This window comes from Carcharhinus amblyrhynchos, chromosome 7, assembly GCF_965287045.1.
Source record: "Carcharhinus amblyrhynchos chromosome 7, sCarAmb.v2.hapA, whole genome shotgun sequence".
In the NCBI taxonomy this organism is placed as follows: Eukaryota; Metazoa; Chordata; class Chondrichthyes; order Carcharhiniformes; family Carcharhinidae; genus Carcharhinus; species Carcharhinus amblyrhynchos.
In genome coordinates, this window is record NC_137330.1 from 67,705,607 (window position 1) to 68,282,322 (window position 576,716).

A 576,716-nucleotide genomic window follows, 5' to 3' on the forward strand; every position below is an offset into this window, starting at 1 on the left:
GGAGCACACATCAATATCCAATTAAAAATATATATTTTAAACTTGTGGTTTGAAAATGTGAAGAATTATTTATTAGGATTCGTATTCTGTTTGAATATACATGAATTCATGAAGCTCCTGATTAACTATTGAGTATTGTCTCTAATTTACATTCAAATGCTTGCCATATTTATTTTAACCTTTATTATCTATCTACATATACAATACCAATGCCAAAAAATAATTATTGCTCCATAAACTGTTAGTAAGTTTCATAATTTTTTTTGCTGGCTTTATTTATTAGTGAACTTCATTTTGCTAACAGTCTTCTATCTTTCCAGGGCATCATAGTGCGTATGAACTGTTTTATATATTTACTATATTTCAGCATTAACTTTCAGATAATTTGGGAATGTTTCAGTATTGAAATGCAGATAAACAATGTTCATAGGTGTTGCACTACTTTGTGGTATCACAAAATGTGAATATAAACAGTTAATGCTGTGTAGGACATTTGAGTATTCAACTATAAATCAAATTTGTGTATTACATTACCACAACTTTTTGGTGAGGTGTGCTTTTCAATCCTTTTGATCACATCCTCCTGGAATACCAATCTTACTGGCTTCTCAAGCAAGTTGATGTCAGGTAAATACTTGTTTGCACTCATTTGAGTCTTACTAAGTCCAATTTGAGTGTTTAAAAGTCATGTGAGATAAGGTGATCTATTATGGTTTGAGTTTTTATGGTACAGTTTTCTTTAAAATAACCTGCTATCCTGAAAGATCTGCAACTTATTGATGTTCTGGTGTGGAGTTTGTTGCAAATAACTGGAATATATTAAAATATACATTGAGTGCAAAAATAAGCACATTTCAGTGTTTCAATTTTGTAATTAATCCTATTTTGTATAAGATTCACAAGATTTAGTTTTAAACTATTGAAAATATAATGAAGAGGAACACTATATAGTAAACAAGGGGACAATGTTCTTCTTTCCCTTCTGGAAGCCAACACCGCTGCAGCCTTTGGGCACTAATCAGACGAAACATACCTGAAATTTGTTTTTTGTTTGTAGTTCCTTGAAACGGGCACCATTTTAGTGATAAAAGTTGAAAATGCTAGAGATACTCAGAGTCGTGGTTGTATAGTGCAGAAAAGGCCATTTGGTCCATTGACTCTGCAGCAATAATAAATACCACTAAAGTTGCACTGATCCCATTTTCCAGCACTTGTCCCATATTCTTGAATGTTATGGTATTTCAAATACTCATCAGCCTCAACTACCTTTTCTTCTCCTGGTACTCCACAAACAACTTGATGGCACCTTTCTAATTTGTCAAGGTGTGATAATATAATTAAGGCCTAGTTTTAAGACTGATTAAATTGGATATCCCAAATTAAAGAATTGGACATATTAAGATTAAACACAGTAATACCTCAGGCAGGCCAGACTTGAAAGTCAAATATACAAAGACACAGAAATATGTCAGGGCCTGACTCATCAATCACCCATCAAGGATCATTGCACTGTATTGAGACCCAGCAAGAGATCATTGCACCCCATTGAAATGCACTGGCCTATTGTTAGAAGCCCAGATCAGGCCAGGCTTTCTGTCACCCAGAGTTTCTGTAGTTAGCTCATCTGGAAACAGGTTACACATGAGCAACAGCATGAAGATGATCACCTGGAAGTGGGTCCCAGTGTCCTGTCAGACACCGCACCCTCACCCTTCATTGATCGGAAGCCAGAGGAGTTTTGGAAAGGCAGGGAGGGAGGGGAATAAAGGTACACCCCTCGGAGATACTGGCAGCAAAGACTTGACGAGGGGGGCGACGTTAACCATCTGGGAGACTGACCAGAGAAGTTGCCGTCAAGACTCACCTTTGTGACAACAGACCAGGGGGACTCAGAGAATTGGACCTGTCGTTTAACCAAACCATCTTTGCAGTTAGTATACTTGAATCTTGGGTATCCGCTTGTTTTATGTGGGTAATTTAAGGGTTAATAGTATTATTAATAAACTTATTGAACTTCTACTTGTGTTTGTCCATTGTCTATCTTGCAAATTAGGGCACTGGGATAAAACATTTGAGTAAGTAAACTGGTCAAAAGTATTTGAGGTTTTACAGGTACAACGAAGGCTAGATGAAACTCCATCATAAAAATCAGACAGTGAAGGAGCACAAGTGATGCGCACAGCTAGCAGAGACTTTTATGCAGAAGGAATGAAATAACAAAAAAAGTATAATATTTTCATGTAACTGGTACTCCAAAGAGTTTACAATTAATACAAATATTATGAATAGGTTCTATTGAGGGAAATACACAAATAAGTAAACAATTGAAAGTCAGGGACACCTGTGTACAAGTAGCAATGCCTCATTCTACTGTCAATGCTATGGAAGCAATAAAATGACAATGTTGTTGCGACACGGTCACATCCACACCTGAATCCAATGTTCCGATGTCCTAATATGAAAGAACTACAAATCAGGTCACAGAATTAAGGGAGATCCTTCTTTAAGGATTTCTGATACGGAGTTGCCAGTGTTGGACTGGGGTAGGCACAGTAAGTAGTCTCACAACACTAGGTTAAAGTCCAACAGGTTTATTTGGTAGCATGAGCTTTTGGAGCATTGTCCCTTCATCAGGTACAATACTCTGAAAGTTTGTGCTACCAAATAAACCTGTTGGACTTTAACTGGTGTTGTGAGACTAGTTACTGTAAAGTTTCCTGTTTATTCTCATGGTCCCGATGTCTTGTGTTGTAGTCACATAATCTTAAAACCTAAAAGGAAAGTACACAAAATTTTCCAGCGAAAGCCATCATTTTAGGAGGGTCTGTGTCAAATTGGATTTAGGGAAAGAAAGCCATGTGTCATAATACATGGTTGTTCTTTGCACTGGAGGGTGGAAGATCATGGTGTTCACCAAGGGTCAGTCTAAGAATGTTTTTTTTTGTTATATATAAATGGATTTTGGAATATTGTCTGAAATGTTGTAATTTGTTGAGACAGTCATGAACCACACTGAGATGGCAGGGCATCTCAACGTGAGGCACCGGTTCATGGAGCTATATAGCTTTGTTTTGGATTTGTGTGAGAAGTTGCATGAAATCACCTGTGAGATTAAGCAGCCCAGTCATGGTGTTACAATTACTCAAGATTTACAAATACCCTCGAACAGGATTATAATATATAAGACAAGCAAACACCAGAAATAATAAACATGTACACAGTTTTATCTAGAAATTCCCCCTTGTTCCAAACTATATCTGTGATACCTGAACGCCATAAGTTCCCCGTGCCCCAAACAACATGCACCTTAAACAAATTCATAAGTCAAACCCAGCTTTTAATTATCATATAATACCAGGAGGATGGTCCAATCAGGGAAGTATCTTTGCCTGTTACAACAAAGATATTTAAACTGCCTTTATGAAGATTTCTGCACTAGTTTGGCTGTAAGACTATAAAAGGAGCCTCTGCTGTTAACTGGCTTGCTGTTAATATTAAACTGGCCCTCCATTGGATGTTAACCTGGCCTGTCTGCTTCTGCAGGAGTTGACAATTATAACCAAAAGAGAAAATGCTGAAAAATCTCAGCAGGTCTGGCAGTATCTGTCAGCTTTGACAAAGGATCGTCCGGACTCTCAACGTTAGCTCTTTTCTCTCCTTACAGATGTTGCCAGACTTCCTGAGATTTTCCAACATTTTCTCTTTTGGTTTCAGATTCCAGCATCCGCAGTAATTTGCTTTTATCCATTTGATAATTATACCTTGGTTCTCTCTTTGATTCTGCCTACTAAATATTAGGTAATCTACCTCTCAATGATCTTCCATTCATCTCTCCGTCATCTAGGTTAATTGCTTCCTGGTGACAGGGCAATTTACATCTGATTTTATCTAGATGTCTGTTAATCCCATTACCCTCCCCCTCCCCTCACTCTCATCATCCACTTTGAACATTGGCTACTGCTGTCACCAGGCACATTCTCCCCTGCTGCTGGGTAGATTGGAGAAACTGATTGCAGGTTGGTTGCTCTATTAATTCTGAGTCCTGTTGTTACCAGGCAAATCCATGACAAGGCAAAAACTTGTCTTCTCATTGGCATTTGTTACAGTATCTTCAATGTTCATCTTGGATTTAAATTGAAGCTGCAGTTCAGGAACTACAGTTCTTAGTGGGTCTCAGGACCTCTGCACATGTCAGACTAGAGATGGCCCCACACACCACAGTTATGCCTTTTACTGTCTTCAGGTTGGGAACTTGGGTCTTCAATGCATGCACCAACCAGGAAAGGGCTGAGCATGCATAGGTTGTCCATCTTCAAGCTGAGAATCAATCCTATGTGCATGCACAGAAGATAAAAAGTGAAACAGCACAGAATAGCAGGTTAGAGAGATTCTCCGGGAGTAGGATACAGGGAAGGGACAGGCAGAAGATCCCAAATCAAGACAGAAAGAGGTCCTAGGCAACAACAAAGATAAGGATCAGAGATGGATCCCATTGAATCAAGAAAAATGGCAGGAACAGCGAAAAAGTCTCTGAGCTCCCAAATCTGTGGGGAGCAGATTTAAAGAATACTGGGCTCAAGGGAGGGCAGCCAAAGGTTGGCGACTCTGGACTGTGGACTTTTTGGAGCAGTGGTATTCTGCTTCGCACAGCCAAATATCTGAAAGCGTGCATGGAATGTGAAGCATGACAATATGCAGAGATCCAGGGGAAAGGAGTCTCAGAGGTAAGATTGAAACCCTGTAAGTGGGCATTGGTTGAAGCCATCCAAGTTGGAGCAAGTTTTAGAGAAATTCCAAGGCAAGTTCTTCAAACATGGATGTTGGAAACTTGTGTGAGAAAGGTAGGGTTTCTGTGAGACCAGTTGGCTGACAGTGTGACAAGTGTCTGGGTGGGTTGTTGAAAAAACTATAGAAGCTGCTTTGGTCACATCTGTCATTTACTTTGGAATATAGTATTTATGACAATTCAGTAGTTGGTTCACGTACTGCATAAAGTACAAGATATAAGGGAATATTGTTTCATCTATCTTAGCTTATATGATTTTGTAAATATATAGCTGGGTGAAGAAATAGTGAATATTCGGAGCATAGTCTTCTCTTTGTATTGAGATCTTTCCAACCTTGTCTGGTGTAATATAGTTCATTTTTCTTGTTTAATATGTTTTATTATTTGTTAAAAGTTTATCAGCAGATTCCTGTGCTCTGAAAGTTAGTGGCTTTTGCTAACAAATCAACCTGTTGGACTTTAACCTGGTGTTGTGAGACTTCTTACTGTGGTTACCCCAGTCCAACGCCGGCAGCTCCACATCATAGATTTATCAACGCAGTTTCAATCTGTTCAGTATTATCAACTGTGATTGTAATAAAATACTCCATCTTGTGTGGCATTACCACTGTGCTGAATGGGGTAGATTTTGAACAGATCTAGCACCTCAAAACTGCACACATAAGGCACTGTGAACTAGTAGCAGCAACACTATACACAACTACAGTCTGTAACCTCGTAGCCTGGCATATCATCCACTTGACTCCCATTACCATCAAGCCAAGGGATCAGACTTGGTTCAATGAAAAGTGCAGGAAAGCATGCTAGAAACAGCACCAGGCATACCTAAAAGGCAGTGTCAACCTAGTGATACTAGGTAATATTGTATTATAAACAATAGAAGCAGCAAGTAATGGAGCTCAGCAATCCCACGAGCAAATGCTCTCAGCTCTGCAGTCTTGCCATATCCAACCACGAATGATGGTGGACAATTAAACAGCTCAGTGGAGATGGAGGGGGCGCCACAAATTTCTCCATCCTCAATGGTGGTAGGGCTCAGTACATCAGTGCATCTTCAGCTATAAGTGCCCAGTGGATGATCCACTTCTGTCTCCTCCTCACCTCCTATAAATTACCCTTAGATTTTCAGTAACTTTATCCCCAGTCACTGCTATAAACGACCCCAAACTGCCTATAAATTATCCCTAGACTTCCTCTAAATTACTTCCAGTAAATCCTATCAATTTACCTCAAGACCTGTATATTAATTCCAATCATTCCTATCAATTGCCACTGCGCAGCCCCCCCTCCCTCCCTCCCTCCCCACTGCAGGGTTTGAAGCTGAGGTCCCTGGAACATTAACACAGTTTCTGGATTAATACTCTAGCGATTATACCACTGGGCTATCAGACAAGGCCTAGTCAATTCTTAATTGCAGATTTTTAAAATTGAATTCAAATTCCACCATTTGTCGTAGCGGGATTCTAATCCGCGACCCCAAGAATATTAGCTGAGTTTCCGAATGAATGGTCCAGGGGAAATACCACCCGGCCACCGCCTCCCCTAGAAATGCCCCCAGTCACTCCTATCAGTCACCCCAGACCCCTCATCAATTATCCCCAGTTAGCTCTATAAATGATCCCAGCAAGTGCCACGTCTGTGACCACAATGACCACCACCATTTCCCGATTATTTAACGATTTTTTTTAAGGACACTGACTCCGGAGCCGTTTATTTTCTGAGCTGTTTTCTCCAGCAGCCGGTGAGAAGGATTTTTCCCCCATATGTCGTGCGTGCGCGCGCATGGGGGGGGGGGCGGTAGGTGGGCGCGCTCGCGGCCCGGAGCGCGCGCGCATCCTAACGGCCCCGGCGCGAGCGCGTGCCCGGAATCCCCGATCAGCGACCATTTTGGGAAAGAAAGCTGGCGGCGGCGGCGGTGAGGGGCTGTAGGCCACTGAATTTCTCCACCCTCCTCTTCAGGGCCCAGTCAGACTGCAGACACTGAGAGGTTAATACAGCAAATACAGGGAATCCTCCAGTCAGGGATAGGGGGAAGGAGGGAAATGCCCTGACGATCAGATGCCGTGCGGGATCAGATGCCGTGAATTAAGGCAAGCTGAAAGAAGGCAACTTTGACAGGTACGTAAATGCGATGTGCGCTTGTATTTAGGTAAGTTTTTGAATGTTGATTTCTGAGGACAGAGGTCAGAAGAAACTTTTCCTTGAGCGAGCAAATGTCGTGGAGGACAGTCCACAAGTTGTAAATGACCTATGGGCAGAGTAGTCTTAATTCTCTGCTTTCAGTTGTTAATTGTTGGTTACCTAGTAATTGGAAACCATGTTTACGGTACTTAATGGAGTTGTGCCAATTTTGGTATATTGTTTTAGTTAAGGCCTATTTGTACATATACACACATGAAAATATTGATTTGATGGTGTTTATCTTGCATCTTAATTATTTTCTAGGAACAACAAATAACACATGTACGCAACATATTTAGTTTTAACTTGAATGTAAATAATAATTTGTATGGGGCAGCATGGTAACATAGTGGTTAGTACTGCTGCCTCACAGCGCCAGGGACCTGGGTTTGATTCCCAGCTTGGGTCACTGTGTGGAGTTTTCATGTTCTCCCTGTGTCTGCATTGATTTCCTCAGAATGCTCCGGTTTCCTCCCACATTCTGAAAGCATCGACCCAAACAGGCGCTGGACTGTGGCGACGAGGAATTTCACAGTAACCGTTGCAGTGTGTAAGCCTTGTGACTAATAAATTTTACTGACTTTTTACGTTTTATGCCAGAGTTGAGGGGGTTGAGCTATGAGGAGAGGCTGAATAAACTAGGCTTGTACTGGTTAGAGTTTAGAAGAATGAGGGGAGATCTCATTGAGACATATAAGATGATGAATGGGATGGATAGGATAGAGGTGGAGAGACTCTTCCCGCTCAAAAAGGACAGTAGGACTAGGGGGCACAGCCTCAAGATAAAGGGGGGGCGGTTTAGAACGGAGTTGAGGAGGAACTTCTTCACTCAAAGGGTGGTGAATCTCTGGAATTCTCTGCCCATTGAAGTGGTGGAGGCTGCCTCGCTAAATATTTTTAAGACGCGGGTTGATGGGTTTTTGATAAGCGAGGGGATTAAGGGTTATGGGGAGAGGGCGGGAATGTGGAACTGAGCCACAACAGATCAGCCATGATCTTATTGAATGGCGGGGCAGGCTCGAGGGGCTAGATGGCTGACTCCTGCTCCTATTTCTTATGTTCTTACGTTTACACCGAAAGTGTGGACTGCGTGGCCACATGATGACACAACTATGGGTCGGAAGGGTGAGAATTCTCCCTGGGAGTATGGGCAGAGTACTAACATATAGCTGCGTAGCTAGTGAATAAACTAATATCTGTTAGAAATTGTTGTTGCCAGTGTTTTGGGAACCCAGCACATTTACATAGTATCAGGAGTTGGCAGTATGGCACAGAACTTTGCTGCATAGACCTGTACATCTTTGTTGAAAGCATTAGGAAAAGTTTGAGAATGAGTGGTAAATTTACAAAGGCGGCTGCATTGTCTGACATGTCAAAAAAAATTCAGGTTTACACCTCATTAAACTTAGTTGGCCCTGAGGCTATGGAGAATTTGAATTTTTTTTTGTTTTTGAGATGGCAGAGGAAAAAGACCACCCTAAAATAATTCTAAGTTTGTGAATATCGTTGTACTCTGCATCAGTATTCACCAAAGAGATGAACTTGGTGGATGATGAGTCTAGGAAAAGGGGTGTAGTTAATTTGAGTCATGTTGAGATCAAAAATGTATTGGGGTTCTTGAGAAACATTAAGGTAGACAAGTCCCCAGGGTCTGATGGGATATCCTCCAAAATACTGAGACAAGGGAGGAAATTGCAAGGGCCTTGAGAGAAATCTGTGTAAGCTCACAGGCTGCCTGGGAGATCCCAGAGGATTGGAGAATAGCCAATGTTGTTCCTCTGTTTAAGAACAGTAACAAGAGTAATCTAGATAATTACAGGCTGGTGAGCCTTACGTCAGTGATAGGGAAATTATTGGAGAAGATTCTTTGAGACAGGGTGTACTCCACTTTGGAAATAAGTGGACGTATTAGTGAGAGGCAATATGGTTTTGTGAAGGGGAAGTCATGTCTCACGAACTTGATCGAGTTTTTTGAGGAAATGACGAAGATTGAGGGTAGGGCATGCATGAGGATAGGATGTTGTCTACACGGACTTTAGTAAGGCCTTTGACAAAGTCTCTTATGGCAGACTGGTACAGAAGGTGAAGTCGCATGGGATCAGAGGTGAGCTGGCAAGGTGGATACAAAACTGGCTCAGTCATAGACAGAGGGTAGCAGTGGAAAGGTGTATCTCTGAATGGAGGGCTGTGACAAGTGGTATTGCTCAGGGATCAGTACTGGGATCTTTGTAATATATAAATGATTTGGAGGAAAACATAACTGGTTTGATTAGTAAGTTTGCGGACGACACAAAAGTTGGTGGATTTGCGGGTAACGATGACCATCAGAAGATGCAGCAGGACATGGATTGGTTGGAGGCTTGGGCAGAGAGAGATGGCAGATGGAGTTTAATCAGGACTAATGTGAGGTAATGCATTTTGTAAGGTCTAATACAGATAGGAAGTATACAGTAAATTGCAGAACCCTTGAGTGTTGATAAGCAGAGGGATCTGGGTGTACAGGTACAGAGGTCACTGAAGTGGCAATGTGGATGGAGAAGATAGTCAAGAAGGCATGTTGCAGCTTTCTAGAACCTTAGTTAGGCAGCACTTGGAATGTAGTGTCCAATTCTGGCCGCCACACTACCAGAAAGATATGGAAGCTTTGGAGAGGATACAGAAAAGATTTACCAGGGTGTTGCCTGGTACGGAGGACATCACTATGAGGAGAGGTTGGAGAAACTTGGCTTGTTCTCATTGGAATACCGAGGTTGAGGGGAGACCTGATAGAAGTCTACAAGATTATAAAGAGTAAGGACAGAGTGGATAGTCAAGCTTTTTCCCAGAGTGGAAGAGTCAATTATTAAGGGGCATAGGTTTAAGGTGCTGTTGAAGTGGAAATTTTTCCTGCCTCTTGACTGTGGTAGAGAAACTCAACAAAATTCGTTCCAACGAAACAACTTATCTTTATTTCTGAAAGACTGCATGTGGTATTGGCAAAAACTTGAGTTCAGAGAGCCGTTGTTACGACTTGCTGATTCTGCTCTCAAGTCCACGCTTACTTACAGAATCAATTCAATAGTTGCACCTTTTTCTTATCAGGTTACATGACTTCAGGAATTCAATTAGTAATAAAAACAGTAGCAACATCATTAATCGTGTTATAACCCGGTGACCTCTGAGACCTCTTTGTCTCATCATTCATATTTTTATCTTGTCCTTTTGATAGAACAGAAGAAGACTGATGACTTTGTCATTTCTGACCTTATCTCGCTTCACTCATCCAGCCCTAAATTATGTGGAATCAGCCTTATCAGGTCTTGACCTTCTCTGGTCTTATTCATATCTTAGGTTATGCGGAGTCAGTGTTCCTTATTTTGTACCAAATACTTGACCAATTTTCCCATCATGCCACTATTTCATTCATACAACTTCACAGTGCGAGGGGCAAGGTTTAAAGGAGATGTACGAGACAGGTTTTTTTTTTACAGAGAGTGGTGGGTGCCTGGAACTTGTTGCCAGGGAAGGTAATGGAAGCAGATACGATAGTGAGTTTTAAGGGGCGTCTGGACAAATACATGAATAGGATGGGAATAGAGAGATATGGTCCCTGGAACGGTAGGGGGTTTAGTTCAGTTGGTCAGTGCAGGCTTGGAGAGCCAAAGGGCCTGTTCTTGAGCTGTAATTTTCTTTGTTCTTTGTTGTCTTCCAGTTAAAAATAATATCCTGTACAGGCATGCACTCAATTCAACAAATCAAAGAGCAGATGAGTCTATACAATCTTATGCAGCCACCAACCCTGAAAATCTTGGCAAAGAAATGTGCGTTTGGAGCTCTCGCTGATTAACTAGTTAGAGATCGAATAGTTTGTGAAATTTACATCAATCCAGTCCGCAAGGAGCAGCTGCGATAGAAAGATTTACAAACAGTCATAAGTATCTACATGTTAAACAAATAATGAGTGAAAAAAAAAGATTTTAGGCATGAAACAGGAGTATTTGAAGTATGGTCACATCCTGCTTCAACTGCATAGAATCATAGAATCCCTACAGTGCAAGAAGAGGCCATTCAGCCCATTGAATCTGCACTGACCACAAACCCACCCAGGCTCTATTTCCATAATCCCACATTTACCTTGCTATTCTCTCTGACACTAAGGTTAAGTTAGCATGGCCAATCCACCTAACCAGCACATCTTTGGACTGTGGAAGGAAATCGGAGCACCTGGAGGAAACCTGTGCAGACATGGGGAAAATGTGCAAGCTCCACACACAGTGACCCAAGTTGGGAATAGAACCGGGGTCCCAGGCGCTATGAAGCAACAGTGCTAACCACTGTACAGTGGCTATCATCTTCAGAGCAGAACAGCTTTTTTCCACATATGGTAAAATATGCAACAGTGTGAAAAATCGAACCACTTTGCTAAATGCTGCAGATTGAAACCACTATAGCAGCTGGTCAATTATCCATGGGTATGAAGGAGTGTCAGCAAGGTGAATGAACTAGAGCTTGGGCAAAGCAGCACAGCTACAGAGCATCCAACAACACTCTACTGCGAGAGTGTCAACACTCTCAAAAAAAGGATGAAATCTTCACCGCCCTGAACACCATTTGCAATAACATAAGACTGAAAGTAAAGATTGGCACTGGAGCAAAGTGTAACCAGTGTCCAGCCGAATATCATGGGAACTAGATCCATATGCAGTACCAGACTCCACCCAGTTGGACTTTATGGCTTATGGTGGACAAACCTTCCATACAAAGATGTGGCCACTCTCCATTCACACAGGATAGTTTCAAGTTTCATATACTTGAGCTGACTGTAAGGTCTTTGGGACAGAATGACATTGGAGCTCATTCAACTTGGTCCAGAAGTGCATGCTTTACAACACCAAGCCCATGAATGATAGCATACAAAGAACTCTTCAATTGTGACATTATTGGTAAGCTACCAATTGTATACAAAGTGAGACCATATGATTCAGTGCCGCCAACATTTCTGTGCTCCGATAAAGTACCAGCAATTTGTGAAGCAGAAAGTACCAGATGAGCTGCATTGGTTGACAACTCTAGGTGTTATAACTCTGATAGAGGAGGCCACAGAATGGTGGCCACAGTAAAGAAAGATGGCATGGTCAAGATATGCACTGACCCAGTGCACTTGAACAAGGTGCTGCTTGGGCCTCATCACCGTATGAAGGTTGTGGAACAAGTGATAGTAGACATGCTAAATGCTAAGTTGTTCAGCATCTTCGATGTGAAGTATGGGTTTGGCAGATCCTGATTAAAAAATCTTGAAATTAACCACATTCATACCTCTGGTAAGAAATATTGGTTTCTTCATAGGTTGTGCACTGGCAGCGAGGTCTGCCAGCATGTCTGGAGCTGCTCTTTCCATGCCAACCTCCCAAAATCATTGTTGATGACATCCTGGTTTGGGGTTGTACATTGCGAGAACATGATGCACATCTTCGTTTCATGCAGCTAAGCTGTGACATGCAGATGCAAGGTAAACCAGGTTCCATATGTGGGTTGGCTACTTGCAGCCAATGATGTGAAGCCTTATCCAGACAAGACACAGGCATGACGACAGACCCCTGCCCCGTGCTACAGTACTTTGATGTTTGAACACCCTTACTTAAATTAGCAGACACCTCCCAGCATGGGCTTGGTCCAGTCTGCATCTAGAATGGCAGACTGCAGCCTTTACTTCACGGGCCCTTACTGACACAAAGTGAAAAGGAATGCCTGTCAGAAATTGCATGACTTCATATGGTCTCCTTGCAATTCTTGAAACATCATCAGCCATTTATAACTATTCTAAAATGGCCTCTTCACACTGCACCTACATGGCTGCAAAGTGTGAACCAAATCAATGATGCAAACTCAAGTGTGGTCTGCAAATGTGTTAAGGACCTGTACTTGCCCAATGCCCGCTCCAGAGCCACCTTACCCACTACAAACCAGGCAGATCATTAAGAAGACGTAGATATCATGACCAGAGTTGATATCCTGTCATAGAATTTGGGAACTCAAAGAAACCTTACGGGCAAACATCCATGCAGACAGCTGCTTCATCTTGAGGTTCTGGCCAGAGTCCTCAAGGAAGCTGCTCTGCATGTTCTTCACCAACGGAGATGATCTAATTATACAGGATGGACTGATACTGCATAGCCAGTGATTCATCATCCCTACTTGACAAAGGTACTGCACCCAACAACTTCACCAGGGCACTCCAGATTGGAAGCAATCAGATACAAAACCGAGGATGCACTGTATTGGCCCTCCATTTATGCAGATGTGGAAAGGGAAGTTTCCAGATATGCACCATGCAATACACCAAAACCACACGAAGCAAAAGAGCCATTGCACATGAAGGAGGGCCAGGACATCCCATGGTCATGCAGAGCAGCTGATGTCTTCGAGTGGAATGATAAACAGCATTTCGTCTTAGTTGATTTGATGGTTAGAGATTAACATAGTTATCATCAAGCTCAAGGAGCACTTCGCCATACATAGCATCCTGCAGAGACTCATGATAGACAACACTCGCCAATACGCCTCCACTAAAATGAAACATTTTGGATGCACATGTGACTTTGAGCAGACCCCTATATCCACATTCAAATGGTTTGGTGGAACAGATGGTATTCTCAGCAAAGTATTTTCTTTAGAGAAATGTGTGCCGAGATCTCATGGGCTGCTACGCTGTATGCCTGAGCCTACAAAATCTACCATGAAAGGGCATGCTCTCATTGGCATAACGACTCTTTCCAGTCACACCAGGACCATGATTCCTACTGCTAAGGATCTGTTGCAGCCAGTGTGAATGATGTCCTCGTGCAATGCCGATTTGAGAAACAAAATGCACTATGATCCTGGTGCCCACTGACTCTGTCCTCTGATACCTGGTCAAACGGTCAGGATCCAGACTTTGCATGGCCATGACAAGTTGGCAATGGTACACAGCCATGCCCACAACTAGACAGTTAAGTGTAGCGTCAGACAGATACCCACTATGCACGCAACTATCGTCACCTCCTAGAGGTGTCAGAGCCAGCACCAACAGATAAACAGCACTTCAGTCATCTGGTCTAAGAAACAGTTGCCCTACGCCAATGGACATGCAGACTCTTCCAGAGCCAATGTAGTGAGTCCTCCACCCAACAAACATTGATGGAATGCTCTAGGGCACCAGCCTGAGAGAGTCTACACAACCACCAACCAACAGGAGGCAAATGGAACACACAGTTCCACCTTGTCTAGAACTGTCTTTCAAATCTCATCTTTTTACAACCAAGAAGGGCGGATGGGGATAAGGAATGTGATGAGCACCTGATGCAAAAAGCTTAATCCATGTCTCTCTGTACATGGAAATTGTTACATCTTATGTCACTAGTTGTTCCAACGAAATGGGAAATTGTAGACTGATCATGTGATGTTGCAGTTACACAAAGGGTCTTGTGTCAGGAGCATATTAGTTCTCCCTGGGTGTGTGAAGTAACTGGTAAGCGAGTGAATAAACTACAGTTATAAGTCCTTGTTGTCAGTGTTTCAGGAACCCAACACACCTGCATGTAGTATTGATGGTAAGTTGTCTGCCAACTAAGGAAAGATAAATTATCATGTTCCCCTCAGCTTTGGGATTTTGAAATCCGTTCTTACACTCTGCTTGTCTTGACTGAATCCGCCCCCAACTTTTTATTTTCAGATTAAACAGATTAAAGTTTGAGTCTTGCTGTCATTTGCGTTGCTCCTGAAAAATGGTTTACTTAATGATACAGACTTGCACTTGAGACCTGAAATATAAGCTCATTACACAAAGGAGAAAAATAGGTTGTTTTATTTGCTAAGAACATCACCATCCCTAACCAGAATGATCTTTGGGTGCTCTACTTATTATCATTATCAACCAGAGGCCCAAATAAATGGAATCCATGCACTAACTTTGTCCCTCACTCCATATCCCTATGATCCTCCAAGGAATTTCTTCCTTTAATCCTGGTCTCTTGTGCATTACCAAATTTCCTTTATGCTACCATTGGGGTTCAGCTTTCAACTGTCTAGCTATTGAGACGCTATGCTCTGGAATTCTCCGCCTTAACCTTCCTTCCTTAAGGGGACAAAGTCCCATGGCAACACTATGATACACTCTACTGTCTGAGGCACCGCCACCATGCTAAAGGGAATATAATTTCAGAACAAATCTGGGGTCAAAACTGAATATCCACAAGGAGTAGTAGCCACCTGCAGCAGCAGAATTATATTCAGCATCATGTCCCAGCATATCCCTCACTACTAGTAGCATCAAGTCAAATAAACATAGAAATTCCTGGAAATAAATACTCAATAAAAACAAAAACAGAAAACTGTCCAATTCTCAGCAGATCTGGCAACATTTGCCGAGAGAAAAACAGTGTTAACATTTCCTGGTAATTTTGCTTTTCTCTCTCCACAGATGCTACCAGACCCGCTGAGAATTTGGACAGTTTCCTGTTTTTATTTCAAATTTCCAGCATCCACAGTTTTTTTTTGTATTTGTGCCTGTAAACCTTCAACCTTTGTTCAAAGGGGAGTTTGGGGAGGAGTGTCAGGAGCACTTCAGGTATATACAAAAATGAGGTGTTGACCTTGTAATGCTATAACACAGAGACTTTATGCATGCTAAATAGTCGAAGTAGCATGCTTTTGTCAGGGCTAAGTGACCCCATAAACAAATCAGGTCAAAGTTCTGCAGTCGAAATATTTTGTCGTGACTGATGGTGGACCATAAAACAACTAACAGGAGCAGGAGGCGCAATGCACATTGCCATGCTCAATAATTAGGGAGTCCTGCATATCAGTGCAAAAAAAACAAGGCTGAAGCTTAGAGTGGTTGATCCATCTTGGCCAGAGGTCCCCAGCATTAGTGATGCCAATCTTCAGGCAGTTTGATTCACTCCACATGATATCAAGAAATGGCTGAAGTCACTGAATGCTGCAAAGACTATGTGCCCTGATAACATTCCAGCAATAGTACTGATTTTTCTGTTTAAAAACTAACTGTGCCCCTGGCTGACCTGTTTCAATTCAGTTATAACACTGGCACCTACCTGACAATGTACAGAATTGCTCAGGGATGCCCTTTCTACAAAAAGAGGACAAATTCAACCTGGTCAGTTATCTAGTCACAATCATCCACAACACCGGTGCCCCAACACCTGTGTTCTCAGCCCCCTGCGCCACTGTTTATACACCTATGGCCAAATACCCCTCCAGTTGATTTTCAGGTTTGCTGACAACACCACCGAAGTGCGTTGGATCTCAAACAATGATGAGACAGAGTACAGGAATGAGATAGAGAATCTGGTGAACTGGTACGGCAACAATCATCTCTCCCTCAACATCAACAAAACGAAGGAAATTGTCATCGACTTCAGGAAGCATAAAGGAGAACGTGCCTCTGTCTGCATCAATGGGGATGAAGTATAAAGGGTCGCGAGCTTCAAGTTTTTAGGTGCCCAGATCACCAACAACCTGTCCTGGTCTCCCCATGCTGACACTATAATTAAGAAAGCCCATCGATGCCTCTACATTCTCAGAAGACTAAGGAAATTTGGCATGTCAGCTATGACTCTCACCAACTTCTACAGATGCACCATAAAAAGCATTCTGTCTGGTTGTATCACAGCTTGGTATGGCTCCTGCTCTGCCCAAGACTGCAAGGAACTACAAGTTGTGAATGCACCCCAATTCATCACGCAAACTAGCCTCCCATCCATTGACTCTGACTCTGTCTATGCTTCCCGCTGCCTTGGCAAAGCAGCCAGCATAATTAAGGACCCCATGCACCACAGACATTTTCTCTTCCACCTTCTGCTGTGAAAAAGATACAGAAGTGTGGGGTCATGTACCAACCGACTCAAGAACAGCTTTTTCCCTGCTGCTGTCAGACTGTTGAATGGACTTACCTTGCATTAAGTTGATCTTTTTCTGCACCCTAGCTATGGCTGTAACACTACATTCTGCATTCTCTTGTTTCCTCCTCTGTGAATGGTATGTTTTGTCTGTATAGCGTGCACTGTATGTTAAATACATGTGACTAATAAATCAAGTCAAAATCAAATTTGCAGCTTGAGTGTGGTGCTGTTCTTATGCATCTACGAATCTTATCCTTTTAGGTTATGGGGACTGTGGAGGTGTGAACATGAGTTTATAAGATAATGGAACAAGTGTAGGCCATTTACCTCACTGAGCCTGCTTTCAGTATTATCTAATTGTGGCCTGAGCAGCTATTTCTTGCCTGTGCCCTACAGCCCTCTGTTTGATGTTTATAGTCTGACTGAGGAATTAGCATGTAGTTATTTTCGGTGGCTGGGTATGGATGTTCAGATTGAAGAAAATGTGCAAGTGTCAGTTCTGTGCATGAATAAGAATTGCACCACCGGTGTCTCCTTTTATATCCTTGGGAGTGACCTAAGTTGACATGACAGCGAAGTTGTGTGGATTTTGCTGGTTGGTTTGAGGGTTACATGTTCAATGTGGCCAGAAGTTATGAGACCTACTACATCTGAACAAACCATTGAAAAACTTGATTACTTTTTGCAAGATTTGGTAAACTAAGTGATAATGGTTCACTGTTTATTTCACAAGAGTTTGCAGAATATCTCAAAGTAGATGGTATTCAGCATTTAAAATCCATGTCTTATCATCCATCAACCAATGGATTAGCATATGAAAGATTCATACGATCATTAAAACATTCTTTAAGCGTTTCAAAAGAACAAGGTTTGATATCTTATTAAAACACTGCTCATGCGAGTACCCAAAGCTCACCTACATTGCTATTCTTTAAGAGAAAGTTGAAAACTACATTTGATTTGTAATTACCTCCAGAAACTTCAAGATAGTATACAATTCAAGGTGCTAGATGAGAATTGAAGGCTTATTTTAACAAACGGAATGTTAGTGCATAATTATGCAATGACTGAGAAATGGTTAAAAAAAACTGGTCTAATTTCTTACACAGTTCAAACTGAAGATGAATTAGTTTGGTGACACTACGCTGACCATTTGTTATCATCTTGAAATTATTTCTCAGAATTATCTCCAGCAATACCAAATTCTTTAGCCCCTAGTATTGTGAGTACGACTCCAGAAGACTTGATCAGTTTGAGTTACCTGACTGTTTCTTAGCTACTAAACCGTGTGAGAATAATGTAGAATTGGTTTCAAAAGAAAAGCTATTTACTGAAGTTCGAAATCGTCGAAGGGTCAAGGACAGTGAAATTCCAGAAAGTCGTATACAACCAACCATAAACATGCTGATTGACTTTCTTATTGATCAATGGTGCATTGTACTATCTAGAGCATTATTGCTCCTTTGTATAACATCATTTTAATTTGTTGTCATGACCACAGAAGTACAGGGGGAGAGATGTTATATATTTAAAAGGATATAGGTTGTTTTAAGAGCTGATCACATGATTTTATGGTGATGTCTTTGAGGTGTTTGCAGTGGCTGTTGTTTTACTTCTGTTTGTACTCTGTTCTGAGAACTTGTCTTTCAATAAAACATGTGTGTTGGTTTGAATCTACATATGCAACCCACAATACTATTTTGGTTAAAATCCACAGCACCTAATGTAGGACATGGCAGAAACCAAGTTTCTTTACAAGTGGACTTGTAATATGAATCAAACTGGGATACTTTTATGATGCAGAATTCCCCAGGATTAAATAGGCAGAGAGGTGTTATTGCCTTATTCTGCAACAGTTATTCTGCACTGGGTGTTCTTTACAGACTGCCCAGGTTTTCAGTTGTTCTTGAGATGAGAGATCTGTTATCTGCAGCTGGTTGTGGTCATATGATGGCAAGTTTCAATGTTTCCAGTATGATTGATGCATAATAGGGAGGAATGATTGAGAGCCTATCAACATGCCAACTGTGGTTTAGCTCACTGACCATTTTTGATATTGCAATTTCATGGCTATAACATATCTGGCAGTCACTGTTTGTTAAACCCCTTCCATTGATCTTCTGAGAAACCCATTTGCATTTGAGAGCTTTCCAGAGGCATTTTCAGGCATAAGTTAATGAAGTAAGTTAAACCTATAAAATTCTAACTTCTGATAGGATTAGATGGGGTAGATGCAGGAAGAATGTTCCTGATGGAGGGGGAATCCAGAACCTGGTTTCACAGTTTAATATACAGAATAGACTATTTAGGACTGTGATGAGGAAAAAGAGTAGAGAACCTGTGGAATTTAATACCAGAGAAAGCAGCTGAGGACAAAGCTGTATATTTTTAAGAAGGAGTTAGATGTAGCTCTTGGACATAAAGGATCAAATGATATTGTGGCGGTGGTGGGGGGGGTGGTTGGAATCTGGCTATTGAATTACATGATCAGCCATGATCATAATGGATGACGGAACAGGCTTGAAGGACTGAATGGCCTATTCCTGCTTTCTATGTTTTTATGACCCAGAAACTTTATTGATTGTTGTAAAAAAAAACATTTTGTTCACTTATATTCTTTGGGAAAAAAATCTGCCGTCCTTACCTAGTCTGGCTTAGATGTGACTAGACCCACAGTAATATGGTTGACTCTTCACTGCCCTCTGAAAACATTCTAACAAGCTATTCAACTCAGGAGTAATTAAGGATTGGGAACAAATTCTGGCTTTGCCAGCGATACCCACATCCCATGAAAGACTAAAAAGAGCTATCAAGCCTTTGCCCATTCACCTGACCTATGTCCCTTTACAGATTCATTATGTCCTCTTCACAACTTACTTTCTTACTCTGGTCCGATGGACAAGACCAGAAAAATTAGGCTCAATGTAAAACTGGACATTTTAAATTAATATAGCCAATATGGGGTTACCACAGGTCAAAAGCCAACAGGGACACATACCAGAATTGTCTCGCATGTTGAACAGGGGGTACGTGACCTTAACAATAGGACAGTCATCATGACCTGAAACCAGAACTAGACCTTTTACATATTGAATAGGGAGGCTCAAACTTTACAATGGAAGAGTTGTTATGGGTCAAAACCTAGCAGGAGGTGCTGAGCCAGAACACATTATGATTCTGCATTCAGCCAGACTCCATGCTATTTAAAGAGATACGTACAACTAGGATGACCTGACCTAACCTCATTGGGTATTGTGATGAGACGACCCCCCCCCCCCAAACAACAGATGATGTTGAGGGATTTGATATTGAGATGAGCAGATAGGGGATTTGATAGGGGAACAGACAGATGCTTCTGTGGTTGCAGATGTGAATCCAGATGTTCTGTTGCCTCACTGGTATGATGGTGTTACTTAGTGGCTGCAGAGCACTCTTGTGGGGTGGGGTGAGCAGCCAGTGGCCGTGGTGCATATTAGTATCAGTGACACAAGTAGAAAGAGGTATAAGACCCTGATAAGAGTTTAGGGAGCTAGGGAATGGAACTAGAAAGCAGGGAGAGTCTCTGGATTACCTTTTGGTGCAATATGTAAAGGAGTAGTGAAATAGGAGGATAGACCAGATGAATGTGTGACTGAAGAGATGGTACAAGAGGTTGTGGTCAAGTCTGGTACCCTAATGTAACTTGGGGCTCTGGTCCTAGTCCTTAACATTTTCCTGTTACCTGCTTAACTTGTGCTAGTTTTTTATGATTTATGCACAATGACCCCCAAATCCCTTTGTGCTGCAGCTTTCTGCAATGTTTCTCCATTTAAATACTATTTAGCTCCTTTATTCTTCCTACCAAAGTGTATAACTTCACATTTCCTACATTTTATTCTTTCTGCTAAGTTTTTGGCCCATTTACTTAACCTGTCTTTGTCCCTGTTCAGACTGTGTCCTCCTCACCATTTGCCTTCCCACCTATTTCTGTGTAATTTGAAAACTTAGCAAATTTGTGCATTCACTTCCTTCATCCAAGTCACTAATATATATTGCAAAATAGTAGATAAATCCCCAGGACCGGACAGGATATTCCCTTAGACCTTGAAGGAGACTAGTGTTGAAATTGCAGGGGCCCTGGCAGATATATTTAAAATGTTGGTATCCATGGGTGAGTTGCTGGATGATTGGAGGATAGCTTATGTCATTCTGTTGTTTAAAAAAGGCTCAAAAAGTAATCTGGGAAATTATAGGCTGGTAAATTTGATGTCAGTAGTAGGTAAATTATTGGAAGGAGTACTTAGAGATAGGAGCTACAAATACTTGGATAGACAGGGACTTATTAGGGAGAGTCAACATGGTTTTGTGCGTGGTAGGTCATGTTTAACCAACCTATTAGAGTTTTTCGAGGAGGTTACTCGGAAAGTGGACTTCAGTAAGGCCTTTGACAAGGTCCCGCTTGGGAGGTTAGTTAGGAAGGTTCAGTCGCTAAGTATACATGGAGAGGTAGTAAATTGGATTAGACATTGGCTCAGTGGAAGAAGCCAGAGAGTGGTAGTGGAGGATTGCTTCTCTGAGTGGAGGCCTGTGACTAGTGGTGTGCCACAGGGATCAGTGCTGGGTCCATTGTTGTTTGTCATCTGTATCAATGATCTGGATGATAATGTGGTAAATTGGATCAGCAAGTTTGCTGATGATACAAAGATTGGAGGTGTGGTGGACAGTGAGGAAGGTTTTCAAAGCTTGCAGAGGGATTTGGACCAGCTATGAAAAATGGCAGATGGAGGTTAATGCAGACGAATGTGAGGTATTGCAGTTTGGAAGGACAATCCAAGGTAGAACATGCAAGGTAAATGGTAGGACACTGAAGAGCGCAGTAGAATACAGGAATCTGGGAATACAGATACATAATTCTCTAAAAGTAGTGTCACAGGTAGATAGGGTTGTAAAGAGTGCTTTTGGTACATTGGCATTTATAAATCAAAGTATTTTGATTTATAAAGAGTTGGAACGTTATGGTGAGGTTGTATAAGACATTGGTGAGGCCGAATTTAGAGTATTGTGTGCAGTTTTGGTCACCTAATTATAGGAAGGATATTAATAAGGTTGAAAAAGTGCAGAGAAGGTTTATATGGACGTTGCCGGGACTTGAGAAACCAAGTTACAGAGAAAGGTTGAATAGGTTAGGACTTTATTCCCTGGAGCATAGAAGAATGAGGGGAGATTTGATAGAGGTGTTCAAAATTATGATGGGTATAGATAGAGTGAATGCAAGCAGGCTTTTTCCACTGAGGCTAGGGGAGAAAAATACTAGAGGACATGGGTTGAGGGTGAAGGGGGAAATGTTTAAAGGGCATATTGGGGGGCGGGGAGTTCTTCACACAGAGTGGTGGGAGTGTGGAATGAGCTGCCAGATGAAGTGGTGAAAGCGGGCTCACTTTTAATATTTTTAAGAAAAACTTGGACAGGTACATGGATGAGAAGAGTGTGGAGGGATATGGTCCAGATGCAGGTCAGTGGGAATAGGCAGAAAAATGGTTCAGCACAGTGAAGAAGGGCCAAAGGACCTGTTTCTAAATAATTGTGGCCCAGCCACACTCCACTAGTTACAAGTGCCTTCCTGAAATTGCCCCTCGTATCCCAGGGTGAGACTGGGGAAATAACAATGGGGAATCAGAAAATGGCAGATACTTTGTATCAAACATCATGGTGGAAGATGCTAATAAAATTGCAAAACTATTTAATGATCGGGGGCAGAAATGAGGCAAGTGAAATAAATACAGTAACTGTTACAGAAGATTAATGGGGCTAAAGGTTAGTAAGTCAGTGGACCTGATGAATTGCACCCCAGGATAATAAAGGAAGTATTTACAGAGACCGTGGATGCACTAGTAGTAATCTTCCAAGAATCCTTAAATTCTAGCAAAGTCCTAGAGGCTAGGAAAACTGCCAAGGGAGACAAAAACAGATAACCATAGGCCAGTTAGCTTAACATCTGACATTGAGAAAATGCTAAAGTCCATTATAAAGGATAGCAGAGCATTTAGGAATACATAATATAGTCAAGCTTCCACCACATTATCAGGCAATATGTTCCAGATCCCAACTACTTGATGCTTAAGTTTTTCCTCATGGTACCATTGTTTCTTTTGTGAATCACTTTACAGCTCTCTGGTTTTTGATCCTACAAAACAGTGGGGAAAATTTCTCTCTATCTCTTCTGTCCATGATTTGGAATACCTCTATTAAATCTCTGAACTATCTTGTCTCCAAGGAGAACAGGCCCAATTTCTCCAGTCTTTCTATATAACTGAAGTTCCTTATCTCTGGAACTATTTTCTGAATCTTTTCTGCATCCTTTCCAAATTGTGATGCCCAGATTTAAACGCAGTCCTCCAGTTGAGGCCGAACCAGGTTTTATACATAACTTCCTTGTGTTTACGCGCTTGATGATCCTATTGATAAAGCCCAGGGAACTGTATGGTTAATTAACCATGCTTTCAACGTGTTCTTCCACCCTCTGTGATTTATGCCCGTGCATACCCAGCTCCTCTGCTCCTGCACTCCGTTTAGAATTGTATCCTTTGTTTTAAATTCTCTATGTTCTCCCTACCAAAATGAATGACTTCACACTTCTCTGCATTAAATTTCATCTGTTGCTTGTCCACCCATTCCACTAACATGTCGATGTCCTTTTGAATTTCTACTATCCTCATAGTTCATAATGTATTATCTGCAAATTTTGAAATTGTATTTTCAATGTGAAGACTGTTGTCATTCAAGATGTATCAGGAAGATCAAAGGTCTTGGCATCAATCCCAAAAGAACTTCGCTATAAATATTCCTTCAATCCAAAAAACAACTCTTCACCAGTTTCCTGTCGCTCAGCTAAGAACAAAGAAAATTACAGCACAGGAACAGGCCCTTCTGCCCTCCAAGCCTGCACTGACCATGCTGCCCGACTTAACTCAAACCCCCTACCATTCTATGGACCATACTATTCATGTATATGTCAAGATGCTCCTTTAAAACTCAATACCGTATCCACTTCCACCACCTACCCTGGCAACGAGTTCCAGGCACCCACTACTCTGTAAAAAAAAAACTGCCTTGTACATCGCCTTTAAACTTTGCTCCTCGCACCTTAAACCTATGTCCGCTAGTATTTGACTCTTCCACCTTGGGAAAAAGCTTCTGACTATCCACTCTGTCCATGCCGCTCATAATCTTGTAGATTTCTATCAGGTAGCCCCTCAACCTCCGTCGCTCCAGTGAGAACAAAGCAACTTTCTCCAACCTCTCCTCATAGCTAATGCCCTCCATAGCAGGCAACATCCTGGTAAATCTTTTCTGTACCCTCTCCAAAACCTCCACATCCTTCTGGTAGTGTGACGACCAGAATTGAACACTATATTCCAAGTGTGGCCTAAGGTTCTATAAAGCTGCAACACGACTTGCCAATTTTTAAACTCAATGCCCTGGTGATGAAGGCAAGCATGCCAAGTGCCTTCTTGACTACCTTGTCCATCTGCATTGCCACTTTCAGTGACCTGTGTACTGTACACCCAGATCCCTTTGCCCAGCAATACTCTTAAGGGTTCTGCCATTTCTGTATTAGATCTTCCAAAATGCATTACGTCACATTCGTCCAGGTTAAATTCCATCTGCCATCTCTCTGCCCAAGTCTCCAACTGACCTATATCCTGTTGTATCCTTTGATGGTCCTCATCATTATCTGCAAATTCACCAACCTTTGTGTCATCCAGAAACTTACTAATCAATCCAGTTACATTTTCCTCCCCAAACAGCAAAGGTCCCAGCACTGATCCCATGCGACTTCACCTTCTGCACCAGTCTGCTTGAGGGACCTTGTCAAAGGCCTTACTGAAGTCCATGTAGACAACATCCACTGCCCTACCCTCATCAATCATCTTCGTCATTTCCTCGAAAAACTCGGTCAAATTCATGAGACATGCCCTCCCTTTCACAAAACCATATTGCCTCTCACCAATATGTCGACTTATTCCCAAGTAGGAATGAACCCTGTCTCGAAGAATCCTCTTCAATAACTTCCCTACCGCTGATGTAAAGCTCACTGGCCTGTTATTACCTGGATTATTCTTGCTACCCTTCTTAAACAAAGGAACAACATTGGCTATTTACCAATCCTCTGGGACATCCCCAGTAAAAAGTCTGACAACACCAGGTTTTAGTCCAACCTATTTATTTGATAATATTCTCACTAGCTTTCGAGGGGACAGCCTCTTCGTCAGGTGAATGGAGAGTTCTGGCCTCAGACAGAGCATATAAAGCACAGACAGTTTAGAGATTACTGATTAAAATGCGAATCCTTACACCTAACCTGCTGTTCAAGACCTGAAGTGGCTGACAATGTGAGTGGTAGGAGCACTGATCACAGTTTAAAGAGATGTGTATTGTCTCCAGACAGTACAGTAAGTGAGGTTTTGCAAACCCAGGCAAGTCACGGGGGTTACAGATAGTGCGACATGAACCCAAGATCCCTGTTGAGACCGTCCTCATGTGTGCGGAACTTGGCTATCAGTCTCTGCTCAGCGACTCTGCGCTGTCGTGAAGGCCGCCTTGGAGAATGCTTACCCGAAGGTCAGAGGCTGAATGCCCGTGACCACTGAAGTGTTCGCCAACAGGAAGGGAACAGTCTTGCCTGGTGACTGTCGAGCGATGTTCATTCATCCGTTGTCGTAGCGTCTGCATGGTCTCCCCAATGTACCATGCTTCGGGACATCCTTTCTTGCAACGTATCAGGTAGACAATGTTGGCCGAGTTGCAAGAGTATTTACCATGTACCTGGTGGATGGTATTCTCACGTGTGATGATGGTGTCCATGTCGATGATCCGGCATGTCTTGCAGAGGTTGCTGTGACAGGGTTGTGTGGTATTGTGGTCACTGTTCTCCTGAAGGCTGGGTAGTTTGCTGCGAACAATGGTCTGTTGACCATTGACCAAGGCGGCCTTCACGACACACGACAGCGCAGAGTCGCTGAGCAGAGACTGATAGCCAAGTTCCGCACACATGAGGACGGTCTCAACAGGGATCTTGGGTTCATGTCGCACTATCTGTAACCCCCGTGACTTGCCTGGGTTTGCAAAACCTCACTTACTGTACTGTCTGGAGACAATACACATCTCTTTAAACTGTGATCAGTGCTCCTACCACTCACATTGTCAGCCACTTCAGGTCTTGAACAGCAGGTTAGGTGTAAGGATTTGCATTTTAATCAGTAATCTCTAAACTGTCTGTGCTTTATATGCTCAGTCTGAGGCCAGAACTCTCCATTCACCTGACGAAGAGGCTGTCCCCTCGAAAGCTAGTGAGAATATTATCAAATAAATAGGTTGGACTAAAACCTGGTGTTGTCAGACTTTTTACTGTGTTTACGCCAGTCCAACGCCGGCATACCCACATCATGACATCCCCAGTAGCCAGTGAGGATACAAAGATTTCTCTCAAGGCGCAGCAATTTCCTCCCTTGCCTCTCTTAGTATTCTGGGGTATATCCCATCAGGCCCTGGGGACTTGTTTAACTTAATGTTTCTCAAGAACACCAATAACACCTTTTTGATCTCAACATGACTCAAACTATCTACACATCCCTTCCCAGCCATTTCCTCTGGCTCCACACATAGATCCCCTCCTTTGTCCTTGAGTGACCAACCTCCTCCCTGGCTACCCTCTTGCTCTTTATATATGTATAAAAAGCCTTGGGATTTTCCTTAATCCTGCTGGCCAATGCTTTTTCATGAACCGTTTTAGCTCTGCTTACTCCTTGGTTAAACTTCTTTCTACTTTCCTTGCATTCCACATTTGCTTCGTGTGTTCCTAGCTTCCTACCTTTGACAAATGCTTCCTTTTTCTCTTTGACTAGGCTTGCAATATCTCTTGTTATCCAAGGTTTGCAAAACTTGTCATAATTATCCTTCATCCTTACAGGAATGTGTCGGTCCTGCATCCCTATCAGCTTACACTTGAAAGCCTCCTACGTGCCAGATGTTGATTTGCCCTCAAACATCTGCCCCAATCTACATTCTCCAGTTCCTGCCTAATATTATTGTAATTAGCCTTCCCCCAATTTAGCGCCTTAACTTGAGGACTACACTTATCTTTATCCATCAGCACTTTAAAGCTTACTGAATTGTGATCACTGTTCCCTGAACTGCTCCCTTGCTGAAACATCGACCTCCTGGTCAGCCTCTTTCCCCAATACCAGATCCAATATGGCCCCTTCCCTGATTGGACTATCTACATGCTGTTGCAGGAAGCCCTCCTGGATGCTCCTTACAAACTCTGCCCCATCCATGCCCCTAGCACTAAGTGAGTACCAGTCAATATAAGGGAAATTAATATCTCCACCACAACAACCCTGTTACTTTTACATTTTGCCAATTTCACCAAGCTAATTTTCTATCCGTGCTGCTACTGTCCTCTTTTATTGATTTCCTTTATGTGTTGATTAATTCATTTTTAGTGAAAATAATCTTTCCTAGAATAGACTGTATTATCACATTCTGAAGTTTAATCATTCTTATTATACTTACAGCAAAATGTCCCATCTTTCCAGCAAGGTTGAATCAGAACTTCAGCCTTTGCTTAGACAACTACTGAAGAGCATAAAGGAGAGAATCTCAGGAGCACCTTCAGTCGAATGTGCGGAAGAGATCTTGCTGCACTTGGAGGAAACTGATGAAAATTTTCATAAGTATGTTAAGAAATGCTATCACTGGTTGATTTAGATGCTTAATTGAGGTTGACCCTCAATTAAGAGGCCCAAATTAATTTATAGTTGCAACTGGCATTCGCACACTGGTTTTCCTGGAGCAAAATTGATCTAGAAGGTGGTAAGAAATAGCTGATATTTTTCCCATTGTTCTGTATGACTTCTAATATGAGGAATCGATGAATTAACTTCAATACTGGCCTTTTCAATCTTCACTTACTATCCCAACAATAGAGGATAGTATGGATCAAGGTGAGAAGTGTAAAAATTACAAAAATAAGATGAAAAAAACTTTACTGCAGAATGTGGGAAAGTTTTTAATAATTTCATTGAAAAGATGCTATTTGAGAATATGGGAAAGCAAAACATTTTTCATTACGAATTTGTTCTTTGAAAGATATCATTGGGAGCATTCCATTTACTTTCTGTACTGTCACATGCCACTGTTGCGATCTTAACTTCCAGTATCGCTTGTTAGAGGCCAAACTATAAGGATGATATTCCTTTCTCTCTTGCAATTAAATTGATTATTGTGATTATTTATCCTTAACTTCTTACAAAATACTTTTTATGACCGACTTAAATTGCTTATGTGTATACTATTTTTCTGATTCTTCATTTTGGACTGTAAAGACTTAGTCTGGGCTTAATACAGTTCAAACAAATAATTTGAGCCAGACGTTAGTATTATTGCACCTAAACAGCCATAATACTTACCTGGAGAAATGTGAAATATATAGTCAGGAGAACAGAAGATATATTTGGACTATAAAGCTGTGAAGTTCTCCCATCAGAAAAAGATGACGAAATGATGAAAAGCAGAAAGAAAGTATATAACATTACAAATGAATAGAATAGAATCCTTCCAGCGTAGAAGGAGGCTGTTTGACCCATCAAATCTACATCGACTCTTCAAAAGAGCATCCCACCCAGGCCTCTCCTCGGCCTACCCCAATAACCCCATGTATTTGCTGTGGCTATTCCAGCTACACATCTTTGGACATTTGGGAGGAAACTGGAGCACCCGGAGGAAACCCACACAGACACTGGGAGGACATGCAACCTCCACAGAGACAATGACCCAAGGCCAAAATCAAAGCTAGATCCTGGTGCTATGAGGCAGCAGTGCCAACCACTGCGCTACCATGCTGCCTGAAGGTGGGAGAAATTAAGAATAAATTTTAGCCAATAACAACTGAGTTTGACAGCCTAAATACCAACAATATACTATTAATAATTTCAAAAGTACTTTTATTTTCCTGTGTTCTCCACTCTGTACCACCTCTCAGTTGAGAGTGGTTGGTATCAGCTTATACCTCTCAAAGTTCAGTGGGGGACTTTCAAATATCGCACTGCCTCTCCAAGGCCACATGCGCACACACACCCCGAAGACCCGTGTGGGCATTGCATTGACTTTGATGTTGCTGGCGAGAGTAGTAACTCATCGTGTTATAATGTGAATATATGAGCCAGTGTTACTTTGGTTATACCAACTTAATTTTCTATTCTAATAAAAATTGATAGATGTTTGGTTATTGGTGTAAAAGTTCAGCCACAATCTTTTTGAGTAATGGAGCAGGCTCGAAGGACCAAGTAACCTACATTGCCTATGACTTATTTTTATGTTCTAGTTGACTACATTTTTATTCCTAGTGAATGATGGAGATTTATCCTGCTTACTATTTAGAGAAATTGTGAATATATTTGTGCAAAGTTTATTTATGATTCCATTGAAACAAAGCACAGTGAAAATCTTTAACCATAGATATTTCCATTATTCTCGGATGCACTTCAAAGTTTAACCTTTAACTTGAGCAATTAAATTGACTGTGATGCCTTATTCAGTTTACTGATTCAGTGACAAGATGGGGAAATCTAAAGTTAAGAACCAAAGCCTTTTATGATCACCAGTTTCTTTGTTTTGATTTGAACCAAGTGAACAAATTTGTGAAGAAAATCAACAAATGAAATTTTTTTGTACATCCATTGGTTCATCTTACAATTTTAGTCAAAAAACCTTTTGAGCTGATTGTAAAATGGCTTAAATTGATGAACGTATCACTTATTCTTTCAGTTAGAATCTTAATTTCTTTTCAAATTTCTGTCTTTTTCTTAGTTATGAGCTGGTGAAGTATCTGCGGAATTATATAGACACTGCATTGGGCTCTGTGATTGATGAGGAGACTGAGAAATGTACTGCTGCAGAGGGCCGATCTCTAGGTTCTGGCCAAGACACACTTGTTCAACAAGTTACAAAGAAAACTCGGGAATCTGAAGAGTAAGTTGTATAAAGAATAAGTTGCATAAATTATGGCCAAAATTGTTCCCTGCATTTGCACCCAGAAGAACACTCAGTCAGGATATGAATAATATTTGTAATTTAAAAGATTGTAGGTATTTGGACATAAGGCGAGGATGTTCATTCAAGATTGGAGGATGTTCAGTACCGTTCGTGACTCCTCCGATACTGAAACTTACTGTGTCCATCTTAGACAGCATTCATGCTTGGATTGATAAGTGGCAAATAACATTTGTGCTGCACAAGTGCAAGATAATGACCATAAACAGAATCGAACCTTCCCTGCTTTACATCCAGTGGCATTAGTATCATTCCGTAGACTACTATCAACATTCTGGGGGTTACCATAGATGAGGAACTGAACTGGAGCAGTCATATAAATACTGTGGCTACAAGAGTAAGTCAGAGGCTGAGAACTCTACGGAGAATAATTCACCTCTTGACTTCTCAAAGGCTATCTATCAGGTACAAGTCAGGACTGTGATGGAATGCTGTCCACTTGCCTGGCTGTGTGCAGCTCCATCAACAGTCAAGAAGCTTCACACCATACAGGACAAAGCTCACTTGATTGGCACCTCATTTCCACATTCAATTTTCACGCCCTCTATCACTGATGCACAGTAGAAACAACGTCCACCACCTAGAAGATGCACCGCAGCAACTTACCAAAGTGGCTCTAACAACACATTCTCAATCTGTGACCTGTACCACTGAGAACAAGGGCAGCAGATGTATCTAAGAACCATGACCTGCAAGTTCCCCTCCAAGTTGCAAATCATGCTGACTTGTTTCTTTACTGCTGCTAGGTCAATCCTAACAATACTTTGGAGTATATACAGTATATATTGCAGAAGTTTGAAAAGGTGTCTCACCACCACTTTCTTCAGGGTTGTTATGGGATGGGCAATAAATATTGGCCCAGCCAATGATGCAACACCGCATGATGTGTTTAGACCTGCTCTGAGATAATTTAAGTTTCATGGAAATGAACGTTAGCAAATCCTCAACTACGCATCCCTACATATGTGGAACGTTCCAGACATCCAGTGGGGACCTGTGCTGATTGGTTAAGTAGCAGTAAGAAAAAGCATTCAAAGGATGACTGATGCACTGTTCCATAGGACTGGAAGATTATCACATTTAGATCTGATGGACAAGCAAAGACAGAAACTGCAAAGTTTATAGAGTGACTGGCTTTTTCAATAATTAGAGCAATTGTTCATATGCCTATGTAAGAATTTGAAACCAGAAGGAACTCCACCCCTTAATGTGCAGGTAATCGGTAATGGAAGACTGCAAATGTCTCATATTAACAGACAGCACCAGTGTGCCTACTGTGATATCTCTCATTGCAATCCAGTAATGGCGCTCATTCTGGGAGAAGATTGTTTTATAAAACTGAATAGCAATGATCCAAATGACTTCTAGTCTTACATCCTGCATCCTGACCCCACACAGGAAATATTAAATAGTCTTAAAATTCTCCCACTCCATCAGAGTGCCTCTCCTGGCAGTGCAGAGATAAATTCTGCCAGCTACCTTACTGTGCAGCTTTGTGGATGCCATGTTTACGTTAGTGTGATGGATGGATGCCTGTGTGATAGCTTGATGCCTGTTTTCCATTGACTGTCACTACCATCTGCTTCTGGAATAAGGATACTCTTGTCTGTTTAGATGACTGAGAACCAAATCTCCTGCAGCTTTCTATGTGCAACTGGATATATGTTTGTTGCTTTAAGTCTTGGTCAGAGCAGGGACCATCTTCATCAGCTTGGTTTTTAAATTTATTTCTTCATTTATGATGTTTCAGCATACTGAGCCAACAGGATCAAATTTCTGCTTTGTAAAATTACTGAAGGATAAGTAAAGTACTATTGGTTTAATAATGAGCTAAAGTTTATTACTTTGTAAAATGTTAGTTTGTCATGCTTTGTTACAGGTACAAGGAGATGATGAAATCATTGAAAAATACTATGATGATAGTAGTTGAATCTCTGATTAATAAATTTGAAGAAGATCAGCTAAAGAAAGAAGAACTACACCGAAGAAAACAGCATGAGCAGCACACTAGTTACTGCATGGACAGTTGTTCTGATAGTGGATCCTCATTCAATCAGGTAGATAACATGCTTCTTGTTCAGTGGGCTTTCTTTGAGTTTTTTATATCACTCAGTGTTAACAATTTGGCCACTAGTTATGGTTGTTCACTAGTTATAAAGTGCAAGGACCTTGGAGAGTTCTTTCTCTCCTTAAACCTGAGTAAAAATATTCAGATTGTAGTGTTTAATTGTTTATGTCATCACACTGTAGCTCTAATCAAGTGAGCAAGCTGGCCCACTTTTCTCGCTCACTAAAAGAAATCACCTTGTCTCCTAGTTAGTTGCAGATCAATGTAATATATCAAGGGGCTGTACAGATTGTGCATTGTGAAATTCAGATCTTCGCGGTGGTGAGTTCAATGGACCAGAGGTAATTTCTTCTGTTAATGAGTGGGAAAAGTGGGCTGGTTTGCTCACTTGATTAGGTGGTTAGAGTAAAATGCAGAATGACACCAACAGCCTGGGTTCAATCTCTGAACCATGACTGACAACGAAGAAGCTTGCATAAGAGCGCAGTTGAGGGGAAGTTTGTCTGCTATTCCTTCTTGCTACTGTTCGGTTGATTGGTATGGCACCATATTTGATATTGTATGAGATCTGCTACAAATTAACACAACAGATAAATAGCCTTCCAATAATCGCACTGACTTGTGCTTAGTGAATGGCCAATTGGGAAACATTTCAGGTTGTCCCTACTTATGAAATTTTATAAAAAAAGGAAATTAAAATTCTTTTAGAAGGAAGAGTTAAGGAAATAAAGGAGTATTTAAAGTATTTTCTATGTATCTATATAAAATGGTTAGAATTTTTTGTAAATATTAACATATCAGCCTGTTAGCCGATTCTGTTCAAAGCAATTGTTCTCAAAAATCAAATAAATACTTGTTACTCCTTTAGGTGGTGCTGTGACAAGTCTTTTCAGTGTTAAGTGTTAGGTAGTACACAACCTCTGCTGCTTTGTATAACACATCACTTTGTGAATGCATAATTTGGTCACCAGATTTCTGGAAATTGCTTAAACGGTTTCTATTATTTTCTTTGTTTATAGTAACTGAAACATTTAATGTTCAAAAATAAGAGTTTAAGCAAAACAAAATTTGCAAAACAATTTTTTTTAAAAAATGGTTACGTTTATCTATTGAGTTATATTTTCTGTATTAATGTTTTCATAATAATTCTTCTATAGGCATTATTTTAACCCAGAGCTGTAACACTGTGAGCTCAATTTATATCCTGTAGCTAGAGAGTATGTACAGTGTCCCAAGGTGTAACAGCGCATTTCAGGCAGCTGCACTGATGAAATACCTTACGCCGGATTCTTCCACTTTCTACACTGCAGCTTTCTTCAAATAATTTTACAATATAGGAGGACAAATTTTTTGAAAATTGTTTTTGAGGCAACATTTATATTGAGCAGCTTTTAAAGCAAAGGCTTTAAAAGAATGAGAAAAACATCGGATTACACACTTGTCTATTAAGCAGAGAGAGAAAGAAAGACACTAGGAATAGTGAGGGAGAGCCTTCATTGTAGCATTAGACCAATTTCAAAAAAAGACACCAGTTGAATTTTGAAATTCAATTTAATCTAATTTGAATGATATAAGTCACTTGAGCCTTGTTAGAAGAGGTATAATATATGGGACCTACAAAGCTAGGTCAGAATGTAAGCTGTGAAGACACAGAGGCGACAAAGATATAGACAGTTTCAGTGATGGACATTTAAACTGATAAGTAATTGGATATAATCCACTAAGGACTGAGGGCACCTTTCTTCATTAGAGTAAGAGAGGTAATTGCTTATATATAGCTTGAAGAGCACTAATCTGCAAGTGTATGTGGGAGAATGAATATCGTGTGGGGGAAATGTGAGGTTATTCAGTTTGACAGTCAGAATAGGAAAACAATTATTTTATAAAGATGTGCAACTTTTAAATATTTATGTTAAGAGAAACGCAAGTGTACTTGCAGAACAAAGGCAAGTTCATATGCAGTTTGTTAGGAATAATTGGGGAAGTTAAAACAAACAAAAAGTAGAAAAAACTGCTGTTGCCTCACAACAGGGGATCAGAGAAAAAATCCACACAAACAGGGAGAGACGAGGAAAGCAGTTTTAGTTAGCTAGCATGGATATGCCATATCCATGTGAAGCCATGAAGGTCTAAGACTCTAGCCGAAAATGACACCAGACTGCTAAAGAAGTAAGTTTAAGGAACTTGTGTGCATTACTGTGAAGTTAAAGTCATTAAATTTAGTGATTTTTCTGGATTTCAAGGGAGCTACCAATTGTGGAAGGATTTTTAGTGAATATTCAGAAGTCGACTGGAAAAGAAACCTCTTTGCAACTGAACAAGTCTACCTTTGATGTGCAAATAGTAGTACCCTTTCACTGAAATATTGATTCTGTAAAGGTATTGCTGGGATAAAAGGGATGGCATCAGTTGAATCCTTTTTCTCTTATTGCTTATATTGAAACCTTTCCAAGCTTTTTATTGTCTAGTGTAAGAAAGTTAATGTTTCTTGTTTAATAAATGTTTTATTCTTTTGTTAAAAATTCAACAGCAGACTCCTGTGAATCTGTTCAGTAAAATCCTCCACAGTTTAAGATAAATAAGTTATATAAAGCCAGATTCCATTCTGGGGTCTACTTGTTCAATAATAACATCAGCTGGGATCATAACAAGGTGCAGTGACTGAGAGGCAAATTTTTTGTTGGCCTTTATTACAAGGGACTTCTGTATAAGAACAGGAAAATCTTGCTACAGTTGTATCCAGCTTTAGTGAGACCTGATCTGGAGCACTCAGCATAATGTTAATCTCCTTGTCTAAGGAGGGATGTATTTACCTTGGAGACATCCAGTAATCGTTCACTAGATTGTTTCCTGGGATGGGGGGATTGATTTAGAATGAAAGGTTGAGTAAATTGGGCATGTGTTTCCTTTTAGAATTTTATAGGTAGGAATTTAGAAGAATTAGAAGTAACCTCATTCAAATGTACAAGATTTTGACAATGCTTCATAAGGTACATGCAGCAATTGGTTGACACTGGCTGGGGAACTAGAACAAGGGGCACTGTCTCAGGATTGATCATTTATGTTTAGTTACCCTAGGGTTGATCATTTAGATGGGAGAAAATATCTTCACTGAGGAAACTTCGGACTTGATTACCCCAGAGGGTTGTGGATGTTTCATCACTTTAACTGTCAATTAATTATTTATGAAGCCGATCTTAGTCGCTCACCTATGAGAAAGACCTCATGAGAAAGACCTCATGAGACAGAGGGAGATTGATAGGTATGTATTTTCAGCTGATAAAGTAGTTTTATTCATACTGTTGATTTCTTCTCATGAACTAATAGGAAGGGAGGTTAGGAAAGTAACTGATAGGTTGAGGGTGATGCAGTGTCTTATCATTTGCCTTTTGGAGAAGAACAGTTATTAGTGGAAGGAGGGAATAGATCGATGATTAAGTGTGATGCTTGAGCAAGGATGAGGGAAGAGTATGAGGTTTCATCAGTTATTTCAACTGTGATTGTATTGATCAAGTAAAGTGAAGAGCATATTGGGAAGGTAAAGGGTTGGATTCTGCATTGGGAATAAGAGGATAGGGGCAAGCATGAGTAATTGAGGGAAGTATTGGACTGGGAGTTGCTGAGTGCTACCGTTTCCTCAAAACCACAGAATGCAGACTGCAGCCATTGGTGGATCCCCTTTTCACACTATGACGTGTCACCTATGACCTCCACCTGAAAGAAAAGAAAGGCAGAGAGAGAAACAGGAGTAGAGAGAGATAGAAATGAAAAGGAAAGAGGCAGAAGAGGAAATAAAAAAGTTATGACACAGGGACAGTAGAAAAATCTATATTCATGATTTACTGTATACAGCACCACATGAATCATAGAGTATTACAGCACAGGAGGAGGAATTTGGCCTCTTGAACCTGAATTGGCTCTTTTTTCATTGGACTCTGATAATCGAACTGCCTGAATTGGGATTATTGTACATTAGTGGCTGCTCTCTCCCCTTCACTGGCCCCCAACCACTCTGGAGACATGAGGTCTGACTCTGAAAAGATTTTTGTTTCTATTCATTACTGTGATTATATTTAAAACTCCTTTAACCATTTTCAAACCTTTTCAAATTGGGGCAGTAGAGAAACTAGCTGGGGCGAAGTTGGTTATTCACAATCAGATGTTTTTCTCTGCTGATCTAAATCTTATAGTACGGATATTCATCATAAGTCAGGAACACACACATTTTCTTTACAGGAAAAATAATATTAATAATATGCAAACCATTTGCTAATGTAACATCTTTCTTTAAAGAGTTTGAAAACTATGAGATGCACAAAAAAATTGGCAAATAACAGTGGCAGGCAAAGACCTATAGTGATACACACATTGCAAGTGAAGAACAGCTATATCAGGAAGTAGCATTTTTGTTATTTTAAAATCCTGGAACTTGTCAGAAGAAACATGACTGAAGGAGGTAAGGAATTCTGTAGTTTTGAGAAATATAGGGAAAAAATGAATTACCAACAGTTAGCAATTAATGCTTTGGAAATTACAGGACTGTAGAAAGTGATGTGGACCGACCAGGATCATACAAATAATATTGGTAGAATAGACAAAGACTGTAATAGAGCATGGTTTATGGCTGAAAGTGAAGGAGGTAACATTTATTAGAGAACAAGCTGCCATGGGCAGACAGGTGAATTGCTAAGACATGACAGAATTTCCAAGAAGTGTTAAGTGATGCGTTTTGAAAGGAAGAATGAGGAAAGACAGTATAAACTAAATAGTACAACTTAGAGCATGCAGAAACAAAGATCTGTGGTTCATGTAGAAATCTGTGAACATGACAGAATAAAGCTGATTTTTAAAAAAAAAACGTACTGGATTCTTGGCTTTTAAATTGAAGTATAGCATACAAAAGCAAATAGATTATATGAAAAATCTTTATAATTTGCAATAGATGCCATATTCATTCTGATTTTTAAGAAAGGATGATGCTTTTGAAGCATGACAATCAAACATGATGAAATAGATCAAGTTGACTTCAAAGTGGGTGGCATAGTGGATTAGCACTACTGCTTCACAGTGCCAGGGACCTGGGTTCGATTCCAGCCTCAGGTGACTGTGTAGAGTTGGCACGTTCCCCCCGTGTTTGCGTGATTTCCTACCGCACTCCAGTGATGTGCAGGTACGCTGGATTGGCCATGCTAAATTGCCCCTTAGTGTCACGGAGATTAGTGGGGTAAATACACAGTTATGCGGATAAGACCTGAGTGGGATTGTTGTCGGTGCAGGCATGATGGGCTGAATGGCCTCTTTCTGCACTGCAGGGATTCTATTCTATGAAATTCTTCTTTTAAAATACTGTGTCGTTGCAATAGAGAAGTTGTGCGATGATTTTTTCAGCATCACCAAAACCTGACATCTTTTTATCAGTCCCAAGATGTAAGAAATATGTTTTAAATTTGTTACAATAATGTTATGTTTCACTTTTATTTTGTTTTAATGAGTAAAACTAGTTAGAGCATAAGACATAGGAGTAGAATTAGGCCACTCAGTCCATCGGGTCTGCTCCACCATTCAATCATGGCAGATATTTTTCTCATCCCCATTATCCTGCTTTTTCCCCATAACACCTGATCCCCTTATTAATGAAGAACCTATCTATCTCTGTCTTAAAGACATTCAATGACCTAGCCTTCACAGCCTTCTGCAACAAAGAGTTTCACAGATTCAACACTCTCTGGCTGAAGAAATTTCTCCTCATCTCTGTTTTAAAGGATGATCCCTTCACCCTGAGGTTGTGCGCTTTGGTTCTAGTTTTTCCTACTACTGGAAGCATCTTCTCCATGTCCACTCTAATTGACAGAGAAGAATGCTATTTTCATACAAGGTTTCAGTCTCTTATCTGTGTATATGGAGTTGGCTTTCTTATAATCTGTTTTAACCTTTTGGGTAGAGAATATCCTTTACAACTTACAAACTAGGCACGTTTTGCACCATGGTGTTAAATATTAAGAAGTATAATAAGAATAAAGTACTAGTGAGAGCAGGAATAGGAGAATAGACCAGATGAATGTGTGGCTGGAGAGATGCTGGAGGAAGGAAGTATTACGGTTCCTGAGACATTGGGATCAATTCAAGGCAAGATAAATGGTTGGGTGCACCCCAGCAGAACAAGTGATAAAGAGGTGGGAACCTGAGCAAAGAGACACAAGAGAGGGAAACAAAGATGGAAATGAAAGGCGAAGTAGAAAGCAAAAATGGAAGGCAGAGGAAACAAGGGCTAGCAACAAATCGGGCCATAGTACAAAAACTTGTGTGTAAGAATGTTAAGACAAGTCTAAATGCACTGTTTCTGAACGTGTGAAGCATTTGCAATAAGGTGGATGGATTAACAGCACAAATTGATGTAAATAGGTATGATATGATTGTGATTACGGGGACATGGCCGCAGAGTGATTGATGTTTGGAACTGAAGATCCAAGGTACTCGATATGTATGAAGAACCTTCGAATGTAAGCACACAAGAACTAGAAGCAGGTGTAGGCAAATCAGCCCTTAAACCTAATGTGCCATTCAATGGTTGATCTCACCTTGGCCTCATTTCCATCTTGCTGCCTGCACCCCCGCCCCCATAACCCTTCATCCCGTGACTAATTGAAAACCTATCTATCTCCTCAAATTTGTTCAGAGTCCTGACGTTCATAGCACTCTGGGGCAGAGAATTCCACAGGTTCATGACCCTTTGAGTGAAGTAATTTCCCCTTATTTCTGTTATAGGTCTCAGAACGTCAGAAATAGGAGCATGAGTAGGCGATCTAGCCCTTCGAGCCTGCCCTGCCGTTCAATAAGATCATGGCTGATCTGAAATGGATCAGTTCCACTTTCCCGCTTTCTCCCCCTAACCCTTAATTCCCTTGTCTGTCAAAAACCTATCTACCCGTGACTTAAATATATTTAGCGAGGTAGCCTCCACCACTTCAACAGGCAGAGAATTCCAGAGATTCACCACCCTTTGCGTGAAGAAGTTCCTCCTCAACTCCGATCTAAACTGCCCCCCCTTATCTTGAGGCTGTGCCCTCTAGTCCTGCAATCCTTTCTAAGTGGGAAGAATCTCTCTACCTCTACCCTATCCATCCCTTTCATTATCTTATATGTCTCTATAAGATCCCCCCTCATCCTTCTAAACTCCAATGAGTACAGACCCAGTCTATTTAGTCTCTCTTCATAGTCCAACCCCCTCATCTCCGGTATCAGCCTAGTGAACCTCCTCTGCACTCCCTCCAAGGCCAAAATATCCTTCAGCAAGTGCGGCGACCAAAACTGCGCACAGACTTCCAGCTGCAGCCTCACCAGTACCCTGTACAGTTGCAGCAAGACCTCCCTGTTTTTATATTCTATTCCCCTCGCTATAAAGGCCAGCATTCCATTCACCTTCTTGATCACCTGCTGCACCTGCAGACTTTAAGAGACCATAGTTTTAGGTTAAGGTTTGGTAGGTCTGCCAAACCTTAACCCAGAACTATGGTCTCTTATTCTGGAATATCCAACAAGGGGAAACATCTGCTCTACATCTACCCTCTCAATCCCATTTAGCGTCATATATACTTCAATTAGATTAGCTCTCATTCTTCTAAACTCCAGTGAGTATAGGCCTAACCTCCTCAATCTTTCTTCATTAAATAAGTCTTTAATCACGGGAATTAACCTACTGAACCTGAGATGATGGGGTGATGTTAATTAAGGATGAAATTAGTGTAATAGAGAAAGAGTATATTGACTCAGACAATCTCGATGTAGAATCAGTTTCAGTGCAACTAAAAAGCAACAAGGGGCAGAAACTATTAGTAGAAGTTGTCTGTAGCCCTCCAAACAGCGGTGGTGAGATAGGGATTAGCATGAAACAGTAAATTAGAGATCCATATACGAGAGTGTGATGATAGTCATGGGTGACTTTAGTCTATGTATAGATTGGGCAAACCAAATTAGCGATATTAATGTTGTGGATGAATTACTGGAATCTTTGAATCAACTCTATTGAGGAACTAGGGAATATGTTATCCCAGATTTGGTATTATGCAATGAGAAGGGGTTAATTGGTAATCTGTTGTATGGGGTCAGTGACCATAACGTGATAGAATTTTTCATTAGATTGGAAAGTGAAGAAGTCTCAACTGAAATTAGGGTCCTAAGTCTAAACAAAGAAAACAACAAAGGTATGAGGTGTGAGTTGGCTTAGATTGGGGAACTTTGTTAAGAGGCATGAAGATGGATAGGCAATGGTTAATATTTAAGGAAAAATCTATGTATTGCCAAAGTAGTACATACCTTTTGGCGCTAAAACGTAAGAGAAATGGCCCGAGCATAGCTAATAAAAGAAATTAAGGGTAGTATTAGATCCAAAGAAAGTCATATAAAGTTGCTAGAAAAAAAAGCAAGTCTGAGAATTGGGAGCAGTTTGGAATTCAGCAAAGAATGACCGAAAGATTGATTGAGTAGAGAAAAATAGAGTATGAGGAGTAAAGTTGCAAGTAACATAAAACTGGACTGTAAAAGCTTCTGTAAGTATGTCAGTAATACCGGATAAGTTAATGGGACTGAAAGCCGATAAATCCCCAGGGCTTAATCACAGTACTAAAAGAAGTGGCCATGGAAATAATACATGTATTGATTGTCATCTTTGAAACTTCTGTAGATTCTGGAACAGTCCTGCCAGATTGGAGGGTGGAAAATGTAACCCTACTACTTAAAAAAAAAAGGAGGGAGAGGACAGGGAAGTACAGACTGGTTAGCTAACTCTTGTCTAACCTTTTCATGAGGGATGACCACTTTTCAAGGTTTAACTCACTCGAGGGGCCAATGAGCAAATTTCAGTGTGATAAAGCTTGGCACAACCTTAAACATGAATTTCAAAATAAAACCAGAGGTATGACACAAAACAATTTGCTGAAAAAAAAGCATGGGTAATAAATAGAATGAGTATTAGAGTGTAATAGGGTATGTATTTCCAGCTTGCTCCCAAGCTCAGGGTGCTTACTGAATTACACTGATGAGAGTGTATGATAACCGTGGGTGAAGGTGAGTGAGAATCCTTGTACTAGAAGTGAGCAAGGCTTGTGGATATATTCTACTCTGCACCCTGACCACACGCCCCCATACTCTTATTCAACATCCCCACTCTCTCGGCCCCTTCCACCCTCTCTCTCAATCCCCTGCTCATGCTCTCTCTCTCATTGTCTCAACCTTCCGCATACACTCACTCTCTCGACTCTTCCTGCACGCTCTCTCTTGAATGTCTCAGAATCCCTACAATGCAGAAGGAAGCCATTTTCCCCATCAAGTTTGCACCAAACTAGCGAAAGAGCGTGCCACCACTTCCAGGCCCACTACCCCATCATATGCCTGTAACCCCATGTGTTGATCATGGTCAATCCACCTAAGTTGCTTATCTTTGGAGTGAGGGAGGAAAGAAAAGCACCCGGAGGAAACCCGTGCAGACATGGGGAGAAATGGAAACTCCAAACAGTTGGCCGAGGCTGAAATGGAATTCGGATCCCTGGTGCTGTGAAGCAGCAGAGCTAACCACTATGCCACATTGCCAGCCTTTCATTTACCTCTCCACAAATGCTGCCTGACCCATTGAGTATTTTAGACACATTTATAGTATATATCAGTGATCTAGACTTAAATATAGAGAGCATGACTAAATGCGCGAGGGGTCCAGAGGGAGAGACTCTTCGCATGCTCTCTCTCTTGACCCTTTTGGCACATTCTTCCTTGGCCCCTTGTGCGCTCCCCCTCTCTCTTGGTCCATTGAGCGCTGCTCCCCCTCTCTCTTGGCCCCTCGCATGCTCAAATATGAGTGGTGAGGGCAATATTAAGAGGCTTGAAAATGATTTAGACAAGTTGATTGAGTGAACAAACATATGGCAGTGCAGTATAACTTGGATAAATTTGAAGATATCCGTTTCAGACAGAAATATAGTGGCACAATATTAGTTAAATGCTGTAGATGAGATAATGTTTTCATATAAAAGGACCTGGATATCTTTGTACACTAGTCACTGAAAGCAAGTATGCAGCTGCATTAGCAGTTTGGAAAGCAAATGATACGTTGGCCTTCATTGCAAGAGGATAGGAGCAAGGATGCCGTATTGCAGCTGCACTGCAGTTGTACAGGGCCTTGATAAGAACACACCTGGAATATCAATTGCAGGTCTGGCCTCCTTAGCTAAGAAGAGATATATCTGCCATGGAGAGAGTGCAACAAAATTTCACCAGACTGATATCTGGACTGTTGTATGAGGACAGATTGAGTTGACCAAGTCTCTATTCACTGGAATTCAGAAGAATGCAAGGGAATCTACTTGAAATGTATAAATTTCTGACAGGGCTGCTCAGACTAGAGGCTGGGTTGTTGTTTTGCCTGGCTGTGAAGGGGCACTTAACAATGAGGTCACAGTCCCTGGATATGGAGTAGGCCACTTAGAACTGAGATGAGAAGAAATTACTTCACTCAGAGGGTGGCAATCTTGGGGAATTCTCCACCACAGAAGGCTGTGGAGGCTGAATCACTGAAGGAAAATAGATGGTTTCTAGACTAAAGGCATCAAAAGGTATGGGGGAAGCTTAGGAGTATGGTGTTGATAGAGAATTAGCCATGGTGATGTTGAATGGCGGAGCAGGCTTGAAGGCCCGAATGGCTTCTTCCTATTTTCTATGTTTCTCTGTTACTCCAGAACATAGTAAAAAGTTGTATTAAAACGCAATCTGGTCAGACTGCTGGACAATTCAGAGCTGAGTTATATTGCCAAAAAGGTTTATTTCATTTTTAGCTGATTTAAGTTTCTTTGTCATGAAGAGTTCAGCCAAACGTGTACTCTGAAATTACAATTGCATTGATTTAGCAATGGTTGTACAAATATTTGTGGCCCCAATAAAAACTATACTCTTTGGACAATGATCATTCTTGGGTGGGTGCATTGCTGGAAGTTTACTTACCATCCCTAGTTGTCTGAAAAGGTGGTAGTGAACCTTCTTAACTTGCAGTCGATGTGATGAAGTTACTTGCACAATGATGATAGGTGAGCAGAATAATCTAGCCTCCCCATAAATACATCAATGTTGATTTCCTGAACTTTTACTTCCAGGTCACACTTTAAAGAAAGGAACAAAGTTACAGAAAAAGTCTTCAGTGAACACAAAATATTCATGTCATCAATCTGAAGTCTCTTAAATGACTTTCTTAGAAATAAATTTAGGTTCAAATGTCCAGATTTGTCTGATTTAACCTATCCGTGAACCCAACCAATGTTTACTTCAAGTGCTGCAAAGTTTAACTTCGAGGAGATGTGCACCTACATTATACTCTTAGTGGTATCTTGTTTGCATCATGATCTTGTCTTTTAGAACAATATCTGTAACATTGTGTGCATTTTTCTTGTGTTACTTTCTATATCACATTCTAACTTATTCACATTTCTTGCACGTTTTGGGGCTTGATTGATTGAAAATTGGATTTCTAAAATTGCAACAAATCACTATGACAGTATTGGAGTGCTGCATTATTAGCATTCCTGCCATCAGATGGGACGTTGAACTAAGTTCTGTCTCCAAGCCATGATTATTTTCCCTTTCACCAATCAGCTCCCTAATACTCTAGTCTGTACTAGGCATCCCTGAAGGTAGTCATTCACTGCTTTCTTGGAGGCCTCTGCCCCAGTGCCCATTCTTCCCATCCCTAAGAAAAATGTAGCAAAGTTGCATTACCTTAGCATCGCTTAATTTTTAGCTTTAAGAAACTTAAAACTAGTTCCTCAATCATGATTAGAAATGTGGCTTGTCACATATGAACATGAGTACGAACAAATGAAAAAGGAGCTGGACCTCAGGCCTGCTTCGCCATTTCATAAGATCATGGCTGATCTGATTGTAACCTCAAATCTGCCCTCTGCCAACCCCTGGTAACTTATCACCTCTTGCTTAACAAGGATCTACCAGCTTTGAAAATATTCAGACTCTACTTCCATAACCTTGTAAGGAAGAGAGTTCCAAAGACTTGTGACTCTGATGGAAAAAGTTTCACCAAATCTTTGTTTTAAGTGGGCGATCTTTTAATTTTAAACAGTGATTCCCCCTAGTTTTAGATTCACCCACAAGATGAGACATCCTCTCCACATCCACCTTGTTAAGACCCCTCAAGATCTTACAATTAAGTCACCTCTTTCAAACTCCAACAGATAAAAAGCCTAGCCTGTCCTCATAAAACAACCCTCATTTCAAGTATAAGAACATAACATAAGAACATAAGAAATAGGAGCAGGAGTAGGCCATCTAGCCCTTCGAGCCTGCCCTGCCATTCAATAAGATCATGGCTGATCTGTCGTGGCTCAGTTCCACCTTCCCGCCCTCTCCCCATAACCCTTAATCCCCTCTCTTATCAAAAACCCATCAACCCGCGTCTTAAAAATATTTAGCGAGGCAGCCTCCACCACTTCAATGGGCAGAGAATTCCAGAGATTCACCACCCTTTGAGTGAAGAAGTTCCTCCTCAACTCCGTTCTAAACCACCCCCCCTTTATCTTGAGGCTGTGCCCCCTAGTCCTACTGTCTTCTTTGAGCGGGAAGAGTCTCTCCACCTCTATCCTATCCATCCCATTCATCATCTTATACGTCTCAATGAGATCTCTCCTCATTCTTCTAAACTCTAACGAGTACAAGCCTAGTTTATTCAGCCTCTCCTCATAGCTCAACCCCCTCAACTCCGGTATCAGCCTAGTAAACCTCCTCTGCACTCCCTCCAAGGCCAAAATATCTTTGCGCAGGTGCGGCGCCCAAAACTGCACACAGTACTCCAGCTGCGGCCTCACCGATGCCCTATACAGTTGCAGCAAGACCTCCCTACTTTTATATTCAATCCCCCTCGCTATGAAGGCCAGCATCCCATTCGCCTTCCTGACCACCTGCTGCACCTGCAAGCTGGGTTTTTGCGACTCATGCACAAGGACCCTGAGGTCCCTCTGCACCGTCGCCTGCTGCAGTTTTTCGCCACGTAAGTAATAGTCCTTCCTACCATTATTCCTACCAAAGTGGACCACCTCACACTTGCCAACATTAAATTCCATTTGCCATTTCCTGGCCCATTCGCCCAGCCTATCTAGATCCTTCTGCAGACTCTCCACACCCTCCGCACAATTTGCCGTTTCCCCCAATCTTGGTGTCATCAGCAAATTTCGACACCCTACACTCGGTTCCCTCCTCCAGATCATCTATATAAATGATAAAAAGCTGAGGCCCCAGCACCGACCCCTGGGGCACTCCACTAGTCACCATCCGCCAATCTGAATAGCACCCGTTGACCCCCACTCTCTGCCTCCTATTTGACAACCAATCCTCTATCCACGCTAACACCCTACCCCCAACTCCATGTCCCTCGACCTTCTGCAATAACCTCTTGTGAGGTACTTTGTCAAATGCCTTCTGAAAATCCAGAAAGACCACATCCACCGGCTCTCCTCTATCCACCGCCCTAGACACATCCTCATAGAACTCCAGTAAATTTGTCAGACACGACTTCCCTTTAATGAAACCATGCTGCGTCCGCTCTATCAAGCAATTGCCTTCAAGATGCCTCGCAATTTCCTCCTCAATGAAGGATTCTAACATTTTACCTACCACAGACGTTAAACTAACCGGCCTATAATTCCCCGCCTTTTGCCTGGCACCCTTCTTAAACAACGGCGTAACATTAGCCGTTTTCCAATCTTCCGGCACTTCCCCGGAATCCAGCGACGTCTGGAAAATAACCACCAAGGCATCCACTATCACCTCCGCCGTTTCTTTCAGAACCCTCGGATGCATTCCATCCGGTCCTGGGGACTTGTCCACAATCAGCCCCTCCAGTCTGTCGAGCACCGCCTCTCTAGTAACAGTAATGTCATTAAGACCCTCCAGTCCTACCACCTTTCCATCACTAACACCCGGCAAATTATTCACGTCCTCCTCCGTGAAGACAGAAACAAAAAAGTTATTCAAGACCTTAGCCATATCCCCATCCCCTACCACCAGGTCCCCTTTCTCATCCTCTAAAGGACCAACGTTCACCCTAGCCAGCCTCTTCCTTTTTATATATTTATAAAAACTCTTGCTATCCTTTTTTATATTAAGCGCTAGCCCAGCTTCGTAGTTTCTCCTACCCTTCTTTATCAACTTCTTTGTCAATCTTTGTTGACATTTAAACCTCTCCCAATCCTCTTCTCGCCCACTACTCTTAGCTACTCTAAATTCCTCTGCTTTTAATTTAACACTTTCCTTCACCTCCTTCGTTATCTACGGCTTATTACCTCTCCTCCTACTGTCCTTTTTGACCATCGGAATAAATTTCCGCTGAGCACCAAGAAAGATCTCCTTAAAGATCCTCCACTGCTCCTCAGCAGACCCTCCCTCCAACACGCTCCCCCAGTCAACATTCGCCAATTCTTCTCTCATCCTACCGTACTCCCCTCTATTCAAACAAAGTACGCGTGTCCGGGAACCCACTTTCTCCTCCTCCATCTGCACCAGAAACTCTACCATACAATGATCACTCTCCCCAAGAGAATCCTTCACCGCAAGGTCCCTAATTCTACCCGCCTCATTACATAGCACGAGATCCAAGATAGCTCTCTCCCTCGTCGGCTCCAACACGCACTGTTCCAGGAAACTATTCCGGCAGCATTCCAAGAACTCCTCCTCGAGCCCACCGCGTCCAACATGGGTCGTGTGATTACTGCTTGTTTTGCATCCAAATCTTTTGTCTCCCTCTTTCTCTTAATAACAGCACCTAATTAAATGAGATCCCGTCCTTGCTGCCTCACAGCTCTGGGGACCTGGGTTCAGTTCCAGCCTTGGGTGACTGTGTGGAACTTGCACATTCTCCCCGTGTTTGCATGGGTTTTTCCAGCTTCCCCCCACAGTCCAAAGATGTGCAGGTTAGGTGGATTGGCCATACTAAACTGCACCGTAGTGTCCAAATTTGTGTAGGTTAGATGGATTAGCAGTGGGAAATATGTGGGATTACAAGGATAGGGTGGGAGTAAGGCCTGGGGAACATACTCTGGCAGAGGGTCTGTGCAGAGTTGATGACCCGAATGGCCTCTTTTGCACTGTAGGGATTCTATACTATGATTCTTCAATATTTTGAAGACGAGCATAAACCTAATTTCTTATTAGTCCCAGAAGTGTGTTACATTACTTTTGATATTCCCAAACCTGTCAGCACTATGTTAAGCATGATTAACCTCAAATCGTTTTCTTGGTGCATCACACAACAAGCAACCTGCTCTTTTTCAATGTTTCCACATCTTGAACTGCTGTTCCAGAATTTCCACCACTTCTGTGGTCCTAACATACCACTTCTGACCTTAGGAAGATGCACGATTTTATTCAAATTTGATCCTGAGCAAAAAGGTAAATCATCTTGCCCCTTCAAAACTCCAATGATTTCTTCCATTCTCAAACCAACATTCATTTCTCCCACACCACACACTTTTCATACTACCCTAAGACTTTACACTCAGTATCACACTATAGACCACTACTGTACTCTACATCTGCTACACTCTGACCTACCTGCATCCTTCATAACCTTTTGTGCATCTTGTATTAACAAAGATAAGCGTAACACCAAAAACATAGCTAAATAATTAATTCAATTGCAGCACATACAGTACTCACAAAAAAAATGGATGCAATCACAATTGAACTAGAAAGTAACTCCCCATGTGCTTATGATAAAACATAATTTTGCTTACCCAATCACATTATTTAATTACGGTATGTTATACCTTGTTGATCAATGTCCCAATCCCATTGGAAGTGCTGTGTACATGTAGTATTAAACAACACATGTTCTGATTGACTCTGAGCCACCTACATCCAAATAGCCTTGCGTACTATCTTAGTATTTATTCTTCACTTAAAATGGTGATGGATAAAAATTAAATACATGTAAGCATAAGAATAGATTTTTTAAAAACTCGCATTTACCTAAACCTATCACAACTATTAGGTGTCCCAAAGCATTGTACAGGCAATGAAGTATTTTGGAAGTGTAGTAATTGGTGTATTGTAGGGTGTTCGGCAAGCTCTCACTAAGGGAAATGTGTTAACGGCTGAGTAGTCTGATCTTTGTAATGTTGGTTGAAAGATGAATATTGCCCAGGCCACAGGGTTAACTTCCCTGCTCTTCAAAATAGTGTCCAGGATCTTGTGTGCTGTCCTGGGAGGGCTGACAGGCCTTGGTTTAATAAGATGATATTTGTAAAAGAAGGGGAGAAACAAAGGATCTAGATGTAGAATAGGCAGTAATCAAATTTGAGATTAATATACACATATGTAATTACTCATAAAAGGCTCTTAAACTGGGATGGGAAGACTTGAAATTAAAAAGCTTAGAAACAGCCAATCTAAAGAACTGAGAAAATTATTCAAATTTGCAAAATAGCATTAATAATTCCATTAAACATGAATTGCAAAATCAAAGGGCATCGGAATTTAGGAATTATTCACTTTCTTTTCAATGTACTATAATCACATCTTTGAACAGCTGTTTGGAAGGATAAATGCATGAATCTGGCTATACTCCATTGCAGTTTCTTTCAATCAGCCAATTTCTCTTCTCTTCACCTCTCATTCACTGTTTCGATGAATATTTCCTCTGTCGCGAAACCATTTATTCTTCCCAAATTTCTGTTTTCCAGATCTCTCTATCTTTAATTTCTCACTTGCACAGAATCTCGCAAACTGTGCCTTTCTAGCTTTCTCCCATTACATCTCTCACATCTTTGATCTCTTTCACTCTCCCTCCAATTTTGCTCAGTCCTCTGATCGTACACTACCACTCAATCTTGCTTTCTCCCCGATCACTCTACCTCTACATCTTTCTCTCTTCTCTCTCTCTCTCACTTGATCGCAAGCACCCTCATTCACTCTATGAAATCTTCCATTGCAATCAGCCTGGTATTCTTTTCCCCGGTCTCTCTTGCTGACCCATCATCTTCCTTTGTCATCAAATTTTCTTTTTCCCTTTTCCCAGCACAATCCCCAATTCTCTCTCTCTCTCATATGTGTGTGTGTGTGTGTGTGTGTATATATATATATATATATATACACTTCTCTATAGAGAGTTATCTATCTCTTTATATATTTCTGCACTTGATCAACATTCCCACTATTTTTTCTTTTGCATGCAGCCTCTTTCCAAGTTCTTAAAATCTGAGCTATCACCATTCTTGCAGATTTGTAGTGTTTCTTTCAATTTGGTAAATCCTTCTTTATTCAGCTATAGTTGACACATCCATATAATCCAAAGCTCTGTTGTCCATGTCTTGAGAAAGCCCTGTCTGTTCCCATATTACTCTTGCATTCAGTGACTTAAATTAACTTTTGAATGAGTAAGTCTTGGTTTTAATATTCTAATTTTTTTGAAGTCCTCGGGGTCCTTGTGCATGAGTCGCAAAAACCCAGCTTGCAGGTGCAGCAGGTGGTCAGGAAGGCGAATGGGATGCTGGCCTTCATAGCGAGGGGGATTGAATACAAAAGTAGGGAGGTCTTGCTGCGGCTATATAGGGCATTGGTAAGGCCGCAGCTGGAGTACTGTGTGCAGTTTTGGGCGCCGTACTTACGCAAGGATATTTTGGCCTTGGAGGGAGTGCAGAGGAGGTTTACTAGGCTGATGCCGGAGTTGAGGGGGTTGAGCTATGAGGAGAGGCTGAATAAACTAGGCTTGTACTCGTTAGAGTTTAGAAGAATGAGGGGAGATCTCATTGAGACGTATAAGATGATGAATGGGATGGATAGGATAGAGGTGGAGAGACTCTTCCCGCTCAGAAAGGACAGTAGGACTAGGGGGCACAGCCTCAAAATAAAGGGGGGGCGGTTTAGAACGGAGTTGAGGAGGAACTTCTTCACTCAAAGGGTGGTGAATCTCTGGAATTCTCTGCCCGTTGAAGTGGTGGAGGCTACCTCGCTAAATATTTTTAAGACGCGGGTTGATGGGTTTTTGATAAGAGAGGGGATTAAGGGTTATGGGGAGAGGGCGGGAATGTGGAACTGAGCCACAACAGATCAGCCATGATCTTATTGAATGGCGGGGCAGGCTCGAGGGGCCAGATGGCCTACTCCTGCTCCTATTTCTTATGTTCTTATGTCCTTATGTCCTGTCATGGCTTCATTCCTCACTATCTCTGTAATCTTCTCCAGCCGCACAATTCACTGAGATGTTACTTCTCCTTTAACTCTGGTCTCTTGTGCATCTGTTAGGACGGATTTGAGTTGGAAATTGTCATCTTATTTCAGAAGTCATTTTGCTACAGGCAATATGTTCAAAAATAATTTTTTTATGTGCGAACTTTATGAAAGTATAGCTAGAGCTGCTCTCTGAGATGGCACTCAGACATTCTGTATAAGTGACAACACTGACACAGCTTCCTTTTTCATATGCTCAGTATGCTCTTTTTAGAGTTAAATCTTTATTAGGGTTCCATACAGGGGTCTGCAGAACACAGACGCTCTTTAGGAGAAAGGCACATTGGACAAGCAAATCAGCAACACTTTTAAAATCTGATTGAAGCGCATGTACAGCGGAGTGATGGGGAGAGAGGATTTTAAAATGTAATTCTAAGTGAGAGCCAAAATGTGTGGGGATGAGGGGGTGAAGGAGGTGGTGTCAACATGGGCCCTGCAGCGGAGGTCGTTCAAGTCCTCTTGAACCTCTCCTGTGACTGAAAAGAATACAAAGAGCAAAGAAAATTACAGCACAGGAGCAAGCCTTCCGGCCTGCAAGCCTGCACCTACCATGCTGCCCATCTGAACTAAAACCCCCTACCCTTCTGGGGACCATGTCCCTCTATTCCCACCCTATTCATGTATTTGTCCAGACGCCCCTGAAAAGTCACTATTGTATCTGCTTCCAATCTCTCCCCTGACACTGAGTTCCAGTTACTCACCACCCTCTGTGTAAAAAGATTTGCCTTGTACATCTCCTTTAAATCTTGCCCCTTGCTCCTTAAACCTATGCCCCCTAGTAATTGACTCTTCCACCCTGGGAAAAAGTTTCTGACTATCCACTTTGTCCATACCCTTCATAATCTTGTAGACTTTTATCAGGTCACCCCTCAATCTCCATCGTTTCAATGAGAACAAACCAAGTTTCTCCAACCTCTCCTCATAACTATTGCCCTCCATACCAAGCAACATCCTGATAAATCTTTTCTGTACTCTCTCCAAAGCCTCCACATCTTTCTAATAGTGTGGCGACCAGAATTGAACACTATATTTCAAGTGCGGCCTACCTAAGGTTCTATAAAGCTGCAACACTACTTGCCAATTTTTAAATTCAGTGCCTCAACTGATGAAGGCAAGCATGCCATATGCCTTTCTGACAACCACCTTCACCTTTCAGTGACCTGTGTACCTATACACCAGATCCATCTGCCTATTGATCCTCTTAAGTGTTCTCCCATTTACTGTATATTTCCCATCTGTATTAGACCTTCCAAAATGCATTACCCCATATTTGTCCAGTACAAGGCCCCAGCAATTTCCTCCCTCGCCTCCCTCAGTGTTCTGGGATAGGTTCAATCAGGTCCTGGGAACTTGTCTATGTTAATGCTTTTCAAAACACCGCATGCTTTTTTATATTGACACACCATAGAATATCAACATTATCCTCTCTAGCGTCACCATTCATCACGCCCTTCTGTGTGTACATGTGCACGCATGGTGGGGGAGGTGTGCGCATGCGTGTACGGTGGGAAAGGTGCATGCGGTGGGGGAGCTGTGCGTGCGGTGGAGGAGGTGTGTGTGTGCATGCGTGTGGTGGGGAGGTGTGTGCGAGCGCATGTACAATAAAACTATGGATGATCCTTTGTGGTACTCTGGTCTGCAGACTTGCTTGAAAGTTCAACATCTACATCGAGTGTTGTGACTACAATAGTTTCAGTAGTAATAGGAAAGACAGCTAGTGCCACTATTTCAAATGGTTGCTCTCTAACTATGTTTTCATCTTATGTTGTGGTAGTTTCCTTAGATACGATACCGCATTTCTACACCCCTGTATTGCAGTATGCTCACTTTCTTGTACTGCATCATTTCTAATGTATAAATCCCTCTCTGTGGCTTTTAATGGTGTGTGACTGTTAATAGCTGGTTCTGATTCAGCATTCTCTTAGATAGTTTGACTTCTCCAACTCTCGCTTAATTTTAATACTTTCAATTTTTTCTAAGGTACTCTGAGCTGTAGAAGCTTTGTAGTTTGGACCTCTGCTTGTTTGCTGAAAGAAAGCTTGAGTGCTTCCTTGGCTCGCTAATAAGATTCAAATGTGGGCTCCATCTTACATTTGTACAGAGCTTTTATCATAGAATCATTAGAATCCCTACAGTGGCATTTGGCCCATCAAGCCTGCACCAACAACAATCCCATCCAGACCCTATCCCCGTGATCCCACATTTTTGCCCTAGCTAGTCCCCCTGACACTAAGGGACACTTTAGCATGGCCAATCAACCTAACCCGCACATCTTTGGAGTGTGGGAGGAAACCGGAGTATCCAGGGGGAACCCATGCAGACATGAGGAGAATATGCAAAATTCACACAGTAACCCGAAGCTGGAATTGAACTCATGTCCCTGGCACTGTGAGGCAGCAGTACTAGCCACTATGCTGTCCTGACTTGGTTTGATCCAATTTGGAATTAAGCACCTCAGTTGCCCTGGATAACCTTTTGTTGGCTGCTTGCAATTGTTGCATGTTATCAGTGGGTTTAGTGGAATAAGTAGACACATTCACTATTGCCTTCTTTAACAGAAGATTAATTCTCCTCAAAAGAGCCAACAAAGACTCTTCAATTGTTGGCAGTAGAGTCAAAGTACAGGAAGGTCTAGCACCTCCTCTTCTAACAAATTATCTGTCTCTATGACAGCTTCATTCACTGGAGCTTGTCTCTGAAAGAGTAAACTAAGGTCTAGAATCTCACTTGGTGAGATTTCTGCCTCTTCTGGTGTGTTTTCAAAGAAAAATGAAAGATCTGTATTATCATCCTGTGATCCTAGGGATGATGTTTCTTTCATAAAGAATGGCTCACTGCATAATGCTTCAAATCCAATTTCTGCTGTAGTCGAATAGAAAACTCCTTTAATAAAGGACTCTGCTGATTTGGAAGAACATACAATGTACCAATGATCTTTCTCCCAATATAATGAAGGACAGCCTACATCTGTCTTTGCACTTTTAATGTGATTTCTCCCCCACCTTGAAGTTGCTTGTAGGAAAGTTGCATTCAATCATGAAACTTTGTCAGATAGCACTGATTTGATTTGATTTATTATTCTCGCATATTAGTATACAGTGAAAAGTGTTGTTTCTTGTATGTAATATGGACAAAGCATACTGTACATAGGGAAGGAAAGGAGAGTGCAGAATATAGTGTTACGATCATAGCTGGGGTGTAGAGAAAAATCAACTTAATGCAAGGTAGGTCCATTCAGAAGTCTGGCAGTAGGGAAAAAGCTGTTTTTGAGTTGGTTGGTACCTGATCTAAAACTTTTGTGTTTTTTTTCCTGTTGGAAGAGAGAATGTCCAGGATACGCGGGGTCCTTAATTATGCTGGCTGTTTTTCTGAGCTAGCGGGAAGTGTAGATGGTGTCAGTGGATTGGAGGCTGGTTTGAGTGATGGACTGAGCTTCATTCACACCCTTTTGTAGTTTCTTATAGTCTTGGACAAAACAGGAGCCATACCAAGCAGATACAACCAGAAAGGATGCTCTCTATGGTGTACCTGCAGAATTTGGTGAGAGTTGTAGCAGATTTGCCAAATTTCTGTAGTCTCCGGAGAAAGTAGTTGCTGGTGGGTTTTCTTAACTACAGTGTTCGCATCGAGGGACCAGGCCAGGACCTGAAGCTCTCGTCCATTTCTACTTCGTCTCCATTGATGTAGACAGGGGCATGCCCTCCATTACGCTTCCTGAAGTCGGTGACTGTCTCCTTCATTTTGTTGACATTGAGAGAGGTTATTGTTGTCCACCAATTCACCGGATTCTCATCATTTTCCTATACTGTGTCTCGTCATGGTTTGAGATCAGATTCACAACCGTGGTGTCATCAGCAAACCTGAAAATCGAGGTGGAGGGGAATTTGGCCACACAGTTAAAGGAGCATAGTAAGGGGCTGAAGACACAGCCTTGTGGAGCACTGGTGTTGGAGATGATCGTGGAGGAGGTGTACGTTGTCTATCCTTGCTGACAATGGTCTGTTGGTTAGGAGAGAGTTAGTTGTGGGTTAGTTGCAGAGGGAGGAGCGAAGCCCCAGGCTGCAAAATTTGGAGATGAGCCTCATAGGAACAGTGGTGTGAAAGGCTGAGCTATGAAGAGGAGTCTGACATGGGTGACTTTGTTAGCTAAGTGTTCCAGGGTTGAGCGCAGGGCCAAGGAGGTGGCATCTGCTGTGGACCTATTGCCTGCGATAGGCAAACTGTAGTGGATCCAGGCAGTCTGATAGGAAGGAATTGATTTGTGCCATGACTAATCTTTCAAAGCACTTCATAATGATACTTCATAATGAGACTCTTGCTCTAGTGTGTAGTTAGAATTTGTATAGATGCTGACTTATCTCAATATCAACATTCCAAGATTGGTTTTCATTGTAAATAATTTTTGTTTCATTTAATAAATTTTGTTGTTTCCACGTTGTCAAGGTAATGAATTCCTTGGAAGAAGGTCCCTTTGATAGACTTCTCCTTTGTCTTGTAAACACAGGTCTCCTGGAATTATAGATCAGTTTAAAATGACAAAACTTACCACAGCTATGACATTGCACAGTTCAGGCAGGTCATTCTTCCTGCTTGTGGACTTTCTTCCCACTGTAACGGAGACATTGAAAAATTATGATTGCCATCTTTTCAGGATGTTTTCCTGCTTCTGTCTTACTATGGTTTTGGCATTAAATCAAGCTATTCTTGGTAAATTTCCTTTGCACCTCAAACAAAAAACCTGAGGGTCGATAAGTCCCCTGGGCTAGATGGGATACATCCTAGGATACTCCGGGAGGCAATGGATGAGATTGCAGAGCCTTTAGCTTTGATCTTTGGGTCCTCACTGTCCACGGGGGATTGTGCCAGAAGACTGGAGAATGGCGAATGTTGTTCCTCTCATCAAGAAAGGAAATTGGAATGACTCTGGTAATTATAGGCCAGTTAGTCTTACTTTGGTCGTTGGTAAGTTAATGGAAAGGGTCTTGAGAGATGGGATTTATGACCATTTGGAAAGATGCAGTTTAATCCAGGATAATCAGCACGGTTTTGTGAGGGGTAGGTCCTGCCTCACAAATTTGATTGAATTCTTTGAGGTGGTAACTAAGTGTATAGACGAAGGAAGAGCAGTTGATGTCCTACACAAGGACTTTAGTAAGGCGTTTGATAAGGTTCCCCATGGTAGGCTGATGAAGAAAGTAAGGAGGTGTGGGATAGAAGGAAATTTGGCTGATTGGATAAGTAACTGGCTGTCTCATAGAAGGTGGTGGTGGAGGGAAAATTTTCAGACTGGAGGCCAGTTACCAGCAGTGTACCACAGGGATCAGTGCTGGGTCCTCTGCTATTTGTGATTTTTATCAATGACTTGGAAGAGTGGGCTGAAGGGTCGGTTAGTAAATTTGCTGATGACACCAAGATTGGTGAACTAGTGGATGAGGTGGAAGGCTCTTGTAGGCTGCAAAGGGACATTGATAGGATGCAGAGCTGGGCAGAAAAGTGACAGATGGAGTGATTCACTTTGGTAGGACAAACTTGAATGCGGATTACAGGGTCTACGGCAGGGTTCTGAGGAATGTGGAGGAGCAGAGAGATCTTGGAGTTCACATCTACAGATCTCTGAAGGTTGCCACTCGAGGGGATAGAGCCATGAAGAAGGCTTATAGCGTGCTAACGTTTATTAACAGGGGGTTTGAGTTTAAGAGCCGTGGGATTATGCTGCAACTATACCGGACCTTGGTGAGACCACATTTGGAATATTGTGTGCTATTCTGGTCACCCCACTATAAGAAGGATGTGGAAGCATCGGAGAGAGTGCAGAGGAGATTTACCAGGATGCTGCCTGGTTTGGATGGTAGGTCTTACGAGGAAAGATTGAGGGAGCTGGGGCTTTTCTCTTTAGAGCAAATGGAGATGAGAGGCGACTTAAGAGGTTTATAAGATAACGGGGGATTAATAGAGTGGACGTGCAGAAACTATTTCCTCGGGTGGATGTAGCTGTTACTAGGAAACAAAGCTATAAGGTTCATTGTGGGAGATATAGGAGGGATGTCCGAGGTAGATTCTTTCCTCAGAGTGGTTGGGGTGTGGAATGCACTGTCTGCTGTGGTAGTGGAGTTGGACACTTTAGGAACTTTCAAGCGGTTATTGGATAGGCACATGGAGCACACCAGAATGATGGGGAGTGGGATAGCTTGATCTTGGGTTTGGACGTAGCTCGGCACAACATTGAGGTCTGAAGGGCCTGTATTGTGCTGTACTGTTCTATGTTCTATCTATGTTCTAAAGAGGCGCACAGTGGTTAGCATTGATGTTTCACAGTGCTAGGAACTCAGGTTCAATTCCAGCCTTCATGACTCAGCTGTGGAGTTTGCATGCTCTCCTCGTGTCTGCGTGGATTGTGCTCTGGTTTCGTCCCATAGTCCAAAGATGTGCTGATTAGGTGAATTGGCCATGCTAAATTCTCCCTCAGTATACCTGAACAGGTGTCGGAATGTGGTTGACTTGGGGATTTTCACAGTAACTTCATTGCAGTGTTAATATAAGCCTACTTGTGACATTAATGCATGAACTTATACTTAAAACTTAAAAGCCTTATTCTGCTTCTGCTCCACAGCCTGTCTGATGGGCTGTACAGGTTTGCTGAAATTTAAATTTTCCCAAGAAGATCCTGAGTGGTCTTGACAGGGTGGATATGGAGAACCCTTTGTATCAATGGCTAATTACTTATTATTAGGATCAAGGGTGAAGTAGGTTTAACATAGAACATTACAGCGCAGAACAGGCCCTTCGGCCCACGATGTTGCACCGACCAGTTACAAAACAATGACCCACTAACCTAAACCAATCCCTTTTCGTCCGTAAACCTATCCACGGATCTCTTAAACGCCCCCAAACTAGGCGCATTTACAACTGCAGCAGGCAGGGCATTCCAATCCCTCACCACTCTCTGGGTAAAGAACCTACCCCTGACATCCGTCCTATAACTACCACCCCTTAATTTAAAGCCATGCCCCCTCGTGCTAGATTTCTCCATCAGAGGAAAAAGGCTATTACTATCCACCCTATCTAAACCTCTAATCATCTTATATGTTTCAATAAGATCCCCTCTTAGCCGCCTTCTTTCCAGCAAAAACAACCCCAAATCCCTCAGCCTCTCCTCATAGGACCTTCCCTCCATACCAGGCAACATCCTGGTAAACCTCCTCTGCACCCTCTCCAAAGCCTCCACATCCTTCCTGTAATGTGGGGACCAGAACTGCACACAGTACTCCAAGTGCGGCCGCACCAGAGTTGTGTACAGTTGCAACATGACGCTGCGACTCCTAAATTCAATCCCCCTACCAATAAACGCCAAGACACCGTACGCCTTCTTAACAACCTTATCTACTTGACTCCCAACTTTCAGGGATCTATGTACACATACACCTAGATCCCTCTGCTCATCCACACTATTCAAAGTCCTCCCGTTAACCCTATACTCGACACATCTGTTATTCCTACCAAAGTGAATTACCTCACACTTCTCCGCATTAAACTCCATCCGCCACCTCTCGGCCCAGCTCTGCAACCTGTCTAAGTCTTCCTGCAAACTATGACACCCTTCATCACTATCTACCACACCTCTGACTTTGGTGTCATCAGCAAATTTACTAATCCACCCAACTATACCCTCATCCAGATCATTAATAAAATTGGAGTTTGGACCAATAAAGTTTGGAGCCAAGTTCTTCTGGCAGAACCCAAATGGAGCATTGTTGGTTGGGTAATTGCTGAGTCAGGGTTGCGTGATAACACTGAGTAACGCCTTCCTTTACTTTGGTTGAGAGTGGACTGATGTGGGGGTAATTGGCAGGATTGGATTTGTCCTTTTTGTGGACAAGGCATACTTGGACAATTTTTTGTATATTTTTTTGTGTTGTAGCTAAGCTGGGTGAACGGGGCTGGGGCATAGCTAGCTCTGGAACATAAGTCTTCAGTACTACAGCTGGGTATATTGTCTTCACCTGTAGCCATCGCAGCATTCAGTACCTTTCATCATTTTCTTTATATCGACAAGGAAGTGGAGTAGTAGTATTGTCACTGCATTATTAATCTAGAGATTCAGAGTAATGTTCTGAGGACGCAGATTCGAATCCTACCCTGGCAGATGTGAAATTTCAATTCAATAAAAATCTAGCATTAAAAATCTGATGATGACCATGAAACCATTGTCACTTGTTGTAAAAACCTATCTGGTTCATTAACGTCCTTTGGGAAGGAAATCTGTCGCCCTTACCTGGTATGGGCTACATGTGACTCCAGACCTACAGCAATATGGTTGACTCTTAAATGCCCTCAAGGATGATCCAGCTAGCGATCCCCTTGTCCCCTTAACAGATAATTTTAAAAAATTGACGTAAATTGAATTGGTTGATGAGAGGTACCTGTGATGTTGGGGACCTCAGGAGGAGGCCAAAATTGCTGATCCGTTTGGAATGTCTAGTTAAGGAAGATTGGAAATGTTTCGGTCTTGCCTTTTGCTTAGGTGTACTCACTCTCCAATCGTTGAAGATAGTTTTGATGCAGAGTCTCGGCCTCTTCCAGTTAATTGTTTAATTGTCCACCACCACTCTCAATTTGATGTGATAGGACTGCAGGTTTGATCTAATCCAGTAGTCGTGGGACCTCTTAGTTCTATCACATGTAGCTTCCCTTGTATAATATGTGTGTTGGCTCTTTGTTGTCGCTTCGCCATGCTGGTACCTCATTTCTAGGGATTCATGGTGTTGCTCCTGGCATGCTCTCCTATACTCCTCATTAAATCATGATACGAGTGAATGGCGTGCAAGCTTTGTCAGAGGGCAGTTAAGAGCCAGCCATTTTGGTGATGAATCACATATAAGCCAGACTAAATGGTGACGGTATTTATTTTCCCTAAAAAGCATGAGTGAACCAGTTAGGTTTTTATGACAATCCAGTAACTTCATGGTCATTTTTACTGGTACTAACTTCGTAATTTTCAGATTTTAAAATGCTGAGTTTAAATTCTCAAATTAAAACACCTGTGCCAAACTTGGTTCCCCCCTCCATTGTTCTCTCTTCCGCCCTTGCCCTTTGCTAGTTCTGATCCACTGATTCTTTTTCACTCTCTTTTCAAAAGCTCATTTAAGACTTGCAAAGTTTTTTTGCTGTCAGCTGTTCTACTTGCCTTTTCCATTTTTACTGCCATTCTCATTCAGAGCTCTTCCATCATGTTACAAGTATCCTGACAGTTGGCACAGTCTTGGCCAATTGAGCTGTTACAGTGTCTGAGTTTTGGGATCACCTGTATAATGGCTGTTCAAACTACTCGATGAATCAAAAACTCATTTGAGTTATTTTTCTTCTAGAGAGTGACAAATGCATCCATTATCTAAGGCAGCTATAGATGTATTACAGATGAGTTTCTAATTTTCTTTTCTTGCTTCATAATACTTTTAATTAAAAATAGTCATCTTTGTCAATCACTTAAAACTTTTTTAGAAACTGAATATCGATCATTTTACTTTAATTCTGACAAAAGCATTTTGTTCCAAGTAATGTTTCATTACGTATTAAATTCTGGAAATTACTGTGTGTGTACTATGAAGAGGCTAGCTGAAGTTTCATTTTGATTTTTAAGTGCTACAAAGACCATTTATTACATGATTTTACTGTATTCAACACGTGGGTTAAAGCATTAGCTACAACCCCCTTGCAATGGGCCAGCAAATGAAGAAGAATTTAAGCTGACAACATTCATAAATGATACAATTGGTAAAATAAATTAACAACTTGATTTAAATGTTGCACTGGCTATTTGTCAATGCCTCTGTTAAACTTGGAAATTGCAGTACATCAAATTGGAAGGATCAAACCTGAAAGGATAGAAGATAGTTAAGGTGCTGTTACTTTGCAGTTGTGAGTTAGCTGTGACATATGTTGGAAGCCATTATGAATTAGTGCCTGCTGAATTAGTTTCTTTTGCTGCATTGCTGATTCCACAACTAACTTCTGATCAGTCTGTTACTCTTTTCAGATTGAATTAGAGCATGCTGATGGAGAGTACTAAGAAATTCACTTCTTCCTCCACAAGATCTGAATTTGTGAATTTGTGCTGATTGATAATCCATCTGTTTGTAGCATGAATAATTATTTTGTAGCATGAATTTAGTTGTACTTTTGCCCTACTTGTGTTTACATTGATACAAAGGTATCTTGGACATGGTTACAAAGCATATCCCTGCTCTTTCGAGTAGACATGTTTCTTTCTACACTAACTTCCCTTCAAATAAGATGAAAACCTGAAGAGGAGCTCCCCAGAAATGGGACATTTCATTGCATTATTCAATTATAATTGCATGCTAGCAAAAGATTGAGTTCAAAATCCATAATGTGAGACATAAGTTGTGCATAAGGAGCCAATAGCAATCAGTTGATGCAATCAGTGATTCTTGGCAAACTCTCAGTCCGCAAATCTGTGGAATTGTTTTGTTGTCTCAAATTGCTCAGTAATAAGAATTATGAAGTTGAAGTTAGAACTTGAGCCGAACTCCTGAAGGAGATGGAACAGGCTACTGTCTCTGCTGATTCAGTGTTAGTGCTAGCCATGCATCACATGACTATGAATCGCACACTTGGCTGTTAATGAACTTTCTGTTGGAAACAATAAGTTTAATTACTGTAATTGATGTAAAGGTGCTGTAGTGTTCAAAAAGAAAATTGCAGTCATTAATAATTTCCGATAATATTGAAAAATAGGCAGGTTGTACATGGTAGCTGGCAATTCTGAATTACAGGTCAGCAATGCTTCATTTTCTAATCCAAGTAGTGTTTTTTTCATTCTCTCATGGGATGTAGGCTGGTCCTCATTGGCTAGACCAGCATTTTTATTGCCCAGTTTTATTGCCTTTAGGAAGTGGTGGTGAGCTGCCTTATTAAACCACTACAGTCAATGTGGTGCATGCAGTTGCACCCACAGTGCTACTACGAAAGAGAGTTCCAAGATTTTAACCCAGCGACAGTGAAGGAACAGCAATATAATTTCAAGGCAGGATGATGAGTGGCTTCAAAGGGAACTTTAGGTTTAAGTCTATTTATTAGTGTCACAAGTAGGCTTGCATTAACACTGCAATTAAGTTGCTGTGAAAATCCCCTAATAGGTCGTAAACTTGGAGGTGGTGGTGTTGCCGTGCATCGGTTGCCCTTGTCTTTCTAGCTGGTAGAGGTTGTTAGGTTTGAGAGGTGCAGTCAGAGGGGCTTTGTTGAGTTGCTGCATTGCATCTTGGAGATGGTATGAATTGGTGCCACTGTCCATCGATGGTGGAGTGAATTGAAGGTGGCAGATAGGATGCCAGTCAAGCAGGTTGTTTTGTCCTGGTTGGTGTCAAGCTTCTTGAATGCAATTGGACCTGCACTCTTCCAGGCAAATGGGGAGTATTTCATCACATTCCTGACTTGTGCTGTGTAGGCAGGGGACAGGCTTTGTTAAGTCAGGAGGCGAGTTGCTCTCTGCAGAATTCCCAGCCTCTGACCTGCTCCTTTAAACATTATTTCTATAGCTAGTCTAGATGAATTTCTGACCAATAGTAACCCACAGGATGTTGATAGTGGGGGATTCAGTGATGGTACTGTCATTTAATGTCAAAAAGAAATGGTTGGATTCTCTTTTGTTGGAGATAGTCATTGCCTGACGTGTGTGGTGTGAATGTTTTGAGCCACTTACCAGCCCAATCCTGAATGTTGTTCAGATCTTGTTGCGTGTACCTCAATATCTGAGGGGTTGTGGATGGTGCTGAATATTGGTTCATTATCAGTGAACTTCCCCAGTGCTAACTTTACAATGGAAGGAAAGTCATTGATGAAGAAGCTGGAGATGGTTGGGCCAGGACACCAATCCTAAGGAACTCCTGCAATGATGTTTGGGACAGAGATAGTTGACCGACAGTAACTACAGCCACCTTCTTTTGTTCCAGGCTTGCTTTCAGCCAGTGGAAAGTTTTCCCCTGATTTCTATTGACTGCAGCTTTGCTAGGGCTTCTTGATGCCATACTTGGTCAAATGTGGCCTTGTGTCAAGCCTCATACCACCACCACCACCACCCACCCCCCCCCCTCTCTCTCCTCCTCCCCCCCCCCCCCAAAGAATTCCACACTTGTGTCAATGTGTGGCCTAATGCTATAATGAGGTCAGCAGCTGAGTGGCCTTGGCAGAACCCAAATTGATTGCTGAGTAGGTACTGCTTAATAGCACTGTTGATGATCCCTTCTATCACTTTGAGGGTAAATTGATGGGATGGTAATTGGCTAGGATGGATTTGTGCTGCTTTTTGTCAACAGGACATGCTGGGCATTTCTCCATGTTCCTGGGGCAGAGCCAATATTGTGGCTATACTGGAACAGCTTCCCTAATGGCGTAGCTAGTTCTGGAGCACAAATCTTCAGTATTGTTGCCAGAATGTTAGCATGGCCCATTGCCTTTGCAGTATTCAGCGCCTTCAGCCATTTCTTGATATCACATGGAGTGAATCGAATTGCTCATGCTATCTTTTGACAAGCCAGCTGTGTCTGAATTTTAGCTCACAAATCAATCCTCCCATATCCAAATGTCTGGTTTAATAGCCTTTCCCAGCCAGAGACCTAAACAATCTCATACGACCTGAAGGTCAGATCTGTCACTTGGACAGTCTTTCTTCGTCAGGAACTATCAGTCGACCATCCTGATATGCATATCTAAAGTTTAAAGTTTAGTCACAAGTAAAGCTTACATTAACATTGCAATGAAGATACTGTGAAATTCCCCTGTGCAACTAAACTGTGTGCAGGTTTTTTGTGATTTGCCTCTTTAAACTTTTTCACTTAAGAATTGTTAATATGGCTACTACTCTCCTCGATAATTATTAATATAAATATTAATCTCCCTGAGAAAGGATAAGAGAAGGGAATAGGAAAGGATGCTTTTTTTTGGGTTGATTTGAGGAATGGTTCAGGGTGTTGCAGAATGAACAGTGCTTTTGGATTGTTGGGAGGAAAGGGGGAAGATGTCTTTGGTGATGACATCATGCTAGTGCTGGTAGAAATGGGAGAGGGTGATCTGTTGATTACGGCAGGCTGATAGTGTAGAAGGTGAAGACAACGGGAACTGTACCGTGACTTTGGGAAAGAGGAGAAGGATTGAGAGCAGAAGTGTGGGAAATGGGTCCCAATTGAAAGCCCTGTTGTGGGGGTAGGGTGCTGTGTTGGTTGGTGGGAGGGGGAGGTCCTTGGTTGAGGAAAATGGAAGGCATATCAGAACTTCCTTGCCTTCACCTAATGAACTGTTTTATAGTGAATTTGACCCTATCTCACAGCCACAACCCCCCCCCCACCTCCTGCCATTCACTGAGTAGCATTTTGTACATTGTGATTAGGTGTTCCCAACATGTTTCCCTGTTCAATCCTCCCTTTCTCTAGCCTTCCCTCCCCCAAAATGAATCTATGTAAAAGCTTCAGAACACCATAGTTAAGAGTATAGTCTAGTTGATACAGAGGATGTTGAAGCCATGGAGATGGTACATGAACTCATTGAAATGATGCCTGATATCAGGGAATAAAATACAAAAAGATTGAAAAATTGGTGCTGTTTTTGTTAAAACAGGTAAAGTTGTTGGGTGGAAATACCCAAGACTGGCAGCATTTGTGAAGAGAAACAGTTAATACGTTATGTCAATGTCCTTAAAGTCATAGGCCTGAAATACTAATTGAATTTTTTGTCTCCACAAGTGCAGCTAAACCTCCTGCGTATTTCTAACATTTTTGTTTTTCATATCAGATTTGCAGCTTCTGCATTTTTTTTTGTTGTAAAATTATGGCATGATTTGTGACGTTCAAAACTGAAGATTGAGACAGAGTAACTAAACATAAACAGACTCTTTTCTAGTGTTCCTAGAAAGATTACATGTATATAAGATTAGATATGATATATTTATGACAGACTACATGACAACATTTAAAAAAAAATAGATTTGAACATAGAACGTAACAACATAGTACAGGCCCTTCGGCCCTCAATGTTGTGCCAAGCTATGCCCCCTCCCTATCACTCTGGTGTGCTCCATGTGCTATCCAATAACCGCTTGAAAGTTCCTAAAGTGTCCAACTCCCTAAAGAATATTAGTGAACCAGATGGGGTTTTTCGACATTCAACAGTGGTTTCATGTTCATCAGTAGACTCTTAATACCAGATTTTTTAAAAATTGAATTCATATTCCACCACCTGGCCTGATGGGATTCGAACCCAGGTTCCCAGAGCATTATCTGGGTTTCTGAATTAACAGTTGAATGATACTACCACTAAGCCATCACCACCTCAAGATGTGTAGGTTAGATGGATTATCCATGGTAAATGTGTGAGGTTACAGGGATAGGGCATGGGGGAGAGGGCCTGGATAAGATGTACTGTCAGAGAGCTGGTGCAGACATGAGGGGCTGAATGGCCTCCTTCTGCAGTGTAAGTGTTTCTATTGAACACCCATAACAAATGCAGATGCACATAGCTGCCTACCTTTCCACCCTCGGGAATGGCCATGAGTAATAGTCCATGTTGATAGTGTTCGTCCATTAATGGGCACAATGTTTCTGCTTGTTGATGCACATTAAGTTATTGAGGTGGAGTCTCCTATGTCACACACCATTGAAAGGTTACACCAATGATTTTTCCACCCACAGAATACCTGAAATCTATCTTATTTTACCATTTTCATTCTAGTGCTGGGCGGACTTGAAACTGGGAGCGTTTCAGATCCGACTTTTAGACCCGTTCTCAGACACCCCCCTACACGCTCTGCCTACAAAAATATCAGCAATTCTGAATTGTGCTGCACAAGCCTGTGGGCAGGGCTTAACGCACCCAAAATCCTGCAGCTCTGATCGGCGCCTCCAACTGCGAATGCGCAGAAAAAAATTGATGGAATAATGCTCTCCAGCCACATCCGTCCCAGGCCGGACAATGCCTCTCTTAGCCCCCACAGACGTTGCCCCACCCCACAACATAACTGATCCCCCTTATCCCCCCAATCCCCCACCATCCAAATCGATCGTGGACCCCTCCACCCTTTTCCCTCCCACTGATCTCCAGCAGAATGATCCAACCAACCCACTCTCTCTCCTCTCCCCCCCACCAACCAAACAATTTTGGGTAGAGTGACAACAGGCTCCCCTTCCCCCTAACTGATCTCAGGCAGAATGGCAGCGGACCCCCCTTCCACCACCGATCTCAAGCAGAGAGCCGTTGGACACCAGGCACCCACCTTATCACAAACTAGTGTGCCCAAATTGGACTTTTGTGGAGCATGTCTGTTTCTTGGCGATTCTGGATGGGCAAATGTGGTGGTAAAGGGGAAAGTGCCAGTAAGAACAAAGAAAATTCCAGCACAGGAACAGGCCCTTCGGCCCTCCAAACCTGCACCGACCATGCTGCCTGACTGAACCAAAGCCCCCTACCCTTCCAGGGACTATATCTCTCTATTCCCATCCTATTCATGTATTTGTCCGGATTCCCCTTAAAACTGACTATCGTATCTGCTTTCACTACCTTCCGTGGCAGCAAGTTCCAGGCACCCACCACCCTCTGCTTAAAAAATCTTGCCTCGTACATCTTCTTAAACCTGTGCCCCCTGGTAATTGACTCTTCCACCCTGGGAAAAAGCTTCTGACTATCCACTCTGTCCGTGCCCCTCATAATCTTGCAGACTTCTATCAGGTTGCCCCTTGACCTCCGTCGCTCCAGTGAGAACAAACCAAGCTTTTCCAACCCCTCCTCATAGCTAATGCCCTCCATACCAGGCAATATCCTGGTAAATCTTTTCTGTACCCTCAACAAAGCCTCCACCTCTTTCTAGTAGCGTGGTGACCAGAATTGAACACTATATTCAAGTGTGGGCTAACTAAGGGTTGGACGTGCAGCTCATTAAGTCAATTTAAATGCATGCATGTCTTGATCGAGACCATTTTCGGGTATTGGTAAAGAGGGAACCAGCACGGAGGTGGGAGCGGATCGTGCTGCTCGCCTCACACTCGACTTTTACCAACTTTTCGTTTCCAAAACTCACGCATCACAATGGTAAAATCGGGCCCATGATGTCTAACAGTGAAACAGGCTTCACAAGTGCTGAGTTTCAAAACTTCACATTCAATGATATAAATCACATTAGGACTGTGCCTTACCACCCAGCATCCAACGGACTACCTGACTAAGCCATCTAAACTTATAAATCTGGCCTAAAGAAGCAGCAAGGAGGACTGCTGGAGACCAGAATCTCATGCTTCCTTCTTGGTTACCAGGACAACTCCACTTGAAACAGTAAGATTCCCACCAGCAAAGCTGTTAATGAAACACCATCTCAGAACGAGACTGAGCCTTGAGTTTCTAAATTTGCCGGGGAGGGTAAAGGCATGTCAAAACAGCCAGAAAGTAAATCATGATTCATGTTAGTCAACACTGTTGTTTATGTTGGTGGACAATGTGCATGTGAAGAATTTTGGTAGTGGGTTGAGTTGAATTGTCTCAAAAATCAGACCTCTGTCTTATCCAGTGGACATAGAAGAAAGGATCGTCCAAAAATTCATAAACCATTTGAAAATGAGAGAGATGCCTCAGCAGCCAGTTTTGTCATCAGGAAATGTTGCTGACTGTTATAGCACTGAAGTACCTGGTCAGCCTGTGATAGGTGCAACCAACATCTCCATGGAAACTGATAAGATTGAACTGCCTGTGCCTGAAGAGGCATCTATCATTCTATTTTCAGTGGCAGCAATCCTGTGGAAACATCCCAGACCAAAGAATTACACTGTTCAGCAAGGATTTGGAAATTCCATGAAAGACTTAATTTATAATTGACTAAATTTGATTTGATTTATTATTGTCATGTGTACTTAGTGAAGTTAGTGTACCATTAGAAGGTTTTTTTTAAGCATGGGTGATGTCATTATTGGAAGGAGGAAAAAAAAACTGGGCAGGTCAGGTGTCTGAAGTTTTCCAACTTTGTTTTGTTTTGGCAGCAGTGTTCGAGGTAGTCTTAAAAGCAAGCTGGAAAATAAGTCTCTTTCTCTTTTGCTTTGAAAATATTATGTTAGCTGAAAGAAAGGTTTGTTGCTCTGCTGCAGTAAAAAAAATCTGTGATTTGGGAAACTGTTCTGACTACAACCTGCTCTGAATTTTCAAGATCATTTGAAATCAGCATTCAACCCAGGGAACTGGATTCCAAAATCAAGTGAGCTTTAGTCTGTGAAGTGATAAATCTGTTTAAAGTGTTTTGTTTATTGGATATTGGTTTTGATTGGAACATCTGATGCATATAATGGTTAAGGGTTATACATTATTGTGGTTGTTTTGTTTTTGCTTGTAATTGATAAAGGTTGTTGCTGATTTTCGTTCCATATATATTAACTACATTCTTTAATCAAATTGTTTGACGAGAGCTCCCTAGTGAGTCTTTTGAATCATAACAGAAGTGGAACATATGCTTATCCTAGCCAAATTCAAGATATAAAACCTATGATTCAGGCGGAGTTCATAAAACACTGAAGTTTCTAGCTTGAGCCATAACATGGGATACAGTGAAAAGTATTGTTTCTTGCTCACATACAAAACATACCATACATAGGGGAGAAAGAACGGAGAGGGTACAGAACATGGTGTTAGTCATAACAAGAGTGTACAGTTTTAAAAGCATAGAACAAAAATAAAAGAATTAGAGGACAAGCTGGGGACATATCACAATAAGAAACCTTGCTCTGGTGGCATAAATGTTGAATTATCTTGGACTGGGTAAATTAAGTATAAACATTTGTATGAAAGGACCTTGAGCAAGAGAGGTATGGTGGTAGCCCCTTGAAGGATTCATCAGCCGAGTAAGAATCATATGACCCAGGGAACTAATCAGGGTACAGGATGGGGATCACCATGGTAAGCTTGGGCCTCTTTACTCAGGCATCTTGGGAGCTGATTGCAGCCACAAGATTGAAAGGCGCAGTATCTGTCACACTACTACTACTCCTCTTCCTCTTATAAATACCCTATCCTATTTACTGCTTTCTTTTCCTAATTCATCTTCTTTGACCCACACAACGTTGTGTCCTTCTCTTACCTTGCTCTATGGTGACTCAGCTTGTCCTTAATCCTCCATCCATTCCACTCAGTTCTCCCAAGGTTGGATGCTAAAGGCTAGTGACCTATCACCTTAATTTGATTTTCTCCTTCTGAAATGAAGAAAGAAGTTGCGTTGTCTGCATTTGTGTATCTGTGCACTTCTCTCTTTCTCACTCTTCTAAAAAAGAGAATGTTGATCAAAAAACCGAATTGGACAGTAATTGTTAGAAAAATATGTTTACCATTATTTATTCATAACTGCATCAATTTGCAGTGAAGAAGTTATGTGCCACAAGTTCCAATTCTCCACCAATTGCTGGGTGATTTGTGGGACTCTGTCATTAGCCTTGACAAGGTTACCATCTTACAGTTGTAGGTTTATGATGTGTCAAGAAGTGGCTAGATGTATGAAGTTGATGCAGGTTAATCCTACCTTAATCAGTCATTTTGGACCAGCAATTAATATCACAGGTACCTTGCTAATTACGTGATTTATGGTTCTGACATGATGTGTAACCTTGAGGCCCCATGATATTCAGCTCTTTTGATATTTGGAAGTGCAAATTAGATCAATTATTTCAGAAAATAAAATTTTGGAATACAGTATATGAGTAATTTAAGACACAATTTGTGCATGTTTGTGAAGCAAATGGTGATTTTGGCCTTATTTCCTAAAGCTCTCTACTACTGGGCTTCCATCTGTCAAACGGAATGAGGGAACAAATCATGGCTGTTGCAGAATAATGTGGATAAGTGTGAGGTTATCCATATTGGCAACAAAAACAGAAAGACATTATTATCTGAATGGCTATAAGTTGAGAGAGTGGAATGTGCAGTGAGACTTCGGTGTCCTTGTACACCAGTTGCTGAAGGTAAGCATGCAGGTGCAGCAGGCAGTAAAGAAGGCAAATGGTATGTTGGCCTTCATAGCAAGAGGATTTGACTACAGGAGCGGGGATGTCTTGCTCCAATTATACAGGTCCTTGGTGAGACCACGCTTGGAATATTGTGTGCAGTTTTGGTCTCCTTATCTGAGGAAGGACATTCTTGATGTAGAGGGAGTGCAGCAAAGGTTTACAAGACTGACTCCCGGGATGGCAGGACTGACGTATAAGAAGATATTGAATTGATTAGGATTATGTTTGCCGGAGTTCAAGGATGATGAGGAATCTCAAGGAAACCTATAAAATTCTGAAAGAGTAGATGTCGGAAAGAAGTTCCCAGTGGTGGGGAGTGCAGAACCGGGAGTCATATGGGTGGCATAGCGACACAGTGGTTGGCACTGCTGTCTCACAGCACCAGGGACCTGGGTTTGATTTCCAGCTTAGGTCACTTTCTGTGAGGAGTTTGCATGTTCTCCCCATGCATGCGTGGGTTTCCTCCAGGTACTTCGGATTCTATCCATAATCTGAAAGATGTGCTGGTTTGATGCATTGGCCATGCGAAATTCTCCCTCAGTGTACCTGAACAGGCGCTGGAATGTTGCAACTATCTTCACAGGTATCTTCACAGTAACTTCATTGCAGTGTTAATTTAAGCCTATTTGTGACTAATAAATAAACTTTAACTTCAGCGTTATCCAAGAATAATTTTAGCACTGAGAAGAGGAGATGTTTCTTTACCCAGAGAGTGGAAAGCCTGTGGAATTCTCTAGTACAGGGAACAGTTGAACCAAAACACAGAATATTTTCAAGAAGTTATAGCTCTTGGAGTGAAAGAAATATATGGGGGAAGGCAGGATCAGGCTCTTGAATTGGATGATCATCCATGATTATACTGAATGGCAGAGCAGGCTTGAAGGCTGAATGGCCTACTCTTATTTTCTATGTTTTTATTTCTGCATCTATTGAAGATTAGTTATTAGAAATTAATTGTTCCAATTCCAATTATGCATCATGCAAGGTGACATGGTGGCACAATGGTTAGTATTTCTGCCTCACGGCGCCAGGGACTCCGGTTCAATTCTGGCCTTAGGTGATTATGTGGAGTTTGCATGTTTTCCCTATGTTTGAGTGGGTTTCCTCCAACAATCCAAATGTGTGGGTTGGGTTGGTTTGCCATGCTAAATTGACCCTTGGGGATGTGATCTTACCAGCTCGTTCCATTGGTTGATCAGCATAGTGAGCTAGTAAGATAAGACAGGAGGTGAAAAATCGCGTTTGCACACAGTTTCTCACCTCTCACGATAATGTCTGCCCTGTCTAGTGAAAGGGATTCTTTTATTCTAAAGAATGAATCTTGGATGCTATTGTCTGGGCTCACCTGCTCGCCAGTGGAGATCTTCACCCCAGTGAGGATCATGTTTGGTCTTCGCCAACAGTAACCTGACATGATACCCTCACTGGTGGTACGAGGGCCCAAGAGGAGCGGTGAAGCCTGAAGGGGGTGGGACCATGTCTGGGAGGCAGGGTGGGGGGTACTCTGCATTGGGGGATATTGTGGATTGGCTGGGGGCAATTGGGGGGTGGTTAACGGCGATCAGTCAGGGAGGTATCGGGGGGAGGGGATGACACTGGGACATGTGCGCAATGCCGCCCCTAGTGCTCAGCAGCCAGCTTCCTGCCGTGAGTAGGCTCTGCCCCCACCCCCTGGCTGGTGCGAATCACATTTGAGCTTATTTTTTCTAAGTGTCATTTGATTATGTCCACGAGTTCGCCCAAAAAATGGGCACGATGCACACGCACATTTATGCTCGTTTTGTACTTAAGACTTTTTTTGGTAAGATCACCCACTTAGTGTCATTGGAATTAGCAAGGTAAGTATATGGGGTTATGGAATAGGGCCAGGGTGGGATTGTTGTCAATGCTGGCTTGATGGGCCGAATGGCCTCCTGCACTGTCGGGATTTTATGATCTATCAGGCTGGTCGAATGAAAATTATATGGGTGCAAAAGAAATATATGGTGGATGCTGAAAATCTGAATTAAAAAAGGATTTAGTCGTATCTCAATTTTCTGTTTTTATTTGAGAATTGTAAATGGTATTTTCTCATTTTGCATTTCCTGTATTCCATGGCTAATAATAATGGATGGTGGCTGCTAATTGTGTATTTCATGTGTCAAGAATCTTTGGAAAATTTGCACGCTTATCCTGTTATTTGTTCATTAATTTCGTAAGAATCAATATAATTACTCTACATAGCATTTGAACTTCTTGTTAGCTGTAAGTAGTCCATGTTTCATAGCCATAGAGCAAGGTACTGAGAGCATCGGCCTTATAACCCACCAGCTCAATCCTAAGGGTCGGCTTGATGTTATTGCATGCATGTTTCATGGCTCGGTCAAAGGTGGTAGCTGCTTTCCCTATGTCTGCATCAAAGATTGTCTGTCATCATGGACCCAAGATAGCAGAAGTAGTTCACAACTTTCAGTGCTGTGTTATTTAAGTGTGATTGGGATGGAGATTGCACATCTTGTCCCATGACTGCATTTTTTGACACTTGTGAAACTAGTAGTAAGCTTATAGTCAGAGGAACACAAATCTGAAGTAACTAATATATACATCGAAACATAAAAACATAGAAGCTCGGAGCAGGAGGAGGCCATTGGCCCTTCGAGTTATTATATGTAACATATATCTAATATACCATGTAGTACATGGATATTCCCAATGGTGGGGGAGTCCAGAACCAGGGGTCACAGCCTGAGGATTCAGGGTAGACCATTTAGATGGAGGTGAGGAGACATTTCTTCACCCAAAGAGTGGTGAGCCTGTGGAATTCATTATCACAGGAAGTAGTTGATGCCAAAACATTGAATGTATTCAAGGTGCAGCTGGATGTAGCACGTGGGGCAAATGGGATCAAAGGTTAGGGGGATTGAATATAAAAGTAGGGAGGTCTTGCTGCAGCTGTATAGGGCATTGGTGAGGCCGCAGCTGGAGTACTGTGTGCAGTTTTGGGCGCCGCACCTGCGCAAAGATATTTTGGCCTTGGAGGGAGTGCAGAGGAGGTTTACTAGGCTGATACCGGAGTTGAGGGGGTTGAGCTATGAGGAGAGGTTGAATAAACTGGGCTTGTACTCGTTAGAGTTTAGAAGAATGAGGGGAGATCTCATTGAGACGTATAAGATGATGAATGGGATGGACAGGATAGAGGTGGAGAGACTCTTCCCGCTCAAAAAAGACAGTAGGACTAGGGGGCACAGCCTCAAGATAAAAGGGGGGTGGTTTAGAACGGAGTTGAGGAGGAACTTCTTCACTCAAAGGGTGGTGAATCTCTGGAATTCTCTGCCTGTTGAAGTGGTGGAGGCTGCCTCGCTAAATATTTTTAAGACGCGGGTTGATGGGTTTTTGATAAGAGAGGGGATTAAGGGTTATGGGGAGAAAGCGGGAAAGTGGAACTGAGCAGCGACAGATCAGCCATGATCTTATTGAATGGCGGGGCAGGCTCGAAGGGCTAGATGGCCTACTCCTGCTCCTATTTCTTATGTTCTTATGTTCTTATGGGGAAAAAGCAGGGTTAGGTTATTGAGTTGGATGATCAGCCATGGCGGAGCAGGCTCGCAGGACCAATGACCTCCTTCTGCTTCTATCTTCTATGTTTCTATGTTGCATGAAATTTACCATAAGATCCAGTAGTAAAAATTTATTCAGAAGGTGTTGTGCATTTTCAAGTGTCCAACTGGCTGAGGATTTTAATCAATATAAGCAAAGCTCAGTTGATGTTCAAACCATTGGATTCCATGTTACATGGAAGCTTTCTATGAAAGATTTCTTTGCATCATGTGTTGCGGATAAGCATTTGTTAATTAAAGCCTTTAACAAAACTGTAAATAGAAAATTAATAAGTGTGATTTAATATTTTACTGCAGAGCTACACATTTATGAATCAGGAACAGTTACAGACTATTGTAGGAAAAATGGATCCAAGTCAACCAAAGGAGGTAAGAGTTCTTCTGTGAGTTTTATTTGGTGTCCACTATTTCATTGCAGATGCCAATGTTTCTGTTGTACTTTTCTGTCGTAGTGGCAGGTGAAGAATAAATTGCATAAGTGAATGTTTTGACTGGCTTCGACAAATAGGAAAAAAAACTAGCAAGATGAACTGTTCATTTTTTTAGTGCTGGAAAAATGCCACCTTTTCTTAGCAAACTCCCTTTGTTCTCACCTGACTTAACAGTAAATTATTTACACAGTTTTTCAGTTGCCCATGTAGGCATATGTAACACTACTCTGAGATCTTAAGATCTTTGTCATTATATATATATGTATGTATACACACACACTGTACTTTTAACATTCATTTGCTTTATCTTTAACATGTTAGCATTTCCAATAAACTTTTATCAGAAATTGATCCTTTTTCTAGGTTCGACGAGAGGCTTTGCAGACACTCTGCTGTGCTCCTCCATCTGATGTACTGAATTGTGAATGTTGGGTTACTCTCCGCAAGCACCTTGCAACGGCTCTTTCAGACCCAGATCCAACACTGAATGTAATTAATTACAAATAAACACTCCACTTTACTAAATATTTTTAAGCAACTATTAGATTTAGGAATACAGTAAGACTTCATAGTTAAACTTCTGCATTTATTGATCAGAAACTCTCTCCTTTGCCATACATTTGCTCAGATGGTTTGGGACCTATTAGCGTTACAGTCCTCCTGCTTATGTAAATGAAAATATTAAAAACTTGGATTTTGTAAAAAAAAATGCATATCCCGGCCACAATTTCTCATATAAAGTAAATCTTCAAAAGGACGCTCGAGGATGAAGAAACTCCATTTTACCTCTGATGTGGAGAAATGACTTGATATTACAACAACAACAACTTACAGCACCTTATAACATAAAAAAAGCCCAAAATCCTTTACAAAAGTTTTACAAAACAAACTATGACACCAAGCTGTGTAAGGAAAAAGGTTTGGCCTAAGAGGCAGGTTTTAAGAAGTATCTTGAAAAGCAAAATAGAGAATTGTAGTAGGAAGGGGATTCCAGAGATTAGGGTTTATTGATCTGAAAATATGGTCACCAGTGATGGAACAGTTAACAACGGGGATGCTCAGGAGGCCAGAATCTGATAAATGCAGATATTCAAATTGTAATCTTCTCCAAAACAGAAGCAGAGATGGCAAATTGGAAGGTCACAGGAGGATTTGAAAACAAAGATGTTGCTTGACCTGGAGCAAATGTAAGTCAGCAAGCACAAAAGTGGTAGGTGACCAGGATTTGCTGCAAGTTCAGACTTGAAAGCAGAGTTTAGAATGATCTCAAGTTTATGAAAAGTCAAAAATGGGAGACTAGCCAGCATAGACTGGAATTGTCAAGTGTAGAGGTAATGAAGGCATCGATCAGGGTGTCAACAGCAGATGAGTTGAGACAGGAGCAAAGCTGAATGATGTTACGGTGGTGGAAATAGATGATCTTAGTGACATTGCAAGTATGTATATGGCCGATCATCTCAGTATCAAATATGGCACCATCATTACAATTCTGGACAGACCGGTTTTGTCTTAACATGGTTGTCAGGGAGAAGGATGATGCAGGTAGGTAGGACATGAAGTTTGGAATGGGAACCTATAAATAGTGACTTCAGTCTTCCAAACACTCAATTGGAAAATAAAAGTTTACTTATTAAATATCAAATAAGCAGTCTGATAATTAATCAACAATGGAGGAGTTGAGAGAGGTGGTGGTAAAATAGAGCTGGCTGCCTTCAGCGTACGTGCGAAAACTTGCATCACCAAGGGGCAATGTGTAGAGGAGAAATAGGCTGGGGTCAAGGAGGTATTCTGGGGGACATAGAAGTAACAGTGTGGGAGAAGGAAGATAAACCATTGAAAGTGATATAAATGGGAAGGCAGTAGCATAGTGGTATCATTGTAATTCAGAGATCCAGGGTAATGCTCTGGGGGCCCAGTTCGAATGCCATCACAGCAGGAGGTGAAATTTGAATTGTCAAAAGTTTTATGTTGAACTTGAAATCATTGTCGACTATTGTGTAAACCCATCTGGTTCACTAATGTCCTTTAGGGAAGGAAGTCAGCCATCCTTACCTGGTCACCTCACATGTAACATCAGACCCATGACAATGTGGTTGACCCTTAAATATCCTCTGAAGTACCCTCTGAAAAACACCATCAAACCACTCAGTTCAAAGGCAATTAACGGGCAATAAATGCTGGCCTAGACAGCAACATGCACATATCGTGAATGCATTTTTGAAAAAGGCAGCTGGTGGAATTTAAATTCAAATAATGAATCTGGTATTGAAAGCGAGTTTCAGGGATGATCACGGCTGATCATCAAATTCAATATCCTGATCCCCTTTCTTCCCAGAACCCTTGATCCCATTAGCCCCTAGAGCTTTATCTGATTTCTTCTTGAAATCAGACAATGTTTTGGCCTCAACTACATTCTGTGGTAGTGAGTTTGACACATTTCTCCTCAACTCGGTTCTAAAAGGTTTACCCCTTATCCTCAAACTATGACCCCTAGTTCCGGACTCTACCACCATTGTGAACATTCTTTCCAAATCTACCCTGTCAGAATTTTATAAATTTCTAGGCATCCCCTCTCACTCTTCTAAACTCCAGTGAATATTATCTTAACCGATTTAGTCTCTCCTCATATGACAGATCTGCCATTCCAGGAATCAGCCTGGTAAACCTTTGCTGTACTCCCTCTATAGCAAGGACATCCTTCCTCCAATGAGGACACCAAAACTACCACACTAGTCCAGGTGTGGCCTCACCAACACTATACAATTGCAGCAAAAACATCCCTATCCCTACACTCAAATCCTCTCGCTATTAAGGCCAACATACCATTTGCCTTCGTTCCTGCCTGCTTTACCTGCGTGTTTACTTTCAGCGACTAATGCATGAGGACTCCAAGGTCTCATTGAGTATTCAGCTCTCTCAATTTACACCCATTCAAGTAATAATCTACCTTTCTATTATTGCTACTAAAGTGGATAACCTCACATTTATTCACATTATACTGAATCTGCTGTGCAAATGCCCACATGGCCTGTTCAAATCACGCTGAAGCATCTCTGCATCCTCCTCACAGCTCACCTTCACACCCAACTTCGCATTGTTTGTAAATTTGGAGATAATATATTCAGTTCCCTCTTCCAAATCACTAATATATAATGTGAACAGATGGGTTCCTAGCACAGATCCTTGTGGAACCCCATTAGTTACTCCCTGCCAATCAGAAGAATACCCGGTTATGCCAAGTCTTTGCTTCCTATCTTCTAACCAACTTTCTAGCCATCTCAAGGTATTGCCTGCAATCCCATGTGCTTGTTGAAAGCCTTCTGAAAGTCTGAATAAGCCACATCCACTAGTTCTTGGTCAACTCTACCAGTTACTGCTTCAAAAAATTCCCATAGATTCATCAAGCACAATTTCCCTTTTGAGGATTGGTTATCTAACAGAAAGCAGAGAGTTGGAATCAATGGGTGCTTTTCTGGTTGGCAGTTGGTGACTAGTGGAATGCCGCAGGGATCGGTGCTGGGGCCCCAACTGTTTACCATTTACGTAGACGATCTGGAGGAGGGGGCTGAGTGTAGGGTAACAAAATTTGCTGATGACACGAAGATGAGTGGAAAAGCAAATTGCGTGGAGGGCGCGGAAAGGCTGCAGAGAGATCTGGATAGGCTGAGTGAGTGGGCGAGGACCTGGCAGTATAACGTTAGCAAATGTGAGGTTATCCACTTAGGTAGAAATAATAGAAGGAGGGATTATTATTTAAATGGTGAAAAGCTGCAGCATGCTACAATGCAGAGGGACCTAAGGGTCCTTGTGCACGAATTGCAAAAACTCAGTCTGCAGGTGCAGCAGGTGATCAACAAGGTGAATGGAATGTTGGCCTTTATAGCAAGGGGGATAGAATATAAAAGCAGGGAGGTCTTGCTGCAACTGTACAGGGTACTGGTGAGACCGCAGCTGAAGTACTGTGTGCAGTTTTGGTCTCCTTATATGCGAAAGGATATATTGGCCTTGGAGGGAGTACGGAGAAGGTTCGCCAATCTGATACCGGAGATGAGGGGGTTAGCTTATGAAAAGAGATTGAATAGGCTGGGCCTGTACTCGTTAGAGTTTAGAAGGCTGAGGGGGGATCTTATAGAGACTTACAAGATAATGAAGGGGCTAGATAGGGTAGAGGTAGAGAGATTCTTCCCGTTTAGAAATGAAAACAGAACTAGAGGGCATAGCCTCAAAATAAGGGGGGGTGCAGTTTAGAATGGAGTTGAGGAGGAACTTCTTCACTCAAAGGGTGGTGAATCTCTGGAATTCACTGCCCATTGAAGTGGCGGAGGCTACCTCGTTGAATATATTTAAGTCACGGGTAGGTAGATTTCTGATAGACAAGGGAATTAAGGGTTATGGGGAGAAAGCGGGAAAGTGGAACTGATCCACTTCAGATCAGCCATGAACTTATTGAATGGCGGGGCAGGCTCGAAGGGCTATATGGCCTACTCCTGCTTCTATTTCTTGTGTTCTTATTATGTTCTTATGGTGCAATCACACCTGGAGTGCTGTGCTCAGTTTTGGTCTTGTTACCTAAGAAAATATGTACTTGATTTGGAAGCAGTGCAGCTAAGATTCTTTAGATTGATTCTTGGGACCAAAGAATTGTCCTATGATTCATTGAGTAGCTTGGACCAATATCCTCCATAGTTTAGGAGAATGAGAATGACCTCATTGAAACATCAGGCGGCCTCAACCGGGATCTTGGGCTCATGTCACACTATCTGTAACCCCCATGACTTGCCTGGACTTGCAAAATCTCACTAATTGTCCTGTCTGGAGACAAGACACATCGCTTTAACTTGTGCTTAATGCTATCTCTATTATGTTGTCTGTACCTTTAAGACTTGATTAGCTGTAAAGACTCGCATTTCTATCATTATTCTGTAAGTTGTGATTGTGCCTTTATGTGCCCTGTTTGTGAAAAGATCTCCCACTCACCTGACGAAGGAGCAGTGACCGTCCCAATAGCTATGGTGTTTGCTACCAAATAAACCTGTTGGACTTTAACCTGGTGTTGTAAGACTTCTTACTGTGTTTACCCCAGGCCAACACCGGCATCTCCACATCATGGAATTTGCTGCACCAGAGGACTTTGGAGTCTCAATCATTTACTATATTCAAGGCTGAAGCAGGAAGATTTTTAGAATCCAGGGTATGGAGATTGGGCAGAAAAAAGTGTAATTGGAGGTGAAGATCAGCCATAATAGTTTGAATGGTCAATAAAGTTTGAGAGGCTGCATGGCCTAATCCTGTGTCTTATGACAATGCATTTGGAAGGGGCAAAAAAAATGCACTGGGATTTTGTTTATTCTTTCATGTGATGTTGCTGTCGCTGAAAGGCTGGTATGTGATACCCATCCCTAATTGCCTTTAAACTGAATGACTTGCTTGGTCACCATGAATCTATAATCACAAGTAGGCCAGACCTGGAAAGGATGGCAGATTTCCTGCTGAAAGGGCAATAGTGAACCAAATGGGTTTTTACAGCTGTCATGGTTATTATTATTGAGACTAGTTTTATATTCCTGATTTATTAATTGAAGTTAAATTTCCATTGGCTAACATGGTGGGGTTGAATCCCTGTCCCAGAATATTTGCCCAGACTTCTGGATTAATTGTCTAGTGACATTACCACCACACTGCCATCTCCCCAATATGAAGGAAGCAACAATTGTGTAAAATAGGAAAATAATTGTAGTTTTAAGAATAAATAGAATTTTATAATTCCTTTCACATGATAAAGGGAATTGCATTTTGTGCACAGTCTCATTTGTAATGCCATAACTTAGAGAAATGGGCCTTCAGAATTTGCTCTTTGCTCAGTTAGTGATCTTTGCTTGTACTAGCAAGAGAGTAAGTAGAAACAATTGGGGTGATGGAGAAAGTAGAAATACTTACCCACATGGGCAGCTGCTGCATGTTTCCTGGGCTAAATAGCTTATTATTCAAGGTATCTGGGGTGAAGGTGGATCAGACTTTAGTAAAATAATTTACATTTAATAGATAGTTGTGTTGTCTCAGTGTAGACTACGAAAAGTGAATGAGCTTGTTAAATCTATTGAGGTGATGCTCACCCAACTTTCAAAATCAGACATTTGGTAAAATTAAAGTTTTTGCAAAGCACTATCATTCAAAGCTACTTTAGTTTCTTAAAAACTGCTTGTGTAGATTTGGTCTTAATAAGAATCCATTCCCCTATACATCATAACTGCCTGATTCTAATTGTTCAGTGGAGCAAATTTTAAGTACCCATGTTTTACTGGATGGTCCGTAAAATTTCTAGACACAGAATAGTGATGAGATTTGCAATTATTTAAAAATGATGCGCTGTATTCGTTTTCCTTAGGACAAAAGTCTACGATTTTACGCAAAAACATTTTCATCATCAACGTTCACCACTACAAGAGAAACCTACACAAGTCTGGGTATGGATTAAAAATTCCTTAAACTTTTTAAATCTTACTGAAGTTTAAATCTGTTCTTTATGGCTTAATGATAAGAAGGTGTCTTCTTTCTTTTATTCATTCGTGGGACATGGACATCGCTGGCTGGCCAGCATTTATTGCCCATCCCTAGTTGCCCTGATGGTGGTGAGCTGCTTTCTTGAATCATTGCAGTCCATGTTCTGTAGGTTGACTCACAATGCCGTTAGGGAGGGAATTCCGGGATTTTGACTCAGTGACTCTGAAGGAACAGCGATATATTTCCAAGTCAGGATAATGAGTGGCTTGGAGGGGATCTTGCAGGTGGTGATGTTCCCATGTATCTGCTGCCTTTGTCCTTCTAGAAGGAAGTAATCATGGGTTTGGAAGGTGTTGTCTAAGGACCTTTGATGAATTACTGAAGTACATCTTGTAGATAGTAAATGCTGCTGCTGCTGAGCGTCGATAGTGGGGGGATCAAATGTTTGTCGATGTGTTGCCAATTAAGTGGGCTGCTTTGTCCTGGATGGTGTCAAGTTTCTTGAGTGTTGTTAGAGCTGCACTCATCGAGACAAGTGGGGAGTATTCCATCACACTCCTGACTTCTGCCTTGTTGATGGTGGACAGGCTTTTGGGAGTTACTTGCCACAGTATTCCTAACTTCTGACCTGCTCTTAAAGCCATTGTGTTTATGTAGCGAGTCCAGTTGAGTTTCTGGTCAATGATAATCCCAAGGATGTTGACAGTGGCGGATTCAGTGATGGTAACACTATTGAATGTCAAGGGGCGATGGTTATAGTGTCTCTTATTGGTGATGGTCATTGCCTGGCATTTGTGTGACGTGAATATTACTTGCTACTTGTCAGCCCAAGCCTGGATATTGTCCAGGTATTGTTGCATTTGAACACATACTGCTTCAGTATCTGAGGAGTCCGGAAAGATGCTGAACATTGTGCAATCATTGGCGAACGTCCCCACTTCTGACCTTATGATGGAGGGAAGGACATTGATGAAGCAGCTGAAGATTGTTGGGCCTAGGACACCACCCTGAGGGACTCCTGCAGAGATGTCCTGGAGCCAAGATGATTGACCCTCCACAGCCACAACCGTCTTCCTTGTAGTGTTTTGTAAAAAAAAATACAACGACAACAAACTCTGATACTTAGGTTTGTTAAAAGAGTAGTATATTTCCTGGGTTCACTTATTGGAAGTAGTGAAATCTAACTGAATGTTGGGAAAATAATATAATCATATCACATGTACAGTTATTTAACTGGTATATAATTTGGAGCCCACTTGATATGAATAGTTTATGGTATTTATATTTTTAATTTTTGTTTATTGTTCCAATGTTATGATCTGCTTGCATGGATTAATTTTGGATGCTCATAGTAAAAAAAAATGTATTTTTATGCAGCTGGTCTTTATATAAGTTAATTGGTTAATGAGTTGAGGCTATTGCACAGTCTGATGACACAATATTCTACTGTCTTAATCAGGGGACACTTCCACAAAAAATACAAATTGTTCATGTACCATAGCTGAATATATAGAGATAATTTCCTTAACCACTTAAACATATTTAGATGAGTGTAGGTGATTTATAGTTGTCACTTGATTTATCCTTCATTAAGGGAAGCATATTTCAACAATCTTTTAGTTGTCAGATAAAAGAACTCTGGCTTACAGGCACCTCTTTTGCAGCCACTTCTTATGGTTCTCATTTGTTTTATTTGCAACCACTGCAAATAAAATATTATATAATGTTGCTGTCAATTTACTCTGTTATGGCCATCTCATTTGGTCACTTTATATATAATGTTTGTGCAATGAACCTTACACAGTTCATTACACAGTGCTATTTACAGCACATCTTAAATCAACCGTTTTGATTTTTACAATATTTTAATTTGACCATGGAATCCTTTTTATTTTCTCTGATCCGTATATATAGATGATCTGGAGGAGGGGGCTGAGTGTAGGATGTCGAAATTTGCTGATGACACAAAGATAAGTGGAAAAGCAAATTGTGCGGAGGGTGTGGAAAGTCTGCAGAGGGATCTAGATAGTCTGAGCGAGTGGGCGAGGACCTGGCAGATGGAGTACAATGTTAGCAAGTGTGAGGCTATCCACTTTGGCAGGAATAATAGTAGGAGGGATTACTATTTAAAGGGCGAAAAGCTGCAGCATGCTACGGTGCAGAGGGACCTGGGGGTCCTTGTGCATGAGTCGCAAAAACCCAGTCTGCAGGTGCAGCAGGTGATCAGGAAGGCGAATGGGATGCTGGCCTTTATAGCGAGGGGGATAGAATATAAAAGCAGGGAGGTCTTGCTGCAACTATACAGGGCACTGGTGAGGCCACAGCTGGAGTACTGTGTGCAGTTTTGGTCGCCGCACTTGCGCAAGGATATTTTGGCCTTGGAGGGAGTGCAGAGGAGGTTCACTAGGCTGATACCGGAGATGAGGGGGTTGGACTATGAAGAGAGACTAAATAGACTGGGTCTGTACTCGTTGGAGTTTAGAAGGATGAGGGGGGATCTTACAGAGACATATAAGATAATGAAGGGGATGGACAGGGTAGAGGTAGAGAGATTCTTCCTGCTCAGAAAGGACAGCAGGACTAGAGGGCACAGCCTCAAGATAAGGGGGGGAGGCAGTTTAGAACGAAGTTGAGGAGGAACTTCTTCACTCAAAGGGTGGTGAATCTCTGGAATTCTCTGCCTGTTGAAGTGGTGGAGGCTACCTCGCTAAGTATATTTAAGACACGGGTAGATAGGTTTTTGGTAGGCAAGGGAATTAAGGGTTATGGGGAGAAAGCAGGAAAGTGGAACTGATCCACTTCAGATCAGCCATGATCTTATTGAATGGTGGGGCAGGCTTGAAGGGCTAGATGGCCTACTCCTGCTTCTATTTCTTATGTTCTTATGTATGCCTTCTTTGACTTGTACCTGCTTTTGATTTGTTACATTTGACTGGTTCACAGATTTTGGTTACCTTGGTTAGTTCTATTTGCTTTGTTAGCATAGATTAACTGTCGTCGGTTTTGCCACTTCATTTGTTCACGTCTTTAAACATATCTAGGATTTGAAGCATTTAATGTGTATGTTTGCTGCAGTCAGTTTGGTGAAAGATGGAGTACACTATTCTAAGGTGATTTCTGAAGGAGAAAGAAATTGAGAAGGTTTAGCAAAGAGACATCTTGTTAAAGTTGTACAAGACATTGGTGAGGCCACACTTGGAATACTGTGTGCAATTCTGGTCACGCTATTATAGAAAGGATATTATTAAACTAGAAAGAATGCAGAAAAGATTTACTTGGATGCTACTGGGACTTGATGGATTGAGGTATAAAGAGAGGCTGGATAGACTGGGACGTTTTTCTCTGGAGCATAGGAAGCTGAAGGGTGACCTTATAGAGGTCTGTAGGGATTGGGATAGCTTGATCTTGGGTTTAGACATAGCTCGGCACAACATTGAGGGCCGAAGGGCCTGTACTGTGCTGTACTGTTCTATGACTATAAAATAATGAGGGGCACAGATCAGCTAGATAGACAATATGTTTTCCTAAAAGTAGGGGAGGTAAAACTAGAGGGCATAGGTTTAAGGTGAGAGGGGAGAGATACGAAAGTGTCCAGAGGGGCAATTTCTTCACATAGAGGGTGATGAGTGTCTGGAACAAGCTGCCAGAGATAGTAATAGAGGCAGATACAATTTTGTCTTTTAAGAAGCATTTAGATAGTTTCACGGGTACGATGGGTGTAGAGGGATATGAGCCAAACATGGACAATTGAGATTAGCTTAGAACATAGAACACTACAGTGCAGTACAGGCCCTTTGGCCTCGATGTTGCGCTGACCAGTGGAACCAATCTAATGACCCTCTAACCTAAACTATTCCAATATTATCCATATGTCTATCCAATGACCATTTGAATGCCCTTAAAGTTGGCGAGTCCACAACTGCTGCAGGCAGGGCATTCCACGCCCTCACTAACCTCTAAGTAAAGAAACTACCTCTGACATCCGTCCTATAATTACCACCCCTCAATTTAAAGCTAAGTCCCCTCATGTTAGCCATCACCATCTGAGGAAAAAGGCTCTCACTATCCACCCTATCTAACCCTCTGATCATCTTTTATGCCTCAATTAGGTCACCTCTTAACCTTCTTCTCTCTAATGAAAATAACCTCAAGTCCCTCAGCCTTCCCTCATAAGACCTTCCCACCATACCAGGCAACATTCTGGTAAACCTCCTCTGCACCCTTTCCAATGCCTCCACATCTTTCTTATAATGCAGCGACCAGAACTGTACGCAATACTCCAAGTGCGGCCGCACCAGAGTTTTGTACAATTGCAACGTGACCTCACGGCTCCGAAATTCAATCCCTCTACCATTAGAAGCTAACACACCGTACATCTTCTTAACAACCTTATCAACCTGGGTGCCAACTTTCAGGGATCTGTGCGCATGTACACCGAGATCTCTCTGCTCGTTGACACTACCAAGAGTCCTTCCATTAGCCCTATATTCTGTGCTCCTGTTACTCTTACCAAAGTGAATCACTTCTCACTTTTCTGCATTAAACTCCATTTGCCACCCCGCAGCCCAGCTCTGCAGCTTATCTATGTCCCTCTGCAAACTGTAACATCCATCCTCACTGTCTACAACTCCTCCGACTTTGGTGTCGTCAGTAAATTTATTAACCCATCCTTCTACACCCTCATCTAGGTCATTTATAAAAATGACAAACAACAGTGGCCCCAAAACAGATCTCTGAGGTACACCACTTGTAACTGAACTCCAGGTTGAATATTTCCCATCAACCACCACCCCCTGTCTTCTATCAGCTAGCCAATTCCTGATCCAAGCTGCTAAATTACCCTCAATCCCATGCATCTGCATTTTCTGCAGTAGCCTACCATGGGGAACCTTATCAAATGCTTTGCTAAAATCCATATACACCACGTCAACTGCCTTACCCTTATCCACTTCTTTGGTCACCTTTTCAAAAAACTCGATAAGGTTTGTGAGGCATGATCTACCCTTCAGAAAACCATGTTGACTATCCCTAATCAATTTATTTCTCTCTAGATGATTATAAATCCTATCCCTTATAATTCTTTCCAAAACTTTGCCCACAACAGAAGTAAGGCTCACCGGTCTATAATTCCCAGGATGGTCTCTACTCCCCTCCTTGAACAAGGGGACAACATTTGCTATCCTCCAGTCTTCCGGCACTATACCTGTAGCCAATGACAACATGAAGATCAAAGCCAAAGGCTCTGCAATCTCCTCCCTAGCCTCCCAGAAAATCCTAGGGTAAATCCCATCCGGCCCAGGGGACTTATCTATTTTCATACTCTCAAGAATTGCTAACACCTCCTCCTTATGTACCTCAATTCCATTTAGTCTAAAAGCCTGTACCTCAGTATTCTCCTCGACTACATTGACCTCTTCCTGCGTGAATACTGACAAAAAATACTCATTTAGTGCCTCTCCTATCTTTTCAGGCTCCAAGCACAACTTCCCAGTACTGTCTCTGACTGGCCCTAATCTTGCCCTAACCAATCTTTTATTCTTGACATACCTATAGAAAGCTTTAGGGTTCTCCTTGATCCTGTCCGCCAAAGATTTCTCATGCCCTCTTCTAGCTCTTCTTAACTCTCTCTTTAGCTCTTTCCTGGCTAACTTGTAACTCTCCAGTGCCCTAACTGAGCCTTCACGTCTCATCTTTACGTAAGCCTCCTTCTTCCTCCTCACCAGAGATTCAACTCCCTTAGTACACCACGGTTCCCTCGCTCGATCACTTTCTCCCTGCTTGACAGGTACATATTTATCAAGGACTCACAGTAGCTGCTCCTTGAATAAGCTCCACATTTCAGTTGTTCCCAGCCCCTGTAGTTTCCTACTCCAACCTATGTATCCTAAATCTTGCCTAATAGCCTCATAATTACCTTTCCCCCAGCTATAACTTCTGCCCTTCGGTATATACCTATCCTTTTCCATCACTAAGGTAAATGTAACCGAATTGTGGTCACTATCACCAAAGTGCTCACCTACCTTCAAGTCTAACACCTGGTCTGGTTCATTACTCAGTACCAAATCCAATGTAGCCTCACCTCTTGTTGGCCTGTCTACATACTGTGTCAGGAAACCTTCCTGCACACATTGGACAAAAACTGCCCCCTCTAACGTGCTTGAACGATAGCTTTTCCAATCGATATTTGTAACAACTACCCTGTTACTTTCGCTCCTATCCAGGATCATCTTTGCAATCCTTTCCTCTACCTCTCTGGAACTTTTTGGAGGCCTATAAAAAAAACTCCCAGCAGGGTGACCCCTCCTTTCCTGTTTCTAATCTCAGCCCATACTACCTCAATAGACAGGTCCACATCAAACATCCTTTCTGCTACTGTAATACAGTCCTTGACTGACAATGCCACTCCTCTTCTACCACCTTCTCTGCTCTGACTGAAACATCTGAACCCCGGAACCTGCAACAACCATTCCTGTCCCTACTCTATCTGTGTCTCTGAAATGGCCATAACATCGAAGTCCCAGGCACCAATCCAGGCTGCAAGTTCATCCACTGTATTGCGTATGCTCCTCGCACTAAAGTATACACACGTCAAACCACCCTCCCGCCTACCAATACACTGCTGCGACCTAGAAATCTTATCCATGACCTCCCCATTCTCATCGTCCTGTACATTGGAGCTACAATTCAGGTTCCCATCCCCCCTCTGAATCAGTTTAAACCCCCCCTGAATAGCATTGGCAAATTTTCCCCCCAAGATATTAGTACCCTTCTGGTTCAGGTGCAGACCATCCCTTTTGTAGAGGTCCCACCTACCCCAGAATGAGCCTCATTGTCCAGGTAAGGGTTATGGGGAGAGGGCGGGAATGTGGAACTGAGCCATGACAGATCAGCCATGATCTTATTGAATGGTGGGGCAGGCTCGAAGGGCTCCTGCTCCTATTTCTTATGTTCGTATATTCCTGCACCGTCCTTTTAGCCACGAGTTCAAATGTTCTCTCTCTCTATCCTTCTCCGCGCTATCCCACGGCACAGGTAACAAACTAGAGATAACAACTCTGTTTGTTTTAGCCCTAAGCTGTCACCTTAACTCCCTGAATTTCTGTCTTACATCCCCGTCCCTTTTCCTACCTATATCGTGGGTGCCTACATGAACCATAACTAGGGGCTGGTTCCCCCCCCCCTTAAAGATCTCGAACAATCGATCAGAGACATCACGGACTGTGGCACCTGGGAGGCAACATACCAACCGCGAGTCTCGCATGTTTCCACAGACTCTCCTATCTGTCCCCTTAACTATGGAATCCCCAATCACTAATCCTGTTCTTCCCCCTTCCCACCTGAGCATCAAGGACAGGCTCTCCTCCCGAGACCTGTACCCCTTGGCTTACCCGCGTTGAGTCTTCCTCCCCTACAGCATCCAAAACAGAGTACTTATTTTGGAGAGGAGCAGCCTCGGGGGATCGTTGCTCTGACTGCTTCTTACCCCTTCTAGCAGTCACCCACGTATCACTTTTAGGAGTAACTATCTCCCTGTAACTTTTATCAATAGCTGCCTCTGCTTCCCGAATGATTCTTAGTTCCTCCAGTTCCAGCTCCCTAACACGGTCCTCAAGGAGCTGGAATTGGATGCACTTCCTGCAGGTGTACTCAGCCAGGACACTACTGGTGTCCCTCACCTCAAACATCCCACAGGAGGAACATCGCACTGCCTGCAGTGCCATCCCTATTACGTCCCTTACCAAGAAACAAAAAAAAACTTATCTACTCTCACTTTTTTTGTAGGTTGGGGGAGGGGGGATACTCTACATGTGTAGAGTATCGGGATTCCTCACCGTTCCAATTTATGGGGGGGAGAGAGAAAAAAAACTACTACCCAGGCCTCCCTGCGACTTCTCCCAGTTTCCGGTTTAAAACTAAAAAAACTAAAGAAGTTAGTTAAAAAAATCACTGTAGCTTACCCTCAAGCTCTCCTTTTACCAATTGCTGCCTCTCTGCTGTGCTCCCAAGGAACAATGAGCTTAGCAGTTTAAAAAAAAGGGCAGCATGGATAAGTTGGGCTGAAGGGCCCGTTTCCATGCTGTAAACCTCTATGACTCTAATTAGCAATTGTTAAACAACAATGTAACCTGAACTGACAGGAAGAGAAATAAGCATTGTTCTGGAAAAATAAAGATACTTGTTCTCAGCTCGAAAAATATGGCAAATGGAAAATGAAATTTTTATTATGGAAAATCTTTAGGAGGTGCCAGTTTATCTCAGTTGGCAACACAGTCTTCTCAGAATTTGAGTGTTGAGAGTTTAAGTCTCAATCTGTGACTTGAGCAGATAACTCAGACCTTTCAGTGTTCTACTGAAGGATGGTTGCATTTGCAGAGGCATTAAACTAAAGTTTTGCCTTCTTGGTCAAGTAGAGGTAAAATATCCTGTGATGTTGTACAAAAAGTGTGCAGTCCTGAAGTCTTGATCAACACTATTTTCTCAACCAATAGCATAAAATTATTTGGTTATTCATCTCATTCACAATCTGGCTTATGTGGAAATGGTACAGCTCAACATTCCATTGTCAAAGCCATATTCATTTAGGAAACTAATGCAAAATTATCAAAAGTGGTTGGATTCTTTTAAGAAATGAATATTAATGAAATAATAATTTTCAGCTATTTGGAACCATTATCAGATTCTCAGACTTTCTAAAGCACTTACAGCCAACTATTCAATTTTGAACTGTAGCCACTCATATGTTTAAAAGTGGCAGCTTTTTTTTGCATTGCAAAGTCCCACAAACCAACAGTTCAACTTTCCCTCACGAACACCCTCAAACATGAGGTAATTTTTATGTAGCATGTCCCTAATACATCAAAGAGATCATACACTGTTTGAATTAAACTTTACTTTTTTAATTATTTTAAAAAATGGACTTTGCTGAGCTAAAACGTGGCTGCTACAGGACACATGATTCACAAGTTGGCTACACTTGCTGGAAAATTCCAATGACAGTTACAGGACAAAAGTTCAATCTTCATTTTGTGGAATCTCATACTCCTCATCATGAGGACACATTACAATCAACAGAACCAAGGACAAGTAGGTGATCTGTATCCTGGCCTAGTTCTATAACAAAGGGAGAGGTATCAAAATGCATTGTACCTGTAGAGGCATCAATAGCCACTATCTCCCTCCTAAGGTGAACAATGGATTTTGACCAGAGGTATAGACACTGTTTGTCAGCCTGCCACTGACTCATTAATGAGCACCATCACATGAAATAAGCTTCTGGTCTTTGGAAAGCATTAGGATTACATTTCTAGACTTGAATCTCAGTTTGCTGTTTAACCTCTAGTTGCAAGCACCACAGCAGGATTCAAGGCTGACCAACAGTCTAAATCTCCGCATAGTTTGCTTCTTTGGGAGATACAGCCAAACAAAATACCAACATCATCTCACTGCATCAACATCAACTTTAAAGGAATTCTGCTATTGCTGTTTCAGCTAGCTGAACCCATCTGAACTATAATGCTCTGCTAAGGAACTATCACTGGACTCTGATTTTTTTAGGCAGTCATAGGAACCAAGATCCATATTTATGGTGCTTTTAGGAGGGAGATAGTGGCTATTGGTGCCTCTACAGGTACAGTGCATTTTGATAGCTGTCCCTTTGTTATAGGACTAGGCCGGGATACTACTTTTAAGTATTCATAATAGCTAAAAGACCTCTTTCCTCTTTTTTGATTTGATTTACTATTGTCAAAGTATTGTTTCTTATGCACTATACAGACAAAAACACACTGTTAATAGAGTATGTAGGGGAGAAGGAAAGGAGCGGGTGCAGAATATAATATTGCAGTTATAAATAGGGTGAAGAGAAAGATCAGCTTGATATGTAATAGGTCCATTCAAAAATCTGATGGCAGCAGAGAAGATACTGTTCTTGAGTTAATTGGTATGTGTTCTCAGGCTTTTGTATCTTTTTCCCAACAGAAGAAGCTGAAAGAGACCATGTCTGGGGTGCTTGGGAAACTTGATTATGCTGGTTGCTTTCCCGAAGGAGCAGGAAGTGTGACGGAGTCAGTGGATGGGAGGTTGTTTTGTGTGATGGACTGGGCTGTGTTCACAACCTTTTGTTATTTCTTATGGTCTTGTTCCGAACAGAATCCATGTCAAGTTATGATGCATATGGTGCTTCTGCAAAAGTTGGTGAGAGTCATAGCAAGAATGACAAATTTCTTTAGTCTCCTGAGAAAGTAGAGACATTGGAGGGCTTTCTTAATTATAGCATCGGCGTGGAAGGACTAGGACAGATTGTTGAAGACCTGAACAGCTAAGAACTTTAAGCCCTTGACCATTTCCACTTCACCACTGTTGATGTTAACAGGGGCATGTCCTCCACTACATTTATTTTATGCCTGTGAGCATGTATAAAATGTTGTGCCCACCTGCCAAGTTTGAAAATATGAATAAACAATATTTCTGATTTAACTCTTAAGATAATTTATTGTTTGAAAGAAACACTGAAATTCTTCAAACAATCAAATCAAAGAATCCCACAACTACACAGAATCCAAACAAGAATGCATTCTTCAGATTGAAATTATGCACAGAAGCAAAATAAAAATTGGAAGGGACAGAATATTTAAAACGGATAAAATACTGATCAGTTTCAGAGGAAATGACACTCCACAATTCCAGAAATATAAAAATAAATTTTCAGCACCAAAGAGTTGGTTTGGTAGCAGTTATCAAGACATTAAAAATTAAATTGTGCCTCAACACATCAGCCATAACATTGGATAAACATATGGATGATATTGGAATAGTGTAGATTAGATGGGCTTTTAGATTGGTTTTCACAGGCTGGTGCAGCATCAACAGCCGAAGGGCCTGTACTGCGCTGTAATGTTCTGTGTTCTATGTTCTATGCAACCTCTCATGGTATCTGTAAAAAAGAACTAATGAACAATTAGGGTGATTAGCAGTGTTCCTTAGCCACTGTGCATATATTTCTGCCTTCATCTTTATATATTTTTTACATGGATCACCATTTCTAGCATTTCATTGGACAGAAATTCTACAATGCAGAAGGAGGCCATTCGGTCCAATGAACCTGCACCAACAACAGTCCCATCCAGCCTCTATGCCCTTAACCACCCCCCCTTATTTACCTTGCTAATCAACCTGACACTAAGGGTTAGTTTAGCATGGCCAGTCAGTTTAAACTGGGTCCATGCTGCTGAGAAGCAACAGTGCTCACCACTGTGCCACCCTTTGTAATTTCTTGATAATAGTGGCAAAAATATCCCTGTTGCTGTACTTGATTATATTGGGTTGTATAGATGTAGCATACAGAAAAAAAAATCAAACAAGAGGGTTGTATGAGGAAACCTCTCTGATCTTTCTTTCACATATAAGTACAGAAGTATCTAATCCAAAGTTTTGGCTTTATAGTGCGCAAGAAACAATGCTTTTCACTGTATCCTAATACATGTGACAATAATAAATCAAAACAAATTATTGAGTAAATCACAGCAAGATGGAGGCGGGGTATGAATAAAGGAAAATCACAGCGGACATCACCAGATTATAGTCATATCTAAAATAGCTACAATGAGTTTTTGTTTTAATTATTTAATTAACATATTATAGAAACCAAATATATACATATGTATATGGATGGAGGCGTACCGTAACGTTTGTGTGTTAACTGTGTCATGAAGTGACAGATAGTTTGTGAGCCAGTTCTGTGATTCATTACAGCTCCATCATGTTTTTTCTATGTATGTTTGATAGGATGGGAAGTGAGACAACAAAGGCTTTATTGATGTTGAAAATTGTGGCCAGTTCTTCAGATATTTGATCATAATATCTGCTGTTTTGAGTCTTTGTTGTAGTATGTTTGTGACAGAAAAGAACTTGTCTCCATTTCAGATTAGCTTTCTTTATAAATTATTTGTGAATCCATTAGTTACTTGTGAGGGGAGACGATCTCCAGACCTACTGGAGGCCTACGTTAATGCCATGGGGACACGGGTTCAATTGGTGGAATTCAAACTTGATTAATACATTTTAAAAATAAATTGACCAAAAGAGAAATCTGAAGTTGTAAGTTAATAACTGTAATGGTGCCAAAAAACTATCATTGATTGTCATTAAAAACCCTTATGATTCATGAATGCCCTTCAGGGAGGGGAATCAGCTATCCTTGTCTGACCTGCCTACATATGATTGCAGACTCATAGAAATATGGTTCATTCTTAACTCCTCTTTGTAATGGCCTAGTAAGCCATTCAGTTGCACCAAAATGCTGCAGAAAATTTGAAAAAAAATAAAACTGGATGATTCATCAGGCAGCGACACCGGAAAGGAAAGTGGAATACCCAATCTTGCAAGTCTTTCTTGCTAATGTGGGGGGCTTGTGCCAAATTTGAGAGAGCTGTCACAAAGTCCGTTCAAGCAACAGGCTGACATAGTCATAGGCTAATCTCAAGGATTATTGAGCCTGTTTTCTCTTGAAGTTAGGAAAATGAGAGGTGAACTTAGTGAAGTGTATAAAATTCTTACAGGGCTCGACAGGTTAGATGCAGGAGGGATTTTTCTCTTTGTTGGAGGGGTCTAGATCCAGGGTGGCTTTCAGAATAAGAGATATGCCATTTAGGGTCAAGATGTGCAGGAATTTCTTCTGTCAGATGGTAAATCTTTGGAATTCGCTATCCCCAGATGACTGTGGAGGTTCAGTCACTGAGTATATTAAAAGAGATCAATATATTTCTAGATATAAAGATATTAAGGGATAGTGCAGGAAGGTAGTTTTCAGGTAGAAGGTCAGTCATGATCTAGTTAAATGGTGGAACAGGTTTGAGAGGTCAAATGGCCTACTCCTGCTCCAGTATTTTTATGCTCCTACTCCCAGAACCATATAATAAAGCCAGTGTTTGGGACACCACCGTCACTAGGTATATGCTGTTACATCAGCACAGACACAGCAGAGATTGTGACACAGTGGTGTGCAGTTAAGTGGGAGTTCCCTGGGAGTTCTCAACATTAGCTCTGGACTCCGTGAAGCCTCATGGGCAAGGAAACCTCATGTGGGTTACTGCCTACCACTTGGCCCTTAACTGAGCCATCAGTACTGCTGTTGAACACCACTTGTAGGAAACTGAGTGTGGCAAGAGCACAGAATGGGTTCTAGGTAGGGGACTTTACTATCCATCAAGAGTGACTCGGTAGCACAATGTAGGTGAATCTTCTTAATTTATCTAAAATTTTGAATTCGTCACTAATTATTTACTTGCTACATTACATGTTATTCTTAATAATTTGTGTTGTATCTTAATGCAGTGCGGTTCTTATAATACGTATCTTACTGTTATATCTGTTTTTTTGTAGCTAAGCATTTGGAGTCCTGCTTTACTTCACAGCAAAGTCCAGTTCCTACTCTTTTTGCTGGCATAGATATAACAAGCCCTGAAATTGTACAATTACTTAAAAAGGTAGCCTTAATGTATGTTGATGCAAGTTGTAGTAATTATATTTTGTAATCTTTTGTGAACATTTTTAAAATTAATATTGTTAATTTAATATTGTTTACAGTTTCGCCTCCTTAATGAGTTTCAGAAAGAAGTTCCATCGTTTTGGATACGCCATCCAGAGAAGTACATTTTTAAATCTATTGAGATTTTATGGGTTAGAACTAATGGGCATTATTTTGCATTAGAATTAAAGAGTTATTTACTTTTTGTGATTTATCATGCCGAGGGCTTAATCATATATATCTGAGAAAAACTCAAGTCAAAAAAATTTTGACAGAAGAGAAACCTTGAAATACTCCGCTTATGCAACTTTTCCTGCACAAGTAAAATATGTTGCTTAGCTTGTTGCTTTAAAAAGTAGTATGAATAATACTGTATTGCATATCTGTGATTCACAGCAAAGAATTTGCCACAGCATTAACAGCAGTTGTAAATCTCTGATTTTCAATTTTCTAAAGGTTTATGGAGGAGATAGTGGAGAGCACTTTGTCATTGCTGTCAGTAACTCATGAGCAGAACCGCAGAACTGAAACCTCGTGCCATGTACTGGAACCTATCTATTTTCTGGCATTGTTGGATACAAAAGCCTCCTGGTTCAATAAGTGGATGGTAAAAATAATTAATATAAAAGAACCGTAATATTAGCAAACAGTAAACCTTAAAACAGCAGTAATAATTCTACTGTGGAGCAGACTTTTGACATTAATAGAATAATGAGTTTACAGTCACAATCTTGGACTGCATTATTATCAGCAGATTTAACTGGATTTTGGTCGTGATTACCCAACTACAGGACAAAGTTCAGGACACTTAGTTTATTTACATTATTATTGAGAACCAAATCTAATAATGCAACTTCTTCCTTGAATGCACTTTAAGACTCCCTCCCCATTTTAATCACAGACATTATTTATCTCCATGTACTTTAAGACTATGTTACCATTTCAAAATTGCATACAAGTCTTATTCTTGATTTTCTTTTGCACTTCCCTGTGATATATTATTTCATTCCTTGTGTGCTCTGCCTGAAAGCATATACTTGGCCTGTTGTGTGCTGATTCTTCATCCTGAGCCATTTTTCATGATAGTTCTCAGTGATGGGTTGCCATAACTTTCCATTCTCAGATTGAGGAGGCAAATCACAAGTTTCCCTCAGCTGGAACCAGGAGCAGCACCATACATGCCTAAAAATAAAATGTCTATCTGGTGAAACTAAAATACATGCCGAACAGTGGAAGCAGTATGCGATAGACAAAGCTAAACAATCCCACAACCAGCAGATGAGATATTAGCTCTATAGTCTTGCCACTGTCAGTCACTAATACTAGTGCACAAATAAACACCTAACTGAGGAGCTTGCTCCATATGTATCCCCATCCCCAATGATGGGAAGCCCAGCACATCAGTGCAAAAGATAAAGCTGAAGCATTTATGTGTTTAGAAGGGTAAATAAGTAGGGTTCTGGGGATTGTGTTTGGTGCAGACTCAATGGGCCAAATGGCCTCCTTCTGCACTGTCGGGATTCTATGATTTGCAGACGTTTTGAGTCAGAAGTGCTGAATGGATGATCCATCTTGGCTTCCTTCTGAGATCCCCAACATCATACAGAAGCCAGTTGTTAGTCAATTCAATTAATTCCTATGGCTGAAGGTGCTGGATCCTGCAAAGGCTGTGGGCCCTAACAATGTTCCAGCAATAGTATTGAAGACTTCAAGACTTGTGTTCCAGAACAAGCTGCACCCCTAGCCAAGCTGTTTCAGTGCAACTAAAACTCTCACCTACCTGACAATGTGCTAAATTACCCAGTTATGTCTTGTATACAAAAAGCAGGACAATCTGATGTGGCCAATTACTGTTGATCTACTTTTAACCATTAGCAAAGTGATGGGAAGTGTTTTCGATGGTGCGATTGAGCGACAATTACTCACCAATAACCTGACACTGAGGCTCAGTTTGGGTTTCATCAGGGCCATTCGGCTCCAGACTTCATCACAACCTTCGTTTGACCATGAACAAAACAGTTAGGTGAGGCTGACTATTCTAGACATCAAGGCAGCATTTCAATGAGTGTGGCTTAAAGGAGCCCGAGCAAAATTGCTGCCAGTGAGCATCTGGGGGAAAACTCTCTACTGATTGGAGTTATACTTAGTGCAAGTGGAGATGCTGATGGTTGTTGGAAGTCAATCATTCCAGGACATCACTGCAGGAGTTCCCCAGGATAGTGAACTAGCTTGAGCTGCTTTGTCAATCTTCTCTCCATTAGAATGTCATAGGTATTAGCTATTATCATTAGCTATGATGTGAGGTTGGAGAAATTTGGTTTGTTCTCACTTGATCGTCAGAGGTTGAACGGAGACCTGAATGAAGCCTACAAGATTATAAGAGGCATGGACAGAATGGATAGTCAGAAGCTTTTTCCCAGGGTGGAAGAGTCAATTAATAGGGGGCATAGGTTTAAGGTTCAAGGGGCAAGGTTTAAAGGAGATGTACGAGGCAGATTTTTTACACAGAGTATTGGGTGCCTGGAACTCTTTGCTGGGGGAGGTAGTGGAAGCAGATACGGTAGTGACTTTTAAGGGGCATCTTGACAAGTACATGAATAGGATGGGAATAGAGGGATATGGCCCCCAGAAGGGTAGGGGTTTTTTGTTAAGTCGGGCAGCATGTTCAGCACAGGCTTGGAGGGCCGAAGGGCCTGTTCCTGTGTTGTAACTTTCTTTGTTCTTTGTATGCATGTTAACAAATTATTTCACAGTGTTCAGAATTATTTATGGCTCCTTGGATACTGAAGCAGTTTATGCATATATGGAGCAACACCTGGACAATATTCAGGCTTGGCAAGTAACAATTTTGCCATACAATTATTCTCTCCAAAAAGAGAGAATCTAACCATCTCCCCGTGACATTCAATGGCATTACCATTACAAGTTTTAATAAGCAGTGCTTCAATTGCCTACTGAAATAGTTGGCCGTTTACTCCAAATTGACTGCCGGTACACTTCTTCTCCAACTCCTGAGCTTTTTAAGAACAACTTGATTTACAGACAAAATTTTAAATTTTATCCTTCTACCAGGCTAAGCAACTGTTTATGAAATCAAGACACTAGTACTATGAGCATGTGAAAAAGCTAGTAAAATTATTTCACAGCCAGCTGCTCAGTGACGCCCAGTTTGAATTTCACCAGGGTCACTCAGCTCCAGACCCTCATTTATAGCCTTCATCCAAACATGGACGAAAGAGCTGAATTCCAGAGGTGACGTGAGAGTGACTGCCCTTGACACCAAGGCCACGTTCAACCGAGTGTGGCATCAAGGAGCCCTAGCAAAACTCGAATCAATAGATATCAAGAGGCAAACTCTCTGCTGGATGGAGTCATACCTTCTTCACAGGAAGGTGGTTGTGGTTGTGGAGGGTCAGTCATCTCAGCTCCAGGACATTTCTGCAGGAGTCTCTCAGGTTGGGTATTCTAGACCAAACAATCTTCGGCTGCTTCACAAATAACCTTCCCTCTGTCATAAGGTCAGAACTCTGGATGTGTGCCAACGATTGCACAATGTTCAGCTCCATTTGCAACTCCGCAGATACTGAAGCAGTTCTGTTCAAACGCAACAAGATCTGGACAATATCTACGCTTGTGTGACAAGTGGATAAGGCGGCACAGTGGTTAGCATTGCTGCTTCATAGCACTAGGGACCCGGGTTCAATTCTGGCCGCAGGTGACTGTGCGGAGTTTGCACGTTCTCCCTGTATCTGCGTGGGTTTCCTTCGGGTGCTACAGTTTCCTCCCAAAGTCTGTAGATGTGCGGGTTAGGTTGATTGGCTATGCTCAGTTGCTCCTTAGTGTCCCAAAACGTGATGGTTAGGGGAATTAGGAAGGTAAAAACGTGAAGTTATGGGGGTAGTGGCAGGTTGGGGTTGATGTCGATGCAGGCTGGATGGGTCAAATGGCCTCCTGCACTGTAGGAATTCTGTGAAGTGGGAAGTAACATTCGTGTCACATGATGATCATCACCAATAAGAGATACTCTAACCACCACCCCTTGACATTAAATAGTGTTGCCGCCACTGACTTCCCCATTGTCTACAGCCTTGGGGCTACCATTGACCAGAAACTCAACTGGACTCACCACATAAACACAGTGGTTACAAGAGCAGGTCAGGGCCTAGGAATATTGCAGCGAGTAACTCATCTTCTGAGTCGCCTAAGCATATCTACTATCTACAAGACACAAGTAAGCAGCGTGATGGAATGCTCCCCACTTGCCTGGATGGATGCAGCTCCAACAAATCTCGAAGCTTGACACCATCCAGGACAAGGCAGCCTGCTTGATTAGCATCATATCTGCAAACATTCACTCCCTCCAGTAGTGACGCTCAGTCGCAGCAATTTGTACTAGCTACAAGATGCACTGCAGCAATTCATCAAAGATCCTTAGACAGCACCTTCCAAACCCATGACCACTTCCATCTAGAAGGATAAGGACAGCAGATACATGAGAACACCACTACCTGCAAGTTCACCGTCCTGATTTGGAAATAAATCGCCATTCCTTCACAGAACATAAGAACATAAGAAATAGGAGCAGGAGTAGGCCACCTAGCCCTTCAAGCCTGCCCCGCCATTCAATAAGATCATGGCTGATCTGTCATGGCTCAGTTCCACATTCCCGCCCTCTCCCCATAACCCTTAATCCCCTCGCTTATCAAAAACCCATCAACCCGCGTCTTAAAAATATTTAGCGAGGCAGCCTCCACCACTTCAACGGGCAGAGAATTCCAGAGATTCACCACCCTTTGAGTGAAGAAGTTCCTCCTCAACTCCGTTCTAAACCGCCCCCCCCCTTTATCTTGAGGCTGTGCCCCCTAGTCCTACTGTCCTTTCTGAGCGGGAAGAGTCTCTCCACCTCTATCCTATCCATCCATTCATCATCTTATACGTCTCAATGAGATCTCCCCACATTCTTCTAAACTCTAACGAGTACAAGCCTAGTTTATTCAGCCTCTCCTCATAGCTCAACCCCCTCAACTCTGGCATCAGCCTAGTAAACCTCCTCTGCACTCCCTCCAAGGCCAAAATATCCTTGTGTAAGTGCGGCGACCAAAACTGCACACAGTACTCCAGCTGCGGCCTCATCAGTGCCCTATACAGCTGCAGCAAGACCTCCCTACTTTTATATTCAATCCCCCTCGCTATGAAGGCCAGTATCCCATTCGCCTTCCTGACCACCTGCTGCACCTGCAAGCTGGGTTTTTGCGACTCATGCACAAGGACCCCGAGGTCCCTCTGCACCGTCGCCTGCTGCAGTTTTTCGCCACGTAAGTAATAGTAAGAATATGTAATAAGTAATAGTATAAGTAATAGAATAAGTAGTAGTAAGAATATGACTTGCCACTTGTCAGCCCAAGCCTGGATATTGTCCAGGTCTTGTTGCATTTGGGCACAGACTACTTCAGTGCGAATGATACTGAGTCATCAATGAAAATCCCTGCTCTGACCTAATGGAAGTAAGGTCATTGATGAAACAGCTGACGATGGTTGGGTCTAGGACACTGCCCTGAGGAAATCCTGCAGTGATGTCCTAGAGCTGAAATGACTGACTTCCAACCAGTATAACCATATGACTTCAACCTGGGGTTTCCCCCTTGATTTCCACTGACTCCAGTTTTGCTAGGATTCCTTGATACCACACTCAGTCAAATGTTGCCTTGCTGTCAAGGACAGCCACTCTCACCTGTTTGAACAAAGGCTGTGAATGAGGTCAGGAGCTGAGTGACCTTGGCAGAACCCAAACTGAACTTCCGTGAGCAGGTTATTGCTGAGTAAGTATCACTTGGTAACACTGTTGATGACCCTTTCCATTACTTTGATGATTAAGAGTAGTCTGATGGGTCGCTAATTGACTGAATTGGATTTATCCTGCTTTTTGTGTACAGGACATACCTGGGCAATTTTCCACATTGGTGGGTAGATGTGACTGAAACAGCTTGGTTAGGGACATGGTAAGTTCTGGAGCACAAGTCATAGAACATATCTGCACAGTCCAGGCCCTTCAGCCCTCAACGTTGTACCGAGCTATGCCCAATTCCAAGATCAAGCTATCCCCTCCCTAGAATTCTGGAGTGCTCCATGTACCTATCCAATAATCACTTGAAAATTCCTAAAGTATCCAACTCCACTATCACAGCAGGCAGTCTATTCCACACCCCAACCACTCTCTGAGTGAAGAATCTACCTCGGACATCCCTCCTATATCTCCCACCATGAACCTCATGGATGCCAGTTTTGAAGTTTTGAACTGCTGATCCACTCCACCTTTAGATTTAGATGGTGGTAGTGCCACACAAAATGATAGCGAGTAATTTTTCTTTATTTGTTATTTATTGCCCATTTCTGGGGGCATATCGCTGTGGATCCAGAGTCACACGTAGGCCAGACCAGATAAGGACAGGAGATTTCCTTCGCTGAAGGACATTAGTGAATCAGATGGGTTTTTACGATAATCGACAATGGTTTCATAGTCATCAGTAGACTTTTAATTCCAGACCAGCTCTAGATTACTAGTTCAGTGACAATACCACAACACCACTACTTCCCCAGTTGTGAGAAGTAATATAGACTGAATGGCACAGTTCTAAATAGTCTGTAGGGACAGAGGGATCTGCAGGCTTGTGTGTGAAAGTGATTAGAAAAGCATATAGGACCTTGGGCCTCATGAACAGAAGCACCAAGTACACCAGCAAAGAAGTTATGCTGAATCCTTTTAAAGTTCTGGTTAGGCTACAACTGGAGTTTGTGTTATAGGGTTTGAGAGGGCGCAGAGGAGATTTCTCAGAATGCTTCCAGGCATAGGGTATTTTTGCTACAAGGTTAGGTTGGAGAAGCTGGGGTTGGTCTCCTTAGAGGAGGAGATTGAGGGGAGGTTTGATAGAGGTGGACAAGATTATGACAATTTTCGATCAGGTAGTTAAAAGGAAAGTTATTGTCAGGATTAGAGAACACAGATTGAAGTTTTTGGGCAAGAGGTGCCGGGGAGGGAAGGGGAGGGGTGTGTGGGGGGAAAGAGAGATTAGAGAGAGTGAGAGGTAATGACTTGGAAATCACTGCCCAAGAGGGGTGCAGAAGCTGAAATAATCTCAAAAAGAAATTAGATGGGTGCTTGAGGGAATAAAGTTGCAGGGTGACAGAGACCAAACAGGGGAATGGGACAGAAAGGGTACAGTCGATGGGCGAAGAGTTTGTATCCCCAAGAAAGATTAAGGGGTGATCCAATTAAGGTGTTTCAAGATTTTTTGAAGTGAACAGATACAACTATCAATGTTGTTGTACAAGTCAACCTTTGAAATAAACCCTCTGAAACACCGAGTGTAAAAGTGAATCAGACGTGTGGGTGTGAGTGGTCACTATTTTGAAATGTCATCGACATCTGATGCAGAATAGCCACATATATATGGTCCGGGTCCACAGGACTCTTAAATCGGCCTCACAGATAGAGGATGTGGTTAAGAAGGCGTATGGTGTACTGGCCTTCATCAATCGAGAGATTGAGTTAAGGAGTCAGGAAATAATGTTGCAGCTTTATAAGACCCTAGTCAGACCTCTCTTGGAATACTGTGCTCAGTTCTGGTCACCTCATTACAGAAAGGATGTGGAAGCTATTGAAAGGATGCAGTGGAGGTTTACAAGGATGTTGCCTGGATTGGGTGGCATGCCTTATGAGGATAGGTTGAGGGAGCTCAGTCTTTTCTCCTTAGAGAGACGAATGATGAGAGGTGACCTGATAGAAGTGTATAAGATGTTGAGATGTATAGCTTGGGTGGATTCTCAGAGGCTTTTTCCAAGGGCTGGAATGGTTGCTACACAGGTGGTGGAGGCAAATTCAATAGGGTCTTTCAAGAGACTTCCGGATGCGTACATGGGACTTAATAGAATTGAGGATTATAGGTAAGCCTAGTAGGTATGGATGTCATCGGTGCAACTTGTGGGCCAAAGGGCCTGTTTGTGCTGTAATTTTTCTATGTTCTATTAAACTCTTCACAATTTCACAGCACAACCTGCATCACCTCCTCGATTCCCTGCATCCAGTTCTAAGGTACTGGTCAGTAAAAAGTGTATTTGTTGGGTGGGAAATGGAGGCTATCAATGCAAGTACAGAATATCGTGGCTTCAAAGGTGGGGATCAACCTATACACCCAGCATATGCAAAGATGTGACTTTTGGGACTGGAAAATGGAATAATCTTATTTGCCATGATTGTGTGTTTTCTCTGGTGATGCAGCCCAAAACAAGGTGGCAAAATCTTCAGATTTGAACCTGGCCATTCAGGGGTCATGTCAGGAAACTTTCGAACAGAGCAGGGAGTGGATATCTAGAACTCATCCACTCACCCACACACAAACACCCAAGAAGCTGCTGAGGCTGGGGGTCAATTGAAAATTTCAACGCTAAAGTCAGTGGATTTGTATTGGACATCGGGCAGGGGATCAAGGGATATGGAACCAAGACAGAGATACAGAAGAATCTTTGAGGGGCTGAATGGCCTCCTCCTGTTCCTTTGAGACAGATTAACACCATTAAGTTTGGGAGCTGAGAGTAAGAGAGACAAGAGGAGAAAATATAGCTATTTTTGTCTATAATAAAAATTGAAATTCTCATTGTGCACAACACAAATCATAGGCCTCAGCTTCAGATCTCATTTAGACATTGCACTACAAGAACGAGCTCAAAGCGCTGGAAAGGATGAAGAGGTTTTACGTAAATGGTACCAAGGTTTAGAGATTTCAATTGTGTGGAGTCTAGGGCAAAATGCACATCCTAAGAGGGTGACAGAAACAGATTCAGTGGCAACTTTCAGAAGGAACCAGATAGATAGTTGAAAAGAAAAAGTATGCAGGGATGTGGGGCTCATCCAAAGAGCCAGCAGAGGCACAATGGGTTGAATGGCCTCTTTTACTGCTGTATGATTCTAGGAGGGCAGTCAGGACCTTACTGCAATCCCTCACTAAAGACCAAGCTGTGTACTGGGGACACCACAGAACATTCCGCCTCCAATAACAACAGACACAGAAAGAAGTCCTTTTCGTTATAGGGATCATTTCCTATGATATTGTAAACTCAAGATTAGTTTTAAAGCAAGTTGCTCCAAATGAAGACCTTTGTCGAGACCTGTTGCCTGGCTGCTCTATGCCAGCCCTCCACATGACATAAAGAGTCTCAACAGTGAGTCAATGCAGGCACAGGATCCTGGGCTACCTAGTCGCTGGGTCAAAATCCTGGAATTCCCTTCCTAATGGCATTGTGAGTCAACCCACAACACGTGGACTGCAGCGTTTCAAGAAGGCGGCTCACCACCACCTTTTCAAGGACAACTAGGGATGGACAATAAATGCAGGCCAGCCAAGTACGCTCATGTCCCATGAAATGAAGAAAAAACTTCACAAGTCAGTGACCTCTAATCTGATCACAGAAATTCACAATGAATTTGGTACTTCCACATTAGATCCTAAGTGTATAAACAATCAATTTCAAGCTTTCTAGTCTACCTTCTATTCCTCTGAGGAACAGGCAATTCTAGTTTTCATTCATTTTTTGAGAAGCTTGATATTCCAACCTTAAGGTCCACAATAGGTAACCCCCTTTCAATTCGAGAAATAGATCAAGCAATCAAATGCTACAAAGCCATAAGACTCCAGGACCAGATAGTTTTTCTGTTGATTTTTTAAAATAAATTTGCCTCCTGTTTATCTCCCCTGCTTAGTTTAGTCTTCTCAGGATCAGTTTCTTTTGGTAATCTACTTTAAATCAGGATAATATCTTATTATTTCTGAAAAATGGTAAGCGCCACCTTCAATGCAGCTCTTATCACCTTATTTCTCTGCTAAAAACAGATTACAAGGTACAAGCCAAAGCACTTGCGCTGTGTTTGGAGCCCACTTTGCCAACTTTTGTCTGTTCTGATCAATTTGGCTTTTCTAAGGATCAGCAATCATTCTCTGACTTTAGGTGGTTATTTAACATTACTTTAGGCAAGATTCCTGCCCCTCTTCCAAAAGTTATAATTTCCTAAGATGCTGCAAAGCATTCAACTGTTAGAAGTTCAATATTTTAGAAAAATTCAAAAACATCAATTTGTAGGAAACAAAATAATCCTTTAGAGCAAAGCATTGATATGTAAAATCAGACATATAAAATTTAAGAGAATACATGAACAGTGTATCATACTTAGCATGTCTAATGTGAATTTCAAAGCAATCAGTATTAAAGTGTCATAGTCCAGCTATGAATTACATGTAATAGGAAGTAACTTTATGGACCTCAATGTTGCTGGGAGTAATGAAAGTCAACTGTGCCGAACAATGTTGATGATACAAAGTTGCCTTTCACAACTGGTTTTTCATACTTAAGACATTATTTACATAAAATTTATATAAACTTGGCTTTATGATGTTTCAGGAGATTAATACAATTTGTTCCTATTTCATAGCATGGTTACTACAGCAGAACTGTGGTTCTAAGGCTCCTTGAAAATAAATACAAGTCCTTGGTAAGTTTTGTACACTTGAAAACTGAGTTCTTTTTTACTTACATCTAAGAAGTAACATGAAAGTTTGGGGATTTTGAAGGATTAAATAGAGTATTGATGCCCAGAATCTGGCAATACACTATGGCTTCTGCTGTTGTTGTACAATTACTTGCTGATAAGTCACATCAGCCTCACAACATTGCTATGTTGTTTTGTGTTAGGAATGGAGCCACATGGCATAAGGGAGTTGTAGATTTATGGCTCAGAATACCCAGGGTTAAGATGGACAGGCTAAGTTTTAAATTTTGGGAGGAGGATGTATACATAAGGTTGCAAAGATGCATCAGCCACCTTTAAATAGGAAATTGTAAAAGATTTTAGTTATGTCTATTTTTAGGCAAGTTTGTGCTTTTATTTAATATTTTGTTATACGTTTTATTTCTAGGAATATCTGGGAAATTGTCATGAAAACTGTAGTATGTGATATGGAGCAAGAGAGATTGTGAAGGAATATTGGCATAAATTATTGCTAAATAACAGTGATCAGTTGGGAAGTAGAAACATGAAAGCTTACAATATAGGCCGGTGTATAAGGTGTTCCTTATTATTTCATAAGGAATCCCTTTTGTTTTCAAAGAGTTAAAGATGGAGTTATTGACTCAATTTGCAACGCATTCTTTTCCAATTACAGATGGAATTTGTAAACTACACCAGCTAGTGCATAGAAAACCTGAAATGTAGTGAAATTTCTTTAATTATTGGAAGGGCCTTGATTTAGAAAATGTTTGTTACTACCACTTTAACAGTTCCAAGAGCATTTCATTGCGATAAGAAAATCATTAGCATTTTTCTGTCTTCAAAGATTGGTAAGAATGAGAAAGTATGTGATTCGAAATATGATAATGCAATTTTGTTTTATAATTGGCATTAAAAAAGAAAATATATTCAGTTATTACTGAGTGTACTGAAGGTATGCAGTTTCAATCAAGACTGTATCGATTCAAGAGGGAATTATATTATTAACTGAAAAGCAGAACTGCAAGTTATGGGGAGAAGGCTCATTTCAAGAGCTGGCATGGACACAACCTCCAGTGTTGTACCGAATCTATGTTGTAACAATTTTGTAATTCTTTGATACGTCTTTATATGATAACTACTGAGAAAATGTTCAATGCTGAAGTGGTAAGATAAAATGAAGTGTCATAGGAAAATTTAAAATATTCATTATATACTTTTGTACAGATAAATGCTGCAGTTCGCCAGTGCTTAAATTACTTTGATTCGAAAAATTTAGAAGATGATGATACTGACAATTTATCTACCATGCTGTATCACCTAAGTAAGTAACTTTTCTAGCTGTATTCACATCTTTACAGTGATGGTCTGAAAAAGATTAAATCAAGTATTCACAAATAATTCATGAGATAAAACAATTGCCGTAATTCTCTTGCCGTTCATGCCCTGCCATTGCCAATGAGGACGGAAATGTAACGTTCAGTCAAATCTCTGTTCATGGGACCAGATAATCCTGCTGTCCTGAATGGCCAGAGTATCCTGCCCAAAGCCTTTACCAGTTTATGTTTTATGAAGGGATTATTTGTCAAGCTGAATGTCATTAAGAAAACCTATTCTTCCTTCTTTGTTCCCAGGTTGCTTTCTAGTAATCTTAATTTTTCTTTTGTTTTTAAAGACGGTGACCGGAGGACATATTATACAGGACATGAATTGCAATATATTTACTTTGTGCATTCACTTTGTCTCCTGGGAAGATTGTTGATGTATACTCGTGGGAGAAAACTTTTTCCTGTCAAGGTGAAAAACAGAAAAGGTAATAAGTACCAAAATTAGTTACCAAGTTGAAATATGACAGGATACTTCCGTCTGAGCTGCTTTAGCATATCAACAGCTTTATGCTTTTAATGTACGTATGTATTAGTCTCTGTATGAAATCTGAATTGTTGAAATGGACAAATATTTTATGTTAGGCATGGAAGTATCATTTACAAAACACATACTAATATGATGAGATCTTTTAATTTGATTTTGGTGGATAAGAAGTTGTACAGGATAAATAGGAAGAAAAAACATTTTGGATTTAGCAGAAAATAAAAACTGTCAGTATCCTCACACATCTTTTACTTTCATGCAACTTGATGCAGCCACACCACTTCTGCCCCACCCCTATCATTGGTTTCCCATTGCATCCATACTCTGTCCTTCACTCTGTTATTATCAGCTGCCAATATCTCTATCTCTCCTATCCTGCTGTACCCTGGGGACACCTGTTCCCTGCTCTCGGACCCTAGGTACACACACCAGTGCTCCTAGATTTTAAAAGATTTCTTATACCACTCCTGCATCCTAGGAACTCTCTTCCAATGCTGCTGATGTTGTAAATTGGGTTTTAAAAATGTAAGATTAAAGATCTGTCATATGCTAACAATGTTAGGTGACGCACACTATTTCATTTCAAAACATAGATGAAACGTTTGCATCAACATGACCAATGGAAAATTCCATTGTAAAGTGCCTAAATTTATCTGGAATACCTTTCACAACTGTAGATGTGCAATGTTAGGCATATTGTAGGGTTTTACTCATATTAGAAGAGAGCTTCAATTTATACAGTGCTTTTCACTTGTGCCACATATTCTAACAATTTTCACAGACAACTTGCAATACCGAGAATATGGAGTCACAAGGTCAATTTGGGCTGAAATAAGATTGAAGGTTATGAACAGTTGGGTCTGCCTCAGATAAGGGCTTGAGATGAGCAATGGAATTAATGTTATTTGTGCAGAATTAAGCATTTAAAGTTAATGGGCTGGATTCTCCTGCACTGGGGATGGAGAACTGTGGGGGGGGGGGCCTTCTGTGTTTCGGATTCCTTTGGGACTCTCTCTCCCTCTCTCTCTCTCTCTCTCTCTCTCTCTCTCTCTCTCTCTCTCTCTTCCCCCCCCCCCCCCCCGCCTGTCCCCCTATCCCTGGCTTGGACATCATCTGATTCCCACACTTGCTGATTTCCTTAAATACATTTAGTCAGTTTCACACAGAGACCAGGCGTGATAGCTATGTCAGGGGTCGGGGGGGGGGGGGTGGTGGTGCTGTGTGTCAGAGTTGACTGGAGATAAATATCCAAGGAGTCAGCCTTGCTGGCATCTTTAGGTCCTCAGTCCAAAAAAATCTTTTTTCTTTTAACAGGATCCATGTTTCATAGTAGCTATTAACGCAAAGAAAATGGTTTACCTGCCAAAGAATTTCCCGTGCACCAAAACATACTTTCTCCATCCCCAGCTATACTAGACGCACTAGTGACACATTATAACGTATTTTTTTAGAGCATGGGACTTGTCTGTATCCTTGTAGGAATTAATTAATTCTTTAACGCAGAATAAAAAAAAGTGAAGCCATTAGTATGAAGAGGGTTTCCCCAACAAATGTGAGGCCAAGCAGGGCTATACGTACAAACCTTACATAATTGCACCAAGGAATCGTTTGCATCAAAAAAGAGACAAGATCTGCCACAAAAAGGGCTAGTAGAGAATACCCTTTCTGCATTCTAACCCTTCCTATTAAGGTTTTAGCCATTCGCCCACCTCCCAGCAGTGGCACTATTCATGCTTATCATGATTGGAGGAAAGGAGACCATAAAACATATACCACTGTTATAAATGTACAAATGTAAAGAAAAGAAGAAGGATAATTTTACATGACCGTAGTGTTGTACAATCTACACCATGTATTCTTTAACTAAAAGGCGCACACTGAGGAATGTTTTCCATTGAGGACAAATGGAAGTCCCAGCCAATCTTTTGGATAAAAATTCACTGTAGTGCCCAAATAATAGATCAACCCTGTCTGAATGATAAATACCAGCAAGATTCAGAAGGAATTATAATAACAGGGGATAGAGTCTGGATTTTACAGTGAACGACAGTCTGCTACTCCAAATTATTGCCTTCTACAGAGTTCTCAAAAGCCATGGATTTAGCCGCATTGTCGAAAGTCTTTATGGAGTTGTCAAATGTTACCTTCAGTGTAGCACGATACAGTAGGACATATTGCACTTCAACCTCCTTAAGTCATCTTCTAAGCCCTTCTGCCTCTGTTTTATCGCCACTGAGAAGCCCTGAAAGCAAGAGACCTTCGCTCCATGATCGAGCAAGACCCCATTACATCTTGCTGCCTCGAATACGCTTTAATGATCCTTGAAATTATGAAAGCATATGATTATGTGCCAGGGTTGATGACTATCCCTAAGCCTCAGACAGGATATGATATGCCTGTTCTAACTTAATGAGCCCAGCTTTCATTTCTAAATTAAGTTCTCAAAGAATTTAACTGGGAGCTTGCCCACAGCACCTTCTGACAAACCAATAATATTTTCCTCTGGCTTTGGTTCTCCAGATTGTCAAGAAATTCTGACATAGCACACAGTTGCTTTGTCAAGGTTGTCAGCAGACCTCAACTGCGGAAGCTGCATTTTGACAGTAACAATTCTCTCCACTTCATCGAGCCTTTTGTCATTATCCTGCAGTTCTGTAATATGAGCACTGATATTTTACACTGATAGACTGAGTTTCTTATCAATGACCCTGATAATATTAGCAGTCATCAATTGTAATGCCTTTGAGTATGACCGATCAAAAGCCTATTTGTTCATTAACTTGCCATGTTGAGGAGTCAGCTTCACCCCAGTTACTTCTGACTGCTCTCTTTTGCCGATGATTTTCTTAATATTTCTTGGCATTTATCACTAACACCTAACCAGAAATGTTCCAAGGGCATAATATGGAGTTCTCATTCCTAAATTGGGTAAGTATGAGCTGTGTAAAGGCAGTAAAAGAAAAGATCATGGACTGAGTGGTACCAGAGCTCACAGAAATGCAACTATTCCCGTGCTTGCAGCACGTGACTGTCCACCTCTTATTTTTCTGATGATTCTGCCTGTTCTTCCCGCAGATGCTGATTGGTTTGTGTATCCATTTTTTTTAGTTCTGTTTCTGGAGCATATGGCGTGTGTTTCCTGTGAGTTAGTCAAGAACAATAATTAATTGATGAAAGGAACAACCATTTTTAGATTTTAAAATTTTACAGATTTTGGTTTTGAAAAGCTGGAAAATGTGTATTTGCTGCTTGCAGCAAAATTTGGTGAAATCAGTCATGCTTGGTGTATCTTTAGTGACATGCCCCTAAAGGAGTTTAGGTTGAGGCTTCAGACTACAGCATCTCAGCACACCAACATATTTTCTAAAGCAGAGCTGCATTACCATGGGAGGATATCTAGGCATGGATCAAATGCCCTGTCAGTATCAGTAGACACCTGTTTTAGGAACCTGAGTAAAAGTGTTGGAGAGCGTAAGAAACATGCTGAGATATAATGAACAAAGACATCAAAATAGTTATTCCTTAAATAAACACTGAGCTCAAATTGAGCATTATTGTAACTGCCACCTCAGAAGTAGATTCTTTTTGGCAGTGACATGCTGCGATTCTGTCAAAAAGTGTTCGTTCAAGTTTAAACACACAAAGTAGATGTTTTAAGCACTGAAGCTTTCTTTCTACCTTATATTTCTAAATTGCTAGGTTAGAAAAATATTAGAAATAAAGGAAAACACTAAATGAATAATGAAATGTGCTTTTGCAGCCAGGAAACAACAGAATAAATAATTATCCAGAAAAAGTGAAACTTTCACACCTACCATGAGAATATTTTCAAATTTCATCTTAATTCCAAGCATTTTATTTGTTCACCAGAAAATGGTAACTGTACACGGCACATACTTTGTTTGAACTTCCTGTATCCTTTTTATGGATACTTATGGGTCCCTCTGAAACTGCAGTCCTTATCCGAATTGAAAATGGCATTGATTTAAATACTGTTCTGATGCATAGATTGTACAGAAAGTCTTGCCTTTTAGGAAAGGTTCCAATTAACAATTTTATGTGCACTTCTTGTGATAGATCATTCATGTATAATGCAATAAGGATTGAAGCCAGGAGACATGTATTCAGGAAAGCTGATTCCGAAAACTGATCAATATTTTGTTTTAAACCAGAACCAGTATCTCTAATGGATTTGTTAGTACTGTTAATCCAGATGATGTACCAGCACCCAAAATCAGCGCAGAATGGAAATATTACACAAACAGGTAATCACCAAACGCTGTGTTATGATCTTTACAAAAGCTCCACACAGCCAAAAAGTATAAGACTGCAATTGAAAATTAGAAATAAAAATTGAGATACACATGGGATCTGCCAATATCTGAAAAGTGAAGATATTTTATTATTTCCATAACGGTTCTGATAAAAGGTAAATGGATATGGTACAATAATAATGTTTTTTTTTCCTTTTCATTCACAGGTTTTAAGTCGGTCCGCCATGTGTCCAACGAGGGGCATACACGCGATGGGTCGTACTGGGGCTGCTCTTGGTTGTTCGAGATTGGCCTAGTGCTTCATGTCGTTAGTGTGTGCCTAAACTGGACCAGATACTGGGCAAGACGACAGCTCAGTGACTATCACTGATTGCTGTGCAGACACATGGATTTGGGCCGGTGTCTGTGGGAGTTTGCGCATTCTCCCCGTGCTTGCGTAGGTTTTCTCCGGGTGCTCTGGTTTCCTCCCACACCCCAAAGATGTGCTGTTAGGCTGATTGGCAGTAATTGTCCCTAAATCAGTTTCCCTCAATTTGGATGGCCATAAAGCATTAGACAAGGGTCGTGGGTGGAGAGGGGGACTGGTGGTGTTGAGATGGCGGCGCGGGCTCGTTGGGCCAAAGGGCCTGTTTCCCGGGCTGTTTTTGTTCTTTGTTCTTTTGTTCTAACATCAAATGTCTTGTTCATGATGCAAAGAGAAACCCATTTGTCAAAACTGCTAGAAATGAAAACCTATCTCTTCCCTATTCAAGTGCTGCTGGACCTACTGTGGTTTTCCATCAAATTTTTAAGTCAACAGTTGAGCATTGTTAAGTTAAATACATGTCAAACACTTTTCTTTTAGATTCTTATGCTCCTGCAAATCTTGTGATGGAAGTATTGCGCATGTTATGTGGCCGAAAAGAATGTGCTACTGAGTGCCTCTACAGAAGCATTGTTATAGATTCCCTTCTCTTTCCAATATCCACATTGCTGAAAGGAGAACAGGTGGGGTAATTTCAACAAATTTTGTTAGTGTTTTAGGTATGTGGTTGTAATTATAACTTCTTTGTGTGTGTTTTTAACTTGCATTTAGCTTGAACATTTACAAACCCAAAAAAGTACTATACTATTTTTACTTTTTGGGCACTAAATGGCTTACTATGCTCCCAATATAGTAAGCCGGAAGGGTACCTCCTATTATGTTAGGTAGGATGGATCAACTGCTGGTTGAAACCCCCGTTGGGCAGAATAAATGCAGAGTAATTGCTCTATTTGTTGATACACTTGTTTTCAATTTTTTAATCCCTTATGTTTAGCTTGCTACAAGATTAACTCAAAACAGTAGTGTGGTATAAACCATCAGAAAGGCCACCGTATTTCACTGAATATGATGTTGAGAACAGTAGTTGTTGTCCTTCTGCTTCCCTCCATACCCGCTTTCACCTCCCACTATCAGTCATGGCACTGATTGCTTTCTTCATCAGAACTTCTCAGGCTTCCAATTGCTTCCTTTCATCCTGTTGCTCTGCCTTCATAGCTGCAGATGCCTGATGTCCATTTACCCACCCTAACTCACTTGTTTGAGGACTACTGTGATGCCAGCAGTGAGCTGATGGTCAACAATGATTTGCCAGCAATACTACATGGCTCACTGACTTCATGGAAGTTAGGTCTGTAACCCGATATTCTGGTAGCCTCATCATTCAGACAGAGAAATTGCACACTCTTGTGCCTGAATTTCTGGGTCTTGTAATGCTGAGGTCTGTACCTTTCCACATCATTGTTATTTAATATTTTTATTTAATGGTAATAATGTGATAGTACGGTAAGTTTGTTGCATTACACAGGAACATCCAATTCAGAATATGATATCCAAAAGTGGTTTATTTTATTTATGTTTTATTTTGTAGTAGAGGAACACTGCTTAATGCTGTAATTTTCATGTATGAGGTTAGTGGGATGATTATTTCTTGACTTTACCAACAGTCAGGGTCCTTGATGAAATGAATTTGGGTAATTGCAACATGGCTTGATGTAGAAATGTGTATGGATAGTGCAAAATTGTGTGCAGTTTTACAGAAGTTAGTAATCTAATTCAGAAATGATGAGAATAGTTCATGTCAAAATTTATACTGTTAAGATCTTTCGCTGAGGTACCTCAATGGAATAAAGGAGAGAGTGCCTTACCATCCACTGATTATGTCAAACATGGCACTCCCAGTACTTGCATACCTCATCTTAACAAGTACAGAAATTCAGTTATAAAAAGTCACAAAATGTTACAGCAATATTTTTCTGGAAACAACCCTTGCAAAAAAATCTGTTAAAAATTTTTATTTGTGGAAATGCTATACCAGTTAGTTTATTTTGCTTTTAAGTAAAAGTGCAATGATAATCATACTGACTTATTTACATTAAATAGATGATAGTTACTGGTATTGAAACAGTGCTGATAAATACAGCGGATATTTTGGCAAGGATAGCCTCAACAGACCGAGGACTTTCACTGCTCCTTTTTGGTGAAAATAAGAAAGAAGCTGCAAGGAACTGGTGAGAATGTACTTAAAGTTCAAGAGAAAATAAAAGGCATATCCTGAGCCTGTGGTTAAAATATGTTTTTTTTAAATCCCTTGGACGCAAGTTTTAATTCTCTTTTGACAACTAAGTTTCACAAGTGAAATAAGTCATGGTGCTTTCAGTCTAGTTGCATGAAGGCTTGTCAATATTTCAGATTCTTCCATCACTATCTTGATGTTACCCTTTTCTAATGGTAGGATAGATCCATCATATGTGGGGCGCAGTAATGTATAGTCATGTGGAAGTTGTGTGAATCATCAACATTGATGTGGTTCCAGATCCAAAAACAGATTTTCACTTTCAGCTATAGAATCAGTAGTCATCCACACTGAATGCAATTTAGAGGAAACTGTGGAAAGCGGAATGTAAAATATACTCTGCCTATCATTAAAATTGAATTGGCCATATTACCAAATCCAAGTCCTGGAGAATTTAGCAACTACCACACATTTCTGATGCAGACAAAATCTCATCACCTCTCTAAAGATATCAGGGGGTGATTCTCCCACCCTGTCGTTCTAATTTTCTAGTGCAGCAGGATGGGAGAGTCTCGTGGTTGGATATGTGTGGGATTCATGTATGTGTTCCCATTGCACGCGCAGCTCCCAGCGCCAGATCTGTGCTGGAAACTGTTGGGAAGACAAATATCCTTATTTACATCTAATTCTAATGTAATTAGCAGGCCTGAGTCTGAATTCTCCAGGCCCAGTAAAAAGTCTGACAACACCAGGTTTTAGTCCAACCTATTTATTTGATAATATACTCGCGAGCTTTCGGGTTAGCCCCTTCGTCAGGTTGGACTAAAACCTGGTGTTGTCAGACTTTTTACTGTGTTTACGCCAGTCCAACGCCGGCATACCCACATCATTCTCCAGGCCCACCAGCCTCTCCCATCCCTTCAGAGTATTTCACTCTAGCAGGTTTCAGAGTAACTCCCCACTTTTGGGGAGCTAGCAGCCCGACACTGCTGGGGAGTAATTGGGGCCCCCAGGGGGTCGGGCGGTGGGGGTGTGGTGGCCCAGGGCATGGGCACCCTGGTAGTGTCAGTCTGGGCCCCCACCACTGCCCAAGGGCAAGGTGCCGATGCCCAGTGGGCACTGTGGCACAGCCTATCGGGCATGGGGCAGTGCCACGGGGATGGGACCCATGTGTGGTGGGGCCTGATGGGTGTACGGCCTAAGGGAGATTGGTGGGGATGTGGGCTCCCACTGCCATTCTGCATTGGGATCGAAGGAGACAGGAGGGAAGTCAGCAATTGGGGAGGTGGGGTCAGCTGAAGAGAGGGTGGTCTGCCTGTGGGGGTGTCTGCAGTGCAGAGGGAAGGAGGGATCTAGAGATCGGGGTGGGCCGGGATTGGGGAGCTCAGGGCTGGCCCAGGAATAGTCGGGGAGAGGTGATAGGGCCGTGGGGGTGTTAGGAGGGGGGCAGCACTGCGGGGTTCCTGGGCTGGTCAGCTCAGTCGCTGGCCAGCAATCAAGAGGCTGACAGTGCAGGCCCTTAGCACATGCACAGTGGCCTCCTGATATCAGCCTCCTAGGCAGGAATAGATCCTGCTCCCTGAAATCTGAAGATATTCATGCTGGTGGCCTCTGCAGTGCAGAGTGTGGGAGATTCTAGTCTGAACTCCCACTGAAAAAAACAGCGTGAATTTCTCCAGTTTTCCTGCGAATTCAACACCGAGAAATTTCTGGGGGGAATTCCGGCCATCATCTATTATGTATTCTTTCACTATTATCATGCTAAGGGGATAAAGTAAGGACTGCTCAAGCATTCCAAAATGGAGGCATTGAGGGCTATTAGCTGTAGCAGAATCATTTACCCCTTTATTGGTCAAGTCAGGAGATGAACCCTAATTCAGTGCACAATATAAAGTGGCATGTCTGGGGTATCACCAGATAAATCTTAGGATGTAGCATGAACTACGTAGAGCTATCTTCATGCTAAACACTAAAGGCAGCAGATAATGTACAGAGCTAAGCAATCCCAATCAGTTGGATTACAAAGTTTTACTCTAACTACATCCAGTGAAGAATAGTGGTAGGCAACCAGGCAATAGAAAGACATTCAAATGTTTAACAATTTAAAAGATGAATTTTGAATGAGCCATGTATCTTAAGAGTTATATTGTGTCTTTATCTTTCCAGCTCTTCTGCACAAGTAATTGCTGAGTTCACCAAAAGGTTACTTGACGGGGAGCTCCCTACTTTAGTTTCAACAGAACCAACCCCTGCTCTAAAGGGGGCTTTCATCTTTGTCTGTCGTCAGATGTACAATACTTGTGAGGGTCTAGAGGTACTGATGCCTTACAGCTTACATGAAGCCATCTCTAAAGCATGGAAAAAGGTAATGATTACAAATAGAGCATTAATAGCTGCAACACAGCTTTTTTCACTATTGTCTAACCCTTTAAAAAAATGTTTAGGCATTATGAAAAATCTTTCAGAGATAAGCTAATGATTGAACTGAGGGAATCTTTATTCATTAAGTGTACTAATTATATTTCTCTGTGCAAATTAATGCCCTTGGAAAAATACATCATCCAGAAACTATTGTGAAATTATAAACCAGGCAAACAAAACAATTAAATTAGCCAACGGAAATAATTGATGTGAGTGTATAATGCTCACATTACTTGTGCAGGTCATGCCAGGTGCTATTTTGGCCTATGCTCTGCATGCAACTGCAGAAGCATCGCTACGTAGAGGCTGTTTTCTCAGAGGAAAAGATGGCTCTGGAAGCCTGTACCAAAAGTATACACAGTCAGCACTTTGATATCCATCAATGATTAATTTGATTTAACTCTAGCGGTGCCATTTTTGATCTCACCACTGCAGTTAGGACCATTTCTTCATCTTGTCTACCTGAATATGAGTTCAGCAGCAGGAAGGAACCTTGCAACGTTGAAAGGAATGATCAATCACTTTCACTTTAATTGCTAATTGATTTCTACTGGCTCTTGCTGAATTGATAAAGGTGTTTGGAGATTTGTACTGCTATTTAAATTTAACATCTTCAGGTAGTGCAGTGGCACATGCTGAAAATCTTTGTTCGCACTTCAAGAGTTTTGTTCACAACACTTGCTCCCAGATTTCAACGCAATGCTTTGTGTCACTCTTGACTTGCACCATGAAATGGAGAATGAGCAGTTGCAACGCAAAGGAGGACAAACTGACTAAGGAGGAAAGATGAGAATGTAGAGAAGGGCTGTCAGCATGGAGCCTTATCTACCTAGGCTCTTAAGGGGACATTTCTCCTATCTCAACCTCAGTGATAAACACTGTGTAATATTTGCTTTTACTTAGTAAGTCCTTACAGAAATATGTCTGCAGTTTCAGAGCAAAGTAAGAAAGTCATTTGCCAGTGGCTGTCAAGGTGAGCTTAGCCAATTTCTTCTATGCTCCTGTCTCCTTCCAGGCTGGAGCTGGTGACATCTCTAACTAACTTTTTACAGTTTGCTGTTTGCTGTTATATTGTGGAAGTCACTGACACTGGCCTTTGCAGTAACAGGAAATGTGTTGCATTCTTTCCAAAGAGCAGCAAATAGAATGAACACACTGCCTTGCCAGTATTGCAGTTTTGTTCCAGATCTGTGCCTACTTCTTCAGGCAGGCTTCAGGGCCCTCCCCACCTGCTTGGTCATTGCTAGTGGACGTTAGTTGCTCTGTAAAGACATTACCCTTCCCGAGTGCTGGGTCGGCTGTTGTGGCTGGTATTTTTAATTCGAAATATTTTGAAGTTACTGAGAGGGTGCCTCACAATTGAGGCACTTTTACCCCTTTTCCCTTACCTGGAACAGCAGGCTCAAGTTCCTTCTGTGGTGAATGGCATCTTATTGGCCATCAGATTTAAGAGCCTGCCCACTGTCCTTAATTGAATGGCAATTGTATGTCCTCTGATCACTGATTAGCCAATTCAGGGAAAATGATTTCCTAGTTCCTTCACAGTGCAGAGTTGGAAACCTATTTTAACCCAATCTCTGGTCCTGAGCAAAAACCAAATCCTGCCTTGCAATGCACCAGGAAGGGGTAAGGTTATCTGGATCCTTTCTTCAAGGAAACACTGCTTAGATTAAATATTTGAGAATTGATCAGTGAGGCAAGTATAGGGATCCAAAGATAGAAGGACCCATAGCCTTTGCCCTTATCCAACAGGAAGATATTCTTGTAGCCTCTGTGGCTGAGGAGGAGATTTGGCATGTCTGCCGAGACACTCACCAACTCTTACAGGTGTACCACAGAAAGCATTCTTTCTGGTTGTATCACAGCTTAGTAGCGCTCCTTCTCTGCCCAAGACTGCAAGAAACTACAAAGGGTTGTGAACGAAGCCCTGTCCATCACTCAAACCAGCCTTCCACGCATTTGGATCACTGCCCCTTCATGAGGTGAATGACTCACCTGATGAAGGGGCATCACTCGGAAAACTCATGCTACCAAATAAATCCGTTAGACTTTAACCTGGTGTTGAGAGACTTCTTACTGTTCCTTCCCTATGTATTGAATGCTTTGTCTGTATAGCACACAAAAACAATAATTTTCACTGTTTACTAATACATGTGACAATAGTAAATCAAATCCAAGAGTGGGTTCTGCAAGGAGGATTAACATGCTGATCATAACACTGGTGCAGGTGGCCGTTAAAGTCGGGGGAGTGAAAGGAATGTTACTGGCAGGAAACTGTATTGTTAGGTGAGTAAATACTGCTCTCTGCAGCTGAGTGGATGAGTCACCAAAGGCCGTGTTGTCTATCTTGTGCCAGGCTTAAGGACATTATCTGATGGCTAAGAACATAGAACATTACAGTGCAGAACAGGCCCTTCGGCCCACGATGTTGCGCCGACCAGCTAAAAAGCAATGACCCTCTAACCTAAACCGATCCCTTTCCATCCATAAACCTATCCACGGATCTCTTAAACGCCCCCAAACTAGGTGCATTAACAACTGCAGCAGGCAGGGCATTCCAATCCCTCACCACCCTCTGGGTAAAGAACCTACCTCTGACATCCGTCCTATAACTACCACCCCTTAATTTAAAGCTATGCCCCCTCGTGCTAGCTTTCTCCATCCGAGGAAAAAGGCTATCACTGTCCACCCTATCTAAACCTCTAATCATCCTATATGTTTCAATAAGGTCCCCTCTTAGCCGCCTTCTTTCTAATGAAAACAACCTCAAATCCCTAAAGAGGAACTAAAGAGGAACTTGGAGTGGGAGAAAAAAGGTCTAGATGCTGTGGTCCAGGTTGGTACCAACAACACAGGTAGGGAAGGGGGAGGATGTAAGAGTAATGTTATTTGACTAGTAATTCAGAGACTTAAGCTAATACTCTGGGAAGGGTATTCACATCCCGCCTGTTAGCTAGTGGAATTTAAATTCAATTAATAAATCTAAAGCTTATGAGACCATTGTCAACTTTTATTCAAATAAAAACCCTTTGGGAAAGGAAATCTGCTGTCCTTACCTGGCAGGCCTACATGTGACTGTAGACTATGTTGTTAACTCATGTAAAATCCAGTGGTTGACCTTCCTGCCACTTGCCTGTCCACCCCTGATATGTCTGAAATTTTATAGGGGTTGCAGGCAGGGAGGCAATAGGCTGCCCACCCTTGGCCTATTGAGGGCCTCGAAGGGCCAACTGATGGCCATTTAAGGACTCATCCTACTATATTGGTATTTTAACCATGATGGGGTCAATCCAACACATTTGGGAAAGTTGGCAGCGTCAACTGCACATGATTGTGTTGGATGATGAGGTGTATGGGAGGAATTTCCTTTGCAGGTCCTCTGAGCCTACTGGATGTACACCCTGCCCCCATCCCAAGATCATCCTCTGCTTGAACCCTCCTACCTCACTGAGACCCCTGACTTACCTGGGATCCTCAGTGTGGCAGAAATGCTTCTAGGGGATAGATAGCATGGATAGCATGAAGCACTGAGACTATCAGGTGTGCATCTCGAGCAGAAGTGGAAGATATTTTGTAACATCCTCTGCCTAGAGAAGCCATCATCTGTACATCGAGAGCTGAAATAAACATAATTAATCGTAGTCTCCACCCATAAAAGGCAACAGTGAGCAGGTCAGCTTGCCCTACAGTTACAATTGAGGCCAAGCGCCCTGTACGTACTGCTTTTGCTGTGAATTCACTTGGAGGTGAACTTCTTTCACTAGACAAGAAGACCATGGACATGGAGTGTTTTGTGATAAGAAAGAAATGCCAGAGACATCAGCAAGCAGTGTACCAGGATCTCTCGTAAGAAACTGCTGGTGAGAGCTGCTCTGGAGAGTTCACAACAGAACAGAGTGGAGTGCCAGGGCCTCCAGTGAACAGCCTACAAAGAAGAAACTAAAATCAGAAACAAAGCAGATTATATAAAGGATAAAGTTTAAAGATGATATCTTGAATTATGGTTTTGTTAATTGTGCCAATGTAAGTCAGGATGCAAAGCCCACACGTGTTGTATGTGGGCAAATACTGGCGAATGAGAGTTTAAAACTCAAAACTGCAGTCATTTGAAGACTGAGCATAGCAATCTTGAGAACAAACCTTCGGTTTTTTTTCAAAGGATGCAACAAGATCTGAAATAATCAACCCAAGTTCTCGGTTAAAAAAAATTAATATTGAATGACAAATCATAATTAGCCCCTTAGATGATAACTTACAATGTAGCTAAAGAGAAAATGCCCCACTGTTGCAGAGAGATTAATTCTTCCTGCAGCATTAGACTTGGCTTGTATGGTCCTCGATGAGAGGTCAGCTGATAAACTAAAATGCATCCCACTTAGTGATAATACAGAAGCTTGTCAACTTAATGATATTGCTGAGAATTTAGAACTGCAGCTTATTTCTCGTTTAAAGTTAGCACGGGAGTTCACAATGCAGCTGGATTAAAATACAGACATTACAGATGGTGCAACCTTGCTAGTTTACATTAGACATGTTAGGCACAATGAACTTTTTGATATACTGTGCTGTTTGATATTACCAACCAACAAAACTGGTGCACAGATCTTTGAAGCATTAAATAATCATGTGGTTGGAAAGTGCGGGCTTGACTGGGTTAATTTCAGAGGAATCACAAGCGATGGGGTAGCCAACATGACTGGGAAAAATAGTGAAGTTAAACCATAAGACATAAGAGCAAAATTAGGCCACTCGACCCATCATGGCTGATATTTTTCTCATTCCCTTTATCTTGCCTTTTCCCCATAACCCCGATCCCCTTATTAATCAAGAACCCATCTATCTGTGTCATATAGACACTCAATGACCTGGCCTCCACAGCCTTCTGTGGCAAAGATTTCCACAGATTCATCATTCTCTGGCTGATGAAATTCTTCCTTATCTCTGTTTTAAAGGATCATCCCTTCAGTCTGAGATTGTGCCCTCTGGTTCTAATTTTCCCTACTAGTGGAAACATCCTCTCCATGTCCACTCTATCCAGGCCTTGCAGTATCCTGTAAGTTTCAATAAGATCTCCTCCACACCCTTCTACATTCCAATGAATACAGACTCAGAGTCCTCAACCATTCCTCAAACGATAGCTCTTCGTTCCAGGGATCATTCTTATGAACCTCCCCTGTACCCTTTCCACGGCCAGCACATCCTTTCCTTAGATAAGGGGCCCAAAACTGCTCACAATATTCCAAATGGGGTCTAACCAGAGCTTTATACAGCCTCAGAAGTACATGCCTGCTCTTGTATTCTAGCCCTCTCAACATGAATGCTAACATTACATTTGCCTTCCTAACTGCCGACTGAACCTGTGTGTTAACTTAAGAGAACCTAGAACAAGAACTCTGAAGTCCCTTTGTGTTTCTGATTTCCTAAGTGTTTCTCTATTTAGAAAATAGTCTATGCCTCCATTCCTCCTTCCAAAGTGCAGAACCTCGCACTTTTTCACATTGAAATCCGTCTGCCACTTCTTTGCCCACTCTCCTAACCTGCCCAAATTCTTCTGCAGCCCCATGTTTCCTCAATGCTACCTGTCCTTCTACATATCTTTGTATCATCTGCAAACTTAGCATCACTGCCTTCAGTTCCTCGTTCCAAATCGTTCATGTATACTGTGAAAAATTGTGGTCCCAGCACCAACCCCTGAGGCACACCAGTAGTTATTGGCTGCCATCCTGAAAAAGAGCCCTTTATCCCCACTCCCTGCGTTCTGCCAGTCAGCCAATCCTCTATCCATGCCAGGATCTTACCCTTCCCACATGGGTTCTTAATTTATTTAACAGTCTCCAATGCGGCACCTTGTCAAAGGCTTCCTAGAAATCTAAATAAATCCCAAGATTTATCAGTCATGGCTTGAAGAAGCTGTGCTGACTCAGTCCTATTTTATCTTGCACTTCCAAGTTTGCAGTGATCTCATCTTTAATAATGGACTCTCAAATCTTGCCAATGATTAAAGTCAGGCTAACCAGCCTATAATTTCCCACCTGTTGCCTCCCTCCCTTATTCAGTGGTGTTACATTAAATACTTTCCAGTCCTCTGGTTCCCTCCCTGCCTCCAATGATTCCTCAAAGATCAGCAGCAATGCCTCCACAATTTCTTCAGTATCGTTTTTCGAATCCTGGGGTGTAGTCCATCCAACCCAGCTGATTTATTCACTTTCAGATCTTCCAGTTTCCCCACAACCTTCTCCTTAGTGATGGCCACGAGATTCATCTGTGCCCCCTGATTCTCCTGGAACTCTGGCACGCCACTGCTGTCTTCCACCGTGAAGACTGATTCAAAGTAACTATTCAGCTCCTCTGCCATTTCTTTGTTACCTATTATTACTTCTCCGGCTTCGTTTTTCAGTGGTCAAATGGCTATTTTTGCTTCTCTTACCTTTTATATATTGAAAAAAACTCCTCCTACCTTTTATATTACTAGCTAGCTTACACTCATGTTTCATCTTCTCCCCACTTATTGCTTTTTTACTTGTCCTCTGCTCACTTTCAAAGGCTTCCCAATCCTTTGGCTTCCTACTAATCCTTGCCACTTTGTATGCTTTTTCTTTTCCTTTCATGCTGTCCTTGACTTCCCTTGTCAGTCATGTGCTTCCCTTAGCATGTTTTCTCACCCTTGGGATAAATTTCTATTGTCCCTCCCGAATAACCGTCGGAAACTCCTGTCATTGCTGTTCCACTGTCTTCCCTGCTAGGCTCCCTTTCTAATCAACTCTGGCCAGCTCCCCCCTCGTGTCTTTGTAATTACCTTTATTTAATTATAGTACTGTTACATCTGATTCCAGCTTCTCCCCCTCAAATTGCAGGGTAACTTCTGTCATATTGTGGTCATTGCCCTCTAAGGGTTCCTTCACCAAGTTCCCTAATCAAGTCTGCCTCATTACACATCACCAAATCCAGAATTGTGTGTTCCCTAGTAGGCTCTGTCACAAGCTGCTCCAAAAAAAAATCTCTTAGACATTCCACAAATTCCTTTTCTTGGGATCCACTATCTATCTGATTTTCCCTGTCCACCTGCATATTGAAGTCCCCATGATTATTGTAATATTGCCTTTTTTATATGCTTTTTCTATTTCCTGATTTCTGCCCCTTATCCTGACTACTGCTAGGAGACCTGTAAGTAACTCCCATCAGAATCTTTTTATCTTTGCGATTCGTCAACCCTCCCCATAGAGATTCTATGCCTTCTGATCTATATCACTTCTTGCTATTGATTTAACTTCATTCCTTACTAACAATGCAACCCCACCCCCTTTGCCCATCTGCCTGTCCTTTCGATAGAACATGTATCCTTGGATATTTAGATCTCAGCCCTGATCCTTTTGCAACCATGTCTCTACGATGCCCACAACATTGTACCGGTCAATTTCAATTTGCGCAACAAGCTCATTTACCTTGTTCCATATACTGTATGCATTTAGGTACAACATCCTCAGTCCTGCATTTACCACCACCTTTTTCATACTTATCACAGTTATAATAAGGATTAAGGAAGCAGTTGGTCAGGACATTGTATGGAATAATTGCTTTATTCACCGCAAGGCATTGGCGTTGAAAAGACTTCTGTACAATCTTTTAAGTGGTGTTTGAAGGAACTGTGAAAGTCGTGAATTTCATTAAATGCAACGCACTCAAACCAGGCTTTTTCAGTCTCTGTGTTCTGAAATGGGGGCCAAGCCCATTTATTATTCCACGCAGAGGTATATTGGCTGTCAAGGAGTCGAATGTTGGCAAAGTTTACGAACCGAGGTATGAAATCCATGCTATCCTTGAGAATCGTCCTCTCTGGTTGATTTGTTTGGTGTTGAAAGTTGGATGCTGACATAAATCTTACCTTGCAGACATCTGCAAGGCTGGCACAGTTAGTACTGCTACCTCACAGTGCCAGGGAGCCTGGTTCAATTCCCGGCTCGGCTCACTGTATGGAGTTTGCATGTTCTCCCCGTGACTGTATGGGTTTCCTCCGTGTGCTCCTGTTTCCTCCCACAGTCCAAAAGACCATGCTAAATTCTCCCTCAGCGTACCCGAACAGGCACCGGAGTGTGACAACTGGGGGATTTTCACAGTAACTTCATTGCAGTGTTTATGTAAGCCTACTTGTGACATTAATAAATAAAAAAACATCTTTTCAACTCTGAACCAACAGTACCTAAAATTGGAAGGAAAAGATTATTGTTTTTGGCACTGGGAACAAATGGATGCTTTCCACAAGTCATTAAAAGTTTAGTAAGTGCGAGTAAAAAGCCAAAACTACAATATGTTCCCTAAACTGCTACGGCACATCAGAGAAAACAGTGTTAGTAAGGGAACTGTCAATAGACTGACAAGCTATATTTAATCGCATCTGGCTGCGCTGATTGACGGCTTTTGTCACTATTTTTCAGAGGAGAAGTTTCAGGTTCTGAAATAGAAGAAGTGGGTGAAAAATCCCTTTGAGTTTGAGAGCGCAGAGTCAGTTATTAAGTTACAGTTGACTCCAAATGAAGAGATTGAGCTGCTAAACCTGACCTTGTTAAAAACACACCATAGGTCCACGAGGTTGTCATCATTTTGAATCAGCATCTCCCAGGAGTATCCAGTGCTGATTAAAACAAGCATTTTGGTGCTATTCAGTTCATGATGACTGACATGAGCAAGGTGGGATTTTACATTCCCACAAAGGTGAAGACAGCACAAAGGAACCATCTGAATTCTACACCTGATGTGCATTTTGCCTTCTCATCCTGTAAACAGGATCGAAATGAGATTGTGATTACCAAGTAGGTTCACTTGTCATATTAAAGGAGGATGGTGTGGGTCCCAATTGTTGGCCAATTGGCAAAATGGCTTCTGGAAAAACAGTTTGAAAAACACTGGTATAATGACCTTGGTGATTTTATTTCAAGTTGTAAAAATATTCATGTAGTTCTTAAAACGAATACAGCTTTTTTTATTTTCTGGACAGCTGAGTATTTGCCCATATTTTTCATTTGATGTTGAGTATGACTTCATATTCAAATATATTTTATGCACTCTATCATTTTTTAAGACATGGATTAGACAAAATCTTTATGTAATTACGTAATTTTCATAACTCGATTTTAATTTTTTTGTGAACTAGGCCTGTTTACTTTCTGAGCGAATACCTACTCCAATAGCAGGAAGTGAATCAGATTCTTCAGCTGCTCAGGAATTACAAAATACGTAGGTGTACCTGCATTGTTGCTTTGCAATTGTGTGTGATCATGCTGGTTGACAACAATGGGCTAGATTTAATACAGCCCATTGCAGAGGGAACATGGCATCTGGTCTCATTTAATTGTGGAAGATGCCTCACATCAGTCCCCTGGCAGTGGCAAAACCTCTCTTAAGTCCTGTGAAAGGGCAGAAGGGGCTGACGTAGGATTCACAGGCCAACAAATGAGCCGGTTGACACTCAATATCCTTTACATTACAATTTAATATTGGCTCAGGGATTAAAGTTCCTTGGAAAGCTGCCCAGCAAACCCTGTCAGATTTGCTCGCTGCCGCCTTCATTATCAGTCACTCTGTCAGATCCCTCACATTGGGCACATTGGACAGGAATGTGGGTTCTAAAAGCCGCTTTGCTGCCCTTGGCTCTGACCTACTTTGCCCCTTGCCTTCCTTCTGTGACCATACCTCCTTTCCTCACAATCTCTTACCTGCCTTCATTCACCTTTATTCTAGGATGACATGATAAGTCTGAGATTTTGATGGGCATAATGCTACTTAATAATAACTGCCATTTCTTCCACTGGTGTTGGCAACATGAGGAGCTGGCACCAGGCAGAGCTTTCACCACTGGGAATCACAATCATTGGAAAGGCCCCCAGTGGCCATGTAGGTGCTTGTAAGGCGCTTGATTCCATTTGGGCTCCTTCACAGAACTGATGGGGGCTGTCCAACCAATGAGCGAAAGTATAATCCTGACATAATCCTGGCCAATGATTTTGAAGCTCCTGCTTGTGACTCAGGATAGGCAAAAATTGGGATACATTAGATGAGAGGTTGGGTAAAAGCCACTGCATTGAGTTGAATGTGTAACCCAGGTATTTCTAAACTCTGCCTCACTTTAATTTGTCAGAACTGATCCTGTTCAAAAACAAATGAAGTGTTGTCAGGCCAGCAGGCTGAAGTGGTAATATCAGATATGAGCCTTTCTCCTGGATGAGAACATCTGAAAGATTTTTCTTCTGGTTATGTAAATAAGAAGAAAGGCCAAAGCTTTGGAGGCCCATAGATTTCTTATGGGGGTTGGGAGAGTACTCGCCTTGTCCCACAAGGCTTCTTCACCAAATTTTAAAACTAAAGTGTCCTTCCTAACATCTTTTGGCCACTCTTCTAACTTGCCAGGTGTTGAATTTAATATTGTGTACTTCATTTCCATCTTCATTTACTGAACAGTAAAATTTGGCTGGATTTCATGGATGATAGTGAAGATGAAAATCGTATGTATTTATGACCACAAAAAAATCCTGTTTTATATATAATTTTCCTTACCTTGAAAAGATATATCCTGCTTTGGATTCCAAAGGATTATTTCAGCACAAAACATTTTTTTAAGACACAAAAAAACGTATGTTTGTGAGACTGGATGAATCATAGAGAAAGCCAGTCTTACAAATAGTGAAGTTGTTTCAAAAAAAAAGTTTACAAATTCATGTCATACATACTTGTATAAGTCAATTTTATGATTTTTTGGCCTAAAAATCCTCATTTAAAAGTTGACCCTACTTTTTCAGGGATCAGAGCCCAAGTATAACCTCCACAATCCATCAAATATCTGCATTAATTATTCATTAAAATAGTTACACGTACCAAAGTTCCTCCAGTTCATTCTTGTCAATTAATGTGGATAGAACGGCAGTTGATTTTGAATTTTGTGGCAAGAAACTAACAAGTCAGAAAAGAGTAATAAACAATACAGATGGAAGCGGATGTAGGGATCATCTCATAAATGGACTCTCGGTCTTGTATCCTCAGTCACCGCCTTCAGCCTTTTGGGGATGGAAGCAGCCGGTCTTGCCAATCGAGCCCTTACAAATGTCGAAGGAGAGGAATTGCTCTGCAGTAAAGTTTAGGACAAGGACTGGGAACTATCAGCGTGAGCCATCAATGTCCCATTATTTTCCTTGACCCCTGAGCAGCATTAAAACCACGGGATAAGCCAATGATGCTGGTTCCTTTCTCCGAATGTGAGGGTTGGTGGTCAGGTGTGGGGAAGGTTCCTTAATAAAACCACAGTGAGAGGGGGAGTAACAGCTGGTATGGGCTACATTTCCTCCATTACCTTATGATTCTTTTGTACTATGTTAGGTGTATCAAGTGAATATGTGTTAGTTCAACATACGCGCCTCAAAAACATTCCTTGCAAAGAAGTCAACTCCTTAACATTCTGTCTAAAAATTGATAACAGAAATTTGATTTTTATACGAGTATAACATGTTGTTTTACTGTTTTTCACTTTCTTGTCTTTCATACTACAATGTCATTAGAAAGGATCCTAATTTTGGTATATTATTGTAATCATTATTGTATAAATTATCATCATTTCTTAGGTATCATAAAAAATGAAACCCTGTAACTTTTTTGTCAGGATGATCTTGGAAGAAATGCTGCTGGACAATCTGCTAAACTTTGCTGCGACTCCAAAAGGGTTGTTACTTCTGCAGCAAACAGGAGCACTCAACGAGTGTGTGGTTTTCATGTTCAGCAGATTCACTAAAAAGTTGCAGGTATGTGTAAAACATCTTTTGAGAATGAGGGGATGTATATTTTGTCCCTTTTACAATTATCTCTTATTTTTTCAGTTCCTAATTTGTGTCTAGGACTCTGGACTGTTATCCATTGATCATTCTTTCCGTATCATCCATTAATAGCCTTGACCATGGAACTGTATTTCTTCTTGTCCTTCTTAACCATTACAGCACTTGACACGTTTGACAACTCCGTCTTTTTATATGATTCCTTCTGCTTTGTCCATCTGTGGAACCATCCTTATGTCTTTGCATTGCTTTCTGACCCATTATAGCTTGGTTTCTTCGCCTTACCTGCTTGGTCAATTCAAAAGAGCTCCAAGAGTCCATCTTTGGCGTTCACCACTAAAGACTTCCCAATGTCATTATCCTGAGTTCTGTATGTAGTGGATACTGAAAGCGTGTATGAGTGAGTGGGGATAGGATAAAGTGGTTGTGTAATGTAAGGAAGGTTAGAGGGTAAGGGAAGGATAACCAAGTATGAGGGTGGGCAAGGGAGTGAGATAGATAGCAGAGGTAGGCAGCCTCACATTTATCTCCAGAAATGAGCAAGTGACCAAGGTGGACATTTTAACCCGGTCACTTTGGCATCCATTCGTTTCTGTTTCAACTTCCATCCCTGACTCAAGATTGTTGCAGGAGGCATCCTCGGCTCCTGCCCTTTCCCACGACCTGCTGTTAAGATTCTATGGTGGCCACTGCCGGTCAGGAGGCTGAATTGTTACATTGCGAAATCCCTGACTTCAGATTCCTGCCTCTAAAACAAAAATTCATCCCGTAATCTAGGCTGACAGACCAGTGCATGGCTGACACCTTAGTGCAGAATTGACAGACACCTGAATAATAGCTTTCAGGTGAGAAATTAACCTATAACTCCACCTGCCTGTCTGGTGGTTCAGATGATTGCAATGTCCAGAAGAGCAGATAATTTCCGCACTGAGCTGTCCACCATCTATTTATCTCAGCCAACACCAAAAAATTTGTAATCCTGCATTTATCACATTACTGTTTGAGATATACAGGTGTGAGAAATGGCAATCTCTTTTTTTAATATAACAATGGTAATTCATTCGTGTAATTCATTTGCAGAAAATCTGAAATGTGATTAGCTACTCTGCAGCCTATTTTTTTATTTTAATTAATGTTCATTTATAAGGACAAATGAGAGGTTCTTATGTTGTTTTTAGTTCAATTTTTTTTCTGCCTGGCAAATTTAATCTTGAGACTTTAGTTTTTTAGGCAGTCGGAGACAATTTAGTGATGTAACTCTGGAAATATTTATCACGTAACTAAAGTTATACTTAATAAAGCTAGACAGCAAAGCAACTTTACCGGCTCAACATGGTTCTTGCTTCCTGATTCAGTCTAGGGCATGAGGCAACATGGAGTCTCAAACTGTTGTACACACGAGAGCAGGCCCTGATGGCTTAAGATGCATGATCACTTTCTAATTCGTTTATTGATGGTAATTAGTCATCTACTAAAATAATTTCCTATTGTCTCCTGACTGACCATCTATGGTGTTAGTCCCTCATTAAAGCTTTTTTGTTATTTCATTAAATTTGACCACTTCTAAGATAATGGCGGGCTTTAGGATAACTTTGATGTCTGCTTATCTGTGATACGAGAGCATACTATAGAGTCATAGAAGTTTACAGCATAGAAACAAGCTCTCCGGCCCAACTTGTCCATGCCACTCTTTTTTTAAACCCCGAAGCTAGCCCCAATTGTCCCATATCCCTCTAACTACATGTAGTTAGTTACCCATGTAACTGTCTAAATGCTTTTTAAAAGACAAAATTGTACCTGCCTCTACGACCACCTTTGGCAGCTTGTTCTAGACACTCAGCACCCTCTGTGTGAAAAAATTGCCCCTCTGAGGCACTTTTGTATCTCTCCCCTCTCATCTTAAACCTATGCCCTCTAGTTTTAGACTCCCCTACCTTTGGGAAAAGATATTGACTATCTAGCTGATCGAGATGCCCCTCATTATTTTATAGACCTCTATAACATTACCCCTTAGCCTTCTACCGTCCAGAGAAATAAGTCCCAGTCTATCCAGCCTCTCCTTTTAACTCAAACCATCAAGTCCTGGTAGCATCCTGTAAATCTAGTAAATGATATTTAATTCTCATGATCAACGCTGAAGTCACATTATAGGTATTAATATTGTATGCACTGTAGAACTCTCATTAAGACAGCCCCTTATCAGGATATTTTAGTTGAGAGTATTGCTTTGCCATTATATGGTTTCGTTGTATCAGCCAAAACAGCTGTGCTGTGGGGCTCTCACTGGATGGGCGTAGAGATGCATTGGGCACTGGGTGCAATGAGGACTTGAAGACCAAGAACTTTACTGGTCTCAAGAATATTATCAGCACCAGGATGCCATGCCACGGAAGGTGGAGGGCAAGTCATATGGGCTAAATGTCCCCGTTTCAAGATGAGTGTCTCTGTGTGCTGTTGCAGGACGTCACTGCCAAGCATAATATCTTGATATCCAGGGATAGGAAGAGGAGGCTATTCTGCTTGACTAGTAAGGTCTGAGGTACTTGCCCGAGTCAATGGGCTTGATGTTGTATACTGCACCTGGCATTCAATGATCTTCTGCAGTCAGCAATGATAAGTGCAAAGATGACATGGAACTGTGTGTACAGGTGTTTTCGGGTGTCTGACTACAGATGGTGTGTGTGTCAACTCGCACTGAAGTCTGTCCTACCAAGGCTGGACTCATAGTAGGCCACAACGTGTTGGAAGAAGAGTTGTTATAGTGAAATGGCATGCTAAATGCCCTTGTGGGGGGAGGAGCCATCTAGAATGTTCTCAAGGATGATGGAACATCAATAAGTCTTTTCATTCAGTGTAACGAGAAGACAAGTAACAATAATGAGGAGTGTCATCTAACTGCTGGGGGTGTCTCCAGTTTGCTGCTCCTGACTAGGAACGAGAATGGGCACACATGGCACAGTGATTAGTGCTGCTGCTTCACAGAGCCAGGGACTTGGGTTCAATTCCGGCCTAGGCTGTGAAGTTTGCACATTCTGTTTATGTCTGCATGAGTTTTTCTGCATGTTCCAGTTTCCTCCCACAGTCCAAAGATGTGCGGGTTACTTAAATTGGACATGGAAAATTGCCCCTTAGTGTCAGGAGGATTAGCGAGGTGATGACATGCTGTTAAGGGGATAGGGCTTAGTTGGGATTGTTTTAATGCAGGCTTGATGGACCAAATGGCCGCCTCCTGCATTGTAGGGATTCTGTGATGCTCTGGAGTCAGATTGCCACTTTACTAGCTCACTGCCCCGTATCTGGTGTGACAGAACTGTGGGATGAAGGTAAGTTGTGCTGTGGGTGCAGAAGAGTTCACAGGCCCCGCTTATCAGCCAGAATGCCCATTGAAGCTCCAATGCAGATGTCCCCACGCAGCATCTCTCAGCGTTGTTTCAGCAGGACACCTATCATGTAAAATGATATGGTGATTGAATTCACTGATGTTCTGTCTCCTTGCTGTAAATGAGCCAACCACACTAGCTGCAGGTGGCCCCATCAGGCCCCCAGAGGACTTTGCTCCTGCATTTGCATCACTTTGTCTTTTGATACCATACAGTAACGCAGATACTCTCAAGTTGGTAGGCACTTCCACAAATAGTGCACAGTAGTGAGGGCACATCACATTTGCCTGAAGAGACAGAGACAGACAAGTCGCAGGACACCAACAGTGGGAGCACTATTGGAGGTCAGGACCATGTTGAGTTTGAAGCAAATGACGAGCCTCTGGAGATATTCATCAGGTGGCAGTTGTCATATGTCCAGCGGGATGTGTGGCAGAGATTCATGAGGATCTGTATGCCATGGCATCTGTCATTGAGAGGTCTGTGAGCATCAAGCTCACATCATTCTCATCTGTTAGAATGGCGACTCTGGTGGAGAAGCAGCTTCGGGGACACCCTCACATCTTTGAAGAGTTGCCTCACACTTGCAAGCCAGCACAACTGCTAGGACCTCTGAAGGTCACTGATGATGAGGCACCTCGGCTCTCTGCTAAATGTCCGTCCATCAGTGCTGAACAGGGACGTTCGAATGCACCTCATGCCAGTGGAGGCGTTGCCTGTAGTTTTGTGGGTCCCCTTAAGGGTGCTCTGAAACAGGGCAGCAGCTCCTCCACCCCCTTTGCTTGTGACACTGCATCTGATGATAATGTGATATTCCTTCCCAGCTGAAACTAATTCAGGTTCCGATAGCCACAGGACACCCACCTAGGCAATCACTGCAGCCATGATAGCAAAGTCAGCATGCTGCCTCCAATATTGCTGCCAGCACATTGGGGGCACCAAGATGCAGCACTGCAGACATGCACCCCAAAAGCACAACAGGGCCATATCACAGATGACATTATTTGCATTCACTACTTCAGCTTTTCTGTTAGGTTTGGAATGTTTGTGTGCTCTTTTTATGTTAATATGAAGTCACATAAACATTTTCTGAGTTGGCTGCATGCTTTGTACATTGGCCAGAGGTTGCACGGGTTTCTAAGTGGAGGACTTGGTGTGGTGCAGAATTTCTGAGTTAAGCTCTAAAGGACGGCTTTATTGTGAGTGAGACATGGCCATTGAGTTCAGCCAGCCTCCATGTCATGGCTGCTTAGTTGAAGGATTTGTGGATCAATGCATTGCTCATATCGCTGGCCCCCTGAATGTTCCTATCATCTGCCTCGAAGTCCTCAGTCTGTGCGTTTCTAGCCTTGTCCTTCAATCCATCGCTGGAGTAATCCTCTCTGGCCACTGGTCCTGCCTTGTTCTCCTCAGCCAATTTGTTAGAACAAGATTGTGCAGGGCAGAGCACATAACAACTATGAGGAGACACAGTCTGGCAAATATTACGATGAAGCCCTGGCTCAGTCAAGGCATCAGAAGTACATCTTGAGCAACTTGATGGTCCTCTCCACTACCAGAAGGTAAAGTCGCACGGGATCAGAGGTGAATTGGAAAGGTGGATACAGAACTGGCTCGGTCATAGAAGACAAAAGGGTAAGCAGTGGAAGGGTGTGTTTCTAAATGAGGACTGTGAGTAGTGGCATTCCTCAGGGATCAGAGGTGGGACCTTTGTTGTTTGTAATATATATGTGATTTGGAGGAAAATGTAATTGGATTCATTAGTAAGTTTGTGGATGACACAAAGGTTGGTGGAATTGATGATAGGGATGAGGACCATCAGAGGATACAGCAGGATATGGATTGGTTGGAGAGTTGGGCGGAGAGATGGCAGATGGATCCGGACAAATGTGAGGTAATGCATTTTGGAAGGTCTAATACTCATGGGAAGTATACAGTAAATGGCAGAATCCTTAAGAGTATTGATAGGCAGAGGGATCTGGGTGTACAGGTACACAGGTCACTGAAAGTGGCAACACAAGTGGAGAAGGTAGCCAAGAAGAAATGTGGCATGCTTGCCTTCATTGAGTTTAAAAATTGACAAGTCATGTTGTAGCTTTATAGAACCTTGGTTAGGCCACACTTGGAATATAGTATTCAGTTCTGGTTGCCACACTACCAGAAAGGTATGGAAGCTTTGGAGAGGGCACAGGAAAAATTTACCAGGATATTGTCTGGTATGGAAGGCATTAGATACGAGCAGTGCTTGAAAAAACTTGGTTTGTTCTCATTGGAACAACGGAGTTTGAGGGGCGACCTGAAATGCTCCTGATGTTTTCTCATTTGATTTAACACACTTCCAGGTCCAGCGTGTATCCAGCCTAACCACATAAAGTCCTGGCCCCAAGTTAAACTGCACTAATTTAAAATAACACTCAACATTTTAACACCTGTTTTTTTTCCCCTTTGCACTATCAACCTTTGAATTTAGGAAATATAAACTAATAAGTTTTAATTGCTAGGGAGTTTGATTACCCCAGACCAGAACTGTTCAATTTTGATGATTTTGCATCACTGCCTTGGGGCCATGTAGCTTTTCTCACTTATCAAGTGTGAGTGAGCCTGCTAACCAAGACCATGTCATGTGATGTACTAGTGTCCCCCAGTTCACCATGATATCACATTGGGTTAACATATCGACTACTTAATTATTACACATAATTAAACTACTAATTGTAAATAATTAACAAACTTCGACTTATTTACACGCCTATGAACAGACTGCTGATGGATATGCAGGCTGCGATCCCGTTAAGTTCTGTGAATGCCTTTCCTGCTCCCTTCCTGCCTCTTCCGGACCTGGCTGTGATTTAACGGCCATTGGTCAAGGACTTGGGTAGCCTATGTGCTTTCATGCCAATTGCGGCTCTTAAAAGTAAATCTTTTGGCTAACTGGAGAAAATCTAAGAAGCCCAATAAGTACAAGGTGGGAGTCGAGTGTGTCCTTCACAGGCCTCCTTTTCAGTTAAGAAGCCCCACCAAGGTTTCCCCAACCCCCTTTTCCTGAGTGTCTGCTAACCACTGACCGATGCACCTGCTACCCACTCATCCATTCTTCTGGGCCCTGCCCCACCACAAAACCCTCAACTTAACTGTCATCTGGCAGTTTTTTGTTGGGTCAGTTACAGTCCTGACAATGGCCACCACTCCCATATGGAGGCAGAAGTCTCATCCCTAGCCATTGAATGCCTCTCTGAACATTAAATGGCTGCAGAGTAGCCCGTTGTAGCAGGACTGTGTTCACTGTCGATTTTTCTGAGCTGGGCAAGAAGCCTTGCCAATTGTGAAACCTTACCCACGCGGCCAAACATCGTGAGTCAGACCAGACTATGAGTATCAATCATCAGTTCAATTGAATAGACTGCCAGAGTCAAGATCAGTTCTATCCCTAACCATCATTTACAAATAGGGATTCCAGCGGAACCTCGGTGGCTTCCCATTCTCCCCAAATTTAAAGATACCTGGTTAACTAGCATCGTTTTGGTTTTCAAGGCCTCATAGTTAGAATAAATCCCTACAATACAAAGGAGGCCATTTGGCCCATTGATTCTGCACCAAAAACAATCCCACCCAGGCCCTATCCCACAACCCCATGCATTTACCTTGCTAATCCTTCTGACACTAAGGAGCAATTTTTCTTAAGCATGGCCAGTCCATCTAACCTGCATATCTTTGGATTGTCAGAGGAAACCGGAGCTCCTGGAAGAAATCCATGCAGATACTGGGTGAACGTGCAAACTCCCCACAGTCGCCCGAGGCCAGAATTGAACCCGCATCCCTGGCACAATGAGACAGCAGTGTTAACCACTGTGCCGTGTACCACCCTTAACCATCCAAACAATAGGACAACCTCTTTCCTGAACTCATTGTTATCTATTTTTTAATCCGGTTACTAGAGTACTTACTAGAGTAAATTTATCTTTTTTAATTTTGTATGTGTGCAAATTAACAACAATTTGCCATTTTAAAGGTTCTACTGCTACTAATTACTAGAGTATTCTCTGCAACAATCACCATTGCAGTCATTTGAAATTCCAGTAAATTGGCATTCATATTGGAATGAAGTGTTCACCATGAATTCTGACACTAAATACAGCATGAGAACACTGGAATTCCAATGACAAATCAGCCGACCTGTTTTCTTCAAATAATCATCTATTAACTTTGCCTGGATAGCATTATTAATATGGTAAGTGATATAATGTGAGACAAGAATTATGTGCATGGTGTTTATTTACTTTGTTTTTTCCTTTAATTTGACAGGTCAGCAAATGTGAAAAATTTGGATATGGAGTAATGGTTACGCAGGTAGCTGCTACAGCTCCTGGCATTGTGGCATTGCAAAGTTCAGGTAAATATTAATTGAAGAGATATCTACCAAATTGAGTATTTTTCGCCATTTAGGACCATAGAATGGTTTTATATGTTGCTTTTGCAATATACAGTGAAAGATGCAGGCATAATAAGTAATACATTAATCTTTAGAATGACAGTTGAACACTATTCTGATCACATACATTTACATAATCATCAAAAAAGTATTATTTAGGCTATTTCCATGTAATTTTCATGTCAAAGTGGACAGAAGATCTGTTTATATGCTTCAACCAATATTTCTATAACTCATTGCTAAGAATTTTGTGTAACAGTAAAATAATAATTGCACCTTATTTGATCCTCACACCTGTGCTGTTGCTAATGCTTCAAAAAGAGCCATCAACCCTTAATATCATATTTATGTGATTTCCCTCTGTCCTTTTTATATTTTCCATTCCGAATACATATCCTTTTCTCTTTCAGATGACATTAGAATTTTTATGGCTCAATAGCTCAGTAGTAACTTTCATATTCTAACAAATAGTCATTGGTTAGTACAGAGCTTGAGTATTGCTGAAAAAGAGACATGCTGTTGGAGTTTTTTGTCTTGCACTCACCAGGACATCTACACAAGGTAAACCACCGTAAAAAGAACAGCAAATTATACTGCATGAGAAGAGTGCTAATTGGTTGACAAATGGAGTCTGATTAGTAGAGGCATTATCATAGAAAATACAGCTGAGGGCAGTTAATCAGCAAGCTTCCATTTTGAACTAAAACCAGGCAGGTTGATTCTGATTGGTCAAGGCATTGCCATGGGGAATGAACCAAGGAATAGTGGTTCCCCAAGTTTTTTTTGACTAAGAAAGTCATAATTCTGTTTGCAAAGCACTGGACCCTGTGTGTGAATATATGTGGCTTCTAGCATGTCTAAGTGAGCTGATATTTCAAGCACAAAAATGATACATTTGAATCCGTGCAGCTGCACACAATATATTCCTTACACATCTTAATGGACTCCATCCTACGCTGAAATTCACCTTTGAAATGGAACAATCAAATGAGCTATATAATTTGTCTTATTAGCAGCCTATCAGCAACCTAATTTTCTCACCATGCAAGCTTAGGGCACAAAAAGGCATTCTGTGGAATAATGGATACCCTTATTAGATTGCTCTTTATTGTGCAAACTAATGAATGAGTCTCAGATTGTCACCTCCAGCCTTGAAAAGTTTCCAGTCTATCTTACCCTAGAAGGGCAGGTGTCTCAAATGCTTGAACAACAGTTGAAGCTAGCCATTGCATGCTGTTGCTATGCATTAGCAACATGAGTGGTATTCTCCGCCAACAGGATGCTACCATCAAACCAGGAAGACGTCTGGTTTGATTTGAACAGTTAAGTAAGTATTCTGTACTGCATTCTCCGTGCATTCTACCAATCAGAAAGCACTTACCAACCATCCAGCATTCTCTTCTCGTGTTGTATAATTTGTTCTCTTTATTGTTGGTTTACTTCGTGCAGCTGGTCCTGATGAGTGCAGGATGAAAAGGTTTGGTAGAGCATCTACTCCTGCTCCTATTTCTTATGTTATTATTATGTCCTTATCTCTCTTTTCAGCATTATTCTAATAATTCTGTGTGACTAAAATATTTAATTGCCTTAATATTTTCATAAGTTTCTTTGTTCCCTTGTAATCATTGTGTCAATCAAACTTTCGCCACTTAGTCTCTGCAAACTTTTCTTAATTTTGATTATCGCTATTATATTCACTCATAACTGTCCACTTTCAGGTGAGTAAAATTCAAAAATTTGAGCCTTTCTTTATAATTATAACTTCTAATTTATAATATTACGTTAGCAATTATGTACCATACATTTTTCATCACTGGCATATTCTTTGAAATGCCTAAACGTCATACAGTATTTAATGTCTAAACTCAGTTTGACATTATGTTCATTGTCTTGTCTTTATATAAAAAATAGAATTTCAGTTGTCTTTTTATAACTTTTTCTACTTGTGCTTTCACCTTTACAGATCGTGGAACATAAACATCAGCATAGATCTGTTGGGCCAAATGACCAGTTTCTATGTTGTAAATTTAATATCATTTCTGGTCTGTCATCCTGTTAAGAATTTAGGATTACTATTATTTTTATCAAAACATGCCAGTTTTCAATTTTCTAAGTTGAATAGAATCTGCCACCCACAAGTTCTGAATTCGTCCCCACAGTTTGCCATGGTCGCCAGTTTGGAATCACAACAAACTTGCTGCATCTGTGTAGAAATCATTTTATATGCGTGAAAGAAATCTTAGTGTGAATCCCAAGGGCATTTTCCCTTTGATTTTTAATTTCCCTCTCTTCTCAAGAAAGAAAATTAATAGAAGGAACGGAGGTGGGGAAGGCAATGACATTCAAGTAGTTAAGTTACTACACTCATTTCAACTTCCCACCTCTACCTTGTTTCTGCTGGGCGCAGTGTGTTAAAATTCAGCCTTCTGTGACTTATAGACATACTTGAGATGAATCTTCCAGCCAGTTGCGTGAGTATTGCAGCAGACCAGGAGACATCAGCGGAGTCCATTTTGCGGGCTTCCTACTGGACATCATGGCCTCTGCACATCTCTGGGACCAAGTTTTTCAGCGTCATCAGCTCTGCGCCGGAAATCGGCGCAGAACTGATAGCATTATGGAAACCGCAATTTGCATCTGGTTTGCAGGCCCGAGTCTGAAGTCTCCGGGCCCACTAATGTCTGCACCACCCACCCCCGCCCCCCAACCCCGCCAGGAATGATTCCCTCCAACAGAACTTACTCCTGCACCCCACTTAAGGGGAACAGGCAGCCCGACCCCTCCCGATGGAAGAAAGGCCATTGAGGTCCCCCTGGGAGGTCAGAGGTAGGGGGGAGTGCTCCTTGAGCAATGCCACCTGCATCTCAGTACTGACCAACTGGCACTGCCCGCTGGGCATCGGGCGGGGTGAGGTGGTGATCTGGACTGGCCAGAGTTAAGGGGGGGGATATAGGGGCTGGCTGGGGAGGGCCAGGAGGACAGTGGTTGTGGGGTTGGAAGGCCAGCAATGGGACATATGGAGCTTGCCAGCGATCAGGAGGCCGGCAATGGTGGGCTAGTGCACCTGAGCCGATCTCCAGTCTGATAGATTGATGCCTGCACAGTAGCCAGCTCAGCGCTGTTCTGCCAGCCTCTCGGGCAGGAATAGACCCCAATCACAGACTTGCAGAGTGAATCACGCTAGGGCACTCTGAAAATGTTGGAGATTCATTCTGAAAATTATGCTAAAAAAGAACGGCAGGATTTACTGCCATTTTCCCCACACATTGGGAACTTAGAATGTTTTTTTGAGAGAATCCCGGCCAATACATTTAATGGACGGAATTTATCAGATGGATGAGAGATTTGCTTTTATTTGCAAAAATATACTGTAATATATTGTCAATCAAAAAGTAATATATGCATTGAGTAAACATTCAACTGCTGGAAAGTTGGAGTATATGGATGAGTAGATAGGTTCAGCCACATCAATTCCCTGAAAGTACAAATGCAAACACATAAAGACAGAAAAAGGTCTGTCACATAGACATCTGTATTAGAAGAGAAAGGAGCTAATAACATCTTACAAGACATAGAGTACCATGTATAATATGAAGCAGCTAATTGTAGAAAGATCATTAAAACCAGTAAAAGTAGTGTCACCAGGATAAACTTGATTGTCAGAAAAGACTTGCGATACTAGACTTTTAATGTGAGATTTCAACAGAATAAATTGATTAAAACTATTTCTTCTGTTTATGGAGTCGGTGACAAATGTTCATCAATTTTAAATTGTCACTGAGATTGACGAGTTGCTTCTCTAATTCTCATAGCTCCTGCTACCAGCTCAGCTCATATCAGCGCTGCTTTAAACCTTTCTCTCTACGCTTCTTCTGCATCCTTCTCTTTTAATTCCAGGGGTGTGGGCATCACTGTCTGGGCCAGTATTTATTGCCCATCCCTTACTGTCTCCATTTCAAAGGGCATTTGAAAACCAACCACATTGCTATGGATCTGGAGTCATGTGTAGGCCAGACCTGGTGTCACGTGTAGGCCAGATCTGGGAAGGACGGAAGATTTCCTTCCGTAAAGGGCAGCAGTGAACTAGATGGGTTTATACGACAATCGACAATGGTCATCTTATTGTCTTTGTTTTACTGGGCCGCTTTATGCCTACTTTCCTATTCACCTAATGTCAGCTTTCAGCTCCCAGTGCAACATATAGAAAATGTTTAGCAGCCTTTCTTTTGCTTCTTACCTTTCCCTTTGGTCTCTGGAGTGCAATGATAATGCTCTTCAGTTGGTTATATAAAAAAAGAGTGAAGGAAATGGGAGAATAAGTGTTTGAAGGTAATGTAAAAGAATGGAGAAGGCAATGGAAGTGAAAAGGTCATGGGAAGGGGTAGTGAAGGTGATTGAAGACAGAGAGTTTTGATTGCTTCAGATTTACTGCTTCCATTAGTTGCTGGGCACCCTGGTAGTTGCAGTCCTCCCAAGTCTTCAACAGCCCAGCCTATCCCACAGGCTGCATGTTGCAGCTACTCTCATTGTCCTCATACCTCAGGTCTGTCGGTCTGATTGCTTGTAGCAACTCCTCTGTTTTTTTATAAAACTAATTTCTCAATACTCTCAGTATTCAGACTCCCCTTACCATCACTACTTTACAAATACAATTTCCAGATTCTTCAGCCCCCATCGTTTTAACAAGCATTCCTGCATCCCAAAATTTATGTTTGCTGTTGAAAATTTAGAATCTAGCTTTGCCAACTGTGAATAATATAAAAAAGTCCCATTGTTCTTCCTGCCAGCACTTTTGTACATTTCGTTAAATGAATGTTGCCAAATATTCAGGTCTTATTTCTTTCCGACTTGTTGACATCGGCTTTTCACATTTTTGACAAATGTAAGCTGCAGGTAATGAGATTACACAGGATGAAGAAAATATATTTGGTAGCAAATCATATGTGAGTAACTTCAGCTGTTCTGACAACCTGTTTGACATGGAATATCTTATTAGTTAATGTGATACATGTTAGCTGTCAGATTTTCATGTACTGTATTTTTAGTGTGTCATAATTTGAGCAATAAAATCTATTTTTTCTTTTAGGGTTCATTAAAGCCCTTGTAATGGAGTTGTGGTCCGTTCTGGAATGTGGAAGAGACGATGCAAGAATGATCAACCCCAAACCAACACCAGTGGAACCCATAGACAGAAGCTGTCAGAAGGTGGGTGATGTGCTTTCAATTTCAGGTGATTCATATCCGAGCCAAACTATTCCAGGTTAAATAGATACAGTACAGTAATTTGATCAGAAGCTTTCTGTGTCTCATGCCAGCTTTTATGTGGTGTCTTAGACTGCCAATTTCCAATTGGACCAAGGTAGTTTTCTGCTGTATACATATTGTAAAATAAGTGTAGACAAGTTAAACAGAAGATTTCTGTAGCCAGAAAGAACTTTCAATTCATTAGTCTAAGATGAATTGGAACATGGATTACAGTACCAAAGGCCCAATACTGAACTAACCAAACAGAAAGTTAGAATTATGAAAGGTTCTGATCTGATAAATTAGATCCAGAGACTCTTTCTACTTGTGGAGAAGAACAAAACTAGAACCATCAATATAAGAGTCATCAAGAAATCAAACTGGGTATTCAGAAAAAGTGTTTACCCAAAGTGGTGAGAATGTGAAGCTCACCACCACAGAGAATAGTTGAGGCAAATAGTATTGCTATGGTTAAGGGAAGCCTGGCTATAAGTATGAGAAAGAGGGTTATGCTGATGAGGTTGAATAAGGAAAAATGGAAGAGGCTTGAGTTGAGCATAAGCACCAGCATGGGCTCATAAGGCAAAATGGCCTGTTTCTGTATTGTATGTTGTATGCAATTCTGTGTAACACAAATGTTTTCATTAACTTACATTAAATAGAAATCTATCTCTTCTACATGTTAAGACAATGTTAAATTTTGAAAGTTGTAGCAGTTTGATTTATATTGAAACCAGGGTGACATCGTGGCACAGTGGTTAGCATTACTGCCTCACAGCGCCAGGAGCCCAAGTTCATTTCCGGCCTTGGGTGACTATCTGGATGGAGTTTGCACATCCTCCCCATGTGTCTGTGGGTTTCACCCAGGTTCTCTCGTCCATTTACCCCATATCCTTAGACTTTGACCCCTGGTTCTGGGCACCCACACCAGGAACATCCCTCCTGCATCTACCCTGTCTAGTCCTGTTAAAATGTCATGGATTTCTGAGATCTCCTCTCATTCTTCTGAACTCCAGTGAATATATTCCTATCCAACTCAGTCTCTCCTTGTACGTCAGTCCCACTATCCCAGGAATCAGTTTGGGAAGCCTTTGCTGCACTCCCTCCATAGCAGGAACATCCTTCTTGGGATAAGAAGACCAAAGCTGCACACACATTATTCCAAGTGTTGTCTTACCAAGGACCTGTATGACTGCAGCAAGACATCCTGCTCCTGTACTTGATTGCTCTCACTATGAAGGATAACATATCGTTTGTCGTCTTCACTGCCTGCTGCATCTATATGCAGATGTACAGTCTACAAGATTGTCTGGTGAGTTCCTGCAGTACATCCTGCAGATGGCTCAATACTGTTACTGGCTGTCCGTGTTAGAGTGGATAGAGTGCCAATCAAACAGACTGTTTTGTCTTGAATATTGTAAAACTTCTCAAGCCTTGTTCAAGCTTCACTCATCCAAGCAAGCTGAGAATGTTCCATTACATCTGACTTGTACCTTATAGGTTATGGAGAGGTTTGGGGAATCAGGTCCCACCCAGGTTGTCCCCCATCCCTCCAGCCTGGGTCCCTGGTGCTGTGAGGCAGCAGTGCTAACCACTGTGCCATTATGTCATCTTCTCTAGATTCTCTGTTGCTGGAGATGGACATTGACTGCATTTCTGTGGTACGAATATTACTTGCCACTTGTCAGCCGAAGCCTGGATATTGACCAGGTCTTCCTACATTTGATATGGACCTCTAAAAATGCTCACTTATTGAACTTCCACAACCATTTTGGCTAGAGAATTCCAAAGATTCACCACACTCTTGAGTAAAGAGATCACTCCTCATCTTAGTTTGAAAATAAAAAGTAGGCCATTTAAGACTATGTCCTTTGGTTCTAAACTAACCATCCAGGGGAAACATCCTACATATATCCACCCTGTGAGAATTTTGTAAATTTCTGTGAAGTCACCTCTCATTCTTTGAAACTGTAGCAAATAGGCCCAGTTTTCTCAATCTCTGTGTAAGACAATCAGGTTAGTCAAGTGAACCTCTGTTGCGTTACCATAGAATCCTACAGTGCATTAAGAGGCCATTTGGCCCACTAAGTCTCTGAAAGAGCATCCCGTAGGCACTCCCCTCTGCCCTATCCCCATAACTCCACATATTTACTATGGCTAGTACACCTAATCAACACACCTTTGAACACTAAGGGGCAATTTAGCATGGCCAGTCCATGTAACTTGCATACATTTGGACCAAGCTGGAAACCGGAGTTCCCAGAGGAAACCGATGCACGCACAGGGAGAATGTGCAAACTCCACACAGACAGTCGTCCAAGGTCGGAATTGAACCTGTGTCCTGGCATTGTGAGGCAGTAGTGCTAACCATTGTGCCATCATGCCTTCCCTTGATAATGTGGCACCATTCCTTTCCTGAGATCAAAACTGAACACAGTACTTCCGGTGTGGTTTCACCAAGGCTGTATACAATTTTAGAAAGACATCTTTACTTCTGGACTCAAATCCCCTTGTGATGAATGCCAGTATAGCATTTGTCTTGCTACTGATTGTTCCGCCTATTTGCTAACTTTCAGTGACTCGTGAACAAGGGCAACAAGGATCCTTTAGACCCCAACACTTCCCAACTTCTCTCACATTTAAGAAATATCCTGACTTGGGGTGGAATTTTCTTAAAAACTGGCCAAGTGTCAGGTTTTGACTGAAAACCGGCATATTTGTCCCCAGAGGAACAGCCGTGTTTCCTCTCCAGATCTTCTGACACTTAGTCAAAAAAAAAAGGGAGCATGTTTTACACTGCCATTCTTGAAGGACAGAGCCTAAAGACCATAGAGATTCAGGTGCATTTTCCCAGGGTGCCCTGCTCTCAAAAAGACAAGAGACAGCCCCCCACACTGCACCCCCCTTCCCTGCTCTGGCCACAGACATCAGGTAACCGCCGCCTCACCCCCTTATACAGTACCAACCTCCTAGGGGCCTCACTGGCACGGTCATTTCAACACCAAACCAGTGTGACGGAGCACCTGAACCCCCAGAAGCTATGGCATTAAGCTGTTTAGGAATATTTAAATCCATGCAAATTGATGATAGTCAGGTTCACACCCTCACCATGTGTGAACCTGATTACATAGCCGGCGGGGGACTGGGAAGATCTCATTCTGAGATCACCCTGGCACAAATCTCCTTATGGCTGAGTAGCCTTCTCCACCTCATGCCATGTTATGCAAGGAGGCCGTATCTGCTGGCCAGATATAGAGAGAGGTAAAGGGAGGTTGGTTCAGGGATGCGAGGGGAGGAGAGGAGGGGGTGAAGGGGACTGTTCAGGATGGGAATCGCAGCTGGTGTGTGTTGTGTTTAAGCCTTCAGCCTGTCCTTTAAACACTTCACTGCCCAGAGCTATTCAAGAATGTCTTGGTTTTAAAATCCGTTGCAGCACAGGCTACTCTGCAGTATGTCTGCCTTACAGACTTTTCACATCCCGGAATGAATGTAAAGGCTTTCAGATTTCACAACTGTTCAATGCCCTGAGATATTATAGTAGAAGGCTCTTGTGTTTTAAAACCTTTTCACTGCCATGAATGATTCTTCTGGCTGCGTAGCAAAGAAACTGGCCCAGATGGGGTACCGGGGAGCCTCTGAGAAGGAGGCTCCCCCTCCTTCTCAGAGGCCATGGCAGTTGGTTCTCATTTTTAAAAGGCAGTAGTGATTTTCACCCCCACGTGACATCACACTGTGGGGCAAGAACATTCATTGAGGTCTGAAGATTCAACTGCAAGCTTGCGAATGAGATTAAAATTCATTCAGATCAGGTTCTTGCCCTTCCTGGTTGTGAACCTGATGGCGTAATAGTGGAGGGCCCAGAAATGACGGCGTTCTGAAATCTTGCCAGTGGAAACCCTGTTTTTGACCTCTTCAGATATTTTGTGCTACGGAAAGCAACTGACCCAGAAGGGGTATTTGGGCGAGCACTTAGATCCTGCACGGACAACTGGCAGGGGTATTCACAGACATCTTCAACCTCTTCTCACCAATCTGAGGTCTTTACCTGCTTCAAGAAGACAGTCATCATCCCGGTACCAAAGAAAAGCCAGCCAATGTGCCTTAATGACTGTTGTCCAGTGGCTCTGACATCCATCATTATGAAATACTTTGAAAGGTTAACCTGGATCCACCACAGTTTGCCTATTGCTGCAACTGGTCCACAGCAGTCGTCATCTACCTGGCCCTACACACAACTCTGGAACACCTAGATAACAAAGACACCTATGTCAATCTCCTATTCATAGATTACAGCTCAGCCTTGAACACTGTTATTCCTATGAAACTCATCTCCAGACTCCAGGCCTGGGGCTCAGCTCCTCCCTCTGCTACTGGATCCCAGACTTCCTAACCCCAGACTGCAGTCAGTAATGATAGGCAACAACACCTCTTCCACAATCATCCCCAACACCAGTGCTCCACGAGGCTGTGTCCTCAGCCCCTTACTATACTCCTTATACATCTGTGATTTGAGGTCAAAGAGAAAAAGGAAGCATTTGTCAAAGCTGGAAGGCTTGGAATATACAAAGCAAGTGTAGAATACAAGGAAAGTTGAAAGAAACTTGAGCAAGGAGTAAAGAGGGCTAAAAGAGGTTACGAGAAAGCATTGGCCAGCAGGATTAAGGAAAATTACGAGGCTTTTTAGACATGTATAAGCAAGAGGGTAGCCAAGGAGAGAGTTGGCCCACTCAAGGACAGGAGAGGGAATCAATGCATGGAACCATCAAATGCATCAGTATTCACCACAGGGAGGAATCTGGTGGATGATGAGCCTAGGAAAGGGTGTGCAGGTAGTTTGAGTCATGTTAAGATCAAAAAAGAGGTGGTATTGGGGTTCTTGAGAAACATTAAGGTAGACAAGTCCCCAGGGCCTGATGGACATGCCCCTGTCTACGTCGACAGGGACAAAGTAGAAAGGGTTGAGAGCTTCAAGTTTTTATGTGTCCAGATCACCAACAATCCGTGTGTTAACCAGGGTTCAGGACAAACACATTCCTCTTAGAGTGAAGGGCAAGGCTTGCAGAAGTAGGGAACCCTGGATGAGTTGGGATATTGAGGCGCTGATCACGAAGAAGAGGCACGTGACATGTATAGGGAGCGGAGATCAAGTGAATCACTTGAAGAGTATAGGGAGTGTAGAAGTAGAGTTAAGAGAGAAATCAGAAGGACAAAAATGATTGTTTTGGCAGATAAGGCAAAGGAGAATCCAAAGAGATTCTACAAATATATCGAGGGCAAAAGAGTAACAAGGGAGAGAGTAGGGCCTCTTAAGAATCAACAAGGTCATCTGTGTGCGGATCCACAAGAGATGGGTCAGATCCTAAATGAATATTTCTTATTAGTATGTACTGTTGAGAAAAGCATGGATGTTAGGGAATTTGGGGAAATAAATAGTGATGTCTTGAGGAGAGTACATATTACAGAAAAGGAGGTGCTGGAAATCTTAAAGAACATCAAGATAGATAAATCCCTGGGACTTGAAATGTATCCCAGGACATTGTGGGAGGCTAGGGAGGAAATTGTGGGTCCCCTAGCTGAGATAATTGAATTATTGATTGTCACGGGTGAGGTGCCTGAAGATTGGAGAGTGGCAAATATTGTGCTTTTGTTTAAAAAGGGATGCAGGGAAAAGCCTGGGAACTACAGGCCAGTGAGCCTCACATCTGTGGTGGGTAAATTGTTGGAAGGTATTTTGAGAGACAGGATCTACAGGCATTTAGAGATGCACGTACTGATTAGGGACAGTCAGCATGGCTTTGTGAGTGGAAAGTCATGCTCACAAATTTGATTGAGTTTTTTTGAAGGGGTAACCAAGAAGGTAGATGAGGGCAGTGTAGTTGATGTAGGCTACATGGACTTTAGCAAGGCCTTTGACAAGGTACCACTTGGTAGGTTGTTGCATAAGGTTAAATCTCATGGGATCCAGGGTAAGGTATCTAAATGGATACAAAATTGGCTTCTTGAAAGAAGCCAAAGGGCAGTTGTAGAGAACTTTTTTTTAAACTGGAGGCCTGTGACCAGCAGTGTGCCTGGGTCCACTGTTATTTGTATTAATGAATTATTATATTAATAAAGAACAAAGAAAGTTACAGCACAGGAGCAGGTCCTTCGGCCCGCCAAGCCTACACTGACTTAACTAAAGCCCCCTATGCTTTCGGGGACCATATCCCTCTATTCCCATCTCATTCATGTACTTGTCAAGATGCCCCTTAAAAGTCACTACCGTATCCGCTTCCACTACCTCCCCCGGCAACCAGTTTCAGGCACCCGCCACTCTCTGTGTAAAAAATCTGCTTCGTACATCTTCTTTAAACCTTGCCCCTCGCACCTTAAACCTATGCCCCTTAGTAATTGACTTGTCCACCCTGGGAAAAAGCTTCTGACTATCCACTCTGTCCGTATCTCATAATCTTGTAGACTTCTATCAGGTCTCCCCTCAACCTCTGCCACTCCAGTGAGAACAAACCAAATTTCTCCAACCACTCCTCTTGGCCAATGCCCTCCAACCTGACAACATCCTGGTAAATCTTTTCTGTACCCTCTCCAAAGCCTCCACGTCCTTCTGGTAGCGTGGCGACGAGAATTGAACACTATATTCTAAATGCGGCTTCACTAAACTTCTATAAAACGTCAATATGACTTGCCAATTTTTAAACTCAATACCCCGGACGATGAAAGCAAGCATGCCATATGTCTTCTTGACTACTTTCTCCACTTGCATTGCCACTTTCAGTGAGCTGTGTACCTATACACCCAGATCCCTTTGCCTATCAATACTCCTAAGAGTTTTGCCATTTACTGTATATTTCCTGTCTGTATTAGATCTTCCAAATGTATTACCTCACATTTGTCTGGATTAAACTCCATCTGCCATCTCTCCGCCCAAGTCTCCAACTGATCTATATCCTGCTGTATCCTTTGATGGTCCTCATCAGTATCTACAAATCCACCAATCTTTGTGTTGTTTGCAAACTTACCAATCAATCCAGTTACATTTGCCTCCAAATCATTTATATATTACAAACAGCAAAGGTCCCAGCACTCATCCCTGAGAAACACCATTTGTCACAGCCCTCCATTCAGAAATGCACCCTTCCGCTGATACCCTCTATCTTCTTTGACCATGCCAGTTTTGTATCCACCTTGCTAGCTCACCTCTGAGCCCATGCGACTTCATCTCCTGCATCAGTCTGCCATGAGGAAATCATTTGGATGACAATATAGGAGGCATGGTTAGTAAGTTTGCAGATGACACTAAGATTGGTGGCATAGTGGACAGTGAAGAAAGTTATCCCCAGTTGCAACAGGATCTTGATCAATTGGGCCAGTGGGCTGACGAATGACAGATGGAGTTTGTTTAGACAAATGCGAGGTGATGCATTTTGGTAGACTGAACCAGGGCAGGACTTACTCAGTTAATGGTAGGGCACTGGGGAGAGTGACAGGACAAAGAGATCTAAGGATACATGTTCATAGCTCCTTGAAAGTGGAGTCATAGGTGGACTGAGCGATGGAGGATGCATTTGGCATGCTTAGTTTCAACGGTCAGAACATTGAATTCAGTAATTGGAATGTCTTGTTGAAGTTGTACAAGACATTGGTAAGGCCACACTTGGAATACTGTGTGCAATTCTGGTCACCCTATTATTGAAAGGATATTGTTAAACTAGAAAGAGTGCAGAAAAGATTTACTAGGATGCTACCAGGACTTGATGGATTGAGTTATAAGGAGAGACTGGATAGACTGGGACTTTCTCCTCTGGAGCGTAGGAGGCTGAGGATTGATTTTATAGAGGTCTATAAAATATTGAAGGGCACAAATCAGCTAGTCAATATCTGTTCCCAAAGGTAGGGGAGTCTAAAACTGTAGAGCATAGGTTTAAGGTGAGAGGGGAGAAATACAAACGTGTCTAGAAGGGCACACAGGGTGGTGAGTGTCTGGAACAAGCTGCCAGAGGTGGTAGTAGAGGCGGATACAATTTTGTCTTTTAAAAAACATTTAGATAGTAAGATGGGTGCGATGGGTATAGAGGGATATGGGCCAAATGCAGGCATTTGGCATTAGCTTAGGGATTTTTTAAAAAAGGCGGCATGGACAAGTTGGGCCAAAGGGCCTGTTTCCATGTTATAAACCTCTATGGCTCTAACCTGTCCTGGTCTCTCCATGAGGACACTGGAGTTAAGAAAGCCCACCAATGCCTCTACTTCCTCAGGAGACTAAGGAAATTTGGCATATCAATTACAATTCTCACCAACTTTTACAGGTGCACCATAGAAAGCATTCTTTCCAGTTATATCACAGCTTGGTATGACTCCTGCTCTGTCCAAGACTCTTCAAGAAACGACAAAGGGCATGAGTGAAGCCCAGTCCATTACTCAAACTGCCTCCTTTCCGTTGACACTGTCTACACTTCCCGTTGCCTTGGAAAAGCAGCCAGCTTAATCCTGGACCCAGGCACCCCAGACGTACTGTTTCACCTTCTTCCATCGAGAAAAAAATACAAAAGTCTGAGATCACGTACCAACCAACTCAAAAACAGCTTCTTCCCTGCTACCATTGGACTTTTGAATGGACCTGTATTTCTCTACACCCTAGCTATGACTGTAACACATTCTGCACTCTCTCCTTTCCTTCCTCATGTACAGTATGCTTTGGCTATATACCGCACAAGAAACACTGTATACTAATACATGCAACAATAATAAGTCAAATCAAATTAGAAGTGAGAATGAGTGCACAGTTTTCAGCTGTTGCTGTGGTCCACTTGGGAGAATGGGGCTCGTGAGATTAATGGCAAGGAGTGATGAGACTGAGGAGGCCCACATCCCTTTGTTTTATGGCTCTCCGGGGGGAACAGGGACAAGGTCTAGGGTTCAGTGATTAATGGCAGAGTCCTTCCAGGATGTATGTCCGTCTCGATTTCAGTGGGCCTTACTATTTGCTTTAACTTACAAGTTTATGGGAAAAGTTTTATCCAGTTAGGGTAAATACCTATCCCAATGGGAGAAGGGTCAAAAAAAGTGTGCAGTCATATGAACAACAATAAGGTTAATTAGGTGAGTTGTGCTTTCGTGACAAATTACATTGAACCCCAACTAATTGTGCCTAACTTCTCCCACACCTAGTCTATGCCCCTAAAACTCTTTTGAGACCTCCCACTACATCTAGATGTGTTTTCAGGTTGCATATCATGGATGTAAGTGGTCTGCTCCCTTACATGCCCTGTTGCCTGAGATGCCCTTGGCAGGCATCCTCTGGAGGTCTTGGACCGGAGGGACCTGGCTGACTCTCGGGTGGCAATGATGTTACTATTTCACCTTGTTGGGTCCTCTGCTCCTGAGAAGTGCCAAGATCAGAAAGGGTGAAGAAGGAGTCAGAAGGGCTAATTACTACCAGGGTCTCTTGGGTGGTAAGTCCCTGGATGGGCTCCAGCACTACCTACTTCTTATGGATGCTCGTAGATTCCTGAGCTATTCCATGGGATGGAAGGGCAGCTGGAGTGAGCTCCAGAAGCCTCAGTGTTTTCTGGTGCTGGTTGTCACATTTAGCCATTTGTGGAGATGGTGGAGGTGGGGCTGGGGAGGTTGAGGGCAGAAAGACTTGTATTTATTGTTAGTTTCTCTCACTACTAAATGTCTCAAAACAGTTTACAGCCTCTGAAGTAGTTTGAGAGTAGTCAGTTTTGTAGATGTTGTAATCACCATGGAAAAAGTTTTTAATGGTTGGATTAGTTAAGAAGAACATTTTTCATTGGATTTTTCTCCATATAAAGGTATGACGGCTGGGTGTATTTAGGCGGGAGTCAATTAACTAGTCTTGGTTTTGTTGAATATAATGTTTCAATTTGTATTCCAAACAAAATAATAAACCTAAACCAAACCACTTCTAATCACTATGCAGTATTTATGGTTTTATGTTCTGTGTTGCATGTTAGATAATTTTTCTTCATTATTATTATGAAACCTATTTAAGTTTTATAAATATTAATATAATTTTTTTGTGTACTTTCAAGTCATTCCTAGCTCTAGTAAACCTGCTCTCATCTTTCTATGCTGTATATGAACTAATTGGCAATCTACCATTGCCAAACAAGGCATCATACTCCTTGCGTGAAGTGCCTACCTCAATTGTGGTAAGTGTAATAGCTTTTGCTTGCAATTACATGATAATTGTTGATTTATTATTGCAATTTAAAAATCTGCATAATTTTTAAACATAAAATTATTTACCTTAAACTTCAACAGTAGGAGCTTTGTTTAAAAGTGACAGTTTTCTTTTAAAATTCATTTTTGGGCAGCGCTGTCACTGGCAAAAAGTAGGCATGTATTGCCCATATGTAGTTGCCCTGGACAAGGTGGTGGTGAACCTCCTCTTTATGTCACAACCTGGATGATGAACAATGCTGCTAGGAACAAGTTCCAGGATTTTAATAGAGTGACAATGAAGGAATAGTATGTCCAAGTCAGGATAGTGTATAACCTGGAGGGCAGCTTGGACACATTGGTGTTGTCATGCACCTTTTGCCTTTGTCCTACCAGATGATGGAGGTTAAAAGTTTGGGAAGTGCTGCTAAAGAATTCCTTGCACCTTGTTTGTATTGCACCGTATAGATAGTGCACACTGCAACAATGAAATGTTAGTGATGAAAGGAGTGAATGTTTTAAATCATTGGATGTGGTATTGATGAAGAGACTGCTTTGTGCTGGTCAGTATCAGGCTACTGAGTGGAGTTGGAGCTACATCTATCCAGACAAGTGGAGATAAGAAAGGACAGAGGCATTTATCCTTGCAGATCATAGCAGGTCATTCAGTTGTTTTGCGGCATTGAGCTCCAGTTTCATTCCTGATGTACCTTGTACAGATAGAGAGGCATGAGGAAAGCCCCTTGATGCAAAATATGCAGTTTCTGACCTGATCTAAGCATCACATTTATGTGGCAAACCTAATTCATTTACTGGTCCATGAGGTTGATAGTGGGGAACTTGATGATCGCTTTGTCATTGCCTGTTAAGGGGATGTTGGTATGCTGTCCTGTAGATAGTACACAGTATGATCACAGTGTGTTGCTGATGGAGAAAGTGAATGTTTAAAGTATTGGAGGGTGTTGGTTAAGTGGGGCCTTTGTCCTGGATGTGTGGAATTTTTTGAGTGTTGGAGCTACACTCACCGAAGCAAGTTGAGAACATTCCACCACCCTTCAGATCTTATGCCTTATAAATGGGAGAAAAACCTTGGGGATTCAGGAGTTACTCGTCTCAGAATACCCAGCCTCTTATCTTCTATTGTGGCCACAATAGAAACAAAGAAACTAGGAGCAGGAGTAGGCCATTTGATCCATCGAGCCTGCTTTGCCATTCATTATGATGACGGCTGATCATTCAACTGAACAGTTGATTTCCCCCTTTCCCCTCATATCCTTTGATTCCCTTCTCCCCAAGAGCAATATCTAACTCCTTCTTGAAAACATAAAATGTTTTGGTCTCAATTTCTTGCTGTGGTAGTGAATTCCCCAATTTTACCACTCTCTGGGTGAAGAAATTTCTCTCACTTCAGTCCTAAAAGGTTTACCTCATATCCTTAGTCTACGACCTCTTGTTCTGAATAACGCTACCATCAGGAAAGTCCTTCCTGCATCAACGCTGTCTAGTCCTGTTCAAATGTAATAGGTTTCTTTGAGATCAGAGGATGAAGGGTCATTCTGACACAAAACATTTGTTCTATTCTCTCTCCACAGATTCTGTCAGACCTGCTGAGTTTTTCTAGCACTTTCTGTTTCAGATTGCAGCATTTGCGGTCTATTTGCCTTTTGCCCCAATGCTGTGTTTATCTGCTAGAATACTAATTTAAAAATATACTATTTGCAAAATATGGTTGTATGTTCTACGTTTGCACATAGATCCCCCCCCACAGACTCATTGAAAGATTAATTTGCCTAAGTACATTTACAAAATATATATAATAAACTTATGAACCTAGTCATTGTGTTCTATCAGTTATCCTTTTAAACAAGTGTTTATAATAATTAAAATTGATGTATTTTGCTTTTTTCCCTTTAAAGGATGTAATTGATCGACTGATAATTATGAATTCAAATGCCAAAATACATTCTCTATTTAACTATGAACATTCCCATATGTTTGGTGTTAGGTAAGTTGAAATGCTGTTCTTTAAAGCAATTTTCTTTTTCATTTCAAATATTAGATAATATTGTACTGAAATTTTTTATTAATCATTTCAATGATAACCTGTCCTTGAAATCCTTAATTGTTATTCCTCCCTCCCTAATTTCAAATGGGTGGTCAAACTAATCCTGATCATCATCCTGATGATCATCCCAAGAGAGATGAAACAACTTAGCGTGCACATGGGACTAAGTCTGGGAGACATGTATATAATTCAGCCACTCACTGGATAAAATAAATGAACCATGAGGAGAACTGAGTTGTACTGTTAATTTCAATCAATTATGGATATGTTCATCTCTTGTATGAAATAATGTTCAGTTTGTGCAGCAGGCATGTATTTCAAATGTTTATCATTTGATATGTGTCACTTTTGGTCTTGTCACCTACAGAACAATTTGGAATGAGAAATTCCTGATACTCCTTAGAATGCATCATTCGTTTTTTTGTTTATTTGTTCATGGGGGGTGGACTCTGCTGGCAAGACCAGCATTTATTGCCTGTTCGTAATTGCTGTCAAGAAGATGGTGTAAGTCACAACTGCAGCAATCATGTTGCGTAGGTATTCCAATGCTGCCATTAGGTAGGGAGTTCTAGGATTTCTATCTTCTAAAATATCTCTGTCTTTTATCAAATGGTGACAATGTTTTCTTTTCAAGGCTGAATTTACTCACTAAGTCTAGAGTGTTTAATGTTATTTTACAACATGATACATTGGTGTATTGTTTTTATCATTCCACAAGATAACATTATTTCTGCCTTTATCCCTCCTAAAGAATAATTTGCTTCCTGTTCATTCAAACATTTTGATTGCAGTCAAATAAAAGAAAAACACTGAGATGCTGAAAATCTGAGATGAAAATAGAAAATGTTAGATAAACACAGCAGGTCTGGCGGCATTTTCAGTTTTTATTTCTGAATGCACTGTTCAAATAAGCCTTGGTTGACGACCAGCAACTCGGCATTTTTAGCTGAGTTTTTGGCAAAGGATCATTGCAACTGTAGTAATTCAGTCAGACACCAGTTTCCTGTCACCAAAGGCCCTTTATTGTGTACCAAAGAGAAATGCTGCACACGCAACTTGCAGCTGGACAATCTACATCTTGGGAGTTACAACGCCAGTCCGAGTAAAGCAGCAGGTTTATGAGCCCCCATTTTCTGCTTCTCATTGGGCGAACCCTGCTCACTCAATAAGGAAGTTCATGTTCTATGAAGCTCACAAGAAAGGTCTGTTGAAAGCGGGTCTGGGCCAGGCAGTGTAAATCGAACAGGGGACCTTCATTTCCGAAAGAAGGGCCACAGTATTACCAATGCGAGTTACTCCTCAGATTCTGTTTCAGCCAGAGGCTGACTTCTTCAGCCTCCATCTCCAAGTCCATACCTTCATTATCCGGCTGGGCTAACACAGAACCCCCTGAGGGATGACATTGGAAGTGGCCACCTTCATGGCATAGTGATGCATGCTCAGGCATGGACTCCCTGGCTCTGAGATGGCCCAAGTGTTTCTTTAAGGTTTCACACTGTATTTTGACCTTGTATGATACTGACCCCATTTTCTCCATAATAGTTCTAGAGACCCAACTGGGCCCATCTCCAAAGTTTCTCACATGTACGAGATCACCCGGTGCAAAAGTTCTTTCTCCCCTTGCAGAATTGTAATTTTTTTTTTGGTTTTCATGCTGGGATTCCACCCTCCCTACTAAATTTGGGAATTGTACGCTTAATCTGGTATGAAGCCATCAACCCAATAATAACTCTGCTGGGGCAACACCTGGTGTTGTGTGCCATATGGACCTGTAATTGAACAAAGATAGTGTCAGTTTGGTTTCCATGAACGCCACCAATTGTTTCTTCATATCATTTTTGAAAATTTGAACTCTCATTCCGCCAGTCCATTTGATGCTGGGTGGTATTCAGAAGTGTCAGATACCATGAGAAAACACAAAGTTCTGGAAATCACCACTAATAAAGGCCATACCATTATCAGAAACCAGGACATGTGGTACTCTGTGTGTACTGAAGCTTTGTCATAATTTCTCGATCATAATCTGAGTAATTGTGAAACACACGAGGTGCACCTCCACCCATTTGAAGTGTGCATCTACTGTAAATAACAAAATGAAGCCTGTAAAGGACCCCCACAAAGTCTTCAAGTACATGCACCCATGGCCTGGCAAGCCACTCCCATGGTTGCAGAGCAGCTGAGGAAGGGTGTTTTTGATTTTCCTGGCATAGGTCAGATTGCTTCAAGTCTTTCATGTCAGAGTCAAGACTGGGCCATCATTCATAGCTCCTCGCCAGCATTTTTGATACTCCAGGGTAGCTGCTATCTAGTTCAGTTAATATTGAATGTTGTTCTGCGAGGTGGGGGGGCACAAAACGATCATTTGAGACCCCCAAAGAATGATTCCACCTTGAACACTAAGTTTATCCTTCTTAATAAGGCAGGGTTTCACTTCTTCGGAAGGTTGCCCTTGGAATCCATCATAAGAACATAAGAAATAGGAGCAGGAGTAGGCCATCTGGCCCTTCGAGCCTGCCCCGCCATTCAATAAGATCATGGCTGATCTGTTGTGGCTCAGTTCCACATTCCCGCCCTCTCCCCATAACCCTTAATCCCCTCTCTTATCAAAAACCCATCAACCCGCTTCTTAAAAATATTTAGCGAGGTAGCCTCCACCACTTCAACGAGCAGAGAATTCCAGAGATTCACCACCCTTTGAGTGAAGAAGTTCTTCCTCAACTCTGTTCTAAATCGCGCCCCCCCTTTATCTTGAGGCTGTGCCCCCTAGTCCTACTGTCCTTTCTGAGCGGGAAGAGTCTCTCCACCTCTACCCTATCCATCCCATTCATCATCTTATACGTCTCAATGAGATCTCCCCTCATTCTTCTAAACTCTAACGAGTACAAGCCTAGTTTATTCAGCCTCTCCTCATAGCTCAACCCCCTCAACTCCGGCATCAGCCTAGTAAACCTCCTCTGCACTCCCTCCATGTAGGATCACGTGCCTTATTCTAGATAAGGTTGCATTTGTTTTGCGTTCTAGCCCTTGATCTGCCTTGTGGACCCTGGCAAAATCTCCAAAAGATTTAGAGTCATCACAACTTCCAGTTGTGAGAAACGCAGCTCACAGTCAAACAATTTTAGTCAAGTCAAGTTCCGAAGGAGCAAGATATTTTGTTTAACGTTCTTGCAAGACCGGGTGTCCAATAAAATAGGCACACCTTACATCGAGTTTAAGCAGGCTTTTTATACTATTTCTACAAGCATGTTAATCAATTACACAATGCATTGTTCTCCCCTAATTGGTGGTCCCTATCCCATTTATGTGTTGTCATTCCCCTATTGGCTCAAGGTGCCCCTCGCCACAGGCTGTGCTGTATGTTGGCTCATGTCCCAAGCCCCTCTATTCCCTTCTAACCATATTTTCCTGTTATTGCAAGAGTGCATATTGTAGGGTTATTTCAATATCCTTACTTTATTAGTTCTCATGAGATTCATCCGTCTTACCAATGTTCCCTGGAGAACTGTTAACAAGTCCAGTTCAGACCGACTGTATCCAGTCTTCTGCTGACTTAATCGCTGATGTCCCTACTATCTCAGTGACCTTTATCCCCCTGTAGTTAGAAAATATACTCAGTTGCAGAAACAACACATCTTGCTTACCATTTGTTTCACAATCTGGACATTTTACATTCCTACAAGATGTGATGTACATGTCTTACTTCACACTGCACGTCTGGTGTTATCCCTACACAATAGGCAGTTTCTTCACTGTCCTTGACTATAGTTCTGTCTAGCCTCAGCAACTTTCATACCCTGTATTAGTGATTAAAACCACAGTTGTTCCCATATTGTGGTTGGCAATATGCCGAATCGTAGTTTACTGTCCTGCTTAGTTTGTTTTCATGAGATTACATTCATTCCCCCTCATCCTTGCCCCATCCTGTGTTGTTTAAACTATGTCTGTTTGCTGTTGTATAGTTACAAGATCCTAGTTCCATTTCGTCAGTCATAATTTTATGTTTACCACATTTTATATTCATCTCTAACACAATGCTGGTAAAAGGGCTGGTCTTGTGGACAACGGGAGGCGACTCAGCAATTCAGCATTGGATATTCGGATTCTTGGGCAGTGGTCTAGAAGATGTTTCTAGGCTGCTAATAACAAGACCCAGTGTTGTATCTCCAAGTAGAGGAAATATCAGGGATTACTTTGCCCTCTTTGAAAAGGCCCAACAAGAGTTTATGGTCAGTAACTATAAAAAAAACTACAGACGTATTGATGGAACTTTTCACACCAAATAGAACAGCTGGTCAGCTGATTGAATAAGCTGATTGTGATGCAGAGTGGCATCAACAGTGTGGGTTCAGTTCCCAAACTGATTGAGGTTATTCATGAAGGCCTGCTTTCTCAATCTTGCCCCTTGCCTGAGGTGTGATATCCTCAGGTTAAATTACCACCAGTCAGCTCTCTCCCTGAAAGAGGAAAGCAGTCTATGGTCATCTGGAGCTATGGCAACTTTACCTTTTTACCTTGGGTAGTTCTTGAAGGATATTCTTGATAACTCTTTGGGAAATGGCATGTGCTGGTGAGACCCCTAAAGGCAAGTGGGTATACTCACCGAGTCCCTTATGTTCGTCCATCGTCACATATTTCTGGGAGGACTCATCATCCAATTCAAACTGAAGATAGGCATAGCTCATGTCCAACTTGGAGAATGTCTTGCTGCCTGTTAGATAAGCATCCAGTGATACATGGGGTATCCATTAGGTTTGGAGACCCAATTGGCTGTTAGTTTATAGCCCCCACAAAGACAAACTGATTTGTCGAGATTAAGAATAGGGACTACCGGCAAAGCCCATTTTGCAAATTGCACTGGCCTTCGTATATCTAAAATTTTAATGCGCTGTAGTTTGGTTTCCACCTTCTTCAGCATGCAGTAAGGATATGGTCTTGCTTTGAAATGTCTCGGTGTAGTATTGGGGTCAATGCAGATCTTGACGTTGGCCCCTTTTCTTTTTCTCAGACCTCCTTGGAAAACTCCAAGTTATCTATTATTAACTTTGTACAGTCCCCATGCCTAGCCTGAAGATCTCTGACCAGTTCAGCTGATTTGCTGGAGCCAGTCTCTTCCCATCAGTCTTGGTCCATGTCCCCATACAATAATGAGTGGGAGATAAGCTGATTGCTGCCTGTAGGTTACTGGCACCATTCTGGTGCCTTTTATTTGTAAAGGTTCCCCCGTGTAGCTTGCTAGTCTGTTCTTTGTATCTTCCAACCTCAGGAGTTGGATGCCAGATTTGAGACACTTATATGCCTGTTTTCTGATAACCGAGACTGCAGCCCCTATGTCCATCTCAATGTTCAAGGGGTGATCATTCACCAGTAATTCTACCAATATTGGGGCAACTTCTGTTGTGATGATATGATTCAGTTATAATATCTCTACTGGCCTCAGTTTTTTCACAGGGCAGCATGTGTTTTGTCTGTTTCTGAAACTTCGCTTTGTTGTTCGCTTTGACAGTGCTTGCAATGATCAGCCATCTGGCAACTGCACCTTTCTGGAGTATGTTTTGTAATACATTTGGGTTCCTCACTGTCTTTCCATGCCTGTCTAGTGGTGATATTAGGGTTCCTATATCGAAAGGCGTTGATGAGTTGGAAGTGTTGGTGATTTTTGGGGCGATGAGGACATGGGATTGGAAGCTCAACTTGGGGATTGAATAGAACATATAAAGTTGCTAACAGTTTGGTTCAGTCTCGGGATATTAAGGGGTAAAATCAGTTTGTGGGTATCGAATTTTGACAAAGACGAGACGAAGATATATTCTTAAAAATGTATGGCTAGAAAAGATTATAACTAATTTAATACTATTATTACACTCAGGCGCTTTCTGCTGCATGTTAGGCCTTTGCAAGTTGAATAAGAATACAGGACAATTACTTTGTTTCAAGCCGTTTGGATAGTATGTTCATAGCTGCATTTGAATTCAAGAGTTACAATAGCATGCTGTTTCTTAGTCATAAGAAACTTCAGAGGTTTTGTGATTAGGGGTAAAATTGCCAATACACTATCTAAAATTCTCTTTTGCTGTTGTGTCTTTCTTCATAATTCTCAAGAAAATAGGTGTTGCTACCAGTCCAATAAATTTTCTCCATTATTTTGCCTGGTTGTTTTTTTTTGTCAAGTTTTGTAGTTTCTCAGCAGTCTTCCTTATTCCATTTTAGAAGTTTCACACCTGCAGGCCTTTTTTTACAAATTAATTGCAAACATTTAGCACTCTCCAGCATTCTTTGGTTTTGTTGTCCCAATTTCAAGTTTCTTCCCCCTTAATATTTCTATTTAAAGTGTGTACTGGTAAACACATCAGGGTACTGACTTCCAAAGGTCCAACTAGGCGACAAGGGGAATACAAACAAATCAATACTTTACCAACAAGTTAACTATCAGATATGAGTGATTTAATTCACATAGACTTCACATTTCCAAACTACTGCATGTCTTTGAGTGATCATTCATACTTCAATGAGACGTAGATTGGATGGATCAAAGGAGCGTTAATTCTGGTTATTTTTACCCATTTTAAAAATAAAGATCAGGTGTTTTATTCTCAATAGAACTGGTTGGGGAAAAGCAATCTTTCGTGAAATCAGGAACAAAAGGAACTTGAGAGACATCTTGATTTATTATTGTTACATATATTTGTATAAAGTAAAACATGTTGTTTCTTGTGTGCTACACAGACAAAACATACCGTACATAGAGAAGGAAAGGAAAGAGTGCAGAATGTAGTTTTACAGTCATAGTTAAGGTGTAGAGAAAGATCAACTTAATAAAGCATTATTCCAGAGATTATAGGAGTTAGAGTAGACTTTTAAAAGCATTGAAAAGGTAGAATTAGAGGGTATGCTGGGCAGTTTTTAAGAAGTTGCCTTGCTCCGGTGCCACCTTGTGTCCAAATCTGTATTAGACCAAGCTAGAGTCCCAGGCTAGCCACACGAACATCTACCAATTAAGGGAAGGTCTGTAAGTCATAACAGGCTACAAAATGAAGGCATGTAGAATCACTGACACCTATGCACTCTTCCTAATGAGCACAAAGAGAACGTCTTCTGCCCTGGAAACCTCAGCTGAACCAATATCTGAGGTGACCATCGTAGACGTCAGCTCAGCCTTCTCAAAAATTAACCCATGGAAAGCGACTGGCCTGAATGGGGTACCTGGACAAGCACTCAAATCCTGCATGGACCTGCTTTGAACATAAGAACATAAGAAATAGGAGCAGGAGTAGGCCATCTAGCCCTTCGAGCCTGACCCGCCATTCAATAAGATCATGGCTGATCTGTCGTGGCTCAGTTCCACTTTCTCGCCCTCTCCCCATAACCCTTAATCCCCTCTCTTATCAAGAACCCATCAACCCGCTTCTTAAAAATATTTAGCGAGGCAGCCTCCACCACTTCAACGGGCAGAGAATTCCAGAGATTCACCACCCTTTGAGTGAAGAAGTTCCTCCTCAACTCCGTTCTAAACCGCCTCCCCTTTATCTTGAGGCTGTGCCCCCTAGTCCTACTGTCTTTTTTGAGCGGGAAGAGTCTCTCCACCTCTATCCTATCCATCCCATTCATCATCTTATACGTCTCAATGAGATCTCCCCTCATTCTTCTAAACTCTAACGAGTACAAGCCTAGTTTATTCAGCCTCTCCTCATAGCTCAATCCCCTCAACTCCGGTATCAGCCTAGTAAACCTCCTCTGCACTCCCTCCAGGGCCAAAATATCCTTGCGCAGGTGCGGCGCCCAAAACTGCACACAGTACTCCAGCTGCGGCCTCACCAATGCCCTATACAGCTGCAGCAAGACCTCCCTACTTTTATATTCAATCCCCCTCGCTATGAAGGCCAGCATCCCATTCGCCTTCCTGACCACCTGCTGCACCTGCAAGCTGGGTTTTTGCGACTCATGCACAAGGACCCCGAGGTCCCTCTGCACCGTCGCCTGCTGCAGTTTTTCGCCCCGTAAGTAATAGTCCTTCCTACCATTCTTCCTACCAAAGTGGACCACCTCACACTTGCCAACATTAAATTCCATTTGCCATTTCCTGGCCCATTCGCCCAGCCTATCTAGATCCTTCTGCAGACTGTCCACACCCTCCGCACAATTTGCCTTTCCCCCAATCTTGGTGTCATCAGCAAATTTCGACACCCTGCACTCGGTTCCCTCCTCCAGATCATCTATATAAATGGTAAATAGCTGAGGCCCCAGCACCGACCCCTGGGGCACCCCACTAGTCACCAACCGCCAATCCGAATAGCACCCATTGACCCCCACTCTCTGCCTCCTATTTGACAACCAATCCTCTATCCACGCTAACACCCTACCCCCAACTCCATGTCCCCTGACCTTCTGCAATAACCTCTTGTGAGGTACCTTGTCAAACGCCTTCTGAAAATCCAGAAAGACCACATCCACCGGCTCTCCTCTATCCACTGCCCTAGACACATCCTCATAGAACTCCAGTAAATTTGTCAGACACGACTTCCCTTTAATGAAACCGTGTTGCGTCTGCCCTATCAAGCAATTCCCTTCAAGATGCCTCGCAATTTCCCCCTTAATGACGGATTCTAACATTTTACCTACCACAGACGTTAAACTAACTGGCCTATAATTCCCCGCCTTTTGCCTGGCACCCTTCTTAAACAACGGCGTAACATTAGCCGTTTTCCAATCTTCCGGCACTTCCCCGGAATCCAGCGACGTCTGGAAAATAACCACCAAGGCATCCACTATAACCTCCGCCATTTCTTTCAGAACCCTCGGATGCATTCCATCCGGTCCTGGGGACTTGTCCACAATCAGCCCCTCCAGTCTGTCGAGCACCACCTCTCTAGTAACAGTAATGTCATTAAGACCCTCCAGTCCTACCACCTTTCCATCGCTAACACCCGGCAAATTATTCACATCCTCCTCCGTGAAGACAGAAACAAAAAAGTTATTCAATACCTTAGCCATATCCCCATCCCCTACCACCAGGTCCCCTTTCTCATCCTCTAAAGGACCAACATTCACCCTAGCCAGCCTCTTCCTTTTTATATATTTATAAAAACTCTTGCTATCCTTTTTTATATTAAGTGCTAGCCCAGCTTCATAGCTTCTCCTACCCTCCTTTATCAACTTCTTTGTCAATCTTTGTTGACATTTAAACCTTTCCCAATCCTCTTCTCGCCCACTGCTCTTAGCTACTCTAAATTCCTCCGCTTTTAATTTAACACTTTCCTTCACCTCCTTCGTTATCCACGGCTTATTACCTCTCCTCCTACTGTCCTTTTTGACCATCGGAATAAATTTCTGCTGAGCACCAAGAAAGATCTCCTTAAAGATCCTCCACTGCTCCTCAGCAGACCTACCTTCCAACGCGCTCCCCCAGTCCACATTCGCCAATTCTTCTCTCATCCTACCGTACTCCCCTCTATTCAAACAAAGGACGCGTGTCCGGGAACCCACTTTCTCCTCCTCCATCTGCAACAGAAACTCCACCATGCAATGATCACTCTCTCCAAGAGGATCCTTCACCACAAGGTCCCTAATTCTACCCGCCTCATTACATAGCACCAGATCCAAGATAGCTCACTCCCTCGTCAGCTCCAACACACACTGTTCAAGGAAATTACCCCGGCAGCATTCCAAGAACAACTCCTCGAGCCCACCTCGTCCAACATGGGTCGACCAATCAATATGCAGATTGAAATCTCCCATAACTACTGCTGTCCCATTCCTGCACGCCGCACTTATTTGCGCGTTAACAGCCGGCCCCACCTCCAGATCATTATTTGGGGGCCTATAGACGACACCCACCAGCGTCTTCCTCCCTTTGCTGTTCCTAATCTCCACCCACAACGATTCCACTTTCTGCTCTTTGGCTCCGATATCATCCCTTGCTACCACCTTGATACTATCCTTAATCAGCAGAGCTACGCCACCCCCTCTTTCCTCCTGCCTATCCTTCCTAAACACTTGATAGCCCTGTACATGCATCTCCCAGTCCCTGTCACCTTGCAGCCACGTCTCTGTAATGGCCACCAGATCGTATCCATTTGTGTCGATCTGCGCCACCAGCTCATCCACTTTATTCCGAATGCTTCGTGCATTCAGATAAAGCGCTTTCATCCCAGCCTTCACCTGGACCCTATTTGCCGTAACGCCACCAATTGGGACATCCTCGGCCTCTTCCCTTACCTGTACCCTATCCTTAACTTTAGACCTCGTAGCGTCACCTACCCTCGCACCCTCCCCCCCCTAATTAGTTTAAAGCCCTGTCTACAGTCCTCTTTACTCGATTCGCCATCACTCTGGTCCCAGCACGGTTCAGACCAACCCCATCCCGCCCGAACAAGTCCCACCTACCCCAATACTGGTGCCAATGCCCCATAAATTCGAACCCATTCCTCCCACACCAATCCCTGAGCCACCCATTCACTTCCTTTATCCTGTCAACCCTACGCCCGTCTGCACTCAGTTCAGGCAGTAGCCCAGAGACGACCACCTTGTCGGTTCTACTTTTTAATTCCATTCCCAGCTTCTCATACTCCCTCCCCAGATCCTCAGTCCGCACTTTGCCTACGTCGCCAGCACCCACATGTACCACAACGACCGGATTCTCACCCTCCCACTCCAGATTCCTCTGCAGCCCAGCTGCGACATCCCGTACCCGAGCACCAGGCAGACAACACACCCTTCTGTGCACTTTGTCATTGTGACAAAGGACAGTGTCAATACCCTTCACCCCACTATCCCCAATCACTACTACGTTCCTTTTCCCCTTCTATTTGCCTATGTCCTGCTGCATCACTGTACCATGTGCAGTTTGCTGACCGACCTCACCTCCTCCCTCGTCCTCATCCACACTGGAAGCAAGAACCTCAAACCTGTTATGCAGATTAAGAGGCTGAGGCCTCCGCTCCTCACCCCCCTTCCTCCTCCCAGCAGCCCCCTTTTGTCCCTGACCCTTAGATTTAGCCAGTCTAGGGGGGATGGATGTCACTTGCACCCCATTGACAATGGCACCCTCTCTCCCCCTGATGAGCCTCAGTGTCTGTAGCTCAGAGGCCAGCTCATCCACCTTGAGCTGGAGCTCCTCCAGCAACCTGCACTTACTACAGACATGGTCACTGGGAAGGACCCTGGGGTCCACCAGTTCCCACATCATACAGAAACCACACATCACATGCCCCTCCATTATTCACTGTAATTTTTTATGGGGAAAAGATTTTTTTCCTTGTTTCCTGCTGTAGTAGTTTTGAAAAAATTTTTTTTCCCTTGTTTTTTCAAACAAACTCACCTGGCCTTTTTCCTTCCAGCCCTTTTTGATATTAAGCCCTATTAACTCACTCTGCTTCCCACTCACTCCGCTGCCCGCTGTCTACACCAGGCCTCCTTTTAAACCTGGCGCTGATTTAAAGCAGGCTGGTCCACAAATGCCTTTTAACCACTCCCTCAGAATTCTTAAAGCAGTAAATACAATAAATAAATGCTTTAAACAGTTCTACAAAGAGTAAAGTGCTTTAAACTTATTTTAAACAGGTTTTTAACAGGTAAAATCTTAGCTCTCTCTCTCTGCTCCAGCAAACAATGGAAGGCTTCACCATGTGGCCCCTTGATAATTAAAGCAGGCTGGTCCACAAATGCCTTTTAACCACTCCCTCAGAATTCTTAAAGCAGTAAATACAATAAATAAATGCTTTAAACAGTTCTACAAAGAGTAAAGTGCTTTAAACTTATTTTAAACAGGTTTTTAACAGGTAAAATCTTAGCTCTCTCTCAGGGGGTAATTACCAGACATCTTTAATCTCTCCTTACACCAATTTGAGGTCCCTACCTAGAAGACTACCATCATGCCTGTACCAAAGAGAAGCGAGGCAGCGCACCTTAATGACTATCACTCAGTGACTCTGACATCCATCATTAAGAAGTGCTTTGAAAAGTTAAGTCATGGCACAGATGAACTTCGGCCTCCCAGATTGCCTAGAATACCACAGTTCACTGCCTATCGCTGCCACAGGTCCACAACAGATGCCACCTCTCTAACCTTACATTCAACCCTAGATAAAAAAGACAGTTATGTCAGACTCTTATTTCAGACTTATTTATTGATGACAGCTCAGTCTTCAACTCGATTATTCCTACTAAACACCTCCAAACTCCATAGCCTCGGGTTCTGCTTCTCCCTCTGCGACTGGATCCTAGACTTCCTAATCTACAGATCACAATCAGTAAGGATAGGCAACGACACCTCCTCCACAATTGTCCTTAACACCAGTGCCCCACAAGGCTGTGACCTCAGCCCCTTATACACTTATGACTCTGGCTGAATTCCACTCCAACTCCATTTTCAAGTTTGCTGATGGTTGTCAGACCCTGCCAGGCTTGATATCTTTAATTTGATATCTTATGTAGCCTTACCTAGAGTCGCAGAAGAACTCCTGCCACTTCACAAGGGATGCAACTCCTGAGTTTTCTTTAAAACTGCAAACAAAATTATCTAACAGTTTATTTCGTTGCATTGATTATAAAATGAAACACTTATTTGCAGCCTAGTTACATAATAATGTCAGTGGAGTTTTTATCTTGATTTAACGCAGGATAAATTACACAATTTGCTGCATTCCTGACATAGGACTTTAAACAATGGGAAAATATTTTGAGAATTTTAGTACAGAGGTAAGTTTAAATGCATGTACCCTTTTGGCAAAGCTGTATTTTTTTTCACCTGATTTTTTTCTCATCTGTAAGTTTAAACAAATTTATTAGCCATGCATTTCATTTGTACCAAACAAGTATTACTCATTTATTACTGATGAAACTCTCTCTTTGTTTTTTTTTCCTCTAGGCTACTGAATGTTATGTGCTGCAATCTGGATATTCTTCTACTTCTAGAATCCCAGTACCATGTATCAGAAATTCTCTTAAATGCACAGAAAGAAAATGTTAGAGAAAACTTAGAAAATCCAGGGTAAGGAACTGGTAGTACTCGTAACATTCCATATCATTTATATTGAAAAAAAAGCTACTTTTTTTCCCTGGGTAATTATGATTATGAATTTCAGAGATTTCATAATTGATGGTCTCTCAGTGGAGAGGAATCATATACTTGTCCGCATGAATCTGATAGGGGGACCATCAGAACGGATTTTACCTCAAAGAGTTTTGCAGAAGGTTAGAAAATTATTGTTTTCTTCTGTTTGATTTGTAGTTTCCTTACTTCAAATGAAATGATGTGTACATATTTTACTGACCACTGCTGACTCCAGCATTGATAATATCTGCTACCTTATTCCTCTTCTTCTGCTGTTCCTTCTGCCTGACTCAGCTCTTCTGCATTTAGTCCTCATTAAGATTCATCTCCAAGCAACAGACTGCACCTTCCTTGAATCCTTCACAGACATAACTAGCTACCTTTCCATTCTGTTATGATGTCTGTAGATGCCGTTAACTTTAAAAATAGAAATTCAAACTTCCAGTTGATAGCTAAAAGGATGACACAATTGATTTCAGTTTAGAACTTTTATTGTACTATTACGATTCTTTTATACAGCTTTAGCAAACAGATGCAGCTGAGGAACTGAGTACATACCTGAGAGTTTGGTGAGCAGGGGAGTTTATATTTTTAACTTGTTCTTATAAATTTGGCCTCATTTGTAATTAGTAATAACTGTAAAGTGCTATGTAAGTACACAATGTTTCTTTCTTTCTTCCAGCGTTAGACAGGTAAACACATTCTGTTGAGAGATTTGAATAGTTGATTAGATAACTGGTTGATTCTCACTTCTCTAACCTCAGTTCAGTTTTCTATAAATTCAGGAATCTTTAGTGCAAACGAGTGTAAATGCAAAACTTAATGCATACCTGAGAGGTTGCTGAATGGGTGATTTAGAAGGGGATGGAGGTGTTTGTTTCCTTTAGCTTTTTCAACCTTTTTCACCCTCTATGAACTTGGTTCTCACTCTGCTGCAGGGAAAAGAGTTAGCTGATTGGTGACTATCTGGTAAGGGGTTAAGATCTGTTGCAAATGGTGTACAAACTAGTGTTAAAGTTAATGAAGTATATGAAAAAGTAACACAAGTAAGTGAATAATATAATTAAATAAGCAATTAAAACACATTTTAATTGGACATGACAGGTGATGTGTTGAGGCTGCAGTGTGTGGGAGCTCCAAGATGCCAGTGTGATCCAGGGCAAACACTTACAGCAAATGTTTGCAGCTTGAAGAACTTCCGCTCAGAGTCATTGAGCTGGAGGCTGAGCTGCAAACACTATAACACATTAGGCAGGGGAAAGTTACCTGTATTCTTTATACCAAAAGGCAGTCACACCATTTAGAATATGGGCTTCTGGTTTGATCAGCATGTGACTGTGAGGGAGGTGTGTAAGGGGATCCAGAGGACAGGAGTGTCAGCTGCTGCAATTATCTAATAAGTTTGAGGTTCTCTTAACTTGTTTGGATGAGAGCAGGTGCTGTTAGTTGATAATGGAGAACACCAAAGTGAGGGGGATTGACACAGCTCTGTGCTGCAAAAAGCAAGGCTCCATATGTGTTACCTGCCCCAGTGCCAGTGTTCGTGGTATCTGCCAAGGCTGGAGAGGAACTTGGAGTGGGAGGAGGGGGACCCAATTATCATTGTCCATGTAGGTACCAAAGACATCTGCATAGAAAATATGAGGAGCTAGGCACTAAATTAAAAAGCAGAGTGTCAAAGGTTACATTCATTGTAACCACAGTGGGGCAGTGGTTAACATTGCTGCCTCCCAGCGCCAGGGTTTCGGGTTCAATTCCTGGCTTGGGTCACTGTCTGTGTGGAGTTTGCACATTCTCCCACGTCTGCGTGGATTTCCTCGGTTGCTCCTGTTTTCTCTCAAAGTCCAAAGATGTGCATTTTAGGTGTATCGGCCATGCTAAATTCTCCCTCAGTGTACCCAAACAGGTACGGAGTGAGGCAACTAGGGAGTTTCACAGTAACTTAATTGCAGTGTGTAGGTAAGCTTATTTGTGACTAATAACTAAACTTACTGGATTATTACCTGAGCTGTATTCAAAATGGCATTTGGTGCATAAAATTGAAAAGGTGAATACATGGCTCAGAGGCTGGTGAGGGATAAGTGGGTTCTGGTTTGTGGAACACCGGCATCATTACAGTGGAAAATGGGGGCTGTATTGTTGGTCTATACCTGAACCATATTGTAACCAGCATAATAGGGAAAAAGAGAGGTTTTGAAATAAATAGTGGGGACAAGGGATCAGATGTTAACAAATGTGAAGGGTGATTCTCTCATCCCACTGCACTGCTTTTGTAGGCCAGGAAACATCAGCAGTGTCCGATTCATGGAATTTGGCCTCTGAAAGTCACCAGATGTGTTGCCTGCCCCAGTGCCAGTGTTCGTGGTATCTGCTCAGGGCTGGAGAGAGACTTGCAGTAAGGAGGGGAGGATCCAATTACAATTGTCTGTGGCTCCCTGTCAAAGTATTTTCACATGGATGGATCCAAATGAAGATCAGCGTAATGGCAATTTGCATCCGTTAATATACCTTAGCATGCTATTAGTGGGTCTGCGACTAGAATCTCCATCCTATCTATAATGTCTCCCTCCTTTACGATATAACGTTGCGCACGGTTTACAACAACACCATAAAAGCCGGGACCTGGTGTGGCAGCGTTGAACAGTAGTCAGGAGGTAAGTGTTGTAGAGCTGCAGCTTCCAGACTGCAGGGAAGGTTGGAGGCAGTGCCAGGAAAGTTTCTGCTTGGCTTGAGGAAGTTCCTGGAGAGTTGGAAGTGCTGTTCCCCAGCCCAAGGATGTTCCATGCCATCTCTGTGGGGTGGGGTGGGGTCCTTTGCTGGTCTGGCTGCTGTCTGCTGCCACTGGGATGTTTCATTGGGGTGGGGTCCTTTACTGAGTGCTGGTCAGGCTGCACCCACCCAACTTCAAGAAACAGCACAACAGGTTAATGAACCTGGGCTGGCCATGGTAGCCTTTGTTGAAGGCTGGAGGATGATGACGACTCACTGTAAAGCACACTGTGATCCTGCCCCTGGTGACACTCAAGTCTGACTCCTACCTGTTCTCCGAGTGCACATTGGCACCTGGGCCAGTTGTGGCGGGGGGGGGGGGGGAGGGGGAGGGGGGAGGGGGAGGGGTGGGTGGGGGCGAGGGGGAGGGGTGGTGAAGATGGAGGTGAAATGTCAGGGAGTGGTGTTTGATTAAGGGTCCGGAGGATGCGGGGGAGAATCTGAGACAGATTAATCACACCTGTGAGGTGCAAATAACGTTTAATAGTGCTGTTAACATTAACCAAAACTTAACTTGATTGCTGGTGACTTTCACCTGTGCTCTCTTAGTGGCCCTACAACTTTCTAATCTTGTGCGGCCTACTGCTTCATCTTGGTGCTCCCCCAGGATGCACATCAGAGGTGGAAGTGTCCAGCTGTGATCCATATCCCGTTGCCTGTGATGCCCTTGGGAGGCATCCCCTGGGGCAGCCGTGACCTGGAGGGCCCTGGCCGACTTGCGGGTGACGCTGATATTTCTGTGCCATCCTGTAAAGGTTACTAAGCAACAGCCTAATCTTTCTTTAAGCCGTGTGTGTTTTCATGCTGTAAACTCTTTAATTACAATGCACTCACAATTAAAATTATCAAAACCCCCAGACATGCCAGCACCTTTGTTTAACATGAAGCTAATAAATTTTCAACCTTTCCTTACACAGAATTACAGAAACACAAATTAAGCCTTAACTTGTACCTTAATTCTAATACCCACAGATATAGATTACTTAAAGCTACCTCTGTTTCCTGCCACAATAGAGAACCTTGGGGAACACCATTACAAACCTTCCTCCGGTCCAAACATATCTATTATTCAATCAATTCTGTATCCACATTGCTACTGTCCCTTTCATTCCATGAACTATAACTTTTCTCACAGGTCTTTTCATGTGGCACAGTATCAAACGTACTCTGAAAGTCCATATACAACACATTGACAGCATTACCCTCATCAAACCTTTCTGTTACCTCCACATAAAACTCCAGCAAATTAGTTAAACGCTATTTCCCTTTTGGAAATCCATACTGGCTCTTTATAATCAACCATAAGACCCTGTGGGGAATTGACAGGTTGGTTATGGAAAGAATATTTCCTCTTGTGGGAAAATCTAAAACTAGGGGCCATTGTTTAAAAATAAAGGGCTGCCAGTAAGAAGTCTGACAACACTATCAGTCTCTCCAAGTTCCGCGCACACGAGGACGGTCTCAACAGGGATTTTGGGTTCATGTCACATTATCTGTAACCCCTATGACTTGCCTGGGTTTGAAAAGCCTCATTACTGTCTGGAGACAATACACATCTCTTTAACCTGTGTATAATACTCTTTCCACTCACATTGTCGGCCTCTTTAAGACTTGAATAGCAGGTTGTAAAGACTCGCATTGTAATCAGTAATCTGTAAACTGTCTGTGCTGTTTTATGCTCTGTCTGAGGCCAGAACTCCATTCACCTGACAAAGAGGCAAACCTCGAAAGCTTGTGAGTTTACTATCAAATAAATCGGCTGGACTTGAACCTGGTGTTGTCAGACTTCTAAGTGTGTTTACCCCAATCCAACGCTGGCATCTCCACATCCTGCCTGTTTAAGACAGAGATGAGGAAAAACATTCTCTGAGGGTTTTGGAATTCCCTTCCTCAGGTGTGGTTTAGGTAGTCTTTTAATATATTTAAGGCAAGAGTAGATAGATTCTTGATAAGCAATGCAGTCAGAGCTCATCAGGGGTATGCAGAAATGCGAAGTTGAAGTTAAAATTAGATCAGCCGTGTTCTTATTCAATGGCAGAGCAGTAGCCTACTCCTCTTTTAATCTGTATGTTTGAATGTAAAGAGACTAAAAGCACTTCTGACTTCTTTAAACAAAAGAACAAAACTTCCCCTTTAACATATCCAAAAACCAATTTCACAGGCCTACTCTACACTGTCCCTTAAGTAAAGTTTATTTATTAGTGTCGCAAGTAGGCTTACATTAACACTGCCATGAAATTACTGTGAAAATCCCTTTGTCACCACACTCTGGTACCTGTTCAGGTACACTGAGGGAGAATTTAACATGGCCAGTGCACCTAACTAGCACGTCTTTTGGACTGTGGGAGGAAACTGAAGCACCTGGAGGAAACCCACGCAAGCACGGGGAGATTGTGCAGACTCCACACAGACAATGAGCCAAGTGAGGAATTGAACCTGGGTCCCTGACACTGTGAAGCAGCAGTGCTAACCATTGTGCCACCATGCTGCCCAGTAGTTACTCCAATTATTTATTTCAATTTCCAAATGATTTTTGGCCCTTAGGGATTTACTTCCGTTCAATTACTTTTCCAGCTTGGTAACTTTTAGCCCCTAAACAAATGTTACAATGAAAATTTGTTCTGTAGAATTCCCTGTCGCGCAAATGATCTTTTAGCCTCATTTGATATACTTACGAATTTGATCTTTTTAATCTGAGTGAGATTTCCCACCTGCATTCCTGTGCAGTGAGCCAATGGGACTTTCAGACTCTAGCTGTTACCTCTCTTCCACATCCCGGCAGACTGTCTGTCTGAGAGTTTGAGGGATATTTTAGAATCACTCCCCTTTTGAAGTCCATCTCCATGGCAGTGTGAAGCACTTTGTACCCAGGTAGAAATGCTGATTAGCTGTATCTGCAACTTCAACTTTCTTGGAAGTAAATGTACAATTTACAGCATAGATGATAACACCCTGATATGCTCTACACATTCCTGGGACTTCAGAGACTACCAGTCTGACTATTGGGTGGCACAGTGGTAAGCACTGCTGCCTCTCAGCACCAGGAACCCAGGTTCAATTCTGGCCTCAGGTGACTGTCTACATGGAGTTTTCACGTTCTCCCCGTATCTGCATCAGTTTCCTTCTACAGTCAAAAGTTAGGTCAATTGGCCATGCTAAATTGACCCTAGTGTCGCGGGATTAGCAGGGTAAATGTACGGGGTTACGGGATTAGGGTCTGGGTGGAATTGTGGTTAGTGCAGACACAATGGGCTGAATGGCCTCCTTTTGCACTGTGGGAATTCTATTGTAAGCACTGATGCTTATGCTATAGTTTGCACATGTAACACCTTGTACTTCCATTCCAACAAAACCAGCTGGGCCTCCCTTTTTAACTTTTAGTAGCTGAACCACCCAGGTCTGTTGTCAGGCAGACTTCAGAACAGGCCACAATTCATATCACCCTAAATTAAAGACACAATTCCAAAACATAAAAATCTTATAGAAGTCATAATTATAACAATTGATGTTTCTCCTACTCCCTCACAAAACTACTGTGATCATTATTTTCTTTAAAATTCTACTCTTGACTTCTTCCAATATCTCTATCTCTCTAAGTTGTCTTTCCTTTAGTATTGTTATCTAGTTCTCTGTTTGCCTGTTATTCCATATTCAGTTTGAAGCCATTGAGAATACACTGAGAATGGTCAGAGTTTCCAGGAACATCCTTGTGATTATAACCCCTGTATAATATCTTCTTAGCGCTCTACTATGTTCAATAAACTCAATCTCCTCTATTGACTTTTTCATTGAGTGGTCCAGCTCCGCAGCGATGTTTTATCTTGTATCTATTCCTATCTGCCCTGCTGTAATCGTTGCACTAACTCGTATCCTTATGCCTGCACAAGCACATCTGACATGCCCAAGGTTCCATCCTTGGTCACTCCTATTGTTAGGAGCAGTGTGGGCCTGGCAGAGAAAAGAAAGGAAATGGAAGCATTCAAAACAAAGTAGAAATGCTATGTAAAACACAATTTTAAAACATTGACCTTAAAGAGAAACATAAAGAAACCCATTGAAAATCCAGGAACAAACTGAGCCAGCAAGAAATTCAATGGAAATAGAATTTTGAAACTGTGGACTGACATTTCTAGGTTGGGAAGCAATGTTGGGGATACTTAAAATGAAAAGCTTGATCAGACATAAGGGCCTGCATTTTCAATACTGAGGTGGGTAGTGAGTGTCGGAAAAATTTCAGGCTTGCCCTGTTTGGCGCTCATAAAGACAGGATCATAATTGCTGGAGTGGTGCATTTGGGCTACAGTCATACAGCTGACTAAGGAAAGAGGTGGGAAGTAAACACAGGCGATCTAATACCAAAATGGGCTGTTTAAAATATGCACCTCTGTGCTGTGGCAATTTGCCCATGTAAAAGTAAAAACAAGCCCTCCAGCCTTCACCCCCTCGCCCCTGCACACTTCCCATTTGTGCCACCTCATGCACCTCCTATGTCAGGCTCTGCTTCCCACCCACCCCCTTTGGCCCCTCATGTCATCAATGCCAAGGTATGGCCTCCACTCATCCACCACTCATGCTCTGAAGGTACGATATAGCCCTCCCACCCCCAATAAATTATGTAATGAGGCTTGGTTGAGAGCCCATGCATTTGATTATTATGGTGAAACACCTGAGCCTCAAAGCTGCTTCATTTAGAACTGGGGCTCCCTGATTTCTCCTGTCAATTTCACAATGTTTAGTTACACAAGTTTAAGAAGTTTCAAGTGCCTGTAGTTTCAATGAGTGAAACTTAAAGGCGTCATTCATCGAAAACCTTTAATTAGTCTGTAGTGTAGTGTAGTCTGTATTTTAACACACTGGAAGGTAATGAATGAATAGTTTTTTTTAAAACACACCCTATTGTCAATATTGGGTTCATTGGCTTTACACTGTGTGGAAGCAATGAGCATGTAATTGGCTGAGGAGGCATAAGGGTCCATGGGGCTGGCTATAGGGCCATTGCTTGGCATGGAGGGCATAAGGGCCATGCAGTGGAGGAGGCATATATTTTGACATTGGACCATGGGGAGATGCTTGGGAAACATGGCTTGACATGAGGGTATGAGGAATCATAGAAGTGGGTGGGAACATAGTTTGGCATAGGGATCATGAAGTGGATCCATTGAACTCACCTTTTTAAATGTCTCCTTGTGTAGGCTAGGGTTCCTGACACCTTTGAGAACTAGGACATACCTATCTCACAATGGAGCCAGCAAGGTCAGGAGTGCAGAGTCTGGGCTCACGACCCAAACTAGCCAGCACCCTTAAAAGGCACTCCTAAAACACTCAGCCCATGATTGGGGTTGAGAATCCCAAAATGGGAGTATACCTCCATTTTTAAAGGGCTCCTTAGTCATCTCAATTTGGTGAAAATGTAGGCCAAGGAATCTGTAAATGGGTAGTGATAAATGAGTGGGAAAAAATTGGCATGTGAAGTATTATATGGGGAATTGTGAATTTGTCCACTTATACAGGAAGAATAGAAAAATAGTATTTGCCTAAAAGAGAGAGATTGCAGAACTCTACGATACAGGGCGATCAAGTTGGCCTGATACATGAATGCCAGCAGAAGCAGCAATTCTCAAGATATCGGACATGGCTTGGTCAAGGCCACATAGTGTGATAGTTGTTGAATGCGGCTGAAACATGACCAAATGACTAGGAGGGAAAGTAGCTGGGAATGAGAATTCCAAGAATGAAAAAAAATTTAAGAATAGATTTAAATTCATGTGTGAATGTTCTTTGTTTTCTCCTTCATTTGTCTATACCAACATGATTGATACAAAGGCATCTCCAAGATTTTGGCTATGTTACTTGACATCCAGTTGTGAACTACACACAGACTCATTCAGAATTCTGTACCTTAAATTTGCTGTTATATTTTATTGGTGACATTTCAAGTTGAAAATCTCAGTCATAGAACTGTATCTATGCGTAACTACATCAAGTAATTGTTGACAATTTTATATGTTTTCACATTGTCACAAACTGGCATTTTGAGAGAATATTGCAACTCACTCAGCTTTTTTTAAAAGGTATAATATACATGTTTCACTTGTATGATTTCCCTATCAACTTTATCCATAACACATTTGTTTATACAGTTTCCATTGTAAATATGGACATATGGATTTATAGTGGGAATATAACTAATGATCGAATGTGCATTTTTTAAAAGGATTGAATATCATCTGCATGCCATGATCCAATTATTTCTCTACAGCTTGGCCTACTTCAACTAAAGGTCCAGGTGGCCTTCAGCCTATGGTCTTGAAATAAGTGGTTAATGCCTTAGATAATGCATTGGTTTTAATTTGCTAAAATTCCATCAATTTGGAAAGGTTCTTGTAATGTCCTGTGTTAGGGATTGTGGGTTTTAAACAAGAAGAAAAGCTGTGGTTAGCACACATAGATTCAAGGTTTATTCTCAATCCTCTTGCCTGTACAGAGTACAAACTGGAAGTAAAACTGTAGCCTCTGCAATAATGACATCACCATTAAATCATGTGACCATTTCTTAAAGCAACATGCAACTATTTAAATATATAACATCCCTACCCCCTCCTGTGGTCATGATAACGAATTATTACGATGTTACAGATAGGATCAATAATATTCTAGACACAACACTATGCATAATTAATCATTCTGGACAGTCAATAAGAAAGTCAATCAGGAGGACCTCTATTCCTTTTTGGGTGTATACAGAGTTCTAGAATTCAGCTGTCCTCAACCCTAGAAGCATGATTTGGAACTTCATTCTTCTATTGAAACCAATTCTGCATTATTCTTACACAATTAATAGCTAAGACACAATCATTAGGCAACTCTTCCATAATAGTATTCATAACAGTAGGAACTAAAGAAGTTGGTATCTCTGGAGATGATTCAGAGAAATAATTTCAAGGTAACGTTTGGTCAGCAGGCTTCACCGAATGAGTTCATTTTTAGTTTGAACCGTGTAAGAAATTGGATCTATTTTTGCTAAAATATGGTGGTACCTATTTCTCAGTCATCTCATAATTACATGCTAACAATCAATCTCCTTATTGAAATGAGATTTGTTTTGCCTGCACGTTTCACCTAGCAACTTTGGATTATTGTTGATGCTGTACTATCTGAAGTTTCTGGAGGTAAAAACAAATTAAATGTAATTCTCAACTTTCTCTTTGAGTAGTAATGGCAGTGAACTTTGGGTAACATGAGTAGTGTTTCTATAAGCTACTAAAAAATTCTTCAAATGATTTGATAATGAACCTTGCTCTCTCGGAGCTCTTAAAGAATGTTTCAAGGATCGGACAGTTTAAATCTTTATATATACATCTTATAAATAAATGAGATGCAATAGATATATTTCAAGAATAAATAAAAGCTGCAGCAGTTCAGAGGCAAATGAAATACTCATGTCAGTAGCCTCAGCAACAGAATTAGATGAATATTTTAAGGTCCTGAGCAAATGTACAATCAGCTAACTGATTTGGTTGATGGATGATAAGGTACAAACTTTATATGCTTGAATACAATATACTTTGAGGTGAATCTGTTCTAGTTTACCAAATCTGCAAAAAATTTGTCAAGATTTTCAGTGGTTTGCTCAGATGTAGTATAACTCGTGATAATATCCTCTGGCTTGCTCGAGTATGCATCAGTTATAGAACATTGAACATTACAGCGCAGTACAGGCCCTTTGGCCCTCGATGTTGCGCCGCCATGACAACACCATCATCTAGGCTCACTTACCTTAACCACCTCGTCAGTCAAGGTTCTTCCACTGAGAAGCACATATGGTCTCCATCAGCGGGAGGAAAAAAAGTGATGTCCTCACCATGTCGGTTGAAGGCCATTTAAGTCCCTGGATGGTTGGGGACAGGGCCAGGCAATGCCCATGGGGCAGTGTCCACTTGGCACTGCCCACCAGGAACCATGGAACTACTCACTGGGCACCCTTGCACTGCACACCAGGCACCATAACTGTACCAGCAGTGTAGGGCCTGAGAGGGGCAAAGCCAGAGTTGGGGTGAGTCAGTGGTGGGATGGGGTGGGGGGGGTGGTGGTGCAGGAGCAGCATGTGGAAGGGGAGCTTCAGAGGAGTGGGAGGGCAGGAACTCTGAATTGTGCTGGAGTGGCAATCAGGGAGAGAGGGAAGGAACTCTGCAGTGGTGGCGATTGGGGTGAGAGGGAGGGAAATCTGCAATTGGTGGGGGGTGAGGAACACTGCAGATGGGGGCGATTGTGGATGGAAGGGAGAACTCTGCAGTTGGGGGCGATCAGCAGGGGGAGGGGAAGAACTCTGCAGTCAGTGTCAATCAGTAGGTGGGGGGGTGGCATCTGATGTCTGTGGCACAGGTGGGGGTGGACAGGTGCAGGGCGCGATTGACAGTGGCAGAGGGAGGGTTTTGATGTCCATTTTGAGGGGGGTGAGGAGGTTGACAGAGACCTCCTAGTACATTGCAATGGCACCTCCAGAGTTAAGTGAGTTCAGACTCTGCCCCACTCCCACTGGCAAGAATCACATCCTGGTGCTTTTTTTGCACTAAGTGCCATCAGATTGCAACATTCAGTTCACCCAAAAAGCCAGCGAGATTCTCTTCCATTTTCTTGCTTTTTCGGCACTTCCAATTTTTTTCATAAGATGGCAACCATAATTGCAGAGGACAATCGTAATTGCAAAGGACAATCATAACCTTCCATGAGCTTTCTGTCTAATGTTTCTTATCCTTCATTTAATGTGAACCTATGGACTTACTATGCAGGTTTGCCTCCCAGTTAGCTGCTATCTTAGAGTTCGAGGAAGCATGCAGAATTGGTTTTGAATTTCTCTGGAGCTGGTACGCATAATGGACCAAATGACTTCCTTCCGAACTGCAAACTTCTGTGATTCTCTGGTCCATACCACTTTGACTTATCATTCTACTTTCATTAGCTGCTTTCACTGCAATTACCAGAGCATTGGATTTCCAACTTTCAACTATTTTGTACTGCTGCTCCTATCATCTCAGTTGTTAACAAGTTTGAAGATTAATCTGAATAAATAGCTCTTACTACTTTATCACACTGAAGTCATTCTTACTTTCTCTAAGCTATGCTCATGGCTGTCAATTCATGGTATATCTCCTGACCCTTTTCATATCAACTAATTAGGTTTCAACGACTTCACCTTCTCCATTTCGATAATCTCCTGTATGAATCATCTAATCCTTTTCACTTTTGCTGATGATTCTTGAATGATTAATAAACTTGAGGTGTACATACTAAGAAGACTTGTCAAAAAGCTATATTAAATAATCAGGTAGTCAAAGTGAAATCAAGAACATAATTTTGAAAGAATAGAATAGGAAGCAACATGTTTAAAACAGTCTAAAAAGAATCAGTATTATGAAGAATATCTTTTCTGAAAGTGGTAAATGCATCAAATAAATTGTCAGGCAGAATGGTGGAGTTAGAAACATTTAGGACAGTCAAAACCAGACTGATGCTTTTGCCATGGAATTAATGTATTAGTGCAGGATCTATAAAGTGAAAAAAAAGCTTTTTCTCACCCTTGTTTCAAAATCCTCCAGAGAAAATAACCACCTTTCCTCATGCAGTGTGATGCTGGATCACTACACTTGTGATTTTCTTTCTGTTCATTGGACAGTGAAATTTTGTGCTCCTTTCACTTCTTCAAAAGCATTTTAGAGCTGATTTTCTTACTCTAGTTTCCCAGGAGGACAAGCATGAAAGACGTGACCAACTTGAAACTTAAGTGAAAATTTGTTACACTGGGTGTCTGTTTCCACCCAGGATTTCCAATTGCATTTTTTGCCCAATGCATAGCTGAATGGCACTGCTGTTGGCTGCGATTCTCCAGAAAAAAGCTAAGTACTGCAGCATTTGGGAAATTGGAGCGTTTCCTGCTGGCACTTGCAGTGCTGAAGTGGTCTAATTCAGCACGTGCACATGGGTCAGCGTTTCTCTGGTGGAAACCACACTGATTTCCTGATTCCCCAGACACCTGATTTGCTGGAGTTGAGAATCAGCTGTGAGCCATGATGTGCACAAGCTTGTATGCTCTTCATAGCACTGCCTGCCACTGCAGACAAGAAGATGGCTAGAGGGAAGGCAGCTCCGAGGTTCCTAGACTCAGACCTAGACCGGATGCACAATGCAGTGGAGGAGAGGAGGGTCACATTCTTCTATATGTGGGCAAAAAATCTCCAGGCAGTACCGTCAACCCAGCTTTGGATGCGGTCGGGGAGGCAGTAAGCACCAGCAGCCTGACCAGGAGAACTGACTTAAAGTGTCAGGGGGAGCTAAATAATCTCCTTAGAGTTACAAGGCGGAGTGCACACTTGTCTGGCCCGGGAGCATTCCCAGCCCTGACTGTTAACCCCCTGCCTCATGTCACCTTACAATCATCCAGTACTCCAGAAACCAGCATAAGCCCCAGAACCCTCTTGATGCTTCCTTTCTGCCTCAATAGCAGTGATGAGGAATTTTGCCTCCTGGCCTGGCTGAATTGCAAGATTCATGGAAATTCTGTGAGCAGAAGGAGGGGGAGTTAGCTAGGCCACTCAGGCCTGGACCCTTAGTTCCTCCCTATTCCCCTTGTCGTCCTGCATATGAAGCCAGCCCAACCTTCATTACTCCTATTTCTTACCATAACCTTGAGGGGCTGCCACTCTTATTGTCTAACTTGCACAGTCATGATAATGCCCAGCGTCCCTTATTGTTGTCAATGACCTGTCAACCAGGGGCAGCCCTCCCATCACCTTCTCAGCAGTGGAGCAGCTCATTTTCTGGTTAAAATGGATGCCACTCTGCGGCCCCATGCATCCTACATCCATCAGTGCTGCCATGTGGTCCATTGTATGAGGCACGAGACGAGACCTAAGTACGTGTGGACTACAAGCCTCAGACCATGCCGACAACTGCCTCTTCCCCTGAGCCCAACTTGGAGGTTGTGGATGAAGATATTGTTGCATTATTAATGATGATGGACCATTGATAGGAGGTTTAATGTTAGCAGGAATGTGAGACGGCACAAGCGCTATCAGAGGCAAACAGGTAAGCCCGTAGGATGCTCAGGCTTGAAGATAACACTACCATCTTACTGTTGAGTGTCCAGATTCCTTAGAACGGGCCAGCCAGTGTAGGAACTGTGACTTAAGTTAATGTCAGTCCAGAACTTTCCTGTCCCACCCCTTCCAGTAAGAAGTCTCACAACACCAGGTGCCAGGTCATGGTTCACACTTTTAAAGAGCAGTACCAATTGGCACCCATGGGACTTCTAGTAGGGGAAGGGGAAACATCGCAGTAGGCGGCTAAATTGGGCTTGCAGCCCACCAATTAAATGCAAACAGACAAACATGTATTGTAGGTAGGGGATGTAGGAACCTGTTCAGGGCAGGGCAGTATTAAATTGTGCCAGATTCAATTGGCCATTGGGATTCCCTGCTGTGGCTAGCAGATCCAGCCCACAATCCTTTAGTTTACATCACAGTTAATATACTTGAGCTAATTTCCTGGTTTTGGAACATTTGCTGCACATATCTAACATAAGTTAGTGTCAGTCCATAACTTCCCTGCCCCACCCCTTCCAGTAAGAAGTCTCACAACACCAGGTGCCAAGTCATGGTCCACACTTTTAAAGAGCAGCATCAGTTGGCACCCATGGGACTTCTAGTACACATGTCTACACATATCTGAACATGGTGCCACTAATCTACAATTGCACTGTGTGATGCAGATTGGGTGTACAGAGAGTTGACAAATACATTGGCATTTAAGTTACAGCTTCTTACTCGATTAATTTTCCAGCACAGTGGTTAGCGCTGCTGCATCACAGTGCCATAGACCCTGGTTCATTTCCCAGCTTAGGTCGCTGTCTGTGCGAAGTCTGCATGTTCTCCCCATGTTTGTGTGGGTTTTCTCTGGGTGAACAAAGAAAATTACGACACAGGAACAGGCCCTTTACCCTCCAAGCCCACACCGACCATGCTGCCCAACTTAACTAAAACTCCCTATCCTTCTGGGGCCCATATCCCTCTATTCCCATCCTTTCATGAACTTGTCAAGACGCCCCTTAAAAGTCACTACGTATCCTCTTCCACTACCTCCCCTGGCAACGAGACACCCACTACTCTCTCTGTAAAAAATGTGCCTCATACATCTGTTTTAAACCTTGCCCCTCATACCTTCAACCTATGCTCCTTAGTAATTGACTCTTTGACCCTGGGAAAAAGCTTCTGACTATGCACTCTGTCCATGCCTTTCATAATCTTGTAGACTTTTATCAGGTCTCCCCTCAACCTTCGTCACTCTAGTGAGAACAAACCAAGTTTCTCCAACCTGTCCTCATAACTAATGCCCTCCATATCAGGCAACATCCTGATAAATCTTCTCTGTACGCTCTTCAAAGCCTCCACATCCTTCTGGTGGTGTGGCGACCAGAATTGAACACCATATTCCAAGTGCGGCCTAACTAAGGTCCTATAAAGCTGCATCATGACTTGCCAATTTTTAAACTCAATATCCCAGCTGAAAGGCAAGCATGCCGTATGCCTTCTTGACTACCTTCTCCGCCTGCATTGCCACTTTCAGTGACCTGTGTACCTGTACACCCAGATCCTTTTGCCTATCCCTTAAGGGTTCTGCCATTTACTGTATATTTCCTATCTCGATTAGACCTTCCAAGATACATTACCTCACATTTGTCCAGATTAAACTCCATCAGCGATCTCTCCGCCCAAGTCTCCAACTGATCTATATCCTGTTGTATCCTCTGATGGTCCTCATCGCTATCCGCAAATCCACCAGCCTTTATGTCATCGCCGAACTTACTAATCAATCCGGTTACATTTTCCTCCAAATCATTTATACATGTTACAAATATATATAATTTGCTCCTGATTCCTTTCTCAGTCTGAGAGATATGATGGTTAGATACATTGGCCATGCTAAGTTCTCCCTCAGTGTCTCCTAACAGGCACCTGAGTGTGGTGACTAGGGGATATTCATAGTAATTTCATTGCTATGAATGTAAGCCTATTTGTGACATAAATAAATGGATATCTAATGTTTAAAAATAGTGACCTTATCATCGGCAGCTTTTGACCGAAAGTCACCTGACGGGTTAGCAGACTAAAACAAGATTGACAAGGTCGCAAATGGCTCCCATTTCACCACTTTCAATTCAATACAACAGCCCTGGACCATGAAGCATGTGCACCCCTCTGCACATTGTCATGTGAAAGCTGCAGAAATACCAGCCTCTGACTTGTTCTTGTCATCATTGAACGGCTTGTCCGGTTTTTGGTCAGCGATAATATTCAGGATGTTGATGGTGGGGAACTCCATGAAGTTAATACCGATGAATGTCAAGGGGAAGAGATTCTCTTGTTGGAGACAGTCATTGCCCAACATCTGTGTGTTACCTGTCATTTATCAGCTCAAGCCTAAATGTTATCCACTTCATCTCCACATAGACAATGGATTGTTTCAGTATCTGAGATATCGTACATAGTACTGACCACTGTTCCTTCATCGGCAAACATTCCCACTTTTGACCTTGTAATGGAGAGAAGATTGTTGATGAAGTAACTGAAGGTGGCTAAACCTATAGGGTGCTATCCTGAAGAACTTGTGCAGCAATATTTTGGGGCTGAGATGATGCCTGGCACAGAAACATTGAGCCAATCTGTGCCGTAAACTTATGATAGGCCTCAAAAAACCACAACCATCTTTCTTTGTACAACGTATGACTCCAACGGATGGACGTTTTCCCACTGATTCCCATTGACTTTAATTTCACATGAACTTATTGATACTACAATTGGCCAAATGCTGCATTAGTATCAAGGACAGTCATTCTGACCTGACTACTTGAATACACCTCTTTTGCACATTTTGTAATTAGGGATGGGTAATAAAAGTGCTGGCCAAGCCAGTGTTACGACAGGTCCATAGGCAAGGTACCCCAATGTCCTATGATTCCAGATAAGATACGTCTGCTTGAGAAGGGAATGAACTGGCCCCCTTTCTTTATTCAATCCCCTCAGTTAGTTGCAATAAGATTAATTTAAGAAGGATCCCTTCTTTTGAGGATATCTTTTCTAGTCTAAATGTACTTATGTCTTAAAATGGGCCAATTTCACCAGGCTTTCTTGAGTTAAAGAAAAATGAGTTTATTGGTTACTAAAACACAAGAAGAAAATAATGAAATGCAACAACATTCACACAGATTAGAAATGAGAAGCATGTCCAAAAATAAAATTTAAAGTAATTGGTCTTTGGGTTGTCTATGAAGAGTAGCTGGCATTAAGCTGGGTAATCTGGTAGTGCTGACTTTGGCAACTGAGCAGTTAATTTAGAGATTTTAGTTCTGCAGTTTAGCTAAATGGGGTTGTCCTGATTCCCTTTTGATTGTGGCATTCCTCACTCGCTTCCAGTAATGAGAGAGAGGGAGAGACTTTTCATAGAATCCCTACAGTGCAGAAGGAGGCCATTTGGCCCATCAAATCTGCACTGACTACAATATCACCCAGGCCCAATATCTGTAAACCCACATATTTACTCCCCTAATCCCCCTGACACTAGGGTCAATTTAGCGTAGCCAATCAACTTAACCCACACATCTTCGGACTGTGGGAGGAAACTAGAGCACCTGGAGGAAACCCACACAGACATGGGGAGAATGTGCAAATTCCACACAGACAGTGAGCCGAGGCCAGAATGGAACCTGGGTCCCTGCTGCGATGAGGCAACAGTGCTAACCACTGTACTGCTGTGCCACCCCGCACAGTGATGCCTATTGGATATCCTTAAGTTATGACCTGCACAGCACACAATAGCATAGTTAAATAGAATACAGATCACCACACATGCCATGGTTGCAATTGGCTTTTGATATGGAATTCTGCCACTGTCCAGCAAGTGCACACTTTGCACCTTCTATGGACCGAACTTTTAAACTGGCCTTTATTCATAACATTAAAAGGAAGTCTGTCTTCCACAAGGACTTGGAGTGATATATGGCATCAACAATTATACCTTTCCTTATCTTACAAATAATTTGTATACACCAATCACAAGTATGCATTTATTCTAAAGTCATTGATATCTAATTACTAATAGTTCTGATTACTTAACTTATGTCAGGTGAATATAGTTAACCAGTTACAGCCTCTATATGCTTGTCTAGATATAATGTTTAACTAATTACGAGGTATACCTACATGGTTAACCATCCAAACATCCACGCCTGCTGATATGCCTACCACCTTGTGCTTATCAGAGTTCTCATGCTCTTGTCCCTTGGTCAGCTTGTTTGTGCTGCCCATCTGAAGTGTGGGAAACGCATTAAAATATCTTCACAGCTGCTTCCTTTGGAACTATGCTGCACTTATTTCAAGGGAAACCCCACTGTATTCAGTGATTATAACTCTTTCAGCTGTTAACCTCTTTCCTTGTGTATTCCTGGAAGTTGAAAACCCCGAACTGCTTTCTTTCAACTCATAACCTCACTCTGGGATACTTCTCACAGATGATTTATGCTGACATGGTATTCTGCCTCCATTATCTCTGCAGGAGATTACAGTTTTTGCATTGCATAAGAACATAAATAGGAGCAGGAGTAGGCCATCTAGCCCTTCGAGCCTGCCCTGCCATTCAATAGGATCATGGTTGATCTGTCGTGGCTCAGTTCCACATTCCCACCCTCTCCCCATAACCCTTAATCCCCTCGCTTATCAAAAACCCATCAAGCTGCATCTTAAAAATATTTAGCGAGGCAGCCTCCACCACTTCAACGGGCAGAGAATTCCAGAGATTCACCACCCTTTGAGTGAAGAAGTTCCTCCTCAACTCCGTTCTAAACCGCCCCCCCTTTATCTTGAGGCTGTGCCCCCTAGTCCTACTGCCCTTTCTGAGCGGGAAGAGTCTCTCCACCTCTATCCTATCCATCCCATTCATCATCTTATATGTCTCAATGAGATTTCCCCTCATTCTTCTAAACTCTAACGAGTACAAGCCTAGGTTATTCAGCCTCTCCTCATAGCTCAACCCCCTCAACTCCGGTATCAGCCTAGTAAACCTCCTCTGCACTCCCTCCAAGGCCAAAATATCCTTGCGTAAGTGCGGCGATCAAAACTGCACACAGTACTCCAGCTGCAGCCTCACCAATGCCCTATACAGCTGCAGCAAGACCTCCCTACTTTTATATTCAATCCCCCTCGCTATGAAGGCCAGCATCCCATTCGCCTTCCTGACCACCTGCTGCACCTGCAGGCTGGGTTTTTGCGACTCATGCACAAGGACCCCGAGGTCCCTCTGCACCGTTGCCTGCTGCAGTTTTTCGCCACGTAAGTAATAGTCCTTCCTACCATTATTCCTACCAAAGTGGACCACCTCGCACTTGCCAACATTAAATTCCATTTGCCAGTTCCTGGTCCATTCGCCCAGCCTGTCTAGATCCTTCTGCAGACTCTCCACACCCTCCGCGCAATTTGCCGTTCCACCAATCTTGGTGTTATCAGCAAATTTCGACACCATACACTCGGTTCCCTTCTCCAGATCATCTATATAAATGGTAAATAGCTGAGGCCCCAGCACCGACCCCTGGGGCACTCCAGTCACCAACCGCCAATCCGAATTGCACCCATTAACCCCCACTCTCTGCCTCCTATTTGACAACCAATCCTCTATCCACGCTAACACCCTACCCCCAACTCCATGCCCCCTTACCTTCTGCAATAACCTCTTGTGAGGTACCTTGTCAAACGCCTTCTGAAAATCAAGAAAGACCACATCCACCGGCTCTCCTCTATCCACCACCCTAGACACATCCTCATAGAACTCCAGTAAATTCGTCAGACACGACTTCCCCTTAACGAAACCGTGCTGCGTCTGCTCTATCAAGCAATTCCCCTCAAGATGCCTCGCTATTTCCTCCTTGATGACGGATTCTAACATTTTACCTACAACAGGCGTTAAACTAACCGGCCTATAATTCCCTGCCTTTTGCCTGGCACCCTTCTTAAACAACGGCGTAACATTAGCCGTTTTCCAATCTTCCGGCACTTCCCCGGAATCCAGCGACGTTTGGAAAATAACCACCAAGGCATCCACTATCACCTCCGCCATTTCTTTCAGAACCCTCGGATGCATTCCATCCGGTCCTGGGGACTTGTCCACAATCAGTCCCTCCAGTCTGTCGAGCACCGCCTCTCTAGTAACAATAATGTCATTGAGACCCTTCAGTCCTACCACCTTTCCATCGCTAACACCCGGCAAATTATTCACGTCCTCCTCTGTGAAGACCCGAAACAAAAAAGTTATTCAAGACCTCAGCCATTTCCCCATCCCCTACCACTAAGTCCCCCCTCTCATCCTCTAAGGGTCCAATGTTCACCCTAGCCAGCCTCTTCCTTTTTATATATTTATAAAACTCTTGCTATCCTTTTTTATATTAAGCGCTAGCCCAGCTTCATAGTTTCTCCTACCCTTCTTTATCAACTTCTTTGTCAGTCTTTGTTGACATTTACACCTCTCCCAATCCTCTTCTCGCCCACTACTCTTAGCTACTCTAAACGCCTCCGCTTTTAATTTAACACTTTCCTTCACCTCCTTCATTATCCACGGCTTATTACCTCTCCTCCGATGGTCCTTTAACCATTGGAATAAATTTCTGCTAAGCACCTCGAAAGATCTCCTTAAAGATCCTCCACTGCTCCTCAGCAGACCTACCTACCAACGCGCTCCCCCAGTCAACATTCGCCAATTCTTCTCTCATCCTACCGTACTCCTCTCTGTTCAATCAAAGGACGCGTGTCTGGGAACCCACTTTCTCCTCCTCCATCTGCACCAGAAACTCCACCATACAATGATCACTCTCCCCAAGAGGATCCTTCACCACAAGGTCCCTAATTCTACCCGCCTCATTACATAACACCAGATCCAAGATAGCTCACTCCCTCGTCGGCTCCAACACACACTGTTCAAGGAAACTATCCTGGCAGCATTCCAAGAACAACTCCTCGAGCCCACCACGTCCAACATGGGTCGACCAATCAATATGTAGATTGAAATCCCCCATAATTATCGCCGTTCCATTCCTGCATGCTGCACTTATTTGCGCGTTAACAGCCCGCCCCACCTCCAGATCATTATTCGGGGGCCTATAGACGACACCCACCAGCGTCTTCCTCCCTTTGCTGTTCCTAATCTCCACCCACAACAATTCCACGTTCTGCTCTTTGGTTCCTATATCATCCCTTGCTACCACCCTGATGCAATCCTTAATCAGCAGAGCTACGCGCCCCCCCCCCCACCTTTTTCCTCCCGCCTATCCTTCCTAAACACTTGATACCCCTGGACATTCAGCTCCCAGTCCCTGTCACCTTGCAGCCACGTCTCTGTAATGGCCACCAGATCATATCCATTTGTGCTGATCTGCGCCACCAGCTCATCCACTTTATTCCGAATGCTTCGTGCATTCAGATAAAGTGCCTTCATCCCAGCCTTCACCTGGACCCTATTTGCCAGAACGCCACCTACTCCCTTTATTATTGGGACATCCTCGGCCTCTTCCCTTACCTGTACCCTCTCCTTAACTTTAGACCCCGTAATGCCTTGCTTTGAAGCTAATCTATCTTTAAGAAGGCATGACATTCATTTTCTCTGGTCTAGTTCATCAAGTTCAATCCATATTGGAATGTTCCAGCAAATGGTTACTTTACAGTCTTAAACTTGTATGTCCCTTCTTTGAAAACATATGTCTTCTTTAAAAGTTCAACATGTCATAAGTAATTTGAGGCTATCATCCATTGTCATGACATTAGCGATGCCACGTTCCATGAAAGAATTTTTTTTTAAATCGCTGGGTTCATGCACAGTGTCCTCATAATTCATCATATTAAGTCTGCACTGAACCACTTCTGACACCAATAAAAGTTATTGGAAAAGAAAATTGTGTGGGATGTTAACGGGCTGACAATTTGTTATTGTTCATTTTGTTTTTCTGTTGTAGATAAATTTCATCCTTTTTTTACTCTTCAACAGTTTCTTATCCATTCCTGGGGTTGACCCCATGAACCCCACAACATACTTATATAGAAAATAGAAGCAGAAAGCAGCCACTTGGTTCTTCGAGCCTGCACCGGCAATAGTTTTGATCATGGCTGATCATCAATTTCAATACCCTGATCCCGGCCCTCCAATAGGATTTGATCCCCTTTAGTTCCAAGAGCTATATCTAATTCTTTCTTGAAATCTCACGATGTTTTAGCCTCAACTATTTTCTGTGGTAGTGAATTCCATAAAAGATGAAGAAATTTCTCCTCAACTCAGCCCTAAAAGGTTCACGCCTTATTCACAAATTATAACTTTTAGTTTTGGACTCCTCCACCATTGGGAACATTCTTTCTGAATCTACCCTGTCTAATCCAGTTAGAATGTTATAAGTTTCTATGAGGTCCCCTCTCACTCTTCTGAACTCAGATGAATATCATCCTAACAGACTTAATCTCCCCTCATATGACAGGTCTGTCATCCCAGGAATCAGTTTGGTAAAGCTTTGCTGCAATCCCTCTACAGCAAGAGCATCCTTCCTCAGATAACAACACCAAAACTGTACACAATACTTCAGGAGTGGAGCTTAATTTAATAACCTTTCTTGTGAAAAGCATTTTGGAAAACAAGTTATACCATGTCATATGGCTAACTGCTGTCTACATGGGTGATCACTCTCAGTAGACTTCTACAGCTTGCTCATTCTAATGTTCATATTGCAAACTTGTAATCATGGAGGGAATTATTAATCTCTTTTCTCCGGTGTTATTTGGTCAGTCGCCAGCAGTGTGTGGAACATCCAGTCTATAGAAAAAATATTATCCACTTTAGTTACCGTTATCAGAATTATTCCATAGAATATCCTGAACACACTCAGTCAACTCTTAAGACTAGTCAGATATAAAAATGAATGAATAATTTTGTTTTTGAGGAGAAGCCTTCTGGGGATGAGTGGATAGCTGGAGGGCAGAGCAAGCCTTTCTATAATTTTGTATAGGAACAGGGTTGGTCATGTACAGGTACGTCTGATGTTATTTCACAAAACATCTTAAATGAAAATCACAGCTCACATGATTTTCAACAAGGACTGACTCTGGCCTAGCCACCCAAGTTATGTGTGGAACGTGATAGTGTAATCATTATGGTAGTGGGGCATGCAACTCAGAATTTAAGAGTTCCAACTTGCACCACTGTTACAATCCTGTGAAGTATCACAAATATTTGAAGATATTGAGCAACCCGTGATTAACCAATAGAACTATGCCGCAAAATTTCATGTTTGTTAACAAAAACAAACTTTATTGTGTATATAGACAGAGAGAAACTGAACAAAACAAACACTGCCAATTTAGCACGATAAATTATAGGACTTAAATTCTAGTTCTTGTTAGCTTGAAATTTTCTTTGAAGACACAAGTCTTCAGGTCCTGTCCGATCTTTGGACATACATAAACTGTATTTTCCCCAATCTGCTCTCATAAATTCTATATAGCTTTTTCTAAGCTGACAATTCAAGCTGCCTGCTTTCTGCCAGAAGGCTCTGTGAAGTTCATTGTAAATTTCTCTCACTAGCTGCAAGCTAGAATGAACTTCCAGCTACTTTTCACTTATGAAACCCAAACTGCACTATCTGCTTCTGTCAGCAAATGCACACAGTTAAATTAAACAAAGGAACCTTCCACTCTTAACATCTCGTCTCCCTGATGACATGGCATGCTCTTGGATGTTCTCAAACATTAAAGTAAACAAATCATTTTCCTTCTGTGCTATCTGATTCTGTAACCCACATGAATAATTTATATCGCTAATAGAGTTTTACAACCCCCCGTCCCAGAATTATTGGCCTTGTTAAGGAACCCTCTCGTTTACAACCTACTTTACCTTATTTTGATCTGGGAGCTACATGCATAATTTAAGTCTTCTCCTGAAGCAGGGCTAGATCTTCTATTATGCTAAGATAGCAGACCCCCTCTAGTTTATTGCTTTTGCAACACTGCCCATGACCTGGTAAGATAAACGTAGATTTGTATTTAACTGTGATTGACTCCAAACTTGTTTGAATTGCATTTGCTTTGGCGTTGCCTATCAGTTTCTTACCCATTTATGTCTTGTGAAAAGTTTAATTACTAATATTAGAAATTATATTCCAAAACATATGAATTAGATATGCACAACACTGTGCCAAGTTGTGAAATGGGGAAGAAAATGGCCTGGCACTAGAAAAGGCATCACCATAAAAACCACAGAACCACTTCTGTTTTGAAACATCCAACTCCTTCAGAAGAGTGAAACTGTCACCTCAGTAGGTCACTGTATTTCCACATTTACGACAATGCATGATCTCTAAAATAGCTTAGTTTTAAAAATATCAAGACAGGTCAACATAAGAAAGAAATATATTTTTGCGATCATTGCCAATTTTTTTAAAAAATAAGTATTTTTTGTCGTCATTTTAGTATTAAAAGTAGAATATCCATTGGAGAACTATTGAATGAAGAAATATTCAGCTCACGAGCAGGCTGACACAGCCCACGCACAACTTCATTAATCATGGATTACAGTTAGGTCATGAATTTATTAACATCTTGCCTTATCAAGCAGTATTGTCGAATTAATGCTAGCAAGTGCCTCATCGGGGAGACGATGAGTTACAAATTTCTATTCACTGGGAATCTGATTAAAACTGTCCACATTCATTTAACTTAGAATCTTTAACAACATCAGAGAGAACTGTTACAGGATTTCTTCAAACTGAGAAGACAGTGTTCGAACAGATCATTGCCACTGAAATGCCCTTTCTCCTTGTCTTGTTAATAAATTAGCTAAAATATTTTCCAGGTGGCTTTAATTTTCCCTAATAATTTTTTTCATGATATTTATTACAAACTTTGTTAAATACCCATTTCATTGAATAAGCAATTCAAAGATTTTGAAGAATTAATTTTACTTTGAACTTAATGTTCTCAAACTTCTATTGATATGATGTAACAGCCACAGCAAAGTCTTTTCTCACTAAGGCCCTTTTATAGCTTTCTGATTGAAATCATAGTGATGAATTTTCAGCTTGAGAAATTGTAGGAACAAAAATTGAGTTAGTATTGTTTGAAGATCCATGTGAGTATTTTTTTTAATTTATTACAGAAATTGTATTGTACTCTTCAAATGATCTAATGATCAATTATGACAATGCATAATTATTGGAATTTGCACTTTTAATAAAACGTACATCATCACTGCAGAATCTGGATTTTAAAATATTAAATAATTTGAGCTGTGCACAGTTCATGATAGATGTGGTTTATAATCTTTCTGTGGCAGTTGTTCTTCTAGTTTATTTTTCAGACAAATTAAGTCCCATTTGGTGATGATGCTCATCAGTATGCTCAGGTTGTAGTATTTGCTGCAGTGTTTCCTTTGTATTCTACATGCTTCTATTAACTGTCAACTTTATACAAAGGACAAGGAAATTACTGTCATAGAGAAATATTAGTAATCTTGCTGAAATTACAGTAGTTATTTTCCCTTGAGGCTTCAACATCTTATGCATAGACATCAGTGCGATCTAAGAATGGTGCCTGCATGGATAACTATGTTAGCTTTTGCATTCATGGAGAAAGAAAAGGATATCTATCATTCCGTTTTGTTTTACAATTTAGTGGCATTGCATCAAGATACGCTATTTTCAGTGAGAAAGTAGTGAACCCTGAAAACATCAAAGACCAATGATACTGTTTTAAAATATCAATAAATATATAAGCTATGCTTTGTAATGTGCAGAATCATTACTTTACACCTGTTCTTACAATTTCATACTGCACTCTTCTTTCCAGGGAAATGACCCATATCGTTGGCCGCTATTTTCCTCTTACCCTTTACCAAAGTATTACCTGCGAGAGCCATTGAAAAATCTTGCTCTAAAACAAGGTAAGATGCCAGAAATGAGTACGTCAGTGACCAATGGAGTTCATATTTCATGTGTTTAATGTAATGGAAACAAGCTACCAAACACTTCAGTTAAGAATTGCACATGACATTCTTTCATACTTTTTACAGGTACCATGATGTTCCTATATTATTAAAGGAGAGAATTATTTGTTGTAGATTGCTATAGGTGGAATAAACATCACTGACCAGAACTGCCACACCATTGGCTTTGCCCTTGCTTTAAAATTCTAACCATAACAATAGAACTAGAAAAATAATCCTAAGGGTAGACGTAGATCAGCTATTTCCAAACATAAGTCTTCAGTTCACATATATTGATGCTGAAAATCAAACTTGGTATGAAAATAATAGTGCTGCTAAGATGTTGAGAATAACTATTATTGTTAGATCGGTAAAATATATGTTTACGGCAAAGTTGAATAATTTAAATGTACACTATCTTCAGCAATCTCCTTTAATCTTTCTTTTCACAATTTCTATTCAAAGTATTTTAATTTGTGTTATTATTACTCCTTCTGTGCCTTACATTTTCCTTGTTTGTTTTATATTTAAATTGTAAGTGTCTGCTTTTCTGTGCCTCTGATATCCTTCCATTCTTTTTGGATTTCAAGGCACATAGAACATAGAAAAACTACAGCACAAACAGGCCCTTCTGCCCACAAGTTGCGCCGATCATATCTCTACCTACTAGGCTTACCTATAACCCTCAATCCTATTAAGTCCCATGTACTCATCCAAAAGTCTCTTAAAAGACCCTAACAAATTTGCCTCCACCATCACCACCAACGGCAGCTGATTCCACTCACCCACCACCCTCTGAGTGAAAAACTTACCCCTGATATCTCCTCTGTACCTACTCCCTAGCACCCTAAAGCTGTGTCGTCTTGTGGCAGCCATTTCAGCCCTGGGAAAAAGCCTCTGAGAATCCATTTGATCAATACCTCCCAACATCTTACACACCTCTGTCAGATCACCTCTCATCCTTCGTCTCTCCAAGGAGAAAAGACCGAGTTCTCTCAACCTATCCTCATAAGGCATGCCACTCAATTCAGGCAACATCCTTGTAAATCTCCTCTGCACCCTTTCAATGGCTTTCACATCCTTCCTGTAATGAGGCGACCAGAACTGAGCACAGTACTCCAAGTGGGATCTGATCAGGACCTTATAAAACTGCAGCATTGTCTCCCGACTCCTAAACTCAATTGCTCGATTGATGAAGGCCAGTACACCATATGCCTTATTAACCACATCCTCTACCTGCGAAGCCAATTTGAGAGCCTCATAAACCCGGACCCCAAGATCCTTCTGACCTTCCACACTGCTCTTATCCTTAATATTATATTCCTTCATCCCATTTGACCTGCCAAAATGTACCACCATGCATTTATCCGGGTTGAAGTTCATGTGGTACTTCTCCGCCCAGTATTGCATCCTATCTATGTCACGCTGCAACTTCTGACATCCCTCCAAACTATCCACAACACCTCCAACCTCATCGGCAAACTTACCAACCCATCCCTCCACTTCCTCATCCAGGTCATTTATAAAAATCACAAACAGCAAAGGTCCCAGAACAGATCCCTGGGGCACTCCACTGGTGACCGACCTCCATGCAGAAAAAGACCCATCTAAAACCACTCTCTGCTTTCTGTGGGCAAGCCAGTTCTGGATCCACAAATCAACATCCCCTTGGATCCCATGCCCCCTCACTTTCTCAATAAGTCTTGCATGGGGGACCTTATCGAACGCCTTGCTGAAGTCCATATAAACCACATCTACTGCTCTTCCTTTGTCAATATGTTTAGTCACATTTTCAAAAAACTCAACCAGGCTTGTAAGGCACGATCTGCCTTTGACAAGGCCGTGCTGACTACTTTTGATCATACTAGACTTCTCTAAATGTTCATAAATTCTGTCTCTCAGGATCTTTTCCATCAATTTACCAACCACTGAGGTTAGACTCACCAGTCGATAATTTCCTGGGCTATCTCTATTCCATTTCTTGAATATAGGAACCACATCCGTAATCCTCCAGAATCTCTCCCATCTCCACCGATGACGCAAAGATCATTGCCAGAACCTCTGCAATCCCTTCCCTCACCTCCCACAGTAACCTGGGGTAGATCCCATCCGGTCCTGGCGACTTATCTCTCTTGATGCTATTCAAAAGCTCCAACACATTCTCTTTCTTAATATCCACATACTCAAGCTTTTCAGTCCGCCGCAAGCCTGCACTACAACCACTAAGATCCTTTTCTACCGTGAATACCGAAGTAAAGTATTCATTGAGCACCTCTGCTATTTCTACCAGTTCCATACAAACTTTCCCACCGTCACATTTTATAATTCCTATTCCTTCACATCTTATCCTTCTACTCTTCACATATTTGTAGAACGTGTTAGGGTTTTCCTTAATCTTACCTGCCAAGGCCTTCTCGTGACCCCTTCTGGCTCTCCTAATTTCCTCCTTAAGTTCTTTCCTACAAGCCATATACTTCTCTAGATCCCAAACATTACCTAGTTCCCTGAACCTTTTGTACGCTTTTCTTTTATTTTTGACTAGATTCGTTACAACTTTTGTGCACCACCTTTTCCTGTAACCTACCAAAACTTCACTGTCTCATCGGAGCACTGTCGTGCAGAACTCCAGACAAACATTCCTTGAAAATCTGCCACCTTACTTCGGTACATTTCCCTGAGAGTACCTCCTTCCAATTTACGCCTCTAATTTCCTGCCTGATGGCTTCATATTTCCCCTTACTCCAGATAAACACTTTCCTAGCTTACCTGGTCCTATCTCTCTCCAATGCTAGTGTAAAGGAGACAGAGTTATGATCACTATCCCCAAAATGTTCTCCCAGTGAGAGATCTGACACCTGTCCAGGTTCATTACCCAATACCAGATCGAGTACAGCCCCTCCTCTTGTAGGCTTATCCACATACTGTGTCAGGAAACTCTCCTGAACACACCTAACAAACTCCTCCCCATCCAAGCATCTTCAGATAAAATTCCTACAAAAATAAACAAAACTGAGTATTGAAGTCTAAACTGACCATATCATTAAAAGAACCTTGTCAAGCCCTGATAGCCCTCTTAAGGCAGCATCCAGAAATCCAGCTAAAGAGATGATGCTAACCAGGTATTGGGAATGATGGAAGGATTAACATGCAGTTGCATCAATACATCTTGTTAATTCAAACAATTTTTCTGTGGGCTTTTCAGATGAACATAAAGTCAATTATGTTTGGGAAAAGTAGAATCAAGGCTCTTATGTTTTGTTTTTACTTGTGCATGCTTAACTTTTACCCATGAACCCTGGCATTATGTTATGGGATCATTTATCTGAAAATTTTCTCTGCTATTTTAATCGAAATGCTAACAAATTTATCTGAACTGAAAAATATCAAAACAAATACTTTAAATGTTCAGTGAAGCAATTGAAATCAGGTGTGCTGAAGGTGCCAGAATTAGAGGAGCACAAATACATTGGAGGTGAGAGAAGACAAGGCCATGAGGCATTTGAAAACAAGAGTGAGAATTTAAAAATTGAGATGTTGTTTCACTGGGTGCCATTGTAATTCACAAGCATGGGAATGCTGAGTGAACAAGACTTGGTACAGAAACAAAGATATGGATGAGGATTTCAGAAGCAAATGGAGATGAAAATAGGTGAGCTTTTTGATGGTACAGATATCTTCTCATAGGTCTTGAGAGCAGTAGTAGCCCATTCAGCTCTTTGCATCTGTTCCATTATTCAGTAAAATTGTGGCTATTCTTGTTGTGTCAACTCTGTTTTGTTGTCTGCAAAAACATAGTGGATCCTTGCACTTAAAGTATTAGAATGATAGAGAAAATCATCAATGAGATTAATGATTGCAGTGCCGGGTAAGAAGGAAAAGGGAGAAAAATGTGTTTCTTAAATTTGGTTAGATTGCTCTAAACTGCAGATGCTGAAGTATGTAGCAGCAAAGTGGGAGATTCACTACATGTTTAAAAAAGGATGGAAACACAGAGCATGGTTTCAAAAGAGAGGATTTTCCTGGTCATAAAAAGATCAGATTCCAGGCGCTATCAGGCATACTTGAAAAGGAGGGATGCTCTGCTGTGCGGCCGGGGCTATTTAGCAAATAAACAATCATGTCAGTGATCTCATGGTAAAAAGGGGAATATTGGGATGATAAAATAAAGTAATATACTGATGAGTCTCAAATTGCTAATGCCTGCAAGACAAATGGTGGGCCAATTAGGAGCCATAGAACATAGAACATTACAGCGCGGAACAGGCCCTTCGGCCTACAATGTTGCGCCGACCAGTCTTATTTTAAAAAAAAACATTGACCCACTAATCTAAACCAATCCCTTTTCGTCCATAAACCTATCCACCAATCTCTTAAACGCCCTCAAACTAGGCGCATTTACAACTGCAGCAGGCAGGGCATTCCAGTCCCTCACCACCCTCTGGGTAAAGAACCTGCCCCTGACATCCGTCCTATAACTACCCCCCCTTAATTTAAAGCCATGCCCCCTCGTGCTAGATTTCTCCATCCGAGGAAAAATCCATGGATTCTTTAAATTAAGAAAATTAAACATGGCGATCACATGCTGAACATTTTCAGCATTTAGTGCAGTCGAATAAAATTGCAAATGAACTACTCGTACCAGATCTTCTCAGTGCAATGGGAGGCAAAATCTTCAATTTGCTCCAGAGCTTGGTTTGTCCAGCAAAGCCAGGAACCAAAACTTACAGTGATTTAACAAAGATCCATAAATAGTCACCAATCATCACGGAACGTTTTGGGTTCCACTGAAAGAATCAAGTGGAAAGTGAAAGCATTGCTCAGTTTGTGGCAACTTTATATCTTTTAACTGCCATTTTTGGGCTGTATAAAAGCTTCTCTTCTTTAGCTGCTAGCCAATTACAAAGATGGTCATTGATCTTACCTTATAGGTATCATCAGTCAGAGTGCCATGGTAATGCTGATGCATTATCATGCTTACCATTATATATTGAGCAGATGCCATCAATAGTTTTTCTAATATTTTTCATTAGTAAATAATTTGCCTGTGACAACTTCCCAGGTTCAAAGACATACCGGAAATTATCTCATGATAGGGAAGGTGATGGATAAGGTATTAAAAGGAATGAAAGCTGAATGCATTGAGCACATTTTGAAACCATATGCTTGATTTGACCCTCCAAGTTGGGTGTCTATTGTGGGAAATCCGAGTGATCATTCCTCGTAGTCTACATGAGAGTTATTGAAGAATCGCATGAAGGACAAGCTAGTGCAGTGCGGATAAGGATTTAGCATGCAGTTATTTTTGGTGGCCAGATCTGAGTGCTCAGATTAAAGAAAAGGTTGGATAGTGTTAACCCTATACACAAATATAAAATACACCACCCTTGTCTTCTTTACGCCCTTTGGGGTGACCTAAAACGCAATGGCAACAATTGCATGTAGATTTTGCTGTCTGTATGAGTGTTACATGCTTTGAGTCATAAATGATGCACCCTGGCCAGAAGATGTTATTACGAGATTTACTACAATTAAACAAGCTGTTGAAAAACTTGACAAAAGCGTTGCAATATATGGTAAACCGGAACAGATCATTAGCAATAATGGTTCACAATTTACTTCACATGAGTTTGAGGATTATTTCAAAGTAAATGGTATTCAGCATATAAAATCTGCTCCTCATCACCCATCAACCAATGCATTAGCTGAAAGATTTGTACAATCCTTGAAACATTCCTTAAAAGCTTTAAGAGCGCTAAGTTTGTTATCACCCCCTGTGACTAGCTTTTTGGTATCTTTTGGAAAAACTACAGAGCGAACACCCAAAATTCACCTGTATTACTACTCTTAAAGAGAAAGTTTGGAACTGTTTGATTTGTTATTACCTCCAGAAACATCAGGGTTGCAAAGTATCAACAACAATTTCAAGTTGCTAGATGAGACGTGAGAACCAAATTACATTCATTTCAACAGGGAGACCAAGGGTTAACATGTAATTATGCCTCAAATGAGAAATGGGCACCAGTCAAAGGTTTAATAAAAACTGTTCTAATTTCTTACACAGTTCAAGCTGGGGATGAACTAGTTTTGTATACCACGCTGACCAAATCGTTGTAATATTGAAATGGTTCCTCAGAATCATCTCCAGAAATGCCAGCTTCCTTAGTCTCTAGTGTTGTGAATAGTATGACAGAAAACTCAGTTGAATCTGAATTGCCTGATTGTTTCTATGCTACTATACCTTGTGAGAATGATGCAGAATTAGTTCCAAGACCAGAAGTGTTTTCTGAAATTCCAAATCATGCTTCGGTGGTCAAGGGCAGCCAAATTGCAGAATATTTTATATAACCAAAAGGGAATAGACGTCTTCCTGATTGACTCTTATTGATCGTATCTAATGTTTAATGATGCATAGTACTGTGTATTGCTATCATGACTACAGAATTAAAGGGGGAGAAATGTTATACATTCAAGTGGTTGCATGATTGCTTTAAGAGCTGGTCACTTGATTTGATGGTGATGTCACTGAGGTATTTCACAGTCTTCTGCTTCATTTCAATTTCTACCCTGTGCTGGCAACAGCTCCTACAATAAATCGTTGTTGTTATTTTGAACCTATGGGCGCAAACCACATCGTTTTGTTTAAAATCTACAACCTCCAACATAGGTAGGAATTATAGAAATGGCCTAACAAGCCATTCAGTTGTAGCAAATCACAAAAAAAGTCTCAAAGGAATGAAACCAGATAGATGACCCGGTATCCACCTAGGCATCGGAAATGGCAAACTCAGTCCTGTCAACTGCGCAAGGTCCTCCATACTAACATCTGGAGGCTTGTGTTAAAATTATGAAAACTGCCTCACAGACTAATCAAGCAGCAGGCTGATATAGTCATACTCACAGAATGATGCCTTACAGATAATGCCCCAGACTTCACCAGCACCATCTCTGGATATACCCAGTCCCACCAGCAGGACAAACCCATCAGAGGTAGTAACAGTCATATATAGTTGAGAGGCAGTAGCCCTGGGGTCCTCAACATCGACTCTGGACTCATCTGATGCAGTCATGGCATCAGGTCAAACATAGTCAAGGAAACCACCTGCTGATTATCCCCTGTCACCCCCCCTGAATCAGTACTCCTTCATGCTGAACATTACTTGGTGACAAGGGCACAGAATGTAATTTTGATGGAGGGACTTCCATGCCCACCACAAATAGTGGCATGCTAGTACCTTGACTAACTGAGATGGTGGTGAGTGAACCAATTAGAAGGAAAAGCACACTTGATTTCGTCCTCACCCAACCTGCTTGCCACTTGTGCATCTATCCTTGACAATATTAATATAAATGATCATCACTCAGTCCTTGTGGAAACAAACTCCTGTCTTCACATTGTGGAAACCTTCCATCACATTGTGTGGCACTATCACTGTGCTAAATGGGATAGCTTTCGAACAGATCTAGCAACTCAAGTCTGGACAACCATAAGGCACTGTGCGCAATTAGTAGTACTGGAATTATGCTCGAGCATAATCTGTAACTTCATGGCCCAGCATATATCCCACTCTCCCATTACTACCAATTCAGGTGATCAGGACTGATTCATGAACGGTGCAGAAGGAGATGCCAGGTGTTGAGAAACTGAGTTACAGAGAGAGATTGAATAGATTAGGGCTTTATTCCCTGGAGCATAGAAGAATGAGGGGAGATTTGATAGAGGTGTATAAGATTTTGGTGGGTATAGATACAATGAATGCAAGCAGGCTTTTTCCACTGAGGCTAGGGGAGAAAAAAAACAGAGGGCATGGGTTAAGGGTGAAAGGAGAAAAGTTTAAAGGGAATATTAGGGGGGGCTTCTTCACGCGGAGAGTGGTGGGCATGTGGAATGAGCTGCCAGATAAAGTGGTAAATGCGGGGTCACTTTTAACTTTTCAGGAAAACTTGGACAGGTACATGGATGAGAGGGGTGTGGAGGGATATGGTTCAAGTGCAGGTCAGTGGGACTAGGGAAAAAATGGTTTGGCACAGACAAGAAGGGCCAAAAGGCCTGTTTCTGAGCTGTAATTTTCTGTGGTTCTAACTAGGGATCATAATTTGAGGTAAAGGGGTAAACCTTTTAGGACTGAAATGAGGGGAATTCTTTTTATCCAGAGAGTGGTGTATGTATGGAATTCAGTACTACAGAATGTAGTTGGGGCCAAAATGTTTGATTTCAAGAAGAAATTAGATATAGCTCTTGGGGCTGTTATCGGACAACAAATTTTATGAAATTGGGCACACAAAATGGAAGCAAACTAAAGCTACCCTCAGAGCCCCTCCACTAAGAATCACAAAGTAACAGACACCGATCAGTAGGCAAGAGCATGCTTTTAGAATGCAAATGAGGGCTAGCACATAAGGGAATCTGGACAGGATGGCACCTACAGGAACTAAATCTCCACCCCATCAAAATCAGCACCTTTAAAACAGTCAAACAACCCATGGAGACACCTAAAATTAGCATAGTTAAGGAAACATTCCTGGCCCCTCAAAACCTCTTTTGAGATCAATGACACACCTATGGTTCAAACCCCAGAGATTCTAGACTATTAAATAACCAATCAGACAAAACAATTAACACACACCTAAAACAATTTCCTCAACACTTGGAAACATCGAGACAGAATGGCTAAGGTCGAACACTGTAAATAAAGTATTAGCGTTTGAATTACATACTATACCGAAGTTCAGGTATAACTATAGCCTGCTGCGAGGGATGGGCAGAGCGCTTTCGGGACAGCCCGATTGTATGTCCTGACTGTGCTTCTCCGTCGACATAAAAGAAAATAAAGCTGTGCCGTTATTGAACTTCGCCCTGAGTCCGTAGTGGTCGTTTCGCCCACTCGCGCTAACAGGGCTGAAGGAATCAAGGGATATAGGGGGAAAGAGGATATTGAATTCGAAGATCAGCCATGATTAAAATGAATGGCAGAGCAGGCTCAAAAGGCTGAATGACCCACTCCTGCTTCTAGTTTCTATGTTTCTAAATGGATGTTCCATCTCTTCCTCCTCCTGCAGTCCCCAACATCACCGATGCCATTCTTCAACCAATTTCATTCAGTCCACATGATATCAAGAAATAGCTCAATAGTGCTGGATTCTGCAAAGGCTCTGGGCCTTGTTAATATTCTGACAATAGGACTGAAGACCTGTACTCCAAAACTTGCCAGACCTCTAGCCAAGCTGTTCCAGTACAGCTACAAAAGTAGCAACTACCTAGCAATTTGGAAAATTGCCCAGTTACATCCTGTGCACAGAAAGCACAACCAAGCCAATTACTGCCCCATCAACCTACTCTCAATCAAAGTGATTGATCCACAGTACCATCAAACGGCACTTGTTTAGCATGCCCTTGGACACTTGGTTTGGGTTCCGCCAGAGCTACTTAGCTCCTGACCTCATTAAAGCTTTGGTTCAAACCAGGACAACATAGCTGAACTCCAAATGCTGCCTTCACATCAAGGCAGCATTTGATTGAGTGTGGCATTAGGAGCTGTAAAAAAAAACTGGAGTCAACTGGTGTTATGTATTTAGGTAGTTACAATGTTGTTTAGTCTTTTTAAGAGAATGATCCTGTGGTTACACCATAGCATCACCAAGGTTCCCCCACCGGGGGCAGCACAGTGGTTAGCATTGCTGCTTCATAGCGCCAGGGGCCCGGGTTCAATTCCTGGCTTGGGTCAATGTCTGTGTGAAGTTTGCATGTTCTCCTCGTGTCTGCGTCGGTTTCCCCTGGGTGCTCCAATTTCCTCCTACATTTTGAAAGACGTGCTGGTTAAGTGCGTTGACTCAAACAGGTGCCGGACTGTGGCGACTAGGGGAATTTCACAGTAACTTCATTGCAGTGTTCGTGTAAGCCTTACCTGTGACAAATAGATAAACTTAACTTTAACTTTACGAGCTTTACAGATTGTATCCCTACACAGTGACCATCTCTTGAACAGTTTGCTGTTTGCTGTTTATGTTCCAAACCCTCACGCGGCACAGCTGTACTTGTCATTACACCCCACAGTATCAATACAAGATAAGACGAGTTACTGGGCTACTTCCCATAACTCCTATTATAACTCCCCATGTGAGGTAATGCATTTTGGAAGGTCTAATACAGATAGGAAATATACAGGAACTCATTGCCGGGGGAGGTAGTGGAAGCGGATGCGGTAGTGACTTTTAAGGGACACCTTGACAAGTACACGTGTGAAATGGGAATAGAGGAATATGATCTCCGGAAGGATTGGGGGTTTTAGTTAAGTCGGGCAGCATATTCGGTGCAGGCTTGGAGGGCCGAAGGGCCTATTCTTGTGCTGTAATTTTCTTTGTTCTTGGTTCCCCTGGTTAGAGTCATACCTAACATGAAGGAAGATGGTTGTGGTTGTTGGACATCAGTCATCTCAATTCCAGAACATCGCTGTAAGAGTTCCTCAGGGTAGTGCCCTGAGCCCATCTGTGTTCAACTGTTTCACTGATAATCTTCCTTGCGCCGTAAGGTCATAAATGGGGATGTTCCCTGATGATTGTACGACCAGAGCAAGATTGAGAGTTTCGTGCTGAGGGTAAGGCAGCTAGTGTTCGGTTATTTATTTATCCATTAAGTTTTTTTGCGGGCTTTTTTACTTTGCAAAAGTTTTTTTTTTACTGGGAAAACTGTGCAGGCACCAGACGCTAGCCAGCCGTGAACGGGAGCTGTAAAGAGCAGGCCACTCTATACAGCGGGCAGAGTTGAGAGCGAGCGTGGAGTGAGAGGGAGCAGAGTGAAGGCTGAAGGGCTTTGGCTCAACGGGCCTCGGTGTAAACAGGCAGGGGCAGGGTAGGTTCTGTTCTTCCAGTAATTTAAAGAAAGGGGTAATTATGAGTGAGAGGCCAGTTTGTTGCTTTCGGTGTCGGATGTGGGAGTTTGTAGAGTCGCCTAGCCTCCTGGAAGTCCATATCTGCACCAGGTGCGTCGAACTGCAGCTCCTGAGGGACCGCATTAGTCTAGTCAGGTAGAATGAGGCATTAATAGAGAGAAGTTACAGGCAAGTAGTCACACCGGGGCAGCGGGAGGAAGACGCGTGGGTCACGGTTAGGAACGGTAAAGGTTACGAACCAGAGAGTTCCACGGTGGCTGTCCCCCTTAACAGTAAGGGCTGGGTGACAGACAGGAGAGGGGTAGGGAGAGAGCAGTCAGTGAAGGGATCCCCTGTGGTTGACCCCTCCAAAATAAGTATACCGTTTTGGATACTGTGGAGGGGGATGACCAGGGGTAAGCCACATGACCAGGTCACTAGCATGGAGTCGGGCTCTGTGGCTCGGAAGGGAAAGAGGGGGACTAGGAGAACAATAGTAGTGGGGGGCGCAATAGTCAAAGGCACAGACAGGCGGTTCTGTGGGTGCGAACGAGACTCCAGGATGGTAGTCTGCCTCCCTGGTGCGGGAGGGAGGTCCTAGATGTCTCTGATCAGATAGGAAGCATCCTAAAAGGGGTGGGTAATCAGACAGATGTCCACATTGGTGCAAATAACGTCGGCAGAAAAAGCAGGGAGAGCTGCGAGAGCAATTCAGGGAATTGGGTAGTAGGCTAAAAAGCAGGGCCTCTAGGGTAGCAATCTCTGGACTACTCCCAGTGCCATGTGCTAGTGAGGCTAGGAACAGGGAGATTGTACAACTGTAAATGTGGCTAAAGGACCGGTGCAGGAGGGAGAGTTTCAAATTTTTGGATCTCTGGGAAGTCTTCAGGAGAGGATGGGTTACACCTAAACTGGAGGGGCACGAATATCCTGGCTGGGAGTTTTGCTACTGTGGTTCAGGTGGGTTTAAACTAATATGGCAAGGGGGTGGGGATCAAAACAATAGGTCAATAAGCATAGAGGCTGGGGATGAGCTTGGGGCCTGGACAAGGCTATCTAAGAGGAAGAGCATTCTGGGGGGAGGATGACCTCAGTGGCCCTGGAGGTCTGGAGTGCATCTGCTTCAATGCAAGGAACTTAACGGGCAAGACAGACGAACCTAGAGCCTTAATGCTTGCACAGAACTTGGATGTGGTTGTAGTGACGGAGACTTGGTTAAAAAAAGGACAGGACTGGTAGCTGAATATTCCAGGGTATAAGTGTTTTAGGCGAAACAGAGGAGGGGCTAGAAGAGGTAGAGGAGTAGCAATACTGGTTAGGGAGCATATTACAGCAGTACAAAGGGTGGACAGTTTAGAAGGGTCATGTAACGAGTCACTCTGGGTGGAGCTCAGAAATAGGAAGGGTGCAGTCACTATTCTGGGGGTATAGTATAGGCCTCCCAACAGCCCACGGGAAGTTGAGGAACAGATATGTAAGGAGATCCTGTATAGGGTTGTTGTAGTGCGAGACTTTAATTTCTCTTGTATAGACTGGAAATCGCTTAGGGCTGGGGGTCTGGATGGGGAGGAATTTATAAAATGCGCACAAGAAGGTTCTTTGGAACAATATGTTGATAGTCCAACTAGAGAGGGGGCTATACTGGACCTAGTACTGGGGAATGAGCCCGGTCAGGTCATCAAAGTTTCCGTAGGGGAACGTGTGGCAAATAGTGAGTGACCACAATTCTGTAAACGTTAGGATAGGAATGGAAAAAGATGAGTGTTCTCCTATGGATAAGGTGCTGAATTGGGGGAATGCTAACTACAGCCAGATTAGGCAGGATTTGGTGGCTGTTGATTGGGAGAGGCTGTTCAAAGGTAAATCCACATCTGGCATGTGGGAGTCTTCCAAGGAGCGGTTTTTAGGGCTGCAGGACAGGCATGTGCCTATAAAAAGGAAGGATAGGAAAGGTAGGATTCGAGAGCTGTGGATAACCAGGGAAATTGTGGGTCTAATCAAAAAGAAAAAAGAGGCATACGTTAAGGTCCAGGCAGCTAAAAACAGATGGGGCACTGAAGGAACACAGAGAAAGCAGAGAAGAACTCAAACAGGGAGTTAGAAGGGCAGAAAGGGGTCATGCAATGTCCTTGGCAGACAGGATTAAGGAGAATCCTAAGGCATTTTATACATAGTTAGGAGCAAGAGGGTTGTCAGGGAAAGAATCGGACCTCTCAGGGACAAAGGAGGGGAATTATGCTTAGAACCAAAGGAAGTAGGTGAGATCATAAATGAATACTTTGCATCAGTATTCACAAAGGAGAGGGACATGTTGACTGGTAGTGTCTCAGAGGGATGTGTTGACTCATTAGAAAAAATCTCAATTATAAGGGAGGAAGTGTTAGGTTTTTAGGAAGCGTTAAGACAGACAAATCCCCAGGGCCTGATGGCATCTATCTTAGACTGCTCAGGGAAACAAGAGATGAAATTGCTGGGCCTCTAACAGAAATCTTTGTCTCTTCACTGGACACAGGTGACGTCCCAGAGGATTGGAGGATAGAAAATGTGGTCCCATTATTTAAGAAGGGTAGCAAGGATAACCCGGGTAATTATAGGCCGGTGAGCTTGACGTCCGTGGTAAGGAAATTGTTGGAGAAGATTCTGAGAGATAGGATATATGCACATTTAGAACTGAATAATCTCATTAGCGATAGACAGCATGGTTTTGTACAAGGGAGGTCATGCCTCTCAAATTTGGTTGAGTTTTTTTGAGGAGGTGACAAAAATAATTGATGAGGGAAGGGCCATGGATGTCGTCTATATGGATTTTAGTAAAGCGTTTGACAAGGTCCCTCATGGCAGGCTGGTGCAAAAGATTAAATCTCACGGGATAAAAGGTGAGCTAGCTAGGTGGGTGGAGAACTGGCTTGGCCATAGAAGACAGGGTAGCAGTGGAGGGGTCTTTTTCTAGATGGAGGTCTGTGACTAGTGGTGTTCTACAGGGCTCTGTACTCGGACCTCTGCTGTTTGTGATATATATAAATGATTTGGAAGAAGATGTAACTGCTGTGATCAGTAAGTTTGCGGACAACACAAAGATTGCTGGAGTTGCGGATAGTGATGAACATTGTCAGAGAATACAGCAGGATATAGATAGGCTGGAAAAATGGCAGATGGAATTTAATCCAGATAAATGCGAAGTGATGCATTTCAGTAGATCTAATGTAGGGGGGAACTATGCAATAAATGGCAGAACCATCAGGAGTACAGACACAGAGGGACCTGGGTGTGCAATTCCATAGATCCTTAAAGGTGGCACCACAGGTGGAGAGGGTGGTGAAGAAAGCATATGGCATGCTTGTCTTTATTGGACGGGGCCTAGAGTATAAAAGTTGGCATATGATGTTGCAGCTATATAGAACATTGGTTAGGCCACATTTGGAATACTGCGTCCAGTTCTGGTCGCCTTACAACCAGAAAGACATGAAGGCTTTGGAGAGAGTACAGAAAAGGTTTACCAGGATGTTGCCTAGTATGGAAGGTCTTAGCTATGAGGAGAGATTGGGTAAACTGGAGTTGTTCTCCCTGGAAAGACAGAGGATGAGGAGTGACCTAATAGAGGTGTATAAGATTATGAAGGGCATAGACAGGGTGAACAATGGGAAGCTTTTTCCCAGGTCAGAGGTGATGAGCAAAAGGGGTCACAAGTTCAAAGTGAGGTGGGGCAAGGTTCAACACAGATGTCAGGGGGTCATATTTTACATAGAGGGTGGTGGGGGCCTGGAATGCACTGCCAAGCAAGGTGGTTGAGGTGGACACACAGGGATCGTTTAAGACTTATCTAGATAGCCACATGAGCAAACTGGGAATAGAGGGATACAAACAAATGGTCTAGTTGGGCGCATGAGCGGCGCGGGCTTGGAGGGCCAAAGGGCCTGTTCCTGTACTGTATTGTTCTTTGATTTCACAATGTTCAGCACCATTTGCGACTCCTTAGACACTGAGGCCATCCATGTCCAAATGCAGCAAGACCTAGACAACATTGAGGCTTGGGCTGAAAAGTGACAAGTAATATTTGCATTACAGAAGTGCCAGGCAGTGACTTTCCCCAAAGAGAGATGATCTAACCACTGCCCCTTTACATTTAATGGCATTGCTCAATTCCCCGCCATCAACTTCCTGGGGGTTACCATTGACCAGAAGCATAACTGGACTAGCTATATAAATACTGTGGCTACTGGAGCAAGTCAGAAGGTTGAAATTATTCAGGGAGTAATCCATCTCCTGATTCCTTTAAACCTGTCCACAATCTGCAAGGCACAAGTCAAGAATGTGATGGAATACCCCTCACTTGCCTGAAAGAGTGCAACTCCAACAATGTTCAAGAAGCTTGATCCAGTTTGGAACAGATAAGCTGCTTGATAGGCGACCTATCCACAAACTTTCACTTCTTCCACCACCAATGCACAGTAGCTGCAATGTGATCCTTGTACAAGATACACTGCAGGAACTTACCAAGGTTTCGTAGACAGTACCTGCCAAACCCGCAACCACTAACATTTCGCAGGACAAGGACAGCAGTTGCATGGGACCACCAACGCTTGCAAGTTTCTGTCGAAGCCACTCACCATCCTGACTTGGAAATCTATTACTTTCCTCCACTGTTACTGAGTTAAAATCCTGTAACTCCCTCCCTAATAGCTGTCTGTGTACTTATATCACAGGGACTGCAGCGGTTCAAGAAGGTAGCTCTCTACTACCTTCTCAAAAGCAATTAAGGATGGATAATAAATGACAGTCTAGCCAACAAAACAAAACACCCCTTGAATGAATAAAAATTAAAAAAAATACTTTTTAAAAATCTTGACTCCCTTGTCTATCAAAATCTATCTACATCACAGAGTACTTAAGTATCTTAGAAATAATGAATGCATTGATGGTCATCTGCCAAGATTCTATAGACTCTTGCACAGTTCCTATAGATTTGAGGGTAGCTAATGTGACTCCACTATTTAAAAAAGGAGGTAGAGAGAAAACCAGGAATTACAGACCTGTGAGCCTGACGTCTGTCGTGAGGAAAATTCTAGAATCCATTATCAAGGATTCTATAAGATTGTCTACAGGAATAGTGCCAGAAGACTGGAGGATAGCAAATGTTGTCTCCTTGTTCAAGAAGGGGAGTAGAGACAAACCTGGCAATTATAGAACAGTGAGCCTTACTTCTGTTGTGGGCAGTTTTGGAAAGGATTATAAGAATAGGATTTATAGTCAGCGAGAAAGGAACAATTTGATTAGGGATAGTCAACATGGTTTTGTAAAGGGTATGTCGTGCCTCACAAACCTTATTGAGTTCTTTGAGAAGGTGACCAAAGAGGTGGATGAGGGTAAAGCAGTTGATGTGGTGTACATGGATTTCAGTAAAACGTTTGGATAAGGTTCCCCACTGTAAGCTATTGCAGAATATACGGAGGCATGGGATTGAGGGTGATTTTGTAGTTTTGATCAGAAATTGGCTAGCTGCAAGAAGACAGAGCGTAGTGGTTGATGGGAAATGTTCATCCTGGAGTTCAGTTACTGGTGGTGTTCCATAAGGATCTGTTTTGGGGCCACTGCTGTTCGTCATTTTTATAAATGACTTGGATGAGGGTGTAAAAGGATGGGTTGGTAAATTTGCGGATGACACTGAAGTTGGTGGAGTTGTGGACAGTGCGGAAGAATGTTGCAGGTTACGTAGGGACATAGATAAGCTACAGAGCTAGGCTGAGAGGTGGCAAATAGAGTTTAATGCGGGTAAGTGTGAAGTGATTCACTTTGGAAGGAGTAAAAGGAATGTAGAGTACTGGGCAAATGGTAAGTTACTTAGTAGTATGGATGAGCAGAGAGATCTCAGTGTTCATGTGCATAGATTCCTGAAATTTGGCACCGAGGTTGATTGGGTTGTTAAGAAGGTGTACGGTGTGTTAGTTTTTAATGGTAGAAGGATTGAGTTTCAGAGCCATGAGGTCATGTACAAAACTCTAGTATGGCTGCACTTGGAGTATTGCGTACAGTTCCAGTTGCCGCATTATAGGAAGGACGTGGAAGCATTGGAAAGGGTACAGAAGAGATTTACCAGGATGTTGCCTGGTATGGTGGGAAGGTCTTATGAGAAAAGGCTGAGAGACTTGAGGCTATTTTCGTTAGAGAGAAGAAGATTAAGAGGTGACTTAATAGAGGCATATATGAAGATCAGAGGATTAGATATGGTGGACAGTGTAAACCTTTTTCCTCAGATGGAGATGGCTAGCATGAGGGGACATAGCTTTAAATTGAAGGGTGATAGATATAGGACAGATGTCAGAGGCAGGTTTTTTACTCATAAAGCAGTAAGAGCGTGGAATGCCCTGCCTGCAATGCTAGTGGATTCGCCAACATTAAGGGCATTTAAATGGTCATTGGATAAACATATGGATGATGTTGGAATAGTGTAGGTTAGATGGGCTTTAGATTAGTTTCACAGGTCAATGCAACATCGAGGGCCAAAGGGCCTGTACTGCGCTGTAATGTTCTATGTCCATAACTCATTAAAAAAAGTGATTAAATCGGATAAGAGTCATTATGGATTTATGAAAGGGAAATCATGCTTGACAAATCTATTGAAACTATTTGAGGATGTAACTAGTAAAGTTGATGAGGGGGAGCTCGTGAAGAAGACTTTCAGCAAAGCCCCACGTAAGAGATTAGCATGAAAATAAAAGTGCATGGGATTGGGGGTACTGTATTAAGATTGAGGGAAAACTGGTTGGCAGACAGTAAGCAAAGAATAGGAATAAACAGGTGTTTCCCTGACTGGCAGGCAGTAACTGGTGGGATACCACCAGGATCAGTGCTAGGACCCCAGTTATTCACGATATGTATTAATGATTTAGATGAGGGAACTAAATGCAATATCTCCAGATTTGTAGTTGACACAATGTTGGGTAGGAGGATGAGCTGTGAGGAGGATGTAGAGACCCTACAGTGTGACTGAGACATGCTAAGTGAGTGGGCAAATGTGTGACAGATGCAGCATAATGTGGAAAAATGCAAAGTTATCCACTTTGATGAGAAAAACAGGAAAGCAGGTTATCTGAATGACTATAAATTGAGGGGGGAAATATGCAAAAAGACTGGGTATCCTCAAACACTGATCACTGAAGGTAAGCATGCTGGTGCAGCAGGCAGTGATGAAGGCAAATGGTATGTTGACCTTCATAGTGAGAGGATTTGAGTACATGAGCAGAGATATCTTGCTGCAGTTATACAGGGCCTTCGTGTGGCGACATCTGGAATATTGTGTGCAGCTTTGGCCTCCTTATCTGAGGAAGATCATTTTGGCTTTGGAGTGAATGCAGCAATGGTTTACCAGACTGGTTCCTGGGATGATGGGACTGGGGATGAGGAGAGACTTAGTTAGGATTATATTCGCTGGAGTTTTGAAAAATGAGAGAGATCTCATAGAAATCTATAAAACTCTAACAGGATTAGACAGGATAGATGTAGGAATGATGTTTACAATAGTGAATGAGAGAGTACAGGTTTAGAACTAAGAAGAGGAGAAATTTATTCACCCAGAGAATGATAAACCTGAGGAATTTGCTTCCACAGAAAGTACGGTTGAGGCTAAAGCATTGTATGACTTGGGTTGAAAAGGATCAAAGGATATAGGTTGAAGTTGGGATCAGGCTATTGTACTGGATGATCAGTTATGCTCAAAATAAATAGTGGAGCAGGCTTAAAGGGCCAAATGGCTTACTCCTCCTATTTTCTATGTTTCTAAAATGTATCTAACTCTGCCTTGAATAACTTCAATGACCAAGGCTCCACTACTTCCTGGGAAAAAAAATTCCCCATTCATAGAGAGAAAAATTCTCCTTATCTCAACTTAACCATTAGATATCTTATTCTTAAACTGTGTCCCCTTGTTCCAGTCTCTCCCACAAGTGGAAGCATCCTCCTGGAATCTACCCAATCAAATTGCCTCTGGATTTTGTATGTTTCAATAAGGTCACCTCTCATTCTTCTGCACACTAATGGGCCCAGCCTGTGCAATCTTGCTTCATATGTGGTTGAAAGTTCCTCTAGGGGTTAAATATAATGCCAAGTTTGCAAACCATTTAGTTCAGCTGCAGGGAGTTGCCAGTAAGAGAGATGGAGTTGGTGGCTAGGAAGTTGTTTGTGGCAGGGATTGAAAAGAATGGCATCAGCCCTATGAATATTTAAAAAGGAAATCCTTTTTATCCACTCCCTGATGTCAGACAAGCAGTCTGACAATTTATTCACAGTGAAGAAGTTGAGAAAAATAGGGTGAGATAAAGCTGGATGTTGTCAGCACAATATACATTAAACTGATATGTTTTCAAATGATCTTGCCAGGGAGTAGCATGAAGATAAGAAATAGGAGAGAGCTAAGGATTGATTATAGAAATTCATAGTATAGAGGGAATGTATCCCTTCTGTGTATCTTTTGTATCAGCACTTAGAGCAGAATGAATTCTTCTACACCAACTTCCCCATAGCCCTGTTTCATCAACAACTATTTACCTACTTTTAATTTACCCTCTTCTGAATTATTCAGTAGTTTCCCAGGGCTCAGTGTTGCGACTGCTGCTCTTCCTGATAAGACCTAAACTTTGATGCAAAGAGCACAATTTTAAAATTTGCGGATGATATAAACTTGAAATATTGTGAAACGTGAGGACAGAAGTATGGAACTTCAAAACAACAAAGACAAGTTGGTGGAATGAGTGGAAAAGTGGCTGATGAAATTTAATGCAGAGAAGTATGAAATTATTCATTTTGGTTGGAAGAATACAGAAGAGACAATATAGAATAAAGGGTACAATTCTAAAGGGCAGCAGGGCAGAGGAACGTAGTTATAAACGTGCATAACTTATTGATGTTAGGAAAAGTTGAGAGCAGTTAGCAAAACATACAGCATCCTGAGCTTTATCAATAGGTGCAACAAGTACCAAAATAAGAAAGTTATTTTAAATTTATATAGATATTGGTTTAGCCTCAACTGTAGTATTGTATCCAGTTTTTGAAGGATGTGAAGTGTGCTGAAAGTGTACAAATGATCTATATAGTATATATTTTTTTAAATGCTGCAACAGTCAAAGTTCAGCTCTTTTTCTACAGGTAGTTTGTCTGAGAGGAGTACACCAGAGATGCTGGGAGAGCCGAATAATTATTCATTTCAACCTTGCAAGTGGTTGTGTTAAGTAGAATTACTGGACTTTTGTTTACTTATGTTCCCCTGGGATTTCCAATTACAGTCATTGACAGGGTCATGTGATGTTGTGGATTATGTGCAGTCCTGCGTCTAAAGAAAAGTGAAACAGGTGTTTGGAGAAAGGGGTTGGGGTTTGACAATTCTTGTTGAAGTTAGGAAAATTCTGCAGGCTTCTGAAAGCTCTATGTACCTCTGAAAACTCCAAGGCTATCTACACTCATTATAGCAAGTGTATTTGTAAATATTTGCTAACTGTATTTAAAGTAGGTTTAAGTCTGTAAGAAAAGTGTTGGAACTGAAATAGTGATAAGTTAGAAATTAGAGTAGTTTCTTTCCATGTTTAAAGATTTCTCAACTGTTCAGAGTTAAGCTGCTGCATTTTGTTAGAGTTATACTTAAACTGTGTTACGAACAAAGCTTGTTTTGATAAATTTCCCTAATTTGTTGGTAAATTTATTCCTGGAGCGAAGCATCTTTTCCTCCCGTTTATGGCAAAATAGAAAATCGTTGTAATTTCGTCTGGCTTGCTAATGTAATTTGGGGTTCTGGCCTGGGCCCCAAATGAAAGGTATGAAAGAAGGTGGCGAAAACGTTCAGTTGAATGGTTCCAGGGATCATTGGCCTTGATCTTCTGGTCTCCAGATCGCCGATGGCCAAGACGGGGCATGCAACCAAAGATGCGTGTCAAAGCCCTGTGGAAGCCTTGACATGCAAAACTATGTGGGAGTTTCCAGGAGATTTAAACTTTGGATTGTCAATTTCCTGTTCCCCGGACCGCCACGCAAATGTCTCTGGTTCTCCGTTAGTTCCCTAATGTTGAACAGATTAAAACAAGTGTAACTTCACAACTGATTTCCCCCGCATCCCCACAATAACTCCCTTAACCCGTCCACTCTTCATCTGAGCACCCACCATCTGCTACTCCTCCCCTGACCACCCCAATCATTTTCCCTACTATTGGATATCCCAACTGTACTCAATAACCCCGGACCACCAAACCATCCCTAACTACCAGACTGCATTTCCTCCTGCTCTCAAATCAATTCCCCAGCCACCCCCCAACCAGACAACCTCTAGACCACCTAAATAACCCTGACCCACAGGTAGAGTATTAAATTAAAAGCTGATGTGATCAGAGTAGTGGCTAAAAGTAGTGGGAGATTAGAAGATTGGGAAAGGTTTAAAAATCAACAAAGAATGCCGAAGAAGTTGATAAAGAAAGGAAGGATAGACTATGAAGCTAAACTAGCACTAAATATAAAAAAGGACAGTAAGAGTTTTTACAAATATATAAAGAGGAGGCTGGCTAGAGTGAATGTTGGACCCTTAGAGGATGAGGGGGGATTTAGTGGTGGGAGATGAGGAAATGGCTAAGGCCTTAAATAAGTTTTTTGCCTCAGTCTTTATGGAGGAGAACGCGAATAGTTTGCCGGATATTAAAGATAGAAGGATGGTAGGAGTTGAGGCCCTGAATGCAATTACTATCACTAGAGAGGTAGTGCTTGAAAGACTAACGGGACTGATGGTAGACAAGTCCCCAGGACTGGATGGAATGCATCCCAGGGTTCTGAAGGAAATGGCAGAGGTGATTGTGGATGCCTTAGTGATTATTTACCAAAATTCACTGGATTCTGGGGAAGTACCGGAAGATTGGAAAACGCTAATGTTACGCCGCTGTTTAAAAAAGGTAGCAGACAAAAGGCAGGGAATTATAGGCCAGTTAGTTTAACGTCTGTAGTTGGAAAAATGCTTGAATCCGTCATCAAAGAAGAAATAGCGAGGCACCTAGAAAAGAATGGTTTGATAGAGCAGATGCAGCACGGATTCGTTAAGAAGAAGTCGTGTTTGACGAATTTATTGGATTTCTATGAGGATGTGACTAGTGTGGTAGACAGAGGGGAACCAGTGGATGTGCTGTTACTAGATTTTCAAAAGGCGTTTGATAAGGTGCCTCACAAAAGGCTGCTACAGAAGGTTAAGGTGCACGGAGTTGGGGGTAAGGTGTTAGCGTGGATAGAGGATTGGTTATCTAATAGGAGGCAGAGAGTTGGTATCAGTGGGTGCTATTCTGATTGGTGGTTGGTGACTAGTGGAGTGCCACAGGGATCGGTGCTGGGGCCTCAGCTGTTCACCATTTATATAAATGATCTGGAGGAGGGAGCTGAGTGTAGGGTGACGAAATTTGCTGATGACACGAAGATGAGTGGAAAAGCAAATTGTGCGGAGGGTGTGGAAAGTCTGCAGAGGGATCTGGATAGGCTGAGTGAGTGGGCAAGGACCTGGCAGATGGAGTATAATGTTAGCAAGTGTGAGGTTATCCACTTTGGCAGGAATAATAGTAGGAGGGATTACTATTTAAAGGGCGAAAAGCTGCAGCATGCTACGGTGCAGAGGGACCTGGGGGTCCTTGTGCATGAGTCGCAGAAACCCAGTCTGCAGGTGCAGCAGGTGATCAAGAAGGCGAATGGTATACTGACCTTTATAGCGAGGGGGATAGAATATAAAAGCAAAGGGGTCTTGCTGCAGCTGTACAGGGCACTGGTGAGGCCGCAGCTGGAGTACTGTGTGCAGTTTTGGTTGCCGCACTCGCGCAAGGATATTTTGGCCTTGGAGGGAGTGCAGAGGAGGTTCACTAAGCTGATACCGGAGATGAGGGAGTTGGACTATGAAGAGAGACTAAATAGACTGGGTCTGTACTCGGAGTTTAGAAGGGTGAGGGGGGATCTTAGAGACGTATAAGATAATGAAGGGGATGGATAGGGTAGAGGTGGAGAGATTCTTCCCACTTAAAAAGGATAGCAGGACTAGAGGGCACAGCCTCAAGATAAGGGGGGTGCAGTTTAGATCAGAGTTGAGGAGGAACTTCTTCACTCAAAGGGTGGTGAATCTCTGGAATTCTCTGCCCGTTGAAGTGGTGGAGGCTAACTCGCTAAATGTATTTAAGTCACGGATAGATAGGTTTTTGACAGACAGGGGAATTAAGGGTTATGGGGAGAAAGCAGGAAAGTGGAACTGATCCACTTCAGATCAGCCATGGTCTTATTGAATGGCGGGGCAGGCTCGAAGGGCTAGATCGCCTACTCCTGCTCCTATTTCTTATGTTCTTATGACCTGACATTAGTGCCCCTGGCTAGCTCTATCCCACCCCGCCAACACCAATCCTAATCAACCCTCATCTCTGATTCTACTCGACTACCTCCAATCATCTGACTATTCCCTTACTCAACCCGACTAATGCCCCCCTAACCAGACTATTAACCCCTGACCCAAAACACTCACCTAACCCACCAAACTGACACACCCAGCGACCAACTCACCCACTCAACCACCTTCCCACTCGCCAACCCTCCTGCCCATCTCACCTGTCTACTCACACACCCACTCTCTCACCACCCCACTCACACTTCTGCCATTCACTCATCAATTTATTAAATTGCACCCGGACCTTTAAATACTTAACAGAATATACCATGAAAACAGCATGTGCCTTTGGCATTGATCCTCTTTGCATGCCTATACCTCGATTCACATGCTGAGGGAGTTCTTCTGTAGAATGGATCAAAAGTCAGATCTTTTTAAATCTAATCAGGCAAATTCAGTTTACTGACTGATCAGCATCAGACACAGCAGTTCCAACACTGATCGAAAGATTTGGGCCAATCTGTGAAGACAAAATTTGCAGGGCTATAGGGAAAAGTGGAGTGGCTCTAGACAATTCACTCCTTCAGAGGGCCAACATAGATACAACCTGCCAAATATTGTTCTCTTGTGCCATAACCATTCCATGATCCTATGATTTACTGTTCCGTTACCAGCCATTGTAAAATAATGACATTAACTCAAAATTCTTTACCTCTCATATTTCAACCTACGTCTTTGTAGGAATACCTTATCTTCCTTGCCATGAAATAGATGGAAACACGCTTCTTGAGTGTTGCATTATACAATTGAATATGTTGTTTAAAATCAGAGTTCTAATATTCTTATTTCAATATAATGGAGAATTAAGCACACCTGGAAAATACTAGAGATGGGAAATTTAAAATCATCCACAATATTAGTTGCTACTTAATAGTGTTCTCCTTCAGTGCACAACAACAAGTCTGGTGTGACTGTTGCATATAAATTAAGTTCTGAACTAAACCATTTGAGCCATCAAACCAAGCGTAAAAACAGAAAGAAGGCAGACTTCTATGACATTTATGTGGTGAGTCATTCTTCCTCATTTTTATGTAACTTTTAAGCTGGAAATCTTTAAACATTTGGCCCCAAGTCAGTAAAGCAGGTTTAATCATGTTTAGTAAGTTCATTGCCCTTCTATTGAATGTAAGAACATTGTATTTCCATCGTCATGGGCCAATATTTTGTGCTCAGGGTCCCTTTCGAACTGACTTGGAAAGAATGCAGAGGCATCAGAAGTGAACTTTTCAGTTTTAAATAGCTCACAAAGGTAGTAATGCCATCAAAAACATCATTCACCCATATAAAAGTTAGCAGTGTCAACTTCCCAAAATTATTATTTTTAGTTCAGTAACTTTGTGGATTGATTACATTTGTATCTGTCTTGGTTTTCTGCTTTAGCTCAGTGGTAGCATTCCCACTTCTGAGTTAGAAGGTTATGGGTTTAAGTTCCACTCTAGAGATTTGAGCTTATAAGCAAGGCTCAGTACAGAGCAGAAGGAGTTCTACACTGTTTGTCCTCTCACGTAGATATAAAATATGCTGTGGCACTATTCAAAGAAGAGCGGGGGAGTTGTCCCAGGTACCACAGTCAATATTTATTCCTTAACCAACATCAGCAAAAGATTGTCATCATTATCTCAGAGTTGTATGTGAAATCAGTCAACTCCCACATTCTCTATTATTAGAAAATGAACTACACTTCAAAAGTGTTTAATTGGCTGTAATGTGCTTTGGGAATACTGAGGTTGTAAAAGGCATTATATAAATGCAGTTGTGTTCCTTATTCTAGCTGTCCACTACAAATATTTCCTGAAACCAAATGAGGATACTTTTATGTTTGGATAACCTTTTGCAGTGTAAATAATTGCTGATCTTTTTATTATTTAGATAATGAATTTAACAAGTTGCTAAAAAACTCAGAGAAGCAGCGAGGCTGGCTAGAGAACTGCAAAAAGCACTTCTGTAGAATCATGATATCCAAACCTGACATCATCAAGGGAAGCAGTAAGTATGCAGATCTGGGCAATTACCAACATTTTGTGATTATGTGTGTCAACTTGCTTTATTATTTAAGCACGAAACTCATTTTAGCCCTGTAGTGTTTACTTTGAATGAAGCTAATTGCTTTTTGTTTATAAGTAGAGAAAAGCTCTGGGTGTTTTTGATTAAAGTAATGGAATGTAAGGGTCATGTGGTTATGTGATTCTAGAAGTGGAAGGAGTTAGGTTTGCAGCAGAAAAACAGTACTTTTCTGTTCCAATGCTGGAGGGGACTGTTAAAAGATAGATAAAAGATATAAGCTGCTCTGTCTCCCTGTCTTTGAAAAGTATGACTCTAAAAAGTCTCTCTGGAATCTTCATGACTGTTACCAAGTCTGAGCAAGCAAATATTTGATTGCTAACAATATTTAAAAGTGTTTTAAGTCTATAAGAAAAATATGGTTTAATCGGAACTGAAATAGTGATAAATTAGAATTGTTTCCTTTCATTTTAAGCATTGTTCAACTATTAAAAGTTAAGGTGCTTGATTTTGTTTTAGCCATATGTAAACTGTGTTATGAATAAAACTTGTTTTGATAAAACAATCTTAATTTATAAATAGGATCACACCTGGAGCGAAGCATCCTATCCTCGTGTTTATGCGAAAATTTTTTTAAAATGTTGAGATTTAATCTGACTTCATAATATACCTTGAGGATTTGGGTCCAGCACTCTAACATTATCCAAACATTCATTAAAAGGATATCAGTAAAATGCCTCTTTCCCACTATACTTGAAGATAATCCAAACTGAATTCAAGACTTTGACATCAACTTAAGTCCTACACAAGCAATCCTCAGGAAACAGAACCCTAAAAGTGACATTGTGTTGAATTATGAAATACTGACAGTCATTTAGAGGAAGTCAACGAATGTTGGAAAGTTCCACTGGATTGGCATGCACCCATTTTTAAAGAAGTGTGATTAAAAAGCTAAATAAGTATTGTAGCACAAAATCTTTTGCTACCATTTGAATTGGTCTCAACATGACCACTGAGTTTTACCATGACTTAGCAATCAATACCCAATTTTCCAAATGTATTAAGCTATCTGTACAGTTCAGCAACTTAGGAAGTCACTGGCTATAATACTTCCCTCTAAATTTCTCAACTGGTAGCTTCAAAGTCCTCAACATTGACTAATGCCAAATGTGGTATAATTCCCAATGATATGCCATCTTTAGTGCTTACCAGTTTGAAACATTACTTTGCCTTGGGGGTCAGTACTGAACTACGATTTTAGTTTGGTAACCTAGTGGAAAAGAAAAGTAGTACCATCCTGTTGAACTGGTAGTAAAGTTGTATATACATTGTGTTCAAGTGCAACAGCTGAATCCTTTTCTCTACCATTCCTGTATAACCACCTAATGAGGATATTTTGTCAATGTGCAAATGGTGTTGACATCTGTCAGGTGTATGCAAATACATCTAATTTCAAAATTTCAAGACATGTGATGGATGGAACTGTCTATGAGGGCAGCCGCAAACTCTGTCCTACTCCTGATCCATCCCCAAAATATTTCCCCTGAAATTTCTAAGTCTAGATTTTTTGTTGCCCTTTCCCTTTTTAAATACTTAACATTTTGTAGCTTTTCATGCATTCAAGAATTCAAATGCATAAGCTTGCTCAGAAACCTGCCTTTTCAGAGCATAAAAGACTTCTGCAAAATCGTGATACTCAAGCAGCTAATTGCACTGCAACTCGTAAGTAAAATGGATTGTGTGATTTGTGTTAATGCACTATCAATTATCCTAATTCATTCTAAATTAGTAATCTTACTCAAACTACAAGGATGGCTGATGGAAAATTCATAATGGTACAGTAAGAGATCCTTTACTGGGATTTGAGCTAAAACACATTGGAGCATATTCAGGCCTATTCTACATATTACCTGGGAGTGCTCGGTGGTGAGAGTGGGTAATGAAATAGAAAAGCATATTCCATTTTACAGCACTTGATTAAGAAGAAGGATTAGAATTTCAATTAGAACTGACAGTGAATTGTAAAATGAACTGGAACCTCTGTTTGAATTAACAATACAAGTCAATTTGAATTGAGACAATGGATTTCAATTTGAATTTGGAAAATAGAATGAATTGGAATTCAAGTTAGAATTGAGAAAAATAATTTAAGTTAATAACTTTGATCTGTCAGTTTGGATTGAAAAGCTAGTACAATATTTTACTAAATTGTAAAAGTATGGGTGTTATCTTTATGAACACCTGTAGCTTTGTAAAAGAAGATTAGTTCACAGAAGAACTTCTGCTAACATGCCTAGAACGTATCTCCAAAGAAAGTGTAATCTCTGTCCTCTAAGACATTTCCTTTTTTTGCAGATTGCGCCAAGTGTTCTGATTTGGCAAACACTTGAAAACAGACACATGGGTGACCCTTATAAATCATGGTTCAATTAGCACTTTTGCGGCTGAGTCAGAAAGATGGGTTAAAGTCCCACTCGAGGATAGTAAGCAAAAATGCTTAGGCTGATAATCCAGTGTAGTACAGAGGGAGTGTTTCATGTTTTGAGCTTTTGCTTTTCAGAGGAGACCTCAAACTGAGGCACCATTTGCCTGCACTGGTGGATGTATAAGATTTCATAACAGTATTCCGAAGAACAGAAGGGCAATTATCTCCAGCATCCTGGCCAAACTTTATCCTTTAAACAGCATTACACAATCAGATTATCTACTGACAATCACATTACTATATTTAAGAATTTGCTGTACACAAATTACATATACCATACATATGCCGCATACCATACATCACATTAATAGTGACTACAATTCAAAAGTACTTTATTTGCCATAAAATGTTTTGAGATGTCCAGTGGTTATACAGGGGGCATGGCTTTAAATTAAGGGGGGGGTAGTTATAGGACGGATGTCAGGGGTAGGTTCTTTACCCAGAGGGTGGTGAGGGATTGGAATGCCCTGCCTGCTGCGGTTGTAAATGCGCCTAGTTTGGGGGCGTTTAAGAGATCCGTGGATAGGTTTATGGACGAAAAGGGATTGGTTTAGGTTAGAGGGTCATTGTTTTTTAACTGGTCGGCGCAACATCGTGGGCCGAAGGGCCTGTTCTGCGCTGTTATGTTCTATGTTCTATAAGAAGTGCTATTTAAATGCAGAATTTTTTTAATGAGAAAATGCTGCACCATGAAAGGTGCCATATTTTGAATGAAACATTAAACCAAACCATTTGCCCCTCAGTTGGACATAAGAGATCACTATATTAAATAAGAATTGTCCTTGATGCATTGGCTAATAGTTGCAGGGTGGCATCATGGTACAGTGGTTAGCACTGCTGTCCCTCAGTGGCAGGGACCCAGGTTCAATTACTGGCTTGGGTCACTGCCTGTGCAGAGTTCTCCCTGTGCATGGGTTTCCTCCAAGTATTTTAGCTTCCTCCTGCTGTCTGACAGACATGCTGGTTAGGTGCATTGGCTGTGCTAAATTCTCTGTGTACCCAAACAGGCACCGGAGTGTGGCAACTAGGGGATTTTCAGTGTAATGTAAGCCTGCTTGTGACACTAATAAATAAACTTAAAAATACCTCAATCAGTATAATAAAACTAGATTATCATATAAAATTGCTGTTTGTGTGGGATTTTGATAAGTAAATTTATTGCCAAGTTTCCTACGTGACAGCATTAAATAGTACTGTCAAAAATAGTTATTTAGCTATGAAATGCTTTGGGATGTCCCAAGATTTTGAAAGCCGCTATATTAATGCAAGTCTTTTCTTTGACCCTAGTTTCAATGTGTACGTACATATGAACGTACAAATTAGGTGCAGGCGTAGGCACCTCAATTCTGTTCCACCATTTGATGGTGGTCTCAGCCCTACTTCTTGTCTATTTTCCGTAACATTTTGACTACCTTGTTAATGAAAGACCTATCTCTCTTAGCCTTAAACATGTTCAGTGACCCTTCCTGTACAGCTTTCTGGGAATTCAGAATTCCTGACTCACTGTAACTAAAGAAAGGATGAGATTAAAAGGAAGATGAGTGTCTGTCAACACCAGAATCATTACAACACCAGTTAAACAATGTTCTGCTTCAATGCAAGCTCGGACAGCTCCTGATTTCCACTCCTGTACTTCATTCCCTACATGGCCATTGCCAACAAAACATCTTGATTTGAAGTCTGTAGGATGACTGACAAACAACTAATCTTACAGATCTTTGATCAAAATGCGCTCCTCCAAATAAAATGAAGATAAAGTGTGAACAAAATTAAATTCTGAAAATAGTTCCCTTTGTTTAGTTTGTTGTGGTCACTTTTTAATTAATTTTCTTTCCACACTGTTTTCATTGCTTTATATTTTTCTATTTGTTCTGCTTTTCAACTGAATGCTTTTCTAGCGCTACCTCTAACAGATTGAATGCTATTGTTGAAATGTTATAAAAATAGTAAAAACATGGTCACTCTTTCCAACGTTAAATCGATAAAACCTAAGTTGGTTAAAATTTTTAAAATTGCAAACAAAAATGTTCTGACTTTTTAATGTCCTATTTATTTCTTCAAATTTTAGTTCTTGTAGAATTGCTGGAAAAAGTTGTGGATCATCTCTCTGACAATCCATCAGAGTGTTTCTTCACACCATATGAAGGTGAGTTGTTTTCATCTGTTGCCCAATAATTTAAATGCAACACAACTTAATATTGACAGCTGTTAAGCTTTACAAGAAACGTTTGAATTTAAAATGCTAATTGTGCAAATAGAACACTGATTTATTTAAGAAGAACATTTACTGCAACCAATTATAGATAATGTTTTCCCAGAATTCTATTTAGGATTAGTAATTAGGCATTTAATTCAGTGAGTCAATTTTTAACATGGATCTAGAAAATGCTGTGAATAATGTAATCACAATCACAATTCATAAGTTGATGGGTAAGTAATCAATCGATAATTAAAATATGCTTCACTCTTGAGAAGAATCTGATTGTTCAGAAGTCTTTTCAAACAAAATTTTATTACCCCAACTGTTCTTATTATAAATCTGTGGATTAATATTAAAGCAGTTGCACATTTGGGAAAGAGAATATCCAGCATGTCTCTGTGGAGTGATTTCTGTGGAAAGATTCTTTCCAGATGTTTTGAGTAATTTCTTACAAAGGAGATTAATTTATAGCAAATACAAAATGGGCTCATATGTTTCTAAAGCAGTTGTCATGAATAAGGCATCTGTACGCTTTGTTGTTCAGAATATAAAATATTATGAAATGATTAGAAATCTGAAGCAATTGCTCTGATTAAAATTGGTACAATTCAGTGTTTATTTTAAATGACATGTTTGTTTGAAATTATGTAATTTTTCTGACTTGCTGAAGTCAGTTTATAGTAGACCAGTGAAGTATCCTTCTTGTGCTCTTCATGTTTGTATGGAGGTTGTGACTAAATATCAGCAGTATGCTTTCAAGGAAACCCCAAACTGTTGCACTCTTTAATCAGGAAACACTGTGCCAGGATTACATGAAGTACAGACACAATGGGTGGGATTTTACTGCCTTGCTCATCCCAAAACTGTAAAACCCCACCCGAGGTCAACATACCTTCCCATTGTCCACCCCTCGCTCACTCCAATTCCCATGGCAGGAGGGGCAGTAAAATTCTGGCCATTGGGCTGAATAGTTTCCTCCTGCACCATAACAATTATGTGATTCTGTGTAACCAGTTCAGACCATTAATGGAACTCTCTTGTATTTGTAAAATTGACCATTGAAATTGACAAATTAGTAACATTCACAAATGTCAAGACACAAGGGCTGGCCTGTTTTCTGAAATTCCACCTAAAATGGAATGGAAAGCGGTGGTGAATGAAGAAAATTTGGTGGTGGGATCTTTGGGAAGATTGACCGCAATCTTCTTCCTTTATTTCCATTATTGCTACTGGTCACTGTTCCTACCTGAATGCTGTACTCAAAAGCAGGAGGTGGGGTGGGGTTATGGGATTGGGTACTCTGTCCATCACAGTTACTGGGCATCCTCAGACACCCACTTGAAACATGGAACATGAGAGGCTGCAAGGGTTTCCTCCAGGTGCTCAGGTTTTCTCCCACACTCCAAATATGTGTGGGTGAGGTTGATTGGCCATGGAAAATACAGGGAGAATACGCAGACTCCATATAGACAGTGACCCGAGGCTGGAATTGAACCCCGGTCCCTGGTACTCTGAGGCAGAGAAAAGCTAATCTCAAGCTTTCATTCAAAAACATAGTCCTTGGCCCTTTTATCACTTGAGCCTTCTCTAAAGCCGATAACTTCCCTAAGTGCATCTTTCTGTTCTTGAGCAGTCTTCCATCCCATTTCCCTTCAGTCTCTGTCCTTAGAGTAAAACTCCTAGCTGCTTCACCAGCATCCTCGATCACCCAGCTTCCTCTTCTGCACTACTTGCATTGCAACAATGACTTCACTTCAGAAGTACTTCAGTGGCTATGAAGCCTTTTATGATATCCGATGGTTGTGAAGGCACTATAAATACAATTTAGTCTGTTTTTCTGTCATCCCAACCCTCTTATCCTCACTTTTGATGCATTCATTCTGATCAGTTCTCAAATAATCTCTCAACTTAGCACTCCTAGCAGACCTCAGAGGAAACTCAAATCTAAAGGCTATAATCTTGAGCAGATGTGATTCACAAGTCCGAGCCATTTGTCCCCTGGCTTGCCTTGACCATGTCAAATAATAAGAATATGAGAACTCGGAGCAGGAGTAGCCATCTTACCCCTTGAGCCTAGATTATGGCTGATCTTTTCATGGACAGCTCCATTTAATCTGCCCAGTCACCCTTTATTCCTTTATTGATCAAAGAATTATCTATCCTTGCTTTAAAAACATTCAATGAGGTATCCTCAACTGCTTCACTGGGCAGGGAATTCCACAGATTCACAGTGTGTGAAAATTGCACTCCTCAATCAGTCCTAAATCTGCTCCCCCTTATTTTGAGGCTATGCCCCCTAGTTCCAGTTTCACCCGCTAATGGAAACAACTTCCCTGCTTCCATCGTATCTATTCCCTTCATAATCTTAGGTGTTTCCATAAGATCTCCCCTCGTTCCAATGAGTATAGCCCAAGTCTATTCAGTCTCTCCTCATAAGCCAATGCTCTTAACTCCAGAATCAGCCTAGTGAATCCCCTCTGTACCCATTCCAATGCCAGTATATCGTTCCTCAAATTAGGAGACCAAAACTGTATGCAGTACTCCAAGTGTGGCTTCACCAGCACCTTATACAGTTGCAATGTAACTTCATTTGTTTTAAACTCCATCCCTCTAGCAACGAAGGACAAAATTCTACTTGCTGCCTTAATTACCTGCTGCACCTGCAAACCAACTTTTTGTAACTCATGCATAAGGACACCCAGGTCCCTCTGCACAACAGCATGCTGCATTTTTTTACCATTTAACTAATAGCCCATTTTGCTACCAAAATGGTTGACCTCACATTTACCAACACTGAAGTCCACCTGTCACTCACTTGCCCACTCACTTAGACTATCTGTATCCCTTTGCAGACTTTGTGTCCTCTGCACACTTTGCCCTGCCAGTCATCTTATCGTGTGAATTTTGACACACTGCAGTAGGTCGCCAACTCCAAATTATCTATGTAAATCGTAAACAATTGTGGTCCCAACACTGATCCCTGAGGCATACCACTAGCACTGAGAACTCATGAAGAACTTTATAATCCCCAAAATGGAGGCAACCTGCTTTAGTGCCTGTATTTCCCCTAACCTCACAACTACTGTCCCCAATTCTGTGACATTACGTAGTTGCTCGTATAACACTCACTGAATTTTTTCAAGATTCACCTCAATGTCTTTCTGAGCTGAGCTGTGATAATTAAAATCTGTTCCCCCTCATTCTTGATCCTTTTACGAGTGGGAACAGTTTATTCTGATCTATACTGTTCAACCTGCCATGATTTTGAACATTTCTATCAAGTCTCCTCTTAATCTCTTTCTCTCCAAGGAGAACGGTTCCAACCTCTCATACTCAAGACTGAAGTTTCTTATTCTTGTAAACCCCTTCTGCACTCTCTTCTGCACTTTCACCAATACATTCTTCCTATAGTGTGGTGCCCGGAACTGTATACAATGTCCCAGCTGAGATCTTGTATGAGTTCAGCATAACCTCCTCCTTGCTCTTGTATTCTATGCTCCTATTAATTATATCCAGAATACTATGTGCTATATTAACTGTTCTCCACTGGTCCTGCCATCACATATATATCCAGATCCCTCTTCTCCCTCTTACACCCCTTCCTGAATTTTACCCCTTATTTTATATTTGCCAGAAACCTCCGACCTCGTCCACAGCTGGGGTTCTCCAGTGCCGCTGCAGTGGATGGAGTTTTGGCCAAGCACTGAATTCTCCACTCCCTCTGGCAGCTTTTAGAATGATGACTTGCTCCAACTACCTTATATTTAAGGCATGTAGGCTGACTTAATAGTGCATGCTAGCGCAATTCAGGCTAGCTTCTTATTATTTGGCAACACCAGCTCAGGCATGCAGCTACTCAACAGTGCTGTTAGCACAAGGCAGCATGAAGTTTGTATGTTCCCTGTATGGCAGGCGATGGGCATGTATGTGATATTCCCCCATGCCTGTTTTTAGGTCCTTTCCAAATTTGCACCCAAGGAGTCTACTGCAATTACACTGGGTCTTGTTGACATCTCATTTTTAGATTAATATGGACTACATGAGATTGCTTCCTGAGATTAAGTGATTGTACTCTGAGGCAAGATTAAGTAGACTAGCAGAGAATATATATTCCCTTGACTTTAGAGAAATGAAAGGACATCTCATTGAAAGCATAAAAAATTGAGGGACTTAACACGATAGATGCCAAGAGAGTGTTTCCCTTTGCTGGGAAATTAGGACTAAGTGTCATTTAAGAACACGATGAACAGAACCTTTGAAGTTCTGTACTCCAGGCTGTTGCAGGCACTCATCCTTAAGCATGTTTGGGGGAGGCGTGGTGCAATGGTATTGTCATTAGACTAGTTATCCAGTGACCCAGGGTGATGTCTGGGGACCCAGGTTCGAATCTCACCACAGAAGATGATGGAATTTAAACTCAATAAAACATCTAATGATGACCATGAAATCATTGTCGTTAAAAACCAGCTGGTTCACTGATTTTGTTTTGGGGTGTATGCCACTGTGCCACTCCCTTGGCACAGTGGTATATAATCAGAAGGGAATTGCCCTGGGAGTCCTTAACATTGACACTGGGCCCCATGAAGTCACCAGATCAAACATGGGCAAAGCTACTTCTGTTGCCACACACTATTGCCCTCCTCACTTGATGAATCAGCACTCCTCCACCTGGTGGAAGCACTGAGGCAGCAATAGTGCAGAATGTACTCTGGGTGAGGGGGGTAGTTCAATGTCCATCACCAAAAATGGCTTGGTAGTACCACCACGGACCAAGCTAGCCGGGTCCTATATGACATAGCTGCCAGATTGAATGAAATACTTTCCACTTCTCTGGATGAGTGAAGCTCCAACAACACTCAAGAAGCTTGACACCATCTAGGACAAAGCAACCCTTCCACAAACATTCAATGCCTCCACCACTGATGAACAATGGTGGCTATGTGTGCCATCTGCAAGATGCACTGCAGGAATTCATCAAGGTTCCACTAAGGATGGGGGATAAAATGCTGGCCTTGTCAGCAATGTCTACATTCCAGAAATGAATAAATAAAAAATGGAAATTGATAGATTTTTGGATATTAAGGGAATCAAAAAGATACAAGCATTGTGTTGGGCAGTTGAATTGAGCAATGACCTAACGATGCTCCTGTTATGTTCTTTACTAATTGATTTGTAACAACAATTTGTTAAAAAAAAAAGTGACTAGATTGTGTGGATCAGACCCTATCTGCAAATACACAGAAAAAGTCTTTTCAAAAATTATTTAGATAGGCATTATATTCATTACCTTAACTACACTACAATCTGAGTCAGTGAGGATCTGGGAATAATCGGGAAACATGTTACAAAGAAGGGTCAGTGATCCATACTTCAATATTGCTATCTCATTTTATTGCTATCAAGCATTCATCTCCAAATTAAATGCTGAGAATGGTATTTCAACATGAGATTCATTTACTGCTGTGAAGAACCTGTGTCATTAAAGGCAACATGAATTTTCCTTGATTGTTGGAGTTTTGTTCATGAAGGCAAAAATAATCATATTAAAAGTAGCAGCTGATTGTGGCTTTGATGTGGATGTTTGATTGTATTTTCTTATCTATGAGGCAAAAATAAGAACAATGAAAAGACTGGTTTCTTTCTAAGAGTGACAATTCCAACCACCTTTGTAATCTATTCAAATTCAATAGGCACAAATCAGTTTTCTTTAACCCAGACTGGGCTGGGAAAACCTTCGTGTCCCAGTTGCCAACAATTCACTAACTCCTGTTTCAATTCATCCATCTTTGTAACAGTGCTTGAAGTCCACAGGCAGGAAAATAACATTTTTGATGCTGAGAAAAACATTGTGGCTCTAATATTTGTGTCTTGATAAGTTTTCAAATCTATTTAATGCTAGGCAGGAAATAACACTCATAGGCCAATATTTAATAGAACCTGTTGGAACAGATATAATGGTGGAAAGCCAAAAAATCAGAGTCCTGATGTCAAGAAAATGTAGTTGGAGGTGGGGCAAGTGGTGGGATGGGCTAAAACAGGAATTCCTCCGGCTGCCAGTCGTTGTCAATTGGGCTCATTAATGACCCACTTAAAGATAATTATGCTGAGCCCACTAAAATTTAGTGGGCTCAGGGTTTAATGGAATTCATACAATCTCTCGTGGCCCTCAAAAGCTAGCTGTCAAATCCTGTTCCAGATGATCCCGCATGTACTGGCCCTCAGTGGTTGATCAAGGGATCCTACATTGGGAAGAGAGTTGGGCCTGCTAAAGCCAACCCCTCCTATCCCTTCTGCCCTTTCATCCAGCCATCTTGCCTCACTAATATCCTGGGCCTGTTCAGCCCCTCTCACCTGTCTCCAGAGATCCAGCAATGATCCATGATGAAGGTTTCAGACGCATTACCAGTAACAGCCAGCATTCCAGATGGCAGTGTCAGCAATGGAGAACTGCCAGCCTCTGATTGTCCAGCAGCTCTCAGGGATTGGATTTCCAATATTAACTAGCTAGTTAAGTGCCTGAGTGCACTTAAATTGTTTCAGGCCTCCTTACAGAGGCATCTCTACTGGGTCTTCAACTCATGGCAATACTCCTGCCACTGGAACTAAATTCCATCTGTGATGTTCACAAAGTTTATTTTGTAGTATTGGTGTAATTGTGAATGCTTTCCACTGGTTGATAATACAATAACATTTGTTTGGAGTAGGGTCCTATTGAGTTAAATCTGTCATTTTCTAAGTCTTTAAAGGCATTATATGTAACATGTGTTGCTGCACCACTAATCCAGAGACATGGGCTAAACTCCAGAGACATGAGTTCAAATTCCACTGCAGTAGCTAGGGGAATTAACATTCACTTAATTAATTAATCTGGAATAAAATGCTATTCTCATTAATAATCATAACCAACCAGATTTTAGTTGAGGACAACAGCAGGCTCCTGATGCTGCTGACTCAATTGTCAGGAGACCTTAGGAGCTCAGATGGATAAGTTTTCATGAAAAATAATTAAAATCCAGATGCTAAGAATCATAAGATAAACAACTCACTGGAGTTGGGAGAGTTGTCACCATGGGTGCCCTCCATGCATGCATTCCCCTCTTGCAGCCAAGTCTTTGGCACTAATGAGTGGGTTGTCTGCCTTATGTCAAAGCAATGCCCTTAAGTTAACTATGCTAATTGGCCTCACTTATTGGAGCAAGTGGCTCTACATCCCATCCCGCTATTGAGAAAATGTCCCATCAGCTGGACAAAAGCCAGAGCTCCCTGAAGAACTAACAATTTTGTGGTTAAATTGAGATAGTAAAAAGAGGCGTATGACAATTGTAAGATTCATAATACAGTAGGAAACAATGTTAAATGGAGACAGTACAGAGGCAATCTAAGAAAAGAAATTGTTGCGGGGGGGGTGCAAAGAGAATATAAGAATAGTTCAACAGCAAATATAAAAGGGAACACAAATGTCTTTCATAAGCATGCAAATAGTAAGAGGATGATCAAAAAATGGAACCTGTAAGCAAGGAGCTTTTCTTATGGAGATAGAGGGCATGGCTGTGGTATTCAGAGAGTACTTAATGCAGTGTTGTAGTAGCAATATTCAATGGGATAAAAATAAATAAGGCTTGCTGTCTTCAAAACAAAAAGTGCCCTAATCTGGTTAGGTGGCTTCATACTGAGGAAAGTAAGGGTAGAATTCAGAGGTTTGGAAGACAATATTACAATTTTCCTTGCATGGGGCAAGTATCAGAGGGCTCAGCAATTACATTTATTCCACCCTGTTTTTATTTAAAAATGGTACACATGATTGGTCATGAGAACACTGTAAGAGATTATGTAACAGAGCTAATTAGCATTTTAAAAAGCACGAAAAACTAAATTAAAGTCAATATAGATTTATTAAAGCAAAATTATGTTTAACGAACTTGATAAGAGTTTTTTGATGGAGTAACAGCAATTAGTATTAGAATTACTGCTCTTTTTAACATATATTAATATATAACCTGGATGGACTGCAGGGAATTATTTCAAAATTTGCAAATGATACGCAACTTGGAAATGTCATAAATGTATTAAACATTGCGAATAACAACATACTTCAGGAGGGCATAAAATTATAAAATGGACAGGCACACAAAATTTAATTCAGAGAAGTGTTAAGTGGTACACTTTAATAGGAAAAATGAGAAGAAGCAAAAATAGCAGAAGGAATCTTTGACTTTATTAATTAAGGAATAGAGGACAAAAATAAGGGAATTATACTAAATGTTTAAGAAACATTGGCTAGGCCCAGCAGTCCATTTCAGGGCATCACATTTTAAGAGCTATGTCAAGGCCTAGAAGAGGGTGAAAAAGAGCTTTGCAAGCACATTATCAAGAAAATATGGGGTGAAATTGTACGGCTCTTCCTGAAGTCCCACCGAAGTTGAAGGATTTCTGAACAATTTACCAAATGTTCCCACACCTGCCACAATGAGGGTGTAAAATTCCACCCGTGGAGATGGAAAGTCCAGTTGCAACACAATATGCCTCCTTATCCTGTGTGCTGCATATGATCTTGTGATCAATAGCACTCTTTTCCACCAAAAATATGTTTTGAGACATCCTGGCAACATCCCAACAACATCCATGATTAAAGCACTGACAAGTAATAGACTATGGGATAGTCAGGATCCAGGATTGAAAAGATATGGGCATTTCATGTGCTACAGCGGTGAATGCTGAACAGACCACTGACTCATCTGCTCGTTATTGGTGACAATTTCCAAAAACTCCAATATGTAGTTTATCAAAGGCAGAACTGACAAGTTGGATTCAGTAGGATTCCTGTCCATTGATGTCAGATTTTTTCGATAGATAGCTTTCAAGATATGGGAATTGAGGGACATTTTCTATTTTCCCTCAATTTTTTATGCTTTCAATGAGATGTTCTTTCATTTCTCTAAACTCGAGGGAATATATATTCTCAGCTAATCTACTTAATCTTGCCTCCGAGGACAATCACTTCATCTCAGGAAGCAATTTAATAAATCACGTTACATTCCTTCTCAAGGCAAGTATAGCCCTCTTTAGGAGCTAGGTTAGGGAGTCTGCTCACACAGGGGCCAAAATAATTGTTTTCAAGGCAACGTGAAGCCTCCATGAAGGTCTAATCTGTTAACATCAACACAAGGTGAGCAGAAGGCTAATCCTGGTGTAAATGGTTATTCATTATCAATGATGGTGTCGAGATCATCCAATCAACAAGAATAGCTGAGAGAACAGACTGAGAGAGAAAGGACAGCTGCTGTAGCCAAAAATCTGCCACCATCTGCACTGGTCAGTGAACGTTTCTTCACTGTCAGAGAGCTGCAAGGCCTTGGTAGGGCTTAAAAGTCGTCTGTAAACCAATAGCCAAAACTGCTATTTCACTAACAACCAGCCACCTGTAAGATAAACATCCCTGATGCAAGGGTTTGCTAACTAGTAGACCAGAAATAAGAGACTTCAGTTACATGGAGAGAGTAGAGAAGCAGAAGGTTCTCACCTCAGAGCAGAAAAGATGGAGAAAAAATTTGATTGAAGTACAATTTTAAAAATCATTTATGGTTTTGATAGGTTCAATAAGGGGAGACTGTTTCCAGTGACTGATAAGTACTATCTCATCCAGGTCATTGACAAATGCATGTAGGGACAAAGAAAGCTAATGTGCCTATCATGTTAAAAGATTTCCTTCTTAGCTGATCTCTTTGGATCATGATGACTAGTTTCCACACACATTCACTGGGTTCTGAGATGGCTGATCAGTGCACAATCTGAAGACCCTGACACTTGCAGGGCGTGGTTCATGGAGGGTCAAATAGATGAGTTCATGGGAGGTTTGAGGCATCAGAGAGACAGTGTGTACAACTTCGCCCCTGCATGTTGTTGACAAAGTCTCCGTGTTTGATGCTTTCCCAAATGAACTTTCTCCGTGTTGTCTGGTCACAAGCCAGGAACTCCCAGGAGTTGGGATGGCTGATGTTTAACACCTTCAGGGATGTTTTGAGGGCATCCTTAAAGCAATTCAATCATTTTCTTGGAGTCTTCTGCCATGACTGAGCTCTGAGTGGAGTGGTGTCATTGCACCAACCTGCTTTTCCATCACCCTTGCTGCAATTCCGCAACTTGTCTCCACCAAATTAGCCAGAAATGTGTAGATAATTTACAGGACAGGAAACTTGTTGAATCAATGCCACCTACAATCCAAAATCAAAATCACTCCAACTTCAGCCATTGGGCTTCAATATTCTGATAAAGTTTATGTGTGCCGTCAAAAGCAACACCAAATAATTGTTGAGTTCTTCTCCAAAGCATTTGAGAAAACATGTCTTTCACTAAACACCCAGGAAGCTAAAGTTCTCTTCCAACCGGCTCCCACACTATGACCCACCCACCCCCACCATCCATTAAGCTCAGTGGTGAGATCCTGGAAAATGTCAGCCCCTTCCATATTTTGGAAGTCTCCTGTCAACGAAGGCAGACATAGACAATGTAGTTCATCACCACCTCCGATGTACCAGCTCAGCCTTCAGCCAACTGAGGGAAAAGTCAAACCTAAGACTAAGACCAAGGTTTACCGGTAACTACTTGCGCTACTACATGCTTTGGAGCCTTGAACAACCTGTAACGGGTACTTCAAACAACCAGGAAGTACTACTGCAGTGCTTTTGCAAGATTCCCCAAATCCAGTGGCAAGAAAGGCAATCCAACAGTAGAATCAGAGAATCCCTACGGTCCAGGAGGAAGCCATTCGGCCCATTGAGTCTGTACCGACCGCAATCCCATCCAAGGCCCTATTCTCGTAACCCTACACATTTACCCTGCTAATCCCCCTGACACCAGGGTCAACTTAGCATGGCCGTTCAGTCTAAGCTGCACATCTTTGGACTGTGGGAGGAAACTGGAGCACTCGGAGGAAATCCAAGCAGACAGGGAGAAAATGCAAACTCCACACAGACAGTGACTGAAGGCTGGAATTAAGCCTCTCCCAAGCCAGTATGCCCATCATCAAGACATTAAACCTCAAAAAGAGCTCCATTGGACAGGGATTGTAATTTGTATGACCAATGCCAGACACCTGAAGCAACTGTTCTACTCTGAATTCAGTAGGATATGGAGTGAATTAAGGAATATATCATTTTATTGGAAAATGGAGGAGAATGAGCGAAGTAAAAGGTGGACTTTATTATAGATATATTTTAAAATCCTTTGTAGCAATCATTGGGGTGTCCCCTGATTGTTGGTTTTCACGATCCTCTACCATGCATTCCGAGCTCCATTCCGCCGTGCCAGCAATATCAAAGACCAGTCTTTCTAAGATGGCGAAACTGAGGGACACAGCAGGTTGTAAACTATCTGTGGAACGTGATCTGGTGCATAGTGCACACCCCTGTTCAACCTAATCAGGAAGTAGCAAAGTGCTGTGATGGACCTTTTGCAATTTGTCCCTCACCTTCTGCATACTCAGGGTGTAGGAAAGATTGAGAACTAATGTCAGGCAAAATTGAAGACTCAGGAAATTCAGAGTGAAACCATGAAACTGAGTCAACTTAAGACCTGTAATTCATGCAATTAGAAAGTGGCCTCTGTACGCAATCTTCCACGAGCATGAATGAAAACTCTGCAGTTAAATTGTTCCTGGAATTTTCTAATAATGCAGCACATGCTTAAATGCTTGCACAGAACTCTTTTCAAGCTTCTGAAAATTGATATAAAAAATGAAAGGAGTGTTAATTTTCCTGTCAACCCTTTCAGTTAAAAGCTTTAGTGGGAGATCACTGGAAACTGAGTTATGCAGTGTTTTCCTCTAACTTATAAGTGGTAGAACTATTGTCTATCTGACCAAAACCGCAAGAAACTGCAGAGGTTTGTGAACGGAGCCCAGTCCATCATGCAAATCGGCTTCCCATCTGTTGACACTGCCCACACTTCCCGCTGCCTTGAAAAAGTAGTCAGCATAATCAAGGACCCCACACACCCAAGACATATTCTCTTCCATCTTCTTCCGTCAGGAAAAGAAACAGAAGTCTGAGCTCATGTACCTACCGACTCGAGAGCAGCTTCTTCTCTATTACCATCAGATTTTTGAATGGACCTACCTTATATTAAGTTGTTGTTTCTCTACACCCTAGCTATGACTACATTCTGCACCGTCTCCTTTGCTTCTCCTCTATGTACTCTATGAATGGTATGCTTTGTATAGTGCGCAAGGAGCAATACTTTCTGACAGTAATAAATCAAATCACCATCATTGTAGCTGGTTTGCAGTTACTAGTTAATCTCTACCCTCTCTATAACCAGGAGTATAACATTGCTGTCCTCTAGCACCATATCCATATCCAAGGAGGTTTGGATATTTGTGACCAGAACCCCTCCATAATCTATATGCATCCCACCTGGACGGAATAGGTTTTCTCGCCGTTTTTTGTAGTGAGGTAAATAATGCGAACTTACAGCCCTCTGTGCAAAACAGAAACCATCATGCAATTCTCACCAGTGGGGGGGAGGGTGATAGTGCACCCTCATCTCACCTGTGAAGCAGGCAGCTGGGCTCTTGGAGCACCTTTTGTGCAGGTGCCTGATCTCCCAGTTTACTCCTCCATCCCACTCTACCCCCACCCCCCCCCCCAGTCACTGCTCCAGATGTAACCCCACTCCCCCATCCCCAATCGCCACCCCCAGCAATCAACCTCCACCTCCACCCCCCTCCCCAAAGGAACTGCTCCCACCTCCAGGTTCCACCTCTTCTCAAGCCTCGGCTCTATACCTTCTGGCTCCACCCGTTTGGGTCCTGTCCCTTGTCAGGGTGCCTGGTGGGCAGATACTGTCCCATGGTCACAGTCCGGCCCTGCCCCCAACCATCAGGGGGGCTTTTAATGGCCTCTGGTCCCACTGGTGAGGCACCTGTAGTACCTGTTGGTGGGACCCATTTGTGATTCTCGCTAGTGAGGACGTTGACCAGTTAAGCTAAGTGAGCCCAGAAAGAGCATGAGACTGATTTAGCCGGCAAAATGTTGCCAGTTAGATTAGGAGAAGCAAGAAATCATGCGTGAACCCTATTTTTCACACCTCACCCTATCACTGGCTCACCATGCCGATCAACCAACGTGGCGAGCTGGTAAGATTGCAGTGAACTTTTTATTCTGAGGACTGCCAACTCTTTAAGTAAAGCTTCATCTATTTGATCCTATCCAGCAACACCGCTGCTTTTTCCTTTACCACTACATTAGCAGCATCCGTTTCTCAAGTGAACAACTAATTTATGTTATGAACTTCAGCAGTTGTGTGGAGTGAATCAAATAATTGATGAGCAAAATTTTGGAATTTGAAGTTGAAAGCTACACACTCACCTGGGAGTGAGTGACAACAGGGAACATAAAAACATAAGAAATAGGGGCAGGAGTAGGCCAACTAGCCCTTCGAGCCTGCCCCGCCATTCAATAAGATCATGGCTGATCTGTCGTGGCTCAGTTCCACATTCCCGACCTCTTCTCATAACCCTTAATCCCCTCTCTTATCAAAAACCCATCAACCCGCGTCTTAAAAATATTTAGCGAGGTAGCCTCCACCACTTCAACGGGCAGAGAATTCCAGAGATTCACCACCCTTTGAGTGAAGAAGTTCCTCCTCAACTCCGTTCTAAACCGCCCCCCCTTTATCTTGAGGCTGTGCCCCCTAGTCCTACTATCCTTTCTGAGCGGGAAGAGTCTCTCCGCCTCTATCCTATCCATCCCATTCATCATCTCCTGGGCGAATGGGCCAGGAAATGGCAAATGGAATTTAATGTTGGCAAGTGTGAGGTGGTCCACTTTGGAAGGAAGAATGGTAGGAAGGACTATTACTTACGTGGCGAAAAACTGCAGCAGGCAACGGTGCAGAGGGACCTCGGGGTCCTTGTGCATGAGTCGCAAAAACCCAGCTTGCAGGTGCAGCAGGTGGTCAGGAAGGCGAATGGGATGCTGGCCTTCATAGCGAGGGGGATTGAATATAAAAGTAGGGAGGTCTTGCTGCAGCTGTATAGGGCATTGGTGAGGCCGCAGCTGGAGTACTGTGTGCAGTTTTGGGCGCCGCACCTGCGCAAAGATATTTTGGCCTTGGAGGGAGTGCAGAGGAGGTTTACTAGGCTGATACCGGAGTTGAGGGGGTTGAGCTATGAGGAGAGGCTGAATAAACTAGGCTTGTACTCGTTGGAGTTTAGAAAAATGAGGGGAGATCTCATTGAGACGTATAAGATGATGAATGGGATGGATAGGATAGAGGTGGAGAGACTCTTCCCGCTCAAAAAAGACAGTAGGACTAGGGGGCACAGCCTCAAGATAAAGGGGGGGCGTTTTAGAATGGAGTTGAGGAGGAACTTCTTCACTCAAAGGGTGGTGAATCTCTGGAATTCTCTACCTGTTGAAGTGGTGGAGGCTGCCTCGCTAAATATTTTCAAGAAGCGGGTTGATGGGTTTTTGATAAGAGAGGGGATTAAGGGTTATGGGGAGAGGGCCGGAAAGTGGAACTGAGCCACGACAGATCAGCCATGATCTTATTGAATGGCGGGTCAGGCTCGAAGGGCCAGATGGCCGACTCCTGCTCCTATTTCTTATGTTCTTATGTTATACGTCTCAATGAGATCTCCCCTCATTCTTCTAAACTCTAACGAGTACAAGCCTAATTTATTCAGCCTCTCCTCATAGCTCAACCCCCTCAACTCCGGCATCAGCCTTGTAAACCTCCTCTGCACTCCCTCCAAGGCCAAAATATCCTTGCGTAAGTACAGCGCCCAAAACTGCACACAGTACTCCAGCTGCGGCCTCACCAATGCCCTATACAGCTGCAGCAAGACCTCCCTACTTTTATATTCAATCCCCCTCGCAATGAAGGCCAGCATCCCATTCGCCTTCCTGACCACCTGCTGCACCTGCAAGCTGGGTTTTTGCGACTCATGCACAAGGACCCCGAGGTCCCTCTGCACCGTCGCCTGCTGCAGTTTTTCTCCACGTAAGTAATAATCCTTCCTACCATTATTCCTACCAATGTGGACCACCTCGCACTTGCCAACATTAAATTCCATTTGCCATTTCCTGGCCCATTCGCCCAGCCTATCTAGATCCTTCTGTAGACTTTCCCCACCCTCCGCACAATTTGCCTTTCCACCAATTTTGGTGTCATCAGCAAATTTCGACACCCTACACTCGGTTCCCTCCTCCAGATCATCTATATAAATAGTAAATAGCTGAGGCCCCAGCACCGACCCCTGGGGCACTCCACTAGTCACCATCCGCCAATCCAAATAGCACCCATTGACCCCCACTCTCTGCCTCCTATTTGACAACCAGTCCTCTATCCATGCTAACACCCTACCCCCAACTCCATGCCCCCTGACCTTCTGCAATAACCTCTTGTGAGGTACCTTGTCAAACGGAAGATTAGCTGATTTTAATGGCCTATTTCATTAGCTTATCACTTGCTAATTTTCTGCACAAAAAGGCCAGGAGGACGGCAAGAAGTGGCAATCCAATCAGGGTTCAGGTCAAAGTAGAAGGTTGAGTCCAGTGATATCCTCTTCAGACAGGTATCCTTGTCACCTGCAATTTAATATTACATTTAGCCAGACTGGACTGGGAAGTGAGTAAAGCCTTCATTTTAGCTGTCACTCTCGTGCTTATGTCCATAAAGTGGAGGAAGTTAAAATATGACTATTAAACACTACTGTGCTTTGATATATGATAAAGAATAAAACTCAAACAAATTTATGGAACATTGCAAAATTGATATGACCTCAATGATGCTCAAAATCTAATGTCCTACTACAGGGAAAAATGTCAATAGTTCCACATATAATAAATTGAATATAGAATCATCCATCATGGAAGTGGACCATTTGGTCCATTATGCATCAACTTTTGAAAGAATTGGTTCCAGCTTCATGCCTTCCCCATCACACTGCAGATGTTTCTTTTTCCAAATATTTTTCCAGTTTTTTTATGAAATTATTACTGAACCAGTTTTTGCCACCCTTTCAGACATTGCATTCTAAGTGTTTTGAGTCCAAACGCTTAGTTATCTAAAATGTTCCTCATTGCCCCTCTGCTTTTTTTCCCAGTAATGGAAGGGTAGTATTATTTGGTTGTAATAATATTGTTAAGACATTCATTGGTTGGATCAGTATCTTTGCTTTCTTATTCCATTGCTGTTTGGATTTTGAAATTATGCCGTGTTATGTTGGAGTAGAGATGCTGGGCTTGCGTCTGAAAGTTGCACTGAATATTTCCTTATTTTCTTTTCATAGCTTCTGATACTAGTGTCAAACATTTCAACCACTCTCCTATTCAGCAACTTGGAATAAAGATGGTTGTAAGGTATTTTGTACTTTCTATACATCTTTTAAATTGCATTTAAGTTTTTTTTCAAATCAGCAGATTATTGAATTAAAGACAAGCATTTTGAATTATGAACAGAGAGATTGGACAAGTGCAGATAATTCAATTGTAGAATGTTGAATTCTTTAGGGTTGTGTTGCTGTATTTCTTTTACAATAGATGGCACTAAGCCATTACAAATAACATTTTCAAAAATAATATTGTTTAAGTCCAGCACTTTTAACTTTTTTTTACAATGTGCCAGTGGTATATCTATTTAATAATATTACACATTGACAGGTCAGTTAATACTGGTACTATCCCTCAACTGTAGTTAACCATTTGTAGAACAAAACAAATAAAACTACAGTAAACTTTGTTATCTGGCACTCGACAACTGAAATTCTCAACTGAACAGTTTTTCTGATGTATCTCCATTACGAATTGTCACTTTACCAAGGAAGTGATTACAAAGTTATCTGCACCTGTACATTGTGTTATTTTATACTTTCATTTATGGTTTAATATACCACTGAAGATTAGTAGTGAAAAAGAATACCGTTCTTTACTCCCTGAGTACTTGCATATTAGTTCATGCTACAAGTATTGTGATGTGTTCCATTGGTAAGCAACATTTTGGATTATCTGGCAATGCCCATTCTTTGCACATGCCAAATTTCACTGTAGTACATTGTGATAGGTGTCCTTAACCAAAGTATTTAAATAACAAAAAAAAACACTAATCCACAAGTCTCACTTTTTTAGGATGCTGAAGGTAATACTTTAATAATTGAATATGTTTCAAAATCTCTCTGTTTCAGATATGGCAGGTCCCTTGGTTTACTAAAGGATGATTCTGACCAGGAGCTTGCAGTTTTGCTGATGCATTGTGAAAGATTTATGAAACAGCAACAAACTACCATAAGCTCCTCGCTTTGTATCCTTCTGTGCCGTTTGATATGTTGGCTTTTTAATGCATATGTAGAGCTATATCCTTGTTTTTATTACTGTGAGTTACATGTTTTGTACAAATTTGATTATTTTGGATTCCGAAAACTCTGCCTTCATATCTTAGATCTCATTTCAGATCTAAGCCAAATTTTTTTTTTCATTATTATTAATTTGTATTTTAATATTTAAAAAGGGTTCAAAAGAAATCCGGGAAATTACATGCCAGTAAGTTTGACGTCGGTGGTTGGCAAGTTATTGGAAGATGTGATAAGGGATAGGATAGGATCTATAAATATTTGGATAAACAGGGACTTATTAGGGAGAGTCAACATGGCTTTGAGCGTGATAGGTCATGTTTGACCAATCTGTTAGAGTGTTTCGAGGAGGTTAGCAGGAAAGTGGATGAAGGGAAAGCGGTGGAAGTTGTCTACCTGAATTTCAGCAAGACCTTTGACAAGGTCCCTCATGGGAGGTTAGTTAGGAAGGTTCAGTCGCTAGGTATAGATGGGGAGGTTGTAAATTGGATTAGACACTGGCTCAATGGAAGAACACAGTAAAAAGTCTGACAACACCAGGTTTTAGTCCAACCTATTTATTTGATAATATACTCACAAGCTTTCGAGGGGACTGCCTCTTCGTCAGGTGAATGGAGAGTTCTGGCCTCAGACAGAGCATATAAAGCACAGACAGTTTAGAGATTACTGATTAAAATGCGAATCCTTACACCTAACCTGCTGTTCAAGACCTGAAGTGGCTGATAATGTGAGTGGAAGGAGCACTGATCACAGTTTAAAGAGATGTGTATTGTCTCCAGACAGTACAGTAAGTGAGGTTTTGCAAACCCAGGCAAGTCACGGGGGTTACAGATAGTGCGACATGAACCCAAGATCCCTGTTGAGACCGTCCTCATGTGTGCGGAACTTGGCTATCAGTCTCTGTTCAGCGACTCTGCGCTGTCGTGTGTCGTGAAGGCCGCCTTGGAGAACGCTTACCCGAAGGTCAGAGGCTGAATGCCCGTGACCACTGAAGTGTTCACCAACAGGAAGGGAACAGTCTTGCCTGGTGACTGTCAAGCGATGTTCATTCATCCGTTGTCGTAGCGTCTGCATGGTCTCCCCAATGTACCATGCTTCGGGACATCCTTTCTTGCAACGTATCAGGTAGACAATGTTGGCCGAGTTGCAAGAGTATTTACCATGTACCTGGTGGATGGTATTCTCACGTGTGATGATGGTATCCGTGTCGATGATCCGGCATGTCTTGCAGAGGTTGCTGTGACAGGGTTGTGTGGTATTGTGGTCACTGTTCTCCTGAAGGCTGGGTAGTTTGCTGCGAACAATGGTCTGTTTGAGGTTGTGTGGTTGTCTGAAAGCAAGAAGTGGGGGTGTGGGGATAGCCCCGGCGAGATGTTTGTCTTCATCAATGATATGTTGAAGACTCCGGAGAAGATGTCGTAGCTTCTCTGCTCCGGGGAAGTACTGGACGACGAAGGGTACTCTGTCCACTGTGTCCTGTGTTTGCCTTCTGAGGAGATCGGTGCGGTTTTTCGCTGTGGCGCATCGGAACTGCCGATCTATGAGTCGAGCACCATATCCTGTTCTTACGAGGGCATCTTTCAGGGTCTGGAGGTGTCTGTCACGATCCTCCTCATCTGAGCAAATCCTGTGTATACGGAGGGCTTGTCCATAGGGAATGGCTTCTTTAACATGTTTAGGGTGGAAACTGGAGAAGTGGAGCATTGTGAGATTGTCTGTGGGCTTGCGGTACAGTGAGGTGCTGACGTGACCGTCCTTAATGGAGATGCGTGTGTCCAAGAATGCAACTGATTCTGGGGAATAGTCCATGGTGAGTCTGATGGTGGGGTGGAATTTGTTGATATCATCATATAGTTGTTTCAGTGATTGTTCACCTCACCTCAGCACCTCACTGTACCGCAAGCCCACAGACAATCTCACAATGCTCCACTTCTCCAGTTTCCACCCTAAACATGTTAAAGAAGCTATTCCCTATGGACAAGCCCTCCGTATACACAGGATTTGCTCAGATGAGGAGGATCGTGACAGACACCTCCAGACCCTGAAAGATGCCCTCGTAAGAACAGGATATGGTGCTCGACTCATAGATCGGCAGTTCCGATGCGCCACAGCGAAAAACCGCACCGATCTCCTCAGAAGGCAAACACAGGACACAGTGGACAGAGTACCCTTCGTCGTCCAGTACTTCCCCGGAGCGGAGAAGCTACGACATCTTCTCCGGAGTCTTCAACATATCATTGATGAAGACAAACATCTCGCCGGGGCTATCCCCACACCCCCACTTCTTGCTTTCAGACAACCACACAACCTCAAACAGACCATTGTTCGCAGCAAACTACCCAGCCTTCAGGAGAACAGTGACCACAATACCACACAACCCTGTCACAGCAATCTCTGCAAGACATGCCGGATCATCGACACGGATACCATCATCACACGTGCGAATACCATCCACCAGGTACATGGTAAATACTCTTGCAACTCGGCCAACATTGTCTACCTGATACGTTGCAAGAAAGGATGTCCCGAAGCATGGTACATTGGGGAGACCATGCAGACGCTACGACAACGGATGAATGAACATCGCTTGACAGTCACCAGGCAAGACTGTTCCCTTCCTGTTGGTGAACACTTCAGTGGTCACGGGCATTCAGCCTCTGACCTTCGGGTAAGCGTTCTCCAAGGCGGCCTTCACGACACACGACAGCGCAGAGTCGCTGAACAGAGACTGATAGCCAAGTTCCGCACACATGAGGACGGTCTCAACAGGGATCTTGGGTTCATGTCGCACTATCTGTAACCCCCGTGACTTGCCTGGGTTTGCAAAACCTCACTTACTGTACTGTCTGGAGACAATACACATCTCTTTAAACTGTGATCAGTGCTCCTTCCACTCACATTATCAGCCACTTCAGGTCTTGAACAGCAGGTTAGGTGTAAGGATTCGCATTTTAATCAGTAATCTCTAAACTGTCTGTGCTTTATATGCTCTGTCTGAGGCCAGAACTCTCCATTCACCTGACGAAGAGGCAGTCCCCTCGAAAGCTTGTGAGTATATTATCAAATAAATAGGTTGGACTAAAACCTGGTGTTGTCAGACTTTTTACTGTGTTTACGCCAGTCCAACGCCGGCATACCCACATCAATGGAAGAAGCCAGAGAGTGGTTGTGGAGGATTGCTTCCCTGAGTGGAGGCCTGTGATTAGTGGATTGCTGCAGGGATCGGTGTTGGGTCCATTGTTGTTTGTTATCTACATCAATGATCTGGATGATAATGTGGTAAATTGGATCAGCAAATTTGCTGATGATACAAAGATTGGAGGTGTAATGGATAGTGAGGAAGGTTTTCAAAGCTTGCAGAGGGATTTGGACCAACTAGAAAAATGGGCTGAAAAATGGCAAATGGAATTTAACGCAGACAAGTGTGAAGTATTGCACTTTGGAAGGACAAACCAAAGTAGAACGTACAGGCTAAATGGTAGGACTCTGAAGAGTGCACTTGAACAGAGGGATCCGGGAATACAGGTACAGAATTCTCTAAAAGTGATGTCACAGGTGGATAGGGTCGTAAAGAGCTTTTGGTACGTTGGCCTTTGTAAATCAGAATATCGAGTATAAATGTTGGAATGTTATGGTAAGGTTATATAAGGCATTGGTGAGGCTGAATTTAGAGTATTGTGTACAGCTTTGCTCACCTAGTTATAGGAAGGATGTAAATAAGGTTGAAAGAGTGCAAAGAAGGTTCACAAGGATGTTGCTGGGACTTGAGAAGCTGAGTTACAGAGAGAGATTGAATAGGTTAGGACTTTATTCCCTGGAGCATAGAAGAATGAGGGGAGATTTGATAGAGGTGTATAAGATTTTGATGGGTATAGATAGAGTGAATGCAAGCAGGCTTTTTCCACTGAGGTTAGGGGAGAGAAAAACCAGAGGGTATGGGTTAAGGGTGAAAGGAGAAAAGTTTAAAGGGAATATTAGGGGGGGGCTTCTTCACGCAGAGAGTGGTGGGAGTGTGGAATGAGCTGCCGGATAAAGTGGTACATGCGGGCTCACTTTTAACATTTAAGAAAAACTTGGACAGGTACATGGATGAGAGGGGTGTGGAGGGATATGGTCCAGGTGCAGGTCAGTGGGACTAGGCAGAAAAGTGGTTCAGCTCAGCGAAGAAGGGTCAAAAGGCCTGTTTCTGTGCTGTAATGTTCTATGGTTCTATAAGATGGGAGAATCACCCCCCACATTTCTTCATATTGTGCCTTGCTCTTCATAACGTGCTAGTGCATCAACATAACACACAAATGTAACACTCAATTTCAATAATCTGTTGCACAAAAGTGCTCGATAAAAAGTTTTTAAAATCAAATTGTTGATATTTTTTCAATGACATCAAGTTTTCTGGCTGAACTTTGAATGTAATTTTGTTGGCAAATGCCATTTTCACAACCTTGTTTTGTACTTTATGGTGTTTTGAATACATAATGACAAATGATAAAACTGGAAATCCTTGAGACCTGAAATAGGAACTAGCAATACTTATAAACCTTTCAATATCTGAAAGTATGAGTGATGGATCAGCATTTCAGGTGACGATCTTCTTTATCAGAATGCCAGCCCTGACAGAAGTCCTCCCACCAAAAAGGAGACTTTTTGCAGATGCTGATTAACCTGACATTTACAAGAACTTGTGTAGTGCCAGTATGTGAAGGCACTTCATCTGATTATTATATAACAATATTTATTACTGAACCACATTTAAAAAATGACAAAAAGCTTGGCCAAAAAGGTAGATTTTTTTAAAGTCACCTGGTTCCCATATGTTACAAACAATTGCACTTTAGATTCAAATTGTCGGAGTTTCATCAAGTGCACTTTTTTTCATCTCTCCATGTAACTGGTGAATTGCTACATTTTTACTCAGCATGTGACTGCAGTGCAGCAGTAAGATGTGGCACCCCAAGAAATATGTTCACATGAGAATAAATAACAAATAATGTAACAATATAACATCCTTCTTTCTTTAATGAGTATATATAATGGCTCTTTGGGGGGTAATCTTTCAGCTGTTCTTGCCAGTGGGATCTTCTGGTTACACCAACAATGGGCCCATCCCCTGCAAGTTTCCCGGCGGTGAGGTGAATCGAGGGAAATCCCATTAACAGTATTGGTCATTGCTTGCCACCTGTGCAGCACAAATGTTACCTGCCACTTATCAGCCCAAGTCCAAATGTTGCCCAGGCCTTGCTGCATATGGACATGGACTGCTTCAGAATCAAAAGAATTTTGAATGGTGCTGAACATTGTGCAATCATTAGCAAACGTTTCCACCTTAGACTTTATGATGAAGGGAAAGTCTTTGGTGAAACAGCTGAAAATGGGACTGAACTGATTGAGCACCAGGGGTCGGTGCTGGGGCCTCAGCTTTTTACCATTTATATAGATGATCTGGAGGAGGGAACCGAGTGTAGAGTGTCGAAATTTGCTGATGACACCAAGATTGGGGGAACGGCAAATTGTGCGGAGGGTGTGGAGAGTCTGCAGAAGGATCTAGATAGGCTGGGCGAATGGGCCAGGAAATGGCAAATGGAATTTAATGTTGGCAAGTGTGAGGTGGTCCACTTTGGTAGGAAGAATGGTAGGAAGGACTATTACTTACGGGGCGAAAAACTGCAGCAGGCGACGGTGCAGAGGGACCTCGGGGTCCTTGTGCATGAGTCGCAAAAACCCAGCTTGCAGGTGCAGCAGGTGGTCAGGCATAAGACATAGGAGCAGACTTAGGCCACTTGGTCCATTGAGTCTGTCTGCTCCACCATTCAATCAGGGCTGATATTTTTCTCATCCCCATTCTCCTGCCTTTTCCCCATAACCCCTGATCCCCTTATTAATTAAGAACCTATCTATCACTGTCTTAAAGACACTCACTGGCCTGGCCTCCACAGCCTTCTGTGGCAAAGAGTTCCACAGATTCATCACTCTCTGGCTGAAGAAATTCCACCTCATCTCTGTTTTAAAGGATCATTCCTTCAGCCTGAGGTTGTGCCCTCTGGTTCTAATTTTTCCTACTAATAGAAACATCCTCCCCACGTCCACTTAATCCAGGGCTCACAATATCTTGTAAGTTTCAATAAGATCCCTTCCCTCATCTTTCTAGACTCCAGTGAGCACAGACCCAGAGTCTTCACCGTTCCTCATACGACAAGCTTTTCATTCCAGGGATCATTCTTGTGAACTTCCTCTGGACCCTTTCCATGGCCAGTATATCCTTCCTTAGATATGGGCCCAAAACTGCTCACAATACTCCAAATGGGGTCTGATCAAGGTCTTATACAGCCTCACAAGTATATCCCTGCGCTTGTATTCTAGCCTTCTTGAACGCTAACATTGCATTTGCCTTCCTAACTGCTGACTGAACTGCACGTTAATCTTAAGAGAACCTTGAACAAGGATTCCCAAGTTATTTTGTGTTTCTGATTTCCTAAGCGTTTCCCCATTTAGAAAATAGTCTATGCCTCCATTCCTCCTTCCTTTGTGCTAGGAATGACTCCAGCCAATAGATCATTTTGCCTCGATTCTCTTGTTAGGAAATGGAGATAGTTAAATAACTCATATTTGTACTTGTGGATATTAGAAATAATTTATAGCTTCAGTTTATGTTTAATTTATATTCTTAATTTGTGAGTTAAAAAGAGTGAAACTTGGGTCTAGTTTCACTTTTACTGTGAAGACAACAGGCCGGGAGCTATTGGTATACTTGCCAATTTTAACGAGGTTTTACAACTTTTGAAGTAATTCAGAAAGGCCCAAGAGAAAGAAAAAACTGTATTGTTGACTGGCAACATGGGTCCAAAGAGGGGAATCCATAGACACAGAACAGCAGTTTTTAATTCAGTTGATGATTATGCTCTTAAGGTGAAGGGAGCAGTTTAAATCTCTCCAGCTGGATATGCTAACAGATTATTGAGGAAAATAAGTTTAAGAATCTTATATGAGTTACTCTCAAGTTAAAGTAACTGTGAATGTCAAGTCAGTTCTTGATCTCAAGAGAGATATCAAGTCAACAGCACTCTACTGGGAGAGGGAACTGTAGGGAGCGGGCCTAAAGGAAGACAGGTCAGTCCAGGAACCAGAACAGGAAATTGAAACCAATTCTGTTCGTGAAGTTAAAAGTGAGGAGCAGAGGAAGGCTCAAAATTTAAAGTGAGAAAACTGCAGGAAGCGGACTTAAAGCAAAATAGGCCTGTGAGCAGCTAGAGATTCAAGCAAACAGTCAATTTAGGTAACTCCTTACTATGGAGCTGTGAAACAGTGGTGTTCTGTTGGTATGTTTGTATATCTTAGAGAGTGTGTGGAAGGCGAAGCTTGAATACACATAGTGATCCAGCGGAGAGGAACATTGCAAAGAGAGATCAAAACCCTGGAGGTGTGGAACCTTGTGGAAGGCATCCAAAAGAAAGCATTGAGGTTGGAAATGCGTTAAAGCTAGGGTACCAGTGAGACCAGTTGGCTTACTGTATGACAAGTGTCTGGGGGAGTGGTGATGAGTTGCTGAGAGACCCATTTGAGGTTTTATCTGTCATAGTTTTAGAATGTGGCATGCTTGACCACAGGTTGCCCATTTGTTTACTGGACTGTATACTTACCATCAATATTAGAGTATAAGCTGGATTTTGTAACTTATGTTATTCGTATGAATCTGTATATATCTATATAGTTGTGGGTGAAGGATTAATGCAATATAGTTAATTTTTTTCTGAAAAATCTTTTATTCCTTTGTTAAAAGTTCATCAGCAGATTCCGTGACTCTGTTCAGTAGCCATTCTCCCCATTTATAATAAAAATCTATCAGGCATAGTTCCACCCTTGAATCTGACTTGTCCAGTAATAACACCAACTGGGATTGAGCTTTGATGTTAAGGACATGCACTGTTCAGTTCAGCTGTTTTCTCTGTTTGGACTAAGGCCGTATGTGGACGGGAGCTGAGTGGACCTTACAGAACTCAGAGTGAGTGGTAGTGAGGAGTTATTTCTGAGTAATTGTCACTTGAAACCACTATCATCAACTTCTTCCATTACTTTGCTGTGATCGAGAGTAGACTAATGATTGGTAATTATCACAATTGTATTTGTCCTGCTCTTTTGTGTACAGGGCACACCTGAACAATTTTTCACATTGTCAGGTAGATGCTGGTATTATAATTGTAGTGGAGCAACTTGCCTAGAGCGGCAGCAAGTTATAGAGCTCAAATCTTCAGGACTATTGCTGAAATGTTGGCAGAGTCCATAGCCTATTCAGTATTCAATGCCTTCAGCCATTTCTTGATATCACGTGGAGTGAATCAAATTGACTGAAGACATTGGATACTGAATCCACTATCTGTGATGCTGGAGACTTCCAGAGGAGGCTGAGATGGATCATATCCTGGCACTTGTGGCTGAAGATTGGCTGAAGCATTCGCAACTTGTCTTTTGTTCTAATATGTGGGTTCCCCTATCATTAAGGATGGGGATATTTGTGGAGCCTCCTCTGCCAATGAGCTGATTAATTGTCCGCCACCATTTATGATTGGATATGGTAAGACTGCAGAGCTTCAATCTTATTCATTGGTTGTGTGTGTTTAGCTCTGACAATGGCATGTTGCTTCTGCTACTTGACACGCAAGTAGCCCTGTGTTGTAGTTTCAGCAGGCTGACACATCTAAGTTCAGTTTTTAAACTAAAAACTTGATTCACACATTGACCAGAAATAATATCCTTTACATAGGTAATTCACCTAAAATCTCTTTGTTCTGCTATTTAGAATTGGCACATTAAATACATAATTCAAATTACAGAGAAGAAATACTTGATATAATGGATGTAATGCCATGTTTATCACACTTCTGACATCTATTGAGTTTGCTCAAGTCATGAAACAAGCTTCAAGAATGAAATAAACTTATCGGTACTTTAGTATGTTGTGTTACAGACAGAAGGGCATCAATGTAAACAACCTTAATTTTCCATAGAATCCCTACAGAGCAGAAGGAGGCTACTTGGCCCATTGTGTCTGCACCAACTCTCCAAAAGAGCATCTTACCCTGAGTTTTGATTTCCCCCTTTTATAAACGGTAGCATGTTTATGCCAATCCTCACATTTGGAGTGTTGTAATCCTTTATGAACATAAGAAATAGGAGCCGGAGTAGGCCATCTAGCCCTTCGAGCCTGCCCCGCCATTCAATAAGATCATGGCTGATCTGAAGTGGATCAGTTCCACTTTCCCGCTTTTCCCCCATAACCCTTAATTCCCGTCTGTCAAAAACCTATCTACCTGTGACTTAAATATATTTAGCGAGGTAGCCTCCATCACTCCAACGGGCAGAGAATTCCAGAGATTCACCACCCTTTGAGTGAAGAAGTTCCTCCTCAACTCCGATCTAAACTGCCCCCTCCCTTATCTTGAGGCTGTGCCCTCTAGTCCTGCTGTCCTTTCTGAGCGGGAAGAATCTCTCTACCTCTACCCTATCCATCCCTTTCATTATCTAATACATCTCTATAAGATCCCCCCTCATCCTTCTAAACTCCAACGAGTACAAACCCAGTATATTTAATCTCTCTTCATAGTCTAACCCCCTCATCTCCAGTATCAACCTAGTGAACCTCCTCTGCACTCCCTCCAAGGCCAAAATATCCTTGCGCAAGTGCGGCAACCAAAACTGCACACAGTACTCCAGCTGCGGCCTCACCAGTGCCCTGTACAGTTGCAGCAAGACCTCCCTGCTTTTATATTCTATCCCCCTCGCTATAAAGGCCAGCATCCCATTTGCCGTCTTGATCACCTGCTGCACCTGCAGACTGCGTTTTTGCGAATCATGCACAAGGACCCCCAGGTCCCTCTGCACCGTAGCATGCTGCAGCTTTTCACCCTTTAATATAATCCCTCCTACTATTATTTCTGCCAAAGTGGATAACCTCACACTTGCTAACATTGTACTCCATCTGCCAGGTCCTCGCCCACTCGCTCAGCCTATCCAGATCCCTCTGCAGACTTTCCACACCCTCCACACAATTTGCTTTCCATCATCTTTGTGTCATCAGCAAATTTTGTTACCCTACACTCAGCCCCCTCCTCCAGATCATCTATATAAATGGTAAATAGCTGAGGCCCCAGCACCGATCCCTGCGGCACTCCACTAGTCACCAACTGCCAATCAGAATAGCACCCATTGATACCAACTCTCTGCCTCCTATTAGACAACCAATCCTCTATCCACGCTAATACCTTACCCCCAACTCCATGCCCCCTAACCTTCTGAAGCAACCTTTTGTGCGGCACGCCTTTTGAAAATCGAGAAACACCACATCCACTGGTTCCCCTCGGTCTACCGCAGTAGTCACATCCTCATAGAAATCCAATAAATTCGTCAAACAGGACTTCCCCTTAACGAATCTGTGCTGCGTCTGCTCTATCAAACCATTCTTTTCGAAGTGCCTCGCTATTTCTTCTTTGAAATCGACTCAAGCATTTTTCCAACTACAGACGTTAAACTAACCGGCCTATGATTCCCTGCCTTTTGCCTGCTACCTTTTTTAAACAGCGGCGTAACATTAGCCATTTTCCAATCTTCGGCACTTCCCCGGAATCCAGCGAAGTTTGGTAAATAATCACTAAGGCATCTACTATCACCTCTGCCAAACTCAAAGTAACTTGCAAACTCAAAAGTAAAGAAAATAATAGAAGTTGGTTTATTTCATAAATACACATAACAAATGGAAAGAGGTTTTGCAATGTCTGCCCCATTTATTTTGCAAATTTACAATACCAAGAGGGATAAGGGAAAGGAAGGAGTTTCAGAGCAGACCGCAAGAAAAGTCCCAAATAGGATTTATGTACGTCCAGACCCAGAATGAAACGTCTAATGAAATGTTTCTTCAGAGGGGAAGTGCACTTTTGCAGGATGACCCATCTTTCCAGAAAAGGCACACATAGAATTGAATTAGTTTTGAAGGTACAAATTCTAAGGTTCCAGTAGTCCGCAATTTTGACGAAGGGCCAGGGTTCTGTCTGCTGTCAAGTAATGATGGTATGGTGGTAGACAATGCAGGCTGCTGGAGCTACTATTTCTCTTCGGAGGTCAATCCATAACTGCCTGAGTTAAGGTCCACAGCATGATATTACCAGTTCTAGCAGCTTGGGTGAGGTAATGTGACATACCTCCAACCAATTCCCTCATATGTTTGACAAAGGATGCATTTCTCAGGCTGAAATTTTGAGGTATTAAATAGAAGTCAGGATTCCTTTTGTTCTTGGAGAACATTGGTTTCAGCTTGACTAAACAAAGCCCCTAGGTGAAAGCTGTCATGTGTTGGAACAAGCTACGCTTACATTATTGGCACCAGATTGGAGACTAGGAGCTGCAAACTGCTGGTACTGCCTTTGTTCATTGCTGCTGGGACAGACATCACATTTGTGAGACCACTGGCTTGGCTTGGCAGGAATGATTTTGCGATGCAAGGAGTGTTATATTCCAGTGTGAAGTGTGAACCTTTCTTCCCATTCAAACTGCTTAGAAACTTCCTGAAGCCATCTTATAGCTCAGCAGTTGTCAATTTTGGAAAACAGAGAAAAAATATTTTGGATGACCTATATTTATTAAATATAGATATAAAATATATATATTGCATCTCATCTCGACCTAGACAGTTGCAAATACAGTATGAATTTGATTTTTGAGGAATCAATTTATGATGCAATGCAGTTGCAATACACAAAATTGCTTCTAGCTACTAAGAGAATTCAGCCATTTTACTTGTAACTTTCAGAAATTCATACTATATCAGGACCTTACATGTCCGGTGCAAAATAATTTTTATTGGAATCTCACATTGTGCTAATCTACTGGCATTTTTTAAAAATGATTAACAAGGCACTTTTTCGTATTCTCTAAACTAGCTAAGAATTATAGTCAAGCAATCTGCTGGCAAGCCTCTGCTTGTGATGTTCTTAATTGACAAAGAGATGCACTTGTGCGTCCTGGAATTTTTTACTCTTGTTATTCCTCCCCTTTATAGCAAAACCCTTGGCCTCCAGGAATTGACCAGTGAGGCAATCACAGGTTGGAACTTGTACATTACCAGTTCATAACATGTTGTGCTGGTTCTCCAGCAAGCTGCACTGCAGTAACCCCATTGTGCCTAAAACCTTGTTGGTATATCAGCACATTGTAAGTCACTTCAAACCAATGACTTGATAAGAACCAGAAAATAGATACATAATGCTTCAGGTTGTAGTTAATGCATTATTTAATGGAGCGTGTATATTTTGTGTGTTCTATTATTTAATCTGCTGAATATTTACCAGATTTTTTCACCATAGTTATGTACATATATTCTATAGACCTACGTAACACAATTGTTTTGTGCTTAAATCGATGTGGGATCCAAATTCACATTCAGTGCTGAAAACATAACAGCAAAGATGTGTTTTAAAAATTGACTTATGCTGTCAGATTTCCTTGACTGCAGCTTACAGGCTGTCTACAGGGAGGTTATATTGGGCATGACTGGTTTGCCTCTACTGCATTTTTGATAATGTCAGGGGATGGAGAGAGAACTCTGAAATTCCTGCATCAATTTTCAAGCCTTCTCGTCTCTGCATTTCTCTGGCTGCCCCGTCTGCATTCTTCTGTATGTTTTCTTGCTTAGAAGGAAAATCTGGCAATAACTATGACATTCTATATGGCAGGTTTTTGAAAAATCTGGGGTAGATACTCCATCCAACCACATCCGGAGGACTTCAGCAGCAGGCTGCTGGGAGGCACAGTCAACTTTGAGAGTTGGACTCATTGGCATTATGCCATTGGCTTCTAATGGCCATTCCTATCATTGTATTTTGACAGTTTAATTCAGCATAAAAATGTGGCTGATTTCCCTCTGGCTCAAAGATGCAAGTAGAAGGAGTCTGCCTTCACTATTAGACTTAATCTGACCCAAAAAAGACTGCATTTGAGTCAAAATGTAATCCAGGCTCGCTTCATCCAATAAACCGGTTGTGCTAGAAAACCCATGCTTTACTGTCAACATTCATACGTGAATAAAGGTCAAGTTGCAGTAGTTCCAGATGACCAAAGGGCCTTGCAAAAGGGAGAACTTGTAGTGATTTAACCTGAGGATCACCGCACCTCAGGCAAGGGGCAAAGTTGAGAAGGCAGACCTTTATGAATGATCTCAGCCAGTTTAGGATTTGAAACTGTGCTGTTAGCTCATTCTGCATCATGAACCAGCCATCCAGCCAACTGAGCGAACCAACTCCCCATGAATAATGGTTATTTTGATGAGATACTAGAAGTTGACTGGCTCCATATGCTAGCAAAAAATGAATGGTATCATTTTAACTTTCGCAGTGTTTCAATCCGGCAGTGGGCAGGATGATCAGGCTTCCCACGAAGAGTCATTGATGAGAGGTCGAAGCTATTTTGATGGACAAACTCATTTGCTTAATAAGATCATCTATATTTGGAATTCTGTACCCTTCTAAGCATTGGACTCTGAATCATTGAATATATCCAAGGCTGGTTTGACAGATGTTTGATCCGCAGGGAGTCTAGAATTATGGGGCAGGCAGAAAAGTGGAGTTAAGGCCATGTTGAGATCAGCCATGATCTTACTGGAGCAGGCTCAAGGGGCTCCAGTTTCATATGTTCCTATGTTTATTTCTGATCCTTCAATTTTGATCCTTCTGCATCAAACACTAAGCCATGTGCAATAAAGCCCGAAGCCTACTCTTAAAAAACAGAACTACTTCAATTTGAAATCCTTGGTTTTACTGCTTCCCTGTGCTCAGTGTGCACAGAGAATAGCAGGAAGTGAACATGGAGAAATATTTTTTCCTAAGAATCAGATGGTTTTGAAGCCTCAAACTATTTTGTTTCTTAGAAAAGAATTGTGGTGGTATAAATCCTTGGGATGTTGCTTTTCTTAAATTGATGAAAGTGGGATGTCAATGCAGCAGAAAGACTCCTATACTTTTTACAGGATTATATATCCCATTGCTACCCCAAAATGATCACAGTTGGATTTTATTTGCCATTTTTCAAACATATTCTGAATTTTAAACTTAAAGGATTATTGTTGCTTTCTGGCTTGATTATGGTGATACATTTGCAGATTATTTGTTATGCCTTGAGATAATCAAGTGGATAATATATATGTTTATACAAGTTTTCCAGAAGGAGGGTACCTCTGGTTTTTCTTCAATGCTCATTCATGTTCCTATTTTGTTTTTGCTGTCACTTTGACAGATGCACCTTTCTGTGGAAAATGCAGAGTCCGGCATTCATCCTGTGTATTCTTGCACAGCTTACTACATTGAGATGTTACTGAAGACCGAGGTGCCACTTGTCTTCTCAGCATTCCGCATGTCAGGGTTCACCCCTTCACAGGTGAAATGTTAACTTAAATAAAACACATGCATGTGAAAGTTTCATAGCTGCATCTGGAAGGCTCATTGATATAACTTATTTTGAGATATTTTAATGACCTGTGGATTGTTCACACACTTTTAGAAAAGGCTCAAATTTCATTTCATAGGTTGATGATATTTCCAAGAAGTTTTGTTGCAGTACTTATGTGTGTTTGGGTATAAAATTAATACATCTGTTACCATATTTCTAGGGACTCATAATAAGTCGTGGAAGATACAATTGTTCCAATCTTCTGTTTTAATTTTGCTGGATTGAACATCGCTTTATATTAATATTATCGTAAAGTGTCACAAAATTGAGTCTAATGTTTAGATAATTTTCCATGAAACGGTACAGCCCGGGCTTGACACCCCCACAAGGGCGATAATCAGCTGTGCACCTCCAGCCAGCTCTGTTCACCAAGTGCATATCATGGGACCATCGTAATACACCAAAGTGAATAGACAATCAAATGTGGGGGGGAGCAATCATGAGCAAACACCTGTTGTGCATATGAACAAAGAACAATACAGCACAGGAAACAGGCCCTTCAGCCCTCCAAGCCTGTGCTGCTCATTCTTCCAACTAGACTATTTGTTTGTATCCCCCCATTCCCAGTCTGTTCAATGCAGTCAGATGCAAATGGAAGTCATGATCCCAGTTATGTCTTGGTGGTGGGTGGGGAAATCCTACCGGTGGAAAAGCTGTTTTGGATCTCCCGCTCAATTCTCCACCCTTCCACCATTCCTGCCTCCTGAAAGTTGAGACAGAAAGTTGTGTGCGCCCCCACACCCACCCCACCCCACTCCAAACATATGGTGGGGTTGAGAATCTCTCATGCTAGGAATGCACCCCCACCTTCCATGGATGCTTGTCCCAGAGAAGATGAAAATGTGTCCATCCCCACTTCTGACCTTAGGATGGAGGAAAGTCATTGATGAAACAGCTGAAGTTATTGACAAAACAGTTGTAGCTGGTTGATATTGTGGGGAACCCAGAAGAATGAATTTGTTGTATTTCAGACTCGGTGAAATTAGAGATGTTAAGGCATCCCATGCAGCAGAGTAATTATGTTACCTGGCAAACGGCACCACATCTTCATCCTCCTACTCTTCTTCCACTTCTCCCCACTCTGTGCAATGCAGAGGTCACAATCATGAAATTAAAATGCAAGGGGGTGGTGGGGTGGGACTGTTCACGCCAGAGTCTGACGGCGCTAGAACTCTGTGCATGCACAGTGGTCCCAATCTGTCAGTCTCCTTGTTTGCTGGCCAGCTCGATTATGCTGGCCAGCCCGGGACCACACAGTGCTGCCCCTTTAGCCCCTCCCACAGACTAGTCAAGGCCCCACAACAATTCCTGGGTCAGCCCTGGCCCAACCCCCCCCCCCCATCTTCTTCACCCCAGCAGATTCTCTCCTCCTGCCCCAATCGCTGGCCTCCCTCCAGCCTAGACCGATTGCCATGCAGAGTGGCAGCGGGACTCCCCACCCCCACTGATCACCCCTAGATCCGTCCACAATAGGCCCCACCCTCTTGGGTGGGAGATGCTAATAGGCCTGGCAAGAGCTGAAATGCTTTGTGAGGAAAGCATGGTTTTGAATGACTTTGTGGCTGAAACTGATGACATATATGCTGAATGGACTGCAGACCTGATTTGTAAGATGTGTCTTTATTGCATCTGCCATTTAATGGCTAATAATTGACCATAAATTGCCTGTTATTCCTATTTAACACATGGTGACTTTGGGGTTTTAGAGTATAGGTGATTAAGTTAGTATTTAATGTTTGCTTTGCTGTATAATAAAAATTCCTCTGTTTTCATAGAATCTTGTGGCTTCATGTGTCTAATAAATAATGCAATTTCTTCTCTAAAAATAAGTTATTAGTCTTGACTGAGATTGTAACATTATATATTGATTGAATTCAGGATTGAGCTTCATCATGATGTAGAAATATGTAAATACTTTGTTTCTCTTTATACTACACAGATTTGTCAACACTGGCTGGCACAGTGCTTCTGGAATTATTTAAACTGGACTGAGATCGGTCATTACATTGCTGTCTGTATTATCTTGGGCCCTGATTATCAAGTTTACATGTGTATAGCTTTGCTGAAGCACTTAGAACAAGAGATTCTTCACCACATGCAGACTCAGGATCTCCAAATTTTTCTCAAGGTAAACTCAAAGTAGATACTGTATTTTTTTTCAAAGCTTATACTTACAGCCATTCCAGTGTAAGGCCCATATTTTTATAAGGTTTTTGATTTGAATAGTCAGTAGAATTCTTCCATCTGGGACTAAGCCCAATGATGGGATGAAAACATTCTAGGAACATTCTGAGGGTGTGAGATGGACCCCTTGCAGGACTCCAAATCTGGCAAGTCCACTTTCAGACACTGCTGTGGAGCTCTGGGGTCTGGAGTTGCCAGCAACTCCCATCCTGAACTCTGGAGGCAATCCCAGGCATTGTCCAATGAGCCCCGACATCTGCACGCCGTGTTTTTTAAATGTGTTTCACAGTGGCGAGTTCCTGCTGGTGCCGCAGAACATAGTCGAGCCTTTATCTGCATCCCATTAATGGGATCACGCTGACCTCTAGCAGGTTTCTTGATCTGCCATGGCAGACACCAGCGGAAAATCCTACTGGAAATTCTCATTAACATAATGTGGTTCAGGCCCAATTTTTGGGACTCCAGCCAAATTCATTCACTCAGCGCGAGAATGGGAGAATTCCACCCAGTGTTTGCAATGGCTACTTAGGAGTTTGCTATCTAAACTATCTTGTTCTTGCCTGCTAAATGAGAAATCTTAACAGGGACAATGTTGGGTCATTGATAAATATATGGAAAATGTTTAGAATTTTTTTTTGCTATTAACTAGGGAGAAAGCAGTGGAAGTTAGGGGACACTGAATTTTTGTTTTCGGAGGCAAAGTTATCGATGAGCCTTTTACATAGTAGATTCCCCCATTTTCTGAATATTCACTCCTGTTCAGTAATGGATGTGCATATTGGGAAATTGTCTGTTGTGATCATTGCTTCCGCATACAAAAAAACACTTCAAGCCTTATTTTTATCAGGTCCCAATTATTATATAATGGGTGACATTTAGTAGATCTATTTGCTGCAGGTGTAAATCTCACAGGAGGGCCCTAATAGGATTCCTGCCAGCTAGATCTCGGTTTGAGATCTTCTCTACCAGCTGCCTGCGATGTAATCAGGTTCACGGCTAGAAAGGTATATAATATTGCTAATAAATAATTACAGTCATGTACACAATTTTCTTCATAGCTTTTGCCCACTTGAATGAATCATATTCACTGAGCTGAAATAGTCGACAGATTAAAAGATGTATATTTACAAAAAGATAAATTTTACAAGGCCCAATGCCACAAGTGAGAGTCCCTAGCACACCATCGTCATGCTTAGACTGTGCCACTTGCCTATGTGCCTCTAATGAATTATTTTAAACAATTGATGTATTATTCTATTTCAGTACAGTAAAATCATTGAATTTTAGTTCACAGGTGTTAAGACCCTTGCTCATTCTAAAAGCACGATTCACTTGCTCCCATTTGAAAACCAGGTAACATTTCTAAAAAGCCCTCACAGTGAGGGCTTTTTAGAAATGTTACCTGGTTTTCAAATGGGAGCAAGTGAATCGTGCTTTTAGAATGAGCAAGGGTCTTAATACCTGTGAACTAAAATTCAATGATTTTACTGTGAAATTTATGGAGTAAAATGCAAAAATGAACTGGGAAAGTTTGTCGAAAGTGTACACATAGAAATAGGACACTAACTTGGATAGTCCCCAAAATTGGGCATGTGAATCATGATGCATGGTTAAGCTAAGCTTGTTCTCTACCCCAGAGCATTCTGCATACTTAATAATTGAATATACTTAAGGCTTAGATAGACAAATCTTCAGACTCCCAGGGAATCATGAGGAGTAGGCTAGAAACTGAAGTTGATGCAGAAGATTAGCCATGATTACATTGAACAGCAAAGCAATTCTACTCTTTTTTTTAAACCAGCCTCTAACATCTATACCTTTTGTTATGCAAGACCATCTTGGTGCAGGCTCAGACTGCTTTCAACACAGCTGCAGAAATCAGTGTTCCCAAGTGGCTTGCAGAAACTTACTGGAGTTCAACAACTTGTCTTTCTACAGATTACTAGGATTGCTGAGGCAACTTCTCAGGGGAATGGCAGTGACTACATGGCTACAAGACTCCTGTTCTCTATTAGACAGATAGTAGTTGTGCTTGCCTCCTCTGCCGCACTATTAGTGCCCTTGCAGTTGCCTGGGAGTCAACAAATTATGCTTCTGCTGCCCATGCTGAGATGATGCAGTCCAAAGCCGGATTTTCTATTACATCCTTTCACCAGCCATGCTGCAGCCACTGAAGTAGCTGTGTGCAGGGAATAAATAAAATGAGTATTGCATGGGTTATTGGATGATTCATTCAATAAAAGTTGCTGTGGAATTATTATTTCCTGGTGGCTTTTTGTTCAGAATGGTCACTAACAGGGTGCTGTGGTGGTCAATTACAAAAGGATGGTGAAGTTTGGATCTACTTAACAACAGGAACCCGGGGCTTTATTCAAAGGAATTGGAGTTGAATGTTGCACTCACATCCAAAGTGTAGATGTACCAGTTGCCTCCACTGCTTCCTATCATTTTCATTGTTCTCATTCCTCCCTACTTCATCCTTCTTTGCGACTCATGCACAAGGACCCCGAGGTCCCTCGGGGTCCTTGTGCATGAGTCGCAAAAACCCAGCTTGCAGGTGCAGCATGTGGTCAGGAAGGCGAATGGGATGCTGGCCTTCATAGCGAGGGGGATTGAATATAAAAGTAGGGAGGTCTTGCTGCAGCTGTATAGGGCATTGGTGAGGCCGCAGCTGGAGTACTGTGTGCAGTTTTGGGCGCCGCACCTGCGCAAAGATATTTTGGCCTTGGAGGGAGTGCAGAGGAGGTTTACTAGGCTGATACCGGAGTTGAGGGGGTTGAGCTATGAGGAGAGGCTGAATAAACTAGGCTTGTACTCGTTAGAGTTTAGAAGAATGAGGGGAGATCTCATTGAGACGTATAAGATGATGAATGGGATGGATAGGATAGAGGTGGAGAGACTCTTCCCGCTCAAAAAAGACAGTAGGACTAGGGGGCACAGCCTCAAGATAAAGGGGGGGGGCGGTTTAGAACGGAGTTGAGGAGGAACTTCTTCACTCAAAGGGTGGTGAATCTCTGGAATTCTCTGCCCGTTGAAGTGGTGGAGGCTACCTCGCTAAATATTTTTAAGACGCGGGTTGATGGGTTTTTGATAAGAGAGGGGATTAAGGGTTATGGGGAGAGGGCGAGAAAGTGGAACTGAGCCACGACAGATCAGCCATGATCTTATTGAATGGCGGGGCAGGCTCGAAGGGCTAGATGGCCTACTCCTGCTCCTATTTCTTATGTTCTTATGAAGAGAAGGGCTGTGCCACCCTAATAGCCAGATTGTGGAGGATGCAGGAGACCACAACAAATCTGAACACCTGCTCCAGAAAGTACTAGAGTGTCCCTGCAAGTGGATTAAAATAGTAAAACTATTGCTTCAGCACCAAAATCCTATGCTGTATAATATTATTTTTGTCGGCATGGTTGTCATTGCAAGAAACCAAGTTGAAATTGAGTTGCGGATGAAAATCAAGATCCAAATGTAGAATGGATAGGCCTTGTCATCCACCCTCTGGTTTGATGTGTTGGCTGAAAGGTTAATAATAGTGGACTGGTAGAGGATGAATACATCATGATTGCTGCCAGGATTGCAGGCATTCACCGGCATGATCGCACAGAGCACCTTCACACACTATTTCAGTAATGAGTGAATGGAACCTTAACTGTTTCAGTACATCTCACCATTGAGATGTGAAATGAACAAAACCATGTTTAGAGTCAGCGGTACTCTGCCCCATGGGGTAACTCATTTTCCTTCATGCATCTCCTCCTGTTGCCCTCTGTTCAAACTTGAAATCCCTGTTCTTATCATACAAAGCTTCTGTCACCTGTCTGATATGTACAGCAAAAGAAGGTAAATTGGGAGACATTAACTATGTTGCCTATTTGAGTCTGGAAGGATGCCAACATGAAGAAATTCTGGGCCATATTCTCATTCATGGACACAATCAATGATGTTCTCTCTATGCTGTGAAATAGCAGGTCTGATTCCAAAAGATGGTAGAGTTTTGTGACCACCTCAATGGTAAATTGCAAGAACTGAACACACTGCTTATGCTTAAATTTATTTATTGGTGTCACAAGTAGGCTTACATTAACACTGCAATGAAGTCGATGTAAAAATCTCCTAGACGCTTGGGTACACTGAGGGAGAAGTTAGCATAGCTAATGCACCCACCTAACACGTCTTTCAAAAACCCACTCCTGGCTTAAGTAGTGCAAGAATAGAATCTCCTCCACCTTCAGTATAAATATGGCTGATCTTCTGCTCAATTCTACTTTCCTGCCTAGTCTCCATTGGGTGGCACAGTTGTTAGCATTAATGCCTCACAGTGCCAAGGACTCGAGTTCAATTCCAGCCTTGGATGACTGCCTGTGTGGAGTTTGCACGTTCTCCCCAGGTCTGCGTGGGTTTCCTCCAGGTGTTTCATTTTCCTTCCACAGTCCAAGAATATGCAGATTAGGAGGCTCCTTAGTGTCCCAAGATGTGTAGGTTAGGAGGATTAGTGGGCTAAACATGTGGAGTTATGGGAATGAGGCTTGGGTGGGATATCAGAAAGTTAGTGCAGCCTTGATGGGCAGAAAGATCCCCTACAGTGCAGGAGGACAATCAGCCCTTTATCCTGAAACTTTGCCCTAATGTTCTAGATTCCTCAGCCAGGAGAACCAGCTACTTACGTCTCCTCTGTCAAGCCCCTTCAGAATTGTGTTTGTTTCAATAAGACAAACTCTCATTCTTCTAAACTCCAGAGTGTAGGCACTGCTTACTTAGCCATTGATCACAGGACTACCTTCTCATTCCAGGTATCAATCTAACGAACTTTTGCTGTACTGCCTCCAAAGCAGGTACATTTTTTCTCAGGTATAGAGACCAAAACTTCACACAGTACTCCAGGTACAGTCTCACCAAAGGTGTATGTAATTGTGACAAAACCTCATTATTTTTAAACTTCAGTATTCTTTCAGTAAAGGACTGCATGCCATTTGCCTTTCTTACTGCTTGCTTTACTTCCATTCTAACTTTCTTTTCCTTGTCAGATACATCCAAGTTTCTCTCAACATCAACATTTACAAGTTTCATGCCTTTTAAAGAAGTATTGGCTGGACCTTTCGGCTGTTCACACCCTGCCATCGCTGCCAGAGAGGACAGAGAATTCGGCTCTCAGCCAAATCTCCATTCGCTGCAGTAAGATGGGGGAATCCCAGAGAATTCCAGCCACTGTCTTTTTGTTACCTGTAAACAAGCTCATACCTTCCTAAATAATACTCCATCTGCTACCTTGTTGACCGCTGACTTAAGATGTCTGTATCCCTTTACAGCTTCTTTGTGTCCTGCTCACAACTTACATTCTCACCTACCTTTTTATCGTTAGCCTGGGAGGTTAGTAAATCACTTATAGTACCGAGTGCAGGTCTACTTTTGATGCTTCAGCTGTTGATTCAAGTGATGCCATTTTTCCCTCCAGGTGGACTCCATTTCAGCCAAAGGCCAGGAGGAAAATTTCCTGCCTCTTGGTCATACCATCATTGACCACCTGAGAGAGCAGTTAGAAAATCTGGGGTTCAATAATGGCTTCCACTTGCCACACTAGGCTGCTTCAGGCACCTCTCATTTATCACCCAGCCTCCTTCATTGCCAATCAATTCACTTAAATTTGCAAATTGCCTCACATCTATGATATGAAGGCAACACATGCTCAGGACCCAGAATAATAATGGAACCTGGGATCCCAATGCAGAATTGAAAATATGGTCGATATTGGATACTTAATTATCTGTGCTGGCGAGGTTACCTAGCAGTAATTGATACTTATCACATCGGCAAAATATTACACAAGACTGAAATAGACAAGACTTAGCTTTGTGGCTTATTTAGCTCACATTGACCAGCAGGACCAGAAGGTCCCACTGATGGGAATTTAAACTTGCATCTGTCCCTCACCTGAAGTTGTGCAATTTGTACATGAATAATGGCATTACCCTCATTGTTAATTTAACAGCAATTTCTAGCCCATTGTATCATTTTAGACAGATCACATGATGTATAAGACACAGGTCAGTTTTTCTTCCAAAGAAAATAATGATGTGTCAGATACAGAACACGGTAGATAAATCATGAAATTTTACAATTTTGCTTTTCGAAAATTATCCTTTATTGTGTATTTCCAAGCAAGTAAGTTGCATTGCAAATCTGAAGATAAACTGGATAAAAAATGCATAAGCATCCCATTCATATGCTGAGGCGTAAGTGCACTATTATTCAACAGCACAATAGTTTTTTAATCAGAGAATGGAGTTGCAATGGCAAAATATGAGGTTAAGGTCAGATGGCAGAATTTTGTGGCACTAATGGTAATTGAACAGCCATAAACCAAACATGGGAGCAGAAAAGTAACTATACTTCATCATTTACCTTGGATTCAGCAGACTTTCTGTTTAGAGAATATGCTGTTTCGGCACTTTATGGTGAAACAAAGTACCTTTTCAGTAATTTAATCCTGAATAATATTGATTTTGGCAGATGATAACCAGTAAAGTATGATTGAAGTTGGATACCTTGTATTATACTTTTATATTCAATAACAGAGGTGTTGGTATTCGTGTTGTACTCGAGGTGGAATAAAAATGTAAGCATTTACTTGATGCAGACATTTGTTAAAGTTGTATCAAAGTATTTTCTCATTGAAATACTCTTTTAATCCATAAAAATCCTTACAGGTCACCATCCATCTACAGCATTTAGATAACTCCAGGCTAATCCCATTCCTTTGACTGTTAATTTAAATTTTGTTTTGCTTTTCTAAATTAAAGTTGAGGCTGTAAATATGAATGTAACTAAACTGTAAATATCTTAAAAATCCAATTTCCAACTGCATTGAATTGTTCATTGTGTGCAATGTGTATAAAGCATTACTAAGTGTGATTTGTTGAATTTTAAATACATGTAGTCTGTAAACTATGACTATATCTCTTGAATTTCCACACTAATTATGTTGTGATTATTTAATGGCATAGATTGGCATTATTCGCCTATGTTCCCACTTTACCGATTATGTATCTGAAGTTTATATTCTGCCCTGTAAATGGTATTGCTGTCACTCCCTCTTCAGTAACTTAATATATAGATAACCATGGAGAAAGTGCAAATTATTTTGCTGCATTTATAAAAATGTCAACATTGCTTGGAAATTTCTATTAGTTGCTATGGAAGTTCAAAAACCAGCAAAAGCAATGGCAGTCCCTTGTAAGTAAAATGATCTGTGGTTTTTTTAAAATTATTATTAATCAAAAGCTTCAAATTTTCTCTGACTCAATACTTGAGGCTCACTTAACTTAGTGACATATTTGTGTTTTAGAGAATATTTGAGATGCAAAAAAAATGAAAGGAAGTCATTTATCGTAGTGGAGTGCATTAAAGTTCCTCTCCACTTTTAATTAATTATAAAAAAAACTAATACACAAAATTCAGGTGCATAACTCTTTTTCTGGACAGTTTAACTAAGTGGTTCAAAATCGAGTCCATGATGCTGTGAATTTCTCTTGGTAGTACATACAGTAGACAGATCATGACATCAATCAGCTGTACCACAGATGTGATGCCAGTGTTGCCAATTTGGATGTCAAACTCCATCTAATGTCTTCTTTTAATTATGTTTAACAATAGGAAGGACCACTTAAGAAAATGCTATTTAAAGGGGTTAGGTCCTGATTGGTTTCTAAAAGCTGATTCTGTTAGTGTTTGGTGTCTTAAAAAGTTCTTTAAGGTAGCTAAAATCTACAATGAGTGGTGTATCAGGTGTTGTTTTGTGCATTGTAGTAGGTATATTTCCATTGGAATATCCCATAACTGAGAAAACTGGGAACACACAGAGCAAGGCAGACTGCCAGAAAAGAGAATAAGAGTGAGGAAGGGCTCTCAACAGGGGGCCATATCCAGCCATGATGTCCAAAGAGCTAATTTCTGCATAAACCTCAGCAAGGAATAATGTATTAGACATCTGTACTTCAGTAAGGATGTCCTCAACTGAAATCTGCTGCAATCACAATGGCAACATCGGAATAAGACGAGGAATTCATTGCCAGTAGTTGTGAATGTGACTATGGCCATGAACTTTTATGTCCTTTCAGGCAAAAGTTGGACATATTTGTTACAGGGGCTATCGTTTAACAATATGGCTCATGATGTCAGTGCACAATTCTCACACACTTGCCCAGTATGAATAAACCCAAAAGCCATGCTGCCACCTGAAATATGATAGTGCAAACCATTGGTATGCTGAAAAATGCCCCTCTACCTGTACCTTTCTGGATGTGTGCTCCAGTACTTGGCAGTGTTGCTGTCAAGATTCATAGTTGTCTGCTGTGTGCTGCACAGGCTTGTCATTATGAGGGCACAGCTCTTGCCACCAGCTATACTTGAGCAACTGAAGAGCAGGAGGTGGAAGCAAGGAGACAGCCTTGACAGCCCATTTCTGGCAGAGCTGTCTGTGAACACCTTTTCTACCTAACAAACTGCAATTCTCCATTCAACAAGTTTATAACACAAGTTGGTCATGAAAAAGTATTTTGTTAACAGAGTGTTAAAGTCAGGAATTTGGTGCAGAAGCAAATAAATGAAGTTTTCTTTTAATTCACTCATGGGATGACGCATCATTAACTAGGCCAGCATTTATTGCCCAAGCCTAACTATTCTTAAGAAAGGCTGCTGAGCTGCCTTCTTCAAGCACTGCAGTCCATGTGGTGTAGGTAGACCACAATGTTGTTGGGAAGGGAGTTCCATAATTTTGGCCCAGTGACAGTGAAGAAACAGCAAAATATTACCAAGTCAGGAAGATATGTGGCTTGGAGATGAACTTTCAAGTGGTGGTGTTCCCATGTGCCTGCTGCTTTGTCCTTCTAGTTGTTGGCGGTTGTGGGTTTAGAAGATGCTGTCTAAGGAGTATTGTTGAGTTGTTGCAGCGCGTCTTTTAGATCATGCACATTACTGCCACTATGCATCTGTCGTGGTGGGAGTGAAAGTTTGTGAATGGGGTGCCAATCAAGTGGGTTGCTTTCACCTGGATGGAGTCAGGTTTATTGAACGTTGTTGGAGCTGCACTCATCCAATTATGTGGAGAGTATTCCATCACACTGCTGGCAGGTGCCTTGTAGATGGTGGACAGGGTTCCTGGAGCCAGGACATCAGTTATTTGCCATAGAGTTCCTGTTTGCTAAACTGCCCTTGGGTCACAGTATATGTTCAGTTTCTGGTCATCGATAGTCCCCAGGATGTTGTTAGTGGTGGATTCAGCGATGGTTATGTGATTTAATGTCAGTTACCAAGAGAAAGAAAATAATCAATTCATTAAAATATTTTAAGTAATCAAATAAATAAATACAGTTAAACTATCATGGCAGGGCAGATGGTGTGCTGTAATTGCTGTAATTGAGTTTGCAATCCTAGTCCTTGTGCTGGTTTTAAAACTCAGTGGTTTTCTCCCCAGCAGTAAGGTAGGATGGGGACTACATTTGTAGTTTCTTCAGTCTTCAGTTATCACTTTTGAACTTATTTACAGAATCTTGTAGATAGCTATAGCATATTTCTTCATAAATTACCAGTATATAGTGATATTTAAAGCAACGATGTAATGTACTGTGCCCCTGTATTAGATAGCAGTGGTGATGAGAAAAAGGTGTGTTTGAAGTTATTCTCCATATTTTCAGAAGCCTTTGCAATTGGCGCTTTTATACTTTCAGAGAAAATATGTTGTTTTAATCCTGACTGTCTGCTCCAGTATTCTGTCAGAATAATTTTCAATTACTTTCATGTTTGATTCTATAGGAGGAAGCAGTCCATGGATTTCATGTTAGCAGTTACCTTGAATTTATGGAAAATCTGGAACGATCCTACAGAACTACTATACTGACAGAAATGGAGAACATTAAATCATAAATGGTGAAAACAACTTAAAAATTAAAAATTTACTTACTACCTATTAGTTCCACCATCTTTATTTCCTATTTGTGTTATGGTTTCATCATGACAACTGAATTGTTTCAAAATATCTTATTTGAACAATGTAAAGTAAATGTGTTACAGATTTGCTCATCATATGCTTTTTAAATCTACTACTGAATTTTCTAGAATGAAGGCAGAATGAGCAACATGAGTAAGAAATGATCTCTGCCCACCAAGGCACTGTCTGTCTTGGTGAGTAATCATTGGGAAATCACTTGGACATGGGGTGGATGACATCCTCTGTAGGAACATGCTTGCTGCATGGGTTTGGATAATTAATTATATGTGCAATAAATACAACTTCTTACTGAATGAAAAGCGCGTTATCGGAAATTCTGCAAAGATTTGAATAAATCTACCATAATCTTTCAATTTTTCTGCGGCAAATTAAATAAAATATATTTTTGGGAGGATTATCTGAATTTTTTCTGCTTGAAGCTGACCAAAATCATTTTCTCTGTAGTGTATTATTGGGAGAGCAGATATGTTGGACACAGTGTGACTCAATTTTCACAGCCCTCATGATGGTTCTCCACAGTTGTCTCAGGGGTTTCCATGAACCTTCCCTGAAATTATGGAGGCATTTGTTAATTGATCTAAGCTTGCGAGACTGTGGCTGATGTGACTTTGGTGAATCTCTTTACTTATAAATGGGCTGGAAATTTTACTTGTGTAAAATAATATATATGGAGTTGTTGAATTAAGAATTAAAAGTGTACAGGAGTTCTTTTTTGAGTTGAGGGGTTGTGGGGAGTCACAATCTCTCCCAAATGAACTTCCTCCAAGTAATGTAATTTAAATTGTTGGAGAACATTCCTCAGTAATCACTATTCCAACCACATTAAAGGGAGCGAGTTTCTTCTGCATTATTGCTCTGTTTTGTGAATATTTGTTTAAATATATTGGCCAGAATTCTCCCAAACAAATTCTATGTGTTGAATTTGTATGAAAAAATTGAGTAATTCATGCTGTTTTTTACAGTGGGAGTGCAGAAAAGAATCTCCCACACTCTGTGAACTGCAGAGCTATTGTTAAAACTATGGGCGGAAGCCTATCCCCACTGGAGATGCTGAAGTCAGCGCGCTGGTTGGGCCATTGCGCATGCACAGATCTGTCAGTGCCGTGAGTAGAGCATGCACACTGGCCGTGTACAGACAGCCCCCCGATGTCTCCAGCCTTCAGAGCACGACTCTTGTTCTCTGCCCCCCATGATTCGAATGCTGTGTGCCCCTCCCCCCTGCAGTGCCAACCCCTCCCAAGCAGGCTGCCCCCCAGTTCACCCCAATCATTGCCCTCTCTACTTTCCCCACTGATCCCGGCTGCAGAGTGAAAGCAGGACCCCCCCCTCCCCACCCTCATGATCACCCCCTAGGCTCCTCCCAATCAGGCCCCCCATATGCTCCACCCCCTTTGCGCTGCCCCATGCCCGGGTATTTGTACTTTGCCCCTTGGGTAATGCCAGAGGGCACAAGTTGGCACTGAGAGGGTGCCAATGACCAGGGTGAACCCCTAAGCCCCCCACCCCAGTGCCCAACCCTCTGGTTACCAGATTACCAGCCCTTCAATCCAGGAGGGTGGGTTTGGCTGCTCGTTCCCTTAAAGTGGGGAGCTACTGTAAATCCTGCTGGAATGTAATACCTCCAAGTCCCCGTGCAGAAATCTGCTGGAAATCTAGCATTAGGAGATGCAATTGGGGTGGGAACACATGGACAAATCCTGCATATCACCTGCCGTGAGATTCTCCTGGTCCGTTGCAGTAATTTTTTAGTGCCGCAGGATGGGAGAATCACAACCATTAATATTAATACTTCGATCAAATGTTTTTGTTGCATAAATTTATTACTTCATAAAGTTGTCATTTTCAGATAATTGAGCTGTAAATTGTCAGTACTGAAAGTTTGTTGGATATTCTGAAATTGAGTCAATTTAGTTGTATTAGCATTTCATAATTATGTTCTATCGAAAACGCTGCAAGGCTTACAAATAACAGCAACAAAAACAAATTTATTGTTAACTCCATACAAGCATAAATCAAACAACTGGAAATCATAAATTTCCATAGTATTTAAACAAACATATTTTAAGTAAATATGAATCAGAAATAACAGCAATATCAAGCAGATACATTTATAAGAGATTGCCTTTGGGATTTAAACATGCAAAAACTGGGAAATTCAGTGATGACCATTGGCAGCCAATCCTTGGTAAAATCTCCTTCATTAATATTTTCTTTTTATAAATCTGTGCTTTTGTTTTTTTTATCCTCCTGCACAACAGCCTATATCCTCAATCCTGAATAGGAGCCTTGTAATGCCCTAACTATGTTAGGAATTGTGGGCTTTACCTAAAAGAAAAGAATATGGTTTGTATTGTGTAGATTCAAGCTAACATAGGTTTCATTAAAAAATGTTCTCTGCACTTCATAGAATGCAAACTGAAAGTAAAACAGCAGCCCTGTGGCAACACCCTAATGATGTCACCATCAAATATTGTGATCAGCTCTTAAAATAACCTGCAACCATCTTAAATATATAACATCTTCTCCCATTTTTGCTTATGTGGTCCTGACAACAGATTACTATGATGTTATACATAGGATCAATAATCTATACTCAGTACAATGCACCGTTAATCGTATGCAGTCAATAAGAAAGTTGATCAGATGGCTGTCTATTGTTTTGTTGTTTACAACATTCTGAAATGTGGCTGTCCTTGACCTTAGAAGACCCAATTGGAATTTCAGCAGAAATTTCACTTGGAACTAATTGTGCATTATTCTCACCAAATATAATACAATCATCAGCATAGATAAATGTTGAGGTGATGCACTTTGGTCAGAAAAACAGAAAGATCAACCAAGCTTTAGAAAATTAGAAGCCAAATGAAGTAGAAAAACCAAGAAATCCTATGAGACAGGTGAACAAATCATTAAAAGTAATATTGCAGGTCGACAAAACTGTTAAGAATGCTAAAAGAAAACAGATTGATATCTAGAGGTATTGAATTCAAAAGATGAACTTGTATGGATTCCTGGTCAGGCTGCACTTTTGTGTACTGTGCATAGTTCTGGTCTTCTTCCTGTAATAAGGACATGGAAGAACTAGAGCAAGACAAAAAAAAGAGATTTGCAACCAACATTGCAGTTAATGGGAAAGTTGCTCAAATTGATGCTTTGCTTCTTTTGAAAAGACACCTTAGAGGATACCTGATCAAAGTCTTTTGAATTATAGTAGAAGTGGAGAGAATTCTTCTGCTTGTCAGGGAATCCAAAACTAGAGGGTCATAAATACAAAATAGCTTCTAATAAATCCAATAGTAAAGTAAGGAAAAATGTCTTTATGCAGAGACTGGTTAAAATGTGGAGTTCACTACCTCAGGAAGTGATTGGGATAAATAGCTTTAACACTTTCAAAGAGAACCCAGTCAAGTACATAAGAGAAAGGGAAAAGGAAAATGCCTAAAGGCAGCGATGAGGTAGATGGAACTGGAGGAGATTCATGTGGAGCATAAATATCAGCAGACACTAGTTGTTCCAAATGCCTTGTAATATAATACAATAGCAATGGGCTTCAGTTGCTGCTGTAAAATGTGCCCTCTGAAAGCATGGTAAGCATTTTAAGGTATTCAGGGTAATTTGAGTGGGAGAACATCCTTATGAAATAGGTGTTTTTCTGTCACTCACATTAAAAATTCATGGTGGATATTAATTTGGCTGATTAGCTGCAATCTGTTCTAGATTTGAAGACAGATCATCAGCTTAGTAGCAAAAACTTTGTTTTGGACTCTGATCGTCTCTTGCACATTTATTGTTTGATGCAACTGCAGTGTCAAATAAATTATTTTTTCTCTGCTGCAGATCCTACAGAAGCATTCTTACATGATGGATTAGCATACCAAGGAATTTGCATATATTGTATTTCACTGAGGCAGTGTCTTATATTACTGTATTACTTTTATCCAAGGAATACTTGCTTTTTAACTGTTACTAATAGCCCTCAAATTCCTCCAACTGGATCAATAACTTGCCACATCCACCAAACAGTAAGCTTGTGATGACATACTTATGTTGGGGAATATATTATTGGACTTGATGTTATGAGATTTAATGGGGTCAGATGCAGTTGCAGCAGGAGCAAAGTGATTGCAGTCACATGCTAAAGTATGGAAATCTCTGCTTAATTGTCAATGATTTGTACTTTGTAATTATGTCCGTATGAGTCACATAAAAGCAGCACTGTTATCTGTTCATTATTAATGCTAATTAATGCAGCTTTTAGCATGAATTGACGAACAATTGCCCAATGTATTCATATAACATTCCTCAGTTAATTTAAGGTAGAACTGAGAAAGTTCATATTGTAATTAAAATTGTAAAGGAATGTGATGCAAATGCATTAAACATTTGTCCACCAGAACCAACATTAATTTTCAGATTTATATTTTTAGAACAGATTTTAAAGTATATTCATTAAATAAAGATAATTACTAATTCCTGCAATCATTTATGCTGCAACATAACTGCATATTAAATGCATAAACCCTTTTAAATAAGGTTGATGATTGCAGAGCAGTTAACCACATGGCAGTATGAATTTGTAGATTAAGGGTCTTGAGACTGAATGCAGTAGCACCCACACAATCATATAAGAGAGCACATGACCTGCAAGGAGAGCAGTGTGGTGTTGGAGAGCGTTGCGTGCAGCAGAGTTGGAGACAGCTCTTAGTTTGTACCCTGTATGTTTGTAAGTGGCACTAGTAGTTAATAAAGACTTACTGTTAACCTACTAATGACTGTGGAGACTTCATCAAACCTATTGAGATTAAACCAACACCGCACAACATGGTGGCAGCTCCTGGAAAAAGCCCAAATCTCCTGAAAATACAAAGACAAACCAAAATGCTGGAAGATTGAGGAAAAATTCAAGGCGCATTCTGACCTGAAAAGAAGCTCCAAAAGCAGAAGCAGAGGAGGAAAATTGCCAGGAAAAAAACACCAAGACTTAGAAGGTAAAGACATAAATTCGAAAGAGTTAATTCAGGAGCAGTTAACGTATATTTCCATGAGGGGGAAGTATAGAGCAAGCCAAGAGTTCCCTGACGAGCAAAAGAGATAGCGAATAAATTGAAAAATAAGGTGTTCATCACAGATGTCAGGTTGATAATCAACTGAGAACTAGGCTGAGTATAGAAAGTTCAAAGGGGAAGTGAAAAAGGAACTAAGACAAAAAGAGTAAGAGATGAGACTAACAGCTGACATAAAAGGGAATCCAAACATTTTCGATAAGCACATGTAGATAAATGAAAGAGGATCTATGATGGAGAGGGTATGGCTGAGATGCATCACTTCTGTCTAACAGGATATAAATTGCTACCGAATTCATGGTGAAAGAGCTGAGATTATGGATTGGCTGAAAATTGATAAAGAGGTATTATTAAAAAGACAGGCTGTACTTAATGTTAAGTCTTCATGACCAGATGGGGTGCAACCAAGGATACTGAGAGAAGTAAGGGAGGAAACTACAGAGGCGTTTGTCCTAATCTTACAATCCTTAGATACAGGGTTGGTATCAGAGAACTGGAAAATTGCAAATGATACACCTTTGTTTAAAGAAGTGTAAGGATAAACCCAGCAACTACTGACCAATTAATGTAACCTCCATGGTAAGGCATAGAAACTATAATCCAGGACAAAGTTAACAGTCACCTGACAAATTTGGATTAATTAAGGAAAGCCAGAACAGATTTGTTCAAGACAAACCGAGGATAACTAGTTTGAGTTTTTGATGAGGAAACATCTGTCTCCATATGCAGCAAGATCTGGCAATATTTGCGCTTGGACAGATAAAAGACAAGTATCATTCATGCCACACAAGTTGCCGGGCAGTGGCCATCTCCAACAAGAGAATCAAACCATCTCTGTTTGAAATTCAATGGCACTACCATCACTGAAGTCCCATTAGCAACGTCCTGGGCATTACCATTGACCAGAAATTGAAGAAGACCAACCATATAAATACTATGGCTACAATTTTAAGTCGCTTAGAGGCTGTGAATTCTGCAGACTCATCACCTGACTTCCCAAAGCTTGTCAACTATCTACAAGGCACGTCAGGAATATGACGGAATAATCTCCACTTGTCTGGATGAGTATAGCTGTAACAACTTTTAAGAAGTTCATTACCATCCTGAACAAAGCAGAACTCTGAGGAAGGGTGATCCAGATTAGCAACATTGGCTCAATTCTCTCTCCATAGGTGCTGTCAGACCTGCCAAGATTTTCCTGCATTTTCTGTTTCTATCTTGAAAAGATACCTGGATCTGCACCTTAAACTACAGGACTCTGGGCCAGATGCAGAAAAATGGGATTTAAAAGGCACCTGAGTGTCCTCAGGCTGGCATGGACAAAATGGGCCTAATGGCTTCCTTCTGTGCCATAGCATTGCTTTGGTTCTATGGCTATGGGAACAGAGTTGGAGAGTGAGACTTGCTGCTATGCTTTTGCAGAGAACTCGTGTGGAAATCGCAGAACTGTAACTATTCCAAAAGAATTGGCATCAAAAATAAGCTCATAAGTCCAATTCTTTTCTCAGCCACAATGGCATCAAATACTCAGTAGTGTGTGTCTTCCATTTTACTGTTATTGTGTCATTGGTAAATCTATTTTCAGGAATTAGGGATATTTACAAGTCAGGGAAAATTTACTAGTGCTATTGTGGAGGTTTTAAACTAACTTTGGGATTGGGGTTTGGGAACCGGGAGATGATAAATAATAAAAGCAAAATACCTTGTATCTTACAGATAGCATTAAAATAAGGAACAGTAAATTAATAGATGGAGTCATACATAAGGAAGTAATAAAGTCTAAATCAGGTTTACTGTGCATATATGTAAAATGCACTGAGTAGTAAATAAAATTGATAAGTTACTGGTGCACATTGCTAATAGGAAATACAACAGATTGTAACAGGGGCCTGGCTCAAAGAAGGGCATGACTGAATGTAAAATATTCCTGGATTCGAAGTGTTCATCTAAAATAGGAAAGTAAGAAAAAGAGGATACTCAGGATATCAATGTATGCTCTCAATCTGTCCTGCCCCCTTTAATTACATGTGCACGTATTTATATTTATTATAAGGGTCAAAGAGTATCCTGGAATCACAGAACTTTACAGAAGGGGGGCATTTGGCCCATCGAGTTTGCACTGGCTCGCTGAAAGAGCATTCTACCTAACCCCACTCCTCTGCCTTATTCCCGGAACATTATTTATTTTCAGATATCAATCCAATATCTCAACCGAACTTATCTCAACCACCCTTTCAGGAAGTTCATTCCAGATCCAATCCCCCTCTGGGTGAAAAATAATTTTTTCACATCACTTCTGGTCCTTTTGCCAATTATTTTGAATTTGTGCCCTCCAGTTGTTGATGTACACTTGTGAGTGAACAGTTTCTCACTATTTACTTTGGCTGTATCCCTCAAAACCTTGGATACCTCTCCTCTCAGCCTTCTTTTCTCCAAGAAAAACAGACCCAATCTCTCCAATACATCCTCATTGCTACAGCTGTTTATCCCTGGAATCATTCTTGTGTACCTCCTCTGTACTCTGTCCAATACCTTCACATTTCTTCCTCAAGTATGGCACTTGAGGAAGAATTGGATGTGGTACTCCAGATGAGATCTTACTAGTGTTTTACATGACTTCCTTACTCATATACTTAACACCCCTATTAATAAAGCCTAAGATACCATATGATTTATTAACTGTTAATTCAACGTGCCCTACTACCTTCAATATCCTTTGAGTACAAGAGTAAGGAGGTTATGTTGAATTTGTATAAGACACTTATTCAGCCTCAGCTGGAGTACTATGTTCAGTTCTGGGTGCTGCACTTTAGGAAGGATGTAGAGGCATTGGAGAAAGTGCAGAAAAGATTTACAACTTCAGTTACAAGAAAGATTGGAGAAGATGAGACTATTTTCTTTAGAGAAAAAAGAAGCAATGAGGAGAGTTGTAGAGGTATTTAAAATCATGAGCATGGAGTAGATAGGGAGAAACCGTCTTTCATGAATGGATCAGGAATGAAAAGGAACAGAATTAAATTAATTCATAAAAGATGCAAAGGAATATGAGAAGAGATGTTTTCATGCAACAAGAGATTAAGGTCAGGAATGCACTGCCTAAGTGTGGTGGAGGCAGGTTCATCTGAAGAGTTTAAAAGGGAATGAGCAGGGAGATGGTGGTGAATGACACTGAGTGAATTGCTCATTGTAAGACATGATGGGCCGAATGGCCTCCTTCCATGCAATAAAAATTCTGTAATTCTGTGATTATATACCTCAAATGAAAATCAATCTCCATAGTAGTCAAGAGGGGATTTATTTCTGCATCTTGTCACAGCATAATGTCCTTGAAAGGAGTTCAATAAGAAAAAAAAACTGCTTTCCAAAACACAATTAATTACTTTGCATTTAATTTCAGAAATCATAACAACCTTAAATGTTTAAACATCCCTGAATTGTCCCTGGCAACATGGGACTTTAGGGTTGCAGAGGTGTATTTTGTACTTAGTGATTATTGATGTATTATGTAGTTTCCTCATTTGCAGCATATCAGTGTGCCTGCCCCAATTTTGAATGGTGTATTATGTTCCTACCTGTAAATGTACCACAAAAGTGGGAACAGTAAACAATTCTGGAACTGTGTGAAATCCAAACAGAAAGTTAAAAACCTTATTGACCCACTATTTAATCCAGTAACACAGAGACTCACTGATAATCCCGAACAATGTGCTCAGATATCTATTAATTTTTATTCAACAGTTTGCACTGTTGAAGATTTAGATCAAGTCTTGGTTGCCTCACAGTGTATAACCGACTGTTGGAGACCAAAAACTTCACTTCTAATGGTCTTCAACAAAAGCTATTCAGATGTAATAATTTTGCCTCTATAGGACTAGATAAGATATCTTATTATGTTCTGAAAAGAGGGAGAGTTTTTAATTGCATCTGCTATGCTCTTTAAACACTGTTTGGAAGGTAGAGAAACACCTAAAAAAAAGAAAAACTGCTTTTATTGTACCTATTTTTAAAAAGGGAGAGCTGAGAATTATTGACTAGTTAGTTTGACTTGCCATATTAGAAAATTAATGGAATCTTTGTTGCAGAGACCATCCTGACATTTTGGAAGGAGGGTGGCCTTTTTGGCAACAACCAGTTGGGCATCATCCCTAGGGTTCGTATGTCTCACAGTTACTTAAATTTTTAGAAGATGTGACTGCAATAGTTGATAGAGGCCAATGGTGTGATGCAATTTATTTAGATTTTTCGAAGGCCTTTAATTCTGTGCCACAAATGTGATTATTGAATAAGTTATTGGCATTGGGGATTAAAGGCAAACATTACCAGTGGATTAAATCATTTATGTTGAACCATTTGAAAGTGACCACTGTTAATGGTCAATTATCAAATCCAACATATATGATGCGATGGCATGGTGATTAACATTGTTGCCTGACAGTGCCAAGGAACCCGGGTTTGATTCCAGTCTTGGGTGACAGTGTGGCGTCTGCACATTGTATGGATTTCCTCTGGGTTCTCCAGTTTCCTCCCACAATCCAAAGATATGCATGTTGTGTGGACTGGCCATGCTAAATTGCGACTTAATGTCCCAAGATGTGTAGGTTAGGGGGATTAGTGGGCTTATGGGGATAGTACGGGAGATGGGCCTGGACAAGATGCTCTTTCAAAATTTAATTTGATTTGATTTATTGTCACATGTATTAACATACAATGAAAAGTATTGTTTCTTGAGTGTTATATGGACAAAAACATACCATTCATAGAGAAGGAAACGGGAGAGTGCAGAATGCAGTGTTACTGTCATAACTAGGGTGTAAAAAAAGATCAACTTAATGCAAGGTAAGTCCATTTAAAAGTCTGACAGCAGCAAGGGAGAAGCTGCTCTTGAGTCGGCTGGTACGTGACCTCAGACTTTTGTATCTTTTTCCCGAAGGAAGAAGGTAAAAGAATGTCCGGGGTGCATGGAGTCCTTAATTATGCTGGCTGTTTTGCCGAGGCAGCAGGAAATGTAGACAGAGTCAATGGCTGGGAGGCTGGTTTGCATGATGGATTGGGGCTACATTCATGACCTTTTGTAACCCCTTGCAGTCTTGAGTAGAGCAGGAGCCATACCAAGCTGTGATTCAACCAGAAAGAATGCTGTCTATGGTGCATCTGTAAAAGTTGGTGAGAGTCGTAGTTGACATGCCAAATTTTCTTAGTCTACTGAGAAAGTGAGGTGTTGGTGGGATTTCTTAACTATAATGTTGGCATGGGGGCGGAACCATGACAAGTTGTTGGTGATCTGGACACCTAAAGACCTGAAGCTCTCGACACTTTCTATTTTGTCTTCTTTGATGTAAACAGGGGCATGTTCTCCTTTACGCTTCCTGAAGTTAATGACAATCTCCTTTGTTTTGTTGACATTGAGGGAGAGATTATTGTTGCTGCACCACTTCACCAGATTCTCTATCTCATTCCTGTACTCTGTCTTGTCATTTTTGAGATCTGACCCACTATGGTGGTGTCGTCGTCAGCAAACTTGAAAATCAGATTGGAGGGGAATTTGGCCAAACAATCATAGGTGTATAAGGGATACAGCAGGGGGCTGAGAACACAGCTTGTAGGGCACTGGTGTTGAGGATGATCGTAGCCATGGTGTTGTTGCCTATCCTTACTAATTGTGGTCTGTGAGTTAGGAAGTTCAGTATCCAATCACAGAGAGAGGTGCCAAGGCCCAGGCCATGGAGTTTGAAGATGAGTTTCGTGGGAATGATGGTATTGAAGGCTGAGCTGTAGTCAATAAATAGGAGTCTGACATAAGTATCCTTGTTATCTCGGTGTTCCAAGATTGAGTGCAGGGCCAGGGAGATGACATCTGTGTGGACCTGTTGCTGAAGTAGGCAAACTGTAGTGGATCCAGATAGTCCAGGTGGCTGGAATTTATTTGTGCCATGACTAACCTTTCGAAGCTTTTCATAATGCTGGATGTCAGAGCCACTGGCCAATAGTCATTAAAGCACGCTGCTTGGTTTTTCTTCGGTACCAGGATGATGGTCGTCTTCTTGAAGTAGATAGAGACCTCAGGTTGTAAAGAGAGGTTGAAGATGTCTGTGAATACCCCCACCACCTGATCCGAGTTGGTACAGACTTGATAGATTGAATGGTCTCCTTCTGTATTTTGGAGATTCTATGATGATTTTTGGAGTCCCTCAAGGAATGCCTTTGGGCCCCTTTTATTTGTGAATTATATTAATGACATTGATTATGGGGAGAGAGGGGAGAGGTATAATTTGGATGCTAGAGGGAGGTTTTTCACGCAGAGGGTCGGGGGGGGGGTGTATGGAATGCACTGCCAAGTAAGGTAGTGGAGGCAGGCACGCTGGACTTGTTTAAGGTTTACTTAGACACATGAGCAAAACAGGGATGGAGGGTTATAGGAGACTGTTTTAAATAAGGATCAGAGCCTCGGGTCGTTCCTGGAAATCAACTGTTACATGTGTTGATGTTTTTCTTTTTTACTCCGCAGGTGCGTCGGTCCACCTTGTTGTCTAACGAGGGGCATGCACATGGTGGGTCATGCGTGGGCTGCTCTTGGATGTTTCAAGAGTAGCCTAGTACTTCGCGTCGTTTGTGTATGCTTAAAATTGGACCGGCAGATGGGCACCACAACAGCTCAGTGACTATCACTGTTAGCTGTGCAGATACATGGATTTGGGCCAGTGTCTGTGGGAGTTTGCGCATTCTCCCTGTGGTTGCGTGGGTTTCCTCCCACACCCCAAAGATGTGCTCTTAGGCTGATTGGTGTAACTAATTGTCCCTAAATTATTCTCCCCTTAATCTGGTTTCCAATGGGGGTACCATAAGCATAGACATGGGTCAAGGGTGGAGGAGGAAAAACACATTGTTAAGATGGTGGCGCGGGTTCGTTGGGCCGAAGGGCCTGTTTCCTGTGCTGTATTGTTCTTTGATGGTCAGATTCAGCATTGTACAGTTTTGAAATATGCAAATGACATTATAATTCAGTTGGAAGTTAAAAGTAATCCAGGTCTCTCAAATGCACTTCTCGAGAGTGAATGCTCAATATAATGCAGTTGTCCAAGGAGTGGCATCTTACCTTTAATGTGGCGAAGTATTCAGTTCTACATTTAGCCACAATAATTCTTATTCACAGTCCAACATTGATGGTCAGCCTTTAACTATTCAAAAGGATTTGGATGTGACTTGTTACAAGTAATCTGAAGTTTACAAATCATGTGGCTCAAGCAGCTCAGTGAGCAGAAAAAGTGCTGAGTGTATCCATTTGAATTGCGATCTCAGCTTTTATCTTAAACTCTATAAGCAGCTGGCATGACCACATCTGGAGTATGCATGCACAGTTTGGAATCCACACTTTCAGAGAAATATACAGTTTATAGAGAGAGTGCAAAGACGTGTTACCGGGGAAATGGAAGGCATGAGAGGAATACTGTACAAGGAACGTTTAAGAGTTCTTGGATTATAATCTTTTAAGAGAAGACTGATTTTTGATTTAGTAGAAGATTATAAGTTGCTAGAGGGCCTTACTACCTCTAAGGCGAAAATGTCATTACTGGCAATTATTTTTGCATGGTCATCAGTACAAACTACAGAAATTTGTTTCACAGTCTTGATATTTGCAACATGTTTTTCTCATGAAGTTGTAGATACTTGGATTGCTTTGCCTGATTTTGTTGTGAATACTGAAAATGTAGCAACTTTTAGAAGACTTGTCAGAAATAATGTGATTTCTATGTATGAATTGTTTGATGTTGCTGCTGTTCTTGTCTTTAACACTGTGCCTATGTGCTTTCCACTGTATGGCAAAAAAGATAAATAGAAAATTTCACAGGTAGATGAAAGGAGTCACAGGATTATTGAACTTACATTTCAATGTTGAAATTAGAGAATTGTTATGTGAAATTAATGGAAAATTTTAGGCTACATTATTCAAATATACTTATCCTGGTGTGCAGCTCTATTGATGTTGTTCCCTTACCCCATAAATTTTTCAAAGTGGCTGTCTAACAAGGAGCACGCTTAAAACTGTTTAGCATCCTATTCAATTAGATTAGCTTAATCATCCTGTCTTTGCCTGCTGGTTGTTAACAGATGTGTACATCCAGCAGAGGTTACTGCTAGTTATCAGGAAAGGGACACTATCCTTTCTCACACTATGATGTGAATCTATCATGTGCACCCACTGAGATCAGTTGGAAAGCCCCTCTGTCCATAAATTAGCTAGAATGGTCTAACTGAGCATAAACCATTATCAATCCTATGACATCCTGGTTTTAAGGCTAACCACGTTGCAATTTTCTGTCATTGAAATTTAATGCCTTACTTCTAACTTAGCCTGAGTACACTATTTACCAGTCATGTATTACTTGATTTGGAGGGAATATTTATTATAATTACATTTTACAAGTTGTCATATCAAAATGTCTCAAAGAACTACATGATAAATTATTTTTGCGATATGACAAATATGTTGACCATTCTGTGCCAGCAAGACAAAGGACAGTGAGGTGAATTAATCTTTTGTTAAGTTGTAAGAATGTTGGCCAAACCACAAGAGAACATTATGCCTCTCTTTGAATAGAGATGTGAAGATTTCTAATGGCCCCCCCCCTCCCCCCCCCTCAATGAATCACTAAATAAAGATCCTGTTTTGCTGTCAATGATTCATCCAAAGCAGACCTCGTTTGACAGAACAGCATTACCTCATTACTGCAATAGTGAGCCTGGATTATGAATTGATTTGCAATATGGAAAAAAAAGTTTAAAAATCTATGTGCTTCAAATAATAAAATCCACCACTGCAAGCTTATTTAACTAACTAGACCTTCACTGAAATATAAAAAGATACCATTAAGCAGGTGAAGTACAAAAGCAAAGAGGCCATGCTCAAGTTGTATACAACTTTGGTGAGGCGACAGCTAGAGTACTTTGTGCAATTCTGGTCACCACATTATAGGAAGGATGTGATTGTACTGGAAGGGCTGCATAGGAGACTCACCAAGATGCTGCCTGGAATGAAACATTTAAGTTATGAAGAGAGGTTGGAGAGACTTGGGTTGGAGCAGTGAAGACCTGATCGATGTGTACAAGATTATGAGAGACACGGACAGGGTGAATAGGGAGCAGTTGTTCCTCTTAGTTGAAGAGTCAGTTAGATAAGGACACAAGTTCAAGGTGAGGGGCAGGAGGTTTATGGGGAAGGGAGGAAAAACTATTTTACCCAGAGGTGGTAACAGTCTGGAATGCATTGCCTGGGAGGGTGGTGGAGGTGAATTGCCTCACATCCTTTAAAAAGTAGCTAGATAAGCACTAGGCACATCATAACATTCCAGGTTATGGACTCAGGTCTGGTAAGTGGGACTAGGTAGGCGGTCGGGTGTTTCTCGCATGTTGGTGCAGACTTGAAGGACAAAAGGGCCTTTTTTGAACTGTGTGATTCTATGATTTTATATGGGTGGTAGGGTTATCGTGCATTGAATAGTGGGTCAGGTTCGTGAATAGCATTTTGAAGGTGCATTCACTGAGCCTGTTCACTCATAAAACCTCTGTTTTCTCTGGGGCCTCTGCTTCGACTGAATGAGCTTTCCCTTTCTCCTGTCCTCTCCCAATGCCCCTCGAAACAGCTTCCACAGATCATGGCTATAGGCCTCCCAGTTGTCAGTGTCTGCCAACTTCATAACTAACTTGTTCTCGTAGTGAATGTGTGGACACACAGTGAGTCATGGCCCATTGGTCAAATCACTTTACAGAGGGTATTTTAGTTTACAGCTGTTATCCATCCAATGAATGTGGTTGAGGCAGTGCAGACATTGTTGGCGTAGCAATGAATATATACTGATGGAATTAGCATGCTCCAGAATCTAAACTGGTGATCTTGTGCTGCCAAAAGATGACAAAGATCCATCTGAGACAATGAAGTAGGTAACTGTTCATCCTTTTCTCCCACATAGCGCACGTTGTCCACACCGCACTACTGTAGAGGAATGCACTGAGGATGTAGGCTTGGTAGACTTGCAGTTTGGTGTTCTCAGTTCAGTTTGCAGTTGTTCCTCACTCTTTTACTCAGTTCGGACAAAGCAGCCGCAACCTTTGCAATGTGTGTTGGTTTCACCATCAATTAACAGATTGCTGGTGATTCTGGAGCCTAGATTTGTGAAACTATCAATAATATTGAGCCTCGTGTTGTCAATGCATATAGGTGGTGGTATGGCAATATCTTAGACCATGACATTTGTCTTCCTGATGCTGATGGTCAAACCAAACTCTTTATGGTTGTGCGAGAGACTGTCCACTTACCAATGTTCCTCAATATGGAAGTTGGTGTGGCAGCATTGACATAGAGCAATTCTCCGATGAGGACTTGGTGCACCTTTGTCGTGGATCTCAGATGGGATGGATAGCTTTCTGTCAGCCCTGGTATATAAGCAAGTAAGTAAATAAATGACCTGAAACCTATGACAGCAGCAAAGAGAAGAATAAGTTAATAAGTATGAGTGCCAAAACACAATCCTGTTTACCGCTACCACAGATCTCAAAGAGTTGCAATTATGTTCCTGCCGTGTCATGGAAAGTGGAGATCACAACAGGCAACTTCAGCTGGCAGTCAATTTCCTCCAGCACCTTCAGTAGATTTGCTCTGCTCACATGTTTGATTGCCTCAGTGAGATCAGTGAAGCCAATATATAGCAGTTTCCTTTGTCCACGGCATATCTCTTGCTGTTGCCAGACTGAGAAGGGCATATCAATTGTGGATTTTCTAATTGTGAAACCACACTGGGATCTGGAATAAATGCATTCAGCCAAGACATATAGTTTGACGAGGGCAAATACTTTTCTCCTGATTCTCAGCAGGGAGATGCCTTGATCATTGTTGTAATTACTGTAGTCGCCCTTGTTCTTTACAGGGTCACAATTTGTGCATCAGGTATGTCCTGTGAAATTGTCTTCTCCCTCCAGCAAGGACAGAAAAGTTCATGCTGACGCAGCAGCAGTTCTGATTATCTGTCCTTGGTGAGTTCAGGCCGTATAGCAGCAGCACCTGGAGTTTTGTCAATGGCAAGTAGGTAATAACTTTGCTAAGCTCCTCTGTGTGTTCAATATCCATCTCTTGCATGGCACACAAGTGTCTAGAGTTCCTTAGTCACTTACGTTCTCTCCTGTGTACAACTCAAGATCATGCTCTATCCATTTCTTCAACTGTCATTGGCATGACCTCCCTTGCCTTTGTCTTCAATGGACCTGGTGTTTCTTTGCTGGAGCTGTTGCCTTTTTGATCCCATCATTCATGTCTCTCGTCAGAAGATATCTGGGTGTTTCTGGCAAAGTTGCAACCAGTAATCATTGTTGCACTACATAGCAATATGTTAGATGTTACTTTGAGCAGCTGTTAGTGCATTCAGAGTTTTCTTGTTTGGATTTCCCTTGTAGTGAATGAAAGCCAATTGTCATTGGCTTCAATGACAGTTTCTAATTCAGTGATGTTAATCTTAACAGTCAGCATTTTTCTCCTCTTGCTTATCATGTGCTGACAATGTGGTATTATAAATAGTGTTCCATTTTGCTTGTGCAGTCAGTGCAGGCATTGACAGAGAGTGTCTGATCAGTTGATTTGAAGAACCAGTTATTTTTATCTGGGTAGGTGGTATGGCTGACCCTGATATGAGGATGGCATTCTGCTTTTAATGTAAAAACATCAAGGGTTACATTCTATCCCTGGTGCACAACAGGGAGTGACCAGCATCAGTGATCTGGTCGCTGCAGGTATTGAGAATGCTGGGGAGAGAACTGCATCTAGTTAGATGCAGTTGATGCCAATTTTTTGATCTTGGATGTCTCCAGGACACCTTGTGGCATGATTTGTTCTGAAAGGATATGTTTGTTACACAAAGCTCATGTTAGCAGCAAATCCCAACTAGTCCCTGACAATTCTCAACATCGTGGAGTCAGAGTTGGTGCGATATATCTAACTTGATTGGCATAGAGAACAATTTTTCCCCAATCATGATGTTGCAGGCAAGAAGGCCAGGATTCGTGGTCCATGTCCACCCTTGCCCTGAAATTCCCCAGTAGTTAGAGATGTTCTGACTTAGGAATTCTGCTGATAGCAGTGTCAAGCTCCTTATAGGATTTCATCTCTGTAGTGGAGCACTGCGTGGCGCACAGGTAGTCAGGATAATTGGTCCTGTTTGAATTAAGAAGTTGATGGAGAGAACATGTGCTGAACCATGTGTGAAAAGTTCTTTCATTGAGAGTAACAAATTCCTGACAGCAAAGCCTGCACCCTGCTCACATGTTCCTCAGTATGAAGTCTCACAACACCAGGTTAAAGTCCAACAGGTTTATTTGGTAGCAAAAGCCAGTGCTGCTCCTTCGTCAAGTAAGTGGGAGTTCTGTTCACAAACAGGGCATATAAAGACACAAACTCAATTTACAAAATAATGGTTGGAATGTGAGTCTTTGTAGGTAATCAAGTCTTAAAGATACAGGCAATGTGAGTGGAGAGAGCGTCCTCATGTTTGCAGATCTTGGCTATCAGTCTCTGCTCAGCGACTCAATGTTGTCATGTGTCGTGAAGGCCTCCTTAGAGAATGCTTACCTGAAGATCAGAGGCCAAATGCCCGCACACATGAGGACAGCCTCAACCAGGATCTTGGCTTCATGTCACACTATCTGTAACCACCATGACTTGCCTGGGCTTGCAAAAATCTCACTAACTGTCTCATCTGGAGATAATACTCTTTAACCTGTGCTTAACACTCTCGCCACTCACATTGTCTATATCTTTAAGACTTGACTATCTGTAAAGACGTGCATGCCAACCATTATTTTGTAAATTGAGTTTGTGTCTTTATATGCCCTGTTTGTGAACAGAACTCCCACTTACCTGACAAAGGAGCAGCGCTCTGAAAGCTTGTGGCTTTTGCTACCAAATAAACCTGTTGGACTTTAACCTGTTGTTGTGAGACTTCTTACTGTGTTTACCCCAGTCCAACAGCGGCGTCTCCGCATCACACGTTCCTCTGCCAAAGGAACAGGTAATGTTTTTCTTTGTTATCCGCTCTCAGCAAGCCATGTCCCTTGTAGGAAGTTATGTCAATGTTCAGCATATCAGGTGCAGTATTATTCACAGCCATCACGCATTATTGACCAGCTCCAATTCATCTGTTAATCCATGCAAAGGTTCTTGATGTTCCAGCTTGTGAATTAAGGAGTTGGCAACTTCTTTTTGTTTATTTTGTCTGTCTGGTTTGATCGATTCAGTCCACTTGTGGAGTAGAGACACTAAACTCCAAGCACCCATTGATAATTGGATTGTCTCTGGAAAGCATCCTACTAGGCAGGGGCTACCCAACTTGAAGTGAACATTGGCTGACCAGTGGGACACAATAATCCCTCCCATAGCCTACAGCACTTTTTTAAAATTAATTTGTGGGACATGGGCATCGCTGGCAAGCCAGCAACTGTTGCACATCCCTAGTTGTCCTTGGCTAGACTATTTCAGAGGACAGTTGAGAGTCAACTACATTGCTGTGGCTCTGGAGTCACATGTAGGCTAGACCAAGTAAGGACAACAGATTTCTTTCCCTAAAGGACATTAATGAACCAGATGGTTTTTTCCAACAATGATTTCATGATCATCAGTAGATTCTTAATTCTAGATTTTTTAAAAAAAATTGAATTCCAATTCCACCATCTGCCAAGGTGGGATTTGAGCCCAGGTCCCCAGAACATTCTGGATTAATAGTCTAGCAATAATACCACTTGGCCATTGCCTTGCTCTATGTCAATCAAGTTAGGCATATCACCCATAAGTGCTGGATCTTGTACTCATGCTTCATAGTAAAACAGGAGCATTCTCTCCAGGATGGAAGCCTGGGCAAAATTTATGAAGATCCTGGGTTTGAAGCCCCCTTTCAACTTTCCTGGTTCAGTCCAAAGGAATGTGTGTTATGATTCCAGTGAGACCAATAACTTTTGAACAAAAGGAATTCCAACAAAGCCAACAGAAAGATAACCATGGGGTAGGATTTTACTTTTTAAAACTTTTACTGTAACAGACTGACTAAAACCAAAATAATTTAAACATTAATTAACAGCCAAAGGAAATTTGAAACAAAAAGGTAAATTTCACTTTAAATAGTTGATACTCCTCAAGTAGTTATAAGCTCTCACACTACTTCCCCTAAATACCCTCAAACACCATATCACATTTCTTACTGCTTGCTGACCACATAAGAACATAAGAAATAGGAGCAGGAGTAGACCATCTAGCCCTTCGAGCCTGCCCCGCCATTCAATAAGATCATGGCTGATCTGTCGTGGCTCAGTTCCACTTTCCCGCCCTCTCCCCATAACCCTTAATCCCCTCTCTTATCAAAAACCCATCAACCCGCGTCTTAAAAATATTTAGCGAGGCAGCCTCCACCACTTCAACAGGCAGAGAATTCCAGAGATTCACCACCCTTTGAGTGAAGAAGTTCCTCCTCAACTCCGTTCTAAACTACCCCCCTTTTATCTTGAGGCTGTGCCCCCTGGTCCTACTGTCTTTTTTGAGCGGGAAGAGTCTCTCCACCTCTATCCTAGCCATCCCATTCATCATCTTATACATCTCAATGAGATCTCCCCTCATTCTTCTAAACTCTAACGAGTACAAGCCTAGTTTATTCAGCCTCTCATAGCTCAACCCCCTCAACTCCAGTATCAGCCTAGTAAACCTCCTCTGCACTCCCTCCAAGGCCAAAATATCTTTGCGCAGGTGCGGCGCCCAAAACTGCACACAGTACTCCATCTGCGGCATCACCAATGCCCTATACAGCTGCAGCAAGACCTCCCTACTTTTATATTCAATCCCCCTCGCTATGAAGGCCAGCATCCCATTCGCCTTCCTGACCACCTTCCTTCCTTTCGCTGCTCAACCCCTTCATGTGTCATGCTGCAAACTGAGAAAGGGAGTAAAAATTCAAATAAAGTCCTCCCATTATATTTTGCAGGACTTCCATGCTATCCACAATATTGGTTTTCTCAGTGACAACAAATACCCCCATTTTCTGCCCACCCAACCCCCGCCCCCAGCCCTGCTACTGCATCCATACCCCACCACCACCTCATTCCACCTGCCCCAGGTTATTCTGGCTGCTTGCCAAGTAGGAGTAATCTATGATAATGAGATCCTATCAAGTTCCTCCACATTCCTTGGTTCTCTTCCTGCCTTCATAAACAAATGTACGATGGTGAAATTGTACTGTGGGTATATGGCGTAGTGGTATATGGGAGGCAATGAAACAGTGGTATTGTCACTGGACTAGTAATCCAGAGACTAGGTTCAAAGCTTACCATGACAAATGATGAGATTCGAATTCAATAAAAACCTGGAATTAAAATGTCCAATTATGATTGTAAACCAATTCTGGGAAGGAAATCTACCATCCCTACCTGGTCTGGCTTATATGTGACTCCAGATCCATAGAAATGTAGTTGACTTTTAAATTAGGGATGGACAATAAATGCTGGCCCAGCCAGTGACATCCCCATACACAATGAAAAAAAAACTTTACATTATCGTTCCATCTCCACATGAGTTTTGAGTCCCATATCTGAATGATGATTCTGAAGGATAAATCTTTCCAGAGGTAATGGTGCAATGTAGAATTATAAGTCATTGCTGGAAATGCTCTGGCCATAATCAAATTAGAGTAGAACTAACCAAGGCTAATTTCACTGTGTTGGACAGAAGAACAGTCACTAGAGGAGCCTGGTATGGTAGGCATGTAAATAGCTACAGAGAGAATGAACGGGGTAATATTCAACAGATACAGTCAGAAGGGAGTTAATTTGACTGATTCAGGTGTGTTTTGATCCTCTGTCAGAAACAGATACATGATTGGAAAGATTGGAAATGTCGGAGGTGTTGTGGTTAGTTTGGAGGGATGTCAGAAGTTGCAGCGTGACATAGATAGGATGCAAGACTGGGTGGAGAAGTGGCAGATGGACTTTAACCCAGATAGTTGGTGAGTAGTGGAGTGCCCCAGGGATCGGTGCTGGGGCCTCAGCTATTTACCATTTATATAGATGATCTGGAAGAGGGACCCGAGTGTATAGTGTCGAAATTTGCTGATGACACCAAGATTGGTGGAACGGCAAATTGTGCGGAGGGTGTGGAAAGTCTGCAGAGGGATCTAGATAGGCTGGGCAAATGGGCCAGGAACTGGCAAATGGAATTTAATGTTGGCAAGTGTGAAGTTGTCCACTTTGATAGGAATAATGGTAGGAAGGACTACTACTTACATGGTGAAAAACTGCAGCATGCTATGGTGCAGAGGGACCTCGGGGTCCTTGTGCATGAGTCGCAAAAACCCAGCCTGCAGGTGCAGCAGGTGGTCAGGAAGGCTAATGGGATGCTGGCCTTCATAGCGAGGGGGAATTGAATATAAAAGTAGGGAGGTCTTGCTGCAACTGCACAGGGCACTGGTGCGGCCACAGCTGGAGTACTGTGTGCAGTTTTGGTCGCCGCACTTGCGCAAGGATATTTTGACCTTGGAGGGAGTGCAGAGGAGGTTCACTAGGCTGATACCGGGGTTGAGGGGGTTGAGCTATGAGGAGAGGCTGAATAAACTAGGCTTGTACTCGTTAGAGTTTAGAAGAATGAGGGGCGATCTCATTGAGACATATAAGAAGATGAATGGGATGGATAGGATAGAGGTGGAGAGGCTCTTCCCGCTCAGAAAGGACAGTAGGACTAGGGGGCACAGCCTCAAGATAAAGGAGGGGGGGGGGGCAGTTTAGAACAGAGTTGAGGAGGAACTTCTTCACTGAAAGGGTGGTGAATCTCTGGAATTCTCTGCCCGTTGAAGTGGTGGAGGCTGCCTTGCTAAATATATTTAAGACGCGGGTAGATAGGTTTTTGATAGGCAAGGGGATTAAGGGTTATGGGGAGAAGGCGGGAAAGCGGAACTGAGCCACATCAGATCAGCCATGATCTTATTGAATGGCGGGGCAGGCTCGAAGGGCTAGATGGCCTACTCCTGCTCCTATTTCTTATGTTCTTATGTAAATGTGTAGTGGTTCACTTTGGCAGGTCAAATGGGATGAAGGAATATAATATTAAAGGTAAGACTCTTAGCAGTGTGGAAGATCAGAAGGATCTTGGGGTCCGGGTTCATAGGACTCTCAAATTGGCTTCGCAGGTAGAGGATGTGGTTAAGAAGGCATATGGTGTACTCGAGGAATTAAGTTTAGGAGTCAGGAGATAATGCTGCAGCTGTATAAGTCCCAGGTCAGACCCCACTTGGAGTATGTGCTCAGTTCTGGTCACCTCATTACAGGAAGGATGTGAAAGCCATTGAAAAGGTGCAGAGGAGATTTACAAGGATGTTGCCTGGGTTGGGTGACATGCCTTATGAGAATAGGTTGAGAGAGCTTGGTCTTTTCTCCTTGGAGAGACAAAGGATGAGAGGGAACCTGACAGAGGTGTATAAGATGATGAGAGGTATTGATCAGGAGGACTCTGAGAGGTTTATCCCCAGGCCTGAAATGACTGCCACAAGAGGACACAGGTTTAAGGTGCTGGGGAGTAGGTACAGAGGAGATGTCAGGGGTAAGTTTTTCACTCAGAGTGGTGGGTGAGTGGAATCAGCTGCCGTCAGTGGTGGTGGAGGCAAATTCGTTAGGGTCTTTTAAGAGACTTCTGGATGAGCACATGGGACTTAATAGGATTGAGGGTTATAGGTAAGCCTAGTAGATAGAGATAAGATCGGCACAACTTATGAGCCAAAGGGCCTGTTTGTGCTGTAGTTTTTCTATGATTCAAATACAAACTTGCATGAAAGATGAATACACATTTGGAAGTGAAAATGTATTCATGAACTTTAGAGAGGAAAATGAGTGATGGCAGGCCAATAGTTTTCAAGGACACATGCTACTTGTGTTCCTCAGGGTAATGCGTAGACCCAACCACTTTCAACTGCTTCATCAATGACCTTTCTTCCATCACAATATCAGATGTGGGGGCTTTATCTAATGCTTATGCAATGTTCAGTGCCATTCGTGACTCCTCGGATATTAAAGCAGTTGGTGTCAATGTGCAACAAGAACTAGTCAACATTCAGGCTTTGTCCAGAATGGATGACTTTACATTTGCGTACATTAAAATGCACTTGTATCAAATTTGTCCATTCACTTCATCTTTGTAATTCGATATTTCCAGCCACACTGTTTATAATGCATATATCCTTGAGTGCTTTGCAAATTTGGCTTACTATCCCCTTGTTTAAGCAATCAGTCAATACAGTAAAGGCCCAAAAATTGATTCTTGAAGAAAACCACCAGTCACATCCTGCTAATTAAGTATCTTCCCATTATCCCTGCTCCGTCTCTTGTCGCCCAGCCATTTTCTTAACCACACAGTAATTCATCTTCAACTCTCAGTTTTAACTTGAACAGAAGTCTCTTATGAGGGACAGTTGTTAGGAATAGTGAGCAGAATTTTACAAGAATGACTCGAAGTGCCCAGCTAGCATGAAAATGGGACTGTCCCTGAACTTTTTTTTGGGTGAGTTTTCATGCCCAATCTTACGTATGTAATTATTGAAGAAATGCTACAGACTGTTTCTAGCTGTTGCAAGCAGTTGGTTGGGCTTAATTCACCAGCTAGCCTGTAGAGGGAGCTATTGCGCATGTGTAGCCTTCCGATGCTATACATGTGCAAGTTCAGCAGCAGAGGGTCAGACAGACAGAGAGAGCTGGCAGGCCCCTGATGCTGGAGCCCGCCTGACCCAACCTCCTTGCCCTGCAATCATAGGGCCCCACGGGGATCACAAATCTCACAACACATGGGCATCTAGCCCCAGACCAATCATGCTTCCCTCTCCCTGACCTGATCCCATTGCAGAATAGCAGTAAACCTCCCCTCCTTTCCAATCAGGCTGCTCCCAGTTCATGCCCTGCCTGCCCTAGTAGGCAGTGCCAAGATGCCCACTGGGTATTACGCAAGTGCCAAGTTGGCAGTGCTAGTGTCAGGTTGGCACTGCCAAACTGGCACGTCCCAAGGGGAACCCCACCCCTTGCCCACAGGCTTCCAGGGGGACCTCAATAGGCTCGGGTTCTACCAGCAAGGCCAACACGGTTCCTATTCATGGGGAGCAGATGCTTTCCTTTCCAGAGGGAACCTCTCCCATTGAGGCCATAAAGGCAATTGAGCCTGGATGACTGGGTGCCAGGCGCACTAAAATCATGCAAATGAACATTACAATATATTTAACTGACTTATTCAGTCTCTCATCCATTTCTGGCAATAGAAATCAGGCTATTGTAAAATTGCAAGAATACAGTGTGACTCTGATTTCACAACTCTCGCACGATTTTACTGGCTCACCCGGCCCATGACTAGGTAGGGTGAGCCAGTAAAATTCTGCCCAATATATAGGTTAAAGTTTAATTTCTATTTTGTCCATTAAGAAAAGTGAAACCTGGTTTTAGTTTTATTTAGAGGTTTTATGGTTTGGATGCCAGTGAGTCTGGGGCCCTGTTTGTATACAAATGTTTTCAATTCTTGAAATAAAGAGATGTGTTACCAAGGTGTGATTAGTTTAGTAAAGTCAAGACGTATATATAAAAACTATGCTGTTGCCTAGCAACAGGGAATCCAAAGACACAGAGAGAAAGGTAGAAGCGCTATCTCTTCTGTGTAGACCAGGAAGTGAAGGTAGAAGATTTGATCTCTTGGATAAGAAATCCTGCAGGACTGCTGGAGAATTGAGTGGGCAACTCGTGTGTCTGCCCTGAAGCAGTTGTAATAGTGAGTCTCAATTGCAGTTTGGGTGTCTTAGGGCAGATACAGTTTAAAGCAAAGCAAAAGCGAATGCTCAAAGTGCACTAGAAGAAAACAATTGGAAACTGAGTTGGCCTAAGACTTGGTGTTAAAATAGTGGTAAATATTCACTGGGGTTTTGTGTTTGTAAGGGTTGATGAGACAAAAGGAATAGTGAGCTTAGGTCATTTTTTGGTATTTGTAGTGAAATCTTTCAAACCTTTTTGTCTAGTCTGTTACATTTCATTTTTCTTATTTAATAACTGTTTTATGGTTTGTGTTAAGAGTGCACTGGAGCACTCTAGTGAATGTGCTCAGTAACTGGTCTTCACTGTTTCTACAAAAAACAAAGTTAGGATCTACCAAGAAAAGTTTCACTCTGGGAACTGACTTTCCAATATTAATATCAATTGGGATGTTAATACTTTATAAATAATTTCAACATGTGTTACCTTGTCCATTACTTGATTCACCTATTCAAATATTTCAATCAAGTTCATTCAGTATGACCTAAACCTGACAGGACATAAAATTTAAAACTGCTTTTCGTTCAGTTAGTTTAACATTCAATTTATTTTAATCTTCTCATGTGTAAATTAGGTGGATTAATCATGGTAAATGTGCAGGGTTACATGATTGTGCAGGGTTACATGATAGGGCAGAGGGGAGAGCCTAGGTGCAGTGCTCTTTTAGAGAGTCGGTGTAGACTCAATGGGTTGAATGGCCTCTTTCTGCACTCTAGGGACTCTATGGGTCTAATCTTGCACTCTCAGATTTGTTTTAAGTGATGGGTCACTCTTGATTGATTGAAGGAACTTAGGTATAATGCGAGGACATTTTAATGCGAGGAGTGTGGCGGGTAAGGCGGATGAACTTAAGGCCTTAATGTTCACGAAGAATTTAGATGTGGTGGCAGTGATGGAGACGTGGTTAAAGGAAGGGCAGGACTGGCAGCTAAATATTCCTGGGTATAAGTGTTTTAGGCATGACAGGGGAGGGTCGAAAAGAGGAAGGGGAATGGTGCTGTTAGTTAGGGAGCACATCACAGCGGTGCAGAGGGAGGATAATATAGGGGGGTTAGGAATTGAGTCTCTGTGGGTGGAGTTGAGGAATAGGACGGGAGCGATTACTATGCTAGGGGTGTACTACAGACTGCCCGACAGCCCGTGGGCAGTGGAAGAGGGTATATGTAGAGACATTTTGGATAAGTGTAGGAAGAACAAGGTTGTTGTAGTGGGAGATTTTAATCTCCCTGGGATGGATTAGAAGGTGCCTAGAGCTGGGGGTTCGGACGGGGAGGAATTCGTAAAATGTGTACTGGGAGGGTCCTTGGAGCAGTATGTAGATAGCCCGACTAGAGAGGGGGCTAAACTGGATTTAGTTCTGGGCAATGAGCCGGGTCAGGTGGTTAAGGTTGCAGTAGGTGAACATGTGGCTAATAGTGACCACAACTCTGTCTACTTTAGGATACTAATGGAAAAAGATGAGTGCTGTCCTAAGGGGAAGGTGCTAAATTGGGGGAAGGCTAGATACAGCCGGATTAGGCAGGAGCCTAGGGATACAAACTGGGATAAGCTGTTGGAGGGCAAGTCCATGTTAGAGTCTTTCAAGGGAAAACTGAAATGGTTGCAGGAAAGACATGTGCCAGTTAAGACGAAGGATGGGAAAGGTAGGCTTAGAGAGCCGAGGATTACTAAAGATATTGAGGACTTGGTCAGGAAGAAACGAGAGGCGTATGTTAGGTCTAAGCAACTGGGAACGGAGAGAGCACTGGAGGAATACAGAGAGAGTAGGAGGGATCTCAAAAGGGGAGTTAGGAGGGCAAAAAGGGGGCATGAAATGGCTTTGGCAGGTAGGATTAAGGAAAATCCAAAGGCGTTTTACTCCTATGTTAGGAACAAAAGGGTGGCTAGGGGAAAAATTGGTCCCCTCAGGGACAGAGGAGGGGAATTGTGCTTAGAGTCCGACAGAATGGGGGAGATCCTGAATGAATACTTTGCGTTGGTATTCACGAAGGAGAGGGGCTTGATGTCTGGTACAGTCTTTGAGGGAGCTGTAGACCAATTGAAGGAACTATCCATTACGAGGGGAGAAGTGTTAGAGCTTTTAGGTAGCATTAAAACTGATAAATCTCCGGGGCCTGATGGCATTTCTCCTAGGCTGCTTAGGGAGGCAAGAGATGAAATTGCTGGGCCTCTGACGCAAATCTTTGTCTCTTCTATGGACACAGGTGAGGTCCCAGAGGACTGGAGGATAGCGAACGTTTAAAAAGGGTAGGAGGGATAACCCTGGTAACTATAGGCCGGTGAGTTTGACGTCAGTGGTAGGCAAGTTGATGGAGAGGATTCTTAGGGATAGGATGTATGAGCGCTTACAGCGTTGTGATCTGATTAGGGATACGCAGCATGGCTTTGTAAAGGGGAAGTCTTGCCTTACGAATCTGAGAATTTTTTGAGGAGGTGACAAAAACGGTCGACGAAGAACGAGCCGTTGATGTCGTCTATATGGATTTCAGTAAGGTGGTTGACAAAGTCCCTCATGGTAGGTTGGTTGAAAAGATTAAGGCTCATGGGATACAAGGCCAAGTATTTGGATGGGTTGAGATTGGCTTGGTAGGAGGACACAGAGTAGTAGTGGAAGGGGCCTTTTCTAGCTGGAGGTCTGTCACTAGTGGTGTGCCGCAGGGCTCAGTACTGGGACCTCTTCCTTTTGTAGTATATATAAATGACTTGGAAGAGGGAGTAAGTGGTGTGATCAGCAAATTTGCAAATGACACTAAGATGGCTGGATTGGCGGGCAGTGAGGAGCAATGTCTGGCAATACAATGGGACATAGATAGGCTGGTATGTTCGGCAGATATATGGCAAATGGAGTTTAATCCTGATAAATGTGAGGTGATGGATTTTGGCCAGAATAATGTAGGGGGATGTTATATGATAAAGGGTAAACCTATAAAGAGTATAGAAACACAGCGGGACCTGGGGGTGCAAGTGCACAAGTCTTTGAAGGTGACAGTACAAGTGGAGAAGGTTGTGAAGAAAGCCTATGGTATGTTAGCCTTTATAGGAAGGGGTATAGAGTATAAGAGCTGGAGTCTAATGTTGCAGTTATATAGAACGTTGGTTAGGCCGCATTTGGTTCTGGTCACCTTACTATCGGAAGGACGTGGAGACCCTGGCGAGAGTACAGAGGAGGTTTACCAGGATGTTGCCTGGTATGGAAGGACTGGGTTGTGATGAAAGATTGAGCAAATTGGGGCTGTTTTCCCTTGAAAGATGGCAACTGAGGGGGGATCTAATAGAGGTATATAAGATTATGAAGGGTATAGATAGAGTAAACAGTGGTAAGCTATTTCCTATGTTAGAAACGCACAGTACAAGGGGCCAAGGGCTTAGGGTGAGGGGGGAGAGGTATAACACGGATATTAGAAGGAGGTTTTTCACATAGAGGGTAGTGGGGGTATGGAATGCTCTGCCCAGCAAGGTGGCAGAGGCAGGTACGCTGGAGTTGTTTAAGAGTTACTTAGACAGGCACGAGTGGGTTGGAGATGGAAGGATATAGGAGATTGTTTTAAATAAGGTTCATTAGCATTGGGACGTCCCTGGTAATGTATAAGGATGTGGAATGATACTAATGTTTTTCTCTTTTAATTCACAGGTTTTAAGTTGGTCCGCCTTGTTGTCCAACGAGGGGCATACACGCGATGGGTCATACAAGGGCTGCTCTTGGATGTTCGAGAATAGCCTAGTACTTCATGTCGTTAGTGTACGCTTAAACTGGACCAGATGCTGGGCAACACGACAGCTCAGTGACTATCGCTGTTTGCTGTGCAGGCACATGGATTTGGGCCAGTGTCTGTGGGCGTTTGCGCATTCTCCCCTTGCTTGCGTAGGTTTTCTCCGGGTGCTCTGGTTTCCTCCCACACTCCAAAGATGTGCTATTAGGCTGATTGAGGGAAAACTAATTTATTACCTCCAATGTGGAATGCCATAAGCATAGATAAGGGTCTATGGTAATGATAAGGACTGGTAATGTTAAAATGGCGGTGTGGGCTTGTTGGGCCAAAGGGCCTATTTCCCGGGCTGTTTTTGTTCTTTGTTCTTTGTTCTATATCCGTTTGTACTCATTGGTTACCATTTCAAACATCTGCCATTATCAGAAACAAGAGATGCATATAGTGTTTAATTTTAAATACTATATTTATAATAACATTTTGATATAAGAAACGGTGCAAAGCTTTGATAAAAATGCTTACATGATTATAATTAGCACAAAAATAAATGGTTTATGCTTATTCAACCTTTTCAACATTTGTATTTGACATTTCATTCACAGACAGGCTTTAGAAATGAAGCAGTTATGGTTTCAAAATTTTACACATGTTCTTGGCAAATTAGGGATGAGTACAAAATTGACTTTCATTAGAATAGCAACCTCCCACACTTTATATCCTAGTAGCTTTTCATTTTTCTGCTTTTTAGATTCCCCAAATCTTTTTCTTTGGTTCTTCAACTTCCATACTTAGCTTTGTTCTGCCTTCAGCCTTCAGAAGTATACCCGTTTCTGTAGTCACTGAGTATTTTACCATTCTCCAAATGCTTCTGTTCACTTAGTTATCACCTTGTTCCATTATTTTAAATTCTGGCCTGTCTCTGCAACCCATCACCCCTCAGAAAAGAAGAATGTTAAATGAAAAAAAGACATCTTGACACTAGCAAATCATTAAAGCACCCAAAGTCAAGGGAAGCTGTGACTGAAAAATAGCTCATCACTTTCTTTTTGTCATAGTAGGTCTGAGAGGCAGTACTGCTTCCACCCACTGATTAGGTTTGGTTATCATATCCTGCCAGAGAGCAGCTTCTTCTTCATTGGAGTCCATCCAATCCACACTTCTGCCATAGCTACTCCCTGCATAAGAATCAATCGGAAACAATCTTAAAGGAAATGGATACTAATTAGAAGTTTAACATATTCAGCATAAAATCCTTATTGTATTGTTGTTTAATAAAAATGGCTCACATCTATACGCTGCTTGAAGAGGTGAATTATTAGAGTGTACCTAAAATGTGGATCTTATCACATGTGATGGTTGCAGATGATTGTATTGATGTGTGTAAGAGGAGCAAACATGACAGAAAAGTGAATAGAGAGCAGGGAAGAATATATAATTAGTGTTGAGATAGCTCTTGTGAAGTATAAAAAAGTTTAGATTATTTAGGCCTTATTGCCAGTTTGTGTGCTATGGAATCAACAAAATTCTATTTAAAGCTGTCTTACAATCTTGAATAGTGAGTGACAGGATAACTCTTGACTTCACATTGAAATCAACACCAAACATGCAAGGGAACCATAAAATTGATTTACTGAAAGCTTTTTTTTTAATACGCTTATGGAATGTGGGCATTGCTCACTGGCCAGCATTTATTGCCTATATCTATTTGTCCTTGTTTAGAGGACATTTAAGAGTCAACCACATTGCTGAGCGGCTGGAGTCACATGTAGGCCAGACCAGGTAAGGATGGCAAATGTTCTTCCTTAAAGGACATTAGTGAACCAGATGGGTTTTCATAACAATCGACAATGGTTTAGTGGTCACCTGTAGATTTTTTATTAATCCCAGATTTTTATTGAATTCAAATTTCACCATCTGTCACAGTGGGATTTAAACCTGGGTCCCCAGAGCATTTCCCTGGGTCTTTAAACCCAATGAAAATAACACCGCGCCACCACCTTCCCTTCCTAGTGGAATGACTTCTCGAGATTGGACAGTGCCAGTCCAACTGGTGGTAAGTCGTAGCTCCCATTTATCTGAAAGATCTAATTGGAAAACCTTGCATTGAAAATGCCACTGTAGCAGGCTAGCAAATAACAATGTCCTTTCTCGCCCTTCAAGTAACAAATCCCTTTTTTTAAAATGGAAGAAACTGGTCATTTTATTAGCTATACTTGTATCAGGGATAGTAATGAGGGGGATCAATGCCATCCTATATGAACTTTAGCTAATTTTAACTTTAGATAGACTGAAATAGCAACTGCACCTTTATTAGTTATAGAAGGCTTGACAACTGAATTTAGTCTGTTACTGTCAAAGCATACTGACAGGAAGAAAAGGAGACTCAGTGGTTTAGTTGGTGAAAACACTTTTCTTTCATCATTGGGATCTTGGATTAAAGCCGACAGAGGGTGATAAGGATGACAATCTCTTCATTGCTTGTTGTAAAGGTCCCAAGTGAAATGATTTTGTATAGGCTCAACTTTGTTCTTTGCTGGTGGGTTGTTCACAGAACAAACTGACCATCATATATCATTAATTGGCAGCCTTACTACAGAGGCTGCTGTGAAAAGTGGAAATTGTCTCCTTGATGCAGTCGGGTTGATCTGCAATTGCCGCAAGATATTGATGTGACAGACAAGAGGAAGATTTACTCTCTATCTGGTCTAAGCTATGCCTGACCTTCGAGTGCATTCCCCAGGACCGCTGTCTCTCATATTAATGAACACAAGGTCATTTAGAACAATTTAGTTCAGTTAGAAAACTATAGTTAACTTGGACCTTCTAAAATTTAAATGGCAAATATTAGAATGCATATGCAATTTTGTCATCATCTGTTTAAGTGATGACTTTCTCAATTAATTAATTAGTAGCAAGACTTGGGACCTAATGTAGTTTATGGCAAACAGCAGTAAAGTATGCTGTAATGTGACCATGAAGAAGGAAATAGTTTCCCAAAGGATAATTGTTTTGCAAAAGCTGCAACTCCCACTATTTTCAGTCCTGCTGTATCCTGGGGAAAGCTGTGCAGCTTCTACTTTTTCACAGAGAAAGCTACCGTAACTTTCTCTGTGGTAAAGTTGTCAATTAGCAATAAATGATGGTCAGTTTGTTTTGTCAACAACCCACCAGCAAAAAAGAAAGTTAAGCTTGTCCAAGATCAAAATTGGAACAGTTAAATATAATTTAGAGTATTTCCAAAAATTCCATCTGCATGTCAGGATTAAATTCATGTCTTTCACATCAACACTAACTAGTTTAAGTAAATTACAGATAGAAAATTACAATACCTGTGCCTAAATTAAGGCGAACTCCCCCAAGAAATTGATTGGTGAAGGTTTCATGGTCCCAGATGGATAGTTCTGCACAGGCCTCCATTATTTCATCCAGCTTGAATCCATCATACACCATTGTATGGTTATAGATCGGATTAAGAGTTTTCTTTACTACGCGAGTCTTCTGCCTGCTCTTCTTACTGGTGTCTGGTAAAATATAACTAGAAGAAGAGATACAAATGAAAAAGACAGTGAAAGCTTTGGGTATTACTTAGTGTTAAACAAATTCTGCAATGATACATTTGTTTTCAAGCTATGCTTCACACATACAGTGAATTTTGCTGAATGCCTAATTCTGGCATATTTATTCTAAAAATATCTCAGAAACTATTCAGCTGATGCTAAAGAAGCAAAAATGTTATAATTTTATGTATAATGTGTTCAAACTCCCTTATAAAATGCAAATGCGTGAAAGAACCAACCAATTTTAAAAGCGTGAAATGAAACTCATGAAATTCTGTATTTGATAAATCCTATCTTTCCCATAGGTTCATGCGGCGTGAAACAAAACCATATTAATATATTTAAAAAGGAACAGTCATAAAAAAAACATGCTGCACTATGTAAGCTGCTAATTCACGAGAGTAATATTATTCTTTATCTACTTGTCCATTGAACAATTTTATATTAAAATAATAATTTCTGGTTTCTAGCACAGAGAGAAGAGGCAAAAATTGAAAATTCTAATCAACTCTCAGATAGAACTACCATTTTTCAATGTGTCCAAAGAACAGGAAATGTACTGACAGAATTTACCGAGAAACTTTTGTACCCAGTACATGGACACATAAGGAATATCAATTATTTGTATTCACCACGTGGAAATCAAGCACAAATCTCTCGGTATCACACTCACAGCAATCCAGAATGTCTGCTTATCCTTTCTCTTTGCTTTCTGTTCTCTAATAATCCCTCTAACATTCCATTTAATACCAAATGTACCAATTCTGATCTTCCCAATATACTTGTGCTCCAAAGAAGATTGAAAAGAAATTGAAAGTTTAGTTCCTCCCAGCCATCAACAAAGATTTTACAATAGGTTTGATGTTCCATTGAAGCTGGCAGAAATTCATAAATAAATGAAAATTGGTGTTAAATTACATCATTACAATGCCAATACCATTTTCTGACTTTACTGCCCTAACTCATGTCACTTCCTGTTGCAAACTAAAGTTTTATAAATCCTGATGAAGCCGTTTCAAATACTATTTGAGTGGATGAAAACGCAAAGTTCCAAAACGCCTCACGAGGTCAGGCAGCATTTATGGAGAGAGAAACAATCTTAATGTTTCAGGTCAATGTTCCAGAATTGGCCGCAGGTCTAAATGAAAGATCCTGAAACGTTCCCTATTCAAAAATGCTGTCTGACCTGTTGAGAATTTCTAACATGTTCTGATTTTATTTCAAATTTTCAGCATCTGCAGTACTTTGTTTTTGTTTTTCTGTTTCCATTGTTTATAGTTAAAGTTCTCCAGAGCTTTTAGAAACATTCTCTTCTAGTAGACCATAAGACATTGGAGCAGAATTAGGCCACTCGGCCCATTGAGTCTATTCCACCATTCAATCATGGCTGATATTTTTCTCATCCCCATTCTCCTGCCTTTTCCCCGTAACCCCTAGTCCCCTTATTAATCAAGAACCTATCTATCTCTGTCTTAAAGACACTCAATGACCTGGCCTCTACAGCCTTCTGCAACAAAGATTCAACACTCTCTGGCTGAGGAAGTAACTTGTGCATTTTTCTGCTTAAAGGATTTAAAAGCATACTTAGTCATTATTGCAGCATCAGAACTGTTAAGAAGAAATTGTTAACATTTTAGCTGTTAATTAATGCATTCCAATCCTGTTCAGGACCATTTTTAGAAGAAATCTAAGCACCCAGTTATCAACTGGCAGAACTACTCCATAAGATTTCACATTTTGAAATAAAAACCTCAGTAATTGTACACAAAAATAAATCAAATAAAGTTAGTACCTCTCCTTTAACACTGTTGAGAAGACTTACGGTAGATACTCAATTCTACTTACTACTCACCACCCCTTCCCAACTCTTCCCTAAGGGGTCCATTATCTTACAAAATCTTAAAGGTTCATTCACGTCATTAGGGACCACCTAAAAAGTATGCAAATGCCATTTGGAGGTAATGTTGATTTCTCGTCAGTGTTTCAGCTATTCTCTGAAAGTTCTATGGGTTCTGAAGAGTCATATTTGACTTAAAACATTAACAATGTTACTTTCTCCACAGATGCTGTCAAACAGTATTCCCAGGACTTCCTGATTTTATTTATGATTCAATGTGAATTCTTCCATTGGCTTTTGGCTAAACAATCCTCCAGTTTTCTTTAAACAAGTGCAGACTTTTCAATTCAAACGTGGACTTCACTGCCGTCTTGGGGACTTAAACATCAAGAACACTCCTGATAGCCCTGTATGTTCCTTCAACTTCTGTATAATTGCTGGTGTCACAGCTTTTTGCCAGTGCCTGGCAGGTGTTTTCTCTTCACCTGTCCCAAGCTGACTGAGTTCAGCCTACTTTCTGCAACAATGATCTGTGAGGGCCACAGTAGATTTCTTCCACTCGCTGCACACTAGGCAAATCTTCCAGCCTCTCTTCCCCTCACAATTTTTGAACTGATCCCAAGCTCCCACCTGCATTCTGCATGGTGAACAATAAAGTTAGTATTTTCTCTGTTTAAATGCAGATCTGACTAACATTCATTTTCCTTTGGTTGTCCCAGTCAGTGAGCCTATGATTGTTCTCAAACTGAACTGCCCCCATTTATCTACAGTTAAATCTTTAATTCCTAAACCTAAAGGTATGTCCTAAAACATATGAACAACAAACCAGATTTTCAAAACCGTGGGCAGCAGTCGATAAATCCAACTTTGAGGAAAGGAAGAAGAGAAGGAAAAGTTAGAAATGGAAATGCAGCAGGAATGACAGCAAATAGCAGAGGGAATACTCAGAAAAATCCTTTCAACCTCAACAGAAAATGTACAGAATTTCTCTGAGAGATAATGAAGGAGGAGGCAGCAATTCATGAAAGGAGGCATCAAACAAGTTCAATCTAAAAATCTTAAAAAACCCCAAGAGCAAATATCAATTCTGCTTTTAAAGTGTGTTTTAAATGGGAAAGTTAATGTCCTCATGTAACCTCTACAGCAAAGTTCTTAGCTGAGTTCAGTACTATTGTAAAAAGAACAAAGAACAATATAGCACAGGAACAGACCCTTTGGTCCACTAAGCCTGCATCAAGTTGCAATTTCTATTCCTCTGTTCGCCTCCCGTTCATATGTCTATCAATATATACTTTGAACATTGCGAAAATGCCTGCTTCCATCACCTCCATTGGCAGGGTACTCCAAGCATCACCAAGGACTTTTCAATTTATTCATTGCATGTTCTATTTACCATTTATAAAGAATTGTATATTAAAAAAATTGTACTATTCTAATTCTAGCAGGACTTACCATCTTACAAAAGAGTCTACACCATCTGGTTTTAGTGGCTGTAATTGTATTGCTCCTTTCAGCCAGATATGAACTTCCCCATTGAGTGGCATGGTTCCATCTAAAGGGTATTACACATTATCAGTTATACATTGATTGTTTCAAGAAATCTTGAATACACAACATCTGTCATTAGAACATAAATGAATGTGTTGTGCTTTTCTCCTGTAAATGGTCTCAAGAAATAAAAAACAAACAAAAAAGAAAATTATAGCGCAGGAACAGGCCCTGCGACCCTCCAAGCCTACACCATCCATGCTGCCCGACTGAACTAAAACCCCCTACCCTTCCAGGGACTATATCCCTCTGTTCCCATCCTATTCGTGTATTTATCCAGATGCCCCTTAAAAGTCACTATCATATATGCTTCCATTACCTCCCCCAGCAGCGAGTTCCATGTACCCACCCAATGTCTGTGTAAAAAACTTGCCTCATACGTCTCCGTTAAACTTTGTTCCTCGCACCTTAAACCTGGGCCCCCTAGTAATTGATTCCCCGACCCTGGGAATAAGCTCCTGACGATCCACTCTGCCCAAGTCCCTCATAATCTTGTAGACTTCTACCAGGTCGCCCCTTCAACCTCTGTCGTTCCAGTGAGAACAAAATGTTACTTATCAACAAAATTCACCCAGATATGGGAGCTGGGGAGAAGAAGACAATGGGAAGGATTATTTTATTTGGATTATGAACAAAATAATAGACATAATTTGCAACCTTTTTATTTTCTTGGTTCGATTTAATACTATTTTCTCTAGAGAATAGGCTCAGGTGAATAGTGGCTTATCCCCATCATTTTGCTCCTCTACTAAAATGTCCTTTTAACTTTTTATTTAATTATTTTGGTACCAGGAATATCACAGGATGGATTACAGTTAAGTGTCATTTTGTAACCTGGAACAATTATGGTGTTGCTAAAATAATTACACTGCATTGCTAGATACTAGCATTGTATTTTTGAATGAGGGAGAGAAATTATTGCATTTCATTGTGCCATAAACTTTGTAACACATAAGGTAAAACCTTGCTTTTCTTCTTGCAGACCCAGCTATTCTGAAACAAAATAGTTTTGACATTGGTCAACCAATCCTTTTCATATAATTTTGGAAGAATGAAAGTAAAAGAGTAAAAAGAGCAGAAGAACGTAGCTGGTTAACATTAAAACATGACACCAACTTCCTTGATTCTCTTAGTACTCAAAAGATCTACCAGCTTCTGTCTTCAAACTACTCTATGGCTGGACATTCATAGACAGACAATTCCAAAGATTCAAACCCTCTGAGTAAAGAAATTTCTCTCACTCAGGCCTGGCTCTCAAAGCCAGGGGAAATACTTTCTCAGATCTACTCTGTCAAATTCTTTAACCAAATTTAATTTTCAGTTACAGCACCTCCCACTCTTCTAAACTCCAAGGTGGAGAGTTTTCCACTTGGTTTAGAAACAGAGAAAATAGGAGCAGGTGTAGGCCATTTGGCCCTTTGCACCTACTCTACCTGTTCAGTGTGTTTGGAAAAACTGACCTGAGTGTTACAAATGAAAGGGAGATTACCTATTAACCCAGCTGGAATATATTTGAGTGCCACACAGATTTCTCCTTGATTGATGTTTTCATCAGCAAGATTGGACTGCTGAAAATATATAATATTGTATGCATAATATTAGATAAAGATGGCAATATATGTTCTAAATAATTCAAATGTTTCAGTACATATTGCCTTGATAGACACATCCAACAAATTTTCCTACAATTATACCACAATATTAAAAGTACCATATATATATGTATCACGTGGAGCCAAATTACATTTCCATTATACCTCACATTGAATCTGCCCCACCACCAAAATGGACCCCATCAGTCTCACAGCGGACACAGAGGAATTCATCAGGCTAATGAAACTTCGGGAGTTCTTCCAGAAACCCCAAGAGGCCAACAGCAAACCCAATGAGTCAGCCAATTAACTGGAAAAGCCGATAGAGAGATCCGCGGTGCAACAACTGAAGAGGAAAGAGTCAAATTGGACTTCTCCAGAAGGCCGTTTCCCTCGACTCGACAGGTATGCCCAATCCGTCAGGAGGCGCATCAATGCCAATTTCATCAGTCAGACTCACAAGGCAACCCCATACATCACCCAAGTATAACACAATGCCATCCACGCCTTCAAGACCAACTGCAACATTGTCATCAAACCAGCAGACAAAGGAGGGGCCACTGTCATATTGAGCAGAATCGATTACTGCAAAGGAGGTGTACCAACAACTGCACAACAAGGAACACTACAGACAGTTAACTGCAGATCTGACCAAAGAACAAACCTGTCAACTCAACAAACTGATCAGAACCTTTGACTCCTTCAGAACACCCCCCTGTGCTCTCATCCCATGCACTCCCCACATTGAAAATCTCTACTGCTTCCTGAAGATACACAAGACCAACACACCCAGCTGTCCCTTTGTATCAGGCAATGGGACCCTATGTAAGAACCTCCCCGGCTATGCAAGGGCATCCTAAAACCCATCGTACAAAGAACCTCCAGCTTCTGTCACGACACTACAGAATTCTTACAGAAACTCAGAGCAGTTGAACCAGGAACATTCTTAGTCCAAATGGAAGTTTTGGCACTCAACACCAGCATTCCCCACGACGCCGGCATTGCTGCAACAGCCTCAGTACTCAACGCTGACGATTGCCAATCTCTAGAGGCAATTCTACAATTCATCCACTTCATCCTGGTCCACAACTTCTTCACCCTCAACAACCAGTTCTTCATACAGACACGGAACAGCCTTGGGGATCAAATTTGATTCTCAATATGCCAACATCTTCATGCACAGGTTCAAACAAGACACCTTCACCACACAGCACATTCAATCAACACTATACACTAGATACATCAGTAACATTTTCTTCATTTGGACTCAAGGCAAACAATCACTGAAACAACTACATGATGACATCAACAAGTTCCATCCGCCCATCAGACTCACTATGGACTACTCTCAAGATTTGGTTGCATTCTCGGACACACGGCTCTCCATCAAGGATGCTCACCTCAGCACTTCACTGTACCGCAAGCCCACGGATAACCTTATGATGTTCCACTTCTCCAACTTCCACTCTGAACATGTTAAAGAAGCCATCCCCTACGGATAAGCCCTGCATATACACAGGATCTGCTCAGATGAGGAGGATTGCAACAGACACCTATAGACTCTGAAAGACGCCCTCATAAGAACAGGATATGGCGCTCGACTCATCAATTGACAGTTCCGATATGCCACGGTGAAAAACCACACTGACCTCCTCAGAAGATCAAAACAGACATGGTGGACAGAGTACCTTTCGTCATCCAGTACTTCCCCGGAGTGGAGAAATGACGACATCTTCTTCAGAGCCTTCAACATGTCATTGATGAAGATGAACATCTTGCCAAGGCCATCTCCACACCCCCACTACTTGCCTTCAAACAATCGCACAACCTCAAACAGACATTGTCTGCAGCAAACTACCCAGCCTTCAGGACAACAGTGACCACGACACCACACAACCCTGCCACAGCAATCTCTGCAAGGCGTGGCAGATCATCAACAAGGATGCCATCACCTCAGGTGAGAACACCATCCACCAGGTACAAGGTACACACTCTTGAGATTCGGCCGAGGTTGTCTACTTGATACTCTGTAGGAAAGGATGTCCCGATGCATGGTACATTGGCGAGACCATGCTGATGCTACGTCAATGGATGAAAGGACATCACTCGACAATCACCAGATAGAAGTGTTCCCTTTCTGTCGAGGAATGCTTCAGCAGTCACGGGCATTTAGCCTCTGATTTTTGTGTAAGAGTTCTCCAAGGCAGCCTTCATGACACATGACAACGCACAATCGCTGAGCAGAAACTGATAGCCAAATTCTGCTCACATGAGGGCGGCCTCAACTGCAATCTTGGGTTCATGTCACACTATCTGTAACTCCCACAACTTGCCTAGGCTTGCAAAATCTCACTAACTGTCCTGGCTCGAGTTAATTTACATCTCTTTAACCTGTGCTTAATTCTCTCTCCATTCACATTGTCTGCATCTGTAAGGTGTTGATTACCTGTTAAGACTCGCATTCCAACCATTATCTGACAAAAACAGTCGATGAAGGATGAGCCGTTGATGTCGTCTATATGGATTTCAGTAAGGCGTTTGACAAAGTCCCTCATGGTTGGTTGGTTGAAAAGGTTAAGGCTCATGGAATACAAGGATGGGTATCTAGATGGATTGATAACTGGCTTGGTAATAGGAGACAGAGAGTAGTAGTGGAAGGGTCTTTTTCTAGCTGGAGTTCTGTCACTAGTGGTGTGCCTCAGGGCTCAGTACTGGGACCTCTTCTATTTGTAATATACATAAATGACTTGGAAGAGGGAGTACATGGTGTGATCAGCAAGTTTGCAGATGACACTAAGATGGCTGGACTGGCAGACAGTGAGGAGCAGTGTCAGGCAATACAACAGGATATAGATAGGCTGGTATATTGGGCAGATAAATGGCAGATGAAATTTAATCCTGATAAATGTGAGGTGATGCATTTTGGGAGAAATAATGTAGGGGGGAGTTATATGATAAAGGGTAGACCTATATAGAGTGTAGAAATGCAGAGGGACCTGGGGGTGCAAGTGCACAAGTCTTTGAAGGTGGCAGTACAGGTGGAGAAGGTTGTGAAGAAAGCTTATGGTATGTTAGCCTTTATGGGAAGGGGTATAGAGTACAAGAGGTGGAGTCTAATGTTGCAATTGTATAGAACGTTGGTTAGGCCGCATTTGGAGTACTGCATCCAGTTCTGGTCGCCTTACTACCGGAAAGACGTGGACACCCTGGAGACAGTGCAGAGGAGGTTTACCAGGATGTTGCCTGGTATGGAAGGACTGGGTCATGAGGAAAGATTGGGCAAATTGGGGCTGTTTTCCCTAGAAAGACAAAGACTGAGGGGAGCTCTAATAGAGGTATATAAGATTACAGTGGTAAGCTTTTTCCTAGATTGGAAATGCACATTACGAGGGGCCACGGGCTTAGGGTGAGGAGGGCGAGGTATAATTCAGATGTTAGAGGGAAGTTTTTCACACAGAGGGTAGTGGGGGTATGGAATGCTCTGCCAAGCAAGGTGGTGGAGGTAGGCACACTGGAGTTGTTTAAGAGTTACCTAGATAGGCACATGAGCGGGATGGAGATGGAGGGATATAGGAGACTGTTTTAAATAAGGTTCAGGAGCCTTGGGATGTCCCTGGGAATCAATTGATTCCTATGGACCTTCCAACATATTTTCTGGCTCACTTGTTTTACTTCTGAGCTTCTGGGGATTCCCTTGAATGTTTGTATAAGGATGTGCATGGTATTGATGTTTTTCTCTTTTAATCCACAGGTGCTTCGGTCTGCCTTGTTGTCCAACAATGGGCGTACACGTGATGGGTCGTACAAGGGCTGCTATTGGATGTTTTGAGAGTAGCCTAGTACGTCATGTTGTTAGTGTACGCTTAAACTAGACCAGCTGATGGGCAACACAACAGCTCAGTGACTATCACTGTTTGCTGTGCAGATACATGGATTTGGGCCAGTGTCTGCGGGAGTTTGCGCATTCTCCCCGTGCTTGTGTGGGTTTTCTCCGGGTGCTCTGGTTTCCTCCCACACCCCAAAGATGTGCTTTTAGGCTGATTGGTGTAACAAATTGTCCCTAAATTAGTCTTCCCTCAATGTGGAATGCCATAAGCATAGACAAGGGTCATGGGTGGAGAACGGACTCATAATGTTAAAATGGCAGCGCGGGCTTGTTGGGCCGAAGGGCCTGCTTCCCGTGCTGTATTGTTATTTGTTCTTTGATCTTGTAAATTGAGTTTGTGTCTTTATGTGCCCTGTTTGCGAACCCAATTTCTCACTCACCTGAAGAAAGGGCAGCACTCTGAAAGCTTGTGCTACCAAATAAACCTGTTGGACTTTAACCTGGTGTTGTGAGACCTCTGACTGTGCCAACCCCAGTCCAACATTGGCATCTCTATATCACACTGAATTAAGCAGTAGGTCATTACATGCACATGTGAGTATTTGTGTAAAATGTCATGCCCTTTGAGGATTTTCTTTCACTTCCTAAGGTGGTAGGCAACAGCACTCACTTGTTATTATCAATGTAAACATTGAAAGTAGTTCTGGAAGATTTTCGGATTCTAAAGTGTGACTTTGCATCAGTGTCGCATTTCAGGAATTTTGACCCTTTTTTCATAGAAAAGATCTTAAAAAATCACTATTAATATTACATTTTTAGAAGCAATATTCATTCACAAAAGTGATAAAGGTGACAAAGACAAAAAGCTGTTAATATTCTAATTCAATGCTGTCTCTCTCAGAGTCAAGTTATCTGGGTAAGAAACAATTTGCTCATCGCTGCAAAAACCTACTGATCATTGTCCGTGAGGCAGAAAGTCAAAAGAGAGGAGTGTTTTTTTTAGCAAGGAGCTTTTCAATCAGGCATTAAAATGATGTGAAATGTGGTTCTGCAGGGGAGAAATGGTTCTGCTCATAGGAACAAAGGAACTGAAGTAGGTCATTTCGTCACTTGAGCATATAATACCATTCAGTGAGACCATGGCTGTCTGTGACCGAGCTCCACATACTTGCCTTAACCCTTATCCTTTATTACTTTTGGTTAACAAAAATCTATTAATCTCCCATTTAAAATTATTGTTTGACCTAGCGTCAACTGCAGTTTGCAGAAGATAATGTTAATCTTTTACCACCCCTTGCACATAGACATATTTTCTAATTTCACTCCTGAAAGGACAGCTCTAATCTCCAGAGCACTTTTCTGATTCTAAACTCCCCAGGCAGCAGAAATAGTTTCATTCTATCTCACCTTTCTGTTCCCCTTAATACTTTGAAAACTTTGAACAAACCATCCCCTAACTTCTTAAATTCCAGGGAAAACAAATCTGGTTTGTGTAGTTGTTCCCTGGATTTCAGGTTATTATTCTACTAAATCCACAATGCTCTCCCTCCAAAGCCAATTTAACTTTCCTAAGGTATAGTGGCCAGAACAGTTCGAAGTATTCTAGGTATAACATAACCATGGCTATGTACTGCTGGAGAATAATTTTGGTCTCCTGTATTCTATTCTATTTTTGGAGCAGCACAGTGGCACAGTGATTGGCATGGCTGCCTCACAGCGCCAGGGACCCAGGTTCGATTCCCAGTCGAGTCACTGTTTGTGCGATGTTTGTATGTTCTCCTCGTGTCTGCAAGGGTTTCCTCCGGGTGCTCGGGTTTCCTCCCACAGTTCAGCGGGGAAGACGTGCTGGTCAGGATGCATTGACCCGAACAGGTGCTGGAATGTGGCAACTAGAGGAATTTCACAGTAACTTCATTGCAATAATGTAAAGCTCACTTGTGACTAGTAAATAAACTTTACTTTAGATATATCATTTTCACCCAAATGTGTACTTGTATGTTGATACAAAACTGGGTGGATAATTAGATCATAAGACAGGTTTTAAATCTTTATGGTTTTAGAAATAAATGAACAGTAGCTCATGCAATTTTACAGTACAAACAATCCCCTGATGTCTTGGTGTCATTTGGAGGAATTGAAGAAACCCCAGAGAAGTAAGTCTATACATTTTTTTAATTTTCTTTATGAGACTAGGTGAAACAAGTGCCCACCCGCAAGTTGCACAAGGGGTAAATCCCCTTACCTGAGCACACATACCCCTCCTCTCCCATCCGAAACAAAAGATGCTTCGTTAACACCCTCCATGACATACATGGGCCTGGGCATTCACTAGTCGGGGTCTCGTGTCTGACATTTCTCTGCCCAACTGCGGCCAACTGCTGCTTTCCATTGTTGAGGCCAAGTCAGATCATCACTTGCCTCAGTACCCACCCACCCAATTCCCAGAGTCACAATGCAGGGTGATAGATTCCCAATACAGTGCTCTCTGACAACAATTTTTATGTATTTGGGGATCATCGGAAGTTTAAATTTTAAATCATTTTCAAAGAATTTATGGATTAAAACTAACTGACTCAAGATGACGAATGGATGTTGACTTGCATGGTTAAAAATATACATCTTATGCAAGGGGCAATTGTTACCTTTGACTGCAAGTTGTACCAGTTTGCTGTGTTATCATTCCAGTCCCAGTTACTCATCTCCACCTCTGTTTCACCAAGGAATACATTTCGACCAAGAATATCATTGTGCCACACAGAGACATTCAGTGTTCGATTCTGAAGCTCTTGCTTCTTTATTTTGTACTGAAAAGATGAGTAAAATAAACATTAACTCAACCAATCTAGGATGTGTTATGGGAGTTTCTGCAAAAACCATATACAAGAGTTATACTTAATGTTTCATCTGTGATTGTGCAATGCAAGAATTTCCATTGATATTGCCCAAGGTTGTTTCATATTAGTTATTATAATTAATAATCATTTTGTCAGATTAAAGGATATTTATTTCAACCCATGACAGGAGTGACCATCCTGGAATGACCGAATAGCATTTTAGGTGAGTATTACTTTACACGTTTACCAGCAGATCCATGGGGTACCAAGACCGACAACACTTGGATTCCATTAACTCTGAGTACATTTCCTGCTCCCTCAGCAAAGCAGCCAGCATAATTGCACACCCCAGACATTCTCTTTTCCACCTTCTTTCTTCGGGAAAAAGATACAAAAGTCTGAGGTCATGTACCAACCGACTCAAGAACAGCTTTTTCCCTGCTGCTATCAGACTTTTGAATGGACTTATCTTGCATTAAGTTCTCTCGTTTCCTTCTGGATGAACGGTATGTTTTGTCTGTATAGCACGCAAGAAACAATACTTTTCACTATGTTAATATACATGACAATAATAAATCAAACCAAATGTCTTTTGAACATATAAGAATTTTGAAAAGGAGAATGGTATAAAAGAATGAATGTAATTATGCTTAAAAAGAAGACCTCAGCACTCAGCCCTGTAATTTTTTTCCATGTTATTTTTGGTCAGGCTGTTGTAAACACGAGCAGTGAGCACCAGCCTTGGGTACATTGCTGAGACTGTTGAGCTGCCAACCCTCTGAATGGGCCAGCAGCTATCAGAGATGGGCAGCGTTCCTTAATAAAATAGTGTCTTCTCTGCCTCCACTAAACTGGCTACCGCCTCTAAAATGAACCCCTCAGAAATAAAAGCAGAAAATGCTGAAAATCTTAGCATATCTGGGCAGCATCTGTGGAGAGGGGGACAGAGTTACCATTTCAAGTCCAATGTGACACTTCGATTGAATTTCTTCAGTTTTTATTAAATGAAGCTTCAGGTTCCGCTGCCAGCTTAAGTCGGGTCAGATCCCATTTCTGGCCCAAACAACAGGATTTCTGCCACCTCTGGAAAAGCCTGGCCTATATTTTAATCAAATTATTGAGATATCCACAGAAGCGGCATTTCCATTTCCTTGGTATGGTGTGTACACATATTCCATCTACCAATGCCCGGAGCAATAGATAAGGTTAAGGTTCCTTGTGTACATGGCCACTACTGGAGTTTAACCAGCTGAACCCTCATGTTTGAGCAGATCAGTCATCAATAACAATTGGAATTACTGAGTCTGTCCAGCAGATCAACTTGATTCCAATCTTCCATTATTAGCTGGAATCAACATGCTCCAAAAGAGGCTTTACTTATTCTGACTAAAGTGTCACCTAGACTCAAAACATTGGCTCTATTCTCTCCCCACAGATGCTGTCAGACCTGTTGAGATTTTCTGTTTTTGTTTCAAATTCCAGCCTCCGCAGTATTTTGCTTTTTACTTATTTCCCCACTTACTCAAAAAAGATGATTACTGGATTTGAGTAATTCTTTTGTAACAGCCCCTTCTTTTTTTCATTGCGTTATCCTAATCCCAGCTTTGGAAGCAAGTCACAGTTCTACTAGTTATTTTCCTTTCTACACTACCCAATCAACTTTTTTTATTGCATTTTACTCAAACTCTCACTTCATAGCTTTGTTTCAGTTATAGAAAATGGTGCTCAAGAAATCTCAAATTGAGTAGCTTCCTAAAAAAAATACAAAAACCACTGAATTGTTGCAGTGCAGAAGGAGGCCATTCAGCCCATTGTGCCTGCATCAGCTCTCTGAATGAGCACTCACTTCGCTTAACAGCAAGGGAATGCACCGGTTCTGTATTTTGTAATAATTTGCAGATGGAAAATAATCCACAAGCTCTAATTTCAAAATAAATGTACCTTCAGAGTTTCATTATATTGAGGATTTAACGTAGACTTCTTTACAGATGACTTGCGCTTGCTTAGACGTGAGCGGTCAGGAAGTAGGTAGGTTTTTACGTACCTGTTTGAAGACAAAAACAATCTTCTTAAGTACAGGTTTCTGGAATTCATGTGTACATCCCCTTTATCAGTCTATAACTTCAATCTCTGGCATGTCAATGAGTACTAAAATATTTTGAATTTCAATAACATTTATAAGTTGGAGAATTCATGTTTACAACAACTTAAAGTCTTAAAATTGTTATCGAAACACATCATTACTTGACCTCTGAATGTATCCATTTGGGAATTTTGGTCGTAAAGTATATAAACCAATCAAGCATAATATAGCATAATGACAATCCTCTGACAGAATTCTCCTCAGGCATACAAAATCAGTTGAGGTTATCTTACATGTGATGGAGTACATGTTACTTTTTTATAAATGTTAGTTGAACTATCAATATTGAGATTATAGTTGAGCACCATAGGGTCCATTTTAAAGTTAAAAAAAAACTTTTAGCAGCATCATCTTTCAACTTATTACATTTCTTCCTCAGAATATTTTCTGTCCCATTACATTTTATTACTGCTGATTGTGGAGATGTTTGGTAACTACTTATTTACTGTTCTCCTGAAATACTTTGCAGCTTGTTGTTTCATGTGCAGCAAAGACCAATGTCAAATCAAATAATGTGATTTAGTTCCAGTCATTGTTGACTAAGCTCATTATAAACATTTCAGTGCCTCTGATATATTTTATTACTGTTTTCCCTGGGCATTTTCCTTTCCTTTCCTCGTCTCTCACTCAAGCATGAAAATGCTAATGCCTATTTGTAAGCAGATACTAAAAGTTAAATTAAATTGACCTGGGATATTCCTGGTCCAAGTGTTCCTGACTTTCTGTAGCAGATGTACAAGACCTCGATGCTATGCCCTTTTGCAATAGCAAAGCTGATATTTGGAACTCACTAAATAATGAATTTCGGCTCAAAGTTTGAATCTCCCAGCAGCCCATAATCTTTGAAATTGGCTGCATTCGCAAAGTTTATTAGTACGATAATGTTGCTTCATAAACACAAGTTAATGAAAGGAGTTTTAAGAATTTCTTCAATTTACATTCTCAATGGAATCTGACAAGTTTTGCAGATATTTTTGAAGCCTGTGCTTACGTATATATAGCTCTACCATCAAGTTCATCAAACAGAATTGAAGGCTATGACAGTACCATTACATAGGCCAGTCTTTCTGAAATGTGTGACATATACATCAAAGATTCATGCTGTGAATTTTAAAAGTATCTGACTTTTCCTTTATTTGAAATGCAATCCACTTGTCTGAATGGATGCAACTCCAACAACACTCAAGAAGTTTGACACCATTGTGGCTAAACAGGCCATCTAAAATGGTGATTTGTAAAGCACTCTGGGACAATTGGGCAAGAATTAAAACAACAGGCTGCAACCTAAAAGACAGAGATAAACAGGCTGCAACCCAGATGAATGAATACACGGGAAATAGGCCATCCCAAAGACAATGGACACTTTCTGGTCAAACATACTTGTTTACCTTAACCCCTTATTTGGGAAGGAAGTATGTGACCTATGTGCCTCCAGCATCTACAGGTACATGCCAAGAGTTCGGTGTGCCAGCACCTGATTGGACTCTTATCAATCAGAGTGATCAAGCCCTGATTGATTTGATTGACAAGAATCAGGAGACCACTCAAAAGGACATGAAACCATGGAGGGATAAAAACTGCTGCACACCAGAAGCAGCTCTCTCTCTCTCTGTCTCTCCCGCTGACCCCACGAATGAGCTACAACACTGGTGACCATCATTAGCAATGACCAGCATGAGGAGAGCCACCACACTCGAGAAGGAAGGAAGAACAAAGCCAGAGTGTCAGACCAGACCAAAGGACCAGGCTACGCAGAGGGTGACCGAGACCAGAGCACAGATAAAGGCCAATATCTGCTTGGGTACTTGTCAGTCATGCAAAGTTAAGTCAAGATCTTGTAGTGGACTTGAACATTCGTATTTTCTGTAAAGATAACTTATTGTTGGTTGGATGGTAATTATTGATTGTGTGTCTTAAATAAATATTGATTGAACTAATCAGACGTCTACTCGCAGTTATTTGTCCACTGTGTGGCAGGCACAACACCATCCAGGACAAAGCAGCCCATTTGATTGTTACCCCTTCCACAAACATTCAATCCCTCGACCACCAACCGTGTTACCATCTACCTTAAACACCACTTTAAACATCAACCATGTTACTAGCTACAAGATGCAACACAGGGACTCATCAAGGTTTTTTAGGCAGCACCTTCCAAACCATGACCACTACCAACTAGAAGGACAAGTGCAGCAGATACCTGGGAACATCACCACTTGAATGTTCCCCTCCAAATCACTCAGCAGCCTGACTTGGAAATATAACATTGTTCCTTCACTGTCGCTGGGTCAAAATTCTGGAACTGCCTCCCTAATAGCACTGTAGGTGTACTTACACCTCAGGGACTTCAGTAATTCAAGATGGCAGCTCACCACCACCTTCTAAAGAGCAACTGGGATAAACAATAAATGCTGGTCTAGCCAGTAATGCCCAAATCCCATAAATGAATTTTTAAAAAGATGGATTTTGCGAAACACAATGTAGTTAAATTAACTTTTAATTGTCCTGAGTTAAAGATGCTGTATTGTCTAAATAAATTCTATTTTGATACTCATTAGGACTGCTCCATAAAAGGCATGAGTAATTAAATCTATTCAGGGATTATTACAGATTAGCCAGTTATCAACAACATAACCTGTTATTTATCCTATTCAGTTGACTCAACTGCAGTTCAAAGAGAAAGTGCCTGAAGAGAAATGCCCATTGCCTGCTGTGAACACATCCAATTAGCGTGCACAAGAAAATCTATGTAAATTGAAAGGAGGCTCAGGTCTGATTTTAAGAGCTGACAAATGCATATCTATTGACTGGTTTAAATACAACATCTGAATTAAAAATGAATCTGAACTGCAAATAGCCATTAAGCGGAACAAATTTCAAAACCGTGTCATAGACAAGCAACAAATAATGTCAAGCACTCAGCTGACTTACATGTAAGAATACAAGATTTAGGAGCAGGAGTGCACCATTCCACCCTTCAAGCGTGCTCCATAATTTGATACAATCATGGCTGATCTCCCTTGGCTCTATTTTTCTGTTTGTGTCCATGGATCCCCTGACAGACTAAAAGTCTATCAATCTCAGTCTTGAATAGACACACTGATGGAGCATCCACAACCCTCAGGAACAGACACGTGAAGCTATCAACAAACTCTAACATTACATTGTCAATGCTGATCGATGGCAGTATTGCAATCATGGACTATTACACTTATATTCCTGGTGCTGATGGTCAAATCAAACTCTTTATTGGCATCAAAGAGTCTGTCCATTTTCCACTGAAGGTGTTCCTCGGTATGGAATGCAGAGAATACCTTCCTAATGAGGGCTTGGCACACTTTAGCCTTGGATTTCAGTTAGGTTGAAGAGATTTCCATCAATTCTGGTATGTAAGAAGATATCTTCTGTGGTTGAACTGCAGGGATATGACATTAGCGAAGAGAGGAATATACAAAAAACAGCATCAGTGTCAGAATACAACTCTATTTGACCTCACTGCAGATTTCAAAGGTTTCTAATGTTGCTCCATCATATCTGATCTTTGTCCATCACAATGCCATGGAAAGAGCTGAACACACTGCAGCAGTCCACAGGCAGCCATTTCCTTCAGCAGCATATATAGATCTACAGCAGCTCCATTCACCTGATCAAATGTCTTGGTGACATTGATGAAGGCTAGATACAGTGGTCTCTTTCTTTTGCAGCTGCCAGACTAAGAAGTTCATTTCTATTTCAAACTTCCAGGTATGAAACCACGCTGGAATTCAGGAGAAATGCTTTCAGTTAGGATCTACTTCCCACAATGCACTCAGCTGGCTTGATTTTTTGATAGTTGTTTCAATCGCTGCGGTCACCCATGTTCTCGTACAGGGTTACAATGTTTGCATCATGCATATCCTGGAGCCCTGCCTCTTCCTCCAGCAGAGGCACAGAAGTTTATGTAAATGTTGCAGGAGTGCTAGATACTAGAGGTTGATGAGTTCACATGGTATCATAACATCAGCTGGAACTTTGTCAATGACGATTGAGTCAATACTTTTGCTAAGCTCCTTCTACTGTGGTTTCATCACCCAGGTCTTCCATGAAAGGTAGGCTGTCCAAGGAGTATAGAGCTTCCTTGGTGACAGTGTTCTCCCTAAAATATAACTGAAGATAGTGTTCCATCCATCTCTCCAACTATTCAGTGTCTTTTTCCCTCTCTGTCCTTTTTTCTTAATGGAGCTGCTTGTTTTTTGCTGATGAACATTTTGCATTTTCCATCCCATTATACATAGCCCTAGTATTTGCTATGTCGAAGGACTTCTGGATACCCTGCTAAAGTTGTAACCAATAGTCACCTAGCAGTCTGTTGAATCTTACTTCTAACAGTTCATAGTCCATTCGAAATTTGTAATTAATGAGAATGGATTGCTTGGCTTCAATGACAAATTCCACTATAATGATGTTAGTCTCAAACCAGTTGGCATTTTTCCATTCTTGTTTCCCATTTGTTGGGAGCACTGATATTAATTATCTTAAGTTCTTTACTCTTATTATCCTCTTAGTAACTCTCTATTTTTGGTATATAATGTATGTCCTCTACTATGAAGATACAAAATACTTGTTCAATGTATTTGCCATTTCCTCATTTCCCATGATAATTTGCCTCCAAGAGACTAATGTTTACTTCAGGTGATCTCCTTTTAGTGTGCTTATAGAACCATAGAACATTACAGCACAGAAACAGGCCTTTTGGCCTTTCTTGTTTGTGCCGAACCACTTTTCTGCCTAGTCCCACTGACCTGCACCTGGACCATATCCCTCCACACCTCTCTCATCCATGTACCTGTCCAAGATTTTCTTAAATGTTAAAAGTGAGCCCGCATTTACCACTTCACCTGGCAGTTCATTCCACACTGCCACCACTCTCTGTGTGAAGAAGCCCCCCCACCTAATATTCCCTTTAAACTTTTTCCCCTTCACCTTTAACCCATGTCCTCTAGTTTTTTTCTCCCCTAGCCTCAGTGGAAAAATCCTGCTTGCATTCACTCAATCTATACCCAGCATAATTTTATACACCTCTATCAAATCTCCCCTCATTCATCTACTCTCCAGGGAATAAAGTCCTAACCTATTCAACCTTTCTCTGTAACTCAGTTTCTCAAGTCCCGGCAACATCTTTGTAAACTTCTCTGCACTCTTTCAACCTTATTAATATCCTTCCTGTAACTAAGTGTCCAGAACTGCACACAATGCTCTAAATTCGACCTCACCAATGTCTTAAACAACCTCACCATAACATTCCAACTGTTATACTCAATACTTCAATTTATAAAGGCCAATGTTCCAAAAGCATTCTTTATAACTCTATCTACCTGTGATGCCACTTTTAGGGAATTATGTATCTGTATTCCCAGATCCATCTGTTCTACTGCACTTCTCTGTGTCCTACCATTTACGTTGTATGTTCTACCTTGGTTTGTCCTTCCAAAGTGCAATACCTCACACTTGTCTGCATTAAACTCCAACTGCCATTTTCCAGCCTATTTTTCTAGCTGGTCCAAATCCCTCTGCAATCTTTGAAGATATTCCTCACTGTCCACCACACCTCCAAAGTTGTATAATCAGCAAATTTGCTGATCCAATTTACCACATTATCATCCAGATCATTGACATAGATGAAAACAACAATGGACCCAGCACTGATCCCTGTGGCACACCACTAGTCACAGGCCTCCACTCAGAGAAGCAATCCTCCACTATCACTCTCTGGCTTCTTCCATTGAGCCAATGTCTAATCCAATTTACTACTCTCCATGTATACCTAGCAACTGAACCTTCCTAACTAACCTCCCATGCGAGACTTTGTCAAAGGCCTTACTGAAATCCATGTAGACAACATCCACTGCCTTCCCTTCATCCATTTTCCTGGTAACCTCCTCGAAAAACTAGATTGGTTAAACATGACCTACCATGTAACAAAGACTCTCCCTAATAAGTCCCTGTCCACCCAAATATTTGTAGATCCTATCTCTTGGTGCTCCTTCCAATAATTTACCTACTACTGACGTCAAACTTACTGGCCTATAATTTCCCGGATTACTTTTTGAGCCTTTTTTAAACAATAGAACAACATGAGCTATCCTCCAATCATCCAGCACCTCACCTGTGGATACCGAAAAATATCTTTCAACCTTTCTTTTAACATCCGTTTACTTTCATGATCATTTTTTCTCTGTTTAGCAACTTCCAATCACCGTTTGCTTGCTTCTAAAACATTCCCAATCGTCAGATTTTGCAACATCAAAAACTTTCCTTTATGTCCGATTCTATCCTTAACTGCCATAGTAAGCTATGGATGGATCTTTATCACTGAGTTTTTGATCGTAGAATGTATTTTTGTCAAACATTTCCAATTGTTTCTTTAAAAGCTTTCCACTGTCTATTTAGTGCCATAATCTTTAATATATTTACCCAATCAACCTTGACCACCTGTCCCAGCATATCTGCATAATTGACTTTCTTCAAGCTCATGATTCTTGTTTGGGACTAGAATATGTAATTTTCAAAATTAATATGGAATTTAATTACATTATGATCATTTTTTCCCTGTTGATCTTTTATAATGAGATTATTAATTAACTTGTTTCATTGTACAATATTTTACCTAAAATAATTTAATCCCTAGTTGCATCTGCAACATATTGGGCTTAATTTTATGGGAGGGGCATGTTGCTCACCACCCCTCACCCATTAGAAATGTCAGTCACAAACTGAGCTATTTAAAAACAGGCAGTCCTGCTGTGGTTATTATGCTGTGGTAGCCTTAAAAGCTGTGTTAGACTTGTGTACCTCAATGGAAGTTCCACCCTAGGGAGCGGCAGCCAACCAGATTTTGGAGGCTGGGTGGGGAGGCACCAAGTGAGGTACCCCCATTTCCTGCTTTAACCAACTTTGGTGAAGAAAGGGCCTTCCCTCTTTTGGCTGCCTTCCACTGCCTTGCATATTAAGTGTCTATTATTTGGCCACTTAAGGGCCTCAGTAAACCTGAGGATAGATGGGCTAGTGGGCACCTTATCCACCTCCCATAATAGGGGAACTAGGTCAGGAGTGGAGAAAAAGGCAGTGGGCTATATTCTATATGAGTCCCAGACCAAAATCATGCCCAGGGAGGGTGCTGTAAAATGCAACCCATTGTTTGAAGAAACTTTCATGAAGGCATTCTGCTTATTTTCCAGACCTACCTTTGCCAATTTGATTCTGTCCAGTCTATATGAAGATTACAATTAGTACATTGCCTTTGTCAAAAGCTCTAATTATTTCTGGTTTACTATTATGTCCATTGGTATAACTTCTATTCAGGGGCCTATAGCTCCCACTAGATTTATCCTAATCTCCTCTCACATGGATTCTACTCCCTGAATTTCAGAGCCAAGATCCTTTCTCACTACAGTGCTAATGTCATCATATAATCATAGAATCCCTACAGTGCAGAAGGAGACCATTCAGCTTGTAAAGCCTGCACCAACACAATCCCACCCCAGCCCTATTCCTGTAACCCCAAGTATTTATGCTGCTAGTCCCCTGACACTTCGGGACAATTTTGCATGGCCAATCCATCCAACGCGCACATATTTGGACTGAGAGAGAAAACCGGACTGAGAGAGAAAACCGGACTGCTCAGAGGAAACCCACACAGACATGGGAAGAACATGCAAACTCCACACAGAGAGTGACCTGAGGCCAGAATTGAAGCTGGGTGCCTGGCACTGTGAGGCAGCAGTGCTAACCACTGTGCCACCCTCTGTGGCCTAAGCTACCCTTCCTTTTCATTCTGCCTTTTTGAAATGCCATATACTCTAGAATATTTATTTCCCAACTTTGGTCATCTTGTAACACAAATGTGGCATGTCCGCTTTGCGTAGATAGATGCCACAATCAAATTAAGAATTCTTCTGAATATCACAAAAATTGAATTAATATAATTCCAATGCCCTACCACCACCACTAAACTGCATTGAATAATTATACCAAATTATAAATTGGTGTCAAATGTCATTTTGTTTGAAGAGAATGTACTGTGAACTCCAAGATCCTTTCACACAGCAGTATACGTACTAAATTTTGAACATTTCTTATATTCTATAAAGTTGTGAGGTGGAGATGCTAGCTTTGGACAGGGGAGGGCACAGTGAGAAGTCTCACAACATCAAGTTAAAGACCAACAGGTTTATTTGGAATCATGAGTTTTCGGAGTGCTGCTCCTTCATCAGGTGAGTGACCAACTATAAAGTTGGTCAAGCAAGCAATAAACTGAACATCACAACCAGATGGCTATCAACCTATTGAATGAACAGAAATAACACATTTTTTGAAGATGGGGTTAAAACAATCAAGCCGTTGCTTCTGTCATCTGCTCTCCAAAAAAAGTTTGGTTCCAATTAAACACACCAATTGGACATACTTTAATTCTGTCAAAGTTGAATAGACTGAGATGTATTCTCTACTAAAGAAAGCTAAATATAAATATTTTAGTGGTGTGCTAACTGTCATTTAAAAATACCATATTTTTATTTGTTAAGACAGCAAAATCACTTGTGGCCATGTACAATTTTTAATTAGTTCATCAGAATACTTGCTCTTGTCTAGTTCCTAAAAAAAATGAAAGTAAATAATTTGCTTACGGATCGGAGTTGTATTTTCTGTAGTTAGCCACAGCCAGCCCTCGACACTGCATCACTTGAACCTGGAACTCTTTTTTTGCTTCTTCATAATGCAATTTAAATTGTACAGCTCCTTGAATTGGAACATCTCCAAAATCCCCAGCATCACTGTACAGACTCAGTAAACTGCCACTCAGCTAAAACAACATAATAAAAAATAAGATTCAATATTTTATTTTCAATATGAAATCCCAGAATTACAAACCAGTTATACAATCATTCTAAGGTACAAAGAAAATACTACAAAGGACTGCAGAATTCTGGAATGATTAGATAGCCTGTTTATTTATTTTTAAAAGCTGTTCAGCAATAAAACCAGAATACGCAACAATGCATCTCATCCCTTTATAGATGCCTGCCTTCCAACTTCAGAAAAGATAAAGCAGATTTTGAAAATTGAGGCAAATTTTTATTTCTGTAATTTGATCTCAGGACGTGGGCAACACAGGCAATGTCATATTTATTATCAATCCATATCTTCCCAGCTCTCTATTACCCAGTATTACATACATGAACATAAGACATAGGAGCAGAATTAGGCCATTCAATCCATTGAGTCTGCTCCACCAGGTGATATTTTTCTCATCCCCATTCTCCTGCCTTTTCCCTGTAACCCCTGATCCCCTTATTAATCAAGAACCTCTCTATCTCTGTCTTAAAGACACTCAATGACCTTGCCTCCACAGCCTTCTGCGGCAAAGAGTTCCACAGATTCACCACTCTCTGGCTGAAGAAATTCCTCCTCATCTCTGTTTTACAGGATCGTACCTTTAGCCTGAGGTTGTGCCCTCTGGTTCTAGTTTTCCCTATGAGTGGAAACATCCTCTTCATGTCCACTCTAACCAGGCCTCGCAGTATCCTGTAAGTTTCAATAAGATCCCCCCTCATCCTTCTAAACTCCAATAAGACAGACCTAGAGTCCTCAACCATTTCTCATACGACAGCCTCTTCATTCCATGGATCATTCTTGTGAACCTCCTCTGGACCCTTTCCAAGGCCAGCACATTATTCCTTAGATATGGGGCCCAAAACTGCTTACAATACTCCAAATGGGGTCGGAACCAGAGCCTTATACAGCCTCAGAAGTACATCTCTGTTCTTGTATTCCAGCCCTCTCGACATGAATGCTAACATTGCATTTGCCTTCCTAACTGCCGACTGAACCTGTGTGTTAACCTTAAGAGAATTTTAAACAAGGACACCCAAGTTCCTTTGTACTTCTGATTTCATAAGCATTTCCCCATTTAGAAAATAGTCTATGCCTCCATTCTCCTTCCAAAGTGCATAACCTCACATTTTTCCACATTGAAATCCATCTGCTACTTCTTTGTCCATTCTCCTAACTTGTCCAAGTCCATCTGTAGCCCCCCGCTTCCTCAATATTATCTGTCCCTTTAAATATCTTTGTATCATCTGCAAAATTAGCAAGATGCAGGTGAGGTTTTTTTGAATCAGTATTACGCATGTGTTCACTATGGAGAATGACGATGTAGGTATAGAAAACAAGGAGGGAGTAGATTTTAGCAGGTTTTAAAGTGGACAAATCCCCAGGCCCAGATAAAATGTGTCCCAGGCTGCTATTAGAGGCAAGAGAGGAGATTTCATGGGCTCTGATGTCAATTTTCAAATCCTCTCTGAAGAGGGCCAGAGGACTGGAAGACAGCTAATGTGGTACCATTATTCAAGAAGGGAAGTTAGGAAAAAGAGGCAATTACATGCCAGCGAGTCTAACATCAGTGGTAGGAAAAAATTCTAAGGGACATTAATCTGCATTGCAGAGGATTAATTAAGGATAGCGTGGTTTTGTCATGAGGATATGATGTTGAACAAATTTGACTGAATTTTTGGAGGAGGTGACCAGATGTGCAGATGAGGGCAGTGCAGTTGATGTAGTTACTTGGACTTCAGTAAGGCTTTTGACAAGATCCCTATGGGAGACTGATCAGGAAGGTAACAGCCCATGGGATTCAGGGCAATTTGGCAAATTGGATCCAAAATTGGCTTAATGACAGGACACAGAAAGAGATGGTTGAAGGGTGTTTTTGTAACTGGAAGCCTATGTCCACTGTACTGCAGTAATCAATGCTGGATCTCTTGGAATACACACTAATGATCTAGGCATTAAGCTATGGCTACGGATTCAATATTTATCAGCACCCCTTTTTTCTGCTTTTCTCCAAGTACCGTAGGAGAATCTATGTTTGTTTGAGCAGACTGATGAGGCTTAATGCTTCTTAATGTTGTGAGGATACCTGCCTCCACCACCCTCTAAGTGTGAAACCTTTCCCCAATTCCTTTCTAAATCGCCTGCCCTTATCTTAAAACTATGTTCCGGTTATTGACCCTTCTACCCCTCCTATCTATCTATCCCCCTCGTAATTCTTACACCTTAATCAGGTCCCCTGGTATGATCAGTAAGTTCACAGAAGATACAAAAATTGATGGTGTGTTAAATAGCGAGGAGGAAAGCCTTAGATTATTAGAAGGTATAGATGGGTTGGTCAGATGGGCAGAACAGTAGTGAGTAGAATTTAACAGTGAAGCATGTGCAGTGATGCATTTTGGAAGGTCTAACAAGGCAGGGTGAACGGTCGGATGCTATGAAGTGCAGAGGACTGAGGAACCTTGGAGTGCATGTGCATTGATCCCTGAAGGTAGCAGAGCAGGTAGTTAAGGTGGCTGAGAAGACATATGGGACACTTGCCTTTATCAGCTGAGGTATAAATACAGGGAGGTTATGATAGAGTTGCATAAAACACTTAGTAGGCCACAGCTGGAGTACTGTGTGCAGTTTTGGTCACCATGCTGTAGGAAAGATGTGAATGCATTCTAAAGGATGTAGAGGAAATTCACTAGATGTTGCCTTAGCTGAGACTGGAGTCTTGTATTCTTTAGAGAGGGACCTGATCGAGATGTACAGAACTATGAGGGAAATTGATAGGAAGGAGGGGTAGAGTGCTTAATAACCAGAGGCATAGTTTTAAGATAAGGCTAGGAGATTTAGAAGGGAGTTGAGGAAAAAGTTTTCTCATCCAGAGGGTGGTGGAAGTAAGAACTTACTTAGGAAGTATTTAGGATTTGTCTGTCTGCTCAAATGAGATTCTCCTATGATATTGTTTAGAGAAAACCAGAAGATTGTGCTGATAAACATTGAATTCCTTGCCAAAGCTATTAAAACAGAAGTACATGGTCATTTATCTCACTACTCTTCATGGTACTTCATACTGTTTGGCTATTACATTTGCCCTTCCAAAATACCTCATTGATGTTGAAGTACTTTAGCACATCATAAAATTGTGACAAGTACTATATCAATGTAAGATCATTCTATTTAATTGCACAACATTATGGGATTTGAACATATATATTTACTGATCCAATACTATAACCGCTATACCATTAACTTCCAATCATGCACATTGTGTTAGAATATATTTATTTAACAGCACTCTGGATTCTTTTGTGGAACTATTGTTTGACTTTTGACAGTAATGAAATTGAAATGTTTAATCATTTAGCTTATGGAATAAAGTACTAGTGCCTCACAAAATACACACACACGTTTCAAACATTCACCTTTCTTCATTAGCTTCCCCTATTGGTCCTCATTTATGCCAGGAGTTTGAAGCTGTTGAAACTGCTACTTTCAGCCTCCGTCACCTTTATTGTGAGGCTGACTAGAAGTGGGGTGGGGTTAACACATTGCCCTTTTGGGTGTGATTTCATTTTCTCCCTCTCAATCAGCCTTCCTTTCACTCTGCTCTTTAAAAAAAACATTTATCTGTGTTCTTCTAGTCTGACAACCTACAACTTGTTGACTTCTATATTCCCTTGGCAGCTGTTGTTTGACCTGCGGAGGTTCCCAAATTTTCTCGTTTTCCTTCTTGTTCTATTGGCTCTTGCTGCCTCATATTGGTGAGTGTTAACAGCAATATCCAATCTTTCAGAACCTACACTTTAACATCTTCCTATCACCAAGCATATGTCTCACTCTAAACTGTTTTATTCTCTAGCACCAGTGTTTAATTGCACATTGATTAAAAATATTTAATGGAATTAAATATGCTTTATTACATTTAAATGCATCACACAATAAAATACCTTTAGACTATTGTTCCCTAAGCAAACTAATTCAATACAACATTTTAGTTAAAGGAATTAAGCATTGCTGATTGGCGATGGAATGACTTTTTATATTGCTGTTTCTGATTTTGATTCAGTTGTAGCACTCTTGCACTTTGAGTCAGCAGACGGGGGATTCATGACCCATTCCAGGACTTGATCACATAATCTAAGCAAAGGTTTCAATGTTTTTATTCATTCCTTGGATGTGGGTTCTGCTGGAAAGGTCAGCATTTAGTGCTTAATCCTAATTGCCCTTGAAATGATGATGGTCACCTGCCTTTTTGAACCACAGTAATCCTTGTGGTGCAAGTATTCACAGTGCAATTAGGGAGGCATTCCATTATAGCACTGAGAAAGTATTATATGATCTTTCAAATGGGCTATCTGTCTGTCTTGACTAGATGTGAAATATCATACAACAGCATTTGCAAACCAGAGGGTTACCCCATGCATTGAGTTACCAAAATATATATTCTTCAGGGAGAATGATGAAGGCATACACTGGATGGAAATGAGAAAACACAGAAACATTTTAAAAAGATGATAGAGGGCTCAGCAAGTTGGAAGGAATCAAATTCCATTGGTGTCATAGACCTCAAACCTCTAGGGAAATACAAATTAGATCACTAAATCCTTTTTTTAACTTCAAAATTCACTCACCATTTCAAAAATGTTATTTTTATGCACAACATTTTTCATTTCTTACAGTAAAATTCTTAGAATATTGGGCGTAGATCTGGCTGATATCATGCCAAGTTTGTGTCCGACTGCATTCCCACTGTGACTATTTTTGTGTCATAAGCTTTCTCCTTTAAATGCTGATTCACCTGCAGTGCAATTCCAATCATTTCCAATCTTTATAAGCTTCAGATTTCTTGCATTCACAGTTTTGCTGTTTATCTTGTACTTTAGTAATCTTCATACATCAAAATAGATATGTAGCATCAATCCAAGTAGTTTTGCTTTGCAGCAACACTAAAAGTTAATAATGTAAACCCAGCAATAGTGTCAAGCTGAGTGAAGCAGGATGAGACTCCTTTCTTCATGGATGCTCGTGTCAAATTGATTTTGATTGGCACTCTTTACGTGCATTTCAACTTTACCATCTATGTGAAGGCAAATTCCTTTGCAGCGATTATGATAATGATGGCATTTTGGCACTCAATCAAGCAAGTGGTCCAAATGCAAAATCTGCCTACTTGCCTTAACAAAAATATAGCCTGTTTAATTTTAATATGATATGGAAGTGCTTGAATAATTCGTGATCACAGCCTGACTCACCTTGGAAGATTGCAGATTTGAGCCAACAGACACGTCTGTCTGCTTCAGGATGTCTGAGCCAAAGCTAGATTCAGATGTTAAGTCATCAAAATTATCATATTCTTCATTTTGTGGATCATTCTAGCAAAAGCAAGAATCATAAATCAGTAAGGCTATTGAAATTTTTATGATACAAGAAAGCCTAATGTTTATTTTTCACACATGATGGATTTTATTCACATTAATAATAAATGTTTTGTACACATCAATAATAAAATAAATGTTCAGCTCCAAACCAACAAGGGACTTTCTATTTACTGTGCAAGAATAGGATATTAACGGAACATATAACTTTTAAAACAAATATATACCACATGAGGTGATGAATTACTTGTTTTTGCTTGTCCCTCTTGGAACGATGATTAAGCAATGCAATATTTACAGAAGTAAATTAACATTTTTCATATTTAAACAGTATCTTTTGAGATACCATTGATTTTGCATGATGCAGGGCAAAGTGAAATGGTTCATATCCTCAGAAAACTTACTGAAGGCAAAGTTGGTAATGAGGAAGGTTTCTTTGTTTTGACACTGAAGTCTGAAGAATCATTTCTGTGTTCTGAAATTAGGAACAGAACAGTTAATCATCTAATTGGCATGTCTTTAGTGAATTTTATTGGTGACAATATGAATCTGTTCAACTTCAGAATCCAGTTTAGCCTCAAATACATACAAATCAAATGTTTTGTTGCAGGTGCTCAGAGTTAGATACAGCATAACATTTCCCTTATTTTGTCATTTTAAATCCAACCTCAGGGGCTTATTTCCTATTGTATTAATTCTTCCTCCATCAAATATGGATGTGCAGAATATCAGGAAATTGCGATCAAACCCATCAGCAGCAGCATATTTCCAAAAGGAAGGGAAATCAGTGTATTAGTGTGACAATCACCCCACCACCTCCACCATAACTGAAGATGCTGCTGACCTAGTCACTGATAATGCTGAAGGATATTCTAATCAGGCAAATGTGGCCATATTCTCTTTTGTATCCCCCAGTCTAGACAGAATTCAGTGCTGTGAAATGATAATTTTGGGTGCGATAAAGACTTCTATGGCAACTGTCACACTTCTGTGGGGCCTCAGCAAGGATGTAATTGTGAGGCATGTGGCACTGTTTTCTAAATTGCAACCTTCTGTCATTGCACAATATCACTGATCCATCCATGGGAAGAAGACATTTATTAACCTGCTATCGCTTTCCTCTTCAATGTCAAGAAAGCATTCAATGTCATAGATTGGAGCTACTTATTTGAAAACTCGTTTGATTTTTAGCCCTGTCTTTTTATCAAACTGAACATGTTCTGTGATGCGCAATGTAATGGTTGTTATTAATTATGCCAGTCTGAAACTCTTTCATAACTCTCAGGATAAGACTATTCACTTAAGTTACTTGCAAAGACAACACGAGTAAAACAGTACGAAGCTCCGCTGTAGTAGTCCATGTAAATTATGCTCTTTGTGGATGATTCATTACAAACAAAGCTAATCCAAAAATCCTTAATTTAGTTGGCTGCTTTGCCCTTTTGTTAAAGGCAAAATAAACATAAGAAAGGCCAACATAATCATCGTCATTCAGATATTTCACTGAAACCCTAAAGTGAATGAATGAATTATTAATAATGGTTATAATTAAAATCAATTATCCAATATTTTTAATTCAGCACTTAATTCCACAACAAAACTATTGACTTCAATTTAAAGGCAAGTTGGGTGAGTATGGAATGGAAGTTGATCTGTTACTGCTTGTTTTGTAATTCAACTGCAGAAGGGGTGCATCACTTGGTACATTATCTATTGATTTTTTTTCAGTGTTATTTAAAAAGCAAGGAGGGATAATGATTCTCGGTAATAGTTTCAAAGCTGTATACATTGGAGACTCTAGAATTTCCAGGGGTGTAATTTTTTTACTCTTGGGGTGTGGGTAATGCTGGCAAGATTGAATTTATTGCCTTTCCCTAGTTATCCTGGAACAGGGGTAGTGGGTTTTCTGGCTGAACCGCTGTTGTCCCTGTGGTAATGATACTTCATTATGGAGAATTCCAGAATCTTGACCTAATGACATGTCCCAGTTGACATGGTGAGTGACTTGGAGGCAAGTATGTTGCTTTCTGCTGCTCTAGGCTTTCTCATTGGCAAAGGGTGCAAGGCTGGGGCACTGTTAAAGAAAGCTTGGAAAGCTGCTGCTGCTGTGTTTCTCTAGGTAGCACATATTGCAGCCACAGAGTGCCATTGGTAGATGTGTGGATGTTGAATCCAGTTATGGGATGACGATCAGTCAACAACTCTATCTTGAATAAGGTGAGCTTCTTGCATCTTGTTCATGAAGGCCCCGCCTTCTCAATCTTGCTCCTCACCTGAGGTATGGTGATTTTCAGGTTATATCACCACCAGTCAGCTTTCCCCCTCCAAAGGGGAAAGCAGCCTATGGTCACCTGGGACTATGACAACTTTACTTACTTTACTTTTACTTTACACTGGGGCTTACTTTGGCCATGAATTCAGAACATTTTTTCCTTTATGACATTAAGTCAAATTGGGCAGCATGGTGATAGAGTGGTTAACACTGCTGTCTCACAGCACCAGGGACCTGGGTTCAATTCTGGCCTTGGGTCACCGTGTGGAGTTTGCACATCCTCCCCATGTCTGTGGAGGTTTTCTCCAGGTGCTTTAGTCTCCTCCCACACTCCAAAGATGTGCAGGTTAGGTGGATTGGCGATGCTAAATTGTCTCTTAGTGTCAGTGGGATTAGCAAGGAAAATATGTGGGGTTATGGGGATAGGGCCTGGGTGGGATTGTTGTCAGTGCAGGCTTCATGTGCCAGATAGCCTTCTTCTGCACTGTAGGGATTCTACAATTCTATGAAGTCCTTGTATCTCTTTTAACCTGAAGGAAAATGAGGAAAAATTGACATTTCATTCCATTTTATTCTCTTAATTTTCCCAAATTCCTTGCATCAGTATCATTATTCCTTTGGCAATATGATTCTCAAAACTGAATGCAATATTTAAAACTAAATTATATAGATTTGACCTTTTGACTAATTTTCCAACATTCTGACAGCATTATTAACGGTTATTTCTTGTTGCAAAGTCATTTTTCAGACTGATTTGCTGCTACGTCAGATCATTTCTTCCATCCTTATGGCACCATTATTCATTCTGCCAATCACAGTATTTTTTTTGAAATAATAGATGTTCTTTTGTAATCATAAACCTTGAGCCACTTGAGTTCCTCCCACGTAACCCCAACAGATTCAGCACAATTTGTCATCTCCTACACTTCCAGTTCATCAGCAGCACCAGTAATGTTTTCTAAACTCTTCACCTAAGTTATTTATATAGATTGGAAATAGTACTAGACGTCAGGCTGAGCCCTCAGATACTCCAGTAATAACTTCCACCCAATTTGAAGAACCTTCACTGGCTATTCAGTTCCTGCAGTAGAATGATATAATAAAAAGTCAAAGGAAAAGTGGTGATAGCTTCTGAAGTATGAGCGTTGATTAATCAGCTCCTTATCCATTCCAGTGCTCAGAAAATATTTTAAATTAAGCTACATAATTTGCTGCCATGTCCCCAATGCCTAAAGAATTCGTCAAGTTTTTTCTCCATTTCTTCATTGCAGCAGATTTTTTTTAATAACGGCAGCCAAATAAATTGCTATTTAGAAAGTGTATAATCCACCATATGGCTTGAATGAACAGCTGTCAGTTAAAAAATTCTCAATCCTTCAACAGGGCTTTAATGCACAAATGCAATTATCTGACAATACAGTTACACTGGAAGGCTTGTAACTCATTTCAAATTTCATTAAGGTTGCCAAAAGAATCAGCAGAACATAAGAATTAAATAATCTCCAAGGCTTGTGATGATAACCTTAGAACTATTAAACGAGTCCTAGCTGTATTCTTGATTGGTGAAAGATGTAATTTAACCATTTTTCAGCATTTGCCAAGTTTAGAAAATAGGAGTTTCCATGCTGCAAATGTTCTGAAAGAAACTATTTTTGTAGTTACACTTTATGATTAATGTACAATCCAAATAGATTGGCTTAGTGGACTAATCAGAAAAAATAAATTACATTACCTAAGCTAAAATTGGCTGTCTGGGCTTCCTCATCCATATCTACCTTCTGGCATTGTAATTAAGTAACTATCCTAATGGAACTGCTATGTACTTGATGAATTTGCATTCATTTTTTTTCTTTCTAACTCTGGGATAAGTTCTAAACATCTGACACCTGCCACTTTGAACTCCAGTCTATTGACAACAACACCAGAGAGCTGACCAGAAATCAAACTTCCAAATTTTATTGTCATTGATATTTCCACTCTGTCCTCCTTTGCTATGGAGCTGGGTCCTATTCCAAAAAATGGGATGATTAGACTATGTACGAACATACAAAAGCAAAGGACAGGATAAGACAAGTTGGCCCATTGAACCTGTCATGGTGTAATCTCAATATTCCAACATTTCCATTTAACTTACCTTCCATTCAGATAGCAAATAAAAACCTGATAAAGGTTAAAAAAAAATATAGTGGCCTATTTAGAAAAATACTCTGCAATGAATCGACACAGCATAAATGCCAACACAAACCAGTCGGGATGAATGGCCTGAATCTGTGTTATAGATTGTATGTAATTCTGTGAAATTCATTGCAGAAGTTGATGATTCTCTGAAAAAAGCAGTAGCCTCTAATTGAGTCTTTGACTTGCGTAACCTTAGCTTCAGGTCCTTATTAATGCATTTAGCTCAAACAGCCAATGTACATAGACTGCATCTTCCTTTATTTTCAAGAAATCAATCAGATCTCCTCAAAGTCTATGCTTTTCTCGTTGAAAATCCCCAGGGCTCCTTTTTTATTATTCATTTTGAGGATATGAATGTTGCTAGCACAACAGGCATTTTTTACCCAATGCTAGTTGCCTTGAGCAGGTAGTTGTGGGGTTGCCCTATATGGTTCCAGCAGTTTCATACAATTAAAGCGGCTTTCCAGACCACTTCAGAGGTCAGTTAAAAGTCAACCAGATTACTATGGGATTAGAATCACACACAGGCCAGCATTGATAAAGACAGCAGGTTTTCTTCCCTAAAGGATATTGGATTTTTAAAACAATATGAAAGAATTCAAGGTCACGGTTAACACTTCTTATTTAAACTGAATTTAAATTCTCAGATAGGGATTTGATTCCATGTTCTCTCGATTATTCCTCCACTAATATAAGTGCTGCATAAACAGGCCCCTATTATAATCCTAGTGTAGTATAAGGTGCTGATGGACTCTGTATTTGTAGAGGTGGAAAAGAGAGATAATTACATAAATACTGTAAAGAGATTGATGAACAATGGAAATTATTAAGAAAGGCTTGTTATTCACCATAATTTAAGGCTGCATTCTTTGGGATATTACAAAAACAATTAAATCAGTTATAAAAGACATTGAGGGCGGAATTCTCCCATGGCCCTATTAGCGGTTTCAATATGACGGATGGGTGGGGAAAATTTAAGAACATGAGAAATAGGAGCAGGAGTAAGTCATCTAGCCCTTCGAGCCTGCCCCACCATTCAATAAGATCATGGCAGATCTGAAGTGGATCAGTTCCACTTTCCGGCTTTCTCCCCATAACCCTTAATTCCCCTGTCTATCAGAAACCTATCCATCTGTGACTTAAATATATTTAGCGAGGTAGCCTCCACCACTTCAACGTGCAGAGAATTCCAGAGATTCACCACCCTTTGAGTGAAGAAGTTCCTCCTCAACTCTGATCTAAACTGCACCCCCCCCCCCTTATCTTGAGGCTGTGCCCTCTTGTCCTGCTATCCTTTCTAAGCAGGAAGAATCTCTCTACCTCTACCCTATCTATCCCCTTCATTATCTTATACGTCTCTATAAGATCCCCCCTCAGCCTTCTAAACTCCAATGAGTACAGACCCAGTCTATTTATTCTCTCTTCATAGGCTAACCCCTTCATCTCCAGTATCAGCCGAGTGAACCTTCTCTGCAATCCCTGCAAGGCCAATATATCCTTCCACAAGTGCAGCGACCAAAACTGCACACAGTACTCCAGCTGCGGCCTCACCAGTACCCTGTACAGTTGCAGCAAGACCTCCCTACTTTTATATTCTATCCCCCTCGCTATAAAGGCCAACATTCCATTCGCCTTCTTGCACCTGCTGCACCTGCAGACTGGGTTTTTGCGACTCATGCACAAGGACCCCCAGGTCCCTCTGCACCGTAGCATGCTGCAGCTTTTCGCCTTTTAAATAATAATCCCACCTACTATTATTTCTGCCAAAGTGGATAACCTCACACTTGCTAACATTATACTCCATCTGTCAGGTCCTCGCCCACTCACTCAGCCTATCCAGATCTCTCTGCAGACTTTCCACACCCTCCATGCAATTTGCTTTTCCACTCATCTGCGTGTCATCAGCAAATTTCATCACCCTACACTCAGCCCCCTCCTCCAGATCATCTATATAAATGGTAAACAGTTGAGGTCCCAGCACCGATCCCTGTGGCACTGCACTTGTCACCAACCACCAATCAGAATAGCACCCATTGATACCAACTCTTTGCTTCCTATTAGACAGCCAATCCCCTATCCACGCTAACACATTACCCCCAACTCCGTGCACCCTAACCTTCTGCAGCAACCTTTTATGAGGCACCTTATCAAACGCCTTTTGGAAATCTAAAAACACCACATCCACCGGTTCCCCTCTGTCTACTCTGTCTATTTGTTACAACTGCAAAAATTGATTTCATTTCCTGCGCTAATGCCAACTATCATGGACTGGGAAATCTGCTGGCGGTCTGCGCTAAACTGATTTGCATCATGCTAATGGGATGCAGATGAAGTCCTGACTGGAATCTTCCACCCACACCCAATTCTCCACAATGCCAGCAGGTAAACACACCAGTGTGGAACACATTTGTAACAACATGAGCCAAAATTCTCTGGCCATTCATGCCCTGCTGCCACTGTGAGCAAGGACAGAGAATTTGGTGCTCAACTGCAGCAGGACAAGAGAATCCTGGTAGTGTGAATGGTCTCAGAATCCTGCCCAAGTTGTGCAGAAGTTGGAATTCAACTGAAAAATGCCTGGTGCCTCCAGATTTCGGGATGGAAACCACTAGCAATCCTTGCAACACCACAGCAGTGTATGGGAGTTGCATCTACAGCTGAATCTTCCAGATTTAGTGTCATCAAGGTGATCCATCTTCCAACCTTAGAATATTCTTGGAGATCCATCTTCCCTCTCAACAGGTCCATTGTCTGGTGTCAGACTGCTCCTGGAATCTACCTTCATTTTTTAGGAACATTATCAACCTTCTTTCTTCAACATGAGTCAATGATGTTGGGCATCTTTCAACATGCGGCCCTGATAAGATGGCAGACTATGCACCATCAGGCCTTTTCTGCCACAGAAAATGGTGCAAAACACCCAGTTGCACAATTAATGAAGTCAGAGATGCAAGTTAGGACACAGTTCCCCACCAGCTTCCCAGTGGGAAACATTCCAAGTTCCCACCCTTTGCACAGATCTCCACCCAGAGATTCTCCTTTAGTTATTTCTGTGGACAAATGAAAATTGCTACTTGCACCTTGCTTCAGACTGGCCATTCCCAGCAAGCTGTCAATGAAGTATAACATCCAAGTATACATAAAATGATCTGGAGTTACCAATGGAGGAAGCTTCAAGGTACAAATGCAACATATATTTCACAGATGCCTATTCAGAAAATGTTAAGCTGGGTTACTGTTTTAGGCAGTGAGACAAGTTACTGGAATTAAACAATAAGTGGTTGCTTTGATTAACCAGAATGGGCCTTCCAGCATATTGTCACTCTATAATCAGTGGTAATGTGCCAAGTGGGATTGAGATTAAACTGAAAACAAACTATGTCAATCTGGTTTTATATCAGGGTTTTCAGGATTGACAGAACCATTTCTCCACCCCAAATTAGATCACTAACATAAAAAAAGTCAGGACCAGAGTAGGGACTGGTTATGTCAGGAGCTGCTACAGTATGAGTACCAGGTGGGACACAGCATCAGGTCAGCGGAGACAAGTAGGACTGCACGATCTTCCAAAGTCTCAAAGTGGAATCAGTTGCATTTGACACTACAATCCTGGTCTGGAGTTTCAAAGTAATGACAGATTGTGTTTTCCAAAAACATTCAACTGACATACTTACCTAATTAGATGGGGTGCTGGCTGGGCTGTGTGTGTCTATGGGAGGGGCAGGAAGTGGTGTGTTGTAGGCATTGTTCCATGACCTTCAAATAGCAGCAAATATTTAAAGGACTAATACTGGGATCAAATATTCAGCCTCTCAGTCTACTCCGCTATTTAATAAGATCATGGATGGTAACTTCAAATTTGCATCCCACCTACCTCCCATAACTCTTACCCTCTCGCTTCCAATGAACTCAGGGAGAGGTGGATAGATTCTTGATAAGCAAGGGGTGATTGTGCATCAGGGGTAGGTGAGATGCAAATTTGAGGTTACTATCAGGTCAGCCATTATCTTATTAAATGGCAGTGTAGACTCAAGGGACCAAATGGCCTTCTCCTGCTCCTTGTTCATATGTTCGTAAACATGTGGTTTGCTAAGCGCTATGATTTGTTAAGCTGATTAAACTGGTAAAGATAAACCATGGTAAATAATGTAGGTTCACATCAGACAATCATCTGATTGACTGTGAATAACAGCAGTTTCAATCCAAAGTAATAGCTCATTTTGTGGAAGTGATGATTGAAGGAAAGGATACACGTTCACAGCTAAGCCAGATATTGAGGTTGGACAGACAGAAATAAATTCGCCAAGATTCAATCTATTTGAAAACTGTTTTATGCTTCTAACAGGATCACAAAAGTATGTTTAAAAGATGGATATTTCTCTTCAATCTAAAATATTATTTTATTTTAAACCCATGCCTAAATTTACCCCTAAGGTATAAAAATGCAACACAACAATTTTCAGATTTTTATTGTTGCAGCACACTCATTCACATCCCAATTTCTTTGAAATACAGCAAATTGATTCAAAGTCTTCTGGAGATTCTTGTGACCTCGGGCTCTTTCTTTAGCAGTAGAGAAGCTTACAGCAGGGTACATAAGGCAGAATAAATGTCAACAGAAAACTCAACTTGTATTTATGAAGCACCCTTAACATTGCAAATTGCCCCAAGACAGTACACAAGAATAAAATTTGAAATCAAACCACATCTGAAAGTATTAGGGCAGTTTGGTCCTAAGAAATAGATTTTAATGTAGATCTTAAAGGAGGAAAGTGAGGTAGAGAGGCGACGAGGCTTAGAGAAAAAATTTCCGAGCTTAGGGCCAATGTAGCTGGGTGGCATGGCCACCAATGGTAGAGCAATTAAAATCGGAGGTGCTTAAGAGGCCAGAATTAGAGGAACACAGATGTATTGGATGGTTGTAAAGCTGGAGGTGATTACAGAGATAGAAAGGTGCAAGATCATGGAGGAATATTAAAATGGATGAGAATATTAAAATCAAACTACTTCCTAACTAGGAGCAAATGTGGGTCAGAGAATACAAGGGAGATGCATGAACGGGACTTGGTACAGGCTCCAATAAAGACAGCAGACATTAAGTTACTGGAGCGCAGAACATGAGAGGCCAGCAAAGAGAGCATTGGAATATTCACATGCAGAGATAGCAAAGGCATGGATGATGGCGACAGCTAGCGATGAGCTGAGGCAGAGGTTATGTTACAGAGATGAAAATGGGTAGGGTTAGGGATGATGTGGATATGTTGTCAGAGTCACGCTAGGGTTAAATGTGGCACAAGTTTGCAAAAAAGTCTAGTTTAGCCTCAGGTCAAGGAGTGGAATGGAGTCAGTATCAAAGGATCAGAAGTTGCATCACTGACCAGTGACATCGGTTTGCATCTTCCCAAAATTCAGTTGGAGTTCAGTCCAAGAAGTTTAAGCATAAAAAGCCACTGGAGGAATCAAGAGAAGTCAATCGTATTAGCTCAGAGATGACAACATTCGTTATTTTCAATGAATAATCGATGGATTTGCATGTCTGTTAATAGTAAATATTGTGGTTTGAGAACATAGAACATAGAACACTACAGCACAAACAGGCCCTTCGGCCCACGAGTTGCGCCGATCACATCAACACCTACCAATCTATAGACCTATCTATAACCCCCAATCCCATTAAACCCCATATACTCATCCTGAAGTCTTTTAAAAGACCCCAGCGAGTTCGCCTCCACCACCACTGACGGCAGCCAATTCCATTCACTCACCACCCTCTGAGTGAAAAACTTACCCCTAACATCACTTCTGTACTTTCCTCCCCGCACCTTAAACCTGTGTCCTCTCATAGCGACCATTTCAACCTGGGGAAATAGCCTCTGAGAATCCACCCTATCTATTCCTCTCAACATTTTATAAACTTCTATCAGGTCGCCTCTCGACCTTCGTCTCTCCAGGGAAAAGAGTCCCAGCTCCCTCAACCTAACTTCATAAGGCATGCCTCCCAGTCCAGGCAACATCCTTGTAAATCTCCTCTGTATCCTTTCAATAGCTTCTATGTCTTTCCTATAGTGAGGCGACCAGAACTGCGCACAGTACTCCAAATGAGGCCTGACAAGGGTCTTATAAAGTTTTAATGAACATTTCAACATTTGGAATTCTAAGAGGGATTCCCAAGTAAAAGGAGATGGATTTTGGTGTATATGTTGCAGTATAAGGATCTGACACAAAGAGTTAACATCAGACTGAGTTCATATCTGCCTACACAGTGATGTAAGAGAACACTTTGTAGTCAGTATAGTATTAGACAGAGCTGTGTGTAGAAGCAAGCATGGAGACACTTCTGTACAGGCCAGTCTCCATGGAGAGGTCCCGATGTCCATGGAGGACAGAAGTGGAGATCTTAAATGTGACTTTGAGATCGTGGCGCACTTTAAGAAAGATGCCTCGTTCTCAGAACCCCAGCTTTGCTGATGTGTTTGGCCATGCACTCCAGCAGAGTGTGTGATCCTCGCCAGCATTCAGAAACAGAATGTTGTTAAATGGGGTGAGAAAAGGTATCTGTGAAGGCAACAGATATCACGCAGCTTTCCTCACCTGATTCAACACTTTCAAAATTGCACCCAATGACTTGTCTGCCAATGCTTTCTGGGGTAGAGAATTCAAAGATTAATAAGATTCAGTAAAGGTATAGGAAAAACTGAGTAAATTTCTCCTCATCTCCACTTGAATGGGAGTCCCGTGTCGCTGCGTCCTCTAGTTCTAGATTCCCCCAGGAGGGGAAACATTGGCTGGAAAATTCCAGCCATTCACGCTGGCAGAATTCTCTGAATCTGCTGCAGTGAACGGAGATTCGGCAGGGTGCAATTTCTCCATCCTTGCTTGAAATGGCATCAGGCTATGCTCTCTGCATCCGTCCTGTCAAGCCCCCTTAAATCTTGTAGGTTTCAATAAGATCACTTCTCAGTCTTCTAAACCCCAATGAGTATAGGCCCAAGCTGCAGAATATTTCCACATACTTCATCCCAGGAATCAACCTGGTGAACTTTCTTCCAAAGTTCCACATATCCAAGTACATATACATAGTGTTTTCAAAGGCTGATTGCATTTTATAGTTACCTGACAGTCAAAGGGATAGTCCTCTACTTCTCTCTCAGATAATATTAAGGCAAGATGTGAAAATCCCAGACTGAATTTTTTAGAATTGCAGCCCCAGTGAAGCCTGAGACTCATTATAGTTTGTCAGTGCATCAACTATGTAACTTGAGTTTACCAATTTTTTCTCTGTTGGTACAAACCAAATTCAGCCTAAACCAAAATATGTGCTATAACTGGATTCATAATGTGAGAGAGGAATCACTGGAAAGCATTTTGTAGCAAGATATCCTTCCTACTTCTTTTCCACTACTCAATGTGGGGTGGAGGGTGGGTAGAATACTGCATTAACAAGGGAAGTGCAAGAGAATGAAAGAATCTTTAAAATGGGACTAAAATATTTATCAAAAAACTAGTCTAGCATGGATAATGTACGGTAACCAAAATGTTAAATGACTGCTGGTAGTAGAAAAAAAAGCATGACCACAATACTTGTTTTCTTGTCACATATAAAACCAAGACATCCATCTACAGAAATATCTCAGGGCTCATTAACTTACTAAATTATGCACCACTTAGTATTTCCTTTTCTTTTATTCTCATGATGAAATTAATATTTTGACTATTATGTTACATTCAAAAGTGTTCACAAATATGAAAAGACCTGTCCGTCAACATAAAGCATCCAATAGCCCCTGTCAAGTATTAATTATTTCTTGCCCACAGGAGAACAATGTATTGAATGATCCTATCACAAAGCCTCTTAATTAGAGTTTATTTTCAAAGTGGGTAATATACATGCTTCAATCAAATTCACATGCCTGAGATTCTGCTATACTCATTTCAATAAACAGTAATAGCCCTCCTGGCCCCAACTCCTTCAGGAAACCTTTCCAGTGCCCTATCCACAGGGCCATAACATTTGCAAGATATGGCAGTTCAAATAAATCAGTTAGATATTTGTCTTAGTCTGTTTGAATGGAACTCATTTATACCATACCTTACAGGTATTTCACTAAATCCAACTCTCCTTTCTATTTTCTTTTAAGCGATATTTACACTTATTACACAGCTCAATAATGGGTATCCCTGTTAATGGGAATATTAATCCAGAGGGAATATTTGCTTGAGCATCATTCCATTTACTTTCTAATCAAAACCTACAGGCTGGCAGGGTCAGTTTATGCATCTGAGAATTACAGATATAGGAACATAAATGGAAGCTGCAGTGAAGAAGCAAAAGCAATTCTCAGGAAATTCTCAGCCATAGGAAATTTCATTATCTTCACCATTGATGACTAATCCAGATGATATATTTATTTTCCAAACACGACTTATGAACAATACATTTTCTTAAAGGGTCAGTTTCTCTCATCAAGGATGTGTTTTCAGAAACACCAGCGAATTACTTGGTGGGTTTTTGCAATGCAGCTTGTAGATGGTACACAGTGCCACACTGTGCATCGGTGTTGGACAGGGTGGATGTTGAAGGTGGTAGATTGAATGCCAATCAAATGGGCTGCATTGTCCTAGATGGTGTCAAGTTTCTTGAATGTTGTTGGAGCTCCACTCATCCAAGCAAGTAGAGTATTCCATTACGTTCCTGACTTGTACATTCTAGATGGTGGGCAGGTTTTGGGGATTCAGGAGTTTAGTTACTTGCCATATGATTCCAAGCCTCAGACCTGCTCTTGTAGCCACATTATGCATATGGTTAGTCTAGTACAGATTCTGGTCAATTGTAACCCAAGAAGTTACTAGTGGGGATTTAGCAATGGTAATGCCATTGAATGCAATGGGGAGATAGTTGGATTCACTCTTGTTGGAGATGGTCATTGCTTGGACACTTTTGTGGCATGAATATTACTTGCCACTTATCAGTCCAAGCCTTTATATTGTCTAGGTCTTGCTGCATTTGAACATGGACTGCTTCAGTATCTGAGGAGTCACGAATGATGTTGAACATTTTGCATCCTCACTTTTAACCTTATAATGGAGGGAAGATCATTGATGAAGCAGCTGAAGATGGTTGAGTCTATGATACTGCTCTGAGGAATTCCTGCAGTGATTTATTGGGTCTGTGGTGATTGACCTCCCAACAACTATAACATGTCCAAACGATGGAGAACTTTCTCCCTGATTCCCATTGATTCCAGTTCTGTAGGTGTGTTGTCCCTTGATGTAGTCACTTCTGCATCACCACGGGAGAGTTTAGCTCTTTGTCCATGTTTGGACCAAGGCTGTAATGAGGTCAGAAGTTGAGTGGCCCTGGAAGGGGCCTATCTGATTTACCCTGGATAACCTGATCCCACTTCCCTTGTGGTGTCCATGATGTTGCTCTGGGCCAGATGCAGTTCCAGCAGTGGCCATTACTCGTGGTATTGCTGCTGGCATTGGAGAGTTGCTGGCCCTCTGACTGACTGGCAGCTCTTGGGGCAGGATTTTGCCCTTAAAGTCTGGGGGGCCAGACATCAGACAATTAATCATTCGATACTCATAACGTCTAGTCAGGACTCCAAGAAACAGTCGAGGCAGGATTTCCCCTGACTTTGTTACGGTGGACTGTGCGACCAACACTTTGTAAAATCTCAGCCCATCTGCCTGACCAATAGATTTGCTAATCATTTTCTCTTTCTTGTTAAATTTTGTTTTGTCCAAATTACATGAACATGTGGGGGGGGTGAGATTCTCCCAAAAAAAATTTAATGCTCAACAGGCAGGAAAATGGCAGATTTTCCTGTCTGTTTTTTGGGCATACTTAGTTTTATGAATCTCCGACACCCTATGCTTCGCAGAGTGTCTCAGAAGGATTCAAACTGGAAAGGGTGGGGGGGGGCTCATCCTGCCCAAGAGGCCAGAATCAACGTGCTGAGTGGGCCATTGCGCATGCATTGATCTGTCAGAGTGGAGATCAGCGCATGTGCACTGGGCCCCCTCCCCCGCTATCATCAGCCTCCCAATCTCTAGCTTCCCAACCCGCCACCCCCTTCCCACCCTGGACCAGCTCCAATCACCAGCCCCAATCATCTCCTACCTTCCTCTCCCACTGATCCCATTGTAGAGTGTGTAACGGGTCCCCCGCACCACCACCAACTGGCCCCACCCCTTCTGGCACTATCCCCTTGGCGCTGTCAGGCTGGCACTGTGCAACAGGCATCCTTCTGCCCCCGACCTCCCAGGGTTGCGTCAAGGGCCTCTGTCCCCACCAGCAGGGTGATCACACCTGCTCTCCTTGATGGGGATCAGTTTTAATCCCCGCTGGTGGGAATGTCTCCCAGCAAAGGGGGGAGGGGGATGAAGAGAGACACTAGCAAGCCCAGAGACTACCGTTCTGGGCTCGCCAATGATATTGAAAGTGAGATTTCAATACTGTAATCAGCTTTGTGCCAAAAAACAGCACAAGGCGGATTGTCAAAAAACAGGCCCTGGGAGACTCGCAATCAGCCAGACGCCAGTCGCGAATCCCAAGTGACGCAGTGGGCCAGAAGAATCGCCTCCATGGAGTGAAAGGAATTTAGGGATGGAATTTAAAATCAAAAAGTCGAACAAATATGCTGTTGTCAGTTTGATATTTGTTATATTTTCCAGTTCTTGCACTAACAACCCTCCTGACCTCTCTAAGGGCAAAATATATCAGATTTGGACAGTTTTTTGATGTGAATTTAAGATGTATAGAAATGCAGCCAAAACTATCTAAATTCAATTCACATTGGACCTGTAGCGGAAACCTCCATCTAATCAGTCTCATCTGGATTCAGACCTACATACAAAAGCACAATGTTCAAAGCCAGCATGCCAGCCAAATACTAAAAGCAATTTAAATGTTAATTAGGATTCTTTGTAGCTGAATCAGGTGTTTATTCCATTGACATAGCTTGGAGCTTCAAGAATATGATGACACAGAACGGTGGGTGTAATTTCAATCCCCCACACCGAGTTCCAGTATTTCAACTAAACTCATAAGGAGCAGTTTGGGCTCCATCAGGGAAAAAGGAAATCAAGGAAGGTTGACTCAAGTCGATGCTCAATTTGTTCCCACCAGGCTCAAGTGGTGCTGGCTCTAATGAATTATTACAGACCTGAAAGCTGAACTCACTTTCTCTCTGCACAGACACTGCTGGACTTGCTAAGTATTCACATCCTTTTCTGATTTCCAGCTTCCCACTGAATTTCACTGTTGTGCTGCCCTGGTATTGGAAGAGCTTAGGAACTCAAGGGAATGCAAAAAAATGGAGAACCCAGAAAGAGGGAAAAAAATAAAGACAAACAGCCTAAGAGACATGTTTTCCCAGTTTTCTCTGAGAGACATGGGTCACAATTTTAAAACTTAGTCCCTGCTGAAAAGGTGAGACCTGAAGCAGGTGGGAAACCCAGGAATTTTTAAGGGGGTTTTACTGAGGATCTTTTACTGAGCCATGGCATCAGTTATCTGCTTCTGTGTTCCCCAATCAATCAGGCAGGATGACAGGTTGGATCTGTCAAAAGAAGGCTTTCTAGTTCAATTGGCCATGGCATGTGGTCTATGCGTTCACCAGCACTTGGGTGTTTTTAACTGCAGCATCCACAGTAACAGAGAGAAAACCTGGAAAGGCTGCTCCCTGGGTTTTTCCTTCTTACCTGGAGGTCCTGCCTGAGGGACCAAAGTTAAATGATCTCTCCCAAGGATGGGAGGGAGAGGGCAACATCCCCAACCAAACTGGTGAGGGTGGAAGTAAACAGGGAGGTCAGCAGCAGAAATTTGGCTCATCCAACCTGGACATAGTATAGAAACAGTATGCAGGATCTCGAGAGGGCAGGAAAGGTAAGTGACATAACATCTCTGTTGCTAAACCCTGCACTCTGATTTTCCAAGCATCCTCCTGCACTGCAGTCCTCTGAACAACACACCTTGCAACTCCACTCATTCCTCTCTCTCCCTGCCACCTCCTTACATCCCCATTGAATAGCCAACATTTAGCATCAACCTGATGAACTCACATTACCATTCTTTCCACAAACATTGTTCTTCATTGCAATCCACATGAGTTATTGCTAACAAACATAATTCTCAGCTCTCTTTTCTTTCAGGGAAGAGAGAACACAATAAGGGAAGGGCCAGAGAGCCCAGGGCAGGAAGGGGTTGGGTCTCCTGTTACAGGCGCCTTGATAGCTATTGGCAGTGCCTACTCAGCCCATTGGATAAGAGGTCTTTTCCAGGAGGCTGAAGATGTCAGCAATGACCTGCCATGAAAATCTGAGCCTCAGGCATTAGTACTCACGTACATCTGGAGTGTTAACTTTCTACTTGTAGACCCTACGTTCGTGCCTTGTTTCCTTTTAGTTTGATCTCTGTGGCAATATCTTCTGTCCAGCTTGTAACCAAAATGAAAGCAGCAATCACTGCTCCTGCTCTTGTGGATGATTTTGTTGCTCTTCCTCTTGTTTGTAGAGGTGGAAGGTAGAGCTTCATAAACTGCTACCATACTGTGCTGAAGATTGGCAGCACAGAAGCTGAAGGTAAGCAAAGTGTAAGACAGGTGAAGGTGACTTCCAAGAGGTCAGCAATCATCTGTCAAGCACTGAACTCACTCTCTGAGCAAGTGTATTATGGGCAGCAGCATCTCATCTGGCCTTAAGGCTGCAGCTCTTCAGCTTCTCTGCTCAAAGCCTTCCCAGCCTGTCAGTTTCACTTATACTTGGGAGACCCTGGCAAGTCCCACATAACTCAAAACAAAGCACTGGCTGTTAAATCCAGATTGTTTGGTTAAAAGAGAACTTAGTTTCATTATAATATTTAAGTGCCTTATCCGACAACTGCAAAAAAGCTCCTTGCTCTCCTTCATACCTGCTCAGGTAACCCCTGGAAAGAGACAGGGTGATGTTTCAATCCTAACCAATGGGACTTTTATGGGGTTTAACTTCCTACATGCAATCCCACGCCCATCTCTCCTGTAAAAATTTAAGCTTTGAAGTGAAGTTGCATAAGCTTGGGTTGTTTTCATTGGAGATAAGTCTGAGGGGGTGACCTGATCAATGTGTACAAGATTATGAGAAACATGGACATTGTGGAAAAGGAGCAACCATTCCCTTTAGTTGAAGGGTCAGTCACGAGGGGGCATAGGTTCAAAGTGAGGGACAGAAGGTTTGCGGGGGTGGGGGGGGTGTTGGCAGGGGCGTATGTGAGGAAAAACCTTTCTACCCAAAGGTTGGTGATGGTCTGGAATGCGCTTCCTGGGAAGGTGGTAGAGGCGGGTTGCCTCACATCCTTTAAAAAGTATCTGGATGAGCACTTGGCACATCATAACATTCAGGGCTATGGGCCAAGTGCTGGCAGATGGGATTAGGTGGAAGTTCAGGTGTTTCTAATGTGTCGGTGAGGACCTGATGGGCCGAAGGGCCTCTTCTGTGCTGTATGGTTCTATGATTCTAATTTAACCCATAAATTCTTCTAGGGAACAATTGCCAGTGGTCCTCTCTGCGCAAAACAGCCATTCTTTATTCTCAAGTCAGAGGCCCTGATTTAACCGGCAGGCCGTCCAAGGCTTGTATGATTACGCCCGAGGCTAATGGGGAATGCCGTTCTGTGAGCCTCACTCACGCCGATTTTGGGGCGGCAGTGCCGGTAAAATCAGAGCCAGAGAGTATGTGTTGCAGGCTGACGGACTGTGAGGCCAATCCTATTCTTACCCAACATCCACACAAATCTAGCCTTTCCTCTTCCATAAACTCAAAACTCATTCAATTTTGCATCAAGTCACATTCACCTATTCAAAAGAAAAATAACCACAGATACTGGAAATTTGAAACAAAAACAAAAAGTGCTGAAAAGACTCAGCAGGTCAGGCAGTATCTGTGGCGAGAAATAGATTAAACCCCATTGCTCCCTCCTTTCCCAATGGCTAGTGCTTTGGATGCAACATCTGCTCTGTTACCTCCCTCCTTCTCATAGTCCAAGGCTTCAAACATCCTTCCCAACTAAAATAATGACTCACTTGTACTTATTTCAATTTAGCGTACTGTACTCACTACTCATGTTCTAGTTTTCTCTCCAAAGACTTGGTGAGCACTTTGCCGAACACCCCTGCTCTCAGACTGCAAAAATGACTTCAAGCTTCCTGATGCTTGCGATTTTAATTCTCCACCTTGCTCACACTCTGACTTTTCTGTCCTTGGTCTGCTATAGTATTCCACTGAAGCTCAACAAGCTCAAGGAACAACACTTCATCTTTTGTCTGAGCTAAATCTTGAGGTCAACAACTTTAGATCACAGTACATATATCTCTTACTCCATCTGGTTCTATGTTGGTTCATTTCTTTCTTTATCCCTTCATGTTGTATTCAGATGGCTGCTATGTAGTACATAGGAACACATGAATTAGGAATAAGAGTAGACCACTTGGCTCATCTAGCATACATTGCCATTCAATAAAACCATGGCTGATCTGATTGTGACCTCAATTCCACATTCCCATCTACCCCTAATAATTTTTCACCCTTTGCTTATCAAGATATGCTATAGCTCTGTTTTAGAAATATTCAAAGACTTTGCTTCCACAACCTTTTGAGGGAGTGAGTTCCAAGGACTCATCTTCTCCTCATCTCTGTCTTAAATACAAAGAACAAAGAGAACAAAGAACAACCCAGCACGGGAAACAGGCCCTTCGGCCCAACGAGCCCGCGCCGCCGCATCGCCCTACACCTATTCTACCCTGCATGTCTACGAATGGGACCCTACTCAGTCAGATTGTTGACGCAATGACTATTAGTAGTCATCCATTCCTCACTTGGACACAGTCATTGTTTCTTTACATTGCCCAATTCCGTTATCTTTGGTTTTGGTATCATGAAATCTTTTATTATTTAATGTCTTCTGCTCTCTATCTTATCACAGACCTGCCCTTTTGTTTCTGCTCCAGGATGGGAAACCTTGTCATCCAAAATATCCTGGCCCATGTATTTAAAGCTATCAACAAAGCCAGCTGAGCAATAGCACTGAAACATATTGATAATAAATTATCTCAAACTAGCAGTATGTGAGTGTGTAATTTTAGGCATTCACCATCAAGAGAACATGGACATATTGAAAAGCGTGCAGAGAAGTTTGAGAGTTTGTTCTGGGAATTGGAACAATAAATTTAACTTGTTTTCATTGGAGAGAGTAAACTGTGAGGATCATTCTCTAACTCTTTAATGTAAATGCAAATAATTACAAAGAAAAGCTATTAATTTATAAAGTTCCATATATTTATCAGAAGTAAAACTTCATATTCATTAAATTATATGTGAAGGACAATGATTGTTTGTAGTTGGACAATTGCGGCAATCATTTTCCTAAAATCCCATAAAGGGCAATGAGATAAATGTTTTTCTGCTTTTTAGATGAGATTGAAGAAGGGACGTTGATGTATCGAGGGAAAGCTACCCTTTATTCAATTATGACACAGACTCTTTAAGGCCCGCCTGAGCCTTTTGTCTCAGAACTGAGTGCACCAAATAGAAAAGGAAGAATAAAATGAACAAACTTCTGCCAAAATCCTCCCACAGAGTAGATATGTGCAACAGACCATCACAAATCAGTTACTGGTATGCTGATTAATTGTTAATGTCAGTAAAATGAAGGAGATAGTCTTTGACTTCAGGAAGTGACATGGAGGACATGCCCCTGTCTACAACAAGGGGAAAAATTGGAAACAGTTGAGAGCTGCAAGTTTCTAAGTGTCCAGATCAGTGACAACCTGCCCTGGTCCCTCCATGCTGATGTTGTAGTTAAGAAATCCCAAGAATGCCTCTATTTTTTCAGAGGCTAAGGAAATTTGGCACATCTGCTATGACTCTCATCCACCTTTACAGATGCACCATAGAAAGCATCCTTTTCTGGATGTATCACAGCTTGGTATGGCTCCTGCTCTGACCGAGAATGCACAAAACTGTAAAGGCTTGTGAATTTTACCCAGTCCATCACACAAAACATCCTCCCATCCATTGACTCTGTCTACACTTCCTGTTGCCACAGAAAGCATTACTAAAGGACCCCATGCACCCTGGCCTTTATTTCTTCCAGCTTTTCCATCAGGAAAAAGACACAAAAGTCTGAAATCACATGCCAACCGACTCAAGAACAGCTTCTCCCTGGTTACCATCAGACTTTTGAATGGCCCTACAGAAGATTAAGTTGATCTTTTTCTTCACCCTAGCTATGACTGCAATATTATACACTGCACCCTCCCCTTTCATTCTCCCCTATATATTCTATGAACAGTTTGCTTTGTCTGTACAGTGTGCAAGAAACAATATTTTTCACTGTATCCCAATACATGTGACAATAATAAATCAAATCAAATCACTTCAAAAAGAGCTGGAGAAAACATTGAATGTTGTAGGGTCAAGTATAGACAGTGTGGGAATAATGGCTTAAATTATAGATGGATGCCTGAGCTAGTTAGATACTTTGAATTCTTGTTTTATGGCTTTTCGTGGGATGGAGGTATTGAAAAGATTTTCTAAAAGTACCTTCAGGAAGTTAATTCAAATTAACTTGATTGAGCAGTGGCATGAATTGCCTTCTGTCATTGTTACTGCAAGAAAAGGGTACTTTTTTATTTTAAGAAATAAGATAGGATAGAAACTACAAACCTGGAAAACAATTTTAGCAGTTAAATCATAATTTAAGAATTTTGTTTGAATTGATGTTGTTTGTACAGTGAAGTTGTAATGGGAATGCAGAGAAATAAGATACAATTGAAAAATCAGAAAATGAATCTTACCTCTATATAAGTGACAAATAGCATTCATGGCATACCTCACTATACTAACAACTCGTTCTGATCCAGTCTAATTAGAAAACAATAAAGCACAAAATCTCATTTCTAATCTGTCCTTGGGTCATTTAGAATCCATGATGTGGCGATGCCAGCATTGGACTGGGGTAAAACGGAAAGAAATCTCACAGCAGCAGCTTAAAGTCCAACAAGTTTATTTGTAGCAAATAAACTTGTTGGACTTTAAGCTGGTGTTGAGATATTTCTTTTCATTTAGAATCCATACAGACTTCAAGTGATCTCTTAATGGTCTGAAGTAAAGTAAACAACTATTTCACTAGCTGATCCAACAAGACATGCATGAAGTTCTTGGTGACATTGCAAACAATACGTTTAATCTCTTTTGCACAGAAAGCCTTATTCTACATTTTAAAAATTCCATCTACAGTTTCTTTCGCAACATAGGTAAATACAAAAAGACCAGAGTAGATTTTCAAAAATTTGCAAAATGAAAAGAACACTGATAACACACATGGGATTACTGAATTTGGGGAATTGGTTACAAACAATACTGCAATTGCCGAAAGAGAAATTAGTCTATCTACTTCAAAGCATGTCAAGAAATTCTTTTCTGGTGAAAAATGGACTATTTTCAATCATTATTTTAGCTGTGCTAATGAAATTATTGGAACTTAATATATTCAAATAGAAAATTCTGTTGACTCGGAATGTTATTTTGTGAGCAGAAACGAAAACAATTATCCAATCAATTTTGGTAATAAACCATTTAACAATTCACAAACAACAAATTGAGCAACCTTATTTGTATCAATATCTGCAAACAATGGTTAATTCAAGCATGAATTGGGCAACAGGCTTCGCAGAATCTAAGAAAATTCTATTGTCCTGAGAGACACTGGCAGTCACACAATCTGTGTGTTGCAAAAGAGAGTTGGGTATGGACCCAGTTTTCTCATTTCCTTACCAAATCAGCTGTTTATGTTCATAAACCCTCATGAAATTTGACTTGTTAAGCTATGCATGAATTCATATTCTTTACCAGGAAATGTTTTGAGTGTCTATACATTCAGTTAATATATATGGTCTATTGTTACAAGAGAGGTCAGCAACTGCAGTGTGCCTAACAGGAAGTGAATCCAATGCATTTAAATGCCCTTCTGCAGTCTAGCAAGGTGACTAAGGTGCAAAGTCAAGCTATCAATCATAAAGGTCTTAAAAGGGATGGCGCACCTCTGAGTAGGGCAGCCTGTTGTCAGAAAGTTGGGTACCGAGGGTATGTGTGCCCTATACCAACCCTTACGCAAGGGAAGGGATCATGTACACTAAGGAGAATGGCTATGTAAGCCCTGGGCCAGAGCAGTGAAAGGATCATCATTTTGGAATATTAGCGAAGCAGTGGCATCATCCCTGGACTGGTAATCCAGAGACCCAGCGTAACAAAAATAAAAACAGTCTGGAATTAAAAGTGCAATGATGACCACTGTGGCACAGTGCTTAGCACTGCTGCCTCACAGCACCAGGGTTCAATAAACCCTTTCGGTCACTGTCTGTGTGGAATTTGCATGTTCTCCCCATGTCTGCGTGAGTTTCCTCCAGGTGCTCTGGTTTCCTCCCACAGTCCAAAGATGTGCTGGTTAGAGTGCATTGGCCATGCTAAATTCTCCCTCAGTGTAACCGAGCAGGCACAGGAGTGTGGCTACTAGAGGATTTTCATAGTAACTTCATTGCAGTGTTGTGACAAAAAAAAATTAACTTTAAACAAGTCGATTGTTGCAAAAACCTATCTGGTTCACTAATGTCCTTCAAGGAAGGAAATCTGCTGTCCCCACGTGGTCTGGCCTACATGTGGCACCAGATTCGCAAAAATGTGGTTGATTCTGAACTGCTCTCTGAAGTAGCTTGGCAAGCCACTCACTTCAAGGGCAATTAGGGATAGGCTGGCCTTTACCACATAAATTAATTTTTTAAAAAATGTGGATCACATTAGGCAAGTTGGAAGATTAACTGTCGTTGAACTTTTCATCCTCACATTACAGGAGAAAATATCATGCCATGCCCAAAGGGGACTTGTTTAGGGGACGGCGTGGCCAATCTGGCAATACTGAAGCCCATGGAGGAGATCATTTTTGACATTGGAAGGGTGTCAGTGAGATTGCTTTGGGACAGAGCGGGAATTTGAAAGTTTATTGAATACTCTATGAATATGCCTTGGAGCTTGTGATGTTGTTTTCAACAGGTGCCACTTGACGTGCTGACAAATGTCTGATGAAGCATCTACTGAAACAAGAGAGGTCAAATAATTGATATTTCCTCTCTTACAAAGTGCCAATGTCAGAGGATCATCTGTCACCTAATATGGAAGCCATGGCTATCTCAGAAAGATGACTTAAATTTTGAGGGACCATCTTATAGGAGTCAACTGCACTCTCCATCAGCAGGGACACATTGATCTCAAGGAACTTTAGAACAAGTGATACTGGTTAAGCATTGCAGCACATCAAGCAAGTGTAAGCGAGGGAGAAGGAGGCCGCTCTGGGCAGCCCCACCATTGCTGACAGACATGCTTACCAGGTCAAGATACTGAGCTTTGAGGGGCATAAAAGCAGGTATTAATACAGCAGTAATGGAGATATATGGAAATCTGACAATTTTTCAGCAACATAGTGTAGTCCCTAGTGTGAGGAATGGAGGGGTCCATTCACACACTGCAATGAGCACTGCAGTGTCTGAGGTATATGTGTGCGCATGTTCCTCCATTGAAAGTGACCAACATTATGCAGACTCATATGCAATAGTCCACCATAGATGCAGGAGCAGTGAAGGGCTTTGAGCAGAATGTACGAAGCATCCTGTATTATTGACCAGCCTGTGTAGTGATAGCACATAAATGCAGGCAGGCCACATCTGATATGTGTGAAGGTGCAGGTGCTCCATGAAAGGTTTGAGGCAGGAAGGGATATACCAACGAAGCCACTATTTACAACGACCCTCTCTTCTGAAGCTGACCCCTCTGCCCATTTGACAGAGGCACTAGGTGACCCTCACATCCCCATGACCGATGCTGGCCAAGCGAGTCTGCCACAATAACCTCATGTGCATTGTGACTGTTCCCCCCCACTAAGGAAGGGCACCACAGATATCTCAGCTTCCAGAACACTCTCTTGAGCAGCCTGCATCCACGTCTCCTCCTGAAGGGGAGGAGGACATAGGAGCGAGAGTGCAGAGAAACAGCAGTGATACCACAATCAATTTCACTCAGGCACAACATTTTCTTGATTGTACACACTTTGAAGCGAGTAAAGTAGTTCTGGGCAAAACATAATTCATGAGATTCGCTAGTCTTCCAGCTGTGTGTTTCCGGCAGGAGATGGCGCGTTGCTTGCTAGCAGCAGGATTCTCTGGTCCCGCCGCTGTCAATGGGAATTCCCACTCATGTCACCCCCACACTGACTAGAAACCTGCGGGCCAGGACATGCTGCTGGTGGAACTGGAGAATCCTGCTGGTGTGAACGGCTATAGAATTCCGGCCAACATATCTCTGTCGTGTAATCTAGGAAACTACCTCCTTGTCATAACATCATGCCAGTGTGAGGGCTCTGACTGAGTGCTATGTGACCATGTTTGCTCACAGAAGACTCACTACATCACATGTGCTGAACTCTCTGAGAAGTGGACTTGGACTCTGGATCTGGCCATTATATAGAAACTGGCAGCTTGGATTAACCTATTAGAAGACCTGACATGCTCAGGAGAAACATTCCTAGATCAGAGCATCCTGGACTACTCTGTCATCCTGGTCAGGGTGTTGCCACATGCATCTGATCTCTGGGTGACCCAGGCATGCCATGATCACTCTTATTCTCTAAAGAGTTGGCATATTCTTCCCCATGGGCCTCCTCCAGGTCTATTCCACTCTAGACAACCATGTTATTGTGAGCACAACAGACCACTAACTGTGTGCAAATTCCTTGCAGAGGCCACACTCAGGGCTGCCTCACATCAGTCAAGGCACAGGAAGCAGCTTTTTAGGAGGCCAGTGGCCTGTTCCTGGCAGGTTTCAGGCTGATCAGTGGTTGCATCCCTCCTGTGTCTCAGTTGTGGGTTTTGACACTGAGGTCAGCAGCTATCTATTTATCAGCTGGATACTCCAGAGCAGCAGGAACAATCCCGGCCAGCCAAGCCCTCCCATCCCCACCTGCCAGTCAACCCCCCCACACCCCGACCAACCACCCCCCCACCCATGACCAGCCCTTGATTAACCCCTGAACAGCTTGACACCCCTGCCAACTCAACAGCCAGCCCTGATTGCCCTCCTCCCTCCCTCTCCCACTGATCCTGTGCAGAGTGGCAGCGGGCCCCCACACAAATCGCCCACCCCAAAAGGCCCTGCCCCCTTTGGCCCCACCCCCTTGGTATTTTCCGGTGCTCATTGGGCAGTGCTAGTCTGTCTCTTGACCAGTGCTAGAGTGCCAGGCTGGCACTAAGGGGCAATACCCTTAGCCCTGGCCTCCCTAGGGGAGGGGGGGGGTCTCAATTGACTCTGTTCCCTCCAGTGGGGAGCAGTCATAAACACTGCTGGAGGGAACCACTCCCAGTAAGGGAGATGATACTAGCAGGTCCAGACAATACATTCAGGCCCACTCAACATATTGAAATCCTCAGTTCAATATGATAACCAGATCCCCATTGATTACTGGTGCGGAGCTGAGTACACTCAAAAAAAGCGCCTGGGTGCCTCACAACTAGCATCGGCACAGGCCTCCCCAGCCGGTGTCTGAGCAGTGCAGTGACTGGGCGAATCTCGGCACTGATGTGTGTTCATCTCTTGGAGACTTTTATTTCATGAACAACAGAATAAATTGGAGGACAAATTTGTCTTTAACAAGAACAAGGATGGTAAACTTAAATATTGAATGCAAAACTTTGCTGTAGGAAAATAATCTCAATGGATGGAGGCCTTGATCTTTTTTTCAGAATGGAACTCAAAGATTTTCACAAAGTTACCTTTGTACAGGTTGTGTAATTACAATGCAAGTTTACAAATACAAAAGCAGTTGCAAATGTAGACGTAGGAATGTAGAATGTAAAAAGATTCTTGTAAAAAAAGTCACAATAGATAGTGACAAGAAGTCATATGAGGTTGATACAACTCCAAGTTTTTAATAGGATCCAAATAGATATTGCAGTCAAATCATGACAAATGATTTTCAAACAATAATCAAATCGACTGGTTAGAGATAAGTTGATCTGTTTTTTGGCTCATCACTGTTTAATGACTGGATTTGAAACAATTGATTGTACATACTCCTGGAAATCCATTGTTCTTTTAAATAATGGTTAGATAAGGTTAAATACTACTTAATAACATTACTGGGCATCCGATTCAAAAAATAGTTCATTATACCAGTAGTGCAATTGGGACTGTGTTCACAAAACATATTAAAAAATAAGTCTTGGTATTAAAATAAATCATTTAAAAATCTTTATGTATTGTAGTCATGTGTTTCCCAAATGGGCAATTTTTTTCAGGTACATAATGTTATTAAAAAGGCTTGGAAATTTCTAGTTATGAGCAAGTAGGTTTATAGAAATGTAATTTATGAAAAATGGAATTAATGTGTATATCATTTTCTAATATTCTGAAGTAGAAATGCTTCTTCAATCCCTCAAAGGCCACATCATTTTTATTATGCTAATGAATTATTGCTTTAGAAAAATCAAATCAAAAGAAATCTAAGTAGGACACTGTATCTGATCTGCAAAAGCAAATGTCTTTTTTCTTTGCAGATTACAAAGTAGCCCAAATTCAGATGTAGCATGCACTTCTCATTTTGGTTTGTGCCTCTCCTGGGAACATAACTAACTTACGTCTGCTTGCCTGCATATTTTATCTTCCCTGAAGTGTTCTCATTACCTTGCTCTAACCCAAGCAGCACAGAATTATACAGGAATAAAGTAGTTTAACAAGTTGAACTTGGCTTAAATCTTCCAACAGTACAGTCAGTATCCTACAAAAACTCTCACTAAATACCTTACAATATTTCCAAGAAGTGCTTTCCTTCTAGTTATTTAAGGTCTTAAAATTGCTGGACATTTTCTGAGCTAGTTAAATCATTATTTCCATATGAACCAACACACCAATGTGTTCATATGGTAGATCACTGAGGAATAAATCATTGGATAATGGATTACCAACTGCGTGCAAGGCATGATATTCAACTTTTGTTTACAATTGATCTAAAAAATATTTGACAGAAATCATAGAATCCATACAGTGCAGGAAGCCATTCAGTCCATCGAACCTGCACCAACAATCCCACCCAGCCTCTATTCCCATAATACCAGGTATTTATCCTGCTAATCCCCCTGATACTAAGGGGCAATTTAGCATGGTCAATCCACCTAACCTGCACATCTTTGGACTGTAGAAGGAAACCACAGCATCAGAGAAAACCCATCTAGATATGGAGAGAATGTGCAGACTCTGCAGAGACTATCAATCGAAGAACAACTGTCCACCAGCCAGAAAGTTGGGGACAACCCCATTCCAGTAATCCTGGCAGCCACAATGGGAATTTATAGTCCTCAGGCAGTTAATTTCCTGCAATCATGTCTTCTACCCTAATGAGTAGAATATTCCATGCCAAAGAGATGCTGCTCAATATGAAGACTGACAGTTCCTCAATCCCAGCAATGTCATCAAGAGCTTAATAAAATCATCTTTCCTATCTTCTCATCACATGCTTGTGTCTGTGTATGAAGTTGTGACTTCCCTGGGTATGAATGTGAGAGTAAACTAGGCTTCTCATTTTACCCTAAACCGAGTTTGCTCAAAGTCACTTTAAAAATTGACCTCATAAGCAGAGGGTTTGGGGAAAAACCTCATGACCTCAAAAAAATTCAAAAAATTAAGGCAAGTCTACGCATCTCAAGAACATAAAGGAGTTCTGATTTGCAGGACCGCCCACCGCTCCCGACCTCCCAATCCATAGCACACTTATATATAGCACCTTTTCACCTCTTCACCTCAAAGTGATTTAATAACAATAAATGAGTTTCAAAGTGTAATGCTTCTTGTTTTGGAGGCAACTGCAATAAACCAGTTTGCACATTACAATTTTTCTCCAGAGTCTGGTTGAACCCTGAATTTGACATTACATAACTAGTTTACAGTCAGCAACTTTATGTTTTTGGTTCAAAAATCACTTCATACCAATGCTAAATTTGTAGACCACAAGAAACTGGTGACACAAATTGTGAAGTTTTATTCCGAGTCGGAAAGATGTTTTGAGAAATTTCCTCTCAAGTAATTAAATGTAGAGGAAGTGAATTTATGATTCTATTTGCATATCATCCACAATAGAAATGGGGCATTTTTCTCTGGGGCAGCTACTCACTGCAAAAAGTGGCTGAATCATTTTAGTTAAGTCTGATTTAGTCCAATATTTCAGTGCAGGGAAATAGGGAGAGTTTTTTTCTTAGCAGATCGTTACTGTGTGGAGTTGACTTCCTTAGAAAGCAGTGAAGGTTGCGTTACTGAATTTACTTAAGGCTGAATGAGATAGACAGCGGAGTCAAGAATATGGGGCAGCAGACAGGAAAATGGAGTTGAGGCCACAGTCAGATCAGCCATTATCTTATTGAATGGTGGTACAGGCTCAAGAGGCTGAATGGCCTACTTCTGCTCCTAAGTCCTATGTCCCTCTGTAGTGGTGTCTCAACCAGCAGGAAATGTGATGGCAACACTATCTCCTGGACCATCACTTTTTATATTGATTAGGAGAAGTGTAGAGCGGAGCTCGGATGTCCATTGGCCCAGAGGAAGGAGATTAATAGATATATACGAGACCGCTTTTTTTCAGCTAACAATCTAGTTAGAGAACAACATTGGCTAAAACTTGGTAACAATTTCCCACTATGGCCTTTTGTACATTGAAGTGAGGTTGGGGAAGTAAGAAAACTGAAAGAGTAAATTGCAATCCTAAACTGTTACCATAAAAGTAATATTTATAATTTGTACCACACATTTAGAAACATAGAAAATAGATGCAGGAGGAGGCCATTTGGCCCTTTGAGCCTGCTTCACCATTGAACATGATCATGGCCGATCATGCATTTTCAGCATCCCACTTTCTCTCCATACACCTTGATCCCTTTAGTTGCAAGGGCCATGTCCAACTTCCTCTTGAACAGATTTAACAAGCTGGCCCCAACAGCTTTCTGTGGTAGAGAATTCTACAGGATTCACAACTGTGAGTGAAGAAATTCTTTCTCATGTCAATCCTGAATGACTTAGCCCTTATTCTTATACTGTGACCCCTAGTTCTGAACTTCCCCAACTTTGGGAACATTCTTCCTGCATCTAGCCTATCCAGTCCTATCAGGATTTTATATGTTTCTACAACATCTCCTCTCATTCTTCTAAATTCCAGTGAGTAGAAGCCCAGTTGATCCAGTCCCTCTTCAAATGTCAGTCCTGCCATCCCAGGAAGCAGTTTGGTAAACCTTCATTGAATTCCCTCAATAGCAAGGATGAGCGTATAGCTACAGAAGGAGTTGTGTGTTAAGAAGATGGCCTGATCATTCTTGAGTCTATGCTGGTGCAGGGTTAACAAGGACATTTACAATTACAAATGTAAGGAATGTTACAAAACCAAATCTAGTTAAAGGGTAAAAAGGGGAGACATTATTGAAGTTTTTTTTTGAAAAACATAGTTGGAAACTATAGTGCAGAATCACAATGTTGAATTTGACTGAAACAGACTGCCTTGTGTATTATACTTTTACATTTTATGAACACAATTCATCAAGTATTATGAATTTAAATGTCACCATGCTCCTTGTTTGTAAAGATGATGAATTGTTCATGAAGACTCCTTACCGTAACGACCCAAACTCTTTAGGATGTCAATTAGTTGAAATAATACTTCCTGTGAATTTCATCAAACCTGATTCTCACCTGAACTTAACTTGCACTAAATTGGAGGTCAGCTCGAGTTTCTCTGACATTATTTGTGGGTCAAAATAATTACTTTCAGGTTATTTCATCTTAGTCACAGAGCAACTGTCAAAACGGAAAACCATAGCACCTAGAATTTGCAACTTTATACAAAGGATGAGAGCAATTACGACATTAATGATTAAAGATGAAGAAAAACATGTAAAGATTTGATTTAATTTCCTTGAGAAAAAAGGTTAAGTTTCATCACTTTAGTGTTTTAATGGAGACTGTCTGACATTGCAATTACCCTGTTCAAATGCAGAATGGGAACAAGTATTATAATCAGTGTACCACAGAATGCTTCATCAATTGAAAAGGTGTAACTGGCATTTCCATTTTATCAGCAAGAAAAATCACAGTGCTGGGAAATGAGATCTTCTAATGGAGCTTGGGTGGTGGTGTCAGATCAGCAGTTTGTTCTAACCTGCACAGTTTTCCCTTCACCTCTAGTGGATCACAAGTGCACACAAGTGGGATTACATGGTGTAGAAACTCTAAAATATTTGAAATAAAGTGGCATGATAGCACAGTGGTTAGTATTGCTGCTTCACAGTGCCTGTGAAGCAGCAATACTAACCTGTGTTCAATTGCCGAATTGGGTCACTATCTGTGTGAAGTTCATGGGTTTTTTCCAGGTGCTCTGATTTCCTCCCACAGTCCAAAGATGTGCCGGTTAGGTGAAGTGGCCATGCTAAATTCTCCCTCAGTGTACACAAACAGGCACTAGAATGTGGCAACTAGGGGATTTTCATAGTACCTTCATTGTAGTGTGAATGTAAGCCTACTTGTGATTAATAAATAAACTTTACTTTTTACTTCAAATAGTTAGGTTTGAGGTTAGGTGATCTTTCAATCTTTTTTGCTCCTTAATTTCTCTCCATATTTTGGTTCACTACAATATCTCAATTCCTTATCCTCAAAGTTGAATGAACTACTTGGCCTTGAAATGTCACTGTCTCAGTTTGAAAATGACCACCACACAAACTTGACGAACATCTCTTAAAAGCAATCAGAAAGTTTGGGCCTGTAAACGCAAAGATCAATGGCTCTTGATGTCTCTTTCTCCTGGAACACAGATTGCTCCATCAGGTAGTACAATATATTTATGTCTGGAAACTTAGGACAAAATCTTGTAATCTCTGCCCTTCCCCATGCAAGTTTGGTGATAAAGAGTGGAGGATGGGGGTGGCAGCGTGTCAAACTGACCCATCAACTTCCTGAGTGGAACATGACAGGGTGGGCTTTCTTGAAGAGGTGATGAAAGACTCTCACTGGCTTTCTAGCTGATGGCTCAGAACTCATTACTTCAAGATAATGCCCTTAGTCTAGTAAGATGATCCTGTGACGTTGTGAGTAAACCTCAATATGAGAAAAACTTCCCAAGCATCAATGTGACTTTCATAGGCTTTATCCTGTGGCTTCTCTGAAACATGTTAAATTATTGTCAATTATGCTAAATTCATGGGCAGTGAACTTTTAACTCAGCTCTTAATCATTTTCAGTGTTAAGCCCCCAGATTGTTTTCAGGTAGTGAAGCAGTAAAAATTTATTTACTTCTAACTTAGAATGAATAAAAAAACAAATTAGCCATGGATTTCTTAAATCTAGAGATGCCTCTGTATTTTGTGTAAAACATTGTAATAGAGTTAAGAGCCCAGGCTCACATCAAGGCTAATTTCTACAATTTTAAAACTGGACTATGACCTTTCATGAAGCTGTCAATGACCTTTGAACAATGGGAGCTAATCAGGCAATATCAGGAAAATGTGAACCTTGTTATCTATGGCAAAACGACAATGACATCTGTGGAGAGACTAATTTCAAAGGAACTATACCAAGGCCATCCACATTTCAGAACCCAGACAGGTCAACCAAATATACTAGACTGTTAGGACAAAGAACTCTGCAATCTTCCTTTTAAATTCTTAACGTTTGGAACATCATCAATCACAGGAACCCAGACAAAGGGCTATATACTCCTTGGCCATGCCAAGTGAATAGGGGGAGACATGTGACATGCCCCACAAGCTGGTGGAACCTGTAATATTACATTTTGAAGCTGCAAAGTTAAGCCTTGGGCTCTGTCCAGGTTTGAATGCCTGGCCCCGATTACACTGTTTCTACAGGAATCTCTGGACTTCTGTATCATCACCTACAAGACAAATTCATCTCTGCATATCTATCTCATTGTGGAAGTCAATTCTACTGCAAAAGAAAACTATCCGGCATTGGTTTTGAGCCTGCCGACCGCTATGAAGGTATACACCATTGAACTTTTAATTATTTTCTGTGGTCTTTTCCCTGTAAATATTTCCTTTCACTATATGAGTGAAAGGGAGGCTACCTGGCAAATCTTCTCCCTCTGAGTTTATCCTATCTCAAGTCTGTTGTGGGGTTATTCATCGAAAACAGGATCACACCAAAATAGGGTCATTAGAAAATGTTCTATTGCTTATAAAGGGAGGAATAAGAAAAACACTTCTCTGTTCATGGATGGCTGGGGCGAGGAAAAATCGGGGCTGCCAAAATTAAATCTCCTCCTGTCCATAACAACATCCATTTGCATGTTATAGGCACTATGCTGACATCATGAGCGCCATGTTTACATATCTCTAGACAATTTATAGTAGGTTAAGGATTTAAGGTTATGTAATTTGCATATTTTTGTTTAAAAGAGGACCAAAAGCACCTTGAGATCATAATAATTTGTATTGCTGAAAACATCAGAATTTCACTCTTAGATAGGTATGGAGCAAGGTCAACATTGCATTGGCACAGTTAGTGAGCTGCTAGTCTCCTGAAAACACTGATCATCAAAAAAAGACAGATTTATGTCACATCTAATCTGTTTATCAGAAACAAAATTGCAGCTGTTTCAATGTGCACCACTTCCAGCTTTCCTACCACTGTAAGAGCAGGTATGTAGCTGGAGCTGGAAAAATAAATTTGGTTAAAGAATGCCTCGATTTTAAAATTCTCATTCTTGTTTTCAAGCCCTTTCATGACCTCTATCACTGTAGTCTCCTTCAATCCCACAACTCTTCTCTCTTCCAATTCTGGCCTCTTGAACATCCTCATTGTAAGCATTTCACCATTGGCTGCCATTCCTTCAGCTGTGGATATGCTGGCGTTGGACTGGAGTAAACACAGTAAAAAGTCTGACAACACCAGGTTTTAGTCCAACCGATTTATTTGATAGTAAACTCACAAGCTTTCAGGTTAGCCCCTTCATCAGGTGAATGGAGAGTTCAGGCCTCAGACAGAGCATATAAAGCACAGACAGTTTAGAGATTACTGATTAGAATGTGAATCTTTACACCTAACCTGCTGTTCAAGTCCTGAAGTGGCTGACAATGTGTGTGGAAGGAGCACTGATCACAGGTTAAAAAGATGTGTACGACAACGGATGAATGAACATCGCTCGACAATCACCAGGCAATCCTGTTGGCGAATACTTCAGCAGTCACGGGCATTCAGCCTCTGACCTTCAGGTAAGCATTCTCCAAGGCGGCCTTCACGACACACGACAGCGCAGAGTCGCTGAGCAGTGACTGATAGCCAAGTTCCGCACACGAGGACGGTCTCAACAGGGATCTTGGGTTCATGTTGCACTATCTGTAACCCCCGTGACTTGCCTGGGTTTGCAAAACCTCACTTACTGTACTGTCTGGAGACAATACACATCTCTTTAACCTGTGATCAGTCCTCCTTCCACACACATTGTCAGCCACTTCAGGACTTGAACAGCAGGTTAGGTGTAAAGATTCGCATTCTAATCAGTAATCTCTAAACTGTCTGTGCTTTATATACTCTGTCTGAGGCCAGAACTCTGCATTCACCTGACGAAGGGGCTAACCCGAAAGCTTGTGAGTTTACTATCAAGTAAATCGGCTGGACTAAAACCTGGTGTTGTCAGACTTTTTACTGTATTCCTTCAGCTGTCAGGGTCCTCAGATCTGAAATTCCCTCCCAAACCATTTTGCCTCTCTCCTGCTGTATCCTCCTTTAACAAATTCCCTTAAAACTGATCTCTGACCAAGATTTATTCATTGCCTAATGTGGCTCTGTGTCAAGTCTTTGCTCTATGACGCTCTTGTGAAGTACATTGGGATGTTTTAAGTGTGTTAAGGCACTGTATAATGCAAACTGATGTTCTAACTCAACCATGTGTTTGGTATAGAGTAAAACAGTTCGAACCTAGATAGTGTGGCTCTCCATCCAAGATAGATTTCTGACACTGTACTATAAGGATTAGAGTCTCTACCTACCCTCTTATGAGGACAATCAGAGGAGGATAACAGCGTCCAGGCCATGGAAGCAGCTTCAATTTCTTGAAGAATCATTCATTCTCCTTTACTGAGGAGCTGATACAGGTTAGAAAGGGAGAAAGTTGGACATCCCACTAAGTGGCAGGTGGGTGCTAGACTTCCTGACATAAATGGGAGAAATGGACATCCAAGATGAATCCTCTTTTGTGTGCCAAAACTAGGGCCACATCTCCAACAAGATAATAGTGGTGAAATAAGAGCAGCTCTGAGAAAATTCCTATCCAATATCGCAGCAAAAATGTGACAATGGAAACAAAATGAAAAAATCTGAAATATCACTTGTAACTGCCAATATTTTAGAAGCTTGTGAAGTGCTAAACATCTGTTATTGAACAGGTAGAAGCAGTATCTTCTTCATAAATAAGATTTTTCTGAACATTAAGATGTGTTTACGTTTATATAATGTGTCAAGCCAGACAGCAATATCAGGATGATTAGATATTATGTGTCATCATTTTAATTATTTGTAAAACATTGAATTAAAAGTACTAATGTATTTGAAAAACTGTCTAATTTTATGCACTATAACATTTATATTCTTAAAGTAACACTTTTTCAGCACCATATCCACTCATTGCATTTCCACTCACTGACCAAGGTATAGAGATTTTCAAGCTCTGTCCCCTTAACCTATTGGTCTTACAACCGTGAATGACTGAATGGTTGCTTGAAAAACAATCAGATTTTGATGATAGAAAGAAATAGTCTGCTGCCAGCTAAACTTTAATGACTGACAAACAGAGACACACTCAATTTCTGAAGGGCAAGTTTTTTCTCTTCTGTATGCTTTTGTTAAATATTGCAATTTTGACAGGTATAGTGCTTCTGACCTGGAGGCATATCTAAGTCTAAAGAGATAAATGGAATGCTGAAATTTCACAATGTTATACTGAGTAAGGATGTTAATAAAACCTCTCACCCCCTTCCTTGAGTATTCAACTTTTATTAAATAAACCTCAAATCCTTTGCCATTTTGACAGGTAAACTATTTTGTTCTGTGTTGGCCACCAGCTCAATTGTGTCAGTTGTACCAATATTAGCGACAGAAGACAAACTGCCTGAAGAAGCAATCTTAATGGGTCATAGGCTTTCAAAGTCATGTTTTACTTCTATCTGTTTGTCAAGTGGCTTCAATAAAGATGACCAAGTATTTGCTATGGTTTTGTTTCCATTTTAAAACTGGAATATCTTCACTGAAAATCGTGAAATTAACCATTTCACTCTCAACATAAATGATCAAAACCAGAGATAGAATGATTAAATATTCGATACATTGGTTTAATTCATGCCAAAATGTTAAATCGCCCTATACGTGAAACCACATACTCTGTAAGATACACCTTTTCTTTTACCTGGAGAAGTTGGGATTTATGGAAAAAAGCGGATGAAAATCCAACAGGATGAGTATTAAGTGTGGTTGAGTCTAGAGCTAATCTATGTAATAAGGACTGTGACAGTATGGGAGGCAAGGTAGTGGGCAATGCTGCAGAGGTAAATTATCTTGGTAATGAATAGATGTAGGATCTAGTGCTCAGCTTAGAGTTGAAAAGACCCCCATATTGTGAGTTGTCTGCTTCAAGTTGATACATTGGTCTGTGAGTGAACCTCAAACAGCGACAAGGCAGCAATGATGATGACAGGGCTAAAACAATAGCTTCAGCGTTTCTCATGTTAAGTTGCAGGAACAAGATCAGAAAATGCTGGTAAATCTCAGCAGGTCTGACAGTATCTCCGGAGCTCTCCACAGATGATGTCAGACCTGCTGAGATTTTTCAGCATTTTCAATTTTCGTTTCAGATTCCAGTATCTGCCACAATTTGCCTCAATCCTAACATGGAGAAAGTTGTTCATCTAAAACTTGGGGCAGGATTCTTCCCTGAAGGTCTCAGGATCAAGGCTTAAATGAGGATCGGAGGACCCCACTGTTTGGAAAGTAGTCACTCACCAGCAATTTCCTCTAATTGGGCAATTAGAATAGAATCCCTACAATGCAGAAGGAGGCCATTCGGCTATTGAGGCTGCACCAACTCTCCGACAGAGCATCTTACCCTGAGGCCCTATTCCCATAACTCCACGCATTTATCCTATTTATTCCCCTAACCTATACATCTTGGTACACTAAGGAGCAATTTAGCATGGCCAATGCATCTAGCCTGCACATTTTGGACTGTGGGAGGAAACTGGGGCATCTGGAGGAAACCCACTCAGACATGGGGAGAATGTGCAAACTCCATGCAAGTCCACTGAGGCTGAAATTAAACCCAGGTCCCTGGCACTGTGAGACAGCAATGCCAACCACTGTGCCACCCCACATATGGTTCAACATCGAATTAAGGACTGGCTTTCAAAACCACATGGGCAATTGGAGACCCTCCAAATAAAAGACCAGGCTTTTGATAGGTAAAATAAATAGATCAGGCAGTCAGGCCACTATGGGGAACAGGAGATCTCTCCACAATGCTACTGCTGGCTGAAGCCAAACCCAGGCTGGTGGAGGATTCTAAGGCAGTCTAGAGTACTGACTCCTCAGATCCTTCACTGTCACTGGGAGGCCACACATAGCAGCTATGCTTCTACCCATTCTTACCACCTCCCCCCACTCACTATCCCCAACACCCTTGCACCCTGCAGAGTCCTGGTAGTCAACTCAAAAACTCCAGTTGGCTTCTGCCATTAACACGTCTATTTGGCTCCCCTTGCTAGGATAACATGGACGTCCAAGGCATTTGATAAAAGTGGCGCACAATAACTTTGCCAGCAAAGTTAGACCTTATGGAAAAAGAAGGGATGACAGCAACATGGATACAAAAGTGGCTGACTGATAGGAAGTTATAGTCAATGGATAACTTTTGAACTGGAGGAAGGTTAATAGTGGAATTCCCCAAGGATCAGTGTTAGGGCCCTTGCTGTTTCTGATAAATATTAATGACCTAGACTTTGGTGTATGACTACAATTTCAATATGCGTGAATAGTGCAAAACTTGGGAAATATCATGATCATTGAAGATGATAATGCAGAACTTCAAATACACATAGACAGGTTGGTGGTAAATTAAACTTAATGCAGAAAAGTTGAAGTGATTAATTTTGGAAGGAAAGACACAGAGACCCAATAAAGTGCAGGATACAACTCTAGAGGGAGTGCAGGAGCAGAAAGACCTGACTGTATTTATACATATATCATTGAAGGCAGTAGGACAAGTTGAGAGAGTGATTAATAAAGCATACAGCATCTGGCATTATTAATGGGGCGTGGAAACAAATAAGGAAGTTATGTTAAATTTGTATAGAACAGTGGTTCAGCTTCAACTGGAGTATTGCATCCAGTTTTGGATGTTACACTTTAGAAAGGATGTGAAGACTTAAAAAGGGTGAAGGAAAGACTCAAGATGGTTCCAGGGAAGAGAAATTTCAGTTATGAAGATAGATTGGAGATGTTAGGACCATTTGCACTTGTAAAAAGACTGAAGATTTGATAAAGATATTCAAAATGGGATTAGGCGGGAGGTCAAATGTTTGTCGTGTGTCATCACAGGCAAAGGCCGAAGGGCCTCTACACACTGTATGATTCTATGAGCGCTATATATGTATATATATATATATATACATATATATATATATAGTACATCATTGGAGCCCAATAGTAAAGATACTGGAAGGCTTTGAAATGCTCATAAAACTATCAAAATAAATATCCATTTAAAATCCACTTTAAAGAAATATAATTCCATCATACAGCTGTCTGTCAAAGGTTCTATGAGTGAATTTAACACCAGAATTGCAAATCAATTGACAGGGTAGGCACACCAAAGTCAATGTTCTCACTCAGGGTAACATCCCCAGTGTCAAAGCATTGACTGTGCTCAGAAGGGCCACATTGGCCACATGCCTCACATGAGACTCAGAAACAGGTACCCTAGTCAGAGCTTTGACATGGCATGTAGGCCAAAGGAGGGCAGAGGAAGTGCTTCAAGGACACTCTCAAAGCCTTCTTGAAAAAAAAACAACATCCCCACTGACACTTGGAAATCTCTGGTCTAAGGCCATCTGAAGTGGAGGAAAAACATCTGGGAAGGAGCTGAACACCTTGAGTTTCATCACCAAGAGGAGGCTGAAGCCAAGCATTGACAGTGAAGAGAGTTCTTGGCAATCATGGCACCCTATCAACTTGCTCCTTCAACTACCATCTATCCCATTGTGACAGAGACAGTGGGTCATGCATTCAACTCCTCAGCCACCTGAGAACTCATTTTTAGTGTGAAAGCAAGTCATCCCTAACCCCAACGGACTGCTTAATAAGGCAGCAAGTGAATACCTTTGAAACCTTTGAAGCAAGCAAATGTATGATGATCTGTCTAGCCAGATGGCTTAGTTCTTTGATTGGTAGTTCAGTCATTTGTTTCAATGCATTCAGTTTTTAAAGCCTTTGCTGATTCAGATGTCTCATAGAATGCCATTATGAATGTTTGACTGAGCTCCAAAAGGATTCAGCTCTGTCGGGGGTGTTCATAGTGAATTGAGAAAGGGACTTTTAGCTTCGTTTTATTCCACATTTTTATGAACTTTTAAAAGCTATTGTTCTTTGAAATGGTTTCTCAATACACCGTGTTTATTTGGATATAATTAAAGCTTTTTAAATGGAAGCTTCAGTTGCTGTGTTTAGTTGACAATTTTGTGAACTACTGAGAGAATTATGGACAGAATTTTGTATTCTCGCACCAGTAGGCGTTGAAAAGGTGCGGAGGAGGAGATGGATGTAAAATTCCTTGGATGGCCTTCCCCACTGGGCACCCCTCCTCCCTGACCTCTCTGTGGTTTAGGCCCTTACCTGGTGAATTAATTACCACACAATGGCCATTTTTTATCCAGTGACAATTTTCAGGCAGGTGTGAGGAATTCATGGGCAAGGGGGTGGAAGATCAGTTAAAGACCCTGTTCAGGCCTTGGCTGAGAATGTGGTTGGGGGGGGGGAAGGGTGATACATCCATCAACAGCCCCTTTTCAACATCAGACTCTTCTCAAAAGGTCTAGCCCTGTGGGTTCTCACTTCCCTCTCCCTTTCCACTAACATTCTCACCCTTTCTCTGCCCACCCCCTTGGGTTGCACCTCCCACTGTGCCCTGTGACCCCATGTCTAGCTAGCCCTGGACTGCCAGGACTTAGACTCTGGGGACTGCTTGCAGTCGCAGTCCAGTTCACTGCAGTCTCTGACATATGATTTCATTCAGAGTAAGTCCTAATTAGTTAGAATCCAATGGAGCGTTAAATGGCTGTATGCTAGCCAGTATTAGCAGGGATGCTCTGAATGCCAACTCTACACATGGCAGAAATGAAAACCACGCCATCTCAAAAATCCTGGCCTTTGTTTCTTGGAAGTGGTTTAGGAATGGATATATATTTATGTTATTAGTTTTCTGAACATTTAAGGACATTTGCAGTATTATAGTTATATTTCATGAGTTCTTCCATAATGAATACTGAAAGACTGTTTAAAACGCACAACTCATCTCTCGACTTTAAATCAATCTGAAGATGAAAGCAATATTTAAATAACACACTGTCAGATTCTCAAGAAAAAGAGCCCTTTATTCACCAGATAAAGCATTCTGATGCATGTGAATACTTTTATAATGTTGGCCAATTTAATGGTCACTTAATTTTAAAGAACAAAGTCTGATTATCAATCAGTGCATTGAAACATGATTGTCGAGGTTGGCAACATCATTTAAACTTGATAAACCACCTCTCCTACAAAAGCCAACCCAAATCCATCAAAATTACAAAGGTCTGAAATGCCTACCCCTACAATGGAGAAGGCAAAGGCAGCATTGCTCAGTAAGGCTTAGTACCCATACCCTTATCATGGAACCATTACAAAAATCCAACAAATGCTAATGAATGACGGGGGGTGGGGGGGTGGGGTGGTGGTGGTGGTGGTGCGGGGGCTGTTGCGGTTCGGAATCTTGTAATTGAGTCTTGTCCACTATTTTTCAATCTGGAGGCATGAAAATCCAGGCCACATTCTTTGGATTACCAATCCAGTGGGATAACTATTAGATTATTCTTTCCTAAGTGTTACTAAATAGCGGGGAGAGGAAATAGAATCTGATGTAATAGCCGAGAGTTACTGAAGGTCCGAGATAATATTTGCAAATGGATAAAACTATGGCACAAAAGAAATCAATTTGTTAAACTTTAAATGCCACTATATGGTGTGAATGAACAGAAGTGACTTGAAAGTGTGCTGCATAACCTTGGTATTAACTGATTAAGTGCTGTCAATTATATTCTAATTAAATATGACTATATGGCAAAGTGTATGTTTTGATTACCTAAGTTTACCATTCAAAACCTAGTTAGCTTGGGTTAGTTTTATTTATTTATGCAGATATCATGTTCAATAAATTATCTATGCCCTTTTTGTTTTAATGAATATGTGACATAGCAATTGCATTTACCATATTCTAAGCTGTCAATAATTCCTAACCTTTCAAAAAATGCAATCTTGCCTATTCCCAGGTTGTATTTCCTTCCCTGCACATATATTAATTAAATGGAATTACTCATTCTTTTTACAATCTGTCTGTATATGCCTGTCAGATGCAGAGATAATTTCACCAAATCTTCTCACAAAACACAAATAAAATCAATGTGTCTTTCATTCCAGTTCATCAAATGTTCCAAGTATAATTAAATTCTACTTTAATCATTCTGATATCAGAGCAAAAAACAACTGCAAAATTTAGCAACAGGTAGAAATCCAAGGATTCTGAGTCTTTGGCAGTACAACTTTTGTGGTTTTTCTACCTTGAGACTTCTGTTAAGACTGAAGTCTCAGCTGGTGTTCAACAATTGACAGATATCAAAGTAAAAATATGTTGGTCAAGTTGACAATCTGTGATTACACTTGCTAGGAACTGCTGAACAATTTTAGATCGCAAGCCCAAATTGCCATTGCAAACTGAAATTTTAGAACAGAACTCAAGGCAGAACAGTACTGAGGGAGTGCTGCACTGTCAGAAATGCCACTTTTCCGTTGAGACGAGGGTTAATTTACCTGCCTAGGTGGGTATGAAAGATCCCATGGCATTACTTCAAAGAAGGGGAAAGAGATCTTGGCCAACGTGTATCATTCAGTCAGCATCATAAAACAAAAGCATACATAATTCAAGTTTATTTATTAGTGTCACAAGTAGGCATACATTAACACTGCAATGAAGTTAATGTGAAAATCTCCGCGTCGCCACTCTGGTGCCTGTTCGGATGCACAGAGGGAGAATTTAGCATAGCCAATTCGTCTAACCAGTCTTTAAGGAAACCAGGGCACCCAGAAGAAACCCACGCAGATTCTGCGGGGAGAGCATCAGAGGCAGTGACCCAATCCGGGAATCAAACCCGGGTCCCTGATGCTGTGAGGCAGCAGTGCTAACTGTGCCAGGTCAAGTATCCATAAAATCTGAAAACTGAAAAATTACTTTTTAGAACCTTATCAATCTTTAGCACGGGAAGTCTATTTGTTTGTCTGAACTGGTTACGTTGCTATTCTTGTTGCATGTCAAAAAGAAATTTATTACAGCTACATTGTATTTATTATTCAGTGTTGCATCTTACTTTTCGACACATTTTATTTATTTTAGACAATAGCTAGCCCAGGCTTCAGCTATTGTAGTGTACGTTTATGTGCTGTATCCAAAAAACCAAATAATCTGAAATAAAGGATACACAACCTATATTCTCTGATCATTATCAGCTTAAGTTTGCTATGTATATTTTGGCTGCATTGTTTACTACATTACAGCAGCAACTACACTTCAAAAATACTTGATTGACTGCAAAATACTTTGAGATGTCCGGTGGTCATGAAGAGTTAGCAGGATTTGACAGGGTAGATTCAGAAAGAATGTTCCAAAGATGGGGGATTCCAGAACTAGGGGTCATAGTTTGAGGATAAAGGGTAAACTTTTAGAACTGAGGTGAGGAGACATTTCTTCATCCAGAGGGTGGTGACTGTGTGGAATTTAGCAACACAGAAAGCAGTTGAGGCCAAAACATTGTCTGATTTCAAGATGAAATGAGATCAGGATATTGATTTCGATGACCAGCCATGATCAAAATGAATGGCAGAGTAAGCTCAAAGGGCCGAATGGCCCACTCTTGCTTTTAGTTTCTATGTTTCTAAGTGTGTTATATAATTGCAAGTATTTCTTTCTTTTCTAAATAATCTCTTTTTAATTTGATTTATTGTCACGTGTATTGGTATACAGTGAAATGCAGTTTCATTATTACCTTATGAAAGGTATTTGTGGTCTGTTTGCCTAAAATCAAGCAGACAGTAAAATCTGGTGGTATATGTTAGCATTTTAGTACATATTTCTAATAGAATGGTGGAATGAATTGCAAAATTCAGCAAAGTTACCAGACAAAAACAATCCATTTACACTGAGCTGTGTGTGTGTGTGTGTGTGAGAGGTTGAGGTCGAGGGGGTTGGGCAATAAAAGGCTATTGGCTAGAGAATCAACCGCTTTGATACACTTAACTGAGAATTAGCTGTGAATTAAAAGGGTCATAAATAAAGTCAGAAAATTGTGGAAAATCTCAGTAGGTTGGCAGCATCTCTGGAGCAAGAAACAAAGTTAATGTTTCGACCCTTCTTCAGGACCAAATCTGGTAAAGGTCAGGATTAAAAGGTCAATGAATGTTGTTGCGAAGGGTAGGGATGACATGCTTTGTAAGAGGACCGCTTGCATAGCCATAAAGTTTGTCCAGAAAAGGGGGAACTTGGCACCCTGCCTGGACAAGTGGGAGGAGTTTCCCAAGTGATTGTTGCTGGGATACAAGAGATATACCTGCACACTGCAGGAAACCTGAAATTGCCCATCCCACACATGGACTCTGAGAACTTTGATGATTGAGTACCAAAGAAGGCACGGTGACAGAAATGTTAGTGAGAAATCACTCTGGGATCAGTGACCATAATTCCATTAGTTTTAAGACAGCTATGGAGAATGATAGGTCTGGCCCAAAAGTTAAAATTCTAAATTGGAGCAAGAACAATTTTGATGGCATTAGACAGGACATTTCAAAAGTTGATTGGGGGAGTCTGTTAGCAGGCAAAGGGATGTCTGATAAGTGGGAGGGTAATACTAGCACCCATTTCTGGAGGGCTAGAATACAAGAGCAGGGATGTACTGCTGAGGCTGTATAACGCTCTGGTCAGACCCCATTTAGAATATTGCAAGCTGTTTTGGCCCTCATAACTAAGGAAGGATATGCTGGCTTTGGAGGGGGTCCAGAGGAAGTTCATGAGAATGATCCCAGGAATGAAGGGTTTGTCACATGAGGAGTTTGGGTCTATACTCGATGGAGTTTAGAAGGATGAGAGAAAGATTTAATTGAAACTTAGATTACTGCGAGGTCTAGATAGATTTGACTTGGAAAGGATGTTTCCACTAATGAGAGAGACTAGAACTTAAGGGCACAGCCTCAGAGTGAAGGGATGTTCCTTTAAAACTGAGATGAGGAAGAATTTCCTCAGCCAGAGAGTGGTGAATCTGTGGAACTCTTTAGGCCAGGTCATTGAGTATCTTTAAGACAGGGATAGATAGGTTCTTGATCAATAAGGGGGTCAAGGATTACGGGGAGAAGGCAGGAGAATGGGAGAATGGGGAGAATCATATCAGCAATGATTGAATGGCGGAGCAAACCGACAAGCGAAATGGCTGAATTCTGCTCCTGTGCCTTCTGGTCTTATAGGAGGCTTTCAAAAGTGTATTGACCAGCGTTCAGGGTAGCACATTCCTCTTAGACTGAAGAGCAAGGCTAGTAAAAGTAGGGAACCCTGGATGACTTGGGGTATTGAGGATATCAAAAGAAGAAGAAGGCATTTAAAAATGAATAGGCAGTTGGATCATGGATCCCTTGAGTATAGAGAGTGCAGGAGTAGAGTTAAGAGAGAAATCAGGAGAGTAAAAAGTGGACACAAGATTGTTTTCGCAGATAAGGCAAAGGAGAATCTAAAAAGCTTCTACAAATACATAAAAGGCAAAAGAGTAGCCAGTAACTAGGTCCTTATGTAGGGCCTCTTAAGGATCAACAAGGTCATCCATGTGCAGATCCACAAGAGATGGGCAAGATCCTAAATGGATATTTCTGATCAGTATTTACTGTTGAGAAAGGCATTCACATTAGGGAATTTGGGGAAATAAATAGTGATGTCTTGAGGAGTGTACATATTACAGAGGAGGCGGTCGGGAAGTCTTAAAGCGCATCAAGGTAGATAAATCCCTCGGACCTGATGAAGTGTATCTCAGGATGTTGTGGGAGGTGAGAGAGGAACTTGCGGACAGATATCCGAATCATCAACAGCTGAGAGGTGCCTGAAGATTGGAGGGTGGCAAATTTTGTGCCTTTACTGAAAAAGGGCTGTAAGGAAAAGCCTGGAAAAAGCCTCACATATGTGGTGGGTAAGCTGTTACAAGGTATTCTGAGAGACAGGATCTACAGCCATTTAGAGAGGCAAGGACTGATTAGGGACATCCAGCATGGCTTTGTGAGTGGAGAATCTTGTCTCATGAATTTGATTGAGTTTTTTGAAGGGGTAACCAAGAAGGTAGATGAGGGCAGTGCAGTTGATGTTGTCTACATGGACTTTAGCAAGGCCTCTGACAAGGTACCGCATGGTAGGTTGTGGTGTAAGGTTAAATCTCACGGGATCAAGGGTGAGGTAGCCAATTGGATACAGAATTGGCTTGATGACAACAGACAGAGTGTGGTTGAAGAGGGTTGTTTTTCAATCTGGAAGCCTGAGACAAGTGGTGTGCCTCAGGGATCTGAGCTGGATTCATAATTATATTAATGATTTGGATGAGAATTCAGATTTTGTAAGTTTGCAGATGACACCAAGATTGGTGGCATAGTGGAAGTGAAGAAGGCTATCTATGATTGCAATTGAATCTTGATCGATTGGGCCACTTGTCTGATGTATGGCAGATGTTTAGATAATTAGTTAGATAAATGCGAGGTGATGCATTTTGGTAGATTAAACCAGGGCAGGACTTATTCAGTTAATGGTAAAGCACTGGGGAGAGTTATAGAAGAACAAGATCTAGGGGTACAGGTTCATAGCTCCTTGAAAGTGGAATCACAGATGAACAGGGTGGTAAAGAAGGCATTCAACATCCTCGGTTTCATTGTCACAACACTGAATACAGGAGTTGGGATGTCTTGTGAAGTTGCACAAGACATTGGTAAGGCCATACTTGGAATACTGTGTACAGTTTTGTTCACCCAATTATAGAAAGGATATTATTAACCTCGGAAGAGTGCAGGGAAAATTTACTAGAATGCTATTGGGACTTGATGATTTGAGTTATAATGAGAGGCTGGTTAGACTGGGACTTATTGCCCAGGGCAATAAGTAGGAGGCTTAGAGATAATCATACAGGAGGTCTTAAAATAATGAGGCGCATAGATAAAGTAGATAATCAATATCTTTTCCCAAAGGTAGGGTATCTAAAACTAGAGGGCATAGTTTTAAAGTGAGAGCGGAGAGAAACAAAAGGGTTCAGAGGGGCCATTTTTTCACACAGAGAGTGGTGAGCATCTTCAATGAGCTGCCAGAGGTTGTAATAGAGGCAGGTACAATTCTGTCTTTTAAAAAGCATTTAGACAATTGCATGGCTAAGATGGGTATAGAGAGATATGGGCCAAACAAAGGCAACTGGGACTAGCTTAGTGATTTAAGAAAAAGGCGGCATGGACAAGTTGGGTCAAAGGGCCTCCTTCCATGCTGTAAACCGCTATGAATCTAACAGGCTGTTCTGTTTTAAGCTCTACTTTTGAAGCACTCAACACCATCATAGTTGGTTTGTCACATATACGTACGAAATCATGGGAAAAAAGTCAATTCTACGTATTTTACACAAAGAGCTGGGAAAGTCAATGAGAAAACTGAAAAGTCAATGAACTACAACTTGAGAAAATAAGGTTTAACCGGTGGAAAAAATATTTCACTGGCTACTGCACTGTACTTTGTTAAACAAAGTAGGAACGTTCAAGGACTCTATTGTCTGATTCTTATGCAATTGTACTTCACCTCCACATTTGGCTGGTGAAATCTCAATCGAACTGGACTGTTTCCTGGACATAAACTACAAGTTCTGTTTGATAGTTTTTCACTTGACCTGCAGCTGAAGACTATAAAGCTTTACACCATATATAATGATTTGACCTCTGGGTAACACCAGCTGTTCAAATAACTGAACACATACCAGATTGTTATGAGCCACCGTGGGGAGAGCTCCTCCCTTTCTGGCTTGAGGTTTGAACTTCTGTCAATGTACTGACAGAAGTTCAAAGTGACAGCAAAGGTCAAAAAAGAAACTTCAATTATAGGAGAGCACTTCAGGAGTGAACAGGCAATTCTCAATGAAAGCATCTACTAGTTTCAAATTCTGGGTAAGAATCAAAGCATTGTCAAAACCCCTCCTCAGGCTAGGAGTAAAGAATGAGTCAGGTTCATTGGAAATGGGTTCCAAAGGACAAAAATAATTATTTTGGCTCAATTTTACAGTGGGCCTTTTGAATGTCCAGACACTAATTATGTTTCTTTTCATTAATTGCGGAATCACATCCTTGGAGGTTCTGCAGCAATTTCCACAAACTTCAAGTACGTTAGCTGTAAAAGCATATGTACTTGCGCTACATTATGTAAGTTGATATTAATACCATTTTAATGTTATATTTCAAGGTCCACTGGAAACAAGAGTCCCAAATATAACCCGAAGAATTACCAGCATAATTCAAATATTTTCACCAGCTTTTGTTATAATCTTTTGCTGAATCTCAACATACTTCAGAATAGGCCCATCATTTGGCCAGAGATAAAATTATTGATACTGCTCCACTTGAAGGAACTTAGATTTTGAGGCCACCACCCAGTGGAAATGGAGCACTAGCAATCTGAAAGTAACAGGATAGAACTTACCACCAGGTTTCTACTGTCACTGTGTCTATCACCATTTATATGGATCTTCAGAATAAGCAGCCACAGAAACAAGAACACACCTAATATAGATATTTCAGTTTGAGGACCTACAACGCACTTTAGAATTCAATGAGGTGAAGCATGGCTAGCTCAAACTCTTCCTGAGAACAGCTGGCTTTCTAGTTGAAGAATGACATAAAGACAAATACACAGCTATTTTCTAAAGTCAGGAGGGACAGGAATTCTTCTCTAAGCTTAATCAAAGTAACTTGGGTTGCTGAGGCAAGGTCGCACTCCTCCAAAGAGTGGCCACTCTACCTACCTTCCTGTGGTCCCAGATGCCAACCAAGTCAGCCCAATATAGAGAAGTCCAGGATGCCCTGATATGCATCTTCCTATGCATGGCAGTCCTAAGTTAATGAGGCCTTGGCCATTTCACCCCCAGATTATTCTGTGTACCAGGCCTCTCATGGTACTGGAACCACCATTTCTGTCCTAGACCTTATCTGCTACTTTTTCGTTGCCCCTTTTGCTGTTTTGTTCCTATGCCACTGAACCATTTCAAACCCAGTCCTTGCCACTCACACTGATAATGAAAACCCTTTCTGACCCATTTGCTGCAGCTAGTTATCATAATGGTGGCATACTCAAGTCAGAATCAACATTACTCCTCTGCTGACAGAATACCGGCAGTCCCCATGTTTATTACTGCTCACTACCTCCATATTTGTCGACTGGCAGCTCCCTACCCCCTAACATTTTAGTAGTTTAACTTAAATATTTTCAGTCAGACCGCTGACAAAATTCTTAAGGTTGCAATCAAAAATATTTACGCTCTCCATGTCAGATTTCTGTTCCCTGTCCATTTCCAGTCTCACCTAACTCACCCAGGCTTTGCATCCTTTCTTCACCTCTCACCCATTTCCAGCTTTTCCTGTCTTCTTTCTCTCCTGTACAACATCCCTTTCCTTCCCTCCCCCCCGCCTCCCTCAATCTTCATCCAGCTCCTTCTCTCCTCTCTCCCTCCACTTCCTAAGTTTTCTGAAACATGAATCTTCAAGACTTGAGTGTGTGTTAAACTGCCATTTGGTTTCAACAGGGGCACCAAAATAGCAATCACCAAGATGAGTAAGATAAAGGACTTTCATGATTTTCACAGAAATAAGTTAAATGCCTTTAGACATGCAGATTACAAGCATACCTCATAACAAAAGCAAAATACTGTGGATGCTGGGAATGTGAAATGAAAATAGAAGATGCTGGATAAATTCAGCAGAGTTAACTTTTGAGTTCATGTGACCCTTCTACGGAACTGAAGAGAGATAGAAACAATTAAGTAGCTGGGGAGGGGAGCAGGGCAGAATGGAAGTTCAGAGATCGAGTGAAGTTGAGGAGAAATTGACAAAGATAGCATGAGCATTTGACAAATCAGAATTCAACGGTGCCGTTAGGGACTGAAGAGTGCTAGTAGTGGCATAAAGATAAGGTCAGTAAGATGTGTTTACCCCAGTCCAATGCTGGCATCTTCACATCATAAAGATAAGAAAGCAGGGATATTGACAGGAGAAAGATGGTCAGTAATCAGTGAAAACAAAATTGAAAAATAAGTGACAGGTGGCTTTGTGTGGTTTTATTGGGACAAGCCAAGGCAACAAAAAAAAGGTAAAGATGGAAGGAAAAGATCACATCTAAAGTTGATCTCAATGTTGAGTTCAGAGGGCTGGGTAATGTGCCTAATCAAAAGATGAGGTGTTGTTCTTCCAGTTTGCATTGGGCTTTACTGGAGCATTGCAGCATGTCGAGGCCAGATGTGTGGGCGTGATAGCAAGATGCTGAACTGAAATGGCAAGCAACCAGAAGGTTGGGGACAGCGCAAAAGTTGTTCTGCAGAATGGTCACTCAGTCTGCATTTAGTCTCTGCATGCAGAGGAGACCACATTGGGGACAGCGAATACAGTAGACCAAATTGAAAGAGGTGCAAGTGAAAGGCTGCTTCACCTGAAAGGAGCGTTTGGGCCCTTGGACAGTGAGAAGAGAGATGAAGGGACTGGTGTTACACCTTCTACAATTGCCTGAGAAGGCACCATGGGAAGGGGAAGAGTTGAGGGTGATGGAAGAATAGACTGGGGTTTGGTGGAGCAAGTGATTTCTGCGGAACACTGATGGGGGTAGGGATGTGAGTAAGGGGAAGATATGGTTAGTGGTGGCATCATGCTGGCGTTGGCAGAAATGGCAAAGGATGATCCTTTGAACGTGGAGGCTAGTGGAGTGAAAATAAGGTAATGAAGGACCCCGTCATTGTTCTGGTAGGGAGGGGAAAGGTGACAACAAAGGAGATGGATCAGACACAGTTGAATGCCTGTCAAGCACAGTGCAGGGAGAACTTCAGCCTGGATTCAAAATGTTAACTCTGTTTCTCTCTCCACAGATGCTGCCAGACCTGCTGAGTTTATCCAGCATTTTCTGTTTTTATTACAAGCGTACCTCGATAGTTTCTCCATGGTGCCTCTGAGGTCTCGTCCCATGTCGATGATGGGAAACTGTTCTGTTCAGTTGTCCCATTGTCTGTCAAAAACTGATCTACATCTGGTTCATCTTTGTATTTTTGAGCTGGAGGCACTGAAGGGAACATGCTGACAATGCTGTCTTCTTGCTGTGACGTGGATTCTGTTTTGCTCTTTATCAATGCTTTATCAGCTTTCTGTCCTTCAACTATATTTGCCGGTGGTATTGTAGCAGAGAACCTTACTTGCTTGCTACCTGGCTCCGTCCTTGTGTTGCCATCAGAATCCTCAGCTGGTAGTGTCATTACTCCTGTGTCCTCTGTGGACCGAACTGGGGTCCATTTGAAAAGGTTTTCTGACTCTGTGGAGCTAGTACTTGGACTGCGTTTTAGAATGCCTTTTCTTTTTGAATGCTCAGTCTCTCCTCTTCCAAAAGTCAGATTTGGTATGTCACTGTTATATTCTCCTGGCTTCTTGATTTGGCTGGACATGTTGTTCACTAAACCTGGAGGTCTATCTGATTCAGAACTTTGGTCCAAGATATTGTGTCCCTGTTGACCTTTTCCCTTTAATTCATAGAGCTTTCTATTGGGTTCAAACGACTTAATGTCTGAAGGTCTTGAAGAAACCAAACTGTCGATGTCAGGAGATTCACTTGCAGCACCATCACTAACTGGATTTTGCACCGCTGTTGGGTTTGATTTTATGGCAGTTTCAGCATCATCTTTTTGTTGCTTTTTAGCCCCCTGCAGAATTTCTGACAGCAAAGTTGATGAATTTCTTGACAATGGGTTCCTCCCCCTGGTATCAGCATTGTGCACGATGTTGTCTTTCTTTGAATCAGAGGGTATTTCTACACATGACACCGATGGTCCCTTCATAGGATCACTGGTCTCTGGGGTTTGCGTAATTTCTGCATCACTGTCTGGTCCGTCTGAATTACAACTGTCCAGTGCAGCTTTAGGACTGTGCTTGAAATAATCAATTTGTTCAGAAATATTGGGCCTCCAAAATGGCTTGGTCGCCACTGGGGAAAAATCAGGTTCGCCATTCCCACCTTTCTTTATGTCAAGATTGGTGGGACTTTTTCTAGAACTCTGCAGTACTTGGTCTTCCCTTGGGGTCCAGAACTCATCTTGTTTGGCTGAGTATAATGGTTGACCAATAGCATAATCAGAATATGGATTTGTTTCAGACATTGGTGCATCAACTGCTTTAATGGATGAATCAATGTCAGGCAGAAATACTTCATTGTTTGGGGTTGCAGACTCACTTTCCTGATCCTTTCTGAGTCCTTCCCTGTACAGCTTGTTGTCATCTTCTGTGAAAATGTAATTAAAGCTGTATGAGAAAAGGCCACAGCTCATATTCTATAGGTTATATGCATCTGTTACATTTCAAAATATTAAGAAAAGCCTCTTGAGTATATTTTAATTGAAACTGAAAGAATTACAGACCAAAATATGGAATAGGTTGAGATTAAGCCAGGAACGAAGAGTGAATTACTATTGTTGATCAGTTGATGATGGAATCTCTTATCCATTGCAAATAATAGTTATGCTTTTTTATGTATTTTTGCTTTTATTATTAATCACTTTTGGGAAATGTGGATGATTTGAAGCTAACCAAGCTTCATACTTGGCTCAGTTGCCTCTAAGTCTGAAAGTTGTCAGTTCAAGCACCACTCCCAAGTGCTGAGTACATCATCGAGACTGATGGTCCAATGCTGTATTGAGGGAAATCAGTAAGATTTCAGTTACCCATTTTTAGGGAGATACTAAACCAGGGTCCAATCTGCCCCTAGAGGGATATAAAAAAAAGTTTGAAGGCCCTGTTTGAAAAGATGCAGTGGAGCTCACCCAGTGCCCTGGTCAATATTTATCTCTTAACCAAAACCAGATCATTTATTTCATTGCTGCTTTTGGAACATGACTGTGTGCAACTTGACTGCTGCATTCATTCTACAGGTACTGGACCCCATATCCAGGAAGCTTCATACTGGATGTATACCGGATTCAGGGTTTTATGGATTTTGTGTCCTAGAGCATGGACTAATAACATATTAAAAGACTTCTATTCAAGTTGTTACCATGACTATCAGTTTCAAATGTAGTCGATTTTCAGGTCCTTACAGATGTTGGGGCACCATGTAAGGTACCTCTACAAGAATTGCCATACTTCAAAAGTTCTTAATTTGGGATATGCTGAGATCATGAAAGACATTGGACAGGATTCTCCAACCATGCTCACCTGAAAAACAGAGATTCCTGCCCGACTTCAGTGGAACTTTACACTGGCCACGCTGTCCCCCACCCGCTAAAATTCCAGTGGCAGGTGGGATGGGAGAATTCCGGCCAATGTATAATCACAATTCTTTCTATCTTTCTTTTCTCTACTCAACCATCTAGTTTTTGCCAGGCAAGCGGGGTTAAAACTTCACCTGCTTGTGTTTTTGCTGTAGAGGAACATGCTTACTCATTCTTTCAATACACACGTTGGCAATTGGAATTTCTTATATAACCCTTTAAGGGGCATTTTACCAAAGTTTTGCTTCGGAAATTCATACGAATGATTCATACATTATCTCTCAAATCCACCATTTTAATTGCTCCTTCAAAAATTGAATCAAGTTTAACATTCTGAAACTTTTAGTTATCTCTTGTCAGCACTGTACATTTTCGATGATCACTCGTGGGATTTCTAATGATGTTTTCATTAACCTCCCCACCACAGAGGCCAATGTCACTGGCCCATTATTTCTAGCGTATGATTTTAATTTTGTTTTAAACATGGGCACCATGTGTGATTTTTATTAATTGTTCATCACCTGATCTACTGAAAATATTCACCAGGGCATAACACATGACCTCCTTCACTATTTTCAGTGAGAATAAATTGAATCTAACCCTTTCTCTACTTTAAACCCTTTTAATTCAATTTGCTCCATCATACGATTTGCAAGATTATTGAGTTTTGGTCTCATCTGTTGTGTAAGGGCACATCCCATAATTACATATATACCTGATGAAATAAGATCTTCTATCGACGTTTCTGGTAACTACACGTTTCTACATTCCACTTCTCCATAATCATTTTCAGTCGTAATATTCTTTTGTTGGTCAATTCTGGTTTACTGACCACAATATAAGCACTGTAAAAAAAAACTCAAGTGTCGCTGGCCATGTCTGATCCGTTGACTAGACCTTCAGCCTTTTCTTTGCCTAATTGTCTGCTGAAGTGCCTCAAAGCTTTTTCCATTAAGCCAATATAATTTTCGACAGTCAGTTTAGCTCACAAACAAAAGTATTCCTTAATCCCAGTGGACGTAGCCAATCTGGCATTATGACCACAAGCAAAACTTGCATCATAATCCAGGGTTTTTTCTTTTCAATGGGTACATTTCTATCAGCCTAGAACTTTCATCCAGCAATGACTTCTAACCTGGCCTATAATATGTCAACCTGTAATGTGATCCCTTTCCACGTGACAAAACGTTCTGCTGCTGGACATGTGATCAGTTACTTTGTTTCTTGGAAAGGTTTAGATCGCAGTTGATGTCCATAGAACAACGCAAAATTTGATTCTACTTCTCTGCACTTAGTTTTGGAGCGAGTTATATACAACAGATTTTGGTCATGCCTCCTTTAGCTATCTGTCCATTTTTTCCTATAGATCATTATGGGCATGTATCATGCCCATATATATATATATATGTATTTTATATATCAAAGACATTACGTAAACATAAGTGATATTTGTTGTGATACTAGTTTTCCTGGCTTGTGCAACATATTATGTGTAAAGTTAGTTGTCTCCCTGCCTTATAATAGTTATTGCCATATCTATCAGGTTTACTAAGCTTGATATTCATTAGTTAACTATAATTCTGAAAAGAAATTGAAGAACGCAGGTCAACTCAACTTTGATGTCAAGCATCTACACACTTCGAAGAACTTGGAAAGAAGAGTGGAGATGTTGTGGCCAAAATCTTCCAAGATCAGTCTACCTTAAATATCCAAACTGAGACATGAGATGTGGGAATGGCCAATCATTTATATAAATTGACCAGCATATCTAATATCAGGGTGAACTGTTGGAGTCCACAATTTATCATTATGTCAAAATGCATGGGCTAATGAAGGAGAGACAACATGGATTTGCAAAAACCCAGTCACGCTTGTCAAATGTTTTGGTGTATTGATTTAAGATCAATACTGGGAATACAAGAGATGTGCTGATAATGGATTTTCAGAAGTTTTTTTGATGAGATATCTCACATAAGGCTTAAATATTCAGAAATATGGTAAATATAAAGTTCAAGCTGTGTGAGTATAAAGTTTGTTGTTAAACAGAAAACAAGGATCAGGATAAATGTGAGAATGATTAGGTATAATGTACTCCAGGAACGTGTACTGGGCCCATTTTATTCTAGACAATTTGATTTGGGCATGGTGAGCAGAAATTTAACCATTGTTGTCCAACAATGAAAGGATTGTTAAAGATAGGAGAGTGGAGGATTCAGTATCATACACCTGACTGTTTTGAATATAGGATATTGATAATTAAGTGGACAAAGAACACTTTTATCCAGCAACAAATAATTAACAAACATCCCTCATCCATGAATGTTCAATAAAAGCAAGTGATGGCAAGTTTTATGGCAAGATCACAAGTTCTTTGTGATCAAAGAGAATGAGAACTATTTTGTTATCATAGAATCCAAAGAATCCCAACAGTGCAGGAAGAGGCCATCCGACCCATCGAATTTGTACTGACTCTCCGAAAGGGCATCCCATCCAAGCCCTATCCCTATAACCCTGCGCATTTACCAGGCCAATCCACCTAAACTGCTTGTCTTTGGACTATGGGAGGAAACCCACACAGATACATCAAGAAAATCTACACAAGGCCAGAATCAAACCCGGGTCCCAGGAACTGTGGAGCAGCAGTGCTAACCACCGTGCTGCCGGGCCACCATATTTGGAGTTGAATCGATTCCTCAGCCAAAAAGTTAACTCTACATAAGGATTCCAACAAGAAGTTGTATACTGTCTTTTGGAAAACATGTAAACAATTCTTGTCAAATGAAATGTTTAATCAATTTATCTTTCATGAAATCAATCGTGTCTTCCTCATGATATGGTCATCATTGCTGGGGAATAGAAACTTTTCTAGTTAATGGCATCTAACATCAGTGTTGAAATCTCCCATGGTAAGTACAATGCAAGTTAAAGTAATTAGCTGCATGTTGCCTTTAACCTCAGAAAATCTTCCTGCAGAGTGACATTTTCATTTCTGCACCACAGATTCGAGTAGCATCTGGAACAAAACTAGGTACTAAAGCTACTTAATGCTGAGTTACATGGTTTCATGCTGGGGACCTCAGAAAATGACAAGCAATGTCTTGACATTCCAGAGTGAAATCAATAATCCCCAGCTATTCACAATAGCCTATAAGCATGACAAAAGACCCAGGTTCAGACTGGAAGAGTATGCTAGCAATGTAAAACCACATGCAAGTGCATGAAAAGCAAAATGGGAATATTGATTTGATCTATTGTCACATGTATTAGAACACAGTGGAAAGTATTGTTTCTTGCCAGCTATACAGACTATTGCTATTGAAGTTTAGTATTAATTTCTCAATCCTTGTAAAACTTCTCATAGACAAGTCAATCTTTCATTAGTTTTAGATTAATTCACAAAGTGAATGTGTGTGGCTCCTAACACTAGAACTATCAAAATTATCAATAAGTGTCTCTTTACATGTGCACAAATCATTATCAAATGAGTGAGCCCTCCCCCCATCCCTCCAACTTGTCAACACTTGATTTTTGTAATGAAGCTTGTTACTTCATTGAAGAAGGAAGACTGTTCAAGTAAAGACTTCGGAGCATTACAAACTCAGATTTCACTAATATAAACACGAATTATCATATAAACTGAAAATACGAAACAGAACAGCCTAGATACGCAACCTCAACAGGAACTGCACAAATGCTGGCCTACAGGGCCCTCATGTGAACAGCTCACAACAATATTTTCAGTTTTTACTTTTAAAAAAAACTATAATTTATGAATGCTGACAAGTTCTGAATAGGCAGTCACCCAAAAATAACAATGCACACACGATAAGGAATTTAAAAACTAAATGAAAATGCTTATAAGAGTAACAGAAACTGTGGAAAGAAATTGGAAAAAGTACAAAATCAAATGCTTCAGATGAACTGTCACAAAATATTATCGACCAACTTCATCAGCACAAACTACCTGACACTTACTCTCACCAATCTAGCATTAGCAATTTCTGGCTTATATTTACAGTATGCTTTCAAATGAGAAGTATCACTAAGCAATACCAAATGAAATGGGGGAAAACAGCCCACATCCTGAGACCTAAAGGCTAATTTTTCCTGTTCACACTGAAGAGCCATTCTTATAGCTGTATATATCAAAATGTAATGGGCACTCTCTGCTCAATTTTCTCTCCATTAGTACTAATGGGTAGAACATTGTCAATAGCTCAGTAATTATTTCTTGATATGGTCGGTCATGAGTGAGGCTCTCTGACAAGAGCAAGGGCTTGAAAATTATCCCTTGAAGATAAGTGATATTTAAATATTCCATTGAATGAAAAAAACTCAATAACAATTCTAGAGAGTGTCAGAAAAATCAAACCACAGCACATGGCAGAATGGATTATGAATGCTCAGAGTACCTGGGGTAATTAAATTGAATGTTTGGCTGGGCACTGAGGGTATTCATCTGATTATTGTGAATCATAAGGTGATTCCCTTAAGGTCCCCTGCCAGCAGATTTGAAGGTGGGCAGGATCGTAAAATGGAGTCCATGGCTTGCCCACGCGCCCCCAACCGGTCTTCTATTTTACTGATGCAGCCTACTCTTGCCCTATTGAGGAAATTAATAGCTACTTAGGCACCTCCCCATCCCTGTCATTATTTTATATGCAACAGGGCTGGTGTTGGGCAAGGATGGTGTACCACCTTTAGGAGTTCCCCATGCCCATCAGAGAAAACCCTCCCCCAACAATGTCCCCTCTCCCATTTAACTCTCACCCTCCCATCTCCCTTGTCTACTCACTGGGGCCTGCCAACTCAACCCTGTTAATATCCTGAACTTGCCTTCAGTCCAGATCCTATTGTTCAGGAATTACCTGTACTCCCAGCAGTGGCCACTACTGAAACCTGCTGCTGCTTGGACTACTGTCCAATTCATTCCGTCAACGGACAACTCTTAATGGTCCTCACCAGCAGATTTCACTTTTAGCCAATGAATATCTCATTAAACATCATAGCAACCCTACAGCACAGAAGGAGGCCATTCAGTCCATTGAGTCAGCAATGATCCTTCAAAAGAGCAGCTAAATGTGTGCTTTGATGACATTGGGCCCACCCCCTACCCAATGTCCGCAGTCCCACACATTTACCCCACTAATCACCCCAACCCACAGAGCTTGTGACACTAAGGAATAATTTAGCATGGCCAATTCACCTAGCCTAAACAGCTTTGAATTGTAGAGGAAACCAGAGCACCTGAAGGAAACCCAGGGAGAACGTGCAAACTCCACATAGTCACACAAAGATGGAGTGGAACCCAGGTCCCTGGTGCTGTGAAGTGGCAGTGCTAACCACTATACCACCTTGTCGCCCACGAATCAAACAGCCACAGGGCTGCCAGCTGGCAGGATGGGAAACTGCATCTTACAAATTGCCTGTCCACACAATGAACTTGTCCATATTGTGTTATGCAGCTGGTATAAAAAAACTACTGAATTTATTGAATGTAAGAATTATACCAGTTTGAATGAATAACATTAGATAATAAAATTAGTCATGTTTGTTGTATAACACAGGATTTAAAATCAGCCAAAGAAATCACAAATATGCCTTTAAATCTTATTTTCTCAACTAAGCTATGCTTTCACCCCAACCTAACTCTTAACATGGTTAAGGGAAGGGCAGGACTGGCAGCTGAATGTTCCTGGGTACAAGTGATTTAGGTGTGACAGAGGAGGGTTGAAGAGAGGTGGGGGGGTGGCACTGTTAGTCAAGGAAAGCATCACAGTAATGCAGAGGGAGGACAATATAGAGAAGATAGGGATTGAGTCATTGTGGGTGGAGTTGAGGAATAAAAAGGGAGAGATTACGTTGCTAGGGGTGTATTATAGGCCACCCAACAGCCTGAGGTCAGTGGAGGAAGGCATTTGCAGGGGCATTTTGGATAGGTGCAGGAAGAATAGGGTGGTTGTAGTGGGTGACTTTAATCTTCCTCGAGTGAATTGGAGGGGGCCTAGAGCTGGGGGTACGGAGGGAGATGAGTTTGTGAAATGTGTTTTGGAAGGGTCTCTAGAACAGTATGTAACTAGCCCGACTAGGGGAGGGGCTATACTGGATTTAGTGTTGGGTAATGAGCCGGGGCAGGTGGGAGAGGTAGAGGTAGGCGAACATGTGGCTAACAGTGACCACAAGTCCGTCTACTTTAGGATAAAAATGGAAAGGGACGAGTGCCGGCCGAACGGGAGTGTGCTGAACTGGGGAAAGGCGAACTATGGCAGGATTAGGAGGGAGCTGCAGGACACTGATTGGGAGGGACTGTTAGCTGGCAAGTCCACGGTTGGCAAGTGGGAGGCTTTTAAGGGCAAAATGAAATGGTTGCAGTGGAGGTATGTTCCAGTGGAGGTACGTTCCACTGTTCCAGTGGTGTGCCGCAGGGCTCAGTACTGGGACCTCTCCTCTTTGTAGTATACATAAATGACTTGGAAGAGAGCGTAGGTGGTGTGATCAGCAAGTTTGCTGATGACACCAAGATGGCAGGGTTGGCGGGTACCGAAGTGGATTGTGAGGTGATACAACAGGATATAGATAGGTTGGTGCATTGGGCAGATAGGTGGCAGATGGAATTTAATCCTGACAAATGCGAGGTGATGCATTTTGGAAGGAATAATGTAGAGAGGAGTTGTGTGATTAAAGGTAGACAAATTAGGAGTATAGAAACACAGAGGGACCTGGGAGTGCAGGTTCACAAATCCATGAAGGTTGCGACACAAGTGGAGAATGTTGTCAGGAAGGCTTATGGAATGCTAGCCTTTATAGGAAGGGGTATAGAGTTTAAAAGCTGCCGTCTAATGCTTCAGTTGTACAGAACGTTGGTTAGACCGCATTTGGAGTACTGCGTCCAGTTCTGGTCACCTTACTACCGGAAGGACGTGGAGGCTCTGGAAAGGGTGCAGAGGAGGTTTACCAGGATGTTGCCTGGCATGGAGGGGCTGGGTTACGAGGAAAGGTTGGAGAAACTGGGACTGTTCTCCTTGGAAAGACGGAGATTGAGGGGGGACATGATAGAGGTATAAAAGATACTGAAGGGAGTAGACAGAGTCAATAGTGAGAGACTGCTCCCTAGATTGGTTACAAATACAAGAGGACATGATTTAAGGGTGAGGGGGGAGAGGTATAATTTGGATGTGAGAGGAAGGTTCTTTACGCAGGGAGTTGTGGGGGTATGGAACGCGCTACCGAGTAGGGTGGTGGAGGCGGGAACGTTGGACTCGTTTAAGGTTCAGTTAGATAGGCACATGAGTGAAACAAGGATGGAGGGTTGTAGTAGGGGTTATTAAATAAGGGTTAGAACCTCGGGAGACACCGGAAAGGCAGGCTTGTGATTAACGTTTTTGTCTTTTATTCCGCAGGTGGAGGTCCACCTCATTGTCAAACGAGGGGCATGCACACGGTGGGTCGTGCGTGGGCTACTCTTGGAGGTTCCAGGAGTGGCCTAGTACTTCGTGTCGGTGTGTGTGCTTGATCCTGGACCGGTAGACGGGCGCCGCAACAGCTCGGTGACTAGCACTGCTAGCTGTGCAGATACATGGATTTGGGCCTGTGTCTGTGGGAGTTTGTGCATTCTCCCTGTGGATGCGTGGGTTTCCTCCGGGCGCTCCGGTTTCCTCCCACACCCCAAAGATGTGCTCTTAGGCTGATTGGTTTTACCAAATTGACACTATTCTCCCCTGAATCTGGCTAAGTCAGGGGTTCTATTCGTAGACACGTAGGGTAGAATAGGTGTAGGGTGATGCAGCGGCGCGGGCTCATTGGGCCGAAGGGCCTGTTTCCTGTGCTGGGTTGTTCTTTGTTCTTTGTTCCTACTTTCCTCTTTGGCTTAGTCGGTGTATTTCTCCAGTTTTCCCATAATGCGTTTTAAGACATTACTATGGTTATGTGAAGGCCATGAAAGCACAATGTAGTGTTTTTTTTAATTTCCTTCTCTACAATCTCTTGCTAAGTCAAATACCTATCCAGTCTTTCATGACTATTTCAATGCCATCTGTTTCTATTGCCTTTTAGGTAGTTTATTCCACAAATTCACCATTCTAATTTAAAGGCTACTCGCTTTTTATTCTTCTGTATCTGACTCTATTCTTCACAACTTTTACCATTTATCTATTTTTCCTATTTTAGCAAAAGAAGTGCTTGCTATATTATCACAATAGCTATCATAATGGCTTCATGTAATTACATCCCAATCAGCAGAATATGTTTTTTAAAAACTATGAACAAATTTGAATGAGAATTAGAATAATAGATTCAGGAACTAGGATTTTGAAAGTGATTTGAAGCTCATTTCTGACCACAATTGTATAGGGCATATATAATAACTGACCTGAACAGCATTCTTATGTTGAATAATAAGATATATATGATATAAGAGCAGAATTAGACCATTTGCCCCACTGAGTCTGCTCCACCAGCCAATCATGGCTGATACGCTCCTCATCCCTATTTTCCTGCTTTCTCCCCATAAATCTTCAACCCATTACCAATTAAAAATCTGTCTAAGTTCTCCTTAAATTTACTCACTGTTCCAGCATCCACCACACTTTGGGATCGTGAATTCCACAAATTCACACCCCTTTTGGGAGAAGTAGTTTCTCCTCAATGCTGTTTTAAATTTGCTACTCCTTATCCTTAGGCTATGACCTATCACCCTAGAATGCCCTGCCAGCAGAAGCATCCGCTCCACATCTACTTTATCATACCTTTCATCATCTTGAGTACCTCAATTTGTTCTCCCCTCATTCTTCTAAATTTCAGAAAGTGTAGGCCTAAACTGTTCAATCTCTCTTCATTGTGACAAATCCATCACCTCTGGAAGCAATCCAGTGAACCTCCTCTGAACTGCCTCCAATGCTACTACATCTTTCCCCAAATACAGGGACCGTAAGTTAGTGAATAACCCTGAGTTTCCAAAGAGTTATGAACGACCTGTGGAATATTTTTCTTTGATTTGATGACTGAAGTTGCGAAACTGATTGAAATCATGATAACTTATCAGACTGACAGTACTTAGTACCACTACACATGTTAAATCAATACAGAGATAGCTTTCGGTCAAATCTGTCTTTGCATCGATCTACACAAGATTTGTATTTTACACAGCAATGTTAAAAATGCCAGTTTAAATTATACCCAATAAACCAGAGTGCAACTCAATCGAATTCTTGTAGCAATAAGAGCCACATTTTCATCTGTGTGCAACATTTCGCACAGGAGTAAATGTGTGGAGCAATTGAAGAGAAAAAGGCCAGATTTCTTTTCTGTTTCTGCCACTGCACTGAGTCCTTCCTATACCAAAATCTATTTCTGAAAATTAAAGGAATAATTGCTTTTTGAGAACCAGTGTGTCCTTGTTAATGTTTGGACGTGAGAAGCTCTACTAGAATTGCATGGGGTGTTATAAATAAAAGTTCAGTTGCCAGCATCTAGTTGCATAAGGATTATACAAGACAATAGAAGCTCCCAGCCTTCACTATGTCCTGACCACTGTCTTTTGTAAAGGAATGACTCATGATGGGTGCAAAGAGTATTTTGAGTTCAATCACTCTTCATTTTGCAATTAACATTATAGGGAGTGATTCCATACTCTATAGGAGCAAATCTTTTGGATATTGTATTTAAAATCATGGACTATATTATTTATGACATCCCATAATGTAAACCTTTTAGGTGTCAATTTCATTGAACCCCTACAGTATAGAAGGAGGCCATTCGGCCCATTGAGCCTGCAGTGACAAAAATCTCACCCTATCCCTGTAACCCCACACATTTACCCTGCTAATGCCCCCAAAACAAGGGTCAATTTAGCATGGCCAATCAATTGAACCCGCACATCTTTGGACTATAGGAGGAAACTGGAGCACCCAGAGGAAACTAATGCAGAAACGGGGACAACATCTCCACACAGACAGTGACCTAAGCCAGGAATCGAACCCGAGTCCCTGGCACTGAGGCAGCAGTGCTAATTATGTGCCACCATGCCACCCTGAGCTGAAAAATGGAATTATGAATAATTTCTAATAGAACAATTATATTTTGGCCAAAATCATGGCCTAGAAGTTCAGGCATGCCCATTATTAAACATATAGTATTGCCATCCTGTACCTGAATAGTGAGGCTTATGGTTCATCCAATGTTGGGTCTCATTATAATGGAGCCCCCAGTGTGAAAACAGCATTCAGGTGAAGAGAAGTAGCAGGTTAGGCTGCTGCAATCTCTGCATAGACTCAGGTAAGTGGTGTTGGAATTGTTAGAGATGTGTGTGGATGTGGGGAGAGGGGGAGGAAGAGAAGGGGGAAGTATGAGGTGGTGATTTGAGTAGGGAGCAGAAATGATGATGAATGTGAGGTTTTGGGGAAGTGGTGATCAGGGTGAGGAAGAGAGTCTCTGATTGAGTGAGTCTGCAGAGGCGCTGAGTTTTTGTTGAATGTGGGGTCAAGTAAGTAAATGCAAAAAAAACTTGCATTGTAGGTCTCAGGCAATATAAAGTCTCCTTTATTGAGGGCCTTTGAGCAAACTAAACTAGAAGAAGTGTGGGCCTAAAACTGATGTTAGGCTTCATATTTGCATATGCAGGGTTTAATGCCTATTTGAGGCAGGGGCCTGAATGCCTATATTTTCTTTCCCCAAAATGATGGTTTGTGCTCAGCTGGACTTCCTGATCAGTGTACTGAGAGTTTAAAATGCCAATCAATCTCCATAGATCAATTTAAATGTACAAGTGGTCTAATTTTACTTCCACGTTGAGCAATCTTGTCAACATAGTGACCCAACCTTGGGAAATTACTCTAAAATTATATTGTAATCAACAAAATAAAAACTTTAATTTTATAAATTTTAAACATTCATCTCGATGATTCTACCATTCAATCATGGTAACCTGCCCTCTACAAGTGCTTCCCAATCCTGCAATTATTATATTTTGCAGATTTACACATTACCTTTAATAAATCACAAAAAAGGGCATGGTTATTTTAGATTCTTTGTGCACCTTGACACAAAAATTAGATAACAAAAATGATTACTGAAATCTCATTGAGGAACACAAAGAGTAGGAGCAGGGATGGACCATGGTTGAGCAGCACTTTTACATTGCTTCGAGACTTTTCTCCCACGTACATGCCTAGCCTAGCATGATTGAAACCAAAACCAAACTTTATAGGCAATTTCTTCCTTAGTTTTTTTTAAGTTTTTATTCCAATTCAATCCAATCAAGTGCAATTCAGAGTCTCAACAAGTTGAGACATTCTCGATCCAAGCTGACAAGACAGGGCTCTCACCTCCTGTCTTGGGCTTGATCTACATGATCCAAGTTGATTGGAGTAGGCATAGTTCCCCCTCCAAGGCTTGGTCTCATTTGCATCTTAGCCAAAAGGCCGAGATGCCGCTTTTAAAAAAATTGCCTCAAATGAAGCTAAAATGTAACCTAATGACTTAGTTTTCTGCAGCATGAATCACAATAGATGCATTAGTGAAATGCAAAAATGAGATGCCAGATGCTAGAATTACCAGAATTGGAAAAGTATTTTCAAGCATAATTCATCAGCATTAGTCCAGTATATCATCCATCATGTTTGTTATGAAATAGATGTAGTTTTAATGAGAAGCTCTCACATTAACATTATATGTGCCATGTTGAGTGGAAATGTAGAAGGAATGTAACTCATGTGACATTATGCTTGTCAGACTGACACTGCCTATGATTCATGAGTAAGAACATATCATTCATTCTGTTGTTTTAAATGTTTTGTGCAAATTATTTAATTACATTTATTCACTTTCTTAATCTTTCAACTTCTTCCTGAATTTCAATTCTGGTGTGTTATAGTTGTATCCCACTATGCATTGGTATTCTTGTGTGGTGAGGTGCTTGTTTCTAATGAATACTCATGTTATCTTTATTGGGTTGTTAATGACCTCCTAGTTAATGCTGCTAAATGAGGTCCTAATGATTCTTTTTCACAAAGGAGCCAAAATCCCTTGAGATTTTGTACGTTGTCCTGCCCTAAATCCAGTAGAATCTCTCAGAAACAGGAGAGGTTTATTTAAGCCTGAGCCACTATCATTTCAGAAAGTTTACTTATCCTAAGAATAAGAGGCAAAGCTGTCAACCCTGACTTATAAGGCATATTATAGTAAACGAGATAGAACCAGACGTAGGTCGTTTCCTGTGTTGGGGAGTGTGGTGGGGGGAGAATGAGGGATGGTGTCCACAGGTCTTTGGTTCAGACAGGGGTTAACATGTCATCAAGAGGCCAAGATGCTGAACCACCTTAGAACAGCCCAATGGTTCCACCCCACCATTAAGGATCAGGTCACAGAAGCAGCCTGAACAGCAGAAGGAAAGGAGAGATTTTGGGGTGGGGTGGAGAGAAATGATGTCCAAACGTCCCTTTACACATTAGGCTGGAGAAATACAGGCTGAGCGGTTAGGTGCTGGATTTCCCTGCTTACATTGATAGTCAGGCTTCATATTTTTTGCTGGAACCACAAACTTGTCTGGAATCTATGATAAAAAAGAGGATTAAGAGCATGTTCCCAGTATAACTGCTGAGATTGTAATCAGGGTGTACCTAACTAATGATAGATTAATGGTCATATAGTGCTTCTTTTGTGCAGGACCAACAAGTTTAACCTTTGCGGGCTAGGGCCAGATTTTCATCAAAAAGTGGAGGCAAGAATTAAAGTGCAAAACTTTGCATGTGTTTATTTCCTCCAAGAGGAAACCAATTTTGCTTCATTCCCACCCATTTTGTGGCCCTTTTTTGCCATTTGGGAAGTTCCTGGGGTGGAAGGGGATGCTGCGGGTTCATTAGTTCCAGTCATGAATCGCGATGCTCAGAATTGGGAGTCGGCGGAGAAGCGGGTTCTGTGCCCAATGCCAACCTGTAGCGACTCTTCCAGACCTTGTTGCCAACCCTGACCAGTTTTCACCCATAGCAGGCAGGAATTTTTGATAAGAGAGGGGATTAAGGGTTATGGGGAGAGGGCGGGAAAGTGGAACTGAGCCACGACAGATCAGCCATGATCTTATTGAATGGCAGGGCAGGCTCGAAGGGCTAGTTGGCCTACTCCTGCTCCTATTTCTTATTTCTTATGTTCTTATGAATCTGATGCATTTTCAAAACTACACATTTAAATATAATTAGTGGGTTTGCAGCCTGAGTCAAATGGGTCTTCCTATTCACCCATCTCCCCAGTAGGAGCCCCAACAAGATCTCCAGCAAGCAGGCTTTCGAACAGGTCCTCATATAGCTTACTGTCATATAGATAGGCTTTAATGCAACATTTTATCATAGGGATCTGTCCTTCAAAGATAAGCTGATCCTTATATTGACCAGCATTGTGTAAATGTTCTGGTGCTTAATAGCACTATTTAATTTGACATTATGCATTAGAAAAGGTTTCAAAAATTTCATCTCAGCCTTTTCTGATGCGTTTTGTGTTATTTAAATCAACTAACATCAGATTGTTAATCAAAGTTGAGAATATCTCAGCTCCTGCTCCCCTGCATTGATTGAAAGGCACACTTTGAACTGGAAATGGGGCACCGTCTGTTCTGTCAGTTTCTGGCAAGGTCATTAACAACAGTAGCCATCATGAATGCTTGGCTTGGTTTCACAGGCATGGATTCAGCTCTATTGTTTTTTTTATTTGTGGGACAAATTGCCTTCGAGAAGGTGGTGGTGAGCCACCTTCTTGAATCATTGCAGTCCATGTGCTTGGGGTTGACCCACAATGCTGTTAGGGAAGGAATTCCAGGATTTTAACCCATTGATAGCACAGAAAGGATGATGTATTTCCAAGTCAGGGCCCTGAGTGTCTTGGAGGGGAACTTGCAGGTGGTGGTGTTTCCATGTATCGGCTGCCATTGTCTTTATAGATGTAAGTGGTTGTGGATTTGGAAGGTGCTGTCGAAGGATCTTTGGTGAATTGCTGCAGTGCATCTTGTAGATAGTACACACTGCTGCTACTGAGCGACAGTGGTGGAGGGAGTGGATATTTGTGTAACATTCAATCAAATGGGTTGCTTTATCCTGGGTGGTGTCAAGCTTCTTTAGTGTTGTTGGAGCTGCACTTATCTAGACAAGTGGGGAGAATTCCAGCACACTCTTGACTTGTGCCTTCCAAATGATGGACAGCCTTTAGGGAATCAGGAAGTGAGTTATTCGCTGTAGGATTCCTAGCCTCTGACCTGCTCTTGTAGCCACTGTGTTTACATGTCCAGTTGAGTTTCTGGTCAATGTAACCCCAAGAATGTTGACAGCGGGGGATTCAGTGAAGGCAACACCATTGAATGTCAAGGGGCAGTGGGTAGATTGCACTGGAAGATGGTCATTGCCTGGCATTTGTGTGGCACGATTCAAGAATGATTGACAGCTAGATTAACAGACCATTCCTTTGGTGGTTTCTTGGAGTACATAATATGTACTTTCCTATGTGTTTTAATTCAGAGTTACATAGATTGTTGGAAGTGTATTTTTCCCCATAATTTCCATTGCTGTTACATGGTTCCTAAGGACAATACCTAATGGATACTGAGTAAATGGCTATAGATATATGGTGGACATGGAGGTGGCACATGGTGGCATGGGGGATCTGAGGGATCATGGGGTGACATAAGAAATCTGAGGGCATATTGGGTGACATGGAGGATCTGAGAGGTCATGGACATGACATGGACAGTCTGGGGCATGGGATGGTATGCAAGTTGGTGGGATGAGGTAGCAATGGAGGCCTGAGCAGGCATATGGTGGCAGGGGGCTGAGGAGACATGAGGTGGAATACAGCATCTGAGAGAGTATGGGTGCCACAAGGGATCTTAGATGCAATGGAACAGACATGACTATAGCATGGGGATCTAAGGGGGAATGAAAGTTGCATAGGCATTCTGAGAGGCCCGTGACCAGTGGTGTGCCTCAGGGATCAGTGCTGGGCCCACTGTTATTTGTCATTTATATTAATGATTTGGATGAGAATATAGGAGACATGGTTAGTAAGTTTGCAGATGACACCAAGATTGGTGGCATAGTGGACAGTGAAGACAATTTTTTTTTTTGAGCGCTATGGGATCTTGATCAATTGGGGCAGAGGGCTGATGAATTGCAGAAGGAATTTAGTTTTGACAAATGCGAAGTGATGCATTTTGGTAGATAGAACCAGGTAGGACTTACTCAGTTAATGGTAGGGCACTGGGGAGAGTTACAGAACACAGAGATCATGGGGTACATGTTCATAGCTCCTTGAAAGTGGAGTCACAGGTGGACAGAGTGATGAAGAAGGCATTTGCCATGCTTAGTTTCTTTGGTCAGAACATTGAATGCATGAATTGGGACATTTTGTTGAAGTTGTACAAGACATTGATAAGGCCACACTTGGAATACTGTGTGCAGTTCTGGTCATCCTATTATAGAGAGGATATGATTAAATTAGAAAGAGTGCAGAAAAGGTTTACTGGGATGCTACTGGCACTTGATGGTTTGGGTTATAAGGAGAAGCTGGATAGACTGGGACATTTTTCTCTGGAATGTACGGGGCTGATGGGTGATCTTATTAAGGTCTATAAAATAATGAGGGGCACAGATCAGCTAGATAGTCAACATCTTTTCCCAAAGGTAGGGGAATCTAAAACTAGTGGGGAGAGGTACAAAAGTGTCCAGAGGGGCAATTTTTTCACACAGGGAGTAGTGAGTGTCTGGAACAAGGTGCCCGAGGTAGTAATAGAGGCAGGTACAATTTTATATTTTAAAAAGCATTTAGATAGCTACATGGTTAAGATGGGTAAAGAGGAATATGAGCCAAATGTGGGCAATTGGGATGAGATTAGGGGATTAAAAAAAGGGCAGCATGGACAAGTTGGGCCAAAGAGCCTGTTTCCATGCTGTAAACCTCTATGACTCTATGATGAGGGTGAGATGGGGTAGCATGGGGTGGAAGGCAGCATGGGTTTTCTGAGGGGTTAAGGGAGGGCATGGAGTGGAGGTGAGGGGAGTGAGTGGTGACCATTAAACAATGTTGATGGATGGGCTGCTGTGATGGAGCACTGAGACCCGATTCCATAGCCACATGCCTTTGGCATTCTAGGTGGCTCACAAAATGCACCTGATCTGTATGTGAAGAGACTAAAATGTTAAGGAAAGTCAGACATGAGAGAGGTTGACATTTCAGAAGGTGCAAAAATGAATTCTCTTTCCATGGGTGCTGTCAAACTGTTGAGTTTTTCCAGTATTTTCTGTTTCAGATTGTGGCATTCATAGTATTTCGTCTTTAGCAAAAGTAAACAGGTTGGGTTTTCCCTCGCCTGCCCCAAAATCTAACACTAATGCTATGACAACCTCAGAAGTGGTAAAACACGTGCACACACTTCCAACATAACTAAAGACAGAGCTCTAGCATGTCCTTAATGGAAATGAACTTGGAGATATCTTAACAATATTCCTTAAGTACAGCTCCTCACTAAGCCATAGGCCAACTGATGTCAGTTTAAAATACTATCCTTGAGACTCCTACAAAACTAGGTATAAAAATGGCCAACACTTTCAGACAGCCAGTCAGGGTGTGATGATCAAGTGACCCCTTGTAAAATTCAAATCCTGTAGCGAGAGAAATGTGTCAAGTGTTGTTCCTGCTTTGCTGGTATGACTTATTTAAATGGGATGTCTGCTGCATTTCCAGCAAAGTAACACTGATGGAATAGAAGCAGCTTAAAGGAATGTCCCAGCAAAAGATTTGAGAAAGCTGTTTTGGTTCATGTGCCTCATTGGCAAGCCACTGAAGTAGTTCCTAAATTTACTGCCATACACCCATTATCTAGAGGTTTTGTATTTGATGCAGACAAAGAACAAAGAAAATTATAGCACAGGAACAGGCCCTTTGACCCTCTAAACCTGCACCGACCATGTGCCTGACTGAACTAAAACTCCCGACCCTTCCATGGATCATATCCCTCCATTCCCACCCTATTCATGTATTTGTCAAAATGCCTCTTAAAAGTTACTATCGTTTCTGCTTCCACTACATCCCACGGCAGTGAGTTTCAGGCATCCACCACCCTCTGTGTAAAAAAACTTGCCTCATACATCTCTTTTAAAACTTGCCCCTCACACTTTAAACCTATGCCCCCTGGTAATTGACTCTTCCGCTCTGGAAAAAAGCTTCTGATTATCCATTCTGTCTATACCCCTATAATCTTGTAGATTTCTATCAGGTCGCCCCTCAACCTCCGTCGTTCCAGTGATAACAAACCAAGTTTCTCCAGCCTCTCCTCATAACTAATGCCCTCCAAACCAGGCAACATTCTGGTAAATCTTTTCTGTACCCTCTCCAAAGCCTCCACACCCTTCTGGTAATGTGAAGACCAGAATTGAACCCTATATTCCAAGTGTGGCCAAACTAAATTTCTGTAAAGCTGCAGCATGACTTGCCAATTTTTAAACTCAATACCACAGCTGATGAATTCAAGCATGTCGTATGCCTTCTTGACCACTTTCTCCACCTGCATTGCTACTTTCAGTGACTTGTGTACCTGTCCACCCAGATCCCTCTGCCTATCAATACTCTTAAGGGTTTTCCCATTTACTGCATATTTCCTATCCGTATTAGACCTTCCAAAATGCATTACCTCACACTTGTCTGGGTTAAGCTCCATTTGCCATCTCTCCTCCCAAATCTCCAACTGATCTATATCCTGCTGTATCCTCTATGGTTCGCATCGCTATCTGCAAATCCACCAACCCTTGTGTTGTCTGCAAGCTTACTAATCAAACCAGTTACATTTTCCTCCAAATTATTTATATATATTACAAATAGCAAAGGTCCCAGCACTGATCCTTGAGGAACACCACTTGTCACAGCCCTCCCTTCAGAAACATACCTTCCACTACTATCCTCTGTCTTCTATGACCAAGCCAGTTCTGTATCCACCTCTGATCCCATGCGACTTCACCTTCTGCACCAGTCTCCATGAGGGAAAACTTCACTGAAATCCACCTAGGCAACATTTACTGCCCTACCCTCATCAATCATTTTCATTACTTCCTCAAAAAACTCAATCAAGTTCTTGAGACATGACCTTCCCTTCACAAAACCGTGTTGCCTCTCACTAATATGTCCATTTATTTCCAAGTGGGAGTAAATCCTACCTCAATGAATCCTTTCCAATAATTTCCTGCCACTGACGTAAGGCTCACTGGCCTGTAAGTATCTGGATTATTCTTGCTATCCTTCTTAAACAAAGGAACAACATTGGCTGTTCTCCAATTCTCTGAGATCTCCCCTGTAGTCATGATGTGGAGATACCAGCGTTGGACTGGGGTAAACACAGTAAGAAGTCTCACAACACCAGGTTAAAGTCCAACAGGTTTATTTGGTAGTAAATGCCACTAACTTATGGAATGCTATTCCTTCGTCAGGTGAGTGGAGATTTCTGATCACAAACAGGGCATATAAAGACACACACAGTTTACAGAATACTGATTTGGATGCGAGTCTTTACAGCTAATCTGCTACAACTCTCCACTCACCTGATGAAGGAACAGCGTTCCAAAAGCTAGTGGCATTTACTACCAAATAAACCAGTTGGACTTCAACCTGGTGTCGTGAGACTTCTTACTGTGTGTACCTCCCCTGTAGCCAGTGAGGATACAAAGATTTCTCTCAAGGCCCCATCAATTTCCTCCTTTGTCTCCCTCAGTATTCTGGCGTATATCTCATCTGGGGACTTGTCCATCTTCATGTTTCTCAGGAACCCCAATACCACCTCCTTTTTGATCTCAGCATGACTCAAATTATCTACAAGCCCTTTCCCAGATTCATCACCCACCAAGTCCTTCTCTTTGGCAAATACTGATGCAAAGTATTCATTTAATACTTCGCCCATTTCCTCTGGCTCTACGCATAGATTCCCTCCCCTGTCCTTGAGTGGGCCAATCCTGGCTATCCTCTTGCTCTTTATATATGTATAAAAAGCCTTGGGATTTTCCTTAATCCTGCTGGCCAATGACTTGCTGGATTCCGGGGAAGTGCCGGTAGATTGGAAAACGGCTAATGTTACGCCGCTGTTTAAAAACGGTAGTAGGCAAAAGGCAGGGAATTATAGGCCGGTTAGTTTAACGTCTGTTGTAGGAAAAATGCTTGAATCTGTAATCAAAGAGAAAATAGCGAGGCATCTTGAGAAGAATTGTTTGATAGAGCAGACGCAGCACGGTTTCGTTAAGGGGAAGTCGTGTCTGACAAATTTATTGGAATTCTATGAGCATGTGTCTAGCGCAGTGGATAGAGGGGAACCGGTGGATGTGGTGTTTCTTGATTTTCAGAAGGCGTTTGATAAGGTGCTGCACAAAAGGTTGTGACAGAAGGTTAGGGGGCATGGAATTGGGGGTAAGGCATTAGCGTGGATAGAGGACTGGTTGTCAAATAGGAGGCAGAGAGTGGGTGTCAATGGGTGCTATTCCGATTGGCGGTTGGTGACTAGTAGAATGCCCCAGGGGTCGGTGCTGGGGCCTCAGCTATTTACCATTTATATAGATGATCTGGAGGAGGGAGCCAAGTGTAAGGTGTCGAAATTTGCTGATGACACAAAGATAAGTGGAATAGCAAATTGTGCGGAGGGTGTGGAAAGTCTGCAGAGGGATCTAGATAGGCTGAACGAGTGGGCGAGGACCTGGCAGATGGAATACAATGTTGGCAAATGTGAGGTTATCTACTTTGGTAGGAATAATGGTAGGAAGGACTACTACTTACAGGGCGAAAAACTGCAGCATGCTACGGTGCAGAGGGACCTGGGGGTCCTTGTGCATGAGTCACAAAAACCCAGCCTACAGGTGCAGCAGGTGGTCAGGAAGGCAAATAGGATGCTGGCCTTCATAGTGAGGGGGACTGAATATAAAAGTAGGGAGGTCTTGCTGCAACTGTACAGGGCACTGGTGAGGCCGCAGCTGGAGTACTTTGTGCAGTTTTGGTCACCGCACTTGCGCAAGGATATTTTGGCCTTGGAGGGAGTGCAGAGGAGGTTTACTAGGCTGATACTGGAGTTGAGGGGGTTGAGCTATGAGGAGAGGCTGAATAGACTGGGCTTGTACTCGTTAGAGTTTAGAAGGATGAGGGGAGATCTCATTGAGACATATAAGATGATGAAAGGGATGGATAGGGTAGAGGTGGAGAGGTTCTTCCCACTCAGAAAGGACAGCAGGACTAGAGGGCACAGCCTCAAGATAAGGGGGGGGGGGCAGTTTAGAACGGAGTTGCGGAGGAACTTCTTCACTCAAAGGGTGGTGAATCTCTGCAATTCTCTGCCCGTTGAAGTGGTGGAGGCTACCTCGCTAAATATATTTAAGACACAGGTAGATAGGTTTTTGGTAGGCAAGGGGATTAAGGGTTATGGGGAGAAAGCAGGAAAGTGGAACCGAGCCACTTCAGATCAGCCATGATCTTATTAAATGGCGGGGCAGGCTCGAAGGGCTAGATGGCCTACTCCTGCTCCTATTTCTTATGTTCTTATGTTCTTATTATGTTCTTTTCGTGACCCCTTTTAGCCCTCCTTACTCCTTGCTCAAGTTTCTTTCTACTTTCCTTGTATTCCACACTTGCTTTGTATATTCCCAGCCTCGTAGCATTGACAAATGCTTCCTTTTTTTTCTTTAACTTGGCTTACAATATCTCTTGTTATCCAAGATTCCCAACACTTGCCATACTTATCCTTCATCCTTACACGAATGTGCTGGTCCTGGATCCCTATCAACTTACATTTGAAAGCCTCCCACATGCCAGATGTTGATTTGCCCTCAAACTACATTCTTCAGTTTCTGTCTAATATTGTTGTAATTAGCCTTCCCCCAATTTAGCACCTTCACTTGAGGACTACACTTATCTTTATCCATCAGTACCTTAGAGCTTACTGAATTGTGGTGACTGTTCCCTAGCTGCTCCCCTACTGAAACATGGACCATCTGGCCAGGCTCATTCCCCAATACCAGGTCCAGTACAGCCCCTTCCCGAGTTGGACTATCTACATACCATTTTTAAGAAGCGCTCCTGGATGCTCCTTACAAACTCTGCCCCATCCACGCCCCTACTACTTGAAAGATTTTTTATATAGAGCACAGTTAGTAAAATTGCTCGTCTTTGAATAGCCATGGCCTCAAGTTTGACGTCTCATTCAGAAGAACAAAACAGAGTGTAAAAATTTCATAGCTTAGTAAATAACGCTCATTAACCAGCTATGTATGAGGATTACTCAATGTTCTATGACCATACTTTACAGCTATCTTTTATATTAGTGCTGTTTAAGCGTCTGGAATCTGGGAAACCAGCATCAGTATGGGAAATCCTGCCATCGATCTTACAAACTTTGCTCCCTAGTCTTCTTAAAATCATTGAATCTTAGTGCAGAAGGACGACACTTGGCCCATTGAGTCTTCACCAACCACAAATCCATCCATGCTGTATCCCCATAACCCCATGCATTTACCCTAGCTGGTCCTCTTGACACTAAGGAGCAATATAGCATGGCCAATCCACTAACCCGCACACCTCCGGACTGTGGATGGAAACAGGAGTACCCGGTGCAAACCCACACGGACATGGGGAGAACGTGCAAATTCCACGCAGACAGTGACCCAAGGCAGGAATCGAACCCTGGTTCCTAGCACTGTAGGGCAGCAGTGCTGACCACTGTGCCACCATGCAGCCCCATTTCTTTTCTTAATGAATAGGAAATCCATATAAAACTGGATGAAGGAACAAATGCCAGTTCATGGAGCCTCATCTTACAGAATTGAGACTAAAAACATTGTCGATATAAAAATGGCTAATAGTATGACAACATCAACAAATATAAATTTTTTTGGCCTGAGAAACTGTAAATGGTTCCACAGCTAGAAAATATTTGATATTGAGCTTCATTAGGTAAATAGGTAGTGTTCAAAGAATGAATATATGGAATGGTTATGGAAATAAGATAATGAGCTCAGATATTTCTCTTTCATATTGTTTGTAAAGCTTATTTTAAACTTGTACTACATTAAAGATTTGCACAGGAACATTCAAGCGAAGAAATTTAATGCTTCTTAAATTTATCTCTCAAAATAGCTGCACAGATGTTAAGTACCTTCCCATATCCTTGCTTCATCTTTTGGTTTATGTCTGTTTTCCGTTGCCTATATTTGGGGAAAATATTGAGGACAAAAAAATTAAATCAGAATGCAATCTGGACAAACAATTTCACCACCTGCATTTGCAATGACTCTTTTAACTTCTTAGATTTGTAGCTGTGTTATTGGTTTTGCAATCCACTGTCAGTTTCAGCAAGTTGTATTTATAAATTGAAAAATCAGTCAACCAATAATTCCTGTGCAGCAAAACTGACCAAGACACAGCCTCTGCAGTAACATTTAGACAATGTTTTGAAGGGAATGAATGGATAGAAGCATCCACATTTAAACAAGGGACCTGTATATATTAAAATAGTCCAGAAAAATGTATTTGGTCTTGATTACTAATCTTCAGAATTCAGCTGATTACATAATTTTTAAAAAGCAAAACTGCAGGGGTTCAGCGAGTCTTCACCTTTCCCTGGATTCCCAACATGCATTTAATTTTTCTTGAAATCACAAAGAAGGCTATCTCGCCATCAATTGCTAGGTGTGATGAGGATATTTCAAACCTCATTTTAGTTGAGGATAACGCCAACACAAAGATAATAGTTTTAACTCAGATTCCCATAAGATTCACTGAATCCCAATTTGAACCGTGCTGTCATAGGAAAGCTCATAGGGAAGGAATCACCTGAGGCTGCTGTCATGTACGTTTTAGCAGCTGGTTTACAGGATTTCACAGGCAGAAACATGGGAGCTAGTCACATTGGCGTCTTCTCAGCCAGGGTATTGTAAATGAGCTAGGCAGCATTTATTTTTAACTACAGCTAAATAGGTCAGGAACCTGATTCTAACCTGAAGCTGTGATCGAGACATCATCGCGTTTGTCCGTGGTATGGGTTCTGCTTCTTCTAACAGCCTGTTTAAAGAAAGTCAGAGTGGTAGCAACATTAAAGGAAATGCAAGACTTAGAACAATCTAAATTAAATTTACACCAGATGTGTGATATCATTTCTGTTTTTATAAATTTGGAACAATAGCATAAAAATTACTGCTGAATAGGTTAAATAGTATCCCTTTATTTCTAGGACCATGGTTGGAATCCAACCAATTATATAAGATGAGGCGGTTTCCTCTGTTAACCTGCCTGACACACATCAAATCTCAGAAGTTTCAACTGTAACAGATAGGGAGTGGTGAGGGGATAACTTTTCCCCTTTTTCCTCACCTCACAGTCATTCGCAACAAGATGTACTTTTTCAGAAGGAATATCTTATACCTTTTGAATGTTGTGACTTTAAAGGCTAGACACAGGCAGGCTTTCTGGTATGTTTAAATTGAAAGCAAGAACAAATGTTTATTTATGCAACACCCAAACACAACAAAACACTCACTCCCTCAAAGACACAGATTCGTAACAGAAGAAAGGAAGAGCTCCAGAAGTGACATATGCGCTTAGATTATTAATAGAATGGCAAGAAAAAGATCACATGCCCATCATTAGTGTTTTAAGATGAAAACACTGCAAGCCTGAAGAGAAATGAAAGTTGGGACTTTCTGGGTTTTCATGCATAGTTGTGGGTGGGTTTCTGCAGAGAAGAAATATATTCTTGTAGGTGAAATCAAATTAGCTCCTCTCTTTACTGCCTGAGCTGACTGTCTGTTTCGGAAGGGTTCTGTTCTATTAGCTGGGTGATGGCCCCTCAATGTTGTTCCAAGACTGACACGTTCTGGTCTGGTCATTTTGATGCATTTTGGTAGATTGAACTAAGCCAGGACTTACTCAGTTAATGGTATGGTGTAGGGGAGAGTTACAGAACTCTACTTGTTCATAGCTCCTTGAAAGTGGAGTCACAGGTGAAGAAGGCATTCAGCGTGCTTGGTTTCATTGGTTAGAACATTGAACACAGTAACTGGAATGTCTTGTTGAAGTTGTACAAGACATTGGTAAGGCCACACTTGGAATACTGTGTGCAATCCTGGTCACTCTATTATAGAAAGGATATTATTAAACAAGAGTGCAGAAAAGATTTACTAGGATGCTATTGGGACTTGATGGATTGAGTTATAAGGAGAGGCTGGATAGACTGGGGTTTTATTCTCTGGAGCGTAGGAGGCTAAGGAGCGATCTTATAGAGGTCTGTAAAATAAGGAGGGGCATAGACAAGGTAGATAGTCAATATCTTTTCCTAAAGGTAGAGGAATCTAAAACAAGAGGGCATAGGTTTAAGGTGAGAGGGGAGAGATACAAAAGGATTCAGAGGGGCAATTTTTTCACACAGAGGGTAGTGAGTGCCTGAAACAAGCTGCCAGAGGTAGTAGTAGAGGCAGATACAATATTGTCTTTTAAAAAGCATTTAGACGGTTACATGGGTACGATGGGCATAGTGGGATATGGGCAATTGGGATTAGTTTAGGGTTTTTATTAGAAGGGTGGCATGGACAAATTGGGCTAAAGGGCCCGTTTCCATGCTGTAAACCTGTGATTACAGAATCAATACTCCCATTGTGCACACAAATGATTCAATGTCATAAGCCATTGCCACACAATGGGGAACAAATACCAGAAGTTCATACTTGATTATGATAAATGGCTTCTCCACACTTGGGTTGTTAGGTTTCAAGTTTGCAGACACTGGTCCTTGTATTTGAGTTTCTGCAAATACCCAAACAATAGGAACTGTAAATTCCATGAGCAATCTTGCACCCTGACTGTCTTGTCAACAGATAGCTCTCGACAGGGATATTTACATTTCAAAAGTCATCTTACACCCCTCCCAAAGCCCCTCCTTAAACCCCAGACTTCATCTTGGGCCAAGGCAAATTGTCCATATACCATGCTGCATTTTATAAAAGTAAAAATGTAATTCTCTTCATATGCTCATGACAAGTGTGTGGCACAACCCAGTTTCATAACGAGCACGGGCTCACAGAATTAAACTGCACAGAATTTGCCAATAAATGGTATTGATTGGTAGTCTAAAGCACTGCTGTCACATCTGGAGATTATGTCCCCAAGTATTTATGGACAGATTTGCCCACATTTGGTGTGGAAGGGCTGAGAAGTATGCAACCACCAGCCAAATAGAGTCATATGGCCCGATTTTACCATTTTCATTCTAAGTGCTGATTCTGGGTGTAGTGCAGATCCGACTTAGAAATCTGCTTTCAGGTGTCCCCATACGCTGTCAGCCATCTCCAGTCCAATTCGCACTGTGGGTGGGGCTTAGCACTGCCGGAACAATCGGAGCTCTGAACTGTGCATGCGCAGTTAGAAAAATATTGGAAAAAGCGCTTCTGTGTCAGATCGCACCCGAGCTGCATAAAGTGGAGAAAACGGCCTGGGAACGAAAAGAGAGAGTGAGGGTATATCTCGGGGGAAGGGGGGGAGGGGGAGAGGGAGGTGGGTAAGATGTATCTCGGGGAGGGGTCAGATGGATCTCTGGAGGGGGAGCAGATGGATCTCTGGTGAGGGGGGCAGGGGGATCCGCTGCCACTCTGCGGGCGATCGGTGGGGGGAAGGGAGGCAGGGGTGGTGATCGGTCTGGGTAATGGGGGTGTGGATAAGGGAGGCAGTGATGTGTGTGGGTAGTGCAGGGTGGATAAGGGGAGCGCACACACACACACACACACACACACACATCACTGCCCCCCTTATCACCCCCCCACTACCCAGACTGATCGCCACCCCTGTCCCCCTCCACCCTCACCGATCAACTGCAGAGCAGCAGCAGACCCCCCCTGCCCCCCCACCAAAGATCCATCTGACCTGCCTCCCTCCCCCCTGCCCAATGACAACGATCTGACCTCACTCCCCTCCTCCCCCCTCCAACCAGAGAATGATCTGACCTGCCTCCACCCCCCACTCCACCACTGATCTAAGTCAGACAGCCTTGGAAACACTGAATGCACTCTTCAGAGGCTGGAGCACCCAACTCAAAGTTTTATTCAGCAAGTGCCTAAAAGTGCGGTCCGGATTAGTAAATGTGGTGGTAAAGGGGGAAATGTTGATAGAGTTGGGCGGGCAGTTCATTAATTCAATTTAAATGCAAATGCATTTAAATTGTCATTGCGCCCAATTTGGGCGCAGAACGGATCCCTGCCATTCATGAACGAGTGCAGATCGCGATAAAGGCCTCACACCCAACTTTACCAAGATTTTGCGCCTGAAAACGGGTGCAAATTGTTGGTAAAATCGGGCCCATGGAGTCTGAGAGGTTTACAGCATGGAAACAGGCCCTTCAGCCCAATTTGTCCGTGCGGTCAGGTTTTACCACTAAGCTCATGCCAATTGCCCACGTTTGGCCCATATCCCTCAATTTACCCATGTAACTGTCTAAATTCTTTTTAAAAGACAAAACTGTATCCCCCCTCTACGACTAGCTCTGACAGCTCATTCCAGACACTCACCACCCTGTGTGAAAAATTTGCCCCTCTAGACCTTTTTGTATCTCTCCCCTCTCCCCTTAAACCTATGTACTCTAGTTTTAGACTCCCCTACCTTTGGGAAAAGATGTTGGCTATCTATCTACCTCCTCTATGTCCTTCATTATTTTATAGACATCTTAAGATCTATAAGATCACCCGTAAGCCTCCTACACTCCAGGGAAAAAGTCCTAGTCTTATTGAGGCTCTTCTTATAATCAAATCATCAAGACCTTATAGCATCCTAATAAACCTTTTCTGTACACTTTTATAATATGCCTGCTCCTGTGATTTCATGTGGGGACAAGAGTGGGTGAGTGTTAAAATTGGCTCCTTGCAATCTGACAACGTTAATGGTGGAGGAACCCATGAGATGGCATTCTCCACCAAAATTCCACTGCTGCCTCCCTCAAGGTACCAACTGTATGTGGGCAAGTGACAGATATGCCGTACCATTTATGATATGGAATGCTGGCGTTGGACTGAGGTAAGCACAGTAAGAAGTCTCACAATACCAGGTTAAAGTCCAACAGGTTTATTGGTAGCACAAGCCTCAAGCTTTCAGAGCGCTGCCCCTTCATCAGGTGACTGGGAGTTCTGTTCACAAACAGGGCATATAAAGCCAAGTTATATTACCAAATAAATCTGTTGGACTTTAATCTTGTGTTGTGAAACCATTTATGCCAGATGTCAGACCCACAAGAGTCTATAGGCCAAATTCGTGGTTTGGAGAGCTCATAGTAGAGATTTAAACTGATAGCCCTTTCCATTTATTTCTTCCCCCTGACCTGCACAGATATTGACAAGACTGTTCAAATTAGCTGACCCTGGAGAATCTTCTGGAATCAGTCAATTTGATCTGGTACAGGATGGAAGTGCTGCTCCAATGTTAGGACAGAATGAGTTTTTGGGAGATATGCATATTTTCAACACCCCACCTGAATCAATATTATCTCTTGTAGATCAGTAAAAGTAGAAGAAGATGGCATTACATTTATGTGCAGAAGTATAATTATGTACGGGAGAAAAACAGAGTAGTTTCAAGTACAGAAAAAAATTGAAAAAATTGCTGCAAATATTTAACTCTTCAGTTCTTTTCTGCCAAGCTCCCCAACCCACCATTGTTCCCATCGTTCCTTAAAGTTAAGTTCTTTGATCATTTCTCTTCAGAAAAGGGCATCAAAACGTTATACCTTATTGTGAACTGAACTTTACCACCGGAGAGCACGCAAAGTGGATGGGGCCAGAAGCAGATCTAAAACCTGCTCCCATCTCAGTGGATGGCCAATTAAGGCCCTCCTAGCATGAAAGATGGAGGCATGGAGGCACGGTAGCACAATGGTTAGCAGTGCTGCCTCACAGTGCCATAGACCCAGGTTTGATTCCTGGCTTGGGTCACTGTCTGTGTAGAGTTTGCACATCCTCCCTGTGTCTGCATGGGTTTCTTCCAGGTGATTTGGTTTCCTCTCACGGTCCGAAGATGTGCGGGTTAGTTGGATTGGCAAAGTTAAATTGCCCTTTAGTGTCAGGACGACTAGCTAGGGAAATGCATGGGGGTTATGGGGATAGGGCCAGAGTGGGATTGTTGTCGGTGTAGACTCGATGGGCTGAATGCTCTCCTTCTACACTGTAGGGATTCTATGAAACCCACCTGCTGGTTGGGTTGACAATGTGGGCAGTGTGGGAACTAGATGGGCACCGGGTCCAGTGGGAAACCAGCAATGTTTTAAAATCTCTGCAAGCAGCACTCAGAGGCTGCCAGGTGTTGCACGGAGGCAAATGGAATTATGTGAAGAAAAGCAGAGTTATCATGTCATCAATACCTGGTGGGCATAGAAGGTGAGAGGGCAAGTCTATTGGGCACGCTGCAAACCACCTCCACTCCCCTCCACCACCATTTCTCAGATGACTGCCCTGAGAGTCCTGGAGGAGGTGGTCAGTGCCAGAGAACGGGTGGTGGTTTGTCCAATCTATACATCCTCAGCAGATATGAGTGTGATATGAGTGTGGTATGCCACCACAGAACTCCCTCCATTGGTCATGGTGAGGCTGCAGGTTCGGATGCAGGTAAGAGTTCAGCGCATAGATGCGAGTGCTGTGGAGAGTGCAAACATTGCGAGGTAGTGATCTCATCCGAAATGGAAATATTACAGCAAGAGAGCCCATTGAAATCGAGCCCAGATGGCACCATGCTCCTGTTCATTATTATCTCATCAGCCACCAAGCATGCACATTGACTATGAGATAATTGAATATACCAAAATGCTGCTTTCCTCCCACAGATGCACTATCCATCAGTGTCCCCAGTGACTCTGGAAACCCCCCTTTTAACCTCTGAAGAAGACATTACACTACAGCAGCATCACATTGCCTCTCAGAACCAGGAGCAGATATTAACATGTTGGTGGGCATTAGACCATTGGCTTTGCAGGTATGACATAGGGTTATAAGCACATCATATTGACCTGAGGAGCTTGAAGAAGCGGAGTGGTCCTAGGGTGCTGACGGTGGAAGTATTGCTGCAGACCCAGGACCATGCTTCATCTGAGGCAGGTGGCAAGGGTCCGGAAATGTCCATCTGGCAGCGGATGCTGGATGTGCAGTGGGGTACATGGGGGATCCTTGAGGTTCTACATGCCATGATCTCAGTCACTGGGAAGTCTACGTGGAACATGAACACTGTGTTGACTCTGAGCACCAGGCACACAGCCTCCTCCATTGAGAGAGTGGTGATTCTCGTGGAGAGACAATTTCAGGAACAAACCCCAGGGATTCCAGGGGCTGTACTGGAACTTGCAATCCAGCACACCACTGTGACCTCTGAAGGTCACTGCCAGTATGAAGGATGGATGAGGGGCTCTCTGCTGGGGACCCAACCCAGGGAGGGCAGAGAGGTCCAAACGTCCCTCACGCTGCCTGTCACCTCTGTGGGCTCCTCTCAGGGCAGTCCGGATAAGGGCACCAGCTCCACCTTCCCTCTACCAGTGGCCACTGAATCTGATGATGCCACGACATCTGAATGCCCTGGTACTGGACGCACTCTCCCAAGATTTGCCAGCCAGGTGATGACTGCCAAGGTCATTAGGACACCAGAACAGATTGCATCCAATACCACTGCCAACAAGAGTGAGGGGGGTGGGGGGGGTGGAAGAAGGGGGCACCAAGATGCAGCATCCACAAATGAAAGGTGAAGGCACCTTGAAGACAAGTGTTTGTCGAGGTTGACATTTCTGTTCATTATCTTGAAAATTGTGTTCAGTTTGGCAACAGTGTATGTTCTTTGTTGGTTCATTTACAAGCACATAAGAATTGATTTTGCTTGAATGGACTGAGTTTGTTTGATAGTTGCAATAGTTACCAGGCGCTGCCCCAGCTTGTAACTGTGTTCTGTGCAGCTGGACTTTGAGGTTGGTTTAGCACATTATGATTGTTTGTAAAAGAGACAGTATCATTGGCATCAGGAAACATTGGTGTCTCGGATGCCAAACTGAAGGTTTGCAAGATCGAGGCGTCTTTGGTGTCCTTGTCTCCTTGAAGATGTTTTTCATCTGCCTCCACATCCTCACCCAGTGCTTCCTGTGCTCTTCATCACACCCATCACTGGAGTCATCCTCCCTGGCCTGTGGAGCTGCCTCACTTTCCTCAGGCTCCATTGGGTCCCCCATTGCCAGAGACAGATTCCACTCTGGAGCGTCCGGCAACGCTCCCCTGATCGATCCAGGCATCTGAAGTCCATCTTGAGCAGCTTGATGATTTCCTCCACCACTGCCTTTGCAGAGGCAGGATACTGTATCTCTCCTTTGCCCCTGTTCTTTGGTGCCAGAGTGGGGTCACAAGAAACATTGTCAAGAAATAGCTCTTATCACCCAAGAGTCACCCATTCAATCAGGCAGGAGCCACAAACAGCCTTGGTACCTGTGAGTGACGCAAGATGTAAATATCATCGAATTACCAGGGTAACAGGCTTGCAGAATCCATGTCCTATGGTCGCAGACGATCTGCACATTGAGTGGAAGCCCTTACAGTTCCCAGCTCACCCACTGGCACCTTGATTGCTGCATGAGTGCCAAGCTATTACACCCTGGGTGTGGGGGAACCCAGTAATCACAGTGAACCCACTGGCTCTCTCCTCATCTGTCCAGTAATGGATAAATATGAGGATGTGTCTAAATGGAGTGTCAGTCATGAGCTTGTCACAACTATGTGCAATCTATTGGGAGACACCACTCAAATCTCCCACTGACCTGTGGAAAGAACCAGTGGAGTAGAAGTTAAGGGTCATTGTGACTTTTTAAGCCATCAGCATGAGGTGTCCCATCTCCACACAAGTGGAGATGATTTCTAGCCCAATCATGTGGCATATTGCTGTGTCCCAAAAGAGGCAGAGCCTCTTGCGGCACTGGACCTCAGACCCTTGGAGCTAGTTGGAGCACTGCCTCTGGTCGCAGGGTCATGGCATCTGCTGCGAACCCTACTGCATTGACCTCCCTGCACCAACTGAACCCATGCCTCTACTTTTATAGTTCTCTGTCAGGGATATTGTGTCTGCTGACCTGGCCTCCTCTCTTGCCTGCCTCTCTCTTTGTCTTCAGAAGGGGTCCCACAAGCTGAGTATATTATCCATATTAGATGAGATGCCCAAGGACCAGTGCCTTGCAAATCAGAGTGCTTCAATCCTTAAGCAGACTTTCCAGGGAAGATGTCACGAAATTCAGTTAGGCAGATTTGAAACGTTTCTGAAATCAAAAGAAAATGTGGCACAAATCTGTACTGACAAACTATCAAACTCGCAATGAGACTGGAAGTGTTGTGCTCTGGAGGCCTTTTATCCTGCCCTTGGATGAGAAGTTAATTAAAATGTGTTGGCTGCTCACCCGTTCTGCCCATACAACAACTGTAAAAATCACTCAGGCAACATAAAACCGCATTCTATTAGCTTCTCAATAGCCATAATTGGTGCTTTAAATGTCGGTGAGTGTGGATCCGACCTGCATGCGCTTCGACCTCAATATTGCACACATGCATGACAATGTCAGGAGGCATGCCCATCATCATTTCATGCTATTTTATGTTTGGTCAGCTCAAGTGTGCACCCAATCTCTGAATGTAAAATTCAGGCTTATGTTGCTAAATTCCTATGTCAATAAATGCAATAACTTCCAAAAAAAGGGAATAAAACCAATTTATAAATATGGAAGTAATATAGTAGCTTTCTACTTTCCCCTGGTTGCTGCTGATCCCTCTCACTATCCATCCATCCAGCTTCAAACATCCCATTCTTTGACCATTCTGGTTGCTGCAAAACCTTTTTCTCACCTATCTTCTGCTTCGCAGCCTTTCTTGCTCCCTAACCCAATCTGTCGTTGCTGCCTCTCCAACGTAGAGCCTAGCCCCCTCTCTGGCCTGTTCTCCCACCAGTTCTTCTCTTTGCTGAACTGCCCATTCCCCATTTTTTCCTTTTGCTGTTTCCCTCTCCAGTCAATGTCTGCATTTCAAATTACTGCCAAATGCATCAAGTGACCTGGCCCTTTAAGATCACACAGTTTTATTATTGTATCTGGGAACATTTTGACAACAAACAGAAGTCTAGCTGGTGAGAAGATTTCACAGATTGGTAAATTTACACCTACAGATCAGAACAAACCACAACAAAGTAACAGTCTTTAAAAAAAAACTTTTGATTTTTCCAAATGTGATCCTATCTTTCCACCACCCAATTGTACATCAAACATATTTATCAAGCCTGGACATTAGTATGAGTTGTTGTCACAGTCTGATGTTGTCCCACTCCTGCAGGGCATTGTGCCACGAAACAGGGGTTTTCTTTTTAGGAAGACTGCAAAAGAAGGCATGGCTTTCTTTCCCAGTCCAAAAATGTGCGGGTTAGATTGATTGACCATGTTCAATTGCCCCTTTGTGTCAGAGGGACTAGCAGAGTAAAAATGTAGGACTACAGGGATAGGAGCTGGGTGGGATTGCAGTTGGTGCAGACTCGATGGGTTGAATAGACTCCTTCTGCACTGTAGGGATTCTATGATTTAGAAAAATCAATTAAAAAATGAACTAAAGACAAGAAAGCAGCAGATCAAATTCTTCATCACAAGGAAACAATTTCCTCCTTTTTTTTAGCTCCTGAAATACAAAAGCTTTGCTCATTATGCATTTCCTACCTTTTATCTGACTTGAAGGCATCAGGCTCTGAAGAAATACCTTGATATTTAGGACTTGGACTGAGAAACACATTTGCATCCTTTGATGTCTTGACGGCAACTTCCTGAACATCTGCATATGAGAAATAAACAGTAATTTGTGATCAAATTTCTCATGCCGGCCATTATGTCTCAATTTATAAATGTGCTCTACTATGTAAAACAGATTTTCTAAAGCCAAGTAGCAGCCAAAAAATGCAAATGTAAAGCAATAGTGGTACAGAATCAATATCCAGTGATTAGATAGCAGAGAGGACATTGATCAATTGTTTGGGGTCATTTCTTATTTGGGTTTATCTTCATTCCCAAAATGAGATATATCTATGCATGTGTATTTTAAAAACAACTCTAAGTGATCAAAATCAGCATTTCATTTGATCAGAATTTCATTAAGCTCAGTTTTACCCTAGGATAAGACTACAACAAGTTTTTTTTTGCATATTTTGTCTTTTAGAATGAGATTAAAATTCTAAAAGTCAATACAGAAAATTGCCCAGATGTCAGAACAGATAGTCCACTGGCCCAACCATTTAGTTGATAAGCATAATGAAGATCTGAGCCCTACAGACAAGGAAAATTACATATTAATTCTTAGTCTATATTGATAGCTGACACGGCAAGAATAAGGCATTAAATTAGCTTCAGTGTTCTTGACTTAACGAAGGGAAATATTGGGCAGGTTTACTCACAGAATCTCTCCAAAGCAGAAAGAAGCCATTGGGTTCATGGAATGTGCATCAACAACAATCCCACTCAGGCCCTATCGCCATAACCCCCGTGTATTTACCCTGTTAATCTCCCTGAAACTAAAGGGCAATTTAGCATGATCAATCCACCTTATCTGCACATCTTTGGGCTGAGAGAGGAAAGTGGAGCATCCAGAGGAAACCCACACAGTCACAGGGGGAACATGCAAGCTCCACACAGACAGTCACCCGAGGCCAGAATTGAACCCGGGCCCCTGGTGCTGTGAGGCAACAATGCTAACCATCCCTTCTGATCAACATTCTTTCACTCCCGTTGCAAAAAGGTGAATGCAAGAATCTCTTGTAAGGTCAGGATGAGGTTTGCCTGAGATGCTATTATGGTACGATGTATTGGCATGTACTGAAACTAAAACGGGCATGCTCCTTATCATTTTCCATCATTATAAATGCTTGTGCTTGTTGGATCAAGCATTTGAAAAACCATTATTTGAATGTCCGCAGTAACAACAAAATTAATTAAAGACTTGCAGTTCTATATTGCCATCCATAACCATCAGGTATCTCAAAGGATTGAGCAACCCATGGAAAAGCAGTAGCAAATTTGTACACAGCAAGCTCCCATAAATAGCAGCATGACAATGACCAGGGGTAATCTATTTATCTGATATTGTGGTTCTACCAGGGTCTTTCGTTATATCATGCCTTCAACATGGCCCACACCTGCAGACCCAGAATCTGATGGCCTGGCAGCAATTTGGAAAACTGGAAATTTTGCCAACTCTGTACAACTGACTCGCAAACAAAAATCCTACCATAATCAGACAAAACGGGCGCTTAAACAAAACAGGAGATACGAGGAGGGTTGAGGTGGAGTTCTTCAGAACAGCTTTAAGGGAATGGAGGTTAACGGAGAGAGCAGTGTGTCTGAAAGCACAATTAAAAATGGTGGATGAAGGGAAAGCTCACATAATTTGGCCAAGACACCTCAGGCATCTTCAGGACTGTAACATAGCACAAGTCAACAATTACAGGGAGGAAACTAAATTGGAAAACAAATATTTTCATGGAAGATGTACCTGGTAACTTCTTCTTTTTGATAAATGAATTCTTCAGGATGTCTATTCCACTGGAAATCTCTCCGAAGCGTTTTGATTTAACTTCAGCAAACCATTCACCCGTCATCACCTTCAACTTCTTTGCATCAAAACTGGTGTTCTTCAGTTTCCTGCAGAGGTTTCATGAAAAACAAAGTTTTTTTGTGCTGTTGCATCTTACAATCTTATAGCACCAGAATGAAAACAGAAAATGCTGGAAACGTTCAGCAGGTCAGGCATTCAAACCTTTCATCAGGGCTGGGAACAGTTAGAAATGCAATCATTTTTCAGCAAGTGAAAGAGGACAGAGAGTGGGAGGAAAGAGCAAAAGACGGGGTGGCGAGCAGGAGAGATTATAAGATTCCATAGTGCAATGTCAAAGGGAATCGTCAGGACAAGTAAACAAAAGATGTGTCAAGAAGAGCTGTGAATGGCAAGATCACAAATGACTGCCGTCAAAGATGTACAGTGGGATTCTCTGGTCATTCACTGGCAGTGGGATTCTCTGGTCATGCCAGCAGCACACCCTCGCCCATGGGTTTCTCAGCAGCATGGGGTGGTTTCAACGGAAATGCCATTGACAGCAGCAGGACCAGAGAATCTCGCCACCAGCGAATAATACGCTGCCTTCTGTTGCCGCAAAACAAGTGGTTGGGAGGCTGGAGAACTAGTTGAAGGATCTTCTGCTGTTCCTTGAGCTTGCATTAAGTTTCTTCAGAACACTGCAGGAGGCCAAGGACAGAAAGGTCCAAGCAGAAGTGAGGGGGAGAATTATAGTGACAGGTGACCAGAGGCTCAGGGTCATACTTACAGACTGGACAGAAGTATTTGCCCACCCCACTGTAAAGGAGACTACAGTGTGAGCAGCTAGTACAGGATACTGAAGTGGACTGAGAATAATTAAATTGCTGTTTCACCAGAAAGTTGTGTTGGGGAGCCTTGGAAGGGAAGGAGAAAAGCATAGGTGTTGTATCTCCTACAATTGTACGGAAAGTTGCCGGAGGTGAATGTGGTGCTGGGAGTGTTTGAAGAGGGAACCAGGCTATCATGAAGGGATATGGGAAAGGGAGGGGCAGATGTGTTTTTTGGTGCCATCATGCTAGATGTGGTATAAATAGCAGAACATAGAGGGTGATGGGGTGAAAGGCGAGGTCAAGGCAAACACCATCATGGATCTGAGAAGGAAGGAAAAAGGTAAAAGCGGAAGTACATGAAACAGAACAGACACAGTTAAAGACCCCAATAACCATGCTGGAGAAGAACCCTAACTGTGGAAAAAGGAAGGCCTATCAGAAATGCTGGTATGAGAGGTTGCATTGTCAAAACAGAGAAATAGGGTGAATCAAATAGAGTCCTTACATCAAATGGAGTATCACAAAGCCTAGTCAAGGTAACTGTGTGTTGTTTGATTTTCTATCCTCTGAAATTGAGAGTGTGAATTCAAGGAAGGCAAGTGAAGAGTCAAAGGAGCAAGAAAATGGTGCAAATTGGAAAATCAAAGGTTTTCTTCACTGTATGTTTTTCCCTTTCTGTCAGATCTTGCTTTCAGATGACAACTATTCAGGATTCTACCCTTCAACCTCTATAAACATCTTTTATTTCTTTACTTGTCCCATTGCTATTCCCTTTGACCTTGTATTATCTACTGCCCTTGAGCCTGTCTATTTCATTCTTATTCCCCTCCTTCCTCCTTTCACTTGCAAAAATCTTTCACATTTATAACTGTTCACGGTTCAGAAGACAGAAATGAACGATGAAACTGGATTTAATGCAGTCCATCGCAGTGGGAAATGTGGCGGCATAACCCATTTCATTGTCAAGGAGGACCCACGTCAGTCATGGCAAAACCTCTCCCAATTAAATCAGAGGGTGAAAGGGGCTGACAAGGATTCCTGGCCACCATTGGCAGGACGTTAATTGGGTTCATTCATGAGCCAATTGACACCTATTAATCCTGAGCCCACTGCAATTGAGTGATGGTCTCAAATGGGGGCCGCATGGATTTTCCACGCCCTCTGAAAGCCATTCAGCAAAATCTATTGGGTTTGCCAGTGGCCTCCCAGTAATGGGAGCCCCTCATTACAGGCAGTCTGAATGTGATCAAGGGACCTGGCATCAGGAAGGGCGGAAGTCATCGCCTTTCCCCTTCCTAGCCACGACCTCCATCTCACAAGCCTTATTTTGCCTTGACTCATTCTTGGTCTAGGGTTCCACAATGAATCTGGAACAATAGTGGATGCATTGCCACCAGTCTCCTTTCTACCCACTGGTGCTCAAGGCAACGAGGAGCTATTTACCACTGATTGGCTTGATTGGCTGGTAGCTCAGTAGGCAGCACTTACGCTGTCTAGGTCCTCAATCACAGGCAAGGCCCTTGGATGCCTGAAAGGCATCTGATTCTGTGGGACATCCCATACAATACTCCAGTGAGTGAGAATCATCAGCCCAAAATCCTGGCCGTTAGCTCTGTTTCACTCTCCACAGATGCTGCTGGATTTGCTTAGCATTTCCAAGATTTTCTGTTTCGATTGTGACTAACAGTAAGATAACCTCCGAATATTTGCATTAATTTGATTGCAAGTAGGTAAGGACTTCTCTAGAAAGTTCCCTCATACCTCCACCTCCCATGATTTATGAGTGGATTGAGGAAGTAGATATGCAGCCCTAATTTACACAAAAATGGTGTTTGGATGCATAAGATCCTCATTTGAGTATTTATTAGGCCCCCAAATCTTCCGTCTGGAGCACTGGATGCCTAAAGCAAGGCACACCTCAGTGTTTCCTTCTCAATCACACTTGTTGGAAGATGCAAATCTGCTTTACGATATCTGATTAACTGTTAGATATTGGATAAAAATAAAGAAGGGTTTAAATATTTCCCCCTCATTCAGATGGTGAATGTTTTAAATTACAGTGGTGCGTGGTAGAAGTGACTTGGGCGCGCTCTGGGACAAAGGTGCAGCAATGTTTAGCAAGTCCCAAGTATTGTGTTTATAACACAGTGGGAGAGCTTTCTCAAAATATAATTGAGTTCAAAATAAATAGGAACAGGATCACAAGTAACAGCCTCCAGCTGGAACCATGAATCTTCCAATTAAAATTCTGCTCATTTTCCCAGCGCTTGACCTTTCAGGTTGAAGATTCTGCTTTTTATAAAGAGTTGGAATATTTGTGGTGCTTAAAATATTGGCTTTTTTTTGATCATCTTCACCTCAAGGTTGGTTAAAAGCCTCAGAGGAAAGAAATGAAATGATCTAGGCTCACTGAATAGCATTGCTTTTACCCTCCATGCACATTGAGAAGGTGTGAAATATGGATATTCTCAATTATGAGATTTTAAATGATCACTTACAGGCTTGGAAAAAGTGTCCAGTTAGTATCACAGTGTGAAAGGAATTTACTCTGAACATAGCAGAAGCCTAAGAAAATAGTTTTTGCCATGGATATTACATTTGTTGGATTTTCTTTGGATAAGTCAAATTTTAGTTTTTAAAAATGGAATTAATAAAGCAGCTTGTAATTTATATTTCAATGGTTCACACCTAAACTATGAATGAGATACTAGGGTCTATTGGAACAATTGCAACCATAAACTAATACATTATCTCCTGAAGAGGGGAGTTCAGAGGGGAATGTACGATGGTGAACAAATCATATAAGAACATAAGAACATAAGAAATAGGAGCAGAAGTAGGCCATCTGGCCCTTCGAGCCTGCCCCGCCATTCAATAAGATCATGGCTGATCTGTCGTGGCTCAGTTCCACTTTCCAGCCCTCTCCCCATAACCCTTAATCCCTTCTCTTATCAAAAACCCATCAACCCGCTTCTTAAAAATATTTAGCGAGGCAGCCTCCACCACTTCAACGGGCAGAGAATTCCAGAGATTCACCACCCTTTGAGTGAAGAAGTTCCTCCTCAACTCCGTTCTGAACCGCCCCCCCTTTATCTTGAATCACAAACTCGCTTCAATAATTTCTGAGGAGCAGCTGATAAGGTCCCTTTAAATATATTTTAATAAACATTATCTTCAGCAATACAATTTGGTGTGAATCTCCCCTCTAGTTTAAATAAGCCTGTGGCAAGGCAGAATATTAGAGACTAACAATCAAAATTTCTCATAAAGATCATTGTTTAATGTCTCCAAATACCATTTGAACAGCACATCTTTCACTTGTGATTGGTATTTAATGAGCAGTTGATTTAATAACCATCCCCACGTATATTGCAGAAACCTGCCCCAGGTTTTCAAATGGAAATCTTCAGATTGCGAGTGGACATTGTTTTGCTCTACACACTACAGCAAGTATGACTATTTGTATACGCTAATGTGACGGCTCCTACCCCATTATCTGACAGATTTTCAAATAAAAGTGAAAGGAATCAGAAAGAGGAGCTGTATAAAATGTTACTTTTTATTTTGTAATTACTTCTTGAATTAGAAAGTAAATTAGGCTTTTCTCTATCATTAGCACTCCAGTGCAATTTCATAAAGTTGAACTCACTTAAATTAAAAGAAAACCAACCTCCAAATTTCTAACTCGCAATCTACAAATTCTTTCCAATAAAAACTCAAGTATTTGCAGCTTGCACATGAGGAGGGAACAGGCACCCGATTCTCACCAAAATCTTTTGTTGGAAATCTATTTGGGAATCGATTTTGCTCGGTTGGCTGGATGACTGGTTCGTGATGCAGAGAAAAGCCAACAGCGTAGGTTCAATTCCCATACTGGCTGAGAGTATTCATGAAGGCCCGCTTTCCCAATCTTGCCCCTTGCCTGAGAGTGTGGTGATCCTCAGGTTAAATCACCACCACTCAGTTTAATGTCATCTAGGTCTATGGTGACTTTATCCTTATTTGAGGAGATTAATTAGCAGCAAATCAGCGATTCAATGATGTTGTGACTTATCATTCTGTTACCAATCTGTGCTTACTGGCTATCATACACTTTATGATAACCTCACAGCAACATCATGCCACTGAAGAAAGTGCTGCAAATAAAACTACTTCTTTTAAAAGCTTTGCAAGCAAAAAATAAATTTTATATTTGAACACCAGGCATTTGGGGTGGAATTCTCCCCAAAAAATTCTAAGTATTGAATTTGCAGGAAAACTGGAGTAATTCACGCTGTTTTTTCTCAGTGGGAGTTCACATTAGAATCTCCCACAGTCTGTGCAATGCAGAGGCCACCAGTGTGAATTTTATTAGGTTTCACGGGGTGGAACCTATTCCTGCCCAGGAGGCTGAAACCAGTTAGCCTTTGCGCATGCACAGTGGCTCCAAACTATCAGCCTCCTGTTTGCTGTCCAGCTCAGGACTCCTACAGTGCTGTCCCTCCACTCCCCCCGCCCCGGCCAACATGGCTCAACTGTGAAACCCTCCCGACCATTCCTGGGCCCCCCCATCACAGAGTACCCCAATTCCAGCAACACTTCCCCACCGCAGCGCCAAAACCCCCCCACATCCTCAGTGCCAACACCCCCCACAGGCAGACCCCCACCCCCCCAGCCCGCCCGATCATGGCCTCCCTCCTGCCTCCATCAGTCACAACACAGAGTGGCAGCGGGATCCCCCACCTCCATTGATTGCCCCCTAGGCCCTGCCCCATCAACTCCCATCTCCTTGGCACTGCCCCAGGCCTCCTACATATGGGCACATTGCCCCTTGGGCTGTGCCAGAGGCACAGGCTGGCACTGTCAGGGTGCCCATGCCCAGGGGCAATACCGGCTGCCACTTGTCTCTCTGATGGGCTATGATTGCCTCCCCTTACTCCATTAGAGCCAGGCTATCAGCTCCCAGAAGGTGGGGAGCTACTCTAAACCCCACTGAAGTGAAACACTCTGGTGGGCTGGGAGAGTTTAGCAGGCCCAGTGAATTCAGTCTGGGCCCAATAATAGCATTTAAATGATATTTACAAAACCATTTAAATGCTAGCCCCAATTCTCTGCTGATTTCCGGTGCAAAGCAGGCTGGAAACCTGGTACTGGGCGATGTGAACGGGGTGCGAATACTCATGGGGACTCTGCAAATCCCACCCTCCACCCCCCGCATGCTATTTGCCCAGCCTGCTGTGCTAAAAAAAAATCAGCACATTGGGATGGGAGAAATGTCCCCTTGGGGTAGAAATTCATCTCAGCACAACTAGGACTGTCTAATCACATGAGTGCATGTGAGAAGCCCAAGACCCCCATATTTATGTAGCTTCCTTTAATGACCATAAGATGCCCCAAAGTGCTTTATAGCTAAGTAAATTTTTTAGAAGTGGAGACACTGCTGGAACACAAGGGCCTTCATTATGATTAATTATGTTAGCTCCTAATGCTATTGATTGGTAGCTTAACTAATGACAGAGTGGGAGAATTAGACATCCTGGTCTTTAGTTAAATATTCATCACAAGTGGGAGCTACACTTGGCCTACAGATAATTTATACTCAATTTAACTTGCAGAACTGATAGGAAAAGGAGAAGCTCCAAGTGACCCCTGTGTGTTCTGATGCTGCATTTGAGATGCTGCTTAAGGAGTTGGTCAGGAGGAGGGTCATTCTCTTCCCATCAGACTTCTTGGCTTAAAATCCTATTCAATTACACTGAAGCAGACAGGCAAGAGAGAGAGGTTGAAGAACGTTTGGAAAGGTAGGGTGGAGAAAAGCTCAAGTAAGTCAGTGAATAAATATAGCTACTATTTTTGGGAGCTCCAGGGCAGGATTTTCCAGCTGTTCCTGCCAATGGGATCTTCTGGTCCTACCAAAGGTGATTTTCCATGGCAGGTTCCCCCACAGAGGGCAAGCCATGCACAATGCCATAGACATCAGCAGGACCGGAAGATCCCACTGATGGCCAATGGTGAGTCACCTCCACCATCAGAAAGCATGCCCGGGATGGGGGTTAGTTGAAGCTGTAGTGCTGCTTAATAAGCTGCCATTTCCACTCCACGTATAATATCTTGGACAAGTGCTGCCAATAATCATGGAACCATGTATTCTCATGAGGTACTGTCTTCTAGAAAATAAGATATATGAGAAAACTGATGAGAAAAGGAATGTTATTTATTCAATAAAACAATGGGCTGAACTTTACAAACCACCAGCAGGTGGAAGATGGGTGGTGGGATGGGATGGGGTGGGGGGGGGGGGTGGTACCTGTAAGTTTGGGTAATGTGCCATTGGCAGTACACCAGCCACTATGCTTTGGCAGGCAGAGGGGGATGTATCATATGTGTCACTCACCCATGACCCAGTTGAGCCCTTATATGGGCAATCAATGCTGAATTAAGAGCCTCATCCCACCACTTCCCTAATTTAAGGGATGGTGGTAAGGGTCTGCACCCAACATGCAGCCTCGTAGGTTTCACAATGAAAGAGGAGGGTGCCTCATTCACACCGCCCCCACCCACCCCTCCCGCTTAACAGCAGCCCCACTTGCTCCCCACCACCCGCTCTATTTCTGTGTGCCAAGTGGAGACAGGCTCACCCTCAAAATCTACGCCGGGGTGTGGGAAATCTGCCCTCAGCATATAACGCAGCTCTATGAAATAAAGATTTGAAGCAGTTTGTATTACCGAAAATGGATTTGGATATTTGATCACCAAGCTGAGCATCTGTTGCGGCTTTTAATCTTCTATTCCTTTCTTCATGTCTCATTAAAACACAGCCCAAGCCCCACAGGGTAAATGCAACCTATTTAATCATTTCATCCATTTCATAATAAATTATGATCAACTTTCAGAATCTTTCATTTCTTCAGCAATTTGAATTATTTCTGATGGTAATGCAGCATTGCAATGTGAAGTCAAATATATTGCCGCAGATTTCGGGGGAAGATTTCCCTTGCAATGTTGAGTCTGAGTTTTTGGGTCGCTGGTGGCCAAAGCAAGAAGCACAAGGATTATATAGGATTGCACACAATATATAACACAGAAACAGGCCATTGGCCCAACCAGCCTTTATACTGCACTCGAGCCTTCTCCCATTTTCCCCTCTAAATCTGACACCTCACTTCTGCTTAAACGTATTGATACCATTCACTTCAAGTACTCCCTATGGTGGCGAGTTCCACATTCTCACCACTTTTTGAGTGATGGAGTTTCTTCTGAATTTCCTATTGAATGTCATGGTGACTATCCTGAACTGGTGTCGTACAGTTATGCTCATCCCCTAAAGAGCTAACTCTTTTCAGTCTTCTGAAACATTTCATTCTCTTAAAGACCTCCCCCTTGGACTTTTCTCAAGCGATCAGAAAAAACATATTTGACACAAGCATTCAGCACTTGTTGCATCTCTACAGGCAGCTGACCCAACAGGAAAAATCCAGTTCAAGCTTTCTGTCAGCTGCAGGATATACTGAAGAATACACAGCTGTGCTCATTGATAGCTAAAGTACAGAAATCCTTTAGAACCCTAACTGATAATCTCAAACAGTCTGACATCTGTTTTAACTATAGAATCCCTACAGTGCAGAAAGAGGCCATTCAGCTTATCAAGTCTGCACCAATGCTGTAAAAGAGCAGTTCAATCCAGGCCCTTCAGTCCACCCTCTCCCTGTAATCATGCATGCTTACCACGGCGGATCCACCTAACCTGCACATCTCTGTAGTGTGGGAGAAAATCCATGCAGACATTGGGAGTATGTGCAAACTCAACACAGACTGTCACCCAAGGCTGCTGCCCAGAATGAAAAATTTAGTAGTGGCAGCAATGCCTATGCAGATTGGACACAGGCCACTCAACTGCTAATTTGCTCTGACTTTGTGCCATTATATGCCAATAACACATACCAATTTCTATCCCATTAAGTTAGTGACGCACTGTTGTAAGTGTTAGATACCATTCAGTAAGTCTTAACGACGACTGGAGCCTTTCTTCTTCTGCCCTCTGATTCCAATTTTGCCACGGGGCTTCTCTTAGTCTATCTCCTTCTGTGTCTTCACTTCAGATGTTCTCAGACAGCTTAGAACGCTGCTCCTTGAATTTTCCAGCTTTTGAATTTATGCTCCAGTTTCTCTTGAGGTTCTGGGTATTTTCAAGAACTGCTACCATGTCATAGGGTATTGGATACCGTTCAGTAGACCTTAATGAAATCTTTGTTGTCATAAGTTTGTTAATTGTTTGTACTTATTAACTACAAAAGCCACAGTTAAAAGTACAAACTGGGAGCTGTCTCCAAGCTTGCTTGTGCCGTCCAACATTAGACCCATGCAAGTTTTGTGTCCTCTCACATCAGTGTGAGGGTGGTAGTGTACTCAGTCCCACATTAATCTACATGTATCAGGCCCTTATACTACAAAAACTGAAGTCAACTGCTTGCACCTCACAATATTGCATTGTATGTGGCAACTTTAGAGAAATGAAAGAGATTGAAATAGTACCAAGTTTCAGAGAACTTGTGGAAGGCACCCGTATGCAAGGGGGAGAAAAGTCCTCCTTTCTTAAATATTCTGTAGATCTCATCCCTTCTCAGGCCTACCACTCAAGTGGATGACAGCAAAAGGACATAAATAGAGCCACTTTGAGGAAGTAACCCTGAGTGCAAGGCAGGTTGAAGAGGTGAACATTTTATTTCTTTGTAAATTCCCAACAATCAATTAATCACTTTCTCTGTCCACCTCCTCCACAGTATTGACTAAACAGAGAATGAAAGCTACAAGCCAAGAAGAGGAGCAGGTCTGGCAGCACCTGTACAGAGACAAAAACAGAAGGGTCTTACAGACTCAAAACATAACTCTATTTCTCTCTCCACAGATGCCGCCAGACCTGTCTAGGTTTTCCAGCATTTTCTCTTTCGAATTTGTATTTCCAGCATTCACAATATTTTACTTTTCTATAAGAGTAGCAGGTTTTCAAGAAATTTTTTCAGATTGCTTCCTTCCTTCATATAGCACAAGGCAACATGACACAAATAATTCTGAGTCAAGTCATTAGTAATGATTCAGGAATGGAAAATCAAGTCAAAATAAAAGAAACCCAAACATTGTACCATTCAAACATTCATGAAGATTTGAGAAAAACAGTGACAGAGGAATATTGAGGTGGAAGTTTTAACCATGAAAAATGTCCAGATTTGGGTTCGGTGGAAGGGTAAGAATCCTGATCCCAGCCCACTCTCTTCCAGTTTTAATAGGGATGGGGTAGGAGTGCTGAAGCCAGTAAATCCAGTCTAAGGAGCTGGGTAGGTACTTCAGATGTTATAATGAGATGATGAGCCACATGTTAATTCATAATTTTGAATTCCACCATGGATGGCCTTGGGAAACCTGGCAGCTAAACCTAAATGAGGGCCATTAGATGCACAAGGTAAGGTACTTGTGCACTTACTTGCTGGAAGCAGCGCTCTTGCAGACTGTGTGGCATTTGCATATTCTCCCCATGTGTGTGCGGGTTTCTTCTAGGAAATCCAGTTTCCTCCCACAGTCCAAAGATGTGCAGGTTAGGTTGATTGACTATGCATCTCCTCTGACTATACCCCTTCACACATACACGTGCGTGCACACATGCTTTTGGTTAAAAAGAGAAGTGTTCAGGACAAGTTCATAAAAGCTCTTGAAACATATATATTTTTAAGAGGTTTTACAGGGAAGATGCTGCCAAAATTATTCCCCTGGCTGCTAGGACATAGGATCAAGGGACAGGATCTTGTGCCTTGCCCCACGGTTAGTTTGGTGGTGAGTGGGCATGTAATCAGGTAGGGGGATGGTTGATGGGGACCCTGCTGCCTTTCTGCCTCTACCTGATTATGTCCAGATAGGAATAAGTCCCATAAACCACTTTCCTGCCTCACTGCCTGTTAATGGCCACTATAGGTCTCACACGGTTGCAGCTGGTATTAATCAAGCTGCTAACAGGAAGCCTCATCATGTAAGGTGTGCCACTGAAGGCACTGTTCCGCCTTTGCTGCCAATCCCTGCCCTCCTCCCCTGCAACCCACCTCCTATCATCACATACCTTTGCCTGGGCACTTTCTCGATCTGGAGGTTGGTGCAGTACGAGCAGTTGCGACTGCCTCCCCAGAGGCATGGCTAGTTGCATAAGAGCTGCTGGTCTCTGATTGGTTGGCAACTCTAAGTGGGAGGGGTTACTGTGCCTGGGATTGCTGACCTCAGCAGGAGGAGGAGGAGGAGGAGGAGGAGGAAGAGGAGGAGGGGGAGGGAGTGGGACAGGTGGAGGGTGCTGTTGTCTTGTCTAGAAACTAAGTGACACAGCATGCAGCAGATCTTCCCAAAATGAGTTGATGTTGGGGTCTAGTTGGTGTTCTAGCTGGTAGCCAAGGCCTCCATCACCTCCACAAGACTCCACCGAAGATCTCAGAATTAGGAATTAACCATTTACAATTGAGACAAAAATAATTTTTTTTAACTGCGTGCCATGTTAGATCATTCCACACCTATTTTTTGGCTAATTAACTAATTTGTGCTGTCATATTTCAAGGCTGAGGTTTCTAGGAACCACAGAGAAAAAGCTAAACCAAAATATCAACAGATGATAACGAAGACTATTATTAAGGTTGGATGTCCCTGAAGGAGACAAAGTTTTCTTTATCATCAGATCATGAGTGGAAGCAAGATTGGCTGACATACTGCGAGTCACTAAACTCTGGGGAGAGCCCTAAAAATTGAACAGTGGCTAAAAATTTGATTGTTTGAAAAAAGGATCCAGGATATCCTTAGAAGTATAAATAGTTAGTTTTAACATTTAAGTTAGGTAAAATACAAGCAAACCAGCGGGCGATCACTCAAAAATGCATGAATTATCTTTTGAAAATAATACTATCATGATCAAAGAGATTCATGTGATTTGTCACAGTTGGCTGTCCCTTGAATGTCATAGAATCATCAAATCCTTATAGAGCAGAAGGAGGCCATTTGACCCATCGAGCCTGCACCAACAAAAATCCCACCAAGGCCCCGATCCCAGAAAGACCCATGTATTTATCCTGCTAATCCCCCTGACAATAAGGGTCAGTTTAGTATGGCCAATCAATCTAACCTGCACACCTTTGGACTTTGGAAGGAAACTGGAGCACCCGGCGGAAACCCACATAGACTTGGGGAGAATGTGCAGATTCCACACAGACAGTGATGCGAGGCTAGAATTGAACCTGGGTCCCTGGCACTATGAGGCAACAGTGCTAACCACCGTGCCTCAGTACCCACCAATGTCTTGGATGATGTCTTTTCCTGGTTGAGAGTCTTTGCCGTGAATCTTCATGCGACTGAACAGGCCAATCTTTGGGCACATGGGGCAGGATGTATGATTTGCTTCCTTTTATTTCCCATCTCAGCCACCACTCTGCTTCATCTTTAAGATGTTGGGATTCAAAGCATGAAGCAATCTGATGAACAATATGTTGGCATTCTGAACAATTATTAGCAAGCTCCTCCCAGTCATTGATGTCAATGCTGTTGCTTTTTGAGGGGAGCTTCAAAGCATCTTGGAAGCATTTTCTTTATCCTCCCCTGAATGGTGACCATTTAAGAGCAGTGGAGACCAACAGTTTTCAGCCATCTGGACACAATGTGCTGTCCATCAAAGTTGATTTTGTAGGAGTTTTGCCTGAATACCTTGACCCCCTTCAAAATGAGGAAAGTGGTCAAGTTAGACTGTGGGATAGCACTCACATTGCTGCCAATCCACCTGACAATCACTGCTTAGCTCAAAGATCAACTGCCCTCTGGTGTCAGTAATGGATACTGTCTAGACGGAAAATCCTTTAGCCTTGTTTGTTTACCTCGTTGTCACAACTAATGGATATGCATGATCTACAGTTTAATGCAATTAAAATTATTTCAAAACCATTCATCTTTCTGTTATGAAAAAATGTGGTTACATCAAATGACCATCTAGACCATACAATCTACACAATTGCAATTCTAAATATTTTCTAAAAAGGGAAAATACATACAAGTATAGAGCAATGAGTGCATAAATAAGCAGAAAGGAAACAAGAAGGAATTAATTTCACAAAGAAAAATAATTTTATTTACTCAACCCTACTTCCAGAAGATATTGCTCTTTGTTAATTGAACATGCTGTAAATTTATATGGGATAAGTTGTACTCTATTGTTCTTGGAATTTGATAAACCTTTTGACAAGCTTCCACATCAAAAATTAACTAGAGTGTCTAATTAACTGATGATGCTAAACAAATAATTAACTTGCATTAAAAAAGCTTGCATTTATTTTGCACATTTAACATAGAAAGAAAAATCCCAAGGCACCTCACAAGTATAATCAGACAAAAACTGGCGCCCAGCCAAATAAGATGAATAAAATCTAGGTCAAATAGATAGGTTTCAAGTAAAAAAAAAGAAATTAGAGAGACCCAGCATGAATTTGTAAAAGGGTAGGTCATGCCTGACCAAGCAAATTGTTTTTTTTGAAGAGATGATTCACGTGGTGGACAAGGGAATGTCTATGGAATTTCTTTATATGGACTTGCTGAAGATATTTGAGAAACTTCCTCTTGAGAGACTGTTAGCTAAAAGTCAAAACCCCTGGAACTGAAGGCAGATAATAGACGTGGTATAGATTAGGCACTGCAGGCACCTCAAAACCCTGGAAAAGTACAACAAATGCAGCCTCTGCAAGATTCTGGCAATCCATTGGCTGGATAGATACATCAAAGTCTATGTTCTCACTCAGGCTGATATTCCAGGCATCATGTACAATCAGCTCCACTGGACAGGCCACATCAGTATGCCTGACACGAGGCTCCAAAAGCTTTACTCAGAGCTTCGATACTCATTCAGTATACATCTCGGGCAAACCTCAGGAGCCATGTGAAGATGAAATAAAATTCTAATAACCCAATATAAATCTCAATCGACAAAGTTGACAGCTGAGTCCAGCACATCTTTTTTAAAGACCTGCTTAATCTTCCTGACTGCAAAAATCCAAGTCTTGGTGTCAGATCTTTCAGGAGGCATTAGAAAACATTTCCACATGAAAAGGATGATAGCGGTTTGGAACTCTCCTCTCAAGTAAACTTGATCAACTATAACGGTTGATTCTGAATTTTAGTTTTTCAGAGATATTAAGAGAGATGGTGCAGAGATAATAATATGCCATTAGGTTGCAGATCAGCCATGATCTCATGAAGTGGCCAAACAGGCTTTAGGGGCTATATGGCTAGTGCCTGTTCTTATGAGAGAAAATAGAGGTATAGAACTGCACAGCCCAAGGCCTAGGCAGCTGAAGGCACAGCCATCAACAGTGGATCAAATGTTTTGTCAGAGTTGATGGACACTGATATCAGAGGATTGTAGGACTGGAGGAATTTACTAGGATAAAGAGGAGTGATTCCATGGAGTATGAACATGAGAATAAGAACTTTAAATCAGAAGCCAATGTAGGTCATTACATACAAGGCTAATGGGTGATCTGGAATTGGGTGCAGATTGAAACACAGCTAGCTAAGGTTGTCCATACTCACTTTCAACCTAAAACAGTGACTGGAGAGGGGAATTGAATTGATTAAGAAACAATGAAGACCATGTTTAACTGGAGAAAGCTGTAGCTTATTCAAGACTAGATGTTGGAAAAACAGGCTACTAACCCAGAGGCAGTGCAAGCAATGAGAAAGATAATGGAGGGTCAGAGTTGGATGTCATCGGGCTGCAGCGGGGAGGGCGGGGTGGTTATGAGTTGGTGGAGTACTTGAAAATATCAGGAATTCAGAGGTCCTGCTGAATTTTACAGCAAGATTATCACTTTTGCGCTGTTTCCCACCCAGCAAGCAGACAGTTTGGCAGGCTGACCAGCTGCCAGGTTGAAAAGCCTATGGGGGAAAATCACAGTGACAGACTACTGAGGACAATGCTTTGCAATACAGGTTGCCATGGGAGCTGGGTGGTTGTGGAGCTAGTACAGGAAGACATGATAATGTTGGTGAGGAGTTGGGGCCAACAGTCAGAATGGTGTCCATTGTCTTGGACTGAGGGAAAATTGAGCATGCCATGGCTAATGAACAGGGTGAGTGAGCGAGACAAAGGGATTTATTGCAGACAAAGAATATTAAGGTTAAAGGAGGAGTGGTTGAGCAGATCAACAGCAAAGGAGCTGCATAATAAATGAATGGCCAAAGGAAGCAGAGAACAGTTATTAATTAAAATTCTCCACCTGAGAAAGGATTTTAGGCAGATCCTTGCAATTTTAAATGATTGGCAAGCAATCCTTATCAAATAGAACTCCAAATAATGAGAAACAGTGCAATCAAATCCAGAAATGTTTGAATCTGTTAAATAAGTGAAGGAGTCATGTAATTCCTTCTAACAATAAATCTAGCAAAAAGTCAGCATATGCAAAACAGTAAAGCATTCATTTTTCTAAAATTAACAGATGGAATTACCCTATTATGGCCAGGAGATGGCAGATATGATTAAATGTATATACAAATCATTGCTTGATAGTACAGGACTGGAGTATTGCTGGAAAAAGGGACATGCTTTTAAAGCTTCATGTCTTATACTGTGCATACTATTTACAAGATGCACTGCAGCAATTCACCAGAGACCTTTTGACAACCCCTTTCAAAGCCATGACCACTCCCATCCAGAAGGACAAACGTAACAGATACATGGGAACACCAGAACCTGCAAGTTCCCCTCCAAGCCACTCACCATCCTGACAAGGAAATACGTCGCTGTTCCTTCACAGTCGCTGGGTCAAAATCCTGGAATTCCCTCCCTAACGGCATTGCAGGTCAACCCACAGCAATGATTCAAGAAGGTAGCTCACCAGCACCTTCTCAAGGGCAATTAGGGATGGGCAATAAATACTCCCTCAATTTTAAAATTCTCATCTTTGTTTTCAAATCCTGCTCTGGCCTCACTCCTCCCCTTCTCTGTAATCTTCTCCAGTGCCATAACCCTTCAAGATGATCTAAATTCTGGTTTCATTAGCATCATCCCCCACTTTAATTGCTCTACTATTGGGAATTGTGTCATCAGCTGCCTAAGCTCTAGGCTCTGGAATTCCCTCACTAAACCTGTCGACAATTTTGCCTTCTTTACAACCTTCCTTAAAAACGACTTCTTTGACCAAGCTTATCATCTGTCATATAGCACCTCATATGGCTCATTGTCAAATGTTGCTTTATAAAGCTCCTGTGAAATATTTTCATAGAATCCCTACAGTGAAGAGAGAGGCCATTAGACCCATCGAGCCTACATTGCCAACAACCCCACCCAGACCTTATCCTTGTAACCCCAATTGGCCAACCAATTTTGGAGTGTGGGAGGAAACTAGAGCACCCGGAGGAAACCCACGCAGATAAGGACAGAACGTGCAAACTCCACACAGTCACCTGAGGCTGGAATTGAACCTGGGTCCTTGGCGCTGTGCAGCAGCATTGCTGACCACTGTACCATTGTGCCCCCCACCCCAAAATGTTTTATTAAGTTAAAGTTGCTATACAGAAACAAGTTGTTGTTTTTAACTATTGCAACATTAGAATTAATTATATAGGCACACTGCCTGTAAATGATGAATTTTCGCAATCTAAGTTCTATTTTTGAATTATTTACAATGAAAGAAGGAAAGCCTGGAATTTTAGTTTTTTTTTCAATCCAGCCTGGTAGAGAACTGACAATTACATTGAATCATGCTGACAATTGATTCAACTATAAAATACACATAACTTATTGCTAACTACAGGCATTACCACAAAATTACTGAACTAGATCATAATGATCAAGTTATTCTTGAAGCATGTGACAGTCCAGGAGCTAAACGTACCCAGTAATCTCCAGCTTCTGCCTTCTCAGTAGAGTGTACACCCATTATATATGAATAAGAAGACATCAGGAAGATAATTGGACAAATAAACTGGAAGGAGGCGTTCTTAGGGAAAAGTACCGAAGGAAGGTGGTGGATATTCAAGGAATTGTTTGTCTGGAGCTCTGCATGACAACGTTCCGATGAGACAGGGAGGTTTTGGTAGGTCGCGGGAACCGTGGTGCACGAAAACTGTGGTGAACCTGGTCAGGAGGAAAAGGAAAGTGTACAAAAGGTTCAGGGAGCTAGGAGATGGTAAGGATCTTGAGGAGTATAAGGATTGTAGAAAGGAGCTTAAAAGGGAAATTAGGAGAGCCAGAAGGGGTCATGAGAAGGCATTGGCGGGTAAGATTAAGGAGAATCCCAAGGCCTTCTATAAATATGTGAAAAGTAAAAGGATGAGAAGAGAAGGGATAGGACCTATAAAAGGTGAAGGGGGAAAGGTCTGTGTGGAACCAGAAGAAATGGTAGAGGTGCTTAATGAGTACTTTGCCTCAGTATTCACGGTGGAAACTGATCTGGGAGATTTTGCCACAGATTTGCAGCAGATGGAAAAGATTGAGTATGTGGATATTAAGGAGGAGGATGTGTTAGAACTTTTGAATTCTATCAAGATAGATAAGTCGCAGGGACCAGATGGGATGTACCCCAGGTTTCTGTGGGAGGTGAGGGAGGTGATTGCAGAGCCCCTGGCGATGATCTTTGCATCGTCAATGGAGACGGGAGAGGTTCCGGAAGATTGGAGGATTGCGGATGTGGTTCCTATTTTCAAGAAAGGGAACAGAGATAGCCCGGGAAATTACCGACCGGTGAGTCTGACCTCAGTGGTTGGTAAGCTGATGGAGAGGCTTCTGAGGGACAAGATTTACGAGCATTTGGAGAGATTTGGCATGATCAGAAATAGTCAGCATGGTTTTGTCAAGGGCAGGTCGTGCCTTACGAGCCTAGTTGAGTTCTTCGAAAATGTGACTGAACACATTGACGAAGGAAGAGCAGTGGACGTGGTGTACATGGACTTCAGCAAGACGTTTGATAAGGTCCCCCATGCAAGACTTCTTGAGAAGGTGAGAGGGCATGGGGTCCTAGGGGCTTTGGCCTTGTGGATCCAGAACTGGCTTGCCTGCAGAAGGCAGAGAGTGGTTGTGGATGGGTCTTTTTCTGCATGGAGGTCAGTCACCAGTGGAGTGCCCCAGGGATCTGTTCTAGGACCCTTGCTGTTTGTCATTTTCATAAATGACCTAGATAAGGAAGTGGAGGGATGGGTTAGTAAGTTTGCTGATGACACAAAGTTCGGTGGTGTTGTGGATGGTCTGGAAGGATGACAGAAGTTGCAGCAGGACATAAATAGGATGCAGACTGGGCAGAGAAGTGGCAGATGGACTTCAACGCGGATAAATGTGTAGTCATCCATTTTGGCAGGACCAACGGGATGAACGAGTACACTATCAAGGGCAGGAGTCTTAGTAGTGTTGAAAAGCAGAAGGATCTTGGGGTCCGGGTCCACAGGACTCTTAAATCGGCCTCGCAGGTGGAGGATGTGGTCAAGAAGGCGTATGGTGTACTGGCCTTCATTAATCGAGGGATTGAGTTTAGGAGTTGGGAGGTAATGCTGCAACTTTATAAGACCCTTGTCAGGCCTCACTTGGAGTACTGTGCGCAGTTCTGGTCGCCTCACTATAGGAAGGATGTAGAAGCTATTGAAAGGGTACAGAGGAGATTTACAAGGATGTTGCCTGGACTGGGAGGCATGCCTTATGAAGATAGGTTGAGGGAGCTGGGACTCTTCTCCCTGGAGAGACGAAGGTTGAGAGGCGACCTGATAGAAGTTTATAAAATGTTGAGAGGAATAGATAGGGTGGATTCTCAGAGGTTATTTCCCTGGGTTGAAATGGTCGCTACGAGAGGACACAGATTGAAGGTGCGGGGAGGCAAGTACAGAAGTGATGTTAGGAGTAAGTTTTTCACTCAGAGGGTGGTGAGTGAATGGAATCGGCTGCCGTCAGTGGTGGTGGAGGCGAACTCGCTGGGGTCTTTTAAAAGACTTCTGGATGAGTATATGGGATTTAGTGGGATTGGGGGTTATAGATAGGTCTATGGATTGGTAGGTGTTGATGTGATCGGCGCAACTCATGGGCCGAAGGGCCTGTTTGTGCTGTAGTGTTCTATGTTCTATATGCTTGATGTGCACACATCCATCATTGGCACACAAGTCTGGTCACTGGAAGCTCTGCTGGGATCATTCCAGTGGGCACAGCTTGACTAATTATGGATCTTGGGGGCTTTAATTTCTAAACTTCAGTCCATGGTCAGGGAATGTTAAAAAAAAACTGCAAAATGAAAGCCATTTTGTATAATAGTGGAAGATTAGTTGAATGACCATGTTTACAAACAGGTTTTTATTGCATTAATGTATTTAATTCTGAACTTAGAGCATTAGTGGAAAAACTTAGCGATAAACTAATTAGAATTGAGGCTGTCCAACTCAAGCTCAGACCCTACAGCTAGGGCATTCAGGAGTTATTTTCTTCCTTCACTCTCCTACAATTGTAAATTCAAATTTAGGAAATTACAATCAATAACCAGCTGTTCAGATATCTGAGCTAATGTCCACTTTATTCACCCTATATTCTTGCTGGAAAGAAAGATAACTAAGGATGGGTATTAAATGCTGGCCTAGCTAGTGATGCCCACATCCTGTCAAAAGAATTTTAAAAAACCCACTTATGACAAGCTAATATGGCTTATGAATTTGGTGCACAGCCAGTTTTAAATGTAAAATAAATATCTTCATTAATGCAGTGATTCTCTTTCTTGCTTAGAAATTTAATTGGTGACCAAATGGGCCAGAATTTTAGGTGGAGGGAAAAAACAACAGCATTTGCCACCAACTGCAAAGAAAGCTACTGACAAAGATCTAGCTGTCTCCATGGTCTAGTTTTCCCCTTTCCTGATAACTCAAGGAGTCCTCCTCAGATGCTGCAGCAGCGATATCAGCAGGCAATCACATTCACACACAGAAAGCCAGGGTGTTAAAATACTTTTTCTTATTCATTCATGGGACATGAGCATTGCTGGCTTGCCGACATCTATTGCCCTTGAACGGAGTGGCTTGTTAGGCCATCTGAAAGTCAACCACATTGCTGTGGCTCTGGAGTCATATGTAGGCCAGACTAGGTAAGGACAGCATATTTCCTTCCCTGAAGGACATGAGTGAACCAGATGAGTTTTTTCAACAATCACAAATGGCTTCATGGTTATCAGTAGATTTTTATTCTAGATTTTTTTAAAACTGAATTCAAATTTCACCATGTCATAGTGGGATTCAAACTCAGGTCCCCAGAACAATAGCTGGGTTGCTGGATTTATAGTCTAGCAATAGTACCACTAGGCCATTGCCTCCCCTGCATTCCTTCATTGTTAATTAAACATTCTGGATCGGGAAATATGCAATTAGAATTGGGTTAAAATAGAGGCTAAAATTAACAAAAATCATAATGGAGAAATTTAACATTTCACAACCAGCCTTTCAGGCCAAGTGAAACAGTGTTCAGCAGTAATTATGAAGTTAATATGCAGTTAAAAACCCAGTTAACCTAGTAAAGAAAATGTCTTAAACTAGATGGAGAAGCAAGAGTGATCATGGAGAGAGAAAATAACAGCTGGTGGGAAGAGACAGATGCTCATATGATGGTAGCATGGCTTGCAACATCAGTTAAAAAAGGAAGATAGCCATATTTCTAATAAAATAACATGTCACCCAACAACATGCAACTTTTTCTAAGGACTTTTACAGCAAGACCAACAGTGTTAAAATGGAAGTCTCCGTCAGTTCATAGAATACCCATATATTGCCAGCTGGGTGTCCTCAACAGCACACCATCTGGAGAATCATATCATCAATTGCAATTTCTGCATTTCCTCATTATTTTTGCTGCACTCCCAGGTGCTGTCAGCTTCAGTGGACAGCAAATTCTGCCAGCTTCTGGGCTACCATATGTAGTGGACTAAGAATTATTAAGACTTTTGGCTAATCTATTGAGTAACCATACGGAATATTGTTTAATGCATAGAGCTTAAGTCTGCTGTAATAATTATGTGGGTAGAAATTCATTTCAGGTGCTAATGCAAGATGAGTGGTGTCACATTCGTTGCCCGTTATGCACAGTGCCTGATATTCAGTTCCATTGCAGTTGATGGATTTAAATACCAGGCACTGTGCATAACAGCTGATCAGAGACTACTCAAGACACTACCTCCTGGGATCTAATAGCTGTAAGTAAAAAGTAATTTTGCAAAATCCATCACTGAATCTTTTCCATTATACTGTAAAATAGACAAAAAAATGAGCACACAATGGTGTAGTGAGGGAATCCTTTGGTGAATGTGAAACACCCAAACTATTAGCACTGAACCTGCAAAACACTCAGGAAAATCTGGTGCATGAGTGGAGGATCTCCTGTGATTCACCATCAATGTTTCAGTCACCTTCAAACCTATGTATGTTTTCTAATGTGTCACAAGTTAACAGATGAAGATAATTGTCTCTTTATGATTTTTGTCACAAATATGTTAGATGCAAAGATTGATACATATCAAAACCTCACAGCTGGAATTTTACCGACCCACCCGCCATGGGAATTGGAGCAGTGAGGGGCGGACAATGAAGAGGTCCAATGACCTTGGCGGGTATTTTATGGTTTCAGGACAAGTGAAGCCATAATATCCTGCCCTACATGTCCCACTGCTGACTTAGTAACAGCAATTAGGAACAGAAGTAGGCAAATTCAGCCCTTTGAACCTGCTCCCCCATTTGGGCAGATCATGGCTGATCACTCCCTGGTGTCAAATCTACCTCCCAACCTGCTATCCATCCCCCTATTTCCCTCTATTTTATTAGAAATATAACTATCTCCTTCTTTTAACTGATGTTGCAAACCATGCCATCATCATATAAGTAATCTCTCTTTTCCTACCAGCTGGTATTTTTTCTTTTCACAATCACTCTTGCTTCTCAGTCTAGTTCAAGACTCCTTCTTTACTTAGAAACTACATAATCACCAGTAATTAGAAGCACTGAATTCCAGGACTACTATCAATTGACATTTTTGAAATCATAAATTTGTATGCAAACATAGTACATGATTAAGCTGCAGAGCCATGTTCCAATGTCCTTCTGTTTCCCTCCTGATAAAGTGATTGTTTGTTTTGTTTTAAAATCCTTTCGTAGCCTGACTCAAATACATTTTTATTTTAACTTTACTGCAAAATCTGTTGTACTCATTTGTAACACAATAACAATGTTGTGCTTTAAAACAACAAAATGTTTTCTCTTAAAATCAAATATATATTTAAAACAATTAAATTGTGCCAGTGCTTTTAAATAATAACTAATAATAGCATTTACGAGATTTGAGGACAAGTAAATGTGATTTTCTTTTGCACAAGCAATGCTATCACAAGGAGGTAAGACAACCTAGGATATGCATAATAAGGTTTCTTTTGATCCATATATATTACAAACCCTTTTAATATGGCACTTCCATGTAAAATTCCATGCAACTTGCTATTTGTTATTGAGTTAAGTTAGCTCTACACCGTTTGACACAAAGGAGAAGACGAAGATACTAGGGCAAGGTTATGTAAAGCTACTCACAACCCTACAATGACAAGTCAAAGGATGAGGACAAGATCAGACATGTTTGTTTAAGTGAAGCATTTGTTGGCTTGTGGTTGGGGTGTGGAGGTTTTTATGAGAAATGACTGTGTCAACAATAGAGTAACTAAATAAATACACAGCCAGTGGAAAGAATTTCACAACCAGAGAGGCATTAAGCATTGTCTCTATAAACAGCCGAGCTATTTTGCATCTGCTTCCACTAGCCTTGGTTTAAGCAGGGAATACAAGCAGCCGAGCTTTAATAATGCAACAGAACATTGCAGGATTAAGCAAATTTGTACTAAGCAGGCTTAGTACAAATACAACTGATCAAAGAGTGCCATCACTCCTTTACCATACTCATCCAAGCTCCATGAAACAGATACACTGCTTTGACGTTGTATTTTTAACAGTAGCAACCTACAAAGGTCAGAAAAGCTGACAAACTCCTCATAACACATACACAACTTGTAAACTAATGCATAACTGTACATTCTGCCATGAGTGAAGGCTAATATCCAAAATTGCTGCTTCAAGGTGCCTTAACGAGTTCAATTCATATTCATGACATTGGATTTTAGGCAGGGAGTTTCCGTAGAGGTCTCCATGGAGGACCCCTCATTTGCTCTAACTTTGATAGAAGTATAATCGAAAGCCAAGAAAAATGGTGCTGACAGTAAAAACGTGGACTGGATGAGGAAAAGTGTACAGGGCTAAACAGGAAGAATGAGGAAGTGAAATTAATTGGATGCCTTTTTCAAAGAGGCAAATAACCTCCGTCTGTGCTCTATGATTTACTCTTGGAAACAAATGCTCCGAGCCCTGCAGAGACAAGCGATCACTGGGAGGTCAGAGGAAATGCTACAAGGGCAGTCTGAAAACTTCCCTCCATAAATGCACCATCCCCATGGACACATGGGAATTGCTTGCCTTAGAATGCAAAGCTGGAGAAGAAGCATCCATAAAACTGCCAATCACCTCAAGAACCATCAGGTGGAGCTCGCGGAGGCCAAACAGTGGAAACAGAGTACAGAGTTCAGAATGTCTCACTCACCCACCTCAGCAAACACGACCTGCCAAACCCTGTGGCAGAGTCTGCGGCTCTGGGATTGGGCTGGTCAGCCATTACAGAACCCACCTCCCCAGAGTAAATGCAAGTCACCCTCCACCTTGATGGATTGCCAAAGAATAATGATTTATTCTGACCTCCCCAGATACCAAACATCTTTCCATCAAAGTTATGTCAGACAACATATCACTGTCCCTGATCACAACCTTCCTCCAACACCTCCTCCCCCCCACACTTCCACCATTCCCTTTATCTCTATCAACGCTTTGGATTCATTTCTCACAATGCAATTACTATTTCCATGAAAATGATATATTAATGACCCCACAAATGACACAGGGGAAGGATTAGGAGAAGCTTTTCTGCGGGTGTAGTTTGATGTTCCTCTGTTTCTTCAGGAATATTGGAGAAATAATGTGGATTTCTATTTATTTATTCGACCGTATTTACTTCTAACAAAGAGGCCTCCTCTATACTGGAGAGAATAAAGTAGATTGGATGATAGTTGCTGAACATTTCTATTTGGATCATTAATGGACCCTATCAGAGTTTCCAGTTGCTTAAATTTTAATTCACTGTCCCACTCCATTCTTACCTCCTACCTTTCCAATGAAGCTCAGGAAGTAGCATGGTCTGAATTTTCTGACCATACATGCCAGCAGGACTCTCTGGTGCCATTGTGGTGAACAGAGATTTGGCTGAGTGCCAAATTCTCTGCCCTTGCTTGAAGTGGCAACAGGGCCTGAATGGTTGGAAGATTCTGTTGCACATTATTTTTCAATTAAGCCCTTTACAGATTTCCAGACACAACACTGAGTTCAACAATTTCATATCATGTCCACTGATCCCATTTCCTTTTGGCACTGCAGATTTAGATTTTGATCTGACTGTTGCCATTCACACCTACGTTGTATACATCTTTTGCTTCTTTACTTGTCCCATGACCACCGGTTTTTGCCTGGCATTATTATCCTTTTTGTCAGTTAAATCATTGCTGCCTTCCATCTGATAAAAGTCTTTTCTTTATGTTCTTTCTTGCCCGCTCCCTTTTTTTCTGCCTCTGTACTTGCTTAAAATGTCTCATATCTGTAACATGTTCTAATTCAGGTGAATACTCACTACATGAAATGTAAGCTCTGTTTTCTCTCTTCACGAATACTACCAGACCTATTGAATATTTCCAACATTTTCTGTTTGTTTACGGTGAGAATGAAACGTAAGACATTAAAAGTGCTGAGAGGCAAGTCCAGAAAGGTATGGACAGGTTGGACTTGAGATGGGTACTGCCAACAGAGCTGTGCTCAAGTTTTTTCAGGGTGAAGAAGGTGGACAGTCAGGAGATCTTTGGATTAATTAAGTCTGGAAGGTCAAAATGGTTTCAGTGGGAGATGAGCTCTGCTTAGGTGGGTGATGGAAGCCAGTGACATTACTGAGGTAATATTAGATGATCTTTGTTGAGAGGTGTTATAAACTTGTAGAATCATAGAATCCCTACAGTGCAGGAAGAGGTGATTTGGCCCAATGGGCCTGCACTGACAACAATCCCACCCAGGCCCTATCTCCTTAACCCCACATATTTACCCTGCTCGAGGCAACTTAGCATGACCAATCAATTTAACCTGCACATCTTTGGAACATGGGAGGAAACGTATGCAGACGCGAGGAGAATGTGCAATCTCCACACACTGAATTGAATTTGGGTCCCTTGCACTCTGAGGCAGCAGAGCTAACCACAGTGCCACCCTGTCAGGGGGTTTTCTGGGGACTTCCCTCTGGTTCCATGTATTGAACTAATACAAAGACTTGCAAAAGACAGAAAGACAGTATGCAATTAAAAATGTTCTTTATTTGGCCAACACTGGGAGAGATACAGCCGAAGGTTCCAACTTCTCTCTCCCAATGCATCTTGGAATTTCCAGTGAGGAATTCAAACAGAAGGGGTGAGAGGTCTCCAGTGAGAGATTTGCGAGTGAAACTGGAAATGCTAGTGAGGCGAAGGACCGCATGATGGCAATGAGCGATCCAGATTTGGAAAATCCAAGATGGGGATCTGACGATAGTTTGATACACAAGACAGTGACAGAGTATGGAAAAATACTAAAGAAAATGGTAGAAAAAGAGATATAATCCGGAGACTCCAGTGCCGGAACAAAAAGCATGGTGGAGAGGCCAGTCTAAAAATAAGGCAGAGATGGCAACCGTGACACTAGCCGCTATGATGAGAAACCATCTCGAGAGGCTGGCAAAGTATTAGCAAATGGCAATTGGAAAAGCAGCGCAGGAAGAAGCAACAAATACCCCTGTGGGAAGGATGGTGATGGGGCAATCAGGTCCCGCAGTAGTTTCCCCATGGGAGAAGGCATAAATGAGGGGGGTGGATTTGGGAAATTCATCAGAGGAAATAGTATAGGAAATAATCCCAACCCCCCTCATGAGGAACTCTGTCTGCTAACATGGTCCTCATTCAAACTGTAGGAAAAGTTTGTGAAGTGGACACAGGGAACCCACCGTCACTACACAAGAATTATCACTAACAATGGCAGAAAAGCAGATGTTTATGAATAAGTCACATTCGTTACATCAAAATCAGAATTCAGCCATTTGGGAAAACATGGATGAGTTAAAGGAAGTTCATAATTTAACTTTAGACGTGTGACATTATTAGTGAAGGGAATGTTAGCTTGTGCTGGATGACATTTGCTACCCTGAGTTACAAAGGGGAAGCTGGATATTATCAGAAGACCAAAATGATCAACCAAAGTATGAAGATTTAGAAGAGGTACTGGATGGGCAATCAATAGAGGAAGTGCCAATTGGGCATAGATAACCTTAGTTAAACAAGAACCCAAAGAATTGGCAGAAGAATATGGGGAAAGAAAGTTTAGGGTATAAGTAGATGGAAGAGTAGCTGACGCCAACAGGGATAATGACATGCTTTTAGGTCTACTTAAAGGAGGATTCTATGATTTCTAGAATCATAGAAACGGGTGTCCTGATAGGAAACAATTATCAGGAAATTATAAATTGTGCCATGAAAGCAGAAGCTAATCATTAAAAAAATCCAAAAATAACAGATCGATAGCCCACAGCCACAGCTTAAAGGTAAAGGAGTATGCTTTGCCTGTGGGAAGAAGGGGTATTTTGCGAGAGAAGGTTGAAGTAAGTACATGTAGAGTAATCAGTGTCAGAATTGTCAGAAGAATGGTCATGACATGAAGGACTGTTGGCTGAAGGAGAAGGGAAGGAAGAACACAGTCCCAGATGGGTGAAGCAGTCCTCTGAGGCTCCACCCCAAGAACCCACACCAGCACAGCAGATATCACAGACAGTATTCCAGATGACAGCAGCTGTTGCAGGCATTATTCAGAGAGAAATGACAATTAGCAAGTCTCGAGATTACAGAGCGGGGTCCTCACATAAATGCAAATACAAAATTAGTGGGTTGTCATTGTACTATGTTAGCAGATACTGGGACAACTATATCCATAATGCATTTACTCTTGTGGACCACCCACCAAACTATACAATTAGTAGGAATAGCTGGGGGAACCAAGATGGCAATATTAAGGTGATCATAATACATTAGAGATTGGGGGTTGGGGGGAATTGGTTCAGATTTGGATATGTTTAACAGGACAAGGATGTATTTTGGGAATAGATGCGCTAGGACAGTTGGGAATTGTAATTGATGCCACAGTAGTGGCACAAGTTCGACAAGTGAAATCGGTGGGGTCGAAAGGGGGAAAGTACAATTTCTCAGATGGCAATCCTCCAAACTAACTGGAAGCGTGGAACGGTGTGCGGGAATTTGGCTTTACAGTACTCTCAGGTTTGGGCTATTGCATAAGCAAGATAGTAGGCATTTGGCCATTCTTCTAGTAATGATTCGGTGGTTTTTAAGGGGCGTCTTGACAAATACATGAATAGAATGGGAATAGAAGGATGTGGTCCCCAGGAGGGAAGGGAATTTTAGTTCAGTCAGGCAGCACGATTGGAGCAGGCTTGGAGGGCCAAAGGACCTGTTCCTGTGCCGTAATTTTCTTTGTTCTTTGATTCCCAGGAGAGCTCATCCCCCTGTTAAACAGTACCCGATTAAACCAGAAGCAATGGAGGCAGTTAAAATCATTATTGCAGGCTTAGAAAAGCAACAAATAGTGACTAAAACTTCCTCTGAAACTAAGTCACCAATTTGACCAGTTAAGAAACCAAATGGCCGTTATTGATTGACCATCAAATATACAACCTTAAACCGCTACGTGACTCAAGAGCACCCCATGGTGGCCAACCTAGCTAGTATACTGAATAACATTGGGTCAGAACAGATAATATTCACAGTGCTAGACATAGCTACTGGATTTTGGTTGATTCCCGTAGTGAAGAAACACCAGTATAAGTTTGTGTTCACAGTCAGGAACCAGCAGTTTACTTGGACCCAACTGCCTCAGGAATTCACAATAGTCGGTCATAGTTCATAAATATATGGCTCAAATAATTGATCTATTAGAATGCGTAGGCACACAGCCATCCTATAGTACGTGAACAACGTTTTGAGAGCCTCCGACTGCAGTATTGCATTGCCTAGCCCTCCGCAGGGTGATCCAGGCAACTCAGAGAGCTGGGCTCAAGTTTAACATGAAAAAGGCTCAATTAGGGCAGGAAGAAGTGATTTACTTGGGACATATCATGTTTCAGAGTAAGAAAGACATTTCCACAGATCAAAAGAAAGTCAGGTTTTTATATGCAGAGACCACAAACTGCAAAATGAATGAAGCAAGTACTGGGGCTTTTCAATTATTGTAGAAATTTTGTAAAGGATTATGTGGCACTGGCGAAGCCCTTACAGGACTTGATGAAGGGAGGAAGGGCAAGCAAAGAAAAGATAGAATAGGGAGAGATGAAAGCACAAGCTTTCTCAGATTTAAAACAGGCAATGGTAAAAGCCTCAGCCTTGGGATTGCCAGACCTAAAACCTTTTCACATTTTCTGACAGAAAGGTGAGGGGATCTGAGCCGCTGTAGTTACTCAGCAGCATGGGGATAAATTAAGACCAGTGGGGTATTACTCTGCCCAATTAGATTCAGCTGCCAGAGGTATGCATCTATGTGTGAGAGTGTTAGCATGTGTCTTGTGGGGAGCAAGTCTGTTGAAGCCACTCGCCCTGATAGGAAACATAATCCTCCATAGCTCCCTCACAACTGTCCAGCTTCTGGAAGCTGGGAGACTGAAAGGAGTTTCCAATGGGAGATGTTCAAAATGGGAAGCAAATCTCCTGCTAGGGGATAGGTATGTAGAAATCAGCACAGGTGTTAAGGAGAATCCTGCGGGAGGACTGAGTGCAGGGAACAGAGCATGAATGTGTTGCAGAAGTGAGTGAGGAAGCAAATGAGGGTTTAGCAGAAGAACCATTTGCAGGAGAAGGGTTAATTAACCTATACGTAGATGAAGCAAGAAAATATGTTGATGGAGAACCCCGCACTACGTGGGCGATGGTAAATGGTGAGATAACAGTGATTGCAGGAGAACAAGTCCCCAGAAATAATTCAGCACAGGTAGTGGAGTTGTTAGCTTTAACTAAAGCCTTAGAATGGAACAAAGGGAAGCAAGTTAATGTCTATACTGACAGCAGGTACACCTTTGGGGTAATGCATGACTACATGACTTGGAACAGACAAAGTTTTTTAATTTCTTGTGGGGGATATGTACAGCATGAAAGTTTGATTAAAGATTTAATCCAAGCAACCTGCAGTCCCTTAGAAGCAGCTGTAATAAAAGTACAAGCTCATAATAAGATTGAAAGTCAAGCACAGAAAGGGAAAAGCTATGCCGATAAAGTTGTGAAAGAACAAGATTGGGAATGGAAACAACCCACAGGATTAGCAGCATTGCAAACTAGTGAGAGTACAAACATTGATGTGAAGTAGTTACAGGAACAAGCATCAGGAGAGAAGAAGCAGAAGTGGGAGAAATACAGAGGGCAGAAAGGCCAGAATGGTGTATGAAGAAGGGAAGGAAAAATAACAGCCCCAGAGTAATACAACAATCACTGCTGAAAGTGTACCATGAATTAGCACATACAGGCAGAGACAAAATGTTGAATCTGTTAAGGGAATGTTGGTGGTGGAAGCAAATGGGAAGAGATGTGGCAAAGTTTTGTCAGATATGCCTGTAGTGCACCCTAGTGGAACCAGGTTGTCCCTGCAAGATTAAAATGAGAAATCAGTTAGGACCTAAAGGACCTTGGGAAAATTTACAAATGGATTTTACAGGGCTGTTACCTTGGGTGCAAGGAGAGACATATTGTTTGGTAATTGTAGATCAGTTTACCAGATGGGATGAAGCATTATCATGTAAAGATGCCACAGCCAAAAAACTGTAGCTTTGATATTGGCAAATGAGATAATACCTAGATGGCAAATGCTGCTTCAATTGGACTCAGATCAGGGAACCCACTTCACAGGAAGAATCTTAATAGAAGTTTGTCAAATGTTAGGAATAAAACAAAGATTTCATATACCATATTTTCCTTGGCGCTCGGGAATGGTGGAACGAATGAACCAAAGACTGAAGAATAATTTAACTCAGACTATTTTAGATAAGGGAAACAATTGGGTGCAGGCTTTGTCTGCAATATTACTGTGAAAAAGAGCTACTCCAGCTTGAGGAACAGGGCTAACCTCTTTTGAATTGATAACAGGAAGAGCAATGCACCTTCCAGAGGAGACAATTAAAGGAGGAAGGAAACTTGAAATTAGCCGAGAGCAGTATTTCAATGTATGAGGATTCAGTAGATAATTTACATTCTTTCAAAAAGCAGGTAATCACTCAGCAGCAGCACAAAGACTGGATGAAATGGGCAGGGGAGAATAGTCCTAAATTAGCTACACCAGGAAATAAGGTAATGGTGAAACTCGTGACAGACAAATGTTGGGGTTTGGTGAAGGGGGTCTATAGCGTGACTGTCACAGGACAAACATGTGCCCTGATTGATGGAAAGTACCGTCTGCGATGGTGACACTGAACTCACTGAAACCTCCCCATATCCTACTGAGTAATCCAGTAACAATGAAATTGCCCCAGTGGATGAATAATCTACAGAAGAGGGGGTTATTCTGGCTTTTCTAGTTGCCTTTGTGATAATAGGGACAATTTGGATTTGCAAACGAGCTCACAGATTAGGCCACATCATGGCACAAGAAAAATCAAGAAGGTATTAGAAGAGAGGAGGTTGAAATAATTCAGATTGTAAAATACTAACTTCATGACCACAAGCCATTTTTTGTTTATTGTTACAGAATATTACTTGCCAGTGAAAAGTCCCAGGCTCCCACATCAAACAAGACATCACAGACAATGCTGAAAGCAAGTCAAGAGCGTATAGCAGAGAGTGTAACAACAGAGTGTAACGTGATTGATGCGCGAATCTGTAAATAAGTTTTACTTACTTAAAAAAAATCAATGCCAGGAGTAGGATTGGAACCCAAGCTTCCAGAGGAGACTGCAGCCTTAACGCTGCACCTTAAACTGCTTGGCCATCCTGACTGCCTTGCCTTGTCTGGCAGTCAGGATAGCTGGGTGGTTTAAGGCACTACATTAAGGCCACAGTCTCCTCTGGAGGCATGAGTTCAAATCCCACTCCTGGCATTGTTTTTTTTAAACTTACTTGATATTGACCAACAGTTAGGGTTTTATTTTATGAAAAAGGGGAAACTGTAAAAGCTGTCATGAGGAATACTTTTTTTTAGTATTGAATGCACAGACTTTGACTCAGGTAGGACCAGCATCTGAGATCCTTAACGTTCCCCTTGGGAGATGTGCGTGAATACTTAGACATTCTAGAATTTGTGTGTATCATATATATAAGTGTCGGGTTTGCCCATATATCCCCATCCACGCTGGGAAAATACCTTTATAACCATCACCTCTGAAATGGTCAGAATTGATAGTGGCAGACCAAACAGGTCAGGATTTCAAATATCATGGACGCAGTGATGCCATTTACCAGGATTGAATAGTAAAGAGATGAGAGAGAAGTCTTGTGCAGGAAGGGTAGGCCATATGAAGCGGTGCTCACCTATCTGCAACCTAAGGAAACAAGCTCCTAGTTTAATTTTAACACAGCCAAATCCAAAGCCAAAAGGAGCATATCATGTAGGGAATATGGAAGGCTCTGGCAAAAACTTAGGTGAAAGTGACTGTAAATACACAGCAAACCAAACCAGCTTGATATACCTGAGCCCTCCCAGTAATGACCAGTCTTGTAACATATCTTATTACTTTGGAGGATGCAACACTTATCCAACTCTCAATGGTACATATTGGATCTGTGGGGATACAGCATATCCTTGGCTCCCTATTGGATGGAAGGGATCATGTTACCTATCACTCTTAATATCCCTCCCTTACCAAGACATTAACAAGCAATTTCAGAATCAGAACAATTCTTTGCACAATGTTCCCTCGATATGGAGTAGCCAAGTTGATGTGAGAAACAATACTTATATACTCCATTTTGGAACAAGTTGCCTATGATACAGCCGCTGCCCTTACTAAGGTACATGACTAGATGATTGCCATGTATACAGTGGCACTTTAACATTGATTCGTGTTGGATTATGTCTTGGCTGAAAGGGATGGACAGTGATTGAATCAGAGTGTTGCCCGCACACACCAGATAATTCATAAAACATAACTAATCTGGCTGCTCTCATTAAAAAAACAGAGATGGAGAAACTTAAGCAACCCAAACCATTTACTCCAGGTGGTTGGTTCACAAGCTGGCTAGGCTCTTTGGTAGAAAAGGTAAACTGCTATTGCCTAAGGTAAATAATGTGTACTAATCTAATTGATCATCCAGTTGGGATGATAGATTGGGCAGGAAAAATGAAACTTTGAAAAGATCCATCTGTTTTACACATGTATTGCAATGTGAGTGAGAAGTTGGAATCTCCAGCTGTCTCTCTTCCAATGCATATTGGTCAAATATAGAACATCTTTAACTTCATATTGTCTTTCACGAATCATTGTATTAGCTGAGATCAGCTCAATACATGGAACCAGAGGGAAGCTCCCAGCGAACCTTCCTAACATACTTTGCCACCATGGTCAAATAGGTAGGGTGTGAGCAGTTTAGTTCACTCTGAGGAAATGGCCACAGAAGGCAGTTGTGAATATAACCAAATCTATTGCAGAGGTCAAAATTAATGACTTTTGGCTTTTCGTTTTTAGCCACAGCTTATCCAAAACTGGATTTCAGACTAACAGACCAGCAGCACAAAGGCTGTGAAAGAGTTAAGTAAGATAACAAAGCAGTGGAGTGAGTATCAGTGTGCACATGGAAAACGGTCCCAGTGTTAGGGATCATGTGCCAAGGGGCAGCACACAATGGAGCTGGTTGTAGAAAGGGATTCTTTTGCTGGAGATGCTCTGGCCAGAAATGTAGAGATACGAATGGCACCATGAGGGCAGTCCCATCAGGAAAGAAGAGACATTGGAGGATTGATTTACTGACTGCATCACTGGCTACTGAGAACTCAAGAAGGACAAGGAGGGATAATACACCGTGGTCATAGTCCTCAAATTCATTAGTCTGTGCCTGAGTGAATTCACATTGTTACGAGGTAGTACTTCTGTCAAAGTAAGAGCGAATACTAAAGCATAAATGAACAAACATAAGTCATTCACAATGGCAAACAATCGGTGTTGTTCCTTTCAGCAAGCAATTTCAGAATAAGGTCAATGTACAACCTCAATGGTGGCTGTTTATCATTCTGTTCTTAACAAGTATAATGAATCAATCTATCTACAGTTGGTTGTAAACATAAGACCTGGCAGTCTTAATCTGTGCCTCTAACTGTTGACTGTTTGCACAAGAACAGTCAACCAGGTGGATAAAAATTGCAGTTTACAAGCACCAGTTTATGCCTGGTAAATATTTCACCCATGGATAAATATTCCACAAACTCCATGGGCTGAATTGCACATGTCCCCACCAAGTCGGGGTGGTGTGCGTAGCCCACTTCCTTTCTACCCACCCCTGAGCTGACCCCTCACAATATATTAGATGGATGGGTGCTAAACTCTGCAGCTAGCTTGCCATATGTCATTAAATAATTAAAAGGTCTATTAGGCATGTCAGCAAGCCGATTGACCTGGGGAATATATTACTCGCATATAATATGGCTGGCATGGGCAGCTGGCCTGGAGTGGGCAGGCTGCTTTCAATGGTCACCTACATGAAAATAGGATGAAATGGGGCAAGGGGCACCCTTCTTATAACCATCCCCCTCCTCACCCCTTCACGATTTAACTCCTCTTCCTTCCACCCCACCTACCCTCCAAAAGCCACCCCCACCTGCTGATCACAGCCTTTTCTTCCTGGGGGCTCCAGGATCCCTCCCTTTCTGAACCCCCTCACTCTGAACCCTCAGATTTATCTTCCTGGGGCAGCCATCCATATTCTACATGCTTCTTCTTGCAGTTCCAGCAGTGTCTACTGCTGAGCTCTGGCACTGCCAGGACAATCTGTTTGGCCAGCAGCTCCATTGGGTGAGACTTCCTACCACTGAGAGGTGGAACTCCCACTTAACCATTTTAGTTCACCTGCAGCATATTATGACTGTGGGGTTGGCTAATTCAGAGTGTGTCGGTTTCTGGACAACTTGCCTTCCAGGTCTGCTAGCAGCCTGGCTCCCTTCGCCCATATAAAATGCAATTCCACAGTTCAACTCTATGGGCAGAATTTAATGGGTGGCTGTTTCCATCCCACTATCCATGGAGTCAAATGAGGGACAGATTCCTGTCCTGCAGCCATTTAATGCCCAGAAAATTCTGCCCCACACCTCTCAAAGTGTCACAGTTCCTGCAAAGACCTCACGTCCTATGAAACCAAAGGTTTGAAGTGACTTGATTTCCAAACTGATCTTGAGGATTGGGTATTTTAACTCTGAAAGATGGGTGACATGGGGCAAATGGAACGATAAAAATGTTATGATCCTTAAACGCACCTCTAACCTGACCGCTTCTGTTTTTAATGGATATGTGTTCAAGGGCAGGAGGGGGAGAAATCTGTTTTCAAGAGATATGCTTATCACTTTATAACTTTTGAAACATTTTAACCCAAGGATGCTCGGATTCCTGGGCCTCAGGAATGCCGACAGATACATGGAGGCAGGAAGAGTTATATCAGTGAGTTGTGCCCCTTGACTGCATTGCTAGCAGGTGAGGATGAGCAAGAGTGTTTCCCCAGGCCCAGCAAACTTACGTACACACAAATGAATTTGTAAAATCAATCTAATTGTGCACCCGTATGGCATCCACTCATTAGTTGCTTTCCCAACCAACAGGCACAGCTTCAATGGATGGGGCTTGGTGTTGGGTGAGAAAGTAGCTAAAAATAGTTTAAAACGTGTCCCAAGGTTAATTTCCACAAGACAATTAGGAACAGATTTCCAGGATTCACTTCTTAAAAGTCCTGTTGAAAACGGACAGCTTTTAAAATAACGCTTGAAAAGATTAAGCCTTCCTTTGAGTTGGGCCATATCACCTATAATAATTACATCGTTTGTCAAAGAAACCACTGTGAACAACAAACTTAACTGGGCCGTTCAAAAGTAGAAAATAACACCATTGTATGTGGCTGTCACCGTGTGCAATGCAATTCACAAAGTTTTCTCTTCAACAAAAGAGAATCAAACTATCTCCCCCTGCCTTTCAATGTCATTACCATTGCTGAATCTCCCAGCATCAATATCCTGATAGTTACAATAGCCCACAAACTGGACAAACCATATCAGTACTGTGACCAGAGGAGAAAGTCAGAAGGTTGACATTCTGCAACAAGCCATTCACTGCCTGACTCCTCAAAATCTGTCCACTATTTACAAGGCGCAAGTGAGGAGTGTAATGGAATACTCTCAAATTACCTGGATGAGTAAATCTCCAATAACACTCAAGGAGCTTGGCACCAACTAGGACAAAGCAGCCGACTTGATCAGCATTTCATCCATCACTTTAAACATTTATTTCCATGACCACCAGTGCACAACAGTGTATGCCGTATACAAGATGCATTGCAGAAACTTGCCAGGCATCTTTAATAGCACCTACCAAACATTTCACCTTTGCTACATAGAAGGACAAAGGTGGCAGACACATGGGAACACAACCATTTGCAAGTAGCCCTCCAGTCCACACCATTCTGCCCTGGATCTATGGACTGAATTTTATACCCCTCCTCCCCCTTCCCCAACAGAGGTTGGTAAATGGATGGGGGCATAAAATTAAGTATAATGCAATGAGACCCAGCAGTGGCCATTGCTGCCAGTGGCATTGCTGAGACCAGAGAGCTGCCAGCTATTTGAATGGGGCAGAAGGCAAATCTGAAGGTGGCAAGCACTGCTGCCACATGGCGCCACAGATGTGGGTTCAATTCCAGCCTTGGGCGAGTGTCCATTGTGGAGTTTACACATTCTCCCCATCTCTGCATGGGTTTCCTCTGGGTGTTCCGGTTTCCTCCACACTCAAAAGATGTGCAGGTTAGGTTAGGTGTCAGGTTGATTGGTCATGTTAAATTGTCCCTTAGTGTTCCAAGATATGTAGGGTAAATATGTGGGGTTACAGAGACAGGGCCTGGGTGGGATGCTCTGTTGGAGCATCAATGAAGACTCGATGAGCTAAATGGTTTCTGTCTGCACTGTAGAGACCTTACAGTCCACCTGCCATTAAGTTGCTACAGGCAAGCCAGCAAAGTTGGATTAGGCCCACACCTGACATTTGTGCTGAGAGGTTTGGGACACTGGCTCAGTCAAAAGTCTGCCCTAAAATCACCATTACTTCACTGTTGCTGGATTAAAGCTGTTTTACAAGGGCAATTAGGGATGGGCAATAAATGCTAGCCTTGCCAGCAATGGTCACATCACAAGAAATGTTTGCAATTAATTAAATAATTCTATAATTTGGAAGGGACTGGCATAGGAGCATAAAGCTCGCTCAGATCTTCAAACCCATTGCTTTTGTAAAGTGTACAAATATTAAGCATCAAGAAATATACCCTAATTTATGGGAAAGAACTGTCTAATTTGACCTTCTCCCTAAAAGTTAATTTAGCAAAATTCAAGATGGCTTTTCCATCATCTACAAGGCAAAGTCAGGAGTGTGATGGAACTCTCCCCACTTGCCTGGATGTATGCTGCTCCAATCACTCAAGAAGCTTGTCAACATCCAGGACTAAGCAGCCTGCTTGATTGGCAGCACATCTACAAACATTCAATCTCTCCACCACTGATGCTCAGTAGCAGCAGTGTGTACTATCTACAAGACACACTGCAGCAATTTACCAAAGACCCTTCAACAGTGCCTTCCAACCCCATGACCACTTTCATCTAGAAGGACAAGGGGAGCAGATACATGGGAACACCATTACCTGGAAATACCCCTCCAAGCCTCTCACCACCCTGACTTGAAAATATATCACCATTCCTTCAAAGTTGCTAAGTCAAAATCCTGGAATTCCCTCCTTAATGGCATCGTGGGTCAACCCACAGCACATGGACTACAGCGATTCAAGAATTGGCTCATGACCACCTTCTCAAGGACTATGAGGGATGGGCAATAAATGTTGGCCAGCCAGCAACACCCATGTCCCATAAATGAATAAATTTTAAAAATCCATAACCACCCACAAGTCTTTGCTCTCTACCCCTGGCATCTTGCAAAAGCCCATTTCCCTCCTCAACCCAGCAGCATAAAACCTAAAAATTGATTTAAGCCCAACTTTGGGTTTGAACCTTGGAGTGGCCATGGATTTCTGTACCTAAAGCCAATGTGGAAGAGAAACATACTTTCCCCCTAGCAACTCTCATCCACCCTGCAAGGGTCATGTTGATATCACTCAGCTCTCAATCTCGTACAAAGGCATTTGATCCCCCAGTTTGCATAGCCAATGAAACTAATACCAATTTCTGACTGTTGCCCTCAATGAATACAAGTCAGCCTAACCAATGGGTAATGAGCCCATATACATACACCATGTCATCTCATACCCTTCAGCAGCTGTTGCTGGCTTGAAAACTGGGCTGCTGGTGATTATAATTTCTTGACGGTCCAGCTTTCACAGCCACACAAGAGCTTTCAGAAGGCAAATTTCCATTGTAATCGAGGTGCTGTGGCTATTCCATCTGTTGTTATTAAGTCTAGCTCAAATTTCTTTAGTGGACTTCCATGAGTGACCCAAGGTGGCGGAAGCTATCAACCTCTCCGAGCTAAACTCTGTCAGTTAGAACCAGGCAAGTCTTCTATCCAGCCCCATCACCTTTGTCCCATCAAGGTTTATCAGGAGGTTGTATTTCTTCTCAATGAATGGCATGACATTAGGAAGTTCTGTGGAACAAAGGAACCCTGGCGCGTTTGTCCACAGATCTCTGAAGATGTAAGGGCACGTTAGTGGGTTGGTGAAAAGGGACACTTGCCTTTAATCGATCAAGGTATAGATTACAAATGCAGGGACATCATGTTGGAGTTGGATAGAGCTTTGTTGAGGCCACAGTTGGAGTACTATGTGCAATTCTGGTTGCCACATTATCGGAAGGACGTGATTGCACTGGAAGGGCTGCAGAGGGGATTCACCAGCATGCTGCCTGGGTTGGAACATTTAAGTTATGAAGGAAGGTTTGGTAGGCTTGAGTTGTTTCTGTTGGAGCAGAGAAGACTGAGAGGCAACCTGATCAAGGTGTACAAGAGTATGAGGGACATAGGCAGAATGGATAAGGAGCAGCTGTTCCCCTTGGTTGAATAGTCAGTTACGAGGAGACATGGGTTCAAGGTGAGAGGCAGGAGGATTGGGGGGAATGTGATGAAAAACGTTTTTACCCAGAGGATGGTGACAGTCTGGAGTGCATTGCCTGGAAGGGCGGTAGAGGCGGGTTGCCTCACATCCTTTAAAAAGTACCTGGGTCAGCATTTGGCACATCATAATATTCAAGGCTATGGGCCAAGTACTAATAAATGGGATTAGGTGGAAGTTCAGTGTTTCTGATGTGTTGGAGCAGACTCAATGCGCCAAAAGGGCTTCTTCTGTGCTGTAGGATTCTGTGAACTTGATCAAGGCAATCCATCAACTTCTATAGCCACTGAGTTGGCAAGTAGAATAATGTCATCATCATATTGAAGATTCAAAACTCACTGACTGCCAATCCGTATTCCATGCTTGTATCTAGCAAGTGTCTCTCTCATAACCATTTCTGTCAGGGTGTTGAATAAATATGGTGAGAGGACATTCTGTGAGAGCAGCAGAAATGCTGAGACTAACTCATTGCTTACAATAAATCTTGGCCGCAAGTTGATTAAATGTGATGGGTATTCCATGTCTAATATTGCCAACCAAAGCTTCTCATGTGAGGTTGAATCAAATGCCTTCTTGAAAATCAATGAAGTGCATTGGTTGCTGATGTTCTTGGACCTTGCACATTGTAATTCTAAAATTAGTGACTTTGTCTCCGGGTCTTCTTCCATGTCAAAATCCAGTTTATTCATTACCAATCTCACTGGCTTCATCTGGATTCATTCCAGGATGATTCTGAGCAAGATTTTACCAGCATGGGAAACCAAATCAATTGTTCTATAATTTGTGCATCGTTCCATGTTACTTTTCTTCAGAAGGGGAATAAATGTATTAGTCCAGTTGTCCAGCCAATTGCTGGTCTCCCACAGTGCCACATATACGCTGTACTACTTCTTGAACTTATAACAGCATTTTAAAAGAAAAATACTACCTATGCTTCAAACGGAACAACCAATGCAGAAAATATTCTGCTGGTCAGGCAATTTGTGCTGAGCGAGCAGACAATGTAACCTTTTGGTTTACAGACTTGCCTGTTATTTCTACAGATCTGATCTGCTTTGTGCTTGCAGCAATTTCTTGCTGATTAGTTTTGCCTCAATGGCAGACAGTATTAGTTCTTTATGAATGGATGAAAGAAAAGGCATTGGAGTATATAGGTTCCATACTTCTCACAAGACCATCACAATCTCATTGCAACTTTAATCCTTACTTCTGATTGGCAAAATTATCTAAAAGCTTATGGTATTATAATAGCTCTCTTACACAATGCATGCTGAGAAAGGAAAGAATACTTCACAAAGAATATTCAATTTCTAATTAACACTACATTAAAATTAGACTACTGCCATTGAAAAGTTACATAAACTCTATTCGTTTCAGGGATTAAACTGTGCTGGAAACCAAGTGGCAATTTTAAGTGCTGCTGGTTTACTTTTGGGAATTATAATCTGCCCTATACAGAGGTATGCACATGACCAGCTCTAAACCTAATTACAGAACTTCAATGAGGTGATTTACACAGCCTTGCTCTCATCGACTTAGAAAAAAGATGCCACTGTGCTTTTTATTCATACTTCTAAAGAGCAAACAAATATCAATTGCAATAAATTGTGGAAGATTGCTGATTTTATTTGAATCTGACAGTCATTAGCCATGCCTCCAAAGTGAAAATGTTTGCCAGGGTATCTGAGCCCAATGACTATTTATTCTTTTGAGATGTTGCTGCATCATGGAGAATAATACTCAATAGGTTTCACAAACAATCAATATTCGTAATATGTTGCCCACTTTCCTGTCACAAGTTCATGTGCAAAAATATTAAGCAGATAGTCAAATGAACTTTTTACTTTATCAATGTTTTCTTGCTAACCTTCACAAAAGTGCCAAAGCGAAACAGCTTAGAATTGTGCATTGCCTAAATAAGTTGGCAAATTTAAAACTGCCTAATAATGTCAGCGCCCCAAACATGACACGTGATAGCAGGGCCTCCAGTACAGCAAATTGGCACTCATGGAGCCAATTTCTTCAGATCAGCTCCCCCAGATTTCAATTACAGCATCAACAGGTAAATCAGATTTCTGAACCTCCAGCGCACAGCAGCTAATAATGACTGAGCTTCCAGCAGCAAGGCAAAATTTCAAGGAGGAACTTTACAAATACTAAAAGTCTCGTTCAGCCTTCAGAAATCGGATTCTGAGTAAATAACAAGAGGGGAAGGGGATATGCTCTGAAAAAATTTTGAAATAAGGAAGATAGACCTCTGGAAAGACAAATTCAGAATGCTGGAGCTGCAGGAGAATCCCAGAGTGATTAAAATAATTGATTAAATCCAAAAGAAACATCTGAAGAGCAGAAAACTAAGTCTGACTGTGGGATTTAGCATCCCATTCACTGCCACAAACATTCCCTCTCCACCATCTTCATTCTGTGGTTACAATGAATACCATCTTGCCAAAGCTGCTTTTGGCAATACCTTTGTGACCTATATCGTCTGGAAGGGCAAAGGCCTAAGGAGAATGGGAATACCGCCACCTACAATTTCCCCACCAAGTCACACACAACATTTGGTCAAATGGGTGGACAGCACAGAGTAAAGTGGGCTTAAACAGTCGAACCTAAAAATGCATTACAAAGAGCTGTGAAGATGACAGATGGGGATTTGAAAACAATAGATTGATGACTCTAAAAGCTACATTTTCCTCTACTGCCCATCTGATACACATTTTAGAGGGAGAAAAGGATTGCGAAATTCTGTAAGATTCTGACTGTTTGGACAAAATGTTAAACTTTGCTCTTGTAAGTTCATTTGTTATCAGGCATTATAGCTATCTGTTTTTTTAAACCCATAAACAACAGAACCCAGTGAAAAATTTTAGTTCCATTTCATTTCCCTTCCCTCCTTTATGTTAGCAAAACATGAAGATCTGGACAAAATTGATAAGTTCTCAGTACCATATTAATTTAAATGTCATTAAATTGGTTTAGTTTGGTTGCACAGAAGAAAATCATGAACAAGACATATGCCTTGCCAGTTTAGCCTCCATGAGGATAATAAATTGGAACATAATTATGTAATTTGTCTTATTACTATGGATGTGACAATTTCTGAGATTGTGACAGATTGTATGTTCAGTAGCTAACTAACATTGAGAGTTCGTGCAACTAGTCACTGTTCCAAAGACTTCTATTTTACCATAGTAAGCAGGGCTCTGAAAACAATACAATCTTTTTTTAAAAGTTTGTCAAAGGAATCAAAGTCAAATTGTAAATCAGATTGAGCACTTACCAAATCTACATTTTCCTAAAAAAAACAATAGTCTTACTTATTCACTATAACTCCATCATTTTGACAAGAGCTGATCTTTCCAAATCAATGAATGCTGACAATGCAGAAGGAGGCCATTTGGCCCACTGAGTCTGCACTGACTCAGAGCATCCCACTCTCTCCCCATAACCCCACATATATTTATCTTATTAATACCCTAACCTCCACAACTTGGGACACTTAGCGGAAATTTACCATGACAAATCCACCTAACCTGCACATCTTTGGACTTTGGGAGGAAACCCACATTGACACAGGGAGAACGCTAAAAAAGCAGATAACAAACTCCACACAGTCAGTCACCCAAGGTTGGAATTGAACTAGGATCCCTGGCACTGGTCACAATGCCACCCCAAAGTTTAGATATTTAATACAAATACAGTTCATTCAAGGGAAATAGGAAAAATATTTGAGCATTAAAGAAGTTCTTGGCAGTGTTTTTATTGCACAGCCATTAAAATAATTAGATTGCCTTCCAATTTTCTCCCTTCTTCTATCAGATTATAATATCAGAGGCTGCTGCTTTCCTAATTGACTATCTTGCATGTTTCAGGCTGAACACTCAAATGCAAAAAGGCTATTTTACTGTTGCCGACTGCACAGTCAAGCATGGCCATGTCTTCACAATATCCACAGAGATGCAACTTGCGGCAGATATTACTGCATAACAGTTAATGGTGCTATTGCTGATTTATTTCCCCTACTTAGCCCCAATGGACTGTGGCAAAATAACTATTAATTTGTTTAAAGCAGTGAACATGGCATCAAAGTGGGACCTCCACAGGTCATATATCTCAGTAAAACATCAGACAATTCTTTGACTTTGTAAGCTATTGAAGAGCAATGGCATTTATTTTACTATTAAAGGTGCACCAAAAGGATTTACTATGTTAAAGACACTCTACAAACATATATGCTGTTGCTGAATGGGATCATTCAGCAATGGAAGACAAGAATATTTTAGTCAATGCCATTAGTGAATAGATTTTTTTGTTGAAATTCATGAACTCAGATTATAATTTGATAGCCTAGGTGTTCATCATGAGACACATGGATGTAACATTAATATGCAGCGATTAGGATGCAGAAAGCACAATGACAGCGCTGTAAATCTTTCATGTTCTGCCATTACATAGTGATAAATGCCAGTTGTGCAGTCACTTTTTCTTCAGAGTGGTTCTAACTGAAATATGATTCATAACACATAGGGTTTGTTTGAATCAGCTCACTCTTACAGTAAACAGGTTTGAATGACAGCAGCTGGCACAGTTCATTGGACTGGTATTTGCAACTCATCCCTCAAGAATCTGACAGGCTCTCATTAAGAAATATTTTCATACAAATAACAGATGCCTCAAGTTCCTTCTGATCCAACACACCATCTTCCGCTGTACAACTTACTGGATTTCCTTAATGTGTGCAGTCAGTATAGCTGGACAAGCTACTCTATCAATAGCTTATTGCCAACAATGTTAATGATCTCTCATACTCCACTGATGGATTTTCTTCCGCTGAAAGACTTTCATCTCTTTTTTCCAAGTGAATAAGATATTTGTGTTGATCTTGTTTTCCTCTCTCACTTGGTTTTCTTTTCTTCTTTAGCTCCCCAATTTTTTTTTTGGATTTGTTCATGAAATATAGGCACCACAAGTGAGACCAGTCTTTATTACCCAGTCCTAATTGCCCTTGAAGGTGGTGGCGAGCATTAAAGAAGTTCTTGGCAGTGCTTTTACTGCACTACCATTAAAATAATTAGATTGCCTTCCAATTTTCTCCCTTCTTCTATCAGATTATAATATCAGAGGCTGCTGCTTTCCTAATTGACTATCTTGCATGTTTCAGGCTGAACACTCAAGTGCGAAAAGGCTATTTTACTGTTGCCGACTGCACAATCAAGCATGGCCATGTCTTCACAATATCCACAAAGATGCAATTTGCAGCAGATATTACTGCATAACAGTTAATGGTGCTATTGCTGATTTATTTCCCCTACTTAGCCCCAAAGGGTTGTGGCAAAATAATAATTAATTTGTTTAAAGCAGTGAACATGGCATCAAAGTGGGACCTCCACAGATCATATATCTCAGTAAAACATCAGGCAGTTCTTTGACTCTGGAAGCTATTGAAGAGCAATGGCATTTATTTTAATATTACTTTTTCTGACAAAAAGATTTTTTTTGTCAAAATTCATGAACTCAGATTATAATTTGATAGCCTAGGTGTTCATCATGAGATGCATTGATGTAACATTAATATGCAGCGATTAGGATGCAGAAAGCACAATGACAGCGCTGTAAATCTTTCATGTTCTGCCATTACATAGTGATAAATGCCAGTTGTGCAGTCACTTTTTCTTCAGAGTGATTCTAACTGAAATATGATTCATAACACATAGGGTTTGTTTGAATCAGCTCACTCTTCTTGATCCACTGCAATTCACGTGGTAAAGGTGTCAATGTCGTTAGCTAGGGAGTTCCAAGATTTTTACCCAAAAAGAATGAAGATACAGTTCCAAGTCATGTTGATGTGTAACTTGGTGGGGAAATTGCAGGTTATGAGATTCCTATTCTCCATCTGCCCTTGGCTCTTCACAGATTTGAGAAGTGCTGTTGAAAGCAGTTTTGGTTGAACGGTACACCCTGCAACCACAGTGTGCAGGTGGTGGAGAGAACAATGTTTAAGATGGTGATTGGGATGCTGATCAAATGGGCTGTTCTGCCAAGAACATTATTGAGTTTCTGGAGAGTTAAGAGGCAATTTGCCCTCCTCCTTTGCTTTGATACTCACCTAATGAAGGGACAGCGCTCCAAAAGCTCATGACACCAAATAAAACTGGTTGGACTTTAACCTGGTGTTGTGAGACTTCTTACTGTGCTTACTCCAGTCCAATGCCAGCATCTCCACACTTTTTCCTTTGGCAAGAAATGACAGATGAAGGTGATTGGAGAAAAGTCAGTCTGGTCAAAAGTCACCTTTTGGACAAGGGACAGTTTACACTAAGATTCCCTCTTAAAATGGATGAGACAGATGGATCATTCATCTTTTCCAGCTTGCAGTCTTATTCACAAGAACTGTTATCTGCATAGTTACAGCCGTGTTATGGCTAACAACATCATTAATTCTGGATTCCAATACTATCCTGTCCAGCCTCTCATCTTTTACCCTCCATAATCTTCAGCTCATACAAGATCCACCTGCCTGCCCAGTCTTCTAACTCACACAAAGTCCCATTCATCCAAAACTCCTGTGTTCACTGCCCTTTAATCAGCTCCCTGGCCAGCAGTAACTTGAACTTAAAATGATCATACTTGTATTCAAATTATTTAATTGTCTTGCCACATTCATTTACGGGATGTGGGCATTGCTGCCTCGGCCAGCATTTATTACCCATCCCTAGTTGACCTTCAGAAGGTGGTGGGGAGCTTTGTTTTTGAACCACTACAGTCCTGAGATGTAAGTACACCCACACTGAATTTCCTACAAAGGAAATTCCAGGATTTTAACCTTGCAATTGTGAAGGAACAGGATGGTGAATTACGGAAAATCTAAAATTAAAACAGAAAATGCTGGGAAGGCAAGTCAGACCCTTGAGCTTCTCTAACAGTATGCTTATTTTCAAAGGTTTGCAACATAAAATATGGTCAATCATAATTGTGCTGGCACTCAGCTGTGAGCTGTGGCTCAATGGCAAGACTCCAGCCTTTGAATCAGGAGGTTGTCAGTTCAAGCCCCAATCCAGAAACTTGGAACAATCTTTGGTCTAATTATCCAGTGCAGCACAGAAGAAATGCTATATCTTTTCATGGGTGGCACAGTGGTTAGCACTGCTGCCTCACAACGCCAGGGACATACGGGTTCGATTCCTGGCTTGGGTCACTGTCTATGTGAAGTTTGCACATTCTCCGTATCTGCATGGGTTTCCTTTGGATGTTCCAGTTTCCTCCCGCTCTCCAAGGATGTACGAGTTAGATTGATTGGAAAAGTTAAATTGCCCATAGTATCAGGGGATTAGCAGGGTAAATTTGGGGTTTATGGGTGATAGGGCTTGGATGGGATTGTGGTTGGTACAGGCTTGATGGGCCAAAGAGCCTCCTTCTGCACTGTAGGGATTCTATGATCCCATTTTGCTGGAGCAACACAAAATATTTCCCTAGATTTGCATCCTCCTCTGCTTTAAAAAAATTCCAAAATACAGGGTTAAAATTTTGTTTTGACCTACCTTGTCTCTTCCCTGATATTACCGATTTTCTCCTTGCTTCTGGTATATTCCGTTTAAATTTTGTTTTACTGATTGATTGGGACTATTTGTACAGATAATCAATTACAGAAAGTGTATAAGGAACCAATTTCTCCTCTACTTGGTGGTGGAGTTCTATTTAAAACATGCCTGATTGACCTCTCAACATCCCATGAATACGTTAATTAACTTCTAATTTTAGAATAGAGTTTTGAAGATTAGTTTTCTGTCAACTGTGAAAGTTAATAACAGTTGGGCGACTGTGTGATCCAATTGGTTTGATGGCAGCCTGTGCTTGTAATATGACTGAAAAATTATATGTCTTCTTCTCTCCCAAGATTGGGAATGGATATACACTGCACAGATAGCAGCAACAATTTGCATTTATACAGCTTGCTTCATAAATCCCAACATGCCCGACAAAGGCATAATCAAAATCTAGGTGTTCAGCTAAAGGGTGACCAGAAATATGGCCAAGGGCACGGGTTTTGAGAAGAAGAAGTGGATTAGTTAATGGAGGCAATTGTAGAAAATAGGGCCTGGGTGGTTATATACATAACCATTAAAAGTGGAGCAAGAGAAGGGATGCAAAAGAGACCATAAGCTTTAGGTTTATGCTTTTTATGAAAATGGCAAATTGCACACATCTTCAATTTTCACATCAGTACCTGTGGTCGAATTTTCAATTACTCTATTATACTTTGCTAAAAACATGTTCCAAGGTTCAAAACAAATTATTGCAATGCTACGCGAGAAGCGAGTGAAAAGATCATTTGTAGATTCAAATAAACACATTCATATCTTCCAGTTTATAAAGTTCAATTTAAAGTTCACTTTCACAAATACTGTTGTCCACAGTTCGAATTTAATTAAGTTGATTTTCTTTTTGTGGTGCCCTGATGTCACACATAAAAAACATCAATTCAGAAGTAAAACTGAGTCATAATTGCAATGCCAATTTTTTGCTTTCGTTATGCCCCCTTAAATGCCATTGGCACTTAATTTGGAGGGCCTACCCCAATAGAGCTGGCACAGGGCACTCATTGGCTCTCCAGTTGGTTGGGAGACTGGCGTCATCTGAATTAAATTCTACCCAGGGAGTGCAAAGCCCCCTCCAGAAATTACAGTGGTTTGCAAAAGAGGAAGTGAAACCATAGGATGTGAATTAGGATTCGACTCTGTCTCCATTGTGGATCAATGTGAGCAGTCAACCACCAAGGGAAACCAAAATAAACACAGGTGACTGGAGGTTGATAGAAATCTCAATCTGACAGCTGAATCTTTTACGAGGTCGAACTTGCTCAACTTGTTACAGATCAAAGGCTTCAAGTACAATGCAGAGGGTTTCAACAATTTTAGCTCACTGAGAAGCCACAGCAACTTTCAAATCAAAGCTGTGGGCATACATTGGGGCTGATGCAAAGCTGGGCTCCTTTTGGTGAAATTGACATTATGGGCAGGATTTTATGGCCTTGCTTGGGCCATCCCATCCAAGGCCAATGGAGATTTCCATTTTGGGAACCTTGCCAGTCCCAATTCCGGGGTGGGCAAGGTGGTAGAGTTTCAGCCATCCTCTCTGACAGAGGACTTCAAAGGGGTCTTCTCTCACCTGCTTCTGAAAGGGAGAAAGGCAAATCTCTGCTGCAGAATGGGGTGCTGTAATGATTTAATATCTCACCAGGTGACTAGGGGGCATAGAGGTTAAAGTGATCCAGCCGGTACAGAATTTTCACAGCTGACAGGCAGGAATGCAAATATTGATCACAGAGCTGCCTGAAATCACAATGCCAGGGATGACCCTCATGTCTGTTAGAAGAGCAGTCCAGCCATGACACCCCCATCCCAGTGGAGAGTGACAAAGTCAACCCCTTGTCACCAGTCCTGACCCATCCAACTCCCAGGATCCTTGTGACACCCTTCCTCTGCACCCGTGAAGCAACATAGATGCAAATGACCACTGGCCCTCCCACCTTGATCCCTCTTGGGGCCCAAGATACCAGACCAGGGTGTCAGTGCCAGTGTGCAAGGGGCAGTGCCCAGTTGGCACTGCCAAGCTGCTTGCCCTGAAAGACTTAGTGGAGAGATGTAAGGGGGACTAAAGGGTTCTGATCAGGTCACCCTCATGCCTGCGTGATGTTGAATGGGGTGAACCATGATTTGAGTGGTGGGGGGGTGGTGGATGCCCCTCTTTTCTGAGGGGTTGGTGGTGCTTTCCTGGACCCTTGGGAAGCAGCATGCCTTGTCCTGGCTTGTGGGTAGACATGTAAAGCCCGCCTGGTGCTGTCCCACTTTGAGCGGGAACCCGATTGGGGCCATAGGGTAAATCAACTGAATCCCGAGAGCCCTTATTCCTGGTGGGAATCCCGATTTTCGGCCGCGCCCCATTCATCATAATTCCCATCGGCCATCAGAAGGGAATTATCAGAAGGGAGTTTTACATTGTTTAAATCTTTGTCTGGGACACAGAAATGTCAATTGTGCCTTTAACTGAGTTCCAACACGTACTGTGCATTCAAATGAGTTTCCTGATATTCAGCAGCCTCAAGGTTAATATTGTTTACACAGATGATCATGCCAGTTGCACCCTTTAGCAATGATCCTAACTTATGCAGGTGAAGAATTGAATTGCATCTCCATGTCCGTGTTCATTCAATGATGGATTACTCAATTACATGATAACTTGCTTGTTTGGAGAAAAGTTCAGTGGGAAGCTTTGGAACATTAACAGCTCACATCAATTGTAATTGTGATCGACATTGTAAACATAGTACTCACAATCCAATCATGGCAGAACTGCTAACCAGCAATTTCTAATGAGTAAGACAGGATGGCCAAATTCAAAACATATGGAATATATAATAAATATTTTAAGCACATGGTGTTCTAACATGCCACTTTTAGCTCTTCACAACATAGTAACATTTGGGGTTCACAACTGCAGCATACCCAGTCAGATTCAGAGGCTGACTGCGGAAGAGAGCGTGAGATGGCATATGGTTAGAAGATTGGAAGGCAAGAATAGTCCAAGTGCTTTTAATAGCAATAGGGGAGAAAGTATATATTCTGTACAGAATAAAACATATGGTGGATGAATGATACCAGGCATTCTTGTGTGTTTCTCAGATTCTTTTCCACCTGCATTTTCAGTTGGAAAAATGGGAAATAATGGGGTGGCACATGGCACTCACTCACACATCATTTCAACCCCTGGTCTTCTATCAACCTATCTAAAGGCTTGAATATGAAACAAGCAGTCTGAACCAACTTCCTAGTTGCTACGAGATAAAATGATCAATCTTGAACAGAAGAGGGTAGATGTTCATCTCCATCCCCTGTGAAATCTGGCAGAACAGATCATTCACCTGTTAAGGAAACAGCTTGACTTTCACTCCATAGATTCTGATGAAATGCAAATTGGACAGATTCTTTAATGGATGGGTAATTTGTTCCACCACGTTACAACCCAGGCAGTGAAGGCAAAAATTTACCCAAGCATGGCTTATAGAGAAAAAAAATTACATTGGTGCAGTATGATTGCTCTTCTGAAGTGAGGCGATGACATATTACTGAGTCAGAGCAGGAAGAGTTGTAAACTGGCTCTAACTATGCAGATATGTGAGAACTGCTATTATTGTCAGCATGCATCTAGTACTTTATCGAGATTATTCATCTTTACTTTTTGCAAAAAAAACTTCATAAAATATCTGCAAGAACAAACATTCCAGAATGGCCATCACACAAGTACAATAATATTCAGGTTCTTTACATAGATCAATAATGTAATGTAATAATCTCCACATCATGGCTACTACCAAAACTGCACACCATCAGCTCAACTTACCACTCTCCACTCACCTGATGAAGCAGCAGTGCTGCGAAAGCTCGTGCTACCAAATAAACCTGTTGGACTTTAACCTGGTGTGAGACTTCTTGCTGTGCCCACCATAGTCCAACACTGGCATCTCCATATCATGGCCTTACATACATCAAGTAACACTCAAGAGGGGCTTCAATCCAGTCAAACAAACATTACAGACATTTTTAAATGGTCTTTACAAATGATGCAAAAGATATTTAAAGATTGTCTATATAGATCAGGTTGCACCCCAGAGGTGTTTCAGTACTAATGGGATACATGTAATATTCACCGTGCACATTCAATGGTTCATTCAGCCCAAGAGGGTTCTTCTCCCCTTGGTTTGGTGTGGTTGAAAGGTCTTAGACAGTGATCTTCCACCCCGCCCCTGCTGTGGTTGCTCCAGACACACAGTCCTGGGCTTTGGAATGTGTCAGTCTGCAAAACTGGATTGACAACAATTCTTTACACTGGAAGTTCAACAAGTTTTGCGCCAAAGAGCTTCTTTCACTGAGTTGACGAATCTCCAGCAACATGTGATGTTGGCCTCAGATTGTCCCTAGGAACAGCCCAGAGTCCTGCATCAGGGAGTTGCTATGAATGAACCTCAACAAAAACCACCTCATCTCCAGACCTTCTTTACAAAGGCATATTCCACAAGGTGGATGACAATCTCTTCCCCACCACAATCAACTCAAGGGCAATGAACAGAGGGGGCGAATCCGTGGCCATGTAAGGAGGATCTGACAGGGGGGGTCTTTTCTCACCATCAGCCAAGCTCGATCTTGGTGCTGGCTTGAAAGTTATAGTGATGAGATGTTCTGCCAAATGACTCTGACAGTCTGCTTAGAGGACCATCCAATGCAATCCACCAACTTCCTTACCCATAGGACCTCTAGGAAGTGCTGGCCACTTGCTTATAAACTTCTTGTCAGGAGTGTTCTTCTGCATAACATTTTCCACGAGGGACAGGTGGTACAGCACAGTGCGGCTATTTGGAGTGTTCCACAGCAGCGTGGCCAAACCTATCCTTCACAACACAAGGGATAGGTAGAACCTCAATATGTAGTAATACTTGGTGTTTGCGTACACAGGATCTACATTCAGCTTGATGCAGCAACACACAAAGCTGGTGATCAGGTGTAGGGTGATGTTGGACACATTCCTCCCACCTTTCTCGAGAGGTTTGTACATCATGTCCCTACGAACACGGCCATTTTTGACCTCTAAATGAAAATGGCTTGGGTGAACGTCACAGCACAGGAATGAGGTTGGGCCAGGCCTGTGCCATGTACAGCAACATCGAAAGTGTCTCACATCTAATGGCCAGGTGCTTACCTGCAACGGAGAGGGAGCATCGCTCCCACAAGCCCAGTTTTTGATTCTATATTAAAAATCGGAACACACTCATGCAGACTTTCTTTTCAGGAGGTGGCATTAATTAGCACTTTGAAATGGAAAGTCTGGCTAATTTTCTTTCTATTTAGCCAGTGGGCCTTAAACTAATTTTACTGCTCCCACTGAGCCATTGAATGTAGCTGCATTCATTTTAAGTCAGCCATGTGTGCTTGATCGATGAAGTATGTGTGCAGTATCTTTACAAATTAAAGATACTCACGGATCGATATGCTGAGTGTTTGATCTCATCCCACTCAGCCAGTCTATTCGCACCTTAGCATGTATTGAACAATTGCCTAATGGAATCGTTATATAAAATAATACAGGAGGGAACAGCACCATCTGTCATACCTTGCAGGAGGTAGGAACCTTTTGTGAATCCAATCATGTGGTCAAATTGAAATATCTGCCAGTATTACCACATAATGTTTGTATGGAACAAACTCAACAATCCCAATCAGTCTCCAAGCTGCTTGAATGGCCTATTTTGCTCACAATATCGCTCAAAACCTGCAGGTCATTTGCTGCTTTTGCTTTGTTTCAAGCCTACAGCGTGGAGGTAGTTTAAAAATAGAAAATACGTTCAGTGGAACATACATTTTAAAACGTAGGCTTGAGAAAGCATGGGGGCGGAGGGATATTGGGGGAAATGTCCAAATGTTAGAGTTTCAGGGACAGGATACGATCCACTGCTGGCAGATTCGAAGGTGTGGGGATGGGGAGGACATGTAAATTCCAGCAGGCATTGTGCTCACCACCTACCTGGTATTGGACAAGGGGAGATGGTGGCATACTTGCAATATCACTGAACAAATAATCCAGACACCCAGCTCCGGGAACCTGTGTCATGGCAGCAGGTGGAATTTGAATTTGTTTAATAAATCTGGAATTGAAGCTACTCTCTGTCATGATAACCATGAAACTATTGTCGATAGTCAGAAAAATCCAGCTGGTTCACTAACGCTCTTTAGGGAAGAAAATCTGCCATCCTTACCTGGTCTGGCCCACATGTGACTCCAGATCCACAGCAATGTGATCGACCCTAAACCACCACTGAGTGGCCCTAACAGACCCTAAACCGCCACTGAGTTCAGGGGAAATTAGGGATGGGCAACGAATACCGGCCTCACCAATGATGCCAACATCCCATGAAAACATAAAGGAGAGGCATCCCCCATAAGACTAGCCCCTTTAACCCCTCCACTAGCTTCTTAAACCTGCCTATCCCACTACCCCCACCAAATCCCCTCACCCCTCCTTCCTAGGAACTGTCAAACTGGCACTGGAAAGATCCCAGATGCTGTACTTACCTGGGCTCCTTGGCATGGTGGGGCTGCCCATCATCACTTCTGATGGAGTTGCTTTGGCTGCCAGCAGCCCAATTGGTCAGCAGCTCTTCAAAAGAAGGATTTCCTCCCGAGAGGGGTTGAGGTCCCAGCTGCAGCCACTTACCAATGTTTTTGGTGCCAAATGGCTGTGGGGCAAAAGACAGAACCATGGACTGGTCATTTTAGTGGGGTAGTAGAGGGCTATAGCGCTGCGTTAAATCCAGCTTCACGGTGTTTAATTTCATTATTCCAATCCTTTTCCAAATCCTTTCAAATTCTTCCTTTATCTTTATTCATTCGTGGGTCATGGGCATTGCTGACTGACCAACATTAATTTGTCCATCCCGAGTTGCCCTTGAGAAGGCGGTGGTGAGCTGCCTTCTTGAATTGCTGCAGTCCATGTGCTATGCTTTGACCTACAATGCCACTAGGAAGGGGACTGGTTTTAAATGATGCAATTCTTTCTGTTGTAATATCCCACTTATTCCAAGTGGCATTCTAATTGTCCAAGGATTGCCAACCATGGTTCAATGATACCATGGTACAAGACATAGGCTCCAAGAATGACCTCAGCTGCAGCTAGGACTCGACCAGCACCATTAACATTATTGAGAACCATGCTCAACCCAACTGAGCTGATTGGCCACACTCTGATAACAACTTCCTTGAAAATAAATCCTTATGAAAATAATTCCCAAGCCTTCCACTATCATATCACCTTTGATACCAGGCTTTAATTGTCACAACTATTTTACCTGGCAGCATATCAAAAAAGAACAGGTTACCCACAGACAATGCTGCAACCATACACACACGTGGAAGGACACAGTCATATTCTACAGGCACCACTGTATAAAACATGAAGTAACTTCCTCTCACATTTTTGTGAAGCTAACACCATAGCCAATACGCCTACTTAAAATAAGAATTGTATTCATAAGAGTAACGTGTTCATTAGAGGATTGACTATATTCCTTCATCATTCAGTTGAGTTGTCAAGATTGTGGTATGCCCAGGGAGTTAAATGACAAATTTAAAAAGTAAACAAGTAGGGACAGATTTTTCAAATCAGCACAGTCAGCAAAAAAAAAATACACAAATGCAGCAAAACACCAGCTTCCCATGGCCAAAGTCCCCTGCAGGTAGTGTAATGTTTCAAACTCAACTCAAAGAAGTACGATAATTAAGAAATCTGCTGCAACAAGGTTATGCAAGGGGTTAGGCTGTTTCAAGGGCTACTTCAGAACTGAAATTAGCACAGCTCCAAACTGGATGTACAAAAGAAAAATGCTACAGATGCTAGGAATCTGAAATAAAAACAAAAAATGATGCAAATACTCAGCGGGTCTGGCAACATCTGTGGGGAAAATAGTAGAATTAATAGGCAAAATCTCATGCTGTCTCTGGTGGCAAGTTTGGAGATGGGAAGGGGATATACTTAAGCAGGATGGTGGCATACCTGGACCACACCACCTTCCTGCCTCTGTCTGAACAAAATTCTGGGCAAGGAAGCCTTGGTCGACCCTTCTGCCCGGCTGCCAATTGAGCTCCTTAAGTGGCCAATTAAGGAGCATTCAGAGCCTCACCCCACTGCTACTGGGATTAGCCCAGCTGCCAATGAGCTATGCGGTGTGCATGATAGCTACTGTGGGCAGCTCATCACCACCAGTTGTGTGTTTGTGGAGGGTGGGGGCGGAGTCCGTCAATTAAAAGCACTCAGTGGCAGATTGGCATGTTTGGACACCTGAGAGCAAGGGAGTGGGTCTGTACTGAGAGCCACTCCCCCCCTCCGTTTCTTGCTTCCAACATCCATAGCAAGTTCCTCCTACTTCCTGCAACCTCCACAGCATGATTCTCTCCCTCAGTCTCTCCGATGCATCACTTGCCTTTGGCCTGGGTCATTCCACGATCTGGAACTCTGGGTGATGCTCTTGCAACAGCAGGGACAGCCTCCGCTGTGGCTCTGCTGAGCGCAAGAGCTGCTAGTCCCATTGGCCAGCAGTCCTGGCTAGGCAACTGCTCCCCTGGAGACCTGAAGGCCTGTCGCTGGCTTCACTGCTAACTGATAGTCATGTGATTCAACAGGCCTCTCAGAAAACAGACAGCACGGGTATCTCACAAGCTCTCCAGCCAGCAGACAAGACTCACAACATCTCAACAAGATTCCAGCCACAGGTCAATAATCTTTCACCAGAACTAACTTCTATAACCCTAGCAGATGGGGATTCATTAGGGCAGTCACATCGGGAAGAGAGATTAAATTGAAGTGCTACAGAAAGCAATGGACAATTAACCTGCACTGATTGATTAAGTTGCAAACAATGTGCCAATGTTGTGCTGCCTACTCATTAGAATGATTGCTGGGTACAGCCAGCACAAACTAAGATGTTCATTGGCTGCACCCAGCAGCAGGGGGCTGAAACTTGTCATTTCCAAGCAGCACTTAAAGCTAAACAAATGGTTCACTGGGGCTGGGGCAGGTGTCAGCCTAACCTGGGTGTAGCTGAAGAATGACATGGGAGGTAGCAGGCTGTCAGATTTTGGGATAGAGTACTGGGGGTGGGGATGGGGGTGGGGGTGTTAAAAGTAGGGGAGATGTCCTCCAGCCATAACTGCTAGGAAGCCCTCTCGGCATATGTTGTAAAGGTAATGGGAACAGGTAGCCATGGAGGTCAATGCTAGGACTTGATTGCAGAGTCCAGAGAAGTTTAATGACATTGCTTGAGTGGTCAATGTCAGTGACGTATCTTCAAATTCCATATCCTACCACCTGCAGTACTGCTGAAATCATCACATCCCCTTTAACAACCAACCATCAATCTCTATCAATCAATCTCACACATATCTAAGAATCACAGCTTCAAACAACTGGCATTGCTGCAAGACTCACATCCACAGTCTGAAACACTGTCAGCAATTCACCCATGATAGACACAGAGATTGTATGACACAAAATGAAACATTCATCTCTCTCTTGCAGGGCAAGTTGGCAAACAACTGGAGGCAGTAGGAACTCTCTAGGGGGGAAAAGCATGCCCACATATCCTAAACTCCATGGTGGAGAAAGTGTGGCTCCTTTCTGAAATGGCAATGGCTGAACCTCTAGTGGGGTTGAATCAACAGAAGATCATGGCATTATTGATATATTCTTCATATAACTTGATAATCTTCAGAAATAAATTTGACTTTCAAATGACAAGATTTCATGTTTTAAGACTTTTACAATAAAAAAAGACTAAACGTATTGTAGACATTTTTACTTTAAACCACAAGACAGAAGACCCCCTTTTCTCTTTCAGCACAGCCAAAAACTCAGATCTATGTGTTACAACCCTTTGTGTAGACATTGGGAGCAACTTTGAACTCGCATTCTCTTTGCGGGAAGGGCAGCACGGGCTTAAAATCTGGAAAGTGCAATTCACGCCAGCGAGTTTGAGTTCCAATCTTCCAGGCCCCTCATTAGCGGAGTGGTGTGAAACACATGCACATAGATAACTGGCAGTGCCAACCTGTGGCAAGGGGTAAACACCAATGGGAGGGTTATGAGGGAGTGGTGGTGGTGAGGGGGGAGTTTGTGAAGGTGTTTCATTCAGGTTTGGTAGCAGTCTGGGAGAAGACAGAGGAGCAGGAGGTGTTGGCGATGGCAGTCTGGTGGGTGCTAGATTTGACTATGGGGATGGGGGAAGGAGATGAAGATCAGGAGGAAGACAGAGAAGAGATCAATGATCAGTGGGGGGAGGGGGTGTGAGAGACTGGTTGGGGGGGGGGAGGGGGGAGGAATGACAGATCCTGAGATCTCCATGGTGAGTTGGAGCTTTGAAGATGGCACCCTAATCTCAGTGCAGCTGGGTTTTGCTGGTGTGTTGAGTGTACCTTCCCCCCCTGCCCGCAACACTTCCACCACCACTTGACATAGTAAAACATATGCCCTTGATATCTTGGGCAGAGTCCAATAAGATCTGGAGAGAAACATGCCAGTTTTCTCACTGGAGACAACATTCTGCCATTCATTGCCAAGTTTCCCCCCATAGAATTCTCCCAGAATCAGTTCAGTCTTAGCTCCCAGGGGTTTACTTTTGTTCTTTCCAGCCTGGAAATCTTTAATCTCAGAACTCTCTTTCACGGTGAGGTTTCCTCCCCCTTGTACAAACACCTTGCTTCCAGGCATGTGAGCAGGAGTAGATTTTCCCCTTGGACAAAGACACGAGGGGGAGAATGGGGTCAGACCATGCAGAGTAATGTAACCTGCTAGAAGAGGAGGGAGGAGGAACAAAAGGAAGAGTACCAAGCAGAAGAATCAGAAAAAGAAGGCAACCTTGTGCCCTGGTCACATGCACAGAACTAATCGAACTGGAATACCAGTAATCCTCAAGACATCTTTCACCAATAGTTCTGCTCCTTACCTTCCCAACATCACTGTCCAGCACTGCATCCTTCCAGCTAAAAATAAAATCACTTGAAATAAGCAAATCGATTCTATTAATGAATGAATGTCATGTTGCATCCAAACATAAACTAATTATCCTTGTGTATTCCCCTCATGTCGGGATTCTGTGTGTCTTTGCCCTTCCTCCTATATAGTGCTGCACCAATGGCTGCAGCATGACTGGTGGAAGGCTGATGCTTTTCAACGAATTTGTACAGAAGCTTTGAAGTCATAAGAAAGTCCTACAGCACCTGTCACTGTGATGAATTCAGTCAGGCTAATGAGATTGGCCTGCTAGAGTATGAACTCCCTGATGAGTCCTATGTTTCATGTTGTAGGCTGGACTCCCTTTTCAGTTTCCTCAAAAACCTTTTGTTGATGTTTTGTTTGCACTTCAGCCCCACGCTCCTGATCTACGTGCACCAGGTGTGTGGGGGAAGGGGGGTGGTGGAAGGAGGACCTCCTCGTGAACCTGCTCCTGGACCTGGCAAGGCATGCCATCTACAGTCCAGGCAGCGGGCGATCGAAGGGATCATCCAACCTGACTGTCTGCCTCTCTACAAACAGGGTTGGATGTCCCTGGAGAGGGACCATGTCGTGTCCGAGAGCGCTGTCAATGCCTTCCATGCCCACTGGGCACTGCAGGGACTTGGGTGCATTTTTGACCCCTTTAATCACATTTTAAATTTGATGTTTTAAGTTTCCTTTCCGCTTTGTCTTTTGTTTCAGGCGGTTCCCCTCTTTTGGGAGCTGCCCCTTTTGAGTTGTCCTCAAGTTAATTTGATATAGTTTTATTTGGTTGGGCACCAAAATATGTCCCTGATGAGTCCTAATTGATGGTCCAATCAGGGAGCCTCATGTTCCCTATTTAAAGCAGGTTTGTCTCTGCCTGCTGAAGCAGGAAGCAATCAAGAGTGAGAGCTCTGTTATATAGTTTGTCTTGTAAATAAAAATCCTAGATGATCAGACCTTTGTCTCCATGGAGTTATGACAGTGGCAATAAGGAAAAAAGGAGTGACCCAAAAGAACTTGTTTAACCATCACACATAATCGAGGGCAAGCCATTGTTGGACAAACATGCCACTGTTCAGGAAGTTTGACTCTCTTGATCCCATAGCGGAGGACTGGGCCCAATACGTGGAAAGGATGAAGTACTTTTTCAGGGCCAACGATTCAGATGAAAAGCAAAGGGTTATCCTGCTGGCTGCTTGTGGACCAGCAGTTTTTGCTGTAATGCACAGCTTAACTTTCTGGATGCATTGGACACAAAATCCTTCCAGGAGTTGTTGGACTTACTAAAAGAATATTACGACTCTAAGCCATCTCTGATCCTGCAAAGGTCCCAGCTTTATTCCACGTTCCAAGAGGCGGAGGAGTCAATCACCAGTTTCCTGTCAAGAATAAGATATTTGGCAGAGGCTTGTAAATTCAGGTTGCCGTTAAATGAGATGCTCAGAGACTGATTGGTATGTGGAATCAACAATATGGCCATACAGAAATGCCTGTTGACAGAGGTCCAGCTGGACTGTAAACAGGCATTACAGCTGGTTTTGTCTTTAGCATGAGCTAGAGGGTATCCCATTGGAGGTGGAAGCCAACACCTGTCCAACTGAGTTAGGAGACAACCACTATGGGGCAGGCCACTACATAGCAGCCCTTTGGAAGGACTTGGATACGAGGGAGCACAGATCTGCCTACAGAACCACCCCTAGACAAGGCTGGATCAGCTCTAGAGTGACAGCAGTCCCTGCAGAGTCCCATCCGACATGACACTGCAACAGTTGCCAGTGTCAGGAGACACAGAAGCAAAGCAAGTTTCCAAAACCAACATTTCCAAAAAGAACACAGGCTGAGGAACAAGAGAATGCACAACCTGAAAGCTCCACCTAGTTCCAATGAGAAGCAGCTACTTTGCATAGCGAAGATAAAATCAGAACCCATCAAACTAAGTGAGACTGAATAGACGTCCAATTTTAATGGAAGTACGGCCATATTGGTCATCAGGGAAACAGCGTTTAATAAGATACGTACTGGACTCCAACCCTCAGCCCTGACCAAGACTTCAGCGAGGCTGAGGACTTATACAGGGGAATCACAGAAACAACTGGTTAGGCTAGATTGACGGTGATGGAAGGTTCAGGGCTGAGCCTCTAAGGGCAACATTGGCTGAGAGAGACCCAGCTAGATTGGGAAAATATTTTTCAGCTGGAAAGTGGTGGCTTGAGTGAAGCCCTCAACAAATATCTGGAGGGTTTTCGGGAAGGCCTTGGAACAATCAAAGGAGTTAAAGCGAGATTGCACATTGACCTGGAGGCAGTCCCAAAGTTTTGCCAAGCCTGGTTAGTATCATTTTCATTAAGGGAAAAGGTCAACATGGAAATTAAAAGATTACAGCACAAAGGAATAATAAAATCGGTCCAGTTTTCAGAAAGGGTGGCACCTATTACCTTTCTTAAAGCCATATGTCTTGGTGTATCTTTGTAGCTATTTCAAACAGACAATAAATTGTTACACTCAGATGGATAAATACCCAGTTCCCAGGATTGAGGATCTTTACGCAAAGCTGACAGGAGGACTCCTCTTCACAAAACTGGACATGAGCCACACTTACCTGCAGCTATGGCTGGATGAAGATTCACAAAGATTTGCTATAATAAATACGCTGAAAGGCCTCATCCAGTATAAAAGATTATCTTCTGGGGTATCATCAGCTTGTGCTATATTCCAGAGGACCGTGGAGACCATCCTACAGGGGTTACCACAGGGTGCCATTTACCTGGACAATGTTCTCATTATGGGAAAAACAAGGGTAAAACATGTTCAGAACCTGGAGGAAGTCCTTAGGAGATTTGCACAATGGGGGTGTGTTTGAAAAGAGAAAAACGTGTCACTTTGGGTACAAACTAAATAAGTCAGGCCTACATCCTCTGCAGGATCGGGTGTGAGCAATAAAAGGTGCCCAGGGCCCCACCACCATCCAGGAGTTATGGTCATTTTTAGGACTGGTGACATACTACAGAAAATTCATATAGATTAGGGCCTCAATTCTGGATCCCCTCCACTAGTTGCTAAAAAAAGGGGCAAGGCTGGGAATGGTCAACCCTCATTCGAAAATGTATAGACACATTATGACCTCAAGAGGGAATTGGTGCTCACTTGTGATCCATCCCCATATGGGGTTGGCGCAGTCCTGGCACATAGATGGCAAAACTGATAGGAACAGCCAATGGCATATGCCTCCAATAGCAGAATGAAGATATACCCAAATTGAAAAAGGTCTGGCTGTAATCTTTGCAGTTAAAAAATTCCACCAGTACCTAAACAGTTGGAAATTCATGATCGTCACAGATCACAAACTCTTGCTCACCTACTTGAGGACAAAACAGTGCTGCCAATAGGGCTTCAACCCAGATCCAGCGCTGGGCATTATTGCTTGCAGCATACCAATATCATTTGGAGCACTGGCCAGGGACTTAAGTGGCAATGCCAATGCCCTAAGCAGGTTACCATTACCAGTCACTCCACCATTGGTACCCAGAGTAAAGGAGACTGTGATTACATGAAATTTCTTGGACACCCTCCCGGTGGATGCGCACGATATATGCTAGTGGACGCAGAAAGACCTTGTATTAGCAAAGGTAAAACATCTGGTGCTAACAGGGAAGTTGGAAAGACCAATCCAACCACAGTTCCACCCATACTGGAGCAGAAGAGAGCAGAAAACTGGAAGATGGGATACTGCTATGGCAAGCACTGGTCATGGTCCCAAGATGAGGGCATCAGGCCAATCTACACGATGGGCACTCCGGAGTGTCAAAAATGAAGATGCTGGCTAACAGCTATGTCTGGTGGCCAGGTCTGGATGTGAACATAGCGGAATTTATGGGACAGTGCCAGAACTGCCAACAGGGGCAGAAGCCACCACTGGTAGCCCCGCTGCACCCGTGGGAATGGTCAGGTAGACCATGGTCATGACTCCATGTCGATTTTGCAGGTCTGTTTTTGGGGTCCATGTTTTTGGTAATAATAGATGCCCATTCCAAATGGTTGAATGTTTACAAATTGAACTCGGCAAACATAACAGCAACCATTGAGAAACTGTGCACCTTGTTTACAACGCATGGGATCCCAGAGGTGTTAGTTTCCAGCAATGGATCAGTTTTCATCAGCCTAGAGTTCACAAAATTCATGAAAGCGAATGGGATTCAGCGCATCAAGATGGCATCATATTACCCAGCATCAAATGGGCTAGTGCAGAGAGCAGACCAGACCTTGAAGGCTGGGTTGAAAAAACAGCCGTGGCATCATTAGAGACGCTACTTAATCAACTATAGGACCTACATATAACATTATATTTCTCACGCTACTTATTCAGCTATAGGACCACTCCACACACCACCATGAAATCACTCCAGCAGAATTACTGATGGGCAGACGACCCTGCACCAGACTGAGGCTGTTATTTCCAAACCTGGGGGGGATATTAGAAAGACACCAAGAAGCCCAATGCAGGGGCCATGACAACACTCATCCAAGAGAGGCACTTTGATGCTGGTGAGAAAGTCTGGGTAAGAAATTACGTGACTGGACCCACATGGACAACAGGAACAATCGAATCCAAGATGGGACCAGGATCCTATCGACTATGCATGGGCGAGGCAGTTCTGAGGAAACACCTGGACCACATCCGTGCCTCAAACTCTCCACCCGTTCTTGAGCTGAGTCTGCCCTGCAGTCCTAGGGATGAGCAGAGTCCCCCTCGAAAAGCCAGCACCATTGTTCCAGCACCACAACTGGGGACCTCACAGTCTGAGATGGACACAGAGGACGAAGCTGCAGCGGTTCCCATACCACCTGAAGTGGAAGAGGAACCAGCCCTCTGGTGTTCATTGCAGAAGAGATGGGTGCCCGACTATTACACCCCACCAACATCAGAGGCCGAGTTGGAGGATCCAGACCCAGGGCTCAAGCAGAGGAAAAAGAACCCAAGGAGAGCAAACTGAGAGGATTCCTCAAACTTAGGGGGAGGAGGAGGGGAAGGAGTGTGATGACTCCAGTCAGGCTAATGAGGTTGGCCTGCTAGGGTATGAACTTCCTGATGAATCCTAATTCTCAGTCCAATTAGGGAGCCTCATGTTCCCTACTTGAAGCAGCTATGTCAATCTCTCTGCCTGCTAAAGCAGGAAGCAACTGAAAGTGAGAGTTCCATTGTATAGTATTCTTTCGTAAATAAAGAAACCTTAGTGATGGGACCTTCAACTCCATGGAGTTATTACAGTCACATTACTCCTTGTAGATTTTTGCAATTTGAAACAACTTGGAAAACACCAAAAAATTGTAGAATCATTCCAAAAGCAAGAAGAAATCAATCATTAGCAGATGATGGTTTTGAATAGTTCTGATGGGTGGATCCTTCATGCTGCTTAACAGGTTCAGTCGTGCAAGATTGCAGTCAGCTGGAGCTTAAGCTCTAAGATGGCAATGCTGACATCAGATTGGCAATGCACACTGGCTGACTTTAGGCAAGATTATCCAGCTCCACCCATCCCTGCTGAAAGTCAATAGACTTAGGGCCGTGCCCCTGAATCCCCCAAGGTGGATCCCACTCAGACAGGGGACAGGAAATCCTGCACACTTCCAGTGGATGTTAGCCGTGCACATTCTAAGCCTTCAGCAAGTCACATCCAATGAAATTCATACCACAATTATTGGTGCACAGAGGATGCAATTTTGATCTTTGATCATAACTGACAGTGCACAAATAATGAACACAACTGAGTCCAATTTCCTGCCCAACTGGTCTAATTGAAAATTCTTTGAAAATAAATTTTGCTCAAATGTTAAGTTTATTCAAGTTTATTTGTCTTACCTTGTATATAAACAAATGTTGGTGTAGTATTATCATAGAACCCTTACAGAAGGAGGCCATTCGGCCCATCAATTCCACCCAATCCCTATTCTCTAAACCCCACCTATTTACGCCAGTAAGCCCCTCATGGGTAACATTTCTAATTGCACACATTATACGCTCCATTATTCTTCTTCGTTCTGGTTCCATTAATACTGTCAGTTTTTTTCCAAATTAAACATGGCTTAACCCCAGTGCCATCCTGCACACAAGTAAAATTGAACCTGACAAAATTTTAAAAATGGAATATTATTCTGCTTGATAAATTTGATTCTCTTTCATCTTAATTCTTAATGAAAAACAGTCACTCGTTTCTCGAGTTTTCCCAGTATCCTGGGCCTCTGATCATTTTTCTAGTTGCAGCATTTTTACATGCTGTGACCAAGTCCAATTCTTCTGTACTCTTTCCAACTGGGAATGTCTTTTGTGTTAATGAGAATTGGATGGGTAGAGATCAGAGCTTTGGTTGTGATTATCTTTTCATAAGATATGGACGATGGTCATCTTCCTGGGTTTCTTCGAATGCAAATTTATTTCCACTGGTGAAGCAACATATATTCGTTATAAAATGATTACCACGGTGACAGATGAATAGGTGGGATTCTTCTGCATTCATCTCTGTAAATGATGTGCAGGCAACTCTCCAAACAGCTGCATAGCACCTGGTGGCCAGATTCTCCAGAAGTCATTTTGTACTATGAATTACTCATCATGATGCCATCAGGTGTGGTGCAAAAGGACAGTTCAAGTTTACAAGGATGATGATGAGGGTTTCATGTTTTGGAGATCCTTTCAGATGGCAGTACATTGGGACACTCACGAAAAACGATTCAACCCTGCATAAATCGATTTTTTTTGTGAAGCTGATCTAATACATCCCCTGAAATCTACATGATATGAGCAGTTATTTTCTTCTTCCTTACACTATCTTATTTTTCCATCAGTTCTGACCAAGGATTACAATCGAAACGTTAACTTTCTCATTCATCGGCTGATCAACTGGTGTGGCATTTCAAGCATTATTTCTTTCAACATCAGAATTTGTGGTCATTCCCTTTATTGACAGAGCCTAGTTATTCTGTTTAACAATAATTGCTAACAACAACTTATGTAGATACAGTACATTTCACCGAATGAAACATCCCAAGGCAGCTCACCTGAGCATTGCAAAACCAAGTATATTGGTGAGCCACATAAGGAGATAACAGATCAGATGGCCAAAAGCTTGGTCAAAGAGGTAGGCTTTATGAATTGAGCTCTTGGTGACACAAGAGAGTTCATGGTTGGAGGCAGGGCTATACCAGCAGAGTAATATACAGCGCATGGGGAGCAGTATAGCACTATGGCTGAAAGGCTTTGTTGCATTCAGCTCAAAGTCTCTGGCAAACAGAGGACTATCTTGTGCATGCGCCTCCTAGCAATCTGGTTTAACACTGATGTAATTTTCCTGCTGGCACAATGTAAGATTGAAAAGGCTGATTTAAAGACCATTCATGAAATGCAAATGACATTTGTACCACTTGCCAGTAGGAAGAGCAACCCACTATTAGCTCATGTTTGAGACAATAGCAATCTGATTTTATGCCAATAGGTTTCTGCCTTTTAACTTTAGCCAGATTCTCTGTGCCCACCCACCAGCCACTAAACTCACTGGGGAGGATTAATTAAGACATGGATGTGATTCTAGTCTGAGTCCCTTTCTGCCCCAACATAAAGTCACCTCCAGGTTGGGCAGGGGGGATTTGATGGGAGATCCCGTCCATGCAATTTTATGCTAATCCTTGCTTAGAGGATGAATTGATTAAAGTTAAAATTAATTTATTTAGTCACAAGTAAGGCTTACATTAACACTGCCATGAAGTTATTGTGAAAATCCCCTAGTCGCCACACTCCAGCACCCATTCAGATCAATGCACCTAACCAGCATGCCTTTTAGATTGTGTTAGGAAAACGGAGCACCCGGAAGAAACCCACGCAGATGTATCCACGCAGAATGTGCAAACTCCACACAGGCAGTGACCCAAGCCAGGATTCAGTCCTGGGTTCCTGGCGCTGTGAGACAACAATGTTAACCATTGTGTGCCCTCGGTGATGGGGGTGGCTCAATTTGGTCTTCTGTTCTCACTGCTCCCAATGCAGTTTTCTCTCCACTGAGGAGACGAAACACAAACTGGGGGACCACTTTGCAAAACATCTTTACTCAGTCTGCAAGTATGATGCCAACCTTCCTGTTGGATGCCATTTTAACTCAGCATCTTGCTCTCACAGCCACATGTCCAGCCTTGGCCTGCTACAATGCTCCAATGAATCCTGGAGCAGCAACTCATCCTCAGGTTGGGCACATTGCAGCCCTTGGGATTCAATATTAAGTTCAGCAATTTTAGTTTGTGACCACTCTCTGACATCTTTAACCCTTTTTAAATGAAAGTACCCCACACATGTATTGCATCAATGAGCACCTTGTCACCCTTGCATCAGGTCATCAGTCTTCTGTTCTTGAGGTCAGCTCTAACACATTCGCCCTCCATTCAGTTTTGACGAAGAGTCAGAGGACCCAAAACATTAACTCTATTTCTCTGCTAACAGGTGCTGGCAGACCTGCTGAGTTCATGGTTGATCTTTTCATGGACTCAGCTCCACTTACCCACCCACTCACTATGTTCCTTCATTGTTCAAAAATTTATCAAACCTTGCCTTAAAAACATTCAATGAGGTAGCATCAACTGCTTCACTGGGCAGGGAATTTGTCAGATTCACAACTCTGTGTACAAAGAAGTTCCTCCTCAACTCAATCCTAAATCTGCTCCTGCTTATTTTGAGGTTATGCCCCCTGGTTCTGGTTTCATCTGCCAGTGGAAACAACTTCTCTGCTTCCATCTTATCAATTCCCTTCATAACCTTATATCTATCTATAAGACCTCCCCTCATTCTTCTGAATTCCAATTAGTATAATCCCAGTCTACTCAGTCTCTCCTCATAAGCCAACCCTCTCAACTCCAGAATCAACTGAGTGTATCTCCTCTGCACCCCTTCCAGTGCCAGTATATCCATTCTCAAGTAAGGGGGCCAAAACTATACACAGTACTCCAGATATGGCCTCACCAGTACCTTATACAGCTGCAACATAACCTCGCTGTTTTTAAACTCCATCCCTCTAGCAATGAAGGACAAAGTTCCATTTGCCTTCTTAACTGTCCGGTGCACCTGCAAACCAACCTTTCGTGATTAAAATTTGAAATCTTGTTGTGCAATCTGGTTGCTCACTGGAATTCAAACATCTTTTTAAAAGCTATCAGTCTCTACTCATATTTATTATGTTCTCCCATCCAGTGACTCTGCTTACACTCCCTTCCCTCAAAAAAGCAACCAGCATAATCACACGCCTCACGCACCCCAGACACACTCTCCTCCACTTTCTTCAGTCAGGAAAAAGATACAAATGTCTGAAAACACATACCAACCGACTCAAGAACAGCTTCCCTGTTACCATCAGACTTTTGAATGGACCTACCTTATATTAAGCTGATCCTTCTGTACACCCTAGCTATGACTGTAACACTACATTCTGCACTGTTTTCTTTCCTTCTCCCCTATGTACTCTATGAACAGTATTGCTTTGTAGAGCACGCAAGAAACAACGCTTTTCACTGTACCCCAATACATGTGACAATAATAAATCAAATCAAAAAAGTAGCCAACTCTCCAGCTGATGATGCACAAGACAATTTTTAATACCCCCACAAACAGCTTCTAATTCAGTTGGTGGGACAGATTGTAATTGCAATGTTTAAGTGGTGGCGCCAGGGAGTTTGTGGGCTATCCTGTTTGAGCAGCATTCAGCAGGCTAATTGAAATGGAACGGACGAGCTGCCAGTGCAAACAGGGTGGACAATATTGAACAGCCCTAAAAGGTAGCAGGCTGGCGACAAAGTAGGTCCTGAGTGGGCAGGGGTGCAGTCACTGAGAGGGACATTCCAGAGTCTAATCGGATTAAAATTGACCACAGTGACTCTATTATAGTAATCACATCCAGAAAAAAGTGTTGTCAAACTTTTCCCTTGTTTAGGAAAGGAAAGAAAAAGAGCCAACATAGCATTTCTGTCACAGCAGGAGTTATAACTGGTATGGGTGGTCTTCCTCATCCATATCTATTTTTGTCATGTTGGAAAGGCGGGCTGAAGACTCTCACAGAATAAGTATTCTGAATGTGTCAACTACACTTGCAGATCCTGACTGAAGAATTCTCCCAGTTTAACAGATGGCTTGATTATTTATTCTTCTCATTAATAGTAAATGTAATGTCCATAGCGACAAGCAGGCATTCTTTATAAAGGATATAATCACAGCTTCGGTACCTGGATGACAGCCTGTGAAGCTGTGGGACAAACCATTTAACAGTTTTGAATACCTGAGCTGGCTTTCACTTGATATTTTTGTTTTAATTTACTCTCAGGTGAACAGTGGAAGAAATAAAGTAAAGGCATCATTGTTCCCCTGACAGGTGATGATTTAACCTGAGGATCACCACACCTCAGGCGAGGGGTAAGATTGAGAAGGCAGGGCCTTCGTGAATAACCTTAGACACTACTGGAATCAAAACCCGTGCTGTTAGCATCACTCTGCATCACGAACCAGCCATCTAGCCAACTGTGCTAAACCCACCCCCCAACAATGGAAGAGCAAGATGGTGGATGCATGGCAACCCAATCACCTGCAAACTCCCCTCCAAGCCACACACCATCCTGACTTGGAACTATACTAGCGTTCCATCACTTTCGCTGGACCAAAATCTGAGAGTTCCCCTCCTAGCAGCTCTATGGGAGTGCTTACACGACAAGAACTGCAGTGGATCAAGGCAGCAGCTCACCACCACCAAGGGCAGTTAGGGATGGGCACTAAATACTGGTCTAACTTGTGATGCCCATATCCCATGAACAAATTTTAAAAATTCAATTATATTGAAATGCATGCTTATCTCCTTCCAGTAGATTAGTGACAAGTAAAATTGTTGGTTGTAATCTGTGGATAGAGTCATTAAAATCTCCAGGCACAGCTGCCTCCTCATTAACAGTGTCCAGAACATCAGCAATCTCTTTTGGTGCTAGACCAAATCAAATTTATGCTGTGTTTATCTACTTAATTAAAATAATTTGTCTAAACTATACAGGAGACATAAATTATTGATGTACATAGCTGTTTTTAACGTCAGGGTTCCTTTATTGAATGTTTCATCTGTAATAGCCGATTATGGTGATTTTTATAATATAATTTAAAATGGCAATGGTCGTAGGAGGAACAAAGATTAATGTCTCAATCATTGAGATGACAATCCTAATCTCTATTGCTTTAGGGAGCCACCAGAGGAAATATCATTGCCCCCACTCCAGTGAACCACTCTCCTTGTGGCCACAGCAACATTTCCCATGGCCTATAACTGGGAAACCTCAGGGCACCCAATCTTCACCTTGCAGGCACCACCCTGCTGTTAATGTGACTCAGACCCTGGTCAAACTGCAGAGCTGGCCACACCCCACGCCACCAGCAGAGCGGTCTACACTATACCCCCTCCAACACCCAGCACAGAGGGATCCGTACTACACACACCCAAAAAATGAAATGACAAAAGCAGAAAAATATGTTGTGATACTGAAATATTTTTTATATTGTGTTAGTAACAGAGGAAAGGAGTGAACATTTTAGTGGAGATTTTCTAATTTAAGGCCATTGAATTTTTTTATTATTTGTGAATGAGAATTTCACAGAAGTAAGCAGCAGTGAGAAAGTAAAAAGGGCGATTTCTGGTTAATGCTTTAAATATACATGGGGAAATTTAATATTGAAACGCGATGCCAGGTGCAAAATACAAAATTATATGCACCATATACACCTCAGATAGAAAGACCCTGTACAATAGGGATGACAGCTCAAATCTTGCCATTTTACAGCATCTTCCAACGTTACAATTACTGCCATTTTCTGAAACAGAGTTTTAAATTTTGAACTCTGAAAGCCAGGGGGAATAGGGAAGTCAAAAGCAAAACTACTGTGAAACTGGGCTGACCTGCCACGCCTCATATTAGTCAGCTGTAGGAGCAGCACTGAATGAAAACGAGAAACAAGCTTCCTTTCTTCATGTGGAGAAGTGGGTAAAGAACGTGGGATTTATTTATTAGTGTCACAAGGAAGCCTACATTAACATTGCAATGAAGTTATTGTGAAAATCCCCTCTTTGCTATACTCCAGCACCCGTTTGGGTACACTGTGAGAATTTAGCATGGCTAATGCTCCTACCCAGCACCTCTTTCAGGCTGTGGGAGAAAATCGGAGCGCCCAGAGGAAACCCATGCAGTCACAGGGAGAACATGCAGAGTCCACATAAACAGTGACCCAGGCCGGAATCAAACCCAGGTCCCTAGTCTATGAGACAGCAGTGCTAACCACTGTGCTGCTTTCATAGGGAAAAGAGGCGGGGGGGGGTGAAAAAATTCACCAAATAAATCAGAAGAAATATATTTATTGCACTAACTCGATCTTAATAATTGTTAATGACAATTTGGAGTTACGGGTATCAAAACTGCCTCACAAAAGTAAAATTTCTTATCTACACTAAATTGCATAAATCAAGAATTCTACAGATCTTTATGGGATTAATAATATACTTGATCAGCCTAAGCACACTTCAGTTTATAGACTGAACATCCAAATGGACTGAAATAAAAAAGTCAATTACAATAAATTTTGATTGAGGAACTGCACTATAACATACAGTTAACAGAAATAATTAATTTCATGTTTCAGATCAAGTTAATGCAATGAATACAAGAGCACAGGATATCAGTGCGACATAATGCTACTGCATTATACTGCACTATAACAAAACACAGTGGGCAGGAGTCTCCAGTATTTGACTGAACGCCAAATTTTCTATCCTCACTTTCAGCGGTGATGGGGTGTTAATCGCTGGAGAATTCTTACCTGTGTCTATCAGATAGCATTGCTGCATTAAGCAAAAACATTCAGGCACAGAGGTAAAGAGCAAAGTATAACAAAATGAAAATATTTATCTAACAGCACACATATACTAAAGACCATCCACTAAAAAAAACACTGGGCAGAATTTGCCCTGTCATTTTGGATGAGAAAACTGGTACCAGCATGAATTGGATCTCAATTTTCTTATACTTAGTCACTTTTTGGAAGGGAGCAAGTTTTACATCAATTCAGAGAGGGGTGAGACATAAACATGCTTCAAAGAATCCAGGCCCACCTGATCTCAAAGTGAAATGGAAGAACCGCTCCCTCCTCCTAAGAAAATAGGACCCCTCCCCCCCCATTGATGGTATGTTTCTTCCTCCCAAAACATAGATTGCTGGAATCAGGTTCCCCTATAAGCTCCAAAACCTTCAGGCTCCCGTACCTTTGGTGCTGCCAGGATGTCAGGGGAGGGCCAGGTTGGCGGTGCCAGGAGCAGTGCTAGGTTAGTACTGCCAAGGACAGTACCAGGGTGCCAGGGCAGAGTGGCCAGCCTTTCCTGAGCACCCATGACCAGACTTGAATGGCCTCCGAGTCCCCCGGTATGGTCATCATGGCTGGTCTCTGCTTGTGGAGGCCACTCATGATTCACACTGATTTCCTGCTGAGCCAGAGGGTCAGAGAACCTCAGGAGAAGAGAGGATTCAGCTCAAAACGGTCAAAGCATTTTGTATTGAGTATTTAAATATGCTAATCTAGTTTCTGATCTCGCTGGTGTGAACTGGATTGCATCGGGGCCAGGGAATCTCAAAGGAGTTCTCGCCGGCGCTAAGCTTACAAGGCTCTGCCCCCACCATTCTCCAACCCCATGCAGACACAGCATGATCTGTACATGAACGCGCAGGCTGGAAAATCGCCCCAAAGAGTTGCAGATCGAGAGACCAGAATTTTGGGCCATTCTTGCCCCATCATCACTGCAAGTAAGGATGGAGAATTTGACGCTCAGTCAAATTGCCGTTCATTGCAACTCATCTACAGAATCCCACCAGTGCAAATGACCAGAAAATTCTGGCCAGAATATCTTCTCAGGGCACCCCAAAGTACTTTGGAAATTAGTCAGTACTGTAATGTACAGAAAGCACAGCAGTCAACTTGCACACAAAAAGGTCCAACAAACAGCATCAAAATAATGACCAGGTAATTTGTTAAGTATTGTTAGTTCAGGGAATATTCACTGAAAGAACTCTTCCGCTCCCCTTGGAAGAGTGCTTTGGGACCCTTGCTGTTGACCTGAGAGGATTGATGGAACCTCCGTTTGAAGCCTTACCCAAGGGACAATGGAATAGAAGGAAAGGCCAAGTACTGAATGAGGGAAACAGTGGTCATGTAGAAGGTAAAAGAAATTTCTTACTTGATGCGGTTTTCTTCAAGCTTTCGAAGAGCAGTGTCTCTTTGAAGGACTTCCTGAAGAGCTAACTGTTCTTCCTCAGACAAAAAGCTCAGGTCCATCATCTTCTCCATCTTCATTTTCAAGTAACTCCACTATCCTCAGTGAAATTTGAGTGAACTGAAAGCAGCCAACCAGGGAAAATTGGCAACTCAAAAGCTGCAGTGCTTCAATCCTTCTTCTTTAAGCTATTACACCATGTACTTTTTCAAAACTTTCTGTTTTCCTCTTAAAATTGTTTCAGGACAACAAGAGGTGAAGCCCACTGCCTGTGTTCTTTCAGCCTCGTTAAATAAATGTGATCACATTCACAGGGTTCGTGTCAAACTTTCCGGTTTCTTCAGGAAGGTTCTGCAATCCCAGGACAGGTAAAAGTCTGTGAAGGAATAAAATGCAGCAAACAATGAGGCTCTTTCTGTATCATGTATTTTCTGTATGCAAATTAATTAATCTCAGGAATGTTTGTCTAAGTGGTCATACAGGTTTAGAGTTCAGCGCTTGTGATAAATTTTTGTTGTTTGAAAGGAATCATAGCCTACTCCTGCTGCTAAACCCTATTCAATTTATGACTAAGAGAACAGACAATACACTGAGCTGGTAAAATCTTGTATACTCAGAATAACTTGTTGAAACAGATCACCTCTTAAAAATGAAATGAGCAAAGATTTGGAACACTCTAATAAACAGAAATTGACTTTTGACAAAGGTTGGGCATATAAAGGTTAACACATTTTTAAAATATTGACTTTAATTGTGTATGCTGCAATGTTTTTAACCAGAAATTGTGGGACCCATCTAAAGTCAAAAATGGGTCGAGAAACTGTTGGGCATAGATATACTTATGGACTCAGTTCCAGAGGCAAGCTGGAACAGATAGATCCGGGGATCAAACTAATTCTCCTTTAATCACAATAATTCTGGTGATCAATGGTGTCAGTTAACATTTCAATATCAGTCACTTGTCCGAATTTCCCAGCTTCGTCACACACCTCAAGGTAGACCCAGAAGGGGTGGGCCCAAAGGGTACACCCAGGAGGGGTGGGCCCACAATTGCCATGATCAGCAAGAAAGAGCTCCCCCAACACCACAAATTAAACAGCATTGGAAGTTTGTATCTTATTTTGAGCTACCTCCAAATTTACCAATCCTGATCTAAATCAAAGAGCTTTATTTCAATATTGAAATAGGGTGCATGTTCACTTCAGGCAGTACACCAAGGTCACCTAAAATAGGATCCAAATGAATCATCACACCAATTTTAAGCTCATTAAATGGATACAATGTTAAATTTGTTGCCTGATCCACTGAAAGCATAAATCTTGCACTCAGATTCATAAGAATTAATTATCAAAGAACAAACAATATGCTATTTAGCTTGAATAATCATGAAACTGCTTAGTTTCAGTTAATAGATCTGCTGTATCTTTCCATGCCTGACTTGCTACAAATAAAAATCTGCAGAGTTTTTGTCTGTCCCACCCCAACATTCCTTCAATTTAATTCAATTGAACAAAGATGCTTTTAAATTGGCCACAGTGACACCATAAAATTGTATACACCTGCCAAATCTCTTGCAGGGAAAAATTCGAACAATGATAGCAATTGAGTCATAAATGTTGCAGAACTGGTTTTTCCTTTATAACAGTTGACCTTTATATAAAAAGCATACATTTTGTAAGCTGAAAGTCACTTTGCTGCATAGCAGTGAACAAAATTCATCTATGAGATTTTCTCTATATATATGTTAGGCTGACAGCTTTGAGATGAGCAAAGAATTGAGTTGCTTTTTATTATTCATAGGCAACCCTTTAATTGTGCTCATTATATGAGTTAACATTTAAACCTGTCGCCTTGAGTTTCATGTCAGTGCTAACAAATATAAAGTTAATAGGCACTGAAGTGTAGGAATGGGAGTCACAGAGGTTTACAGCATGGAAATAGGCCCAACTTGTCCATGCTGCCCTTATTTTTTTTAAACCCCTAAGCTAATCCCAATTGCCCACATTTGGCCCATATCCCTCTATACCCATTGTACCCATATAAACTATCTAAATGCTTTTTAAAAGATAAAATGTACCTACCTCTACTATGACATTTAGCAGCTTGTTCCAAACACTCACAGACAAGGCAGACAGCAGGCTGTCTCCGCCTCCACTGTGGATATTGGGGATGCACCCAGACATAGTGGCAGGAGAAGGAAGGTTACATAGGTGTTGTTGCACAGTGTGGGTTTTAATCACATCTACACTTCTGTAAATAAACTAATTTCACCATTTCTATGGTTCCGTGTGATGATGAGCTGTGTTCCTGTCAGTCTGAAGTGAAAACTTGATGTGAAAAAAACTTCCCCTCTGGATATTTTTGTGTCTCTCCCCTCTCATCTTAAGCCTGTGCCCTCTAGTTTTAGACTCCCCTACCTTTGGAAAAAATATTGACTATCTACCTTGTCTATGCCCCTCATTATTTTATAGACCTCTATAAGATCACCCCTCAGCCTCCTACGCTCCAGAGAAAAAAGTCCCAGTCCATTCATTCTCTCCTTATAACTCAAACCCACTAAGTCCCAGTAGCATCCTAGTAAATCTTTTCTGCACTCTTTCTAGTTTAATAATATCCCTCCTATAATAGGGTGACCAGAATTGCATACTGTATTCCAAGTGTGGCCTTACCAATGTCTTGTACAACTTCAACAAGACATTCCAACTCCTGTATTCAATGTTCTGACCAATGAAACCAAGCATGCCAAATGCCGCCTTCACCACTCTGTCCACTTGTGACTCCACTTTCAAGGAACTATGAAAATGTACCCCTAGATCTCTTTGTTCTGTAACTCTCCCCAACATCCTACTATTAACTAAGTAAGTCCTGCCCTGGTTCAATCTACCAAAATGCATTACCTTGCATTTGTCTAAATTAAACTCCATCTGCCATTCATCAGCCCGCTGCCCCAATTGATCAAGATCCCACTGCAGTTGGAGGTAACCTTCCTCACTGTCCACCATGCCATCAATCTTGATGTAATTTGCAAACTTACTAACCATGCCCCCTACATTCTCATCCAAATCATTAATATAAATGACAAATAACAGTGGACCCAGCACTAATCCCTGAGGTACACCACTGGTCACAGGCCTCCAGTTTGAAAAACAACTCTCTACAACCACCCTCTGGCTTCTGTCAAGAAGTCAATTTTGTATCCATTTAGAAAGCTCACCCTGGATCCTGTGAGATTTAACTTTATGCAACAACCTACCACGCGGTACCTTGTCAAAGACCTTGCTAAAGTCCATGTAGACAACATCAACTGCACTGCCCTCATCTATTTTCTTGGTTACCCCTTCAAAAAACTAGTTAAATTTGAGAGACATGATTTTCCACTCACAAAACCATGCTGACTGTCCCTAATTAGTCCTTGTATCTCTAAATGCCTGTAGATCCTGTCTCTCAAAATACCTTCCAACAATTTACCTACCACAGATGTGAGGCTCACTGGCCTGTAGTTCCCAGACTTTTCCCTGTAGCCCTTTTTAAACAAAGGTACAACACTTGCCACTCTCCAATCTTCAGGCACCTCACCTGTGACTATCGATAATTCAAATATCTCGGCTAGGAGACCCACAATTTCCTCCCTAGCCTCCCACAATGTCCTGGGATATACCTCATCAGGTCCCGCAGATTTATCTACCTTGATGTGCTTTCCAGCATCTCCTTTTCTGTAATATGTACACTACTCAAGACATCAATATTTAATTCCAAAAGTTTCCTAACATACATGCTTTTCTCAACAATAAATACTGATGAGAAATATTCATTTAGGATCTCACCCATCTGTTGTGGATCCGTCCATAGATTACCTTGTTGATCCTTAAGAGGCCCTACTCTCTTCCTTGTTACTCTTTTGCCCTTTATGTATTTGTAGAAGCTCTTTGGATTCTCCTTTGCCTTATCTGCCAAAACAATTTTGTGCCCCCTTTTTGCCCTCCTGATTTCTCTCTTCACTGTACTCCTACACCCCCTACTCTCTAAGAGATTCACTTGACCCCAGCTGCTTATGCATGTCATGTGCCTCTTTCTTCTTCTTGACCAGGGCCTCAAAGTCCCGAGTCATCCAGAGTTCCTAACTTCTGCCAGTCTTGCCCTTCACTTTCAGAGGAACCCTAGTTAACACACTTTTGAAAGCATGCCACTTACCGGACATCCTTTTTCCTTCCCACAGCCTCTCCCAATTAACTTTTGAAAGTTCCTGCCTGATACCATCAAAATTGGCCTTGCCCCAATTTAGAATTTTAACTTTTGGGACAGACCTCTCATTCTCCATAGCTATCTTAAAACTAATAGAATTATGGTCACTGGTCCCAAAGTGATCCCTCAGTAACACTTCTGTCACCTGTCCTTCCTTATTTCCCAAGAGGAGGTCAAGTTTTGCCCCCTCTCTAGTCGAGCCATCCGCATACTGAATGAAAGATTCCTCCTGAATACACTCAACAAATTTCTCTCCATCCAACTCTCTAATACTATGGCTGTCCCAGTCAATGTTGGAATTTTAGGGAGGGTGTCCAATTGGCTACAACTGATTTGAAGCAACTACTACTCTTCTGACTTCAATATGACATGTTTGCAGAATTCATAGCACCCTACTGTTAAAACAGTAAGGCACCACCTCATTAAACATTGTGTGTGATGTAGGTTCCCATTAAGCTGCCTATAATGTTGGACAGTTTTTCTAATCATCAACCTTTTGTAAAATGCAGCCTTGTACCAACCAAGTGTGCAACTTGTAAATGCTTTAATTAGTAATATTGATTTTCAGATGTCGCAATAACATTCTGTTATGAGGCAGAACGATGTGATACATCATTGGGGATAGAATATAAAAGCAGGGAGGTCTTGCTGCAACTGTACAAGACACTGGTGAGGCCGCAACTGGAGTACTGTGTGCAGTTTTGGTCCCCTTATTTGCGAAAGGATATATTGGCCTTGGAGGGAGTACAGAGAATGTTCACCAGCTTGATACCGGAGATGAGGGGGTTAACTTATGAGGAGAGATTAAGTAGATTGGGCCTGTACTCGTTGGAGTTTAGAAGGCTGAGGGGGGATCTTATAGAGACATACAAAATAATGAAGGGGCTAGATAGGGTAGAGGTAGAGAGATTCTTTCCACTTAGAAAGGAAACCAAAACTAGAGGGTACAGCCTCAAAATAAGGGGGGGAGGGTGCAGTTTAGAACAGAGTTGAGGAGGAACTTCTTCTCTCAGAGGGTAGTGAATCTCTGGAATTCTCTGTCCATTGAAGTAGTGGAGGCTACCTCGTTGAATATGTTTAAGTCACGGGTAGATAGGTTTCTGATTGATAAGGGAGTTAGGGTTATGGGGAGCAGGCGAGTAAGTGGAACTGATCCACTTCAGATCAGCCATGATCTTAGTGAATGGCGGGGCAGGCTCAAGGGGCTAGATGGCCTACTCCTATTTCTTGTGTTCTTATGTTCATTGTTGTAAAGTATCTACCAATGACACCTATTGATGAAAACGTACTTCAGTATCTGATAGTCAATAATACTTGGCAATAATATTAGGTGCATGACATGTAATATTTTAAGTTCATAACGTGAACCTTATAATTTTTAATTCAGTTGTCTCTTTGGTCTTAGTCTTCCTGAAGCCGGTTGTACCCATGGATTGGAGACCCATACTGTTTCAGTGAGGGAATATTGACCGAACTAAGTGCCTGTCAGGCCAGAGATGGGCCATCCCTGGGATTTAGGACCCCCATGAAGGATGGCCTATCCACCTAATGTTGCCATTGTGGCTGTTAGTCATGCATTCATGATGTGGGTATGCCGGCGTTGGACTGGCGTAAACATGCATTCACCAGAGGCTGAAGATCGGTGAGGGATCATGAATAGAGGTAAGAAAAAGCAGAATAAGCGTTGTGGGATGGAGTCATCAGTGAGCTGGGAGAGGAACAGTCAAATGTGAGGGCAAGATAATAGCTCTCTGTCAGCACTTAACCTTCCTGATTCTGGGTCCCCCGATTGGATACTAAGTGCCTTTGAAAGAAGGACCTCCTGGAATGTATATTTTCTGAATATTCTGAAATATCTCTGGAATTCTCTGCCCGTTGAAGTGGTGGAGGCTACCTCGCTAAATGTTTTTAAGATGCGGGTTGATGGGTTTTTGATAAGAGAGGGGATTAAGGGTTATGGGGAGAAGGCGGGAATGTGGAACTGAGCCACAACAGATCAGCCATGATCTTATTGAATGGCGGGGCAGGCTCAAGGGGCTAGATGGCCTACTCCTGCTCCTATTTCTTATGTTCTTATTATGTTCTTATCCCCTTAACTGAAATATCCCCTGCATTTCTACTAAACTATCCCTTAACCTAATTTCCCAGTTCACTTTAACTAGTTCTGTTTTCATGCCCTTTTAATTACTCTTATTTAAGTTTAAAATATTTGTCTTAGATCCATTCCTCTTTCCCTTAAACTGAATGTGAAATTCAATAATGTTATGATTACTGCTACCTAGGGGCACCTTCATTAAGTAATTAATTTAACTGTCTCATTGCACATTACCAAATCCAGTATGGCTTGCTCTCTGCTTCGTAATAAAATGTGTTGCTCTAAGAAAATGTCCCCAAAACACATTTTCAGACTACCTTTGTCAATCTGATTTGTCCAATCTATGTGTGGATGATACTTATCCATAATTATCACCACATATTTGTCATTATTGCCAATGATTTTGTCCTATATACCCTATCCTAGAGTGTGGTTACAGTTAGCAGGGCTATAAACCATTCTTGCAGTGGCCTCAATACTATTTCTCATCTCCACAAAAAATGATTCTACACCTTGATCTCCAGAACTAAGGTCCTCTCTCTCTATTGTCCCAATGTTGCCCTTAATTAGCAGAGTTACCCCTCCACCTTCACCTTGATTCCTGTGTTTTCTAAATGTTGTGCATCCTTGAATATTCAGGTACCCTTGAATATTCTAAGTTATAGTTCATATATTAGTGTCACAAGTAGGCTTACATTAACACTGCAATGAAATTACTGTGAAAATCCCCTAGTTGCAACACTCGGCATCTGGTTGGTACATTGAAGGAGAACCTAGCATGACCAATGCATTTAACTGGCACATCTTTCGGACTGTGGGTGGAAACCGGAGTGTCTGGAGGAAACCCATGCAGACACGAGAGAACGTGCAGACTCCGCACAGACAGTGAGCCCAAGCCAGGAATCGAACCCGGGTCTCTGGTACTATGAGGCAGCAGTGCTAACCACTGCCACCGTGCTGCCCATTCAGGTCCCAGTCTTCATCATCCTTTACCCATGTCTCTTTAATGGCTACCAGGTCATACATGTTTATTTCAGTTTGTGGTATCAATTCTTTGTTTTGCCATAAATGCCACCTGAATTCAGATACAGAACCTTTAGCTCTGTCCTTTTCCTACTTTTGTAACCTCTAGCTTTATCTACTGGTGCACCCCTAGATTTGTACACCAAAGAGGGGATGTTATGGCCTCACTTGTCCCAAAACCATAAAATCCCACCAGGGGTCCATGGACCTTTCCATGGTCCGTCCCTTGTCTGCTCCTATTCCCGTGGCGGGCGGGATGGTAAACTTCCGGCCCAAGTCTCTTCCTGCCACACTCTGATTATCATTTCCCTTTTCTGTACCTGGCTCTCTTGTCTGGTGTTTTCCATTTAATTTGTCACATCTTCTCAAACTTGATCCCTCTGCACGTTAGTTTAAAACCCTGTCTATCACCTTAGTTATATAGTTGACCAGAAATCTTGGCCCAGCACAGTTCTGGTGAAGACTTACCCAACTGTACAGCTTCCATTTTCCTCAGTACTCATGCCAGTGGCCCATAAATCAAAATCCATTACTCCCACACCAATCTTTGAGCCACTCATTTACCCCCTAATCTGATTTTACTTGCACCAGGAAGTAATCCAAAGGTTATTATCTTCGAGGTTCTGCTTTTTAAACTTAGTCCTTGCTGCTCCTAATTAATCCTGCAGCACAATCCCTTTCCTAGCTCTACATATGTTATTGGTCCCTATCATGACTATGACCACTGTACCCTCCCCTTCTATTGCAAAGTCCTGGGCAGATACCTCAAGTCTTGACACCATGCTCACAATATAGCTGCTTGGACTCCCACCCTCGGCTGCAGAGAACTATATCTATGTACCTGACTATACTCTTCCAACTACCACTACATTCCTATTTACGCCCGCTGCTTATTAGCTTCCTGTACCATGGTGCCATGGTCACTTTGTTCATCCAGTCTGCAGCTACCAATTTCATACAACAACCTCAGATATGTTGAACATTTGTAAAGTTTGAGGCTCCTCCTTATCTACCTTCTGGGTCCTCATACTTGTTTCACCTCCAGTCACAACTCTGTGCCCCTAACCAACGGCTAAGTCAGAAGACCCTATCCTAAGAGGTATGACTGCCTCCTGGTACAAAGTGCCCAGGTAACTCCACCTCCCCACCCCACCCCAACTCCCTGACGCATTACAATGTGTGTAACTCAGCCCCCAGCTCAATGTCCCTGAGCCAAAGGCCTCAAGCTGCAGAGTTTATTGCTGATGTCTTTGACGCGGGTCACCCCAATGATCAGGAACTCCTGCATTTTACCGTCTCAACACATCTGCCCTACCATCTTTATCACATGTTAATGAATATATAATTAATGAACCCTGCCAGCCTGATAACCTTTACTATTGCTAGAAAACCTTACAATTGCTAATAAATTATATGGGCTTTGAAGATAAATAAGCAAAATATTCATAACCATCACTTATGTGTTTTCCCAAGATATCATGCCAGATTTTATTCAGAAGACAGGCACCCTGTTATGGAGCAACGGACTGAAAATGAGTGGATAGATTTTCTAGGTGCTGGTTACTGCCTCTAGGTCCATTTATCACCCACCGTTCTCAGTGGTGGTTGTTGTCTCTGGGTCCTCAGGGTGAAATAGATGGGTTCACAGCCTTGGCTGATTCCTGCCACTGATTTAAGTCCGTTTTTCCACTGGTGGGAATGGGATGCACAGCCTGGATCTAATTGAGCCCCTTGACTATGGACTCAATTAAATCCAGACTCATATTTCTATACGTTAGAACAGGTTATTCTTTTCTTTAAACCCATTTCAACATTCAGTCGGGTCATGACTGATATGCACGATAATCTGACTGAATGATACATGAACATTTCTGTTCAATGTTGATTTAACACTTTGCCAGGCTTGATCCATAAAACATTTTAAGTCTGCTATCCAACATATTTCTCTGAAGTAAAAAGTTTAACAGTGTGAGGCAGTATATTCACCACAGCTTTCTTAAATTTTGTTCCAGATTCTAAATGGACAGATCTCCAGGCATGCAAATGATAATTTAATTGTAATGAGGTATTTTTGATCAGCTTCTCTTGAAATCCTTCTGATGGCCAACTATTGAAATTGGATAGACTTGACTTGGCACTCCAAAAAGATATTGCATGCAGTACAGCAAGAGACTTAAATGAGGAGAGAGGAGAACTATACTATAGCTTACAAATAAAATACTATTTACAGAGATACTTTTATGAGAATCATGCTACTTATAATAAGTCAAAAGATCCTGTTATGGCAGGAGTCATGTGACAAACTATCTTCACAATATTGTCATTCCTCTTTGAGAGTTCAGAAAACAGCACTTCTTTTAAAAAAAAGTGTCCTTGGTTTTGTTACAAAACGTGCAAGCGTTTTTATTTTGCTTTGAGACCAAGGGAGAGCGATCACAAGTCCCACTGAGCAGTGAACATGACATTCAATCAGATCATCATGATTTCTAATCTGCCTTCCATGCATTTATGTCAATTGTACAGTAAAATGAGGAAGTGTATAATATTTTTAAATGACAAGTTCATGCTGAGAGTTCAGAAACTTTAATATGCAGTCATCAGGGGAGCTGATGTGGCAGTTTCTGCAACAGCTAATTAGCAATGCAAGTAATAATTTTGATATTAAAAAGCAAAGAAAAAAAAGCCTGTAGAAAAGTAACAATTCAGAGAGGACCATGCTGTACCTTTATCTTTTCTTACATTGCCATTACTGATCACACCACTACATTGCAATCACTTTCAACAATATTCATTGCAACCTGGAAAGACTGTGATAATCAAAAGGCAATTGAACCACACTTTTTCCCTAAAATCCCTGTCTTATTTCTGCAAATATATATGTGGAGTCATAATGTTATCAAAAGACACTACCTTGGGAATAAATTTGTGCAAGTAACATATTACCACTGGTCTGAGAGTACAGTGAGATTTTTTAAATTCTTTCATGGGATGTGGGTGTCACTGGCAAGAGTATTTATTGTCCATCCTAATTGCACTTAAACTAAGTGGCTTCCCAGACCATTTCAGAGAGCAGTTAAGAGTCAACCACATTGCTGTGAGTCTAGTGTCATATGTAGATGAGATGAAATAAAGATGGCAGATTCTCTTCCCAAAAGGATATTAGTGAACCAGATGTGATTTTCTTATTTTAATGATAACTGAAGATGGTTTCACGGCCAACATTACTAAACTAGCTTTATAATTCCAGAATTATGTCTTGATTTGTATTTCAAAGGTGGGATTTGAACCTATATCCCCACAACAACTCTGGATGTTTTTACCAGTACACCACCATTTGCCCTCAAAACTGATGAGCCTAAAAGCCTTGAATGATGAGATTATATATGTCACAGAAGCAGGCCATTTGGCCCAACCAGTCCATGTCTGTGTTTATGCCTCACTCAAACCTCTGCCATCTCAATCGACCATCTTAACCCTCAATTTCCACATAGCTCAGCTGGCCTGTGACTGAGGGGATCCTTTAGGCTCCCAGGACATTTAAGTTGTCACAAATCTCTTGCCTACAAGTAGAATAAACTAAATAATGAGCTGAGTGCCTATATTCCTAAATAAAGTAAATTATTCTTAAGAAATAAGAAATTGCAAAAGTGAAGGGGAATTGAATTGTGTTTCATGTTCCAATACAATATTTTACATTGGCAACAAGCCAAGGCAACAAATATGATTACACTTTCAGCAATATTGACTAATGAGACCAGTTGGAAATTAAATCCCTGATCTCCTTAAGTTCCCACATAATGGCCAGAAATTTCCAGTCCCGCTGCGATGGGTTCTGTAGTGGCAGATGTGGCAAATCATTCAAACTTTCATTGACTTCAGAGGGACTAGAAAATCCAGCTAGCAGAAGGGGCAAGAATTACCGACAAGTGGCACTAAGGGTGACACAATGGTTAGCATTACTGCCTCATAGCAGGATCTGGGTTTGATTCTTGGCTTGGGTGACTGTCTGTGCTGAGTCTGCATATTCTCACCATGACTGCATGGGTTTCCTCCAGGTGCTCTGGTTTCCTCCCTCAGTCTGAAAGAAGCGCTGGTTAGGTGCACTAACCATACTAAATTCTTCCTCAGTATATCCGAAAAGGGGCTGGAGTGTGGTGACTAAAGGATTTTCATAGTAACTTCATTGCAGTGTCAATGTAAGCTGACTTGTGACTCTAATAAATAAATAAATACAGAACAGCTACTATGAGTGATGCTACAAGCATTACTGTGCAGTGAAAACTGCTTCACATTATTGTTGCTGGTTACCAGCTACTTTTGAGGGCCATTAATGCTTAAAAATCCGCAAGTAAAAAAGCACTGAGTTTTCTTGCATTGCATACCTGGAGTAAGTTGTAGCTGACTGGCCAAATGAAGAAAGGATGCTATTATGGCCTGAAGGAAAATATGGCTAACTTCAGAACTAAGAGGTTTTAACTACAGGCTGCGAGTGTATGACCTCAACAAGTGTCTTTGATTTTACGATGGGCAACAAAGTCAGCAGGATACTGGACAATGCTTGTTGTCAAGGGCAAGTCTCACTAACACCAATTAGCAGGATAGAAAACAATATAACAATAAACTCATCCGAATCGATCAAATGGACAGGAACCAGATACGAAACTGAGTCAGAAAGACTGAAGACAACTAGCCTTAAGGTCACACAGCCTGCGATAAACTAATTTAAACGGTATACCAATGGTCAATGCCTACGTGTAAAAATGTGTGTTTTCAGCTGGGCTCAGAGGATAAACATTGATATCTTGAAAGCAGAATTGCAAGAAGAATTACAGAAGCAAGGACAAGGAAACGTCAAGCTCTAAGCTCAGTGAAGTCTGACTCCACTCCATTCCTGGCCAGCACAAATGGGTAGAGACAACCCTACTGGTCCGTTCAATTAGTATTAGTCATTGAAAATCTATGTTTATAAACTTATTATAGTAGATTTATAGAGGAATGGAAACATTCACTTGTGATACAGTGTCAGAGAATCAAAAGTATTTAAGGTCTTTTTACATTTTCCTAATAAAGGCAAGATTTGATTTAAGGATAAAGTTATAGTGACCAGTAATTAACTGGAGCAAGGGTCTCAGTTAACAAAGTCATAGGTTCAGCACCTGGGCAGGGCAACTGCTAGTTATCTCAATTGTGTTCAAATTCCACTCCAAATGAATAGTGAGGCATTTGATAAATTAACGTAATTTGGTACATTTATTATTCTCAAATACATCTGCACAATTGCCAAGTGTTACATATGTCTTTATTAAGGCTAGCATTTTTCAGATGATAGGGTTTCCCTTGTCATCCAAGGAGTCGTTGGTAAACTTGTCACCACCAATACTGGCTACTTAGCTACAATTTAACACTCCAATGAGTGTTATTAATTGGAGAGGGGACTACTGCCCCTCACTCTGCTATGTTTCTATGAAGAAACTAGACATAGCTCTGGGGGCTAAAGGACTCAAGGGATATGGGGGGGATGGGGGGAAGATTAGAATATTGAATTGGATGATCAGCCATAATCAAAATGAATGGTGGTGCAGGCTCAAAGGACCATAAGATCTACTACTGTTTCTAGTTTCTATGGATTTTTGACCTAGAAGAAAGCCTCGCCTCAGAGTACTGACAGCCATTCTGATTAGGCAGCAGCACTCCAGTCCCAACTGTGCCAGAAGCTGCATTGGACAGGGCTAGGACCGCAAGTAGTCCCCAAAGTCCTGAGGGTCCAGGACCAAATAAATGCTGAGATTTAAATGCTTGAGGAAAGATGAGGCTCAGGGCAATGGGCAGATGGATGTTGGTGGAGAGGCCAAGATAAGGGAACACCCGAGGATTCAGACCTTTCTTTTAGCACCCAATGATAAAAGGAGGCTATTAATGGAGGAACATCCGCCTTCGGCGAATGGGCCAGGAAATGGCAAATGGAATTTAATGTTGGCAAGTGTGAGGTGGTCCACTTTGGTAGGAAGAATGGTAGGAAGGACTATTACTTACGTGGCGAAAAACTGCAGCAGGCGACGGTGCAGAGGGACCTCGGGGTCCTTGTGCATGAGTCGCAAAAACCCAGCTTGCAGGTGCAGCAGGTGGTCAGGAAGGCGAATGGGATGCTGGCCTTCATAGCGAGGGGGATTGAATATAAAAGTAGGGAGGTCTTGCTGCAGCTGTATAGGGCATTGGTGAGGCCGCAGCTGGAGTACTATGTGCAGTTTTGGGCACCGCACCTGCGCAAGGATATTTTGGCCTTGGAGGGAGCGCAGAGGAGGTTTACTAGGCTGATACCGGAGTTGAGGGGGTTGAGCTATGAGGAGAGGCTGAATAAACTAGGCTTGTACTCGTTAGAGTTTAGAAGAATGAGGGGAGATCTCATTGAGACGTGTAAGATGATGAATGGGATGGATAGGATAGAGGTGGAGAGACTCTTCCCGCTCAGAAAGGACAGTAGGACTAGGGGGCACAGCCTCAAGATAAAGGGGAGGCGGTTTAGAACGGAGTTGAGGAGGAACTTCTTCACTCAAAGGGTGGTGAATCTCTGGAATTCTCTGCCCGTTGAAGTGGTGGAGGCTGCCTCGCTAAATATTTTTAAGAAGCGGGTTGATGGGTTCTTGATAAGAGAGGGGATTAAGGGTTATGGGGAGAGGGCGGGAATGTGGAACTGAGCCACGACAGATCAGCCATGATCTTATTGAATGGCGGGGCAGGCTCGAAGGGCTAGATGGCCTACTCCTGCTCCTATTTCTTATGTTCTTATTATGTTCATCCCAACCCTGAGCAGAGTCACTTTCCCCCTGCCTCTGAACTCCTCCTGCCAGCCTGAAAATTGATGCTGTGAGGGAAACGGCCATTAATTAGCCACTTCAGGACTTCAATTAGAGCAGGACTAGGCAGGTCAACCTCAGTCTCGCCTACCCCACCACAAAGTGGACAGGAGCCTGGGTAAGAACACTACCGAGGGGTTTTCCCACCACATCCCTCCAAACCACCAGCAGGGAAACATCACATTCTGCTCTCAGAGTTTATCCAGATCCACAAATGTGTGGCCATGATAAGAGAGGCTCCCTGCCCCTGAAATGGCTGAGCAGCTCACTCAGTTGTATTACACAGCTACAGAAAAGTCAAATAGTTTTCCAACCAGGTAAGCAAACTCGTGTTGATCCAGGCATCAGAGGTGTAAAAAGCGTACCGTGCTGAGACACAGAGGTTTACAGCCCCTTCCGCCCAACTTGGCTATGCCGCCCCTTTTTTTAAACCCCTAAGCTATTCCAATTTTCCGCATTTGGCCCATGTCCCTCTAAATCCATCTTACCCATGTAACTATCTACATGCATTTTAAAAGGCAAAATTGTACCTGCTTCTACTACCACCTCTGGCAGCTTGTTCCAGACACTCACCACCCTGCGAGTGAAAAAATTTCCCCTCTGGACCCTTTTGTATCTCTCCCATCTCACCTTAAACTTATGCCAGCTAGTTTTAGACTCCCCAAACTTTGGGAAAAGCTATTGACTATCTAGCTGATCTGTGTCCCTCATTATTTTATAGACCTCTATAAGATCACCCCTAAGCCTCCTACGCTCCAGAGAAAAAAGTCCCAGTCTATCCAGCCTCTCCTTATAACTCAAACCATCAAGTCCCAACCATCAACTCTCAATCTGCCTGGATGAATGCAGCTTCAACAGCACTCAAAAAGCACAACATCATTGAGGACAAAAATCACCATTTGATCAACAACCCATTTACCACGTTAAATATTCACTCTTTCCACCAGCAGTAACGGTGGTGTGTACTATCTACAAAATGTACTGCAGCAACGCACGAAACCTCATTCATTAGTACCTTTCAAATCCCCCACTACCTTGACGGACAAGGGCAGCAGACACAGGGGAAAACTGCCACCTGCAAGTTTTCCTCCAACTCATACACAATTCTGGCTTAAAAACAAATCAATTTTCTTTCACTGTTGTCCTGGAACTTGCATCTTAACTTCACTGTGGGTGTACTGCAGCCCTATAAGAAGATGGCTCACCGCTACTTCTCAAGGGCAATTAAGTCATAGAGTCATAAAGGTTTACAGCATGGAAATAGGCCCTTTGGCCCAACTTGTCCATGCTGCCCTGTTTTTAACCATTAAGCTAGTCCCAATTGTCTGCATTTGCAGATATCCCTCTATATATCTTACCCATGTAACTGTCTAAATGCTTTTTAAAAGAAAAAATTGTGCTTGTCTCTACTATTGCCTGTGGCGGCTCGTTCCAGACACTCACCACCCTCTATTGAAAAAATTGCCCCCTGGACCCTTTTATATCTCTCTTGGGAAAAGATGTTGACTATCTACCTTATCTATGCCCCTCATTATTTTATAGACCCCTAAGCTTCCTATGCTCCAGGAAAAAAAGTCCCAGTCTATCCAGCCTTTCCTTATAATTTAAACCATCAGGTCCCAGTAGCATCCTAGTATACCTTTTCTGCACTCTTTCCAGTTTACATAAGAACATAAGAACATAAGAAATAGGAGCAGGAGTAGGCCATCTAGCCCTTCGAGCCTGCCCCGCCATTCAATAAGATCATGGCTGATCTGTCGTGGATCAGTTCCACTTTCCCGCCCTCTCCCCATAACCCTTAATCCCCTCTCTTATCAAGAACCCATCAACCCGCTTCTTAAAAATATTTAGCGAGGCAGCCTCCACCACTTCAACGGGCAGAGAATTCCAGAGATTCACCACCCTTTGAGTGAAGAAGTTCCTCCTCAACTCCGTTCTAAACCGCCTCCTCTTTATCTTGAGGCTGTGCCCCCTAGTCCTACTGTCTTTTTTGAGCGGGAAGAGTCTCTCCACCTCTATCCTATCCATCCCATTCATCATCTTACACGTCTCAATGAGATCTCCCCTCATTCTTCTAAACTCTAACGAGTACAAGCCTAGTTTATTCAGCCTCTCCTCATAGCTCAACCCCCTCAACTCCGGTATCAGCCTAGTAAACCTCCTCTGCACTCCCTCCAAGGCCAAAATATCCTTGCGCAGGTGCGGCGCCCAAAACTGCACACAGTACTCCAGCTGCGGCCTCACCAATGTCCTATACAGCTGCAGCAAGACCTCCCTGTTTAATAATATCCTTTCTATAATGAGGTGACCAGAACTGTACATAGCATTCCAAGTGTGGCCTTACCAATGTCTTGCACAACTTCAACAAGACGTCCCAACTCCTGTATTCAATATTCTGACCAATGAAACCAAGCATGCCGAATGCCTTCTTCATCATTCTGTTCACCTGTGATTCCATTTTCAAGGATCCATGAACCTGTACTCCTAGAATGTTTTGTTGCATAACACTCCCCAGTGACCTAACTGTAACTGCCTTGGTCTTGCCTTGGTTTGATCTACCAAAATGCATCACCTTGCATTTATCTAAATTAAACTCCATCTGCCATTCGTCAGCCCACTGGCCCAACAATCAAGATCCTGTCGCAATCCTAGATAACCTTCTTCGCTGTCTACTATGCCACTAATCTTGGTGTCATTGGCAAATTTACGAACCATGCCTCCTAAATTCTCATCCAAATCATTAATATAAATGACAAATAACAGTGGGCCCAGCACTGATCCCTAAGGGACACCACTGGTCACAGGCTGTTTGAAAAACAACCCTCGACAACCACCCTCTGTCTTCTGTCATCCAGCCAATTTTGCATCCAATTGGTTACCTCACCCTGGATCCCGTGATGGACAACAAAAGCTAGCTTTATCAGCAATGCCCATATTACATGAAAAAAGAAAATAATAATTGTGGAATGTCCCTGCTGATTAGTTTGAACCACCAGGGATTCCTTGAACGCCATCAGCATTATAATGATTCCCAAGGAGCAAAAGCTCTGAAGAAGCTTGAGGCAAGTGCTAGAATAATCAGTAGCATTACCATTGATTTGAAATTTAAGTTAATAAAAAGGAAGTGTGGGACTGCCAGTGGAAGAAAATTCCCCCATTTTGAACTTGAAAAATGGAAATTCAAGATGAAGAATAAAGAACTGTGAATAGTTTGTTAGTTATCCTCATGCCAGGAAAAAGTTTTGGGCAGATCAAAAGTAACACATCTAATATAGAGGTATCCTTCAATGCGTAAGGATCATAAAGTTCCATTAGTGACCCACAGGAGCACTGAATTCCTGCCGAGTAGATAATATACATACAGGATAATTTAGCCAATGTGGCACTAAATTGCTCTTATTTTTGGAATGGTTAGTTTAGGTCCTAAGATACAATGTGCACTGTTGCTTTCTTGCTGAGATTCGGGCTGAAATAATTTGTATTTGTATACCACCTTTAATATAATAAAATGTTCCAAGGCATTTTACAGGGGTATGATGGAACAAAGTTTGACACATAAGCAGATATTAGAGAGATGGCTAAAAGCTTGGTCAAATCGATATTTTTAAAGGCAAATAAGTAGAGAAGTAATGAAGCCTAGAGAGGGAATTCCAGAGTTTAAGGTTTACACAGCTGATGTAGTCATACCTACTGAATCATACCTTACGACCAAGGTCCAGAGGGCTCCATTATCATTCCTGTCCCACCTGCAGATGGAATGATTATGATTATGATTACTTCTTATGATTAAAGTCAGAATGTTCAAAAGGTCAAATTGGTGAAGCACAAGATGTCAAGGGATATTGTAGAGCTAAAGAAGATTACAAAGATAGGGAGGAGGGAGGTCATGGAAGAATTTTAAAATCTAGAAGTAGCTTGATAAGAACTAATGTAAATTAGTGACCATTAGAAAAATGATTGAATGGGACATGGTGCAAGCAGAGATTTGAATGATCTCATTTTGTGGAGTGAAAAATATGGAAGACCAGCCAGGAGTGTGTTGGAACAATCACGTCCAGTGGTAATAAGGAAACATGTTTGAATAACAACGTCCAGTGGTAATGAGGAGTGTGTTAGAATGACCACGTCCAGTGGTAATAAGGAGTGTGTTAGAGTAACCACGTCCAATGGTAATAAGGAGTGTGTTAGAGTAACCACGTCCTGCGGTAATAAGGAGTGTGTTAGAGTAACCACGTCCAGTGGTAATAAGGAGTGTGTTAGAGTAACCACGTCCAGTGGTAATAAGGAGTGTGTCAGAATAACCACACCCAGTGGTAATAAGGAGTGTGTTAGAGTAACCACGTCCTGTGGTAATAGGGAGTGTGTTAGAATAACCACACCCAGTGGCAATAAGGAGTGGGCTAGAATAACCACACCCAGTGGTAATAAGGAGTGTGTTAGAGTAACCACGTCCAGTGGTAATAAGGAGTGTGTTAGAATAACCACACCCAGTGGTAATAAGGAGTGTGTTAGAATAACCACATCCAGTGGTAATAAGGAGTGTGTTACAGTAACCACACCCAGTGGTAATAAGGAGTGTGTTACAGTAACCACGTCCTGTGGTAATAAGGAGTGTGTTAGAATAACCACACCCAGTGGCAATAAGGAGTGTGCTAGAATAACCACGTCCAGTGGTAATAAGGAGTGTGTTAGAGTAACCACGTCCAGTGGCAATAAGGAGTGTGTCAGAATAACCACGTCCAGTGGCAATAAGGAGTGTGTCAGAATAACCACGTCCAGTGGCAATAAGGAGTGTGTTAGAGTAACCACGTCCAGTGGTAATAAGGAGTGTGTTAGAGTAACCACGTCCAGTGGTAATAAGGAGTGTGTTAGAGTAACCACGTCCAGTGGTAATAAGGAGTGTGTCAGAATAACCACGTCCAGTGGCAATAAGGAGTGTGTCAGAATAACCACGTCCAGTGGCAATAAGGAGTGTGTTAGAGTAACCACGTCCAGTGGTAATAAGGAGTGTGTTAGAGTAACCACGTCCAGTGGTAATAAGGAGTGTGTTAGAGTAACCACGTCCTGTGGTAATAAGGAGTGTGTCAGAATAACCACGTCCAGTGGCAATAAGGAGTGTGTTAGAGTAACCACGTCCAGTGGTAATAAGGAGTGTGTTAGAATGACCACGTCCAGTGGTAATAAGGAGTGTGTTAGAGTAACCACGTCCAGTGGTAATAAGGAGTGTGTTAGAGTAACCACGTCCAGTGGTAATAAGGAGTGTGTTAGAGTAACCACGTCCTGTGGTAATGAGGAGTGTGTTAGAATGACCATGTCCAGTGGTAATAAGGAGTGTGTTAGAATGACCACGTCCAGTGGTAATAAGGAGTGTGTTAGAGTAACCACGTCCAGTGGTAATAAGGAGTGTGTCAGAATAACCACGTCCAGTGGTAATAAGGAGTGTGTTAGAGTAACCACGTCCTGTGGTAATGAGGAGTGTGTTAGAATGACCACGTCCAGTGGTAATAAGGAGTGTGTTAGAGTAACCACGTCCAATGGTAATAAGGAGTGTGTTAGAGTAACCACGTCCAGTGGTAATAAGGAGTGTGTTAGAGTAACCACGTCCAGTGGTAATAAGGAGTGTGTTAGAGTAACCACGTCCAGTGGTAATAAGGAGTGTGTTAGAGTAACCACGTCCTGTGGTAATAAGGAGTGTGTTAGAGTAACCACGTCCTGTGGTAATAAGGAGTGTGTTAGAATAACCACGTCCAGTGGTAATAAGGATGCAGTGAAGATTTCAGCTGCTGATAAAGTTACGGAAAATTTAAAGTCAGGTGATGTTATGGAAGGTGGGAATAAGCGGTCTTCTTAATGATGCAGATGTGTGGTAGGAAGCTCATCTTAGGGTTAAATAGAATACCAAGGCCAGGATTTTATATTGAAATTGTGGGTGTGAAACCAATGTGGATCACATGAAATTGCACAAGAAGACATTGGATTGACTTCCTGACATCATTGTGTGCTTGCACACAACATTACAGTTGGCAGGTGCGCACAGGAGTCAGAAGCATGCTCGCCGGCAAATAATTAGACAATTAAAGCCAATTGTCATAGAATCCCTACAGTGCAGAAGCAGGCCATACAATCCATTGTGTCTGTACCGATCACAATCCCACCCAGGCCCTGTTCCCAGAACTGCACACATTTACCCTGCTAATCTGCCTGATACTAGGGTCAATTTAACATGGCCAATCAATCTAACCCACACATCTGTTCACTGTGGAAGAAAACCTGAACAACAAAAGGAAACCCACACAGACACTGGGAGAAACTGCAAACTTTACACAGAATGTGACCTGAGGCCAGAATTGAACCTGGGTCCCTGGCATTGTGAGGCAGCAATCTAACCACTGTGCCACCATTCCACGCGAGTCAGTGATTTTACAGGGCACAATATTTGGGATGATCAATCAGCCAGGCTGTCTCCATGTTTTTGCAACAAATGTTCCAGTGCAAAGTAAAACATCCGGAGTGATATAAATTAAAATCTGTTTGAGGGATAAGTGCTGTGTGGTCTGCTGTCAGCTGCTTAAATTTGCATTGTAGACGCAGTTAGTTTGCTTTGCAGTGTTTGAGCTCATTTCATTTTTACAGTACTACAGTTCCCTGAGGGAGATCCACAGCTGTCAGCCTGCCCACACCCTCAATTCTCTCAATGCCTGCCCTCTTCCCGCCCTCCCACCACCCCCATCCCACCCCCCAGAAGCACTAAGCCTTTCTCGATTAACTGCCAGTTAATTACCAATCAGCATGAGATTGCAGCCAATCGTGCTGGAAGTGCATATCACATTCATTTCTGGGCCCACCGATCACATGCATTGGATGAGAGCTAGATTGAGGCTCAAGGTTGTGAGTTGTCCAGTTCGGCCTCAGACTGTTACCAGAAGAGAGAGATGGAGTCAGTAACTAGGGACTGAATTCTGTGGCAGGAATCAAACCATCTGTCTGCCCAATATTTAAATGGAGGTCACCTATGCTCATTTACTACAAGATATTGGACAAAGGGTCACACAATGCACAGACTGAACAGTTATCAAGAGAGCTGGAGGGGCGGCAGGAGTGGATATTATCAGGACATACGTGGTAACTGATGCTGTGATTTTGCATGATGTTGCAGAGGAGCAGCGTATAGGTGAGAAAGGGTAAAGGTAAAAAATTGAGATTGAGCAGATACTGTTTAGGAGTAAGAAGAGAATTCATGGCAGGTGATTCTCTGGCAATGAGTGCAACTATAAGAACAAAACCAGAAAAGTGAAACTCCGCCCAACCAGGCAATATTGAGGGAGAGGTGTTGAAGCAGAATTTTATGGTCAGTCTAATCAAAGGCTGCAGATAGAACGAGGAAGTGAGAACATTTTCACAGGGTGAAATTTGATAAGAACAGTTTCACTATTGTGAGAGGAAAGGGAACCTGATTGGAAGGATTCAAACACAGAAGGCAGGATTCTTTGCTCTCGTCTGTTGCGAACGGGAGCAGAAAATTTAGCATTCCAGCCATAACTCCACTCACTCTCAACGGCATCAGAAAATCCCGGCCACGAACGAGGAGGGAAAATTTTGACCAGAGTTCCAAGAAAGCTTGGCACAGATTTAGGAGGTGGTATTGCCTTCAAGGACTTTGAGAGGAAAAGGTTTTTCGAGATGCAGCAGTGATTTACAGAGGATCTGAAGGATTGTTTTATTTTTGAGAGGGGCGATGACAGGAGGTGGATAGAACTCAAGAAGAGAGAACCAATCATAGTGTTGGCTAACAGGAGGATTAATGAGTGTTGTAAGTGTGCTGTTGAATGGTTGTATATCTGAGTGAAGCACTAAACCTTGAGGGGTTAGTATCACTCAAACTGAAAGCAAAACACTACAGATGCCGGAAATCTGAAATCAATGCAGAGAGTAGTGGAAATTCTCTGCATCTGTGAAGAAGGAAACAGATTTACTATTTCAGGTCAATGATTTTTCATGTTTTTCTATTTTTATATAATTTAAAGCCTGCCTGAACTCACAAAGGGAGGCACATTTTGGCTGGAGCAGATTGCAAAGGAGTATATGAGCAGCAAGAACACCAAATTATGGAGCCTAAGATTTTCCAATGCTGCATTTGGTTGAGGAATGTCTCGTGGTACAGTGGGTAGCATCCCTGCCTCTGAACCATAAGCTCTGGGTCGGGTCCCATCACGGAACTAAATAGTTAAGGAATATGTGGCCATAATATGGCGAACAGTTTGAGTGTCGACCTGCAAATTCATTCCAACATGTCAGTGGCAGGTGGTCAGAGTGGGAGAGACCCAGGGGCAGCCACACTTGATGTGGAGAGGCCCCCTGAAGATATAAGCTTCTGGCAACAGACTAGTGACCTGTTCCAGGAAATCATCACTATGGGAACATAAAGTCTGCCTTTCACAACATTGGGTGTGGGAAGAGAGGAGGAGAATCTCATCTAACCACAGGGGATCAGGAAGCCCTTCAGACCCTGCCCACTTAGAAGGCAGTGGGAACCGATAACTCAATGGGTATGCCAGAAGTTCAGCCTAAGGACCTGGTCGCAGTGTTGTAAAATGTTCAGTATTCTCACATGAGTGATCAATTTCAGTGAGTGTATCTTCAGGTGCCATATCCTGCCAACTGCAGCCATTGCTCAATGCACCATACCCCTAACACTCACCTGCCGACAATCTCTATCAATCACGGCTCATAGATTAATCTCATCTTCTGACATTTTGCACTGCTGCTAGTCTCAAATTCCCATTTTACAACTTGTAATCACTGCCACTTATTCAGCCATGATCCAAACATCACACCAATCATTCGCACCACCTTCACTGACACACTTCCCTCTCTCTTGCAGGACAAGGTGGTACGTAACTGAAGTTAGCAGCAGCTGAGCAGTGGAGGAGAGGCGTGACTACATGTCCTCATTCCCATGGAGAACAGAGTGCTCTCTATGGTGCAGCCATGACTGAGGCTGTGGTCAGTGACAGAACTGAAACCATTGAAGGTGACAGTATTCTCATACCTAATCCTTCTTTTCACATCCCACTTCACTTCAATAATCTTATCTGGTTTACACATGTACCTGTTACTTTCCCTCCCCTCACAACAATATACTTCTGCCTTTTTCATTTCAAGTACCCAATAATGCAAACTGCCCAGGGACTGATTGAAGGGATGGGGGTGGAAGAACAGAAAGGTAATATTTAAGAATATTGCTACTTGCTCTCAAACTCACCACCACGGCTCAGATATTGACATACTTGACAACTGAGATACGCATGTGGTGGGACATTGTGCATGAGTGGTCTACAATAAGTGCTGAGGGCAACAGAGCACAGGTCCGCTGGGAGAGATGACACATGGGTTTTGTTGTAGAGGACTTGGAAAAGGATGTTTGTGCTGTGGCCTACAGAAGGGCAAGTGTGGAGCAAATCTTGCAGAATTCTCAAAGGCCGATAAAACTCCAACGTCAATCACATCACTCTCTCCAGGCATCAGCAGCTTTAACAATTCTCTGGAAAGTATCAAGCCTCCAACAATCCGTGGTTCCGAGGGACATTTGTGGGTTGAACTGTGTCTGTTTCAATGCTAGGAGTGTGGCAGGGAAAACGGATGAGCTTAGGGCCTTGATGTTTGTGAGGCAGTTGGATGTGGTGGCTGTAACGGAGACGTGGTTACGGGAAGGGCAGGACTGGCAGCTGAATGTTCCTGGGTACAAGTGTTTTAGGTGTGACAGAGGAGGGTTGAAGAGAGGTGGAGGGGTGGCACTGTTAGTCAAGGAAAACATCACAGTAGTGCAGAGGGAGGGCGATATGGAAGAGATAGGGATTGAGTCGCTGTGGGTGGAGTTGAGGAATAAAAAGGGAGAGATCACACTGCTAGGGGTGTACTATAGGCCACCCAACAGCCCAAAGTCAGTGGAGGAGGGAATTTGCAGGGGCATTTTGGACAGGTGCAGAAAGAATAGAGTGGTTGTAGTGGGTGATTTTAATTTTCCCGGAGTGAATTGGAGGGGGCCTAGAGCTGGGGGTACGGAGGGAGAGGAGTTTGTGAAATGTGTTATGGAAGGGTCGCTAGAACAGTATGTAACTTGCCCGACTAGGGGAGGGGCTATACTGGATTTAGTGTTGGGAAACGAGCCAGGGCAGGTGGGTGAGGTAGAGGTAGGCGAACATGTGGCGAACAGTGACCACAAGTCCGTCTACTTTAGGATAAAAATGGAAAGGGACGAGTGCCGTCCAAGCGGGAGTGTGCTGAACTGGGGAAAGGCGAGCTATGGCAGGATTAGGAGGGAGCTGCAGCAAACTGACTGGGAGGGACTGTTAGCTGGCAAGTCCACGGTTGGCAAGTGGGAGGCTTTTAGGGACAAAATGAAATGGTTGCAGGGGAGGTTTGTTCCGGTTAAGCGAAAGGATGGGAAAGGTAGGATTAGAGAGCCGTGGATTACGGGGGATATTGAAGACTTGGTTAGGAAGAAGAGGGAGGCGTATGATAGGTCAAAACAAATGGGTACGGAGTGTGCGCTGGAGGAATATAGAGAGAGTAGGAGGGAGCTAAAAAGGGGAATTAGAAGGGTGAAGAGAGGGCATGAGATGGCTTTGGCCGGTAGGATTAAGGATAATCCTAAGGCATTTTATTCCTATATTAGAGGCAAGAGAGTAGTTAGAGGGAAAATTGGTCCTCTTAGGGACAAGAGTGGAGAGTTGTGTATTGAGTCGGAGGGAATGGGGGAGCTCCTGAATGAATACTTTGCGTCGGTATTCACGAAGGAGAGGGGTTCGGAATCGTGCGGTCTCTTGGAGGGAGCGGAGGTTCAGTTGCAGGATATAGTTATTACGAGAGAGGAAGTGCTAGGGCTTTTAGGTAGCGTAAGGACGGATAAAGCTCCGGGGCCTGATGGTATTTATCCCAGGCTGCTTAGGGAGGCGAAAGATGAAATTGCTGGGCCTCTGGCGCACATCTTTGTCTCTTCTTTGGACACAGGTGAGGTCCCAGAAGACTGGAGGGTAGCAAATGTGGTCCCGTTGTTCAAAAAAGGTAGTAGGGATAACCCTGGGAATTATAGGCCAGTGAGTTTGACGTCGGTGGTAGGGAAGTTAATGGAAAAAATACTTAGGGGTAGGATGTATGAGCATTTGGAGCGTTGCGATCTGATTAGGGATACGCAACATGGCTTTGTTAGAGGGAGGTCTTGCCTTACGAATCTGGTGGAATTCTTTGAGGAGGTGACAAAAACGGTTGACGATGGGAGAGCCGTTGATGTCATCTACATGGATTTCAGTAAGGCGTTTGACAAAGTCCCTCACGGTAGGCTGGTAGAAAAGGTTAAGGCGCATGGGATACGAGGCCAGGCAGTTAGGTGGATTGAGAACTGGTTGGGAAATAGGAGACAGAGGGTAGTTGTGGAGGGTACCTTGTCGGGCTGGAGGCCAGTGACCAGTGGTGTGCCGCAGGGCTCGGTACTGGGACCTCTCCTCTTTGTAGTCTACATAAATGACTTAGAAGAGGGAGTAGGTGGTGTGATCAGCAAGTTTGCTGATGACACCAAGGTGGCAGGGTTGGCGGGTACAGAACTGGATTGTCAGGTGATACAACAGGATATAGATAGGTTGGTGCAGTGGGCAGATAGGTGGCAGATGGCATTTAATCCTGACAAATGCGAGGTGATGCATTTTGGAAGGAATAATGCAGAGAGGAGTTATGTGATAAAAGGTAGGCCGATTAGGAGTATAGATGTACAGAGAGACCTGGGAGTGCAGGTCCACAAATCCATGAAGGTTGTGTCACAAGTGGAGAACGTTGTTAGGAAGGCTTATGGGATGTTAGCCTTTATAGGAAGGGGCTTAGAGTATAAAAGCTGCCGTCTAATGCTTCAGTTATACAGAACGTTGGTTAGACCGCATTTGGAGTACTGCGTCCAGTTCTGGTCACCTTATTACCGGAAGGACGTGGAGTCTCTGGAAAGGGTGCAGAGGAGGTTTACCAGGATGTTGCCTGGCATGGGGGGACTGGGTTACGAGGAGAGACTGAAGAGACTGGGGCTATTCTCCTTGGAAAGAAGGAGATTGAGAGGGGACATGATAGAGGTATATAAGATACTGAAGGGAATAGATAGAGTTAATAGTGAGAGACTGCTCCCTAGACTGGGTACGAACACGAGAGGTCATCAATTAAGGGTGAGGGGGGGGAGGTATAATTTGGAGGTAAGAGGAAGGTTCTTTACACAGAGAGTTGTGGGGGTCTGGAATGCGCTACCGAGTAGGGTGGTGGAGGCAGGCACGTTGGACTCGTTTAAGATGCAGTTAGATAGGCATATGAGTGAAACGGGAATGGAGGGATATGGTAGGGGCTATTAAATAGGGTAAACCTCGGGAGACACCGGAAGGGCAGGCTGTATAACTAATATGTTTTGTCTTTATTCCACAGGTGGAGGTCCACCTCGTCTCAAGCGAGGGGCATGCACACGGCAGGTTGTGCGTGGGCTGCTCTTGGAAGTCCAGGAGTGGCCTAGTACTTCATGTCGGTGTGTGTGCTTGATCCTGGACCGATAGACGGGCGCCGCAACAGCTCAGTGACTAGCACTGCTAGCTGTGCAGATACATGGATTTGGGCCTGTGTCTGTGGGAGTTTGCGCATTCTCCCTGTGGTTGCGTGGGTTTCCTCCGGGCGCTCCGGTTTCCTCCCACACCCCAAAGATGTGCTCTTAGGCTAATTGGTTTCCACCAAATTGACACTATTTCTTCCCTGAATCTGACTGAGTAGGGTCCCATTCGTAGACATGCAGGGTAGAATAGGTGTAGGGCGATGCGGCAGCGCGGGGTCGTTGGGCCGAAGGGCCTGTTTCCCGTGCTGGGTTGTTCTTTGTTCTTTGTTCTTTGTAATCACAGGAAGCCAGCAGAAATCAATCTACAACTAGCCTGAAAGTAGCGGATTATCTTTATTTGAAAGCACTGATTGAGGATTCCTTCCTGCTGCTGTATGTTTGCTCAGCTGTACCTGTGTAAGACAAGAAATTAGCTCGAGCATTGAGCTCCAAAATGGCTGCCCTGGCATCAAATCAGTTCATCACAATCTGTCCACTCTGCATACTTTCAACATGCTTCCTGCATATGCACCAATATCTGCAAAATGGTTGCCATTTTGGAGGGGAAAATGGTGCCAGTTGTTAAAAAAAAAACTTGTGCCAATGCTGATCCTTTGTCTGATGAAGGGCCCTATTTTACCAATTTGATTCCGAGTGCTGGGTGGACTTGAAACCGGGAGTGTTTCAGATCTGACTTTCAGACCTGTTGTCAGGTACTCCCATATGCACCCTGCCTGCAAAATTATCAGCGAGTCTGAATCGCGCTGCACAAGCCTGCGGGTGGAGCTCAACGTACCCAAGGTCCTGCAGCTCCGGTCAGTGCCTCCAGCTACACATGCACGGAAAAAAATGATAGAATGCTGCTCCCCTGCCACATCCCTCCCAGGCTGGATAATGCCTTCCCCCTGACCCCTACAGACATTGTTCCACCTTGCAACATTACTGACCCCCTTACTCCCCCCACTCCTCACCACCCAGACTGACTGCAGGCTCCATCCTCCCTTCCCCCCACTGCTCATAGGCAGAATGGCAATGGACCCCCTCTCATCCCCACTAATCACAGGCAGAATGGCAGCAGACCCCCTTGCACTCTTCCCCCCAACTGAACTCAAATAGAATGGCATTGGACCCACCTTCCCCCACCCCCTCTCCAACTGATCTCAAGCAGAGAGCTGTCGGACTCTTGGCACTAACCCTCACTGGTGGAGTGCAAGAATCAGGCTGATACAGAGCATGTCTGTTTCGCGCCGATTTCGGACAGGCAAACACAGTCGTAAAGTGGGAAATGTCAGTAAAGTTGGGCGTGTAGCCCATTAAATCAAATTATCCCGCCCGAAATAAGATCAGGCCCAAAGACTCATCCTGACTCAAAACAACATGGGTTCTAATCTCTCTCTGCTGATGCTGTCAGACCCGCTGATATTTTCTGTTCCTGTTTCAGATTCCAGCATCTGCAGTATTTTGCCTTTATCTTTGTGAAAAAATTGATGCTACGACTCAGAATTTGACGGTCCCTATTTCTTGACACCAAGAAAGACTGACTTGGTTGAAGGTGACCAAGAACAGAGTAGATGATTCCCCTGTGCAATTATTCAGTGTCTGGCAATTGCAGCGTGACTACTGACTATCCTGCAAGCTGGACACCCAGAACTTTTTGAATACCAGGACTTATTAACCAGGCAGAAAGCAGAGTGATACCATTCCATTTCTGCCAGGTGTGGGCCTCAACATTTTCCCCTGTCGTTCCCTACAATATAAAGAAAAAACAGTGCTGCTAACTGCTGAGCCACATAGAAAAGACCCACCTTGCCTGAAATAGAATTTAAGAACATAAGAACATAAGAAATAGGAGCAGGAGTAGGCCATCTAGCCCTTCGAGCCTGCCCCGCCATTCAATAAGATCATGGCTGATCTGTCGTGGCTCAGTTCCACATTCCCGCCCTCTCCCCATAACCCTTAATCCCCTCTCTTATCAAAAAACCCATCAACCCGCGTCTTAAAAATATTTAGCGAGGCAGCCTCCACCACTTCAACGGGCAGAGAATTCCAGAGATTCACCACCCTTTGAGTGAAGAAGTTCCTCCTCAACTCCGTTCTAAACTGCCCCCCCTTTATCTTGACGCTGTGCCCCCTAGTCCTACTGTCTTTTTTGAGCGGGAAGAGTCTCTCCACCTCTATCCTATCCATCCCATTCATCATCTTATACGTCTCAATGAGATCTCCCCTCATTCTTCTAAACTCTAACGAGTACAAGCCTAGTTTATTCAGCCTCTCCTTGTAGCTCAACCCCCTCAACTCCAGTATCAGCCTAGTAAACCTCCTCTGCACTCCCTCCGGATCCCCCTTTAGCTCAGCATCTGAGGGTAATGATTAAGGTCTGAATTGAAGATCCGAATGTGAACAATATTGAGGGCAAATCTGTAAAGTTTTCTATAGAAAGCTGAGGTGCTTACATTGAATTTTATGTGACGGTTTAGAAGGCCAAACATAATGAGGTCAGAGTGAGATTGAGAACTGAAGGGAACAGGAGAAGCCTCCCATCCTTATTCTCCCCGTGACTGTCAGTGGCAATAAAATATCACTTATTGCTGAACAGTAAAGTGACTAATTCTCTGTAAAGTGGAGTAATTCGCATGATTCCACTGGTGGTAAAACAAGATGAGAAAAAGTGGCCAATGATGCGTATATCTAAGCAGTAAATATAAATCACATCGTGGAAAGCAAATTTTACATAATAGCCAGGCATCAGCAATCTGGCTGGTGTCAGTATGGATGAGATTCTAATTGTCTATCGGGTTTTCTTGCTGTGCATGCAGACAAATACTACCCCTAATGTCATGAAGCGCGTATTCCAGCAACAGTAAAACTGACATGCATTCTAGACGGGACTTTCCAGAAGCAACAGAGGTTCTGCTGCTGGGGCCTAAAGTCGCAGGACCCCGCTTTGATAGACAATGGGATGGGAATGCATCTTACAGGCAGCAGCCAGTTAGGGACTGGCTGCTGTTCGTTTAAGAAAAGTGGTCCCCCCTCAGCAGCTACCAGCCAGTCAGTGGGTTGGCAGCTGGGCAGCCCCACAGGGAAAGATGATCATTGCCAGCATTGCACCCAGGAATGAGGGCACATTAATGGACGGTGTGTTCACAACTAGCTAATTTCTGGAGGTGCTGGGGACATTCAGACAGGCCATGGAGAGCTGGATTGAGGGGATGGTCATCACTAACGGGAGGCAATGTTGATGCCTTGGAGGGGTTATGTCTTCACAGGATCGAGAATAATATGCTCCCATGGAGATTTACTAGCGCATTTGGGGAGGGTTTAAACAAGTTTGTTATTGGAGCGGGAATAATAAATGAATATGCAGAGTCAAAAAAAGGGAGAAAGTAATGAAGTCTAAATCAGGGTTACTGTGTGTGTGAAAGCAAGGAGTAAATAGGATTGGGGAGTTACAGGTGCAAATTGCCGTGCAGAATTATGATGTTGTGACAATAATGGAGGCCTGGCTCAACGAGGGGCAATACTGGATGTTAAATATTCCTAATTACTAGGTGTTTAGGAAAGATCTGAAAGGAAGGGGAAAGGAGGAGAGGTGTTGATATTGGATAAGGAGAGCAGTGCAGTACTGGAGAAAGAGAATGTCCCAGAGGGTTCAAAGACAGAATCAATTTGGCTAGAGCTACAGAATGAAAAAGATGCAATTACATTGCTCAGTGTAGTCTATAGGCCAGCTAGGGCAAAGGGTATAGAGGAACAAATCTTCAGGGAAATTACAACACAGAGCAAACATTCTAGAGTAATTATAAACAGGGACTTAATTTACAGGAATATAGACCAGATTTCTCTAGTCTCGCATACTCCACTATCACTGCCAGTACGAATGGAGAATTTAGCACTCAGCCAAATCTCCATTCACAACAGCAGGACTGGAGAATCCAGCTGTAGGCATTGTCAGAGAATTCCAGCCATAGACTGAGGTTGAGGTAGTGTAAAGAGCAGAGAGGGGCAAACATTCCTAGATTGTATTCAAAAGAACTTTATCTACAGCAGTGGGAATCTAGTCCAACAAGAAGGGAGGCACAGCTGGATATGGTTCTTGGAAATTAGGTTTGATCTATCTGGCCCACATAAGAGATAGTGATCACTGTATCATAAAGTTTAAGATACCAGTAGAAAAGGACAATACGCAATCCGTAACTGGGGAAATCCAACTTCAATGGGGCAAGAACGTAGCTGGGTCAAATAGACTGGAGCTAAAGTTGGTGAGAATAACTGTAGCTGAATAATGGGCTAGTATAGTCAAAGTATATTCTCTCAAAAGGGAAAGATGGGGCAAACAAATCCAGGACTTCCTAGTGGAAAAAGGGGATAGAAATTACAATAAAGAAGAAAAGGTGTGCATGTAACAAGTTTCAGGTTGAAAATATAATAAAGAGCCAAAGAGAATACAGAACCTTCAGAGGGGAGGTGAAAAAAGCAAATAAGAGAAGTGAAGAAGGATTACGAGCAAAGGCTGGCAGCCAACTTAAAGGGGAATCCAAAAGTCTTCTATGGGCACATAAATAGTCAAAGTTGATAAAAAGGAGTAGCAGGGCCAATTAGGGACCAAACAGGGGATTTATATATGGAGGCAGGGGACTTGGCTGAGGTATTAAATTATTATGTTGAATCTGTCTTTACCAAGGAAGCAGATGTTACCCAGGCCCAGGTAACAGAGGAGCAAACTCTGGCCAAACATGGATTTCCAGAAGGCATTTGATACAGTGCTGCATAACAGATTCATGAGAAACATTATAGCTCATGAAATAAAAGGGACAGTAGGAACATGGATACAAAATTATCTGAGTAATGGAATATAGCAAATGATGGCTAATAGATTTTTTTTGGGTTGGAGGAAGGTTTATAGTGGAGCTCCCCAAGGTTGGTAATGGGATCCCTGTTTTCCTGATATATATTAATGATCTAAGATTTTCTATGCAGGGAACAATTTCAAAGTTTGCAGATGATACAGCACTTGGAAGCATTGTGAACTTTGAGAAGGACAATGTAGAATTTCAAAAGAACATGGGCAAGTTGGTGGAGTGTGCAGGTAGGTGGCAGATCAAGTTCAATGCAGAGAAGTATGGGGCTATGCACTTTGGTAGCAAAAACATGGAAGGACAATATAAAATAAGGGGTAGAAATCTAAAGGATGTGCAGGAGCAGAGGAACTTGGGTATATATGTGCATACATCATTAAAGGTGGCAGAATAGGCAGAGAGGAAAGTTAATAAACATGTAGTATCCTGAACTTTATTAAAGTGGCATAGGATGCAGGAGTAAGGATGAAGTTATGCTGAACTTGTATAGAACTCTTGTTTGACCTTAGATGGAATATTGTGTACAATTCAGCATTCAAGACCATGATCCCTATGAAACTTATCTCCAAACTCCATGGTCTGGGCCTCAGTTCCTCCCTCTGCAACTGGATCCTGAACCTCCTAACCCACAATCAGATAGACAACAATACCTCCTCCATGGTCATCCTTAACACCAGTGCCCCAAAAGGCTGTGTTCTTAGCTCCCTACTATACTCCATATACACCTACGACTGTATGGTCAAATTAACGTCCAACTTGATCTTCAAGTTTGCTGACGACACCACCATAGTAAGTCGGAGCTCAAACAATGGTGAGACAGGGTATAGGAATGAGATAGAGAATCTGGTGCGACAACAATAATCTCTCCCTCAATGTGAACAAAACGAGGGAGATTGTCATCGACTTCAGGAAGCGTAAAGGAGAAAATGCCCCTGTCCACATCAAAGGGGACAAAGTAGAAAGGGTCAAAAGCTTCAAATTTTTAGGTGTCCAGATCACCAACAACCTGTCCTGGTCAACTCATGCCAACACTATAGTTAAGAAAGCCCACCAATGCCTCTACTTCCTCAGAAGACTAAGGAAATTTGGCATGTCAGCTACGACTTTCACCAACTTTTACTGCTGTACCATAGAAAACATTCTTTCTGGTTGTATCACAGCTTAGTATGGTTCCTGCTCTGCCCAAGACCGCAAGAAACTACAAAAGATCATGAATGTAACCCAGTTCAATATGCAAATCAGCCTCCCATCCATTGACTTTATCTACACTCCCTGCTGCCTCAACAAAGCAACTGGCATAAACAAAGACCTCATGCACCCTCGACATACTCTGTTCCACCTTCTTCCATCGGGAAAAAGATAAAAAATTCTGAGGTCTCATACCAAATGACTCAAGAATAGCTTCTTCCCTGCTGCATCAGACTTTTGAATGGACTTACCTTGCATTAAGTTAATCTTTCTCTACACCCTAGCTATAAGTGTAACATTACATTCTGCACTCTCTCATCTCCTTTTCTATGAATGGTATGCTTTTCTGTATAGCGTACAAGAAACAATACTTTTCACGTATGTTAATACACGTGACAATAATAAATCAGCTCAAATCAGTTCAAGGTACTCACTATAGGAAGGATGAGAGTGCATTTGAGAGAGTGCAGAAGAGGTTTACAAGAATGATAGGTTGGAGAGGTTGGGATTGTTCTCCTTGAAGAGAAGAAGGCTAAATGGAGACTTCATTGAGGTGTTCAAAATCAGGAAGGGGCTGGACAGAGTAGATGGAAAGAAACTGCCTCTGTTCATAAAAGCACCAAGAACGAGAGGGCCCAAATTTAAAGTGAATTACAACAGAAGCAAATAAGATGTGGGAAAACACTTTTTGGCACAGCAGTGATTCAGGTCTGGATTGCAGTGCCTAGCAGTGGTGGTGGAGGCAGATTCAATCAAGGCGTTGAAGAGCTGATTATTCGAACAAAAACAATGTGAAGAGTTATGTAGAAAAGTCAGGAAAATGGCACTAAATTATAAATGCTCATTTGGAATGCTGGCACAGACATGGTGGGCTGAATGACATTCTTCTGTGATGATTTAGAGGCCTGAGAATAGGTGTGTAACCATACAGCTGGAGGAGGTTTGCTTCATGGCCTTGCAAACATAAAAACATTAAATAAATAGCACTCTTCAGCTAGTATTTATTTCATAACTGATTCTCAGACCCTGAGGTACAGTTGTTGGATTTTCATTAGTCAACTTTGACATTTCCACGAGGACCAAGTTCTCACTGAGGAATTTCAAAATATTGAAATGCGCTGCATGTGTAAACAATAGTTTTTATGAGGCCACAAAATGTTTGGTTGTCAACTGGACAAATTATTTGGACTTCCTGAACTGTTCCCATTGAATTATTTATATTTATCTTAGCATATTTATGTAAAATGCGTCCATAAGTATTTTATAAAAAAAATGAAGTCCTACCGTTTCAGCATACTCTATAAAATCGGATCTTATCAGAGATTAAATACACCAGATGAGATTTCACAGGATATTGCTGCAAATTAAAGAGCTAACAAATTAACACTACACCTTGGTGGTGTAAACAGAGTCTCACTGAAGTGTGATGCTTATTATACAAATTAGATTTTTCTTACAACAAAATCATTTCAGACAACGTGCAGAGCTAAGTAACAAAGTGGCAAATAAATGTTAAAGCATTTAATTTTGTTGATTCTAGCAAGATTTCTTTGTGTTAAAAATTTGTGAAGAATCACAGTGCAAACTACAATGGTATATATAACATTTAGATGGAAATGTTTACAAAACACAACTGGCGTATTTGAGACTAAAAGAAAAATCATTGATGCTAGAAATCTGGGCTCTCAGCACCTATTCACCACGAGCACAAATCCCATATGGCTGCAAACGCTCACGAGGGGGCCATAACAGGATTTGCAGCGGCGAGATCTCAGCTTGAGATCTTTACTCACACTAGCGATGTAATCAGATTCAAGCCTGCTGTGAATTTAAACAAATTTTAATATTACTAAATGACTTGATGCCCTTGCTTCTGGAGACATTAGATGCTCCCCTGTCCTTCACCCATTGCTGGCATGATGTCACACCGTAAAAAGTCTGACAACACCAGGTTTTAGTCCAACCTATTTATTTGATAATATACTCACAAGCTTTCGAGGGACACCCTCTTCTTCAGGTGAATGGAGACCTCCATTCACCTGAAGAAGAGGGTGTCCCTCGAAAGCTTGTGAGTATATTATCAAATAAATAGGTTGGACTAAAACCTGGTGTTGTCAGACTTTTTACTGTGTTTACGCCAGTCCAACGCCGGCATACCCACATCATGATGTCACACCAGCAGGAATCACCACTGGTTTTCAAAAACAAAAACCAGGCATAATGACCAAGCCGGGGACACAGATAAGTGTAGCCCCCAGATGCTGATGGGCACAGCAGCACTGCCCCTTGGCACCTTGGTACTGCCAGGGGATGAGGCTGAGGGGTGGGGATTTTAGGGTACCCATTATGTGGCATGGCGTAATTGTGGAGTGGAGGATTGTGTCTGCATGGACACTGAAGCTGGGGGTTGCCCCAAGTTGCAAGACGCTGTTGAAGATGTGAGGCCTTTCATTATGTTGATAACATTTACTTGCAGTGCTCAAGTCTCTCCAACAAAAGAAATGCCCTTGCAGCCATTTCATGGAGACAGATATCTCTGCTCATGTTATACCTGCTGCAAACATGGACGAAACAGCTGAATTCCAGAGGTGAGTTGAGAACAATCATCCTTCACATCAAGGAAGAACAAAGAACAATACAGCACAGGAACAGGCCCTTCGGTCCACCAAGTCTTACCGAGACATAATGCCTTTCTAATCTACTATTTTCTTGCCATATTCCTCTATGGTCCATTTCCTGCCTATTCATTTATCTATCCAGATGCCTACTGAACACTGTTATAGAATCTTATATAGTCTTATACAGCTGCAACATGATTTTCCAATTCCTAAACTCAATACCCCAACCGATGAAGGCCAACATGCCATATGCCTTCTTGACCACTTGAGTTGCCATCTTCAGGGAACTGTAGATCTGCACACTTAGATCCCTCTATATGCTAATATTTCTAAGGGCTCTACCATTTACTGTATGCTTTCCTTCCTCAGTACACCTTCTAAATTGCATAGCCTCATTTTTGTCTGGGTTACATTCCACCTGCTATTTTTTGGCCCAGGTCTCCAGCCAATTTATATCTTGCTGTATCCTTTGGCAGTTCTCCTCACTATCCACTACTCCCCCAATTTTTGTATCATCTACAAATTTACAACCTGTCCTGGTTCTTCCAATAGACACAATAGTTAAGAATGTCCACGAACACCGCTACTTTCTCAGAAGATTAAGAAAATTTGGCATGTCAGCTGAGACTATCAACAACTTCGACAGATGCACCATAGAAAGCATTCTTTCAAGTTGTATTACAGCTTGATATGGCTCATGCTCTGCCCAAGGCTGCAAGGAACTACAAAGGGTCGCAAAGGTAGCCTAATCCATCATGCAAACCAGCCTCCCATCCCTTGAGTCTGTCTATACTTCCTGCTGTCTCAGTAAAGCAACCAGCATAACTAAGGACTCCTTGCACCATGGACATTTTCTCTTCCACTTTCTTCCGTTGGGAAAAACATACAAAAGTCAGAGGTCACGTACTAATCAACTCAAGAACAGCTTTTTCTCTGCGGCTAGCAAACCTTTGAATGGATATATCTTGCATTAATTTGATCTTTCTCTACACCCTAGCTATGACTGTAACAAGACGTTCTGCACTCTCTCATTTCCTTCTCTATGAATGGTATGTTTTCTCTGTATAGCATGCAAGAAACAATATTTTTCACTGCATACTAATATATGTGACAATAATAAATCAAATCAAAGTGAAATATGTCCTGGAATGTCAACATCCTCCTTTCTATACTCACTATATCCTTCTCCTTTGTGAATATGGATGCAAAGTACTTATTAAGGACTTCACCCACATCATCTGGCTCAAATTCCCTCCATTGTCCTAACCAAAGTATTTGAATGAAATGCAACATCAAAAGACACTAGCAACTTGAAGTGACTAAGAACCAAAGAGAATAATTTCCATTGGTTAGTCATACCATTCACAGAGAAAGATGGTTGAGGTTGTTGCAGGCCAACTATCTCAGCCCTCAGAAGTAGGGATGTTCACTGATCATTGCTCAGTGTTCAGTACTATTCGCAGCTTCTCAAATACTAAAGCAGTGCATCCAACACTCAGGCATGGGCCAGGATACTGGTTAAAATCAGAAAGTTAACTAAACCCACCATATAACTGCAGTGGCTAAAACAGCAAGCAAGAGGGTTGGAATTCTGCAGTAACTCACCTCCTGACTCCCTAAAACCTCTCCACCATCTAAAAGGCACAATTCAGGAATGTGATGAAATAACATCTACTTGTTAGGTGAGTGCAGCTCAGACAATATTGAAGAAGTTCAACACTATGCAGGACAAATCAGCCTGTTTGATTATCACTCCATCCAGCTCCTTAATCATTCACTCCTTCAACTATTGATGCACACTGATAGCAGTTGTACTGTATACATGATATACCGCAGCTCCTTCCATAACACCTTTCAAACTCACAACATCTACCAGCTCGAAGGACAAGGCCAGCAGGAGCATTGTAACACAAGCACCAGCAAGTTCTCCTCCAAATCATTCATCATTCTGACTTGAAAAGAAATCACTATTCATTCAGAGTTGTTGGATGAGGCTGCTGGAACTCCCTCCCTAACTATATCAAGAAGATGGCTCACCACTCCTTTCTCAAGGACACTTAGGAATGGGCACCAAATGCTGGCCTAGTCAGCGACACTCATTCCGTGAATATATGAACAAAAGGCAACTGCTGAACCCCTACTGAAAGAGCCTCCATGGCATCACTAATGCTCCCACACAAGGGCCATATTGAATGGATTTTCTGACATTGGAACCACACCACCATCCCTAAATGGGTGGAGCTCCTGGAGGCAACTTCTTAATCGGCTGCCTCTGGGAAAAATGTATCCAACATCTCACCACAACCAGGTATAGATTTCTGACACAGAATTCTGCCTGCATCTCACAAGGGAAAATTCAATCCATAATGTCAGTGTTTGATTTAAAGGGAAAGATCTGGTGATAACTTGAAAAGGTAACACTTGAAAGGTTTATACAATCGTTATAGGTACAGAAAAAAAATCTAGAGTATTATTTACATGAAATTGTGGGAGTATGAGGAATGGACACATGTTCAAACTAGTAACTGTGAAATTTTCAATTAATATCAGGAAAAGTGTTGCTACAGAGTAGATAATCTTGACTTTGGACATTATTGTAAAACACAGGTGGGTTTTCATTCTGCACTTTTATTTCAACCATGCCCACCCATCCCCAATCACCTTGCCTCCATCAACCCCAACAACCAGCAAGCTGTAAGAATCAAATGGCCAAATGGCCTCCTCCTGCTCCGATCTTCCATGTTTCTATGTTTAACCTTTCCACGTTAGACAATCCCTCCATACCAGGAATAATCCAAGTGAACTTTCTCTAAACTACCTCCAATGTCTTTCCTTAAATAAGGGGACCAAAACTACTCACAGTACTCCAGATGTGGTCTCACCAGTACCTTATACAGTTGCAACAAGACTTCCCTACACTTCTACTCCAAGCCCTTTGAAACAAGAGCCAACATTCCATCTGCCTTCCTGATTACCTGATGCACCCGTGTACTCGCTTTGCCTTCATTAAACAATCCAAAACTTCACATAACCTTTTATTTACTTTACTTGAGGTATGTTAGGATTTTTTTTATGAATGCAAGCATTTCATCGTGTACTAAAAATATCTGCAATTGTGAATAGTGCCCAAATTTTGCTCCCAAACTCAATTCAGATTCACCTTTTCGGCAGCATAGTTGTATGTTTAATCACACATCTTCTTAGTAGGCTAACAATTCACTGCCAATCCTTCGTGCAGCTGTTACTGCTTGTACTGTTCTACACAGAAAAGCTAATAGAAGAAAACATGCACAAATATCTCCCTTAGCCAATACTGGAGCAAATTTCTTATGAGTGAATTTTGGTTAAAGCAATATTGCAAGGATGTGGAATTAGCTTTTAAAGGGTGAAGTATTGCATGATTTATGGAACCAGTGGAGTCAGATTCAAAAATATAATGCAAGAACTTAAGATTTTTTATGAACAGGGAGAGTTTATTTATCTCAATAAGTTGATCAATATTTAATAACAACTTCACCTATCCATGTTTTCACCAGTTTGGTATGGCTCATGCTCTGCCCAAGACCGCAAGAAACTACAAAGGGTCGTGAATGTAACCCAGTCCATCACGCAAACCAGTCTCTCATCCATTGACTCTGTCTACACTTCCCACTGCCTTGGCAAAGCAGCCAGCATTATTGAGGACCCCACTCATCCCGGACATTCTCTCTTCCACTTTCTTCCATTGGGAAAAAGCTGAAAAAAGTCTGAGGTCACATACTAACTGACTCAAGAACAGCTTCTTCCCTGTTGTCATCAGACATTTGAATGGACTTACCTCACACTAAGTTGATCTTTCTTGACATCCTAGCTATGACTGTAACATTACATTCTGCACTCTCTCGCTTCCTTCTCTATGAATGGCATTCTTTGTCTGTATAGCATACAAGAAACAATATTTTTCACTGTATACTAATACACGTGACAATAATAAATCAAATCTAATCAGATCATTCTCATTTTCAGTTGGGATTGGGCCAAGGTGCAGTACGCCAAAATCCACCATGCAGCATTTCACTCAAGGGGAACCTTATTGAAACTTACAGGACACTACAAGGCCTGGATAGAATAGATGTGGAGAGGATGTTTCCGTTAGTCGGAAAAACCGGAATCAGAGGGCACAATCTCAGGCTGAAGGGATGATCCTTTAAAACAGAGATAAGGAGGAATTTCTTCAGCCAGAGAGTGGTGAATCTATGGAACTCTTTGCCGCAGAAGACTGTGGAGGTCAGGTCATTGAGTGTATGTAAGACAGAGAGAGATACGTTCTTGATTAATAAGGGGGTCAGGGGTTAAGGGGAAAGGGCAGGAGAATAGGGATGAGAAAAATATCAGCGGTGATTGAATGGCGGAGCAGACTCGATGGGCTGAGTGGCCTAATTCTGCTTCTATATCTTATGGTCTTCTGATCATACTGATGGCAGCAGGGAAGAAGCTGTTCTTGAATGCAAGCTTTATTTTGACACAATTTGTCTCCTTCCTGTCTTTTTTTTTGGTTTTGAACTTAACTGAACATCTTCTTTTGTTAAACCCACAATCTTTTTACGTTTCTTCATGATGTATGATTTTCTTTGTCTTAGAACACAAAAGATGGTGAACTATGCCTGGACAGGGCAAAGCCAGAGTAAACTCTGGTGGAGGTCCATAGCAGTCCTGACGTGCAAATCGGTCTTCCGATCTTGGTATAGGGGTGAAAGACTAACCGAACCATCTAGTAGCTGTTTCCCTCTGAAGTTTCCCTCAGGATAACTGGTGCTCGTCTAAGGTTCGTGGTGGGAGATATAGGAGGGATGTCCAAGGTAGATTCTTCACTGAGAGTGGGTGGGGTGTGGATTGCACTGCCTGCTGTGCTAGTGGAGTCGGATACTTTAGGAACTTTCAAGCGGTTATTGGAAAGGCACACGGAGCACACCAGAATGATAGGTAGTGGGATAGCTTGATCTTGGGTTTGGACATAGCTTGGTACAATATTGAGGGCTGAAGGGCCTGTACTGTGCTGTATTATTCTATGATCTATGTTCATTCCCACCAATGCCTGATCTGTCCCCAGTTTGAAGTGGGCTGAGGAATAGGTGAGCTGCTTTTTCGCTGGAACAGCACTTCCAACAAGTGGAACTATCACTGAGTGGCAGTCCTTAGTTCACCTGACCAAGGATTTCAAAATTAAACCTGTTGTTTTACAACTTGGTGTTATGTGACCTTTCATCTTACAGGGATTGGTTGCAGGGAGATCTGAAAACATGGCAAAAAACACCCTGAACCCTAGTGGGGCCCGGCAAGCCATGAATGCATTTATGAATAATAATCATTATAATTATTTCCTTCCTAGTTTTTACCCTTGCATCATCACTGTACTAAATAGTATTCGAGTTAACCTCTCAATCAACAGGCCAGAATAGTCCAGCATATGAAACAGCAATATGTCACTCCAAAAGGTTTTTACTGTTGCCTTGCACCATTTTGGATATCTGCATTGTCAGAATTGGACTTTTAGAAAATATTTTGAGTTTGTAAATTTTAATAGATGGAAAATAGTGAATGAGTGACACAAGCAAAATCTTGGTTTGTGCTAATGACGGGTGAGGCTACACATGAACACCATGGCCTGCATGAAGTGATCTCTTTCAAAATTCCTTTACTGTTCACTTAACTAGCTCTAACTTTCATAGCCTATTGCTTGGCTCATGCTTTTGTATTTTTGGAATGAGCTCTCGAGAAGTTGAAACATGGTTGGATCTAACATGAACTCCTAGCTAACTCAGAAAAGTAAAGATGTGGCTCATTCATATCGATTCACTTCTCTCAGAATTGGAGGTGGCTGTTCCTTTAAATAAGTGGCTAGCCAGAACCAGCCAACTGTGGTTATCTGTGTATTACTGTCTAATCAGGCAGAACGTATTCCTCTGAGCATTCAGAAGCTGGAATTTTTTTTCTTATTGTTAGTCCTGGTTAACTGAGAATCTGCACTGCTTCTCGTGATGAGGTCAGATGGTTAGGCACAGAACGTATATCAAACCAAAGGACTCTGATCTGTATTGATCAGTTCTTGAGCTCACTGAGCTTTTTAGAATAAGATATTTCCAGAAGAGTATCCTTATTGTATCGGTGAAAGTTTTCCCATTTTCCAGGCATACTCATTCTCTGAGTATATGTGTCAAATTGTGGGCAAGCTATGGGTTCCTCCATCACTCATCTGATGAAGAAGTGGTGCCCTGAAAGCTCATGATACCAAATAAACCTGTTGGACTTCAATGTGGCATTGTGAGACTTCTAGCTGTTGGCAAGTTATGTCTTAGGTTTGCATCCACTAAAAACTAAATGAAGCTGCTCATTCTACATGAGATATTACATTCATGAAAATGTAATGACCTCAGTCAAGCAGTTTACATTGAATTTTAACATAGATTGAGAATATACTTTCTTTTATGAATTCATGCAAGACCAAAATCAGGAAATTGGGATTTCATATCCTGTCCAGGAATGTGAACTGTGATCACGTCAATAATAAAGAAGCAACATACTGTCCAATCCCTTCCCATATCTTGATGAGTGGAAAGGGAAAGATTTAGGATAGAGTTTTCTATTCCCTCCAGTCGTGGGAATTGTGGCAGGTGGGAGAAACAAGATTTGGATGGAGACAAAAAAGATCAGCTACTCAACGGCAAGAATTTAGTTTGTGATCTTGTTCCCCCAATTTGCACAGCAGTTTGAAGGCAGGTTGAGTGTCCCGCTGAGCCTCAAGGCTCATTAATGGGCCAACACACTGGAATCTCGTTAGCCTCAAAAATTAGTGTCCTGCCAGCAGCAACTTAGAATGTTCTGTTTCACAAGTGTACGTAGGTAATGTGCACCCAGTGAAGTGTTGGACCTAGAGGGCAGTCAACACCACCTCCCTCATTCTTGCAGACCATGCTCTGATGCTGGGAGTCAAAGCTGTGCCAAGGCTGGAGATGATACACAGGGGAAGGAGGGTGGAAGGCTGGGATGGGGTGGAAGGGGAAAGGAAGGCAGAATATTTTAATGGGCTGGATCAGAATCTGAAGCAGTCAGTGCCCATATGCAACAAGATCTGGACAACATTCAGGCTTGGGCTGATAAGTGGCAAGTGACACACAAGTGCAAGGCAATAATCATCGCCAAGAAGAAAGAATCCAACCATCTCCCCATCACATTCAATGACATTACTATCGCTGAATCCCCCTATCAACATCCTGGGGATTAGCACTGACTAGAAACTGAACTGGCTACCAGAGCAAGTCAGAAGCTTAGAATTCTGTGACACAAGCAAAATCTTGGTTTGTGCTAATGACGGGTGAGGCTACACATGAACACCATGGCCTGCATGAAGTGACCTCTTTCAAAATTCCTTTACTGTTCACTTAACTAGCTCTAACTTTCATAACCTATTGTTTGGCGCATGCTTTTGTAACTCACTCCCAACTCCCAAACCCCCTCGCAATCTAGAAGATACAAGTCAGGAATATGATGGAATATTCTCCAATTGCTCGGATGAGTGCAGCTCCAACAATACATCCAACAAGATGGTTCAGCACCATCTTGAACAAACAGTCCATTTGATTGGCACCCCATTCACCACCTTCAATATTCACTCCCTCTACCACCAATGCCCAGTGGCAGCAGTGTGTGCCATTTACAAGATACATTGCAGCAACTCACCAAGGCTCCTTAGACAGCACCTTCCAGACCCCAAACCTCTATCCTAGAACGACAAGAGCACCAGGCACATGGGAACACTAGTACCCAGACATTCTCCTCCAAGTCACTCACCATCCTAACTTGGAAATATATCACTGTTCCTTCATTGTCACTGGCTCAAAATCCTTCAACTCCTTCCCAAACAGCACAGTGGATGTATCTATACCACATGGACTTCAGCGGTTCAAGAAGACAGTTCATACCACCTTCCCAGGAGCAGTTAAGGATGGGCAATAATAATGCTTGCCTAATCAGCAATGCCTACATCCCATTAAACAATAAGAATAACAATAAGAATAACAGTGTTAATGTCCCATCTATCTACAGTGTGTGACATTGTTGTGGACCTTAATCTTCAGACCATCCAATGAGTTAAAGCCTGATTGACAGTTGGTGATTTCTTCAAACGATTTCTTCAAAACGATTGTGGTTTGCAAAACTGGAAGTGAAATCACAGGCTGTCAATCAGGCTTAGAGTCTGTCGACATTGAAGTCAGGATCAATGGGGTACTTGAGGTGCATTCAACCATGAAGGGAAATTAAAATAAACTTCGGTGGCAAGAAGATGATAAGAGTCAATCGAACTATCTGTTGAATCTTTTACGAGGCACTGCTGATTGCGCTTGTTACAGATCAAATGTTTACATAAGAACATAAGAAATAGGAGCAGGAGTAGGCCATCTAGCCCTTCGAGCCTGCCCCGCCATTCAATAAGATCATGGCTGATCTGTTGTGGCTCAGTTCCACTTTCCTGCCCTCTCCCCATAACCCTTAATCCCCTCTCTTATCAAAAACCCATCAACCCGCTTCTTAAAAATATTTAGCGAGGCAGCCTCCACCACTTCAACGGGCAGAGAATTCCAGAGATTCACCACCCTTTGAGTGAAGAAGTTCCTCCTCAACTCCGTTCTAAACCGCCTCCCCTTTATCTTGAGGCTGTGCCTCCTAGTCCTACTGTCTTTTTTGAGCGGGAAGAGTCTCTCCACCTCTATCCTATCCATCCCATTCATCATCTTATACGTCTCAATGAGATCTCCCCTCATTCTTCTAAACTCTAACGAGTACAAGCCTAGTTTATTCAGCCTCTCCTCATAGCTCAATCCCCTCAACTCCGGCATCAGCCTAGTAAACCTCCTCTGCACTCCCTCCAGGGCCAAAATATCCTTGCGCAGGTGCGGCGCCCAAAACTGCACACAGTACTCCAGCTGCGGCCTCACCAATGCCCTATACAGCTGCAGCAAGACCTCCCTACTTTTATATTCAATCCCCCTCGCTATGAAGGCCAGCATCCCATTCGCCTTCCTGACCACCTGCTGCACCTGCAAGCTGGGTTTTTGCGACTCATGCACAAGGACCCCGAGGTCCCTCTGCACCGTCGCCTGCTGCAGTTTTTCGCCACGTAAGTAATAGTCCTTCCTACCATTCTTCCTACCAAAGTGGACCACCTCACACTTGCCAACATTAAATTCCATTTGCCATTTCCTGGCCCATTCGCCCAGCCTATCTAGATCCTTCTGCAGACTCTCCACACCCTCCGCACAATTTGCCGTTCCCCCAATCTTGGTGTCATCAGCAAATTTCGACACCCTGCACTCGGTTCCCTCCTCCAGATCATCTATATAAATGGTAAATAGCTGAGGCCCCAGCACCGACCCCTGGGGCACCCCACTAGTCACCATCCGCCAATCCGAATAGCACCCATTGACCCCCACTCTCTGCCTCCTATTTGACAACCAATCCTCTATCCACGCTAACACCCTACCCCCAACTCCATGTCCCCTGACCTTCTGCAATAACCTCTTGTGAGGTACCTTGTCAAACGCCTTCTGAAAATCCAGAAAGACCACATCCACCGGCTCTCCTCTATCCACTGCCCTAGACACATCCTCATAGAACTCCAGTAAATTTGTCAGACACGACTTCCCTTTAATGAAACCGTGTTGCGTCCGCCCTATCAAGCAATTCCCTTCAAGATGCCTCGCAATTTCCTGCTTAATGATGGATTCTAACATTTTACCTACCACAGACGTTAAACTAACCGGCCTATAATTCCCCGCCTTTTGCCTGGCACCCTTCTTAAACAACTCTCCATTGGAATGGAGAGAGTTTCAAAGTTTCCAGCTTGCCGGGAAGCCTCAGCAATTTCAGATCAAAGCTGTGTGCGTATATTGGGGCTCAGTGAATGGCTTTGCAAAATGGAACCATGCTGTGTGCATATATTGGGGCTCAGTGAATGGCTTTGCAAAATGGAACCATGCCCAGGTAAAACTAACATCTCCTCTCCATCAGAGAACTTCAAAGGGGTCTTCTCATGCCTGAAGCTTCTGATAAGTAGGAGGGAAATTCCCTGGTGCAGAATGGAGTGCTGCAATTTAAAAGCCTGCCAGGTGACTGATGGCGAATGGGTGGGGAGGAGAGTGGGGGGAAGGAGGAGGGGGGGGGAGCAGAGAGGGGAAATGCAAATTAAAATTACCTGGCCACTTCAGAATTTTCATAGCTGACAGGCAGGAGTACTGATATTGATCATAGTGCTGCCTGAAATCACCAGGCCAGGAGTGATCTTTAGCTCTGACAGGGCTAGAAGGGACTGTCCAGCCACCCCCTCTGGTGGTTCTGTCTTGCCTATACATCAGGGCATACCCAGTGATGGTTTGAGACAGTGGCTGTAAGGAATGATTGTGTGTGATTATGATTATATCAAGCTGTTGCTCGCCTGTGGGCCAGCTCTTGCCAGACGTTAGTGAGGAAATATTTGTAGGGTTGACTGGGAAATACCTGTGTCACAATTGCCTCCTCGGGTAGTAAGTCGAGTTCTATTACTGTTATAGTTTTGCACAGCAGTTTAGTACGACTGAGTAGCTGTACAGAGAGCAGAAGGGAATCCGCCATATTGCTGGAGTCACATACAGGCCAGACCAGGTAAGGGCAGTAAATTTACTACCCAACCAGACATTAATGAAACAGATGGCATTTTATGACAATTCAGTAGTTTTATCGTCACCATTAGCGAGACTAGTTTTTTTCACTCCAGATTTATTTAATTGACTAATTTAATTTCCCCAGCTGTCATGGTGGGATTCAAATTCATTTTCCTGGATCTTTAATCTACGTCTCAGGATTACTAACCCAGTATCATCGCCACTCTGCGGCCGTGCCCTTAAATGAGCACACACTATGTGAGCCAATCTGTGATAGCAGTCAGCATTGCCATCTTCCTGATCCAAAGCATCCTGTCCTCAGTTACCAATTATCCCAGCAATACGGCTTACAGCGTTTAATTTCTACTCTTTCTCCTTGCACATGTAAACAAAGCAAGCAAGAATCAGCATTTTGAAATGATGCTTAAAGATTTTGTTAAATTCCCCCCACAATTGCCTTGCCTTGGGAGATACTGTAAACAAGGGTGGCAGAGCACTTGTCTACTCTTAACACTTCTAACAGTATGCCAATATTAGCAGCTCCATCTGTCAATATGAGTTGGGGTACAGTCAAACTTGTTTTGAATCTTTTATCCGGATTAAATGCAGATCCCTTGCAGCTATGTCACCATCTGTTAGCTTCTGGATCCAAATCTAGATCCCAAGCTTAGAGTTCTCCAGCAACTTGAGCTCATGTTGTGAATATACCTTCAAGCTTCACATTCTTCCTAAGGGGTAGTCTGCTCCCCTTCAATCCCCTGTTTTTACTGTGAAAAAAGCTCCATTAAAAATCCTGATTTCATCTTCCTCCTGCATCACCATTTCATTGTTCCCCTTTGTCAAGAAAGAGAATGTTGGCTCCACCGCCATGATCTCCCCAGTCAACCATTTATGAACTTATTGAAAACACCAAAGATCGTGAATCGCTCCAGGCACATAAAGCAATCTGTTGAGATGTACCAAAAATGATGTTTATTTCATTCTTGCTACTGGGAAAACTAGACTATTGATTTTTACAAACTGGTTTTAAAGGCTGCGCTGGCCCACAGAGTATTAACCTTTCAAAAGTACTTAGTATGATATCTTCCAGCTAGAAAATCTTTAGCTTTCTTTCAAAGGTTCTTTTCTTCCACAGTCAAATTTAAGAATATTCAAAATGATATTCAGCCAAAATTCTGAACTCTGCCAAACCTCAGTTTATTCCAGACTAAAATAAACACTTCTTATAACAATTGTTGTGTAAATTAAGTTTGCCTTTTGCGAAGGTTATATGGTAACAACAGAACTAACACATCAATTCCAGGAAATCCAAGACTAGAGATGGCACATAAACAAAAGCAGACTAATTGTGTAGAACAAGTCTTTTGTATCCCTTTTTGTATGTGTTTAATTCTTAATAACTGTTAATGTGGTGAAGGGGAGTTTGTTTTTATCATAAAGTTAAAACTTTATTTATTAGTCACAAGTAAGACTTATATTAACACTGAAATGAAATTGCTGTGAAATTCCCCTAATCACAGTCCGACGCTTGTTCGGGTCAATGCACCTAACCATATGTCAGATGTCAGCCATATGTCAATGTCCTTATCAAAGCAGCTGCATTAGCCACTGATGGTATATCATTTTTCCTATTGTGATTTCCACATAGGTCACATAAACCAGTCTCCCATCCATTGACTCTGTCTGCACTTCCGACTGCCTCGACAAAGCAGCCAGCGTAACAAAGGACCCCACATAGCCTGGACGTTCTCTCTTTCGCCTTCTTCCGTTGGGAAAAAGATTCAAAAGTCTGAGGTCACGTACCAACCAACTCAAGAATAGCTTCTTTCCTGCTGCTGTCAGACTTTTGAATGGACGTACCTTGTATTTAGTTGATCTTTTTCTACACCCTAGCTACGACTATAACACTACACTGTCTCAATTCCTTCTATATGAATGGTATGCTTTGTCTGTATTGGGAGCAAGAAACAATACTTTTCACTGTATATGTGTGACAATCATAAATTAAATCAAAATAAAAATAAGCTGCAGAGTGTCTGTGAAGCTTGGGTCGCAAAACTGGCGAGGATCTACCTGCACCAGGAGCTTTTCTCGCTGCAATCTCAGATAACTCATTTCTGACAGAAAACAACAATGCCTGCTGAGTGAAAACCAGCAACTATCTCTGCTCAGGGAGTTTGGGAACACCACTCAGGCATTAATGAGGAAGTTGATTCGGATAAATAGTGAAGAGGCTCATTGCAGCATGCTATAACCAGTAATTCAAACTGATTTGTTTTTTCAGTGGGGTTGGGCGGGGATGTTGGATGAGGCTTTGCCGGACCGAATAAAACTAATTTAATAGAGCCCATTTCTCAAAGAGGATTTCACAATAATATTCACATTCTGTCAAGCAAAAAATAAATAAATCAGTTTCCTCAAACAGAAATAAATTCCAAGTGCCGGTAATATGTTGCTGGCATACTAAAAGCGTCACTAGTGTTCAGAAGGTTGCCCATGCAGACCAAGGGAATGGATCTTACGGCTCCCCCACCGGGTGTGACTTTGGTGAGAGGGTGCTGAGATTGGCAATTAACAGATAATTGAGCTTGTTACCAAGCCAACTAGCCCAAACATTACACTGCTGAATGGCCTCCTTCTGCATTGTAGGGATAGTATGAAACCTGGTTTTGTGGATCAAATTAAGTTGCCTTATTTTATAAAGTGGGCAGCCTCAAGCCATTGTTTGCTGAACAGAATTCAGTCCAGAATGCCTTCCTGATGAATATTATTTTGAAGTGGATGTGCATGTGCAACCAACTCAGTATCTTCTGAGGAGAGTACCTGCTGCCCTCAGGGGCGCAAGGTGGCACAGTGGTTTGCCCTGCTGCCTCACAGCACCAGGGACCCAAGTTCAATTCCAGCCTTGGGTCACTGTCTGTGTGGAGTTTGCACATTCTCCCCGTGACTGCATGGGTTTCCTCCAGGTGCTCTGGTTTCCTCCCACACTCCAAAGATGTGCAGGTTAGGTTGACTGGCCGTGCTAAATTGCCCCTTAGTATCAGGGGGTTAGCAGTGTAAATATGTGGGGTAGGACCTGGTTAGAAAGTCCAAGATTCATTCCTTTTATTCAATGGGCCTTATCGCAATCCCAGCTGCTCTCACTACTGAGCTCTGGTGCTGTTGGAACTGCGAGAGCTGCCTGCCAACCAAATTGAGGGCAGTTATCAAGGGTGGCACTTTCTACCACTGAGGGACAAAAGTCCCACTCTGCTCATTTCGGCTGTCCCAGCATGTTGTTGCTGAGGATCAGCTATTCTTCCAATTGGTCAATTTGAAACCAACTTTCGTAACCTGGGGCAGGGGTGGCAGGCAATACACCCCTGTAAAATTAAGCTCCAAGGGAATGGTTACCAGGTATCAGGTAAATGGTGGGGTATAATGTTTATGGGAGATCTCATCTTCAGAATTCAGGGACACTGAGGCAGGGGAAATCTGCATTCTTTATAGCTTCTGAACTACTGCTTCTAATTTCATCACATCTTCTTATTGAGCATCATCTGCAAATCTTTGCATTGTGTTTCTGAACCTAGGTTGATTGTATAAATTAGAAAATTAGCGGTCTTAGCACTGAGACATGGATCCTCTGCCATTCGGAACTTCCTTGGCTTTATCCTAGGCATAATGGGCCCTTTCCATCATCTGACCCTCGCCCACTCTGATTCCTGTGGCTGATGGTTAGTAAAATCCTGGTTAATGTCTCTGATAGTTTTTCATTGTTTGCCACTTTTAAACCATTCACTTATCCATTTCCAGAATTTATCCTGAATCCCTGCAGTTCAAAGTTCAATTAAAAGCATAGTGGAATTCTGTCAAAAGCTTTCTAAAAATCAAAGTGCGTCACATCAACATGGGGTTTACCATAGTCCACTGGGTTTGTCACTTCCATAAAGAAGTCAAAGATGTCCATCAGACAACGTCCTTCCCTTCTGAAACTATGCTGACTGCTATTTAACTAAATTTATTGTACAAATAATCCGAAGATTTATTCCTGACAATTGCATTATTTTACTTCAACTATAATTCAGGCAAGTTCCTTTTTTAACTCTTCTGAACATAATAATAAGGTTCAATTCCAGCCTCGGGTCACTGTCTGTGTGGTGTTTGCACATTTTCCCTGTATCTGCATGGATTTCCTACGGGTGCTCCAGTTTCCTCCCAAATTGTGTGGGTTAGTTTGATTGGCCATGCTAAACTGCCCCCTAATAAGGGGAATTAGCAGGGTAAATATATGAGGTTATGGGGTTAGGGCTTGGGTGGGATTGCTGTAGGTGCAGGCTCAGTGGGCTGAATGGCCTCCTTCTGCACCATAGGGATTCTATGTTAATGGCCTATTTTCAATCTTTAGGTCCTTTTCAAAAAATTAATAACAACCCCATAATGATTGTCAAAGTTTCATGGACCTCATAAATGCCATCTATACCTTGGGATTTACATGCTTTGAGCTGGGAGTTCTCTGATTTAAGTGACTTTACTTGAAATGCATTTGTTTGGAGACACCATGTTCATGTCTTCCCTTGTTAATACACAATACACACAAAAAGATATACACAGTATATATGGTCACACCCTCACGCCTGTTTGCATGTGCAAGCATTACTTTGATGCAGGCTGAGACTAACCAGGATAAAACCCTGCATTTCTGATCATTCTAGATGCAGCACAGACTGAAGTCAGTCCTGAATATTATATAAGCTATTCAGAGCAGAGCAGTTTGTGATTTCCCACCCACTGTTAGATCAAATTTTCGCAGACATCCTGCAAAACTGGACTCAGTGGTAATTGAGCTTGAGAAATTCTCTGTAAAAGGAGGGAGTGGTTGAAAGTAATCATCATTCTTCAATTGAAATATCCTTCACATTCCTGAACCTGTTTTGCTGGTTGTACCTTTTGCAACTCAGATTCTGGCTCCAGTTCAAGGAACCTCCTCCACTGTCAACTGGCTGGAGAGTTGCACAATCTCAGCCTCCTGTTCCACCTGGAGTTATCCTATCCCATAGAAACCATAGAACCCCTACAATACAGAAGGAGGCCATTCTGCCCATTGAGTCTACATCGACTCTTTGACAGAGTAGCTTATCCAGTGCATGGCCAATGCACATAACCAACATGTCTTTCGGACTGTGGGAGGAAACCAGAGCACCCAGGAGAAACCCACGTAGACACAGGGAGAACATGCAGACTCCACACAGACAGTGACCCAAGCTGGGAATCGAACCTGGGTCCCTGGCACTGTGACGTAGCAGTTCTAAACCACCATGCCACAACACCTCCTTCTTAACCCCTTCCCCATTGTTTAAATTGATTCATTTCTCTGATTGGTGTCCACCCACTCAAAGTTTATCCAAGCTTTTTTTGCATCTTCAACAAATGTAATTTTTGATTCTCTTGCATCAGTTAAACTCTTGATTTTGTGTGCTTTATTGTCTTTGTTCATTTCCACTCCTCAATACAGTGCCTCACACAGAGGGATAGTTCATGAACAGTAAAAAAAAAGCTGCTGCCATTATTTTAAGCTGCCATCTTGACACAGATTCTTGGCAGCATTAATCACTGACTAATATCAACCAGTAAGAATCCTGCCCATAATACATTTCAAGCACTGGCAACCCAGCTAATGTGCACTCCAAGTATTGAATAAAATTAAAGAGAAGCTGCTACTCCAAGGCCACTTTGTCTTGGTTCCTTTAGTTTCACCATCACATTTTCTAACCTGCTGACCACTTGCATCCAAGCTCTGATTGTCCTCTCATTATTTAGCGATCACCTGTACTTTTGATACACATGATAACTTTCCAACTTCATACTCCTGTGAGGACTCTCACCCACTGGGAAATCAAATTAGAAATTCAAACCTACTGGTCCTGTTATTAACAGGGACTGGGCAGCTAGTGGAGGGCGGGGGTCGAGGGTGGGGTGAATAAAGAAATAAAGGGAAGGAAACCTGGAAACATGAGTTTCCAGGAAATATATAGGTTTCCTACACACTAGGGACATGATTTGAAATGGAGCATGTTTGCTGGCTGCAGTCAGACAGATTGAAGACTAGCTGAACTTGCCAGGCAGCTGGGCCTGTAGCTCTAGGCCGCAGCCAAGAATCTGCCAGTGATTGGAAAGAGTCAGTAATTGGGAGGGGGTAAGTGATTCCCAGGGAGTCAAGCATCCACAGAGGTCTTGGCACATCGCGGGATGTTCACAACAAAGCTTAAGTGGCCAGAGGAAAGCACTCTTGGTCCTCCTGGCCCACAAGCAATGTTTTAAAGGCATTTTCCTGGTGGGTTCAGCCTTTTAAACCCTTCCTTCAGTTATTGACTTTCTTAACACCTAAGAAATCCAGCCATTCAGATTCCAATGCTAAAAAGATATGTGAAGAAGAAGGAGACTAACAACCTCCTTACAAGATTTTAGCAAACAATTCTCGCCTCTCACGCTATTAAAAATTGAAGTGGGTGGATTCGAAGTAGGTGTTTAGGTTGCATATTTTTTTTATTGTTAACATCAGCCTCCTAACCACCTGCATGGGGATTTAAAATTATCCCCGCAAAATCATAAAATTTGCACATTTCTTTCATTCCACAGATTACTGATGCCATGCGTTAATAAATGAAAGATTTGTGGCAATTCATAGCTTCTGGGACTATACCAGCTACTAAAACATCAGCAAATTTAATCATACCTCATGACTTCAGGGAATTTCCACCCCTAAAAATATTTTCCACTAGTTAGACTGTTTGGCAGCAAGTGGCTAAAAACACAATGTAACAAACTGCTAAGGGAAGTTACACAGCAAGTTTCTCAGCCTTAAAGATTCACAAACCATTCCAATAAACAGGTTCCCATTTTGAACCTTTCTTGACTGACAACTATGCAGCAATAAATCCAAAAGGAATGATTGTCAATTGTTTCAGAAACTAGTTTGCAAAGATAAGCTTGCAAAACCTGTTGAATATTCATGTAACATGAGGAATCATCTTTTGCAAAATAATCTAATTAAAGGATAGGAGCAATTTCCTGTTTGTCCAGCCTGCAGTCATTAGGGGCATTTAAATGGTCATTGGATAAACATATGGATAATATTGGAATAGTCTAAGTTAGATGGGCTTCAGATTGGTTTCACAGGTTAGCGCAACATCAAGGGCCGAAGGCCTGTACTGCGCTGTAATGTTCTATGTTCTATTGTGCCTGACAAAGGACTTATGAAAAATGATGGACAATTTCTTGAGAGGTTCACTTTTCAGAAACCAGCATAAAAAGATAGGCATGTGATGTTCAGTTCATGTTAATGGTCATCCTTCCATGTTTTACAATGGTAAAAAGCAGGCATTTGATAGCAGAGAAGATATCAAAGCTGACTAGCATGAGGTTGGAATGCTTGTCTGTTAATGGGAGGTGTTTTTATGAATAAGGTTGAAGACTTATATGCGCAATTGTAAAAAATGGTGTTATGATACAGTGGTTATAACAGAGACTTGGCTTAAACAAGAAACAGAGCTTAGCATTCTTATCAAGAAGGTATTCAAGAGAGGTAGTGAATGAGGAAGGATAGGAGGAAGCATGCAGTATTGATCAAAAGTTCTGGAAAGGGCCAATAAAAGGATTCAAACACTGAATCTATTTGGAAAGCAAGGCTCAGAAAAGGAGTTGTCCATTGTTGAGGGGTTATAATAGCCCCCCCAAGTGGCAAAAAGGAATCAGGGCAGAAAATCTGCTGGTAAATTTCAGAAAAATGTATAAATAACACTTAGTAGGACACTTTAATTAGCCTAATGTCGAGGAAATACAGAGTAAAGAACAAAAAGGGTGAAGGATTCCTAAAGTGTGTGCAGGAGAATTTTCTTTATCAATATATTTGTAATCCATTGAGGGAAGCAGTGATGGAATTAGTTCTGGGAAATGAAGTAGGGTAAGTGTTGGGCAGCGCAGTGGCATAGTGGTTCACACTGCTGCCTCACAGCACCAGGGACCCAGGTTTAATTCCAGCCTCGGGTCTCTGTCTATGTGGAGTTTGCACATTCTCCCTGTGTCTGTGTGGATTTCCTCCAAGTGCTCCAGTTTCCTCCCACACTCCAAAGATGTGCGGGTTAGGTGGATTGTCTATGCTAAATTGATCCTATTGTCAGGGGGATTAGCAGGGTAATTATGTGGGGTTATGGGAATAGGGCCTGGGTGGGATTGTGGTCAGCACAGACTTGATGGGCTGAATGGCCTCCTTCAGCACTGTGGGATTCTATGATTCGAAGTACAGTGTGCTGCAATGAGCAATAAAACTCACAATATAATTAGTTTTTAATAATTATGACAAGGAACTCAGAAAAATCACAACGTGAAAATGCCCAGCTGGAAAAGAATCAATTTCACTGATTTAAGAAGGGATCTTGTGCAGGTACATTTATAACAAAGATTGGCCAGGGAAACATGGGGAGGCAATGGCCTAATGGTATATTGTCCTGGGGACTCGGGTTCGAATCCCACTATGGCAGATGGAATTTGAATTCAATAAAAAATATCTGGAATTAAGAATCCACTGATGACCATGAACCATTGTCAATTGTCAGAAAAACCCATCTGGTTCATTAATGTCCTTTAGGGAAGGAATTCTGCTGCCCTTGCCTAGTCTGGTCTACATGTAACTCCAGAGCCATAGCAATGTGGTTGATTCTCAGCTGCCCTCGGGCAACTACTGATGAGTCATAAATGCTGGCCAGCCAGTGACGCTCATGTCCCACAAATGAATAAATAAAACAATAAGTGAGCAATGTGGCAGGCCTTCGAAGCTGAGATCCTTTGGGTACAAACTGATCATATTTCCAGAAAGAATCTAAGGCTGGATCTCATTGGATGACAAAGGAAAAGGAAGTAAAAATAAAACAATGAAAAAGAACAATAGCAACATTTAAGAAGCATCTTGGCAGGTACACAAATTGACAGTGAAGAGAAGGATACGGACCGCATAATGGCCTTTAGAAAAGCATCATGTGTCGGCGCAGGCTCGGTGGGCTGAATGGCCTTTTCCTGTGCTGTACAGTTCTTTGTAAAACAGAAAAAGGTTTGTGAGAAATACGTGAGCTACAGAATGCAGTGGAAAAACAGGCCCAATACGGGGGAAAAAAATCAAAAAAGCAAAAAGAGAGTATGAAAAGCTAAACTAAAAAAAATGCAAAAATATTTTCTGAATATATAAAAAAAAGCACAGTTAAAGGAATGATGGAACTGATTAAAGCTGTAAAAGGGAAATTTTGTTATCGGATCAGTGGGCAAGACTGAGTTATTGAATGAATAACTTTACATCCGTCGCTACAAGAGAAAAGGATATAGTTACTTTTGGAGTCGAGTAAGGGGCACTAGAGATACTTGATTGGAAAAAATTACCTGCTTATACTTATCTGGAATGTAGAAGCATGTGACTAGACTATCTCATTGGTTAAGGGATAGGAGACAGGACTCACAGTCTAAGTCATACAAAAAAAGAAACACAAGGATTGGGACCAGTCTCAGCTCCCACCCTGATCACTGCTGCATTTTGGCACATTCTTACAGGAGACAGCAATTAAGAGGCCACCTCTGGGTTCACCATCCAGTGATAAAACAATGAGCAGGACAGTGTCATGAAAGGTTCCACAAGACAGCCTGCAGCCCTGGACTGCTGGCTGGGAAAAGTAAATGCTGCAGAGGCTGAAAGGGAAGCACGAGAGATCCTCAAAATGGAGGCACTCTCTAATGCCTGCTGAGAATTTGGAAGTAAAAAAGGCCCACAGCTGTTCGGGACAGTTTCCTAGCATACTGCTGGGATGCTGCCTCTGAGTAGCTGCCAGGCTCTGGATTTAACAGAGGGTACACGCAATCCCAGGAAACTGCAGCTAGCTTCTTAAAATGGCTCCATAGTGGGCTGTTAATTGGCTGCCGGGGGCTGCCGATCCTGTGGTATCCCAAATTGGCAAATTAACCCTCTAGCAGAACAGCATCAGTGAGATTTCCCAAGGGATTCCTGTCCAGCTCTCCTGTCTTTCAATGTGCCTTCCCAGGGCAGGCAAGTTCCACACTCTTCGAGACCAGTGCTGAATCAGTGTTTTTCTGACTGAAGAGTATTTGGATCTCCTGGGGCAATGATTAGGATCACTGCCTTTCTTGATATATACAAATAGCTTAGACTTGGGTACAGGATGAACAACTTGGAAGTTAGTGGATGGTACAAAACTTGACAAGGAAATTATCAGTGAGCAAGATAGCAGTGGACTTCAGGAAGACATAGCCAGACTGTTAAAATAAGAAAACTCATACGACAGATGCATTATAATGTGAATATAGCTCACTTTGGGAGAAGCAACACTTAGAGGCAGTCGAAACTAAATGGGGCTATTTTGGGAGGCATGCAAGGGCAGAAGGGCTTGGTGATGCACATCCACAAATTCTTGAAGATCACAAAGCAAGGTGATCAGGCTGTTACTGAAGCATTAGGGTTATGGTAGGGAAACTTGGCCTTGCAAACAGAGCTATTGAGCGCAAAAAGAAGTCCAGCTAAATCTTTTTAAGTCACTGGTTATCTTCAGCTAGAGCATTATGTACAATTCTGAACATTATGCTTCAGAAAGGTTGCCAAGGCTTTGGAGACCATACAAAGATGGATTGCCATAATGCTGCCAGGATTGAGAGAATTCAGCCATGCAGAAAAAAAAGGTGACATCATGGTTGTTCTCTGGAGAGCTGAGAAGGTAAAGAGGGGAGACCAAATTGAGGTGTTCAAAATTATGAGTGATGTTGAGAGAGCATATAGAGAGAAACAGGCCGGTGGTTTAGTAACCAGAGGTCATACATCTAAAATAATCAAAAAGAATGAACATGGAAATATAGAGAAATTATTTACAGGGATCTGGAAAACACTGCCTGAAAAGATGGTGGAATCAACTTCCACAGGAACTTTTAAAAGACAATTGGACAGATACTGGAAGAAAACTAATTTGCAGGTCCACGGAAAAAATACTAGTGGTAAGGAATAAGCATGACAGGTCTTCCAAAGAGCCAACTGCTCAATGGCCCAAGTGAACCCTTTCTATGCCCAAGATTCTGTAATTCTAAAGGCTCCATGCAAATGCAAGTTATTGTTCGGTATTTTATTCTGATTTTTTTTTCCCCATCAATATTAATAAATATCAACAAAACAATTTCAAATTACACATTGTCAGTTTAAAAAAAAGCATGCTCATGGAAGATATGGATATCAGTCGATTATATTTTTGATATTTATTACAGCGGATTTCCATCTATGCTCTATCACTTCCTGACACAGCCAGTTTCATTTTACTGAACTGTTTAAGTATTTTAACTTCAAAGTTTAATTATTCTGTTTAGTACACTTTTCTCTGACAGATTCACAAAGCAACAAGGATGAGAGGGGATTAAGGGTTATGGGGAGAGAGGGCGGGAATGTGGAACTGAGCCACGACAGATCAGCCATGATCTTATTGAATGGCGGGGCAGGCTCGAAGGGCTAGATGGCCTACTCCTGCTCCTATTTCTTATGTTCTTATGAATTCTCCAATCAATTTTAGCCCACCACCGCTGCCAACGAGGAAGGAGAATTTGACACTCAGCCAATTTTCCATTCACAGCAGCGGGACTGGAGAATCCCAGCTGCAGACAAAGTCAGAGAATCCCAGCCTATGAGGTTATTGGTATTTGAACCTCAGCTACAATCAGGCAGATGAGAGTATGGAATTTTATTGTATTTGTTCATGCGTTGTGAACATTGCTGACTAGGCCAGCATTTATAGCTATCATTACTTGCTCTGACAGCGAGCCACCTTATTGAATAGCAGCAGTCCATGTGATGTAGGTACACTAATAACAACAGGGAAGGAATGGTGATATAGTTCCAAGTCAGGATGGTGTATAACTGTAGGGATCTTGCAGGCGATGATATTCTCCAAGTGTCTGCTTTTAGGTAACAGGGTGCAGATTTGGAAGGTGCTGTTGAAGGGATTTTGGTGAGCTGATGCAGTGCATCTTATATATGATATTCACTACTGCTACTGTGCACTGGTGGTGGAGGAAATGAATGTTTATGGGATGCTAATCAAATGTCCTGGATGGCGCTGAGTTTCTTGAGTGTTTCTGGAGCTGCGCTCTTCCAGTCACTTGAAAAATATTTCATCACTCTCCTGACTTGTGTTTTGTAAATGCTGAAAGTTGATCCAACCTCAAGTTCGTGACAAAGATACAATTTATGGAAACTATTGATAAGAATGTAAGTAATACAGCACTTGAAAATAGCCAAAAGATATTTCAAACTTTATCTTTGCAAATTGATGTTTATTAACACATTCACCAATGGTGAAATGCCAGTGAATAAGATACAAAATAGGTTATTGATTAGTTGGAGATCCATTGCTCCAGATCTTTCTCTTTTTCTCTCCCACACAGTGCCAGGCAGTAATATTTCATATAATACTAAGTGCATTGGGATACAAATGGTCACTAGTAATTTATGATAAGATGTTCAACATGTTCAACCATTTGGATCTGTAAATTATGTGAAGGAAGCAAGTAATTAAACCTCACATCCAATTTACTTAGCATCTCTTGGTGATGTGTCATGCTCATTCCACCCAGTCAGTTCTCTCACTCTCCCTCCTTTAACATTTCTACATCACTCCATCCTTTTTGTCTGTCTACTTCTCTTACTCTTTCCTCCACTTCTGATTCATTTTCATTTGTTCCTGTTCTAACTTTTAATCTATTTCTCTCTTTTCTTGCTCCTTCATTTTCATCCATCATGTCTTTACCTTCCTTAAAATTGAACTTGAATAAAACTTTGTTGCATAGAGCCATAGGGGTTTACAGCATGGAAACAAGCCCTTCAGCCCAACTTGTCCATGCTGTCCAGTTTTTAAACCGTTAAGCTAGTCCCATTTGCCCGCATTTGAACCACACCCCCTCTATACCCATCTTACCCATGTAACTGTCTAAATGCTTTTAAAAAGACAAAATTGTACCCATCTCTACTACTACCTCCCTCTGCGTGAAAAAATTACCCTTCTGGACCCTTTTGTATTTCTCCCCTCTCACCTTAAACCTGTGCCTTTTAGATTTAGACTCCCCTACCTTTGGGAAATGATGTTAACTATCTACCTCATCTATAGCCCTCACTATTTTATAGGCCTCTTTATAAGATTACTCCCAAGTCTTCCTTCGCTCCAGGGAAAAAAGTCCCAGTCTATTCAGCCTCTCCTTATAATTCAAATTATCAAGTCTTGGTAGCATCCTAGTAAATCTTTTCTGCACTCTTTCTAGTTTAATACTATCCTTTCTATGATAGGGTGACCAGAACAATACACAGTATTCCAAGTGTGGCCTTACCAATGTTTTGTATAATTTCAACAAGATGTCCAACTCCTGTATTCAATGTTCTGACCGATGAAACCAAGCATGCTGAATGCCTTCCTCACCACCTTGCCCATCTGTGACTCCACTTTCAAGGAGCAATGAACCTGTACCCCTAGATCACTTTGTTCTACAACTCTCCCCAATGCCCGACCATTAATTGAGTAAGTCCTGCCCCGATTTGATCTTCCAAATTGCATCACCTCACATTTATCTAAATTAAACTCCAACTGCCATTCATCAGCCCACTGGCCTAATTGATCAAGATCCTGTTGCAGTCCTTGATAACCTTCTTCACTGTCCACTATATAACCAATCTTGGTGTCACCTGCAAACTTACGAACCATGCCTCCTAAATTCTCATCCAAATCATTAATAAAAATGACAAATAACAGTGGAACCAGCACCAATCCCTGAGGCACACCACTGGTCACAGCCTTCAGTTTGAAAACAACCCTCTACAACCGCCCTCTCTCTTTTGACATGTATTATGTCCTGCGCTACATTCCACTCACCCATCACCCTTATTCTAACCAATCCACACTGATTACATGCCCCTGAATGCATTAACTTTACAATCCTTGTCCTGGTCTATAAATGCATGCAAGCCTTCCCGTTCTCCATCTTTCTTTTCCCTAAAATACATTTCTGTCTTTTTTCTCTTCACTTTCCCTTTCTCTGACCTCTTTTCAGCATTAGGGCTCAGGCAAATAAGGCAAAGACAGTAGTATCAATGAACGCTGTGTCCCGAGCTTCATAGCACTGAAGAAATTGCTTTATGCTTAAGATGGTCAGATTTCGCAGTGTCCTGGCCTTCTGCGGAGAGAGGTTTTTATCTGTTGAGATAACAGCAACCAAACTGCCTTGCCTAGAATCAATATACTTATGCAAGCTCTTTTGCTGGCTTTATACTTGAAAACCATACTCAACAGTCAGCAGAAATTGCAAATATAAATCTGAAAACTTACATTTTTCTGTGAGCAGCAGAAGCGCAACTTTCCATGGGACAATCAAGCTGCTATTGTATTCACTTTCAGCACAGCAGCTGCTGGAGTGTGAAGGAAGTGTAAATGGAGGAGAGCAGTATCATCATACCACAGCTCTCCTTGAACTGGCACTGAAATAGCAAGTGCATTTAAAGGTTATTATAGGACAGCTCAAGCGTCGTAGTCAAACCCTAATGAGAATCCTCCCCGATATTCCAGGCACATTTGAGAGAAAAACACTATTAACAAAAAGTATTCATCTCTGATAAACCTGCTGATTGACACATTTAATCTGACATGGGCCAGAAATATCAGACAGATAAGGCTCTGTTAATCCTGGTTCCTATTCAACCCTGTGATAGTATTAAGCATCACTTCCTATCTGTTGCCATGGATGCTTGCTTCCACCTTTGCAACTTTGCTCCCACATTTGCTGTTCTGTGGCTGAGAAATGTATATATGCTTCTATCATGTCTTCACCCTCCGTAAATTCAAACTTGCATAAAACTCTGTTGTGTTCCTGCATTACATTCCACTTGCTCTGTTTCCATGTTCCTGAGTGTATTAACTATATAATCCTTGCCTTGGTCCATACTGCCTGAATGTCTTGCCCCTCTCCATCTCCACCAGCCTTGATTCTTTCTCCGTGAGTTGGGGGTAGCGACAATGGTGAGTATAGAAATGCCATATTAGATGTCATAGGAGAAACACATTTGTTGCCATGGTTAAAATACATTTCTAGAATAGGCAGAACTTTGTAAACCTGATAAAACTCAACAACAAATATATGTGAATGTGTTCCATTTTATGCAGTAGACCTGAGCATAAAAGCCAAAAAACATAAGAGATAATAGGCTCTAAAATTCCAAAGTGAACATTTTACAATTTTTCCAATTTACAGTTTTGCCACCAGTTTAAAAATATGCAAAAGCTCCAAATCTCCAAATATTTTGCCCTTATTTCTATAAATTTTCCATAAATATTGCATGGATCATTTAAACTAAAATGATTATTAAAAATAAAAAGTCACAAAAGTAGGAAACCTGACAATCTTTAAACTCAGTGAGAGCTGAAGTTTTAAATTTAAGACAACATTTAGCTTTGTCTCACATTCACCTGACTCCTCTCCTTCTTCCCAAACAACATTCATCAAAGATCCATTGGCACAAAGTTGAGTTGCAACTTTGCAAAATGGGTGTTAATTTTGCGTGTGGTTCAAAGCTCCTTAATGTTCCAAAATTGCACCCACTGCAAGCAAATTTCTGATGAGAAGTGCACCAAGTGCCATATTGGTAAAGGGATGAGTGCTCACATTACTGCCACAGGTGGGGTGGGCAGATCATGACATCAATAGGATGCAATGCTGATTTGACACTAGCATTGTCATTTTGGAATTCCGTGCTATGATGCAAACACTCAATCTTCCACAGCTTTCATCCATTTATTGGCATGAAAGATCCTTCCACCTCTCCACCAGCACTTAGAAGGATCAACTAACCAGTTAATTGCTGGGTAATTTCTCTGTTGCAAATTTTATGAACTTTTTCGTACTTGTTAAACCTTTTTCATACTTGTTCGAAGTTTCCAGAAATACACAGGCATTTGTCTGGCTGGTCCTGGAGTATTCATTTGGAGACTTAGAGGCTTGAGCACAAACCAGTAGCTTCTAGACAGGGGGGGGGGGGGGGGGGGGGCAGAAGGGTTGTCTCTTGTTAATTGTGCATGACTGAGAGAATGAGCAGAGGCCACACAAAGAAAGACATGATGCTACAAGAAGGAGGACGGTGGAGGGGAATGAAGAGAAAGATGGTGAAAATGGTCATCAGCAAGAAACCATATTCAAGAAGATCATTAAGGAGTAGATCTGTTAGAGAATACTTAGCAGGAATGCTGCAGCAACCTGGAAGATCTTTTGCGCACTGGTATCTGATGTAGAGAGCAGCAACCTGAATTTCCAAAGCATCGCGTTGAGATTGTATGACAGTGAACTGAGTTTCCACTTCAGCAGCCAGACATTGGGTACACTGCTTATGCTGCAGTGAATACCAAGATGTTGCCCACTTGCTGCCTCATCATGGCTTACTCCATACATGAATGGCTGGAGATGGCCACCCATCTCCATCAACTCATGGAAAGCATGGACTCTGAGCTCTTTGCAAAAGCTCTGTTCAGAGTCCTCCATGCTTCTTGACATTGAAAACAGGTTTTCTGGCAGATGTGACAGTACACAAAGCATGTGGGCATGAACACCCATCAGACTTATTCCGTAACCTGGCTCTTCCAGTGCTCAATGGAGATCCCTATAGCAGAACTAATATGGCACGCATCCTTCAGCAAACTGGCACTTGTACTACATTTGCTCCAGCCCTGACTGCAGGTAACTTATGTGCAGTGTCTCACCATATGTTGATCCAGTCTCTATGCTATTCTCAAAGATACAAACAAATTAGTATGTGAACTAATAGCTGCTAAAGTGGGCAAAGATATGTCTTCAACTTGATTGTTTTTTTGCCCTTCGTCCACTGCCTATATCTGAAAGGTCAAAGGCACAGGGCAGAATTGTGCTGAGGGGGGGAGGAAAAATAAGAACCAGGAACTAAAACCCACCAGTAGCTTCTCTGTCAGAAGAATTTGGGGATAAGAGAGAGGTGGCAGGAGAGGAGGAGGATTAAGTCTGTGGACTTCCTTAATTTCAATAGTTTTAGCCTCAGAGCTGACCATTCAGCTTCAACAAAGGTTTTTCCATAAATGCCAGCACTCTCTCTTAGAACATACAGTTGGATCTCTCCCATTCCAGTTGGTACCTGCTGCCTCTGATTGTGTGCCAATTACCTGCAAATGAGAGAGAAGGGTGGTGCAATCAATTGGAGTGATGTGACAGTCATGGTTGAAAAGCAGACAAGTGTGTGCAAGCTCTGAAATATCAGTGTGAGACCTGCAGCAATGCTAGTTGTGTGAGAATGAAGCAAAACTATAAATGTCAAGTATGACATATTGATAGATCTAGTGGCAGGTCGGTGATGGAGTTTTGATGAATTGAGCAGCAGCAGACGTTAGTGGTGCGGTTGGTAGAATATGACATTTGAAGATACGTTCACCGATTTTGACCACTCATATGAAATCATTAATCTTCTTTTGAATCCAGGTGCAGACTTGCATTGACTTCTGTAACTATTGATTCTTACTGTCTTCTTATCACGTGTCCGAGAGGGGTTTGTGCTGATATAGGAATTCTCACCTCCTTTCCAACTCCTCCTGCCAGTCCTCCAATGCAGCCAATTGGAAATCTGGGGTCTAGCTCTCTCTCTCATGGTCAGCCATCGATCTCTTTCCCAGATGAGATTCAGTTGAAGAAAAGCTCCCAAAAACTGCTACAGCCACAATACACCCCATCCTTTAAATTGTGCAGGCTAGCTTGAAGTAAGTCACTAATGCTTGCAAGTATAACAGTAGTCTTCATTGCGAGAGGCTTTTATTTAACTGATCTCAAGGTGTCTGCCTCATAGCACAGTCACATGACTACATAAAGCCAAGGGTATCAATCAGTCCTCCAACTGGTGCCCTTCTCCCTCACTTCACCAAACCTTCCCAACCCAAACTTACCTGATCTGGGGATCCCTTGGTCTTCTTCGTTCGCAATCCCAGCAGTGGCCACTGATGCCCTTTTGGCAGTGCCAAGACTAATGGATCTGCTGGCCAATCGAATTGCAGATAGATCTGCAGTCCCAGAGAGTGGGACTTCCTCCTCAGTCCCATTCGGCCATCATTCATCCGCCCTACACACTTTGTGGCTGTGGGACAGGTCAGCTTGGAGCATGCTGGGTTCATTCTGACTTTGCTTCTGGGATGGACGTGCACAGCTGCCTCACCCCACCTTCACCACCCTTCCTATATTATTCCAACTATTTTATGCACTGTCACTTGTACTTGCAAGTTACGCACATAGATGGTCTATAAACTTCACTCTCCAAAGATGTGAATTGGCCATGTTAAATTGACCATAATGTCAAGGGGTTTAGCAGGGTAAATGTGTAGGGTTATGGGGATAGGACCTGGGTGGGATTGTGGTTGGTACAGACTTGATGGGCCGAATGACCTCCTTCTGTAATGTACAGATTCTATAAAGAATATTATCATGGTGAACAGAAAGCTATTCATTCCAGTGAGTCTCACTTTGGTCTATTGCCACACACGTATTGCTCACACAATCTTTAAAGTGTTTTAATGGTGCCCATGTGGAATGTTGTTGGCTGTTTAAAAGCAAATTACTGTGGATGCTGGAATCTGAAACCAAAAGAAAAAACGCTAGAAAATCTCAGCAGGTCTGGTAGCATTTGTAAGGAGAGAAAAGAGCTAACATCGAGTCCAGATGACCCTTTGTCAAAGCTGTTTGTCTGATTTCTGTTGGTTCCTGGAGTGACATTGTCTCTCCACAGTATGTCGTTGTTATGGTGAATGTTGCTGCTGATCCATTGTATTTGTTGGGGAACAGTTGACCTCAGGGACTGATGGTCATTCTATTCCTTGTTTCACTGGTTAAATCAAATCTTCTTCGTCTGCTGTGTAGGAGCAGCGTCTGTGGTTATATCTGTGTGTCTGCAATGATAACTAGGGGTACATGTTCATAGCTCCTTGAAAGTGGAGTCACAGGTGGATAGAATGGTGAAGAAGGCATTCGGCATGCTTGGTTTCGTCAGTCAGAACATTGAATACAGGAGTTGGAATGTTTTGCTGAAGTTGTACAAGACATTGGTAAGGCCACACTTGGAATACTGTGTGCAATTCTGGTCATCCTATTATAGAAAGGATATTATTAAACTAGAAAGAATGCAGAAAAGATTTACTGGGGTGTTACCAGGACTTGATGGTTTGAGTTATAAGGAGAGGCTGAATAGACTGGGACTTTTTTCTCTGGAGCACAGGAGGCTGAGGGGTGACCTTATAGAGGTCTATAAAATAATGAGGGGCATGGACAAGGCAGATAGTCATTATCTTTTCCCAAAGGTAGGGGAGTCTAAAACTAGAGGGCATAGGTTTAAGGTGAGAGGGGAGAGATACAAAAGTGTCCAGAGGGGCAAACTTTTCACACAATGAGTGTCTGGAACAAGCTGCCAGAGGTAGTAGTAGAGGCGGGTACAATTTTATCTTTTAAAAAGCATTTAGATAGTTACATGGATACGATGAGTACAGATGGATATGGGCCAAATGCGGGCAATTGGGATTAGCTTAGGGGTTTTAAAAAAACAATAAGGGTGGATGGACAAGTTGGGCCGAAGGACCTGTTTCCACGCTGTAAACTTCTATGATATATCTGGTTGTTCACTTTCACCATAAACAATCAAAGGTGACAACTGCCTGAGACAGGTTTCAAGTTATCAAATGATAACTTGATATCATTTGTCAAGTGCGTTGAATGTTTGCATTCTTCGGTAATCAATTCATCACTGAGTGCCCAATACCCTCTTATAACAATGAGTGTGTCCTTAATGGTTTCAGACCATCCTTTCATCATGACTTCTGGCAGCATTTGGAGAAGTTGTATCTCGTGTAATTTTCTTGATCTGAACAAGACGCTTGTCCGATAAATTCAATATCCCTGCTGGGTTGATGACTTCTAGAGTGTGCAGTGCTGTGGCTTCTGGTTGAATCGAGAAGATTTCATACTCACATCATCAACTTCCTTCAAAGAGAATGCATATCAGCACCGTACATCTGCTTCCCTCACTTGTACTTCACTTCCACATGATACCCACGCAAATAAAGCAGCATACTTTGCAGATGCTTTGGAACAGATAGAAGCATCATTCAGTTTGTGTTATCACACTGGATGCAAATGCAACTGGTCGTACTTGCTGCATGAGGGTTGCTCCAAGGCCTCTTTCAGTGGCATCTCACTGCAGGGTGACTTTGTGACTGACCTCGTAATATCTCAGCACTGATGTTGTCATCACTAATTGCTTGATACAAGTGAAAGCTTTTTCTTGTTCTGTGCCCCAGTACGTGCTGAATTTTCTTTGCAATTAACTTGAGTAGAGGTTCATAAGCTGATGACAAGAGTTTGCCAGGTACTTCACAAATTCAACTAATGGTTACACCATCTTCACATCACCTAGTTGCTGCATCACATCTACTTTCACACCTTTTCCAGGTCAGGGTTTTCTTCACTGCCAGTACATGGCCTATGTACTTGACTTCAATCATCTTTAGTTGTAGTTATTTCTTGTCCAGCTTTAGGTTCATCTGATGAGTTCTCTCTAGTGAACTCCTAGGCTGTGGTTGTCCCATTGCGGCCCACAACTTTTCTGGCGGGTCATGTGGGAGACGCGCATCTGCGGCCTTGAACAGAGATTTGTGCATGCACCAGGAACGGTCCCCATTGAAACTTCAGGTCCTGCTCAAACTTCCCACCATGCCAGGAGTACTTCATTCCGGCAGGGTTGAGAGTAGCTCCCTACATTTGCAGAACTAGCAGGAGACCCCGCTGGAATGAAAGGGGGGCAATCGGGGCAGTGTGAGGGTGCCCCCTGGGCATGGGCACTCCTGGCACTGCCCAGGGGGCACCTTGACACTGTCCATTGGGCAGCAGGTAGTGCCAAGGGGGCAGGGCCTATTGTGGATGGGACCAAGGCGTGATTGGTGGGAGTGGAGGATCCCGCTGCCACTCTGCAGACAGGATCAGTCTGGGATGGAAGGAGAGCAGCGATTGGGATGGGCTTGGTGGGGGGGGGGGGGGTGGTGGAGTGGTCTGCTGGGGTGAAGGGTGGGGGTTATCACTGCTGGGTAATGGGGCTTGGACGTCAGGGCGCTCCGGGACAGGGACAGATAAGGGGGGAAATGGAGTGGGTGGTTGGGGCTGGCCCAGGAATTGTTGTGGCAGCCTCAATTGGGCCATGGGAGGTGGTCTGGAGGGGCAGCACTGTGGGGGTCCTGGGCTGAATCAGGGGCATAGACCGGGCTGGCCAGCAAATGGGAGTTTGGCAGTTTGAGGTCACTGCGTTTGTGCAGATCTCCAGAACTGTCCAACTCGGGCGTGAATATGCCCCTCACTCCTTGGGTTTTAATGAGATTCATGACTGGGACCTCTTTAGTGCACAGGGTGCAGAGATTCAGGTGGGAAGCTGAACTATCAGAACAGTCAGGTTTTAGGATAGTTTTCCCGCCAATTCAGCACTTTTAGGAGAATCGCCTTCCTACATTCTGATCATGGTCTGTGCTGGCTTTTTCCATCATATCTCCACATCCAATGACTATCAGATTGTTTGCAATGCTGGAGGAACATTGACTACCTCATGCTGTCAGCATTGATGCTCTTCCAGTGCTACCATTTGTATCTCCCAAATGGTATCCAGAATGCCGTCCAAACACCACTGCTTTCATCCAATTTCACTTGCCAGTATCGATCCTTCGCATCCAGGGGGTAAACATCTTTGCCTTGGCAAATCGCAGCCAAGTTCCTTCAATGGTTGGTGTGGCGTAGTGAGATCTGTTCAAGGTTTTAGTATGGTCCTTTGGATCTAAACGCACACACAGCTTTCCAGGTCTTTTCACTGCTATAAATGCGACAAATCCAATCTATAGGAGTTTTCACTTTCTTGATGATGCACATCTTTTCAAGCTCTTTTATCTTGTCTTGCAGGCTGGACACAGACTCATAGGATCCCTACAGTACCAAAGGAGGCCATTCAGCCCATTAAGTCTGTACTGACAACAAACCCACCCAGGCCCTATTCCCGTAACACTCATTTAACCTGCTAATCCCCCAAACATTAGGGTCAATTTAACACGGCCAATCAACCTAACATGCACATCTTTGGACTGTGGGAGGAAACCAGAACAGCTGAAGGAAACTCACGCAGGCACAGGGAGAATGTGCAAACTCCACACATTGACCCAAGTCTAGAATTGAACGGAGACACTGGTGCTGTGAGGCAGCAGTGCTAACCACTGTGCCACTGCGCCACCCCTGAGGGCAGCAGATACTCTCCTCAGAAGATACTGAGTTGGTTGCACATGCACATCCACTTCAAAATAATATTCATCAGGAAGGCATTCTGGACTGAATTCTGTTCAGCAGATAATGGCTTGATGTCATATGAAATACTACAAATCTGAAAGGGTTACCAGACCAAGCTTTTGATTTATTTCAGCTGAGATGAGGAGATTATGCTCAGTGTCTACTATCTGGAACTGTAGATCTTCTTTCTTCCCATTGCATTGGGTTCTCAGTTTAGTTTGTCCTCTGGGGGTGAGCATCATTTCATCATAGATGCAATCTTACCTTTGATGGCATCATTCTTGGCTTACCATCTTGAGCAACTTCACACATAGAATTATATAAGTGCACAAGAGGCCCTTTGGCCATCGAGTCTGCACCGAAACATGTGAAAACTTTTGTGAAATTTATGATGTTGCACGTAGCAACAGTGCCTGATTGACATTTCACATGAACCTGATGCTCTCTTTCTGCACTCATCACTCCAGTAATTACAAACCATCTTTTAACCTTGAGACTTGATGGTACCAAGTTGTTCCAGGATATAGAGTGATTCTCCAGGATCATCATCAGACATCTCTCCAACAACCATCTTTAAAGGCTTGCTTTTCTTTCCAGCAAAATTCTTGTATGCAAAGTCAGTTAGCGCCTTGCAGATAGAACATTGCTTTCCTCACACTGTACACGATGCTTTTTGTTCTATGTGGTGTCCTTTGTAATAGTTACGTCCTGTACCTTAGTCATGATCTTTCTGTTAACCATCTATAAAGAGTTCTTCCTTTTCTCCATGGTCTTGTGCTTTGAATGGTTGAACTGCTTTGTAACATAATACAAAGGCTTGTCAGTTCTTCTATCAATACTCTTCGGCATACGATTAAGTACTTTAAAGCATCTGCACATATCAGAAGCTTTCTTGGTAGTATGTTACTCTTCCCTCAGCAGACGACATGCTGTCACAGCAGAATCTTTTCTTCCTAAGACAATCCTATCTTTGATCAGGTCATCTGCCTCAAACTCACAAGATTTAGTTTGACATCTCAGTACCGTCACATATTGATAAATATTGTCCACCTGGTCCTGGTGTTGAACTTGTCGTGTCCATAAATAACATGAGTAGAGGGTTCAAAGTGGGTATTCAAGGCCTCCAAAATTTTTGCAGGACTTGCTTTTCTGCTCTCAGTGAGATCCAGGTACAATACAGCTCATAGCACTCCTATCTCGACACTGACAACAGAGTTGCTACACTTATTTGTTCAGTTTGTGGCAACTTCATAATACTATCATTGAAATTGAAAGAGTTTCCAATTTATTTCCTAATCTCCCTTTATCTCCAAAGGAGTTGGTTCTGAAATATTCAAAGCCATATTGTCCCGTTCAAAGTTACAGACTAATGTTTTAATAATTCTTTACTGTTCTTACAATGGCTGGCTCTTACAGCCATCGAAATTCATTCAAATTCAGCTGCACATTCCTGACATCATAGGCCAGGATTGTCCATATTTTAGCAGTCATCCGTTCACCATCTACCAGCATGGTCTACCCCCTTCCCTCCTCCCCCCCCTCACAGGGATATTCAAACATGTTGCACAATATTGGTCTTATTCTGACTGATGTGGAGAAGCCAGCGTTGGACTGGGATAAACACAGTAAGAAGTCTCAGAAATAAACTTGTTGGACTTTAACCTGGCGTTGTGAGACTTCTTACTTATTCTGACTGCCATGGATAAAAAAGAATAAAAATACTCCAAGAACACACTCTTGCACATATTTTTCAAAATCTGATTAAAAATGTCCTTGTTTTTTACCCCACTCTTTTAAAAGTACATCTAATGCATCTATATTGAAACCTATCAGATGAAAGATGCTATTATTCACTTGACTCAAAAAAAAGTCATGAATGGTCCTTTACCTCAATAACGTGATGCTTTACACTGATGCTTAATTAATTGAATTTAATTCTCCAACTGCATGATAGGATTTAAACTCTTGTCCTCTGGATAATGAATCTTGGCCTCTACATTACAAATCCTGTGACATAACACATGCTTCTACATCTTAAGTAGCAATGGTTCGACTTTGTATAATACCCTGTTGGCACTTGTTCTATTGATCCAAGATGTCTTTTATTTTTAATATGAATATAAATAAGTGAGACAAAAACAGGAAATGTTGGAAACACTCAGTAAGTCCTACAGCACCTGTGGATGAGAGATTAGAGCCAACGTTTCAAGTCTAGATGACCCTTTGTCACAGCAGGTTCTAGTCTCTCTCCGCAGATGTTGTCAGACCTGCTAAGTTTTTCCAGAATTTTCTCTTTTCGTTTCAGATTCCAGCATCCGCAGCATTTTGCTTTTACCTTAGTATATAAGTGAGGATAGTTTTGTGCTGTAGACCCTTACCCACTAGGACTTGGATTGAGAGCTAAGGATAAAATCTTACAGTAATGCAGCAAACTTCAGCAGTCAGGACAAAATCTGAGTTCAAAGCTGTGGGGCTAATATCTAACCCACTACCAGTTAACAGGTGAAAGGATTCTAAACATGAACAGACTGCAACCTGCTTTCAACACGCGGGAAACATCTTATGTAGCACTTTTTTAGCTGGCTTTACCAAACATGCACAACATGAAGTCTATAGCTCTATTGTATCAGTGGGCCAATAATTTCTATATATTGAGAGAGTTCAGAATTAATATGAAATGTTAAAGTTTACCTCATCCTTTTCATAGAGGAAGTGTACGCAGGAAGTGCACAACATGCATGTACCAACCGTGTGCATATGCAGTGTACAGAAACTGCGCATTGTGCATACACTGACTTTCTGCTTGGGTAGGTTTATCATGTGTGACGACACACATTGCTAGAATCGCACATCCTGTGATTTTAAACTAACTTGATGTGATCTACTGGAAACCAATTCCTGATCGACCAGTCCACCATGACTTTTTGCTTCTGGGACAAAGTCACGTGGCAGGGGCAGAGATGGGGAAGCTGCCTGGAATTCATGCCATAACCACACAACCCCAAGCTCCTTAACTATGTAGTTGGGGGATTCCAGTCATTTCTCATAGTGGGGCAGGGTGGATGGTGCACTCCCCAGAGTCGAATCCAAGCACCATATTTAAAAGGTGCCATGACAGCAAGTACTCACCATGCCAATTGAGATAGTCAGAATAGGACAGGGACCTCAGGAGCCTACATTCAACAACATCCCCTTGGACATCCTCCCTGACCAATTGGAGGCGAGAAGGGACATCCACTTTCCAGCATATGGGAGAGTAGGTCAAGCAGGAGGAACCTGACATGGGCACAAGTCTGTAGCACAGTCAGTGCCCAGGACTTCCCGCTGAGCACTGCCCTTCAATCATGCAAGAGGATGAATGACCTCATCTGAAACGCCAGGGTTAGGGAACCTCAGCTACTCACATTAACGACAATGAATGGTACAGGGGGTATGAGCCTCAGTGGCAATGCAATTAGATCATGCCTCATATCTCCACTGCAGCAGGAGATACCACTGTGGCTCCCTCATCCTTTCAAATGGAGAGTTTGCATGCTGCCTGGAGACATTGGAGGGTGGAGGGAAAGTGGTGAAATGGCTCAGGTGTTGAGGGCACCAGCAAGCTCAGCAATGACACGGCTCTCTGAGTCTTACCCTTATATCTGGATGGACTCACAGCTCGAGAGACTGCTGGCCCAGGACACTTCTGGACAACCTGCAGTGCCACAAACCCAGGCCATAGAATCCAGTGGGTTATCTCAAAGACAGAATGCATAAGAAAGGCATGTGAAATTGTATGTGCAATTAAATGCTAAATATAATTATTCTCAACCTCATTTTCTCTCTTTGTGCAAGAGAATTTAAGTCATAATCACCAAAAGAGGGAGAAGACGGGAGGCTATTGGTTACACTTGAAATAATCACTGGTTTTGAGGAACATGCAGCCCAGCTGGCAGGGGTGGACCATGATAGGGCATTGGAGATGGAGAAATTGGCTTCTGGACTCCATGCAGTGAGAATTCATGCCTGGCATAGAAACATCAGGATGAAGGGTGCCTCCACGTTGGAAACAGTTCATGCAGTTCCTTGCTCTCTCCTCTCTCTCTCAGAGTGCCACCAGTTAGAGGGCAATTGTCGAGACCTATCCAACCCTATCCAGCTCCAACACAAGTTCAGAGAGGAGCAAGGTCATTGAGAAGGACCAAACTACATTTATAGAGGCATCATAGCTTGTCTCTCACCTTCACCAGCTGAGAGACAAGCACCTTGGTGGATATTAGTTCCAGACACTTGTCTGTGGCAGGAGAAGATAGGATCAGCTAAACGCATTGGCAGTTGGAGGAAGGAGCATCTGTGAAGTCCGAATTTGATGATAAACTTCTGGGTTCAGCTTCCAACAAATGCTGGAGGGTTAGCAAGGGGCAGAGGAACATCAGGCAGATGTTTCAGAGGCGCACAGCAGGTGCACATGAGGCAGAGGAGTCTATTTGCTTGCTGGCTGATGAAGTGGTGCAGAGCTGTGCCCGCATGGAAGTCTCCATGGGGAGATTGGTGAACTCCACAGAGAACCTAATCCAGCAGATTCTGCCAGAGATACCAGTTAACCTGCACTCCATCGCCGTAGCAATGGGTAAGCTTCTGAAGTGAGAGCGGGACATGGCACCTCGACCTCCCTCCACATCTCCCATCTCCTCAAGGAGTCATGCAGGGACCTACAATCACCCAAATATAGCAGGAGGCACGCCTGGAGCTTCCACCAAGGATATTCTGAGGGTGTCCGGCCTTTCCAAACCCCTTTTATCTGTGACCCCCTTCAATCTTGTTCTCTGTGGCCACAAAAAGAACAACTTCCCCATAGCAGGGCTGCCAAGTAAACTGGGGCCCTCCAAGCCTCCGGTCTCTGGAGGTTGGCCACCAAGGTCATCTAATGCAACTGGGCCAACAGGTCAGCCTGCTGCAGATGTCTGGGGAGCACTTCGAAGCTGTCACACCAACTCTTTTTTATAAAAGTACATTTTTCCCAATAAATATTCTATCAAACAGCTAATTAGTGTTTTGCATAAGAACACACATTCCTCAGACATTTTGTATGGGGTTATCAGTTTAAATCTGGAAATTGCAAATGAAAATTATTAGTAAACTTTGCCATTTCTGATTCATTTTTGGTAATTATAATTAATCACATGGCTAGCATTCACAAGGGTGATCTTCTGGTTAGCATGTTAGAAAAAAGAGTCACAGGAAGACTGAGAGACAGGTTTGGATCATCTTAAATAAATTCAACTCTATTGGCAGACTGCTTCACACCAACAGCAAAATTGTCTCCCAATCCCCAGGGGAGGATAGTCTGTGTGTCAAAACATGGTTAATGTGCAAATATAATGTCAACCTTGGTTCAACTGCAGGAGCCCTACAGTAATTATGACAACATGACAATGTAGACCTCTCGCCCCTGAGTCACAAAGTTCTGGATTCAAATCCCATTCCACAGATTGAAGTACAAAAATCAAGGTTGATGTCACCACTGAGGGAGTGCTGCACCGTTGGAGGTGTCAATTTTTGGACGATTTGATTTATTATTGTCACATGTATAATTATAAGAACATAAGAAATAGGAGCAGGAGTAGGCCATCCAGCCCTTCGAGCCTGCCCCGCCATTCAATAAGATCATGGCTGATCTGTCATGGCTCAGTTCCACATTCCCGCCCTCTCCCCATAACCCTTAATTACAGTGAGAAGTGTTGTTTCTTGCGCACGATATTAAAAAAGCATATCGTTCATAGAGAAGGAAAAGACAGAGTGGAGAATGTAGTGTAACAGTCATAACTAGGATATTGAGAAAGATCAACTCAATGTGAGGTAAGTCCATTCAAAAGTCTGATAGCAACAAAGAAGCTGTTCTTGAGTCATTTGGTACAAGTCCTCAGACTTTTGTATCTTTCTCCTGACAGAAGAAGGTGGAAGAGAGAATGCCTGGGGTCCATGGGGTCCTTGATTGTGCTGGCTGTTTTGCCAAGGCAGTGGGAAGTGTAGACATAGTCAATGGGTTGGAGGCTAATTTGCATGATGGATTAGGTTTCATTCAGGACCCTTTGTAGTTTTTGCGGTCTTGAACAGACCAGGAGCCATACCAAGCTATTATACAACCAGGAATAATGCTTTCTGTGGTGCATCTGTAAAAGTTGGTAAGAGTCGTAGCTGACTTGCCAAATTTTCTTAGTCTTCTGAGAAAGTAGAGGCATTGGTGGGCTTTCTCAACTATATCATCGGGCATGGATGGACCAGGACAGGTTGTTGGTGATCTGGACATCTAGAAACCTGAAGCTGTCAACCATTTCTACTTCGTCCCCTTTGATGTAGACAAGGGCATGTCCTCTACTATGCTTCCTGAAGTCAGTGACTATCTCCTTCATTTTGTTGACATTGAGGGAGAGATTATTATCATCACGCCAGTTAACCAGATTCTTTATCTCTTTGTAGTATTCCATCTTGTCATTGTTTGAAATCTGACCCACTACAATGGCATCATCAGCAAACTTGAAAATCGAGTTGGAGGGGAATTTGGCTACACAGTCATAGGTGTATAAAGATTACAGTAAGGGGCTGAGAACACAGCCTTGTGGAGCACTGGTGTTGGGGATGATCATGAGGGAGCTGTTGTTGCCCATCCTTACTGATTGCGATCTGAGGGTTAGGAAGTTCAGGATCCAGTTGCAGAGGGAGGAGCCGAGCCCCAGGCCACAGAGTTCAGAGATGAGCCATTAAACATTAAATCCAAAGGCTCCAACCACCCTCTCAAGGAAGTAAAAACAATCCCATGGCAGTTCAATAGAATGCAGCAGAATTACTTCTGGTAAGCTGCCCAACATTTATCCTGCAATCAATATCACAATGGTAAATTATCTGGTCATCTTCACATTGCTATTTATGGGAGCTTGCTGTGCGTAAAGTAACTGTTTTGATTTGCACATTACAACAGTGACCACAGTCCACAAAAGTCAAATGGGATGTAAAATGTTCTGGGACATCCAGAGGTCAGGAAAAGCACTGTAAAAATTCAACCCCTTCCTTCTTAGAATCTATGTAAAAATACATTTACTAAAAATACATTGGTGGAATTTTCCCATTCCGCTTGCCATGGGAATCATAGCGGGCAGGACAAGACCATACGAAGCTCTGTTGATCTCGGGTGAGATTTTCCAGTCTTGGGGCAAGCGTGGCCAGAAAATCCCACCCATTATTTCAAAAAGGAAGATAGAAAATAAAATGTCGAGAAGAAAGTTTAATGGTTACCTCTCCAAGCAGCAGAAAAAGGAGTTGAGTTGACAGCTTATAAAGCAAGGATACAATCACTGGTGTTGCAGTCAGAATGACAGGTAAACTTCATTGCACGAATTTATGAGACAACAAAAATTGATATGGGCACGTTGAAATTCTATGGGGTTCTGCCGGACCCCTCCAGTAATTATGACAACAGTCACAAACATTGACCCGATCAGAGTTCACACCTGCCTAACTATCAAAAAATATAGTGTATGACAGATTGTGTGTCAGCGTGACGATGGTTTATCCAGCTCTTTGCCCATAGCCATGGTCCTATCAATTGGACCAACCTGACTTTTGGCATTCATTTCCTTCACTCTGCAGACCACCTGCCACAGGATCGTTCCGGGTCCATTGGAAACTTCCAGCACTTGTCTCCATTCACTTTGTATCAATTTGCTTGTAAGAGAGTTGTGGAGCTTCCCGGATACAGCCACAATGTGGCTAAACCTATTCAACGTCCAAACTCCCCACTGCCCCCCAACAAAAAATATCTCCAGGCCAATATTTTTAATAACATTAGGACGGATGAATGTATAGATAAACTGCTGTTGTAAACAGATTTTACTGAAGATAAACTGGATCGTGAGCCTGAACGGCATATTTCCTAATCAGCAGGATACTGCTGTCTGACAAGATAATCTCTGTGACTTCCAGATCTTTTGAGATCCTTCTACTTGGGGGAACTAAGTGAGGCAAAATATTATTCATTTAAAGCTTGCAGATCAGCCTAAAGCTAAATTCACTTTTACTAACAATTAAGTCATTACACATATTTCAGAATCTTTTACAGAACAGTGGCTACTAGAGAAGACCATAAGGAAGAGGATTATATTTGATTTGAGTACTAAAGTAGCTAGTGACTATAATTGAAAGTTACTAAACCGATGGGAGGATTTTAACCTTAGCCATCCAGCAAAAATTGAACAGAAAAGGGCAGGGTCTTTTTAACAAACTGCAAATTGCTGGAAGACCAAGTTCTGTGGGGGTTGTGCCATTTGTTCATGAGACATATCCCAGAGAAACCTTTGATGCTGTGTGTGGAGGGCATTCACAGCTCTTCCACTGAACGTATGGTGGATGATTGGGCTGTGGCAGTTCACACCCTACATATCATGTTGATTATGAAACGTGGAGGGGGAAGTTCCACAGAGCTTATGTTGAAAAAGCTGCAGACACCGTGGCAAAAACACCCCTTGAGTTTAAAGCTCAGCAATTAGTTTTCTTCATGCATACAAATGTGCTATTATATCTGGGCACACAACTTACTAGGTTTGTTTCTGTGTGGGTTCTTACAGCAAAGGAACTACAGAAACCCCTGAGTTACAGCAGTCAATGAAGAAAACCAACCCTGGGAATGTAACTCCTCCGTTCTTTACAATGGCTGCAATTTGACGATGCAAATTCCATAATGGCCATTAAATCTCATGAGAGGCCAAAACCAGGATTTGCACTGGTGAGATTTCTAAACCCAATTTTCCTGCCCCTTCCTCCGAGGATGCAATCACCTACGAATGGTGTGAGCCTAATTTGCATAAATTATAATACATTTAAATGTCATTAGCAAGCTTCGCACTGGTACTTCCACTCTCACTGGATTGACCTACCCAACCGGCATGATATCACATCGCCGAAAATCACTGCTGGTTTTTAAAAACAAAACAAGTCATGATGCTACGCCAGATGCGCACAGGTAACTACAGATCCCAGGTAATGAGGGATATGCCTGGACAATGGCTGAGGCAAGAAGGGAAATTCGCTCCTCTGACAAAGTTTGGGAAAATTCCACCCAATAGGTTTAGGCCATTCAGTTCACATTTTCAAAAACAAACAATGTAGTGTCTCTTTATTTGTTCATGGGTAGATTAGTTGCACATACCCGAAAAAGTAAAAATAAAAAAAAGCTGAGGTTACAGCAATGCTTTCAGTGACTTCCTGCTGATTCCTCAAAGCCAAACACACAGCAAGTCCATACTGGAATTGGTCAGTACTGCTTTTGCTGCAATTTTTGAATTCCTGTTTATCTCCTGCTTCCCGATCATTTTGATGGCACAGTCCACACCTCAGTATGTGGTGACATTGCCATTTGTCAGAACGCTGCTGTGTGAAACTCAAGCTGTTAAGCTAGAAGAGTGATGGAAGAGATGCACATAACAAGTGGAATGTGCAAGCTAAATGCAATTCAAGCATTTCAAGCATTTCATCTTCAGCCGCAACTTTGTCAGCACTAAAATGTGGGCATGGTTCCGAAGCAAACAAAATAATCATTCATAAATTCCTTTTATTTACAATTCTTCCAAAATATTTCTATTTTTTGCATTCATTTTCTTTTTGATGATTATCTTCTCTCTAAAAAATGTCACAAACATTTTTGTAATAAAGTTTAGTTATTAGTGTCACAAGTAGGTTTACATTAACAGTGTTAAAAAGTTACTGTGAATATCCTGTAGTCGCTACACTCCAACACCTGTTCGGGTGTACTGAGGGTGAATTTAGCATGGCCAATGAACCTAACCAGCACGTCTTTCAGACTGTGGGAGGAAACTGGAGCCCCCAGAGGAAACCCATGCAGATACAGGGACAATGTGCAAACTCCACATAGTCAGTGTGGAATTGAAGTCAAGTGGGAATTGAACCCAGGTCCCTGGTGCTGTGAGACAGCAGCGCTAACCACTGTGCCATGGTCCTGTCCTTATATCCTAACCACATTAGGGGTTTTAATAAAAAAGAAAAGGTTGTGTTTGCACATGAAGATTCAAACTGACAACAACAGATTTATTCTCAGGGGTCTTGCCTCCACAGAGTACAAACTGAAAGTAAAAGCAGCAGCCTCTGAAACACTTCATTAACATCACCATCAAATCATTAGCTCTTAAAAGCAGCCATGCAACCATTTCCCTTGCATTGAGTTGATCTTTCTCTACACCATAGCAATGACTGTAACACTATATTCTGCACTCCCTCCTTTCCTTCTCTATGAACGATATGTTTTGTCTGCAGAGCACGCAGGAAACAATACTTTTCACTGTGTGTTAATACATGTGACAATAATAAATCAAATCAAATCATTTAAATATATAACAACTTATATTTGTTTTTCCTTCTTTCCGTCCACATATCAATTCCTGGTTAAGTGGACAGAAAGGTGACAATCCTTTAGGTTGCTGCCAGTATGTTCAATAACTAACCAGTGGAGAGTACCAAAGATTGGTCCAGTTAGATTGGTGGCGCTGAAGAATAAATGAAAGCTGAATGCTGTATGCAAATTCTAATCAGGGTCAAACAGAGTCAATCTCCAGTCAGGAAACTGGGAAATAGATTGAAGCCATTCCCATTGGGATGCCATTCAATCCACAGCACAAGGAGAAATTCCAGTGGGAGAGGATATATGAACATGATGTCCAATCTCTTACATCAAGGGTGAATTTAGCCCCTTACCCTTTAAGGAGCTCAGTGAAACCAAGCCAGTGAGGATATCCTGCTATCATCTCTGGAAGTTTCCAGAGTGTTCCTGAAACAGATGATTAATCACAATGAGGTTTGATCACCTGCAAATTTACGCCACTTCTTCATTTCCAGCAGCACAATGTGCTAACCTTGCATTTTGATTTGAATTATTGTTACATGTATTAGGATACAGTGAGAAGTATAGTTTCTTGTGTGCTAAACCGACAAAATACCGTTCATAGAGTATATAGGGGAGAAGGAAAGGAGAGAGCGCAGAACATAGTGTTACAGTCAAACCGAGGGTGCAGTGCAAGATTCACAAGCAAGTGACCACTCCGCCACTCCGCCATCACCCCGCCGCCCCCGCTATCTCTGTCGCTTGGCCTGGGACCTGGGCCTCTCTGTTCCGGTAGATCTGATGTTCTCGTCACCATTCCACCAATGGCGGCATGATGGCACAGTGGTTAGCACTACTGCCTCACAACGCCAAGGACCTGGATTCAATTCCTGATTCCTGGCTTGGTTCACTGTCTGTGCAGAGTCTGTATGTTCTCTCCATGTCTACCTGGGTTTCCTCTGGGTGCTCTGGTTTCCTCCCACAGCTCAAAAGAATGGTTAGGTGCATTGGCCATGCTAAATTCTCCCTCAGTGTACCCTATCAGGCGCTGGAGTGTGGTGACTAGGTGATTTTCACAGTAATATCATTGCAGTGTTAATGTAAGTCTACTTTTGACTAGTATGCAAGATTCCAATGGACAAGCATGGCATGGACAAAGAGAGACACCTAATGCTGTTTTTAAAAGTTTTCATTGGGTAAATAGGGAAAGATTATTTCCTTTGGTTAGAAAACCTGTGAAAACAAGTTTCATAAGTTTTAAGTGATTAGTCAGAGAATGGGGAGAGGTGCAGTCACATATCTTTACACTGAGGGTAGTTTGAGCATGAAAACCATTTTCCTTTTAATTTCGCTGCATGTCCCCTTTGTTGCAGTGTGTGATCCTTTAAGGTTCCTTGCAGCAACACACATGCACATATTAAAGGGAATGCTGTTTGTGTGTGGTCTGTTTGTCCCTCCCCAATACATTCCATTCAGTTTAAAGGAAACTTATTCATGAAAGCTTTCAGCATAGAAAGTGATGGAGGTGTTCGCATCTTTTGTGGGAAAAGTAGACTAATAATTGAAGCAGATGAAAGATATATCGTTATGAGAAATGAGTTGGTATTGTTAGATTGATGTGCAGATGTTGGACTGGGGTAGGCACAGCAAGAAGACTCACAAGATACAGCACTCCAAAAGCTCGTGCTCCCAATTAAACCTGTTGGGCTTTAAGCTGGTGTTATGAGACTTCTTATTATTAGATTGGTTTTGGAATGCTTAAGGAAGGAACTGTCACAGACATGATGGACAATTATGGACTGTTTATAAATTTCTTTAACTCTATGGGATGCCAAAACATCACACATAGAAGGAAAGAATTAATTGCATTAATATAACATCTTTAATGAACTGAGGATGTTCCAAAGCATTTCATAGTCAATGAATTGCTTTTGAAGTGTAATGCAGAAAAACCACTGACCAATTCGCAGAATACGATAGTGCAGAAGAGGCCCTTCAGTCCATTGAGCCCACACCAATGTATGAAAGGCCCTGACCTGCCTACCTAATCCCACTTGCCAGCACTTGGCCCATACTCATAAAGTGAGTGGGATTTAATGGAGGACTTGCCCTCTGGCTTGAGAGTCAGAGAGAGAGCTCTGTGTCACCTCTTTTTGGGAAGGCCAGTCATATTAATGAAATGAATAAACATTCCTTTATCTGCAACTCTGAAAACAACAAAATATTTCATGGCAACAAATAGCACTGTCTCATGCTCTCACCATATCAGCAACTTAGCTGCCATATTATTTGCACAATCTATAAAATGCAGTGGTCAAATTAGAACATGATATAAAAATTCCAGGGAATATACATGACTGATGGAACACGACTCATCCTTAAAACTAAACATGGCAATCATGAGTACAACACAGGTAATCCACACGAGAACGTTATTCTACATGTAAGCTATAAAACGAGGTAACCCAATAATCCATCCTCTTTTGTGAATGTGAAGCTTCGTTTTTTTGAGCCTTGCAAGAATGACTCAAATGTAAGCCAAAGGAGGAATGGTATATTTCTACAAAGGAACAACTCTCAGGCCAGCACTTGAAATTGCTGAGTAGAGCTAGAAATCAGGGATGATTGTCTTCATAAGTTTTCTACAAGCCAGAGAGTGAAGAGAAAAACATCTAATTTCCATCCAGTTATCATTTTATCACAAGGTACAAATCAGACTGAGTTACCAAGGGCAATGTCTTAAAAATAGAGCTGCAAAGTGACAATCATCTTGAATTCAGAAGAGGTAATAATGTTCGGCTCCAACTTCTGTGATGCCATTCCCCCCGACTCAGCAAACTCCAAAAACTGCATTAAAAACATCCATTTATGTTCTCTGTTGTTCTGGTCTCAATTGCTTCGCAAACGTCTTTTCTTTAGAAGCATCATCAGTAATTCTGATTCCAAGTGACTTGCTGTTTGATTACTTCATTAATCAGTGAGACAAATTGTAAACTGTGGCCATATTTCATATCTTTCCTTTCCCTAGGAATGTGGATCCCATTTTACTTAAAGGCAATAGCGGTTTGCAGCACTTGCAACTTAACAACTATAATGGTAATGATACTACTTTTGGCTGAATATGTGAGTGAGCCAACATTACTCTTCTTGATAATGTGAGGTCTTTGCTGCATAAGAAAGAATCATAAATTGCCCCATACTCAGTAAGTGAGGAAAATGCAGTTCTGCTGTCCATGAAATTGAATCACATAAATGTTCTGCTCAGAAACCATTCATTTGGCTCATCTGGTCTGTGCTGGTGCGTAGGCTCCACATGAGCCTTCTCTCATCTCTCCACATCTAACCTTATCACCATACTCTCACATTCCTCTCTCCCTCATGGATTTCCCCTTAAGTCCAATTATGTCATTCACCTCAACAAGTCCTTGTGGAAGCAAATTGCAGAGGACACAGATTCAAGATGATCAGCAAAATAACCAAAGGGCAAACTTTTTTTGTGAAATGGTTACAATCTGGCTGAAAGGCTGGTGGAAGCAGATTCAATTGTAGAATCACAGAATCCTACAGTGCAGAAGGAGGCCATTTGGCCCATCGAGTCTGCAGGAAACACAATCCCACCCAGGCTCTATTCCCATAACCCCATGCCTTTACCCTAGCTAGCCCCTCTGACATTAAGGGGCCTATTAGCATGGCCAATCCACCTAACCCACACATTTTTGGACTCCATACTTTCAAAAGAGAATTAGATAAATACATATAAGGGGGAAGAAAAGTGAAGGGCTGCAGGGAAAGGCCTGAGAAGTGGGACAAGCTGGATTATTTTTGAAGAGAGCCAGCAAAATGGATTCTTTCTGTGCTGTAATTACCTATGAGTCATAATCATAATAATAATAAGTTCAGAGCATAAGGCTGGAATTCTCTGACTGGGATTCTCCTGTTCCACTGCAATGAATGGGGGTTTGGCTGAGAACCAAATTCTTCATTCTTGCTGGCAGTGGTAGCGAGGTGTTCAAGACCGGAGAATTCTGGACTTTAAAATACCTTATCACTGTTCTCATGGATGTCACAAACAAACAATATGCTCAGAGACATTCCTATTGTAATCAGGCTACAATAGAGTGACTGTTTTAGTTTGTAATTGAGAACTGCTAACACCAATAGGGGAACAATGAGGGAATTATTCCAAGTATATGAAAATAGTTCACACCAGGTGTGGGGGAGGAACAAGAGAGTCTGTGCCTATAGTCTTATGAATAAACCTGGATTATGGAACTTCCCTCAATATGTAAACAATGACTTTAACAAGGAATGCTGAAGTTTAGTTTCCAACATGCAAAAAGCACACAAAAATAGCAGTCAGACATAACTCAGGGATTTAAAGAGTGTGCCAAGCTGATTAAAAACCAACTTCTAGGCAATTGAATGGAGAGTCCCATATTATGATTGGAACAATTAAGCATATAATGCTCTATAGGCTGAATAGGAATGGAAATTGCCACAAGAGAAGTCTCTTCAGTGTGATGATACCATGCCTTTAAGTAATGTATTCGTGCCTTTTTTTTGTCCAGGGTTTGTTTCAGTAGTCAGTTCTATTAACCGGTGCTGCTTTGTCTGTAACCAACAGCCCCTGTTTTAACAGCAACATTATAATTGACCCTAATTGCTGAAATATTTGTTTTAATCTGGGCTAATACAGATCTGTTATTGTAGTTATTTTCCCCTTGAGGCTTTTCAGAGTAGGGCTTGATTACATTGACAGGAGAAATCACGTAACTGGGTGGGTTTAGGCTTATACAGAGAAGTCAAGTCAATTGATGTTTGGGATCTTTAGACAGAAGAAGATCTCTATGTGTCTCTGTCTTTCTCTCTTGACTTGGAGACTAGGATCTGACAGAAAATGGGTCTCTTTCTCTGAAGCTGTTTTGAAATAACTCTTTTTCTGGAGGCTGCTGTATGGGAGTTAGAAGACAGGTGTCTTTCTGTGTCTGCCCAGAGGAATTAAAATGCTGCAAATCTAGCATCCACGTGAGCTGATTTATTTTTGCATTAACTGATTCTGAAGAAGGATTAATGTCTTTGGGGATATTGCTTAAATTGGAATTCTAGAGATAGATGGCCATTAAGAATTACACCTTGTTATATAAGGATTTCAATTGGAAAAGTTATGCTAAATCTTTTTATTATATTTTAAATGTATTGCCAAGTAGAGTTTGTTTTAATAAAAGTTTCCTAGTGGGTCAATCAAATCATACCCATAGCAAAACACCTTATGCTTGCCCAAATGCCAAAATCAAAAGAAGTTGGGATCTAGACTAACTTCTAACATACCTTGGAGTTCCTTATCCGATCCTTAACATCAACAAGGCTTCTTCTTTGAAGATACTCATCTGTTTTGATGCATCCACTTGCCAGTCACTGGCTATAAATCAATTCATGCTCCACTAGTTTTTCAGACATGAAACATGCATCATGGGGTCCAATACAATAGTTTGTTTTGACTACTGATGGCAACTTGCAGTAGATGGCACATTTTCATCACAGCCCACCGAGGGAATCAGAACATGAAAAATACAGGTCTTTTCTAACGGTCCCAAGTACCTGTGGACATTGCAATTATAGGCATTGCACTTTATGAGTAGACAGACTCCACCCCCCCCACCCTCCCTAGCTTATCTTCATTCATATTCTTCCTTGACTCACAAAACCTTCTGGGATAGAGGAATACTGAATGATACATCTATTTTGACAATGCTGCTTGGAACAATCACGTTTTGAGCTGTTCATCTTTAAGAAATATTCCCCGTCTGGGTAGAAGGTGACTAGCCTTTGATATTGACATTCTATATGGAATAGCAGACGGTATGCATTTGGAGTTAGCATAAGACGATTTGCATTAGATGAGTTTCTGGATAGAAAACGTATTCCATTTTGTTAGCAAAATTGACTTTATAAAAAAAAACTGTTGCGGGTGAACATAGCTTTTAACAGAAATTATTGGGTAATGTGAGCATGACTTGGATTGCAAATTGGATGCAAATTAAGGTTTAAGGATTGTCATGTGAAATTGACCACTGCAAGGTTGGGATTTAGAGAAAGGAAGAAATATATTGAGTTTGGCTGAGGACAGCAACCAGTCATTGAACAGTGCTGAATCCTGCATACTGCCAAACTCTAGCAGTTAGCAGTTACTCCTGGATAAGGTCATTGGGAATAAAAAATGCTTGAAAATCTCGACTAAGATTGCCTACTGTTTGAAAAAAAAGAGAAAGGAAACTGTGGACTTTTTGGAATGATGTTAAAGGAGAGATCAGCAAAGGAGTCAGACAGAAAGTGGAGTTAAGACCACAAGCGGATCAGCTATGCTCTTACCGAGAGCAGGTTCAATGGGCCAAATGATCCTATTTCTTGTGATCATATGAGAAGGTGAACAAAGTGAAAGGGAAGCTGACACTAACTCTTGAACTATTTTCTTTTCATGGATGAGTACTCATTTCTACAGGGGGCGGTAGATTGCCAAGCAGAAGTGCCGGAAGATTGAAAAGTGGCTAGTGTTACGCTGTTGTTTAAGAAGGGTGGCAGGCAAAAGGCGGGGAATTATAGGCCAGTTAGTTTAACGTCTGTTGTAGTAAAATGTTAGAATCCGTCATCAAGGAGGAAATAGCGAGGCATCTTGAGGGAATTGCTTGATAGAGCAGACGCAGCATGGTTTCGTTAAGGGTAAGTCATGTCTGACAAACTTATTGGACTTCTATGAGGATGTGTCTAGGGCGGTGGATAGAGGAGAGCTGGTGGATGTGGTCTTTCTTGATTTTCAGAAGGCGTTTGACAAGGTACCTCACAAGAGGTTATTGCAGAAGGTAAGGGGGCATGGAGTTGGGGGTAGGGTGTTAGCGTGGATAGAGGATTGGTTGTCAAATTGGAGCAGAGAGTGGGGGTTAATGGGTGCGATTCGGATTGGCGGTTGGTGACTAGTGGAGTGTCCCAGGGGTCGGTGCTGGGGCCTCAGCTATTTACCATTTATATAGATGATCTGGAGGAGGGAACCGAGTGCAGGGTGTTGAAATTTGCTGATGACACCAAGATTGGGGGAACAGCAAATTGCGCGGAGGGTGTGGAGAGTCTGCAGAAGGATCTAGATAGGCTGGGCGAATGGGCCAGGAAATGGCAAATGGAATTTAATGTTGGCAAGTGCGAGGTGGTCCACTTTGGTAGGAATAATGGTAGGAAGGATTATTACTTACGTGGCGAAAAACTGCAGCAGGCGACGGTGCAGAGGGATCTCAGGGTCCTTGAGCATGAGTCGCAAAAACCCAGCCTGCAGGTGCAGCAGGTGGTCAGGAAGGCGAATGGGATGCTGGCCTTCATAGCGAGGGGGATTGAATATAAAAGTAGGGAGGTCTTGCTGCAGCTGTATAGGGCATTGGTGAGGCCGCAGCTGGAGTACTGTGTGCAGTTTTGGGCGCCGCACCTGCGCAAAGATATTTTGGCCTTGGAGGGAGTGCAGAGGAGGTTTACTAGGCTGATACCGGAGTTGAGGGGGTTGAGCTATGAGGAGAGGCTGAATAAACTAGGCTTGTACTCGTTAGAGTTTAGAAGAATGAGGGGAGATCTCATTGAGACGTATAAGATGATGAATGGGATGGATAGGATAGAGGTGGAGAGGCTCTTCCCGCTCAGAAAGGGCAGTAGGACTAGGGGGCACAGCCTCAAGATAAGGGGGGGGAGGGCGGGTGGTTTAGAATGGAGTTGAGGAGGAACTTCTTCACTCAAAGGGTGGTGAATCTCTGGAATTCTCTGCCCGTTGAGGTGGTGGAGGCTGCCTCGCTAAATATTTTTAAGACGCGGGTTGATGGGTTTTTGATAAGCGAGGGGATTAAGGGTTATGGGGAGAGGGCGGGAATGTGTAACTGAGCCACGACAGATCAGCCATGATCTTATTGAATGGCGGGGCAGGCTCGAAGGGCTGGATGGCCTACTCCTGCTCCTATTTCTTATGTTCTTATGAATGTCATCATGATCTGGAGTAAAATGTATCTTTCCATTTGAAGTAAAATCCATTAAGAGAGGAAGTAATGCACTACAGTGAGATATTTTATATTATGCGTAACAATGATGCTTAATGTAAACTGTCTCGATATAAAGGGCAACACAAAATGCATTCAGGCAGATTAATCTAGATGGTTAAGTACCTTTTCTTTTTTCTTATCTGTCTGCTTCTGCTCCAGTAGCTAACATAGTGCAGACAACTGTAGAATACTGAACCCACGCAATGCTGCTCACTGCAGCCAGCTCAGCCTATTTACAGGAGATAAGTGGTTGTGTCACTTGTTTATTTATAAATTTCCTGTAGCAGTTGGATCAAAAGCAGACTGATTTGAAAGCCGAGACTCACAACTGCAAAAATAAATTGGCATATTCAATGGGATAAAGCTTCTGATTTTTTTTGAGAAAAAATGTTGTAAGCCGGCTATCTGAGAGCTAAATCTCAAGAACTTGGAAGTGGTCAACATTTTTAATTGCTGACTGAAAAGCATCAGAACTGTTCATGAGCATACAGTACATTAAAGTAAAAAGGGGCATTGGATGTTAAAAGGGAGATCACCAAAGAACAGTGGAAGATTGATTATGGTACTGGACTAGTAATCCAGAAACCTAGACTAATGATCTAAGTCTGAGCATGAATTCAAATCCCACCATGGCAGCTGGGCAGTATAAATTCAAATTATTAAATTTTTTAGTAACCTGGAAAAAGCCGGTTAGTTTAACGTCTGTGGTAGGTAAAATGTTAGAATCTGTCATTAAGGAGGAAATTGCGAGGCATCTTGAAGGGAATTGCTTGATAGAGCAGACGCAGCACGGTTTCATTAAAGGAAAGTCATGTCTGACAAATTTACTGGCGTTCTATGAGGATGTGTCTAGGGCGGTGGATAGAGGAGAGCCGGTGGATGTGGTCTTTCTAGATTTTCAGAAGGCATTTGACAAAGTACCTCACAAGAGGTTATTGAAGAAGGTTGAGGGACATGGAGTTGGGGGTAGGGTGTTAGCATGGATAGAGGATTGGTTGTCAAATAGGAGGCAGAGAGTGGGGGTCAACGGGTGCTATTCGGATTGGCGGATGGTGACTAGTGGAGTGCCCCAGGGGTCGGTGCTGGGGCCTCAGCTTTTTACCATTTATATAGATGATCTGGAGGAGGGAACCGAGTGTAGGGTGTCGAAATTTGCTGATGACACCAAGATTGGGGGAACGGCAAAGTGTGCGGAGGGTGTGGAGAGTCTGCAGAAGGATCTAGATAGGCTGGGCAAATGGGCCAGGAAATGGCAAATGGAATTTAATGTTGGCAAGTGTGAGGTGGTCCACTTTGGTAGGAAGAATGGTAGGAAGGACTATTACTTACGGGGCGAAAAACTGCAGCAGGCGACGGTGCAGAGGGACCTCGGGGTCCTTGTGCATGAGTCGCAAAAACCCAGCCTGCAGGTGCAGCAGGTGGTCAGGAAGGCGAATGGGATGCTGGCCTTCATAGCGAGGGGGATTGAATATAAAAGTAGGGAGGTCTTGCTGCAGCTATATAGGGCATTGGTGAGGCCGCAGCTGGAGTACTGTGTGCAGTTTTGGGCGCCGCACCTGCGCAAAGATATTTTGGCCTTGGAGGGAGTGCAGAGGAGGTTTACTAGGCTGATACCGGAGTTGAGGGGGTTGAGCTATGAGGAGAGGCTGAATAAACTGGGCTTGTACTCGTTAGAGTTTAGAAGAATGAGGGGAGATCTCATTGAGACGTATAAGATGATGAATGGGATGGATAGGATAGAGGTGGAGAGACTCTTCCCGCTCAAAAAGGACAGTAGGACTAGGGGGCACAGCCTCAAGATAAAAGGGGGGCGGTTTAGAACGGAGTTGAGGAGGAACTTCTTCACTCAAAGGGTGGTGAATCTCTGGAATTCTCTGCCCGTTGAAGTGGTGGAGGCTGCCTCGCTAAATATTTTTAAGACGCGGGTTGATGGGTTTTTGATAAGAGAGGGGATTAAGGGTTATGGGGAGAGGGCGGGAAAGTGGAACTGAGCCACGACAGATCAGCCACGATCTTATTGAATGGCGGGGCAGGCTCGAAGGGCTGGATGGCCTACTCCTGCTCCTATTTCTTATGTTCTTATGTTCTTAATAATGGTGACCATGGAAGTAGCAAACTGTCATTAACAATGTATCTAATTCACAACTTTATTTAAGAATAGAAATCTGCCGCCTGTATCCAGTTTGGCCTAATTGGGGCTCCAGACCAACTGCTACGTAGTTCGCTCTTAATTGTAAGAAGTCTCACAACGTCAGGTTAAAGTCTAATCGATTTGGAATCACGAGCTTTCGGAGCACTGCTCCTTCATCAGGTGAATGATCTCCACATCATCACTCTTAATTGCCCTCTGAAATGGCCAGCAGGGCTGTTCAATTCTATTCACTCCATAGTCAAGCATAGGCAATAAATGTTGACTTTCTCAATGATGCAGCGATCTCCTGAATGAATAAGAAAAGATTTTGCCAGCTTCCAATCATATTTCACATGAACCAAAGCGTTTCATTTTGTGAAAAATGAAAACCAAGGACTTCTGACAAAAAAACTTTGTAACAAGTGTCCTTACAGGAAAAATCCTTTCTAATGGTGCCCTTTATGAACTGCCATTGAATACTTGAAACTATTTCCCTAATTCATCTTTATTAATTGGATGTTTATTGGCACTATTTTGGAAATCCATGCTCAAACCACACTTAAACTTAACCATGAAATTTATAGTACTTTCTACAAATTTTGTTGTATATATTTGTACTGCTGAACAACGTATTTGAATACATATTGATCTAACTTCTCAGTATGTTAAGCACTTTAATATTGAATTTTGAATATTTAATATTCAATTGATTACTTTGCCTATTAATGCAAGATTGATTGTAATCTCTGTTACTGTTTCTTTTTCCACACTAGTATTAATTTCTTTATGTCCTATGTCAACTAAAAGCTGTAAAAAAATGTTATACATCTCCCTGTGGCAATGCCACCCAACCAAATCCACATCTTCAAATTTAAACAGTTACAAGGAAGGACAATTACATTTTTAATTAATTTCTATTGGTTCATTTTGAGACTTTGTCACTGGGGAAGAGCAGTGGGAAGTCAGGAGTGGAGGTAAGATATGGAATTAGGGATCCTGCACCATGTTCAATCCAGTGCATTAACTCAGTGAATTGTAGTGGTCCCTTATGTCACATAAAGAATGTCAGGATTTGGTCAAATCATATCTGTAATGAACTATGTGAGGTTTTGTGCTATTAAACCTTTGATTGGCTAAAAACATTGAAGTCAGTTTTCCATCTAGGATATTGAAGGAACCCAGAAGTGACGAGGGATAAAAAAGTAAGACATGTATGAATTTAGGACCTTTTACATTCTTGACTTGTTCCAAAGTGCTTTGCAGCCAATAAAGTGTTTTTTTTAAGTTTAGTCTCTGTCATACTGTATGAATTACCGCAACCAATTGACCCATAACAGCTTCCAAAAATCAATGAAATATATTACTAAATCATCTGTTTTGTTCAGATGTTGGATAAAGGTTAAATTTTGGCCAGGGAAAACTGTCCTTCCCTTACAAAGAAGTACATAAGATATACAACACAGAAATAGGCCATTCAGCCCAGTCAATTCATGCCAGCGCTTGAGCTCTACTTGAGCCTCCACCAATCTTTTCTTAGCTAAATCTATCATTGTAACCATTAGTCCCTTCTCCCTTATATGAGTGTCTAGTTTCTCCTCAGATACCTCCTTCGTATTCACTCCAACAATTTCCTGTCATAGCGAGTTCCACGTTCTTATCATCCTTTTCTTAAAGAAGTTTCTTCTGAATTCCCTATTGGATTTCTTGGTCACTATTGTACATTGATGGTCTCTAGTTATGCTTTGTCCCACAAGAGGAAACATTCTCTCTGTATCCTTTCTATCAATATCTTTCATACTTTTAAAGACCTCCATTAGGCCATCCCTCAGGCTTTATTCGAGAGAAGGGACGCAGTCTATTCACCCTTTCCTGATATGGAAACCTGAGCATTTCTGTTATTATCCTTATAAATTCACTCTGCACTTGTGCCATTGCTTCTATATACCATTTATAATATAGTAACTAGAACTGCACACTCTATCCCATGCGTGGTCTAACCAAAGTTTGATATAGATTTAACATTACATCCACACTTCTTCATTCTATCTGATTAGAAATAAAACATTTCTTACCTGGTTTGCTTTTCTATGGCCTAGCCAGGGCATTTTGATCAGACACCATGAAACTACCCTTTTCTTCTTTGAGTAATTAAGTGTGATCTTCTACATCAACCCGAGAGGGCAGATCATAGATTCACAGAATCACTACAGTACAGAAGGAGACCATTCAGTCCATTGAGCCTGCAGTGACAATCCCACTCAGGCCCTATACCCATAAACCCACATATTTACCCTGCAAGTCCCCCAGCACTCAAGGGTAATTTATCATGGCCAATCAATCTAATCCTCACATCTTTGGAGTCTGGGAGTAAACTGGAGAACTCAGAGGAAACCCACACAGACACAGTGTCTATGTGCAAACACCACACAGGCAGTAACCTTGAGGCTGGGTCCCTGGCACTGTGGGGCAGCAGTGCTAACCATTGTGCCAATGTCGCACCTTGATTCAATGTTCCATATCTAAGGGAGGAAGTGCTGGCCTTGGAAAGGATCCAGGGGAGGTTCACAAGAATAATTCCTGGAATGAAGAGCTTGTCGTATGAAGAACGGTGAGGACTCTCAGTCTGTACTTGTTGGAGTTTAGAAGGATGAGGGGGAGATCTTATTAAAACTTACAGGATACTTCAAGGCCTCACAGTGCTAGGGACCCAGTTCGATTGCGGCCTCAATGTAAGTGCTTGTGTGGTGTTTTCACATAGATACTGTGTCTGCGTGGGTTTCCTCTGAGTGCTCCAGTTTACTCCCAGACTCCAAAAATGTGAGAACTATGTTGATTGGCCAGGGACATGGAGAGGATGTTTCCACTAATAGGAAGAACTAGAACCAGAGGGCACATCCTCAGGCTAAAGGGACGATCCTTTAAAATAAAGATGAGGAGGAATTTCTTCAGCCAGAGTGATGAATCTATGAAACTCTGTCACAGAAAGCTGTGGAGACCAAGTCACTGATTGTCTTTAAGACAGAGATAGATAGGTTATTGATTAATAAGGGGATCAGGCAGAAGAATGAGGATGAGAAAAGTATCAGCTATGATTGAATGGTGGGGCGGACTTGATGGGCTGAGTGGCCTAATTCTTCTCCTTTGTCTTATGGCCTTATCTGAAAGATGGATTCCTCAGCAGTACAGCACTCGCTCAAAACTCCACAGATCTACCAGCATAGATTGTGTTCCCATGTGTCCAGAATAAGGCTTCAACACACATCCTGCTGCCTCAGGTGGAAATCACTGACCCTCAACTGACACCTTAACTTGTTGAAAAGCTTTGTTTAGGAAAGTTAAAAGGAGGAGATGGAGAATAACAAACAAGCAGAAGAGGAGGGGCAGGGACACCAAAGCGTTGACAATCCATGATTGTGCTGTGCCACAATAACAGTAACAGAGCAGGCTTTCCTCTTTGTTACATCTCCAATTGCCTGTAGTAACCAGGTCCCAGCAATTTGAACATAGTGCACAAGAACCTTAACAGACTAAGTGCAGCTATGGTACCCACTAGATGGCGGCATTGTTAGGCAGACACAAGTCCAGTGGCAGTCCGTCCACCCGACAAATAATGGAGCTGTTAGCCAGAAGAACAGTCCTTCTCAACGTAGCTAATTGTTTTGTGACCAGCTATTATAAAGAAGCCAGCTTTTCTGTACACGATAAACCCCGTTTGTATGATTCAAATGCATCACACTCAAGAACAGCCAACCTTCATCCTTCCAAGAAACATTGGCGGAGGGAAAATGGGAAAATGACCTGGTATAAGCAGTCGTGCAATAAATTCTGACTCTGCTAGACTCAACCGCCCTTGATAATGATTCTATAATGGCTTAAGAAAGCATTTGGCACCTGAGCGTATCCTTAAATTGTTACCTGAAAAGAAATGCTCATTTTAATAATGTTGCGTCAACATTGCAGCAATAAATTTTTTTTTCATTCTTGTTAGGATTCACAAGAAGTGAACATTGAAAAGTTTAAAAATGGCCAGTTCACAGAGATTGATGTTTTGCTGAATCTGTTGATAGTCTAAGGCTAACATTGTTTTATATCAGTTGGTTAAAATATCCCGTAGGTCATTTTGCTGTTTGGAGATTAGACATTCGGTCTCCCCTCTCTCAGTATATTGATGGTCATTTTTTTTCAGGAAGCCTAC

At 42.0% G+C, this 576,716-nt stretch overlaps 3 protein-coding genes across 13 annotated transcripts in view; 2 read left to right on the forward strand and 1 right to left on the reverse strand.

Annotated features, from left to right (window-relative positions):
• Nucleotides 1-850, forward strand: part of hsdl1 (hydroxysteroid dehydrogenase like 1) — a 16,763-nt gene extending 15,913 nt beyond the window's left edge. For both annotated transcript variants that reach the window (XM_080192532.1, XM_080192530.1), the window contains exon 5: nt 1-850. This exon is cut by the window's left edge and continues 620 nt beyond it. The gene's annotated coding sequence lies outside the window, so the exon portion shown is untranslated.
• Nucleotides 851-6,703: 5,853 nt separating this feature from the next.
• On the forward strand, nt 6,704-299,237 carry tbc1d32 (TBC1 domain family, member 32). 10 transcript variants are annotated; one of them, XR_013887018.1, is made up of 36 exons: nt 6,704-6,904; nt 27,402-27,560; nt 29,695-29,856; nt 31,817-31,994; nt 73,206-73,277; nt 73,703-73,828; nt 79,725-79,803; nt 93,221-93,324; nt 93,425-93,486; nt 93,822-93,972; nt 103,846-103,905; nt 105,127-105,223; nt 105,575-105,712; nt 109,944-110,036; nt 110,890-111,032; nt 112,450-112,577; nt 114,749-114,947; nt 124,152-124,234; nt 126,648-126,786; nt 134,499-134,586; nt 139,712-139,830; nt 149,922-150,041; nt 151,968-152,056; nt 164,979-165,101; nt 165,196-165,304; nt 190,847-190,940; nt 216,150-216,266; nt 220,835-220,912; nt 237,258-237,327; nt 238,149-238,264; nt 250,817-250,971; nt 252,585-252,725; nt 254,737-254,925; nt 260,006-260,153; nt 264,789-265,157; nt 268,822-269,384. XR_013887018.1 is itself a non-coding variant. In XM_080192534.1 (36 exons), the coding sequence occupies exons 3-36, from the start codon at nt 27,406-27,408 to the stop codon at nt 264,815-264,817; spliced, it is 3,954 nt and encodes a 1,317-aa protein (XP_080048660.1). In that variant the 5' UTR covers nt 6,704-6,904; nt 7,425-7,517; nt 27,402-27,405; the 3' UTR covers nt 264,818-266,263. The 10 variants fall into 10 exon arrangements, 7 of the variants coding, with proteins under 7 accessions (XP_080048660.1, XP_080048663.1, XP_080048661.1 ...); XR_013887019.1 differs by having other exon boundaries at nt 264,789-264,902; XR_013887020.1 differs by lacking the exon at nt 260,006-260,153 and having other exon boundaries at nt 264,789-264,902; nt 265,092-265,157.
• LOC145345026 (synaptotagmin-like protein 2) lies at nt 294,047-483,759 on the reverse strand. The gene is made up of 15 exons (XM_080192540.1): nt 483,348-483,759; nt 412,140-412,288; nt 410,318-410,429; nt 400,578-400,641; nt 399,737-399,785; nt 375,264-376,604; nt 325,572-325,642; nt 325,045-325,164; nt 319,600-319,775; nt 310,735-310,837; nt 308,602-308,763; nt 302,031-302,109; nt 300,446-300,545; nt 296,929-297,134; nt 294,047-294,774 (listed from the first exon to the last, which is right to left on the reverse strand). The coding sequence occupies exons 1-15, from the start codon at nt 483,461-483,463 to the stop codon at nt 294,635-294,637; spliced, it is 2,988 nt and encodes a 995-aa protein (XP_080048666.1). The 5' UTR covers nt 483,464-483,759; the 3' UTR covers nt 294,047-294,634.
• Between the last annotated feature and the right edge of the window lie 92,957 nt (nt 483,760-576,716).

Bases quoted from the DNA above. Each gene is read 5' to 3' on its own strand.
- tbc1d32 (XM_080192534.1), top strand. From the start codon at position 27,406: ATGTCCCATCTTTCCAGCAAGGTTGAATCAGAACTTCAGCCTTTGCTT. The intron at 126,787-134,498 runs GTATGTGTAAAA...TTAATTTGACAG, and splicing joins GATTCACTAAAAAGTTGCAG to GTCAGCAAATGTGAAAAATT. The intron at 252,726-254,736 runs GTGAAATGTTAA...TATACTACACAG, and splicing joins CAGGGTTCACCCCTTCACAG to ATTTGTCAACACTGGCTGGC.
- LOC145345026 (XM_080192540.1), bottom strand. From the start codon at position 483,463: ATGAAGATGGAGAAGATGATGGACCTGAGCTTTTTGTCTGAGGAAGAA. The intron at 319,776-325,044 runs GTGAGTCAGGCT...ATGTTGTTTTAG, and splicing joins CAAATCTGCAATCTTCCAAG to CTGAGTGGCAGTTTACTGAG. The intron at 300,546-302,030 runs GTAATCTCCCTT...AATACCCTTTAG, and splicing joins TATTCCAGCTGGGTTAATAG to ATGGAACCATGCCACTCAAT.